The sequence below is a fragment of the Microcaecilia unicolor genome, chromosome 13, assembly GCF_901765095.1.
Source record: "Microcaecilia unicolor chromosome 13, aMicUni1.1, whole genome shotgun sequence".
Taxonomy (NCBI): domain Eukaryota; kingdom Metazoa; phylum Chordata; class Amphibia; order Gymnophiona; family Siphonopidae; genus Microcaecilia; species Microcaecilia unicolor.
This window is the reverse complement of record NC_044043.1, coordinates 75,703,436-76,280,151: the sequence shown is the minus strand read 5'-3', so window position 1 is coordinate 76,280,151 and position 576,716 is coordinate 75,703,436. Positions and strand designations below refer to the sequence as shown.

The following is a 576,716-nucleotide window of genomic DNA, read 5'->3' as shown; positions in this document are numbered from 1 at the left end:
TACATTTATGAGATCAGACAAGTCAATCTCCCTCCAGCTGGTGGCCCTGCAAATATTCTGCACGCAATGCCCATAGGAGTAATTGTATCCCATAAGCGATGATGCCTGGAAGAAACTCCTGAGCTTGGCTGGAAAAGACCTAGAATTAGCATCTTGGCAATATGACACAAGGGCAGACGTGTCTCTTGCATTATGCTGCACAGTAAATGCATGTGTATGATTGTCAGATGTGTAAGCTTCATTGTATAGAAGGAAGAACAGACAGAAAGACGAAAGGATAGACGTATTGATAGATTCAATATATATCCAGATCTGTATATTTAACTGGTGAAAAGAAAAAAAGTTAAATGTGAAAGACTGTACTCAGACTAAAATGTAAACGCATCAGTATCAGTCCGTGTTAAGGTTTTAAGCTTCATGTCTCTGTCTCCCTCTTTGATAAAAAGCAGCGGTAATAAACCTGTCTACCCTATCCCATTCAAACAATTCCTCTTTGTAAACCTCAAACAAGCCAGTGGAGGTTACAGAATTCTGCAATCTGGAAAAATCATAATGACAAGCCTAACCAACTCAGGGGTTGGAAGGAAGAAAGACAAAATCAGCAGGAAAAGTTTAAAAGAATATCAATAATACATTTTTTTTTTAATGTACCCTATCAACTGCTCTAGCATCGGAACAAGAAAGACATAGGTCGCTGCCAGATCTTTAAACCGGACTTTTAGTTCTGCAAAGTTTTTATGGCGTTACACCCACCACATGCAGCTGAATGCCAACCAGCTTCATCATAATTAATGTTATTACTAGCCAAGCAACCCTGAAGAACTTTTCCATATGTTTTATTGATTTATTGATTTTTTTTTTACAGTGAAAAAAAAAACCTAAGTGCCCATTAACTACTGATGAATTACACTCAGGCTCAAAGTAAGTGTGCCATCCATATGAAGAGCACACTGAACCTCCAGCATACATGATGGAGCGAGCGAGAGGTACACCTCATCAAAAAGTAAATAAAGAACTCCATCCTGCATGTAGAATTGGAAACAGCTGGAAAGCATCACTGAAAGACTGGATGTCTGGGGAAAGTGTGTTACCACCTCTGCTTTCTGCAACCCCCCCACCCCTGATGATAGTCATTAGGCCTTAGAGAGATTCTCATTTGTCTTTTTTTTAGCATTAATGGATAGTTTAAAAAATATTCAAAGAAGGTACAAAATCCCAGGTTTCTCTGCTAGTGCACAGGAAGTCAGAATAAACCATCCATGTTACCACATGGACACCATAACCTAGGGCCCTGTTTACTAAGCTGTGTTATAGGCGCATTAGCGTCTTTAATGCGCGTTAACCATGTATGCGCATTGACCGTGTATGTGCCTATAATATCCCTATAGGCGCCTACACAGTTAGCACACGTGCTAATTGTAGGTGCGTTAAAAATGCTTACGCGTCTTAGTAAACAGGTCCCCTATTTTGGTACTTTGATTACCAACAGAATTATTATTATTATTAACATTTGTATAGCACTACCAGACGCACGCAGTCCCTGCTCAAGGTAACAAACAGCAAAAGAGCCCTTTTACTGAAGTGTGTTAAGTTTGTTAACATGTGATTTAGGGCACCAGGTCAAAAGAAACCAGACAAAAAAGCTTCAAACAAAAAAAGTTCCCGACACAAAAGTCCCTGACAAAATAGACTCCCGACAAAAGGGCCTAATGAAATAGATTTATTTTTGAATGGTACAAATTTGAAGGGTACAAAGAAGTGGAGGAGCCATAAATTACTGAGAAAGTCCACGGCTTGTCACTTGAAAGTCCTGGCACCTGCCTACGGCTTGACATCACTATCCACACTTGGTATCTAGTGAGAACCATAAATCTGCTTGAAAACATAATCCAGCTTGTTTCAGGAGGTTTTGTGTAGAGTCTGTTTTGTCTTGGGTTGTTTTGTTGTGGGTTTTATTGTATAGGTTTTTGGGGGGAAGCTTTTTTTGTCGTGGTCTGTTTTGGTTTTAGTCTGTTTTGTTGGGGGGTTTTTGTCGGGTTTTTTTTGGTATGGTCTATTATGTAGTGGTGCCGTGATTTAGCATATGGTAACAACCAACATACAAATGCAGTAACTTATTTTTGCCTTTACCACACGCTAATCTGCAGTTTTTAGCATTTTTTGCTAAGGGGTACAACTAGGTGGATATAGGCGCTCTTAGTGACCCGCTACGGACAAGCTTACCATGAAAGGTCTTTTTCAAGACCACTTTTGTAATATAGCCAATCACTTTACGTTTGGTTCATCACACGGACCAAATCGTGGTCGTGTTTCAGGCATTTCAGATTCATATACGCTACATCATAGCGACTCCTGATGCAGGCCTGTAGGCCGAAACACAACAGTTGTGTCGAGTCTTTTCTTCAATAAAGAAGTTTTTATGATATTGTCTCCAGGATTTGTATTTCCGTGGTCAAACATCCCACTTTTTACCTATATCTGTGTTTTCCCATAGGACGTTCCAGTTCTCCGCTTGATTGCGGATTTTATTTTGTACAACTAGGTGGGGCATAGCTAGAAAGGAAGGAATTCTATACATGGCGTCCAAAGTTAGGCGCCATGGAGATCTGCTCAAAATTAGTATTCTGCAAAGGGCACTCTGTGCGCAGCAACCTTTAAAGAATACTACTTTAGTGCAGATGTTGCACCTAAATTTACTACTACTACTTATCATTTCTATAGCGCTACAAGGCATATGCAGCGCTGTACACCATACACAAAAAGACAGTCCCTGCTCAAAGAGGGGCAAGGGCAGGGCAAGTGAGTAGTGGTTAGGAGTCAAAAGCAGTGGTAAAGAGGTGGGCTTTAAGTTTGGACTTGAAAACGGCCAAAGACGGGGCTAGACGTATAGGCTCAGGTAGTCTATTCCAGGCGAGAGGTGCAACAAGATAAAAGGAATGGAGTCTGGAATTAGCAGTAGAGGAGAAGGGGACAGATAAGACAGATTTATCTACAGAACGGAGTACCCGAGAGGGGGCGTAGGGAGAGACAAGAGTGTAGAGGTACTGGGGAGCGTCAGAGTGAATGCACTTGTAGGTCAACAAGAGGAGCTTGAATTGAATGCGGAAATGGATAGGGAGCCAGTGAAGTGATTTAAGGAGAGGGCTATCCACATAAAACTTGAAATGCCTAACAAGTTATACCTGCTATTTTTGTGGGTCATTAAGACAGGTAGAATGATAAAACATTTTCCACACAAGACCTCTAGGATATATGTCTAACCTCATAGACCTGCCAGTTAGAAACTCAATCAGATCATCACGTTCTTATTTAAATCTCCGCTACCCTAATTGCAAAGGTCTCAAGTACAAATCAATTCATGGATCCAGCTTCTCATTTATAGGCACAAGACTCTGGAATGTACTCCCAAAAACCATGAGGACTACGTACGACCACCTCAACTTCCGGAAATTACTAAAGACCTACCTGTTCGGAAGAGCATATCTCACTGACCCAACTTAACTACCTAAATCCAGCAACACAAAGATATCCAAACTTGTATTGAATTTTATGATTGTTATGTAACCTCCCTCTCTATGATTCCCTGATGTGTCTGTTCATATCTATTTCATTGTAAATAACTTCACTCTATATTTGTTTCTTCACCGTAGGTGGCTATCGCCTCACGGCACTATGTAAGCCACATTGAGCCTGCAAATAGGTGGGAAAATGTGGGGTACAAATGTAACAAATAAATAAATAAATGCCAAGAGCTGTCCATGTCCCAGCATTGAAAATCTGGGGTCAGTTCAGCCCGTGGCTGTGAGCGTCTCAGATGTCGTGGGCTGAAAATCAGGTGAATTGTAAATAATACCGGTAGTGGTGCATTTCTGCCATGTCGTGTCAGATTGCCAATCTGGAAGCTTTTGCCTCAACCTGGACTTTTTAACAACTTGTTTGTGGTTTGCCTTTGCAGCTGTAGAGGAAGATTGGAAACCTCCTTCTTCCCTCCACTACTCAACAGCTGGCACCTATTCTTCGCGAATCTCGCCACGGTTCTACCAGGTCCATCAATAATTCTGCAAGCTGTATTGGTCTTAATTCAAAGCATGTGTCATTGCAGCCCAGCGGTGGACAGTGCATATGAGCAATGGCTAGGAATATATGGAAAACAGAGTTGGAAATGATGGAAAAAGATTTTTTAAAACAAAGGGGTCCTTTTACTAAGGTGCGCCGAAAAGCGCACACGCGCAGGTTCATTTTTCAGCGCACCTGCAAAAAAGGCCTCTTTTTTTCAGGCCGAAAATGGACACGCGGTAAATTGAAAATTTATTTATTTATTTATTGCATTTGTATCCCACATTATCCCACCTATTTGCAGGCTCAATGTGGCTTACATAGTTTTGTTAACATTGTCATTGCGGTTTCAATGTGGCTTACATATTTTGTTAGCAAAGTCATTGCAGGGTGACAGATACATTTAATATTGTGTTGAGGTTAGGTAAGGGTAGGAGGAAGAAGAAAGGGGTGATTAGGTAGTTATGGTGATTAGGTAGTTATAGTAGGTGAGTTATCTTGGCTGAGTGGGTTGTCAGGTGGATTTGTGTGGCCGTTAGTTCTCATTGTATGCCTTGTTGAGGAGATATGTCTTTAGAGATCTGCGAAAAATAGTTGTTTCATTGATTGTTCTCAGGTCTGTAGGCAGTGCATTCCACAATTCTGTGCCCAAGTATGAGAATGTAGTATCGTGCATCTGCTTGTACTTTAGTCCTCTGCAACTGGGGAAGTGCAGGTTGAGGAACTTGCGGGATGCTCTTGTGGCGTTTCTTGGAGGTAAGTCTACGAGGTTTAGCATGTAGATTGGGGCATCTGCGTGAATGATTTTGTGTATAATCGTGCAGATCTTGAACGTAATGCGCTCCCTAAATGGGAGCCAGTGGAGCTTCTCTCTTAAGGGTTTTGCATTTTCATATTTAGTTTTTCCAAATATGAGTCTGGTGGCAGTATTCTGGGCAGTTTGTTGTTTTTTGATAGTTTGTTCTTTGCATCCAGCGTATAGTGCGTTGCAGTAGTCCAAATGACTTATTACCATTGACTGTACCAGGGTGCGGAATACGTACCTCGGGAAGAAAGGTTTTACTCTTTTAAGCTTCCACATGGAGTAGAACATCTTTTTCGTTGTGTTCTTTACGTGGTCATCAAGGGTGAGGTTTCAATCAATGGTGACTCCAAGAATTTTCAAGTTTTTTGAGATAGGGAGAGAGCAGTATGATGTGGTTATGGTGGAGAAGTGTTTTGTGTTATGTTGTGAGGTGAGTACAAGACATTGTGTTTTTTTCTGCATTAAATGGCACGCATCCATTTTGGGCCTGAGACGTTATCGCCACCCATTGACTTAGTGGTAAGGTCTCACGCATTAACTGGGTGGTAATCATCAGTATGCGTACAGTGCCGATTACTGCTCGATTAGCGCTGCATGCCGCAAAATTTGTGGCACGTCTATTGGACGCACATACAGAATGAAATTACTCCCCGGGCCATGCAGTAGCCGGGCCATAGTTGCAAATTGGTGTGCATTGGGTACGCATTGGTGTTGGATTATTTGTAGTAAATAATTAGCAGATTTTAGTACACACAGCTTCAGCTTTAGAAATGTTAATTTCTTTCTTCATCTCTCTCTCATTCACCCCTGAATAATTCACTGCTGAGTCACTTTAAAGTTGAAGTAACAAAACATCTGTTTACTCACAGTTTGTAGTTAGATTATAATCAGACAGGCTTATATATACATATTACTATACATTTGTATTATCAGCTCCTTCCATGTGCTTAGATGGTAATGGATGCTCACACCACCATAGATCCTCTCAGGTTAGGAGAGATCATGAGCTCCATGTGCTCCATGTGCTGCATGTGCTGCATCTAACCCCTACAGGAAGTTGCATAGCTGTGTGACCTCTCTAAGTAATTCACATCAGAGGTCACAGAGTAATCACAGAGAAATAATAGGTGACAGGCAATGCATGTAAAATACAATTACATTCCAACAAACCCCTTCTCATGCATAACTGTCATGCAATTATTTATTCATACAAAGTCCAAGCTTTATACGCAGATTCACAAAATGTTCTCTGGGTAACGGTTTGGTCATGATGTCAGCTGTCATCTCACTGGTGTGACAATAGTGTAGACAGATGACCCCTTCTTTCGCCAACTCTCGCACGTTGTGGTATTTCGTTGCGATGTGCTTGGTGCGTGACTGAACCTTGTCATTCTGTGACAGTCGGATGCAGCTCTGATTATCTTCCATTATCTGGATTGGTCTCTTTTCAGCTATTCCAAAATCCAGCAAAAGTTTTTCAATCCACATCAGTTCTCTGCACGCTTCCGATACGGCCACGTATTCAGCTTCTGTAGAAGACAAACTCACAATACTTTGTTTATGACTGGCCCATGAAATTTGTACATTTCCATACATAAACACATATCCACTTGTGGATTTATAATCAGAATGATCCCCTGCCCAATCTGAATCACAGTAACATATTAGTTTTGGATTACTATTGGCTGAAATCTTTAATTTACAATCAATGGTACCCTTTAAATACCTTACCATCCTTTTAACTGCAGTCCAATCTGATTTGGTAGGTGAGCTGACCCTTCTGCTCAAAATTCCTACTGCATTTGCTATATCAGCCCTGTATGTGGTAGCTAGATATAAAAGCTTACCTATGGCTGATCTATATTGGATGTTATCTGGTAAAGGTTCTCTTACTGTTTCATCCTTCAGAAAATCAGTGATCATGGGAGTGCTTACAACTTGGGCATCTTGCATACCTAAACTTTCAATAAGCTCATTTATTTTCTGCTTCTGGCTTAGAAGATAAGAACCATCATTTTGTTTCTCAATTTCTATACCAAGATAGTATGACACATTTCCAAGTTCTTTTATCTCAACATTGAGGTTTAAATATTTTACAATGTCCTTGTACTCTTGCTCACTTTTGCTTGCAATGAGCAGATCATCAACAAAAGCTAAAATGTATGCATATTGTCCATTTGTGCACCTAGTGTACAAGCATTTATCTGCTTCACCTTGCTTAAATCCTAAATTTGTCAATATTTCATGCAATTTATCATTCCAACATTTTGCACTTTGCTTTAATCCATAAAGACCTTTGTTTAATTTACACACTAGCTGTCTTTGTTTTGTATTTATGAAACCTGTTGGTTGTTCCATGTACAAGTCTTCAGTTATATCTCCGTGAAGAAACGCTGTTTTCACATCAATGTGTTTGACTTGCATGCCTTTTGAGACTGCAATGCTCAGAAGTGTTCTTATTGTCGTGTGTTTCACTACAGGTGCAAACACTTCATCAAAATCTTCTCCATATTTTTGAAGATATCCCTTTGCCACTAGTCTGGCTTTATACCTTTCCACTTTTCCTTGTGCATTCCTTTTTAACTTGAATACCCATTTGCATCCTATAGCTTTCTTGCCAGGAGGTAATTTTGTAAGAATCCAAGTATTATTTTTATCCAATGCATCAATTTCTTCTTGTGCAGCTTTATGCCATTCAGCAGCTTCTTCTGCTGGCATTTTCTCAATCTCATCCCATGTTAAGGGCTCTTGAGCTTCTGCTGACTTTGTTAGGTAAGACAGTCTTGGGGGTGGAACACCTTTGTTTTCCCTGGATGAGCGTCTGACAACAGGTTGGTCTGACCTTTCTGCATCCTCTATATCTGAGAGTTCTTCTCCAATTGATTCCCCTTCTCCAACTGTACTGTCTTCTTCAATGATCCTTTCTGTGTCTGCTTCCTCTGCCTGTTCCTCATTAGATACAGGTGAGTTGCTTTCAGACATCTGCCTTGGTATGGCATTTATATACACTGGCATGTCTATTATGGTTCTAGTTTCATATTCTGGATGATAAGGCTCATCTGGGATAATCCAGCCTTTATCAACCCTTTTGTTTTCATCAAAATATGTAACATGTCTTATGCCAACAATGCCAGTTTTCAGATTCAAAATTCTATATCCTTTGTGTCCTGGAGCATAGCCAACTAAAATGCCCCTTTCTGTTGTGGAATCCAGCTTATGCCTTCTTTGCTTTGGTACATGAGCATATGCTGTACTTCCAAATGTTCTTATGTGTGACAGGTTTGGCTTCCTACCATGCCATGTCTCATGTGGTGTGCGCTCAGCGCCTTTAGTTGGCATTCTGTTTTGTAGGTACACTGCTGTGAGAATGGTTTCCCCCCATAGTCTTTTAGGGAGATTGCTATCTGACAGCATACATCTGGTCATTTCCACAAGTGACCTAAATTTTCTCTCTGCAACAGAATTTTGCTCTGGTGTATAAGCTACTGTTGTGATATGCTGAATGCCTTCTTGTTCTAGAAATGTGCGCATGCTTTGTGAAATGAACTCACCACCATTGTCGGTCTGAAGAACCTTTGGTTTTCTTTCAAATTTATTGCTCACCATGGCTACGTATTTCTTCAGCATGTCTGTGACTTGACTTTTCTCTTTCAGCAAATAGGCCACACAGTATCTAGAGAAATCATCCAAGAATATTAGCACAAATCTGTTATTTCCCAATGATGGGATATTAAACGGTCCACATAAGTCACTGTGTATTAAGTCCAGCACTTTATTACTCCTATTTCCTGTGTATGCAGGAAATGAGGGTCTCACACCTTTTTGAGTAACACAGTCTATGCATTTCTCCATTTTACCAGCATCTGCACTTATCTGAATGCCGGTGGCCAGTTGCTTACTGTAAAGATCCTGGATCACCTTAGAATCACGATGTCCCAGGCGGCGGTGCCAGATTTCCAGACTACATTTACCATCATTCTTCCTTACTTGCACCATATGTGAGGCTTCACCTGAAATGTTCAGCTTATAAACATCATTATGCATAAAAGCTTCAGCATACACTTCATCATTTTTAGAGATTGTGCACTTACTATTTTCAAAATGAATCGCAAATCCCTTCTTATCTAATGTAGATACACTAAGCATATTACAAACTGCTTGGGGAATATACAAGACATCACTTACAGGAATTTCTTTAACTTCATTAGACACTTTGCATTTTAAGAATCCAATCCCTTTTGCTTGGATCTTAGCAGTCCCTGCGTTTGCAGTTTTAAGAATACCTTCCTCTGGACACATTTCCTGAAAGAAATCCTTACAATTGGTTAAATGGCATGTGCTCCCCGAATCCAAAATCCAAGTACTTTCATTTGAATTATTATTTACCATAGTCAAAGATTTTTCTGCCATTAGAAAGCCCTTGTGTTTATCTTTGTCCTTCATACATTTCCTGGTTTGAAAATTCTTTAGTTCTATTGGCTTAGGTGAGCTAGAGGGAGTGTTTTGTGTTTCCTTACACCATTTAGATACATGTCCCTCCTTTCCACATGAGTAGCAAATCAGCTTGCCCTTGGGTGGAGTTTTCCCATAGCTCCGCCTTCCTCTGTTCTTTGCCAAGAAATTTGTTTCATTTCTCTCTGACTTGCTTTGAGAACACATCTCCTCAGAATCATTTATTATGCATTCCTGCCTTAGTTTTGATGTTGTCTGTTCAAAAGATTGCCCTTCAATGGCCTCATTTACAGACCTAAAAACATCAAACTTCTTTGATAGTGAGGTAAAAAGAAATGCTCTTTTCAATGCATCACACATGGGAATTCCAGAAAGTTCTAGCTTTTGAAATGAAGACATAAGATGCATAATGTGATCATTACATTACTTTTATCCCTTAATTTGGTTTCATTCAACTCTGCCAGCCAAATTGGTTGCTGCTTTGCATATGTAGTTGCATACATAGTTCTCAGTTTATATAAAATGTCCTTTGGTGTATCTTTTCCCTCCACTAATATGGCTTGTTTCTCTGAGAGAGCTTCCAAAAGCATGCACTTCACATAATAGTTTGCATTGTCCCATTCAGCCATATTTTCAGCTGTTCTGTCTTGATCTAAGCATATATATAATCCTTTTGCTCGAAGGAGACATATGAATCTTAGTTCCCACTGCTGATATTTAAACTCAGTTAATCTAGGCACCTTGAGAGAATAGAAAAATGGTGAATTTCCTCCCTCAGCCATTTTCTTAGCCTTCTGTCTGCTGTGTGGGGGGAGAGAGAGACAGACTGAATCTTTCCTTTAAAACTTAAGAGAAAAATGTGGCTTTTTTTTACTGCCTGGTAATATTTCTCTTCTTTTTCAATTCCTGGCCCTGGGCCCATAACCCTTTTGTTGGATTATTTGTAGTAAATAATTAGCAGATTTTAGTACACACAGCTTCAGCTTTAGAAATGTTAATTTCTTTCTTCATCTCTCTCTCATTCACCCCTGAATAATTCACTGCTGAGTCACTTTAAAGTTGAAGTAACAAAACATCTGTTTACTCACAGTTTGTAGTTAGATTATAATCAGACAGGCTTATATATACATATTACTATACATTTGTATTATCAGCTCCTTCCATGTGCTTAGATGGTAATGGATGCTCACACCACCATAGATCCTCTCAGGTTAGGAGAGATCATGAGCTCCATGTGCTCCATGTGCTGCATGTGCTGCATCTAACCCCTACAGGAAGTTGCATAGCTGTGTGACCTCTCTAAGTAATTCACATCAGAGGTCACAGAGTAATCACAGAGAAATAATAGGTGACAGGCAATGCATGTAAAATACAATTACATTCCAACAATTGGCACCTACGCGGCTTAGTAAAAGGGCCCCAAATATAGGACCCATTTATTAGTAAACCACGCTAATGATTCCCAGTGGAGAAAATGCACCGCAGCCCATCCATTTTGATTACACACAGTTACTAAGGGGTCCTTTTACTAAGGTGTGTTAATGGATTTAGCACATGCTAGCATATGCTAGACTGTCAGCATATCTTAGTAAAGTACTACTACTACTAATCACTTTTATAGCGCTACAAGGCTTACGCAGCACTGTACACCAGGGGCGTAGCTGCTATTGGACCACGGGGGCCAGGGCACCCGTAGATTTGGCCATGGACCCCCCTGCCAATGACCCTCTCAACCCCCCCTCCCGCCGCCAACCCGCCATCAACTTGCCATCGCCGTCTGCTACCTTTGCTGGCGGGGGACCCCAACCCCCGCCAGCCAAAGTCTTCTTGCTTCGTTTGGTTTCTGAGTCTGTCTGACGTCCTGCACATACACAATGTGCAGGACGTCAGACTCGCAGAAACCGAACGAAGCCAAAGGAAGCAAGAAGACTTCAGCTGGCAGGGGTTGGGGTCCCCCGCCAGCAAAGGCAGGCGATGTCGCGGTGATGGCGGGCGGGGGGTCGTCGGCAGGCGGGCCACAGTTGTTGGAGGTGGTTCTGGCGGTGGCGGGGGGTGGCGGCAATGGCGGGCGGCGTCGGCAATGGCAGCAGGGGGGTCATCAGCGGCACCGGGGGGGTTAAAATGTGCCCCCTCACCTCGGCTCTGGACCCCCCTAACGGCGAAGTCCAGATACGCCCCTGCTGTACACCATACACATAAAGACAGTCCCTGCTCAAAGAGCTTACAATCTAAACAAGACAGGTAACAGACACAACAACTAAGAGGCAGGGGAATTAAAGAGGAGGGGATAAAGGTACAGGCAAGTAAGCAGTGGTTAGGACTCAAAAGCAGCGTCAAAGAGGTGGGCTTTTAGCTTGGACTTAAAAACGGCCAAAGATGGGGCTAGACGTACATGCTCGGGAAGTCTATTCCAGGCGTGTGGTGCAGCGAGATGGAAGGAATGGAGTCTGGAATTAGCAGTAGAAGAGAAGGGGGCAGACAAAAGAGATTTGTCAACAGAATGGAGTGTTCGAGAAGGGGTGTAGGGAGAGACAAGAGTGGAGAGGTACTGGGGAGCAGCAGAGTGAATACACTTATAGGTCAGTAAGAGAAGTTTGAATTGAATGCGGAAACGGATAGGGAGCCAGTGAAGTGATTTGAGGAGAGGGCTAATGTGAGCATAGCGACTTTGGCGGAAAATGAGTCGTGCAGCAGAGTTTTGGACTGATTACACACTGATTACTTAGTACTCCTAAGTAACATGATTAGCACATGCAAAAAGTTTTAATATGCTTTAAAATGTATTATTATGACAAATATGTGAAAGGAACTGAAAATTACATGTGTGTTTAAAGGGGGGGGGGGGGGGGGGGGGGGAAAGAGGCCAGACCAAAAAAACTTTTCCCTGTGCACATCCCTCTGTAAACCAAATGTATATTCAATGCTACTTCCAGTATCCATGACGAAATGTAAGCCACATTGAGCCTGCAAAGAGGTGGGATAATGTGGGATACAAATGCCATAAAATAAATAAATAAATAAATAAATACTACAAGTCTAGAGCCTTCATGGGGTACAAGAAACACTAGTTCAATCTTGACTATATTGACCAATAATAGTGATAGAAGGAAATAGAACTCGGAAACGCAAATGCCAAAAAGGTGCCCCAAAGGTGAAAATCCTTAATAAGTAAGATGCTTAGAATACCTAAACTTTGTAGTTTCACATTCTGGCACAACAAGCATGCCTCATTTGGGCATTTGAATTTCCAAGAGTTCTATTTCCCACTATCATTAGTCATTATGGTTAAAAATGAACCAGTGTTTATTGTACCCCATGAAGGGAAAGGGAAAAGGGGCTTGATATACCACCTTTCTGAGGTTTGTGCAACTACATTCAAAGTGGTTTACATGTATTCAGGTACTTATTTTGTACCAGGGGCAATGGAGGGTTAAGTGACTTGCCCAGAGTCACAAGGAGCTGCAGTGGGAATTGAACTCAGTTCCCCAGGAGCAAAGTCCACTGCACTAACCACTAGGCTACTCCTCTGCTCCTCAGCATGAAGGTTATGGACTTGCAGTAGGAATGTGCACAGGGACAAGTTTTTGGTTGGTCTGGCTCCCCCCCCCCCCCCCCCCCCCCCCCACCACCACCACAAACACACAATTTTCAGTTCCTTTTACACATTTGTCATAATAACAAATTTTTAAAGCGTATTAAAAATTTTTATATGCGCTAATCATGTTATTCTTCCTAGAGCGGCATCTCCCCCTTCCTTCCTCCACCCCCTTCCCTGAGTTTACCTTATCTTTCCATTTTCCAAAAGGCGGGCAGTAGCAGCAATTACCATACACTGCCCTGTCGCCTGTGCTGACCTCTTCTCTTTCCTATGGCCCACGTCTCTGATGTTACTTCCTGTTTTCTCAGAAGGGGGCCGAGGTAGAGAAGGGGCCAGTGCCAGCGGCAGAACAGCACTTGGGAATTGCTGCTGTCACTGTTTTTTGTAAAATGGAAAAAAGAAGGTAAACTCGGGGAACGAGGTGGAGGAAGGAAGGGGGGAGGTGCCAGACCGTGGCCTGGGGAAGGAGTGGTTTCTCTTCCCTGCATTTTGCCTTTGGCCACTCCTGTCGGGGATTTGGGTACATGGGAAGATGAAGGTTGGGGGCCTTTGTCACAGCGAGCAGTAACCCAAGCTACAGGGCTCACGGGGGATGAGCCAGATTTGTAACTAATGGGTCAGGTGACCCAGTTTAAATTTGGCACGGAAATATGTGCCAGCTAGAAGCACCCTTGCTTGGCTGAGGCAGGGCTATGCTAATTTCACACCACTTTGCTGAGAGGGTGAGTGGTTGGGGGTGCAATTGTTGATTCTTTGACATTGTTGGTGTAGCTCAGAATTAAGTTGGTTGTCATTTGTTTAACATTTAAATCATTGCTGATAAAAAGCTGTGGCCTTTTGTTAACCCATATAGGTGTATAGTCTCTTCATTTGGTAAGGATGGGTCTAAACGAGATGAATGAGGAATTGGAGGAGGCTAAGAGGGAAGGAGGGATCCCCATCTCTGAAATTATAGACAGAGGTAAAGAGTTCCACAAAAAGCAGAGAGCAATAAAATAGAAAACGTTATGCCTGGTTGAATCCAACTGAGCTAGTAACCCTATCAGTCAAGCAAAAGAAGAGATCTTGCTACATGGGTAACTCCGTCCCTAATGTCAACTCGAGCACCGAAAGACTTGAGGTTGGACATGATATGAGGTCCAGATGGAGGTGATTTCATTCACTTTGTGTACGTTTACCCAGTTTTATGCTGCAGTTTCTTTAACTTCCTTATGCTGTCCATTGAGGTCATTTCTTCCCTACCTCCCAATATTTTTTAACAAACATTTTCAAAAGTCAAGCATTTCACGAAACATCTGGAACTCTGCAACGGGCTCTGGACCTTCTGGCCTTGCTTCAGTGCCTCCTGCACTAGTTGTAAACTGTTCACGTTCTGTAGCTGAAAAACAAACTAGGTCATATAAATGAGAACATCCTAAGAATTAATTGTGAAACAAAACTCTTAAAAGTCTATTCTGGGCAGGTGAGGAGTTACCTTAGATGACTGTTCCGCTGTCTGGGTTTACAAGATTTTAAGGATCGCAAATGGAAACATAAATACATATCGTTGTCCAAACAGCGAGATCCACAGCCCGCTGCCAATTAAAACAGCAGAGCATGAGGGGGTTCTTATGGAGTGTAGCTCTGACTTGTCTGAAAACTACAGGGGAGAAGCATGAAGTGGCTCTTTGTTCAGGCCATGTGTTTTAAAAGCCGAGAAGTTCTCCCCGGTATCAATCATTTCTGTCACACAGCACAAGTGCCGATCTGTTACCCTTAAAGGGCTCATCAAGAAGCATGATTTCATTTATCAGGGTGGCCTTTTCTTTTCTTTTTTTTTTTTTTAACCCTCCACATGCATTTTATTATCTTACACCAGGAATGGAAGACGGTATGAGGTCGCAATTCAAAAGTACTTATGTGGTCAGCCGCGGCACTGATCGCACAAGTGTTTCTCAAAGAAAATCTGAGGCAGTTAAAAGGATAATATTTTGTCCAAACCGTGGCAGGTTTTTGAGGCATTCTGTGGGCAGTGCCACTTATTTTTTATTTATGTTTTTATTAGGATTTATTTACCGCCTTTTTGAAAGAATTCACTCAAGGCGGTGTACAATAAGAATAAATCAAGTGGGTTCTAAAATAAGAGTTTACCCTGATCTCTCCAGAGAAAATCAGAAGAGGCCTAGGGTTTTCCTGGCCATGCCAGCTAGGACCCTGGTTCTTGGTGCGAGTTTTGTTTTGAAATTTCCTTGTATCTGTCGTATTCTATATCAATCTAAGCAATTTCAGTTTTTTGACCCTAAACAATTAGAGGAATTTTTGTTACATAAAGAGGAAGCCGATGTAATAGTTAATTAACAGGCGCTCACTGTAAGATAGACTTTGAGGAGATCTGCTGGGAAGTAGTAAATACTGTTTCTTTACTTTATTGTTTGATTATAAGCAATTTCCTCAATCTTGGATCGAATTGCCTGATAATTTTTGGACGAAAGTGATTATCATTTATTTCTGACACTGTTCTAATTAAGACAATTGATATAAGACTAAAGTTGTATAATTACTTACCATCTCTTATTGAGTTGTAATAATATAAATGAATAAAAAATAAAATAAAAAAAGAATAAATCAAACATAAGCAATAGACAATTACAGCAGTACAAATATTCAAATAACAATACAAAGTATGGCATAGTATGCTACTTATAACTTAGCACTATAACATATTGAGAGACCCTTTAACTAAGCTACATAAGCATCTACACACGCCCAACACATGCCAAAATGGAGTTACCGGCCAGCTACTGTGTGGCTTTTGCGGTAATTTCATTTTTGGCACGCGTCCGAGACACGCGTCTGAGAAATTATTTTCGGACGCACGCCAAGTGCCATTTGATGCGTGTAGGTTGTTACCACCCAGTTACCATATGAGACTTTACCACTAGGTCAATGGCTGGCGGTAAGGTCTCAGACCCAAAATGGACGCGCGCCAATTTTGATTTTGCCGCATGTCCATTTTTGGCAAAAATGTAAAAAAGGCATTTTTTGTGCAGGCATGCTGAAAAATGGATCTGTGCACACCCAAAACACACACCTACACTACTGCAGGCCATTTTTCAGCACACCTTAGTAAAAGGACCCCTAAGTTCATATTCAGTGGCAGTAGCGATCATTGCCAGTCACAGCGTTTTAAAAAAATGAGTATATTTAGCATTGGTATCCAGATAGCTGTGGTGCTCAATATGGTACAAAAAAGTGCTATTCTATAAGCTGTGCTTAAAGTTAGGCGCGGTTTTTGGAATAGCACTTACGACCGGGAATCGCACCTAGCTATAGGTATGGCCATTTGCATCACCTGAAATGTGGTGCAAACATGCATGCCTACATTAGGTGCGTATCCCTGTTATTCTATAGCAAGGCATGCTGGCATTAGGAACACCCCAATTGTGCCCATGACCCTCCCATTTCCGCACCCACATGTAAATGTCAACTAAATCTAATTAGTGCCAATAATTGCTTGTTAAATGCCAATTATTGACACTAATTAGCTTGTTATTCAATTAAATTCCATGCACAAATTGGGCACACCTCCAAATTTGCATGCACAATTTCTGGTGACTTTTATAGAACTAGGGGGTATCTGCCGGATTCCATAAATCGCACTTTAATTTCCATGCAGAAATCGAAGTGTATTCTATAACAATGTGCGTAACTTAATTGGCTATATAATTAGTGCTATGAATTGGATGTTAACAGGCAATTATCGGCAATAATTGTTAATGAAGATTTATGCACACAAGTTGGTAAGAGTATTCTGTATGTGCTGCGCGTAAATTCTAAGTCGCATAGTTGGAAAGGGGGCGGGACAGGGCATTTCTAAAATCTATGCGCATTGCTATAGAACACACCTGCTCTGAGCCTAATTTAGGCAATAGGGATTTATGGCTAGTAAAACATGGCGCAAAAGGCTGCGACTAGATTTTGGTCGCATGGGGAGGCGCTCGGCATATTCTATAAACCACATGGAAATGTAAGCCTATTGTATAAAATTTAGGTGTTCTTTAGAGAATAAGCCTAGGCAATTTTTTTGCTCCATGCAGAATTTTCAGGTACCATATACAGAATCTAGCCCTATACGTGTAATGTTTAATTTTGGAGATTCTTTTATCTGACCTAAGTTAAACTGCATAACTATTTAGAAAGTGGCTATTAAAGTGCAGCTATATAAATTTGCCCTCTCTCTGCCCGACACCATGATGGCAATTCTTGGCACCAAGATTCTGTTATAGAATGCTAGTATAAGTCAGCACTGGCACGCCTAAAGTTAGGTGTCAACAGCTATGCCAAGTTACATAAGTACATAAGTAATGCCACACTACTACTACTACTACTTAACTTTTGTAGAGCACTACTAGGGTTTCGCAGCGCTGTACAATTTAACAAAGAGAGACAGTCCCTGCTCAAAGAGCTTACAATCTAATAGACACACTGGGAAAAGACCAAGGGTCCATCCTTATCACCACCAAATCTGACCACTATTTTCATTTGAGGGTGTCACCATGTGAGTAACATCCGGCCGTGGGTACACCACATCCCACCCTGAGCCCCTTTACTGGCCGGACTCCCCAATCCAACCAAAGTTCTGGCGTTTTCACTCGCTGAAACGGAATGGACAGCAACTGTTCCTTTGGATTAACCAAACTGGACTTACCACTTCAAGACCGCCCTTAATCTTCTGTGGGTCGCTTGGCAGGGGGCTCATAGGCAATTCAAGACCTAGGCGTCCAAGGACAAATTCCCGCTCTAAATCTCCCTATTAATTATCTACCAGGCTCCTTCCCATTCTGTAACTCTGCAAATCAGGGCACTCTTTTACTACAATGATTTCATAACCCTCCCTGGGCTGGGCCTCCTCTCACCCAGGGCCCTCTTTCAATAATTCCCAATCTAACAAAGGGTTACACATACACAAAAACAGAAAGAGAGAGGGGGGGAAGAGAGAGAGAAAGCCCAAGGGATGTCAAAAAGTACAGAGACTATGATGGATTGTCAGATGCTAAAAACCAAGGGAGCTACAATAATTCATAAAGAAGGTGACCTTTGAGACCCACAAGGACAAGGGTGACTGCTACTATCATATAAAACAGCAGTTACTAACCCTGCCTTGACCTCCACACACTCAAGAAATAGGCAAGGTAGCAGCAGACCGGCACAGAACCAATATCGCTTAGCAAGACAGTACCTGACAAACAGTATTACCTTTCAGTTAATCTGTACACAAACCTGGTCAGGAGACACCAGGAAGTGAAACAAAAGATGAGGCAGCACCAGGGGCGTAGCCAGACACCCAAGTTTGGGTGGGCCTGGACCCAAGGTGGGTGGGCCGCACTCCACCTTGTCCTACAAGTGATTTGGTTTCTCCCTCTCTCGCCTGCATGCCATATGGTCTTTCAAACATCCCCTCTCCCCCGTATACCTTTTAAATAGCAGATTTTCACTGGCAGCAAAAAGTTGTTGGAAGTTTTTGGCTGGTGGGCTTGGGGTCCCTGCCAGCCAAATTATAAGTGTGCTGCTACTAGGTGGGCCTGAACCAGTGTTGCCAGGTGGGTGGTTTTACCGCCCAATTGGGTGGTTTTCCGCGACACGCCACAGGAAAGTTTTGCCCGCGGCGGGTTGCGTTTTTTTGGGCTTCTTTTTTGTCTTTTGGGCGGTTTTTTAGGCGGTTTTTTTTGGCCGCGGGGGGCGGGGTTAGTGACGTTCTGGGCGGGGCCGATGACGGGGGAGGCGGGGCCGATGACGGGGGAGGCAGAGTTGATGACGGCGGGGGCGGGGTTGATGACGGCAGGGGTGGGGTTGATGACACGGGGGTGGGGTGTCAGGGGCGGGGTTTGAGTTTGGGTGAGTTTGGGGCTGGATTTAGGCTGGTTTGGGTGGGAAAAAAATTTTCCACCTGGCAACCCTGGCCTGAACCTAAATTGGGTGGGCCTGGGCCCACCCCAGCCCACCCTTGGCTACGCCACTGGGCAGCACCAGTATATCCGCAGAAAGTCTTTATTCATCAAGAGCAAGACCAGATGCAGCCATGTTTCTGCAATGGATGCATCAGGGTTGTACAATCGGTGTGGCAAGCAATGTGAAATCAAAACATAAAGTCTTTTTAGCTATGATGGAATGCTTGGTGCAAGCATCTGCTGCCTCATTTTTGATTCCACTGCTTGTGGTCTTCTCCTGTCCAGGTTTGATTACAAACTACTGGGCTCCTTTTACTAAGCAGCGGTAAGCCCAATGAGGGCTTACTGCTCGCTATACAGGAAGTACCTCTGGGCTACCGCAGCAGCCAGGTGGTACTTCCCACCCCTAGCGCATTGTCATTTCCGGCAATAAACCACTGGGTTCACACGGGAGCCCTTACCGCCACCTCATTGGGTGGCGGTAAGGGCTCCCCCCACACCCCCGAAATGGCCACGCGGAAAGTGCTTTACTTGCCGCGTGGCCATTTCCTTCAGGAAGCCGAGACTTTCCTTTTACCTGCTACGGTAAAAGGAGGCCTCGGCGCTTGTAAAACACGTGCTGATGCCAACGCAGGCCCCCTTTTGCCACAGCTTGGTAAAAGGAGCCTTATTGATTGTTGTATTTAACCTCTTTGGGTGGATGTACCTTTCTGTAAGTACTAATGAATGTTTTCGTAGGGAAAACGGTCTCTCATCCCACCGTGTATACAGTATGAACTCATGTCATGTAACCTATCTACAAACAATCCAGATCACATGAAACATTTATTTATTTGTTGCATTTGTATCACACATTTTCCCACCTATTTGCAGGCTCAATGTGGCTTACATAGTACCGTGTTGGCGATCGCCAAATCTGGTATGAGAAATACAGTGTGGCATTACGTTAGAGTTCATGAGTGACAGAGTGGATTGGTAATCAAAGAGGAGGAGTTAAGTTTTGTCCAGTTCTGGTCTAAGTTTCTTTGTGTTGCAATGTTCAGGTGTTTAAGTTGGATCGTTATGGTATGCCTTTTTTAACAAGTTGGTTTTTAAGGATTTCCGGAAGTTTGTTAGGTTATGCATTGTTTTCACGAAAATTTACAGTGCCTAATATGGTTCTCAACAGCAGGAAAGGTACGAGAGCCATTTCTTATTTATTTAGTGTATTTTTACCCCACCTTTTCCCACAGGATGCGGGCTCAAAGTGGCTTACAATAGACTGGAAAGGAGATCGCCAGACCAGTGGTAATACAAATACAGTATTTAAACAAATAAATAGGCAGAGAGAAGAAAGAAAAAAGAACAGAAATTAAGGAGTCCAAAATTAGGTCTTGACTCGCTGAGACATAGCAAGGTAGGTAATCAGATCTCTACATCCGGCCGCTCGCGATCTTAGTCAGAAACAGCGGACCGGCAAGCTGATCCCGCTAGCAGCAACTAGAATGAAAATCAAATCAAAGCATATTCACTATGAGGACAAATTGCTTTTAGTCATTCACAGGCCAATAGTAAGCCTTCGCATTTTGTGTTTTTCTTTAAACTCCCACTGTGGTTGAAATAAACTCAGATATTCAGTGATGGTATCCAGATAGTGGCCGGTGCTGTCTGGATTCAGAACGACTGCTGCCGTACCCTGATACCAGCATTGCTCTGTCTGTTATCTAGATAACAAAGTGAAGGACCCTTTTACTAAGGTGTGGTAAAAAGGGCCCTGCGCTTGTGGCGGGGGGGGGGGGGCATTTTTTCTGCGCACTGCGGCTCTTTTTACCGCAGCAGGTAAAAAAAGGCTGAAAATAGCCATGGCCATGTGGTAAGATTGCTCTTACCGGGTGGCCATGTGAGGGGGAGCAGTGAGGTGGTGGTAAGGACACCCACGCTAATCTGGCACCAACCGGGTAGCGATTGGCGCTGCCTGATTACCATTATGTAAGTGCTGTGCTAGAAAATAGTGCCTTATTTTCTCTAACACGGGAAATAGCAAGTGCTAGGGCTGGAACTATCACCGGCACCTGTGTTGGGCTGGCAGTAGCTCCATATTTAGGGTTACCATATGTCCGGATTTACCCGGATATGTCCTCTTTTTGAGGACATGTCCGGGCGTCCGGACGGGTTTTGCCAGTCCGCCCGTTTGTACGGATTTCTGGACAAATGAGCGGGCGGGCGGCGGGCCTAACCTAGCCTCCCCTTCCCTTACTTACTATCTACTGCCCTGGTGGTCTAGTGATCTCTTTGGGGCAAGAAAGAGTCCCCTCTTTCCTGCCCAGAGTGCTGCCCTTACCCTGCATTCTGTTGCTGTGACGGTCTCGGGATTAAAAATGGCCCCCGAGAGTTGAAGCGGCCTCGCGAGACTTCAACTCTCGGTGGCCAATTTGAATCCTGAGACCGTCACAGCAACAGGATGCAGGGCAAGGACAGAGCTCCGGGCAGGAAAGAGGGGGCTCTTTCCTGCCCCGAAGAGGTCACTAGACCACCAGGGCAGTAGATAGTAAGTAAGGGGAGGGGAGGTGACCTGGGGGAGGGGAGGTGCCGGGGGGGGGGGGCAGGGGAGGGGAATATGTGACCCTGGGGGAGGGGAATATGACAGGTGGTGGGGCAAGGATGTAAAAGGGGTGGGGTGGGGTGGGGTGGGGCGGGACATCTGTCCTCTTTTTGAGAGGACAAAATATGGTAACCCTATCCATATTGACACGTGCTAAGCCCGCATTGAGTTTAACTGCCACTTTGTAAAAGGGCCCCTGGATGAAGTTAGGACAGCGAAAGAGCTGTTGAACTTTAGTAGAATAATAAGCTGGTTAGCAGACTGAATATTGCCACTAACTTGCTAACTAACAGCTCTGTAGTAGCTCCACCCAAAACCCTCATCAGAAACCTTACAGTGTTCTGCTTTCCCCACAAATCAACATACACCCCCTCGCAGAGCTCTCAGGGTAGGTTCAGAAACCAAGTTACCTGTTGCCGAGATGTCATGTACACTGGATGCCAAATTCTATAAAGAAAATGTCCTGTCTCCAGCTTCATGTCCTGCTTCTTCTACCATTTTCTGTGGAAGGATATTTTTTTCACAGGTCCCCAGCAGAGACGGACTTGCATTACGCATAGAACTAAATGACCATCTGTTTCTCTGCGTTCCATCAGGATAAAGCAGTAAGGTCATGTTTTATGCTTCTGACTTACCAAGCTGTTGACTGTGATGATCTTTGAAATTGCAAAGTGGTAACTGTCAGCAAGTTTTTTTGGGGTATTTTAATTGGCAACCCTGGGCCTGGAAGTGGTAATTGCCACCTCCAATTTGCATCCCAAGGCCTGGAGAAGAAACTGGTTCTTGAGGGAAGTTATGAAAAATCTAGACAGAGGCATTTGTTGATATCAGTTTCACATATTAGGAGGATCTTAAGATTATCTTAGACCTGGAATAACTAATTGAGACAAGAAATAGTATATGCAAGAGGCCTTGTGGTGCGATTGATAGGTTTCTTGCCTACTGCATCCACAATCTGAGTTCCAGCCCCCTCATTGGGATTTCGGTTAGGGAGCCAGCATCTGGCCAACTTAGCCATCCATCCACCTTCAGCCACTAAATGAGTATCCGGTCTTAGTCAAGGGTAAAGATGACAGGGAAGGCAATGGCAAACACCCTGCTACAGGTCAACCAAGAAACCCTCTCCAAAATGGCAGCTCCATAAGTCATTCACAACTTGTGTACAGGAAACTACCTTTACTTTTTTATATAGATGTGGATATATGTGTGTATGTGTGTGTTTTGAAATAAACATATTCAACATATTGATTAAAGTCTGTAAGGGAGTAAATATTCAGCTGACAGCGGTCAGCATTTTTTTGGCCACTGCCAGCGTGATCATAGTAACATAGTAACATAGTAGATGACGGCAGAAAAAAACCTGCACGGTCCATCCAGTCTGCCCAAGAAGATAAATTCATATGTGCTACTTTTTTTATTTGTACTGTCCTCTTCAGTGCACAGTCTGGCCAGCCCTATCCCCGCCTCCCAACCACCAACCCCGCCTCCCAACCACCAGCTCTGGCACAGACCGTATAAGTCTGCCCAGCACTATCCCTGCCACCCACCACCGGCTCTGGCACAGACCGTATAAGTCTGCCCAGCACTATCCCCGCCTCCCAACCACCAGCTCTGGCACAGACCGTATAAGTCTGCCCAGCACTATCCCTGCCACCCACCACCGGCTCTGGCACAGACCGTATAAGTCTGCCCAGCACTATCCCCGCCGCCCAACCACCAGCCCCGGCACAGACCGTATAAGTCTGCCCAGCACTAGTCCCCCCTCCCAACCACCAGCCCCAGCACAGACCGTATATGTCTGCCCAGCACTAGCTCCACCTCCCAACCACCAGCTCTGCTACCCATTCTAGGCTAAGCTCCTGAGGATCCCTTTCTTCTGTACAGGATTCCTTTATGTTTATCCCACGCATGTTTGAATTCCGTTACCGTTTTCATCTCCACCACCTCCCGCGGGAGGGCATTCCAAGCATCCACCACCCTCTCCGTGAAAAAATACTTCCTGACATTCTTCTTGAGTCTGCCCCCCTTCAATCTCATTTCATGCCCTCTCGTTCTACCACCTTCCCATCTCCCTGGCTATTTAATGCTGGGTCACGTCCAGACATTGGCATTGAATATCTGGGAATACATATGGCTCCTGGCTGCTTAAATGGCACTTAACCGGCTATCAGGCAATATTCAGCATCCTCACCATCAGTGGCGTAGGAAGGGGGGGCGGGAGGGGAGGTCCGCCCCGGGTGCACGCACTCGGGGGGTGCTGGCCCCGCTGGTTCCCTGCTCTCTCTGCCCCGGAACAGGTTACTTCCTGTTCCGGGGCAGAGAGAGCAGGGAACCAGCGGGGCCGACGCAGCTCCGAGTGACGTGCACTCGGGGCAGATCGGCCCTCCCGCAGGTAACAATGCGGTCCGGGGGGGGTTGCGCTCCGGGGGGGGGGGTGCGCTGCAGAGGGGGGGGGGTCGCGCCGTGCTGCACCCGGGGGGGGGTGCGCAGCGGCGACCCGCCCCGGGTGCCATTAGCCCTCGCTATGGCACTGCTCACCATTAATGTTCTTTCTGGATGACATATTGAACTGGTTGTGTGCAGTATCCCCTGATTTCTCCCAGTCTGGACTTCCCCTCTTTTCTCCTACATCTTCTCACAGACCTCGGATTTCTCCACCAGTCTCACCCTTTATCCTTGGCAGCAGCTCTTCTCTCTCCTAAGGCGACCACCCCTGAATTGATTGTGTTTGTTTAGATCTAGGGTAGCACGCAAAAGATCCCCTCTTAACTTTGTTATGGGCCTTATCCAGCATCCACAACCCCTACTGATACCGGACTGAAGCCTCCAGACTGTAAGCTTGACAGGAAGAGGGGAACAGCACGATTTCCCTCTAGAATCTCATTTCTTCAAAGGGAGCGGTCAGAATAATTCTTTATTTTGACTTTTTAAAACATTTTTAGGGCCCCTTTTACAGAGCGAGCGGAGTGGGAGGAGTGGCCTAGTGGTTAGGGTGGTGAACTTTGGTCCTGGGGAACTGAGGAACTGAGTTTGATTCCCACTTCAGGCACAGGCAGCTCCTTGTGACTCTGGGCAAGTCACTTAACACTCCATTGCCCCATGTAAACCGCATTGAGCCTGCCATGAGTGGGAAAGCGCAGGGTACAAATGTAACAAAAATAAAATAGATACTATTGGAGATTCTACTTGGAATGTTGCTACTATTGGAGATTCTACATGGAATGTTGCTATTCCACTAGCAACATTCCATATAGAAGGCTGCGCAGGCTTCTGTTTCTGTGAGTCTGACGTCCTGCATGTACGTGCAGGACGTCAGACTCACAGAAGCAGAAGCCTGCGCGGCCACATTGGTGATCTGCAAGGGCCGACTTCTACATGGAATTTTGCTAGTGGAATAGCAACATTCCATGTAGAATCTCAAATAGTAGCAACAGTGGAGGAGTGGCCTAGTGGTTAGGGTGGTGGACTTTGGTCCTGAGGAACTGAGTTCGATTTCCACTTCAGGCACAGGCAGCTCCTTGTGACTCTGGACAAGTCACTTAACCCTCCATTGCCCCATGTAAGCCGCATTGAGCCTGCCATGAGTGGGAAAGCGCGGGGTACAAATGTAACAAAAAAAATAAAAACAATAAGCCCAACGCGGGCTTACCGCTCGCTCTTCTGGGACTACCGCCGGCCCAATGTGGCCGCCGGCGGTAGTCCCGCCCCGAGTGTGCGCCATTTCCAAGGGAAAAAGAAAAACCCCAGAAACGGATTGCGCAGCAATAACCTGGCGGTAATAATCGGGCATCACCACGCACTGCCTGGATACTGCCAGGTTAGGGCGGAAGCCCTTATTGCCACCTCAATGGGTGGAGGTAAGGGCTCCCCGTCACATGTCCATGCAGTAAGAGTTCTCTTACCACATGGCTATGTGTGTCTGGGTTTTTTCTTTTTACCTGCTGCGCTAAAAAGGGCCCTGGCACATGGGAAAAATGGCTAGCGCAGGGCCCTTTTTTCCCCGCAGCTTGGTTAAAGGACTCCTTAAAGAGCTGAGTCTGGCTTTCTCTGGTATTTTCTCTCCCAATTTACTCTTAGGGAAGTTCTCTGCCTCCTCATTTACTAGGTTTCCCTTTTTTGTACGCTCTGCTACTATGACTTCACTTTTGAGTTTAATTTCTACCTAAACATATTTTCTTTATTTATTTGTAGCATTTGTATCCCACATTTTCCCACCAATTTGCAGGCTCAATGTGGCTTACATTTCCGTGTAACAGGTTTACAAATGGTATTGCGTTAGGGTATATACATACATGGTAACATATATGAAACATAGTATATATGGAACAGCTCATGATGTGAGAATATACAATTTGCAAACATATTTGATAAGGGAAAATACATTATGGTATTGTAAGACGATCCCTGAGTAATAGATTGGATTGTAACATACATTAGATCATCAACTATAGGGAGACCCTATTCGACATAAGGTTTAAAGTGGTATTGCTTGAGCATTAGTATCAGAGAGGTTAGGCAGTCAAGCGATAAAAGTTTGGTCTTGTATAGATTGTGTATAATGTTAATATTTAGTAGTTAAGATGGATGTATATGGTATGCCTTCTTGAAAAGATCCGTTTTCAGTAGCCTTCGGAAGATGGTTAGGTCTTGTGTTGTTTTTGTGGACTTCGGTAGTGCATTCCATGTCTGCGTGCAGATGTATGAGAAACTGGTCGCGTATATGGATTTATATTTCAGTCCTTTGCAATTAGGATAGTGGAGATTGAGTGCTCTCTGTACAGTTCCTCACTGTAGCCACCAAATCAAAGAAGCCAGTTGATACAGCCTCTAGAACAATATTCCAGCCAAAATATTACGAGAGAAACAAAATCTCAGCTCATAAAAACACAGGTGTTATAATATCCCAAGTCCAAATGAACTTTCCAAGCTCTGTTTGCTGATCCCTGGGCCATAAATGTTCCCCACAATCTGCATAAGTTCCCTCAGTCCAGCACCTGGCAGTAGCACAGCCACCCGGGGAGACTACAAGGAGTTCTCGTGATGCTGAAGCACTGCATAGAAGCCAGAGACCTTGTTTGTCTATGGGAATGTTCAGTCCTTGAGGGCTGCACACAGACCAGGTTTTCAAGATATCCTTAATGAATAGGTATGAGAGATTTGCATGTAGCTGAGGAAATGGGTATGCAAATCTCCCTCATGCATATTTATTAAAGATGTCCTGAAAACCTGGCTTGTTTGTGACCCTTGAGGACTGAATTTGCACAAGTCTGCTTTAAGTCATCAGTAATCCAACGGTGGCCATTGAAATCCGTGGACAAGCCACATGCTTGTTCGTGCAACCTGAAGCCAAAGGAATTGGTTAAGCAGGCTTTATGTTCCTTTTAGATGATGCTAATATTGATTTTCTGGGAATATAAAACACAGGCAGGTGTCTAGATTACAAGTATTACAGAAAGGGAAAGGGGATGGGAGTCTTCACCCAACGCGTAATTAAACTCTGGAATTCGTTGCCGGAGAACATGGTGAAGGCGGTTAGCTTGGCAGAGTTTAAAAAGGGGTTAGACGGTTTCCTAAAGGACAAGTCCATAAACCGCTACTAAATGGACTTGGGAAAAATCCACAATTCCAGGAATAACATGTATAGAATGTTTGTACGTTTGGGAAGCTTGCCAGGTGCCCTTGGCCTGGATTGGCCGCTGTCGTGGACAGGATGCTGGGCTCGATGGACCCTTGGTCTTTTCCCAGTGTGGCATTACTTATGTACTTATGATGTACCACCTTTCTGTGGTTATAATCAAAGTGGTTTACATATTATATACAGCTACTTATTTTGTGCCTGAGGCAACGGAGGGTTAAGTGACTTGCCCAGAGTCACAAGGAGCTACAGTGGGAATTGAACCCACTTCACCTGGTCCTCAGGCCACTGAATGTGACCGTTAAATACTGTACATATGGGGAGGGACATGGACATGGTTCCCTCAAAGCTGAGCAGGAGCCTTCCATCTACACAGTGGCGTACCAAGGGGGGGGGGCGGTGGGGGCGGTCCACCCTGGGTGCACGCTGCTGGGGGGGATGCAGCGCGCCGGTCAGTGTCGTTAGTTTCCATGCTCTCTCTGCCCCGGAACAGAGGAACTGAGTTCGATTCCCACTTCAGGCACAGGCAGCTCCCTGTGACTCTGGGCAAGTCACTTGACCCTCCACTGCCCCATGTAAGCCGCATTGAGCCTGCCATGAGTGGGAAAGCGCGGGGTACAAATGTAACAAAAAAAAAAAAAAACAAAGCAGATACGTATATGAAAAACAACATTTAATGAAAAAAAATCAAAATGAAATTAACAAACCTGACACAGGCCGTGTTTCACCCAACTGGACTGCATCAGGGGCTACAAAACAAACAATTATAAAATGACATGGAACAAGGCAATGTAGCCTGTTTATAGAATGTCCAGGTATCATTTTCTATTCAAACTGGCAGTGGACATTTGCAGTCTAAAACAGATTAGGGATGTACATTAATTTTGAAATGAAAACTTCAAAGAAGCAAAGCTATTTTAAAACAGTAAAACTGGGAGGCATTTTGTTTTGTTTGCTATTTTGGGGTTTGTTTTGTTTTGTTTGTTTGTTTGTTTGTTTGTTTCCTTGTATGTACAAGAAATGAGACAAAAAAAATATCTTAGGAAACAAAACTTGGAAGAAAATAAAACACCATGAAACTAAATAAAACATAACAAAAATGTGTCTCGTGTGCATAACCCTTAAAAAACTAGCCAGCGGGTGGGTGCTATATGGAAGCACTGGAAGAAACCAGAAGCTAAAAAAAGATTACCAGCAGCTGAATTCATTAAGTCTAGTAGATGTTTCTGAACACCTCAGATGTCAGTCTTACATGAGTGTTTCTGATTTTAAAAGTCCCATCCTTCTTCCTGCTGAGGAGCTCCGACCCCGAGAAACCGAAATCCCCTTCCCACCCCCATCATTGTTCAAGCTCAACATTGTAGATGAGCTGGACTGCCCAAATTGATTTCAGGTAGCTGTGATCAAAGGTTGCCTGCTGCTCTATGCCATGTCAGACACTTCAAGGTGCTGTGTCTGAAAGGGAAGCGTTCCATATGGAGAGAGGTGGGGAAATTTGGCTGCTCCGTTGGGGCTTGCCTCAATACAGCCAATTTCATTGCACACTGCTGTCTGTGCACAACAGCCCAAACTCGTGATTTGCAAACTGTGGGTCATGACCCCAAATGGGGTAGGAAAAGCCGCATTTGGGGGTCATGCAAAAAATAAAATACAGTGCTATAACTAGGCCTGTATAGGCTCCGCAGAATTAGGGGGATGATGGCAGCATCGCAGCTAATGATGTAAAAGGGCCAGAAGCAGCGGCACGGATTGAAAGACGGGGTCTAGGGTCCCAAGCTTATAGGGTTGCCACTAGATCCGGAGTCGCCTAACAGGGTTGATCCAGTCCTGGCCTTACCCCCATTGCATTCAGGGACTTGGGATTCTGATTCCCCCATTGGATTCCCTAAGTCCCTGCATGCTTTGGGGTAAGCCCAGGACTGTATCAACCCTGTCGGGCGAATCTGGAACTAGTTTGCAACCTTACATGCATATCTGTGGTTGTGAAAATGGAATGGCAGCCTGACAAAAGCTTAGTGCAAGCTATTTTATATCTACAGTTCACATGGTCCTTTAATAAAAGGGTCTGAAAGTTTGGGAAGCACTGCAAACACTGTTGTGCCTTTTTCACTATTTTGGCTTTTGGGTTGCATGGAAAAATTACAGGGAATGCTGCCCAGGTACATTTGGTAGGTTACTAAAAATAATCTGGAAGATAAGATAAATTTCTAGGGATAAGGGTGTTGGCGTGCCCCATTGCATGCAGTGAGTTTTAAGGGCCATCGATGGGAGAATTGATCAATACAAGTTTTTTTTCCAAAGCTGTGTCACAAATGATGGAAAATAGCCACCAAAAAAAAAAAAAGCTCAGTAGCACACTGATGGGAGAGGGGGAGGGAGGGAGAGTAAGGGGGCCACAGCCCCTGGGTGCCAGCCTGAAAGATGTGCTAAAGGCATGAGGCCTTTGGGATGTAGTGTATGTAGGGGCGGCGGGGGAGGGGGGGGACAGAAATACAAACATTAGCTTTCCTGACTTTGGAGACCCATGTACACCACTGCCTAGAAAATATCCTCCAGCCTGTTTGTGCACTGTTAACAAACTAGCCCTCTCCTCAAGTCACTTCATTGGTTCCCTATCCGTTTCCGCATTCAGTTCAAACTCCTCTTACTGACTTACAAATGCATTCACTCTGCAGCTCCTCAGTACCTCTCCACTCTCGTCTCTCCCTACACTCCTCCCCGGGAACTCCGCTCACTGGGCAAATCTCTCTTATCTGCACCCTTCTCCTCCACCGCTAACTCCAGACTCCATTCCTTCTATCTTGCTGCACCGTATGCCTGGAATAAACTTCCTGAGCCAGTACGCCAAGCCTCATCTTTGGCCATCTTCAAATCTAGGCTAAAAACCCACCTTTTCGATGCTGCTTTTAACTCCTAAACCTAAACCTTCAACTGTCCCCTATCCCTGATATGTCCTGTCTGTCCTAACCCTTATCCCTTACTTGTCCTGTCTGTCTGTCATAATTAGATTGTAAGCTCTATTGAGCAGGGACTGTCTCTCCATGTTCAAGTGTGAAGCGCTGCGTACGTCCGGTAGCGCTATAGAAATGATAAGTAGTAGTAGCAGTGTTAACACCAGACAATATAGGTACAGCACCTTTTTAAAGAATTTCCACATTGTTTTGGTAATAAATAGAAATAAAATCAAAACACAGAAAAGAAAATATTGTTTTGGAAACATTGGTTCCTCAGATCTATTTATCAAACTCAGGAGGCCATTTTAGAAAGGATGTGCAACATTTACACATGTAAATAACAGTATCTGTACCTGCTCCAAGGCATATGAGCCCATTAGGGATTTCATGCTGCTTATCCCAGGAATAAACAGTGGATTTTCCCCAAGTTCATCCTAATAATGCTTTATGGATTTTTTTCCAAGGACTTCGCCAAATCTTTTTAAAGCCCTGCTATGCTAACCACTTTTACCACATTCTTTCCCAACAAATTCCAGAGCTTAGCTATACATTGAGCGAAGAAATATTTTCTCTCATTTATGCTTGCCGTTACTTTATACCCGGAAATTCAATGCTAGAGCCCAGACAGGGCTCAACATTGAATTTTTGGTATAATACCAGGGGCAGTCAGCAAAACGATAAATGCCTCCAGCTGAATATCAGGCCCATAGTTTGTATTTATCCATTTTGTTGTCACTTTATCATAAATGAAAAAAGTTAGTGGGGTGTGTTTTCTTCTCTTATTGTGATAGCTAAGCGGGTCCTATGTATCCCAGAATTCTCCTGAGATATTACAGTGCTAGAAAAAAATGTTTGCTGCAGTTTGTGTAAATCAAAATAGGTTTGGTAAATCCATCTACTACCTCTACCTATTGCACATAGCTGTACAGAAACGTAGACGAGAAGCTTACCATACCAGGAAGATCAGTCAGAGCAGAGTTTATGGAGCAGCATAAGGGAAGGGAAGGAATTTTTGCATTTCACTCACGCCCTCTTTTCAGTTATATTTTCCTGTCTTTGGAGGGCTTACAATCCAATCCCCATGGCAATGTATTTTTCATGCTGGCTACTGCATGCAAAGAAATACAGATATTCAGCTGCAGTATCCAGATAATTGCTCTTGTTGAACATCTGGATAGAACAGTGAGATACCAGCACTATCGTGGTAGCGGAAAAGTTCAGCCACTATCCCGATATCACTTAAGACAACCTCTTTGATGAATATCTATCTCAGCTGCACTTACCTGGTGCTTTAAATATCAAGAGTCTAAGGGTCCCTTTTACCAAGCTGCAGTGAAAGGGAGCCGGCGCTGGCATCGGTGCATGTTTTACACATGCGCTGAGGCCCCCTTTTACTGCAGCTCGTAAAAGGGAAGACTTGCCTTCCTGCAGGAAATGGCCGTGCACCAAGTAAAAGACTTGCCCATTGAGGTGGAGGTAAGGGTTCCTGCATTAACCCAGCGGTAACCCAAATTTGTGAGCCCAAATTTGGGCAAGATACTGAGACGCACACACCACTTAATTGGTTAATGAGCCATTAACAAGCAATAATGGGATATTAACAATCAATTATCAATGTTAATTGGCACCAATTAGGAGTTGCGCGCCCAGCTACCTGTATGCTGTTCTATGATACTGGGTGTCCAAATCCCACAGCATGCACCCCAAAAGGGGCATGCCCATGGGAGGGGCATGGGCAATGGTGATCCTAGGTCGGCTGCCACCCTGGGCGGATCACTGCTGCGCACCCTCCCCAGGTGCAGCGGTGTCCTTCCCCCCAGGGTGCAGCATGACAACCCCCTCCCTGGCGCATCAAGCCCCCCCCCCAGCGCAATGACACCCCCCTCCACGGTGCATCAAGCCCCTCCCCCCGGGTGCATTCTTGGCTGCTGGAGGGTGCAGAGACCAGCCGCGCGCCTGTCGGCTCCGCTGGCTCCCTGCTCCCTCTGCCCCAGAACAGGAAGTAACCTGTTCCGGGGCAGAGGGAGCAGGGAACCAGCGGAGCTGACAGGCACGCAGCTGCTCTCTGCACCCTCCAGCAGCGTGCACCCAGAGCGGACCGCCCCCACCGCCCCGCCCTTGGTACACCACTGGGCACGGGTGGGTCAGAAGCATTCCAAAAAGCTGGGCACAGTGTTGTAGAATCTGGGGATACGGGCCCATCCTGCACACCAGAATTCACGCCTCTTTTCAGCAGGTGAATGTCATCACACCCAAAGTTGGGCACAGGAATCAGTGTTACGAGTTATTTTATAAGGGGTCTTTTTCCAACTGCAGTAAAAAGGGCCCTGCGGTAGCGGCAGCAGCCATTTTTGTTGCACGCCAGGGCCCTTTTTACCACAGCGGGTAAAAAGCCAGAGAAAATACATGGCCATGTAGTAAGCTTGCACTTATTGCATGGTCATGTGTGTGGGGGGGAACACTTACGGCAACCCACTGAGGTGACGGTAAGGGCTCCCACGCTACCCCGGCAGTAACCCCCTGAGGTATATATTTCTTTTTAATCCAGCAGCACCGGAAATGCCGCGCGCTGCAGGCAGAACTACCTCCAGTGGCCACAATGGGCCAGCGGCAGTTCTGAGTTGCTACGCGGCACCCCTTTAGTAAAAGGGCCCTTAAAGGGTGCTCAGCCAGGAGCGTCCGTTATAGAACAGCGCTGAGTGCCAATTTTTTTCCAGTGTTGATTTTTGAGCGCCCCTTCCTGAATCTGGGCCTGTGTGTCTAAGTGTCCTCTTTGGTCCTCCTCTAGAGAGTCTTTCGGCACTTCCTAATGGAGCTGTTATGAGAAAGGAGGTATGGCGGAAGAGAGCATTTAAGATAAGGGCTATGTTGGAGTGGAATAAGTTGCCTGATAAACTTAGGGGGGGGGGGGGTTGAGCTTGCGGTTTAGGGAAGCAGTGAAAGTGCAGCTGTTTCCTTCGTGTTATGCTAACTTGGGGGTTTTTTTTTAAGTTTTATGATTGTACATTTGTTTTTATAAGTTTTACATCTTTTAACCAAGATTGTACATTTTACGATGCCAAGGAGAAGGTATATAAAGGTTCACAAATAAATAAATGTATCCAGTGTGTTCCAGAACTCTAGAGTTAGCCATGAAGATTTATGCTAAATTTAACTGGACAGTGGACGAATGCCATCGCAGCACAATCTGCACCAGTACCACTTGCAAAGACCAACTGACCTCAGTCCAGCATTGCCTGTAGTTTATTTCCTATTTTCACCATCACTGCCTGAAAGTTCAGGGGTGGGAGGGAGGTATAGGGAGGGGTGCAGGGGCAGGGAAGTAGCATCAAATCAATTAATAGAACTTCTTCATAACTTCAATGCTAGTTTTGCCTTCAATTAACTTGAGGGTTTTTTTCTTTTTTTTTTTTTCGTTACTAAACCCTCCATATAGGCCTGGAGCGCACAAACCCTGGAAAGTTTCTCCCTTCTTGTTTTAATCTTTCACCAAGTCCTTCCTGACTTTTGCTTCCAGCCCGTATAATTGAAACTAATCTTCGCGGGTGAGGCCTGTCTCTTCCCCCTAATCCTTCTCTAAGGAAGCTCACATGGTCCCAATTACAGCCACACCAACTTCTTTTATTCGGCTCCTTGTCTCCTTCTGCCAGCTTTGGTGGGGGGGGGGGGGTTCTTTTTCTTTTTTTTCCCCGCAATTCCTCGTTATTAACTCCATGCTTGCGAGTTCCTGCCTGTCACAGAGGCCTAGAGATGTTATCGCTGCCTGCCATTGTATAAGGTTACCCATAGAACCATTCTACTGCTTACATTTTGCAAGAAGGCGATAGAGGTCATGATAGCTAACGCACTGCTAAGAGCTCATGGAAGTTGAGATCAGCAGTAACTGAGAGGCCAAGCAAGTGTTTATTTTGGACTTTGGCATACCTGCTTGGGATAGACAGAGACAATAACGGCTAAGAAGGGATTGCTGACATTTCAGTTGGGAGGCTTTTGACTTGGGATGCCTGTGGGAAACATTCAGCCTCCCAGCGAGTGCCGGCCATGGAGACACTCATGAGGAAATGCATTTAGCATTAGAGCCTTAATGAGGCTAAAGGAAGGGGGATCTGGTGCTGCTCCGTTACCAGCTCATCCTGTCTCTCTTGGCAACTCATTAACGTTCAATTTCTAGTGATTTATTGAAAATTGACATTTTCGTCCATCATCAGTTACAGATTTCTTGGTTAGAGTATTGCTTCTTTAGAAGCGTTTAATTTATTGGTGGTCACATTGTTCTCTGGTTTATGGCTAAAAGCAAGAATCAGTCACAGCCTCCTCCTTTGGAATATATTTAGCTCTGTCCTATAATCCTGCCATGGACTATTTGCAGAGCATAGACTGTAAAGGATAATCCTGGCCAACAATAACTCAACCTAATGTTTTTTTCTCCATTATTTTTTAATAGGATAGAAAAGGCTTATGAAAAAAAAACTCAGTCTGGATTCCCAATTCTAATTCTCATTTTGTGTGTGTGTGTGTGGTTTGGTCTGCACACACACTCTTAGCTTTTTCTACTGCTCCACTGAATGGCTGCCCAGATGGCATAGATTCTGTCCTGCAGGCAAAAGTGAAATCTCTTTCAGAAATAGACTTTTCAGTGCCAGCCCTAACCTAACATGCGTTACCTTCTGCAACAATAGCCTTCCTCTTCGCCCCCACCCTCATCTACTTCACTTGAAGTGTACAAGTTCCCCACCCTGATGCCCCACAGAACGGAAATGCCAACTTGGGTTGTCTGAGCCACAACATTCCGAGTCACAGAGCCAACCATCTTTCAGACATGTGAAAGATTCATAACACATATTAAAGACTCTTTACACTTTGTTTGTTTTTCCAAATTCAGCATGTCTAATACACTAGTGTGACAGGGCAGAGTAATAATGGGATTGATATGAGCTTAGCACAATGGTTCTTGTTGTGCATTATCATTTAGAAAATCCCTGATTTGATTCCCATATTAGGACTGGGTTGCTGCAAAGACTTCAAATTGGTCCCCTGAAGGAGTTACTCATCATAGTCATTGCATGGGTGAGATACCTAGATATCAAAGTTAGGACCAAGGGTTGTAAGGTGTTCCTGGCCCAGAATATCTACTGCAATGACCCAACTGAGTACATTTGGGGAGGGCAGGGAGAGGAAAGGAATATAAAGCAGTGGAAAAAAAGCTGCCAGGTAGTGTGATGAAGGCTGGTGGTGACAAATCAGATCCCAAACTGTTCCAACTGAGCTGGAGAGAAAAAAAAGAAGCAACAGAGAACTGACAGGGGAAAAACAAAAGAGGAGCAGTGATGGATATGAGTAACTAGGTTAAAGCAAACTAGCTCGGGCTGTACAATCTGTGGTTTAGATCTTTCATATTGACCAGGGATGCAGGCTTCGTGTGCCACAAACAAGTCAGGTTTTCAGAATGTTCCTGATGAATATTCATGAGATAGATCTCCAGAATACTGCCTCCATCGTATGCAAATATATCTCATGCATATTCATTATGAATATCCTGAAATATGGCCTATGTACAGCACTCCAGGCCTGGACTCCTGCATCCCTAAAATAGGCCATGGTGACCAACTGGTGATTATCTCAAAGGTGTGAACATGCAACCACGTGGCTTCAGACTGGTACAGAGTATGAAATATGGAGTATGGGGTATGAAGCGTCACAGCTAGCTTCATTAAGGCTGCCATCTGGATCCAGACTCGCAGGACGGGGGTCGATCCAGTCCTGGGTTTGCCCCAGTGCATGCTGGGACTTGTAGTCTTGTTTTTCTTAGGGAATGAATGGGGAAATCAGAACTACGAGTCCCTGCATGCAACGAGGTAAGCCCAGGACTGGATCAAACCTGTCCTGTAACTCTGGATGCAGTTGGCAGCCTTAAGTTTCATATTTTCATTTCATTGGTGGAGGGGTTTTGTTTACTTTTGTTTTCCAAGTTTGTGGCTATTAGATGTCTTTAGCATGCACTAAATGGTTTCAGCATATGTGAAGCCCTATTTGGCATAGGATTTCTTGGTAGGAACTTGTAATTCCCAGTCAGGCATTCACGATTCCTTAAATATTTTACAAAAAGTTCTGCATCCATGTGCAGTGTTTTGTAACATACATACAGGGCTAGATTCTATATAAAAATTGGCACTGAAAAAAACCCACACCTAGGCGTATTCTATAAACTATGCCTAAAATTAGGTGCGGTTTATAGAATACGCCTAGCGCCCATCCGTGTGACTAAATTTAGTCACGGGCATTTACACCAAGTCATAGCCACTGAGAGGGTCGTGTCGGGCAGCAGACAGGCGGGAGGCCCAGACCACCCTCAGTGCCCAGGGGCCCATACCATCCTCAGTCCACCCCTGACCGTGGAACATGTATAAATGCGGACAGGGAATTAAAAAAAATACATTGTTCCAATTGTGAAATAGGAAATACACATATATTTTTCTAGACTGTGCGTGTCCTTTTTATGAATCTTGCAGGAATTCCACATGTAACGAATGGCATTCTGTTATCTGCACAAATACTTGCATACAGTCTACACATCACCTAAGTGCTGCTATTTACAGAAAGACCTATGGGATGTGACTTCTGAAATGACTTTCTAAATTTGTAAAACAAAACTAATTGTGTTCATGATTTTTATGCTTTGTTTTGGAAAATGACATGAAGACACATTAGGTCCCTGACTAATGTTCAGCATGACTTATTTATTTAGATTTGCTCACACCTTTTTCAGTAGTAGCTCAAGATGAGTTACATTCAGGTACACTGGATATTTCTCTGTCCCAGGAGGGCTCTCAATCTAAGTTTGTACCTGAGGCAATGGAGGGTTAGGTGACTTGCCCAAGATCACAAGGAGCAGCCGTGGAATTTGAACTGGCCACCTCTGGCTTGCAAGACCGGTGCTCTAACCACTAGGCCACTCCTCCACTTAGTCAGAGATGACCACTGAATATGAGCACAAACCTCTGTGGCTCTATCTGGTTAGTGCCTAGGTGGTCTAAGGATGGAGTCTGGGTGGTCCTGAAAATGATCTTGGCATCACCGATATTCAGTGCCACAGTGCCTGGATAGCTGGCAAGACCACGTAAAAAGCTCTCAGAGTTCGACATTTAAATATTTTGCATATTGCACCCCACATCTCCAGCCCATCTTATACAGTGTGCAGCGTGCAAAAAAATTAAAAGACTCCCTCAAAAGCACTTATAAACAGGGGCGGACGCTCTAGGGGGCCCAAAGGCTCTGCCCAGCTGACCAGATACTTGACGCGCTGCTGGTGAACTAGTGGCCTCTGCAGGGGAGAATATGTTTTTTTTTCTGTCCGGCCCTCTGGGCTGCTGCTATCCCTCCCCCCCCCCCACCCAGCACCACCATATTTTAAAAATGGTGGCCGAGACCCTCTGCAGAAGTCTCGCGAGACTATCGAGACCTGCGAAACTACCGTGGGAAGTCTTGGCAGCCATTTTGAAAACATGGCGGCGCCAGCAGGCGGGGGAATAGCGGCAGTGCAGTGGGCAAGAAAGAACATTTCCCCCCCCCCCCACAGAGGCCACCAGACCACCAGGACCCCTCAGGTAGGGGGCGGCAGCTGCGGTGGCAGCAGGGGCAGCAGAATTGTTAGGTAATGGCGGGGCAGGGCCCAAACCACCCTCAGTCCACCCCTGTTTTTATACATCCTCCAGAACATGCACAAATAAGTTTGACCCTTTTCTATCCCTTCTCCAACTCACTCCATTATTTAAAAAAAAAAAAAGGAGTAGCCTAGTTAGAGCACTGGGCTGACAACCAGCAAAACCAGGTTCAGATCCCGCTGCTGCTTGTTGTGATCTTGAGCAAGTCACATAACCCACCACTGCCTCACATTGAAACTTACCCATCAATAAAACGCTGACTGCCAAGGGTAAAAGACCCTGGCATTCAATGCCAGGCCATAACCAGCTAAGTGTGTACCATGAGACTACTGCCGGGGGCACTGCCATTTTCAGGACCAGAGGTTATGGGTCAGGAGCAGAAAAGTATTAGTAGTCCATGAGCTCTGGTTCTGAAAATGGCAGTGTCCCTGACAGTAGTCTCATGGCCACACACTTGGCTAGGGATGTAAAGGTGGATGTAAGAGGGTAAACAGAAGAGATTAAGGGCAGGGCCAAAGAGGGGGGGGGGGGGCAAGATTTCCCAGGCCCAGCCTCCAATGGGGGCCCGGCATCAGCAAAGGTTCTGCTCCCTCAATCTATCTCTCTCCTGCTCCTCGATGTAGGGACCCAGATGATTGAATTAGCACGATAACCCAGGTCCAAGCACATGGGAACAAGAGAGTGACAGACCAAGGGAGGAGCAGACACAGGAAGGTAAGGGGGCAGGAGTAGCAGTGGATAAGTGGGGGATGGCAGTGGCTGTGGCCTGAGTGGGGGGGGGGGGGGTGGCGGACCTGTTAAGGGGTTCAGAGTGTGCTAAAGCCAGAAAGAGGCTAAGTGAGGATAGAGCTTGGATGGAGGCAGAGGGAGGGAAAAAAGCTAATACTCCCATTGTTCACTGGGGGGCGGGAGCTGACCAGGGTTTTATTGTAAGCTCTTTGAGCAGGGACTGTCTTTCTTCTATGTTTGTGCAGCACTGCGTACGCCTTGTAGCACTATAGAAATGCTAAATAGTAGTAGTAGTAGTAGGTTTTGGACTAGAGTATGGTTAAGTAATTGGAGCTTCACCTAGAGGACATTGGTTGTACAAAGACAGTCACCAAATTCTGGGAACCCTTCAAACATGTATTCATTGCCAAGTCAGAATACACAAGTTTCCCATCTGGAGCAATCATTAAGTAACTTCTTCATGGTGTCTTCTGCAGCATTTCCTTTTTTTTTTTAATGGACTTAACGGCTTACATTGTCAGCTTTTACTGGGCAAGATGTAATTTTCCAATAAACACCACCACACAGCACTCCTGAACAACTTCCAGAATCTGTAGGTTTTGGCTAAAGCTGAAGCAAAGGGAGTGCAACTGTAGCAACAAAAGTCTCCCTGCCTTCAAATGTTTTTTTTATCTAGGGCTGAAATCAGAGGCTGGGTTCTATTTGTTTCAGCTTCTGTTGGCTTCTTAAGTGCAAGAAGGGTGAAAGCTGGTTGGCTGTAACTTTCACAGCTTGCTTGTGTACACGGCACCATGACCTTTACGTCCTGCTGGGAACAGCTGCACTGCAATTGTAGTAAAGACTGCCTGAGCTTAGGCACTGGGAAGATTGCTAGGGCATTGGTATGATTGGTAACCAGTGAGTGAGTGTCTTGAAGGACTCCTAAGCTCCTTAGACTTACGAGACGTGGTCGCCCAATTGGTTTGCACCTTCAACTGCGACACCCTAGCCATGGCTGGTGAGGACTCCCAAGTTCCACCAGCTGCAGAGGTCTTCCTCCAGCAGCCAGAGCACTCTCCCATAGCTATGCCACTGCTTAGCATAAATCCAGGATAGTGTCAGATGAGCAGCAAGGTATAATTTTAAAAAGGAACACACAACTTTTGGGGGTGAAGAGCTAAGATGGTGGATCCCTGACTCTTTCGCTCTTAGCATTTCTTGTCTATGAAATAATATTTCTTTAGATGGGGAAGTGTAAAAGATAGCCTCAGGTCCTTCCCTGAGAGACACCGCTTCCCCCGTCACCACCACCACCAGCAGCAACTTCGGGACCTATGGCTATGCTTGTGTGTCAAGATACTCAGCCACAAGGCTCAGCTGGACAAATGGCCTTGGAAGCTAAAGCAGAGACAGGTGTTCCGTTGGTCTTCACAAGTATTCATGTCACTTGCAGCCCAGAGCAGAGAACAACCTTCATCCCCTGACATTGTGAAATCAAGGCATATGAACATGAAAGGCATTGGTGTCTTGCAGTCATGAGGAGAAGAGTTTCAAACAGATTCCTGATAAGAAGGGGTTGTTGCAATCCATGCTTGGGGGATCTGGCCTACAATCTGGAGGAATGGTGGAAGCTGGAACTTTGGAGGCAGCGGGTACTGGAGTTATCAGAGATTTCCCTGCTGAGGATACAGGTCAATCATATGCAGGTTCAAAAATAGATTTTATTCAACAAACCCAACGTGGTCCACACGTCATCCTCTAAAGGGCTGCCTCAGGGTTAAAAATACAATAAATCAGAATAGATCGGAAGTGCCTCTGCGGTTGTGTCTGTATAGGTCAGTCAATGCTGTTGCCTGCTTGTTTTCAATTAGCTCCATCTCAACCATAGCAATTTACATTGGAATCTATGTGACAGGTTATTCTGGAACTTGGACAAGTGATTGTTCCTCAAGTGAACAGTTTAGTCTTTAAAGGTAATGATCATAAAATTAAGCTGTAATCCTGTATTTAGTTCGAAACAGTCACTGGAAAATGATGTTTTCTTGGTTTCTCCCATGCAAATTTTGAATCCTTCCCTTAGGATAAAAGTAGAGGCCTTGGAGAATGAAGCAAGATTTTCAAATCTTCATTTGTTAAATTTTCCCTGACTCCCTCTGAGGTCGCCAAGAGATACTTTTATCTGCTACGTAAATGAGGCGTTAAAGAAACTGCCGGAGACAATACCCCATATGAATAAAATTTATTATTTGCCTTTAGCTAAGAAGAAACTTCCTAGTGCTTCTGTATTGGCTGTATCACCTGATGTACCATCTGGATTATTCAAAGTTTCTGATATATTGGAATCATCGCATACAGACTTTGCTCATTTTAACTCGGGACTTTCCTGAACGCTAACCCCCAAATTCTATATATTGTGCCTATATATTGGAACGTACCTATAACGATGCATGTAACTTAATTGTTTATCTAGCTAATCTTTTTATTTATTTATTTATTGCATTTGTATCCCACATCCCCCCACCTATGTGGCTTACATAGATTTGTTAACATTGTCATTTCAGGATATCAGATTAGATACAGTTAGTAATGTGTAGCGATTAGGAAGGGAAGAAATGAAGAAGGAAGAGAGTGATTAGGGTAGTTATAGAAGGTAAGCGTTCATAATTGAGTGGGTTGGTGGGGTGATTTAGTGAGGCTGTAGGTTCTCATTGTAGCCCTTGTTGAAGAAGAATGTACTCAGAGATTTTCAAAAGATAGTTGTTTCGTTGATTGCTTTCAAGTCTGTTGGTAATGCATTCCATAACTGCATGCTCACGTAAGGGAAGGTAGAGGCGTGCATCAGCTTGTATTTAAGTCCTTTGCAGCTGGGGTAGTGCAGGTTGAGAAATTTACGGGATGATCTTGTGGCATTTCTGGGAGGTAGGTCTACGAGGTCTAGCATATAGATTGGGGCGTTTGCGTGGATGATTTTGTGTACAATCGTGCCTTAATTGGACGTTCACAAGCAATTATCAGCACTAAATGGTTTTAATTAAGATTTACATGCACAACTTACCAAGCATATTCTGTAACATGGTGCTCCTAAATTCTAAGTTGCATAGTTAAAAAGGGGGCGTGGCCATGGGTGGGGTGTGGGCGTTTCTAAAATCTATGCCCATTATTATAGAATACACCTGCTCTGCGCCTAATTTAGGCATCAGGATTTACCCCAAGTAAAACGTGGCCTAAATGGACATGAATAAATTGGGTCATGTGGAGAGTCGCTCAGCGTATTATATATACCGCGTGGAAATGTAAGCCTATTCTATAAAATATAGGTGTACTTTAGAGAATATGCCTAGGCGTATTTTTTTAGTACGTGGATTTTTCTAGGTGCCATATACAGAATCTAGCCCTAAGCCCATTTTCTTAATGCAGCAGTAATAAAGGTATTTTTCCATTTATTTTTTCAGGATATGTGCTAATGTTTGTATTAGCAATCAAATGAAGAGTGGGAAGTGGACCAGTGACTCCAGGGAAACAGGGTTACGATAGCAAAGAGAATAACTTTATTCACAGACTCGACACAGTACTGTGTTTCGGCCACAGGCCTGCCTCAGGAGTCTTAATAAACACTTTAAGCGGTAAGCTGTAGATAATGTAGCGTCTCTCTCTCTCTGGTGTCCTTTATACACCAGAGGGTTTTTTTTTGTCCTTTATACACCAGAGAGAGACGCTACATTATCTACAGCATACCGCTTAAAGTCTTTATTAAGACTTCCCGGTACCATATTTATCATTAAACCTCAAGGATCGATTTAAGAGTCCTGAGGCAGGCCTGTGGCCGAAACACAGTACTGTGTTGAGTCTGTGAATAAAGTTATTCTCTTTGCTATCGTAACCCTGTTTCTCTGGAGTCATTGGTCCACTTCCCACTCTTCATTTGATTGTTTTGACTTTCGTGGGGGTTTGTGTTCATCCACTTCTGTGGATTGCCTGTACAATGTTTGTATTAGTACATTTTACCTGAAAAAAAAAGTTAATGTGGAAGCACTTTCTGCTTAGGAAGTATTAAGGATGGAATTTGATATGCTGCCTTTTACAATCAAAGCAGTTTGCATATTATATGCCGTTGCTTATTATGTACTTGAAGCAATGGAGGGTTAAGTGACTTGTCCAAGGTCACAGGGAGCTGTAGTGGGAATTGAACTTAGTTCCCCTTGGGCTCAGTCCACTGCACTGACCATTAGGCTAGTCCTCCACTCCTCTATCCCTCTCTTATTTAGTTAGTGTATACTAGTGTAAATGTACTAGCTGGATAATGTTTTCATATTTATTTATTTAACACATTTATACCCCATATTTTCCCACTTAGTTGCAGGCTCAATGTGGCTTACACAATACCGTAGAGGCAGGCTCCGGTTCGGTAAAATACAAATACACAATATAGTATTAGGCATGTAAGAAACATAAATAAAAGCAACAAAGAGATAAAGAGGGGGGTGGTGATAAAAGTCCAATACGGTCCATAGTTTTGCTGTGTCCCAGGAAGTAGAAAGTTAATTTGGGTCAGGGGGGTAAGGCCTTCTTAAACAAGTTGGTTTTCAGTGACTTCCTGCAGTTAAGATGGTTGTGGATAGATTTCACGGTTTTGGGCAAAGCGTTCCACAGTTGTGTACTTATGTAAGAAAAGCTGGATGCATAAATTGATTTGTATCCATTGCAGTCTGGATAATGCAAATTTAAGTAAGTTCGGGATAGACTGGTGCTGTTTCTGGGTGGTAGATTTATAAGGTCCAACATGTATCCAGGAACTTCGCCGTAAATAATCCTGTGGACCAGGGTGCAAACCTTGAAGGCAATACATTCCTTGGTGGGAAGCCAATGCAATTTTTCATGAAAGGGGTTTGGCACTTTCATATTTTGATTTTCCGAAGATCAGTCTGGCCTGCTGTATTCTGTGCGGTCTGAAGTTTCTTAATTAGTTGTTCTTTACAACCTGCATAAATTCCGTAGCAGTAATCTAAATGGCTTAATACCATTGGTTGTATTAAGTTGCGAAATACATCTCGTGGAAAAAAAAGGTTTTATACGTTTAAGTTTCCACAAGTTTCCACATTGAGTGGAACATTATCATATCCATTCCCTACCTATGATAACTCCCCCCTTGCGAAAAAAAAAATAGCATGCACTGACAGGCAAATTACTACAAAACAATTTAGCGCATTTTTTCCAAAGCTAAGGGGTCCTTTTACTAAGGTGCGCTGAAAAATGGCCTGCGTGTTTTGGGTGCACACAGAATTATTTTTCAGCACACCTACAAAAAATGCCTTTTTAAAATTTTTGACGAAAATGGGCATGCAGCAAAATGAAAATTGTCGTGCGTCCATTTTAGGTCTGACACCTTAACACCAGCCATTGACCTAGCAGTAAGGTCTCACGTTGTAACCAGGTGGCATTGGTCTCCGCACATCAAATGCCACTTGACGCGCATAGCTGCCGCACAATAGAAAATAAAAATCTTTTCAGATGCGCGTAGCAGACACCCGCCAGAATTGAAATTACCACAAGGGCCACACGATAACCGGGTGGTAACTCCAATTTGGTGTGTGTTGGGTGTGCATAGGCGCCAACGCGGCTTAGTAAAAAGGTCCCTAACAGGTGAATTTTCGAAAGAGAAGGGCGCCCATCTTCCAACACAAATCGGGAGATGGGCGTCCTTCACGAAAGGTCGCCCAAATCGGCATAATCGAAAGCCGATTTTGGGCACTCTCAACTGCTTTCCATCGCGGAGATGGCCAAAGTTCACGGGGGCATGTCGGCAGTGTAGCAAAGGCGGGGCTGGGGCGTGCTTAGGAGATGGGCGTCCTCGGCCGATAATGGAAAAAAGAAGGGCGTCCCTGACGAAAACTTGGGCAACTTTACTTGTTCCATTGTTTTTCACGACCAAGCATCAAAAAGGTGCCTGAACTGACCAGATGACCACCGGAGGGAATCGAGGATCACCTCCCCTTACTCCCCCAGTGGTCACCAACCCCCTCCCACCCTCAAAAAAATCTTTAAAAATACTTTTTTGCCAGCCTCAAGTGCCGTACTCAGGTCCATCGCAGCAGTATGCAGGTACTTGGAGCAGTTGTAGTGGATGCAGTGTACTTCAGGCAGGCAACCCAGGCCCATCCCCCCCTACCTGTTACACTTGTGGTGGTAAATGTGAGCCCTCCAAACCTCACCACAAACCCTCTGTACCCACATGTAGGTGCCCCCCTTCATCCCTAAGGGCTATGGTAGTGGTGTACAGTTGGGGGTTGGGGGTTTTGGGGGGGGTTGGGGGGCTCAGCATCCAAGGTAAGGGAGCTATGCACCTGGGAGCAATTTGTGAAGTCCACTGCAGTGCCCCCTAGGGTGCCCGGTTGGTGTCCTGGCATGTGAGGGGGATCAGTGCACTACGAATGCTGGCTCCTCCCATGACCAAATGGTTTGGATTTGGTCGGATTTGGTCATTTTTGAGATGGACATCCTCAGTTTCCATTATCGCCGAAAACCAGGGACGACCATCTGAAAAATGACCTAAGGATGACCATCTCTAAGGTCGACCTAAATTTCATGATTTGGGCGTCCCCGACCATAGTATCGAAACGAAAATTGGACGCCCATCTTGTTTTGATAATGCGGGTTGCCCCACCCCTTTACGGGGCCATCCTGCGAGGACGCTCTCATGAAAACTTGGGCGCCCCGTTCAATTATGCCCCTCTAAGTGTGCATTAGCACATAGTACTGTTTAGTAATAGGGCTCTTTAGTGACTTCTGCAACTTTGATTGTTTCTTTTGCCCTAAAGTTAGAAATTGGCTCCTTTGTTTCTGTTTTAGGCATAGGGAAGCGTTATTTCTGAACTGCAAGATTTACATGTTTCCTGACATTAGAAAAGAGACATAGACATCGGAGGGGGTTTTTACAGCTACGACCTGGGGTTCTCCCGTTGACAGCTGTTTTTTCTTAAATTTGCACGCAAGTATACTGTAAAATTTAGAACAGTAATCCTATATAATAATTTGCACCTCCAACATTCCATGTCTGGCTGCCTGGGTTTGTAACATCTCCTGACGTCAGCCAGCCTCCAGCGTTCCATTCCCCCTCACTGTCCCGCCCTGTCAAGACGTAATAACATTAGAGGGTGGAACAGTAAGAGGGAAGGGAACGCTGGAGGCGAGCTGACGTCAGGAGGGATGTTACGAACGGAACGGAAGCCAGCGCCAGCCAGCCAGAGAACGTTCAGGTACAAATTGAGGGGAGTTAGAACTCGCGGGACATCGAGAGGAGGGAGGGAGGAAGGGGAGGGGAGGGCAGGGCAGAGGAGAATTGATGGTCTTGGATGGGATGGGAGGACAGTAGAGGAGAGAATCGCGGGACACGGATGGGAGGGCAGGGAAGAGGAAAATCGCTGGACATGGAGAGGAGGGGAGGGCAGGGAAGAATCGCTGGACATGGAGGGGAGGGCAGGGGAGAGAGAAAGAAAAAGCTTACATGACAGCCTTCCTAGGGCCCGTTTCATTGTTGAGGAAACGGGCATGGTTCCACTAGTGTATATATATATTTTTTCAACCAGCTCAATTATTCTCCTTTTTGGTTGCTAATTGCCATATGGTTCCTGCACCTCCTATTCACCTAACGTGGGTAGGATAAGGTGTTTATAAGACTGTAGAGTTGATGGTGGTTAGCCGCTCTCCTTTTTTTCTCTATTTTCCCTGTCTTTTTGTGGAATTGTCCTTTGATTGTTGTATTAGCTTCTTCCCAAATATTATGGATCATAGAGCTTTGATGTTTAATTTTAGTTTGTCTTAGAATTATTTCTATGTATTAATTTCTCATGATTGCAGTTTTCCTTACAAGCATGTTAGCTTGGTGATTTGTTTCATTGTAATTTTCTAAAAATAAAATCAAAAGAAAAAAATAAACACACACACACACACACAACTTTAGGGAGAAGTTACAAGGTCTTCCATTGTTCCACCAAAGTTACACTGTATCCGGACAATAGGCTGGTTGTATTCAGAGGGAACTAAAGTGTATCTGCTGTCTGCCAGTAGGGAATGGTGAGGTGAGGGGAAGGGTAAAATAATTCTCAGTCCCCTGGTGCTGAAAAGCTTTTCACTCTGCTGATATTCCCTGGCATGATTTAAAGGGTTATTTGGCAGTATTCTCCGTTGACATCATATACTTTAACAGGCAAGGAGATACAGAATTACCCAGGAGGAGGGAGTTTCTGCTTTCCTGGAGCCATATTTTAACTCGAGGGGGAATTTCAGTGACATCCTAGCATCAACAATTCTGAACCAATATGTTTTTAACGCTAACAAGCAGCGAATACTAAATCCTAGTAGGGAAGTGGTTAGTGACATTCATACAGTGCTAGGACAAATACTTCAGAGGTATTTTTTGACAAATTTCCTGTATTATTAATTAAAAAAAAAAAAAACAAATATATCAATAACGTAATAACATAATTGTCTCCTTACTTGCAAAAACCAACTAAGCAAAACCTCCCTTAATGCTTGTCCTTCCCCAACTCCTTTCTGTCATAGAGAAGCGGGAAAGATATCTTACAAATTTTGCTGTTCGTAATGTGGTGCTAAGTTTCTTATTACATGCTAACAGCTCCAGACACCTTCCACTTCATGCTGTGCTTGCATACAAGAGCTGCCAAGATTTTTCTTTTTTCATATTTTAGGGGGTCTTTTACTAGCGTTTTTAGCTTGTGGTAAAAATTAGCTGGTGGCAGTGGCGTAGCTACGTGGGGCCACGGGGGCCTGTGCCCCTGTAGATTTGGCCCTGGATTCCCCGCCACCGACCCTCTTGACCCCCCTCCCGCCACCAACCCTCCCCTGCTGCTGCCATCGGCTACCTTTGCTGGTGGGGGACCCCAACCCCCCCGCCATCCGAGGTCCTCTTCTTCCGGCGCAAGGCTTCGTTCTGTTTCTGAGTCTGACGTCCTCCTCTTCCTTCGAAGCCACCTGCAAAATGGTGAAACTCCCTTATATGGTGTGGAGCCCCACCCAGCGCATTCCAGGATACACAGGGAACCCATTGCTAATGCTGGGGGGGTTATGGGGGGCTAGAGACCCACCGGATCTCCAGCCCTCCCTTAACTGTGTCGGGGGGATTGGGGGGGTCGGGGGGGCCGAAGATCCGCTGGACCTCCAGGCCCCTTGTCGCTAGGGGGGGGGGTTGTCGGTCACCCACTGAGTCACCAGGGACTTTTTAGAAATGCTGGGGGGGGGAGGGTTAGGGGGGCTGGAGACCCACCAGATCTCCAGCCCTCCCTGAACCTGTGTCTGGGGGGGTCAGGGTGACCGGAGATCCACTGGACCTCCAGCCCCTGTTTGCCTTGCTCGGGGCAGGGGTAGTTGGGGTCTGGTGGTCCCATGGACCTCCTACCCCTGTGTTTGGCAGGTCTGGGCTTTTAACAGCCTAGACCTGTCAAACAAGTGCAGGAGGATTGTTCCTGAGCACTTTTACCCCATGATCAGAGATAATTGCGTGTTTAAATTTGCATGTCATTATCTCTGATCATAGGTCCAATAATGCCCCGTGCTGTTTAGAGCACTGTTTGGAACAGCGCGGGGCTTTTGATTATCTGCTTGTTGGTCTCTCAGCTATATGGTAAGCAGTATTGTAGAAAAGCATTAGTATCATAGCAATGTCACTTTAATGTTCTAATTGTGTGCTTATTAGATATTTACACGTAGAAGAAAGATTTATAAAATTGACACCCCCTACCCCTACCCCCACCCACCCACACATACATCTGTGGAATGTGTTGCTATGTTATCTGAGGGATAAAAAGAATCATTTAACCTTTACAAAGCAATTGAAAATGGTTTTATTTCAGGAAACCTTTGTGGCTTAAAGGCGCAGGCATTATTCCCATTTTTATGTTTTTGTGTTATTATCATTTTAATGTCTCAGGGGGCGATTCTATAAGTGGGCAACTCCACTTAGGTGTCCTAATGCCACACGGTGAGAGCCTATTCCATATTGGCAGCTGGATGCTCAGATCTGCACCATGGAACGATACAAAGGTATTGTAATATTCTCAGTTTTGTTCTCCATTCCTTTCCTAATAAATTCCTAACAATCGATTTGCCATTGCTGCTCACTGAGCATCAGTGTTTCTCACCTGCCTGTTTAAATCATTCTGAATATCCACTCCTAAACTCTTAAATAAGAAAAGGGTAACAATAGGAATGGATTTGGAGCAGAGAAAAAGTCAGGAGCTTAGCCATAGGTGCCAACCATTTTCAAAATGGCCGGGGGTGCGAAGTTCAACACAAATTACTTCTCCCTGGATACAGCGAAGGAGTTTGCCTAATATTGAGGGCAATGGTGTAACTAAAGGTGGGCCTGGGTGGGCACAGGCTCACCCATTCTTGCCTCAGGTCCACCTAGTCAGCAGCCCATGGGGCCCCCAAAACTCTTCAGTGGTGGCACCTCACTACTCTCTCTCCCTCTTCTCCACTCGTGGCCTGGCATCTGCCCGTCTCTCTCTGGAACCCCCCTCCTCGTCTACCTCAGAGCTACTGCCGGTGGCAATTCCCATAGGCATCCTGTGCCGGCCCTGCAGGCTTCTCTCTATCATGTCCTGCAGTCAATGATGTCACTTCTTGTTTCTTTGGCAGGGACATGGTAGAAAGAAGCCTGCAGGGTCAGCGCAGGGTACCTATAGGAATTGTGATAGAACCGGTGGAGGGGGTTCAGAGAGAAACGGGCAGACATTGGGTCATTAAAAAAAATTAGGTATTGTATGTATGTACAGGGGTAGGGTGGGGTGGGAAAGGCACACCCAGGTTAACTCTGGGGCCACCCAAAATGGCAGGTCTGCCTACGCCCCTGATTAAGGGTGGTCAGATACCCAATGCACCCGCAGAGGTGGCACCTGTGACCTTAGCACTGATTTTGAGCTCTAGGCAAATAAACATCTAAATTGATATTAATTTTCAGCTGAAAACTTAGGCGCCCTTTTACAAAGCTGCAAGATGGCAAACACATGGGTAGCATGTGCCAAATTGGCACTATTGCCAGGGTAGCGCGTGTGCCCAGTGGTAATTTTTAGTTTGTCACACTAAATCCCGGGGGGGGGGGGGGGGTTCCCAGTGGTAATCGGCAGTTTAGATTGTAAGCTCTCTTGAGCAGGGACTGTCCTTCCCCATGTTTTAACTTGTACAGCACTGCGTAACCCTAGTAGCGCTATAGAAATGCTAAGTAGTAGTAGTAGCATAGCCACATTGGCGTGTGCTGCTTGGTTTCCACATGGGTAGCATGTGAGCCCTCAATGGATGGCGGTAAGGGCTCAGGCCGTAAATAGACGCATGTTAGTTTTAATTTTTGCACGTGCCTATTTCCCGGGCCATTAAAAAATGGCCTTTCCCCAGCCATGATACAAAGTGTCCCAGCATGCACCAAGAAGACATGCCCACACTTCCACAGGCCACTTTTTACTGTGGCATTGTAAAAGGACCCCTTAGGCTCCTAAATTTGGATGAAAATAGAGCATAAATTTAGAAGTCTAACTTGGGAATCTAAATTTAGAAACTCAGTTGTTGGGTTTTTTTTTTTTTTGTTTGCTTGTTTTTAATATAGGTGTCCACATTCTTTGCAGATCATGAAGCCTTTGATTGGATCAGCATAGGAATGATCCAAAGGGGATGATGAACTACTGAGATCAAAAAGGTCCCTTCTCCAGATGAGATGGTGGATCTGAAGCAAAGAAGTCCTCATGCTTTGGGAGGGTATTGTAGTGTAAAAGTCAAGCATCCACAAAGTCTGAAAGTCTATTGTGCACCATGGCTTCTTCTCATCATACTGGTCGAGAACATGAAAAATCGAAAGATCATAATACAGTCTTGACAACTGCAGTGCTTTGGTGCCCTCTGCTGTTGGCAGTCTAGAATGCACCTTAATGTTTTGTAGAATGAAATCCAGTAGCTTCCATGCAGATACATTGTAGACAGAGACTGCTAAGTACATTTTTTGATATCTTATTCTGTAATGAGGTACACCGAAATTCTAATGCATGCAGGCAAAAGGGGCGTGGTTATGGGTGGGAAAATGGGTGTTTTATGGGTGTTCTGAAATATACATGCCTAGTTATAGAATACGGCCCACACTGGGATTTATGCCACATTTTCATTGGTGTAAAGGGATGCGCGTAGATTTAGGTGCTGAAATATCAACTAGTGAATTCTATAATCAGCGCTTGAAGCTAGGCACAGATAAGGGAGATAGTTACGAACATATATTAACCCCCCCCCCTCCCCGTTTACTAAGCCGTGCTAGTGGCTGCCGTGCAGTAATGCCAACACAGCCTATTCAAGGTGAATGGGTTGTATTGGCATTAGCTCATGGCAGCCACCAGCATAGCTTAGTAAACAGGGGGGATAAGGGAACAACATGCTATTTGTCCATTAACACATTTTAAGTGGCATAATCATTCCTTATATTTCTGTAATACACGTGGAGGGGCATAATCGAACGGGAGCGCCCATCTATAAGGGTGGCCATCTCTAATGACAACCCCATTAAGTGGCGTACCCGACCATATTTCTGAAACAAGATGGCCGGCCATCTTTTGTTTCGATAATACGGTCGGGGACTCCCAAATCTCAACATTTGGGCCGTCCTTAGAGATCGCCGGCGTTAGAGATGGCCGCCATTGGTTTTCACTGATAATGGAAACTAATGGTGGCCATCTTAAACCCAGCCAAATCCAAGCCATTTGGTCATGGGAGGAGCCAGCATTTGTAGTGCACTGGTCCCCCTCACATGCCAGGACACCAACCGGGCACCCTAGGGGGCACTGCAGTCGACTTCAAAAATTGATCCCAGATGCATAGCTCCCTTACCTTGGGTACTGAGCCCCCCAAAACCCACTACCCACAACACTACCATAGCCCTTAAAGGGTAACAGGGGGCACCTAGTTGTGGGTACAGTGGGTTTCGGGTGAGTTTTGGAGGGCTTGCATTTACCACCGCAAGTGTAACAAGTAGGGGGGGATGGGCCTGGGTCCGCCTGCCTGAAGTGCACTGCAGTACCCACTAAAAACTGTTCCAGGGATCTGCATAGTGCTGTGATGGAGCTGGGTATGACATTTGAGGCTGGCATAGACGCTGGCAAAAAAATGATTTTTATTTTTTTTTTGGGTGGGAGGGGGTTGGTGACCACTGGGGGAGTAAGGGGAGGTGATTCCCTCCAGTGGTCATCTGGTCAGTTCAGGCACCTTTTCGAGGCTTGGTCGTGCACAGAAAGGGACCAAGTAAAGTCTGCCAAATGCTCGTCAGGGCGGGCTTCTTTTTTCCATTATCGGCCAAGGCCGGCTATCTCTTAACCATACCCCCGTCCCGCCTTCAGTACACTGCCAACAAGCTCCCTTGAACTTTGGCCGGCCCTACGACGGAAAGCAGTTGAAGCCGGCCAAAATCGGCTTTTGATTATACCGATTTGGCCGGCCTTAGGAGAAGGCTGGCCTTCTCCCGATTTGTGTCGGAAGATGGCCGCCCTTCTCCTTCAAAAATAAGCAGGATAGGGACCCATTTAAAAAGTGGCAGTAAGCCTAACACGAGCTTACCCCTTGTTAAAAAGGAAGTACTGCCGGGCTATCACAGCAGCCTGGTGGTACTTCCTACCCCCAGCACGCCATCATATCCAGCGCTACAAAACTATATTTATTTTTGTAGCGCCGGTGTATACCCAGCGGTAATCGGGCAGTGCCTCAAAGGGTGGCAGTAAGGGCTCCCCCCCCCACAAAAAAATGGCCATTCAGCAAGTGCTTCACTTGTCACACAGCCATTGCTTTAAAAAAAAAAAAAAAAAAAGACCTACCTTTTACCTGCTGCAGTAAAAGGGGGTCTTGGTGCGCATTGAAAACACGCACCAATGCCAGCGCAGGCCCCCTTTTGCTGCAGCTTGGTTAAAGGGGCCCATAGTAAATGAAATGGCTGGAGATAAAGGCCATCTAGTCTGCCCAGTAAGGTAGCCGGAGTTGTACATGTTGTGTCCTTGTTTGGGGCTTTACCTGCTACTCCCTGCAGGCCACACCCCTCTATGCCCTTGGTGGGTTACACCTGCTGTAGCTCACTAGTTTAAGATACCACAGCCTACCTAATAGAGATGCAAAGCATCCAAATGCATGCTAAACCGCTCATTACTATGCAAAGCGAACAATGCAGTTTGCAGTGAACTCTGTAAGCTCTGTTATCCCAGGAAAAATAACGCCGGCTCAAAGGTGGTGTTATTTCTCCAGCCCAGAACCATCGGGCCACTAACCCAGAGTGCAATGTCCCTGGGCACCTTCATAAAGGGGCCAGAGCTTTAGTAAAGCAGACCCCTCTCCCTCCATCCCCTGCCACTAAACAGAACTCACTATCCCCAAAGTAACCTCCATACGACTTCCCCCTCCCTAAAATGCTTCCCAATACCCCTTTCTCTGGACCTTCTGAACCAATCCCTGGTTATCCAGCGGATTGGAGGCAGCAATGGAATGGGGTCGCAGTGATCCCCAGTCACTCCTACCCAACGAGGTTCTAGGTTCAAAATGTGACCGAAACATCTAACACTAGTCTCATGGTACTACCGAAAGGGGTCACATCTGCCATTTTGAATCCAGTGTCACTGGCAGTGGGAGCAACTGAGGATTGTTCCTATCCTATTTCACTGAACCACCCTAGGAGGGGAGCTTATGGAGGTTGGGGAGTCTATGCCGGGTGCTTCAGAGGGGAGGGTTCAAGGGTGCCAGAGGGTCAGGTCCTTTGGAGGCATCAGAGTTACTAAGGGGTGATTTTATGGGGGTGGGGGGGAACCACTTTGCTTAAGCTCCTGCCCCTTTAAGAAGGCTCCCTGGGAGCATCCGTGCAGTGGCGTACCAAGGGGGGGGGCGGTGGGGGTGGTCCACCCCGGGTGCACGCCACTGGGGGGTGCCACGGCACGTGCCTGTGGTCTCCAACTTCACGAACTTTGAAGTTCGCAAACTCGGAGCCCACAGGCGCGCGCCGCGGCACCCCTCCCCCCAGCGGCATGCACCCGGGGGTGTCATTTTGCCGTGGAGGGGGGAAGGTGTCATTTCGCAGGCGGGGGGCACGCTGCCCCCTGGGGGGGCACATCGGCGATCCGCCCCGGGTGCCATCCACGCTAGGAATGCCACTGCATCCGTGACCCAATGTTTCTGGGGAACAGAATAATGCAGCTCATGGGTGCACATGGAAATTATTTTGCTCAAGTTTGGATTTTGTTTTGGGCTATATATATATTTTTTTTTAATTTAATTTCACATTTGCCATTTTATCACATCCAAAATGGTTTTAACACTTACCACATCAATTTACCACATGATCAATTTTGCACAAGCTTTAACTGTTTCAACACTCATCAATCAATCTAGCAAGTGTCAAAACACCAAGAACAAAACTTTTTTTGTCTGGGTTTTTGCTTAATGTTGTTTCAGATCAAAAATATCACAAAACAAAACACATTTCATTAGTGTCTTCCTGACATTTTCATGTGGAAGGACAATGAATACAAAAGAAATATAGGAAGTGCAGGCAGAATAAAGGGTACTCCCCTTTTATTCCAAAAGACATTTTGAAAGTTTTGAAATGCCAGGCAGTAGGGTTCATGCAGAGAGAGAACTGGACTTTAAATAGACAACTGCAATCCAATAAGCAGTCAAGAAACTATTAGAAGACTCAAGCGCCGCCGAGAAGGCGGGGAGCAAAATTCCCCAGGTCCGGCCTCCAAAGGGGGCCCAACATGGCAAGGCTTCCGGAGACAGGCAGAAGGTTCTGCTCCCTCGGTCTGTTCTTGTGTGCTGGGATCTGCATTATCACATTAACGCAATCACCTGGGTCCCAGCACATAGGACCAGGAGAGTGACAGACTGAGGGAGGAGCTGATGCAGGATGGTAAGGGGGGGACGGCAGTGACCCAAGTGGGGAGACGGCAGCGGTGATGGCCTGAGTGGGGGGGGGGAGTGGCCCTGCCCCAGGCCCAGCTCTGTCCTTTTGCAGCCCTGGTTCCATCAACTTACACTGTTTCCAAACACAGCAGTTGTATTAATACCTTTAACTACTCAAGGGAGCTTGTAGAAGTCTCTCGGCAAACAGCCAGTCTGCCTGCCTCACCTCTTTTATTCCAGTTTTGGCTCGCGAAGAGGCATAAATTACTTGCAATAAAGTTGCCCCTTTTTGGACGTCTTCACTACTTCCTAGCATCGAAAAGCTTGGTGGTTTGGCTCAGGTCCCGGTGGACTGTGGTTCTCATTAGACACCGAATTGGACCTTCTTATCCTTCTTGAGTCATAAGAATTTTATGAGGTTGTAGGCAATATATCTGTAAAAAACTGATGAAAAAGAAAGAAAGAAAACCTTGTTTCTAAGAGAGCTTTTTTTCATGAGACCCAGTAACATATTGGCATGCCTTGAATCCCTTTGCTTAGTCCCTCATTACTCATCTGCTATAAAAATCTGTTAGGTGCTATCGTGACATATGGTGCGTGAACACTTTCAGAAGAATTATTGTTTCAGTGGGTGGTATTTTTACAAAGGCTTATACAGAAGATGTAACTCAATGTTTTATTTTCATTTCATAATTAATGTGAACTGTTTTCATTGCAAAAGGCATTCTCTAGTGATCTGTTTCTGGCTGCAAATTACAGTCTGGTTTGTTTCAGAGATCTCTGCAACACGGATGGAAATGGCTGAGGGCAGAGCAGGTCATACCCTGGACTCCTCCCTTCCTGCCTCTCTGTCCCCTTCTTATCTTTCTTATTGCATATTGTAGCTCACTATATTATGCCCCTCCCTTCCTCCCCCCCCCCCACCTTGTGCCTCTCCTCCATTATTCTATGTACTCTGTATCAGTGGCGTAGGAAGGGGGGTGGTCCGCCCCGGGTGCACCCCGCTAGGGGGTGTCGACTCCGCGCTGGTGCACTGCCCTCTCTGCCTCGGAACAGGTTACTTCCTGTTCCGGGACAGAGAGAGCAGTGAACCAGCGCGGAGCCGACACACCCCAGCAACGTGCAGTCGGGACGGATCGGCCCTCCCACCCGTCCCTCGCCGCAGGAATGCTCTCCGGGGGGGGGGAGGTATGCGCTCCAGAGGGGTATGTGCTCCGGGGGGGGGGTGCGCTTCAGCGGGAGGAGGGTGCGCCTTGCTGTACCCGGGGGGGGGGGTGCGAAGCGGCGACCCGCCCCGGGTGTCAGCTCCCCTCGCTACGGCTCTGCTCTGTATTTTAACTTTGTGCACTGCTTAGATGGTTTTCCTGATCTGGGGTATAGTAAGTTCTAAGTAAACTGCAATGTGTGAAGTATCTAGGTCCAATGCCTCAGATAGCAGGGAAGTTTCTCATAAGTCAGCGTGTCTGTCAGGAAATTACAGCCGCAGTTCGAAGATAAAGCTCCATAAGAAGCCTTCTTGTCTCTCTCAATGTCTGTTCTAAAAAAAAAAAATCCACATTGAGAGAGACACGCTGACTTATGAGAAACTTTCCTGCTGTCTGAAGCATTGGACCTAGATACTTCACACATTGCAGTACAGAGACCTTAACCACTGGTTCATTGGGAATCACATTTGCAAAGAAGCTGGACATTTCCAGGAAATGCAAAAATGAATCAATATATTAGAGTAATAATGTATAATACGCTGGGCAAGTCACTTAACCCTCCATTGCCCCATGTAAGCCGCATTGAGCCTGCCATGAGTGGGAAAGCGCAGGGTACAAATGTAACAAAAATAAAATAGATACTATTGGAGATTCTACATGGAATGTTGCTATTCCACTAGCAACATTCCATGTAGAAGCCTGCGCAGCCACATTGCTGATCTGAAAGGGCCGACTTCTACATGGAATGTTGCTAGTGGAATAGCAACATTCCATGTAGAATCTCAAATAGTAGCAACAGTGGAAGCAACAGTGGAGGAGTGGCCTAGTGGTTAGGGTGGTGGACTCTGGTCCTGAGGAACTGAGTTTGATTCCCACTTCAGGCACAGGCAGCTCCTTGTGACTCTGGGCAAGTCACTTAACCCTCCATTGCCCCATGTAAGCCGCATTGAGCCTGCCATGAGTGGGAAAGCGCAGGGTACAAATGTAACAAAAATAAAATAGATACTATTGGGAGATTCTACATGGAATGTTGCTATTCCACTAGCAACATTCCATGTAGAAGGCTGCGCAGGCTTCTGTTTCTGCACGCAGGATGTCAGACTCACAGAAGCAGAAGCAGAAGCCTGCGTGGACACATTGGTGATCTTCAAGGGCCGACTTCTACTTGGAATGTTGCTAGTGGAATAGCAACAGTGGAGGAGTGGCCTAGTGGTTAGGGTGGTGGACTTTGATCCTGAGGAACTCAGTTCAATTCCCACTTCAGGCACAGGCAGCTCCTTGTGACTCTGGGCAAGTCACTTAACCCTCCATTGCCCCATGTAAGCCGCATTGAGCCTGCTATGAGTGGGAAAGCGCGGGGTACAAATGTAATAAAAAAATAAAAAATAATAGCCCCACAAAAATAACAGACTTGCTAGTCATTATAGTCCAAAACAAATTTCCTACATAAATGAGTTTTTATTTGCTTGCAAAACTGACTGTAATTTATTACAGAAAGCAATAGGGCTTGAACATATTTATCCAAACAAGAAAAGGATGTCTGATAGCCCTGGTTCTTCTTGAATTCTTTAAACATGGAAAAGTAAATAAAGCTGATGTTCTTGAAAATGTTTGTGAGAAAACAAAGGGGCCCTTTTACTAAGCTGCGTAGGCACCTACGTGCGCTCAACGCACGTCAATTTCGAGTTACCGTCTAGCTACTGCGTGGCCCTTGCGGTAATTTCATTTTTGATGCGCATCCGCTACGCGCGCTGGAATATATTTGTATTTTCTGACGTGCGGGCGATAATCGGGCGGTAATCAACATTTTACATGCTTAGACCATTACTGCCCGGTTACCACGTGAGACGTTACTGCTTGGTCAATGGCTGGCGATAAGATCTCAGACCAAAAATGGACGCATGGCAATTTTCATTTTGCTGCACGTCCATTTTCGGCAAATATTTTAAAAGGTTTTTTTTTACAGGTGCGCTGAAAAATGATTCTGCGCGCGCCCAAAACACACGTGCACACTACCGCAGGCCAGTTTTTAGCGCACCTTAGTAAAAGGACCCCAAAATGATCCAAAAGATAGGGTGGAGCTAAGTAATACAGTGTCTTATGAATAAGAGAAAAAATGTTAAACACCCAGGCATACAAAGGAAGCCAATGAAGTGTTCTATAGTACAAGGAAACACTATCATATTTTTCAGCGAATAAATCAAACGCAATGCTACATTTTGGATAGTATGACGTTTCTTCAGTAATTGTTTAGGGGCTCCCAAATAGATTATATTACAATCATCTAATAAACTCAGGATCAGAGATTGGACTATAAACCAAAAGTCATCTTGATCAAAGTATGTCCATACATGTCGTAAGTTATGCATCATGAAAGATGATTTTTGAGTAAGTTTATTAATCTGAAGATCTAAAGATAGCAAACTGTCTAACAAAATTCCGAATGCTCTTATAAAATGAAGGAACTGATACAATGATGATTTATCATCACAATAATTTTGTTTTCATCTGTAGAATGACTAGCCAACAGAAATTTTGTTTTTTTCAGAATTTAGTTTAATTTTATTTTTATTTATTTATTTGTTACATTTGTATCCCACATTTTCCCACCCTTTTGCAAGCTCAATGTGGCTTACATATAACCGTTAATGGTGTTAGCCGATTACTGTCTGAACAAATACATGTACATGTATGGTAGGTACAGTTGGGGGGGAACTTAGAGAGGGAAAGGGGAAAGAAGAGTCACGTAATGTCCGTTACGGTCTTTGGATGCATTGTGTCACAGGTGACCAGGTATTTTTATGTTGGATCGATGGGGTATGCTCTTATGAACAGGTCTGTTTTAGTGCTTTCCGAAAATTTAGGTGGTCGAGTGTAGTTTTTATTGCTTTTGGCAATGCGTTCCATAGTTGTGCGCTTAGGTAGGAAAAGCTGGCTGCATAGGTGGATTTGTATTTGAGTCCTTTGCTGCTTGGGTAGTGGAGGTTTAGGTATGATCGTTCAAATTTTGTGGTGTTTCTGGTTGGCAGGTCGATGAGGTCTGTCACGTATATCGGTGCCTCGCCGTAAATAATTTTATGAACAGTCGTACAGATTTTGAAAGTGATACGTTCTTTGATTGGTAGCCAGTGCAATTTTTCTCTGAGTGGCTTTATCGTTTTCATCCAAAATTCTAAGGTGTATCCACGTAGGCGTAGAGGTTTGCGCATGCATAATGATTCCATGTATGCAATGGTGCACCTTTTCCCATATAGGGTGCATTCTTTTGAAAGAGTGAGCACTATTATTGGCAAATGAAAACAAATTTTGGTGTTTGTTCTGCTCTTTTTATTGCAAATGACAGCCTATTCCTAATGGCCACATCTACAGTATTGGTTACATGATCCCAGTAACACCCCTTCAATTCCATCCACCTTCTTGGTCTTCACTCATAGCCCTCGAGGGCCACCAACAGGTCAGGTTTTCAAATACCTCTAATGAATATGCATGAGAGAGATTTGCATACAATGGAGGTAGATGACATGCACATCTCTCATATGTGTATTCATTAAGGATATGCTGGAAATCTGTTGGTGGCCCTTGAGGGATGGAAATAAGGACCGAAGATCTACCATTTAAAAAGTGATACAGAGCTGGGCTGAAGACATTTTTGCACAGCAGCAGATGGGCCAGGGCTGAAGCTTCAGGATGTTGCTGATGTGAGCAGGGTCTAATGTTAGCAGCGCAACTCTATCATTGGACTTTAGCCTACATGGCCCATTATGATTCGCCACAGTCTTCCCACTCCTCCAAAGACATTCCCAAATTCCAATAAATATTGTTCAACACATGGGGAGGGGGGGGGGGTAATTTCGACCTTTAGACCCAGGGGACAAAGACAGACACCTTAAAAGCCTGACTGAATCCTTCAAACAGAAAGGCTACAACCCCAAAATAATCTCCAAGAATATTGCCTCCTCCCTCAAAACACCCAGGGAGAATCTGCTACAGTACAAAAAGAAAAACATCCACAGACAGAATCCTGCTTGTAATGACATACAATCCAGAGCTGGAAAAACTGAGGAAAATCATAAGAGATCTACAACCTATACTCCAGGAGGATGAATTACTGAAAGACATATTCCCATCCCCACCAGTACTGGCCTTCCGACAGCCACCCAACTTAAAACACAAGCTAATCAGAAGTAAACTTCCATCACAGACTGAAAAGGAACAGAAGGGCACACTTCCCTGTAATTTATCCAGTTGCAAACTATGCCAAAATATTTCACAGGACCCCAAAGTCATCCACAAAGGAAAGATATTCAACATAAAGGGATCTTTCACTTGCTCATCTTCCAATGTGGTATATATCATTCAGTGTAAAAAATGTAATGAAGGATGCTATATTGGAGAAACAGGCCAGATGCTTAAGACAAGATTCAATTTACATAGACATCACATGAACAATACTGGTGCCAGCAGGGTTCCCACGCCTGTTGGTCAACATTTTACAGGACCAGGACATTGTACCAGTGACTTCACAGTGAGAATCCTGAAAGGTAACTTTAAAACCATACAAGAACGTAAGACCTTTGAAGTCAGAAAGATTGAATATTTTAACGCCCAACAGAAAGGACTTAACAAGGATCTGGGGTTCCTAGCCCATTATAAACCATAAAGCTGTATTTCTGTGTTGATCACCCTCCCCTCACCTACCCACACCCATCCTGTTAGACTATCAATGATATGCTTTGATGTCCCCATGCATACTTCCTACCCACCCCCATCCTCCCACCCTGTCAGACTGTCATAGTAATGCTTGAATGTTTTCACTTATATACACTGTCAGCTAGCACATTTGCTTATTTCCGATCTGAGGAAGAAGGGCAACCTTCGAAAGCTAATCAAGAAATGTATTAAGTTATGTCCAATAAAAAAGGTATCATCTTATTTTCTTTTCCATGTTTTATTTTGTTTGATTTCTATAGATTCTACATGGAATGTTGCTATTCCACTAGCAACATTCCATGTAGAAGTCGGCCCTTGCGGATCACCAATGTGGCCGCGCAGGCTTCTGCTTCTGTGAGTCTGACGTCCTGCACGTACGTGCAGGATGTCAGACTCACAGAAACAGAAGCCTGCGCAGCCTTCTACATGGAATGTTGCTAGTGGAATAGCAACATTCCATCTAGAATCTCCAATAGTAGCAACATTCCATGTAGAATCTCCAATGGTATCTATTTTACTGTCATAGTAATGCTTGAATGTTTTCACTTATATACACTGTCAGCTAGCACATTTGCTTATTTCCGATCTGAGGAAGAAGGGCAACGTTTGAAAGCTAATCAAGAAATGTATTAAGTTATGTCCAATAAAAAAGGTATCATCTTATTTTCTTTTCCATGTTTTATTTTGTTTGATTTCTATTGATAACCTTTAAGAGTGGACTAACACGGCTACCACAGTCCTTTAGATTGTAAGCTCCTTTGAGCAGGGACTGTCCTTTTTGTTAAACTGTACAGCGCTGCGTAACCCTAGTAGCGCTCTAGAAATGTTAAGTAGTAGTAGTAACACATGGGGGGGGGGTAATTTCATAAAGTATTTTTCAAGGGCATAGCCTGTTTTTCACATGAAAATGTGTTTTTTTATAAAATTACTGTTGCACAGCTATCTTCACTGGCTTTACTTGTTCCTCTGAAAAATACCACTATAAGACTTAACAATTAACCATTAATTTGCTATGAAAGATATAAGGAGGAAAAAGAGCTTCAGTGGTTCAGGTCACGTTTATGATATAACTTGGACTAATGACCCACCTACCTTTTCATTAGTTCTTTAAAAAAAAAAAAACCTCAGATTTTTAATTACTTCATTTTTTAATAATTTTTTTTAATATTTTTTTCTTTTTTCTGAAGTCCATTAATGTTCAAGTTTTCCTAGATACTTATCTGAATAAATGAAACTGCGCGACAGTGCATAAAATTATTTACGGCGAGGCACCGGGATAAATGACAGACCTCATCGACCTGCCAACCAGAAACAGCATAAAATCTGCACAATCATACCTAAACCTCCACTACCCAAGCATCAAAGGACTCAAATACAAATGCACTTATGCATCTAGTTTTTCCTACTTAAGCGCACAACTATGGAACTCACTACCAAAAGTAGTAAAAACTACGCTCGATCACCTAAATTTCCGGAAAGCTCTAAAAACAGACCTGTTAACAAAAGCATACCCCACCGACCCAACATAACAAACCTGGATACCTGCGATATAACGTAACCAAAGACCGTAATGGACATATCCTAACTCCTCCTCTCCCTCTCTAAGTTCCCCCAACTGTGTTTACCATACATGTACCTCATCCTATCGGAATATCACCTTGTATTTGTTCGTACCTTGTATTTGTTCATACCGGAATCGGCTAACGCCGTTTATGGTACCATGTAAGCCACATTGAGCCTGCAAAAAGGTGGGAAAATGTGGGATACAAATATAACAAATAAATAAATAAATAAATAAATAAACTGCTACACTCACTGCTACTGGTTCGTGAAGATTTGATTATGTAGAAAACTTTTTAAATTACGTTTCACTGGGATGCGGGTTTGGTTCCATCCTTCTCTATCTAATCATGACCTGCAATTGTTTACCGATGTTGCTGGGAGTCATGGTTTTGGCATTTTCTTTCAGGGTGCTTGGGGTGCCCAAGCATGGCCTGATTGGTGGCGAGAAATGAGTTTATCTGCAGCTTTTTTTCTGTGTGGCAGTGGCGTAGCCAAGGGTGGACCTGGGTGGGCCCAGGCTCACCCACTTTGGGCTCGGGCCCACCCAGTAGCAGCACACCTATGATGTGGTTGGCAGGGATTCCCAAACCCCACCAGCTGAAATATCCCAACAACTGTCCCTCCTGCATACCTTGTAATTAGCAGACCTTCGCCTACAGTGAGCAGCGGCTGATACATACTGCTCGCACCGGCCCCACAGCCTTCCCTCTGATGTATTCCCACCTATGCGAAAACAGGAAGTTTCATCAGAGGGAAGGCTGTGGGGCCAACATGAGCAGTGTGTATTAGTTGCTGCTCGCTGTCGATAAAAATCTGCTATTTAAAAGGTATGCGGGGGAGGGGGGGGATGTTTGAGAGACCACATGGCATACAGGCAAGAGAGGGAGAGACCAAATCACTTGTGGGACAAAGCAGAGTTCTTCTGCCCACCCATCTTGGTGCCCAGGCTCACCCAAATGTGGGTGTCTGGCTATGCCCCTGCTGTGTGGGTGGCTTTAATGCTTTGGGGTGATAATTTGTCTAATAATAGGCGAGCGATTCTGCATTCTGATAACATTGCTGGGCAGACTTGTACGGTCTATGCCCTGAAAAAGGCAGGTACAAATCAAAGTAAGGTATACACAAATGAGTTTATCTTGTTGGGCAGACTGGATGGACCATGCAGGTCTTTTTCTGCCGTCATCTACTATGTTACTATGTTAGATTTTAAAAGTGATACGTTCCTGTACAGGTAGCCAATGGAGGTTGTAGCGCAGAGGCTGTACATGTGCGAATCGTTGTTTACCCAAAATCAGTCGCGGCTGTGTTCTGGACTGTCTGGAATTTTTTTAATACAGAGACTTTGCAGCCCGCATGAATCCCCCTCTTTTTGGGGGACTCATTTGTTCAGAACTGGAGCAGCATCTTTTGCAGCCATCCAGAGTGTGTCCCCAGCTTTAATTTGATGTGTTGGGTGGTGGGACTCTAATAGGTATTTGGGTTACATTAGACATGTGGATGACTAACTTATGCTTGTTTTTTCTCAGATTTGCCATATTACATAAGTACCGCCATACTGGGAAAAGACCAAGGGTCCATCAAGCCCAGCATCCTGTCTCCGACAGTGGCCAATCCAGGCCTCAAGAACCTGGCAACCCCCCCCCCCCCCCCAAAAAAAAAAAAAAAAAAAAAATTTAAATTAATAATGTTCAATGGACTTTTCCTTCAGGAATCTGTCCAAACCCCCTTTAAACTCAGCAAGGCCAACTGCTGTCACTACATTCTCTGGCAACGAGTTCCAGAGTCTAACTACGCACTGAGTAAAGAAAAACTTTCTCCTATTTGTTTTAAATCTACCACATTCTAGCTTCATCTTATGTCCCCTGGTTCTATTATTGTTAGAAAGTGTAAACAAACGCTTCACATCTGCCTGCTCCATTCCACTCATTATCTTGTAGACTTCTATCATATCACCCCTCAGCCACCTCTTCTCCAAGCTGAAGAGCCCTAACCATCTTAGCCTCAGTGGCGTTCCTACCCTCGATGACACCCTGGGCGGATCGCCAATGCGCACCCACCCAGGTGTAGCGCCCCCCCTCGTGAAATGACACCTCCTCCCCCCAGCGAAATAACACCCCCCTGGGTACCCGCCGCTCGGGGGGTGCCGCGGCACACGCCTGTGGGCTCCGAGTTCGCTACGCTAACTTCGCTGGTTCGCTGCAGCTCCCTCTGCCCCGGAACAGAGGGAGGGAGCTGCAGCGAACCAGCGAAGTTAGCATAGCGAACTCAGAGCCCACAGGCATATGCCGCGGCACCCCCCAGCGGCGTGTACCCGGGGCGGACCGCCCCCACCGCCCCCCCTTGGTACACCACTGCTTAGCCTTTCCTCATAGGGAAGTCCTCCCATCCCATTTACCATTTTCGTCGCCCTTCTCTGCACCTTCCACAATTCCTTTATATCTTTTTTGAGGTGCAGCGACCAGAACTGAACACAATACTCGAGGTGCAATTAAATTATTATTATGTTCTGACCATGTTTCCTCTCTTCTTCGGGAACATCATTAGCTTCAGTTTGAATAAAGAATTATTCATAAACTTGTGACACTGACTTTTAAGGCTTTTAGGGCAGGATTACCACAATATTTGATGAACCTCACTGTTCTGTACGCCCCAGCTTGCCTTCTCCGATCCATTAACGGTTATCGCTTGATTCTCCCCAACCCCAAACAGTGCTTGAATCCAGGAGACAATTGGGTATTTTACTTTGCTTCTCCTTCTTACTGGAACTCACTTCCCCGTGATATCTGAGCTGAACTGTCTCTGAAAAAATTTAAGGCAGCCTTGAAGTTTTGGCTTTTCCACCAAGCCTTAACCCCATAATAGGTTTGCTGCAGATTCAGTGCTCCAGATTTTCCCCCTCCCTCTTTTCCCTTCTACCCTTTCCCTTTTCTCCTCCTCTCCCTGAGTTCCTAGTTTTGTCCCACCCCTGGTTATGATTGTATCCTCAATTTGAATGTTTATTCTTTCCTATCATTGTAGTTCCTTTCTTTCATTTATTTTAGATAGCGTACACCACCTAGACCTGCCACTTAGCATAGAGAAGTATAACAAGCGTTAATAAATTTAAAGGTAAATGGAGTGGAGGAGTGGAGGAGTGGCCTAGTGGTTAGAGCACCGGTCTTGTAATCTAGAGGTGGCCAGTTCAAATTCCACCACTCCTTGTGATCTTGGGCATGTCACTTAACCCTCCATTGCCTCAGGTACAAACTTAGATTGTGAGCCCTCCTGGGACAGAGCAATATCCAGTGGACCTGAATGTAACTCACCTTGAGCTACTACTGAAAAAGGTGTGAGCAAAATATAAATTATTAATAATAATAAATAAATATGGATCTGCAGACACTCATACACATTTTGGGTGGGCAAGCATGCTGAAGAATCATGATGGGAAAAGCATCTCGGTTTGGCAGCATCGGTTGTTACCATCCACCGGCCTGGACTGCATGGTATGTGCTGGGCTCAGCTGCTTCCCATCTTATTTCAGGCTCAGCATCCTTCTTGAAGTGGAGGTTGATACAAGGATCAGCTGAGTGTTGGGAAAGCACAGGGAATGTGTCTGGTGCCTTCAATAAAGAACCCCAAGCAACATTCCTTGCGCTGGCTCGTCCTTGTGGCAACCTCTACTTCACGTTGGTTTGACTGTCTTCTCCGTAGAGGTTCCTTCCCTGTTTGGTGCTTCAGCGTTCTTCTTACTATGATTTGATATTAGTTCATTTGAGTGAGAATGATTTGTGTTATGTAAAGGTATGTTGTTAATTAGATTCATGAAAAGGGCTTTTCTTTGTTTAGTGTGTTAGTTTCCTTGCACTCGCTTAGTAGAGTCAGAGATAATTCCTCGTTTAGTATGGAAAGAGGCTAGGGGAGTGCAAGCAATTCAATGATTGTATAAGTGGGGAAATGGGGACATTTTCTACGTTTATTGGTTCTTTGGGTGGTATGGTTCTTACTCCGATGGCATTCATTTATCTGATATACGTTTAGACATATTTTTTTAGTATGATTCAGGATTTGTTAGAGGCAATTTTTCAAGACAATCTTGGCCGCAACAGAACATTATAGGGGGGGGGGGGGGGGGGAGAAGAGCAGTGACAAGCTATAGGCTGTCACCACTTTGGCAATAATATTTCAAAAGAATTTATAAGATGACCTTCATTGATAACAAAGCAATAAATGAATAATTGACAGGGTGATTTGCTTGTGTGCGAAACTACCATAAGCAGAGGTGAGGCCTTGACAACACCTCATTTAAACAGAAATCGGTACAAAGTATTAGTGTATCGATGGAGTAAATATGAGTGACCAGGTCGTTACAGATAAGTCGTGCAAAGAGACAATAAGAAAAATGGAAGGTCATTCTTGAAAATAGTAATAAGTTATCACGTAGGTTTTCCATTAAATGTTATGTTAGCTGTTATGTTTAAAAAAGCAATGGCCAAGTTTATTCCACTTAACTAAGTCGTCATTTGACTGATTATGTCATGAGTCAGTATGGAAGTAAATGCAAGTGCCAATATTATGTGAGTGTCAATATTTTGTTGTGAAACTATCCTTCAAAATATAATGCATGGCTAAACACGTTCCGCCCGATATTTAAAATGGTTTGACCGCTGAAACGTCATTTAACCGGCTATCCAGAAATATTGAGTGAATATCGCCAGATAGACGCTTAAAGATAGCCAGTTATATTGTGTGATATAACCGGATATCCAACGATTTTCATTGCAGAACTGGCTAAGTTTGGTGACCATATTTGGCTGCCACAATAGGTAGAATAACTGGCTAGCTCCAACTTGACTGCCTAGCGCTGAAAATTGGCTTTGCCACTTAAGTTGGAACCAGACGAATTTAAACCAGATATTCAATGCCGGTCACCGGAAACAGCCTGGCATTGAACATCCAGGTTCAGCGCTGACCGTGGAGAACAGCCTGGCTATATCCCACAGTCTGAATATCAGGGCCATTGTAACCAAAACATCTCCTTTATACACAGAAACATGTATCACTAGAAGGAAAATTTCAGGCTTTAAACCATTTGGCTTCTATATTCTACAACCTTCTTCAGCAGTGTGTGAAAAATGATGCTCGAGAGGACCTCTCTACAGAAGGGAATAGAATTTTCTCCTCTTTGGGCTGCCCCAAATTTCCCCTTTCTGCAAATTGATTTAAAAGAAATCAAAGGCAAGGTCTAAGGGCAATTATTTGGCCATTGAGGTGGCCCAAGAATCCTGCATAATTGAAATCCTGATGGAAAAAAAAACTATTGAAAATTAAATAACTCTTTGGAAGTCAATGTTTGCATTTTGTTGGAACCATGCTGCTGCTGGAATTATTAAATAAAAAAGCAAAACAGAAGCAAACAGAACACCTTTGTAATAGGAGTTAATTAATCTTACTCCTGCGCCTGGATCAAAGGGAGGCACAGTTTCTTGTAAAAATGATTAAGCTGCTAATTAAGCTGTTTATAACTTGTTTCCCTGGTTGCTAATGATAATTAACATGCAAATTAGCTCTGGGAAGGGAGGCACAGGGGTCCCCAGTTCATTACCAAGTTAATTACTGTTTGCATACTTAAACATTATGGTTATAAACGGTGCCATTTAATGTAACAAGCGAGAAGATAATTACATGGGTGACATTTTGAAAACTTGATTCCCTCTGTATTATTCTCCGAAATTATTAATGCCCCATATTCAGTTGAAAAGTTAGCTCTTTTGAACTAGCACTAATCTGTCCGCTGGACAAAGGTTTGGTCCTCAGAATGGGTTCTCTCTCTTCAGATCCTTCTGACGGTGGGATCAGATCTATGGGAAGTCTATGATGTCTCTGGACATCCCATTTTACTGACTGATGTGTCTCATAGGGGTCCTACTAAGTACATAAATACATAAGTAATGCCACACTGGGAAACGACCAAGGGTCCATCGAGTCCAGCATCCTGTCCACGACAGCGGCCAATCCAGGTCAAGGGCACCTGGCAAGCTACCCAAATGTACAAACATTTTATACATGTTATTCCTGGAATTGTGGATTTTTCTCAAGTCCATTTAGTAGTGGTTTATGGACTTGTCCTTTAGGAAACCGTCTAACCCCTTTTTAAACTCTGCTAAGCTAACCGCCTTCACCACATTCTCCGGCAACGAATTCCAGAGTTTAATTATGCGTTGGGTGAAGAAAACTTTTCTCCGATTTGTTTTAAATTTACTACACTGTAGTTTCATCGCATGCCCTCTAGTCCTAGTATTTTTGGAAAGCGTGAACAGATGCTTCACATTCACCTGTTCCACTCCACTCATTATTTATATACCTCTATCATGTCTCCCCTCAGCCGTCTCTTCTCCAAGCTGAAAAGCCCTAGTCTCCTTAGTCTTTCTTCATAGGGAAGTCGTCCCATCCCCGCTATCATTTTAGTCGCCCTTCGCTGCACCTTTTTCAATTCTACTAAGAGATAGTGCATGGTCACTGCATGGTCACTGCAGCTTAAAATAGCTTACCACGGAATGTGCTCAGGTAATCCTGCGGTAAGTTTGAAATTGGCATGCACTAGTCACATGCGAAACAAAATATTTTCATTTTTGCACAGAGGGAGCATGTCTGGAGGTGGAGAGTCGGCATTTCTATGCTAATCAGTTAGCATGGCTACATTGCTGCCTGATAACTAATTAACACAAGATTACTGCATGAGCCCTTATCACCTACAAAACAGGTGTCGGTAAGTGCCAACACAGTCATTTGTTTTTTTAACAGCCACATTCTAATGGTGACATTAGCGCATGGCCATTTTACCGATGCAGTAAAAATTGCCTTAGCATGCAGGAAAAACCTGCGTAAGGGGATGTTAAGAGCACTTGATATCACAACTTAAAAGAACCTCATAGAAACCCAGAGATGGCAACCGCAGGAAGTAGGGATGTGCACAGGGCAGACATTTGTGGTTCGTTTTAATTCATTTGGCTTTTTATCCCTAATTTTTTTATATTTTTTTTTAGTTTGTTTCACACATTTGTTTTAATAGAAACTTTGTAACATGTGTTTAAAAATTTTAACATGAACTAATTGATTTAACAAATGTTAATTTCTAGCTTATCAAATGTTAAATCAATTTGAGTGGGAGTTAATTTTTAAGGCACGCTAAGGAGCCACATGTTAACTAAGAAATGCACAGTGGCGTTCCTAGGGGGGCTGACACCCGGGGCTGATCGCCGATGCGCCACGCCCCCCCCGGAACAGCGCGACGCCCTCCCCCACCGGTGAAAAAACCCCCGATCCCCTGGCGAAAGAACCCCCCCCCGGGTGCACGCCGCTGGGGGGGGGTGCCACGCGCCTGCCGGCTCTTCGTTTTCATGCTTCCTCTGGGAGCATGAAAACGAAGAGCCGACAGGCGCGCGGCACTCCCCCAGTGGCGTGCACCCGGGGCGGACCGCCCTCACCGTCCCCCCCCCCTTGGTACGCCACTGCAAATGCATATCCTGCCCAATTTCAGTCCCCATTTGGTCTCTCTGACTTACCTGGTGCATCTGTGCAGTGAGGCATCCGCTGTGTTTTTCCCATCTTCAATGGCAGGCTGTTCTCTATATCCACCTATGTAGTTCTCAGGGCAAACTGTACCATAATGGTCATTTGGGATCTGCTATCATCCTACGCAGCTCCTGATTATCAGTTCTGTCCCTAGGGAATCCTTCCAGTCACTTTTTATTGACAGTCTTACAGAGAAGAGAATTTCATCAGCATGCAGTAATAAATATGTAGGGATGTAATAAGGAGTGGGAGTTAAGAGCAGCCACACAGGACACAAAGCTCATGGGGGTAGGTGTGGAGCGGGTGGAGGTGAATCGATGTTTCACTCATTCCACAACTCCAGCTTCCATCCTTCACATACAAAAAGATCCATCATTTACAGCCAAGCCACAAGATACCACCGTATCTGCTCTGACCCAGGGGACAGAGACAGACACCTTAAAAGCCTGACTGAATCTTTCAAACAGAAGGGCTACAACCCCAAAATAATCTCCAAGAATATTGCCTTCTCCCTCAAAACACCCAGGGAGAATCTGCTACAGTACAAGAAGAAATAACCACAGACAGAATCCCCCTTGTAGTGACATACAATCCAGAGCTGGAAAAACTGAGGAAAATCATAAGAGATCTACAACCTATACTCCAGGAGGATGAATTACTGAAAGAGATATTCCCACCCCCACCAGTACTGGCCTTCCGACAGCCACCTAACTTAAAACACAAGCTAATCAGAAGTAAACTTCCATCACAGACTGAAAAGGAACAGAAGGGCACACTTCCCTGTAATTTATCCAGTTGCAAACTATGCCAAAATATTTCACAGGACCCCAAAGTCATCCACAAAGGAAAGATATTCAACATAAAGGGATCTTTCACTTGCTCATCTTCCAATGTGCTATATATCATTCAGTGTAAAAAATGTAATGAAGGATGCTATATTGGAGAAACAGGCCAGATGCTTAAGACAAGATTCAATTTACATAGACATCACATGAATAATACTGGTGCCAGCAGGGTTCCCATGCCTGTTGGTCAACATTTTACAGGACCAGGACACTGTACCAGTGACTTCACAGTGAGAATCCTGAAAGGTAACTTTAAAACCATACAAGAACGTAAGACCTTTGAAGTCAGAATGATTGAGAGGCCCGAGAGCTGGTCTCGAAGGGCCCATTTAAACGAGGGCTGGGCCCGTTCGAGTCAGCGATAGGCATGCTGGGAGAGAGAGGGGTCATGTAAGGGAGCAGCCTGCTCAGATTGGCTGGGCAAACAATGCACTCTGGTGCTGGGGCAGAGCAGGCTGCTGATTGGCTGGGAAGGTAGCAGGGGGCGGGGCTGGGCGAGGACATAAAGGGAGGAGGGAGACATCGGACTCCAGGGTGCTGGTGATCCGCGGAGGCTGTTTTTGGCGGTTTTTTGCGGCGGTTTTTTGTGCAGGGCCCCTGATTCTTCAGCATGGCGGAAGGGAGAGAATCTGGAGAGGAAACTGGAGGAGCGGAGGTGTCCTTCTGCGCTAGTGATTCGATCGGGAGGAGTCCGGTGGAAGTGAGTGCTGGGGGGGGGGGGGGGAGGGAGGGGAGCTTGCAGGCCCACGTAGATCGAAGGAGATTGCCAGAACAGCCATTGCTGTTGATGCAGCTGTGGCAGGGAAGAAGAGGCAGAAGAAAACTCGACATCTTAGTGCTAGCAGGTCGGGGGGTACTTTGGGGCAGGGGTTTGGGCCGGAGGAGGACGCACTGGGCGGCCCGGGGGGAAGAGAGAGGGGAGAAGAGGCTGGCACTGGTAGGAGGGGGGGCATTAGTGGGAGCAGGGGTCGGGAGGGGTTGGAGGACTTAGAGGATGGGGGGAGCCAGCAAGTACCTGAGCGGGGGAGCGGCCCAGATTGGTCATGGAGGGCAGTCCCGGGTGTCCCCAGCCTCAGCAACGGGTCTTGCGGCAGGCGGCTTTGGTGAAGGCCCCCCTCGAGGCGTAGGTGGGGATAGGATGGGGTGGGGCCAGTACCCTTGGGGTGCTTGGCCCACGTTTGGGATGCCTTTGTGGTCGGAACCAGCAGCAGGCCAGTGGGCAGTTCCTTGGGGCGGAGCTCCGGGCTGGATGGAAAGCTGGCCGAGCTCAGGGCGTCCTGGGGTGGGGGTTCGGGACCCCGGATGGGGCACACGGTGGGCTGTTCCTGCTGCTCCTCCCAATTTGTCTTTACAGATGCAAGGAGAGGTCCACGCGGTTGGAGTGCCAGCACCGAGGCGCCCAGGACAGGAGACGGACCAGTTTGGGACCACACGAGCGGAACAGCTGGAGACCGAGAGGGGAGGTCGAACGAGGCCAGCGGAGCGTACGGTGACCACGGACCAGGCGGCAGGCTCGGCGGGCAGTGGCCCAACAGCAGGAGATGGGCCAGCGCTCCCCACGGCGGGGCCATCTGGATGTGGTAACAGTGAGTGTGCACGGGGAGAGCGGGGGAGGCGAGGGCGGCGCAGGCGTAAGGGGAAGGGGAAAAGGGATAGGTCTTCGTCCTCGTCGTCGGACACATCTACGACTTCTTCGTCCTCTTCCTCCGCTTCTAGGCCTGAGGGACAAGAGGCGGGGAGAGTGGTAGCAGGGATGACAGGGATAGGAGAGAGAGGGCCGCCGGCGCTAGTGGCGTTGTCGGAACTATGGGAACAGGTCCCGCGGGCGTTGCGGCAAAAAATTCGGCGCCGGAAGTGTATAGATGTATTCCGGTTGTTGGAAGGTAGGAAGCCTAGGCGCGGAAAAAAGCGAGGTAAGAAAGCAGAGGCTGATAAGGAGCGTAAAGTAGCAAAAACAATAGTTAATTGGGTGCGAGCTTTTTTACGTTGGCTAGTGTATGGGGGCAGCGGGACCAGGGTCAGTATGGCGTCTTACTGGCGTATGCAGATTCAGTTTTAGATGCATTCCAGCGTTTCGGGGGTTGGGCTTGGTTAAATTACGATGAAGCCTTTAGAGATAAGATGGAAGAAAACCTACACATGACATGGGGGACACAGGACATAAACCTGTGGCTAACGCACATGGCCCCTCGGGGAGCGGTGACGGCGGGAGTGGGAAGAGGGGGTATTCAGCAGACCTTGAGTAGTCGGCCCTTTCGGGTTGCGGGGAGAGGAGAAGGGGGCACCGGCGGGACGGGGACGGCTTCAACAGCAGATGTATGCTGGCGGTTCAATAGAGCAGCATGTCTATTCCCCGATTGTAAATTCAGGCACGCTTGTTCCACGTGTGGGCAAGGGCACCCGTCCATTAAATGTACCAAGAAGGGAGCAGGGGGCACAACCCTTGCCAAGTAAGTGGGCAGGACGGGCCCCCACGCCGGTGCAAGTCGATGCGATGCTGCCATGGCTCCATCGATATCCAGTACGGTCAGCGGCTCAACTGCTGGAGGGTGGTTTTAGAGAGGGGTTTCAGATCCCTTATCGGGGGAGGGTAGAGTCCAATTGGGTGCAGAATTCTGCGTCCGTAACAAAATTGAGGGAGGTGGTACGGCAAAAGCTAGATGAGGAGTTGAGTTTAGGGAGAATTGCGGGGCCTTTTCAGAACCCCCCGTTTTCCCCATTCATGATTTCCCCGCTAGCAGTGATCCCTAAAAAAGCGCCCGGGAAGTTTCGCCTCATACATAACCTCTCGTATCCGGAGGGCAGGTCGGTGAACGCGGGTATCCCAAAAGATTGCTGTTCGGTACAATACACTTCATTTGATTGCGCGGTGCGGTTGGTGCGACAGTGCGGAGAGGGCACCCAGCTGGCGAAGGTTGATATTGAGGCGGCCTTTCGATTACTGCCAGTGCACCCGACAGCATTCCCTTTGCTCGGTTTCCATTTTGAGGGGGCCTTCTACTACGATCGCTGTATGCCAATGGGGTGTTCAGTGTCTTGTGCATATTTCGAGCGCTTTAGTTCCTTCGTACATTGGGTGACAGCTCAGAAGGCAGGGTTGGACACACTAGTCCATTATTTAGACGATTTCCTGTTTATAGGAGCAGCGGTCGGGGGGGGCGTGTGGCCAGTTGCTGGCTGCCTTTATGGCAGTGGCTGAGGAGTTTGGTATTCCTTTGGCCGCGGACAAGACAGAGGGCCCAACTTCAGTCCTCACATTTCTGGGGATTGAGATTGACACGGAACGAATGGTGACGCGGTTACTGCATGGGAAAGTCGAGCAGTTAGTGGAGCAGATCATAGGGGTGTTGCATGCAAAAAAGGCCACGCTTGAGGCCATTCAGTCGTTAGTGGGAAGCTTGAATTTTGCCTGTCGGGTGCTTCCGATGGGTCGCGCCTTTTTGAGGCGTCTGGGGGCGGCAACGGCGCACGTATCACTGCCGCATCACCACATCCGTTTATCCGCAGGGGTGCGCAGGGACTTGCGTATGTGGTTGGAATTCCTTGCCGAGTTCAATGGCACGCTGGTTTTGCAGAGTCCAGTTGTGGCGCACGTGGATTTGGAACTGTTTACAGATGCAGCAGGGGGTCATGGTTTCGGAGTGTACTGTGCGGGTTCGTGGTGCGCGGCCCCCTGGCCGGGTTGGTGGGTCGTGTCCGGGCTTACAAAAAATATCACATTTCTGGAGTTGTTTCCATTTGTAGTAGTCTGCGAGTTGTGGCCAGAGCAACTACGGAACAAAAGCGTTGTAGTCTGGTGCGACAATCTAGGGGTAGTGGAGGTGGTGAATAAGCAGTCAGCGCGTTGTTTAATGGTTAACTCATTAATGAGGGAATTAGTGCTGCGCTGTTTGCGACTAAATGTTCATTTGCGGGCGAGGCATGTGCCAGGAGTGGATAACCGGATAGCTGATGCGCTGTCCCGTTTTCAATTGCAGACGTTCAGAACATTAGCGCCGGGGGCGGATCAGGAAGGGCAGCGAATGCCGGAACAACTTTGGCGACTCGGAGACCCGAGGTCTGGCAGTTGTTGAAGTCTTCAGTTGCCCCAGCTACATGGACAGCATACGTATGTGGCTTTGACAAAGTGACGAGTTTCCTACACAGCCAGGGTTGGGAGGCTGGTCGGGCATCTGATGAATTGTTAGCAGCATATGTTGCAAGTGCTCGAGGGTCTGGGACTTCGCGTAGTGCGGTCCGGAGGCATTTAGCGGGTTTTTATTTTTTCAGTAAAGCATATGGGTGGGGGGTTCCTGAATCGCAGTTTCTGGTGGGGAGCGCATTGAAGGGATGGGGGAGGGTCGTGCCACCGGTGGGGGACACAAGGCGGCCAATTACACATGGGTTATTAGTGCTCGTGTTGCACGCGGTGTTCCAGGTGGCGCGGTCGGATTTCGAAGCACGGCTTTTCCGCGCGGCTTATGCGCTGGCATTCTATGGGGCGTTCCGAGTGGGGGAGTTAGTTGAAAGACGCCGGGCGGTGACGGAGTTTTCTGGTATATTACGGGAGAATGCATCCATTCAGGATGGGCAGTTGCGTATCAGATTGCTGCGGTCTAAAACGGATCAGAGAGGAGTGGGCAGTACAATCGTGTTGAGAGGGGTGCCGGGAGTTGACTATTGTCCGGTGACATTGGTGGCAGCGTACCTCGAGGTCCGGCCAGCGGGGCCGTCATCATTGTTGGTGCACGCGGACGGGCAGGTCTTGACGAGGTACCAATTTGCAGCTGTATTGCGCCAGAGTCTTATGGCGGTGGGAGAAGATCCTCGGCAGTTTGGTACCCATTCGTTCCGGATAGGAGCAGCGACCAGCGCACATCAAGCTGGGCTTGGAGCGGCTGATATTCGTCGCATAGGACGTTGGGCGTCGGGGGCATATCGGGGGTATATTAGGCCCACATAAAAGGGGGTCTTGGGGTGTGTAGGGGCGCGGGGCGACGGGGGGGTGAGGTCTTTGGTCTGCTGTCGGTTGTCACAGAGTGGGGACTCTTTGTGTTGGTTGCTTCCCCTTGTAGATGGAGGAGTCGCGGAAGCTGTTTGGATTGTGGGACATTCCTTTGTGCATTGGGCCGGTGCACGGGCAGCCAGGCGCCCGGGTGGACTGCATCTGGGATTGGCGATGCGGGGCCTCCGAATATCGTGGTGGGGCGATCGTGGAATGAGGTGGAGGCAGCTGGTGTCCTTGCTGTATCGGCTGCGAGGAAGACAGCGATCTCCGCGGATATTGCTGATTCATTTAGGAGGCAATGATGTGGATAGTTTGACTGGCAAGAGATTGATTGACATGGTGAAGGATGACTTGCGTCTGGTCATGATGTGGTATCCGGATACCAAACTGGTTTGGTCAGATATAATACCCAGGCCGGCTTGCCTGCCAGCCCGCAAATGGCGGCGCGGGCTAAGCAAGATAAATCGGCAGGTGGGTCTTTGGGTGACAGCCAGGGGGGGGTATCATATAAAGCACGATTGGGTGGATACATCGTGTGCAGGGCTATTTGCCAGGGATAGAGTCCATTTGTCTGATGTGGGGTTAGATTTGTTTTTGTTGGACATACAAGAGTGTTTAGAGTTCATTTGGGGGCAACGATGAGGTAGGCCGCAGCTTCTTTGGGGGGAGAGGAGAGTCTTGCAGGTGCAAGACCCTCCTCTTGTGGCAAAAATAAAGAACGAAAACCCGAGCTACAAAAGACATGGCTCATGGGGGGGCTGAGCCGGAGCATGAAAGGCGGGTCGGGTGACCCGGGAGACAAGTGTGGAGGTCCACACAGAGTCGGCCCCTGCTGCGAGGGCGGGGCTTAGACGAGAGTGCCGATTTGCTGACAGGGCGATCGGCGGATGGGGGGGGGGGGGTCCAGGCTTATGGCATGGCCGGACCCACGTAGCTCGGGTGAGGGGGGAGTGATAAGTTGTACAAGTTAAATAATTTGAATTGTTAATAAAGTAAGCTGCGGCCTAAGTTTTCCCAACAATGGTTTCAAGAAAGTTATTACGGTGAAAGGAAAAAGGGGGAAGATGGGGTGGGGGGAGGGGGGGGCTTGGTGGTGAATGGGTCCCAGCTCCAAGGTTTATGAATATTTTAACACCCAACAGAAAGGACTTAACAAGGATCTGGGGTTCCTAGCCCATTATAAGGCATAAAGCTGTATGTCTCTGTTGATCACCCTCCCCTTACCTATCCACACCCACCCTGTTAGAATATCAATGATATGCTTTGATGTCCCCATGCATACTTCCTACCCACCCCCCTCCTCCCACCCTGTCAGACTGTCATAGTAATGCTTGAATGTTTTCACTTATATACACTGTCAGCTAGCACATTTGCTTATTTCCGATCTGAGGAAGAAGGGCAACCTTCGAAAGCTAATCAAGAAATGTATTAAGTTATGTCCAATAAAAAAGGTATCATCTTATTTTCTTTTCCATGTTTTATTTTGTTTGATTTCTATTGATAACCTTAAGAGTGGACTAACACGGCTACCACACTCCTCTACTTAAAAATATTTTTAAAACAAATAGGAGGAAATATTTTTTTCCCTCAAAGAATAGTTAAACTCTGGAACTTGTTGCCGGAGAATATGGTAATGCAGTTAGCATGGTATGTTTAAAAAAGGTTTGGACAAGTTCCTGGAGGAAAAGTCCATTGTCTGTTATTGAGATGGGCATGGGGGAAGGCACTGCTTACCCTGAGATGGGTAGCATGGAATGGTGCTACTAATTGGGTTTCTGCCAGGTACTTGTGACCTAGATTGGCCACTGCTGGAAGCAGGATACTAGGCTAGATGGACCATTGGTCTGACCCAGTATGGCTATACTTATGTTCATATATGGGTCCACCCTACCACCAGGGAATTGTTTTGTGGGGGAGGCACGGGGAGTGCCGGGGGGGGGGGGGTGTCAGGAGACACTGGGGTGCTGGGGGCACTGGGAAGCATCAGGAGGGTCAAGAGGCAGTCCACTGGATCACCAGGGAGTTTTGTGCAAGCTGTCAAATGCACATCCAATGCACAAAGGGGGATTTGTGCATCTCATGTGCATGTGATCCCTTTTGTGCATTGCTCACTGTTTGTGACTTGGTAACTTTTACATTTGGTAACTTTTGTATTTTACAGCTGCCTTTGTGCATCAGGCCCCCAGTCCATTAACCAGTTAAGTAAGCAAAGTGAGGACAGCAAAAAGGCTGTAATTTTCATTATTTACAGTGCATTTATTTATTTATTGTTTACATAAGAACATAGGCGTTGCCATACTTGGACAGATTGAAAGTCCATCAAGCCCAGTATTCTGTTTCCAACAGTGACCAATCCAGGTCAAAGTATTTGGCAGGATCCCAAAAGAGTACAAATATGCTGCTTATCCTAGAAACAAGCAGTGGATTTTCCAAAGTCCATCTTAATAATTGCTTATGGACTTTTGCTTTAGGAAATTATCCCACCCTTTTCTAAACCCTGCTAAGCTAACTGGCTTTGTTTTACTTTGTATGATCTTGCATGTTTAATGAAAATCTAATAGAGAGGACCTTTTACTAAAGGGTGATAGGGCTACCGCACAGGTAGCATGTGCCAAAACTGCACCACCGCAGGGCATGCTCAGGCATCCTGCGGAATTGCTGTGATCAGTATGTGCTGATGCCCACAGTAGAAAATATAAATAATTTTCTAGCGGGGGTGGGGGGGTGGGGGTGGGGATTAAAGCTTGCTCTACACTAATTCAGTAGCGCAGGCACATTACTGTGCACTACCTGATTAGCTCAAGAGTAGCACAGGAGTCCTTACCGCCTCTTAAATAGGTGGCAGTAAGGACTCCTGGCAATAATAGCCATGTGCTCATGGGGAACTTAGCACATGCACTAAAATGTATAGCAAGTTTAGGGTGTGGAAATATACAATCTTTAGATACTGTCACGATACATTGATTTCTACTGATTGAAAAAATAAAGGTATTCAACCATAGCACCGTTGTGTGTTTAATAAGGAAAAAAAGGCCTCACAGAGCAGGGGCGTAGCCACGGGCGGGCCTGGGTGGGCCTGGGCCCACCCAATTTTGAGTCAGGCCCGCCCAGCAGCAAAGTTCCTGACGGTGATTCCAGTCGCAGGCTCCGCTCGCAGTCGCAGCGATTCCCACACACTGCCTGCTAGTGCCGGCTGCCGCTCAATCTCCTTGCGCTACTAAGCGCTAACCCGGAAGTCTCTCATCTGCAAGGAGATTGTTGAGCGGCAGCCGGCAGGCAGCGTGTGGGAATCGCTGCGACTGCGAGTGGAGCCTGTGACTGGAATCGCCATCAGGAACTTTGCTGCTGGGCGGGCCTGCAAGGAGGGTGAGATGCTGCAGCTGCACGGGGGGGGGGGGAGGGATGAAGGGGGAAAGATGTCGCATGGGAAGGGAAGATGGGGGACACAGCAGCTGCACAGGGGGAAGGGAAGATAGAAAGAAAGATGCTGCACAGGGGGGGAGGGAAGATGGAAAGATGAGGCTTGGTTGGTGGGTGAGGGAGATGCACGGGGAAAAAGGGAGAGATGCAGCAAAGGGGTGGAGGGGTGAGGAAGAGAGAAGTCTTGGCTGTGTATGAGGTGGAGGGGAGGGACACATGCTGCATACAGAGGGGATAGGTGGGGAGGGGGAGAAATGGTAGGTATAGGGGTGGAGAGGAGGAAGAAATGGTGGGTATAGTGGTGGAGGGAGGGCGGAGCAGAGAAAGTTTTATGCCCACCCACTTTGGGCTCAGGCCCACCCAAAACTGGCTGTCTGGCTACGCCACTGTCACAGAGCTCCTAGATTATAGCCCTCTATCGGAGCTAAAACGGATCAACGTAGACCCTCTGTTCATCATTGGCCAAAAACCTTCAAAAGTGTGTGGTGTTTTAGTGTCCTTCGCACAACTATATAGATATGAATTTTATAGATTTCTATCTCACTGTCATGCTCCAACAAGCTACTTAACACGGTGATACAGTGAATATATATGGTTCAAAAGAGCACTTATCTTTCAAACTGCTCGCACTAAGAACTTCAACGATTCCAACTCATTCCTTCACTCCCCTCGCCCCAAGCCAACGATGGCCAGTGTTTGGTCTCGCTGCATCAGGGTCTTGGTGGCGGGACGGCTTCTGTGGGCATAAAGAGAAGAACTTATAAACTTACATTCTCGGTGTCCGACGTGCTCAAAAGACGTCTCAAAAATAGCCTTACTGGAACCGGAGTTTCCATTTGTATTAATCATGCCTGGGCCTAGCATTGAATTCATCATAAGATGGCTGACGTTTTATAGAATAAGTGACGTCAGACGCTGAAAGCAATTGTCACCAGTCAATTAAAGGGAAAGAACAGATTTAAACATGCTGGAACGGATCTAAAAAATTTTCAATCAGTGGAAATCAATGTATCGTGACAGAACTTAGCATATGTCCATTTTTTTAAACAAATGCAGCCATTTTTCAGCCATGCTACAACGTGGCTGGAGTGCCCAGCAAACCCACACGCTAATCGCAGCACCAGCCGCTTTCCAGCGTGGCTTAGTAAAAGGACCCCAAAGTTTTGGGAACTAAAAAAAAAAATTACAATACATTAAATTTTTGTTGTTGTTGTGAAATAATGTCTTTGTTGGCATAAGAAACATATTAATAAAGAATTGTTTTTAAAAAAAAACAATGGGGCTGATATTCAGACCACAGGAGTTAGACCGGCTAACTCCTGAGGTTGGCGCTGAACCCAGATAATCAATGCCGGGCCATTTCCGGTGACTGGCATTGATTATCCATTTTAGTTTGGGCTGGTTTAAAGATACCCAGCTAAGTCCATATTCAGATTTAGCCGGTTATCTTTAAACCAGCCAAAGATTCCCACGTTTTCACGTGGCCAAATGTGGCTGCTAAACCGGTTTTAAAAATCAGTGGATAGCTGGTTATATCAGCTGATATAACCGTCTATCTGCTAACCACTAACTGGGGAAATTCATCGAGGGATAGCTGGTTATTCCCTGCTGAATATCGGTGGAGAGCTGATTAAGTGCTGTTTAATCAGTCAGCAGCCATTCTGGCCGGTTAAATAGCACTGAAAATATCTGGGGAAATGCATTTAAGTTTTCTGTACTGAAGTGTGATGCCCTAAGCTGCAGCTTGTCTAGCTTCTTTGCAAGCCTGACCCTGTTTTCAGTAGCCTAGTGGTTAGTACAGTGGACTTTGATCCTGGGGAACTGAGTGTTCCTTGTGACTCTGGGCAAGTCACTTAACCCTCCATTGCCCCTGGTACAAAATAAGTACCTGAATATATGTAAACCGCTTTCAATGTAGTTGCAAAAAAAAAAAAACCCAGAAAGGCGGTATATCAAGTGCCATTTCCCTTTCCCTATTTGAGATTCTACATGGAATTTTGCTTCTATTGGAGATTCTAGATGGAATGTTGCTAGTATTGAGGTTCTGTTGTTACTATTGGAGATTCTACATGGAACGTTACTATTCCACTAGCAACATTCCATGTAGAAGACTGCCCTTGCAGGTCAGCAACGTGGCTGCGCAGGCTTCTGTTTCTGTGAGTCTGACGTCCTGCACATATGTGCAGGATGTCAGACTCACAGAAACAGAAGCCTGCGCGGCTGCATTGCTGACTTGCAAGGGCAGGCTTCTACATGGAATGTCACTAGTGGAGGAGTAGCCTAATGGTTAGTGCAGTGGACTTTGATCCTGGGGAACTGAGTTCAATTCCCACTGCAGCTCCTTGTGACTCTGGGCAAGTCACTTAACCCTCCATTGCTCCTGGTACAAAATAAGTACCTGAATATATGTAAACCACTTTGAATGTAGTTGCAAAAACCTCAGAAAGGCGGTATATCAAGTCCCATTTCCTTTTCCCTATTTGAGATTCTACATGGAATATTGCTACTGTTGGAGATTCTACATGGAATGTCGCTATTCCACTAGCAACATTCCATGTAGAAGCCTGCCCTTGCAGATCAGCACCACGGCAGCGCAGGCTTCTGTTTCTGTGAGTCTGACGTCCTGCACTTAACCCTCCATTGCCCCTGGTACAAAATAAGTACCTGAATATATGTAAACTGCTGTGAATGTAGTTGCAAAAACCTCAGAAAGGCGGTATATCAAGTCCCATTTCCCTATCCCTTCTTATCTAGACTTCTTTCAGTAATATCCTTCAGCCCCTCATTGCTGTGCATTTAGTGAGGTCTTGGCATTCAGTGAAATGGAATACTTCAAGCTGAAACTGAATCCGGCCCTTTCGTGTGCTATAGCATCGGGCCAGGTTACATTAAAGACCCACTTGCATTCAGCGACACAATATCAGCATGCAATATTTAACATGTAACCAGGCAACACAGGGCTCTTCGAGCTGGTATCCTCACCACCCTCAGATAACAGCTTTTACAGTTTGCTGCCGCACTTTATCAGGTTCAGGATAAGAGATCCAACATAAGCCAGGGTCTTGAGAATGAAGTGTAGAGGGCATTCCAGAAAAGGAGAAAAAAAAAAAAAAAGCAAATAAAAAAAGTGTTGGATTCTGAAGTTCCATGTCAGGATGAACAATAGTGTATGTGCCCAATCTAATATAAAATTGATATTGCAAAGGACGTAGTGCACTTCAGCAAATCTGTCCCCGCATTAAAACAACAGTCAGCCACAGGCAACATGCTCTAGCACACTCTTCCTACCCAGCCCACAGCAATAATCCAGATATTTCCATAGCAATAACCCAGGTGGTCATGAAATCTCTTGCCACTCTGAAGTCAGAACAGGGAGGTTTGCTCAAGGTCGTAAGTAATTTGCTCAAGGTCATATAGCGAGTGATAGCAGGGAGCAGTGGCAATCTTACCAAGCTGTGGTAAAAAGGACCATGCAATAGTGACAGCTTTCATTTTTGCTGAACACTCAGGCCCTTTTCACCGCAGCAGGTAAAAAGGCTGCAAAAATGCATAGCCATTTACCACGTGGCCATGTTGGGAGTGCACTTACTGCCACCCATTGAAAGGAAAGGAGAAGTCTCTTAGAGGCCCTTCTAGAAAGGCACAGTAGGGTCCACGTGTGTGCGCCAGGCTAGTGCACCCCTCCCAGCGGTTATTTCAGATTTGGCATGCGCCAATATTTCCTACCGTGAATGGCTTTTCTGGCGTTAATCAGCAGTTGGCACGCGCCGTCTGGTCACCGCATGTGTAGCTCGTGAGCCCTTACCCCTAGGTCAATGGGTGGCGGAAAGTTCTCAGGCCAAAACTGGACGTGCGCTGGTTTCAATTTTAGCATACGTCCATTTTCCGTCCCCTTAAAAAAGTTTCTTTTTCCTAGACATGGTAAAAACTGGCCTGGCATGCGCCCAAAAGATGCGCTTGCACTACCGCAGGGGCGTAGCCAAACTTCGGTGGGAGGGGGGTCCAGAGCCCGAGGGAGCACATTTTAGCCCCCCCCCCCCCTGCCACCGCCACCAACAACTTTGACCCCCCCCCCCCCCGCTGATGACTCTCTCGACCCCCCTCCCGCTGCCAGCCCTCCCCCTCCGCCACCGTCGCCTACCTTTGCTGGCGGGGGACCCCAACCCCCACCAGCCGAGGTCCTCTTCTTCCGGTGCAAGTCTCACAGAAACAGAATGAAGCCTTGCGCCAGAAGAAGAGGACCTCGGCTGGTGGGGGTTGGGTTCCCCCCTCAGCAAAGGTAGCGGACGGTGATGGCAGCAGCGGGGGAGAGTTGGCAGCGGGAGGGGGGGTTGAGAGGGTCATCAGCAGGGGGTCCAGGGCCAAATCTATGGGGGCCCAGGCCCCCGTGGCCCTACATAGCTATGCCACTGGTAAAAGGACCCCTTAGTGGTCTGGAATAAAAAATAAGAGATCTTGAGCGAACACATGTGGCCACTAAAGAGGCCTAGACACTGTCTGAGTTGCACCACCTTAGGTACAACAAACACAATACCTTATCTAGTGAACAAACTGAGGCTGCTCTATTTTCCTCTGAACATTTGCCTACAACCGAAGCCCTACATTCTACAAATAATAATTTTGTAATAACTTTGACTAATGTATTTTAATCTTTTAATTGATTTGATTAAGAAGTATGTATGGAGTTGAATGTGATCTTCTGTTTGAGTTAGGCTTTCCTGTTGATTGTTGGTGCTCTGATAATGGTATTGTGTTATCATAATTTAAACCACTTTTGTACTATATAGGTTAAGTGATATCAAACATATAAATGGCAAGTGACCAACTCACCTGCAAATGCGCAGTAGAGACTTCCCTCTCTTTCCCGCCCTCGCGTCAAGACGTGATGACGTCAGAGGGCGGAACAGAGAGGGAAATGGAGTCGGACTGTTGGACGCTGCCGCTGCCACTGGAGCCTGGAAACGAACATCGCATGCACCAACCTCCACCCTCCCCCCCATCCCCGCCGCCGCTCCCGCCCCCCTCCATATTGGGCCCCCTGCACTGACCTGACAGCGCCTCTCACGTAAGTGCACTCCCAACTTGCGATCTGCTGCTGCCTGCAGCGCTTTCACACAGAGGTGAGAGGCGCTGTCAGGTCAGTGCAGGGGGCCCAGCACGGAGGAGGGAGGGAGCGGCAGCGAAGAGGGTAGCTGGACATGGGGGGAGGGCAGGGGGGGAGAGGGCATGGTTGTGGACATGGGGTGAGAGCAGGGCAGAGAGGAGGGTTGCTGAACATGGGGGGAGGCCAGGGTTGGTGGACGAGGAGGGGGGAGGCCAATGGAAAGAGGAGGGTTGCTGGATATGAGGGGAGGGCAGGGGAGAGAGCAGGGGAGAGAGGATGGTTGCTGGACGGGGGGAGGCCAGGGGATACAGGACGGCTGCTGGACATGGGGGGGAGGGCAGGGGAGAGAGCAGGGTTGCTGGACATGGATCAGGGGAGGGCAGGGGAGAGAGGAGGTTTGCTGCACATGGATGGATGGAGGTGAGAATTATTACATTTTGCAAAACACAAATCTCGCCCATTTTAACGGGCTTAACGGCTAGTATTAAGTATAATAAACATAAACATACACTCCCCTGCAATCAGAGAGAGCTATTAGAGTTACCAATATAGGTAGAAAAGACACTTGAGGTGATCAAAGATTTACCTATAGCAAAGGCCCCAGCCTGACGGATTCCCAGTTCTCATGCTTCTTATCTGATTTCTAGTCCCCAAAAAGACAAAATCTTACAGCAACACTTATACAGCATAATTTGGTTGGTATCACGTTCACTGAGACCTAAAGAGATTCATGCCTGTTTTTTTAGCAGATACTTTTCCTTTGAAGATAACACTTGTGCATTTTACAATCTAATCTACATAATTTCCCTCCCAGGATCTATACACACACTTCCCATCCTCTGCCTACCTACTTTTTACTTGGCTAAAAGTGTATTCTTTGCAGATCCTAACATGCTCTTTTAGGTGGAAAAGGGCTGGGTAATTTTCAGCCAGCTATTTCACCTGGGGAAATTTGGTATTTATCTGGGTCAATATTTTCTAAAAATTGCTCTTATTGTTTATAACTAACAGAGATATGCAAACCACTTGCAATCAAGATGATACTTTTCTTGAAATAATCCTGTAAATACAGAATTTGTAGTTGTTCTTTCACTAAAGAATTTAACAGAATTGAAACTTCAGAGGAGGGCCCAGATTAGGAGCGGAGGGAGGGTCACAACCAGAGAAGATGGCATCCATCCTTCAGCTAATCCTTGCTCTGTTTGTCATCCTCACCTCACTCCTCCTTTCTATCCCCCAGTTCTTTCCAAACTGCTCCCTGGTATTCTCTAAGGCAGAAACTCAACCCTAACTCCAGTCCCATCACACACAACTCAACCCCAGATTGCTTCTCTCGTTCTTGCATACACAGGGGTGATATGATACAGACGTTCACATATTTGAAAGGTATTAATCCGCAAAAGAACCTCTTCCGAAGATGGGAACTAGAAGACATGAAATGAGGTTGAAGGGGTGCAGAGTCAAGAAAATTGTCAGGAAATATTTAGTGGAGTTGAAAAAGGTAACGGAATTCAAAAATGAGTGGGATAAGCATAAAGGAATTCTGTTTAGAAGGAATGGATCCTCAGAAGCTTAGCAGAGATTGGGTGGCAGCACCGGTGGTGGGAGGCGGGGCTAGTGCTGGGCAGACTTCTACAGTCTGTGCCCTGAAAATGGCAGATACAAATCAAGGTCAGGTATGCACATAAAGTAGCACATATGAGTTTATCTTGTTGGGCAGACTGGATGGACCGTGCAGGTCTTTCTCTGCCGTCATCTACTATGTTACTACACGTTACTATGCTACAGGTATAAACAGAGTTGACTCCCTTCACCTTTCACCTAGCTGATCTCCTCTAACCTTCTCCCCAATCGATCCCCTTTCCTAATGTCCAAATTCATCCCTTGTCTCTTGCCCTCCAACTCTTCAGCTGATCCCTAGACATCCACACAGCTGACCTCCTTTTTATGGTCTCTCCCAATCACTGCCAATCCCCTCTTTCATGCTCAGCAATGTTTCCTCATGCTGCCCAGCACCTCTGGCCTGTGCAGCTCTGTTCTGAGGCACACCTGCTATAGTCTCCACAACACAACACTGGCAGTTCCTCACTGCCCCCAAAGCACAAAAGAGGAACTCTATAACTGGGTGCCTACATTTAAATTACACTTCACTTGTATATATATATTTATTTAGATTTTGCTCACACATTTTTCAGTAGTAGCTGAAGGTGAGTTACATTCAGGTACTCTGGATATTTCTCTATCCCAGGAGGGCTCACAATCTAAGTTTGTACCTGAGGCAATGGAGGGTTAAGTGACTTGCCCAAGATCACAGGGAGTAGCAGTGGGATTTAAACCAGCCACTTCTAGATTGCAAGCCTGGTTCTCTAACCACTAGGCCACTCCTCCACCCCATGTATGAATGTACAAAATATTAGTGCTTTCACGTTGGTGTACATTAACCCCCTAATTCTGTAAAAGTCACCAAAAATTGTGGTTGCAAATTTGGGTGCATGCCTAATTTGCATGCACAATTTAATTGAATAATTAGCGCCAATAATTTATTTATTTATTTATTTGTTACATTTGTATCCCATATTTTCCCACCTATTTGCAGGCTCAATGTGGCTTACATTGTACCGTAGAGGCGTTCGCCATCTCCGGTAGAGAAACAAATACAAGGTTAAGTTGTGGTCGGGTAAGGTAGGTGTGTTTCAAGCACAATGGGGGTGTAAGAGAGGGAAGGTTGTGTATAGTCCAGTACGATCATTGGTTTTGATGTGTTGCTGAGTGTAGGCATTTATGTTGGGTCGATAAGGTATGCTTTTTTGAACTGGTTGGTTTTTAATGATTTCCTGAAGTTTAGATGGTCATAAATTGTTTTCACAGCTTTTGGTAGAGCGTTCCATAATTGTGTGCTTATATAGGAGAAGCTGGATGCGTAGGTTGCTTTGTATTTGAGACCTTTGCAACTTGGGTAGTGGAGGTTCAGGAATGCTCATTATGATCCGGTTCTGTTTCTGGTTGGTAGATCTATGAGTTCTGTCATGTATCATGGGACTTCTCCATAATTATTGGCACTAATTACAGTTAATTGAACTTTACATGCATACATTTAGGCACGGGATCCATGCCTAAAATTTACATGCGATTTGAAAAAGGGGGCATGGAAATGGGAGGGTCATGGGCAGAGCAGGGACGTTCCTAAAATGAATGTGTGTTGTTATATCATAACGGGGATATGCGCCTAATTTAGGCATGAAGTAACTAGAGAGGGTGACAGTATACACAACTAGCAAACAAAGAAAAAAAGCACAACTGGGCCTTCAAGACTGGGACAACAGGAGCCCTTTATTGAGATCAGACCCAACACGGGACGTGTTTCAGCATCAACAATGTCTGCCTCAGGGGTCTATTGATAGACTACATACAATATAAATTGGTTTAAAATAAATAGAAAATTGAACATCACAATATAAAACATCAAAAAACAACATACATCACGAACTATATTAAAAATATACATAAAAGAACAGATATGCAACGTGATAATAAATAAATAATGAATTACAAAATAAGAAAGCTCAATTATCTTAAATGATACGTGAAAACGCATTTTGTTTTTCTAATATTTTACCGCCACGATGGTCTTATAGAATCGGTGCTCTGACACCTTTGAAGTATTCAATTCTAACTAGTTGTTCTGTGAATATAAGTTTATTGTTGAGAAATACTGCAGTAATAAGGAGATTGAATGTCCAGTTCCTTTTATAATCAACAATACCATGCATTGTTTGTAGAAACACACTTGCTTTCGATTTCTGACACGGAATAGCCCTCAGCTCACTGATGTATCGGTTTTACCTTGGCATTATCGCTATAATAAATGTAGCACTAAGACTTGCTAATGAAACATTATATCCGTCAGTCCCAGTTTTCTATTACACCATTAAACAGCATAAACTGAAAATGGATATTCAAAACGCTAATTATGGACTACCTGTACTAATAATATGGCACTATCACAGTGGGATTATATAAGAGTTGATCCCCCGCTTGCGTATCTTGATAACTAACCTAGGTAAGAATACCCTTCCTGTGAGTTTACTACAATTCTGTTTGTGGAAATTGAAATCCTATATGATAATTCTCACCTCCAACAGGATGTGCTTGGGACCGTGCCTGCCGGAAGTGGTCTGCTAGGCAGGCACGCACTGACCTCAGTGACATCAGTGACAGACAATTTGACAAAGCAAAACAATCTGAGTGCTGGCCATTAGGACACAGGGTAGATAGGAGAGTTTTAAAAGACTGAAGGAAATGAAAGTGTTAAACTGGAGAAGGGGGCGGGGGAGTTGTGAATGACTGAAAGACATGCAAATTTGGGACAGAAAAACAATCTCAATGCTGGCCATTAGCACACAGGGTACATATGAGAGTTTTAAAAGACTGAAGGAACCAAAAGTGTTCAGTGGGGGGCAAGTTCTGAATGAATGAAAGAAATGAAAATTTACGAGAGGAACACAATCTGAATGCCGGGCATTTGTACACAGGGTAGATAGGACACTTTTTTTAAAAAATGAAGGACGTGAAAGTATTACATCTTGGGGGAGGGGTGAGGAGGAAAGTGGTGGGGTATCCAGATACTGGGCATTAGGGCCACGGGGGTACATAGACTTTTGAAAGCCTTAAGGAACCCAAAGTGTGGGAAGGAGGAGGAAAAGGAGGGGAGGGAACGGGGTGAGGGACATTAGGAACAGGGGAGGGGGCCCTGTCACACACTCTCATTCTCACACACACACTGTCACACAGACAGTCTCACTCTGTCACACACCCGCACATTCACTCTGGCTCTCTCTCTCAAACATACACACTCCCAGGAAAACCTTGCTAGCGCCCGTTTCATTCGTTCCAGAAACGGGCCTTTTTTACTAGTGTTTAATAATTCACAGATAAACCTGCTGAACCCTTGTTATATGGTTATGTTAAAAACAAAATTTTTGTGCGGTTATGATTAGTACATAAGTACATAAGCATCGCCATGCTGGGACAGACCAAGGGTCCATCGAGCCCAGCACCCTGTCACTGACAGCGGCCAAAAGAACAAGCAATTTGTCCCACCCATCCTACTAGGGCACATTGATGAGCAATGCCCAATTATGTTTGTCTTCATTTTATCTGTGAACTTAATTTTTAATTTTCAATGTCTGTGGTTTTAAAATAACAATGATTATAACTACTACTATAATATATTTATAAGCAACACCCAATGATGTCTGTCCCTTCTTAATTTATTTTTAATATATGTGTGAAATTGATTTTTTAGTGTGGTTTATTTGATTGTCAATATGTTTTTGATGTATATAATTTAAGATAATTGATCTTTCTTATTTTGTAATTCATTATTTATTTATTATCACGTTGCATATCTGTTCTTTTATGTATATTTTTAATACAGTTCGTGATATATGTTGTTTTTTGATGTTTTATATTGTGATGTTCAATTTTCTATTTATTTTAAACCAATTTATATTGTATGTGCTCTATCAATAGACCCTGAGGCAGGCGTTGTCAGGGCTTTTTTTGAGGGGGTACTTGGGGGTACTGAGTACCGGCACCTTTTCCATTGTCTGCTACAATTGACCCATGGACTCCAAGTTTTAATGAAAGAGCTCAGGCTCTACACACCAATTCTGCCTTGTCATAGGTTCTGTGACTAGTTGCAGGGGGCCTGGCTATTGTGGGTTGGGTCCCTCAGTGATCACTCCACCCCTGAAGGGTGGCCTGGCATTTGAGTTACTGGCACCTTTTTAGTTCGAAAAATTACACTGGGCATTGTTGACACCGAAACACGGCCCGTGGCGGGTCTGATCTCAATAAAGGACTCCTGTTGTCTCAGTCTTGAAGGCCCAGTTGTGCCTAATTTAGGCTGATAGATTTTTAGAGCTGCACAAATACTAAATGATGCTTCACTGCTTAAGCTCTTAAAAAAAAAGAAGCAAGATCTTAAATTGGATCTGTTACATTACTGGAAGTCCCCCCCCCCCCCCCCCTTTCTCTGGAATACTTTGCCACTGACACTCTGTACAGAACCTTCATCTCTAAAATTTAAATCGGCGCTTAAAACCTATCTTTTTGAGCAGGCTTTTCAATAGTTACTGAAGTCATGGGCTTCGAGGTGGGTGACTAACCTGCTTATTTTTGAAGGAGATCGCTAGCCATCTTCTGACACAAATCGGGAGATGGCCGGCCATCTCCTGCAGCTGGCGAAATCAGTATAATCGAAGCTGATTTTGGCCGACTCCAACTGCTTTCCGTTGCAGAGCCGGCCAAAGTTAAAGGGGGCATTTCTGCAGGGTATGGAAGGCGGGACGGGGCTGTTGTTAAGACATTACCGGCTTCAGCCGATAATGGAAAAAAGAAGACCGGCTCGGACGAGCATTTCACCGGCTTCACTTGGTCCATTTATGTTTAGGACCAAGCCTCAAAAAAGTGCCCCAATTGACCAGATGACCACCGGAACGAATCGGGAATCACCTCCCCTTACTCCCCCAGTGGTCACCAACCCCCTCCCACCCACCCCCCACCCCAAAAAAAACCTTTTTTTGCCAGCCTCTATGCCAGCCTGAACTGTCATACCTAGCTCCCTGACAGCAGTATGCAGGTCCCTGGAGCTAAAATTGGGTGGCGGAGCAGGTGGGGGGAAGAGGGGTTGGTGGTTCGGAGGCGAAAATAGGGGAGGGCAGACTTATATGGTCTGTGCCAGAGCTGGTGATGGGAGGCGGGACAGGTGGTTGGGAGGCGGGAAAAACTGCTGGGCAGACTTATATGGTCTGTGCCCTGAGAAAGACAGGTACAAATCAAGGTAAGGTATAGGGCAGACTGGATGGACCATGCAGGTCTTTTTCTGCCGTCATCTACTATGTTACTATGTTACTATGTTTTTTGTGGATGCAGTGCACTTCAGGCAGGTGGACCCAGGCCCACCCCCACCCCACCTGTTACAATTGTGGTGGTAAATGGGAGCCCTCCAAACCCCTCCCCAAAACCCACTGTACCCACATGTAGGTGCCCCCCTTCACCCATAAGGGCTATGGTAATGGTGTAGAGTTGTGGGGAGTGGGTTTTGGGGGGCTCAGCACCCAAGGTAAGGGAGGTATGCACCTGGGAGCAATTTCTGAAGTCCACTGCAGTGCCCCCTAGGGTGCCCGGTTGGTGTCCTGGCATGTCAGGGGGACCAGTGCACTACAAATGCTGGCCCCTCCCATGACCAAATGCCTTGGATTTGGCCGGGTTTGAGATGGCCGGCATCGGTTTCCATTATCGGCGAAAACCGATGCCGGCTATCTCAAACCCGGCCATCTCTGACATTTGGCCGGCCCCAACCATATTATCAAAACAAAAGATGGCTGGTCATCTTTTTTGATAATACGGTTCGGGACTGCTCTTTGTGGCACCGGCCATATAGATGGCCGGTGCCGTTCGATTATGCTCCTCCACGTCTATATTATATTATTTTATTCTATTACTTTTATATTCTTTTTTATCTTTTCTTTTAATGTCAGTTTTATTTATATTGTAACCTGCTTAAGTTTATGCCAGTGGTGTAGCCATGGGTGGGCCTAGGCCCACCCACTTTGTACTCAGGCCCACCCAGCAGCGGCACAGCAGCAGTATGGCTGGGAGGGATCCCCAAGCCCCATCAGTTGAAGTCTCCCAGTATCTCTCCCTCCAGGAAATCAGGGGAGGATCACTTAATGCCACTTCCCTGACCCCCACCACGATACCTTTAAATGCTTTAGGTCTTTGCCGACAGTGAGAAGCAGCACATTCTCCCTGCTCATGTCAGCCCAAGCCTTCCCTCTATTGCAACTTCCTGTTCACAGGACAAGAGACTGGCATCAGAGGAGCAGTGACCGAGGGTAATAAATTGCTGCTCACTGCTGGTGAAGACCTAAAGGATGTAAAGGTACCGGGGGGGGGGGGGGGGGGGGGGAGGGTGAAGGAGTAGAGTTGTGACCCTCTGATCGCTTGAGTGGGAGGTAGAGATGCCAGGCAGGGGATGGCGGGAGGCAAGGTTGAAATGCCCACCCACTTTGGGTTTACACCCAGCCAAATTTGGGTCTTTGGCTACACCCTTGGTGTATGTTGCAAAAGGTGGTATATCAAATAATACTGGTGTAATGGGATTAATTCAACAGAAAGGGAAATGGGGCTTGATATATTGCCTTTCTGAGGTTTTTGCAACTACATTCAAAGTGGTTTACATATATTCAGGTACTTATTTTGTACCAGGGGCAATGGAGGGTTAAGTGACTTGCCCAGAGTCACAAGGAGCTTGAACTCAGTTCCCCAGGATCAAAGTCCACTGCACTAATCACTAGGCTACTCCTCCACTAGCAACATTTCATGTAGAAGCCTGCCCTTGCAGATCAGTAATGCGGCTGCGCAGGCTTCTGTTTCTGTGAGTCTGACGTCCTGCACATACATGCAGGACGTCAGACTCACAGAAACAGAAGTCTGCACAGGACGTCAGACTCACAGAAACAGAAGCCTGTGCAGGCACGTTGCTGATCTGCAAGGCAGGCTTCTACATGGAATGTAGCTAGTGGAATAGCAACATTCCATGTAGAATCTTCAAATAGTAGCAACATTCCAGAATCTCAAATAGTAGCAACAGCAACATTCCAAATAGAATTTAGAATCTCAAATAGGGAAAGGGAAATGGGACTGGATATACTGCCTTTCTGAAGTTTTTGCAACTACATTCAAAGTGGTTTACATATATACAGGTACTTATTTTGTACCAGGGGCAATGGAGGGTTAAGTGACTTGCCCAGAGTCACAAGGAGCTTGAACTCAGTTCCCCAGGATCAAAGTCCACTGCACTAATCACTAGGCTACTCCTCCACTAGCAACATTTCATGTAGAAGCCTGCCCTTGCAGATCAGTAATGCGGCTGCGCAGGCTTCTGTTTCTGTGAGTCTGACGTCCTGCACATACATGCAGGACGTCAGACTCACAGAAACAGAAGTCTGCACAGGACGTCAGACTCACAGAAACAGAAGCCTGTGCAGGCACGTTGCTGATCTGCAAGGGCAGGCTTCTACATGGAATGTAGCTAGTGGAATAGCAACATTCCATGTAGAATCTTCAAATAGTAGCAACATTCCAGAATCTCAAATAGTAGCAACAGCAACATTCCAAATAGAATTTAGAATCTCAAATAGGGAAAGGGAAATGGGACTGGATATACTGCCTTTCTGAAGTTTTTGCAACTACATTCAAAGTGGTTTACATATATACAGGTACTTATTTTGTACCAGGGGCAATGGAGGGTTAAGTGACTTGCCCAGAGTCACAAGGAGCTTGAACTCAGTTCCCCAGGATCAAAGTCCACTGCACTAATCACTAGGCTACTCCTCCACTAGCAACATTGCATGTAGAAGCCTGCCCTTGCAGATCAGTAATGCGGCTGCGCAGGCTTCTGTTTCTGTGAGTCTGACGTCCTGCACATACATGCAGGACGTCAGACTCACAGAAACAGAAGTCTGCACAGGACGTCAGACTCACAGAAACAGAAGCCTGTGCAGGCACGTTGCTGATCTGCAAGGGCAGGCTTCTACATGGAATGTAGCTAGTGGAATAGCAACATTCCATGTAGAATCTTCAAATAGTAGCAACATTCCAGAATCTCAAATAGTAGCAACAGCAACATTCCAAATAGAATTTAGAATCTCAAATAGGGAAAGGGAAATGGGACTGGATATACTGCCTTTCTGAAGTTTTTGCAACTACATTCAAAGTGGTTTACATATATACAGGTACTTATTTTGTACCAGGGGCAATGGAGGGTTAAGTGACTTGCCCAGAGTCACAAGGAGCTTGAACTCAGTTCCCCAGGATCAAAGTCCACTGCACTAATCACTAGGCTACTCCTCCACTAGCAACATTTCATGTAGAAGCCTGCCCTTGCAGATCAGTAATGCGGCTGCGCAGGCTTCTGTTTCTGTGAGTCTGACGTCCTGCACATACATGCAGGACGTCAGACTCACAGAAACAGAAGTCTGCACAGGACGTCAGACTCACAGAAACAGAAGCCTGTGCAGGCACGTTGCTGATCTGCAAGGGCAGGCTTCTACATGGAATGTAGCTAGTGGAATAGCAACATTCCATGTAGAATCTTCAAATAGTAGCAACATTCCAGAATCTCAAATAGTAGCAACAGCAACATTCCAAATAGAATTTAGAATCTCAAATAGGGAAAGGGAAATGGGACTGGATATACTGCCTTTCTGAAGTTTTTGCAACTACATTCAAAGTGGTTTACATATATACAGGTACTTATTTTGTACCAGGGGCAATGGAGGGTTAAGTGACTTGCCCAGAGTCACAAGGAGCTTGAACTCAGTTCCCCAGGATCAAAGTCCACTGCACTAATCACTAGGCTACTCCTCCACTAGCAACATTTCATGTAGAAGCCTGCCCTTGCAGATCAGTAATGCGGCTGCGCAGGCTTCTGTTTCTGTGAGTCTGACGTCCTGCACATACATGCAGGACGTCAGACTCACAGAAACAGAAGTCTGCACAGGACGTCAGACTCACAGAAACAGAAGCCTGTGCAGGCACGTTGCTGATCTGCAAGGGCAGGCTTCTACATGGAATGTAGCTAGTGGAATAGCAACATTCCATGTAGAATCTTCAAATAGTAGCAACATTCCAGAATCTCAAATAGTAGCAACAGCAACATTCCATATACAATTTAGAATCTCAAATAGGGAAAGGGAAATGGGACTGGATATACTGCCTTTCTGAAGTTTTTGCAACTACATTCAAAGTGGTTTACATATATACAGGTACTTATTTTGTACCTGGGGCAATGGAGGGTTAAGTGACTTGCCCAGAGTCACAGGAAGCTGCAGTGGGAACTGAACTCAGTTCCCCAGGATCAAAGTCCACTGCACTAACCACTAGGCTACTCCTCCACTCCATAATCAACAGGCAAGTTGCTCTGTTTGTACTTAAGGAGTAAGCAGGAAGGCTCGGCTACAAACCATTACAGTAATCTAAATTAGCTATCATCAGTGACTGAAGAAAGATGCAATAATTATCTGAGGATAAAAAGCAGTCTCAATCATTGTACTAAGTGCTACCTTAAAAAGGAAGCTTTCACAACAGAACTATTCTGTTCTCTCATGTCACGCTCAATTTTGGAACAAAAACAGAGAACAAATTTTCAGTCCCACATTTAGCTAAGGTAGTTGGACAGTTCCAGGATCTTAAGTTCATCTGGGTACTGCTTTTAACCCATGCATGCAGAATGAAAGCAGGCCATCACCTCCATGCACAAAATAGGGTGAAGCAGGGTGGTTTCTGCATGCATGTGTAATGGCAAACCAGAGCTATACTTCCACGCATTCAATTGGGAAACCCAGGTTTAGGCTCAGCCTATCTCTTATGGTCTCTCTAGGATGGACACTTATCTCCATGCCCCTCAGCTTGCTACATACTGCTGTGTCATTTTTCTGGACGCAGTGGCATCCAGCAGGCCAGGCCAGACTGAGCTGAGACCACTGCATGAACACCCCCCATCAGGCTTGCGCTGGAGTCAGAGAAAAATGACTCCGAGGCTTGATTAACTCAATCTCTGCCATTTTCTCCATTACAGTGCCCTCTGGCCTTTATTAATAACAGCACCTTTGGCCCAGTGTGCTGGCTATTGTAAATTATGTCTTCCAGGCTAATTAGGGTAATGAAGATGAAAGTAATAAAGCAAAGTAATGGGCAATTTCTTAATACATTGTCAAAGAAACCTGTATTAATCATGCAGGCTCTTTTTTTTTTCTGCCTTTATGAATGTCAAATAAAAAGTGAGAAGACATGGCAAAATTCAATAGAACCTTTTAAAGAGAAACCTCATTACAGCAAATAGTGAAAGAGTAAGAGAAGTTAGCAGGTATATTGAACAAATGATTTTATGTAATTGAACAAATGCACAGATAATTATGAACACCTAAGGCCATTTCAACTAATCAACAAATATCAGGGCTCCAGCGGCACGAGCCCAATTATAGAAGGCCTGGGTGTCACAGGTTCCAGCCTCGGTCTCATTACCTGGAATGCTTAGAATCAAAACAAACTTTTTCTGAAACTTCAGACCGGGATCTTTAAAGAAGTGAAGCGAGGGGATAGAAAGTCTAGCTGAAATGAAAGGCACCAGCCTATCGAATAGGACGACAGTAACACACCTCCATGGGCTTTGGTGTGAGAAATTGCACTGTCTTTGTTCAGGGTTCTTTGTGCACAGCGTCCTGATGTGTGCATATCCTGCGCTTAGCCCTTTTCCCATGGAAAGTCTGACAAAGTGAGAATGCCACAATGCCCAGCCATGGAACATTTCGCTTCTCCCATTGTTACTCTGGCCGGCTCATCTGTTTACCTCATTATCTTTTCAAGGGAGAGGGCAGAGCTGCAGGAGGCCCTCTGCCTCCAGGGGACAGACTGATGCAAAAAGCTTGGGTTCAGTGTTTACTGTCACCAGGGAAACTAGGCGACATGTGGTCGGTGCTGTCACCGATCCGCCTTCTAGCTGCTCGGAAGAGGCTCCTGAGTCCTGCAGGAATCGAGAGAGCACGTCCCCCCCAGACTGCCACTTCCACGGGGCAGGGAAAATGATCAATGAGTCCAAGTTGCCACTGGAGCACCAACTCAAAGAACCCAAGCAGCGAGAAAAGGGGCGAGAGGTTGGGACTGGTCAGCCGCAATTCAGACGTGAGTTCTCTACCGGTAGCAGCTGCGGATTAAGCTTAGTCGTCTCTTAAAGGGACGTCTTCAGGTGGCTCCAGATCCTCAAGACAAGCTGTGCCAGTCCTGGGTTTGTCCCTTGCAAACCTGTGTTTCTTGTCCTGCAGATAAGAAAACAGGAACAGGTCCATAAACGTGGTGTGGGGGGGAAACAAGAACCGGCTCTGCCGAACTCTGACAGCCTGGAGCCATCTGGTAATCCAAATCAGTCTTATTGGGCCCACATCCAGTTAGCATTCCAGGATACTCACAATCAAGATGCATGAAATATTTTTTCTATGTATTGGAGACTCATGTGCAAAGTTATCTCATGCATACACATGGTGGGTATCCTGAAAACCCGGCTGTGGGGTCCATAGTATATGTTTCCGTATCATTGATATAAGGGGAGGAAAGAAGGGGAAAAAACCCATCAGTTATTCTGTTAGGTGCATATATCCGTATATTTCATTTTGTGTGGTGTGATAATAAATCTGTCCCCTGAGGGACCAGACCAACTCGTGCATCATGAGTTACTGACAAGCGGCATGATTACTCTTAAAACATTTGCTATCCTCAAACTATGATGACACATTGTAAAAAGCTACTAGTGTGTCTGGATTTTGCAGCTCAGGCAGGGAGAGAGCTTTGGCAGCAAGGGTAGGAGGAAAGCAGGCAAAGAAGAAGAAGAGAAAAAGATGATGTTTAAAATGTTTCAATCCCCAAACTAACAGTTCTAGGCAAATAGGAGAAATTAGGATGTAGTAACTTTCAGGTTGAGATCATTGGTGACCATTGGTGAAATTGAACACTAGTAATATAATATATAATAGACGTGAAGCATCTGTTTACGCTTTCCAAAAATACTAGGTCTAGGGGGCATGCGATGAAGCTACAATGTAGTAAATTTAAAACAAATCGGAGAAAATTTTTCTTCACTCAAATTAAACTCTGGAATTCGTTGCCAGAGAATGTGGTAAAGGCAGTTAGCTTAGCGGAGTTTAAAAAAGGTTTGGGCGGCTTCCTAAAGGAAAAGTCCATGGACTTGGGGAAATTCTACTATTTCTGGGATAAGCAGTATAAAATGGTTTGTACTTTTTTGGGATCTTGCCAGGTATTTGTGATCTGGATTTGCCACTGTTGAAAACAGGATGCTGGGCTCAATGGACCTTTGGTCTTTCCCAGTATGGCAATACTTATGTACTTATATTTATGTTTGGGAATTTAAAAAAGTAAATCCCTGGAATAAATCTTTCTGTTCGCTATACATTGTGTAACCATAGATAGCTACAATTTTGGTTCATAACTTTTCACATGCAATTAAACCAGCTTATGTTTAATTGCATGTGAAAAATTATGAACCAAAATCACTGAAGGGCCAATGCAGAATGTTAGCGGCGTTTGCTCATAACTGAGCGCATGGCTTTTCTAACATAAATATAAGAAGAAAGTTTTGCCCACCAATGTAGTAAGCCAGTGCTCCCCAAACCTGGTCCTGGAGGCACCCCAGCCAGTCAGGTTTTCAGGATATTCACAATGAATATTCCATGCGAGAGAATATTCATTGTGAATATCCTGAAAACTTGACTGGCTGGCGTTCCTCCAGGACCAGGTTTGAGATCCACTGTAGTAAGCTAATGATATTCCATTTGAAGCATGCAGAACATATGCAATTAATTAGGGTAAGCTGACCAGATACATGTACACAAGATACTGCACCAAGGACAGCTAGTACTGTGCACATATCCGAGCAAAATGAAAGTGTCAGCATCCATCTGCGCATGTGCCGGAATGTTATTCTGTGGATAAATATCAGCCACACAAACATTTCTTGCGCAGAACAACATTCAGATACATGTATACATTTATGTTTATTTGGAATTTGAAATAACGCTTTTGCTGTGAACAATAAGACTAAAAAGTAAAGCCAAAATAGAAACAGAAAAGAACTCCATTTAAAATAGGAAAGGTCACACACATACGCACAATTCTCCCACCCTATCTCCAGCCCTCTCTCGAACCAGACCCCAGAATCTTCCCTCCCTGTCTCCAGCCCTCTCCTCAATTTGACCCTAGAACCCTCCTTCCTTGTCTCCAGCCATCTCCCCAGTCAGACCCCACAACCCTTGACTCTAGCCTGATCCTCAGCCAAATCCCAGAATCCTCCCTGTCTCCAGTCCTTTCCTCAGCCAGACCCCAGAACCCTCCTTCCTTGTCTCCAGCCCTCTCCCCAGTCAGACCCCACAACCCTGTCTAGCCTGATCCCCAGCCAAATCCCAGAATCCTCCCACACTGTCCCCAGCCCTCTCTCCAGCCAGACCCCAGAATCCTCCTTCCCTCTCTGCAGCCCTCTCCCTATCCAGACCCCAGAATCCTCCCTCCTGAGGCTTCCTTTCCTCCAGTCTCCTCACAAGTGTCTGCCATGTGGTGACTGGATATCCTTTCTTCTGCCCATGCAGTGATTGGCGGTGTACCTCCTGTACACCGCCTTGGGTTAATCTCAATAAATAAATATGTGGTGAATTAACCTGGATGCAACTGTTCTTAAGGGTAGATGGATAGAGAAGATTAAATCATAATTAATTTTGTAAACAAAGAAATGAAGATGAATAAATATGGGTATAATTAGGGCTAATAAGGAATAGGGAGGAAAGAAGAAGTGAAATTAATTGCATGAATGGATAATGTTCAAATAGAATTCTTTGTTTTCTGAAAGGCTAAATTGAAAAAAATGAGTTTCCAGTAGGTTTCTGAAGGACATTTAATTATTTTTGGTAGAGAATTCCAAATTTTAATACCTTGATATGAGAAACTGGCATTGTGGATTGTTTTATAGATTACATTCCTACAAATAGGGAAATGCAGAATGAGATATTCTCTGGATAATGATATGGTATTACGTGGAGGTAATTCAATGAGATTGTTCATATATGATGGAGAAGAACCATATAGAATTTGATGAATAAAAACACAGAACTTGAAAGATATTCTATCTTTTACTGGTAACCAGTGTAGGTTATATAGAAGAGGAGTTGCTTTGACGAAGCAAGGTGATGTATATATGAGGCGTGCAGTGGTATTTTGAGCAGTTTGTAATTTTTGGATAAGGCCGCCTTTAATTCCTGTATAAATGGAGTTGCAGTAGTCGAATTTTGTTAGTACTAGGGATTGAACCGAAAGTATGAAAGACTGATTTAGTGAAAAAATCTCTTTAGTTTCCAAAGTGAATTAAAGACATTTGAGACCACTTTAGAAACTTAGGCGTTACTTCCATGCCAAATTTTCCATGCAAAAAGTGTTCTAACAGATGCATGGCGCCAAAACAGGGAAGAAGCAGCAGATCCAGGTGAAAACATATGCGCCCATTTATATAATAGTGTCTGGGAGCCTGATATTCAGACTGCGGGAGTTAGCCTGGCTACCGGAGATTCAATGGCAGGCCATTTCTGGTGACCGCCATTGAATATCCAGTTTATTTTTGGCCTGTTTTTTTTTTGTTGTTACATTTGTACCCCGCACTTTCTCACTCATGGCAGGCTCTATGCGGCAAGCAATGGAGGGTTAAGTGACTTGCCCAGAGTCACAAGGAGCTGCCTGTGCCGGGAATTGAACTCAGTTCCTCAGTTCCCCAGGACCAAAGTCCACCACCCTAACCACTAGGCCACTCCTCCACTCAAATTTAACCGGCCAAGTTGATACTCAGCACTGGCCGGTTAAGTTTGAACCAGCCAAAGATATTCCTGGTACTGAAGCGACCAAATATGGCCACCAAACTCATGCTGAAAATCGACTGGTAGCAGGTTATATCGCGTGATATAGCCGGCCATTTGCCAGCCGCCAACTGCGAATTTTCAGTGGGTCATCGCCGGTCATGTCCCTCTGAAAATTTGTGGATAGCCAATTATGGGGCATTTAACCGGCCAGGATCTTATGAATATCTGGGGGGCTAAGTATTTCCATGTGGATATGCAAAGGGGACTTGGGTGGGCCAGGGTTGTTCCCTTAAAATGCACACAGTGTTATAGAATTCATTATAGAAATATGTCTGATACTTCGCGAACTTACCTCAACCTACATTACCCCAATTGCAAAGGACTGAAGTACAAAACTTATTATGGATCCAACTTCTCCTTCTTAGGCAGCCTACTCTGGAATGCCCTCCCCAGACCCATCCGATCAATCAGTGACTATCTACCCTTCCGGAAATCACTAAAAACCCATCTGTTCAAGCAAACCTACTCAAATGACCCAATCTAATCTATGAACCCATCTACCCAACACATATCCAGAAGACAACGACAATGACTCAGACTACATCTCCCACCATATTTCCCTATGCTTTTCCCGCATTCCATCCCCCTCTCGTCTCCTCTACCCCTCCTCCTCTACCCCTCTACCCCTTGCTCATACCTCTCATACTCCCTTCACCCTTCCCCATCTCTACCTACCTATCTCTTTTTATTACTCTGCTATAATTAACTAATATTTTCTCTATCGATACTCTGTAATCCATATTATTATGTAAGCCGCATTGAACCTGCTTTGAGTGGGAAAGCGCGGGGTACAAATGTAATAATAAATAAATAAATAAATTCAGGGGATCTGCACCCAACTTGCATGCCAGGATTTACTTCTGGTTTCAGTTGGTGTAACTGTGCATGCCCAAAGTTGAAAGGGAATCCCAATACTAATCTACAAAGGACACCAACATTGGGTCCATTATAGCATACTGTTTAGCGCCAATTTTCTTTGGTGCCAGATTATGCACGCCATTTCTAAAATTTCCCCCTCAGTGCCTCCTCTTTGGAAGGCGTTGACATCCAGGGCTGCCGAGAGGGGGGGCAGGGGGGACAAACTTCCCCGGGCCCAGGCCTCCAGGGGGGGCCTGGCGCCACAGTACCCTCCACCCACCCCCCTCCATCCACCACTGGGCCGGGCCCCCCTGAATTCAAATCATAGCACCTCACCTCGACCTCACTCCGTGTGAAAGAAGCGCAGCAGCGGCAGTCTGCAGATTGCCTCCCTTTGGGCCTTCCCTCCCTGTGTCCCGCCTTTGTCTGACATAACTTGCGCAAGGGCGGGACACAGGGAGGGAAGGCCCAAAGGGAGGCAATTTGCAGACTGCTGCTGCTCCGCTTTCACATGGAGTGAGGTCGAGGTAAGGCGCTATGATTTGAATTCAGGGGGGGCCCAGCCCGGTGGTGGACAGAGGGGGCGGGTGGAGGGGGAGCGGCAATGACATCAACATCGGGGGTGGCAGCGGCGTGGGCGGGGCCCCGGGGGTGGCTTTGCCCTGGGCCTGGCCCAGTCTCTCGGTGGCCCTGAGGGCATCCAAGCTAACCGCACAAGTGACAGCTAATGAGCGGTAAGCAGCATGCACTAAGTGCCATTTGCAGTCCATCCCACTTCTCTGTCCACAGCTCACCCAGTTCCTGCTCTCTAACGCAGCATGCAGTTAACATGTAAATTAGCGTGCCCGGTTATGCCACAGTTGTGCACCCTAATTCTCTAGCGTACCTAGGGCGGGGTGGTCCGCCCCAGGTGCCGACAGCAAGGAAGTGCACAGAGCAGGCACACAGCTGTCGGCTCTGCCGGTCCCCTGCCCCAGAACTGGACATTGACATCACAGGGGGCAGGGGACCGGCAGAGCTGACAGCCGCATGCCTGCTCTGCACATCCCCTTGATTGGAGGAGGGGTTGTGCTCCACACAGGGAAGGTGTTTACCATGCCCGGGGTGGTATGCGTGTTCTGCCTGGGAGAGGGGTGTGCGCTCCACCCCAGGTGCTATATAAGATAGGTACGCGATTGACTTAATTAATGCGTTAACTGCTTAGCAAAGGGCCCTAGATTGTAAACCCTCTGGGGACAGGCAAACACCTACTGTACATAGATACAGCTTGCCTTGAGCTACTACTAAAGAGGTATGAGCTAAATTTTAAAAAAATGCCTTTCTTTTTTTGGAAAAGTATTTTTATTGAGCCAACTGAGCAATACAAAAAAGATGAAACAGAAACCAAAATCTGACATAAATGACAAGCAAAAAAAAAGCCTTTTTGCATGAACCATATATACAAAGAAATGCAAAAACTTGCAATTTATTTATTTATTTATTTGTTGCATTTGTATCCCACATTTTCCCACCTCTTTGCAGGCTCAATGTGGCTTACAATACTACTACTACTACTAATCATTTCTATAGCGCTACTAGACGTATGCAGCGCTGTACACTTGAACATGAAGAGACAGTCCCTGCTCAACAGAACTTACAATCTAATTAGGACAGACAAACAGGACAAACAAGAGATAAGGGAATATTAAAGTGAGGATGATAAAATAAGGGTTCTGAACAAGTGAATAAGGGTTAGGAGTTAAAAGCAGCATCAAAAAGGTGGACTTTTAGGTTAGATTTGAAGACGGCCAGAGATGGAGCTTGACGTACCGGCTCAATACATCATGAATAGTGGAAACATATAAGAAAATATACATTTAGCATTACAGAAGGAACATGGGTTATATGATAATGGTAAAACATATTAGTAGTTTAACAAGCAAATATTATAAGGCAGTTCTGGATATTTGTATAGGAGCCAATTAATGTGGCTCCTCTTAAATATCACCCTGTTCAGTGTCTTTATATGAAAAATCCTAAGAAATCAACATATCTAGAAGTCACATCAGGCAAAGGTTATTGCAGGCTGTATTTTCCTTTTTTTCTCCCTTCAACCCCCCCCCCCCCCCCCCCACCCACACACACACACTCCCCCTTTCCCCGCAAATCTACCCCATTGGCTTACCCCTTTGTATGTAACTGTAGATATCTTTTCCATAATTCCCAATATTGGACTTTTCTGTGACTCCTCTCTTTTAAACATACAACCGATAAGATCTCTGAAGATAAAGGAGTGGATTCTATAAATGGCACTTAAACAACTGGTGCCAAAAAAAACCCTGCTTTAGCGCTATTCTATAAGCCGCGCCTAAAGTTCAGTGCAGTAGTTTATAGAATGACACTTAAGAGGAGACGTCACGCACAAATTTAGGCACCGCCATTTGCACCAATGAAATTTACACTAGTGAAAACTGGTGCAAATGCCCATGCCTCAATTTACACGTGAAGCACCGTTATCCTATAATTACGCGTATAACTGAAAACCACACCCCCGATCTGCCCCGAAATGCCCATGAGCCTCCCATTTCTGCGCACCCTTTTTCAGGCCACACGTAAATTTTAGCCACGGATCCCGCACCTAAATTTGCACACGTAAGTCCCAATTAAATCTAATTATTGCCAATAATTGCTTGCTAAAAAAGTCGATTATTGGCACTAATTGACGCGCATAAATTTGCATGCACAATTTTGGGTGACTTTTATAGAATCAGGGGGAAAGTGGACAAGAACCCCAGGAATAAGTGCTACAGAACGAGCAGAAAAGGAACCAGAAATTAATTGGCGAAGCTGATGAAAGGGGTCTCCGGCAATGGTACCGTTTTTAACTCGAGAGGGTTTTTTTAGTCTTTAATTTTTTGATCCATTGACTCTGAAGCTGTAGTTGAATTCTGATTTTAATTTTCAGGGAAGAATCTGGATCAAATGGAGGCAAACATAGCCCTGTTGATTCCCCCATCCTTCTGGAAGCAAAACAGAGATGGCACATGATCAGAAAGCAAAGAGTAGCACAATGCATGTCACCTTTTGATATATGGGCAGCTTATCCCTGTCCTGGTTCCCTGTGATAAGGTTATCTCCTTCAGGGCACTGTGATTTCCTGCTTGGCTCTGCCTGATGAATAGACCAGTGTATGACTGCTATTTCAAGGGAGAGCGAACAGACAGTGGCAATTTGACTCCCTAAATTAGGAGGCATACTTCACATCAAAATCTAACCATACAGGCAAGCATTCTGTTTGGCTTTTTGGGGGGGAGAGGAGGGGGAGTAAATAATTCCAGGAATTAAAATTTGGAATGCATGCTCATATGTTATGAAGTCAAAATAGTGATACACACTGGTCTTGAGTTTGGAAGTAAAGAGAACAGAGCTATAGAAACAGATTACCTGATTTTTTTTGGGGGGGGGGGGGATGGGAGGACAGCCCAAAAATTCTATTTAAGTATAAGAAACCTTGGCTGCAAACGTTTTCTTATAGTATGCCATGCCATACTTAATATTTTTACTGCTGTAATTGACTACTGCTCATGTTTGATCTATTCTTACTGTACACTGCCTTGAGTGAATTCCTTCAAAAAGGTGGTAAATAAATTCTAATAAATAAAAGATATACACATGTTTTGTATGTCTGTGTGGAAAGTAGCTTTTAAAGTCTGCTACTTTCCAATTCAATGTTTTAGACGCGCAACTAGATTGTGAAAATTAGGCAAAATAAGATGAATCTTTCAACTTAACTGTAGCAGAACTGAATATGGACCATGTGGTGATAGCCAAAATTGAGAATTCCCCATCTAACAGGACACTTATGTGAGAAGTCCAGAAAAGGCACCTATTTAAAGTCTGTCTTACAAAGACAATTTCACCCATGTGCCTTTATACAATACTCCCAGAATCAACTTCTGTACATAAACTCTGCGTGTTCTCGTGTTCTTGTTAAAACACATTCAGCTGCTTAACCCAAACTATAACACCACATTGTACATATATAAGTACATACTTGTACACAAGGATATCATGGGGTAATTTTATTAAAGACTTTTTCTGCATGTAAAAGAGTCTTTACATGTGGAAAAAAACCTCCACAAGGTTAACGGTCAATCGGAACATAGAATCAACATGATGGTTTATGATTTGGGGTCTCAAGACACAAAGGGGGAAATGCTATAAATAAATTCAAATTCAATAAATAAATTCAAATAAGGCACCAGAGAAGATCAGTGCTAAAGGTCAGATTCTATATATGGCGCCTAGTTTTCACGCGGAAATATGTGTGTAACTTAATTGGCGCAAGCCAATCAACGTTTTTAACAGCACGTAAGCAATAATGAGCACTAATTGTCCTAAATTAAGTCACTTAGCTATGCGGGTGCTGGCATTGAATATTGCCGGCAACCACATAACCTGGGGCTTCTCCCCAGTGCCGCCCCCCAGTGCCACCCCTGACCTACCCACTTTTTAGTTGGGTGGTCTGAGGGGATGTTCATTGGCACTGTTCGGTTGTGCCGCTGAATATTCCCATTTAGGCAGCAGGAAGCAATTTAAGCGGGCAGGAGCTTAAATCGCTTTGAATATCGGCCCCTAAGTGTATTGCACATACTAACAGCCAATGTTAATGACATGCAAATGAAACAGATGATAAAGGGCCTAATATTCAAAAGGAGGTAATAGTCACCTGCACTTAATCAGGCAGTGCCACTGAATACCCCCTCTGACCATCATAGCATCTGGGCAAAACGTTAACACAGTGGTGTTACTTGGTCAGCTGCCACCCAGGGCAGATCGCCATTGCGTAACCCCCCCAGGTGCAGCACAACCCCCCCCCCCCCCCCCCCCCCAGTGCATTGTTGTTACCTCCTGTGGTGCTGGGAGCAGCTGCACCAGGGGCGTAGCCAGAAACTCACCTTTGGGTGGGCCTGAACCTAACATGGGTGGGCAGAAGAATTCCGCCCTGTCCCACAAGTGATTCGGTCTCTACCTCTCTCGCCTGCAAGCCACATAGTCTCTCAAACATCCCCCTCCCCCGCACACCTTTTAAGTAGAAGATTTTCACCATCAGCCAGCAGAAACTAATACACACTGCTCCCTCTGCCCGGAACAGAAAGTAACATCAGAGGGAGCAGGGAACTGGCAGAGCCGACAGCCAGGGCTGCTCCCTGCACCCTTCCTACATCGTGCACCTGGGGCGGGCACCCCACCCTCGGTATGCTGCTGTGCTAACATCCACCACGCTACAGGTTATGCGTATTCATTCTAATGAAAACAAACTGGTGGAGGAAACGATCTCAGTAATCCATAACCAAAACAACTAATATCTCCATCTTCAAAGCGAGGACTTAGGTTGTTACTACTAATATGGATGAGATTCAATCATCGATCAGAAAAACCTCCACCAGATGAAGTGCATATCATTTCCTTATCAAATTGCATATAATATTTATATAATGCAACAAGTGGGGTACAAAAAGAGCACTTATCTTAGATACTGATCCTAACCCATTTCACCTATGGCTTCATCAGGGGATCTGAAAGTGCTTATATTGCACTTTCGGATCCTTAGCTGATCTTTTAAGAATCATCCCCACAGTGGACTACACATAAAATTTTACTACCTGGCAGGCATCAGACTGGCACATTTTTTTACAAGTGGGACATTGTTTGAAAAACTGAACAAAACTTCAAAATTTTAGTGTTTTGGAAAAACAAACAAAAGCCCAAAATGCTTGAGTTTTGCATGTTTTAGGACCTTTTGGTGTATTCTTCCACACAATGTCTCACTTGTAAAAAAAAAATATTTCCAAGTTAGTACTGTACTTCAATCTCCAGATAGGTTAGAAACGTTTAGGCCTAGTAGACATAGAATTTGAGAGTTGGGGACTATACTCAGGTACCATTCATTGGTAGACAAGCCCTTGAAGTGACAAGCTCTACAGGTAGACATTGTCCTTTGTTTTGTTTTGTTCTGACAGATGCCTGATTTCATGGTGTATTGGAAACAGTGACCAAAAAATGTGAAACGTTAAGCTTGTGAGATGTCAGCTCAGGACCACACTGCCCGTCTGTGCCAGGAAGCGGATCATCACCTTTCCCAAGGAAAGATGGCATTGGCAACAGCTTTCTACATGGCTGCCTTTAGCTGCAATGCACCGACAGCTGTAAAGAAGGTGAAATCACTGGGAAGGAAGCAGTGGGAAGAAGTGATAGCCACCTTAGAGAGCTGGTGCCTGGGAGACAGTGCCATCCCTAAACTTATGTTGAAAGGAATATCCGTTGTGTCTCTGAACACTGGCATAGCTGTTGTGTTCCTCTCTACTCTCTGCCCCAACAACTTTGCTGCCTCCATCTGTAGAATGGAAACCTTGTTGAGAAGTGGACGCTATGAAGAGGTGGTGAGTAGATGCAATACTTTGCTCAATACTCACTCCCAGCATTCAGTGCAACTGCTGTTAACTCGGGGTCTAGCTTGGGTACTGTCTCAGACTCGTTCAGGAAATGGTGTGGTGGACTACATGCAAGTGTTTGGGAAACAGAGAGAAGCAACCATCAAATTTGTCTGCAGCAAGCAAAAGGAATACCTCCCACAAATCACTCGTGCCATCTACAGCTACATCTCCAGTCATGATAAAGACTCAAGCACTAGGTGTCTGGATGCCCTTATCAATGACTGCCATAACTTTCTCATTGCCATTATGCCAGATGACCCTCGGGCTTACAAGATGCAGGCAGCATTCTTGTTAGAGAAATGCAAATTTGAGGAATGTGTGGTTTTCACTAGCAAGGCTATTGAGACCTTATCGACCAGGACAGATCTCAATGTGGAGAGTTTATCTTGTCTTCTACTGGATCAGGCTGCAGCTTTTTTCTCCTTGGGTGGCCGAACAAAGGATATGCTTCAAGATTTAAAAGAAGCTTTCAGTCTTAGTCCAAGTCATGCAAAGGAGCATTTTGACCAACTCTTCTCTCCTCAGAATACCGAAAGAGTTGAAGCAAATGTTAAAGCTACCATGGAGATGGAGTTTGCCGAGTTTAGGGAAGCTCTGCGCGCTCATCCTGAGCTCAGATCCAACCCTGGCACTGATCTGCTATCCCCTATAATCTGGACCCTTCAGTTCTTAATTCACATCTCTCCAAGTGCCAAGCGGGAGATGAGCATCCGACTGGCAGACTGCCAGCTGCTTGCTGGAGATTTTCGTAGCTGTCTGGAGATCTGCAACCATCTATTGGAATCAGAACCTAAGACCTACCAAAACACTCTCTTGGTACTTCGAGGGTTTAGCCACCTCCATGTCAATGAACATCAGCAAGCCCTTGAGGACTTTCAGAAAATCATAGAGCATGATTCTCCACATCCTAGCAGCTGTGTGAAGGCCCTTTGTGGGAGAGGGCTTATCCGTATGTTGGGTAGCAGCCCTTACCTCACTGCCTTGGACTACATCACAGCCTGCAGACTGAAGATGGAAGAGACATTCCTTACTATCAAATCATATGTACCCTGGAACCAAAGAGGATTACTCTACAAAGTTCTGCAGGAAGAAGGACAGAAGATGCTCCAGAAAAAACCTACAAATCTAAGCGCCAGTGTTTCACTCCAACGGAAAAAAGCTTTTGATCGGAAAGATTTGTCCTCCAAAGACAGGTAGAGTTTCTTAAACTTTTGTAATCAGATTGGCTAATGAGATTATTTTTTTGGCATGCCACCCATATTATAATTAAGGTTGCCAACAAGCTGTAGGTCACAGCTTCTCAAACTTATAGCCAATATGACCCCATTTTAACAAATAAAATGTCAGTTAACCTCAGGTGATGATTAAAAAAAAAAACCCCAAATAGCAAGTCTCTAATCTGCCTCCCCTCCACCCACTTCCTTCTTCTTCACCCACTCTCCCACCCCCCATTCATCCAAAGCAGGAAGGCAGCAGCGGCTGTGATGACGACAGTGGCAGCAGGTCAGCGCAGACTCACACAGTCCTCTATTTTGTGTGGTTTTCCAGCTTAACAAGACGCCTACCCAGGAGGGAGCAGAGCCTCTGAACGTTCACTGTCTGGTTCATAGGACCCATGCTGACTGCCACTACTGAGCATAGGACACAGCAGACGTCCAGAGAGAAGGGGAAGTGACCCTGTCTCTGTGACCCCATCCATTGATGATATGACCCCATTTGGGGTCCTGGCCCACAATTTGGTTGTAGGGAAGTACAGTTGTGATTATTCTAAAGAAAAACAAAACTAAAAGGTTGCAGATGCAGAGACCAATGAAGTAAGCTTGCATTACAGCTATGCGCTAAAGCTCAGCACGTGATTTTGTAACGCAAGCATAATACAAACATTTTGCTCCCCAGTGCTTTGAGGGCTCCTTTTACCAAGCTGCGGCAAAGAAGTTAACTGAAGCCTTATACGAGCACCATTCTGCTTTGAGATTATGGGGTATGTTTACTAAGGTGTCTTAGCATTTTTAACACGCCTTTAAAGTTAAGGCACGTTAAATGCTAACACGCCTATGCATTTTTATGGGCACGTTAGCTATTAACACACGTAAACCATTAACGCACATTAAAAACGTTGATTTCAATTCCCACTGCAGCTCCTTGTGATTCTGGGCAAGTCACTTAACCCTCCATTGCCCCTGGTACAAAATAAGTACCTGAATATATGTAAACCGCTTTGAATGTAGTTGCAAAAACCTCAGGAAGGCGGTATATCAAGTCCCATTTCCCTTTCCCTTTCCCCCTTAACACTGTCAGAGACATCTAGAAAGGGTATTTAGAGGTCAGTTTTCAAAGCGATTCACTCAGGTTTGTGCATAGATCATATTCTCAAATCTTCACACCTCAAAATTTTACTGCACAAAGGGGCCCTTTTACCAAGCACTAACGTATGCTTACTGCAGCTTAAAATAGCGTACTACAGGGTACGCTGACGTGTCCCGCAGTACTTGTGATGAGTGTATGCACTACCAGCATGCTAAAAAATAAAATGTATTGGGGTTTTTTTGCCAAGGGGCATGTCTGGAGGCGGAGAGTGGGCGTGTCTGCGCTAATTAGTTAGCACAGCCAGATTGCCGCATGATAACTGATTAGTGCGTAAACCCTTACCACCTGCAACATAGCTAGCGGTAAGGGCTCAAGCATTAATTTTGGTTAATGGCCATGTGCTGATGGCAACGTTAGTGCATGGGCATTAAACTGGAAAATGGAAAATCAGCCATTTTCCAGCCACGGCAAAAAGTGGCCTTAGCACACGGGAAGGACTCACATAAGAGCATGCTATGACCATTTTTGCCACAGCTTTGTAAAAGGGCCCCAAAAAGATACAAATGTCATACCTGTAGCACTTTACAAAGTACAAGTATGCATGCATTTTCCCCTTGATGCAAAGATCATAGGTAAAATATAAATATAGTCTTTGTCCCAGTGCATTGTCAATCTGAAAACTACCCCTTCTCTTACCTCCACCCCACCAGAGCCTGCATTAGAAGCTAAGAGGCCATTTTACTAAAGCATGGCAAGTTTTTATCAGTGCATTTTGACTGAAACCGAAACTCTCCCCCCCCCCCCCCCCCCCACCACAATCACTCTTCCCCCCCCCCCCCCCCCCTTGAGCTGCACGAACACCCACAGGCCCTCCCTGGGCCTACCTTAGGAAGCCGTGATGGTCTAGTGGTCTGTTTGGTGGCAGGAACAAAGCCTACTCATTCCTACCCGGTGCAGCTGCTCAACTGAAATGGCTGTGAGACTTCCCACAACAGCCTCGCGAAAATGGCTGCAAGAGGTCATTTTGAGACTGAAACTGGTATAAGCAGGAACAATCCAGTCACTTCTACTTATGCCGGTTCCAGTTTCAAAATGGCTGCCAGGACCTCCCATGGCAAACTTGTGAGGCTGTTGCAGGAAGTCGCGGCAGCCATTTTGACTGAGCAGTGGCACCAGGCAGGAACGAATGGGGTTCGTTCCTGCCTCCAAACAGACCACTAGACCACTAGAGCTTAAAGTGGGTTCGGGGATGGTCGGTTTAGCCGGGGAAGGGGCCAGTAGCCCAGAGGGACCCATCTTCTGATGGTGGGGGCGCATCTACTGCTGGGGATGAGTGGGAAGTGCACAACAGTTTTGTGTCAGCTTTGGTTCCAAGCAAAACCAAGTGGCGAATTTCAGCCTCAGATTCAATTTTAGTCAAAACCAAAACCATCGGCTTCAGTCAACCTCTACAATCTTTCCCCTTAAAGGGTACATTCAAGAACATTTTTAGGATTGTGAAAAATTGGAGGGAATACGTTATAGGTTTCCATATCTCATTATTTATATTTTTCTTCTTTTCTTTCTTTCTTTTTATGTTTCCTGTCCTCTTCCTGTACCCTTTTCCTTCCTCCTTCTCCCCATTCCTTATCTAGGTTTCCTAGTCTCAAAGTTTTCCATCAGCTGCCCCAATTCAAGCATTGCTACATTGTTTGAACTAAGTCCCCTGAGGCAAACCCTATGCCGGAAACATATCGGGCACATGATCCTTCTGTGAACATCTTTATGTTTTTAATTTTTAAGATGCTTGGTTAATTTGTATGTTTATACATTGTATTTGTGATTTTTATGTAATAAATTATTGTTTTATGGTCAGTTCATTTTATTGTTTATATTTTTATTTCTTTTTATATGCCTTTGTATTTGTAATTGTTGCCATTTTGTGTGTGGCAAGTCCTTTCCCTCTCTTTTTTACTATAAGAATTGAGAACCACTGTTATAGGGGATGATTTACTCTTTCAAACTCTAATCCTTCTAGTGCCAGGGTTGAGAGATGAAGATCAGTAACTGAGAAGCAGTAGAGAGAGTTCTATTCTCCCTTAATTGTGTGGAAAAACTGAAGTCTTCTTCATCTAGTATTATAATTCTGTCACCCTTCCCAAGTATGAAATTCACTAAGAAGTTTGCAAAGTAAAGTAACTGTTTCAGATATTAGAAATATAAGCAGCCGCTTTTCCTTGCTTATCTTGTGCAGTGAGCTTTCCGGGCTCCACCAGTTGGCATCTCTCCTGATGGAGCTGGACCCCACCGACGAAGTATCCCGCATTCTCTGCACAGACGTCCTGTATCAGATGCACCGTGTGGAGGAGGCTCACAAGATGCTCCTACTTGCCCTCAATGGGAATCCCCAACGGTCTCCAGTCCTAGCCAGGCTGGCTTTACTGCAGCTAAAGAAAGGTTTCATTTATGACGGCAATCAGGTAAATAAATTAAATGCCTAGAAATCAAAAGTAAATTTAAAAGAGAGAATCAAATGGTTTACAAAAATCATGCACTGTGATAGTTCAGACTGTATCCTATGTAGGGTTACCATATTTTGTCCTCTGAAAAAGAGGACACATGCCACACCCCCTGCCACACCCCTGCCACGCCCACACCACATCCCTTTCAGATCCTCGCCCTGCCATTTCTCGCTCTCACCCTGCCCCCTGTCACTATTCCTCACGAGTCACATATTCCACTCCCCTGCCTCCCCCCGTCATCTCCCCTCCCCCTTGTCACATATTCCCCTCCCCTCACTTTACTTACTGTCTACTGCCCTGGTGGTCTAGTGACCTTTTCGGGGCAGGAAAGAGCCCCCTCTTTCCTGCCCAGAGCGCTGCCTTGCCATGCATCCTTCTCGGTCTTGGCTCGGGATTCAAAATGGCCGACGAGAGTTGAAGTCTCGCGAGGCCGCTTCAACTCTCGGTGGCCATTTTGAATCCCGAGCTGAGACTGAGAACGATGCAGGGCAAGGACAGGCAGTGCTCTGGGCAGGAAAGAGGGGGCTCTTTCCTGCCCAAAGAGGTCACTAGACCACCAGGGCAGATAGTAAGTAAGGGGAGGGGAGACCCACAGCGCCGCTCGCCCGCCCGTCCGTTTGTCCAGAAATCTGGACAAACAGGTGGGCGGGCAAAACCCGCTGAACGCCCCGGACATGTCCTCAAAAAGAGGACATGTCCGGGGAAATCCGGACATATGGCAACCCTAATCCTATGACCATGTATCAGAATCCTTCAATACACAGCAAGGTATCATTCAGCACTGACTAGCTACACGGAAACTTAACAGCAATAAACAACTCCACATCACTGAAACTTTAGCAAGATAACTAACAAATTCCGGAAAAGGCTTATGAAATCCCCCTTTGTGGGGTGGTTTTAATGACATTTAAGAGGAGAGAAGAAATCTTGGTAAAGTGCTTTAAAACTCAAACTGGTTTATTCTTTCTGAATTTATAAAACTGTCAGTTTTAGCTTTCCTTAGTAGAAACTCCACAGAAATATAGCTGATTGCACATTGTTACATTGCAAGAGTGGGAGTGGGCCCCACAACTCTGCCTGCATGCAAATGGAACAGACAGACAGGCTGCTGGGAGTACTTCTACACATTTTAAAGGGATTAATTCAATGGAGGGTATAAAGCTTATGGAATAAATGATGCACACACACTGAATGGAGAGAGCTGATGGAAAACCTGCTCCCCATAAGTTTAGGGGAGGGAGAGATTGGTAGCATGGTTGGAAATTCACTATGAGGGGAAAAATAGTTTGTTTTGTACTAAGCCATTTCTGATGTTTCTTTCTGAGATGAGAGACAGCTCTCTAGAGAGGAACCCTGTTACTGGGGTTTTCAAAGCCCTGTTAAGGGCTAGTAATTTTGAACCCCAGCAGACAGAGTGCTCTTAGAGGCTCTCCTGAAGATAGGAAGAGCAGCAGCCCTTGGGAATATTGCTCAAGGCAAGAAGGCCTTTGGGAGCAGCTCAGGGCAGAATAAAATGGCCTGCGGGAGCACAGTCAGGGCCTAGGGCTAAGAGCAGAGATTGCCCTTTAGTGGGGAAGCCTGGTACTTGTGGTTTCAGAGTCCTATTAAGGGCTGGTAAGACTGAATTCCAGCAGGGAGAAACCCCAGAGGCTCCTCTTGAAGAGAAGACCAGTGAGAGACAAGGCCTCCAGGATGCAATTGGCAGTAGGGGCCCAGCAAGGGAGCTAGGTATGGCTAGCACTAGGAGCCTAGCAGAGGAGGATAGTCCTTAGGAAGGCAGCCAGTCCTCTGAGCCCAGAAAAAGCTTCCAGGAATTCGCAGCACGGACAGGCATAGCCAGCCTGGAAGTTCAGCATAGCAGCCACCAGTCCAAGAAGTCTCCAGCAGAGGGGTGAGATCTGAGGGGACTGGTTCTAGGGCGCTCTTCGTTAAGTATCAAAGGGACTACTCAATCGTCTAATTTAAATGGATTTGTATTCTATTTGTGGTTTCCATCAGCGTGCTCATTGTTTCCTGCGCTAGAGCTGTCTGTGCCATTCTGCGGCAGCAAATGCGGCGCTAGACCGGTGCTAATGGCCTCTAGTGCCCAGATTTGCTTCTGAGCATCGAGGCCTGAGCCCTTAAACTTACCAGAAACATCAACCCACACCAGGCCAGTGTTCCCAGGAGAAAATTAACACCACCTGATGAGGTGGATAATTTTCTTTGAATAAAACAACTTGTGACGTTTAAGGCTAATAGTGCTATTCATTTCGCATAATATGAGCTGCTTTGCATGCATTATAGCTTCTTACTATACAACATGCATTACATAGAAAACTACTGTGTTAAGGTGTGCTATTATTGGCAAATTGCAATCAATTGCCATAATGAAGCTTAGTAAATGTTCAAGTGTACAGCACTGCTGCGTACGTCTAGTAGCGCTATAGAAATGATAAGAAGTAGTAGTAGTAGTAAACAGAATCCTAAGATTTTCCTTGACTAAATAGTGTAGTTCCTAAATTTGCCAGCAGAGGGTACTGTTAAGTTTCAAGAATATTTCCTCGCCTAAGGAAATAGAGAACAAGCAGCTTTACGATACCCAGGCAAAATGTGAGTATTCTTTTATCTCTTGCAATATGCCTTGTTCTGTAGGCAGAAGATGCTAGGCAAGGCTGCAGTGTAAGACTGGGAGCCACACTGACAGGACACAAATCCAGTGTGATATCCACAAAATCAGCAATCTCCAACGTAATCTGCATGGCCATGGTCTCCCTGTCCCAGAAACTTTACAGTTTGTTTGAAGACAAGAAGGTTAAGGGGCCTATTTCCGGAACCACATCTGGAGGACAACCATATAAATCATATTTGCACGTAAAGTGCAATTTTATGCACATTTAATCAATAATACTGCAGGATAAACTTCAGCACAATTTCATACAAAATTACAACTTGAAGCTGAAGAGATACACATTCTACTAACTCCCATATACAGGAGATCATACCTTTTATTTCAGTAAAAATAATAATAAGGAGGCAAAAGACCTCAACTGCCTGATGTTCAGATTGCGGGAGACAGCCGGGCTGTCTCTCGCGGTCCCCACTAAACTTGGATGTTCAATGCCAGGCCATTTCCGGTCACTGGCTTTGAATATCTGGTTTAACTTTGGCCAATATGACTTTAACCGGGCAAGCTGATATTCAGTGCTGGCTAGTTAAAGTCAGACTGGCCAAAGTTATTCTACCTATTGTGGCAGCCAAAAATGGGCGCCAAACTCGGCCGGTCCGCTTTTAAAAACCAGGGGATAGCCGGTTATATCACATGATAAGTGGCTATCTTTAAGCCACTAACCGGTGACATTCAGTGGCAGATAACCGGCTGTCTGGCACTGAATATCACCGCATAGCCACGTAAGTGTCGTTTTAGCAGCCATTTTATTTTACATATTGGGCGACAAATGTCCAAACTGTGGCTGAAAGTAAATATTTATTTATTTATTTGTTGCATTTGTATCCCACATTTTCCCATCTATTTGAAGACTCAATGTGGCTTACAATAATACATCCTGACAATCGCCAATCAAGAGTAGATAAAACCATTGGTTACATAAAGAGCAGGTGTAACATAATGGATATAATCAATTCAATAAATCAAAAATAGACTGATTAAACAATTCGATAAATCAAAAAACAGATAGGTTCTCTAGTAAGTAATGATGTGTTGGCGTTCCTGTTATTGATTATTATATGTTGGAGTTCCTGTTATTAATTATTATGGTAAGTCTTGTTAAAAAGGTAGGTCTTTAGTGATTTTCGAAAGTTGGTAAGGTCGTGAATATTTTTTACGTTAAGTGGTAGTGTATTCCACAGTTGCGTGCCAATGTAAGAAAAGCAGGATGCATGTACTAGTTTGTATTTTAAACTTTTACAACTAGGGAAGTGGAGTCCCAAGAATGTACGTGTGCTGAGTTTTTAGCGTTCCTGGGAGGTAAATACTACTACTACTTATTTCTAAAGCGCTACTAGACGTACGCAGCACGAACACGAAGAGACAGTCCCTGCTCGACAGAGCTTACAATCTAATTAGGACAGACAGACAGACAGAACAAACAAGAGATAAGGGAATATTAAAGTGAGGATGATAAAATAAGGGAACTGAACAAAGTGAATAAGGGTTAGGAGTTAAAAGCAGCATCAAAAAGGTCTGGCATGTATGCTGAAGCATTTCCATGAATGATTTTATGGACCAATGTGCAAACTTTGAACATAGAACGTTCCTTAATTGGGAGCCAATGGAGCTTCTCTCTTAGGGGTTTTGCACTTTCGTATTTTGACTTTCCAAAAACGAGTCTAGCTGCTGTATATATCTTTGTGCCTGCGTTTACTGGACTCCGTTTTTCTCATCGGTCTCAAAAAACCTCCTTTTAGTTCAATATTGTACACTCCCTTCCACACTCAACGTTTGATGCAATACTCTACATCTTAATCATCCACTTTAATTTCTTATTGTGGAGAATGTAATGAGCACTTAGCTTTAAACATTGCTCCCAACGGGGCTCTCTGCTTCACTGCCTTACAAGCTTCTTCAGGGGACTAAGGGGCCCTTTTACTAAGCCGCGTAGACGCCTATGTGCGCCCAACGTGCACCAATTTGGAACTACCGCCTGACTACCACGTGGCCCAGGTGATAACTTTATTTTTTATATGCATTCACTATGCACACTGGAAAATATATTTTATTTTCTGGCGTGTGGCGCTAACCAGGCAGTAATTGGCAGTGTACGCGTGCTGATGATTATCGCCCGATTAACGCATGAGACCTTACCGCTAAGTCAATGGGTGGCAGTAAGGTCTCAGGCCCAAAATGGATGTGCACCAATTTTTAATTTGCCGCACATCCATTTTCGGTCCAAAATCTGAGGACTGTTTCTTCACAGGCCTAGAACAAAAGGTAAAGTCTCTTATCTTCAGAAGGGGAAAAGATTTACATGAGCCTGTGGCCATCAGAGCCAAAAACACAGTCTATGGCCTGTAGTTTCTCTCTTTCTCTCTTTGTATTTTCATGTCTGGCTCCAGCCAGACCTCAGAACAAGGCTCACAATTCTTCAAATAAAAGATTGACTTACCTCAGCCAGATCACAGCAGCTAGAAGTGCTCAGTAAAGACATATGCTGGGGCTTCAGTTCTTCCTTCCCTGGGCCTCCTTAACCTCAGCCTGGCCCTCTCTTTTAAACTCTCAAAGCTCAAAGCTCACTTCCTCCCAGGGCGGGATCAGTGCTCTTAAGGTGGCCCAGGTTAGTTAGAAAGGGACTTTTCTTAAGGGTGTTCTATAAACCCCGTCACAGACACTTAGAGGCATATTTTCAAAGCACTTAGCCTTCCAAAGTTCCATCGAAACCTATGGAACTTTGGAAGGCTAAGTGCTTTGAAAATATGCCTCTTAGAGTAGTTGGTATTGTAGAATCAAAGTGCATTGTTTTTTTTCAGACCAGGATTTCTTCTTGTTGTGCTCCTTCCAGTGTATTTTTATGGTACTTTCACTTTTTCACCCCAATGTTTCATCCTCCATGTTGTTGGTCCCCTATGATTTCTTCTTACAACCTGACTCCCTTATTTTACTACTAAATGTATGACTTCAACAATTGTCAACCTCACCACACATTTGATTCAGTTTTATCCATATTGAGATGTGGCTGTTATATAGATTAATTATTCTGAACCTTATTCTTAGTACCCTGGTAGTCACAAATCCTTGTAATAAATAAACAAGTTTGGTGGATCCTTTCACTGTCAATCATGTTGCCATAGCAGCAAGCAGAAAGCCCAGTCTAGAAGAACGGCTGTTGGAGCCCACTTACACCTGAACCGTAATCTAGAACTTAGCAACAGATGGAAGCAGTTTCTTGTAAATCATATTGCCATGACAACTGGAGATAACTTGTTAGTTTCAATGATTGTGTTGTTCAACAGCGCAGTACTGTAACAAGTATTCATTTACAAGAAATGGAACAAGTGGATTGGTTTTATGATCAAATACCAAAGTTGAGTAAGGGATTAAGGGGTCCTTTTACAAAGGGGTGCTGAAAAACGACTTGAGGTAGTGTAGACCTGGGTTTTGGGCACGCGCCGATCCGTTTTTTAGCGCACCTGTAAAAAGGCCTTTTCTTTTGCCGAAAATGGGCTTGCGACAAAATCAAAATTGCCACGCTTCCATTTTGAGTCTTGAGACCTTACCGCCAGCCATTGACCTAGCGGGAAAGAATCCGAGCGGTAATGACCTACACACATCAAATGCCACTTGGCGGGCGTCCATTACGCACGCCCGAAAATAGAAAAATATTTTTCAGAAGTGCATATTGGATGTGCACCAAAAATTAAAATTACCGCAAGAGCCACCCGGTAGCCGGGCGGTAACTCCAAACTCCATTTTGATGCGCGTTGGGTGAGTGTAGATGCTTACTCAACTTACTAAAAGGGCCCCTAAAGTTGCACCATCTATCCTAACAGAGCTGTGTCTAATTAAATTACAGGCCCAGCCATTATCAAGCAGCTAATTCCATGTGCAGTATTGGATAGCGTGCAGTGACAAATGGTATTATGTATTTATTTGAATTTAGTTCACATCTTTTTCAGTAGTAGCTCAAGGTGAATTATGGTACATTAAGTATTTCTCTGCCCCTGGAGATCTGCAATCTGAGGAGTCCTTTTACCAAAGCTTAGCATGCGCTAAATGCCAAGAAGCCCCTTTTAAACCTATGAGCTTCTTAGCATTTAGTGTACACTAATTCTGTTAGCACGGGCTAAGCTTTAGTAAAAGGTCCCCTAAGTTTGTACCTGATGCAATGGAGGTGTCAGTGACTTGACCAAGATCACAAGGAACAGGAGTGTGATTTGAACCTGGATTTTGCTGCTTGTCGACCTGGTGCTTTAAACATCAGGCTACTCCACTCCAAAGCTTAAAGCTAGCATCACTATGAGGTAATCATAGATATGAGATTCTGCAGTGTGTTACTGTGGAAATAATTATCTTTATTTGGTGATATTCAATAAGGAGTAAGCTACAAGGGAAGACCAAAGAACATCTACTTGAGAGGGTGGGTGCCTACTTATCTTTATAGAATACTAGTGTAACTGGTGACATACGCACCTATAATTTAGATGCGAGCACCTGCCAGCCATAGACCTGGTGTAAGTGCTCATGTCTAAATGCCAGAGATACACACCTACCTTATAGTAATTCTATAAATTATTTATTTATTTAAAAACTTATATTCCGCTCTATCCACTGTCTTCTCAGCGGAGTACAACAAACACAGGCACAATAAGAAAACCTAATACAAAACCACAAATCCTCTAGCACAAACTCAAACTAGACAGGACAAAAATACAGGTCATAAAGATGTAAAGCAAAAACAATTAAGTCCCCACCACAAAGACCCCCCTCAATAAACATCAGTCCACATTATGAGGCAGATTTTATATATGGCGCTTAAAAAATCAGCGCTGAAATCAGTACTGACTCGGCATATTCTATAATCGGCACCTATATTTAGGTGCCGATTATAGAATACATTTAGTTGGTATTTCAGCGCCTAAAGCTACGTGCATCCATTTACACAAGTGAAAATGTGGTGTGAATCCTGGCATGTAGATTTACGTGCCCTGGGCTATATTCTATAACTATAAGCGTAAATTTCAGAACACTCATGAAATGCCAATTTCCCTGCCTATAACCACGCCCCTTTTTGCCTGTGCACGTTAGAAGTTTGGCACACTTTGTTACAGAAATACACTTAGCGAGTTGTGCAGCTAAATTCCAGTCAATGCCAATTAGTGCTCATTATTGCTTGTTAAGTGCTGTTATCAGCTCTTATTAGCTTGCAGTGGCATACCAAGGGCGTGGCGGTGGGGGCGGTTTGCCCCGGGAACACTCCGCTGGAGGGGTGCAGAGAGCATCCGCATGCCTGTCGGCTCCGCTGGTTCCCTGCTCCCTCTGCCCCGGAACAGGTTACTTCCTGTTCCGAGGCAGAGGGAGCAGGGAGCCAGCGAAGCCGAGAGCCGCGCGGCTGCTCCCAGCAGCCAAGAATGCACCCGGGGGGGGGGGTTGACACACTGGGGGGGTGTCATTGCACCAGGAGGGGGGTCGTGCTGCACCCGGGGGGGGGGGTGCGCATCGGTGATCCGCCCCGGGTCGCAGCCAACCTAGGATCGTCACTGTTAGCTTGTTAAGATTGTTAAGTTGCGTTCATTGTTAAAGAATCTGCTTGGATTTCAGTGCGGATCTGTAGACGCACTATATAGAATCCCCAGGTGTATGCCTGTCGAAATGGAAATATTTTTACAATTTCCTGAAGCCACCCATCTCCTGCAATTCTGTAATACACGTAGGGAGCCAAAGTTGCAGTCTTGCAATATAAAAAATTGCCAAAATTCTGCCAACCTAACACCCTGATAGGTGGGTACATCTAAAATAGCAGAATTTATGGAACATAACAATCTCTTTGGCTGATATACACACAGTTTGGCAGCAAAAATAGAAAAAAATCCTATCACATAACCCTTTGAAAACCAGGTACAGGATTTTGAAACGTATTCAATATTCCACAGGCAGCCAAAGTGCTTGTAGCGACTACATTCCCTAAAACCCTCGCCATGGCATTCTGGGTGACTTGCAGTGCCCTGAGCAGATACTTCCTGACACCCAGAAATAAACCATTGCAATAATCTAAGTCAGAAACCACCACACTCTGTATTACAGTACTAAAATTATCTGGTCTCAGTAGACTTCTCAAATATCGCACTGTCTTCAGTTTACAAAATACATTTTTAATCACATTTAGTACATGATGTTTCATTGACAAAGTGTATCCATTATCACTCCCAAGTTGCACAGTTTGGTAATAGGAATAGATTCTCCCTCAAAAGCAAACTCCTTTGGAAAACTAGAATCCAACTTATTAGCTAAAAATAAAATTTGCATTTTGATGGAATTCAATTTCGAACATCCATTTCTGAATCACAGATATTATCCCTGTTAGGTTATCAAATTCTCTTACAGGATCGTCATTGAATGGGACTAAAAACTGAATGTCATCTGAATACATTCTGAATTGTAAACCCAGCTCATGCAGCACTGTACATAAAAGTAAAAGGAAGATATTAAACTATACAGCTGATAGACAGGGACCTTGAGGTACTCCTGTGATAATGTCAATGAAATCTGATTTCCTTGAAGCCTGCACAAGACAAAATTATCTGCCTTGTACAAATTAAGTAAACCAACTTAAGACAGTGCCGCCACCCACCCCAATAGATTCCATTCTCCGGATCAAGATATTATGATCTAGAGTATCAAAGGCCGCCATGATATCTAAAGCAACCAGCAAAAATCTCTGATCCACGTCAAAGCTCACTCTAATCAAATCAAATAAGGATAGTAACAAAGTCTCTATATCATGATTCAGATGGAAACCAAAATTATTCACATCCAAAATACTGTGTTGTTCCAAAAAGTCACTCAACTGATCATACACTACCTTCTCCATTATCTTTGTGTGAGTTCCACCCATACACTGCCCAGACTCCGCCCATGGATCTGCCTTACCTGTAAAATAAGCACCACGTATGATATGTCTGTATTTTACAGAATAGCATGTAAGCAGAATTTCGGCATTTATGCACATATGTATTCAGTACATATGTGTTAGTACTTTATTCCCCTGGATGTATTTGTTTTTTTTATTCCAGATAAATTTCTGTTTTCTCCATGCAGAGTAAAATCTTCTCCCCTATTTCTTCTCTTTAGCTCATTAAAAAGGTCATTCAGATTGGAGACACTTCCTGCCTCTTGCCGATCATGGACATCTTCCGAGAAGCAGATCGAAAGCTGATGCAAAGTCACTGTCACTCCAGAGCTATGGCCATCCTAAAGAGCAAGCAAGGGGACACCTATGTCAAGGAGGCTGTGGCTTACCTCTCACTCGCCATCATCGCATCAGGTATCTATCTATCTATAGAATTTGGAATTCCAGATTTCCATAATGGGGGGGGTAGCATAGAAACCAACTTTACAGAATGGTTAGGGATGCTAAACCCATCCCAGATTACCTCTGCTTGGACAAGTGAAGGCATTTGCTCAATATTGGGGATACTCAAGCAACCTCAGAGCTGGCGCCTATGGGGGGGGGGGGGGGTAGTACCTTTCCTCCTAAGGAGGCTTTTGAGGGTGAAGTCTAAAATGACTTCAACCAGCACAGAAGTGTGATGACAGCTTGCTGTTCTGAAATAAGACTGTGATTCCAAAATAACCATACTGCACTCTTTTATGGCACACTAAAATGGAAAATGAAGGTCTGGATGTCTTCCCTGAGATAATGTAGCTAGCTAGTTAGGTACTGTGCTTATATATCATCTGTTCCAAAAAATATTTCAGCCCAAAGTGTTTTACAAAAGAAAACAATCAGGAAATAACAAAGGATTTCAAGGTACTGATAAGCCTTTTAAGAAATTTGGAGGGGCATTTCAATAAAATGTCTAAGTCCAATTTTGGACGTTTTGCTAAAAATATCCAAAATCGATTGGTGAATAATAGCTATTTTTGAACCTGAAAATCTTTTTGGTTTGAAAATCGCCTTTTTCAAGACATTTTGTGCTCAGTGTGTTTTTCTTTTGGGATCATTTTGGAAACAGAAAAAGAAGTCCAAGGGAAAAACGCCCAAAAACCAGCCATTGGGATGTCTGGGGGTCCATCATTCTTAGTAGATTGTAGGTCAGTTCACATATTGCCAAGGGCCCTGTCCTTATCCCATCAACCACCAAGAGCAGAATAGATCCAGTAGCCCCCCCCCCCCCACCCTGGGACTAATGGCAAGTCATCATATATATATATATATATATATATATATATCTACAGTGGGGAAATAAGTATTTGATCCCTTGCTGATTTTGTAAGTTTGCCCACTGACAAAGACATGAGCAGCCCATAATTGAAGGGTAGGTTATTGGTAACAGTGAGAGATAGCACATCACAAATTAAATCCGGAAAATCACATTGTGGAAAGTATATGAATTTATTTGCATTCTGCAGAGGGAAATAAGTATTTGATCCCCCACCAACCAGTAAGAGATCTGGCCCCTACAGACCAGGTAGATGCTCCAAATCAACTCGTTACCTGCATGACAGACAGCTGTCGGCAATGGTCACCTGTATGAAAGACACCTGTCCACAGACTCAGTGAATCAGTCAGACTCTAACCTCTACAAAATGGCCAAGAGCAAGGAGCTGTCTAAGGATGTCAGGGACAAGATCATACACCTGCACAAGGCTGGAATGGGCTACAAAACCATCAGTAAGACGCTGGGCGAGAAGGAGACAACTGTTGGTGCCATAGTAAAACGAAGAAGTACAAAATGACTGTAATCGAGAAAAAAAAAAAAAAAAAAAAAAAAAAAAAAAAAAAAAAAAAAAAAAAAAAAAAAACAAAGATCTGGGGCTCCACGCAAAATCTCACCTCGTGGGGTATCCTTGATCATGAGGAAGGTTAGAAATCAGCCTACAACTACAAGGGGGGAACTTGTCAATGATCTCAAGGCAGCTGGGACCACTGTCACCACGAAAACCATTGGTAACACATTACGACATAACGGATTGCAATCCTGCAGTGCCCGCAAGGTCCCCCTGCTCCGGAAGGCACATGTGACGGCCCGTCTGAAGTTTGCCAGTGAACACCTGGATGATGCCGAGAGTGATTGGGAGAAGGTGCTGTGGTCAGATGAGACAAAAATTGAGCTCTTTGGCATGAACTCAACTCGCCGTGTTTGGAGGAAGAGAAATGCTGCCTATGACCCAAAGAACACCGTCCCCACTGTCAAGCATGGAGGTGGAAATGTTATGTTTTGGGGGTGTTTCTCTGCTAAGGGCACAGGACTACTTCACCGCATCAATGGGAGAATGGATGGGGCCATGTACCGTACAATTCTGAGTGACAACCTCCTTCCCTCCGCCAGGGCCTTAAAAATGGGTCGTGGCTGGGTCTTCCAGCACGACAATGACCCAAAACATACAGCCAAGGCAACAAAGGAGTGGCTCAGGAAGAAGCACATTAGGGTCATGGAGTGGCCTAGCCAGTCACCAGACCTTAATCCCATTGAAAACTTATGGAGGGAGCTGAAGCTGCGAGTTGCCAAGCGACAGCCCAGAACTCTTAATGATTTAGAGATGATCTGCAAAGAGGAGTGGACCAAAATTCCTCCTGACATGTGTGCAAACCTCATCATCAACTACAGAAGACGTCTGACCGCTGTGCTTGCCAACAAGGGTTTTGCCACCAAGTATTAGGTCTTGTTTGCCAGAGGGATTAAATACTTATTTCCCTCTGCAGAATGCAAATAAATTCATATACTTTCCACAATGTGATTTTCCGGATTTAATTTGTGATGTGCTATCTCTCACTGTTACCAATAACCTACCCTTCAATTATGGGCTGCTCATGTCTTTGTCAGTGGGCAAACTTACAAAATCAGCAAGGGATCAAATACTTATTTCCCCCACTGTATATATATATATATATATATATATATATATATATATATATATATATATATATGGGGTCACCATGCAACCCCAGATCACGTGGCTTGAGAATAAGCAGAAGTAACAGAATCTTCCTTAGTATCTGATATATCTATATCTATATTGAATCTAAGATAGAAACTGGACACCACAAGGCTCGAGCATTCAACCCCCACCGCCCCAACACCACTACTATTTAGAAACATGCAAACATCAAAACATCAGCATCTCCTAGAGATTAGATTTTTATATTTATACTTAAATTGTCACATTTATCTGTACGTAAAGCATTTGCTTTTTTCCATTTGTTCTTTGTCGTTGTATGTTATATTGGTTTACATTTTCTTGAAAACTCAATAAAAATGATTTTTTAAAAAAAAAGAAACATACCCAAAAAGCCAGTTTGTTTTTTTTTTTCCCAAAAGCAATATGTCTGTTCTGCTCTTAAGAACAGAACCGTCTAGTTTCATAATTAGGTGACAGCCATCCCCAAGAAATACCTATCTTTAATCTTCACCAACTTTTGATCCTTCAAGGATGGAGTTCTTGTTTTAAGAAGGCATCCTGGCAGAACCTGAGCTGCCACTTTAAGGAATGCCATCCTAATCAGGTTTTTGGGTAACCTGGTGCATTTCACCTGAAGGTAAGCCAGGAACTTGAAAATTATTCTCAGTTTGAGTGGCAACCAACAGTAATCTGCAATTCCTCCACACGCTGGACCAAATGCACGTATCTGACCATTCCATATCATCATGCTGATCAATCCATAGACTGGTGGGTTGTGTCCATCTACCAGCAGGTGGAGATAGAGAGCAATCCTTTGGAACTACTTGAAAATATTTTAACCAGACAAACCTAGATGAGACAAGAAACAAGAGCAAGCCTTGGAATGGCCAGACAAAGATGACCAACAGAAGTAGTCATGGTTATACCACCAAATATTTTATAAATACAAGACAAGATTTTGGAGGGGGTAATAGAGATTGATTTGCATGATATGTTAGACTGGAGGGATAAAGGTTGACGCAGGAACTTAAACAATTTCCATTGATGGGATCAGAGAGGGATTTTTTTTTTGGCTACTGTAAAGTTGGTTACCATAACTAAGGTTGGAGGTAGGGAAGAGGGAATTCATCTTCCCCTGGATTTCCACAGAGAGATAATGCCTAGACAATCAGAAGAACGTCAGACTTGAACGTGCAATTTACTTACAGCTAAAGCAAGTGTACAGCAGAACCTTTAAAACGAGGATAAACTTATGAACGGACCCCTATACTCCGCCCTAAAATGCAGAGAAAATAACTTTTTATCGGAACTATTATTTTAACTTCTTACACCTAGGCATTTACTCTGTTGACTGCCCTGTATTAATGACTTCTTTAGATGTGAAATGGTATTTTATGCATTCCCTCTACAAATATTTTGGGAAACTCGGGTTCTAGCCCTAGTAAAATATAAACAGACAGGTGCCAGCTGTATCCCAAGTGAGGAATTATCTCATATTTTTCAACAATAAAACAGCAAGGCATGAATTAAACTGATTTGGGAATGTCTTTGACATTGCAAATTTGAGTAGTATTCTCATGGTAATGAGGATTTCTGTAAGAGCAAATGTCATAACAGTGACTTTGGGCTTTATTGTGAAAACGGAGGAAGTATAAAGAAAAATGTTAATGACTTTGAGGTGTTTTAGTTTTGTAAGCATCGCATTTTGGCTTATCAGTACTCAACCTGCAGTAGCAGATGGTTGCTGGAAGAAAAACAAGGCGTGTGTTATATTTTTCAAAGGAAGGTCCTTGTTCCCAAGTGAGGAGACTGTGTTAATAAAACTCTTTAAGAACCAGTTTAGAAACAAATCATGCCGACAAAGTTCATTACCTAACACGATTGCTAAAAAGTGTGTCCTTGGCGTGGCGTCTTTGCAGACATCTGGCTTACCAGTGTCTCTGAACAGTATCAGTGATGGCATGACAGTTATACTGGCCTATGCCAAGTTCCGAGTACTTAAAATAGCTATGCCTGGGAAAATGTATTTAGTCAAATTATATTGCAAGTGTATTTGGTAAAGTCTATTAGGCCGATATTCAAAGTGAGTTAACTGGCCGGGAACGGCCACCACCCAGTTAACTCGCTTGTATGGTACTATCTGGTCACTTTCAGTGACACTTAACCAGTTAGTGGTGCCAGCGACACTGGCAGAGAAAAGTCTTCTTCCTTGTATGCTGACGTCCTGCACGTTGTACGTGCAGGACGTCAGACTCAGAGAACAGAACTGTTCTCTGACACAACGTGCAGGACGTCAGCATGCAAGGAAGAAGACTTTTCTCTGCCAGACAGTGCCGCTGCGTTCTACGGGAGAGGACGTCGGCTGGCGGGGAGTGGGGTCCCCTGCCAGCAAAATGGAAGGTAGGCGGTGGCGGGGGAGGGTTTGCGGCAGGAGGGGGGTCGGCAGAGACGGGGGGGCGACAATGGCGGCGGGAGAGGGGCGGCGGCAGGGGGGGCTAAAATGTGCCCCCTCCCCTCGAGCTGTGGACCCCCCTCCCATGCAAGTCTGGCTACGCCCCTGGCCCCTGGTACAAAATAAGTACCTGAATATATGTAAACTGCTTTGAATGTAGTTGCAAAAACCTCAGAAAGGTGGTATATCAAGTCCCATTTCCCCCTTCCCTTTATGTGCTAGCCCATGGCCGATGAAGTCTGAATATTGACAACCAGGTATGTGCTAGCCAGATTTTTAAAAAACAGACATTCATTGCTGAAGCCCACACAGGGCCCAGCATTGAATTTCCAGTTTTAGCGCTGGCGGCGGACAAGAAAACGCTGTCCACCTCTGGCTGAATATTGGCCGGTATGAAAATTGGTATTCTACTGTGATTTAACACACTACGGGCTATATCTGCAAATGCGCCAAGTGTGTTCCTCCCCATTGCTTTCACTTTTACAGTGTGCATATAATTTGAATGCCATTAGCTTTGAGCATTGGAGGGCTATGTTTCTGCACTGCTCCCCCAGTATGTGGTCGGCGCTGTTCACTTCAGCACTGGAGCTTTGAGCATCAGGGCTATAGATAGGAATTTTCTAAAGTCCCTATTTACATGTTTAGGGAATTTACACTTGTAAAAAGCCACACAGTCCTTCTAAAATAGCCTCCTTAGCAGGGGCGTATCTGCGTGGGGCCTCAGGGGCCTGGGCCCCCGCAGATTTCGCCCTGGACCCCCCTACCGCTGCCAACCCTCCCCCTCCGTTGCTCGCCTACCTTCGCTGGCGGGGGACCCCAACCCCCGCCAGCCGAGGTCCGCGTCCTCCTGCCGCTGCCGGCTGCCTTTGGTGCTTTCATTTGTCCATTGAAGCTGGCGCCGATGAAAGTTTCTTTTGAGTCTGACGTCGCTGCACGTTGTACGTGCAGGACGTCAGACTCAGAAACATTTTCTGTCTGAGTCTGACGTCCTGCACGTACAACGTGCAGCGACGTCAGAGTCAAAAGAAACTTTAGTTGGCGCCAGCTTCAATGGACAAATGAAAGCACCAAAGGCAGCCGGCAGCGGCAGGAGGACGCGGACCTCGGCTGGCGGGGGTTGGGGTCCCCCGCCAGCGAAGGTAAGCGAGCAACGGAGGGGGAGGGTTGGCAATGGTAGCGGCTGGGGGGAGGGGGATCGGCAATGGCGGCGGCGGCGGCGGCGGGGGGGGGGGCTATAATGTGCCCCCTCACTCTGGCCCTGGCCCCCCCTACCGCCGCAGTTCAGATACGCCCCTGCTCCTTAGTATACCCGCTGGGAGCATATCAGAACCTTCAGCATATTTTCCTATTTCCTTGTACACATAAGTGCCAATTTTTCAAAATGAATGGGCAGAGCTGGTGCAAGGACAGTGGGCACCTTTAGCAACTTTCAGCCTTATGCCCCCTTCAGTTAACTTTCAGGCCCCTAGCCTGCAGCCTTCCTCATGATTTTCTTAATTAAAATCAACAATCGCAATCATCACACAACAATCCTATAAAAATGCAGATTAAAATATTTATTATTGTCCTATGTGGCGTACGTACTAAAACATACATAATCAAAAAACATAAAACCAAAATACAGGAAACAAATACAAGGCATAAAACAACAATCTAACTCATTTTACCATGACAATTCGTATTTTACAATGAATCAACATCTGCAACTCAATCAGAAAATGCACCACAAGGCATTCCAAACACTGGCACCAGCAAATTGAAGCATTGCAGAACGATTAGTCTCAAGTCTAACAAATTTAGGGAGTCTTTTACTAAAGGTTAGCTCGAGTTATCTGCAGCAGGGCCCATAGGAATAAAATGACCCCCCTTAGCTGAAGAAATCTCCAATAGCAGTTTATCCAGGACCTATTGTTTTGCTTTGACTGCAGTGCCCCCAAGAAGCTGCCACCCTAGGCGACCGCCTATTCTTCCATAATGGTTTAACCACTTCTGTGATTGGGGGGGGGGGGACTCAACACAACACAGAGCCCCCTTCCCTGGACACAGTGAAAGAATCTGCTGAAAATATTGGAAGTGCTCAAGCATCCACTGCACCCTCGGAGCTGGCGTCTGCGCTTGCAGGGTATTTGAAAAACTTGTGCCTAGATTGGAAAATGAAGACTCAGAAGTTCACTGTCTAACTTCTGTATAAATATATCATTAGCGTGCTAAATATTCCTCATGGTTTGGCTCTTCCTAGACCCCAGCCCACCTTTATGCAAATGACTTTGTTGGACTTTGCTGTGTGTTATCTGAGCTGCACAGAGATTATAGGTTCTCATATCAGCACTACAGGGGCTGCAGCTGACTCCAGCCAAATGACTCCTCAGCCTGTGTCATCTTCAGATGTTTTCAAGTTTAAGCTTTCCCCACTGTCAGTATAACTGAAGCAAGCCTAAATCTTGTGTTCTAACTTAGTTGGCTATCTGCTTGGACTGAATCATATATACATTATTTTACAAAATTGCTCTAACGCTGCTTATCTGTTACCGTGGTGTTTTCCATTATAGATAAAATAGCTTGAACACCTCAATTTCAAAAAGGATCTTGCTAGTTCTGTACCTACATGCAGCTAGAATTTTTCTTTTTTTTTAACGAAGCAAGATTTTGTTCAAACTGCAGCTCTCAGACTTCTGGATTGTGCCTCTGTGGCTTCCATATTGCTACTGCTCCATTTGGGCACTGGTTAAACAGTGAAAGGGTGTTTTATTTACTAGTGGGAAAACCCCATCATGGACTGGGGGGAAACCTGGGTGGTAGGGTGATACCTGACATCCCCCAGCTGCACAGCCCTGTTCCTCCATTGTCAAGGTCATTTTCTGTAGCATCATAGTAGGTCACTCCACATAGTCAGAAGTATCTATCTTATCAATGGTGGACTGAACACATAAATGGTTTTTGGTTGGTTGGTTGGTTGGTTAATATGAGCCAGTCGAATAGATAATCTTGAATGTCTACATTTTTGTATACCAAAAATTAACCATTCAAAAAGAGAGTGGAATTAATGGCAACATTAAGGGAGGTAGTTCTTTAGATGGAGTAAAATGTGGCCTTTCATTGCATGTTAGTTTATTGCAGAAGTCACCTAATCTGTGGTATCTCAATGCTGCAAAGATGTAACATATAGATAGGTAAGAAAGTAGGAAGAGTTAGAAAGTAAGGTGATTGATTTAAAGAATCAACCTCACAAGTTACATTATTCATTCTGCCCAGGAACTTTGGTCTACTAACTGTCGGTGGATTTTTCTTTATATTAAACATTACAGGCACAGAGCCCTCATGGTCTAGGTCTTCATAATTGCACCCCTACCAACATAACCCATGGCCCAATGCTCCCAGGGAGCGAGCTATAAGGGCCAGAGCTGAATCTTGCTTCCTTTCCCCTCAAATAGACCCCCCCAAAGGGCCTCCCAAATACATCCCAATGGAGCCCCCTGAAACACCCCCCTATAGAGATTAGAGCTGTACCAAATAGCATATTTTACTATTCGGCCACATACGAATAATGAAAAATATTATTCTGCCGAATACAAATACCGAATACGAATAATGGGCATTGAGCTGTAACATAACAGATAATAAAAGAAGCAACATGAAATCAAAGATCGAGTGTTTATTTCAGTAGGATTTAGTACAGTAGAGCCATGGATTATTTGTATTTGAATTTAAATCACTACACAGTCAAATACGAATAATGTATTTGGGGCTAAATCAAACTGAATATGAATAATCAGTACTGCCCTAATAAAGATCCCCTTCCTTGTAGAGACATCCCCCTCTTAAAAGTCCTCCACACTCATGTGTGCTACCCCAGGCTTACCTCTTCCAACCCTTGGTGGTCTAAAGATTCCAGGATCCCCATTTGCTCTTCCTCTGTCAGCACTGAGTTCAAAACAGTGCTGGTGACCTCTAATGGTAGCCTTGTGGTACTTCTGCTAGGAGTCAGGTACCATTTTGAACATAGTACCACAGGTTTAGGAATGACTGGGGATCACTTCTGCTCTAGAACCTCATAGACTACTGGGAATAGGAAGAGATAGGCCTGGGGAGGCCTAGGAGAGGATGGGGTTCTTTAGAAGAGGGTTTTATAGGGATTGGGGGTATCTGCAGGAGGGAATGTTTGGTGGGGGGTCTCTTCAGGAGGGTCTATTTGGGGGAAAGCATAGTTCATCTCTGTTTGGGCCTGAGACCTTACCGCCACCATTGATTTAGTGGTAAGGTCTTACGTGTTAACCGGGCGATAATCATCAGCGCATATACACTAGTAATTACCTCCCAGTTAGTGCCACGCATTAGAAAATAGAAATTATTTTCTGCCACGCATTTTGGACTCGCGTCAAAATTAGAATTACCGCCCAGGGCATGCAGTAGCCAGGCGGTCTAATTTGACGCGCGTTGGTGAGATGTGTACCTGGGAACATTTGTTTGAGTCCACTGCAGTGCCCCCTAGGGTGCCTCATTGCTCTCCTGTGATGTCTGGGGGACCAATCTAGTAAAAATGCTGGCCCCTTGTACATCGCAATGGCTTGATTTTCTACATTTTTCATTTGGATGGGTTTTTTCAGAAATGGTCCAAAAAACGTAGAAAGCACAAAACCTTGATCTAAATGGTATTTTAGAAGAAAAAGATAGACGTTTTCGTTTTTTAAAAATCACCTTCTTCCCTATTCGGATTTTGGACGTTTTGTGCAAAACGCCCAAAGTCGAACTTAGATGTCATATCGAAAATGCCCCTCTAAGGGTCTCTATCATGAGTCCAAAAGTGACTGACTGAGAAAAAAAAACTGGACGAGTGGGAGGCAACAAAGAGTAGTGGTAAATGGAAATCACTCTACAGAAAGGGGAATTACCAATGGTATGTCCCAAAGCCTGGTTTGAGAACCCCTGTGGTGGGTAATTAAAAGGTGACCATTGTTATATTGCTGTTAAAGCACACACAATGTGAACAGTGTCTTTTGTGCTGACCATACAAGACTCCGGGTTTGATGGCTACTTTCTGTGTTTCAGGTGGGAATGCTGAAGACTCACTTCTTGCCAGAGCTCAATGTTATGGCCACCTTGGGCAAAAGAAAACAGCTCTGTTTGATTTTAATGCCATCCTGAAAGAAAACCCTGGAAATGTCAAGGCTCTGTGTGGAAGAAGCTTTCTGTATCTTCTCCTTAACCAGCAAAAGGTATCATTAGTATTACATGGACACCAAGGAAGCTAGGTAGACCCAGGGCAGGAATAATGCATAAGCAAAGTCAAGAAGATGCCTGCAGACCTACAAAGTTTCCTGCATGAGAATGTTAAATTCCTGACAGATGTGGGAAACGTGGGGCCTGAATGGCTTTCCAACCAGCGGTTTCAATTAAGGGAGGCCAGTACTGGCAGAACCTTTGTTACCTTAGTACAAAATCAATGTGAGCACTCAAGGGGCAGAAAAATACCTTCTGCACCTGAGTATACATTTTTTCAATAGCTTTCAGGCTTGCAGGTAGTATATGAGAAATTAATCAACGAAACAATATCTTTCGAAAATCCCTGAAAACATTCCTCTTCAACAAGGCCTACAATGGGAACCTATAACCTCACTAAGTCACCTCACCAACCATGAATGCCCACCTTTATAACTACCCTAATCACTCTCTCCCTTCTTCCCTCTTCCCTTTCTTGATCGCTACACATTACTAACTGTATTTGATATCCTGATATGACAATGTTATTAAATCTATGTAAGCCAAATTGAGCCTGCAAATAGGTGGGGGAATGTGGGATACAAATGCAATAAATAAATAAAAAATAAAATAATAAATATAAGCATCCTTAATATAATTGAAGGTCTGTTTATGGAACGAGCAAATTCAGGGGGAAAAACTCTTTCTGAATGTTAATCAGAATTGTTGAAGAATGGTGTTATTAATTAGCCATTAACCCAACATATTCACCTGAAGAGGCCCTGGTGGAAGATTATCGAGATCATTATGATGACCTGCTTGTCCGCTTCTAGAAATAGCTTGACCATCTTAATATTAAGCTACAGGATTTAATTTTGCCATGCACAGTACTTCAGTAAAGGTCGATTAAAATGGAAGCCATTTCTCGTTTTGGTTGCAAACTAATTTAAAAAGCTTTAATTAAATGCCATTTTAGCTTTGAAAAGCAGGATAAATTTAACTATAATAGCCCCTTTTCAGTCCAATTAAACTGTTGAAGAGTTTCCCCTCTACTCCTCCCTATTTATTTATCTGCATATGTATTTTATTTGTCTCATATATATCCCCCCCCCCCCTCTCCCAGAAGCCTGCAAGACAAATTATTAGTTATACTATGGCAGACTATTCACTCTCCCCTCCATAAGATGGCATGAACCGTCTACTCTCATGCAGACTGGGCATCGGAAGTTTGTAGCATAGCTTGACTGGATCCTCTGAAAGGCCTCTGCCCCTATATTCAAAAACACAGTGGGTACCAACAGCATAGGTTGTTGTTGTTGTTGTTTTGCTTTGTTTTTTTATTTTTTTAAACAATGTCCACTATTTATTCACTTAGGGGGCCTTTTACAAAGGTGCGCTGAAAAATGGCCTGTGCTGGTATAGATGAGTGTATTGGACATGCGCAGGTTTCATTTTTCAGCAAACCAGCAAAAAAGGCCTTTGGGGGGGGGGCCAAAAATGGACATGCGGCCAAAATGACAATTGGCGCACGTCCCATTTTGGACCTAAGACCTTACTGCCACCCATTGACTTAGCGGTAAAGTCTCACACGTTAACCAGGCGGTAATCATCAGCATGCGTACATTGCCAATTATGCCCGGTTAGCACCACGCACCGGGAAATAAAAATATTTTCCGGCGCGCATAGCAGATGCACGTCAAAAATAAAATTACCGCTCGAGCCACGCGGTAGCCAGGCAGTAGTTCAAAACTGATGCGTGTATGAGCCTATGTGGCTTAGTAAAAGGGCCCCCAACCTTTGGCTATGTAAGTTGTTATACTTCAAAGTTATCTATTTCAAGTTGAAGTGGAATTTGTGGAACTCTAGAGCAGGACTAAAATTTATTCAGGAAGTGGTAAAAACGAGGCTGCATTTCAGCATTCATAGGAACAGCTGCTTGGGTGTTGGTATGGCCAAAGAGAAGCAATTTGTATTGCGTTTTGCTCTCCCAACTACTTTGCAATGTTGGCGACTGAGGAGGGGGGACGGAATTCTATAAATGACACCCAAAGTTAGGCTCTGGAAGATCTGCGCTAAACTTGTATTCTTAAAAAGGTTCCTCTGTGTGAAGCAGTGGTGTAGCTACATGGGGCCACTTGGGGGCCTGGGCCCCCCAAATTTTCTCTGGGCCCTGGTTTTGCTGGTGGGGGTCCCCAAACCCCTGCCAGCTGAAGCCTTTGTCCAGCACCAGTCTCCGGCACCGCAGCATTGCCTTCCCTGCTCCTTTCAGTGAAACTGAGCATGCTCAATTTCACTGAAAGAAGCATGCAGGACGTGAGGGGAAGAGAGAGCAGGGCAGCAATGTGGTGGCGCCAGAGACCGGTGCTGGATGAAGGCTTCAGCTGGCAGGGGTTGTGGACCCCCCCCCCCCCACCAGCCAAGGTATTTGCGGCAGCAGTGGGTGGGCAGCAGCAAGGCAGCCAGGGGGGGCAAGGCAGCGGTGGTAGAGGTGGCAGCAGCAGACCAAAATGTGCCCCCCACCTCGGGCTTCTGCCCCCTCCCACCATGAGGTCTAGCAAAGCCCCTGGTGTGAAGTGCCGTTTATAGAATACTAGATTAGAGTGGATCTCGTACCTAACTTTACCTGCTGAAACCTGATATAAACGCTGGTGTGCAACTAATGGCAGTTTGCAACATAAATGATCCTATTCTATAATATCACACCTAATTTCTAGGAACGCCCCTGACCCGCCTCTACCATGGCTGCACCCCATTTTGAGTTGTGGGCTATATAATCTGGAGGGGCATAATTGAAGGGGGATGACCATCTCCAAGGGTGTCCATCTCTAAGGATGTTCCAGCGAAGAGGCGGGGAAACCCGTATTATCGAAACAAGATGGACGTCCATCTTTCATTTCGATAATACGGTCAGGGACGCTCAAATCTCAACATTTAGGTCGACCTTAGAAATGGTAGACCTAAATGTTGAGATGGTCGACCTAAACGACCAAATCCAAGCCCTTTGGTCATGGGAGGAGTCAGCATTTGTAGTGCACTGGTCCTCTTCACATGCCAGGATACCAACCGGGCACCCTAGGGGGCACTGCAGTGGACTTCACAAATGCTCCCAGGTACATAGCTCCCTTACCTTCGGGGCCCAACCCCCCCCCCCAAAAAAAAACCCATTCCCCACAACTGTACACCACTACCATAGCCCTTAGGGATGAAGGGGGGCACCTACATGTGGGTACAGTGGGTTTCGGGTGGGTTTTGGAGGGCTCACATTTACCACCACAAGTGTAACAGGTGGGGGGGGGGGGATGGGCCTGGGTCCGCCTGCCTGAAGTGCACTGCACCCACTAAAAACTGCTCCAGGGACTTGCATACTGCTGTGATGGAGTTGGGTATTACATTTGAGGCTGGAAAAAAATGTTTTTAAATTTTTTTTAGGGTGGGAGGGGGTTGGTGACCACTGGGGGAGTAAGAGGAGGTCATCCCCGATTCCCTCCGGTGGTCATCTGGTCAGTTCGGGCACCCCTTCGAGGCTTGGTCGTGAAAAAAAACGAATCAAGTAAAGTCGACCAAATGCTCGTGAGGAACGCCCTTCTTTCCTCCATTATCGGCCGAGGATGCCCATGTGTTAACCATGCCCCCGTCCCGCCTTCGGTACACTGCCGACACGCCCCCGTGAACTTTGGTCATCCCTGCAACGGAAAGCAGTTGAGGACACAAAAAAATCGGCTTTCAATTATGCCGATTTGGGCGACCTCGGGAGAAGGACGCCCATCTCCCGATTTGTGGCGGAAGATGGGCGTCCTTCCTTTTCAAAAATAAGCTAGTGTGCCTTTTATAGAGATGGGTGCAGGGCAGATCTTATTCATATAGATTTTGTTCACACCTTTTTCAGTAGTAGCTCAAGGTGAGTTACATTCAGGTACTCTGGATATTTCTCTGTCCCTTGAGTGCTCACAATTTAAATTGCGCCTGAGGTAATAGAGGGTTAAGTGACTTGCCCAAGATCACAAGAAGCAGCAGTGGGATTTGAACTGGGCACCTCTAGATGTCAAGACCGGTGCCCTAACCACTAGGCCACTCCTCCATGCTGTGTGTAAACTCAAATGAGTGCCAATTAACACCAATTACTGATAGTTAACAGCTCATCGACTAATTAATTTGTGCTCAAATCTGGCATCTGTGCCCAGAATCCAAGGGTACGCTCCCTGCTCTATCCACAAAGCTATGGTTCATCCCTTTCTAATACCCTACCATTAGCTAAAAGTTTCCCAGTCTCCTACCAGAGAATGTCTATTTTTTTGCAGTTCATCATTTAAAAGATTGGATCTTCATGGCCCCAGCTGAACCAACTTTAGTCAGACGAAGCCCAGGCAGAGATAATTCCATTAGAAGCCATGAGCAGCTGAGCTATTGCTATCAGATATGCTTATATGGTTCAAACAAAGTTATCAGGGAAAGACACTCTTTCCACTAACCTTTATCTTCTATTATTTTTTTTGTCAAAAGACTGTTTCTTCAAAGTTATCTTGATGCTGTAACATAATTGAAAATATGAGTTCGAGCCAGTAGAAAGGAAATCCTTACTTTGGGAACTTTTCAGTACTCTATTTAATCTGCAAATTGATCTGGTAACTTGTAAGCACACATAAAACAATCCGATTTTCAAACACACAATATCAACATTTAAGTGGATTTAGCTCTGACCTTTTTCAGTACTAGCTCAAGGTGAATTACATTCAGGTACACTGGAGGGGGAGGGCCCTTTTACAAAGCTGCGTAAGCGCCTACGTGCGCCCAACATGCACCAAAATGGGGTTACCACAGGGCTACCGCATGGCTCTTGCGGTAATTTCATTTTTGGCACATGTCCGATACATGTGGTTGAAAAATAATTTTTATTTTCTGCTGCGCGTATCGGATGCGCGCCAAATGGCCCAGTTACCGCCTGAGACTTTACCACTGTGCTGGCGGCAAGGTCTCAGACCCCAAATGGACGTGCGGCAATTTTCATTTTGTCGCACATCCATTTTCGGCAAAAATTTAAAAAAGGTCTTTTTTACAGGTGTGCTGAAAAATGATTCTGCGCGCGCCCAAAATCTGCACCTACACTACCACAGACCATTTTTCAGCACACCTTAGTCAAAGGACCCCTTACAATCTATTTTTTTACCCAAGGCAATGGAGGGTTAAGTGTTGCCTAAGATTACAAGGATCAGCAGTAGGATTTGAACTCTGCTTTGCTTGCTGTTAGCCTGATGCTCTATCCATTAAGCTACTCTACTCAGCTACGAATTTCAAAATGGTGGTTTAAAGTATTCTTGGTATGCTGTTTATTTTAGAACATTCGAGTTCTATGCATAGATTCATAGCACACCTTCCACAATGCCGCTTGTATTGCGTAGCCAAATTTGTGCTTAATAGAGGCACTTTACTTGCTATTCATCACTTACTAGTTTCACTAACGGTCTTTTTAAAGACCAACTTACGCTTACTTCGCCAGAAGCATTAACAAGGACAAACTTGATTGTCAAGTATATGCACCAAGACTCCCGAGGCAGACACGTATGTGCCGAAACCATGGTACCGGTGTCGAGTCAGCTTAATTTAACACCTCTAACCTAGTTTTGGTGTCCTGAGTCATAAGTACATAAGTGTTGCCATACTGGGAAAGACCAAAGGTCCATGGAGCCCAGCATCCTGTTTCCAACAGTGGCCAATCCAGGTCACAAATACCCGGCAAGATCCCAAAAATGTACAAAAATGTAGCTGCTAGTGCGGATTTAATCTGACGGCCATCCCATGCTAAAACCAGCCAGTGTAGTAAGGCGCTTACCCTGGGATTCTATATATTGCACCTAATAATACCTAACATTCCCCTATTTGCTTTCTTAGCCGCCACCGCACACTGAGCAGATGGTTTCAACATATCATCAACGACGACGCCTAGATCCCTTCCTGATCGGTGATTCCTAATGTGGAACCTTGCATTACGTAGCTATACTTTGGGTTCCTCTTTCCCCACATGCATAATGTTGCACTTGCTCACATAAAACGTCATCTGCCATTTAGACGCCCAGTCTCCCAGTCTTGTAAGGTCCTCTTTTAATTTTTCACAATCCTCCCGTGATTAACGACTTTGAATAACTTTGTGTTCATCAGCAAATGTAATTACCTCACTAGTTACTCCTATCTCTAGGTCATTTATAAATATGTTAAAAAGCAGCGGGTCCCAGCGCAGACCCCTGGAAAACCCCACTAACTACCATTCTCCATTGAGAATACTGCCCATTTAACCCTACTCTCTGTTTTCTATCTTTTAACCAGTTTTCAATCCACAAGAGAACACTACCTCCTATCCAGGGCTGGTGTTATTCAGGGGCCCAGGGCAGAAACTGGAGAGGGGTCCAAAAGCTGTTTGCCACCCTTTAACGCTGGCCCTGCTCCTATCCCATGACTCTCCAGTTTCCTCTGGAGTCTTTCATGAGGTACTTTCTCAAATGTCTTTTGAAAATCCAGATACACACTTTGACTGGCTTACCTTTATCTACATATTTGTTCACCCCGTCAAAGAAATGTAATAGATTGGTGAGGCAAGATTTCCCTTCACTAAATCCATGTTGACTATTGTCTCATTAATCCATGCTTTTGAATATGCTCTGTAATTTTGTTCTTTATAATACTCTCTACCATCTTGCCTCACCGATCTATAATTTCTTGGATCACCTCTCGAACCTTTTTTTAAAATCGGCGTTGTATTGGCCACCCTCCAATCTTCCAGTACCATGCTTGATTTTAAAGATAATTACATATTACTAACAATTCTATTGGTACTCTGGGATGAATACCATACAGTCCAGTCAATTTGCTACTCTTCAATTTGTCAAATTGCGCCATTATATCTTCCAGGTTTATAGAGATTTCATGCAGTTTCTCTGACTCGTCAGCTTTGAATACCATTTCTGGCACTGGTATCTTTCCCAAATCTTCCTCAGTGAAGACTGAAGCGACGAATTCATTTAATCTCTCTGCTATGGTTTTGTCTTCCATGAATGCCCCTTTATCCCTCGGTCATCTAGCGTTCCAACCGATTCTTTGCCAGCTTCTTGCTTTTAATATACCTTAAAAAATTTACTATGTGTTTTTACCTCCAACGCAATTTTTTTTCAAAGTCCCTCTTAGCCTTCCTTATCGGCGCTTTGCATTTGATTTGCCGTTCGTTATGATGTTTCTTGTTATTTTCAGTCAGATCCTTCTTCCATTTTCTGAAGGATATTCTCTTAGCTCTAATAGCTTCCTTCACCTCACTTTTTAACCATGCCGGCTGTCGTTTGATCTTCCTTCCTCCTCCCCAGCACCATTGACTCCTGCACCATATCATGCACTCCACTAAGGACTAAGTCTAGAATTTTTCCTCCTCTTGTCGGCTCCTGTACCAGCTGCGCCATAAAGCAGTCCTTGATTTCATCAAGGAATTTTACCTCCCTAGGTTACGTTTACCCAGTCAATATTGAGGTAATTGAAATCACCCATTATTATTGTGTTCCTAATTTGTTAGCCTCCCTAATTTCTGATAACATTTCTACATGATCCCCTCCTCACCACCCCTCCATACCCCCACCTTCCTGAAGACCCCCTGATACCTACCAGGAATTTTCCTGCTGTCTAGGGTGTAAGGACAGGAGCAATCAATCCCCTGTCAGTTCTGCACTTTCTGGTGCTGGGTTCAAAATGTGACTATAACCCCTAGTGGTAGACTCATGCTAATGTCACTAGGAGTTAATCTGCTGAATAAAGGCATTTGCTCCTTTTTTGGCAGATTGACTTTCAGCTGATGCATTTACCATATGGTAAGTATCTGCCCTGTGTAGTTAACCAACCTGCAGATGAAGGTTGTGTCTTCAAAAGCTTCTCAAAAAATATATTATTAAGTTAGTCCAATAATCAGGGGCGTAGCCAGACACCCAATTTTGGGTGGGCCTGGGCTCAAGATGGGTGGGAAGAACTCCTCCCTGTCCCACAAGTGATTTGGTTTCTCCCTCTCTCGTCTGCATGCCATATGGTCTCTCAAACATCTCCCCTCCCCCACATTCCTTTTAAGCCTTCCCTATGATGCAACTTCCTGTTTCCGTATAGGCAGGAATACATCAAAGAGAAGGCTGTGGGGCCAGTGCAAGCCTTATGTATCAGTTGCTGCTCGCTGCAGGTGAAGATCTGCTATTTACAAGGTATGCAGGAGGGGCAGTTGTTGGAAGTTTTTGGCTGGTGGGGCTTGGGAATCCCTGCCAGCTATATGATAGGTGTGCTGCTATTGGGTGGGCCTGAGCCCAAAGCGGGTGGGCCTGGGCCCACCCATGGCTACGCCACTGGCCCAATTTCTTTCTTTTCTTTTATTTCTATTTAACCCCAGTAAATGCAGGACAGATGCTGCCATACTCCCTTCATTTACCACACAGGCTTTGCACTTATTGTACTTTGGGCTCCTTTTACAAAGCGGAGCTACCGATTAGCATGTTCTGAATGGGAAGAAGCCCATGGGAACTGAATGGGCTTCTTTGCATTCAGCGCGCTGCTGATCGATACCACTGCTTTGTAAAATGAGCTCTTTCATTTTTGCACCTAAGTTGTGGTAAGTGTAAAACCTTCCTGTAAAATAGCCAAATTTTCCAAAAATGAACTGAAAATTATTTGCCTATGCATCTTGCTATAAAATGCAAATCTGCTCAAACAGTTATCTTCTAATTAAGAAAAGATTTTAGTATGTATACTTCCTCCATTATTTTATCTCTTCCCCTGTGTTAGTTCTTGATTGAAATCTTTTCCCTGTAATTAAATTGTTTATCTAATGAACTGATTTCATACTAGGCTGGTTTTTGGTATCTGTTTCCAGACTCTTTCAAAATTTGAGTTGCTTTTTCTCTGTTGTAAGCAATGTGTAACATCCATTCAAATTCAATTTATGTTTATTAAAAACTTTATCTACTGCTTAACTTCAGAGACCAAAAGCGCTTTACAATCATATACAATAAATCAAAATAAACACTAAAATAAATAAGCACAAAAACTGAAATAAAAGGATCTGCAGAGTATTAATAGGAAATACCTAAGCAAGCAATCACAGCAAGTGACCAGATTCCTCATTCAGGGGCCCTTTACTGAGCTGCGTGGGTGCCTACTTGCGCCCAGCATGCGCCAGATTGGAGTTACCGTCCAGTTACTGCATGGCCCTTGTGTAAATTTTAATTTTGCCGTGCGTCTGCTCTGCGCATCTGAAAAATATTTTGTTTATTTTCTGGCGCGCGGCAGCTACGCTCGTCAAGTGGCATTTGACACGCATAGACCATTACTGCCCGGTTACCGCATGAGACCTTACCGCTAGGTCAATGGCTTGCGGTAAGATCTCAAACCCAAATTTTCATTTTCTCGCACGTCCATTTTCGGTAAAAAGAAAAAGGGCATTTTTTTTGTAGGTGCGCTAAAAAATAATTCTGTGCATGCCCAAACACCCGTCTACACTATCACAAGCCATTGTTCAGCGCACCTTAGTAAAAGGACCCCTCAACTGACAAGAAATGACCATTCCTCAGAGATATTAATGCACCAAGCCGTCAGTACAAGGGTCCGCATTAAAAGCCTCTTGAAACTGAAAAGTCTTTAGTAAAACTTTAAGGAGCCCTTTTTTTTTTTTTTTTTACGAAAGTGCAGCATGCGTACCGTGGGCTTGCTGCGTGGCAATTTGGCTTACTCTGTGGCAATAGCTCAATCCCCACCGTGCATCATTCCCGGTGCTAGTAAATATTTTTGTATTTTCTAGCACTAGGGGTGTGCCCGGCGGTAATCGCTGCCCAGTTACCGCCAGGCTACTGCAGGAGCCTTTACCGCCTCCTAATTAGGAGGCGATAAGGGCTTCCACAAGAAATGGACGCACGGCAAGTGTTTAATTCACTGCGCAGCCATTTCCTTCCTTTTTCTATAAAAAGCCTTTTACCAGTAAAAGGGGGCCTCGGTGCACGGCAAACCCACATGCCAATGCTACCGCAGAGCCCCCTTTACCACCACATGGTCAAAATTTCTTCCAGGCAAATATAGTTTAGTAGGTGATTGGAGACCGCACCTACGGAAAGATATAAACAGGATGGAGTCGGTCCAGAGGGCAGCTACGAAATGAGTAAGCGGTCTTGAATGCAAAAATTATAGGGACAGGCTTATGAACCTCAACATGTATACACTGGAAGAGAGGAGGGAGAGAGGAGACATGATAGAGACGTTTAAATATCTCAAGGGCATTTATGTACAGGAAGAGAGCTTTTTTCAAATGAAGGAGAGCTCTGGAATGAGGGGGCATATGACAAAGATAAGAGGGAATAGGCTTAGGAGTAACCTAAGGAAGTATTATTTCACAGAAAGGGTGGCGGAGGCGTGAAATGGCCTCCTGGTGGAGGTGGTGGAGTCGAGGACTGTTCCAGAATTTAAAAAGGCATGGGATAAGCATGTGGGATCACTTAGGAACAGGTAGAATTGGAGGTTACAGAGGATGGGCAGACTGGATGGGTCATATGGCCTTTATCTGCCGTCATGTTTCTATGTTTCTAAGACTCGAAACAATGACATTCCACGGAAAAGGTGCAATATTTAAAAAATGCTCTTGTTCTAGTTGTATTTAACCCAGCAGGAACTATTAGCCTATGATCTTGTTTGGACCTCAAGACTATAGAGGGGATATAAGGAACGGTCAATGAGTGTAAGTAGCCCAGTTGTTCTGATGCAGTATGACAAATGCAATGCAGGTTTAGTACTAATACAACAGCAAAGGTTCGCAGTACAAACCCTAGAAAGTGCCTTGTGGCTTCCAGGATATTCTCGACTACCGTTAAACTGTCCTTTTTATTAACTTCTTCTTTATTACATAGGAAGCTGTGCAAGACATGGCGCTAGCCCTCAAACTCGATGCCTCATCTGCGATTCAGGATATTCTATGCCTGAAGCAAGAAGCTTTAATCTCATTGACTCAGTGGCTTCATGACCACTGCAGGACTGTGCTAAATGACCTTCTTACTGCCAGTAAAGACCCTGTGAAGGACGAGACATTCAAAGACCTTCTTGCAATTGGAAGATCACTCACCAAAATCAATGATAAGACACCTAGCTGGCACATCTTATACGTGGATACCTTAATTGCATCGGGTAAGCGATTTTAGACTAATGATGCAGTCTACAGCAATAATGAGAGTCCTTTTGTGCCCTGCACGATGGGAGAACTGAAGAGTTTATGAAGTTGATGGAATTGAAGTGTACAGCATTTCCACTCAAAGCAAAATTATATTAATACTTGAAAACAGCTGTTACAACCCTAAACAAAAGAGGCAATAACTTGCACAGAGTGGCAGGCAGACTATAGATGGGTTATGCTGGTCCTTATCTACCATCCTTTACTATAGTGCTGTGTAGCTATCAGGCTTATTTTCGAAAGTGATCGCCGGCGATCTTCCGACATAAATCGGGTGATCTCTCAAAAGCAGTGAAATCGGTATAATCGAAAGCGGCTTTTTTGACACCATCACCGCTTTCCTGTCACCGCGCCGGCGAAAATCAAAGGGGGCGTGTCGGAAGCGTAGCGAAGGCGGGACATGGGCGGGCATGGGCGTGGCTACCAGATGGCCGGCTTTTGCGGATAATGGAAAAAAAAGCGGCGTTAAGCAGTATTTCGCCGGGTTTACTTGGTCCTTTTATTTTCATGACCAAGCCTCAAAAAGGTGCCCCAACTGACCAGATGACCACCGGAGGAAATGGGGGATGACCTCCACGTACTCCCCCAGTGGTTACCAACCCCCTCCCACACTAAACAAATAAAAATAAAAACCTTTTTTTTACCAACCTGTATGCCAGCCTCAAATGTCATACCCAGCTCCCTGACATCAGTATGCAAATCCCTGGAGCAGTTTTTAATGGGTGCAGTGTACTTCAGACAGGCAGACCCAGGTCCATCCCCCCCCCCCCCCACCTGTTACACGTGTGGTGCTAAGTGTTGAGCCCTACAACCCCCCCCCCAAAACCCACTGTACCCACATGTAGGTGCCCCCCTTCACCCATAAGGGCTAAGGTAATGGTGTAGAGTTGTGGGGAGTGGGTTTGGGGGGATTTGGGGGGCTCAGCACCCAAGGTTAAGGGAGCTATGCACCTGGGAGCTATTTGTGTATTTTTTAAACATTTTTAGAAGTGCCCCCTAGGGTGCCCGGTTGCTGTCCTGGCATGTCAGGGGGACCAGTGCACTACAAATGCTGACTCCTCCCATGACCAAATGCCTTGGATTTTGCCGGGTTTCAGATGGCCGGCATTTTTTTCCATTATCGCTGAAAAACAAAACCGGCCATCTCAAACCTGGCGGACTCTGGCATTTGGCCGAACTAAACTGTATATTCGAAAAAAAAGATGTGTGGCCATCTTTTTCGATAACACAGTTCCGACCAGCTGTTGCGCCACCGCCAAAATAGATCGTCAGCGATCTATTTCGCCGGCGACGTTCGATTATGCCCCTCTATGTAAACCCCAATGAGCTGGTCAATCATTGATATTCAATGGCGCATAACCAGGTAAGTAAGCAAACACAGAGGGTCTTTTACTAAAGGTTAGCTCGAGTTATCTGCAGCAGGTTCCATTTTATTCCTATGGGCCCTGCTGCAGATAACTCAAGCTAATCTTTAGTAAAACACCCCCACAGTTAGGACAACAAAAGCACAGGCCTAACTTTACCCACTAAGTTAACCGGGCACTATTCTGAATATCGACCAGTGTCCAGTTAACTTCTGGGTTTCCACACTAACTCGAATATTCAGTGCCAGAGGCCAGACATGTCCCATTATTGAACATCCAGGGGTAATTCAGTCCATGGCCATGGATAGCTTACAAGCTTCTGATCACCGTAGGCTGTATATCAGACCTATGATTTCTATATTCATTTGTTTGCTTATTATTTATTGGGATTTATTAACAACCTTTATGAAGAGACTCATCCAAGGCTATGTACAGCAGGTTAGGGCATAAAACACATTTCTCTCCTATTGGCCAACCAGCATGGTCTAGTCTTGCTGACTATGGCCTCTTGTGTGGGTACTCACATTACATTAGAGGCTTGCTTCTTTCCAGTTCCCTGTCCCAAAGACTATCAGCAAAACCTGACATGGATTCTTTCAGGGCATACTATATACTTCAGACCAGGGCAAGGTATTCTACTCTTTACTGATTAGATCTTCATGGTAAACAACTAGCGGTATTCAGCTCAAAACTTTGAATTTGTTTAGTTTCCTGTGTCATTTATGGGACTTTCCATTTTGCGTGTTCATTAACAGTCCAGACATAAGAATGTACACCAGCTCTGTGCCCACTGTTCCCTCTAAGCTGAGCGGGAGTCCTCCATCTACAATCCTACCAGTGGGGGGTGCTGTTTCACTATCACATTTTCAATAGTGAGGGACAGACGAGCTCTGCAGGACTCCAGGGAACCTGCCTGTCCCTAAAGATTGAAAGCACAATATTGAAGCACTGCCCCCCACTGGCAACAGTGCACGTGGAGGACTCCCGCTTAACTTAGAGGGACCAGTGTCTGTGCCTGGTCTAAGTGATTGCACCTAAAATATAGGCAACTTTTTGACCTGTTATGCTAGTCAAACATATAAATGGCAAGTGACCGACTCACCTGCAAATGCGCAGTAGAGACTGCCCTCTCTGTCCCGCCCTCACGTCAAGACGTGATGACGTCAGAGGGCGGAACAGAGAGGGAAACGGAGTCGGACTTTCGGACGCTGACGCTGGAGCCTGGAAACGAACATCGTGCGCACCAACCTCCACCCTCCCCCCCATCCCCGCCGCTGCTCCAGCCCCCCTCCATATCGGGCCCCCTGCACTGTCTTGACAGCGCCTCTCACCTCTGTGGAAGCGCTGCAGGCAGCAGCAGAGTGATCTGCTGCTGCCTGCAGCACTTTCACACGGAGGTGAGAGGCGCTTTCAGGTCAGTGCAGGGGGCCAGGCACAGAGGGGGGAGGGAGCGGCGGTGAGGAGGGTATCTGGAAATCTCGCCCGTTTTAACGGGCTTAATGGCTAGTATTCTATAAAGAAAAGTAGGCACCTACTCTCCTTTATAGAATAGGTTCCAGATAGACGTGTTCTTGGCGCCTAATAACAGGCCCCCTTTAACAAATTACCCTCTGTGTTACCCTCAGTGGCGTGGCCTGAGCCCCTGTAGATTTGGCCCTGGCCCCCCTGCAGACGATCCCCTTGAACCCCCCTCCTGCCACCAACCCTCCCCCGCCGTCGCCGACCGCCCCGCCGCCGCATCAGATACCTCGTTTGCTGCAGCCGAAGAGAGTCTTCTTCAGTTCAGCGCCGGAGTAGCGCCTTCATTCAATGAAGTTCCTGCTGTGATCAGCTGGTTCTGCCGCCTCACGTCCTGCATCGTGCAGCAAACGAAGTATCTGAGGTGTCTGATGCGGCAGCGGGGCGGGCGGCAACGGCGGGGGAGGGTTGGTGGCGGGAGGGGAGTTCAAGGGGGGTCATCGGCAGGCAGGTCCAATGCGGCGGCGGCTGGGGGGCGGTGGCGGAGGGGGCGGCTAAACAGTGCCCCCCACCTCGGGCTCTGGCCCCCCCTCCCAGCGAGGTCTGGCTACACCCCTGGTTACCCTTTGCTTTGTTAACAGTAATAGAAATGCTACAATAGCTAATCCCTGTCATAGGACCTTTTCAGGTTCACCAAATCTATGTTCCACTAGGTAGTGTGAAAAGAAAAATATGCATAATAAATAAAATGTTATTTCCTATTTTGAATCAATGCCCAGGAAGGTATGAAGATGCTCATTCTCATCTTCTGGAGTCATTCAGCCACAACATCACTGATGAATCTGTGAAGGCCCGACACGGTATAATTCTTGTGAAGAGACAAAACACAACAATGGCAGCTCATGACTTAGGTCCATTAGCTGGAAAAGGCCCTAAGGAACTGGAATTTCTGATGAAACTCTTGGAAAACAAGCAGCGACAAAGCCTATCTCAGGTAGTGTAATGTCTTTCACTGCTGATGGTGGCATGGACGTTTTGAGTCAAAATTACCTACATTTCCTTGTTTAATCATTTATTTGAAGGACTTTATAAACTGGCTATCACCATGCAGTGCTAGGTGGTGAACACGCAAGGCAAGGAATAACAAAATGTACATACAATTAAAAAAAAAATCAAAACAAAACAATAACAGGAGTGGCCTAGTGGTTAGGGTGGTGGACTTTGGTCCTGAGGAACTGAGGTGGATTCCCACTTCAGGCACAGGCAGCTCCTTGTGACTCTGGGCAAGTCACTTAACCCTCCATTGCCCCCATGTAAGCCGCATTGAGCCTGCCATGAGTGGGAAAGTGTGGGGTACAAATGTAACAAAAATAAAATAGATACTATTGGAGATTCTACATGGAATGTTGCTACTATTGGAGATTCTACATGGAATGTTGCTATTCCACTAGCAACATTCCATGTAGAAGGCTGCGCAGGCTTCTGTTTCTGTGAGTCTGACGTCCTGCACGTACGTGCAGGATGTCAGACTCACAGAAGCAGAAGCCTGCGTGGCCACATTGGATCTGCAAGGGCTGACTTCTACATGGAATGTTAGTAGAATAGCAACATTCCATGTAGAATCTCAAATAGTAGCAACAGTGGAGGAGTGGCCTAGTGGTTAGGGTGGTGGACTTTGGTCCTGGGGAACTGAGGAACCGAGTTCGATTCCCACTTCAGGCACAGGCAGCTCCTTGTGACTCTAGGCAAGTCACTTAACCCTCCATTGCCCCATGTAAGCCACATTGAGCCTGCCATGAGTGGGAAAGCACAGGGTACAAATGTAACAAAAAGAAAATAGATACTTTTGGAGATTCTACATGGAATGTTGCTACTATTGGAGATTCTACATGGAATGTTGCTATTCCACTAGCAACATTCCATGTAGAAGGCTGCGCAGGCTTTTGTTTCTGTGAGTCTGACGTCCTGCACGTACTCACAGAAGCAGAAGCCTGTGCAGCCACATTGGTGATCTGCAAGGGCCGACTTCTACATGGAATGTTGGAATAGTAGCAACATTCCATGTAGAATCTCAAATAGTAGCAACAGTGGAGGAGTGGCCTAGTGGTTAGGGTGGTGGACTTTGGTCCTGGGGAACTGAGGAACCGAGTTCGATTCCCACTTCAGGCACAGGCAGCTCCTTGTGACTCTAGGCAAGTCACTTAACCCTCCATTGCCCCATTGAGCCTGCCATGAGTGGGAAAGTGCGGGGTACAAATGTAACAAAAAAAAACCTCTGTATCTGGCTCAATTCAGTCAATGGAATCCATTCCTCTCTGTTACTTAAATACCCAAGTTTTAAGGTGCTACTTAAAATGACACACATCTGTCAGCATTTTTGCTGGCGTCTTATTCCATAGGGTAAGAGATGCTGCCATGAACATACGGAATTACGACTAGCATCATGAGCTAGCTTTAATAAAGGTACTTCCAGGATCCCCTATTGAGACATTCTCAGTGGCCTAGCTGCTTCATGAGGTGTCAAAAACGGCTTTAAGTAAGGAGATGATGTTTCAGAGACTATCTTAACAGCGAGATACAACATCTTGAACTTTACCTACTGGAAAATTGAAATAAAGCGTAAATGCTACAACCAAGAGGTAACGTGTTACTCCTGCCACAGCCTGTTAAAACACATACTGCCGAGTTGCAATGCTTTTAGAGAAATTGCAGGAATACTAACAAGATGCACGTTACAGTAATCCCAACAAGGAAACAACATTACCTGAAACACAGTCCACAAACCAAACCAATCATATTTTGTAATGTTGAAAACTGGGGTTATCTTTGTCAGGAGGGGGCATTTACAGGTATCTGTGGGGGTGGATGACAAACTGCTATTTTTTTTCCAGCACCAGGCCCTTTAAGATGGTGCCTGGGAGCCAGTTTTGACCTGACATCACTTTTCCAGGAAGAATGCAACTTGAAATGTATACTGCTAGCTGTGTTATTCAATTTACATAGTAATGAGGTGGTTTGCATGCATTTGCTTTCTTTGCATTTCAATATGTATCCTCTGGTAACCTAAACTAACATTCATTATGATAACATAACACACATTATTTCCATTTAACACATGTTAAGGGGCAAATGTGTGTTATTGCCATAACATACCTTAATAACTACTCCCCTCAAGTTAGGTGCAAAGTTAGAAAATAGACCTCATTGAGAATAATGGGGCTTGCATTATTTAATGTGCATTATATTGTGTTGTGTTAATGCATCTTAATGTGCATTAAAGTAGTGGTTTTCAAACCTGTCCTGGGGGATCACCAGCCAGTCAGATTTTCAGGATATCCCTAATGAATAAGTCATCTCCATTACATTCAAGTCTCTCTCATGCATATTCATTATACAATAATAATTCTAGGGCAGGGCTGCCAAGAGACTGGGCCAGGCCCTGGTCAAGGCCATACCCGGGGCCCCTCCCCCACTGCCGCCCCCCCCCCCCTCCACCTGCCCCCCTCCGTCCGCCATTGGGCCGGGCCCCCTGCATTGAAATCACAGTGCCTCTCACCTCCGTGTGAAAGCGCTGCAGGCAGCAGATCGCTTCCCTTTGGGCCTCCTTCCCTCCCTGTGTCCCGCCCTCACGGAAGTTACGTCAGACGAAGGCGGAACACAGGGAGGGAAGAAGGCCCGAAGGGAGGCGATCTGCTGCCCTGCTGCCTGCAGCGCTTTCACTCGGAGTTGAGAGGTGCTGTGAATTCAATGCAAGGGGCCCGGCCCGGTGGCAGATGGTTGACAACGGAGGGCGGGTGGCACTGCGGCGCTGGGCCCCCCCTGGAGGCCGAGCCTGGGGAACTTTGTCCCCCCCCCCCCCCCGCCTCCCCTCTCAGCGGCCCTGTACTAGGGTAAAATATTATACAATAGCTGTATTCCTTGTAGCTACCACAGTTATAACAACCATTACAAAATATTAATCTTTATTATATCCAAAACATCCCTTGATACAAACAAATTCTTAAAAAGTTTTTAAACACTTTGTTGTTCTAATACATATAATTCTAACTCACAACAAACATCATCATTGCACACCAGATCACACCTTTAGTAAGGGATCAACCATGGGGTACTAGTCTCTACGTTTCTTTAGAGAATAGTTCAACCTTTTTCAAAGTTAACTCAACCAATATCCAACTAGTTCTTGCTTTTATCACAATCCACATCGAGCATTTCGAATGGAACTTCAATTGCTCACATCCTCTTCACTCCGATGAAATCGGAGCTATATCGTCATTTACTCACATTCTCTTCTCTCCAACAAAGATGGAGCTTTATCATAATACGCTTGAAAAATAATCCTTCAACTTCAATACTAGATGGCAACTTATAACCATTCTCCAAAATTATTCCTCTCTCTTCTTTTTGTGCTCATATACAAAACGCCTTGTGTAAATGACGCTAAACTTGATGTTGTATCACCGTGGAAGTGATACAACATGAAGTTTAGCTATGGGTGTAAGTAACCATGTGAATGGATACAGGTTTCCTATCCAGAGATCCACAGTTATACTGTAAAGTCTGTTGTAAGTCACTGTTCCTCACTCCATGAATGTAGAGATCGTTACTTATGACCTGCTTAAAGTTTTTGGTGCAGTGTAAACCTCAAATCCATCAGTAGGCTAAACATCGCTCCCAGCTGTCAAGGGGGAGTGACTCGCTTGTATAATGCTCCCAAACAGGATGTCACTTCTGCCACTGAAATGGTGGTGATGCCACGGCATGGTGGCATCCCAAGTCAGCGCCATTTTCATGTACAGCAAAAATGAATAATAGCACTGATCTTCATCTGCTTGTAATTGCTGCACCAGAAATGCAGTAACCACCAGAGATCACTTATTTTCCTGGAAAGGTATAAATAGGGTAAGAGAGGCTTGGATTATACATGGAAGGACCTGAGAAGTGTTGTTGTTGTTGTTATTTTTTTATTGGTGTTTAAGGCTCAACTTTTTTTATTTTTATTTATTTTGTTTTTCAATTTTTTTAAATATATTCCAGCTTTTTATTTCACTAAACAAAGTTAAATCAAACAACAAAGCCAAATGAAACAAATTGAAAAATAACACAAAACGAAAAATGCTTGTGCTACCCTTCCCTACTTGTTACAGTGCTAATGAAGTGTTATTGTAGGGCTTCTTCGGTACTTTTGTAAATTGGCAAATTGTTTTAGTCTGAAGTAATACGGTTTTGTCTATCTCATGTTCGATCACCAAGGTTTGTTAAAGAACATCCTTAGAAGCTTCCTTTGGAACGTGGTCCAGCTCTGCTGTGATGGCATTAAATATGTGTTCACTAGGGAATGTTAGCTTTGGGGTCCTGTCCAGGATAAATCCTGTTGAGCTGGCTATGCCCAGATATTCAGTGGAAACTTAACTGAATATTTTCTCTGGCCAGCAAATAAACACTGAGTGACTGATATTCAAAGGCGATTTAAGTGGGCAGGAGCCTCCTCTACATACTTAAATTGACTGTTGCCACCCAACTGCCATTATTCAATGACTTAAAGCAGGAAATGCTGCTGAATATCACCTCTGACTGACCCCCCCCCCCCCAAAAAAAAAAAAGTGGGCCAGTCAGGGGCTGTCCAGGGGTGACGCTGGTGAGAAGCCAGGTCTTATGTAGGCGCCAGCAATGTTCAGCTGAGGCCCGCATAAGCAAAGCGGGTCAATTTAGAACAGCTGAAAAGCTGTCCTAAATTCACTCACTTATTTTATGTGGGCCCTGGCTGAATATCAGGCCAGGACCTGCATTTTTTTAAAGTCTTTTCCCCTTCCTGCCCCCTCTCCCTCCCGATGTGCAGCAGCGATGGTACCTCCCTCCCCCCTCCCCCACGGGCAGCATCCCCTTCCCATCCCTATCTCTTCCTCCCAGTCAGGATAGCCCCCCCCCCCCCCCCCGGGGACCAGCCTGCCTGACCTCCCTGTAGTTCAGCGGTGCATCAGGGGCAGGAGCAAATCTCCCTTGCTCCTGCCCCTAGCAGCAGCTTGTTCAAAATGTCTGTCGTGACCTTTCATGGTACTTGCAGTACCGCAAGACTGCTGCGGGAGGTCACGGCAGCGATTTTGAAGAAGCTACCACTAGGGGCAGGAGTGAGGGAGTTCGCTCCTGCCCCCGACACTCCGCTGGACCACCAAGGAGATCAGGTAGGCCCCAGGGGGGTTCTATCCTGACTAGGAAGTAAGGGGTGGGGAAGGGAGGAGGAGGATGCCCGAGGGAGGCTGTTGTTGGAGGGGTGCCACCTTGGTCTATTATCTGTTTGTGGTGTTTTATAATTTTCCACATGACTATTTATGAATTTGTTTTAGTTCATCAGGCTACAGATGTTCTAGCGATAAAGTTGTTTTTAAGTTTCTTTAGTTAAGTTTATGTACTTTCTATGTAATATAATTTTGACATTTATTATTTATATATTTTATATCATTTTGATTTTCATGTTTTTTATGTTTAAAAGTTTACATATTTGCATACATTTTAGAAATCTAAATTTTATAGATATTTTTATATGTTGATTTGTTTGGTTCCTATCTGTGCTCCTAAATCTTGTGACTCCTGGGGCAGGCATTGATTCGCCAAAACACAGAACTGTGTTGAGTCTGGCTCTATTCATTTGCATACCTTATTGATTTTTATTGTGGTGGAAGTTGTTGCAGTAAAAATTGTTATAACAGAATAATTTTATCCTCTTTTTTGGAGCCTTATAGTCCACTCCTACTCCTTTTTTTGTTGTTGTTTTGGTGTGTTTAGTAACTATTGTCTTACCATTTTGTATCTAGTTATTCAGGGCAGTGCCGTAGCTACTATGGGGCCACGGGGGCCTGGGACCCCGTAGATTTGGCCCTGGACCCCCCTGCTGATGACCCTCTCAACCCCCCTCCCGCCGCCAACCCGCCTTCGCCTACCTTTGTTGGCGGGGGACCCAAACCCCCGCCAGCTGAAGTCGTCTTCCTTCGTTTTGTTTCTGAGTCTGACATACGTGCAGGACATCAGACTCAGAAACAAAACGAAGGAAGTAGACTTCAGCTGGCGGGGGTTGGGGTCCCCTGCCAGCAAAGGTAGGCGACGGCGGGCGGGGGGGGTCGAGAGGGTCATCGGCAGTGAGGGTCAAAGTTGGTGGTGGTAGTGCTGGCGGTGGCAGAGGGTGTCTGCAATGGCGGCAGGGGGGTCGGCGGCACCGGGGTGGGGGCTAAAATGTGCCTCCTCACCTCGAGCTCTGGACCCCCCTCCCGCCGAAGTCTGGCTACGCCCCTGATTCAGGGGCCCTTTTACTACGCCGCATATGCGTGTCCTATGCGCATCAATTTTGAACTACTGCCCGGCTACCATGTGGCCCAGGTGGTAATTTCATTTTTGACACGCGTCCTCTACGTGCGCCGGAAAATATTTTTTATTTTCCGGCGCACAGCACTAACCAGGCAGTAATCAGCATTGTATGCACGCTGATGATTACCGCCTGGTTAACACATGAAACCTTAGCACTAGGTCAACGGGTAGCGGTAAGGTCTCAGGCCCAAAATGGACGCGCACCAATTTTCATTTTGCTACATGTCCATGTTCTGCCCCCAAAAAGGCCTTTTTTGCAGGTGCGCTGAAAAATGGACCTGCACGCACCTACACCAGCGCAGGCCATTTTTGCGGCGCAACTTAGTGACAGGACCCCTCAGTTTTGCGTTGATGTATTGTTTTCCATGAAACTTTATTGTGAGATGTATTTTTGCAAGCCACTCAGGGTGATTCGTACGGCCTGATAACATGAGATATAAATGTAATTCTGTGCTATTTTATGCTCCAGTGGAACCAGTCCTCGCTTAAACTCCCTTGTTTATTGCCCCGGCCTTGCTTGAGACTTGAAATGCATGGTTGGTATTTATTTTCCCTTTTAGCATCCAAAAGTAGTGCCGTATTTATTAGAAATAAAGAACCAGGATAATGAGAAATGCATTAGAGCTGAAACTCTAATGGATCATTCCATTTTGATCTCCTTCTGCTTATTAACTTCCAGCCAGCTCAAAGTTTCAGAAGGATCACTGCTTTTTCTTAGCCAATTGCCAGTGTCCACTCAACATTACCAGAAATGGTTAATGCCTGCCTTCGGTTTTAGCAGTGTTTCAAGCCTTGATGCTTTCCTAATAGATATTCAATTTTGATGTTTTGCTTCTTCTACCTTGTCTCTTCCCTGTAATTATTTCTCAGCCTTCAGAGGCAAGCTTAAGGGGGAGGGATGGGGGGGGGGGGGGGGGGACAACTTTTGCAAGCTTGGAAAAATCTTCCGAGTCAGTCAACAGTAATGGCACATGGTGAACTGTGAAATGCTTTGTAAATTACAAAGCAAAAAAAATTATTTTTAAAACAACTTTGTGGCTAAATAGTAATGAGATGAAGAAATGCACTTCTAAGGTTAATTCCCTCCCCATCGAACAAATGGAGATCGAGGTTTGCTATAATTGTGCAATTGAGCTCTCAAACTCTATATAAAATGTTTGCAAAACATGTTTCTCTTGCTCAAACTGAAGAGGTACTCACTGGAAGGTAATTACTTAATATGTCTTCATTACAGGGATTTATTTTCCTCCATTTGTACATACAGTGAAAGATGAAAACAGGCTATTCAAATCATTTAGGAGCCTATCCAGCTTAATTTTGAAAGAGAAAGACGCCCATATTTTGACCCAAATCGGGAGATGGGCGTCTTTCTCCCGTGGGCGTCCAAATCGGTATAATCGAAAGCCGATTTTGGGCGTCTTCAACTGCAATCTGTCGCGGAAACGGCCAAAGTTGATGGGGGCTTTTCGGAGGCATGGTGAAGGCGGGACTAGGGCGTGTGTATCGGCCGAGGAGAGATGGGCGTCCTCGGCCGATAATCGAAAAAAGAAAGGCGTTTTTAGCGCGAATTTGGGTCACTTTTTTGGACCCTTTTTTTTTTTCACGAACAAGTCCCAAAAAAGTGCCCTAAATGACCAGATGACCACCGGAGGGAATCGGGGATGGCCACCCCTGACTCCCCCAGTGGTCACTAACCCCCTCCCACCAAAAAAAAAAACAACTTTAAAAACTTTTTTTCCAGCCTGTATGCCAGCCTCAGATGTCATACCCAGTTCCATCACAGCAATATGCAGGTCCCTGGAGCAGTTGTTAGTGGGTGCAGTGGACTTCAGCCAGGTGGACCCAGGCCCATTCCCCCACCCTCCACCTGTTACACTTGTGGTGATAAATGGGAGCCCTCCAAACCGCCCCCAAAACCCACTGTACCCACATCTAGGTGCCCCCCTTCAGCCATAAGTGCTATGGTAATGGTATAGAGTTGTGGGGAGTGGGTTTTGGGGGGGATTTGGGGGGCTCAGCATCTAAGGGAAGGGAGCTATGGACTTCAGAGGTAGTTAACTTTTTTTTTTAATTATTACAAGTGCCCCCTAGGGTGCTCGGTTGGTGTCCTGGCATGTGAGGGGGACCAGTGCACTAAGAATCCTGGCCCCTGCCACGAACCAATGCCTTGGATTTGGTCATTTTTGAGCTGGGCGCCTTTGGTTTCCATTATCGCTGAAAAACGATACCGCCCAGCTCAAATCCGCACAAATCCGATGCATTTGCCGGGCACAAACCGTATTATCGGAAAAAAGATGGATGCCCGTTTGTTTTGAAAATAGGTTTGTCCCGCCCCTTCATGTACCCATTCTCAGAGATAGACACCCATAGAGATGGGCGTTCGCATTCGATTATGCTCCTCTACGTACTAAAATGCAGTAAGATTTCAGTTACCCCGGATTAACAGCCAAAATTAATGCACAGTAACTATAAACCTTTAGTTTATATCTGGGAGCATGCTCTACATTTTTCAATTCATTTACCACCCCCCCCCCCAATTCTATAAATAGCGTTAAAATGTGCATGTGCAAATTTGGATGCGTACCCAAATTGCGTGCGCAACTTAATTAAATAATGAACCAATTAGTGCCAAATTAGGACATCTTTCAGTGATAATGGAATGGGAAGAAACGTCCAAGACAACGTGGAGGGGCATAATCGAACAAAAACGTCTATCTCCATGGGCGTTTATCTCCGAGAACGGGTCCATGAAGGGGCGGACTGAACCGTATTTTCGAAAAAAATAGACGTCCATGTTTTATTCGACAATTTGTGAGCTGGGCATTTTTGTCTTTCAGTGATAATGGAAAATGAAAGTGCCCAGCTCAAAAACGAATAAATCCAAGGCATTTGTTCGTGGGAGGGGCCAGGATTCGTAGTGCACTGGTCCCCCTCACATGCCAGGACACCAACCGGGCACCCTAGGGGGCACTTTTACAAAAAAAAAAAAAAAAGGTAAAAGAGCTCCCAGGTGCATAGCACCCTTCCCTTGTGTGTTGAGCCCCTCAAATCCCCCTCAAAACCCACTGCCCACAAGTCTACACCATTACTATAGCCCTAAGGGGTGAAGGGGGGCACCTACATGAGGGTACAGTAGGTTTGGGGGGGTTGGACGACTAATAAGCATTAAGCAGCACAATTGTAACAGGTAGGGGGGGATGGGCCTGGGTCCACCTGCCTGAAGTCCACTGCACCCCCTAACAACTGCTCCAGGGACCTGCATACTGCTGCCAGGGAGGTGGGTATGACATTTGATGGTGAAAATAAAAAGTTGTGAAACATCATTTTTTTGTGGTGGGAGGGGGTTAGTGACCACTGGGGGAGTCAGGGGAGGTCATCCCTGATTCCCTCCGATGGTCATCTGGTCATTTAGAGCACTTTTTTGGGACCTGTTCATGTGAAAAAAGGGTCCAACAAAAATGTCCTAAATTTTTGCTAAAAACGCCTTTATTTTTTCGATTATCGCCCTAACGCGTACATCTCTCCTCGGCCGATAACCACGCCCCAGTTCCACCTTCGCCACACCTCTGACACGCCCCCATCAACTTTGTCCGCATCCGCGACGGAGTGCAGTTGAAAACGTCCAAAATCGGCTTTCGATTATACCGATTTATTTGTTTTTGTGAGATAAATGTCTATCTCCCGATTTGGGTCGAAATCTAGGCGTTTTTCTCTTTCGATTGTAAGGTGGATAGGAGGACGTTTTTAACTAGGCCTATTTCAGTCACATCCAGGGTACGAAAAGGTGCCCTGATTGAGCAGATGACCACTGGGGGGATGAAAGCATGACCCCTCCTTCATATCCCAGACTCCCAGTAGTTACTGACCCCCCCTCCCACCCCCCTAAGAAGTGATAGTGATCGTGGATACCAGGCTCTATTACAGCTTGGAGTATATGGCCATTCCTAACTGAGCAGCAAGTGTAAAGAGTAGCCTAGTGGTCAGTGCAGTGGACTTTGAACAGTGGAACCCAGGTGAAACTCCCACTTTACTCCTATTTCTGTACAATTAGGTGAGCTCTCCTGGAACATAAAAATACTTATTATATCTGAATTTATAAGACACCTGCAAGCGTGATTGCTATTGTAGTGGTGTACTTTTAGGTACAGTAGGTTTCCATCTGTTCCTTGAGGGCTCACAATAACACATAAATGAATTAAGGTGGGATTTGTACCTGGGTCCCGTTGTTTAAAGTCCACTACCTGACCACTAGGCTTCCCCCTGCTCTGCCTGAGTGGCTATTTTTGTACAAATGATGCCAGACAGACTTTTTTTGTACCTGCTTTTTTGGCATTCATATTTTGGCAGTGGCGTTCCTAGGGGAGGGCGGTGGGTGCGGTCCGCCCTGGGTGCACGCAGCTGGGGGGGGGGGGGTGCCACGTGCCTGTCAGCTCCGCTCGTTCCGTGCTCCCTCTGCCCCGGAACAGGTTACTTCCTGTTCCGGGGCAGAGGGAGCATGGAACGAGCAGAGCTGACAGGCGTGCGGCACCCCCCCCCCCCCCCCCCCAGCAGGTAAAAATGCACCCGGGGGGTGTTGTTTCGCCGGGGGAAGGTGTTGTTTCACTGGGGGGGGGGGGAGGTGTCGTTTCGCCGGGGGGTGCTGCACCCGGGGAGGGGGGTGCATTGACGATCCGCCCCCGGTGTCAGCCGCCCTAGGAACGCCACTGTATTTTGGCCATTTCATTTTGGAAAATGGATGTTCATTTTGGACATTGTCAGCGCAAGAACATCCTTCTCACACATTTTCAAACAGAAAATCCCAACATTTTTCCTGTTTAAAAATGTCTGTGAGATGGACCGGGGGGAGGGGGAGTTTGATGTTATTAACAGGATGTCTCAATTCTGACTTGGATGTTCTTTTGAAAATGCCCCTCCGCGTGTTCTAAGTGCAAAATTGTGTGCAAGAATGTATTGAATTAGAGAGATTATGTCACATGCTGCCTAAGCACTATCCTGCAAATACCCACTTAACTGGCACAGTGTGTATTTGTAAAGGAGTCCTTCACGAGGTGGAGCATGAGCGGGTCACAGGCAGGGCTCCCACTTAAATTTACAGAGTACCGTAAGTTATTTATTTATTTATTTGTTACATTTGTGTCCCACATTTTCCCACCTATTTGCAGGCTCAATGTGGCTTACATAGTACCGTAGAGGCGATCGCCAGTACCGGTTTGAACAAATACATAGTGAGGTTGTGATAGAGTAATGTTCATGTGTGACAAACACATTGGGAATCGTAAGGAGGAAGAGTTGTGTCCAGTTCTAGCTTTGGTTTCGTTATGTCGCAGGGTTAAGGCATTTAAGTTGGATCGTTAGGGTATGCCTTTTTCAACAAGTTAGTTTTTAGTATTTTCCAGAAGTTTAGGTGGTCGTATGTTGTTTTCAAGGCGCTTGGTAATGCGTTCCATAGTTGTGTGCTTTTATAGGAGAAGCTGGATGCATAGGTTGATTTGTATTTGAGATCTTTGCAGCTTGAGTGATGGAGATTTAGGTATGTTCGTGTTGATCTTGATGTGTTTCTGGTTGGTAGGTCTATGAGGTCTGTCATGTATCCCGGGGCTTCTCCGTAGATGATTTTGTGAACCAGGGTGCAGATTTTGAATGCAATACGCTCTTTGATTGGGAGCCAGTGCCATTTTTCTCGTAGTGGTTTGGCACTTTCGAATCTCGTTTTTCCAAATATAAGCCTGGCTGCTGTGTTTTGAGCTGTTTGGAGTTTCTTTATGATTTGTTCTTTGCATCCCACATATATTCCATTGCAGTAGTCCAAATGGCTTAGTACCATGGATTGTACCAAGTTACGAAATATTTCCCTCAGGAAAAAAGGTTTCACTCGTTTGAGCTTCCACATTGAGTAGAACATTTTCTTTGTTGTAGCTTTTACTTGGCACTCTAGTGTGAGGTTTCAGTCGATTGTAACTCCGAGAATTTTCAAGCTGTCTGAGACAGGGAGGGTGTACTCTGGAGTGGTTATGTTGGTGGGTTTGTTCGTGTTGCATTGGGATGAGAGGATGAGACTGTGTGTTTTTTCAGTGTTAAGTTTTAGTTGAAATGCATTTGCCCATGAGGTCATGGTGTTCAGGCTGAGTTTGATTTCTTTGGTGATTTCTGAAAGATACTTTCTGTACTTAGGCCCTTGTACTTAACCAGCTCTGTGGCTCCCGCCTAAAAGTTAGGCATGTCAATACCCTGATACACTAGTATTCAATAAGGGAAAGTAGGCACCTTTGTTCCTTTACTGAATAGGTTCCTAGAGCATACCTTCCAGATGAAATTGTCCTCTAACTGTGCTGCATTATCTACCACATTAACTGTAAGGTACAGACCCTGTCCATTCTGCAACCATCATCCACTCATTTTGCAAGAACTGTTAATGCAGAAAGTACTCCACATATGGAGGGCAATTTTATGGTATTGGCGCCTAGAGGGCACCTGATTAGCTCATATTTTACCAAAGAAATTTGGCACCTACTTTCCTTTATAGAATAGTATCTTAACAGGGTGTGTACCGGGAGGGAGGAGTAGCCTAATGGTTAGTGCAGCGGGCTTTGATCCTGGCAACCTGGGTTCAATTCCCACAAGTCACCTAACCCTCCATTGCCCCAGGTACAAAAAACTTAGACTGTGAGCCCTCTAGGGACAGAGAAAGTACCTGCATATAATGTGTACAGTGCTGTGTACATCTAGTAGCACTATAGAAATGATTAGTAGTAGTAGTACACACATAGGCACTTAGACTAGTGTAAATTCTTGTACCAAATGTCTGGTCATACATGCATAATTGTGCACCTTGTCCATACTCCATACTCCCCTCAGACATGCGTGGAGGGGCATAATCGAACATGGGTGCCCATCTCTAATGACGGCCCCGTAAAACGGCGTACCCGACCGTATTATCGAAAGAAGAGGGCCGCCCTTAGAGATGGCTGACATTGGTTTTCGCTGATAATGGAAACTAATGGCGGCCATCTCAAACCCGGCCAAATTCAAGCGATTTGGTCATGGGAGGAGCCAGCATTTGTAGTGCACTGGTCCCCCTCACATGCCAGGACACCAATAGGGCACCCTAGGGGGCACTGCAGTGGACTTCACAAATTGCTCCCAGGTGCATAGCTCCCTTACCTTGTGTGCTGAGCCCCCCAAACCCACTCCCCACAACTGTACACCACTACCATAGCCCTTAAAGGGTAACAGGGGGCACCTATATGTGGGTACAGTGAGTTTCGGGTGGATTTTGGAGGGCTCCCATTTACCACCACAAGTGTAACAGGTTGGGGGAGACGGGCCTGGGTCCGTCTGCCTGAAGTGCACTGCAGTACCCACTAAAAACTGCTCCAGGGACCTGCATAGTGCTGTGATGGAGCTGGATATGACAGTTGAGGCTGGCAAAAAAAATGTATTTTTTTTTTGGGTGGGAGGGGTTGGTGACTACTGGGGGAGTAAGGGGAGATGATCCCCGATTCCCTCTGGTGGTCATCTGGTCAGTTTGAGCACCTTTTCAATGCTTGGTCGTGAACAAAAACGGACCAAGTAAAGTCGGCCAAATGCTCATCAGCGCCGCCCTTCTTTTTTCCATTATTGGACGAGGATGGCCATCTGTTAGCCACACCCCCGTCCCACCTTCGGTACACTGCTGACATGCCCCCTTGAACTTTGGCCGTCCCTGCGACGGAAAGCAGTTGACACCGGCCAAAATCAGCTTTTGATTATACCGATTTGGCTGGCCTTATGAGAAGGCCGGCCATCTCCCGATTTGTGATGGAAGATGGCCGCCCTTCTCCTTCGAAAATAGGCAGGATAGTTACTGAATAGATCTTAGGCAGTGTAGTGGATTATATATATACATATGTGTGCAAATTCACTTGTATATACTAAGCATTCTATACATTTACACACATAACTGGTGTGTCAGTGTTAGCGCCTACTGCTAAGATGTTACCATGCATTAATTACATTAGCAGGCAACACATCTTAGTAGATAGGCCCCATACATTTGATTTTTTTTTCCTATGGGAGAGGTGTATCCCTTAGAAGTAAATAACTTGACAATACTCTTGTTGACATCTAACCAGCTATAAAAAAAAAAAAAAAATCAGAAATGCATTGATTTGTAAGAAAAGAACCTCTATTGTATGACTCTCTTCTTTGTTTTCATAATCAAGGTTGCATCCCAAGAAGGAAATGACCTGAGCAAGAGGAGACAGCCTGAGAAGGCTCTGAATTACTATTCATTGGCGGTCTTGGCCAGCAACAATAATCCAAGATTCCTACGTCAGCGAGCTGTGTGCCTTTCGCACCTGCAGGAATACAGTCGTGCCCTGAAGGACCTGGACAAGGCCATTCAGAGACATGGTTCCAGTGACCTCAGGACTCAAGTAGAGGACTACTGCTCCAAGGGCTATTTGTTATTGGCTATGACTGAAGAGGAAGCAGCTGTCAGACAGTATATCAAAGCTCTTCGTCTTGAGCCATCAATGGCTTTGGCCAGCATCCGTAATAGGCCAGGGAAGATCAGTTTAGGACAAAACTTTTATCAGATTGCACAAGGCTATCTGGAGCATCACCGTTATGAGGATGCATGGAATGTCACTGACTATGGTCTTGTGATCGATGAGAACAGCAATGAGCTGAAGAAGCTGAAAGCAAAGATTAGAAGGGAGGCCTCGGGCTGCATTGTTCACTGATAGGTTTTCAGTTCTTCTCGTCCCCCTTTTCACTATTTGCTGTAGAAGCAACCATCATTTTTGTTTCCAGAAACGTGTTTCTACTCCAACATCATGGCAATGAAACTGATGGCCAATGAACCTTACAGGAGACCTGCTCTAGTTAAAATGATAGAAAAGATTGTCTTGCTGAATTAGATTGACCGCTGTCATATATGGATCTCACATTGGAATAAATAAATATCTTGCCCTACAGAAAGTGTGCACAAGATTCTATGAAAAACTGGTAGACATCATCCCAGTTCCGTAATGATGATGAAGTATATGACTTCTACTTTCTAGTATTCTTTGCACAATACTCTTACCTTCTGCAGAAGTTATATTACCATCACCTGTTGAACTTTTATACAGTTCTAGTTTTCAGACATGCACAACAAAAACAGATGGAGGTGACCAAGAAGTCCTTGATCCTAGGACTGGAAAATTGGCCGATGCTTATGTGTCTGGGGGGGTTTTTTCTTCTGAAAGAGCAGTATACTGACCTGGAATTATTATTATTATTAGCATTTGTATAGCGCTACCAGACGCATGCAGTGCTGAACACCTGACACAGAGAGACAGTCCAACCACTAAGAATTGATGGTCACTGCAACTCAAAAAAGATAAGGTGGAATTAGAAAAAGTACAGAGAAGGGTGATGAAAATGATAAAGGGGTTGGGACGACTTCCCTATGAAGAAAGGCTAAAGTGGCTAGGGCTCTTCAGCTTGGAGAAGAGATGGCTGAGGGGAGATATGATAGAGGTCTATAAAATAATGAGTGGAGTGGAACGGGTAGACGTGAATCGCTTGTTTACTCTTTCCAAAAATACTAGGACTAGGGGGCACACAATGAAGCTACTAAATAGTAAATTTAAAATGAATCAGAGAAAATATTTCTTCACTCAGTGTGTAATTAAACTCTGGAATTCGTTGCCAGAGAATGTGATGAAAGCAGTTAGCTTAGTCAATATTCATCACTTAACCAACAAAGGTCACCACATAAAAAAGTCAGCCCTATCTTTATGCAATACCCCAAAGCCGGTTAAATGCTGAATATTGCACTTAACCAAGTTATGCTGGCATTCTATAATCATTTTGATCAGTATCACAATACCGTTCATCACTGTCTGTCCCATCCAATATTCCAGCAGGTAAACTAACTAAAGAAATCTCCTCAGTTCGCCTCTCTGCTTTGACTTTTAATAACTTTTAATAAGGTCTTCCAAAAAATATATCACTGGCATTAAATTTCCAGGTTTCTGGATCCTCCCACCAAAATCCTATAATGAACCTCCATCTTCCTGCTCTGTGTCTTCCCCCAGATCTCAAAACCTCGCTTTCTTCCTCCCTCTTCTTCTTCCTCATCCTGATTTTCTTTTCATTCCCCCATCTTCCCTCCTTCACCTCATCTTCCCTTCCTCCTTCTTCTCCATCCCTGATCTTCCCTGCCCTCCCATCCCCAACCATAACCCTCTCTTCCCTCTTCCCCTCCTCTTTTCGTTCTCTCTTTCTCTTCTCTCCTCCATGTAAACTCCTGGTTGTCTCCTTCCCCACATTCCAACATCAATACTTGAAATCCCCCATCCACAAAGCTATTCAGACACAACAAATTTGTAAAACGACTTTATTTTTATTGTGGAAAACACATTTACAATACTTAATATGCAACATTTCTAATTAAGGCTCCATATTAATCACAATGCTGCGATTTAGTGTTATTTAGTAGTCATAATTAAAAAAAAAAATTAATCACAACTAATAACATTCATTAGGCTGAAGAGTCTTCTCCCAGCATCACCCCCTCTTTCCATTCCCTTCCCCCTCCCCCCCTCCCGGTCTCTCAAATCAGGTCTTCTTTTCCCAGCAGCAGCAGTGATACGCTCTCGTTGTCTGTGACCTACTTTGAAGCTTTACCTCTGACCCACCCTCCCCTTTTGACGCAACTTCCTGTTTCCTCAGGGGTGGGCAGATCAGAGGGAAAGCTTCAGAGCAGGCCACAGGCAGTGAGAGAGTATCATTGTGGCCGCGTCTCAACTCCCCAGGGCTTGCCTTGAGCGGGTGCAAGCAGGCCAGTAGGGCCATGCTGCTGGTGCTCAGACACTGTATACTTAACTTGAACTGCTCTTTGGCAAAGAGCTCTGGGGTGCGCTTGCTGGTCAGTATGCAGGCCTTCGTCAGAAGCTTCAGGTGCAGAAGATGCTCTATGCGAGCTTGAGCAGCACAGGTGGACTCAGTTCAGCCAGGGGTGCTGTTCTCAGCATGGCAGTGCTCTACTCCACCTTGTGTAATGGTCCATGGGACCCAGCAGGGCAGCCAGAGCCTACGGTGTCTCAACAGTGGACAGTGTGTGAGGAGAATAGAAGGAAGAAAGAGAGAGAGAGATTGGAGATTAAACCCAGAGGGGGACAGATTGGAAGGAGGGAAGAGAGAGAGAGAGAGAGAGAGAGAGATAAGGGACCTGGGTACGAGGGAGGGAGAGATGTTGGACAATGGGAGGGTGGAAGTGAAGAAAAGTGGAGAGATGCTGGACCTGGGGGCAGGAAAGAGGGAGATATTGGTTCTCTAATCATGCAATTAATCATGATTAGCATTTCTTTAATTGCAATTAAAGATTTTTTTTATTGAAATGCAGTCCTAATTCTAATGTGTGCAAATGTGCCACATTATTGTTGCAGAATTTTGAAAACTTTGCTGCAGAAAACGGAGCTGTGCTAACAGCTGCTTGTCATACAGTCACCTCAGTGGAATACACAGATGTAACAGAGATGTAGTGGAACACATAATATCATATCAAACAGTTGACTCATTGCTGGCTAATGCCACAGAGAAAATGATGCGCCGAAAATGCAAGGAGTCAGCCAACATCTTGTTCGAATAAGCCCAGGACCAGCATGGCAAGACTTCAAATATTTGCATGTCAAGGAAAGAAAATGCTGTTTATCGACATGTGCTGAACAGGTTAGCAGCTTTGTGGAAAGAGTTTGTGTATTGTTTTCCAAAGGACTGAACATCAAGCAAAGATGTGCTGGCAAAACAGCTCACTTAAGGAGAAAAAAAAAACATATTTTCTCGAGTTCAGGAGAGAGGAAAATTGAAGGGAGAATATCAGCTTCCAAGTCATTGAGATTAAGTAAATTTCTTAATCTCAATGACAGCTCCTTGTGACTCTAGGCAAGTCACTTAACCCTCCATTGCCCCATGTAAGCCGCATTGAGCTTGCCATGAGTGGGAAAGCGCAGGGTACAAATGTAACAAAAATAAAATAGATACTATTGGAGATTCTACATGGAATGTTGCTACTGTTGGAGATTCTACATGGAATGTTGCTATTCCACTAGCAACATTCCATGTACAAGCCTGTGCGGCCACATTGGTGATCTGCAAGGGCCGACTTCTACATGGAATGTTGCTAGTGGAATAGCAACATTCCATGTAGAATCTCAAATAGTAGCAACAGTGGAGGAGTGGCCTAGTGGTTAGGGTGGTGGACTTTGGTCCTGAGGAACTGAGTTTGATTCCCACTTCAGGCACAGGCAGCTCCTTGTGACTCTGGGCAAGTCACTTAACCCTCCATTGCCCTATTGAGCCTGCCATGAGTGGGAAAGCGTGGGGTACAAATGTAACAAAAAAAAGTAAATTTCTAATGCCCTGCTTCACCATGCAATAATATTCCATGGTTCTACAGAGGCAGCATTTCTGTTAATTCCATGCAGTGTGTTAAATTGTATTTATCTGCACAGGCTGCCTCCCTGGAGTTTCAGGATTCTAGGTTTTGTAATCACATTTCAGCTAAACATTCCATGCCAAATACCAGGAGGCTCACTGAGCCCATCTCTCAGTGACGCCTTAAATTCAGTTTTTCACTTATTTAAGATGCACAGCAGGTTCGAAAAAGCGGTATTAAAAAAAAAGGTTGAGATTATTTTTTGAGAGGAAACTAGGTTTCAGTGAGAATTTTTGAAGCAAAGAACCCCAGAAGCCTTGTTTTACTGTTTGCTATTTAACTTCTTCCTGGGCAGGGGCGGACTGACCATGCGGGCAACCGGGCAATGCCCAAGAGCCCAGTGCTTCCCTCGCTAGGGTTACCATATGGCTCCAGAAAAAGGAGGACACATTGATCCAGTCCGGGTTTTGCTTCCATTGAAAGAGAGGGAACTGAGTACAAACAAAGTCCAACCCCCAAAAAAACAGCACAAAGGGCCTTTAAAAACAAAAGGGACACAGTTCTTAAAACCTTTAATAATGAGATTTGATTGAAGAGTGACCCGACACGGGCCGTGTTTCGGTGCTACCGCACCTGCGTCAGGGGTCACACCAATGATGGGGAGGCTTTAACATACAAATTCAGAACATCTGATGATTTTCAAAGTTGTCTATAATATATTTCCTCCATATATCATACAATATAGAGCTCAAGTACACCTTCATTGTGAGTATCAAATAGACAATGAGCCATATGGTAACCCTATTCCCTCCTATGTGCCTGATGTGTAACATCTTCTCTCTCCCCTGGAATCGGGATGCTCCCTCCCATCCCCGAATCTCCTCCCCCTTTGCAGACAGAAGCACTGACAGCTAAATCGTCCATCTGCTGCTAATGCTGGAACTTCCCTCTGCTGTGGCCCTTCCCCTTCTGACGTCACTTCCTTCTTCCACAAGCGCAGACTGTGGCAGAGGGAAGTTGGAACTTCCAGTGGCAGTGACACATTTAGCTACAGTATTAAAGGAAAATGTCAGTGGCAGGGGGAGAGGAAGGCAGCAGGACTGGGGGGACCCAGTGGTTCTCATTGTCCAGGGACCCAGCCCACTCTCAGTCTACCCCTGGTCCTGGGTACATTTCATAGACAGGAGACTCATTCAGTTCCAGAGCTAATATTCTCCAAACTCTGATGAGGATTTTGCAATGGGGGAAGGGATTCTCCATTTCAAGACTAGGAGGCACTTAGACTAGAAACCAACCAAGACTACTTTTTCCAATTTCAGCCAATTTTTTTTTACATTTGTACCCCATGCTTTCCCACTCATGGCAGGCTCAATGCGGCTTACATGGGGCAATGGAGGTTTAAGTGACTTGCCCAGAATCACAAGGAGCTGCCTGTGCCTGAAGTGGGAATCAAACTCAGCTCCTCAGGACCAAAGTCCACCACCCTAACCACTAGGCCACTCCTCCACTGTTGCTACTATTTGAGATTCTACATGGAATGTTGCTACATTCCATGTAGAAGTCTACCCTTGCACATCACCAACGTGGCCGTGCAGGCTTCTACATGGAATGTTGCTAGTGGAATAGCAACATTCCATGTAGAATCTCCAATAGTAGCAACATTCCATGTAGACTCTCCAATAGTATCTATTTTATTTTTGTTACATTTGTACCCTGCGCTTTCCCACTCATGGCAGGCTCAGTGCGGCTTACATGGGGCAATGGAGGGTTAAGTGACTTGCCCAGAGTCACAAGGAGCTGCCTGTGCCTGAAGTGGGAATCGAACTCAGTTCCTCAGTTCCCCAGGACCAAAGTCCACCACCCTAACCAAATCCGAAACTGCCACAGAAACTGTTTGAAAGCTTTCAGCCAAAGCAGAAACTGCAGCTAAAACTCATCACCTGGTTTCGGGCAAAGCCAAAACCAAAAACTCAAGTTTATTGCCAGAGTTTGCAGTCTGCATCCCTCTGCTAAACCCACAGTATCCAAGTTAGAATATAATTTAAATAAACAGAGACCATATTTTTCCTGCCCAGCAAAATGGCCTCCACATACATGGACCTGGATCGCAGCTAATGAAAGCTGAAACTAAAAACCATGGTGATTTTACAATAACTAATTTTGCACTATACTCAGAGTGACAACTAACATCATAACACCACAGAGAGGCTAATTGGAGCACTTTATTTTCCATATACACTATTGTTAAATATTATAACTGCATTACTTGTGATCTCAGTACAAAAAAATAAGAATACAGAGTACCCCTTCCCCACCCTGGACTACCTTATAATTCCTGTAGGTCTTGTGGTGTAGTCAGGACAGAAGGGATGACCCCAGTTGCGATGGCCATTTTTGAGAACAGAGCTGGAATGGACAGGAGTAACTAGGGACCACTCCTGCCCCAACTATACCCTTAGACCACCATGGATTGTAAGATAGGTCCAGGGGTCCTGCGAGTTGGGGGAGGTACTCAAAGGGGGTCCAGGAGTACAGGCAACTCCTGTTTGTGGGGGAGGGAGAGAGACAAACCGGACAAAGCAGAAATGTTTGGCTTCCACTGAAAACACATAGTCATTTTCGGGCGAAACCAAAAACATGGCCAAAAATTAAAATAACTTTTCAGCCAAAACCAAAACTGGGCAGAAAAAGGATCTCAGTGCTGTTACCAAAACAGAAACCGAAATTCGGTTGGCCTCTAACTTAGAAATAGTTGTGGTGTTCTAAAATAATTCTTTACTAGGAAAAGTTTCTTAAAAATGAAAAAATGTACATGGTAATCAGTTAAACTTTAGCCCAGTGAAGGGGTACAGTTTCAAAGTAGAATGGTGTTCTGATACTCGCTTCCACACTCTTCTGAGGCCCCTCCTTCCCTGCCTTTGGACTTTGGATTCCCTCTGACTCCACAAAAATCTTGGCCCAGCCAAGGACCCTTCTGACACCTAAATTCTTGATTCTCTCCTCTTTACTCCTTTTGACTACTCCTTCTCTGGACTCAAAAATGCCAAGTTGCTCAGTTTCAAGCTAGTGGTCAGGATTGGCTTTCAACCTAATCCTGCCCATTGAAATCAGTGCTCCAAGTCCAATAAGACACCAGGATAGAGTGGTCAGAAATCTAGGACTATCCTAGACTCTCCAGTCTGAAACTGGGTAACTTGGCATCCTTGCTTGTCCTGTAGATTAAACAATTAGGCAGCTCTCATCTTTCTCACTCTCCTGGGCACCCCTGGATGGCATCTTTCACATATTTCTTACTACCCCTGTATAGATCTATTCTCTTCAGGATCTCAGGTCTTCTCGCCCCATAAGAGACACACCTAGAATGGGAAAATTACACCTTTGGAGCAGGGACACTCTCCATTTCATTCTCTCAACATGTAATTAAGCTCTGGAATTTGTTTCCAGAGAATTTGGTAAAAGCAATCAGCTTAGCAGGGTTTAAAAAAGGTTTAGATAATTTCCTAAAAGAAAAGTCAATAAGCTATTATTTATTTATTTATTTTATTTATTGCATTTGTATCCCACATTTTCTCACCTCTTTGCAGGCTCAATGTGGCTTACATTACATCATGAATAGTGGAAATACATAAGAAAATAGACATTTAGTATTACATAAGGATCTTGGGTAACATGATAGTGATAAAGCATGATAGTAATGTGTCAAGTAAATATCATAAGGCAATTCTGGATATGTGTAATGGACTTGAAAAAATCCACTGCTTATAAGCAGCATAAAATCTGTTGTACTGTTCTGGGATCTTGCCAGGTACTTGTGATCTGGATTAGCCACTGTTGGAAACTGGATATTGGGCATGATAGACCTTCAGTCTGTCCCAGTATGGCAACACTTATGTTCCTATGTTCCTAGATCCCTTTGAAACAGCCACTGCTCCCTCTTTCTTCCACCAGTTCAAACCCTCTTCAGAACTTCTTCTATCGTGCTGCCCTGGACCACACCACTGAGTTCACTTCTGGAGGGGCCTGCAATAGCAACATGGATCAGTCCCGTCTACTGTGACAATTTCAATATGTTCTCTGCTGGGAGAAGCACAGATCTTAGGCCAGGCACTGCCATATTCAGGTCACAGCAGCCACCCAGAAGCTAATCATGTGCCAGTTGATATTCACACTGGTGCGCAGTTAGCTTGGTGGACAAAATTAGAATAGTCTTTTTTCTGTCCTAACTTTATCTACTTAATTAACCAGTTAGCAGACTGAATATTGCCGCTAAATGGTTAAGCTGTCTAAGCTTCACTCACAGATCACCCTGGTACTAACCAGACAATGCCACAGCAGTCAAAGTCAATATTTAGTGGCACTGTCTACTCAAGTATAACGGAGAGGGAGCAAAGCACAAAAAAACCAGAAACAAAACAAAAAGCACCAAGGGCCTTCAAAAAAAGGGGAATAAAGTCTTTAATCATATACGTTGATGATACAATGCTTGAATGGACCCGACACGGTCCGTGTTTCTGGTCCATTCAAGCACTGTATCATCAACGTATATGGTTAAAGACTTTATCCCCCCCTTTTTTGAAGGCCCTTGGTGCTTTTTGTTTTGTTACTGTCTACTTAAGTGCCATTGAATATCTGTGGCCAGGGTGCTGGATGCCACTCAACTGGACAGTTAAATGGCTTTGAATATTGGCTCATAGTTTTTGGCTAACGTAATGTAGTTGCCATACTAGTCAACTCAAATGTGCAGAAATAAAGCACAAGAACAAAAAAAAATATGTAAGCTAGCTAAAATCGTTTTATAGGAATAAATACATTCCTGGTCTCAATTTTAAGACCTAAACACACTTCATTAGGTCAATGAGGAAATGCAGTGTCCAGAAATGTCTTGAGTTCATCCAATAAAATAGATAAGAAGGCTCCATAGAACTTTTGTACTACTACTACTACTACAAATCATTTGTACAGCGCTACCAGTCGTACGCAGCGCTTCACAATTGAACATGAAGAAAGACAGCCCCTGCCCAAAAGAGCTTACAATCTAAATCAGGACAGACAGAAAGGACACATAGGGAAAGGGTATTATTGAAGAGAGGAAGACAAGATAAGGTTATGAGCAAGTGACAAGTTAGGAATCAAAAGCAGCATCAAACAGGTAGGTACACTGTGAAAGCCAAAATCAGCTACTGCAGTTGCCCACTGGTCCTTTTCTTCCACTTTCCCAGATGTGTATCAGAATTTATTTTTCCCCAGAACTAGTCCACAGTTATCTGAGCCCTAGTCTTACAACTATAACAGGGAAGTAGGGTGGAATGGATGTGATTTTGAGTAGAACAGCCAGTCAAACCCTGGCTGAGGTTCTCCGTTGCTGTCATGATAATGTAGCATATTATTGAAACTCCTAAACTAATAATAACACTCTGCAGATCTGAACCCAAACTTTCTTATTTTGTGTTAGCTAGAGGAAAATTTACAGGTGGGCGAGAGCAGAGAAGTTTGGGGGAAGCAACGTTTACTGCCCACTGCTTGGTCACAATTTGGTGGTAATAAGGAAGAAAGCTGGTAATTAGCTGTCTAGAAGGTTACCCTGAGTCTGACCCATTAATTAATTGTGATTTTTAATTGATGGCCTCCTCAACTGCTTTAGACAAGCGTAAACATTTGCTAATGCAATCCAATTAACTTTGCTAATAAACTTTGCAGATAATCTGCAACGGGAACTCAGATGGAACATAGAGAAAGCTGGATGACTGAAGATCTTGCAGACCTTAAGGGATGTTGTTGGGGGGGGGGGGAGTCGATTCAGAAAGCCTCTTTTACAGTTGTGTGCTGATGGCTTAGTGTAGTTTCTTTTATTTTTAACTCTTTATTTCTAAATTTAAGTAATAATGAGAATAAGATAACACATGTGAACAGAAACGTGGATAAGAAAAGGAAAAATAGAAAATTCCTAATAGTAAATATATTCATAATCCTTCTTTGAGTTATGAGAGAGGAAGTTCAGTTAGGATAAGGAGATCAAAAAAAAGAAAGAAAGAAATAATCAATAAAGACCTAGCATGACTAACCCCCCCCCCCCCCCCCACACACACACACACACCGCTTACATTTCAAGTACAACCATTAAACAATTGGACTCTACCAGATACAATTTTCTTCATATCAAGAAAAACTCTCAGCTGTTCCGATGAAAAAAAATGCATACTTTATCCCCAACTAATTTCCTATACATTTACAAGGATAAGCTAGTGAAAAAAAAAAACTTTGACCTCAATGCCCATTCACATTCTGCTGACAAAGATGTTTCAAGTATTTCTGAAATATTCATCCCTTCACTTTGAATTCCAGGAACGTAAGACCTTTGAAGTCAAAATGATGAAATATTTTGGCACCCACCAGACAGGACTTAACAAAGATCAAGGCTTTCTATCCCGCCATAAACCATAAAATTCTACTGCTTTGCCAACTGCCAAATATCTCTCACTGTCTCTCATCAAAATAGCTCTCCTTGTTCTCACCTAACATACCCCTCCCTTTTCCTGTGAGACTGTCATTGGAATGCCTCTGGGTTTCACTTTATATTCCAATATTTGTCAACATTTGCTTATTTCCGATCTGAAGAAGGGTTACCTTCCAAAGCTAATCAAAAGATGTATTTAGTCCAATAAAAAAAGGTATCATCTTAATTTCTTTTCTCTGTTTTTATTTCTTTTTCTTACCTTTAAAGGTGGACTAACACGCTACCAGACCACTTTACTCTATTCTCTAAATTCTCTTCTGAAGATTTCTTCATAGGATTATAGTAAATGTGATTTAGTAGAGATATAGCTTCGGGGAAGAATTTCAACACCTCTATATTCTAAAGGCATTCATAGGTGAAATCCCCAGAGACTTAGGGAAATTCAGGAGACAAATATTGATTATAGCTTGCTATTTGCTCAATTCTACTACTACTACTACTTATCATTTCTATAGCGCTACTAGACGTACACAGCGCTGTACACTTGAACATGAAGAGACAGTCCCTGCTCGACAGAGCTTACAATCTAATTAGGACAGACAAACAAGAGATAAGGGAATATTAAGGTGAGGATGACAAAATAAGGATTGTTTTATCTTTAATAATTGCTGACATTAAATCTTGCAATGACTTAACCAGGAATGGAGGAGTAGCCTAGTGGTTAGAACACCAGTCTTCAGAGGTGGCTTGTTCAAATCCCACTGCTGCTCCTTGTGATCTTGGGCAAGTCACTTAATCCTCCATTGCCTCAGGTACAAACTTAGATTGTGAGCCCTCCTGGGACAGAGAAATATCCAGAGTACCTGAATGTAACTCACCTTGAGCTACTACTGAAAAAGGTGTAAGCAAAATCTAAATAAAACCTGTTCCTTGATAGTTTCCACTTTAGAAGCAAATTCCACCTTAGTTCCCTCCAAATACTTTGAAAAAAAGTGTTGCAATTTCTTGAACTGACATAGAAACAGTACCTATACTGGAAGTTCCCAAAAAGATTTTTTGTATAGAAACACTAGAGTCAAGCGTCTGGACAGCAGCCCAAATACTCTCCAGAGTCACCACCATGGATCTCCACTCACGAGCTGATGAGTCCCCAGCCAGGAGTCCACTGATGTTCTAAAATAGAATGCTATTTTTAAAAATCAACACAAAAGCATTACAATGTGTTACAGCGAATATCCATGACCCATCAAGGTATGTGTGAGAACTCTAGGGACATACTGCCACCAGAGCAAAAGCACATGCAGAAAGATCTGGTAAATTAGCTCTAGTGTTAGCTTAAGAGTCTCTGGGTCCCTTTTACTAAGCCGCTTAGGTGCCTACACGCGCCCAACATGCGCCAAAATGGACTTACCACCCGACTACTGCGTGGCTCTTGCAGTAATTTCATTTTTGGTGCACGTTCAATACGTGCAACTGAAAAATATTTTTTATTTTCGGACGCGTGTAAGGAATGCTCGCCAAATGGCATCTGATGCGCATAGGTCATTATTGCCCAAATTTGTTACCGCTAGGTCTATGGCTGGTGGTAAGGTCAGAGACCCAAAATAGACACGCAACAATTTTGATTTTGCAGCACATCCATTTGGGGGGGGGGGGGGGAAAGGCATTTTTTACAGGCGCACTGAAAAATGAATCAGCGCACGCCCAAAACCCACGCCTACACTACCGCAAGCCACATTTCAGCTGGCCTTTGAAAAAAGACCCCTCGTCCTTCCCTTCACCCCTTCCCGTGCACTCCGCTCCATGGATAAATCCTTCTTATCTGTTCCCTTCTCCACTACTGCCAACTCCAGGCTTCGCACCTTCTGTCTCGCTGCACCCTACACCTGGAATAAACTTCCTGAGCCCCTACGTCTTGCCCCATCCTTGGCCACCTTTAAATCTAGACTGAAAGCCCACCTCTTTAACATTGCTTTTGACTCGTAACCACTTGTAACCACTCGCCTCCACCTACCCTCCTCTCCTCCTTCCTGTACACATTAATTGATCTGATTTGCTTACTTTATTTTTGTCTATTAGACTGTAAGCTCTTTGAGCAGGGACTGTCTTTCTTCTATGTTTGTGCAGCGCTGCGTACGCCTTGTAGCGCTATAGAAATGCTAAATAGTAGTAGTAGTAGTAGTATAGCCCTTACATTACAGTACTTTATTCTAAGTGGTTACAAGATCAACCTTCCCTTCCCTCTAGTGAATGAGTTTACTTTTAATTATTCTTTGTTTTATTGTATACAGAGCTGTACACGTCTTGGGGTATTTTTGGACATGGAAAAAGCAGAATATGAAACCATTTACATTGATAAATGAATGAATTCATGGCTCTTTGTCTCCTCAATTCAGCCCTGTGCAGAAAAGGAAGCATTAAAGCACAGTTCACCTTCCTAATCTCTCTCCAGTACAGTGTGTTCATTGGACAGTCTTAGTTACCTGTGCATATCTATCTCCCTGTTGGTTTATGTGTGTGTGAGAGAGAGATAATATGGGGAAGGAGGGGGGTGGGGAGAAGAGTGAAAGAGAGAGAGGAGGAGGTGGAGGAGGATCTTTCATCTCAGCACCCTGTAAAGTCATCTTCCTGGGAAAAAGCTCCTTAAAAGCTCCCAGCAGCTAATGAGCGTTTCATGGGAAAATGTGAGCATCAGAGCTTCATCAGAGAGACCCCAGTAATCTCCTGCCTCTGGCAGCAGAAACGTCCTTCACAAGAGAGAGGTAAGGACAACTTTCGGAAAACTGCCTGTCCTGCATTCAAAGTGCAAAATGAAACTTTTTCTTTTTTTTCAGATCTCTGCCTTTCCACCACTCAAAAGGTCTCTAGCAAATGAATGAATCATTTTCTGGAGAGCTGAGAAGGGGGGGGGGGGGATTTTCTTCAGTGCTGTGAGGAATAGTGACCAAAGAACTTGGAATTATTCGTAGAGGAATAACAGGTCACTCCAAAGTGACCCAAGCAAGGCACAAGAGTTTGCACTAGGATCACAATAAAGGAAAAGTTGAAGTCAAAACAGGATTTCATCAATGTGAACGATTTGAGGAAGATTCTTAAATGTCACTTTTGCATTCTGGAGCTAATGGACAAAACACAGGTCTGTTCCCTGCTGCTTCCTATAGCGCAGATGAGGACAAGGAAGGTGGAAGCAGAGAAAGGTTAGAGACCCAAACCTTTTACAATTTAAAAATAATAATAAGCATTTTAGTAGCATGAAAACTATAAATGTCAGCGGCTTGTAAAGTATTAAGATTTCTGGCTGGGTAGTGATAGAAACTTACCTGGCTTAGCTACCCTACACTTTGTCCCTCACTTTTTACTTGATTGATTGATTGATTGATTGATTGCATTCGTATCCCACATTTTCCCACCTATTTGCAGGCTCAATGTGGTTTACAATACTTCATGAAGAGTGGAAATATATTAGAAAATAGACATTTACAGGAGAATATTAGGTAACTTGATAATTATATGATAGTTATAGTTATAGTGCTGTAAAGTCGATAGTCTAATTCAAGTCATAGCGAGGAAGAAACGGTAAATTTAAAATGCTGATGTTGTGCTGTCTCTCCCTTCGGACTTTTCAGATCCCTCTCGTGAAAACGAAATGTAATAAATATTTCATCTTATTCCCAGCCGGTTGTGCATCACATACTGTTTTGCTCTGGCTGGTGGTGTGAATCTAAGTGGGAACTCGCAAGACGATTCATTTCAGATTTCACTTTCAAGGGAACAGAGAACATCTCAGCACATAGGATAAACGCCATAAGGCCCAGCTGTGGTACCAGTCTAACTAATTTACTGCTCCACCCAATCCTATAGACCCCAAATGATCCCTAGCTTTTCTCTCGGGTCTTCTCTCTGTTTTACTCTACCTGAGTCTTTCTCTGTAACTTGAGCAGAGATTATTATACTGGCTTCTCATCGCTCTGAGGCCGGTTTGATGGAGCTTTGCCAATGGATGGTGAGTTCTGGAAGTCAAGCATTGTGTCGAGTTTTGATTGATCTCTCTGGACCTGTAAGATGACCTGTTTCAAGTAGTAAAATTCAACCAGGAGCACCAGTCTCCCGTGCCAATCTCCTCACATCTGAGTCCTTGGGTTTCCGGAAAAGGAACAATCCAGGAACCAGACGAGAATGCAATCTGATAACCATTAGAATGTCATTGTTTGGTTTTTTTGCTCTCAAATGACCTTCTTCATAGCTTAGAAGAGCGATTTTTTTTTCTCTCTTTCTCCAGATCATTCTGGTAAAAGGATGCGAGAAGGTTCATGGTTATCATCTGTCACTGACAGCCGATGCTAAATTTTCTTGCAGGTAAATGAGGATAAATTGCTCCGCAGGAATAGCTGAGCTCTAATAACAATGAGAGAGAGAGAGAGAGAGAAAAAAAAAAAGGCAGGCGCAGAATTTCAAAATGAATAGTCTCCTGCCAAGACTTTTTTTTTTGTCATAAAGTGCCGTACAGAATTTTTAATTATCTTCCCGAAGAAAAATGCAGTGTTAAATGCTGACAGCTTTGTAAGACCATATTGTCGTGACTTCCAAATTGCTTTGGTATAAGACACACGGAGAAAGGAATAACGTATTAGAGATTTCAGACAAAAGACAGTGCCTTAAATAAACTGCTAAGTTCTTAATGATTCTCTTCAATTAAGTGCTGATATGTCTCACTTTTTCATTTAAATGAGTGCATCTGAAAGAACCGTTCTGCTGGGGTGGGGGTGGGGGGGACACCTCAGATCTTTTGTTACACAAATTTTAAGTCTGCCTTATTAAAAGTCCCTTTTTGCAACATTAGACTTTGGTTGCCACTCTCCTTAGAGCAGATGTGTTAATTTAGAGACCTTTAAATACCTACCTGGCATAAATGCACAGGAGACCAGTCTCTTTCAGTTGAAAGGAAGCTCTGGAACAGGGGGGATGGAATGAAGGTGAAAGGGAATAGACTCAGAAGTAACCCAAGGAAATACGTCTTCATGGAAAGGGTGGAGAATTTGTGGAAAGGCCTCAGGTGGAGATGAAAACCTGTATCTGAATTCAAGAAAGCTTGGGACAAGTACATAGGATCTTTAAGGGAGTGATAGGGAGAGTAGATGGTGTGGATGAGCAGACTGGATAGGCCAGGGGTAGGCAACCCCGGTCCTCGAGAGCCGCAGGCAGGTCAGGTTTTCAGGATATCCACAATGAATATGCATGAACTTGATTTGCATACACTGCCTCCATGGTATGCAAATCTGTCTCCTGCATATTCATTGTGGATATCCTGAAAACCTGACCTGCCTGCGGCTCTCGAGGACCAGAGTTGCCAACCCCTGGGATATAGGCCATATGGTCTTTATCTGCTTTCATTTTTCTGTTTCTGTTAAATTCTCAGCCACCCTGTTTTGTTTTGGGGTTTCTTTTATTATTTATTTATTTTATTGCATTTGTATCCCACATTTTCCCACCTATTTGCGGGCTCAGTGTGGCTTACAATACATTGTAAATAATGGAAATACGATTTGTTACAATTCAGTTATGGATTACATGGTGAGAATTTAAGCGTAGGCAGAGTCAAGGTATCCTTAGGGAATAGGACAAGGAAAAGAGCAATGGAAAGAGACAAGGGAAATTAATAGGGTAATAGAACCTTAGCAAATGAACATTCGGTATAACATTTTTTGTGAGTGAAGGTTTAAGTGTGATAAAATTACCCTACTCCCCTTTTCTTGTGATTCCAACCCAACTGGAGTTTGCTTCAACTGGGTCTATGGTGCCAAGAACAATCAGAATTACCCAGAAATTTTTCCTCCTCTTTAAAGTCTCTTACTCCTCCTGTCCAGCCCGGTCATCACTGCAATGGTCCCCTGTCCAAAAGGTGCAGACCACTGTGCCTCCCCCCCCCCCCCCCCAAAAAAAAAGAAAAACTGGAACAAGCCAGCCAATAGGTACTACTGGTCAACAAAGACTGGATTTCCCTCCCTGGGGCTTGTAATCACTTCCTCTGTAACATGATGGTCTGGCATTACACAAGGGAGTCAAGGTGAAGGATCAAGTCTAGGTTTCTTAGGCTATCAAGAAGGTCCCAATGCTCATATTTTAAAGTATTTTTTGTTCCTTGAAGTCACACTTCAGCTCCCTGTTACACTGATTCATCTAAAATGTAATCACATAACAGGGAGCTGAAGTGTGACTTCAAGGAACAAAAAATACTTTAAAATATGATATATTTGTGATTACATTTTAGATGAATCAGAGTGATGTGGGTACTGGACTTGAGCATAAGCCAAAATACATTGCCCAATCCTCTTATTATCACCATGGTTGGGGTAGAGCTGCCAAGTTTCCCAGTTCCAGGAGAGAGATTTTATGGCCAATCCTGGTTTTGAACTGACATCCCTATTGCAATGTGGGATTTGTATTCCAAGGAGGTTTATTTGACAAGGAGATGGCAGCAGCATGTTTGACCCATTATCTGGCCTGAAGCCAGTAGGTGGAGCTTATCACCATATTGAATCACTAAAAACAATAGAAAACGCTTATTAGAAATAAGGAACGTCTATGCATGGCTTGGCATGGACCAATAGTTTGCTTTGATTTGAGTGTATCAAGAAGCGGCTATGGCTTCAGTCTTGTCACATGATACCATCTCCTGTCAATTAAACCTCCTTGTTCTATCCATTCAAATCAATACAGCAGGTCCCACTATGCATAAGGATAGGTTTGTTAGATATCCAGGACTGGCTTAAAGTCTACCTCTTGGAACCGGGTAACTTGGCTGCTCTGGTTGGAGAAATAATAATATTATTATTATTTATTGCATTTGTACCCCACATCTTCCCACCTATTTTCAGGCTCAATGTGGCTTACATAGTACTGTGAAGGCATTTGCCCAGTCGGTTGATAACAGATACAAGGTTGTATAGTGATCGTATGAATTATAAGTGGAGAGTCGCAAGGGATGAAGATTGCTTGTTGTCCAGTACGATTATAGTCAAGCAATGTTGCTGGGTGAAGAGGTTTACGTGTGGTCATTGGGGTAGGCCATTATGAAGAGGTTGGTTTTTAGTGATTTCCTGAAGTTCAGGTGGTCGTGCATTGTTTTCATAGCTTTCCTAGTATCCTTAGATCTGTCAGTGGCATTCAATGTCATTGACCACACTTCGGTCTTCCAACATCTTTCCTCAATTGGACTCATAGGCACTGTGCTTCAATGGTTTACTTCCTCTCTTCAGAATCGTACTTTTCAGGTTCATACATTGCACAGTCACATTCTTTTGCCCAGCCTTATGGGGTCCCTCAGGTTTCAATCATCTCTCTGATTCTTTTTAATATTTACCTTAACCCATTAGCTTCACTTATACAGGCCACCAACCTCAGTGTTTGCTTTTATGCTGATGGCATTTTGATTGCTCACTGTTCAAATACAAACTTTTCTCTTCTTAAAGACTGCTTGGACAAAGTATCAGATTGGCTTGCCACACGTTTTTTTGGTTCTTAACCCCAACAAAAGTACAGCCTGCTGGCTTATTGTGAATGCAGCAGGGGCGTAGCCAGAGTTCGGCGGGAGGGGGGTCCAGAGCCCGAGGTGAAGGGGCACATTTTAGCCCCCCCGCCACCACCACCAACAACAACATTGACCCCCCCCCTACTGACTACCCTCTCGACCCCCCTCCCGCTACCAACCCTTCCCCATCGCCGCCTACCTTTGCTGGCGGGGGACCCCAACCAGGACGTCAGACACACAGAAACAGAACGAAGCCTTGCGCTAGAAGAAGAGGACCTCGGGTTGGTGTCCCCCGCCAGCAAAGGTAGCCGATGGTGGTGGCGAGAAAGGGTTGTCGGTGGGAGGGGGGTCTAGAGAGTCATCAGCAGGGGGTCCAGGACTAAATCTACAGGGGCCCAGGCCCCCGTGGCCCCATGTAGCTATGCCACTGGAATGCAGCTATCCCTTCTATTGTCCCTATCTTATTTGGCACTCCAATTCAGCCAGTCGCTGAATTAAATAACTAGGAGTCATACTGCTCAGATGTCCTCAGTTTTGAAGTCAGGGTTCTTTACCCTTCGTAGTCTTAGATCAGTTAAGAGTATCCTTGAGTTTGACGCTCTGCATACAATATATCATGCATTTATTGGATCGTGGTTATTGCAATGTCATCTACTCCAGGCTTCCTAATTCGGAATTTAAACATTTACAAATGCTCCGGAATACTGCAGCACAGTTACTCTGCTCTGCCAATTATAAGAGCATCAGAATAGCCGTACTGGGTGAGAACAATGGTCCATCTAGCCCAGTGTCCTGCTTCCAACAGTGGCCAATCCAGGTCAAAAGTACCTGGCAAGAAACCCAATTAGTAGCAACATTCCATGTTACCAGTTACTCCTCTGCTTCAAAAATGTCACTGGCTTCCTATTCACTACAGCAGTGGTTCCCAAACCGGGTCCTGGAGGCACCCAAGCAGGCAAGTTAAACCATTTTTTTCTCATGCAAAGCAAAGCAAAATGATTTTTTAGCAAAATATGTTTCATATTTATAAGTTTGAAACAGTAAATTCCACCATTCTTGGTAGGAAACTTGATATAAGGTCTTCCAATACGAAAAAATTACTTTCAGAGCTAAGGTCAACATGGTATTGACAAGAATACATTCATTAAATTTTAGAATGCTTTTAAAACATTGGTCTTTAAGTATCACATATTTATAAGTTATTGAACCAGGAAGATGGAATACATCTACCATTAATAACCATATATCTTTCCAATAATTTTGAATATATACACAATCAAATTTAAGATGTTTAATATTACCTTGTTGAGATTGGCAGGATCAACATAAATTAGAATTAGAGGGATCAATTGTATGCAATTAAAGAGGTGTCCACCTGGATCTATGCATAAAGAAATACAGGGATTGTAATGTTGATGAAGATTTGGAACATTTAAATAAGGAACTCCATAACGGATCCCATAACTTATCTGAAATAGGCGAATATCTTCCTCCCAACATTTATGTAAACCTATACATTTAATAGGAGATTTATTTAGAATATATTTATATATGTGGGAAGCAGCATGACCTGAATGTTGGAGTTGCATTTTTATATCAATAAGCTCTGGGGGTTGAGACATTTGTTGAATTTGTAGATTACTTTTTTTCAACATAGAGCTAACCTGTAGCCATTGATAAAATTGAGAATCTAATAATGAAAATTCAGTTTTCATATCTGAGAAAGATTTCCAGGTTAGGTTTTTTAAGTCAATAAAATCTTTAAAGGCCCATATTCCTATACGTTGCCATTGAGACCATGAAACATGTTTTTGATCAATTTTAAATTTGGAGTTGTTCCATATAGGCACGAATGTTGTGGTGAACCAAGGAATGCCTAACGATTTATCAAATGATGACAATAATTTATGAGTAACATCGATGATAGGATTGGAGATAATATTTTTAGGAAGTCGCATGCCAATTAGATGAGAATGTATTAATGGGTCTATAATGGATTGTTCAAATATTAGCCATCTAGGCAAAGAAGCATCATTCAGAGGAGTAATCCATTCCATACCCTGATGTATAATAAAAGCTTTATGATATAGCAGGAGGTCGGAGAATCTAACTCCACCTTGTAATTTAGACAGTTTTAATTTGCCTAAGGAGATTCTGGGTACCTTAAGATTCCATAAAAAGTTAGAGAGCAATTTTTCCAACCTTCTATAGAAATAGAAATAGGGAAAAAGAAGAGGGATCATACTCAGACTATATATGATCTTGGGTACTATCACCATTTTGATAGTATCCAACCTTCCCCACCATGTTAAATTTAGTGGGGACCACGGTGTTAAAGAGGTCTCGATTTTTGCAAAAATTTTGTCAAGAGTTAATTTTGATAGTAGTTAAGAGATCTCTATCAAAGAAGACACCAAGATATTTAATAGAGGAGACCTACCCATTTAAGAGGAAAGCCTTGAATAGTGAAGGGAACATAAACATCATTCAAAGGCATCAGCTCTGTTTTGTCCCAATTAATTCTATAACCTGAAAGGTTTGAGAAGTGAAAGATTAAGTGAATGAGGGCTTTCATAGATGATTGTGGGTTAGTGAGGTATAACAATATATCATCTGCATATGCTGAAAGTTTGAACTCCTCTTTACCCAAGGAAACTCCAGTTATAGCTTTGGATGTACGAATAGCCACTAAAAGGGGTTCAAGAGCCAGACTGAATAATAATGGAGAGATAGGGCAACCTTGTCTGGTGCCTCTGTGCAATACAAATGAATTAGATAGTTCTCCGTTAGCTGCAATTCATGCAGAAGGTGATGCAGGGGCGTAGCCAGACACCCAATTTTGGGTGGGCCTGGGCCCAAGATGGGTGGGCAGAAGAACCCCACCGAGTCCTATAGGTGATTTGGTCTCTCCTTCTCTCGCCTGCATGCCATATGGTCTCAAACATCCCCCTCTCCCGCAAACCTTTTAAATAGCAGATTTTCACTGGCAGTGAGAAGCAACTAAGACACACTGGTCCTGTTGGCCCTATAGCCTTCCCACTGCTGCAACTTCCTGTTTCCACATAGGCAGGAAATACGTCAGAGGGGAGGCTATGGGTCCGGTGTGAGCAGTATGTATCAGTCACTGCTTGCTGCAGGTGAAGATCTGCTATTTACAAGGTATAGGGACAGTTGTTGGGAGTTTTCAGCTAGTGGGGCTTCGGAATCCCTGCCAACTACATCATAGATGTGCTGCTACTGGGTGGGCCTGAGTCCAAAGTGGGTGGGCCTAGGCCCACCCAGGCCCACCCTTGGCTACGCCACTGAGGTGATGAATATAATAAGTGCAGCATATGAAGAAAGAATTCAGGAAAACCAAACTGCCCAAGAACACTAAACAGGTATTTCCACTCTACCCGGTCAAAGGCTTTTTCAGCATCTAAAGAAACAGATAATATAGGGTAATCCTTTGACCGGGCAAAGTGAATGAGATGACATAATAGTCTAGTATTATCAGCACCATACCTAGATTTAATGAAACCAGCCTGATCTCTGTGTATGAGTGAATGAATAATGTTCTGTATTCTACAACACATACGTCTTGCATAAATTTTATAGTCTGTATTTAAAAGTGAAATGATATTTATGTTTGAATTATTTTATTGACAAGGACCATATAATATTTAAATACTGAGGCTGGCATTTAAAAGAAACACTGATGGTATATTTGAATATTGACCCATTAAGAGTATTTGGAAGTTTCATTTGTTTATTAAAATGTTATGATTCGCCTTTTTTAATGAGTAAATCAAAGCAATGTACATAAGAAAATAAAATAAAAATAAAAGAATGCCAGTAATTGACAGGAAAGATCACATGCATGAAATAGCAGTATACCTGATTGCCAAGCAGTGCCCTGCCTCCAGGGTGCCCTTCTTGGGTTAAGCATAAGTACAAGAACACAAGCAAGTATTTTTTTTTATGTTCAATCATTTTTATTAATTTTGAAATAACAAAAAGAAAGGAAATTAAGTACCAGAGACTTAATAATAGTTTAACAAGTTTGATTATGTACACTGACTTGTAGAAGAATTATAGACAGTTTTTACAACAACTCTAGGATCCCTGATCCTGTTTCATTACAGGTATTGTATATCTATAGGAATAAGCATATTACTAAATGTTAGAGGTGGAGATAAGAAATTATACATATATATGTAATTAGTACCCATTTATATTTGCATAGATTATAATAATTAATATTAACTGGATGAGTAATTGAGTATAGGAGACCAGGTTTTATTGAATGCTAAAAGGGAGCCGCATTTCTCTGCAGCAGCTTTTTCATATTTAGCGTAAAGACATACTGTATTCCACCACATATCATAAGATAACTTCGTAAAGTCCTTCCAATTTTGACATATCAGTTTTAAAGCAACTTGAATCAATATACGTAATAATTTGGCTATTTGAGGTTGTATTACTGTGTTTAAACCAAATTCTCCCGTGATTATGATTTTGTATGTTAGAGAGATCTTAAAATCTAGAATATTGGAAATAGTGTCCTCTATACGAGACCAATACTCATCCAGTATAGGACAATGGTAAATTAAGTGGTCTAAAGTACCTACATGGTTGTTACAAGACCAGCATCTATTTGAGACTTCTTTAGATATTTTGGAAAGTTTGTAAGGTGTCCACATAGCTCTATGCAAGATGTAGAATGATGATTGGGTAAGAGCAGATGATTTTGAGGATTTATATAGTAATGTCCAGATTTTTTCCCATTGTTCTGCAGTTATTTGAGAATTGAGTTCTTTGTTCCAAATGTTTTGTAAGGCTGAAGGAGAGTGAGAAGAGTGCTCTTGGAAGATTTTGTACCATTTAGATGCCGTTTTCTTCCCATTAGACAACTGATGACATAATGTTAGACAAAAATATGGTTTCTACATCAACTATTGGATAATCACAAGTGGCTACCTTTTTCTACACTACAGGCAAAGTATAATTTACATAATCACTGCTACTTTCAATGGCTACAACTAAAACACTGCATTTCTGCAAACTTCGATATTAACTCACAAGCAAGTATTTAAGATATTCTTAATATTCTTCAAGGATTGATCAGATCTAATGTTGAGGGGCAAGCTGTTCCATAGGAATGAGGCCATAAAATAAAAGACACTTCTCCGCATAATATCCCAATAAGCCTGGCGAGGATTGGGATGAACAAGTCTAAAACCATTCAAAGATCACAAGTTACACACAGGAACATAAGGAATAGTAATGGCAGCCAAATGCTCTGGCAGGCCAGTATGGATTGCCTTAAATGCTAATGTAAGAATTTTAAGCTGAATCCTGTAGTGCAGAGGTTCCCAAATCTGGTCCTGGAGGCACCCCAGCCAGTCAGGTTTTCAGGATATCCACAATAAATATTCATGAGAGGGGGACGTCACGTGACCTTATCCAGCATGGACGCGTAGGGCTTTCTCTCTCACCAGCTTCACTACTAAGTGATTCATAGCAGCCTGCGTTCCTGTTTTTTTTCTGGCTTTAACCTCTGCGATTTTCATGCCTTTGCACAATGGTGTCAAAAACCAACAGGAATGGAAGGCCCTTCAGGCGCCATTGCCTCACGATAAAGCGGAGTCTCTCGCTGATGATATTAAAGCGTTACATATTCTTATGCAGCAAAATCTCACTACTACCTCTGAAATCAAATCGGAAATTAGTTACTACTTCTACTCAACTCACTCAGTGTAATGCGCGAATTGAATTCCTCAAAGATGCACTTCATCTGGAGACAAATCACAAGTTAAATAAAATTGATCTCCTGCAGCAGGAAATAGAAGATCTTTCTAATTGTATAAGAAGAAACAATATTCGAATACTAGGGCTTCCTGAACAATCTGAGGGTAAAGATATGATTCAATTTTTTAAAACGCTCTTCATAAAAATCGCGGCGCTTCCAACTGACTCCATTATTGATATAAAACATGCTCACCGTATTGCGCTGTGGCCTATTCCTGGGAAAAATTACCCGCGCCCTATAAATGTTAAATTCTTGCGTCATGATCAGCTGATGTTAATTTTAAATACTATTCGATCTAAATCTCCTGTGCTTTATGGAGGGGCAAAACTCCTTCTGGTTCCCGACTTCTCCAAAACCACTGCTAAAAAGAGGAAAATGTTTTTGTCAATGCGGCCCACGTTGAAAGCCATAGGAGATCAGTCTGGTCTTCTGTATCCTGCAACCATGCGAGCAACTTTTCAAAATACTACTAAGTACTATAACGCTCATCATGTAACCCCTCCTCAGTCTTTGCCCACTCTCTCTTGCTCATTCAACCCTCTCTCAGCCTTTACCCATCAGGCCATAGACTGGACACGCTTGGTCTACAGGACATTCTGTAATCCAAGAGGCAATATACTTGCTGGAATATAAGACAATGAATGAATACAACTACTGTTAACATTTCCATCTATACTTTTCAACTTAAACATCGATGTCAGATATGGCCATGGATATTCCATATTGTCAAGTGACTCCGAATCGCTCATGATTAACCTGGGAGAGGAAAGATTCAAAGAGAGGTGTATAGAGATTATGTTGTTAGCAAAACTTTGTTCTACTTTTTGCTGCTTCATTTGGTTTACTGAGGAATCATATTTTACTTACAAGAGAGTAGAGTGTAAGCATGTATTGCACTGATGCCAATAAAGATAATAAAAAAAAAAAAAAAAACAATGAATAAACTCAAAACATTATCCTCCCCATGTTCATCATAAAAAAAGTATCATATACAAAAATAAAAGTAAAACCTTACGTTTGACAAGGCAAAATATTCCCCTATGATTAAACATATAATTAAAAAAAAAACCCTAACAAATGATAAACAACAAATATCTAACCATGTTTTCCTTTTTCTACTGGGAGCCACTGCCCTTCCCTACCCTTCTGTTCCTCCTTCTAGCCCAACAGCGCCCCTGCCCTGACCTCCCCCTCCCCCATAGTCTGGCATGATGGCATCTCCCCTCTCTTCCCAATCCAACAATCCTCCACCCAGAAGCCCACCACATTGCAAATAAAACCTTTTGTGTTTAACCTTGGCCAACCCCTTCGACCTCCCCCCCTCCTGCTGCCAACCCTCCCTCGCCACCGCCAGGTACCTTTGCTGGCGGGGTCCCCAACCCCTGCCAGCCGAAGTCCTCTTCTCTGGCGCGGCCGCGTTGCTGGATCTGCAAGGGCAGCCTTCTCTTTCTGTGAGTCTGATGTCCTGCACATATGTGCAGGACATCAGACTCACAGAAACAGAAGCCTACGTGGTCGCATTGCTGATCTGCAAGGGCAGGCTTCTCTTTCTGTGAGTCTGACGTCAGACTCACAGAAACAGAAGCCTGTCCTTGCAGATCAGCAACGCGGCCGTGCTGGAGAAGAGAACTTTGGCTGGCGGGGGTTGGGGACCCCGGCCAGCAAAGATACCCGATGGCAGGAGAGGGTTGGCGGCGGCAGGGGGAAGAGGGGGTTGAAAGGGTTGGCGCCGGGGTGAGGTCAAAGGTGGTGGTGGGGGGTTAAAAATGGCGGGGGGGCGGCAGCACTGGGGGGGGGTAAAATGTGCTCCCCTCACCTCGGGCTCTGGACCCTCCCTCCCACCGAAGCCTGGCTACGCCCCTGACTGTAAGTAATTAGACATATAACTGCTCATATTCTATAACCTGTCCTTATAAATGCTAGGTACACCCCTGATCCACCCATGCCCCTCCCAGATCCATGCCCCTCTTGTAGTTGCCCACAGTGGATTAAGTGGACACAATTTGCAGAATCCTAACTAAGGCCCCAGTGCTCAAAAGTAAACATGGGTCCTGGGGCCATTAGCACCATACTAGACCACATTTACCTGAAAAGAATGTTCCGAGCGCGGGAAACAAACGAGTGCACAGATAAGCAATGCAAGTAGCCTGCTAATGTAGTCAAGCTCATGTTAATGAGGCCATTTGGTATTCCTCCTCAATGCTCAGAAAAGAGCTTCCGAAACAAAACTGCCTTACCACTGCAAGAAATAATGCCAGGTTGGAGCAGGCGTTAGAGTGTTGGATTTCCCATGACTCTCATGCTTCTCTCGTGATTCGTTCTGCAAAATCTGCCAGTTTTGATTGCTTTTGAAAGCAGAAGGAAGCTTCTTCAAGCTCTTAAGCGCTGGTCAATGAGAAACAGCAGACTCAAGCGAAAGCACACGTTGGCGTCTGTTTCCTGCATCTAAATTTAAATCGTCCATGCTAAAAAAAATGCCCAAAGTGATAACACACATTTGGCATCTGCATCGAAGGCACCCGGGGCAGATCGCCGCTGCGCAGCCCCCCAGATGCAGCAGTGTCCCCCCCCTAGGGTGCAGCACGACCCCCCGGTGCTTCAAGCCCCCCTCAGTAAAATGACACCCCCCTCCCCAGCGTATCAAGCCCCCCCCCCAGGTGCATTCTTGGCTGCTGGAGGGTGCAGCCGCGCGCCTGTCGGCTCCGCTGGCTCCCTGCTCCCTATGCCCCGGAACAGGAAGTAACCTCCAGCAGCGTGCACCCGGGGCGGACCGCCCCCACTGCCCCGCCCTTGCTACGCCACTGCCAACACGTGAAACTGGCATTTTTCTATAACTTGTGTGCATAACTTAGGGGGCTTTATACTAAGCTACAGAGGAAAGTGGTCTTAGCTTTAGATGCCGTATATAGAATATGCTTAGTTGATATCCCAGCCCCTAAAACGTTGCACCTCCATTTAGATTTACACGCGCTGGGACATATTCTATAACTACACGTGTCAATTTCAGAACACCCATGAAACATCCATCTCTCCGCCCATAGCCATGCCCCCCCACTTCCCTAGCATCAACCCCACTAGCTTCTACCCTCCTACCTGTTCATCTGCAGCTGCAAAACAAGTCAATACAATATTTTCAAACCTTTGTATTTGTTCATCTTTTATTCTTGTTGTTTATTTCCTTTATTTTCCTTTCTTGATCCTTCTTCAATTTCTTTTCTGCTTTCTTATTCTTCTGTTTATATTTATTTCAGGACTTGATATACTGCCATCTCAAATAATTAGGGCAGTTTACATTAAAAAATAGAAAGGGGGAAATGAGCACCATTAAATAAAAGGTCAGAGGAAGAAAGCTACAGGAAAGAGGAAGACGGTTGATGATAGGAAAGGATGATACAGAGCAGGGCAGAGGCCAAATATAGCCACAGCTGAAGCCCACCGGTGGCAGTCAGGAAATACTGGAAGCCATTCCAAAACCTTAGATAAAGAAACAGGTTTTCAAGCCTGTCCTAATTCTCTGGTAGGTCAAATAACCATTGAATAGGAGTAATAAATAATTCAAACCACAGAATTGCTCAAGCACACCATCCACAGTGGTTAGAAAAAATGAGCGAATCAAAACCAACCAATCATTTGAGTTGGAGGAAAAGACCTCAGCAGTCGTAAGCCCACCTCATCTTGCCACGATTTGTGGCCTACTGTATGGTGGCTCAATGGCAACTCCTTTATCATTCATAGGTCAATAACACCTCCATCATTTTTTATAACTGTTATTTTCATTATCACTCAAGAAAAACATTATTCAAACATTGAGCTCTGACATACTAAGAAAAATGCCATATGAGGTGGACTCATGATTGGTTGGTATTGACCTCCATCTCACATGATTGGTTGGTATTGATTCACTTGTTTTTTTTCTAACTACTTTGGGTGGTGTGCTTGGTCAATACAAAGGTCAGCAGGCAGTGAATTCCATAATAATGGGGCAGTACAATAAAACGCATCTGTCTGGTTGAAGTCAGACAGGCACAAGAATCAGACAGAATGGTCCAGGGACTGGAGGGCATACAATCTAAATTATAGAGTGGAGGAGTCATCTAGTAGTTAGAGCACTGGGCTGACAATGAGTGAAAACCTGGTTCAAATCCCATTGCGTGTAATCTTGGACAAGTCATTTAACTCTCCATTGGAAATGGTGCCCAGCAGTTACATGAGTTGAAAGGGGAAGGGAAGGGAAATAGGACTTGATATACCGCCTTTCTGAGGTTTTTGCAACTACATTCAAAGCAGTTTACATATATTCAGGTACTTACTTTGTACCAGGGGCAATGGAGGGTTAAGTGACTTGCCCAGAGTCACAAGGAGCTGCAGTGGGAATTGAACTCAGTTCCCCAGGATCAAAGTCCACTGCACTAACCACTAGGCTACTCTTCCACTCATTTACAGACATGCTTCCTATTTCAGAGCAGAAGAGTGCAGTTGGACAGAGGAGAAGGTCACAGGGCCTGTCAGAACTGATCATCCACTGCTACTGAAGCCCCAGTGTCTATGCATCTGGCTATAGGGGGAAGGGGGTTGGGTGGGAGAGAAGAGATTTTGGGGTGCCTATACTGGCAGTTATAAGAGTCGTAGCACACACCTGCAAAGGGGACATACATATGGACGGGCCGTGAGGCTGTCATTATCTACCATCAATATGTATGTCATATAGAATACTATCAGATGAACTCATAGAGTGGTGATTTTGGACACACCCACTTATGCCTGCCATTGGCTTAGCAAAAATGGGCACGCCTTCCTTTTGGGTGTATCAGTGCAGGCTTGCACTGCATACTACAATGCAATGCTTCTCAACCCAATCCTTGAGGCACACCTAGTCCCATCAGGTTTTCAGGATATCCACCATGAATACGCATGAGATAGATTTGCACGCACTGCCTCCTTGGTATGTAAATCTATCTCATGCATATTCATGGTGGATGTCCTGAAAACCTGATGGGACAAGGTGCGCCTCAAGGACTGGGTTGAGAAGCACTGCTATAATGGAATTAGGGCACCCTGATTCCCATTATAGAATTGGCATCTCCGTGCTGCATTGGGGCATCCAAAAGGAGGTGCTGTTTTATCGAATTGGCTCCTTTGATTCTGAGCCCTCCATGAATAGGAGCCAGCTCTATGGGTGCTGAGAGGTCCTAATATCAAGTAAGCTCTTTTACTGTGTCCAGGGATGGTAATTTCTATTGTGTTTGGTGCCTTCGACCATTTTGGAATGATGGTGCCTATGCCTCCAGGTACAGGAATGTAACTCACTTGAGCTACTACTGAAAAGGTGTGAATTTAATCTAAATGTATCTGAAGGTAACTTACCTTGAGCTACAACTGAAAAAAGGTGTGAGCTAAATCCAAAATCTCTTACTCTCCCACCCAACCTCCTTCCCATTATAGCCAGACGCATAGACACTGGGGCTTCAGTGGCAGTGGATGATCAGTTCTGACAGTTCCTGTGACCTCCTCCGCCATCCAACTGCACTCTTCTGCTCTGAAATAGGAAGCATGTCTGGAAATGCAGGAGGGAAGAGCAGGTAGAGGCAACACTGGCCACATTCTGAGTCCCCTGAAGCCCACACTATGTGTGAGATGAGGAAACAGAGATCATTCATGCCTGCCACCCACCTGTAACTGCCTGTAACTGACCTCAGTGCACCAGCTAACACATTCCCAGCCCTGGAGAGTTTGGGGGAAGGGAGGTGCATAGCCCTCTCCCCATTCCACCACCAATGAGTTATTATAATTATTAAGATTATATATATATATATATATATATATATATATATATATAAAGATCAAATGTTTATTTGCTTCAAGTAAATGTTGACTAGCTTTAAACACTCCTCTCCTCCTGCACCTCTGTTTTGGAGGAGTTAATACTTCTAACAGTTTCAGCCACTTTTTTTTTGTTTTTGTTTTGTTTTTTCACTTCTGAACTCAATCCGCTTGGCACAGTTCTTAGTGTGGGACACAACGATCCCCATATGTGTCCTAATTGGGTAGCCAAGCTTGATAATTGGCAATAAACCAGTCACAAATCAGATAAATGAGGTATCTTGCTCCTCTCCCAGAACAGCATGTGTACAGGTTGGTCTGGGATGGTTGTTCACTTGTGAAATGTACTGATGAATTCCATTATTTGTGGATCTAGGTCACTGGTTCTCAAACCCGGGGGAGCATATTCAGTCAGGCTTTCAGGCTAGGAACTCACACATGTCATCACCTGCCAATCTATGTCAGTGGCTCTCAGATCTGTTCTAGGGAAGCACCAGGCAGTCAGGTTTTCAGGAAATCCACAGGTATATGTATAAGATATATTTGCATGCAGTGGATGCCCTGAATGTAGAGGTATCATATACATATTCATTCTGATTGGCTGGTGCTCCTCCAGAAGGACCACTGATCTAAGATGTTGGTGAGCTTAATCCATTATAGTGCAATCTCTCACATATAAGAAAACTGGACGTAGTGGTAAAGGAGAAAAACACTAGAGCAGCATTGATCATAGAGAAATCAGTGCCAAGCAATAATTCTGTACAATGTATGGAGAGAGAGAAGATCCTCGAGTATCAAGAAATGCAAACAGAGAAAAAGAAAATGGGTTCCCCTGGCCTAATTAAAAATCATTTCCAAGTGCAGCTTGATAAGTTTTCTATGCATATCGCATCCCATAAACTCCAGAAAGAAGCGGCACATTGCAAGTACTAAGGGGAGCATGAACAGTATATTTGAAACATTGAGAACATCCTCAGCATACCTTTGCTTGAGAGTGATGTTCATTACTGCAATGCTGGGCACAAAATTATTCTGTTTGGAGACACTGCCCCCAAGGGGAGCCTCCTATATTGCACTGGTAGCAGTAGAATTCTCACACTCCCTTATCTAGGTAGAGGATCTTATCTTAAGCTTCTCTCTTTCCTCTGTCCTATAGGACAGTCTCTTTAGAGCCACTCTCTTACTTCTATCCTGGAAGAGACTATCCAAACTCCTCCCAGTCCTTGTACACTCCCTGCCGGAAAGGCACCCAGGGCAAATGTGGAGTGGAGATGCACCACTCCCTGTTTTAGGGAATGACTTTGGCTTAATTAAGGCAAAAGGGCATTTTCTATAATTGGGAAACAAACATATTTAAGTTGTATGAGTCATCTGTAGTGCTGTCTGTATTGAATCTCTTTTTCTTGCCTTTCTATCTACTTTTGTTTTTATTCCTTTTACCGGTAATCAATAGAAATCAAACAAAATTAAAACATGGAAAAGAAAATAAGATGATACCTTTTTTATTGGACATAACTTAATACATTTCTTGATTAGCTTTCGAAGGTTGCCATTCTTCGTCAGATCAGAAATAAGCAAATGTGGTAGCTGACAGTGTATATAACCAGTCTCTCATAGACAGTCTAGCAGGGTGGGTAGGAGATGTGTATGGGGACTTCAAAGCATTCCATAGATAGTCTAGCAGGATGTTTGTGGGGAGGGGAGGGGAGGGTGATAAGCAGAGAAATACAACTTTATGGTTTATAATGGGCTAGAAAACCCAGATCCTTGTTAAGTCCTGTCTGTTGGGTGTCAAAATATTCAATCATTCTGACTTCAAAGGTTTTACGTTCCTGTATTGTTTTAAAGTTACCTTTCAGTATTCTCACTGTGAAAACACTGGTATAGTGTCCTGGATCTGTGAAGTGCTGTCCCACCGGGATGGGGGCCCTACTGGCTGTATTGTTCATGTGATGTCTATGTAAATTGAATCTTGTCTTAAGCATCTGGCCTGTTTCTCCAATGTGGAGGGGCATAATTGAACGAAAACGTCTATCTCCATGGGCGTTTATCTCCGAGAACGGGTCCGTGAAGGGATGGACCGAACCGTATTTTCAAAAAAAAATAGACGTCCATGTTTTATTCGACAATTTGTGAGCTGGGCATTTTTGTTTTTCAGTGATAATGGAAAATGAAAGCGCCCAGCTCAAAAACGAATAGATCCAAGGCATTTGTTCGTGGGAGGGGCCAGGATTCGTAGTGCACTGGTCCCCCTCACATGCCAGGACACCAACCGGGCACCCTAGGGGGCACTTTTACAAAAACAAAAAAAAAGGTAAAAGAGCTCCCAGGTGCATAGCACCCTTCCCTTGTGTGTTGAGCCCCCCAAATCCCCCTCAAAACCCACTGCCCACAAGTCTACACCATTACTATAGCCCTAAGGGGTGAAGGGGGGCACCTACATGTGGGTACAGTGGGTTTGGGGGGGTTGGACGACTAAGCATTAAGCAGCACAATTGTAACAGGTAGGGGGGGATGGGCCTGGGTCCACCTGCCTAAAGTCCACTGCACCCCCTAACAACTGCTCCAGGGACCTGCATACTGCTGCCAGGGAGGTGGGTATGACATTTGAGGGTGAAAATAAAAAGTTGTGAAACATCATTTTTTGTGGTGGGAGGGGGTTAGTGACCACTGGGAGAGTCAGGGGAGGTTATCCCCGATTCCCTCTGGTGGTAATCTGGTCATTTAGGGCACTTTTTGGGGCCTTATTCATCAAAAAACAGGGTCCAGGAAAAGTGCCCTAAATTCTAGCTACAAACGCATACTTTTTTTCCATTATCGGCGAAAGGCGCCCATCTCTCCTCGGCCGATAACCACGCCCCAGTTCCACCTTCGCCACGCCTCCGACACGCCCCCGTCAACTTTGTACGCTTCCGCGATAGAGTGCAGTTGAAAACGTCCAAAATCGGCTTTCCATTATACCGATTTATTCGTTTTTGTGAGATAAACGTCTATCTCCCGATTTGGGTCAAAATCTAGGTGTTTTTCTCTTTCAATTATAAGGTGGATAGCATCCTTCGTTACATTTTTTACACTGAATGATATATACCACATTGGAAGATGAGCATGTGAAAGATTCCTTTATGTTGAATATCTTTCCTTTGTGAATGACTGTGGGGTCCTGTGAAATGTTTTGGCATAGTTTGCAGCTAGATATATTACAAGGAAGTGTGCCTTTCTGTTCCTTTTCAGTCTGTGTTGGGAGTTTACTTCTGATAAGTTTCCTTTTACCCAAATGGTCTGATTTAGCTCAGGCTTGTAATGTTCTATCACTCTGTGTAATTTTATTTTCCTGCTCCTCTGATTTGCAGCTTCTCAAATGAGGATCTAATTCCAGATGTTCCAATTGAATGGAACTCTGGTCCTCAAGGGACAGCAGGTCTAATTTTAAGGAAAGTTAAAATATGCGGCTGAGCTTGCTTCTTGGACTAAATGTTTGCAAATGTATCACTGAACATTCTTCATGGACAGCCTAAAAGTCAGTACCTGTCCGAAGCCCTGGAGGACCCCTGGTCTAGATTCGGGAGTTATTAAGAGGCTTATTTGTTAACCTGTATTCATTATTGCATGTTAATAGATGTGTCCTCTGTTTACAAAGCCATGTGGCAATGCTGACAGCCCATTCAAAATGAATGGGCTGTGTTAGTAGTACCACACCCCAAAGTACAAAACAGGAAACATCCTCTACGATGACGAATCATAGCAGATAAAAGTAGAGGCTGAACAAAGACGATTCACCACTGGAGACTTGAAACCAACAGTCTTTATTGATATAACTGAAAAAATGTCCCAACACGGGCTGTGTTTCGGCACATAGAAGCACCTACATCGGGGGGTCAAACAATATACTCCGGTTAAAAGCACGGAGAACCAGCTCTTCTTGAATACGATGCTGTCACTTTTCAAATAGCGATAACACTATAAATTGGGTAGGTCAGGAAATATAACTGTTCACAGAGTCTCAGCAGAGATCTGTCTCTCTTTCTTCCTGGGCTGAAACTGAAGAAAGTAATACCGCACCACCAGCCACTAGCATGGCTTTGTAAATGAGTGGAGGAGTGGCCTAGTGGTTAGGGTGGTAGACTTTGGTCCTGGGGAACTGAGTTCGATTCCCACTTCAGGCACAGGCAGCTCCTTGTGACTCTGGACAAGTCACTTAACTCTCCATTGCTCCATGTAAGCCGCATTGAGCCTGCCATGAGTGGGAAAGCGCAGGGTACAAATGTAACAAAAATAAAATAGATACTATTGGAGATTCTACATGGAATGTTGCTACTATTGGAGATTCTACATGGAATGTTGCTATTCCACTAGCAACATTCCATGTAGAAGGCTGCGCAGGCTTCTGTTTCTGTGAGTCTGACGTCCTGCACGTACGTGCAGGACGTCAGACTCACAGAAGCAGAAGCCTGCGCGGCCACATTGGTGATCTGCAAGGGCCGACTTCTACATGGAATGTTGCTAGTGGAATAGCAACATTCCATGTAGAATCTCAAATAGTAGCAACAGTGGAGGAGTGGCCTAGTGGTTAGGGTGGTGGACTTTGGTCCTGGAGAACTGAGGAACTGAGTTTGATTCCCACTTCAGGCACAGGCAGCTCCTTGTGACTCTGGACAAGTCACTTAACTCTCCATTGCTCCATGTAAGCCGCATTGAGCCTGCCATGAGTGGGAAAGCGCGGGGTACAAATGTAACAAAAAAAAAAATAGGGCCCTGTGCGTTCAACAAAATCCAATCAGTGCAGCATGTTAGAGTGTGTGTTAACTGTCCTATTGAACACCTAACATGGAAACTCCAATTGGGATGCATCATGGGTGGGGGTCTTTTTCCTGGGTTAACTATTAACACGTTGGTAGTACGAGCAGCTCTCGTGGCATAGCTGACTGCTCTTTGCATTAGCGGCTATGCTGTTCAAGTGTGGTAGCCATCATTGCTCTTCATTTGTGGCATGGTTACCTTTCCCACAATGCCTGGAATGCCCACTACTGTTAACACAGAGGTTCTGCACCTAATCTGTATTGATCCATGGTGCCACCTCAACTTGAGTATTGCGTTCAGTTCTGGTTGCCGTATCTCAAAAAAAGATATAGTGGAATTAGAAAAAGTTCAAAGGTGAGTGACTAAAATGATAAAGGGGATGGAACTCCTCTCTTATGAGGAAAGGCTAAAGAGGTTAGGGTTCTTCAGCTTGGAAAAGGGATGGCTGAGGGGAGATATGATTAAGGTCTACAAAATCCTGAGTGGCGTAGAATGAGTAGAAATGAACTGATTTTTTACTCTTTCAAAAAGTATAAAAACTAGGAGACACTCAATGAAGTTGCATGGAAATACATTTAAAACAAATAGGAGGAAATATTTTTTCACTCAACAAATAGTTAAGCTCTGGAACTCTTTGCTGGAGGATGTAGTAACAGCAGTTAGCATATCTGGGTTTAAAAAAGGTTTAGACAAGTTCCTGGAGGAAAAGTCCATAGTCTGGTATTGAGACAGACATGGGGAAGCCACCGCTTGCCGCTTGCCCTGGGATTGGTAGCATGGAATGTTGCTACTATTCGGGTTTCTGCCATGTACTTGTGATCTGGATTAGCCACTGTTGGAAATAGGATACTGGGCTAGATGGACCATTGGTCTGACTCAGTACGGCTGTTCTTATGTTCTTGGATTCTATATAGCATGCCTAGCATTCTACACGGAAATCTAGGCACATTCCATAATTACGAACAACACTTAATTGGTGTAACAAGCCAATCAGTGTTGTTAACAGCACTTAACAAGCAATAATGGGCACTAATTAGCATTGATTAAAATTTATACGCACAACTCCCTAAGCGTATTCTGTAATGCACTGCACCTAAATTTTAATGCGCACAGGCAAAAAGGGGCATGGTTATGGGTGGGGAAATGGGCATTTTATAGGCATTCCAAAAGCGCAAGTTGTTATAGAATATGGCCCTCTGCGCCTAAATCTACATGTCGGGATTTATGCCACGTTTTCATTGGTGTAAATAGGTGTGCATAGTTTTAGGCACAAGGATATCAACTAAGCGTATTCTATATACCATGCCTAAATCTAGGTGCTGTTTATAGAATATGCTTAGGCAGAAATGTTTTCTGTGTGGACTTTTTAAGCACCATATATAGAATCTGCCTCAATGTGCCTTAACCTTAGCAGTTACCACATCTTAGTTCCAACCCTTAGGACTAGATTCTATAAATGGAGCCTAAAAATATTTAGTGCTATTCTATAAACCATGCTTACAGTTAGGCATGGTTTATAGACTATTGCTTAGTACCAGGAACTGCATTTCATTTAAGCGTGACCATTTGTCACAAAGTCAGGAGTAGTGAGCCCTTGGGCCACTGCCGGCGACCGGCAGCAGCAGGCGAACCACCCTAACAAGGATTGAGGCTGAAAACAGACAGGACTGATACAAGCAGGACTGGAACTGAAGCTGAAGACAGGCAGGACTGGAACAAGCAGGACCGGAAGCTGAAAACAGGCAGGAGTGGAACAAGCAGGATGGGAACTGAAGCCAAAAACAGGCAGGAGTAGGACCGGAACTGAAGCTGAAGACAGGCAGGACTGGAACAAGCTGGACTGAAACAAGCAGGACCGGAACTGAAGCTGAAAACAGGCAGGACTGGAACAAGCAGGACCGGAACTAAAGCTGGAGACAGGCAGGACTGGAACAAGCAAGACTGGTAGAAGCAGGACTGGAACAGAAGCTGAAGGCAAGCAGGGCTGGAACAAGCAGGACTGAAATTGAAGCTAAAGACAGGCAGGACTGGAACAAGCAGGACTGGAACTGAAGCTGAAGGCAGGCAGGATAGAATACAAACAGGGAAGGAACTGGAGCTAAAGACAAGCAGGACTGAAGCAGAAGCAAAATTACAGACTGGAGACAAAGCAGGAGCACGCTGGAAGTGTAACAAACACACACAGACAAGAACTCAACTGAAGACCTCTGTTGCAAAGGCAAAGCAGGAAGGGTCCAAGGCACTTTATAAATGAATTTACTGATGATGTCACAACTAAGAATGAGGCTTGGCAGCAGGAACACCAAAGTGAGGCTTGGCTGCAGGAACACCAGAGCAAAACTGGAATGTTGGAACACCTGAATAGGACTGGAATGATCTCTGGAACATGACGCGGAAACAGGGAAAAAGCAGTCCACAGCAGCCACAGGGCTTGGTCACTGGGAAGAGTGTTGAGTATAGACATGGGGCACGGCCACGGCCACAACCATGACACCATTTATACCAATGAAAACCTGGTGTAAATCCCTTGACATAAATTAGGTGCGGATCCCACTAATTCTATAACAACCTGCATATGTTTTAGGAATGCTCCTAACCCGCCCATGCTCCTCCCATGGCCATGCCCCTTTTTGGGATCCTGGCACTTGATTTTACACACACCTCTTTATAGAATATGCCCCCAAATTCTAATTATTTCCAATTAGTGCCAATAATTGCCAGCACTGACTGACTCATTAATCAATTAAGTTGTGCGCATACATTGGACACACGTCCAAATATCTGTACGCAGCTCAAAGCGCCATAAACAGAATCCAGGGGGTTAGTGCAAGTTAGTAAATAAGTCTCTGTATCCTTCCCTGTTTTGTTCGTGCTGCTGAACTGTTTCCTCTTTTGATCTCATCCCTCAGTGCCTTTTCTTTTTGTGGGCTTGTATTTATTTGTTACATTCTCACACTATTTGGGGGACCAACACGAAAGGTACAGTGCATCTCTTACACTTTGAAAATAAATAAATTCAATAAACAAAAAACAGTTCCCTGCTGGCACCTGACAGCTGTTTGCAATGTCTGTTCATTTTTTCCTTGCTGGAGTCCTCATGAGGGGACTGTCACTGGAAAAAGCACTTTAAATGGTTTTCATTTTTTTTCAAGGAACTAAATAAACAGATCTTAATGTCTTGTTTGTGTAAACTTCCAACTGAACTATCTAAAAGTGAACACACAGGCTGTTGCTTCTACTTTGATCTTTCTATATCAAACACATTCTGCTATTACACTGAAGAAGGAAGAAGGGTTAAAGCCTTGGACCATGGTTTGGGAGAAGCACTGAGCAGGGCCACCGAGAAACAAAGCCAGGCCCAGGGCAAACAAATCTTAAGAGACCGTCCCCTGCACCCCAACCCCAGCACACCCCTTTATTCCTCAACCCCTGGCATGCCCCCCACATCCTCCACCTCAGCAATCCTCAGTACGCCCCCGCATCCCCACTCCCCATGTCCCCACCCCCTGCATCCCCTCACATCATCAGTCAAAAATCAAAATTTTGATAATATTTAATATAAATAATTATATACTTAGAGACAGTCTACTGACATGCATATGTTGCATTTAAATTCAATAGATCACCTACTTACTAGGCCTGTGTGCAATATAATTGGTAGTCTTGTCTTGCTCTGGGAGATAAACTCGATGATGGCACTAGCTGCCCCTGCCAGTGGCGTAGCCAAGGGTGGGCCTGGGTGGGCCCAGGCCCACCCAGTAGCAGCACACCTATGATGTGGCTGGCAGGGATCCCCAAGCCCCACCAGCTCAAAACTCCCAACAACTGTCCCTCCTGCATACCTTGTAAATTGCAGATCTTCGCCTGCAGCGAGCAGCGACTGATACGTACTGTTCGCACTGGCCCCACAGCTTTCCCTCTGATGTATTCCTGCCTATGCAGAAACAGAAAGTGGCATCAGAGGGAAGGCTGTGGGGCCAACATGAGCAGTGTGTATTAGTTTCTGCTGGCTGCTGGTGAAAATCTGCTGCTTAAAAGGTAAGCGGGGGAGGGGGATGTTTGAGAGACTATTTGGCATGCAGGCGAGAGAGGTAGAGACCGAATCACTTGTGGGACAGGGCTGAATTCTTCTGCCCACCCATGTTAGGCTCAGGCCCACCCAAAATTGAGTTTCTGGCTACGCCCCTGGGCCCCCCGCCCTGTTGTTGCCCAAGAAGGAATGCTGTCTGCTGTGAGGAGAAGCTTTGGACTTGGAGTTCGCTTGGCTCCTAATTCTTTATGCACTGCACTCAGCCTGGCCCCCTCTGACACCTCCATTGCTGGACGGTTGTCTTGTCTGTCTTCTCTCCTCCTGTGCTCATATGTGCTGCCGGCTGGAATCCGGATAAGAGTTCATGCTTTAACTCTGCAGATCTTTCTTTTCCTGCCATGTCAGACACATCCCCTCTTGCGGCAGAAACAGGAAATATATGACGTTAGGAGGAAGCAGGACGAGGCAGGAAGAAGGACCTGCGGCAGCGGCAGTCAGAAGATTAATGAGTTAACGCGCTAACTCGGCAGGCACACACATAAGCAGGAGACCAGCGCAGCGGCAGCAGCCTGCCTTAGCCTTCTGCCTTCCTGCCACAGAAATCTTGCTGACTCCAGTGCCAACACCAGGCCCCCCTTGGAGGTGAGCCCAGGGAATCTTGAACCACCCTGCCCCCCCCCCCCCCCCCTTGGCAGCCCTGCCACTGAGACATGAGCTGAAATTTCTTCTCTGTCACTGACCCTCTGCACAACCCTGGGCTGGTGAATCATTTTCTCTCTCTCTCTGTGACTGTTAATGGGACCTGTTATTTCCTTGTGCTTTTGTGACTGGTTCTCTGTGTGGCCTTGGATGGATCACTTTACCTCCCTGTGCCTTGGTCACAGACTCTCTAAGTGACCCTGAGTGGAGTCATTTGCTCTCCCTTGGCCTCAGTCATGGACTTTCTGCGTGACTCTGGTGAAGTCACCTCCTCTCCCTGTACGAAAATGTCTCCTGATTTATGTGAGAAGCATTTGAAAAGTATGCACTGCAAGAAACAGCATGCACACAGATGGAGTATCAGTGTATCTCTTACATGTCGACGATGCATTTGTGCATATTTCAGAAATCAAACGGAGGGTGTGTGACAAGCAGTATTTGTTACAAGAAACTTTATCTCCTTTATGGCTGCTGATGAAAAATTTGGTGATGGGCTTAAAGTCAAATCTTTCAGACAGCACTTTTGCTGTTTGCCTCTGGTGTAAAACCTGAATTCAAAGACAGGCTGTTTCTGGCAACAGTCATTGAATATCCGGGGGGATTTTAACCGCTAAAATGTTAACCAGTTATGCCGACATTCAGCACTAACCGGGTAACTTTTTAACGGTCACAATTGGACAGCTATTTATGTGGTCCTTTTTGACCACTAAACGTATCCGGTTAGGTGCTAAATATCGGTGCCTAACTCAGGGGTGTAACCAGACTTCGGCGGGAGGGGGGTCCAGAACCCGAGGTGAGGGGGCACATTTTAGCCCCCCCCCCAGCACTGCCGACCCCCCCCCCGGCGCCGCCGACCCCCTGCCACTTTTTAACCCCCCCCAGCGCACTGCCCCTCCCCGTCCCTTTTGATCCTCCCTCCCACCGCTGCCAACCCTCCCCCGCCACCACCAGGTACCTTTGCTGGCAGGGGTCCCCAACCCCTGCCAGTCGAAGTCCCCTTCAGCGCCGGTCTCCGAGTCCGGTGCATTTGCTGATCTAGATTTTGTTTCTGTGAGTCCTGAGTTGACGTCCTGCGCATTCCTACACGCAGGACGTCAGGACTCACAGAAACAAAATCAAGATCAGCAACACGTCGTAGACCCCCGCCAGCAAAGGTACCTGACAGCGGCGGCGGGGGGGGGGGTCGAATGTGGCGGGGGAGGGTCAGCAGGGGGAGGTGAAAGCAGGGGGGCCAGGGCTAAATCTGCGGGGGCCCATGCCCCCATGTCCTCACCTACTAAAAATAGTACATTATTTGGAAGAGCTTCTGAACTTTGGAACAGTCTCAAAGGTTTTAAATAACCTTGCAAGAAATGTGTACCTACTTGTTATCTCATGACTGACTTTTTCCTTAGACGGTACCATATGGATGCGTTATCAAAGGATATGTGGAGCGTGGTAATTGCTCCGCGAAACCCTTCTCAGCTTCAAGTATATTGGTATCAAAATCTGTCAAGACACAGATTTATGCGCCCTGAGCAGTAGCGTTCCTTAGAAAGAAATTAGCTCTGCTACTTTCAAACATCCTAACAATGACACAGATTGTACAAAGCAATTATCTATTCCTAAGGCAATTAAAGCCATGAATAATTAAAAGCCATGATGAGCATCTTTGAGGCTAGGGTACTCTGTACAAGCCCAGGAGTACAGGAGCTGAGGTTATTAAAGCTAGAACCACAGAGTGTGAAGATTTTTAGAAAGCCAGCTACCTTCGATACAGGGCAATGCACACGGAGTCAGCCGGCTGAGATAGAATGACTATCTTAACCTCTAAAGCAGAGCAACACAGGACCTTCAGTGTGGCAGAAGGGGACACCAGGACCAAGGGGGAGGCGACAATGAGAGCATTGTGATTGCAGCCCAAACCTTTTTCATGCTTCTAGTGACAGCATAATGGAGGATTGTTCGAGGAGTTCTCAAACCACTTTCTCAGCAATTATCCAGAGCTAATCTGCACAAGTTTGTTCTTAATAACAAATGGCCTATCTGGCGAGGGGAATGAAGGGGGGGGGGGAATTTCTCTTCAAGGCCCAGGTATAGATTCCCCACCTTCACCAAAAAGAGTTTGATACGGGGTGATCCAAATAACTTTACCAATGACTTGTGCAAAACACGAGAAAGACAATCCCATAACAGGGCGGACATACTTACATGCCATTTGAGTGCATACATATACAGAATACTAGCTCTTTTGTGAGTGTGCACTTATCTGTGTAAGTAGCAGCAAAACACCTAAGCGCTATTCTGTTAGACATTCATAAGTAACATAGCATGTACATGCAAGAGGGAGATTCACATGGATGGAGAATGGGAGGGGAATGGGCAGGGCTGTGTATTTAGCCAAACTACTATAAGTTACGTGTACCTTTGCTGCATTTGGGTGCCTGCAGTATTATTCTAAATTCGTTGAACCTAACTAATACGAGCCAGTGGTACATTCACTATTATTATCCTCTTTAGACTACTGTAACCTGATTTATGTGGGTTGTTCAAAGGGGTCGCTGAAAAAGCTTCAAACATTGGAGCTCGTGCTCTTCTTAAGTTAGTTTGTTTTCTCTTTTAAGTACTACAAGGGCAGATTCCTAGTCATATACTTGCTCATTTTTGTTTTGTATCTTTTCATAGAGGCAGGAGATGTGATATCTAAGTACATAAGTACTGCCATGCTGTGACAGACCGAAGGTCCATCAAGCCCAGCATCCAGTTTCCAACAGTGGCCAATCCCAGGTCACAACTACCTGGCAAGATCCCAAAAAAGCACAATACATTTTGTGCTATTTATCCTAGAAATAAGCAGTGATGTTGATAATTATTTTACATTTCCATCAGCTAAGGGGAAAAAAAAAGATTAGCTTTCTTTGACAAATCTTTGGCTGTTCAAGGACACGATTATGGAAAGATGTTGCTAGATTATTCTCCATTTCACAGTCATATCTTTCATTTAGGAAGGACATAAAAACTTACTTTTTCAAAATGTTTGTAATTTAGGGAAATGGGGATATACTGCCTTTCTGAGGTTTTTGCAACCACATTCAAAGCGGTTTACATATATTCAGATACTTATTTTGTACAAGGGGGCAATGGAGGGTTAAGTGACTTGCCCAGAGTCACAAGGAGCTGCAGTGGGAATTGAACTCAGTTCCCCAGGATCAAAGTCCACTGCACTAACCACTAGGCTACTCCTCCACTCATTCCACCAATAAGAGCCAACCTCATCAGTGATGTCACAATGGCTTGATTGCCCGATACTTGGCTCACTTCTGATATTGTGATGTCATAAGGGACATGGGGGAAAGGGAAATGGGATTTGATATACCAGCTTTCTGAGGTTTTTTTGCAACCACATTCAAAGCGGTTTACATATATTCAGGTACTTATTTTGTAACAGGGGCAATGGAGGGTTAAGTGACTTGCCCAGAGTCACAAGGAGCTGCAGTGGGAATTGAACTCAGTTCCCCAGGATCAAAGTCCACTGCACTAACCGCTAGGCTACTTCTCCACTCTACTCCACTCCTCCACTTTAGCTGGCTTCTTCTTGTTTGTGTTCATTGAGGCATATTTTCAAAGCACTTAGACTCACAAAGTTAAATAGGGGCCCTTTTACTAAGCCGCATAAGCATCTACGCACACCCAGTGTGTGCCAAAATGGAGTTACCGCCCGGCTACCAGATGGCTCTTGTGGTAATTTCATTTGTGGCGCGCGTCCAATAAATAATTTTTATTTTTGGACACACGTATCGTATGCGTGCCAAGTACCATTTGACGTGCTTAGGTCATTACTGCCTGGTTACTGCATGAGAATTTAACGCTAGGTCATTGGCTGGCGGTAAGGTCACAGACCCAAAATGGATTCGCTGCAATTTTGATTTTGCCGCACGCCCATTTTGGGCAAAAATTTTAAAAAGGCCTTTTTTACAGGTGCGTTGAAAAATAGATCGGTGTGTGGCCAAAACCCGCGCTTACACTACCTAAAGCCATTTTTCAGCACACCTTAGTAAAATGATCCCATAAGCTATGGAACTTTAGAAGTCTAAGTGCTTTGAAAATGAGCCCCGTGTCCCAGAAGTATGTTCTGTTTTTCGGTTGTTGTTGTTTTTTGTTTTTTTTTTGATGATTGGAACCTGCTTAGAACTGAAAAGGAGTTAGCAGGATGTAAGCTGTGCATGCTCATTTTATTATTATTATTATTATTATTATTTATTTATTGCAATTGTATCCCACATTTTCCCACCTATTTGCAGGCTCAATGTGGCTTACAAAGACCTGTTATGGCATCACCATACCAGGATGAAGAATACAATTGGTGTTACAAAGAAGTCAAGGAAGACAAGAGGATTTGGTCAAGCAGTAGTAGAGAGATACATTCTAAATAAAGTTGGATAGGTGTTGTGTAATAGTTATGGGTTCTCGTGGTAGGCTTTGTCAAAGAGGTAAGTCTTCAGAGATTTGCGGAAGTTAATTAATTCGTTGATCGTTCTCAAGTGGGCTGGAAGTGCATTCCACAGCTGTGTGCCCATATAAGAAAAGCTGGTCGCGTGTGTTAGTTTGTATTTTAATCCTTTACAACTGGGGAAGTGTAGGTTGAGAAAGGTGCGGGAAGATTTTTTAGCGTTTCTGGTGCCAGGTCCACTAGGTCTAGCATGTAGGTCGGGGCATCTCCGTAAATGATCTTATGTACAGTCATGCAGATCTTGAACACGATACGTTCTTTAAGTGGGAGCCAGTGTAATTTCTTTCTCAGGGGTTTTGCACTTTCATATTTTGCTTTCCCAAATATGAGTCTGGTTGCGGTATTCTGGGCTGTTTGAAGTTTTTTGATGGTCTGTTCTTTACAGCCAACATAAAGTGCATTGCAATAGTCCAGGTGGCTTAATAACATTGACTACACCAGGTTCCGAAAAATGGCCCTTAAGAAAGGTTTTACTCTAACTGAGCTCAGTTTCACTAAAACAAGTGTGCATGGCGCAACTGAACAGGGCAGGCAATGCAGTGAGACCAGTGCGGGACAAACACTTCAGCTAGCAGGGGTTGGGGACACCAGCCAGCCAAACCAGGGGTCCCAGATCCAATTTGAGGGGGCCCAGGCCCCCATGGCCCCTTGTAGCTATGCCACTGGTCCTCAGGTTTTCAGGATATCCAAATGAATATGCATGAGATACAACAGATTAGCAGTGGATAGAGGTAATGCCTGCAAATTTATCTCATGCATGTTCATTGTGGGTATCCTGAAAACTTGATTGGCGTGGAGGGGCATAATCGAACGGCGCCGGCCATCTATATGGCCAGCGCCATAAAGCGGCGACCCGACCGTATTATCGAAAAAAGATAGACGGCTTTTCATTTCAATAATACGGTTGGAGCCGGCCAAATCTCAGCATTTGGGCCGGCTTTAGAGATGGCCGGCATTGGTTTCCGGCGATAATGGAAACTAATGCCGGCGATCTCAAACCCAGCCAAATCCAAGGTATTTGGTTGTGGGAGGAGGCAGCATTTGTACTGCACTGGTCCCCCTCACATGCCAGGACACCAACCGGGCACCCTAGGGGGCCCTGCAGTGGACTTCAAAAATTGCTTCCAGGTGCATAGTTCCCTTACCTTGGGTGCTGAACCCCCCCCCCCAAATCCCCCCAGAACCCACTCTCCACAACTCTACACCACTACCATAGACCTAAGGGGTGAAGGGAGCACCTACATGTGGGTACAGTGGGTTTTGGGGGGGGGTTGGAGGGCTCCCATTTACCACCACAAGTGTAACAGGTAAGGGGGGATGGGCCTGGGTCCATCTGCTTGAAGTGCACTGCACCCACAAAAAAACTGCTTCAGGGACCTGCATACTGCTGTCAGAGAGCTGGGTATGACATTTCAGGCTGGCATAGAGGCTGGCAAAAAAATGTTTTTTAATTTTTTGGGGGGGTGGAAGGGGGTTGGTGATGTCTGGGGGAGTAAGGGGATGTTATCCCCGATTCCCTCCAGTGGTCATCTGGTCAATTGGGGCACTTTTTTGAGGCTTGGTCCTAAAAATAAATGGACCAAGTGAAGCCGGCGAAATGCTCGTCAGAGCCAGCCTTCTTTTTTCCATTATCAGCCGAAGCCGGCCATCTTATAATCACGCCCTCGTCCCGCCTTCCATACCCTTCTGAAACGCTCCCTTTAACTTTGGCCGGCTCTGCGACGGAAAGCAGTTGGAGCCGGCCAAAATCGGCTTTCCATTATACCAATTTGGCAGGGTTCAGGAGATGGCCGGAAGATGGCCGGCCATCTCCTTTGAAAATAAGCAGGTAAGTGTATCCCATTTACTGGGTTGAGAACCCCTGCTCAGACTGTTTATCTAATCTATCCATTTCCGCACAAACCTAAATTACCCGTTTTCTCATCCACAGTGAGAGAAGCTTCTGCCAGAAAGAAATTTTTTAAAAAAGAAGATAATATTTAGGAAACTAGGTGAAGAAAAAATGTTGTACTTGATTGGCTGACAGCAGCAGAATGAGTTAAAAGTTTAACTTATTTGTGTGTGAAATTGAAGGTGGAGAGTAACAATGACATACCAACCCTGATTGGTCCAGGGTCAACCCTAGTTAACTGTTAACTCTGGTGGGTGGTATGTGTACTTTAACACACAACTGTGTTACATGTGATGTTATAGGAAAGCGTGTTATATAGAGAAAATATGTTGCTTAAGTGGGACATCTAACATCTGTTCAGTTTCAAGATTTATCGGTGCTTCTCCGCCTAGTCCTAGGGGTACACCCAGCCAATCTCGTTTTCAGGAAAACCACTATAAATATGCATGAGACAGATTTGTATACCAAGGAGGCAGTGAATGAAAATGTATTTCATGCATATTCATTATGGATATCCTGAAAACCAGAGAGGCTGAGTGTGCCCCAACACTGGCTTAAGAACCATTGATTTAAATAGATGATACTTAGTTAAGGGAACTATGTAGCACCAACCAGGGGTGTAGCCAGACACCAAATTTTGGGTGGGCCTGGGCCCAAGATGGGTGGGCAGAAGAACTCCGCCTTGTCCCACAAGTTATTTGGGAGGGGCCAAAAAAAACAACAAGGCAAACGATCTGTAAACTCCAAGATGAAAAGACAAAAAAGCAGATCAGTAGAAACATTTTATTAAATGACAACCAAATATTCAAATCAGCCCGACACTGGCCGTGTTTCACCCAACAGGGCTGCGTCAGGGGCTACACAATGTTCCTTTAAAGTCGAGGTTAATATATATATTGATGTAAAGAATGTACAGAAGTCTGAAATCATAAATCTTCAAAAATGTGGTAAAAAACCAGCATAACCGAATGATCATAAAAGGTAGTGATGTGAATACCGTCCTACACCCTCGCAACTCTCTTTTTTTGTCTTTCAGCATTTCCACAAGTTATTTGGTCTCACCCTCTCTCGCCTGCATGCCATAGGGTCTCTGAAACATCCCCCCCCCCCCCCGCATACCTTTTAAATAGCAGATTTTCACTGGCAGCAACTAATACACACTGCTCATGTTGGCCCCACAGCCTTCCCTCTGATGCAACTTCCTGTTTCCGTAGAGGCGGGAATACATCACAGGGAAGGCTGTGGGGCCGGTGCGAGCAGTAGGTATTAGTCGTTGCTCACTGCAGGCGAAGATCTGCTATTTACAAGGTAAGCAGGCGGGAGTTTTATGTTGGGAGTTCTCAGCTGGTGGGGCTTCGGGATCCCTGCCAGCCGCATCATAGGTGTGCTGCTACTGTGAGGGCCTGAGCCCAAAGTTGTTGGACCTGGACCCACCCTTGGCTATGCCACTGGCACCAGCTGTGTCAAAAGAATCTTAAAGAAAAAAGTTAACAGTCCATAATATCATTCCTTGTTAAAGAAATACAGACCAGACTTCTCACTGAAACTTTATCTTTCATATTTTCATCTTACTGAAGAGTGGTTGATGCCTGCACCTGAGTACTGACCTTTGTAATGACGTTCACAGCTTGTGCTGTTCTCAAGGTTGTAATACCCGAGGGGGGGGCTGCCTGCAGTATCTTTACCTCATGGTAGTACATAAGTACATATAAGTAATGCCACATTGGGAAAAGATCAAGGGTCCATGAGCCCAGCATCCTGTCCACGACAGCGGCCAATCCAGGCCAAGAGCACCTGGCAAGCTTCCCAAACGTACAAACATTCTATACAATCAAGCCATTGTGACATCACTAATGAGGTTGGCTCTTATTGGTGGAATGAGCCACTATGACATCACAATAGGTTAAATCACTGCTCTATGTAATAAAAGTGAGCCAAGTAGAGGACATAAGTACATAAGTAATGCCACACTGGGAAAAGACCAAGGGTCCATGAGCCCAGCATCCTGTCCACGACAGCGGCCAATCCAGGCCAAGGGCACCTGGCGAGCTTCCCAAACGTACAAACATTCTATACGTTATTCCTGCAATTGTGGATTTTTCCCAAGTCCATTATAAGTACAACACTGGATTAGTCAAAACGACCTAAGATTTCTACCTCAACAGAACTTGCAAAATATGCTGCGTTCTTTTTCAAGAGGCTCTGGTGCAAAAAAAAAAAAAAAGTGCATTTGATTATTCAGTCCAAAAATGCCTGAAAATATACACAGAAGAGGGAACTGCAGGGCTGCTGGTGATTTCCCTGTTGCTGTGTAGATTGAATTTCTCTCTTTATGCTCAGAAATACAGCAGCAGCGCTGGGTAATACGGTGCATCACCAAAAAAAAAAGTGTCTTCTGTTCACTGGCATTCCTGTTCTCTCTCTCTCCCCCTCCCGCTCCCCTTGGGACCATTTCTTTCTCTGAAGCTCTGAGAAGCTCAGAAGGGTTGAATACCGAGGGCTGTGCTGAGTTTGCAACAGTGACTCGGCAGCGGCAAATCTTACTTCAAAGGAACCAAGGAGTCCAGGCTGCCTCTCAGCTCCCAAACGATCGGGAAGGACCTGGAGACTGCCACATCTTCAGGGGGAGGGGAAAAAAAACCCACATTTCTGGATCTACGAGACATAGTAATGGACCGAGAGCTTTTGCAGAGGACCTTGGAATGGGGTGACTTCACTGGGGTGTCTTCCACAGCTCGGGTTGCAATTGGACTTTGGAGAAGAGGGAGCCCAGGCTTTTGAGAACTATCTCCAAGCAACAACCAGTAAAGAGGAAGATACTTCTGCCCTTAGCATTTAGCCCTGGATGTATTCCTGCTGTTTCTGAAGCTTGGGGCTTTTTCTCTTTTGCCAGGAAGGGCAAATACCATTTAAAATCCACCCCACCTAGGCACCGTCGGTTTCCCCCTTTGGATACTGGAAATGGAGGATGAGATTGGGAAATCTGTGGACAACCAGATGGAAAAATATATGTAATTGGTTTTCTATGCTCATGTGTGTTTCCTATTTGTTTTGGTCTTTATCCTGCTCTCTTTCTCCTCCTTTTTCCTCAGCCCCTTTTCCTTCCCCATATTATTTTTATTATTTTTTTATTTTTTCTCTAGCTGTTTCCCTTGTTATCAATTCTTAGCCGATGTTAAGTCATCTGCGTGGGTTAAGTTTCTTTATTTTTTTTTTTCCCCCAGAGTTACAATAATGGGGAAATCGGAAAGTCAGATGGATATAGTCGAAAAATCCACCAAATCTGGGAAGAAATCCTGGAGTTTTGCTGAGATTGGGCTGTCCGTCTTGCTCCTCTTGATGGCTTGTGCAGTCGTGACCTTGGTGATCCTTTACACAAACGAGAGAGGTAAGGAAACTTCCCTCCTGTGTCCAGATCGTAAAACTTCTGGCCTCCGCCACCCATTTCCCCACCCGCTCGAGATAACGTGGTAGCGGGCGATGCACTAACCACGTTCCTTCAGTGAGATTTTGCTATAGCGGACGATGCACTAAACCGTGTTCCTCCAGTAGGATTTTGCATTTCAAGAAACCCACTTTTTGCAGTACTTTTGTCTCCGTCTGTAGAATGTCAGATGTTTTGTTATTTCAGGTTTAATAGCAGGGGTGGAGCATTCCAACTTTGTTAGAGCTTAAGAAAATAAAATAATACAGTGCCGTGAAGAAGATGCTGTCCGGAAAATTGGGAAACAAGGCACCCTTTATATTCCACTAATGTTACAATTTTACCTTTCAAATATATATAATCCCAATAGATACCACTGGTAAATAGTCAAACAAATAAAAAACAAAAAAGCAGGGTTTTAACAAATCAAGAAAGACATGAGAAAGAGTCAATATTAAACAAATAAAGCAAAGTTAGCAATTAATAATTAGTGAGATAGGAGCGATTCTCAGAGTAATAACTCACCCAAAAGGAGTGCCACCCTAAGGTCAAAAGCACTTCCTAGAGGGTGGGTAAGTTTCTCAATCACCGAAAATCTCAAATTTCAAAACCATTTCACTCAGCAACATAAACAGTAACTGATGTTGTAATTTGTGCTGGGTTTGGCACCACAGTTGATTATGGGAGCACTGGTGGGCTGACGATCAGAAGCAAACACAGGCGCTAGAGGCTGTTAACGCCATACTAGCACCTGCGTTTGCTACCGCCCCATGATCAGAGTCCCTGAGCGCGTGAAACAATGCGCTTGCAGGCTCTGAACACAACTAGCATACAAATGCATGCAAAACAGGGCTCAGCTCAAGTAACATACAAATGCATGCTAAACATATTCATCACCAATGATCAGCGACCAGCACGCCAAAGATTGGCACGCTGGACGTGGCAAACCCTACGCCAGCTTGGAGATGACATTAAGGTTTGCAGACCATTGGGGAGGAATGGTGAGCCCTGTCCAGCATGCATTTGCATGCTAGCAGGCCCCCATTCCCCCCAATGCAACAGCAGCCCCCCTGCAGAAACCCCGACCCAACCCCCTCCAGCAACAGGGGGCTGGAGGTCCGATGGACCTCCAGTCCCCCTGATCCCCCCGACACAGGTTTGGGGGGGGCCTGGAGATCTGGTGGGTCACCAACCCCTCCTAACCCCAGCAGCATCCCCTCAGATGTCCCTGGAGGCCCAGTGGGCCACAGATCAATCTCCCCCACCTGGTGGTCTAGAGGCCCTTCCTCACCCCCTACCTTTGGTTGGAGGAGGATGGCCTCCCTCCACTTCCATTGGGGCCATCTCGAAAATAGTGGCGCCCAGCCCTACCCAGTGCATCCTGGGATGCATTGGGCGGGGCTTCATGCCATATAAGGGAGAAACTCTAGGAAGTGTCTTTGACCTTAGGGTGGCACTCCGCTTGAGTGAGTTATTACTCTGAGAATTTCTCCTATCTCACTAATTATTAATTGCTAACATTACTTTATTTGTTTAATATCACCTCTTTCTCAAGTCCTTCTTGATTTGTTAAAACCCTGGTTTGTTGTATTACAATTTTACCTTTAGCATATTTCTTACTACAAGCAGGTTCTGATTTACAGATTAGCCATTTTTTAAGTCTGAACTGCTTAGACTATGGTTGTTGGTTGCTGCCCCCAAGAAGCTCCACCCTTGGTATTTGCCTTGGTTGCCTAAGTGGTGAACCAGCCCCGCCTGCATCTCTCTATATTCCCCACCTGCTGCCACTGCAGCTTCACCATGGGAGTCCCTTGTGATGATAAGGCTCTGAACAACTGCCTTGTTTGCTGCCAGCACTGAAGGGGAGGTGGGGGGAGTTCATCTACATTTTGGACCAAGTTCACTAAGCTTTTTCTACAGACACAGAACAGGAGAAAAATCTTATAACAAAACTCTGGCACTGTACTAAACAGTGCTAGAAAAATACCGCCACAACAGCGCAGCAAAGGAACTCCCAAAGGAACCTCCGGGCCCCCTAGATCCTCTGTGCCTTTGGGCACTGCCCGGTTGCCCAAATAGTCAGCCCACCCCTGCCCCTAAATGTGCAGAAAGTGCAAAGCTTACCACACTTTTGTAAAAGGGCCACCTATCATTTTTCTTTTAATTCATCTTTTCATTATTATTATTATTAGCATTTTTATAGCGCTACCAGACGCAGGCAGCACTGAACACCTGACACAGAGAGACAGTCCCTGCTTAATAGAGCTTACAATCTAAATAATACATACTAACCAGGGGCGTAGCTACGTGGGGCCACGGGGGCATGGTCCCCCATAGATTTGAAGCTGGCCCCCCTCCTGCCACCAACCCTCCCCTGCCGCCGTTGGGTACCTTTGCTAGCGGCGGTCCTCAACCCCCGCCAGCCGAAGTCATCTTCTCCGGCGCGGCCGCATTGCTGGACTTCAGACTCACAGAAACAGAAGCCTGCCCTTGCAGATCAGCAACGCGGTTGCGCCAGAGAAGAGGACTTCGGCTGCCGGGGGTTGGGGACCCCTGCCAGCAAAGGTACCCGATGGTGGGGGAGGGTTGGCGGCAGCGGGAAGAGGGGGTCGAAAGGGTTGGCGCCAGGGGGGGTCAAAGGTGGTGGTGGTGGCGGCGGGGGGGATCAAAAATGGCGGCAGGAGTTAGAAATGGCGGGGAGGTCGGCAGCACTAGGGGGGGCTAAAATGTGCCCCCTCACCTCGGGCTCTGGACCCCCCTCCTGCCGGTCTGGCTACGCCCCTGATACTAACCACTTAGATATTATGAAAAATTCAGGTAGCTGCTTAATACATAGAAACAGAGAAACAAGATAACGGTGAAATGACCCATCCAGTCTGCCAATCCACTATCTCCTCCTCTCTCTAAGAGAATTCACAATGCTTGTCTCAAGCTTCCTTGTATTTTGTTTTTCACTGCCCCAAGCACAGATATTTATAACCAGCTGTAAAAAAAAAAATTGAAAATGGTTCTTTACTGACTCCATAGTTTTGCTGTAAACCAGTTAAATAAGTAGAAATACAGTAGAAAGTTATAGGTGACACATTTTTATTGGATTAACTTAATACATGTGATCTAAAGAAGGGTTGTAAAACTCTGCTATGTCAGGATGCATTGGAAACAATTTACTTTTTGGGTCAATGGGAAGGGATATGAAAGAAGATTTGCATATCTTTCCATATTAAATTATATCTAATTTTGTTTCACTTTATTTAAAAGAAATCATTTCCTGACATTGGTGTTAGTTTATCTGGGGGTTTTTTTGGGGGGGAGGGGATCTTAGTGGCTGGTGCTGGGAAGGGAAGAAGGGAGTAGATCAAATGAAAAGGAAAGTAATCAGGGGATAGAGAGAAAGGGAGGGAAAGGAGGGCAGGATCTCAAGAAGGAGGAATGGAGTGTAACGGAGAAATGCAGAAGCAGAGGAAGGAGGGGATCCAGGATCAGGGGAGGGTGGAAGGGATGATCCCCTCATACACTACAGCCCTTCCAATCCCCTCACCTATGCCCCAGAGTACTTTCAATCCACTCAGTTGCTCTCTCCATACCCTGCCCCAACCCTTCTGATCCTCTCACTGACTCCCCAAGTTCTCTTCTAACCCTCTTACCCTTTACCACCTCAGATCCACCTGATATACTCTCACTCATTCTTTAGTCCCCCCGCCACATCCCCTCATTATCCCTTGTAACCCCTCCAGTTTTCTCAGTCTCTTCCCTCGCTCACTCTCTTGCCTATTTTACCCACAGCCTTTCAGATCTGATCTCTCTCTTACCCTCCTACTTGCTCCTCCCTCTTACCTCATGCTCCAACCTGATTGTTAGGAGTGGAGGAGCAGTGGATTATGAACTGGAGAAGCAAGTTCAAATCCCATTTTCTCTTCTTTCTGATCTTGGGCAAGTCACTTAGGGCCCCTTTTACTAAGCCGTGTGGGCGCCTACATGCACCCAAATGGAGTTACCGCCCAGCTACCACGCGGCTCTTGCGGTAATTTCATTTTTGGCGCGTGTCCGCTATGTGCGTCTGAAAAATATTTTTTATTTTCTGTCTCATGTAGTGGCCACGCGCCAAGTGGCATCTGACGTGCATAGGTCATTACCGCCCAAATTCTTTACAGCTGGGTCTATGGCTGGCGATAAGGTCTCTGATCCAAAATGGACGCACAGCAATTTTGATTTTTGCCGTGCGTCCATTTTCGGCAAAAAATAAAAGCGCCTTTTTTACAGGCACGCTGAAAAATGATTCTGCGCGCACCCCCAAAACCCGCGCCTACACTATCGCAGGCCATTTTTCAGCGCGCCTTTGTCAAAGGACCCCTTAAAGCTCCATTGCCTTAAGTACAGACTTACAGGTCAATATTCAGCTGGCAGCAGCGAGCGTGTTTTTTAAAATTTAATCATGGACTATCATCAATTAAATTAGAGTCGGATATTCAATGCCAGGCCATGTTTGGGCACCGGCTTTAAATATCGGGATCTCTGGCGGGCATGGCTGATATTTGGAGCCTGAATCCACATACTTAACTGAGCAAAGACAGGACTACTTTTATGCAGTCACTCATCTTGCTCCCTTTAAAGGGCCTTCAGCCAGCAAGCACTAAGGTTACCAATTGGATCCACATTAACCTGACAGGGTTGATCCAGTCCTGGGTTTCCCCCGTGGCATGTAAGGACATGAAGTCTTTGCTTTTCTTAGAGAATACAACGGGGAAATTAGAATTAGAAGTCCTTGCTTGCAATGGGGGAAATCCAGGACTGGATCAGCCCTGTTAGGTGAATGTGGATCCAGTTCACAACCCTACCCAGCACTAGCCACCATTCAAGGCAGATAACTTGGGGGGGGGGGGGGGCCGACTCGAGTGCTGGCAGAAGTTCCAGAAATAAGACTGTAAATTTTAGTGCGGTAATTGAGCAGCGCTGCGAGCTACCTGGTTACCACTGGCTAAGTGCAGGAGCCCTTACCGCCACCTCAATGTGTGGTAGACAGTGCTCTTCCTCACATGTCATGCGGTAGGAGCAATCTTACTGCATGGCCATGGCTATTTTCAAGAAACAACAAAAAGAACGGAAGATAACCAAGATAGACCAGATACAAACTTAGACCAGATACAAACTTCTTTTCGTTGGTTTAGTTTTTACGGGAGACTTGGACATTCTTTTCGTTGGTTTGGTTTTTACGGGAGACTTGGACCTTCTTTTCGTTGGTTTGACATGGCTCTTTTCAGCCTTTTTTTATCCACTGTGGTAAAAAGAGTCGCAGCTCACAACAAAAACAGCCCCCGACGCTAACGCAGGGCCCTCTTTTTACCACAGCTTGAGAAAAGGACCCCTTAGTAATGAAAGGTCTCCTGCAGGCCAAACTAAGAGGCTTGGAAACCCAGAAAGAGTCCAAGGGCTGTATATTTGACACCCATGGTCTAAAGAGAAAATTAATAAACACAGAGCTGAGAAAAGTGGCACGGTTGACCTGCGGTCCCAAAGATGTGTTTTGCTACAATCAGAAAACGCTCAGTGCTTTCTGAGTCTCTGGGTCATAGAAACAGAGAAAAATGTAGGCAGATAAATACCATACGACTTATCTATTCTGCCCATCTATGCCGTTTACTCTTCTTATCACTCTGTTAGAGATCCTATTTACGTCTCCCAAGCTTTCTTGAATTCAGATTCTGCTTTTGATTCCAACACTTTCACCAGGAGGCTGTTCCACGAATTCACCACCCTTTCCGTGAAGAAGTATTTCCTCAAGTTACTTCTGAGTCTGTCCCTTTTCACCTTCATCCTATGCCCCCTCGTTCCAGAGCTTCCTTTCAATTGAAAGAGACTCGCCCTCCTGTGCATTTATGCCACGTAGGTATTTAAATGTCTCTATCATATCTCCCCTCTCCCGCCTTTCTTTCAAAGTATACAAATTGAGATATTTAAGTCTGTCCCCATACGCTTTATGACGAAGACCACTGACCATTTTAGTAGCCGCCCTCTGGACCGACTCCATCCTGTTTACATCTTTTGGAAGGTGCGGTCTCCAGAAATGTACACAATATTCTAAATGAGGTCTTATCAGAGTCTTATATAGGGGCATCGTCACCTCCTTTTTTTCTACTGGCCATTCCTCTCCCTATGTACCCAAGCAACCCAAGCCATTGCTTTTTCTACCTGTTTGGCCACCTTAAAATCATCACATATGATCACACCCCACTCCTCTTTCGTGCGCAAAAGTTCTTCACCTCCTAAACTGTACCGTTCCCTTGGGTTTTTGCAGCCCAAATGCATGACCCTGCATTTTTTAGCATTAAATCTTAGCTGCCAAATTCCAGACCATTCCTGTAGCTTCGCTAAGTGCTTCCTCGTGTTATCAACACCATCAGGGTGTCTACCCTATTGCAGATTTTGGTATCATCCACAAAGATACAACCTTTACCAGACATCCCTTCAGCAACATCACTTGCAAAAACGTTAAAAAGAACTGGTCCAAGAACTGAACCTTGTGGCATAGCACTGGTAACATCCTTTTCCTTAGAATTAGCTCCATTTACCACTACCTTCTGTCATCTTCCATTCAATGAGTTCCTAACCCAGTCAGTCACTTTAGGGCCCATACTGAGGGCACTCAGCTTATTTATTAGTTCTCTATGTGGGACCGTGTTAAAGGCTTTGCTAAAATCTAAATACATCACATGACTTGAAGCAGTTCAAAGAAAAGCGACCAGCATGGTATGAGGTTTGCATAGCAAGATGTATGAGGAAAGACTTGATGACCTGAACTTGTATACCCTGGAGGAAAGGAGAAACAGAGGTGATATGATACAGACATTCAGATATTTGAAAAGTATTAATCCCCAAACAAACCTTTTCCAGAGACAAGAATATGTTAGAACTAGAGGACATGAATTGAGGTTGAAAGGGAGCAGATTCAGGAATAACGTGAGGAAGTATTTTGTCACTGAGAGGATGGTAGATACCTGGAATGCCCTCCTGCGGGAGGTAGTGGAGATGAAAACAGTAATGGAATTCAAAAATGCATGGGATAAACACAAAGGAATCCTGTATAGAAGGAATGGATCCAAAGAAGTTTAGCTGAGATTAGGTGTCAACATGGGTAATTGGGAAGCAAAGCCAGTGCTGGGCAGACTTCTACAGTCTGTCCTCTGATCATGGCTGATTCGATTGGGATGGGTTGGAGTGGAGCTTTTCAGTTGCTTCGATGACAACTTCAAAAGTTTTAGAACAAGGACTGTCCCAGGCAGACTTCTATGGTCTAAGCCCTGAAAATAGAAAGGACAAATCAAGATCAGGTATACATATAAGTATCACATCATACCTCATGTAATGAGTTTATCTTGCTGGGCATACTGGATGGACTGTACAGGTCTTTATCTGCCGTCATCTATTATGTTACTATGTTAAAACAGTGACTGCCAGGAACAGGAGCAAGCGATGAGTCTTCTGGGTTCTGTCCCTTGCAGTATGTCGGGCTTCTTCAGTCTCTTTAAACAACTTATATTATATAGCAGTGTCTTGGTTTGCACCACAATGCTGGATAATTAACATAAGGCTGCCAACTGGCTCCACATTTGCAGGACAGGGTTGATTCAGCCTGGGTTTGCCCCAGTGAATGCTGGGACTTGTAGTCTTGCTGATCTTAGGGCATGCAATGGGGAAATCAGAACTACAAGTCCCTGTATGCAGTATGGTAAACCCAGACTGGATCAATCCTGTCTTTTTGTTTTTGTTTTGTTACATTTGTACCCCGCGCTTTCCCACTCATGGCAGGCTCAATGCGGCTTACATGGGGCAATGGAGGGTTAAGTGACTTGCCCAGAGTCACAAGGAGCTGCCTGTGCCTGAAGTGGGAATCAAACTCAGTTCCTCAGTTCCCCAGGACCAAAGTCCACCACCCTAACCACTAGGCCACTCCTCCACTCCACTCTTGCGAATCTGGATCCAGTTTGCAGCCTTAAATTAACACTAATAATGGCCATCCACCCTCTCTCTTTCAAGATTCAGTCTTTCAGTGTCCCTGGTAGTACACACGTGGTCATTCACCCTCAAGGTGGCTGCATGGATTGTTTTGGTGTTAGAGCAGTGGATTTGATATGCCACTTTTCTGTGGTACAACCAAAGTGGCTTACATTTATTATATGCAGGTACTTCTGTGTCCCTAGTGGGCTGAAAATCTTTTTTTGTACCTGGGGCAATGGAGGGTTAAATGACTTGCCCAGGATAATAAGGAGCTGCAGTGGGAACTGAATGTGGTTCCCCTGGTTTGCAGGCTACTGCACTAACCATTCGGCTACTCCTCCATTCCCGTGTTGCAGTAACCTATGGGGACTCCTGATTGCCTGGAAGGAGCATTTTTGATGATGTTCTAAAGTGGATATTTAGATGTTTTAGGTCCATAAATAATGCACAGATAGCAAGTAGTTTCAGAAGAAAGGAGTGTGAGAGAGAAAGGAGCTGTCATAGGAGGAGCAACTTCTTCTCAGACAGGGTAGTGGAGCCTCAGAGCAGCCTCTAAATGAAGATGGTGGAGGCAGGGCCAGTGTTAGACATACATTTTGAAGGGGTTCCAAAGCCTTGCAGTAGGCTGTGCTTTTTTCAGTTTTGAGTGGGCATGGGGGGTCCAGGGCAATTACCCTATTTGTACTACTATAACACTGGCCCTGAATGGAGGTCAAAAGAAAGATCATGAAATTCTAGAGAGGAGGGGATCCTCAGCCGTGGGCAACAGAGATCAAACAGGGTCTGTTGTATCAGAAAAGAATGTGGAGCCACTTTTAGCAGTAGGAAAAGGGGGCGACATTCCTAGGCCCAGCTCAACAGGGGGCCTATAAATAAAAGCAGTCCTAAACAACAACTACTACTTAACATTTCTAAAGCGCTACTAGGTTTACGCAGCGCTGTACAGTTTAACAACGAAGGACAGTCCCTGCTCAAAGGAGCTTGCAATCTAAAGGACGAAATGTCAAGTTGGGGCAGTCTAGATATCCTGGATGGAGGTATAATGGTTATGTGCCGAAGGCGACGTTGAAGAGGTGGGCTTTGAGTAAGGATTTGAAGATGGGCAGGGAGGGGGCTTGGCGTATGGGCTCAGGGAGTTTATTCCAGGCATAGGGTGAGGCGAGGCAGAAAGGGCGGAGCCTGGAGTTGGCAGTGGTGGAGAAGGGTACTGAGAGGAGGGATTTGGCCTGTGAGCGGAGGTGACGGTAGGAATGTAAACGCAGGGCCCACTCCAGTTCAATATCTTCCTTCTCACTCTTCTCCTCCTCTGCTGCAGCAGCATAGAGGCGCAGACTAAACCACTATCAGTCTATGCCACTGATGGCTCTTTGATCCTGCCCCTTTCTGACATCACTTCCTGCTTCTAAGGAGCAGGACTCTGTATCTTCATGACACTTTAATTTAATCCCATTAAGCAAGGTAAATTGCACTACTGGACCAGGGGAAGGTGCTACTGGACTGGAAGGGGATGTCCTGGGCCAGGGAAGGCCCATCCACAAAGGTTTGCTCATGGCTCCATGGGTGGTTAATGTAGCCCTCAAAGGAAGAGAGAATGGGCAGGCTCAATTGGCCATGTGGTCTTTGTCTGCCTTAACATTTTATCCTTTCTTCTGTAGTCTTACTAATTGGAGCAGCCCTTGAACAAATGATACTCAAATACATTAATGAGCTCAGAGAATCCGAAGCACTAGGAGCATTTTTGGAAGGGAACAAAACACTGTAGAATGTGAACGCTTGAGTGACTCTTTGCAGGCTGCAGAGTTAATTGCCAGGCTGCCGTCCTCTGCCATAGCCCGCTGCTCCCCAACAGGCAACACAAAAATTCAGTTTCAGGCAGGCTGAGATGTTGCTTTACTAGTTTACACAGAGAAAAAGAAAGTCTGGAGGGAGGAGGTTAGGAATAAAAGGAAGGGGAGATTTTGTGTTCATTTAAATGTCCCACTCAGTCTCAAAATTAAACTGAATAGCAATCAGAGAAAGTTATGCTAAGATGACCAATCCTAAGGTGACCAGCTGTTTTACAGCATCTGGGCAGACTGGTGGGTCCTTATCTGCCCAAATCTACTATTTTACTGTGTTCTAATTTTAGGAGAGCAGCTGTTTATATATAAGTAAAGTGCCTGAGTAGCTTCATGTCTGGGGATATATATATATAATTTTTTTTTTTCACATTTGTACCCCACACTTTCCCACTCATGGTAAGCTCAGTGTTGCTTAGGTACTTATTTGTACCTGGGGCAATGGAGGGTTAATTGACTTGCCCAGAGTCACAAGGAGCTGCCTGTGCCTGAAGTGGGAATTGAACTCAGTTCCTCAGTTTCCCAGTACCAAAGTCCACCACCCTAACCACTAGGCCACTCCTCCACTGTTGCTACTATTTGAGATTCTACATGGAATGTTGCTATTCCACTAGCAACATTCCATGTAGAAGTCGGCCCTTGCAGATCACCAATGTGGCCGCGCAGGCTTCTGCTTCTGTGAGTCTGACGTCAGACTCACAGAAACAGAAGCCTGCGCAGCCTTCTACATGGAATGTTGCTAGTGGAATAGCAACATTCCAAGTAGAATCTCCAATAGTATCTATTTTATTTTTGTTACATTTGTACCCTGCGCTTTCCCACTCATGGCAGGCTCAATGCGGCAATGGAGGGTTAAGTGACTTGCCCAGAGTCATAAGGAGCTGCCTTTGCCTGAAGTGGGAATCAAACTCAGTTCCCCAGGATCAGAGTCCACCACCCTAACCACTAGGCCACTCTAGCCACAGAGATGCCAAGTTACCCAGTTCCAGACTGCAGATTTTTGTCTACCCTATCTTGGTGCATTATGGCACTTGCAGCACTTAATTCAGTGGTTAAGATCAGGCACTACAAATCCCACACCGATTTGGGATGTAAACTCAAAACCAGGACTGGCCAAAAACCTCCAGACCGGAACTGGGTAACTCGGCATCTCTGGAAGCCAGACCTGGTTTTACCCACTGCAGGTAGAGAAAAGTTCTGTTTTTCTACAGAAGCCATCAAGAAATGAACGCTCCGTCTCCCAAAGCTAATAGGTTACTGAGTTCTAGGAAAGGGACTTTTTTTGGCCTGCGTATCCTGAAAACCTGACTGGCAAGGGGTTGCGTGGGTGAAATACTACTACTACTACTTAACATTTCTAACGCGCTACAAGGGTTACACAGCGTTGTACAATTTAACATAGAAGGACAGTCCTTGCTCGGGGAGCTTACAATCTAAAGGACAAATGTACAGTCAATCAAATAGGGGCAGTCAAATTGTGGCAGTCTAGATTTCCTGAATAGGTATAAAGGTTAGGTGCCAAAAGGTGGGCTTAGAGCAAGGATTTGAAGATGGGCAGGGAGGGGGCTTGGCGTAAGGGCTCAGGAAGTTTATTCCAAGCATAGGGTGAGGCGAGGCAGAAAGGGCGGAACCCGGAGTTGGCGATGGTGGAGAAGGGTACTGAGAGGAGGGATTCGATGTCCTTCTGGACTGCTCCCCCTCCCATCCCTACACTTTAACATTATAAGAATTCCTCTGGGTTCCTGGAAACTCGGTTGCTGTAACCTGTGAGAAGGTCTGAGAGCAGTGCTAGAATGAGAAAATGTTTTATTCATTATCAGAAAAGCTTAGACAACTTGTGAAAAAAAGCAAATGGAGTTGGGTGGTTTTCTGCTTTACACACTGGAGAGTTATTGCATTTCAAGCCTCTTTTATTGATATTGCATCTGCTTGCAAATATCCATTTGCAAAATTGACTTGGCAGAATAACTGTGGTGGATCAACATTTGTGAATAGCTTCTTCAGTTTGCTAGTAAATGTGAATCACGTCCCTTCATAGTGACGTTCTCCATTAAGCTCCACTTGCCTGGACATTTGATCCCGCAGGTTCGGTTTCAGTCGAATGATTTATTAACAAATATAGGTGTGGTTCCCATGTTAGTCTACTTTTAGAGATAATAAATGGAAATAAAACAAAAGAACATTAAATGATATCTTTTTTATTGGACTAGCGATATATTTTTTTGACTAGCTTTCTTGAGGTCAGAAATAAGTAAATGATGATACAATCACAACAACAATGACTTTATGGTCAGAATACTGAAAGGAAATTTTAAGACAATCCAGAAACCTAAGATCTTTGAAGTTAAAATGATGACATATTTTGACACTCAGCAGACAACACTTAAAGATCTGGGTTTCTTCTCCCATGATAACGCATAAAATTATACTGCTTTGTTACCCTCTCTGATCACCCACCCATCTCTCAGTTTCTCACTCCCCACTCCCTACCCTACCTTGGAATTCTTTTACGTTTCACTTATATATTACTACTACTACTACTACTATTTAGCATTTCTGTAGCGCTACAAGGCGTACGCAGCGCTGCACAAACATAGAAGAAAGACAGTCCCTGCTCAAAGAGCTTACAATCTAATAGGCAAAAAATAAATAAAGTAAGCAAATCAAATCAATTAATGTGAACGGGAAGGAAGAGAGGAGGGTAGGTGGAGGCGAGTGGTTACAAGTGGTTACGAGTCAAAAGCAATGTTAAAGAGGTGGGCTTTCAGTCTAGATTTAAAGGTGGCCAAGGATGGAGCAAGACGTAGGGGCTCAGGAAGTTTATTCCAGGCATAGGGTGCAGCGAGACAGAAGGCGCGAAGTCTGGAGTTGGCAGTAGTGGAGAAGGGAACAGATAAGAAGTATTCTGATATTTGTCATCTTTTGCTCATTTTTGACCCAAAGATGGCGATAGCCTTCAAAAGCTAGTAAAAAAAATGTTTTGTTGTCCCATAAAAAAACGTATCTTCTTTTTTTTTTGTTTTATTTCCACTTATTACCTTAACAAAAATAGAACTGCACTTTAAGGAAAACTATTTTTTTTTCTCGTGTTTTAACTTGACACACAGGTTCACGTTATACATTACCTGATTTATTTCTTTCAGGGCAATATTCAAGCTCCACGGTTGGTGTTTCTTTTAAACACAGGTTGCAGAGTTTGAAGTTATATGAGGATACTCAGCACTGGATATGTGGATATCAGCTTTTTTCTGTGTCCTAAGTTATCTAGACAGGGTGCAGGTGTTGAATACATTGCCAGCCTCTGGCTAAATCTCAATTCCACCTGAAGGGCACTGACCGGATAGCACCAGGCAGTCTATAATGATTTTCAGTGGAGGAACTGGTCACGTCCTGACCTTGACATCTCAATTCCTCCCTCACTATCATATGTAAAATGGGATGTCACATGTCTTAGTATCAGATCAAATACATGCTGTTCTGTATGGCAGATTGCAAAAAGTGTAGTTATTATAGGTTACCATGGTAACATAGCATCCTAATAGTATGGACGTTGTCCAACTTCCACTAACCTGCCAGGGATGAATCAGTTGGCTTTTCTTTTCGGGTGGGGGGGGAGGTTATAGTCTGCTGGTACTAACCCGGCTACCCTGTAGGCTGCATTGTCTCCACATTGAAACCCACATGTTATACAAGTTTTCATTCCTCATCTTCTCCTTGGGTGATGATGGCATAGTCTCGAAGATGGCTATGGATAGATGCCATCTCCATATGGTATGAGATGCAGATCCTGACAAAGAGCAGGATGTTCATGAGGCAGCACAGAGGGCTCCAAATGGCTTAGATGACTCACCATTTGTGCTTCTGGAAATAAATTATAGAATATTAACAGATGGGTTGTAGACCTCCAACTAGGCACTCCCTGACTACTGAGGCCCTTCAAGTCTACATGTCCTGTATCTGGCGAAAAGCATTCATACATGCAGTATCTTTGTGCTTCACTACTTTCTTGAATCTGATGGAGGCACGCTCAGTTTTTAAGTTATGCTGTTTGGTCTTTTTAATCTTCATGGTCAAGCACCGCAGTATATGGTAAATTTTATTTCCATACTTTTTTTTAAATAAACTTTTATTGGTGACATCAACAATTGCGCCATTCCAGTCTTATCACAATGAACATAACATTTTCACAACCATCATGTAACTTTTGTCTCACATCGTCACACCTTTTGTTATTTCTCCCCCCTTCCCTTAAGCTAATCCCTCTCCCTCCCCTCCTCCCCCTGCCCTTCCCCACCCCCCACCCACCCTCCCTTCCTCCCAGGTAGTGCTCTGATAGTATGTTTATGCCTATCCATTAAGTACTCTACTCCGTGCTAAGGGTGTTAGAGTATCCAGGAAAGGCTGCCAACACTGAAAGAACTTGTCTCCCCTCGGGGATGCTAAATCAGGTAAATCTTTTCGCTCCATAGCGCATAAGGAGAGCATGTAGGCCCGCCACAACTGGATCGAGGGTCCTTCCTCCTTTTATTTCCATACTTAATAAGAATTACATCGGCAACTCTAGACATTATTTGATACTCCAGTTCCCTTCACCTCAATGTACAATTTACAAGATGAAATTCTCCTTAACAGTTTCTTATCAAGCAGCAAAACGTTGGAACTTGTTTGCCAATGAATATACGTTAACCCCCGGATTCTATATAGCACGACTTAAGTTGCATGTGCAAATTCAGTTGTATTCTGGATTTGTGCATGCAACTTCATTAGTTAATAAGCCAATCAGAGCCAATAATTACCACTTAACAAGCAATTATTGACACTAATTGGTGTTAATTAGAACTGTCTAAGCACATTCTGTGACATGATGCACATAAATTCTAAGTCACGTAGTTGAAAATGGGACATGGCCATGGGTTTGGAATGGATGGGTCGTAGGCATTTCTAAATTCTATCCGTGTTGTTATAGAATACACCCAGTTCGCACCTAATTTAGGTGTCAGCATTCGCACCAAGTTTTACTTGGCTTAACTGCCCGTGACTATATATAGTCAATGGATGGCCACTCGGCTTATACTGTAAACCATGCAGAAATTTAGGGGTACTTCGTTTTGATGCCGATTTTTTAAAATTGATATATAGAATCTAGTCCTAGGAGTCTAATTATATGATTTTTCAAAAACTGTTAAGAACGCAGCTATGCCACAAGTTTGCATTATGCTGAACTGTGATAGCTACCGTATTTTTCGGACTATAAGACGCACCGGACCATAAGACGCACCTAGGTTTTAGAGGAGGGAAATAGGAAAAAAAAAATTCAGACTATAAGATGCACTTTTTCCCTCCTCTAAAACCTAGGTGCTCCGGTGCGTCTTGTCCGAATCCCTCCCTCCAAGTTCGGGATCGCCCTCCCTAGGGTTATCTCCCCTCCCCCTGGCCCTGTCACCACCTCTCCCCTTACTCACGCGATCTTCCCTGGTGGTCTAGTGACGTCGGGGCAGGAAAGAGCCCCCTCTTTCCTGCCCAGCGCGCTGCTCTGCATCCTCCTGTATGCTGCCTGTGATGACGGTCTCGGCGAGATTCAAAATGGCCGCTGAGAATTGAAGTCTCGGCGGCCATTTTGAATCTCGCCGAGACCGTCATCACAGGCAGCATACAGGAGGATGCAGAGCAGCGCGCTGGGCAGGAAAGAGGGGGCTCTTTCCTGCCCCGACGTCACTAGACCACCAGGGAAGATCGCGTGAGTAAGGGGAGAGGTGGTGACAGGGCCGGGGGGAGGGAAGGTAACCCTAGGGAGGGCGATCCCGAACTCGGAGGGAGGGCGGGTGGCCTGCTAAATCTCTACCTTCGGACTATAAGACGCACCCCCCATTTTCCTCCCAAATTTTGGGGGAAAAAGTGCGTCTTATAGTCCGAAAAATACGGTATATGGCTTCGATTATGTGAGTTTTAGGGTTTGATCTATTCTTTGTAAACTATAGAACGTATGTTATGAGTTTAATTGTTTGATCTTTTGAAAGCTGTTAGAAGTTTGCCTCATATATTATGTATGCTCTAGGGTTTGCCCTACTCTTTATAAGCCGCACTGAACTAAATTTTGGGTATGTGTGGCCTAATTGTAATGTAATGTAATTGTAATGTAATTACAATTACTAAGTGCTAATTGTAATGTAATGTAATTGTAATGTAATGTAGTTGATAACTGTTGGATTATTTGTAGTAAATAATTAGCAGATTTTAGTACACACAGCTTCAGCTTTAGAAATGTTAATTTCTTTCTTCATCTCTCTCTCATTCACCCCTGAATAATTCACTGCTGAGTCACTTTAAAGTTGAAGTAACAAAACATCTGTTTACTCACAGTTTGTAGTTAGATTATAATCAGACAGGCTTATATATACATATTACTATACATTTGTCTTATCAGCTCCTTCCATGTGCTTAGATGGTAATGGATGCTCACACCACCATAGATCCTCTCAGGTTAGGAGAGATCATGAGCTCCATGTGCTCCATGTGCTGCATGTGCTGTGTCTAACCCCCACAGGAAGTTGCATAGCTGTGTGACCTCTCTAAGTATTTCACATCAGAGGTCACAGAGTAATCACAGAGAAATAATAGGTGACAGGCAATGCATGTAAAATACAATTACATTCCAACAAACCCCTTCTCATGCATAACTGTCATGCAATTATTTATTCATACAAAGTCCAAGCTTTATACGCAGATTCACAAAATGTTCTCTGGGTAACGGTTTGGTCATGATGTCAGCTGTCATCTCACTGGTGTGACAATAGTGTAGACTGATGACCCCTTCTTTCGCCAACTCTCGCACGTTGTGGTATTTCGTTGCGATGTGCTTGGTGCGTGACTGAACCTTGTCATTCTGTGACAGTCGGATGCAGCTCTGATTATCTTCCATTATCTGGATTGGTCTCTGTTCAGCTATTCCGAAATCCAGCAAAAGTTTTTCAATCCACATCAGTTCTCTGCACGCTTCCGATACGGCCACATATTCAGCTTCTGTAGAAGACAAACTCACAATACTTTGTTTATGACTGGCCCATGAAATTTGTACATTTCCATACATAAACACATATCCACTTGTGGATTTATAATCAGAATGATCCCCTGCCCAATCTGAATCACAGTAACATATTAGTTTTGGATTACTATTGGCTGAAATCTTTAATTTACAATCAATGGTACCCTTTAAATACCTTACCATCCTTTTAACTGCAGTCCAATCTGATTTGGTAGGTGAGCTGACCCTTCTGCTCAAAATTCCTACTGCATTTGCTATATCAGCCCTGTATGTGGTAGCTAGATATAAAAGCTTACCTATGGCTGATCTATATTGGATGTTATCTGGTAAAGGTTCTCTTACTGTTTCATCCTTCAGAAAATCAGTGATCATGGGAGTGTTTACAACTTGGGCATCTTGCATACCTAAACTTTCAATAAGCTCATTTATTTTCTGCTTCTGGCTTAGAAGATAAGAACCATCATTTTGTTTCTCAATTTCTATACCAAGATAGTATGACACATTACCAAGTTCTTTTATCTCAACATTTAGGTTTAAACACTTTACAATGTCCTTGTACTCTTGCTCACTTTTGCTTGCAATGAGCAGATCATCAACAAAAGCTAAAATGTATGCATATTGTCCATTTGTGCACCTAGTGTACAAGCATTTATCTGCTTCACCTTGCTTAAATCCTAAATTTGTCAATATTTCATGCAATTTTTCATTCCAACATTTTGCACTTTGCTTTAATCCATAAAGACCTTTGTTTAATTTACACACTAGCTGTCTTTGTTTTGTATTTATGAAACCTGTTGGCTGTTCCATGTACAAGTCTTCAGTTATATCTCCGTGAAGAAATGCTGTTTTCACATCAATGTGTTTGACTTGCATGCCTTTTGAGACTGCAATGCTCAGAAGTGTTCTGATTGTCGTGTGTTTCACTACAGGTGCAAACACTTCATCAAAATCTTCTCCATATTTTTGAAGATATCCCTTTGCCACTAATCTGGCTTTATACCTTTCCACTTTTCCTTGTGCATTCCTTTTTAACTTGAATACCCATTTGCATCCTATAGCTTTCTTGCCAGGAGGTAATTTTGTAAGAATCCAAGTATTATTTTTATCCAATGCATCAATTTCTTCTTGTGCAGCTTTATGCCATTCAGCAGCTTCTTCTGCTGGCATTTTCTCAATCTCATCCCATGTTAAGGGCTCTTGAGCTTCTGCTGACTTTGTTAGGTAAGACAGTCTTGGGGGTGGAACACCTTTGTTTTCCCTGGATGAGCGTCTGACAACAGGTTGGTCTGACCTTTCCGCATCCTCTAAATCTGAGAGTTCTTCTCCAATTGATTCCCCTTCTCCAACTGTACTGTCTTCTTCAATGATTCTTTCTGTGTCTGCTTCCTCTGCCTGTTCCTCGTTAGATACAGGTGAGTTGCTTTCAGACATCTGCCTTGGTATGGCATTTATATACACTGGCATGTCTATTATGGTTCTAGTTTCATATTCTGGATGATAAGGCTCATCTGGGATAATCCAGCCTTTATCAACCCTTTTGTTTTCATCAAAATATGTAACATGTCTTATGCCAACAATGCCAGTTTTCAGATTCAAAATTCTATATCCTTTGTGTCCTGGAGCATAGCCAACTAAAATGCCCCTTTCTGTTGTGGAATCCAGCTTATGCCTTCTTTGCTTTGGTACATGAGCATATGCTGTACTTCCAAATGTTCTTATGTGTGACAGGTTTGGCTTCCTACCATGCCATGTCTCATGTGGTGTGCGCTCAGCGCCTTTAGTTGGCATTCTGTTTTGTAGGTACACTGCTGTGAGAATGGCTTCCCCCCATAGTCTTTTAGGGAGATTGCTATCTGACAGCATACATCTGGTCATTTCCACAAGTGACCTAAATTTTCTCTCTGCAACAGAATTTTGCTCTGGTGTATAAGCTACTGTTGTGATATGCTGAATGCCTTCTTGTTCTAGAAATGTGCGCATGCTTTGTGAAGTGAACTCACCACCATTGTCGGTCTGAAGAACCTTTGGTTTTCTTTCAAATTTATTGCTCACCATGGCTACGTATTTCTTCAGCATGTCTGTGACTTGACTTTTTTCTTTCAGCAAATAGGCCACACAGTATCTAGAGAAATCATCCAAGAATATTAGCACAAATCTGTTATTTCCCAATGATGGGATATTAAACGGTCCACATAAGTCACTGTGTATTAAGTCCAGCACTTTATTACTCCTATTTCCTGTGTATGCAGGAAATGAGGGTCTCACACCTTTTTGAGTAACACAGTCTATGCATTTCTCCATTTTACCAGCATCTGCACTTATCTGAATGCCGGTGGCCAGTTGCTTACTGTAAAGATCCTGGATCACCTTAGAATCACGATGTCCCAGGCGGCGATGCCAGATTTCCAGACTACATTTACCATCATTCTTCCTTACTTGCGCCATATGTGAGGCTTCACCTGAAATGCTCAGTTTATAAACATCATTATGCATAAAAGCTTCAGCATACACTTCATCATTTTTAGAGATTGTGCACTTACTGTTTTCAAAATGAATCGCAAATCCCTTCTTATCTAATGTAGATACACTAAGCATATTACAAACTGCTTGGGGAATATACAAGACATCACTTACAGGAATTTCTTTAACTTCATTAGACACTTTGCATTTTAAGAATCCAATACCTTTTGCTTGGATCTTAGCAGTCCCTGCGTTTGCAGTTTTAAGAATACCTTCCTCTGGACACATTTCCTGAAAGAAATCTTTACAATTGGTTAAATGGCATGTGCTCCCCGAATCCAAAATCCAAGTACTTTCATTTGAATTATTATTTACCATAGTCAAAGATTTTTCTGCCATTAGAAAACCCTTGTGTTTATCTTTGTCCTTCATACATTTCCTGGTTTGAAAATTCTTTAGTTCCATTGGCTTAGGTGAGCTAGAGGGAGTGTTTTGTGTTTCCTTACACCATTTAGATACATGTCCCTCCTTTCCACATGAGTAGCAAATCAGCTTGCCCTTGGGTGGAGTTTTCCCATAGCTCCGCCTTCCTCTGTTCTTTGCCAAGAAATTTGTTTCATTTCTCTCTGACTTGCTTTGAGAACACATCTCCTCAGAATCATTTATTATGCATTCCTGCCTTAGTTTTGATGTTGCCTGTTCAAAAGATTGCCCTTCAATGGCCTCATTTACAGACCTAAAAACATCAAACTTCTTTGATAGTGAGGTAAAAAGAAATGCTCTTTTCAATGCATCACACATGGGAATTCCAGAAAGTTCTAGCTTTTGAAATGAAGACATAAGATGCATAATGTGATCATTACATTTACTTTTATCCCTTAATTTGGTTTCATTCAACTCTGCTAGCCAAATTGGTTGCTGCTTTGCATATGTAGTTGCATACATAGTTCTCAGTTTATATAAAATGTCCTTTGGTGTATCTTTTCCCTCCACTAATATGGCTTGTTTCTCTGAGAGAGCTTCCAAAAGCATGCACTTCACATAATAGTTTGCATTGTCCCATTCAGCCATATTTTCAGCTGTTCTGTCTTGATCTAAGCATATATTTAATCTTTTTGCTCGAAGGAGACATATGAATCTTAGTTCCCACTGCTGATAATTAAACTCAGTTAATCTAGGCACCTTGAGAGAATAGAAAAATGGTGAATTTCTTCCCTCAGCCATTTTCTTAGCCTTCTGTCTGCTGTGTGGGGGGAGAGAGAGATAGACTGAATCTTTCCTTTAAAACTTAAGAGAAAAATGTGGCCTTTTTTTCTGCCTGGTAATATTTCTCTTCTTTTTCAATTCCTGAGCCCTGGGCCCATAACCCTTTTGTTGGATTATTTGTAGTAAATAATTAGCAGATTTTAGTACACACAGCTTCAGCTTTAGAAATGTTAATTTCTTTCTTCATCTCTCTCTCATTCACCCCTGAATAATTCACTGCTGAGTCACTTTAAAGTTGAAGTAACAAAACATCTGTTTACTCACAGTTTGTAGTTAGATTATAATCAGACAGGCTTATATATACATATTACTATACATTTGTCTTATCAGCTCCTTCCATGTGCTTAGATGGTAATGGATGCTCACACCACCATAGATCCTCTCAGGTTAGGAGAGATCATGAGCTCCATGTGCTCCATGTGCTGCATGTGCTGTGTCTAACCCCCACAGGAAGTTGCATAGCTGTGTGACCTCTCTAAGTATTTCACATCAGAGGTCACAGAGTAATCACAGAGAAATAATAGGTGACAGGCAATGCATGTAAAATACAATTACATTCCAACAATAACACCCTCATCCTCCCCGTCTCATCTGCCCGCAACCTCGGAGTCATCTTTGACTCCTCTCTCTCCTTCTCTGCGCATATCCAGCAGATAGCCAAGACCTGTCGCTTCTTCCTCTTTAACATCAGCAAAATTCGCCCTATCCTCTCTGAACACACCACCCGAACTCTCGTCCACGCTCTCATTACCTCTCGCCTGGACTACTGCAACTTACTCCTCACCGGCCTCCCACTTAGCCATCTATCCCCCCTTCAATCTGTTCAGAACTCTGCTGCACGTCTCATATTCCGCCAGAACCGATATACTCATATCACCCCTCTCCTCAGGTCACTTCACTGGCTTCCGATCAGATACCGCATTCAATTCAAGCTTCTCCTTCTTACCTACAAATGCACTCAGTCTGCTGCCCCTCACTATCTTTCTACCCTCATCTCCCCTTACGTTCCCGCCCGTAACCTCCGTTCACAGGATAAATCCCTCCTCTCAGTACCCTTCTCCACCACCGCCAACTCCAGGCTCCGCTCATTCTGCCTCGCCTCACCCTATGCTTGGAACAACCTTCCTGAACCCTTACGCCAAGCCCCCTCCCTGCCCGTCTTCAAGTCTTTGCTTAAAGCCCACCTCTTCAATGCTGCGTTCGGCACCTAACCCTTACCGTTCAGTGAATCCAGACTGCCCCAATTTGACTGCCCCTATCGGACCGACCGTTCACTTGTCTATTAGATTGTAAGCTCTTTGAGCAGGGACTGTCTCTCTTTGTTAAATTGTACAGCGCTGCGTAACCCTGGTAGCGCTCTAGAAATGTTAAGTAGTAGTAGTAGTAATTGTGGGATGTGTGTGTAACTTCTTGTATTCTGTGCACCTTGCCCATGCTCTGCCCAATCATACGCCCACCTTCAAACTACACGCATAGGGATCCTTTTACCAAGCTGTGATAAAAAGGGCTGTCACAGTCTCAGGCTCAAAACAAACAGTCACGGACTCTGGAACAACGTGAGCCCTTGACCTACTGTCGTCGACCGGCAGCAGGAGGCAAACCCCCCAACCAGGACTGGACTAACAAGCAAGGATGGAGCTGGATTCTGGAACGGACTTGGCTTGGCTGGAACTGGATGCTGGAACGGCTTGGCAGGCAGTACTGGAACAGACAGGACTGGAGCTGAAGCTGTAGGCAGATAATGCTGGAACAACAGGATTCAGGATGCTCAAGCAGGATTCAGGATTCTCAAACAGGCTTGGCTGGAACAGGATTCAGGATTCTCAAACAAACAGGATTCAGGATTCTCAAACTGGGCGGACACAAGCAGGGTCAGAACTAGAGAGCTGCACGGCTTCCATCCCCGCGGGAATCCCGCGGAACCCGCGGGATTCCCGCAGGGACGGAGGCAGTTCCTGCGGGGTTCCCGCGGGGATGGAAGCAGTTCTGCGGGGTTCCCGCGGGGACGGAGGCAGTTCCTGTGGGGTTCCCGCAGGGATGGAACCAGTTCTGTGGGCTTCCGTGGAAGTGTAAGCTGCACCTGCACCAGCCTCTCATCTACCGAATTCCAATTTATTTGAGTGCTGTCTCCTCCTCCTCTTCTTCCTTGCTTTAACAGCATAAATGTGGAAAGTCTTCCATTAAGGAGGTGGTAGAGTCACAAATGATGACGGAATTCAAAAAGGCGTGGGATGAACACAGAGGATCCCTAATTAGAAAATGGAAGTTATATAAAAGCTAACCTTAAATGGCTGCATGTGTGTGGATGTGTCAAGTGACGCTTAGATGGCGACTCTGGCTGTGATGAACTAGGGCTGGTACCAGGCAGACTTGTATGGTCTGTGTCTCATATATGGCAGTCTGGTTTAGGATGGGCTGAAAAGGGCTTAGACAGCAACTTCAGTGGCTGGAACATGAGGACAGTGCTGGACAGACTTTTATGGTCTGTGTCCCACAAATGAGAACATGAATAGGCTGGAGTGGGCTTCGATGGCAACTCCAGCAGTTGGAACATAAGGATGGGGCCAGATAGACTTCTGTGGTCTTTGTTCCAGAAACACGAAAGAAAGACCATAATCAAGTATATAATATCACACTCGTTGATTTAATGATGAATTGATCATGAGTGTGACTATTGGGCAGAGTGGATGGACCGTTCAGGTCTATTTGCTGTCACTTACTATGTTACTATTAATCCTCTTTGCTCCCAGGCTGGTGCATAGACTTCAGCTCTGACGCAGGCACGAGGATCAGATGTCAACTGACCTACTGGCGCGTGCATGTGGCGACCTCTCAGCACACACTGCCAGTGAATCAGAGACAAATCTTACATGTGCGCACCAGAGTGTTCCAAGTTCCAACTTCCATTCCTTCCTTGCCTACAGTGCTGTGGCTCAAATCCAGAAAGAGACTGAGGGAGCTGACTGGAACTTTCTTTTATGTACTATTAAATTCTTACGGGGATGGGTGGGGATGGGTTAAATTCTTACGGGGACGGGTGGGGACGGGTTGGGATGGTTTAAATTTTTGCGGGGATGGGTGGGGATGGGTAGGATTCCAGTGGGGATGGGTGGGGACGGGTAAGATTCCAGCAGGGACGGGCGGGGATGGGTTGGATTTCTGTCCCCGTGCAACTCTCTAGTCAGAACTAAAGCTGAAGGCTTGCAGGGCAGACACAAGCAGGATGGGAACTGAAGCTAAAGACAAACAGGGCATACACAAAGCTGACCCACATAGACAAACAACAGAACTAAGGCTGAAGCTGAAGGTAGAGGGGACTAGAGCAAGCAAGGCAGACTAGGCAGGACACAAAGCTGACCCACACAGACAAACAGAGAAGAACAGAAGCAGAAGTGCACACAGGCACCCTAAACAAGAAATCAAAACAGAAGTGCCCACGGGCGCACAGACTAAGAACAAAGCAACAAGAAATCAAGACAGAAGTGCCCATGGGCACACAGACTAGAACAAGGCAGAAGTGCTACACTGCACACGGACTAACCTGGAGACCTTTGTCATTGCAAAGGCCCTGAATGAAAGTCCACCACTTCCTTATAAACAGGACAGAGGCAGGAAACACACTGAACGCCAAAGTGAGGCTTGAAATACACAGGAAGTGGAAACCCTACAGGACAGAGGCAGGAAACACACTGAACACCAAAGTGAGGCTTGAAACACACAGGAAAGAACCAACAATGCAGACAGGCGCCAGCTCAGAAGCTGACCATCGAGACATAAGGTGAGTCAAAGAGGGATCACGACCACAGTCGTGACAAGGGCCCTGTACTAGTGGCGGGGGCTGTTTTTGCCACACGTTGAGGCCCTTTTTATTGCAGCGGGTAAAAAGGCAGAAAAAAGACATAGTCATGTGGCAAGATTGCTCTTACCGCGTGGCCAGGTGGGGGGTGCACTTACCACCACCCATAGAGGTGGCAGAAAGGGCTCTTGTGCTAACGTAATGGTAACTGAGTAGCGAGTAGCACTGCCCGATTACCACCGGGTTAGCGCTGCACTAATAAAATACAGGCTGATTTTCCCTAGCACGCTGGGGCTGGAACTACCATTGGCGCCTGCGTTGGGCCAGCAATAGCTCCATATTAGCGTGTGGTAAGCCCACGTTGGGCTTATCACAGCTTTGTAAAAAGACCCTTAGAGAATAGCACTTAGGTGCATTATTTATTTATTTATGAAGATTTACTACACCGTCATTTGGAATTCATCATGATGGTGTACAAATTAAAATTAATTAAATGGAACAATACAAACTCAAAACAGCGAAGGAGATGTAATGGCACAATAATACTATAGCCTAAAGACAAAAAACGGTAAGACGTATAAGGAAAGGAAAGAAAAAGGAAACCCCCAATAATTATATTAAAATCTAATACTAAAGATCAAACTCGATCTGTGAACGCTCGCCTAAAAAAAACCCCAGATTTTCGTTCAAACTTTAACCTTTGGAAGGGAAGATTCGGTACAAATGTCAACGGGTAGGAGGTTCCAAAGCATAGGAGTAGTGTAGGAGAATACTGAAACCTGAGAAGATGCAAAGGTCAATTTTCTAAGAGGCCTTTTAATAAGATGCGGTAAACACTATTGCATGATTTCCACAACTAAAAATGCCAACCGCGGGTTGCACTGAGGCATCCCGTGGTAGTTTGGGGATCAGCTACCTGTTCCTCCACCTAAGAGATCCCACATGCCTGTCCCATGCTTTCTTGAATTCAGATAGTCCTCGTCTCCACTACCTCCATCAGGAGGCCATTCCACGCATAGACCACCCTTTCAATAAAGACGTAAACGTTAGCACCTTCTTCATAGAATTACCCCCATAGCCCGGAAGGCTGTTGCAACGCATCTTTTTTGATGGTGCAATCACAGTTTATTAAGGGCTCTGTTTACTAAGGAAGGCGCGTTAGCGTTTTTAACGTGCCTACAATTAGCGCGTAAGTTAACCATGTAGGCGCCTATAGAGATATTGTAGGCGCGTACACAGTTAACACATGTACATGGTTAACGCGCATTAAAAATGTTAACGCGCCTATAACGCGGCTTAGTAAACAGGGCCCTAAGACTCCAGATCAATGCAACTGTTAGAAACTGTTATTTATGATATTGACTGTTTCCATCAGCACCACCATTTTCTAGAGGTGTTTCCCGAACATTGTTTGGCGTTTCAGGGCTAGAGCACACATTTACAAATCAACGTACGCATCCAGCTTTTCCTATTTAAGCGCACAACTATGGAATGCACTGCCAAATGTAGTAAAAACTACGCTCGACCACCTAGGCTTCCGAAAAATACTGAACACAAGCCTGTTTAGAAAGGCATATCCTACCGACCCAACATAAAAACCTAAACACCGGCAACATAACAAAACCAAAGACCGTAATGGACATATCCTAACTCTTCCTCTTCCTCTCTAAGTTCCCCCAATGTATGGACCATACACGAACCTCATTCTACCACAATATCACCTTGTATTTATGATCATACCGCAACTGGCAAACGCCGTTACAGTACTATGTAAGCCACATTGAGCCTACTACTACTACTACTATTTAGCATTTCTATAGCGCTACAAGGCATACGCAGCGCTGCACAAACATAGAAGTAAGACAGTCCCTGCTCAAAGAGCTTACAATCTAATAGACAAAAAATAAATAAAGTAAGCAAATCAAATCAATTAATGTGATTGGGAAGGAAGAGAGGAGGGTAGGTGGAGGCGAGTGGTTACGAGTCAAAAGCAATGTTAAAGAGGTGGGCTTTCAGTCTAGATTTAAAGGTGGCCAAGGATGGGGCAAGACGTAGGGGCTCAGGAAGTTTATTCCAGGTGTAGGGTGCAGCGAGACAGAAGGCGCGAAGTCTGGAGTTGGCAGTAGTGGAGAAGGGAACAGATAAGAAGTATTTATCCATGGAGCGGAGTGCACGGGAAGGGGTGTAGGGAAGGACGAGTGTGGAGAGATACTGGGGAGCAGCAGAGTGAATACATTTATAGGTTAGTAGAAGAAGTTTGAACAGGATGCGAAAACGGATAGGGAGCCAGTGAAGGGTCTTGAGGAGAGGGGTAGTATGAGTAAAGCGACCCTGGCGGAAGATGAGACGGGCAGCAGAGTTTTGAACCGACTGGAGAGGGGAGAGGTGACTAAGTGGGAGGCCAGCAAGAAGCAGATTGCAGTAGTCTAAACGAGAGGTGACAAGGGTGTGGATGAGGGTTTGGTAGAGTGCTCGGAAAGAAAGGGGCGGATTTTACGGATGTTGTAAAGAAAGAAACGACAGGTCTTGGCGGTCTGCTGGATATGAGCAGAGAAGGAGAGAGAAGAGTCAAAGATGACCCCAAGGTTTCGAGCTGAGGAGACAGGGAGAATGAGAGAGCCATCAACAGAAATAGAAAACGGGGGGAGCGGGGAGGTGGGTTTGGGGGGGAAAATGAGAAGCTCGGTTTTGGTCATATTTAATTTCAGGTGGCGTTGAGACATCCAGGCAGCAATGTCAGACAAGCACGCTGAAACTTTGGTTTGGATGCAAGGTAAGATATCAGGGGTAGAAAGGTAGATTTGGGAGTCATCAGCATAGAGGTGGTAGGAAAAGCCATGGGATGAGATTAATGAACCAAGGGAAGAAGTGTAGATAGAAAAGAGGAGGGGACCAAGAACAGAACCCTGAGGTACGCCGACAGGCAGAGGGATAGAGGTAGAAGAGGATCCACCAGAGTGAACACTAAAGGTGCGGAGGGAGAGGTAGGAAGAGAACCAGGAAAGGACAGAGCCCTGGAATCCAAGTGAGGACAGGGTATCGAGAAGTATGCTGTGATCGACAGTGTCAAAAGCAGCGGAAAGATCAAGAAGAATGAGGATGGAATATTGACCTCTGGATTTAGCCAGTAATAGGTCATTGGAGACTTTAGTAAGCGCCGTTTCGGTTGAGTGGAGAGGGCGAAAACCAGATTGTAGTGGGTCAAGAATAGCATGTGAGAAGAGAAAATCAAGGCAGCGGCGGTGAACAGCACGCTCAAGTAATTTGGAGAGAAAAGGAAGGAGGGAGATGGGTCTGTAATTAGAGGGACAAGTAGGGTCAAGTGAAGGCTTCTTAAGGAGAGGTGTGACCACAGCATGTTTAAAGGCAGCAGGGACAGTCGCAGTGGAAAGTGAGAGGTTGAGAATGTGATAGATAAAAGGAATAAGAGTAGGAGAGATGGCATTAAGAAGGTGGGTGGGAATGGGATCAGAGGAACAGGTGGTACATTTTGAGGAAGAAAGGAGAAGTGTAGTTTCCTCAATAGTAACTTCAGGAAAGGAGGAAAGGGAATGAGGGGAAGGAGAGAGAGGGGAACGGACTAGTGGAGGGAGAGCTGGTGAGGTAGAGAAAGCAAGGTTTATCTTTTGAACCTTGTTGTGAAAGAATTCAGCAAGGGTCTGAGGAGATAATGAGGGGGGAGTTGGAGGAGGGGGCACCTTGAGGAGAGACTTCAATGTGGTGAAGAGAAGTCGAGGATTAGAGCCAAGAGAGTTGGTCAGTTGGATATAATAATCCTGTTTGGCACGTAAAAGAGCAGATTGGAAGGAGGTCAGCATGAACTTAAAGTGTAAGAAATCAGCAAGGGCCCGAGATTTCCGCCAGAGACGTTCTGCGGAGCGGGTACAGGAACGTAGGTAGCGGATATTAGAAGTCAGCCAAGGTTGGGGTTTTGTACGCCTTACAGGGCGGGTCATCAAAGGTGCAAGAGTGTCTAAGGCAGAGGATAGAGTATTGTTGTAAGCCTGCAAATAGGTGGGAAAATGTGGGATACAAATGTAACAAATAAAAAATAATAAAATAATAAAAATTTATATTCTGCCCTAATTCTACTAAAGCTGTCTCTTCTCTTCTTTTCAAAGACGTGACATTGAAATGATCACATTAGGAGCAAAAGACTTCCAGAAATGCTGAGCTGAAATGCATTTTTCTTGCCAGATGCTTCCTGGCAGTCCTGAGTCGTTACATTTGTACAATCACATAAAATGCTGGCATTTCAGAATGCCTAACATTCTATCGATGTCCTTGTCACAAAAGTTAATTAAATTGGTAGAACCTGGAAAGGTTTATCCACTGATGGTAGTATGCACTCTACTTGATGTTAATGTAGATAGACCAGTGTTCTTCGTTGTAACACCCGGGAACCACTGATGGCCCCCCGTTTATCCCATGTGCATCTCCCTGACTCTCTTCCTTTAATGTACACTCTCCGCTCACCTTCTCTGGAGACTTACTGCTATCACTTGACTATTGCAACCTTCTCCTCGCTGGCCTCCCGCTTAGCCACCTATCCCCCCTTCAATCTGTCCAAAATTCCGCCGCACGTCTTATCTACCGCGTGAACCGATACTCTCATATCACCCCCCTCCTTAAGTCGCTTCACTGGCTCCCAATCCACTACCGTATACAGTTCAAGCTTCTTCTATTGACCTTCAAGTGCACTCAATCTGCTGCCCCCCATTACCTCTCTACCCTCCTCTCCCCGTATGTTCCCACCCGTAACCTCCGCTCTCAGGACAAATCACTCCTATCTGTACCCTTCTCCACCACCGCTAACTCCAGACTCCGCCCCTTCTGCCTCGCAGCACCTTATGCCTGGAACAGACTTCCTGAGCCCATACGCCATGCGCCCTCCCTGCCCATCTTCAAGTCCTTACTCAAGGCCCATCTCTTCTCCCTTGCTTTTGGCGCCTAACCACCTTCCCCATTCCTGTTACCTACACTGACTGCGTAGTCTATTACCGTTAGATTGTAAGCTCTCTTGAGCAGGGACTGTCCCTCCCCGTGTTTAAACTTGTACAGCGCTGCGTAACCCTGGCAGCGCTATAGAAATGCTAAGTAGTAGTAGTAGTAGTAATCACTATCTCTGTAACACCCTGCAGCTCTGTGAATTTGGGTGCCAAAGTCCTGTGCTATTCTTGAGAGTACAGACCAGAACCAGAATCAGACATTATACACCTGGGGCATAGTTGCATTCCCACCCCAATCCCCATGCCCAGCTTGGATGGTGAGAGGACACTGGCACACGTCTAACTTTTCACCTACTACCAGCCTACATTTGCATTTAAGCAGTGCATTTTTTTCTAGCAAAAAAGGTGCCAGTGCTCAAATGCTAAGCCACCCTTCAGGGATGGGGTAATCACTGAGGAACCCACCCCACAATAGCCAGGCCCCCCGCAACCAGTCACAGAATCTATGACAAGGCAGAATTGGTGTGTAGAGCCTGAGCTCTTTCATTAAAACTTGGGGTCCATGGGTCAATGTTAGCAGACAATGGAAAAGGTGCCGGTAATCAGTACCCCCAAGGACCCCCTCAAAAAAAAACCCTGCATTTAAGTCTTCTTTCTGCCCCAAAGGACTTTGAACCCTGGGCAACTGCCCCCTCCTTTACCACCCTCCCCCAGGTATGCTCAGGTAATTTTTCTCCAGGAGACTTGGCTAAAGGCTGCTGAATCTCTCAAACTTAAGAGAGACTGGGTTAAGGACTGTTATTTTTCAGCTGCTCTATCTAGCAAAGGTGGGGGTGGCAATCCTATTAGCTACAAGTTTGGATTATAAATTAATTTCTCATAAGTCAGACATAAATAGTACATGGGCTATGATTACCATTCAGTTGGATCAGCAAACTTTTACTTTTTTAAATGTATATGGTCCGAATTCAGATGATATAGCGTTTTTCCTTGAGTTATCCTGTCAACTTGCTTCCACCAAAGTGGACCGTATCATTACATGTGGGGATCTGATTTGGTACTTGGTACTGTAATTGATCATAAATTGACAGCTAGATATCGCAACCCTAGGGCTTTAGTAATTCGAAAACAATTGATGTTGGATTTTGCTTTATTGGATATTCGGAGGCTTATGAATCCCACTGATATAGATTTTACTGTTCCACGAATATTGACTTATTTGAACTGGCCAAAAATAAACTGGATATTCAATGCTGGTCACCGGAAACAGCCCAGCATTGAATATCCAGGCTTGGCACCAACTGCAGGAGTTAGCTGGTCTAACTCCCTAAATATTTAATATCTGTAGCGCACCATTTAAGCCTAAAAGAAAATCGGCCTCTTAATGATCTTGTGGGACTATAGGCATTAATGGATGCCTATAGATGGATGGTTTTGAAAACAACTTTCTAGACCATAAAACAATTAGATTTAACCTTTCCCACTTCCATGTTTGATCATTTGGATGCCCCACTATGGAAGAGAATCTGTATATGGCGCCTAAAAAATCGACAGTGAAATAAGTGCAGACTAAGCGTATTCTATAATCGGTACCTGTCACAGCACTAAAATAATTTTGCAGGTGTGCTAAATTAACGGTAATGAAAATTACATTTTATTGGAGTTTTCAGTCATTTTAGATATGAAGTAACTCAAAAAGAAGCAACAAATTATCTTTCCCTGTCCTTTTACATCAACAGCTTATCCCTACAAAATAGTAATATGGCTTTGGGGAAAGGGGAACCTGTTCTCCCCATCTCTAGGACAACAAAGGTCATCCAGAAATCCCACACAGGGCAGGAAAGCAGCTAATAGCTTTACTTTAATGAAGGGCCAGCACAAGTCATTGTGGTGCCCTGAGTCAGCTTGTATTGGTGTGCCCCCCCCCCCCCCCCACACACACACACATTGCCCCTCTTACCCCTCCATGGGTTTGGCAAGTTTCCCACTTTTGGTCCAGCATCTCTCCCCTTCTCTTCCCCCCTCCACAACACCCCCCTCCCAGTGGGTCCAGTATCTTTCCGACTCCTCTCTCCCTCCCTCACCCCTCCCCGTCCTATAAAATGTGTGCAAGTTAGAAGCAGCAGCAGCCTGAGAAGGCTGCCTTTAGCCAGACCTTAGGTCTTCCCTCCGTTATGTCCTACCTCCTCTGATGCAATTTCCTGTGGGACATCAAAAGCTGGTCTAATGGTTAAGCTGACCCTGCTTTAAGGAAGCAGCCCTTTTCCTACAGATTGCAACCTATGGAAGGGAAAAATATATGTATGTGTGTCAAAACCATTCAAGCATGATTTCATCAAAAAATGCTACCAATGGCTACATTTCAAGATCAGAAGAAGAAAGTTCAGCTGTTTTCTTGGGAACAACTTCATGCTTTTTCCTAGTGTGTTTTAGTCAGTTAACGTGTGTTAATGCACACTAACACATGTTAATTTGGTTTAATTGTATAAGGGTAAATATCAGGGGCGTAGCCAGACTTCGGCGGGAGGGGGGTCCAGAGCCCGAGGTGAGGGGGCACATTTTAGGCCCCCCCGGCACCGCTGACCCCCCCTGCCATTGCCGACTCCGCCGCCACCAAGAACTTTGCCCCCCCTGCCAACAACTCTCTCAATCCCCTCCTCCCGCCGCCAACCCGCCATCACCTACCTTTGCTGGCGTTGGACCCCAACCCCCGCCAGCCGAGGTCCTCTTCTTTCCGCAAAAGGCTTCCTTCTGTTTCTGACATCTGCACCTGGATTGGCCACTGTTGGAAACAGGATGCTGGGCTTGATGGACCTTTGGTTTTTCCCAGTATGGCAATCCTTATGTATTAGGTAGCTGGTAACTCAATTTTGGCACACGTTGGGCGTGCATAGATGCTTACGCGGCTTAGTAAAAGGATCACTCAGTGTTGATAACTAGTGGCAAGATATAGGGTCCCTAACAGTTGGGCTCCTGGAGCTGCAGCTTGTCACCCCCAATGATAGAGCAGGGTTGGAAGGGAGATGCGAAGAAAATGAGGTACAAATAAAAAAAAATTAAAAACTATTTCCTAGGAAGATGCTCAGATGAAACCAAACTATCGCAATCCTGCTTAGAAATAGAAATAATCCATGATGGATTTAAAACAGAAATCATAAATGTGACCCTAACCCTGTCATTGTATCACCAATGAAAGATTGCTATCATGTCTGTTCCCAGACTAAAAGTGAGCTAAGAAGCTTATTTTCTGTGTCTCTGCATTTCAGTAAATTCCAGCTAGTGCATGTGTCTGCAAAAGACTTGATAAGACCCGAAAGACATTTTGCTCATAAAAACAGCTGTGATATCTGTCTGAGCCATAGTTGGCAGCTCAGTACAATCAGATAATTCTCTAGGAGTAGGCCACATTAACTGGAATTCTCAGTGTCAAATGCTGGACCAGATGAATTCCTGATTCCTTATTGTGATATCTGCCAAGTAGGCCCTTTATACTTAAAGCTTGGTTCGACTGTCCTGGGTTGGAAGAGGGGGTTCAAAATTGGGGAAAGGTGATTCTAAAAATGAAGCACTCTGACTGCCAGGATTTTCTCCTATTAAGCAACTCTCCACCATGCTATCTCTACACATCCCCCCTCTGTTGTTGAGTTTGGTGGTAGAGTGAGAATCCTCCTTCAGTTGAGTGACACAGACCATGTTGACTCACTTACAAAACTGGACCAAAAAGCAATCAAGTTGTTTTTTGTTTCTTTTTTTTTTTTTTAATTATTATTTTATTTGGTTCACACCTTTTCAGCAGTAGCTCAAGGTACATTACATTCAGGTACACTAGCAGGCTCATTTTTGAAAAAGAAACACACCCATCTTTCGACACAAATCGGAAGATGGGCGTCCTTCTCACAGGGTTGCCCAAATCGGCATAATTGAAAGCCAATTTTGGGCGTCCTCAACTGCTTTCTGTTGCGGGGACGACCAAAGTTCATGGAGGCGTGTCAAAGGCATAGTGAAGGCGGGACTGGGATGTGCCTAACACATGGGTGTCCTCGACCCATAATGGAAAAAAAAGGGCGTGAACTTGGACAACTTTACCTGGTCCTGTTTTTCTTATGACCAAGGCACAAAAAGGTGCCCAAACTGACCAGATGACCACCGGAGGGAATCAGGGATGACCTCCCCTTACTCCCCCAGTGGTCACTAACCCCCTCCCACCCTCAAAAAATATCTTTAAAAATATTTTGTGCCAGCCTCTATGCCAGCCTCAAATGTCATACTCAGGTCCATCGCAGCAGTATGCAGGTCCCTAGAGCAGTTTTAGTGGGTGCGGTATACTTCAGGCAGGCGGACCTAGGCCCATCCCCCCCTACCTGTTACACTTGTGGTGGTAAATGTGTACCCACATCTAGGTGTCCCCTTCACCCGTAAGGGCTATGGTAGTGGTGTACAGTTGTGGGTAGTGGGGTTTGGGGGGGTGGGGGGCTCAGCACACAATGTAAGGGAGTTATGTACCTGGGAGCATTTTATGAAGTCCACTGCAGTGCCCCCTAGGGTGCCCGGTTGGTGTCCTGGCATGTCAGGGGGACCAGTGCACTACGAATGCTGGCTCCTTCCACGACCAAAGGGCTTGCATTTGGTCATTTCTGAGATGAGCGTCCTTTGTTTCCATTATCACTGAAAATCAGAAACGACCAAAAGGACTACCTGAATTTTCCGATTTGGGCATCTCCGACCATATTATTGAAATGAAAGATGGACGTCCATCTTGTTTGGATTATACGGGTTACCTGCCCCTTTGCTGGGACGTTTTGTGAGGACGTCCTCAGCAAAACTTGGGCGTCCTTTTCGATTATGCCCCTCCACGTATTTCCTTGTGCCCAGAGGACTGACAATCTAAGAGGCCCTTTTACCAAACTATGGTAAAATGTGACCTTAATGCATCCTTACTCAAGTCATTCCCACACACTAAGGCCATTTTTACCACAGGGGTAATTTTTCTTTTTAATGACCACGCACTAATTTTACCATTAACCATTAGCTCGTGGTCCCTTACCACCATCTATTTTGTAGGCAGTAAGGGCTTACGCCCTAACCACACGCTATTCAGTTAGCGTGCAGCGATGAAGCCGTGCTGGTTAGTGCAGAACATGCCTACTCTCCACCCCCGGACCTGACCCCAACACTAAAAAAGCATGTGCCAATCCCAAAACTTCCGCGGGATACCTGAGGACGTCCCACAATAAGCCCATTTTAGTTGTGGTAAACACGCATTAGTACTTACCACAGCTTAGTAAAAGGCCCCCAAAGTTTGTACCTGGGGCAATGAAGGGTTAAGTAACTTGCCCAAGGTCACAGGGACTGTCAGTGGGATTTGAACCCTGGTTTTCTGAGTTCTCAGTCCGCTGCCCTACTGGGCTATTTCTCCAGTAGAATCTACTCATCATCAATGTGCTGTCATTGACCTAATTGATTTCCAAGGAGTTGTGGGCCTGTTGGTTTCGACCCAGCTGCCCTAAGGCCTATTGTGTCCATAGGTTGCGCTTCTTTTATCTGCCTTTTGTTTTTGTTCACATGACCTTCTCTCTTTTCCATGATCTGAAAGACCTCTTACCTTCCAAGTACTGTGAGAGCTACTAATGAGAAGTTAGAGAAAACCAACCAAACAGTAAAAACAGTGAGCCTTGTTATAACTTATTTTTTAGTTCAATGGTAGCGTAATATATTTCTTTGCTGCCTTTTGAAATGGCACATGAAGAGGACTCTGTCTTCCAGCAGACTAAGAAAACAAAGAGGCTCTCTTATTCTGCTCATGCCAATCGCCTGATAATAATACAAGACGGCTATCAAGTAAATATGTCATGTTTAGGAAACAGCAAACCAAAAGAAAAAAGCAGATCAAAAAAGACAAAAAAATGGAACAGGAGGGTAACAGAAGTGGTTTTTTACAAGTTACCCGACGTGGCCACGTTTCACCCTCAGGCTGCGTCAGGGGTACAAAAAACTAGTAGGGGTAAAAAGCAAAGTGAACCCCTAAAAGTAGTCATATAACCACCTTACATAAGTGCTTCCCAAGCTTACTCAGCAGTCTTAGCAATGCTATGTTGACTGAGTAAGCTTGGGAAGCACTTATGTAAGGTGGTTATATGACTACTTTTAGGGGTTCACTTTGCTTTTTACCCCTACTAGTTTTTTGTACCCCTGACGCAACCTGAGGGCGAAACGTGGCCACGTCGGGTAACTTGTAATAAACCACTTCTTCTGTTACCCCCCCTGTTCCATTTTTTTTTTATCTGCTTTTTTTCTTTTGGTTTGCTATTTCTGTGGCAGATCTTTGCCTTTTTTTTTTTTGTTTCTGTCTGATATTTAGGAAATATACTATGCTTTAGGATATTATCTGTAGAATGTGAGATCCCTATGAATAATTGCAGATGAAGTTTGTTCCACCCTGTTCTTATTTCATTTGCAAACAATCACCTGAAAGCACCTACTTTACAAAGAAACATTAAAAAAAAAAATGAACAGCATCACTCAGGGCTCTGAACTTGAATGCCAGAGCTTACATATGCAAGGGGCTGATTTTGAATTCCACCATGCATGTAAGTGCTGCCTCTTGCATGTGTAAGTACCAGATTTTACAAAACTGGACATCCAAGGGGAGCCGGTTAAGAAGCCAAGCTACATAGGTTCCTCAGTTGTCTTTATAAAATAGATACTTTTTGACGACACATAAAGATCCTATAATGAAATTACCTCAATATGTTATTTATTTATTTATTTATTTATTTATTTATTTATTTGGATTTTGCTCACACCTTTCTCAGTAGTAGCTCAAGGTGAGTTATATTCAGGTACATTGGGTGTTTTTCTGCTGCTGAAAATTGACCTCCAGATATTTAGACAAGGTTCATCATTTTTTTCTATTGGTTGTCTCCAAAAGAGTGTTCCTTTGGAGAAAGCCCCGCCTCTTCATTACAAGATCTTATACTCATGCAACCTTCTTGACTCTTGCCGTGTGCCAACCCTTTAATAAAAGGACCTTATAAACAGGTTACTTACTGCAAAACACTTTAACACATTTTGCGGTGTGTTTTCATGTGTGTTAACTCCTTAATTCTATAAAAAGTGCTAAAAAATGCACACATACTCCTGCATGCCCAATTTGCGCATGCATTTTAATTGAATAATGAGCTAATTAGCACCAATAATTGGCTATTTAAACACACAATTATTGTCACTAATTAGATTCAATTAACATTTACATGCGTTAATTTAGGTGTGGGATCTGCACTTAAATTTTTCTCGTGAGTTGGAAAGGGGGTGTGGAAATGGAAGGGCCATGGGCAGATAGGGGCATATTGGTGGCGTGACTTTTAATTATGTGCATAACTATAGAATTAAGGGAGCTTAGGCGCAGGCATTTGTATCACGTTTTCGTTGGTGCAAATGGTCATACCTAAATATTTTTTTAAAAAGGCAATTTTTGCAGGTGCGCTGAAAAATGATTCTGCGTGCACCCCAAACACGCGTCTACACTACCACAGGCCATTTTTCAGCACATCTTAGTAAAAAGACCCCTTAATTTTTGCCGAAAATGGACGTGCAGCAAAATGAAAATTGCCGCATGTCCATTTTGGGTCTGAGACCTTACCGCCAGCCATTGACCTAGCGGTAAATTCTCATGCGGTAACCGGGCGGTAATGACCTACGCACATGAAATGCCACTTGGTGCGCACCCAATATGTGTGTCCAAAATAAAAATTATTTTTCAGATGCGTGTATCGGACGCGCGCAAGCAATGAAATTACTGCAAGAGCCAAGCGGTAGCCAGGTGGTAACTCCATTTTGGCGCACATTGGGTGCGCGTTGACACCTACGCGGCTTAGAAAAAAGGGCCCCTATAATTGGGCTCCTGGTTGTCATAGTTCATTCTTTTTCCCTATTGATGTCAATCCTCGTTGACTGTCTTTGTTATTTTCACCTATGTTGCGCTTGAATAAAAATCTTAAAGGGTCATTAGCAGTCAGAACTGTTCCAGCCTGATCATTTAGGTGGGTGGACTTGCAGGACAACAGAAATCTTGGGACATGAGTTCAAGCTGACTTCTTTTTTTTATTCTCTGCGTCACCTTGGCCAAATCCCATTTTTTCCAGGGCATCTGGGATCCAGTTCAAACATATATAGTTTTCATATCTTCTGGCAAATTAACAGATCATATTATCCTTCCCAAATACATTTCTAAACTTGGACTTCTTACTTTGCAGAACGCACCCAATAAATTTAAGAGAGGTTTATTATAAACTTGCCATGCAGTGCTGTGTCAAATAAAAAGACTCTCATTCTTTCACACACATATACCAGGAAGAGTCAAACAGAGGCCACAGAAATTTGGGGGAGAAGGATTGTACTGCAACATTATCTTGGATCAGGAACTTCCACCTCAGATAGAGTTTCTAACACAACGTAACTAGAAAACAGAAAATAAATGACAGCAATTTCTTGCACTGAATCCCTCAACATGTAGTTTCTAGCTTTCTGCAGGAAAAGGGGGGGGGGGGGGTTCCAATTACTCCAAGTTTGAATCTTGTAATCACTATTACCAAGACTTCAGCCCTGGCTACTGTCCATTTGTGTAACTTTTATAAACACTCATAATTCAATTGCCTTAAAATGTTCTAAAAGCTATCAGAAGTGAGTACAGCTTGTAGTCGCTCACCTCATGCTTGGGTCGGAGAGGGCTGGGCATTCTGGCTGCAGTTCTGTAGCAGTTTCATTGGGAAATTTAAATGTCACTGCAGACAGAAGTTTGCAGCAAGATGTGACTATTTAGGGAGGGAAACAGAGAGAGCAGAGGTAATGGAAAAAACACTTTTATTTATTAGGATTTATTTGCTGCCTTTTTGAAGGAATTCACTCAAAGCAGTGTACACAACAATACTAGAATTCAGAACGATGGGAAAAACTAAGCAAAACCTTGAGCCTGTTTATTTCTCCATAAGAATAATCCAAAAATAGCATTGTTCACAATTTTTGAGGTCACTTGGATGCCAATGACATAAATTCAAATTTCATAAGTACATAAGTAATGCCACACTGGGAAAAGACCAAGGGTCCATGGAGCCCAGCATCTTGTCCACGTCAGCGGCCAATCCAGGCCAAGGGCACCTGGCAAGCTTCCCAAACGTACAAACATTCTATACATGTTATTCCTGGAATTGTGGATTTTTCCCAAATCCATTTAGTAGCGGTTTATGGACTTGTCCTTTAGGAAACCGTCCAACCCCTTTTTAAACTCTGCCAAGCTAACCGCCTTCACCATGTTCTCCGGCAACGGATTCCAGAGTTTAATTACGCGTTGGGTGAAGAAACATTTTCTACGATTTGTTTTAAATTTACTACACTGTAGTTTCATCGCATGCCCCCTAGTCCTAGTATTTTTGGAAAGCGTGAACAGACGCTTCACATCCACCTGTTCCATTCCACTCATTATTTTATATACCTCTATCATGTCTCCCCTCAGCCGTCTCTTCTCCAAGCTGAATAGCCCTAACCTCCTTAATCTTTCTTCATAGGGAAGTCGTCCCATCTCCGCTATCATTTTAGTCGCCCTTCGCTGCACCTTTTCCAATTCTACTATATCTTTCTTGAGATGCGGCGACCAGAATTGAACACAATACTCAAGGTGCGGTCGCACCATGGAGCGATACAACGGCATTATAATCCTCACACCTGTTTTCCATAGCTTTCCTAATAATACCCAACACTCTATTCGCTTTCCGAGCCGCAGCAGCACACTGAGCAGAAGGTTTCAGTGTATTATCAACGATGACACCCAAATCCCTAACATGGAACCTTGCATGACGTAGCTATAATTCGGGTTCTTTTTTCCCACATGCATCACCTTGCACTTGTTCACATTAAACGTCATCTGCCATCTAGCCGCCCAGTCTCCCAGTCTCGTAAGGTCCTTCTGTAATTTTTCACAATCCTGTCGTGAGTTAATGACTTTGAATAACTTTGTTTCATCAGCAAATTTAATTACCTCGCTAGTTACTCCCATCTCTAAATCATTTATAAATATATTAAAAAGCAGCGGTCCTAGCACAGACCCCTGAGGAACCCCACTAACTACGCTTCTCCATTGTGAATACTGCCCATTTAACCCCACTCTCTGTTTCCTATCCTTCAACCAGTTTTTAATCCACAATAGGACTTTTCCTCCTATCCCATGACCCTCCAATTTCCTCTGTAGCCTTTCATGAGGTACCTTGTCAAACGCCTTTTGAAAATCCAGATACACGATATCAACTGGCTCCTCTTTGTCCACATGTTTGTTTACTCCTTCAAAGAATTGAAGTAATTTGGTCAGGCAAGATTTTCCCACATAAAAGCCGTGCTGACTCGGTCTCAGTATTTCATGTCCTTTATGTGCTCTGTAATTTTGTTTTTAATAATAGCCTCTACCATTTTCCCCAGCAGCAACGGGTCCCCAGAGCAATGTTAGAGTCCCTTTTACCAAACTGCAGTAAAAAGTGGCCTTAGCGCACCCTTACGTGGGTCGTTCTATAAGGCCAATTTTACTGCAGGAGTAAAATTGATGATTTTTCTATTTTCCCTACTAACAGCCACATGCTAATTTTCCCATACGCACATGGCCATTAGTGCATGAGCCCCCTACTGCCACCCATTATGCAAGTACCAAGGGCTTACGCACTAAGGGACCCTCTTATTAAGTCGCGTAAGCGTCTACACACGCCCGTGTGCCAAAATGGAGTTACTGCACAGCTACCATGTGGCTCTTGTGGTAATTTTATTTTTGGCATGCGTCCAATATGCACATCTGAAAAATAATTTTTATTTTCGGATGCGCATATCAGACGCGCACCGAGTGGCACTTGACACGCGTAGGTCATTACCACCTGGTTACTGCGTGAGTCTTTACCACTAGGTCAATGACTGGCAGTAAGGTCTCAGGACCAAAATGGACACACAGCCATTTTTATTTTGCTGCATGTCCATTTTCAGCAAAAATTTAAATAAAAAGCCTTTTTTACAGGCGCTGGAAAATGCATTGGCATGTACACTACCCGCGCCTACACTACCACAAGCCATTTTTCAGCATACCTCAGTAAAAGGACCCCATAGCATGCACTAATTAGTTAGCACACAGCAATGAAGCTGCGCTAACTGATTAGCGTAGAACACACCCACTTTCCACCCCAGCACTAAAAAATAAGGGGTCCTTTTACTAAGCTGCAGTAAAAAGTGGCCTTCGGTAGAGTGAGCGCATCTTTTGGGTACGTTCTGGGACATTTTTTTTACCACATCTAGAAAAAAGGGCATTTTTAAGGGGCCAAAAAATGGACTTGTGCTAAAATTGAAACCAGTGCACATCCATTTACTGCCACCCACTGACCTAGCAGTAAGCTCTCACGCACTACCCTTGCGGTAAGCATAGAGCACATGCCAACTGCTGTTTACCACCAGGTAAGTGGCCCACGGTAGAAAATAGAAAATTATTTTCTACCGCGGGATTTGGCGCATGCCAAATTCAGAATTGGTAGTGCCAATTCGACACGCGCTGTATGTGTGTAGGCCCTTAGACAACTTAGTAAAAGGGCCCCTAAATGTTATTTTTTTACCACATTTTCTGTTGGTTTCTAATCGAACATCAACCAGAAAAGATTTGTTTGACCCCTGATGCAGGCTTTGATGCTGAAACACGGCCATGTCGGGTCATTATCCGATCATCAATAAAGTTTTTTGGATCTCCTCTACATTTGTCCTCACTTTTTCGATTCCTTTGCCTTTGATTTGCGTGAGGATTTTCCTCTCTGCTTTTTTGTTGCACATCTAAAAATTACCATGAGACACCTCAGCACGTTCACAGTAAGCCATTTTTTTTTTTTGCAGCGGTAAGCATATTTAATGCCTACTGCAGCTTAGTAAAAGGTCCCTTAGGGGACCTTTTACAGAGAGGCGAAAATCCCATCATGGGCTTACTGCTCGCTCTTTCAGGACTACCGCCAGCCCAATGCAGCAAATAATGTAGGTTAGTGTCCTAATGCAGCATGCTAACTTCCTCCCAAAGAAGGAAAGGGAATGGGATTTGATATACTGCCTTTCTGTAGTTTTTGCAACTACATTCAAAGTGGTTTACATAAGAATAGCCATACTGGGTCAGACCAATGGTCCATCTAGCATCCTAGGGGAGCTGGGAAAGAGCACCCATAACCTGTTATCATTTGAGATAAGATGAAGAACAGAAAACTTAGGGCAAAAAGGGCCCTGCGCTAGTGGCGGGAGCCGGTTTTGCCACGCTCTGATGCCCTTTTTACCACAGCATGTAGAAACTCAAGAAAGATATAGTAGAATTGGAAAAGGTGCAGCGAAGGGCGACTAAAATGATAGCGGGGATGGGACAACTTCCCTATGAAGAAAGACTAAGGAGGCTAGGGCTTTTCAGCTTGGAGAAGAGATGGCTGAGGGGAGACATGATAGAGGTATATAAAATAGTGAGTGGAGTGGAACAGGTGGATGTGAAGCATCTGTTCACGCTTTCCAAAAATACTAGGACTAGGGGGCATGCGATGAAACTACAGTGTAGTAAATTTAAAACAAATCGGAGAAAATGTTTCTTCACCCAACGTGTAATTAAACTCTGGAATTCGTTGCCGGAGAATGTAGTGAAGGCGGTTAGCTTAGCAGAGTTTAAAAAGGGGTTGGACGGTTTCCTAAAGGACAAGTCCATAAACCGCTACTAAATGGACTTGGGGAAAAATCCACAATTCCAGGAATAACATGTATAGAATGTTTGTACGTTTGGGAAGCTCGCCAGGTGCCCTTGGCCTGGATTGGCCGCTGTCATGGACAGGATGCTGGGCTCGATGGACCCTTGGTCTTTTCCCAGTATGGCATTACTTATGTACTTATGTGGGGGGAAGCACTTACCACCACCCACTGAGGTGGCGGTAGGGGCTCGCACACTAACCCAGCGGTAATTAGGTAGTGCGAGGCACTGCTGGATTACTGCCAGGTAACCCCCTGCAGAAATATTTTTCAAATATTTCCACTAGCGCTGGAAATGCCACACACTGGGGCAGGGCCGCTGAGAGGAGGGGCAGGGGGGGGCAAAATTCCCTGCGCCCAGACCACCAAGGAGGGCCCGGCACCGGAGTCTCTCGCCCTCTCCTGCTCCCAGGCCGCTGGCACCGCAGTCCCATCTTCACCTGCCTACTCTCATCTCCCTTCTCTCTGTTGTCCGACCCCCTGCATTTAAAAAAAACACCTCTAAAGCAGCAGCACAGCACCTTCTGTGTGAAAGCGGCAGATCGCCTCGGGCAGGTCTTCCCTCACTGTGTCCCGCCTTCCTCTGATATAACTTCCTATTTCCGCGAGGGCGGGACACAGTGAGGGAAGGCCCGCCTGAGGCGATCTGCCGCTTTCGCACAGAAGGCGCTGCACCTGCCGCTTTAGAGATTTTTTTTTAATTTAAGTGAAGTGGGTCGGATGACAGGCAGAAGGGAACAGAGGGTAGGTGGGTGGAGACTGGGAACTGCGACGCCGGCGGCCTGGGAGCAGGAGAGGGTGGCGACAGCAGTAGTGATTGAGGAGTGGGGGGCAATCCTTGGGGAGGCGTGGGGGCGACGATCCTGCGGCGCAGCGATCCTGGGGGGGCCAGGCCTTGCCCTGGGCCCGGCTCAGTCTCTCGGCAGCCCTGCACTGGGGGTAAAACTGCCACCGGCTCCCGTGTTGGGTTGGCAGTAGTTCCGGATTGCCGAGCGGTGGCGCCACTTAGTAAAAGGGCCCCTTAAGTTGTAGATTGTAAAACGGACTTTGACTTGCTAGCTGAACTGCATAAAACATTTGGTGAAGGTCAACCAGGACACAGAATTCGTGTGTGTGGGTGGGGGGGGGGGGGGGGGTAGTGAAGCATGGAAAGGAAATGTGAAGTATTTTAAAAAAGGACCTTGCAAAGTTTGCCAAAAAGAAAGTAAAACACAATAGGAAATGCATTGCAAGGATGAGAAAGTTCTGAAAAAAGGAAGTCTTGCCCGTAATGAAAGGGAAGTGACAGAGAAAACCTTCCACAACTACAAAATGTCTAAAAAAAAATCATCAGAAAAGCTAAACTGAACAGACAAGTACATATTGCTAAAGATAGAAAATCACTCTTAGGTTAGCACGTAACTGACTGCAGTTGCCAATGCCACTCTGTTTAGATAGTTTGTATTATCTGTTCTGACAGGAACCATTGTTATTATTTCAATCTGTAACTATGGGGTCCTTTTACTAAGCTGCGGTAGGCTCTACGTGAGTGCAGCGTGCTCCCAAATGAGACTGTCACTACGCCAGCGTACCCCCCTGGTGGAAATTTCAGATTGAAACTGTGATAGTGAAACAGCACCCCCTACTGGCAGGAATGTAGATGGAGGACTCTGGCTGAGGTTAGAAGGAACATTGGTGCCCAGATACAGTTACAGAATGTTAATATAAAAGGGTATCGGTATGCCTAACATTTAGGAGCCCACAGTTATACCCGTTATAGACCAGAAGTTACATGCAAAGGGTCGTATACACCTGAGTGCCCTCTGCAGTTACAGGCAAAGGGTATTATACCCCTGAGCACCCTCCACAGTTACAGGCAAAGGGTCATATACCCCTGAGCACCCTCCGCAGTTACAGGCAAAGGGTCGTATACCCCTGAGCACCCTCCGCAGTTACAGGCAAAGGGTCGCATACCCCTGAGCACCCTCTGCAGTTACAGGCAAAGGGTCTTATAAACCTGAGCACCCTCTGCAGTTACAGGCGAAGGGGTTTATACCCCTGAGTGCCCTCTGCAGTTACAGTCAAAGGGGCATGCACCCCTGAGTTCATAGTTATGAAATTGCCTTTCATGTGTCCAGCAGCTAAGCATCCACATCTTCCCCAACATTCCCCCTAAAAAAACAACCCTCTACCAGGATACACTAATGTAGTGGGCATGGAAGCTCTGTCCTACCTAATCACCCATCTAAGAGCGACCCCTCAAAGATAGAATTCAGGTACTCATTGGGCTGCGTCTGCTTTTGGGAAGCCATGGAGGGGCATCAGCCTTCTCTATCACTTTTTGCCCACATTAAGTTCACTAAAGATTAAACTATGCCTTAGTCAGATTGGCTCTAATGATGCCTAAATATTATTCTTTTGACAGAAGCCCAGTATTCCACCAGTTCAAAGAACGTATGCACAACTTCAAGATGTGTAACAGCAGGCAAGTATGAATGTTATGTCTATTCTATTCTATTACGATTCTTCTATACCACTTTCGTATATTTCTCAAGGTGGTTTACAATAAGATTAGATATCTTATATAGATATAATATATAATTCATATCTTAATATGACTTAAGACCTAATTCTACAAAGTAAACAAATAGGATTTTCAAACTTTATGAAAGAGGCTACAGTTGGATAGCTATCTTATAGATAATGGTATTCTATTCCATACTTTAGGACTCGGAAACGCAAAAGAGCGTTCGCAAATAGATTTCGGTATCGTTTCCTTTGATGAAGGAATGTCAAGTGTCAAATTCTTTGTGCTTCTCAACTGTGCTATCATAACTTTATTCATACCATAGACACATTTATATACTTGATAGGCTATCTTAAATTGAATGTGGGATTCCACTTTTAGCCAATGCAATTTTTCTAATAAAGGGCTAACTTCACTAAATTTTCCTAAACCATATATCAAGCGAGCAACCATATTTTGCATTAATTGAAGATGGTACGTTTGTTGTTTATTAATGTTATGATACAATGAATTGCAATAATCAAGTAAAGGAATTAAAATTGCCTGCGCAATCATTCGAAACCTTAATAAACGTAAAGATGATATAATCCCATGAAGTTTATGTAAGTGGTAAAAGAAGTTCCTCACAAGGGCATTGATCTGGAATTCATAAGTAAGTCTAGAGTCTATGATACCCAATGCTTTCATTTAGAATCTATCTTTAAGGATACATCTGGAGAAAGGGGCCCCCGCTAGCGGCAGTGCGTGTTTTTGCAGTGGGCCGAGGCCCCTTTGAATGCAGAAGGTAAAAAGAAATGGCTATGTGGTAAGTTCGTACTTGTCATGTGGTTATATCGGGGGAGAGTACTTACTGCCACCCACTGAGGTGGCGGTAAGGGCTCTCGAGGTAACCCAGCGGTAACCGGGCAACGTACAGCACTGTCTGATTACCGCTGGATAACCCTGGTGGTAAAAATATGGAAATAAATTTCCATAGCACTGAAATGGCACACACTGGGGGCTACGGCAGCCCAGCGGTAGTTCTGGATTGGGGCTCTTCTGCATATCTCTCTTAAGTTCATCTCCTGGTTTTGCCTGGACAGCTGCCCGTATAATTCAGAACATGGACCCAACCGTCGAACCTTGCCAAGACTTCTACAAGTATGCCTGTGGTGGCTGGCTAAGCAGACATGTCATTCCCGAGGCCAACTCACGCTACAGCATTTTCGACATACTAAGAGATGAACTAGAAATCATCCTTAAAGGTGAGGGTGAAAGTTAAATGTCTTACAACATGTTACCTACATTGAACATTCTTTTTATAACCTTGATCGGAGCTCATTTGTATGCTCTTAAATAGCTAGAACCTGGAAGGGTGGGCTATTCTGCATTACCTATCTCTTTTATACTTCCTCTAAGGAACCCCTGCTTGCTGCTGTCAAAGATAGGATTCTGGGCTACATGAACCTTTGCTCTTACCCATTTATATTCCTAAGCATACAGATGGCTTTCTTCATTATATCCATTCTAATCTGTGCTTGAAATTTAGCCCCTAGAGATTGACGACAGCAGCATCATTGTAATTGGGAAATACTAAAAGTTATTCCATCCCTCTTCAAAATGCTTTACATGGTTAGAATTAGTACTACAGGTATTATTCCATCCTACATGAAGATTGAGTGAATAAGGAGCTTTCCTAGCATAATTCTCTGAATGATTCCTTCACTTTTCTAACCACCTTTCTGCCCCACACTTAGGTTTACTGGAGACATCAGACCATGAGGATCGTGATGCCGTCAAAAAAGCTAAGACGCTTTATAAATCCTGTATGAACGAGAGTAAGTGGAGCATCAGCGACTTATAAATAAACTGAAAGCTGTTGGCATGGGCCCTGAAGTGACTGACTGGGTTGGAAACTGGTTGAGTGGGAGGTGACAGACGGTAGTGGTAAATGGAGTTCCCTCTGAGGATAGGGCAGTTACCAATGGTGTTGCCATAGAGATCAGTCCTTGGTCCAGTCTTTTTAACCATTTTGTAAGCCATACTCTAGATGAACTATCAGGAAAAGTTTGCCTCTTTGCAGATGATACCAAAGTTTGCAACAGTGTACATAACTTGGAAGGTGTGGATAACATGAGGAGGGATCTAGTGAAGTCTGAAGCTTGAAGAATGGTCTAGTTACGGCAGTTAAGACTTCATGCTAAAAAAGCAGGGTCATGCATTAAGGCTGCAAAAACTTAAGGAAGCAGTACATCTGAAGTACTTCTATGAATGATAGAGGAGCAGGACTTGGGGGTGGTCATATCTGATGTTCGTAAGGTGACCAAACAGAAGAGGTTACAGCAAAAGCCAGAAGTATGATTGGTTGCATAGGGAAAGGTATAGCCAACCGCAGTGCATTTTTTCTAGTGAAAAAGGTGCTAGTACTCAAATGATGCCACCTTTCAGAGTTGGGGTGATCACTGATGGACCGACCCACCTGCAATCAGTCACAGAATCTATGGCAAGGCAGAATTGGTATGTAGAGCCTGAGCTCTTTCGTTAAAACTTGGGGACCATGCGTCAATTTTAGCAGACAATGGAAAAGATGTCAGTGCTCAGTACCCCCAAGTACCCTCTCAAAAAAAAAAAAAACCCTGGCCAACAGAACAAAAGGACTTGATAGTGCATCTGTATAAGTCTCCAGGGAGACCTCATTTAGGGACCCTTTTAGTAAGCTGTGGTAGGGTCTATGCACATGCAGCGCACACCAAAATGAGACTACCGCCAGGCTAATGCACACACACACCCAGCGGGGATTTTGGATTTGGAGCGTGCTCATTCCGGTGGCAGAAAAAAAAATTTTTATTTTCTACCACGTGCGGTGTTTCCGGCAGTAATCGGCAGTTGGCGTGAGCCAAACGGTTACCTCGCATGTAGCACGTGAGCCCTTACCGTTAGATCAATGGGTGGCAGTAAGGGCTCAGGCCATAAATAGGTGTGTGCTAGTTTTCATTTTAGCGTGTGCCCATTTCTTGGCCCTTTTTAAAAAATGCCCTTTTTACCAAAGGCAGTAAAAAAATGGCCCGGTGGGCTCCAAAAACACCACCCACACTACCGCAGGCCACTTTTTACCAAAGCTTATTAAAAGGACCCCCTCAGAGTACAATTCTGGAGACTCCACCTTCAACAAGATATAACAAAATGGAGTCAGTGGCTAGTAAAATAGTAAGTGGTCAGTTTTCATCATAAAGCATGTGGGGGCAGGCTTAAAGATATCGATCTGTATACTTTGGAAGTAAGGCAGAATAAAGGAGATATGATAGAAATATTTAAATATCTCTGTGGTGTAAATGCACAGAAGTCAAATCTCTTTCAGTTGAAGGGAATCTCTGGAGCAAGGGCCAACTTTCAAGGATGAGGCAGCAGTATCTGTCAGCTTCCTTGGTTTCCTGCTGTGATTTCACCAACCCCTTCCTACCCCTCCTGCCTTCTGTACTGAGGCACTATCTGTCTGTGACAGGAGGTGAACGCTTAGACTTTCAGCTTCTGGGGAGTAAAAATTTTTCAGGGAGCATGATGCTGGGCTTCCATCCAGGAGCTCCACCATAGTGCACCAAAATGTCTTCAGATTTATGTTGCAATTTAGACAATAATCTGAACTAGGAGGAGTCCACTAGCAGCAGAATCCAAAACAGGTCAACTCATGCCTTATAGATAATTAGAGCAATTAATGATTTTCTGCTTCTTTCCTAGGCTACATAGAGCTGATGGATTCGTTGCCCCTGTTAGAGCTTTTAGATGTGGTTGGAGGCTGGCCAGTGACATCTGCAGACTGGAATCTCACTAAAGGTAACGTGTATGTCCATACGATATTCCAATTTATAGGGTCCAATGAAATCTCTCTGCAGATATTTTTCATCACTAGAAGGCTGATGTCATCTGTTTATATCTCCTTTGAGGACACCTTAATAAACAGAAGTATCAGTCACAAATTCACACCTCATTTAAAAACATCCTTCAGAAAATATAGGGTGAGCCTGTATTACATTATTTTTAGTCTAAAACTTTACAACCACACTGATCACAACTCTGTTTAGTATTTGGTTGTTCCACACAAAGGTGGTATATCAAATCCATAACCCTCTATCCCTTTACCTAAACCACTCTGAGAAAAACTGCATTGGCTACCAATCAAAGAACGTATCACTTTCAAAATCTGCACGACTGTTCACAAAATTATTTATGGTGAGGCACCGGGATACATGACAGACCTCATAGTACATAAGTATTGCCATACTGGGAAAGACCAAAGGTCCATCGAGCCCAGCATCCTGTTTCCAACAGTGGCCGATCTAGGTCACAAATACCCAGCAAGGTCCCAAAAATGTACAAAACACTTTATAGACTTGCCAACCAGAAGTACCACAAAATCTGCACGATCATACCTAAATCTCCACTACCCAAGCAACAAAGGACTCAAATACAAATCCACCTATGCATCCAGTTTTTCATACTTAAGCGCACAACTGTGGAACGCACTGCCAAAAGCAGTAAAAACTACGCTCGACCATCTAAATTTCCGGAAAGCACTAAAGACAGAACTGTTCAAAACAGCGTACCCCACCGACCCAACATAAGGTACATGGACACTTGCGACACAATGTAACCAAAGACCGTAACGGACATTACCTGACTCTTCCTCCCCTCTCCCTTTCTAAGTTCCCCCCAACTGTACCTATCATACGTGTACCTCATTCTACCACAATATCGCTTTGAATTAATCCAAACCATGTATTTCTTCAGACCGGAATCGGCTAATGCCGTTAACCGTAATATGTAAGCCACATGCAACAAATAAATAAATAAATACATTTACTGTACTGCTTAAATGCTGTAGTTTATTGTGATTGGAGAGGAAGGTTTATAGCCAGCAGACTTAAACATACTCATAATAAGGTAAAGAAAGAATGCAAAGTGGATAGAGGGAAAAAAACGTCAATATAACTGGGACCTCCTCCAAGGGCATCAGGACGATATTCCTCTAGCTCAACAGAATGACTCTTTTGCTTTGGAACCAGAGGTTCAAGACTCAAGATCCATGCACGAAAAAAAACAAGCAAGCCCTGAAAACTCATTCACAAAGCTTGTGTTACCCTGACTCAGAAATGCTGGGTCCAATATGCAAAGTGATTTAAGCAGCCAGGAGAGGCTCCTGGTAGTTAAAATGGCTTGCCTCAAATTATCCGGAGATATTCTACAGTACTTAACTGGTTAGTGCCTCTGAATATCCCTGCTACCCGACCATTACCTAACTGGCAAGGTGCAGCGAAGGGCAACTAAAATGATAGCGGGGATGGGACGACTTCCCTATGAAGAAAGACTAAGGAGGCTAGGGCTTTTCAGCTTGGAGAAGAGACGGCTGAGGGGAGACATGATAGAGGTATATATAATAATGAGTGGAGTGGAACAGGTGGATGTGAAGCGTCTGTTCACGCTTTCAAAAAATACTAGGACTAGGGGGCATGCGATGAAACTACAGTGTAGTAAATTTAAAACAAATCGGAGAAAATGTTTCTTCACCCAACGTGTAATTAAACTCTGGAATTCGTTGCCGGAGAATGTGGTGCAGGCGGTTAGCTTGGCAGAGTTTAAAAGGGGGTTGGACGGTTTCCTAAAGGACAAGTCCATAAACCGCTGCTAAATGGACTTGGGAAAAATCCACAATTCCAGGAATAACATGTATAGAATGTTTGTACGTTTGGGAAGCTTGCCAGGTGCCCTTGGCCTGGATTGGCCGCTGTCGTGGACAGGATGCTGGGCTCGATGGACCCTTGGTCTTTTCCCAGTGTGGCATTACTTACAGTGGTGGAAATAAGTATTTGATCCCTTGCTGATTTTGTAAGTTTGCCCACTGACAAAGACATGAGCAGCCCATAATTGAAGGGTAGGTTATTGGTAACAGTGAGAGATAGCACATCACAAATTAAATCCGGAAAATCACATTGTGGAAAGTATATGAATTTATTTGCATTCTGCAGAGGGAAATAAGTATTTGATCCCCCACCAACCAGTAAGAGATCTGGCCCCTACAGACCAGGTAGATGCTCCAAATCAACTCGTTACCTGCATGACAGACAGCTGTCGGCAATGGTCACCTGTATGAAAGACACCTGTCCACAGACTCAGTGAATCAGTCAGACTCTAACCTCTACAAAATGGCCAAGAGCAAGGAGCTGTCTAAGGATGTCAGGGACAAGATCATACACCTGCACAAGGCTGGAATGGGCTACAAAACCATCAGTAAGACGCTGGGCGAGAAGGAGACAACTGTTGGTGCCATAGTAAGAAAATGGAAGAAGTACAAAATGACTGTCAATCGACAAAGATCTGGGGCTCCACGCAAAATCTCACCTCGTGGGGTATCCTTGATCATGAGGAAGGTTAGAAATCAGCCTACAACTACAAGGGGGGAACTTGTCAATGATCTCAAGGCAGCTGGGACCACTGTCACCACGAAAACCATTGGTAACACATTACGACATAACGGATTGCAATCCTGCAGTGCCCGCAAGGTCCCCCTGCTCCGGAAGGCACATGTGACAGCCCGTCTGAAGTTTGCCAGTGAACACCTGGATGATGCCGAGAGTGATTGGGAGAAGGTGCTGTGGTCAGATGAGACAAAAATTGAGCTCTTTGGCATGAACTCAACTCGCCGTGTTTGGAGGAAGAGAAATGCTGCCTATGACCCAAAGAACACCGTCCCCACTGTCAAGCATGGAGGTGGAAATGTTATGTTTTGGGGGTGTTTCTCTGCTAAGGGCACAGGACTACTTCACCGCATCAATGGGAGAATGGATGGGGCCATGTACCGTACAATTCTGAGTGACAACCTCCTTCCCTCCGCCAGGGCCTTAAAAATGGGTCGTGGCTGGGTCTTCCAGCACGACAATGACCCAAAACATACAGCCAAGGCAACAAAGGAGTGGCTCAGGAAGAAGCACATTAGGGTCATGGAGTGGCCTAGCCAGTCACCAGACCTTAATCCCATTGAAAACTTATGGAGGGAGCTGAAGCTGCAAGTTGCCAAGCGACAGCCCAGAACTCTTAATGATTTAGAGATGATCTGCAAAGAGGAGTGGACCAAAATTCCTCCTGACATGTGTGCAAACCTCATCATCAACTACAGAAGACGTCTGACTGCTGTGCTTGCCAACAAGGGTTTTGCCACCAAGTATTAGGTCTTGTTTGCCAGAGGGATTAAATACTTATTTCCCTCTGCAGAATGCAAATAAATTCATATACTTTCCACAATGTGATTTTCTGGATTTAATTTGTGATGTGCTATCTCTCACTGTTACCAATAACCTACCCTTCAATTATGGGCTGCTCATGTCTTTGTCAGTGGGCAAACTTACAAAATCAGCAAGGGATCAAATACTTATTTCCACCACTGTATGTACTTATGTAAGAACACAAATGTAGTCAGTTAGGGCCTTAATTTATAAAGGTTATGCTCCTAAAATTTATGCTTCTAGTTTATGAGCATAATTTACACTCCTAACTTTATGCTCCTAAATTACAAGCATAATCTATTTAATCCTGACAGAATTAGCACATTCATTTGCATACTTTGCTCTGTGTCAGGAACAGAAACAGAATAAGTAAATCAACTGTGATGTAGACTCCAATTAAGGGACCACAACGTCAATAGGATGGAATAGTAAGCATCACACTGAGGTGTCCTTTTACTGAAGTGTCTTAAATTTTTGAACCTACTGCGCCATAACAGCAAAAATTAATGCACAGGAAGTCCAAAGTCTGTGTGGTATTTGTTGAGGATGTGCCCAGCATGTTGACTACTGTAACTTTATTGAAATGCTCATTAGTATGTGTTAAACTTGGTTGCACTTAGTACTGATTCACAGGGAGGGGCATAATCGAATGGGGCACCCAAGTTTTCCTGAGAGTGTCCTCGCAGGACGTACCCGCGAAGGGGTGGGGAAACCCGAATTATCAAAACAAGATGGGCGGCCATCTTTTGTTTCGAAAGTACGGTCGGGGACGCCCAAATCTCAACATTTAGGTAAACCTTAGAGATGGTTGACATAAATGTTGAGATGGTCGACCTTAGAGATGGTCGTCCCCAGTTTTCGGCCATAATGGAAACCGAGGACGCCCATCTCAAAAACAACCAAATCCAACTCATTTGGTCGTGGGAGGAGCCAGCATTCGTAGTGCACTGGTCCCCCTCACATGCCAGGACACAACTGGGCACCCTAGGGGGCACTGCAGTGGACTAACTGATGCACTAACTGAACGGAAAAAGCCCTTCCCTTACCGATCCCTTAGCGATTCGAAAAGGAATGGGCATGCATGAAGAAAATCACACGCAAATGAGCTGCTCACTGTTAGCTCATTTGCACATGACTTCCTTCCTAAGAATGGGAAGCCAGTGCAGAGCAGCCAAGCGTTATGCGTGGCTGCTCTGCGCATGCCAAAGACGGTTTCATACATGCAGACAAGCTGCGTGTATAATAGCAATCTACAACCTTAAATAAATTGCCATCTATAACCAGGGAAAAATACAAGTCCAGGTGAAAACGTCCAAGTGCACATCAGGGACGTATGGGTGAAGGACGTCTGTCCCTGTGATGGTGTCCAAAATGTAGATGTTTCTGTAAGAAGGATGTCAATGCTTTTGCTATGCCTCTGACACCCCCTATATTTATTTGGATTTTGGATCACAAGTAGCAGCAGCAGGATTTGAAACCAACCACCTCTGGGGTGCAAGACCAGTGCTCTAACCACTAGGCCACTCCTCCACTCCACTCCCTTGAGATTTGACTGTCCCTGTTGGGGGGGGGGGCAGTTCAGGATGTCCAAAATGTTTGAAACAAGGACGTCCATGCCTTCACTATGCCTCCGCTGTCACACACATACCTCCCCCCCACCCCCCCACCCAGGGACCTGCATACTGCTGCGATGGACCTGAGTATGACATTTCAGGCTGGCAAAAAAAGTTTTAAAGTTGATTTTTCGGGGTGGGAGGTGGTTAGTGACCACTGGGGGAGTCAGGGGAGGTCATTCCCGATTCCCTTCGGTGGTCATCTGGTCAGTTCGAGCACCTTTTTGAGGCTTGGTTGCAAGAAAAAATGGACCAAGGAAAGTCGGCCAAGTGCTCGTCAGGGACGCCCTTCTTTTTTCCATTATCGCTCGAGGACGCCTATCTGTTAGGCACGCCCCAGTCCCGCCTTCGCTACGCCTCCAACTTACCCCCGGGAACTTTGGTGGGCTCCCAGTTAAGTTGGATGGGCCTTCCAAAAACTACTCTATTGTCTATATTGCTCATGTTTGATTTATTTTTACTGTACACTGCTGTGAGTGAATTTCTTCAAAAAGGTGGTAAAGATTAATAAGTAAATTCCCCCCCGCCCCCCCTCCACTTTGTCCATCTTTCTCCTCCTCTATCCCCGGACCCGTCATTCCCCGACCCCCCCCCCCCCTTCCTGTGTACCTCAGCTCCTTCACGGGTGCACAGCCACTGTCTGCCGGCTTCACAGAGAGGGAACAGGAAGTGACATCAGCAAGAGCAAAGGGAAGCCTGTGGGGCCAGCCTAGGCAGCGGATGTGCATCACTGCTTCTGCCAGCAAAGCTGATGAAGGGGAAGTTCAGAGAGAGGGGGAGTTGGGCCATAGGCGGGCAGGGGCAAATGCTAGATCCAGATATGGAAGAGTGGGGGAGAGAGGAGCGAGGTGGCCACTGCTGAACTGTATTGTGGGACCAGATAAGGTGGGCCTTTGTCCATTCAGGTCCACCTGTAGCTACGCCACTGGACCCACCTAATTCCTGCCCTCTAACACAACATGCAGTTAATGAACAAATTTGCATGCGCTGTCATGCCACTATGGTAACACTTAATTTACTTGTGCAATAGCAGTTTTTACATGCTAATTTGCACATTAACTGCTGAACTCACTTTAGTAAAAGGGTCCCTAAATTTTGCTTGCTAATAGTATAGTTGATGTTCCAGTTCAGCTTCTATTCTATCCGGCCAATATTTAAAACCATTTAACCAGCCAGAAATGGCTCCTAGCCAGTTAAATGGTTCTTAACTGGCCATCTGGTGATATTCAGCAGGAGATAGCCGGCTATCTCTCGCTGAACATCGCCATTTAGCACTTCGCGGAGAGCCAGTTATATCTCACGATATAACCAGCTATCTGTGGACATTCAGCACATCGCCGGCTAAGTTTGGCAGCCATATTAGGCTGCCAAAATAGCGGCCTGGCCGATTTCAACTTAACCAGCCAGCGCTGAATATCAGCTTGGTCGGTTAAGTTGAAACTGGACAAAAAAAAAAACCCGGATATTCAATTCAGTCACTGGAAATGGCCTGGAATTCAATATCCAGGCTGACCATCGACCGTGGGAGGCAGCCAGCTGCTTCCCGCAGTCCTGAACATCAGCCCCTATGTTTTATTTCAGCAGTTCTTTTTCTGGTGTCTTGCTTAACGTTTCACCAGTGTATCCAAGGTTCTTACCCTTTGTTTAATGTTAATATCTTTGTGATATACATCCCTGAAAAATACTGTGATTCGGTGTCTTACAGAACACAATTGGTCCTTGGAAGAAAAGCTCTCCCTCCTGAACTCCAGATTTAACAAGCGAGTGGTCATTGACATGTTTGTGTGGACTGATGACCGGGACTCCAGCAGACATATCATTTACGTAAGAAAACAAACACAGTCAGCAAATAATACAGGATATCCTGAAGATAACCCTCCACCCGATACTGAAAGCTATTTAACCAGCCAGACACGGCTGTTGACCAGTTAGGCATATCAGCACCTAATCGTGGATATTTAGCAGGAGATAACCAGTTATCTCCCTATAAATATCCGTGGTTAGCAGATAGCCGCCAAGGGCCAGATTACTACTACTACTACTACTTAACATTTCTAGAGCGCTACTAGGGTTACGCAGCGCTGTACAGTTTAACAAAAAAGGACAGTCCCTGCTCAAAAGAGCTTACAATCTAATGGGCGAAATGTCAAGTTGGAGCAGTCTAGATTTCCGGAATAGAGGTATGGTGGTTAGGTGCCGAAGGCGACATTGAAGAGGTGGGCTTTGAGCAAGGCTTTGAAGATGGGCAGGGAGGGGGCCTGGCGTATGGACTCAGGGAGTTTATTCCAGGCATGGGGTGAGGCGAGGCAGAAAGGGCAGAGCCTGGAGTTGGCGGTGGTGGAGAAGGGTACTGTAAGTAGGGATTCTATATATGGTGCCTAAAAAATCCACGCGGAACTCAGTTTCACCTAAGTGTATTCTGTAAGGTTTAGCGTTGTATATAGAATACGCTTAGTTGATATCATCGCGCCTAAATCTGCGCTTGCCCATTTACAGCAACGAAAACCTGGCATAAATCCCAACATGTAGATTTAGGAAGACTGGGCTGTATTCTACAACTACGTGCGTAAATTTTGGTACATGCCCATAAACACAGCCCTTTTGAACTGTGCGCATTTATTTTGAATTGCTCATTTCACCATTTAGGCGCAGTTCATTATAGAATACACTTACCGAGTGGTGCGTGAAACTTGCAATTATTGTCAATTAGAGGGGCATAATCGAATGGGGCGCCCAAGTTTTCCTGAGGGTGTCCTCGCAGGACATCCCCGCGAAGGAGCAGGGAAACCCGTATTATCGAAACAAGATGGGCGGCCATCTTTCGATAATACGGTCGAGGACACCCAAATCTCAACATTTAGGTCAATCTTTGGTCGTGGGAGAAGCCAGCATTCATAGTGCACTGGTCCCCCTGACATGCCAGGACACCAACCGGGCACCATAGGGGCACTGCAGTGGACTAACTGATGCACTAACTGAATGGAAAAAGCCCTTTCCTTACCGATCCCTTAGTGATTCGGAAAGGAACGGGCATGCATGAAGGAAATTGCATGCAAATGAGCTGCTCACTGTTAGCTCATTTGTACACGATTTCCTTCCTAAGGAGGGGAAGCCAGTGCAGAGCAGCCAAGCGTCCGATAGGACGGCCTGCCCGCCAGCCTGCCTGTTTGTCCAGAAATCTGGAGAAAGGGGCAGATTGCTAGCCTCCCCTCCCCTTACTTACTAGTGACTTCAACTCTCGGCGGCCATTTTGAATCGGCGCCGAGATTACCAACAGGAAGGATGCATGCAGGGCAGTGCTCCGAGCAGGAAAGAGGGGGCTCTTTCCTGCCCCGAAGAGGTCACTAGACCACCAGGGCAGTAGTAAGGTAAGGGGAGGGGGTGACGGGGAGGGGGGCAATGGGGTATGTGACAGGGGGCGGAGCGAGGGTGTGACAGGGGGCGGGGTGAGGTGTGAAAGGGGGTGGGGTGGTGTGTGGTGGGGCGGGGCATGTGTCCTCCTTTTGGGGGGACAAAAAATGGTAACCCTACTCCAGAGTGCATTGTTGTTTTAAGCAACTGGCAGAGACATCTTTGGTATAATAAGATACTTTTGAATGAGAAACATAACGTTTGAGTAGCTGAGAAAAAGTGGTGTAGAGCAAGGATTGTTACACAAGTGTCTTGTCAAAACTTCAGCTTTCTGTGGATGAGACCAAAACGAATCATTATTTCTGTAATCTGTGAACCACACTAAGGATTTGTTCCACATAGTAAAAGATTTAACATCTGTTAGAATGGCCCACTTAATGCAAATTTCGAGAGTACAACATTCAGACTATTTATTGACTAAACAAGTGGTGATTTGTGAGCGTATTGCTTCCCTTGACAATGCAACAACTGAAATGTCTACTCAGAATAACAGTGGTTAGAATACATTTACATTTTGTTATTGATAATGATCAAGCTCTTCGTATTTTGCAGAAAATGTCCTCTGTGTCATTATTTTGTGCCTTGTTCACTGAATCTGTTGAAGTACATAAGAGAGATTATTATATCTCCTCTACTCAATGTTAATTCTTCTTTGGAGGAAGGACGTGTCAAATTGCTTGAAGCAATCTATCGTGCATCCAGTGTTGAAAACGGGAGGGAAGCTGGATGAAACATTTAGCCCCTGACCAATTTAGGGGGGAGGGGGCAAAGGATAAGTAAGTCTTATTGTCAATATTTGAGGATACAGACCATATCTGGGAAAATGATCCCCCCCCCCCCCCCCCACCATCCGATGTTCACCCCAGACTATAGCTACAGCACAGGTCCCACTTTAGGCGATGAGACATAGGGCCCCTTTTACAAAGGCATGGTAGGCTCTACATGCTAGTGCATACCCCTGGCGGTAATTTCGGATTTGGTGCACGCCCGTACTGCTGGGACAAATTATTTTTTTATTTCCTACAGTATGCGGTGTTTTCCGACGACCGGTCACTGCTCATGTAGCACGTGAGCCCTTACCACTAGATCAATGGGTGGCATTAAGGGCTCAGGCCATAGATAGGTGTGCACTGTTTTACCACAGGCCCTTTTCCCAGCCCATTGAAAAAAAGCCCTTTTTCCCAGACGCGGTAAAAACTGGCCCAGCACGCCCAAAAAACAGGCACCCACACTACTGCAGGCCACTTTTAGCCATGGCTTAGTAAAAACACCCCTTAGTTACTAATAACTGGGGATCACAGTAGAATAGCACATCTTAATGGTACTTCTGATTGGTAACTTCCTTCCGAGTGCCTTTAGAGCATGGAGGGGTTCGACTTGATCTATTGAAGGGGTTCAGGGTACAAGGGTCTATGTCAAGAGCCTGTACCCAACAAAGCATCAACCAAGCAGAAGCCAGTATGAGTACCACAAAAAAATGTATTTTAGAATGTTTTAAGCTTATCGTTAATCAAAGAAACTTAGATGCTCCAAAAAAAGAAAAAAAAAAAATGAAAAATCACCAAAGTGGAAGATGCCACACACGATGTCAACTGGAGCAAAGTAAAAGTTTATTATCCATATGTGCAAAAATATGCTGATATATTGACCAACACAAGCCATGTTTCGGCAACCCTGCTTTCATCGGGGGTCCTGAACTATCAGCAATAAAACAAATTGCAGCGTTTTTTTGTTGTTTGGTTTTTTTTTTGCCGTTTCCTTTGAGATTGCGGAATGCTGGTGTTTTTAGCATTTCATGTGCTTCTAAAGCTTTTACACAACATTTTGATTACACAGTGCAAGTGTTTTGCTCCAGTTGTCATTGTGTGTGTGGCATCTTCCACTGTGTGCTTTTGCTGTGCTGTTTTGTGGAAGATTGTTTTCCTTTTTGGGGGATTTGACTTGCTGAAAAAAAATGGCCATTTCGCTGTGGCCGGGACTTATTGACTATAACTTACAGGAGGGTTTAACAATCCCTTGAAATAGCACCTTCCTTCCCGTTTTCTTATCTCAGATTCTTACTGTTATGTCTCAGACTAACACTGTTCATTTGTATCTGCCATTTCAAGTCCTGCACATCAGAACAGCAGCTCTGTACCGTGTGTATCATAATGCATTCTGTAATGATAATATAAGATTTAATGTCACCCATCAGTAGAACTCCAATTAGCAAAAACATGCTGTGAATTCTTAATTATTTTCCTTAGAAGTCATATCAAGTTTGCAAAGTCAAAACTCCCAGAGAACAATTTTGATAACTGTCCACAGCTTTTGGAGTCCTTGCAAGCTCTTGAAAGCAGGTGCAAAGCATGCTTCCACGGCTCCGGGCCCCCTGCATTCGGGGTTGGCGGTCGCGGATCGCCTCTCTTCTGGCCTTCCGTCCCTGTGTCCCGGCTTCGTCTGATGTAACTTCCGGTTTCCGTGAGGGCGGGACACGGGGAGGGAGGGCCCGGGGGGAGGCGATCTGTGGCTGCCGCTTCGGGTGCAGGGGGCCCGGGACCAAGCGGGCGGGCAGGTGAGACCAGGGACTGCAGTGCCTGACCCCGGCGCCAGGCTCCCCTTGGAGGCCCGAGGAATTTTGACCCCCTGCCCCCCTCTCTCCAGCCCTGTTCTCTTCCTCTCAGCCAGTCCTCAATAGTCAGGGTCGCTTTACTCATACTACCCCTCTCCTCAAGTCGCTTCACTGGCTCCCTATCCGTTTTTGCATCCTGTTCAAACTTCTTCTACTAACCTATAAATGTACTCACTCTGCTGCTCCCCAGTATCTCTCCACACTCGTCCTTCCCTACACCCCTTCCCGTGCACTCCGCTCCATGGATAAATCCATCTTATCTGTTCCCTTCTCCACTACTGCCAACTCCAGACTTCGCGCCTTCTGTCTCGCTGCACCCTACGCCTGGAATAAACTTCCTGAGCCCCTACGTCTTGCCCCATCCTTGGCCACCTTTAAATCTAGACTGTAAGCCCACCTCTTTAACATTGCTTTTGACTCGTAACCACTTGTAACCACCTGCCTCCACGTACCCTCCTCCTTCCTGTACACAATAATTGATTTGATTTGCTTACTTTATTTTTTGTCTATTAGATTGTAAGCTCTTTGAGCAGGGACTGTCTTTCTTCTATGTTTGTGCAGCGCTGCGTATGCCTTGTAGCGCTATAGAAATGCTAAATAGTAGTAGTAGTAGTAGTAAGATATGAAACAATTTGGGAAAAAATAATCTGTGTACTTTCATGCCCCCAAAATAACCCCATCCCTTTTTAAAGCAGGTTAAAGTTCTTATACTGAGAAACAGTGTGTGTACTTTCACATACAGGGGATGGGGAATTTTCGAAATGAATCTTTATACAAATGAACACACATTTTGCTGTGCAAAAACCTTTAATTATTCCTTTCCCAGTCCACTCTGGGTGAAGATGATAGAGTACACATTTTTTCTGGATGTCATGTTACGGTATAATTATTTGATTAGGAAGAGGCATAGAAAATGTATATTTTTTTGAATTGTGCTTTCATATTCCATTATATTTTATGAATTGCTTTGGGTTCGTCCATTTCTAAGGTAGGCATATTATCACATTACATTGTTTTATCTAATAATAGAATCTAATTGAAAGAAAAATATGTCCATTATTTAGAAGATGGTTGAATATTACAGAGCACTATGAAAGATATAATTTTGGCTATAAGGAGGGGCATAATCGAACGGCGCCGGCCAAAAAAGCTGGCAGGCCATCTTTGGGGCCAGCGCCGTAAGTGGGCGGAGCCAACCATATTTTCAAAAAAGATGGCCGGCCATCTTTTTCTTCGCTAATACGGTTGGGCCCGGCCAAATGTCAGAGTTTGACGGGTTTGAGATGGCCGGCATCGGTTTTTGGCCATAATGGAAAATAATGCTGGCGATCTCAAACCCGGCCAAATCCAAGGCATTTGGTCGTGGGAGGAGCCAGCATTTGTAGTGCACTGGTCCCCCTCACATGCCAGGACACCAACCAGACACCCTAGGGGGCACTTCTAAAAAATTTTTTTTAGATAAAAATAGCTCCCAGGTGCATAGCTCCCTTCCCTTGGTTGTTTAGCCCCCCAAAACCCACTCCCCACAACTCTACACCATTACCATAGCCCTAAGGGGTGAATGGGGGCACCTATATGTGGGTACAGTGGATTTGGGGTGGGTTTTGGAGGGCTCCCATTTACCACCACAAGTGTAACAGGTGGGGGGGATGGGCCTGGGTCCACCTGTCTGAAGTGCACTGCACCCACTAAAAACTGCTCCAGGGACTTGCATACTGCTATCGGGGAGCTGGGTATGACATTTGAGGCTGGCATAGAGGCTGGTAAAAAAGGGGGTTTTTTGGGTGGGAGGGGGTTGGTGACCACTGGGGGAGTAAGGGGAGGTGATCCCCGATTCCCCCCAGTGGTCATTTGGTCAGTTGGGGCTCCTTTTTGCAAAAAAAGGGACCAAGTGAAGCCGGCGAAATGCTGATCAAGCCTGGCTTTTTTTTTCCATTATCAGGTGAGCACGCCCCCGTCTCGCCTTCACTACCCTACCGACACCCCCCCCCCCTTGATGTTTCGCCGGCTCCGTGACGGAAAGCAGTTGAACCCGGCCAAAATCGGCTTTTGATTATACCGATGTGGCCGGGTTCAGGAGATCGCCTGCCATCTCCCGATTTGTGTCGGAAGATGGCCGGCGATCACTTTCGAAAATGAGCTGGAAGGTGTCTTTCCTAGATACTTACAAGACAGTTTTCAATCACAGATAGCCAAAATGGTTTGCACGAGCTTGCATTATTTATTTATTTATTTATTGGGGTTTGTTAGCTGTCTTTGGGGTCCTTTTACTAAGATGCGCTGAAAAATGGCTTGCGGTAGTGTAGGTGCGGGTTTTGGGCATGCGCTGATCCATTCTTTAGCACGCCTGTGAAAAAGGCCTTTTTTTTGCCAAAAATGACGTGCGTCAAAATCAAAATTGCCGCACGCCCATTTTGGATCTGAGACCTTACTGGCAGCCATTGACCTAGTGGTAAAGAATCCGGGCGGTAATGACCTATGTGCATCAAATGCCACTTGGCAACGCATCCGTTATGCACGGCCGAAAATAAAAAAGATTTTTCAGATGCACATATCAGACGCGTGCCAAAAATGAAATTACCGCAAGAGCCACTTGGTACTCGGGCGGTAACTCCATTTTGGTGCGCATTGGGCATGCATAAATGCACAAAAGGTGGTGTGGAGGGGCATAATCGAACAGCACCGGCCATCTATATGGCTGGCCATCTATATGGCCCGCCCGGTAAAGCGGCGTCCCAACCGTATTATTGAAATAAGATAGCCGGTTATCTTCCATTTCGATAATACGGTCGGAGCCGGCCAAATCTCAGCATTTGGGTCGGCTTTAGAGATGGCCAGCATTGGTTTCCAGCGATAATGGAAACTAATGCCGGCGATCTCAAAGCCGGCTAAATCCAAGGCATTTGGTCATGCACTTGTAGTGCACTGGTCCCCCTGACATGCCAGGACACCAACCGGGCACCCTAGGGGACACTGCAGTGGACTTCAAAAATTTCTCCCAGGTGCATAGCTCCCTTACCTTACCTGAGCCCCCCAAATCCCCCCAAAACCCACTCTCCACAAATCTACACCACTACCATAGCCCTAAGGGGTGAAGGGGGGCACCTACATGTGGGTACAGTGGGTTTTGGGGGGGGGGGGTTGGAGGGCTCCCATTTACCACCACAAGTGTTAACAGGTGGGGGGGGGGGATGGGCCTAGGTCCACCTGCCTGAAGTGCACTGCACCCACAAAAAACTGCTCCAGGGACCTGCTGTCAGGGAGCTGGGTATGACATTTGAGGCTGGCATAGAGGCTGGCAAAAAAGTGTTTTTTAATTTTTTTTTTTTTTTTGGGTGGGAGTAAGGGGAGGTGATCCCTGATTCCCTCCGGCGGTCATCTGGTCAATTGGGGCACTTTTTTGAGGCTTGGTCCTCAAAATAAATGGACCAAGTGAAGCCGGCGAAATGCTCGTCAGAGCCGGCCTTCTTTTTTCCATTATCGGCCGAAGCCGGCCATCTCGTAACCACGCCCCGTCCCGCCTTCCGTACCCTTCCGAAACGCCCCATTTAACTTTGGCCGGCCCTGCAACGGAAAGCAGTTGGAGCCTGCCAAAATCGGCTTTCGATTATACCAATTTGGCCGTGTTTAGGAGATGGCCGGCCATCTCCCGATTTGTGTCGGAAGATGGCCGGCCATCTCCTTTGAAAATAAGCAGGATAGTGATAGAGGTGCAATTAGAATCTGGGTCTCTAGGTTTCATACTTTGATACAGTAGTATTTTTTCTTAAAAAGAGAGAGAGAGAGAGAGAGAGAGAGAAAAGAACAAGCGAAGACAGCACTGGGTTGGGATCAGTGGTGACCCTCCATTTTCTACTTTGACTATAGTGGGGAAAAGCAAGCAATTTACCACAGTTCAACAAGGTTCCAAGTTGATATCCTGGCAAAATAATAATAATAATAATAATGTTGGTTCTATGATTTAAAACAACTATGGCCCAAAGTCCCTGAAAAAAACCAGTTTATTTATATACTAAAGTTTGCTACAATTTAATTTGCCAAACAGAGGGTAAACATGCTGAGGTAAATGCTATTTTTTTTTCCCTTTCCTCACTACCATTTGCAATATTAACAAGAACCATTTGTTCGATCTCCCTGTACCATCCCCATGGGCCCCTTATAATTACCAGCCAGGAAAATCACAATGCAGGCAGCCTGTTCCAGGAGTCAAGTCCTAATCGGCAGTGTTCTGCTAGATAAGTGGATGCATGCAAGCGGCTTTTTGTTCTGTTATTTGAATATGGCTTTGCTTCCTGCAAAGACAAGAAGTCATTTTTTTTTCCGGTTACTTTCTTTCTTTTTTGACAGTCTCCATCTGTATTTAAAACAGTGAGAATCTGTGTGAGAGCACACGATTTTCCTCATTCTGTGCCTGAGGAAAACGCCATGCAGAGCTGCCCATAATGACTGGAAGGATAGCACAGTGTGCCCTTCAAACAATAGAAATGCTTTAATGTCATTTCTAAGTTATTTTAACCCTTCTTTCTGTCATTTTTTTTTTTTAAATAGGGTGGAGAAAGCAAAAATTGCTTGAATAATATTCTTTCCCCCATATTTTCTTGCTAGTTCTGAACTAATCTTGGCGGTGACTGTAGAAAAAAATTCCCTATTTTAATTGCCTTCACATATTTTGCACTTCTTAATAGCTATCTAAGCTTAATTTTATTTATTTATTTATTTATTTGTTTAACAGACTGCTCAGTCCAAGCTACCACTTTTTTTAGGTGGGGAACAAATTAAAAAAAAAAAAAAGACACATAAAACATACAGAAAACAAAGTAAATAATTAAAAACTTTCCAAAATTCATGCACCCCACTAAAAAATCTGCGCCAAAACAAAATAGTCATGGGTGTATTCTATAAAGTATGCCTAATTTTAAGCGTACTTTATAGAATAAGTCTAAATTTTTACATGGTTTATAGAATACGCCAAGCGCCCATCCACGTGACTAAATTTTGTCACAGGCAGTTATGCCAAATAAAACTTGGTGTAAACGCCAACGCCTAAATTAGGCACGGACCAGGTGTATTCTATAACAAAGCACAGAGGGACCCTTTTACAGCAGTAGTTCCGGGTTGAGCGCATGCCATTTCTGGCGCTTCCCGGAAATTTTTTGGTCTAGCGCAGCGCTAACTCAGCGGTAATTGGGCATCACCACTTGCTGCCTGGTTACCGCCAGGTCACCACAGGAGCCCTTACCGCCACCTCAGTGGTGGAAAGTGCTTTAGATATGATAGAGGTCTATAAGATAATGAGTGGAATGGAACGGGTCGATGTGGAACGTCTGTTTACGCTTTCCAAAAATACTAGGACAAGGGGGCATGCGATGAAGCTGCAGTGCTGTAAATTTAAAACGAATCGGAGGAAACTTTTCTTCACTCAGTGCGTAGTTATACTCTGGAATTCACTGCCGGAAAAGGTGGTTAAGGCGGTTAACTTAGCGGACTTCAAAAAAGGATTGGACAGCTTCCTGGAGGAAAAAAGCCATAGAATGTTATTGAATGGACGAGGGAATACAGTATTTCTAGGATGGGCTGGACAAATTGCTTGTTCTTTTGGCCGCTGTCGGTGACAGGGTGCTGGGCTCGAAGGACCCTTGGTCTGTCCCAGCATGGCGATGCTTATGTACTTATGTACTCCCCACCTTATGGACACGTGGTAAGAGTTATCTTACCACATGGCCATTTTTCTTTGGGGGGGGGGCTTTTTACCCACTGCGGTAAAAAAAGCCCTGGCATGCAGGTACAACAGCGACCGCAGGGTCCTTTTTTCCTGTAGCTTAGTAAAAGGACCTCATAGATTTTAGAAACACCCACAATCTGCTCATTCTGTGCCCATGGCCATGCACCCTTTTCAACTAACACGCATCACGTTCCAGAATACGCTTAAACAGTTATCTAATTAATACCAATTAGTGTCAATAATTGCTTGTTAAGTGGCAATTATCAGCACTGATTGGTTTGTTAACTAATTAAGTTGCATATGCAAATCCAGAATTTGACTGGATTTGCGCACCCATCTCAGGTCACACTATGTACAGCGCTGCGTACATGTAGTAGCACTATAGAAATGATAAGTAGTAGTAGTATATAAAATCCAGGGGTAAGAGCATGGTATTTATTTTTTGTAGTTTTTGGAGGAAGTGTGTCAAGCAGTGGCGTAGCTATGTGGGGCCACAGGGGCCTGGGTCCCCGTAGATTTGGCTCTGGACCCCCTGCCTACGACCCTCTTGACCCCCCTCCCGCCGCCAACCCGCCGTCGCCTACCTTTGCTGGCAGGGGACCCCAACCCCCACCAGTCGAGGTCCTCTTCTTCCGGCGCAAGGCTTCGTTCTGTTTCTGAGTCTGGTGTCCTGCACGTTGTATGTGTAGAACATCAGAATCAGAAACAGAATGAAGGAAGAAGAGGACCTTGGCTGGCGGGGGTTGGGGTCCCCCGCCAGCAAAGGTAGGCGACGGTGGCATCGGGGGGAGGGTTGGCGGCGGGAGGGGGGTCGAGAGGGTCATTGGCAGGGGGGTCAAAGTTGGTGGTGGCGACGGCGGCGGGGGGGGTCGGCAAAGGCGGAGTGTGGTTGGCGGTACCAGGGGGGAACTAAAACGTGCCTCCTCACCTCGGTCTCTGTACCCCCCTCCCGCCGAAGTCTGGTTACGCCCTTGGTGTCAAGGGCAGAGAATGGGCCTGGGTGCACTAACCAACTAGCGTGCTGACATTACCCCACCATGGTTTGTGCATCCATAATGCAGGAACCCTTAGCATCTCCTAAATAGGATGTTGTAAGTGCTCCCGTAAATAGGGAGTGGTAAGTGCCCTCATATTAACCTTTTGAAATGCACAGCCATGTATTCAAGAAATAGAAAACGGGCTTAGGCACAGGAAAGGTCCGCGTTAGGGTGCTCTAAGCCCATTTCTTAGCACAGCTTAGTAAAAGGGCCCCTAAATAAATAGAAATGAGAACCAGCTTTTCTGTAGCGTCAGCTTACGGAGGGAGGAGTGACCTAATGGTCAGTGCAGTAGACCATGATCCTGGTGACCTGGGTTCAATTCCCACCGCAGCTCCTTGTGACCTTGAGCAAGTCACTTAACCCTCTGTTTCCCCAGTTGTAAAAACATAGATTGTGAGCCCTCTAGGGACAGAGAAAGTACCTGCATATAATGTGTACTAGCCTTTGAGCCCGTAAAAACGGGCTATTATAGGAAGGGGGGGTTGAAAGGCCCGCCCCCTGCCGCCGAGTTTGCCGCTGCCCCTCCCCCTCCGAATTGGCCCCCCCCCCCCGAGCCGTCACCACCCACCTTCCACCCAGCCGGGCCCTCGCTCCGCTACTGAAACAGCGAGGGTCCGGGAATGCAGCACTGAGCTCTGCTGAGCTGCCGACGTCGGCCTTCCTTCTTCTTCTCTGCCTGTCCCGCCCTCGTGTGACGTAACGTCGTCGAGGGCGGGACAGAGGCAGAGAAGAAGAAGGAAGGCCGAGTCGACGTCGGCAGCTCAGCAGAGCTCAGTGCTGCGTTCCCGGACGCTCGCTGTTTCAATAGTGGAGCGAGGGCCCGACCGGGTAGAAGGTGGGTGGCGGCGGTGACTCGGGTGGGGGGAGCGTTAGACGGCGGTGTCCCTCCATCAGAAATAAGCAGTACAGACCCTCTCTTTTCCGTTCCCCGTCATCACGTATTGACGCGGGGGCGGGGCAGAGAAGGTCTCTACTGCGCATTTGCGAGTGAGTACGACACTCGCCTTTTATATATATTGATGATAGCACTGTACATATCTAGTAGCACTATAGAATTGATTAGTAGTAGTTATGAACCTTGCTCACGTTGGTTTCACATCTTAATGCCCATTTTTCCCGATCACAGCCTTGCTGGGTTTTACCACAAAGTCTTTTTCTCCTTTATATTTGTCTTGATTAGACAGTAAGGTCTATGCAGGACTTTTCATACATAGTAACATAATAAATATCAGCAGATAAAGACCTGCATGGTCCATCCAGTCTGCCCACCAAGGTGACCAGAGTTAAATCTGCAGAAGTTCCACTTTATGATTAAACACTGGCATACTTTATCTCTGTCTCTCCCTGCCATTTTTGGGGCACAGACTTTAGAAGTCTGCCCGGCACTGGTCCTCCTTCCCGACCCCTGAAGCTGCTGTCAAAGCTCACTCCAGTTATGAGGTCTTTTAAGTTTTGCTTTAATTGGATTCTATCCTTTTTCTACAAGGTGTTCATCCCATGCATTCTTGAATTCCATCACCATTTCTGTCCTCACAACCAGTGCCATAGCGAGGGCGGCTGACACCCGGGGCGGGTTGCTGCTGCGCACCCCCCCCCCCCGGGTGCAGCATGGTGCACCCCCGCTCGGTGTGCGTACCCTCCCCCCCCCCCCCCCCCCCCGGAGCGCTTTCTTAAATCTGACGTAGGAAATGGGACGGGTGGGAGGGCCGCTCCGCCCCGAGTGCACGTCGCTGGAAGCTGCGTTGGCTCCGCTGGTTCCCTGCTCTCTCTCTGCCCCGGAACAGGAAGTAACCTTTTCCAGGGCAGAGAGAGCAGGGAACCAGCGGAGCCGACAACCCCCCAGCGGCGTGCACCGGGGTGGACTGCCCCACCGCCTCCCCCCTTCCTACGCCACTGCTCACAACATCTCGCGGGAGGACATTCCAGGCGTCCGCCTCCCTTTCCGTGAAAAATTATTTCCTGACATTTCTCCCAAGTCTCCCAACTTCAACTCATGACCTCTAGTTCTACCACTTCCCTGTCTCAAAAAAGATCAGTGCTGTGAACCTCTAGAACCACAATAACAATGTCAAGCAGCAGTGAAAATTTTCTTCTCCAGCCTGTGCCTGTCCTTAGCAATGTCACATTGTTCCCAACCTCATTGCTCCTCAGGTCCTCAAAACAGGCCAGCTTTTTTCATGTTACCCAATATTTTCAAATTAATCTGGTTATTATTATTATTATTAATGACATTTGTACCCCACGCTTTCCCACACATAGCAAGTTCAATGCGGCTTACATAGTAAATAGAATTACAAAGTCTTGAAGGAGAATGTTACAAGTTGTAGTAAACATAGTAGTAGTGGGGTTTTGAGGATATGTAAATTGAGCACGGAGAGGTAAACAAAGATAGGATGAGCAAAGGGAGAAGAGATTCTGGTTCTTAACGTGGATGCAGATTATAAGCCATTCATTGTACATCTACTTGGGGCTGTAGCAAGCTATGTGCAAGGAAGGACATCCATTGGCTTCCCTTGCACTGATATGACCAAAGTGGGTGGGGCAGGAGTACACTGCATCAATTGGGGGGGGGGGGTCACACAGGGTGCAATTGGCACTTGTGATGCTCCTGCATCTGCTAAAATAAAACGGATGTTTCTGAGGAAAGAGAAGTCCTAAGGGATTGCATATCAGAAACACTACAGTTGCTACTCCCTCTATTGATACTGCTTAAATATTAATTAACAATATATAGATACATCTTAACACTTTGGTACACTAGTTAGAAATGGGTGAATCCCATTTTATAGGAACTTATGACTATTTTGAAGCTTCCTATCCTTTCTTCTCATCAAATACATGTTCCTTGTTTTTTATTGCAGATAGACCAATCCAGCTTGGGCATGCCTTCCAGAGAATATTACTTTAATGGTGGCAATTATCAAAGGGTATGTACTTGAAAAGCCGTACTTACTAAGCTGTGTTACCTGTCAATGTGGCAAACAAAGCAAAACAGGGCCTCCAGAACTCGGATGCTCCTGTTTACAGATAATGTGAAAGTAGTTAGAGGCCAATGCTCAACACTCCAGCGCTATGCAAAACGACACCGGAAAATACCGTCCGCTGCAAAGTTTCTCATCAATGCTCAATGCTAATGGCATGCAAATTTTAATACGCACTGTTAGCGATGAGCATTGGGACTTAAGGAGGGGGGACGTGCTCAGCACATGCGAAATTTGCACGGCCAGGGGGAGAGTGTATTTGAGAGGTTCCACCTGTAACACAGAGATGACATGGAGGGGCATAATCGAATGGCGCCAACCGTATTATCGAAAAAGATGGCGTAGATCTCTGCGAGAAGATTTAGGTGCACTAAGCCGTATTCTATAACTAGGCACATAAATTTTGGAATGCACGCGACACACCCATTTTCCCATCCATCACCACACCCCTTTTTGCTTGAGTTCTGCTCACATCATTACAGAATACGCTTAGCAGCAACTTGTGCCCCTAAATTCTAATCAGTGCCAATGAGTGCTCATTCTCATTAGCTTGTTAAATTACGTGCATTGCTATAGAATTTTGACGCTGATCTTTAGGGTCACTATATCAGAGCCGCCGAGAGACTGGGCCGGGCCTGGGGCAAGGCCGTCCCTGGGGCCCCGCCCCTGCCCCCCCTGAGGTCGCCCCAGAGGTCCCCCCTCCACCCCCCCAAGGTCGCTGCCGCCACTCCCCCTCCACCCCCCCCCCCCCCGAGGTCGCCGCCGCTGCCACTCCCCCCTCCACCCATCCCCCTCCGTCTGCCACCGGGCCGGGCCCCCTGCATTGAAATCACAGTACCTCTCACCTCCGTGTGAAAGCGCTGCAGGCAGCAGATCGCCTCCCTTCGGCCCTCCTTCCCCCCTTCTGTCCCGCCCTCACGGAAGTTACGTCAGATGAGGGCGGGACACAGAGAGGGAAGGAGGCCTGAAGGGAGATGATCTGTTGCCTGCAGCGCTTTCACACGGAGGCGAGAGGCGCTGTGATTTCAATGCAGGGGGCCCGGCCCGGTGGCAGACGGTAGACAACGGAGGGCAGGTGGGACTGCGGCACCGGGCCCCCCCTTGGAGGCCTAGGCCTGGTGAATTTTGTCCCTCCTGCCCTGCCCCCCCCCCCCTCTCAGCAGCTATGTACTATATAGAATCCGGGGGTTAATGTCTAAAACTTCTCTAAAAGGCATTCAAAAATGCTTGGGTTTAGATGGCTCAGTTGTTAAAGTAAAAGGACTTAGACACAAATGTGTTAAACAAACAACAGCTTATTTGGATGAAAGGGTTCAACAGAACCATTAAATTCTACACAGCCAATACAAACCTCAGCTGGGGGTATTAATACTCAGTAGTGAGGTATTTTTCAATACTGATACATTCTTCAGCCTATATGACATAAGGGTGGGGCACTGTTAAACAAAGTTCATAGGTGTAAAGTGTGCAAATGCTTTTTACCCAAGACTTTCAATCAGTTTTCAAACAGGGAAAATTTTCCCTCGGAAAAACTGAATTGGGAAAAAAGTACAGACTCAAATCTGTGCCTGCTATTTATATATTTAAACGGTTTTTATTAGCATTTCCGCATGTTATATCAGTACATACCTTCAGATAACCAACTTCACTAACAACCATGCTACAACAGTCCAAGTATCTGAATGGCCTTCGGCCGTTATTTTTAACATTTTCTGCCCCCCCCCCCCCCTCCCAGTCCCCTGTATTCCCACCCCTCAAAATCCTAATTTTAAATGAGTCTCGTTATCCTTTGCATATGGTATAACTGTACATACTTTCATGTTTCGAACTTCATAACATACCATGTTACAACCATCTAAATAGTAAAATAACTGTCAACTGACAACCTTTGAAACTTTCGTCTTCCCACCTTCCCTTGACTCCCTCTCTTCCCCTTCGACCCATCCTACCTCTGCTTATCACCTAATGCTGTTTATTTGAACCCTTTAACATTGTGAACATCCACATTGGTTGCAAGACTTCCCGTTCCTCCCCCCCCCCCCCCTCCTGACATTCAACTCAGATACCGAACAGTGACTTCTGAAATGTCAGCTCTCGCCTCATTATCTGTGCCTGCTATTTATAAGCGGAGGGAGACTTTTTCTATACAACCAACATGCATATTTTGGAAATCCAAATGAATGCATGTAAGTGCATTATCTGCTCCTAGGAATGCCTCCCTTACAGTGGCGTACCAAGGGGGGGGGGCAGTGGGGGCGGTCCACCCCGGGTGCACGCCGCTGGGGGGGTGCCGCGGCACGCGCCTGTCAGCTGAGTTCGCTGACTTCGCTAACTTCGCTGCAGCTCCCTCTGCCCTGGAACAGGTTACTTCCTGTTCCAGCCGGGGCAGAGGGAGCTGCAGCGAAGTTAGCGAACTCAGCGAACTCAGCTGACAGGCACGCGCCGTGGCACCCCCCCCCCCAGCGGCGTGCACCCGGGGGGTGTCATTTCGCCGGGGGGGGGGCGCATCAGCGATCTGCCCCGGGTGTCATGCCGGCTAGGATCGCCACTGCTCCCTGATACTCATGACCACTTGCATGCATTTATCTGGTTTCATAAAGCATTAATATTAACTTTAAGGCCAGACTATTACTTAAAGCTAATGCCTTAATCTTCAAAATACTGTTTGGCATGGTTCCTGACTACATGCTAGACCTAACTGAACTATCACCAAGAAACACAAGTCCAGGAACCGGGGGCTACCTATTACTCCACTTACCCAACTGCAGAAACATTACCTACAAATCCATATACACGGACGGATTCAGCTACCTGGGCTCGCTCCAAATGGTGGAATTCAATTCCAAAGGTCACAAGAAGCATAAATAACTACCCCCAACCCACTGCTGGGCCTGGGCTGGTGTCCACGGGTTGGGGGTCCTGACTCCCCTGGGGAGGCCTTTTGGTGGGGCGGGTCCATTGGGTCTCGGTTGCCATTCAGGATGACTACATACAGTCAAGCTCAGTCAGTTAAGTTAAGCTAAACCTTTATTTATTTTTATGTGTTTGACAGTGGGATGCACTAGTTACAAAAGAACTAAAAACCTATCTTTTTATGAAAGTTTATGGCTACCTCAAATGCCACATATGATCCGTAATATATGAAATCGAATACTAACACTGTAATCCCAATAGTAAAATGTAAGCCATAGCGCAAGTAATTGAATGCAAACACTTGTAGTCCCTCTTGTTAATTGTAAGCCACATTAAACCAAAACTTGTTTTTGGATAATTGTGGGATATAAGAATGAATACATAATAATGATATCCAGACAGTTAAACCAGCAGCAAAGACTTTTTCCTAAATTCCAATGGTTTATTGCAACGTAAGTATGAACAATTTACTAATTGCATGCAGAAACTAAAACCAGAAGTATTTATGCTCCCGGGCAAGAGTCCTTGACTGGTTATTCATAGTTGTAGACAAGCTGACAGTATTGCAAAAAGATGGATATGGAGTGTCTGAAGAATGAAATGATTTATTGTAAAGATGGAACTATGTTGTTCATAAAACAGAGGAAGTTGAGAAGTTAGGCAAAAAGAAAGTGAGATTGTTGGGCTTAAAAAGGATAATGGTGAAAAGAGCGTCCGCTTTGCAGCGAAAGAGAAGGACAGAGAAGTACTGCATGCTCTGAATTAAAATGGAGATTCTGCCTTACAGGGAGGTGGGAATAAGAAGAAAAACCCACAGGAAGGGATCAATGTGGCCAGTGCCTGAGACTAGGCAGAGTGCATGTCACTAAGAGCAGTGGCGGCCCTTCCATTAGACCACCTGATGCCTAAGATACAGCAGAAGACCATCAACCTTTATTAATAATAGGAAGTACCAAGCCATGTAGGTCGTTGCTGCCATTACCTATCTCTCTGGAAATTCTGACATAAAGCAAACTATTATTTTTAATATAAGACCAGCTTTAGAACCATTCAAATAGTAACGTTAGTAACATAGTAGATGACGGCAGAGCAAGACCTGTACAGTCCATTCTGTCTGCCCAACAAGATAAACTCATATGTGCTCCTTTATGTGTATACCTGACCTTGATTTGTATCTGCCATTTCAGGGTACAGACTGTAGAAGTCTGCCCAGCACTAGCCCTGCCTCCCAACCAATCGACTGTTTTCTTATATCGTGTAATGACATTTTCATTTCCATACTCTGTAAGCCACATTGAGCCTGCAAAAAGGTGGGAAAATGTGGGGTACAAATACAATAAATAAAAAATAACCACTAGCTCCACCTCCCACCACCGGCTCTGCCACCCAATCTCTGCTCTGCCACCCAATTTCCGCTAAGCTTCTGAGGATCCATTCTTTCTGAACAGGATTCCTTTATTTTTATCCCACGCATTTTTGAATTCTGTTACCGTTTTCATCTCCACCACCTCCCACGGGAGGGCATTCCAACTATCCACCACTCTCTCCGTCAAAAAATACTTCCCTTTCTTTTGAAGATTCTTTGTAGTGGTATAATCAGTGCATTTTGTCCGAGCAAAAAAGGTGCCGGTACTCAAATGCGAGGCCACCCTTCAGGGGTGGAGTGATCATCAGGCCTCCTGCAACCAGTCACAGAATCTATGACAAGGCAGAATTGGTGTGTAGAGCCTGAACTCTTTCATTAAAACTTGGGGGTCAATGGGTCAATTTTAGCAGACAATGGAAAACGTGCCGGTACTCAGTACCCCCAAGTATCCCCTCAAAAAAATGCCCTGGGTATAATGGACTACTGCAATAAACAATATGTGCCCACTCCAATCAGAATGCAGGATTCCGTTACCAAGATTCCATGCCATTCCCATCAAGTTGTGGTGTATAGAATTAGTTTCACAGGTTCAGTTATATCCAGAGGTACCACCCTTCCTAACTTCATAACTCATTCCCCTCCAATTTTACTCAGGGAATGAGGGAACTGAGCAACTTTCTTTATTGAAAGAACAAAGGTCTACATGGTCAACATTACGACTACTCTTCTTGCAGGTGCGGGAGGCTTACCTACAGTTCATGATTACAATAGTCAAGATGATCCGAGAAGACAAGAATTTGACCAAGGATGACTACTTTGTTCAAGAGGAAATGGCACGCGTAATGGAGTTGGAAACAGAAATTGCAAAAGTGAGTAGTTTCAAGTTATGTCTTTGGTGGAGGGAGTTTCAATTCCTTTCAATAGAGTTTTCTTCTTTTTGATAACTTATGTTTTAGTGCACATTCTGATTGAAAATCCATCCTTACTCAGTCTTTATCCCCACTACCAAGCCCCTACAGACCTTTCTCCTCAGTTTACCCACAATAACTGGAGTATAAAGAAGGACAGAACTAGTCTCCAGCCACTCCTGCCCTGCCACTGTAAAGTTTAAAAATGGGCACCAGCTGACCTGAAGTATGGAAAATAATGCTATCCTTAGGTCAAAGCACACCATTCTGGCATATAGAAAATTGTACTTTTATTGGGTTGGTTAGCATCATTTTAAATACCTCAGAGGTAGGGCAAGAATATCTGTAGATCACTTCTCCTCCTCTTTATATGTTGATTCGTATGTGAAGTGGCCTAATGGTTAGTACAGTGGGCTTTGATCCTGGTAACCTGGGTTCAATTCCCACTGCAGCTCCTTGTGACCTTGGGCAAGTCACTTAACCCTCCATTGCCCCAGGTACAAAAACTTAGATTCTGAGCCCTCTAGGGACAGCAAAAGTGCCTTCATATAATGTGTACATCTATCAGGGTTATCAATAGCTAAATGGTGCTTTTTGAGAAGTCATCTGTTTTATCAGTTCTTGGCTATTAGCACTATAGAAATGATTATTAGTAGTAGATTTTCTTAGGTAACTTGGGAAGAGGTTCTGAAGAAACTCCGGGGGGGGGGAGGGGATTTTAATTTAATGTAATCTGATTGCTTATTATTCCCTTAACCAACCGAGGGTTCAAGGAAAAGTACAATGCCAAGTTGGCCAAGTGCTCATCAGGGACGCCCTTCTTTTTTCCATTATCGCTCGACACCTATCTGTTAGGCACGCCCCAGTCCCGCCTTCGCTATGCCTCCGACACGCCCCTGGGAACTTTGGTCGTCCCCGCGACGGGAAGCAGTTGGGGACGCCCAAAATTGGCTTTCAATTATGCCGATTTGGGCAACCCTGAAAGAAGGACGCCCATCTCCCGATTTGTGTTGAAAGATGGGCGCCCTTCTCTTTCGAAAATAAGCCTGTAAGTCAACCCAAATAGATATGTAAAGAGAAATAACGGAAATCGCATACCACAAGATTCTCTATAGGTTGCACCAGAAACGCCATGCGCTGGGGGGGGGGGGTGGAACTGCCACCGGTGCCCACGTTGGGCCGGCAGTATTTCTGGATTGCTTTGTGGCAACCTTTTAGTAAAAGGACCCCATAGAGAAATGTAGATATATAGATAAACCAATTCATTTCTGAAAACATCTACCTTGATCTTGAGATTTTTCTTTCTAAATTTAATAAATTCAACAGCTGTACAGATTGATAAAAAATAAGTCTTACTTTAAATTAATGTCTGTAGGCTACTGTTCCTCAAGAAGAAAGACAGGATGTCACTCTGCTCTACAATAAAATGACCTTGCCGGAGCTACAGGAGAAGTTTCCAGTAAATGTAAGTCCAGAATCTTCCGTGGCTTTTTATTTGCTCCCTGTGTACTGCTATTACCATTTAACTTTCTTCATATGATGAATTTGAAACCAGTTTTTTAAATGATGTGAGGGAAATCATTTTGGGGATTCCATTAGTGGGAGAGATGGCTCCTGTTGTAAATTACATTTTCTTCACATGGTCAATGCATGAACATTAGAGAGCACCGAATGAAAAAGAAAAAAAAAAGACAGGATTGGCCAAGCTGTGTGATCCTGCACACGAGATACCTTGTGAAGTTAGAGTAGAATGCAGTCCAAGCCACTGCTGCTGTCAGTGGGGAAAGATTTTGTATTTTTTACTACACTAAATTTTTAAAATGTAAAGTGCCCAGAGGATGGATAGATAGATCAAATACCAAGTCTTCTTTTTGATGGGATGTTTGATGGGATGTTCATGGGTGCTGGAGACGTTCAATTCTTCCTCAAGGCCCTGCTGTTAGTCAAAAATGTTACTCTCATACTGGATGACCTTGGAATAACCCACGGTGTGCCAGTCGAGTTGCCAGTTGTTAACTGTGGAATAAGTGGGGGTTTCAGTCATTACAACTTTGCAGTGCCAGTGGCATACCTAGCTTGGTTACCACCTGGGGTAGAGCACATCCTGGTGACAGGACCGCTTAGAAGGGCCAGAAAGGGCCAGGTAGGTTAGGCCTCCTGGGGAGCTCGTTAGAGGGCTGGTGGTTGGTCGGTCGGCCATCTTGGTGCACACTCATCCTCCCCTACACCCCTTCCCGTGCACTCCATTCCATGGATAAATCCTTCTTATCTGTTCCCTTCTCCACTACTGCCAACTCCAGACTTCGCTCCTTCTGTCTCGCTGCACCCTACGCCTGGAGTAGACTTCCTGAGCCCCTACGTCTTGCCCCATCCTTGACCATCTTTAAATCTAGATTGAAAGCCCACCTCTTTAACATTGCTTTTGACTTGTAACCAATCGCCCCACCTACCCTCCTCTCCTCTTTCCTCTACACATTAATTGATTTGCTTGCTTGCTTTATTTTTGTCTATTAGATTGTAAGCAGGGACTGTCTTTCTTCTATGTTTGTGCAGCGCTGCGTACGCTTTGTAGCGCTATAGAAATGCTAAATAGTAGTAGTAGTAGTTCTCCCTACCTCCAAGCAATAAGAGGGTGTATTGTGCATTTTGCAGATCTGCTGTCTACATGCATGTGGCTGTCAGCTCTGACAGTCCCCTCCACCTCTGATATCAAGTTCCTGTCCTGGGGCAGGGGACCAGCAGAGTCAACGGCTGTGTGCATGTAGACTGCAGCTCTGCAATTGCTCAATGCAGCCCTTTACTGCCTGTATCCAGGGTGGATCGCACCAACTGCCCAGTCCTTGTTACGCCACTGTGCAGTGGAATTAAGTTTTCGAATGGGAGCCCTTTTGGAATACACTGACCCCCATATAGAATAGAATTCTAAATAGTGATTTATGACATTGTATCTTCATTGACAGAACGATAATCAGAAGCAAACGCGGGCATTAGAGGCTATTAGCACCATATTAGCGCCCACGTTTGCTACCGTCCCATGATCAGAGCCCCCGAGCTCATGAAACAACACGCTTGCGGGCTCTGACCGCAAGTAGCATGCAAATGCATGCTAAACACACTGCCCGCAGCAAACCCTATGCCAGCTCGGAACTGGTGTTAGGGTTTACAGAACATTGGGGAGGAATGGTGAGCCCTGTCCAGCATGCATTTGCATGCAAGCAGGTCCCCCATCCCCCCAATAGTAACCCCCTACAGAAGCCCCCGAGCCCCCCCCCCACAATAACCTCAACCCCAACCCCAAGCCAGCGACCCCCCGACACAAGTTCATGGGGGGCTGGAGATCCAGTGGATCTCCAGCCCCCTAACCCCCCCTTGCACCCCAATAAGAAAAGCCCTGGTGGCCCAGCGGGCTGCAAACACAAGCCCCCCAACCTGGTGGTTTAGCGGCTCCCCCCTTCCCCGTCCCCCGTACTTGAGTGGCGGAGGAGGGAGTAGTACATTCCCTCCTCTTCCAGCACTGCCTTGAAAATGGCGGTGCCCAACCCTGCCCAGTGCATCCTGATCATAGGGGTGGTAAAGCCCCATGCTGTTCCACTGCTATTTTTAGAGAGCTGTTTGGGAACAACAGCTTTTGATCATCTGCACCTGGATATTTCAATCATAGGAGCCGGTTCTGTGGGTGCTGTGGGTGCTTGACCACCCCCAATATTGAGAAAATTCCTTGTATGTGTCCAGGGAGGGGTTATTTCCATTGTGCTTATCACCCCCAATAATTTTGAAAAGCTGGCGCCTATGATTTCAATCCCTTTGAATGACCATCACTCTAAGGAGGGGAGGTTGTGAGGGTTCAGTTTGGGAAGAGAGAGCTTCAGGTTCAGGAGAAGGAGGTTTAGAATTGTTAGTTATAAATTAGAACGTCTGTTTGTTCAGGTGATACTTTGTCATGGAGCTTGCATTTAAATAGCTTTCTCTTCTTGATTATTTGTAGATTTGTGTTCATCGACCAATAAAAAGGTTTAAATAAATAATAATGGTTCTACATTCTCTGTAATTAAATTACAGCTTTCTCAACTTACCATCATTAAAGCCTGAGGCAGAGCAGTTCATGTTGCCCCTCTAGATATCTTGTGGTTCTGATGTATCAAATATTTTTCTCCTAGACACAAAACAGAAAAACATTTTTTAACATCTGGTTCGTGACCTTAGAGAACACAAAGGATCTTTCATAGCCTGGGCCTAGGGTTGGTCCATTAAAATTTATTGTAAAAGAAAGAGTTATGTCAAGTGGGGGTAGAGGTTATCTAGGAGATGGTCCTTTTTTGTCAAACTGTACATGTTTTATTCTTTATTTTCATCCGAAAAGAATTTCACAAGAAGATTAAGGCATCAAAGAAATGCTTAATCAAGCCTCTGATCAGTATAATGTGTGCCTGACATTGGCCATTTCGAAAACCTTCTAAGGAAAAAGATCATTAAGTATATTCAGAGTTTTGGGCAAAAATATAGAACAATGGTGTTTAGGACCCTCTTTACTAAGGTATGCTAGGAATTTATGGGTGTCTGTACTGTTAGCGCATGCTAAAAACGCTAGTGTTCCTACAGCGTGGCTCAGGGGCGTAGCCAGACCTCGGCGGGAGGGGGTGCCAGAGCCCGAGGTTGGGGGGCACTGTTTAGCCGCCTCCCCCTGCTGCCACTTTTGACCCCCCCCCCCCCCCGCCGCCGCAACTGCAACCCCCCCGCCACCGCAACCGCCCACCTGCCCCCTGCCCTGCCACCGTGCATGTAGCCCCTTGCAGGACGTGAGGCGTCAGAAACAGAAGATCACACAACAAAGGCACCGGAGTCGACCGGTGCTGAAGAAGACTCTTTGGCTGGTGGGGTTTGGGGACCCCCGCCAGCAAACAAGGTACCTGATGTGGCAATGGGGCGGGGGCAGGCGGCGGGGGGGTCAAATGTAGAGGGGGCCAGGGCATACTCTGTGGGGGACCATGCCCCCGTGGCCCCACATAGCTATGCCCCTGGCGTGGCTTAGTAAACAGGACCCAAAGGTATAGTAGGATCTACACGTGTGCAGCTTGTGCCAAAACGAGACTACCGCCAGGCTAGCGCACCCCCATGGCGGTAATTTCAGATTTGGCATGCGCCCATAGTGCTGGAACAAATTACTTTTTTTATTTCCTACCACACGCAGTGTTTCTGGCATTAATTGGCAGCTGGGGCGCACTGACTGGTCACCGCATGTTTAGCGCATGAGCTCTTACCACTAGGTCAACGGGTGATGGTAAGGACTCAGGCTGAAAATGGACACGTGCTGGTTTCAATTTTAGCACACGTCCATTTTCTGGCCCCTTAAAAAAAGGCCCTTTTTCCTAGACATAGGAAAAATGACCCAGCGAGCGCCCAAAAGGCACGCTCGCACTACCACAGGCCACTTTTTACCGCAACCTAGTAAAAGGACCCCTTAATTAGCTAATACATTTATTTGTCGCTTCTCTTTTTAAAATATGCATAAATGCATAAAACTTGCACAAAATACAGCAGAAATCATAAAGAAAACCACATAAACAAAATACAAAATATGTCATAAAACAAAAATCATACAACAAACCATGCTAGACAAATGAACAGCCATAACAAAAAACCCCTACCAGAAACTTGATTAATACCCAAATCAACTCAACCAAGGTCTATAATCCAAGATAGCCACACCCAATCCCCACCTGATAGTAAGCAGCAGAAGCTGCTTCAAGTTTTTTTTGTCTACCTAAAATGATGTGATTGTCAGTCTGCAAAATAACATAAATGTTTAACTGACACTCTGTGCCTTAGGATTTCAACTGGACCCTCTTCATCCAAGGAGTTATGTCTTCAGTAAACATCCAGGTTCAGAAGGAGGAAGAAGTGGTAGTTTATGGGATACCGTACCTACAGCAACTAAAAGCTATCCTCTCCAACTATTCAGCCAGGTAAAGAAACCAGGAACTAAAAGTTCTGCTAAGGAAAAATCTATGGACTTCTGGCCTGAGATGAGCACATTAAATAAATATGGAAATTAATCTCAGCCCCGCTGAGCACCCCAGTCATTCTAATGAAACAAGCAGCTCAAGGGGCATTTGCACAACCTTACCTTTGTCATCACATTGGAGTGTCTTGTTCATCATTTGTGTTTAGAGATATTCAACTCAAAAACAATGGTTACTTTGGTTGGTTGGTTGACTTGAAATTTATGAAGGGGATCCAAAGGTCAACTAAATACAAAAATGTAAATAAATAAAATGACATTTGTGGTTTGAACTAAAGACATTGCAAGAACCTTTCTGCCACCTCTCAAAAAAAACTTACACTAAATAATGTAATCCTGTGACTAATTTTCCATGTCTCACATCTTGATCAGATTAAAATTTTATAGCCTTGGAATCCAAGATATACTGAACAAAAATTGGCTTAGCAAATTAGCTGAGTCCTCCATTCATTTTGTGGTTTACTATGCAACAGTACAGTCAAGACCAGACGTCAACTTGTGTGGTCTAAACGAAACATGTCCGCCAGTGGAACTCTGCCTTTTCTGAGTCCTAGAAGTGTTTCTTATGTCTTCTTGTCATAGACAGCTATTTAAATTTGTACTTATAATCTAAACTTCTTTCCCCTTTCAAAAATATGAAAACATAAGTCCGTCTTCATGGCTATCTTCCTTGCAGTTTGTTGAGGTACTCAATAAAGTGGATTTAGGAAGCTAATACTATTGATTGGTCCATGGCCTATGCTATAACCACTGGTAGAATAAAAGAAGGAGAGAATGGATGGTACAGTCACCCAGGATCCGAACTTAGAGGAGGCTAATATGGGGTCAAATAATGGATAAAGGTCTGTTATTGAAGGATATGAATATGAGCAGGATTCGATGAGCACAGAAGAAAGCAAGCCTCCGCAATGGAAAATCCAAGAGAAGAGCACAGCAAAGGTGACAAAGTAGATGATGCCCAACAAAGTTCTACTGGACTCGGAAAAAGTTCACAGAACTCTTGCTGTGAACTTTTTCTGAGTCCAATAGAAGTTTGTTGGGCATCATCTACTTTGTCACCTTCGCTGTGCTCTTCTCTGTGAGCAGGATTCTCCATGACCGAATTGCTACCCTGAGCCCAGGGCAACTTTAATCTGTCTCTGGGTACAACTTATGCTCTGCAATAAAGAGCCCAGTATTCAAGACAAAGCTCCTGCCTAATTAAGTCATGCTGAGCAAGTCAGGAGGGGATAGTCAGTGGTCCTTGCTGTACTCATGTAATTTCTGGGTACCACCAATGACCCGGATTTTCAGTGCTGGTGCCCAGATAGGACCCAACACTGAATATCCAGTTCTAGATTAGCTGGCAGTGGATAGTGTTTTAAAAAATGTTCACCATCACTGACTCATGCCATGGGTTTTACGTCTCAGCACAATACTGGAACTCACTCCTTCTTGAGTTAAGACTGACCACCAACTATTTGAAGTTTCATAAGCTATTAAAAACACATTTATTTTCTAAGTAGTTTAATCAATGTTTGAGGGATCTAACCTTAGTATGAAATCCGTGTAAGATGATGTTATCACCTAGGGTTGGCCTAGCTGCTTTTTTATTCATTGTAATCCTCACCGATCCAGAATTGGTTTGTAGCAGAATATAAATTGTATTGTATTGTATGAATAATGACCCCAATGCTTTGACATGGATGCGGTTCAACCAGGTTCCTTTTCCCTGATCTGCCAGCAAACGCTGGGCACCAACCCAGTTACTAGAAATTAATGTTCTATAGTGATGTGTTTCCTTCAACTATGTCTACTTCAGAAAATAATAAGGTTGGCTCAAGGTGCTTCAGGGAAAAATGGAGGAAGAGAGGTATGGGGTATGAGGGGAGGAAGAGAGACAAATCCAGTGGTTGTGGTTCTGGGTGATTACCCCTTATAAGACTCTTTTGAGCTTTTCCCACCCTTGAAGTGTTTGCAAATGTGATTTCTTTGACTCTCTGTGGCCTATATTCACCTTATCAGATTCTGAACTCTGCTTTGCGCATGCACACAGCACTCTACAGAACTATCTGGTCTGGCGCCTGGTGGTTGACAGGATCAGCAGTCTGAGCAGACGCTTCAAAGATGCCCGAGCCAACTACAGAAAGGTAATCCTGCAAGAAGTCACCCATCCTGCTTTGTCATCCGTGATCCCCATCATGCCAGCGTTAGCACGTCCTGATAAACAAGCTTGAATAGATACCACTTCGGAGTGCTAAATGTACATTTTGTCCCATTATTTTCAAAGATTTATGTTTCATTGACAAATCTCCCAAGACATTCTTGGATCTACAAAGGTAAACTGAGAAGGCAATCAGTCTTTGTAGAATCTCCATTTTTCAACATCCAGTGCATTCACAGTAACCAACCACATAGCAAGGTATTGGCCAGTGATGTATTTATTATGCAAATATATATAAAGAGAGAGAGAGAGAATGCCCATTTTTAGATAGAGCATAAAACAGTGGCGTAGCCATGGGTGGGCCTGGGTGGGCCAGGGCCCACCCTATTTGGACTATGGCCCACCCAAAATTGTGCACTCTTGCTATGGCTTGCAGAGGTCCTCAAACCCCGTCAGCTGAAGATTTCCTCCTTCTCAGGCAGCCCAGTGCTCTTTCAAACGGCAGCTGGCAGCACTTGCCTCGAGCTGAAACCAAAACCAGCCCCTCTTCACATGCTTAGTTTTCATGCATGCACAGCCTGCTGGCCGTGGCATCAGCTCAAGGAAAGTGCTGCTGGCTTGTTTGGAAGAATGCTGACTGTCTGAACAGGAGGGGATCTACAAACCCCGCCAGCTGAAGATTTCCTCCTGCTCAGGTATTTAATATTGTGGGCTTGCAGGTGGAGGGAGGGATGAAGAGAAGAGCAGAGGGGGGCTAGGAACGGGGGGAGGGCATGAATTCCATGCCCACCCACCTTGGATTGAGGCCCACCAAAAATTGGCTGTCTGGCTACACCCCTGACATAAAAAGATAAAAATGGTAATTGAAACGTCCAGGTCAGGACATGTCAATTTCTGCTAGAATTTTAGAAAAGGATCTGTCGACAGAGCCTTTCTAAAATACACAGAGGAATGGATGTTTATGCACCAGCTACATGCAACCATTTTACAAGTACCAATATGTAAAATATCAAAGCTAACCTCAGTGCAACAGTGAATCATGATACAAAGACTCCCACCTCTTTATAAGGTCATAAAACTCTAGCAAATATCACAAAGATCGCTGAATCAGCAATTCCATATGCACACAGTTAAAAGCATTAATTATAGGTAAAAAAAAAACCTCCACTTAAATAGTTACTTAAAGGTGCAATCAAAATTGAAAATTATAATCAAAATATCAAAAAATCTAATGCATAAATGTTTCTTCAACACAAGTGTGTCATGCAGGTAACCTGTTGCATTGAGGTTATCCTGGATATCTGTCGAGTGAATCAGATCTGTGTTGTGTTTTTACATAAAATATCAAAGCAACAAACACATGTATGTGCTGGCATATAAAAGCATATGTTGGTATTTCAGAACATACACATGTATGTCTGCCGTTTTCCAAACCGATGTGCCTTTTTCCCCAAGCTGTCACAGAACCCGATATTATTTGCCAGTATTGCTTTCAGAGAAGACAAAAAACATTGGGCGGGGAATAAGAGAGTGACTTCCCCTAATCCCTCCAAAAAGCACTGCACAAAATGAGCAGCTTCACATAATCTAGATGTCCCAGGAGCAGCTGTAAATCCCAATTTGTGATCTCGGTAGACTTAAATATGCGTTCCCCTACTGAAATGGGAAATGCACATGTATGCTTTAGCCCCGCCTTAGTTCCACCCAATACACACCCAGACCACGCCCCCTTATCGCATGCATCTATTCACAATTTGGATGTGTATATTCCAGTTTTGTAAAATTGGGATTAAATGTGTATGTGATATACATATTTAAATACTGGGTTGTCCACATCCAAATCGTGAATAGGGCTTCTAAAAGAACCTCCATAGCTTAGTATTAGCAAGTGTAATGGAATAATAATTAGGTATTTGACTTAGATTTTACATTTGTTTACTTGCCTTTATAAATCCAAGCTCAAGACTACATGCATATTTCCCTTTCCCAAGAGGTAGGTAGATTTTGAATAGTTTATTTCATAATCTAGGACTCTTGTTTCCTTCCATGATTTTGGTCTTCCAGTATCATGTATATATTTTTTTATTATGTTAACTGCTCATATAGCATCCTTTGAGGGACATAAAGTATGACCTGTGACCTGTGGAGGGGCATAATTGAACGAAAACGTCTATCTCCATGGGCGTTTATCTCCGAGAACGGGTCCGTGAAGGGGCGGACCGAACCGTATTTTAGAAAAAAATAGACGTCCATGTTTTATTCGACAATTTGTGAGCTGGGCGTTTTTGTTTTTCAGTGATAATGGAAAATGAAAGCGCCCAGCTCAAAAACGAATAAATCCAAGGCATTTGTTCGTGGGAGGGGCCAGGATTCGTAGTGCACTGCTCCCCCTCACATGCCAGGACACCAACCGGGCACCCTAGGGGGCACTTTTACAAAAACAAAAAAAAAAGATAAAAGAGCTCCCAGGGGCATAGCACCCTTCCCTTGTGTGTTGAGCCCCCCCAAATCCCCCTCAAAACCCACTGCCCACAAGTCTACACCATTACTATAGCCCTAAGGGGTGAAGGGGGGCACCTACATGTGGGTACAGTGGGTTTGGGGGGGTTGGATGACTAAGCATTAAGCAGCACAATTGTAACAGGTAGGGGGGATGGGCCTGGGTCCACCTGCCTGAAGTCCACTGCACCCCCTAACAACTGCTCCAGGGACCTGCATACTGCTGCCAGGGAGGTGGGTATGACATTTGAGGGTGAAAATAAAAAGTTGTGAAACATCATTTTTTGTGGTGGGAGGGGGTTAGTGACCATTGGGGGAGTCAGGGGAGGTCATCCCCAATTCCCTCTGGTGGTAATCTGGTCATTTAGGGCACTTTTTGGGGCCTTATTCGTGAAAAAACAGGGTCCAGGAAAAGTGCCCTAAATTCTAGCTACAAACGCATACTTTTTATCCATTATCGGCGAAAGGCGCCCATCTCTTCTCGGCCGATAACCATGCCCCAGTTCCACCTTCGCCACACCTCTGACACGTCCCCGTCAACTTTGTACGCTTCCGCGATGGAGTGCAGTTGAAAACGTCCAAAATCGGCTTTCCATTATACCGATTTATTCGTTTTTGTGAGATAAACGTCTATCTCCCAATTTGGGTCAAAATCTAGGCGTTTTTCTCTTTCAATTATAAGGTGGATAATGTCCTAAATATAGTAGTTTAGTGTAATTCCCCCCCCCCCCCCCCCCAATATTCAACCCATGGCAGTCAGCAGTTTTAAAGCCACTGGCCTCCATGGCCTGAATCTAACCCAAATAGTTAATGCTGGGTATGTCTGGGTGCAGGTATGGAATAATTGGGTCAGGAAGCTATGCAAGTGCCGATCAATATTCAGTGTCGGCACCCATATAGCTAACTGGGCAGACCTACTTGCCCCGTTAGCTATACAGCCACTGGCACTGAATGCCCACATCACTGCCGGCTCTTTTGCGACTCTGACCATGGACCTCCTCAGCACTAACCAGAGAATGTTGCAGTGGTCAGAGGGGATATCCGTTGACACCATTCAGTTAATTGCTGTTGAATATCCATGGACAGTCCATTGGTTGGAGTTTAAGTGGGCAGGAACCTCCAAGGAGGTTTAGTTGACAGGAGGTGGCATCACATGACAAGGCTGAAGCCGTAGCCACCTTCTTGATACACGCAAACCAAAGCAAACTATTGGTCCATGCCAAGCCACTCATAGGCAGTCCTTTTTTCTAATAAGCATTTGCTATTGTTTTGGGTGACTCAATACGGCAGCAAGCTCCGCCTACTGGCTTCAGCCCTGAAAATGGGCTAGGCACGCTCCTGCCTTCTCCTATCAATTTAACCTCCATGGGAATCTCTCTTGCCTGCTTAAACCCCTTTGAAAACCTACCCCTTTGAGTATAAATTTATGCACTCAGCCCTAGTAAATTTTCAAAGAGGCCAATTTAGGAGCACAACTCTCAAAAGTTAGGAGCATAAATCCTTTAAATATCAGCCTCGTAATTTTTTTTCATTTTTGTAATAAGAATAAGATGTTATAAAAATGAAAGAAGTTGGCACAACCTGATGGACATAAAGTAGAAAGTCAAAAATTCCTATGAATAGAATGTTTTATCCTTTATATATCTGAGATTTGACCTCGATAAGGTAATGAGATTCTCCTTCTCCCTCCACCGGCTTTCTTTTTATTCCAAAATGTTCCCATCTTTCAACCAATAATAAATGGGATATGCTTCACTGTAATGACAGTGATTGGGTGGGCCAGGGGCATGCGCTGAGAACGTATTAATCACAGTCAGAGCTGATACAGTTGTTATGGTAGTTTAGCGCAATGTATTCTCATAGCACAGGCTTCGGTACAGGCTTGGAAAACACTTTGGAGCAATTACAGTAATCAAGTCCTATTTGGAGGTCGTCTGAGGACTGTGTGTCTGGATTTATCTGACCAGAAGCCTCTTAATGTTGCCATAAATTTGATTTTACAAAACATTAATTGTGAGATGACTTTCCAACTCTGTACACATGAGTCACTTAAGGCTCTCTATGAAGACTCTGTATGGACATTCATCAAAATGCATGTTTACTTTTCCTAACGCCAATAATACCCGCAGGACATCACAAAGCAAAAGCTGGGTTCTAGAGGAAAACTCCAAACAGTACAAGGAAACGTATCATAAGACTTCATCATACCAGTAAAGTCTGACCCTATAATGCACCCAGTATAGATTTAATCAGATTTTATCAGAGTATCCATTGCTAAAAAAAAGAACCAGTATTAAGAGTAACTGCATAAAGCCATGTGATGATGTAAAGGATGTTAAATGATCATATCTGTCATAGCTACTCCCACCCTCGGTCACTCCATTCAGTTCAATGGTATCAATAGAAATCAAACAAAATAAAACATGGAAAAGAAAATAAGATGATACCTTTTTTATTGGACATAACTTAATACATTTCTTGATTAGCTTTCGAAGGTTGCCCTTCTTCCTCAGATCGGAAATAAGCAAATGTGCTAGCTGACAGTGTATATAAGTGAAAACATTCAAGCATTACTATGACAGTAAAATAGATACCATTGGAGATTCTACATGGAATGTTGCTACTATTGGAGATTCTACATGGAATGTTGCTATTCCACTAGCAACATTCCATGTAGAAGGCTGCGCAGGCTTCTGTTTCTGTGAGTCTGATGTCCTGCACGTACGTGCAGGACGTCAGACTCACAGAAGCAGAAGCCTGCGCGGCCACATTGGTGATCCGCAAGGGCCGACTTCTACATGGAATGTTGCTAGTGGAATAACAACATTCCATGTAGAATCAATAGAAATCAAACAAAATAAAACATGGAAAAAAAATAAGATGATACCTTTTTTATTGGACATAACTTAATACATTTCTTGATTAGCTTTCGAAGGTTGCCCTTCTTCCTCAGATCGGAAATAAGCAAATGTGCTAGCTGACAGTGTATACTGTATAAGTGAAAACATTCAAGCATTACTATGACAGTAAAATAGATACTATTGGAGATTCTACATGGAATATTGCTACTATTGGAGATTCTACATGGAATGTTGCTATTCCACTAGCAACATTCCATGTAGAAGGCTGCGCAGGCTTCTGTTTCTGTGAGTCTGATGTCCTGCACGTATGTGCAGGACGTCAGACTCACAGAAGCAGAAGCCTGCGCGGCCACATTGGTGATCCACAAGGGCCGACTTCTACATGGAATGTTGCTAGTGGAATAGCAACATTCCATGTAGAATCTATAGAAATCAAACAAAATAAAACATGGAAAAGAAAATAAGATGATACCTTTTTTATTGGACATAACTTAATACATTTCTTGATTAGCTTTCGAAGGTTGCCCTTCTTCCTCAGATCGGAAATAAGCAAATGTGCTAGCTGACAGTGTATATAAGTGAAAACATTCAAGCATTACTATGACAGTAAAATAGATACCATTGGAGATTCTACATGGAATGTTGCTACTATTGGAGATTCTACATGGAATGTTGCTATTCCACTAGCAACATTCCATGTAGAAGGCTGCGCAGACTTCTGTTTCTGTGAGTCTGACGTCCTGCACTGTCAGCTAGCACATTTGCTTATTTCCGATCTGAGGAAGAAGGGCAACCTTCGAAAGCTAATCAAGAAATGTATTAAGTACGTGCAGGAGTCAGACTCACAGAAGCAGAAGCCTGCGCGGCCACATTGGTGATCCGCAAGGGCCGACTTCTACATGTAATGTTGCTAGTGGAATAGCAACATTCCATGTAGAATCTATAGAAATCAAACAAAATAAAACATGGAAAAGAAAATAAGATGATACCTTTTTTATTGGACATAACTTAATACATTTCTTGATTAGCTTTTGAAGGTTGCCCTTCTTCCTCAGATCGGAAATAAGCAAATGTGCTAGCTGACAGTGTATATAAGTGAAAACATTCAAGCATTACTATGACAGTCTGACAGGGTGGGAGGATGGGGGTGGGTCGGAGGTATGCATGGGGACATCAAAGCATATCATTGATATTCTAACAGGGTGGGTGTGGATAGGTGAGAGGAGGGTGATCAATAGAGACATACAGCTTTATGGTTTATAATGGGCTAGGAACAGTTCAATGGTATGAAACTCTCACCTTCACCCATTAACCCTCTGTTGCCCTGGGTACAAAAAGAAACAAACTGTGAGCCCTCCAGGGACAGAAAAAGTGCCTGCTCATAACAAAAATGTAAAAAGTGCTTTGGTTGTACCACAGAAAAGTAGTATATTTATTTATTTATTACATTTGTAGCCCGCGCTTTCCCACACATATCAGGTTCAATGCGGCTCACATAATAAACAAATTACAAGTCTAGCCAGGAGAAAATTACAAACTATAGTAACCATAGAATAAAGGACTTAATAATATGTAATATGACCATGTCAAGGTGCTACAAGGATAGGATAAGTAAAAGGGAAAGGGAGGGGTATGGTGTAAGGAAGAAGATGGTGAAGGAAAAGACAAGGGGGTAAGCATGAAGGATATTGGGAGACATGGTTTAAGATATAAACAACATGAAAACAGGGTCATGAGGGCGTGCTTATAAGGTTAATTCGGGACGTTTGGGTAAGCTTGTTTAAAGAGGTGAGTTTTCTTTTTTTTTTATTATTATTATTATTATTTTTATTAACACAGTGCAACAGTGTTTATACAAATTCCACAACTTCCAATTATGGTTATACAACATCACAAAGAAGTGTTAGCTATCAAAAGGATTTATCCATAAATCGCCAACATGGCTTACGCTGCATATTGCATTTTCCATTTTAGTCCCCCCTTTTACACTCATACATCATGCGCACCACTCTAACCCACTCCTTAACGCATCAACCGCATCCCATGCACACCCCACTTACCCTTCCCCCCTTCCCTCATTACCCTGTAAAGGTAACACTTTTAAGCATGCTGTCCACAGAGCACGATATTGTCTGTTAGCAAGTTTTGCGGAATCAGAATAAATTTGGCACTCATTTTCACCAACCATTCTCATTTTATCGTACCACACTTCTCCCGGAGGGCTCTCCGATTGGATCCAATATTGTAAAATGGTCTTTTTAATCAGTAAAAGAGAGGTGTATATGAATCTTCTGCACGGCTTAGTAAGTCCTTGGGCAATCAAAAGATCTTGGTCTCCCAATAATAAGGTGGCATAGTCCCACTCTATCTGCCTATTTGTGACTTCAGTAATCAACTGAAATGCTCGGTTCCACAGGGAAAGGGAAGGACACTCCAAAAAGGAGTGAAGAAAAGTCCCCCGCCCTTTCTGGCATTTGGTGCATTGTCCCTCTTCCCACAGTCCTATTGGTTCAATGGGATGGGGAATAATGGGTTAACTATACAGAACAATATGGCCCATATAGTGTTAATTCCAAAACCCGGTAAGGACTCAACCCAGGTGGGTTCTTATCGTCCCATCTCATTGTTAAACCAGGATATTAAAGAGGTGAGTTTTCAACATTTTTCTAAACGGTAGATAGTCATTCAGTATTCTTACTGTACACCGCCTTGAGTGAATTCCTTCAAAAAGGCGGTAAATAAATCCTAATAAATAAATAAAATAAATATCAAATCCATAACCCTTTACCTTTTATTTCATTCATTTCAGTGACATGGAGCTCTCACTCTCAGTCCCTCCATTCTGTTCAGTGGCATGGAACTCTCTTAGTCACTCCATTCAGTTCAATGGAGATATGATACAGACATTTTAATGCTTGAAATATATTAATGAGCAAACAAAACTTTTACAAAGGTGGAAAAGCTATAGAACTGGAGGGCAGGAAATGAAGTTACAAGGGGATACATTTAAAGCAATATCGTGAAATATTTTTTCATGGAACAGCTGATAGATCCCTGGAATATGCTCGTGGTGGAGGTTGTGGGGGTCTAAAACCATGATAAAATTGAAAAAAATGTCACAGGCCAGTGGTTCCCAAACCTGGTCCTGGAGGCACCCCAGAAAGTCAGGTTTTTAGGATCTCCACAACGAATATTCATGAGAGAGATTTGCATGCAGTGGAGGCAGTGCATGTAAATCTCTCTCGTGAGTTTTCATGGTGGAGATCCTGAAAACCTGGCTGACTGGAGTGCCTGCAGGACCAGGTTTGGGAACCTCTGTCATAGGATAAAACACAGATGATCTCTATATCAGGTGTTCAGTGCTGTGTGCGTCTGGTAGCGCTATACAAATGCTAATAATAATAATATAACAAGAAGATGGAATAAAATTAAGCATTTCATATCATTTTCAGTATTTATATGCCGCTTAGAGTTAAGCGGTTTATAATTTCACTTTACACGTACCAGTCCTGCCCAGGACTGCAGTTATAACCCTAAATAAAGAAGGAAGATAAACTACACAGAGTAGCAGTTACATCCCTGGCCACTTTACTGTGCAGACTAGATGGACCACACTGGCCTTCATGTGCCGTCATTTACTAAGTTACTATGATATCAGAGTAAAACCATACAGCTTTTTTTTTTTGTTTTAATTTAGTCTGACCATCCACACCAGCTGCTCAGAAATCACCAACGAAATCAAGCTCAGCTTGAACATCATGGACTCATGGGCAAATGCATTCCAACTAAAACTCAACAAAGAAAAAAACACGTGGTCTCATCCTCTCATCCCAACACAGCATGGACAATCCCACAAATATCAACACCCCAGATTACACCCTCCCTATCTCAGACAGCCTGAAAATCCTCGGCGTTACCTTGGACTGTAATTTAACCCTAGAGAGCCAAGCGGCATCCACAACAAAGAAAATGTTCCACTCAATGTGGAAACTTAAATGCGTGAAACAATTCTTCCCAAGGGAAACATTTTGCAACCTGATACAATCAATGGTACCAAGCCATGTAGACTACTGCAACGGAATTTATGCGGGATGCAAAGAACAAACCTTAAAGACACTTCAGACCGCTCAAAACACGGCAGCTAGGCTTATATTTGGAAAAACGCAATGTGAAAGCGCAAAACCCCTTTGCAAAAAACTACACTGGCTCCCAATCAAAGAATGCATTGCTTTCAAAATCTGCACCATGGTTCACAAAATTATCTACCGTGAAGCCCCAGGAAACATGACAGACTTAATCGACCTACCAACTAGAAACGCATCCGAATCAACATGAACATATCTAAACCTGCACTACCCAAGCTGCAAAGGACTTAAATACAAATCAACTTATGCATCCAGTTTTTCCTACCTAGGCACACAACTATGAAATGCATTACCAAAAGCCTTGAAAACGACGTATGACCACCTAAACTTCCAGAAAACACTAAAAACTAGCCTGTTTAAAAAGGGAAATAGTACTTGATATACTGCCTTTCTGAGGTTTTTGCAACTACATTCAAAGCAGTTTACGTACTTATTTTGTACCAGGGGCAATGGAGGGTTAAGTGTCTTGCCCAGAGTCACAAGGAGCTGCAGTGGGAATCGAACTCAGTTCCCCAGGATCAAAGTCCACTGCACTAACCACTAGGCTACTCCTCCACTCATTCCACCAATAAGAGCCAACTTCATCAGTGATGTCACAATGGCTTGATTGCCCGATACTTGGCTCACTTCTGATATTGTGATGTCATAAGGGAAAGGGGGAAAGGGAAATGGGAATTGATATACTGCCTTTCTTACAATCAAAGAGGTTTACATATATTCAGGTACTTATTTTGTACCAGGGGTAATGGAGGGTTAAGTGTCTTGCCCAGAGTCACAAGGAGCTGCAGTGGGAATCAAACTCAGTTCCCCAGGATCAAAGTCCACTGCACTAACCACTAGGCTACTCCTCCACTAGCAACAGTCCATCTAGAAGCCTGCCCTTGCAGGTCAGCAGTGCGACCGCGCAGGCTTCTGTTTCTGTGAGTCTAACGTCCTGCACATAAGTTCAGGACGTCAGACTCACAGAAACAGAAGCCTGCACGGCCGCATTGCTGATCTGCAAGGGCAGGCTTCTACATGGAATGTTGCTAGTGGAATAGCAACATTCCATGTAGAATCTTCAAATAGTAGCAACATTCCAGAATCTCAAATAGTAGCAACAGCAACATTCCATGTAGAATTTAGAATCTCAAATAGGGAAAGGGAAATGGGACTTGATATACCACCTTTCTAAGGTTTTTGCAACTACATTCAAAGCAGTTTACATATATTCAGGTACTTATTTTGTACCAGGGGCAATGGAGGGTTAAGTGACTTGCCCAGAGTCACAAGGAGCTGCAGTGGGAATTGAACTCAGTTTCCCAAGATCACTGCACTAACTACTAGGCTACTTCCTCCATCCCATACTCTACTGATCCAACTTAAATACCAGAACAAAACTAAAGAATGTCATGGACATAACAAAACTCTTCCGTTGTTCGATTCCCTAATGTGGCTGTGCCACATGAACCTTATCTTACCATAACATCGCTTTGTATTTATTCACACCGGAGTCTGCAAATGCTCTCTGGTGCCATGTAAGCCACATTGAGCCTACAAACAGGTGGGAAAATGTGGGATACAAATAAAATAAAATTGCTTTCTTTCCCTCAGTGATGCTCTGTGCTTTTCTTTTGCATTCTCCACCACATCTTCTGGGAAGCTTTTTATTCATCCACAGCCCTTGCTGTAAGGTGATGAAAGAAGTGTAGCTCGCAAAAGCTATATTATATCAAGGTATTACCTGCAATGTCCTACGTCTCAGTAAGGGAATCTGAAAAACAGATGAGGAGCTAATATGATATCCACTGCAGTTTTAAATTAGTTCAGGGCAGTGGTTCTCAACCCAGTCCTCAGAACACAATTAGGCACTGGCAGTCAGGTTTTCAGTAGACCCACAATCAATATGCATGAGATCCAGCAAATTTGCACACGATAGAGGTAATGCATGAAAATTTATCTCATGCATATTCATTGTGGATATCCTAAAAACCTGACTGGCTGGGTCTGTCCCAAGGACTGGGTTAAGAACCCCTGGTTTAGGGTAGTCACTTCATCCAGGTGAGCTTAAATAGGCTGACCCAGAACAAGCAGAAGTTACCTCTCTATGAATGTGTTGCAGAAAAACCAGGGCTGAAGCACGATCTATCTATAGATTGACCAGGGTGAGGTGACAACCTTACATTAGTTGGGTGGGAAGGAATAAAGGGAACTGTCCTGATTCAAACTAAACTGGGCCTCATTTCCCTTCAGGCATTGTATGGGACTACCCTGGAGGAAGCCCAATGGAGGGAGTGCGTGAGCTACGTCAACAACAACATGGAGAATGCTGTTGGAGCTCTGTATGTGAAAGAGACATTTGCTGGAGAGAGCAAAAGAATGGTAAGTAGATTACTTTTCATGCTGTTCTACGACTGACAGCTCACCCTGGTCATCATAAACAGGCTGATACAGTCCTGGTTTTGTTCTACTGCATGCATGGATTTTTCTTACCAAAAGTAGAATTACATATCCATGCTTGCAGCAGGGCAAAATGTGAACCAGATCAGCCCCTCGGTTGATCTGTATAAGGTAGCTGCCCTATATATAAAGGGGGAGATACACAGAACTCCAGCACTGAAGGAACAGCACCGAGTCGGAATTACCAACCAATGCTCAACACTAACAGCGTGCAAATTATATACACGCTGTTAGTGTGGAGCATTGGTCGGTAAAGGGGTCCAAATGTTCCTGGTGCATGCCCACGAGAGCTTTGTGGTAGGTTCAGCTCTTGTGCATTTTATCCCGCAGGGCGTGCACACCTCCAGCTCAGTTCCACCCTGGGGTTTCGCTCCACCTTCCACCAGGGGTCCCAGGGAGACACACAAAATCTAAATCTTTCTCTGCCACACACACAGCTCCCACTGGCAGGATCACTCGAGCTAGATGCAGGTCGGGACCAGATTTCCTCCAGTAGGCTGAGGGCACTTTCTCTGGGCACACTTTACATAAGAATATAAGAGTAGCCATACTGAGTCAGACCAATGGTCCATCTAGCCCAGTATCCTGTTTTCCAAACAGTAGCTAAGCCAGGTCACAAGTACCTGACAGAAACCCAAATCGTGGCAACACTCCATACTACAAATCCCAGGGCAATCAGTTGCTTCCCATGCCTGCCTCAATAGCAGACTATAGACTTTTCCTCCAGGAATTTGTACAAACCTTTTTTAAACTCAGATAATGCTAACTGCTGTTACCACATCCTCCGGCAAAGAGTTTGAGAGCTTAACTATTCGTTGAGTGAAAAAATATTTCCTCCTATTTGTTTTAAAAGTATTTCCATATAACTTCCTCCAGTGTCCCCTAGTCTTTGTACTTTTAGAACAAGTAAAAAATGGATTTACTTCTACTTGTTCTACACCACTTTCTTTCTCTTGCAAACAAAGCCCAGTCAGCAGTCCCAGTTGCAAAAAACTTCAACTTGGTTTGCTAACAGTAACTTGAAAACAGTTCATAAACTTGATAACTTGGTCTGTACAGTTCAGGGTCTTTTTTAGGTGGTCAGCACAGCGCAAAACAAGTTCTCCAGTGATGTCAGGGCATATAAATCACAGTTCAGTTCTATTTACATCTCCTCTATTTGCGGCCAGAACAAGGTACTTATCACCTCCTCTGTTTGCTGCTAGATATCAGCACCTGGTAATCTCCGTACTGGTTCCCTTCGGTCACTCATGCAATGCGAGTCCTGCCAGAAGTGAGACATGCCCACTCCCACTTCTCCCACCTGAGGTGGTTATCCCCAGTGTTCTGAAGTCGGGAACACTACTGTGTAGCATGATATAAGTTTAATTGTGAGAGTTATTAAGTTTGCTGCATTAGCACATGCTCTGAGTAATTCCCTCTGTTAACACATATTCTATTATTAACTAGAGAAATATTATATTATAAATTTATTCGTTTCAACTGCAGACACCTTCTGCCTTGTACAGAGGCTTCCAAGCACCACACTTGCAAACTTTTCTTGGCCTGGTACCCAGGACTTCCCCCTCGGTGCTATGGGTCTCGGTGGAGGTGGGCTACCAAAGACCAGAATTTTCTCCACATAATCCCTTTTATTAATTCCTTTGTCCTGCCCCCTAGAGTTAGGCTTTACTCTGATTTCCTTACCAGTCTTTCAAAACCAGTTCTTAGTGACCACCCTGAAAATCTTTCCTCCCACCCTTCAGGCATGGGCGTTTTCAGAGGAGGGTCACACTGATGATTGGATCCTTCCCAACCCCCAATCTAAAAAAACTCCCCCAACCCAAAAGACCCTGGTGGTCCAGCAGGCCCCTTCTAATGATCACTGGCCTTGGTGGTCTACTGAAATCCTACCCCGACCTCTTCACATATCTTGTTGGAGGCAGGAGGAATGGCTACTCCCTCCTGCCTCTGGGCCTGCCCTTGTCAAAATGGTGGCATCCAGACCCTCCCTGGTACATCCTGAGATGTACTGGGAGGGGCCTATATACCATATATGGAGTTTTTTCTCCTTATAGGGTACTTATTTCCTCCCAGTACATCCCAGGATGCACCGGACAGGGGCTGGGTCCCACCATTTTGAAGAGGGCGGGCCCAGAGGCAGGAGGGAGTAGGTGTTCCTCCTGCCTCCAACTAAAGGTAGGTAGAGGGGTCTGGGGGGTGGGATTTCACTAGACCACCAGGGCCACTGTTCACTAGGGGTAGGGATCAGTGGGCCTGCTGGAGTACCAGGGAATTTTGGGGGGGTGGGGTGTCCAGGAGGTTGGGTTGGTGGGCCCTCTACACCACCATGCTATTTTTATGGGGGTCCACTGGACCACCAGTGACTTTTTTATGGGTTGGGAAGAAGCTCTAGCTAGGGTTTTCGGGGTAAGAGGCTGTGGCATGAGTTTCCTGTCAGTGCCTGGGGTTTTCTGTGTGCCGTTTCTCTGTGCATTGCACAGAATCACTAATGAGCTCATTTGAGTACAAGTAAGCTCATCAGAATAAGAGTTTCGGTCACTGCTTCCATGCATGGTAAAGTAGTGGCTGAAGTCTCCGAGCATTACCTGCAAAATAACATTTCATTTAGACTGGCTAAAACCAGTCTAAATGAAACATCGCAAGCCCGGTTTGCTTTGAGCATCGAACCCAAAGTTCTTCTATTGAATGATGACTGTGCAAATGCTTATAATTTACAAAGCAGTTTGAGGAAAGCTGATAAATCTAGTAAAGATAATCTGCATACTGTATCACATATATGATGAATATAGCATATAATTATGTCCCATATCTACTGTCTCTTTCTACACAGCATATTGAGGGATATTTCTATAACTGGGTACCTGGTAGGATCCAATTGTATAAAGTAGGGGTGTCCGGCCTCAGGCCTTGCCCAGTTTTCAGGATTTCCTCAATGAATATGCCTGGATTGGCCGCTGTCGTCGGAGACAGAGTGCTGGGCTTGATGGACCTTTGGTCTTTTCCCAGCCTGGCAGTGCTTATGTGCTTAGATCAATTTCCATACAATGGAGTGTGATAGACCGTTGCTATGTTGAGTACACAGGTTAGCTAACTGCACTGCCCTCTGCTGGGTACTAGCTGCAAAGCAGTTTACAGTTGCCTTTTTTTTTAAGGAGGTTATTCCCCTCCCTCGCCTGCCTGAAAGACTCTTTTAATCTGTCAACAACGTTTGAACAACTAATTTAGATGGAGGAAAAGACCTCAGCAGCCACCAGCCCATCTTCTTAAACTGCTGTAAAACAGTATATATGAGGATAGCTTAAATGCAGCTCATTTTTCAATCATTGGTCTAAAAAAAAACCTCCATCTTTTTTTTGGTATAGTAATAATGCGCTTAACTTTCTTGAGCTCACATAAAACATTTAAATCCACATTTATATTATGTGCGGTCTATACAAAACTTATCTTGTCAAAACATTGTCATGTAGGACCATAACCGTGGATCCTTCAATCCCAAGTCCCTATGGTGGCCTTGCCGTTTCGCACAATGGCTTCATCAGGGGACAGATACAAAACAACTATAACATGTTTACCAGCATATTCATTCATAACGTGGCTTTATATTATACTTTCCAGTTCTTTCTTTTCAAAGTTTGTGCTGATTGTTGAACTGGTTTTGCTCAGATCCACAACTGCTTCTTCATCATGGCAATTATCATGTCCACTATCCTTACGAAACACATGCATCTGGAGATAAACAATGGGAAGCCACGGGGATAGTGGACACGTGCACACAAACACCATCTCACGCCAAGCATGCACCATGGAGAAAGATGGAATGGGGAGCAGATGAGACTGCCGCTAACCACAAGCCATAATGAAGATCTGGGCAAAATAATCAAATATAGTAGTAAAAAATGCCTTTTTAATGTTATGTCATAAGTACATGAGTATTGCCATACTGGGAAAGAGCAAAGGTCCATCGAGCCCAGCATCCTGTTTCCAACAGTGGCCAATCCAGGTCACAGATACCTGGCAAGATCCCAAAAATGTACAAAACATTTTATACTGCTTATCCCAGCTATAGTAGAATTTCCCCAAGTCCATTTAATAACGGTCTATGGACTTTTCCTTTAGGAAGCCGTCCAAACCTTTTTTAAACTCCGCTAAGCTAACCGCTTTTACCACATTCTCTGGCAACGAATTCCAGAGTTTAATTACAAGTTGAGTGAAGAAAACTTTTCTCTGATTTGTTTTAAATTTACTACATTGTAGCTTCATCGCATGCCCCCTAGTCCTGGTACCTTTGGAAAGCGTGAACCTGTCCTGGGGACCCTACAGCCAGTTTGATTTTCATAATGAATATGTATAATATAAATTGCATGCATTGACTCCATTGCATGCAAATCTGGGTTGAGAACCCCTACCATAGAATATTATTGGGACTTCCCAAACCTGTCCTGGGGACTCCACAGTCAATTTGGTTTTCAGGATCTCCACAATGAATATGCATGAGATAGATCTGCATGTACTGTCTCCATTGTATATAGAGTTATCTCATCCATATTCAACTAGCCGTAGAGTCCTCAGGGCAGGTTTGGGAAGCCCCGGTGTCATGCACAATCTTACACTTCCCGACTGTTGCTGATATGAGAATCGTGATCCAGTTATTAGTATTATTGGACATTGATTATTGCAACTTCAGTGGAAGTCTTGCATGGCTGGGCTGGAAGTCTCGGCAGCCATTTTTAAAAAGCGATGCAGCAGCAAGAGGGTCAGCAGCAGCAGGCAGGAAAGACCGGGGATCTTTCCTGCCCCGAAGAATCCACTAGACCACCAGGGTAGTTTCAGGCATTTCCCTCACTCCCGTGGAGCTCTCTAAATAGGAGACGGCAATAGCAGGGAGCGGTAGAGAGATGCTAAGGCCGCTGAAGGGCCCCTGGGAGTGTGAAGCCCTTTGCGACCGCCTCTGTTGCCCCTTCCTAAGACTGGTCCTGCATTACCTAGTTAGAAATCTGAATATGGTCATTAACCGGGTAACTCCTGGATCTACTCAGCCCCCCCCCCCCCCCCCCCCCCCCACCAGACCACCCTAGCACTGCCTGGATAATGTCAAGGTGGTCTGACCAGATTTCTACATGCACTGAAATCCAGGTATGATTTAGTCAGCAGGATTTATCCAGGTAGGAGCTGTTCCTACCTAGAAAAGTCCTACTGAATATCTACTCCTATGTTACTGTAATTCATACAAATACATTTAGGAATTCCTGTCATCAAGATGCCCTAGCAGGTTAGCTAATACTCATTAGTAATTTACATACAGTATGTATATTGAGATCTGGTAAGATACCCAATTCTCCATCAGGCTTCAGTGCATCTCAGCATTATCTGAAGCATCATGGCACCATGCTATTTACACAGCCTGTGCAGTTTGAGCATATCGAAAAAGCGACTGCCAAAGCCAGAAGGATGCTTGGGTGCATAAAGAGAGGCATGACCAGCAGTAAAAAGGAAGTGATAGTGCCGTTGTATAAGTCTCTGGTGAGGCCTCATTTGGAGTACTGCCTGCAGTTCTGGAGACCGCACCTACGGAAAGATATAATCAGGATGGAGTCGGTCCAGAGGGCGGCTACGAAATTAGTAAGCGGTCTTGAATGCAAAAATTATAGGGACAGGCTTCTGAACCTCAACATGTATATGCTGGAAGAGAGGAGGGAGAGAGGAGACATGATAGAAACGTTTAAATATCTCAAGGGCATTTATGTACAGGAAGAGAGTCTTTTTCAAATGAAGCAGAGCTCTGGAATGAGGGGGCATATGACAAAGTTAAGAAGGAATAAGCTTAGGAGTAACCTAAGGAGTATTATTTCACAGAAAGGGTGGTGGAGGAATGGAATGACCTCCCGGTGGAGATGGTGTAGTCGAGGACTGTTCCAGAATTTTAAAAGGCATGGGATAAGCATGTGGGATCGCTTAGGAACAGGATGAATTAGGGGTTACAGAGGATGGGCAGACTGGATGGGTCATACGGCCTTTATCTGCCGTCATGTTTCTATGTTTCTATATCAAGCCTGTATCAGTAAGCCATCATGAACGAATGTTGACTTGGCAGCTTATAAATGTTCTGAAACAATACATATATGCATACCATGGTTCATGGACTGCTATTTAGATCACACACTTCCCACTTTATTTTCTTTAATGTAGGTCAGGGATCTCATCGATAAAATTCGTGAAGTGTTTATCGAGATGTTGGATGAGTTACGATGGATGGATGACGCTTCCAAACAGCAGGCTCGAGAAAAGGTCAGACTTAAATAATTCAAAAACAAATCAAGGCTGGAGGCCATTTGTATCACTCCTCTGACTGGATTTGATGGCTTGAAAATGGGAATTTGGAAACATCTTCTATTTCGAGCTGTTAAGACAAATTGGGCCTGATTTGCTAGTGTTTTTCTCATTCTCTGTCTATGGGAATGAGCTTTTAGTGGCTCCAGCCCTTTGAGCGGACACCAAATATGCCAGTACCATGTGCACTGCGCAGTTCCATGCTTAGGATTTTTTTGTGAGCACAGAATTTTATAATGAGATCTATGAATCTCCATTCTTACATTGTAGGCACTGGCCATTAAGGAGCAAATAGGATACCCTGACTATATCCTAGAAGAGAACAATGAGAAAATGGACCAAGAACTGATAAACGTACGTAGACCCTGAAAACTGTTCCATTCTGGTTCAGAAGAAAGTAAAATTTAATTTAAGCAAACTGGTGAAACCGATGGTCTGAATAGGTTGCGTATGTGGACATAGTGCACTGGCTTACTCGTAACTTCAGACTGGGTTCCCATGTGTAAAGCCTTGATTAAATAGTGATGCTACCAGTGATGTGCTACTGGTGGTGTCCTAGATGAGGTTGTCGGAGGAACCTTTTTTAAAAATTATTTAGGAAAACAAAGGCAACATATGTTAGTATCTAGCTTATTTTCGAAACAGATCGCCGGCCATCTTCCAACACAAATCGAGAGATGGCCGGCGATCTCCTGAAACTGGCCAAATCGGTATAATCGAAAGCCAATTTTGGCCGGCTTCAACTGCTTTCCATCGCGGAGCCGGCGAAACTTCAAGGGGGGGTGTCAGTAGCGTGGTGAAGGCGGGATGGGGGTATGTTCACGAGATGACCAGCTTCGCCGATAATGGAAAAAAGAAAGCCGGCCTTGACGAGCATTTTGCCGGTTTTACTTGGTCCCTTTTTTTTCATGACCAAGCTTCAAAAAGGAGCCCCAACTGACCAAATGACCACCGGAGGAAATCGGGGATGACCTCCCCTTATTCCCCAGTGATCACCAACTCTCTCCCACCCAAAAAAAAAACTTTTTTGCCAGCCTGAAATGTCATGCCCATCTCCCTAACAGCAGTATACAAGTCCCTGAAGCAGTTTTTAGTGGGTGCAGTGCACTTCAGGCAGGTGGACCCAGGCCCTGTTACACTTGGGTGGTAAATGGGAGCCCTCCAAACCCCCCCAAAACCCACTGTACCCACATGTAGGTGCCCCCCTTCACCTATGTGTAGAGTTGTGGGGAGTGGGTTTTGGGGGGGATTTGGGGTGCTCAGTACCCATGGTAAGGGAGCTATTGACGTGGGAGCTATTTTTTTTTTTAATTTTTAGAAGTGCCCCCTAGGGTGCCCGGTTGGTGTCCTGGCATGTGAGGGGGGCCAGTGCACTACAAATGCTGACTCCTCCCATGACCAAATGCCTTGGATTTGGCCGGATTTAGATCGCCGGCATTAGTTTCCATTATCGGCAAAAACCGATGCCGGCCATCTCAAACCCGGCCATCTCTGACATTTGGCCAGGCCCAACCGTATTAGCGAAGAAAAAGATGGCCGGCCATCTTTTTTCAAAAATACAGTTGGCTCCGCCCACTTACAGAGCTGACCCCGGAGATGGTCGCCCATAGAGATGGCCGGCCTCATTCGATTATTTCCCTCTAATTCTCAGCTGAAGCAGCAGAGCCGACCAGAGTGCCCTGGTAAGAGATTGACAGGTCATCACTGAATACAACATTGTTATTTTTATTTTTATTTTGGAAGATGGTATTGTTTTTGCAAATTATGCTTCTGCAGGTAAATAGTGCTACAGGTTGAACTATGGGGCCCTTTTACTAAGGCACGTAAGAGCCTACGTGCGTCTAGCATATGCCAAATCGGCATTTCTGCCTGGCTACCATGTGCCACGGGCAGTAATTCTGAATTTCGCATGAGCCAAAAACACGCGGAAGAAAATATTTTCTATTTTCTGCCGCGGGATGCCTACTCAGCAGTAAATGGCAGTTGGCGCGCTCTGCATGCTTACCGCCCGGGTAGCGCACGAGACCTTACCGCTAAGTCAGTGGGTGGTGGTAAGGTCTCAGGCCAAAAATGGGCATTCGCTGGTTTTCATTTTGCCGCACGTCCATTTTCAGGCCCATTACAAAAATCCCTTTTTTCCAGACGCGGCACAATAAGGGTCCAGCGTGCGCCAAAAACACGCACCCACACTGCCGCAGCACAGTTTTTGGTGTGCCTTTGTAAAAGGGTACCTATGTGCTTTACAGTGCCGAAATCTTATAAAGGCTTTTATTTTTTAAAGGAAAGACCATCAAACAACCCTCAGTGGATAAGTTCAACTAATACGAATATTTTCCCATGTAAAACAGCAAAAAGGTGTAGGTCTTCCTGAACTGTAGGAACATAGGGGCTGGTTGATATCCAAAATCTGTCCAGCCCAGCTCCTTGTTTCTACTAGGGGTGAAGATGGGTGCTCTGAAAATGTGCAGTATATAAAAGAGCAAGAAAGAAGCACAAATGAGCCTTCAATAGTGGAACAATGGAGAGTCCTTTAATTCAATAGACCCGACGTGGGCCATGTTTCGGTGCAAACTGCACCTGCCTCAGGAAAACCATGGTAATAAATGTAAATATTATAGGAGAAATTAAGACTGAAAGCCAGATCTACTGAACTTAAGATTTACCTAATACTATGTTAAAATGAATAAATAAATAAATAAATAAATTATGACGGACCGGGTGAATTTTCCACAAATCTATTTGGAGATCTTGCTAGGTCTCTGCTGGTGTCTATATAAGGTTTTCAGTGGCCCTCCTCAATTTAAGCCTGTGAAGGCTCCCCTTATGATCTGCAAGCATAGAAGGGGGAAGCGATCAATTAGGGGCCCTTTTACTAAGCCGCGTAGGCACCTAAGCGCATCCAGCGCACACCAATTCGGAACTAACACCCAGCTACCGCGTGGCCCGGGAGGTAATTTCATTTTTTCTGTGCGTCCAGTACGCGTGCCAGAAAATATATTTTATTTTCCGGCACGCAGCGCTAACCAGGAGGTAATCGGCATTGTATGCAAGCTTATGATTACCGCCCAGTTAATGCATGACACCTTACCGCTAAGTCAGTGAGTGGCGGTAAAGTCTCAGGCCCAAAATGGACGCACACAAATTTTTATTTTGCCATACATACATTTTCAGCCAAAAAAAGACCTTCTTTGCAGGCGCACTGAAAAATGGACCTGCGTGCGTCTAATACACACGCCTACAACAACGCAGGTCATTTTTCAGGGCACCTTAGTAAAAGGACCCCTAAGACTGCAGTTAATTAACATGTTTACACCATTGTCTTCTTTAGTTAACCTTCAGTGAGTACCAGTACTTTGAAAACACGCTGAAAAACCTAAAGGCCGGAGCTCAGAAAAGCCTGAGAAAACTTCGAGAACGAGTCGATCACGATGTGTGAGTTTTACCAGTCTTACTTTTCTTCCACACAAATAGGTTTTACCCTTTCTGGGGCCAGAGCTACCACCAAGTCAAATCATTTCCGATTCACAAGTCTGGGATGTGTGACTGTGCCGTTTTCAGTTGTGAAATTTTAAATTCTGCTCATCGACCAGCAGTACACAGACAGAGCTGACAATTTCCTTTACAGCATTCATACTGATTAGATGCCTCAGAAGTTATTTTACTTGAATGCTTCATCTTTAGCTATTATTCCTGATTCTCCTTTCTATTTTATTTTTCTGCCACAACTCGGTAAAATCTGGAGATGGGCAAAACATTCTGCATGAGGGTAAATCTCCAGGATATGGGCCTGAATATGCTCTCTGTAATTTGAGAAAAAGATACAGCCCAAATGTCTCAGATATTTGACAATTTAAGAAGTTTGACAGTTTTGCAGATCTTAATCCAAAGTGGGTTGGGTCAGTTGGGGGGATGTGCCAATTGTGGGGGGATAGATTTTGGGTGTGGGTACTTAATAGGGGTTTATTTTGGGGGCTGGTGATTTTTGTGGGGTGGTGGTTAGCTGTAGGGGCAATTTGCAGAGTGGTGGGGTAATTGCAGGTATAGTTCCTGAGGTGGACAGTTTACGGGTGGTAGAGCAATTACAGGGTAATTATTTTGAGTAGGATAATTTGCAGGAGGTAGTTTTAGGGGTAGGGCAGTTTTGGGGGTGGTGTCGCAGTGGCAGGGGATAATTTATGGGTGTGTAGGCTGTATGCAGGCTGAAGTAGCATTAAAGGGGGTAGTTATGGAATGTGGAAGGGAGCAATTTGGATTGTAAGCTCTTTGAGCAGGGACTGTCTTTCTTCTATGTTTGTGCAGCGCTGCGTACGTCTTGTAGCGCTATAAAAATGCTAAATAGTAGTAGTAGTAGGGCCAGGGCAGTTGTCGGGGTGCTGGAGTAATGGCAGAGGATAGATTTTAGGATAGTTTGCAGGGTGGTGTGGCAGATGTGAAGGGGTAGTTTTTGGTCAGTGTGGGAAGTTTGGGGGCAGATGCCACATTTCACGGTATCTATATTTCTATGCTATAGAAGCTGTAACTCCTTTTCCCATAGAAATGCATTGGGTCACATTTTGGGGTGGCTCATTTCTCTGGAACCTCTGGTCCAATTTAGCCTATTTCTAAACTGTATGTGTCTTTTTACTGTTAGCTCCCCCCACCCCCACCCCCCACAAGCCAAGTTTCATCCTGTTCCATTAATGATATGCTGTTCTAGAAGTTGAAACTCCTTCTTCCATGAAAGTGCACAGGGTCATTTTTTGGGAGGGAGCTTATTTCTCTGGTATCCCAAGTCCAATTTAGCCCAGTTTTCAACTTCTTGTGTCTTTTTACTGATTTTTCTCTCATGCCAAGTTTCATCCCATTCTGTTAAATTTTCAGAGAGTTATTTTAAATCCAGACAGACTGACAAGACATTTGTGAAACAATTCTGTTAAAGTATGCCATATGTCATTCCAAAATGATTTAATACATACACACTCAAAAATAAGATGATTCTAAAATGGAACTCCCTGTTCTTCCAGAGAGAGAGAGAGAGAGAGAGAGAGAGAGAGAGAGAGACCCTCTTGCATGCAGTTCAGGAAGTGGATGGGCAGACCCAACACTCCATCAATCATCTTTGTTTGTCTGTACATGTATTTAAGAAAAAAAAAAAAGGTTTTCTGCTGGAGACAGGGCTGCCGAGAGGGGGGGACAGGGGGGACAAAATTCCCCGGGCCCGGGCCTCCGGAGGGGGCCCGGCGCCACCGCAAGTCAGGCCCGCTCGCCGTCGCTGCCGAACTAACTAACCTTAAACGCCTCCTTCCTTTCCTTTCACCACCTTCGCGGCAAGCAGCAGCAGGGCAGGCCACTCCTTCCTTTCGTGTCCCGCCCTCACCTGACGTAACGTCCGCGAGGGTGGAGCACGGAAGGAAGGAGAGGTCTGCCCTGCTGCTGCTTGCCGCGAAGCTGGTGAAAGGAAAGGAAGGAGGCATTTAAGGTTAGTTCAGGGCCCGGTAGCGGGTGGAGGGGGGGCCCGGCGGCAACGATGACCTCGGGTGGGGTGGGGGTGGGGGGCCCGGGGGCGGCCTTGTCCCGGGCCCGGCTCTGGCTCTCGGCGGCCCTGGCTGGAGATCAGCTCTGACATTTCTGAGCAAATAACATATTCATGTTACAGATTTACTGACGGCTTCTTAATATGTGCAACAGTTCTTCTGTTGGAACAGAAAAGCTACTGCCTGACAGCGCTCAAAAATGTGGAAAATAAATTGCCAGCTAGCTGCTGTCGGATTAGCAGGTGTCATCTAAAATCTGAGGACCAACAGTAGGATATCGAGATAACATAGAAACCCAAAAGCCAAGAGACGCCAATAAAAGAAGTCTGAGTACATCATGTGGCTCGTTAGAGATAATAATGATGTCCAAACAACCCTCAATAAAGTTATTATGGATGCATTAATGAGGTGGGCCTGGACTGCAGCAGAGCTCAGAGGCTTTCAGATTTAGGAGGACATGCTGAGCCGCTGCTCTGTTCAGGGCTGCTGGCTGGGGTTTGCAGTCTGAAGAATTAGAGGTGAAGCGCTCTTAAAGGTCAGCAGGCAAGATAATGAGAATAAGTTCAATGAAACCAGACGAAATATTACTTTGCGGTTCATCAAATATTATAGAAACAGAGAATAATGAAGGCAGATAAAGATCATACGGTCTATACAGTCCGCCCATACGTGTCATCTACTATTCCTTCCTCTCCTCTACAGATCCTACCTACCTGTTCAAATTTTCTTGAATTCAGATACTGTTTTCGCCAGGAGGCCTTTCCATGTATTCACCACCCTTTCTATGAAGAAGTATACCCTTAGGTTATGCCTGAGTCTATCTCCTTTCACTTTCATCCTATGCCCCCTGGTTCCAGGACTTCCTTTCCATTGAAAGAGACTTGTGCATTGATGCTACGGAGGTATTTAAACATCTCTATCATGTCTCCCCTCTCTGCCTTTCTTCCAAAGTATACATATTGAAGACACCTTTTACTAAGCGGCGGTACACAGGAAGTACAGCCGGGCTACCGCAGCAGCCCGGCAGTACTTCCCACCCCTTACACGCCATAATTTCCAGCGCCACAAAATTGTATTTATTTTTGTAGCGTCGGAGTGTACCCAGTGGTAATCAGGCAGTGCCAGGCACTGCCCGGTTACTGCCAGGTTAACACGGGAGCCCTTACCACCACCTTAATGCAACTGAAAAGGGGGTGTGGCCATGGGCAGAGCATGGGTGGGTCAGGGCCATTCACAGAATCCAGGGGTTCTATGCCTAACTTACACACAGAGATTTACAACAGATTTCAGTTGGTATAACTCCTCATGCCTCAAAGTTAGGAACGGATCCCAGTGTTATGCGCTATTCTATAAAAGGCACCCAACTCTGAGCACAGTTTATAGAATAGCACCCAATGCACATTTTTTTTTCAGTGCCCAAATTTGGGTGCTATTTACTGAATTTATGACAAAGACTACTGACCATTTTAGTAGCTGCCCTCTGGACTGACTCCATCCTGTTTATATCTTTACAAGCCGTAAAGCCCATTAAAATGGGCGACATTTTTGTTGTGAAAAATATAATGAAATAGACAAAGCAAGAAATGAGAGTGGATGTCTACAGTACCCTTTTATATACTACGACCCTCCTCTCTCCCCTGCGCCCCCTCTCCAGCCACCCATGTCCAGTGACTCTTTTCTCTCCCCTGCCCCCCCTCCAGCCACCCATGTCCAGCGACCCTCCTCTCTCCCCTGCCCCCCTCCAGCCACCCATGTCCAGCGACCCTCCCCTCTCCCCTGCCCCCCCTCCAGCCACCCATATCCAGCAACCCTCCTCTCCCCCTGCCCCCTCCAGCCACCCATGTCCAGCGACTCTCCCCTGCCCCCACCTCCAGCCACCCAGGTTGTCCAACAAATTCTTCGGGGCAGGCAGGAAAGATCCCCAGTCTTGCCTGCCCGCTGCCAGTGCTGACCCTCCCCCGCTGCCAGATTGCTCTTCAAAATGGCCATCGAGACTTCCAGCAGCGGTCTTGCAAGACTTCTGCTGAAGTCTCGGTGGCCATTTTGAAGAGCGATCCGGCAGCAGGGGAGGGTCAGCGGCGGCAGCGGGCAGGCAAGTCGGGATCTTTCCTGCCTGCCCAGAAGAATTTGCTGAACAACCTGGGTGGCTGGAGGGGGCAGGGGAGAGAGGAGAGTCACTGGACATGGGTGGCTGGAGGGGGGGCAGGGGGAGAGGAGAGTCGCTGAACATGGGTGGCTGGAGGGGGGCAGGGGAGAGAGGAGGGTCACTGTACAGCGCTGCGTACATTTAGTATAGCGCTTTAGAAATGATAAGTAGTAGTAGGTGTTGTGGTTATGATCAGCTGATGTCGGGAGAGACCTGTGACGTGCCGCGTCGGTAACTGTTCAGTTATATAGTAGGATGAAGGTGCGGATTCCAGAATTGTACGCAATATTCTAAATGAAGTCTCATCACAGTGGCATCATCACCTCCTTTTTCCTGCTGGCTACTCCTCTCCCTATGCACCCAAGCATCCTTCTAGCTTTCGCTGTCGCCTTTTCTATCTGTTTGGCTACCTGTAAGATCATCACATACGATCACATACAAGTCCCACTCTTCTTTCATGCACAAAAGTTCTTTTCCCACTAAACTGTAACTTTCCCCCAGTTTGTGCAGATCAAATGCATGACCCTGCATTTTTAGCATAGTATCTGAGCTGCCAAATTCTGGGCTCTTTTTGAAGATTTGCTAGGTCTTTCCTCATGTTATCCACACCGTGACACCACACCTATTGCAGATTTTAGTATCATCCACAAAAATGCAAATCTTACCAGACAACCCTTCAGCAATATCACTTACAAAAATATTCAAAAGAATCATCCCAAGAACTGAACCTTGCGGCACACCACTGGTAACATCCCTTTCCTCAGAATGAGCTCCATTTACCACTGCTTTCTGTCACCTTCCACTCAATCAGTTCCTAACCCAGTCTGTCACTTTGGAGCCCATACTGAGGGCATTCAGTTTATATATTAGTCATCTGTGTAGAACCATATCAAAGGCTTTGATAAACTCTAAATACACCACATCTAGTGTTCTCCCTTGATTGAACTCTCTGGTCACCTAGACAAAGAAATTAATCAGATTTGTCTGACAAGACCAGCTTCTAGTGAAACCATGCTGCCTCGGGTCCTGCAATCTATTGGATTCCAGAATTGACAGGCAGCTGCCTATGTCACTAACCAGGACAATTGCCCTAATCAGCAGCTTAGAAAGCAGCGCCAGGTAGAAAGTCCAAAACGTATGCTGGTATGAAAATTAATTACCTTCTTGTACTGTAGATATTGGGTTGCCATCTGGCTCCAGATTTTCAGTCTAGGTTCATTTAGGAGTCTGCCTGGAGTCTTTTATTGGATAAACAGTTTAGAAATGTAACTTATAAATGCATAAAAACAAACTCACTGCCTGTTTGGACATAGCTCTTGAATCCATAATGATTCCCCTAAGGAAAAAAAAAACCCAAAGACTAAAGTCGATGCAGGCAGTGGAGCAAAACCAAGACTGGATTAGCCTGTCCTGAAAATCAGGAGTCAGCTGGCAACTTTGGACATAGTCCTTCCAGGATCAGAATTGAGACAGATAGGAGACTCCACATTTTCCATGCTGTCAATCCTTCACTTTTAAGAAGATTATTCGAAAAGTAATCATGGTAGGGGAACTAAGTCAAGGTTAAACCTCAAATAGATCCAAGTTAGCAGGGACAAAAGTACAAATTAAGTTAGAAATTAGCTGGTGGTGGGAGGCGGGGCTGGTGGTTGGGAGGCGGGGATAGTGCTGGGCAGACTTATACGGTCTGTGCCAGAGCCGGTGGTGGGAGGCGGGACTGGTGGTTTTGGAGGCGGGGAAAGTGCTGGGCAGACTTATACGGTCTGTGCCAGAGCCGGTGGTGGGAGGCGGGGCGGGTGGTTGGGGGGGGCGGGGATAGTGCTGGGCAGACTTATAAGGTCTGTGCCCTGAAAAAGACAGGTAGAAATCAAGGTAAAGTATACACAAAAAATGGCACATGTGAGTTTATCTTGTTGGGCAGACTGGATGGACCGTGCAGGTCTTTTTCTGCCGTCATCTACTATGTTACTAGGTAAATTAAAATTTTGAGTGTAATTGTAGGTTCTGAACTGAAAATGGAATAGCATGTGAATAACATGAAGACATTTTCAATCTCAAAATGTTAAGCAGACTGAAACCTCTGTTAGAAGTTAAACATTGTCACTACGTTTTTCAATCAGTTGTGTTAGCATAGATAGTCTATTGTAATGCTATTCTTGTAGGTTTGCCTGATAAACTTTTAAATAAACTCCAAGTAATACAAAACACAGCAGCAATATGGATCTTGGAGGGAAAGGTATGACCATGTGACTCCATATTTAGCTTAACTTCATTGACTGCCAATAAAAGCCAAGGTTGAATTAAGATTCCTACATTAGGAGCCCTTTTACTAAGCCGCATAAGCATCTACGCGCGTCCAACGTCTGCCAAAATGGAGTTATCGCCTGGTAATTTCATTTTTTGGCGCAGATCTGATTCGTGCAGCTGAAAAGAATTTTTATTTTCAGATGCACATATTGGACACACACCAACTGGCATTTGACACGCGTAGGTCATTACCGCCCGGTTACTTTACCATTAGGTCCATGGCTGGCAGTAAGGTCACAGACCCAAAATGGATATGCAGCAATTTTCATTTTGCCACACGTCCATTTTTGGCAAAAATTTTAAAAAGACCTTTTTTACAGGCGCGCTGAAAAAGGGATCGGTGCGTGCTCCAAACCCATGCCTACACTACCGCAAGCCATTTTTCAGCACACCTTATTAAAAGGACTCAGTGTTCAAAACAGTAAATGGTTTGGATCAGGATTACTTTAACTATATGATAACTATTTTATCAGCTCCCTAAAATATTATGTTCATTTTTCCAAAATAAAATTAGTTAAACCATCAAAGAAAATTTGTTGTCTAGCTGTATCAAGTGCTAGAACATTAGTGGTGAGAAGTCTAGAGCAATGGAACTTATTACCAAGACATTAGAATGACCAGTAACCATGTGAAGTTTGGGCAATTACCAGTGGCGATCCTAGGTCGGCTGCCACCTGGGGCGGATCGCCGCTGCGCACCCCCCCCCCCCCCCGGGTACAGCGGTGTCCGTCCCCCCAGGGTGCAGCACAACACACACACACCCCCGGTGCAATGACACCCCCCTCCCTGGCACATCAACCCACCCCCACGGCGCAATGACACCCCCCTCCCCGGCGCATCAAGCCCCCCCCCCCCGGGTGCATTCTTGGCTGCTGGAAGGTGCAGAGAGCAACCGCACGCCTGTCGGCTCCGCTGGCTCCCTCTGCCCCGGAACAGGAAGTAACCTGTTCTGGGGCAGAGGAAGCAGGGAACCAGCAGAGCCAACAGGCGCACGGCTGCCCTATGCAGCCTCCAGCAGCGTGCACCCGGGGCGGACCGCCCCCACCGCCCCGCCCTTGCTACGCCGCTGGCATTTACTAAAATCATGGCTTGTTCAAAAATATTTCTGGTAGTTTATTCTGAGTGAAGTATTGCCTCTTACCTGTCCTTTTGGTAGTAATATAAACCCCTGTTGAAATTTTTTTCATTATGATCTGATTTTGATATGTACTTGTCTCATTTAATCTGTATATGATGTTGACTGAGGATGACTTTGTAAAATTTATATAAGTCGAACAGTTTTTCAATGATTTGTGCTATTGTAATCCACCTAAAACTGATAAGTGCCTATCTTAAGTTAAATTAAATCCAGAACTAGGCTTGTCCAGGTAACCTGAACTTGCCTAGTTAGTAAGCCTCTAAGTGCTGATCCGTGACCTCAGTTCTTCAGATCATTTTTCCACTGGCAGGCAAAACAATATATGGACGACTACCAATATGTACTTATTCTTTGTTTTCTCTAGATGGATTATTGGTGCGGCAGTGGTCAATGCTTTCTATTCTCCTAATCGAAACCAAATAGGTAGGTTGAAGGCAAGAAATGATTTCTTCCCATTTTCCTTTGTGATTTGATGGGATGCCATATTGGCATTTCTCTTCCACATGCTACATCCTCTACTCTGGCCACAAAAATGAATGCTACTGAAGAGCTTAGCATGAGATCGAGTTGTTTACATCTACACATTAGGATAAATTCTATAAACGGCACTTAAAAAATCGGCACCAAAAAATCCCCCATTTAAGTGGTATTCTATAAGTCACACCTTGCATGTGTAAGCAGAAAGTCACACATAAATTTAGGTATGGTCATTTGCACCGATGAAAATGTGGTGCAAATGCTCATGCTTAAATTTATGCACGGAGCGCTGTTATTCTGTAATTAAGCATGTGACTCAAAGCCATACCCAGGTTCTGCCCCAGAATGCCATGACCCTCCTATTTCCGCCCCCCCCCCCCTTTTTTTCAAATGCACATAAAGTTTAGGTGCAAATCCCATGCCTAACCTTACACTCAGGGGCGTAGCCAGATGGTCAATTTTGGGTGGGCCTGAGCCCAAGGTAGGTGGGCACGGAATTCGGCCCTCCTTTGGTTTGCTCCTCTCTCCACCTCTCCCTGCTCACAAACCCCAAATATTAAATGTTTAAGCTGGTGGGGATCCCTAAACCCTGTCAGCTGAAGATTTCCTCCTCCTCCTCGAGCAGCCAGCACTCTTCCAAACAGCAGCCGGCAGCACTTGCCTCAAACTGATGCTGTTGCCGGCAGGCCAAACATTCTCAGTGCTTTTGCATGTGCAAAAACTAAGCATGTGTAGAAGGACTGGTCTCAGCGTCAGCTCAAGACACCAGCTGCTGGCTGACATTTGGAAGAGCGCTGGCTGCCCAAGGAAAGACAATCTTCAGCTGGCAAGATTTGGAGATCCCCACCAGCCACAGCAAGAGTGTCACAATTTTGGGTTGGCCTGAGTCCAAAATGGGTGGGCCCTGGCCCACCTAAGCCCACCTGTGGCTACTCCACTGTTTACACTCATTAGTCGCAATTAAAATCTAATTAGTGCCAATAATTAATTGCTTGTTAAAAAGCCAATATTGGCACTGATTGGCTTGTTATTCAATTAAATTGCATGTGTAAATTGGGAATTCACCTAAATTTGCATGTGCAATTTTTGGCAACTTTTACAGAATCAGGGGGATCTTCTTAGCTGCTTCATGCTACTTCTGGTCACAAAATGGTGTTGCAAATTATAGCAGTAAAGGCCCACCATACTGTCACCCACATAATACATCCACCCATAAATCCAGTGCAGCTGTGGTCTATATTAATCAACTTCTGTTTTTGATGTGTTACTTCTTAGTTTCAGAATTGATTTCTGGTATTAATTTCAGATGAGGAATGCCTTACCGTTTATGGCTTGTTTCATGATATTTGCTTGACCAGCTTTCCCCTCTTTCTCCCACCAGATGTTAGAAGTTGTCTGTGTTGTATCAGGTGGAATGAAATCTCCACTGCAGATGAGAGGCCATCAATATCACTTCATAAATCTAACATAATCCACATGTACAGCTTCAGTGGTATTAGAAGTATAAAATGTAACAGTGGAGCCAAGTTACTGGAGAGTTGGCAGGTTAAATGTCCACCTTAGAATACAGTTGGGGGAAAATTCACTCCAAAAATAATTCTAACCCCATACTTTAAAAAGCTCTGGGGGGAGATGGGATTTTCCTGGATTCAGTTGTGTTTTGTTTAATTTGGCCATTGGCCAACTGACTTTTTCTGTATGTTGGCCTGCTTTTGTAGCTCTCAAAGCAGTACAATTTGCCCTTGTCTTTCTGCTTTTTTTCTTCTTCTGATTTTCAAACTTTCAGCAGTGGATATTGCCTCTTTCTTTTTATTGGTTTCAAAAAAAATTGACTGATCAGAGGTTTAAAAATTTTAACACCTTGAGCAAATGAGACAAGTTGATCTAAACCGAAATGATGATCAGAGCTCAGTCCAGAGATGAGCAGAATCATAGCTGCATATAAAAAAAGTCATCTTTATTGAAAATTAGTTGCTGGGGTTTGTTTTGTTGTTGTTGTTTTATTTTGTGCATGTCTGCAAAAAAAAAAAAATAGTTTAATAATAAACTATATAGAAAAACTGCACACAGATAAAAACAGAAGAGCAAATAAAAACTATACATCCTTTTTTCAAGTCTGCCCATCCATTCCAACTAGTGGGCTCTACAATCCCTTCCTCCCCCTTAGAATTCATCTGTACTTGCCCCATGCTTTCATGAATTCAGATATTGAACTCATCTCCAACACCTATGCTGAGAGGCCATTCCACATATCCTGTACAGAATAGGCTCAAAATAAGCACCATGCTGGCTGTTGTTTGCGCTTCTTTCCACCTTTGTAAGTATATGGAACACATCTGGTGGTATCTTGGCACCCAGATGTCATTATAGAATTACCACTTAGTGCACGGCCTTGAGGCACCCACATTATGGCACCCGGTTGTAGAATTATTGTCGCCTTAGATTGAAATAACCACTGTACCTGAACGGAAATCACCTTGAGCTACTACTGAAAAAGGGCACGAGCGGTCCAAAGTGTTCTCCCTTCCCTTTCATTAATAACAACTATGTTTAAGTGTGTTGGGCTTTCTCTGTTTTTCAGTATTTCCTGCTGGAATTCTTCAGCCACCTTTCTTCAGCAAGGACCAGCTCCAGGCATTGAACTTCGGAGGGATTGGGATGGTGATTGGCCACGAAATCACACATGGCTTCGATGACAATGGTGAGGAGAGACTCAGGTGTTACTTCCTTAAATTATCTTCCCATGGCTGCTCTGGTGATTACTGTGCTCTAAAGAGACAGCAAAAAAAAAAAAAATAAAAATAATGAAAGGATAACAGCCAAAAGCCACAAAACAAGAGATTTAACCAGTTTCCGAGAAATCTTTTGTCCTTGCTGGAGATTTTAGCTTTCTCTGTAAGAATCACCGCAGTGCTTGATGAGGTTAATTGCTTGGCTACAAAGCCTCTTTAAATTGCCTGCCAGTCCCCAGATTTGGTATAGGTCACCCAAAGTTGCATGTGCAAATTTGGGCATGGATCGCAGATCTGCACAGAAACTAATTAGCTAATGAGGCACAACAATCAAGAATTAGTGTTAATTGGCAATCACTAGGATTTATGCACAGATCTGCCCTGCATCCTATTCTATAATCAGGGCCGGCCCGACCATTACGCCCCCTGAGGCGGAGGCCTCAGGCGGCACTCTTCAGGAAAGGCATCTCAGGAAGTGGCATCTCCCCCTTCGCAGCGTTTTACCTCATCACAGTGACATTCCAAACCCAGCAGCGATTCCCATAAGCTGCCCTGCCACCGCTGGCACCCACCTCTTTCCTTTACTGCGGCCACCTCTCTGAAGTAACTTCCTGTTTCGTCCGAGGCTCAGGCAGCCACAGTAAAGGGAAGAGGCAGGTGCCGATGGTGGCAGGGTATGGGAATCACTGCTGGGTTTGGAACATCACTGTGACGAGGTAAAACGCCCGTGGAGGGGGGGGGGGGTGGCATCTCGGCCCAGGGGCAGCATGTTAGCTCCAACTCAGGCAGCATCTTGCCTTGGGTCAGCCCTGTCTATAATAACACATGTCACCAAAGGGAGCATGGCCATGGGAGGGGCATGGGTGAGTCAGGGGGTATTCCTAGAATCTAGGCTTGGTGTTATAGAATGCCTGCAGATCTGCACTAGCTTTAACATCAGGTCTTAGTAGACGTAAGTGGTCGCACCCAAAGTTAGGCATAAGATGTGCACCAAGCAGTGACGTAGCTATGGGTGGGCCAATCTTGACTCAGGCCCACCCAGCTGCAGCGCCACACTGCTCTCTTCCCCCCTCTCCTCCGTGGTGTCCCGGCATCTGCACTGCGGTCTCTGAACCCCTTCCCTCCCTGGTGTCAGTGCAGGTGTCCTTGGCGCCTGCAGTAATTCATTCTCGCTGCTTGCACCAGCCCTGCAGGCTTCCATCTGCCATATTCCGCCAGACAGGAAACTGGCAATGATGTAAGCGAGGGCGGGACATGAAAAATACAAGCCTGCAGGGCCGGCGCAAGCAGCGAGAATGAATCGCTGCAGGCAGCGAGGACGCCTGTACCGACATCGGGGAGGGATGGAGTTCAGAAACAGGAGCACAGATGCCGGGACGCCACAGAGGAGAGGGAGAAGATGTGGGGTAGGTGAAAAAAATATGCTTATGTTCTTAAAAAATATTGCCGGGGACAGATTGTGTGTGGTTGGGGTGGGAGGGGGCACGTGCGCGTGGAAGGGCCCATCCAATTTACCTCTGAGCCCATCCAAAATACTGAGTCTGGCTACGCCTCTGGCACCAAGCTAGTTTTTTGTAATGGTTGCTCTGCGCAGAGTGCCCTTTGCCAAATATTAGCTTTGTGTAGATCTTTTGGTGCCTAGCTTTTGGTGCCCTTTACTGAATTCCCCCATAAACGTAAAATTGTGTGCTGAAATAGAGTCAGGGGTGCTGGTACCGGAAGTGTATATTCAGGTACAAGGTGTCTGCTGAGAGTTACCCAACTACGACCAATATGCAACAGCAGCACCCAAACAGCTACCCAGTTAACTTAGAGCAGTCTTTTTGCTGTCCATAGTTAACCAGTGGAGTGGAGGAGTGGCCTAGCAGAGTGGAGGAGTGGCCTAGTGGTTAGAGCACTGGTCTTGCAATCCAGAGGTGGCCAGTTCAAAGCCCACTGCTGCTCCTTGTGATCTTGGGCAAGTCACTTAACCCTCCATTGCCTCAGGTACAAACTTAGATTGTGAGCCCTCCTGGGACAGAGAAATATCCAGTGTACCTGAATGTAACTCACCTTGAGCTACTACTGAAAAAGGTGAGAGCAAAATCCAAATAAATAAACCAGATCATTATCATAGAACTGCACCAACTCCACCCCAGCACTAACCAGATACTGCCACAGCGGCCTCCACAGATTTTCAGAAGTATTATCCAGTTATGTGACCCTGAAAATCAGGGTATGAATTGGTCATCTCTACTTAATCCAGGGGCGTAGCCAGACAGCAGATTTTGGGTGGGCCTTGTCAAGAAGTGGATGGGCACCAAGTGTTCTCCTCCCCCCTCCCCCCCCCCCCACCCCCAATGCGATGAGGCCAGTATCAGCAGCTTAGGAAGCTTAGAGGCAGATGCAGCAACCAAACGTAAAAAAATCAAAATCGTTAAAGTCCCTAACGATTTTTTAAAAACGAAGAATGCACCAAAAAAAAAAGTCACACATGCTCAGATCGGTATTAAAACGTACAATGTATCAAAGAATCACAATACACATCGGTAATCGGCCCCTAAATCATGCGCAGAGCAGCCAAGCGTTTTGCTGGCTGCTCTGCGCATGCTGCAAACGTAAAAACAAACAAAAAAAAGCCACAACACATACACGTGGCTACCCGGTCAGCAAAATCCAGGAGGGGGCAAGGGCGCTCGTCCGAGGCGTCCTGTATGGACGGCCTTGCCCCCCCCCCCCCCCCCCCCCCCCCCCCCCGCTGCTCCCCACTTTCCGCCGCTTTCCCACCCACCACGAAAAAGCAAAATGCTAGCAGCCCCGGTCCCCCTCCCTTCCTGTTCTTGTGTTCTGCAGAGCTAACTCCGCCTCCCGTCATTCTTCCGTCCCGTGCCCCACCCCCGCTGCCCCCCCTGAGGTCGACTACACCGCTCCCCCCCTCCACCGAGACCCCCCTCCCTATTAACGACCCGAGCAGCGCCTCTCACCTCTTTCTGAAGCGCTGCACGGGCAGGAAGATCTGTTGTGTTGCTTGTAGAGTCTCCATGACGTCTCTTCTTCCCTGGCCCAGGCCCCGCCTCCTTCTGACGTAAGTAACCTACGTCAGAAGGAGGCGGGGCCTGGGCCAGGGAAGAAGAGACGTCATGGAGACTCTACAAGCAACACAACAGATCTTCCTGCCCGTGCAGCGCTTCAGAAAGAGGTGAGAGGCGCTGCTCGGGTCGTTAATAGGGAGGGGGGTCTCGGTGGAGGGGGGGAGCGGTGTAGTCGACCTCAGGGGGGGCAGCGGGGGCGGGGCACGGGACGGAAGAATGACGGGAGGCGGAGTTAGCTCTGCAGAACACAGGAACAGGAAGGGAGGGGGACCGGGGCTGCTAGAATTTTGCTTTTACAGGGGGGGGGGGGCAGCGGAAAGTGGGGAGTAGCGGGGGGGGGGCAAGGCCGTCCATACAGGACGCCTCGGACGAGCACCCTTGCCCCCTCCCGACCCTTTTTTTATTTTTTTATTTGATGTGTTTTCTGACGTCCTTTGGACTAATCACAGCGCTTTTAGCTCTGCTAATGCGCTGGGATTGGCTCAAAGTTTGTTTATTTTTTCACTTAATGATTTTTCCTGGCACAGAGCTGTCCTAACGAGAGGTCCAGACCTCTCGTTAGATTTCCTGCCTTTTTCCTGCGTAAAGGCAATCGGAAAAGGTTAGTGCATGTCGTTTCAATGGGGTTTTCACACTAATTGCTCATCTCCATTCCGTTTTCGTTAGCTGCTGGCTTCCTCGGTAAAAGCCCTTTGATGCATGCAACGGATCAAATTTTCCTCGTTGGAGGGTCATTAAAGGCTCATTTAGCTTTAGTGCATCTGCCTCTTAGACTGCTGAAGTGGAGAGCACTGTTTTCAGCACCATCAGGGGGAGGTCTTCAGCTGGCGGAGCTTGGGATCCCCACTAGCTAGCACTAAATATGTGCTGCTGTTGGGTGGGCCTGAGCCCTAAGTGGACGGGCCCCGGCCCACCCAGGCCCACCTATGGCTACGCCACTGACTTAATCTACTTAACCTCGTTAAGTAGCCCTGAATATTGGCCCCTTTGTAACTTGTTCCTCCTCCCTTAATATACTGTATCAGATTAAAAAGAAAATAACTTGATTTATTTTTAATTAATAGGTAGAAACTTTGATAAAGATGGTAATATGTTTGATTGGTGGAGTAATTTCTCAGCCACGTACTTCAAGGACCAGTCCCGATGTATGATTTATCAGTATGGGAACTATACCTGGGATCTGGCAGGAGGAGAGAATGTGAGTATGTTTAAATGGAATGAGTCACCAAGGTAGAGGGACATTTAGCACCGAAATGTATCCAAGAAAACAGAGAAAGCTGGAAGGAAGACAGAGCACAATAGTAACTTAGCAAGTGATGGCAGATAAAGACCTGAGTAGTCCATCCAATCTGCCCAGCTGTCACACTCATTATCAATTCATGATTAAATCAACAATGAATGTGATGTAAAATACTTGATCATGGTCTTTCTTTGGTGTTTCTGGGGCATAGACCATGCAAGTTTGCCCAGCCCTGCCCTTCCGTTCTAACTATTGGAGTTGCCGTCGAAGCCCACTCCAGCCTATCTGTCTTGCCATTTGTGGGATATAGACCGAAAAAGTTTGCCCAGCACTGTCCTCAGGTTCTAGCCACTGAAGTTGCTGTTGAAGCCCTTTCCAGCCCATCCTAAATTGGATTGCCATATATGGGACACGGACCGTACAAGTCTGCCCGGCACTGGCCCTAGTTCATCACAGCTGGAGTCGCCATCTATCACTCGACACATCCACATACATGCAGCCTGACGTTTCTTTCTTTACAACATCCGTAAAATCCGCCCCTTTCTTTCCGAGCACTCTACCAAAACCCTCATCCACACCCTTGTCACCTCTCACTTAGACTACTGCAATCTGCTTCTTGCTTGCCTCCCACTTAGTCACCTCTCCCCTCTTCAGTCGGTTCAAAACTCTGCTGCCCGTCTCGTCTTCCGCCAGGGTCGCTTTACTCATATTACCCCTCTCCTCAAGACCCTTCACTGGCTCCCTATCCGTTTTCACATCCTGTTCAAACTTCTTCTACTATCCTATAAATGTACTCACTCTGCTGCTCCCCAGTATCTCTCCACACTCGTCCTTCCCTACACCCCTTCCCGTGCACTCCGCTCCATGGATAAATCCTTCTTATCTGTTCCCTTCTCCACTACTGCCAACTCCAGACTTCGCGCCTTCTGTCTCGCTGCACCCTATGCCTGGAATAAACTTCCTGAGCCCCTACGTCTTGCCCCATCCTTGGCCACCTTTAAATCTAGACTGAAAGCCCACCTCTTTAACATTGCTTTTGACTCGTAACCACTTGTAACCACTCGCCTCCACCTACCCTCCTCTCCTCCTTCCTGTACACATTAATTGATTTGATTTGCTTACTTTATTTTTTGTCTATTAGATTATAAGCTCTTTGAGCAGGGACTGTCTTTCTTCTATGTATAGTGCTGCGTACGCCTTGTAGCGCTATAGAAATGCTAAATAGTAGTAGTAGTAGTAGCCATTTAAGTTTAGGGGTTTTTGTACCATTCATTTTCTAATTAGAGATCTTCTGTGTTTATCCCATTCCATTTTGAATTCTGCCCCAATTTTTGTCTCTACCACCTCCCTAGTGGTGGCTAAAGAAGTCTGTTTAAAGTGACCAGAATCTGTGCTCACTGCAAATCAGTCTAATGAAAAAGCAACCAGAAGACTTTTATTCAAAGTTACTGTGCTCAGTCTTTGGCTAAAGCATCGTTTTTTTACCTTCAGCTTTCTCAGTTCACTTGGGTTCTTCCTGATACCTTAAGGGTATGATCTACCCTGAGTTTAATACTGTCATATTAGGGGTATATACACAGTTACATCAAGAGTGGCGAATTTAAGCTATGATGATCTTACCTGCCTATCTCTTGTCTTCTAGGTCAGTGGCATTAGCACTTTAGGAGAAAATATTGCTGATAATGGAGGAGTCAGACAGGCTTATAAGGTAAACTTGAGTTTCCTTTTTACTGAGGCACGTTCACTGAATCTCAGCACTTGGAAGCATGAGAAACGGAAAGCAGGAGCCAGGGCAGTGGAACACGTTCTTATTTGGGGGAGGGCAAGCTTAGTCCCCGATCCCATCCTCCCCCCCCCCCCCCCCCCACAGTGTCCAGCATTTATTTCCTTCCTTCCCCCCTGTGGCCTCCAGCATCTGTCCCTTCCACCCCATCCCTTACCCCTAAGGTGTCCTGAATCTTACTTCCCTTTCCCCTGAGGCAGCAACACTACAATGCAAATTACAGAAGACTGATCGTGGCTGGCTGGTGTGGGACACATTGAGCATCCACACATGCTCAAGGCCTGCCAGCTCCTGTCCTCTCTGAACTTCCTGTTTCAGAAACGGTGGAAGCCAGTAGGCCTTGAGTATGTGTGGATGCTCATGATCCCACACTGGTCAGTTGTGATTCATCTTTGGTAATGCGGATTGTAGCCTTGCTCTTCAGGGGAAGAGAGATGAGAAATTAAACACTTCACAGTAGAGGGAAGAAAGGAAAATGGTGGTGGTACCATGGCACCTGTGGCACCCCCTGTTCGGACTCCTATGACAGGAGGTGCTGGTGTGCACTGTAAAAGAATGATCACACAGTGCCTCAGGGTACATCACTCTTAAGGCAGCCTTTTCCTTCAGCAATATGGGATCTAATATGTCTGTTTACTACATATTCTATTGATAGATATAAATAATACAGATTCATAGCGGTCATGGATGAGGAAAACCCTTCTGAGATGAGGTCTAACCGTATTTCAGAACCCATGAACTTTTTATTACATCTAAACACAGATGGCTAATGTTGTACCCTACAGCGAGGGTGATCAACTGTCTCCAGCTCATTAGAGACTGTCCTGATTTTATCCCAGTGTATCAGTAGACTTGTAATCTTATTTGCTTTACAGAACTTTAAACTGTAAGTCTACATCTGTATCCAGATGGTGCAGAGGCAGTTAATGGTGCCCTATGTAGTCATAAGAACTGGCATTAACTTCAAATAAGAGGGATAACAATCATGTCAGCATTTGTATCGCCTCAGTTAATTTATCTCTTCTAAGTACATCAGTTGTGCAAATGCATCAAACTCCCCACTACAATAACCCAGATGAATCCCCCACCCTCCTGATGCTGGGTGCTGACCTCGCCCTCTCCTGACCTCCGGTTGTATTTCATGAATGCCATGCCTGCACACTGTGCCTTTTTTCAGGATCAATTCTCTTCCTTTCCCTATGACTGATGGGTCGGGGAGAGGAGTGGAGTGGGTGTTAGTGTTTTCCCCGAGCTACTGCTTCCTGGCCACAACATGTCATGGCTGTTAGCTAATGCAAGACTAGTACTGTGCATGAATCTCCTTCCTATTTAGTGTTGGAGCTTTACAGGCTGGGGATGTGCAAAAGAGTGGAGGAGTGGCCTAGTGGTTAGGGCACCGGTCTTGCAATCCAGAGGTGGCCGGTTCAAATCCCACTGCTACTCCTTGTGATCTTGGGCAAGTGTTTTAACCCTCCATTGCCTCAGGTACAAACTTAGATTGTCAGCCCTCCTGGGACAGAGAAATATCCAGAGTACCTGAATGTAACTCACCTTGAGCTACTACTGAAAAAAGGTGTGAGCAAAATCTAAATCCAAATAAATAAAACTTTCAGTTTTTTTGGTCTTCCTGAGCCGTTACGTCTAGCTCCATCCCTGGCCGCCTTCAAATCCGGGCTAAAGGCCTACCTGTTTGAAGCTGCTTTTGACTCCTAACTTCTCACTTGCTCGTAACCTTTATCTTGTCTTCCTCTCTTCAATAATCCCTGTACCTATGTGTCCTTCTGTCTGTCCTACCCTTATCCTTATTGGTCCTGTCTGTCCTGATTTAGATTGTAAGCTCTATTGAGCAGGGACTGTCTTTTCTTCATGTTCAATTGTGAAGCGCTGCGTACAACTGGTAGCGCTATAGAAATGATTTATAGTAGTAGTAGTAGTTTATATCACTTTGCTTCACATAGTTGTTTTAATTTTTTAAAAAAGTAAGACTTTCTAACACACACAAATTAAATGCACACTCATAAATTGGATTTTAAGGAAATGCATAAAGGGGTATGTTTACTAAGGCACGTTAGCATTTTTAACACGCCTTTAAAGATAAGGCACATTAAACTTTAATGCACCAATACATTCCTATAGGTGTGTTAGTGTTTGACGCGCATTAGCGTTTAATGCGCGTTGCAAATGCAAACGCACCTATAGCACGCCTTTGTAAACACAGGCAAACATTTTTTAAAGCATGCTGATGAATTAAATTTATTCTATATTGGCCTGATTACAAAAATTCTGCACCAGCTCCATTTGATTCAGAATGCTGCAGCAAGACTAATAGAAGGTTGTAAGTGACCTGACCACATCACACCCTTGCTGCAAAAACTTCACTAGCTACCAGTACAATACAGGGCTAAATGAAAAACTCAATGTCTAATCTTCAAGGTCCTTAGAGAAAATGGCCCAGAGTACTTGAAGATACAAGAAAGAAAAGCACCAAGAGCCTTCAAATCCGGAACAGCTCCTTTATTCAGTTGTGTGAATTGAAGAACAGGATCTCCCTCTACACACCTCCAAGGTCACTAAGGTCCTCCCAATGAGTATCCCTAACCACACCCTCTCCAAAGGACATAAACAATGTGATACCCCACAGCGAGCCTTCTCTGGAGTAGCCCTCACACTCTGGAATGCACCAGTGGCGTAGCTACGTGGGGCCAGGGGGGCCTGGGTCCCCATAGATTTGGCCCTGGACCCCCCCTGCCACTGACCCTCTCGATCCCCCCTCCCGCCGCCAACCTGCCGTCGCCTGCCTTTGCTGGCGGGGGACCCCAACCCCCGCCAGCCGAGGTCCTCGTCTTCTCGCAAAAGGCTTCCTTCTGTTTCTGGCGTCCTGCACGTACAACGGGCGGGGGGGGGGGTCGGCAATGGTGGGCAGGGTTGGTCGGCAGTGCCGGGGGGGGGGGCTAAAATGTGCCCCCTCACCTCGGGCTTTGTACCCCCCTCCCGCCAAAGTCTGGCTACACCCCTGGAATGCACCCCCTAAAAGGCTTCACTTAACACAACACTATCTCTACTTCAGGAAGCAGGTGAAAGCTTGGCTCTTCAACCAGGTCTTTAATGGAAGAAGTAACTAACTTGCTAGTCACACACACAAGGAATGACACCGGCTGCACATACTATAGCAGGACATGCTTATCCACTCCTACCATAGCTAATATTGAAGCATCTTTCTGACCTCATGTACAACTTTCTTTAAATTAATTCCCTTATTTTCTTACTCTGCCTTGTCTATCTATATGTTTCATCTTTGTTTACACCCTATGTTGTGTATTACATTGTAAGGTAGGATACTATGCCATACCTTGTATTGTTACTTGAATACTTTACTGCTGTAATTGTCTATGGCTTATATTTGATTGATTCTTGCTGTGCACCACCTTGAGTGAATTCCTTGAAAAAGACGGTAAATAAATTCTAGTAATAATAATAAAACGCATGCTAACAAATGCATACCCCTCTTACAGGCCTATATGAAATGGGTGGATCGAAATGGCAAAGAACCAAAGCTCCCTGGGCTGAATCTGACACATGATCAGCTGTTCTTTCTCAATTTTGCACAGGTAGAGTAAATTCTCCTCTGAGTAACGAAATGAAATAGATTTGCTAGGTAACACGTAATACAGCAAAAGAGAGAAAAGCATGGAGAGCATGGCTTATGAAATTCTTTCCACCCCTTTGTCTGTGTGAACACATTTCTCTGTATGTGTCAGGGGCGTAGCTATGTGGGGCCACGGGGGCCTGGGCCCCCCTACCGACGACCTTCTCGACCCCCCCCTACCACCACCAACCCTCCCCCACTGACGCCGTTGCCGTGGGCTGCCTTTGCTGGCGGGGGACCCCAATCCCCACCAGCCGAGGTCCTCTTCTTCCTGCGAAAGCTTCGTTCTGTTTCTGACATCCTGCACATACAATGTGCAGGACGTCAGAAACAGAACGAAGCCTTCGTGGGAAGAAGAGGACCTCAGCTGGCGGGGATTGGGGTCCCCCGCCAGCAAAGGTAGGCAATGGCGACGGGGGAGGGTTGGCAGCGGGAGGAGGGTCGAGAGGGTCATCGGCAGCGGTCGTCAAAGTTGGTGGTGGTGGTGGTGGCGGCGGGGGGTCGGCAGCGCCAGGGGGGGCTAAACTGTGCCCCCTCACCTCGGGCTCTGGATCCCCCTCCCGCCGAGGTCTGGCTACGCCCCTGGTATGTGTAGGTCTATGAACAAGAGGAGAGGAGAGGGAAAGAGCCATTTGAAAGGCACAATTCCCTAAGGGCTCCTTTTACAAAGCTGCGCTACCAATTAGGGCGCGCTGAATGTGAAGAAGGCCATGGGAATAAAATGGACTTCTTCAGGATCAGTGCACCACTAGTCGGTATCGCAACTTTGTAAAATAAGAGTTAGGGCTTCTTTTGTCTGAATGCAGCAGCAGCTGCTAGAACTGCATTGGGACATTTTGGGGAATTTATTTCCTGGAACTCTTGATCCAAGCTGGCCTATTTTCAGGTTCAGTATGTCTTTTCACTGCTTTTTCCTCCATATCAAATTTGGTTCCTTTCTGTTACTTTTTTGTAGAATTATTGTTGCTCTAGCAAGACAGACAAATAGACATTTTTCAATCCTTTACATATAACTTCTTTCAAAACTTCTAATATGTTAGAAAGAAATCGACAAGGTAAAATGCTCATCAACCACTGAACTCAGAGTCAAACTATAAGTGAAGAAAGAGAGAAACCTTGACAGTGCAGGGCCACCGAGAGACTGGGTCAGGCCCAGGACAAGGCCGCCCCCGGGGCCCCCCCACCCGAGGTCGCTGGGCCTCCCCTCCACCGGGCCCCCCTCCACTCGCCACCGGGCCCTCTTTCCACCCCGGGCCCTCTGCATTGACCTTAAGCGCTCACCTTCGAAAGCGCAGCAACAAGCAGCGGCAGACCACTCCTTACTTCCATGTCCCGCCCTCACGGAAGTTACGTCAGGCGAGGGTGGGACATGGAAGGAGTGGTCTGCCGCTGCTTGCTTGTGGTTTCGAAGGTGAGGCGCTTAAGTTCAATGCCAGGGAGCGATGGAGGGCGGGCGGGCCGGACTGCGGGAGCGGCTCCAGGCCCCCCCGGAGGCCCGGGCCCGGGGAATTTTGTCCCCTCCCCCCTCTCAGCGGCCCTGACTCAGTGTATCCACAGTGAAAGTACTGCAATGCTTCAGCCTTGTTAGCAGCATTACAACCGCGCAGAGAACATCCCTAGGAAGTTAAGGCAATGTAGGATCACTGACCCCTACCAAACTGCAGCTCAAAGGGCAGCTTCTAAGGCCTGGATCCCAACAAACTCAGGGGTCCTTTTACAAAGGCGCACTGAAAAAATGGCTTGCAGTAGTGCAGGTGCGGGTTTTGGAAGCTCGCCAATCCATTTTTTAGCGCACCTGTAAAAAGGGCCTCTTTTTTTTTACCAAAAAGGGATGTGCGGCAAAATGAAAATTACCGCATGTCCATTTGGATCTGAGACCTTACCGCCAGCCATTGACCTAGCGGTAAAGAATCTGGGTGGAATGACCTGCGCATGTCTGTTGCGCACAATCTATCTATCTCTATCTACTTATCATTTCTATAGCGCCACAAGGCATACGCAGCGCTGTGCACCATACATAGAAGACAGTCCCTGCTCAAAGAGCTTACAATCTAGATAAGACGGGTAAACAGACAGAACAATTAAGGGTGAGGGAATAAAGAGGTGAGGATAAAGAACAGGGTAAGTGAGTTAGGAGTCAAAAGCAGTGGTAAAGAGGTAGGTTTTGAGTTTGGACTTGAAAACGGCTAAAGACGGGGCTAGACATATAGGCTCAGGAAGACTATTCCAGGCGTGAGGTGCAGCAAGATAAAAGGAAAGGAGTCTGGAATTAGCAGTAGAGGAGAAGGGGACAGATAAGCGAGATTTATCTACAGAACGGAGTACCCGAGGGGGGGCGTAGGGAGAGACAAGAGTGGAGAGGTACTGGGGAGCGGCAGAGTGAATGCACTTATAGGTCATTGTTTAAATTGAATACGGAAACGGGTAGGGAGCCAGTGAAGTGACTTAAGGAGAGGGCTAATGTGGGCATAGCAACTTTGGTGGAAAATGAGGCACGCAGCAGAGTTTTGCATCAGAAAATATTTTTCTGACACGCGTAGTGGACACGCGCCAAAATTGAAATTACCACAAGGGCCATGCGGTAACCGGGCGGTAACTCCAATTTGGTGTACATAGGCGCCTACGTGGCTTAGTAAAAGGGCCCCTCAGAGAACCATCAGGACATCGTGTTACTTGCAGGGAGGGTAGGCAATTTTCAAACAGTCTATTTAAATGACTTTTGGAACTTACCCTTATTATCTATATACGAATGAAGCAAAATTTAGGAGTCCTTTTACTAAGGCGTGCTAGCGATTTTAGCACACGCTAAAAATTTACACGTGCTAACTGCTAGAGACACCCATAGGAATATATGGGTGTCTCTAGCATTTAGTGCACACTAAAAATGCTAGCGCGCCTTTGTAAAAGACCCCCTTAATACTTAATACTTAAGGGGTCTTTTTACTAAGCTACGGTAAAAAGTGGCCTTAGTTTGCCCTTATCACATAAATAGGTGCCCTACCTTTACGGAGTGGAGGAGTAGCCTAGTGGTTAGTGCAGTAGACTTTGATCCTGGGGAACTGAGTTCAATTCCCACTGCAGCTCCTTGTGACTCTGGGCAAGTCACTTAACCCTCCATTGCCCCTGGTACAAAATAAGTACCTGAATATATGTAAACCGCTTTGAATGTAGTTGCAAAAAAACCTCAGAAAGGCGATATATCAAATCCCATCCCATTTCCCTTTCCCCCTGTCTCTCATCACAATATCAGAAGTGAGCCAAGTATCGGGCAATCAAGCCATTGTGACATCACTGATGAGGTTGGCTCTTATTGGTGGAATGAGTGGAGGCGTAGACTAGTGGTTAGTGCAGTGGACTTTGATCCTGGGGAACTGAGTTCAATTCCCACTGCAGCTCCTTGTGACTCTGGGCAAGTCACTTAACCCTCCATTGCCCCTGGTAGGAAATAAGTACCTGAATATATGTAAACCACTTTGAATGTAGTTGCAAAAACCTCAGAAAGGCAGTATATCAAGTCCCATTTCCCTTCCCTTATGCACTTCTAAGGTCCTTTTTACCACAGCAGTAAAATGGCTGATTTTCCATGTTTTTTTTCAAGGTATACTTCCTACCCATCCCCACCCTGTTAGACTGTCAATGAAATGCTTGGATGTTTTACTTATATATACTGTCATCTACCACATTTGCTTATTTCCGATCTGAGGAAGAAGGGCAACCTTCGAAAGCTAATCAAGAATTGTATTAAGTTATGTCCAATAAAAAAGGTATCATCTTATTTTCTTTTCCATGTTTTATTTTGTTTGATTTATATAGATTCTACATGGAATGTTGCTATTCCACTAGCAACATTCCATGTAGAAGTCGACCCTTGCGGATCACCAATGTGGCCGCGCAGGCTTCTGCTTCTGTGAGTCTGACGTCCTGCACGTACGTGCAGGACGTCAGACTCACAGAAACAGAAGCCTGCGCAGCCTTCTACATGGAATGTTGCTAGTGGAATAGCAACATTCCATGTAGAATCTCCAATAGTAGCAACATTCCATGTAGAATCTCCAATAGTATCTATTTTATTTTTGTTACATTTGTAACCTGCGCTTTCCCACTCATGGCAGGCTCAATGCGGCTTACATGGGGCAATGGAGGGTTAAGTGACTTGCCCAGAGTCACAAGGAGCTGCCTGTGCCTGAAGTGGGAATGGAACTCAGTTCCTCAGGACCAAAGTCCACACCCTAACCACTAGGCCACTCCTCCACTGTTGCTACTATTTGAGATTCTACATGGAATGTTGCTATTCCACTAGCAACATTCCATGTAGAAGTCGGCCCTTGCAGATCACCAATGTGGCCGCGCAGGCTTCTGCTTCTGCTTCTGTGAGTCTGACGTCCTGCACGTACGTGCAGGACGTCAGACTCACAGAAACAGAAGCCTGCGCAGCCTTCTACATGGAATGTTGCTAGTGGAATAGCAACATTCCATGTAGAATCTCCAATAGTAGCAACATTCCATGTAGAATCTCCAATAGTATCTATTTTATTTTTGTTACATTTGTAACCTGCGCTTTCCCACTCATGGCAGGCTCAATGCGGCTTACATGGGGCAATGGAGGGTTAAGTGACTTGCCCAGAGTCACAAGGAGCTGCCTGTGCCTGAAGTGGGAATGGAACTCAGTTCCTCAGGACCAAAGTCCACACCCTAACCACTAGGCCACTCCTCCACTGTTGCTACTATTTGAGATTCTACATGGAATGTTGCTATTCCACTAGCAACATTCCATGTAGAAGTCGGCCCTTGCAGATCACCAATGTGGCCGCGCAGGCTTCTGCTTCTGCTTCTGTGAGTCTGACGTCCTGCACGTACGTGCAGGACGTCAGACTCACAGAAACAGAAGCCTGCGCAGCCTTCTACATGGAATGTTGCTAGTGGAATAGCAACATTCCATGTAGAATCTCCAATAGTAGCAACATTCCATGTAGAATCTCCAATGGTATCTATTTTACTGTCATAGTAATGCTTGAATGTTTTCACTTATATACACTGTCAGCTAGCACATTTGCTTATTTCCGATCTGAGGAAGAAGGGCAACCTTCGAAAGCTAATCAAGAAATGTATTAAGTTATGTCCAATAAAAAAGGTATCATCTTATTTTCTTTTCCATGTTTTATTTTGTTTGACTTCTATTGATTACCTTTTCAAGGTAATAAATAGATATAAAACAAAACAGAGAAAAGAAAATAAGATGACACCTTTTTTAATGTTCAGTTTTCTTTCCTTTTCCGTAAGTTTGCTCATTTGATTTCTCATATGGCTGAATGCGGTATTTTCCATCCTGAGTTAAGTGGCCTGGTAGCCGTGTTAGTCCACTTTTTAAAGCATCCCCTTATTTTCTTTTCTAAGTTTTCTTTTATTTCTATTTATTACTTTTAAAGGTGGACTAACATGGCTGCCACACCATTTTTTTTTTCAATTAATGGACATGTGCTAATGTTGCTATTAACGCGTGGCCGTTAACAAAATTTAACACATAAGCACTAACCCAACACCTATTTTGAAGGTAGGAAGGACTCACATGCTAATCCTGCGCTAATCAGTTAGGGGGGAAATTCTATATATGATGCTTTAAAAATTGGCGCCATAAAACTCTATAAACTATGCCTAAAGTTAGACATAGATTATAGAATACGCTCACACGCCATTCTTGCTACAAAATTTAGACACACCCACTTAGGCCACCTAAAACCAGACCTAAATACCTGCGCCTAAGTTAGGCGCACATCGGGTGTATTCTATAATACTGCGCATAGTTTTTTGAAATGCCCACAACCCGCCCATTCCACACCCCCTTTGACTGTGCACATTAGAATATACATGCACTGTGTTATAGAATGTGCCTAGAAAGATGTGCGCGTAAATTCTAAGTAAAGCTAATTACTGCTGCTAATTGCTTAAGTACCAATTATAAGCACTGATTGGCTTGTTAATCAATTAAGTTAAGCATGAAATTTGGCCATACGGCCAAATTAATGCACACAGCTTAAGGCGCTATATATAGAATTTGGCAGTTAGTGTATGGTAATGTAGCTGCGCTAACTGATCCATGCAGAAACCCCCACTCTCTACTCCCCCAACGCGCCCCTCTCTGCAGAAAAAAATAACCATCCATATCCGTAGCTTCTCTCCTCCTCTGTCTCAGATTTATATGCAGTGTAGATATAATATAAACCACTTTGCTTATACTCGTGCGCAGTGGCATAGCTACATGGGGCCAGGGGGGCCTGGGGCCCCATACATTTGGCCCTGAACTCCCCTGCCGATGACCCGCCCAACCCCCCCCTCCCACCGCCAACCCGCCTTCGCCTGCCTTTGCTAGCAGGGGACCCCAACCCCCGCCAGTCGAGGTCCTCTTCTTCTCGCAAAAGGCTTCCTTCTGTTTCTGACGTCCTGCATTGTGCAGGACATCAGAAACAGAAGGAAGCCTTTTGCGAGAAGAAGAGGACCTCGGCTGGTGGGGGTTGGGGTCCCCTGCCAGCAAAGGTAGACGACGGCGGGTTGGCGACGGGAGGGGGGCAAAGTCGGCAATGGCAGAGGGCGGCGGCAGGGGAGGGGTCAAAGTCAGGCGGGGGGGCAAAGTTGGCAATGGCGGGGGGCAGCGGCGCCGGGGGGGGGCTAAAATGTGCCCCCCTCACCTCGGGCTCTGGACCCCCTCCCACCGAAGTCTGGCTACGCCCCTGCTCGTGCATCAGAAAGGATCATTTTAGTGAAAAATACATTTCAGGTAAATGTATTAAAGTCTACCATGCATCTCCTAGCTTTTGATAAGACATTACCTGACAGTAGGATGAGGTTTAGAACCCTTATTTGTTCCCTTGATATAATATCTATTTAATACTAAAAATGATAACTTAGGGACCCTTTTACTAAGCCGTGCTAACGATTCCCGTCATGGTAAATGTGAGGAAACCCATTCAATTCCTATGGGCTTAGTAAAAGAAGCCCTTAAACTAAGTTTTGTATCAAAGACTCAATGGAATTTGTCCAAGGATCTCACAAAATTTCCTTTGCACTCCTTTTTCAATAATAGTTATCATTTTTCTATTTAAATTTCCAAGAGGGCTGAGTATTTTGTTCAGGGTCTACTTAACAGCCCTGACATGGCTCCTCTGTTTCCAGTTTAAAGGTGAAGAATGTTCATCCTTTGGCATGACAAGTTACATTTCGTTCTAATCCATTTTTGTAGGTATGGTGTGGATCGTACAGGCCAGAATACGCCAGTCAGATTATAAAGACGGATGTTCACAGTCCTTTGAAATACAGGCAAGTGCTGGGAAGTCGATTATCAATTATTGTGGTTGATCCACCCACTTAGCTGACCGTTATAGAGTAATTTTATAACAGGGTCCTTTGTGAATTCAGAAGGAATGTGCCTATTTTATAAAGACAATAGTTTTACAGAGGGCGAGGTGGTGGGGGTGGTCCACCCCGGGTGCAAGCTGCAGAAGGGGTGCAGGGAGCAGCCACCTGGCTGTCGGCTCCACCGGTTCCCTGCGCCCTCTGCTGTTACTTCCTGTTCCAGGGCAGAGGGAGCAGGGAACCAGCTGAGCCGACAGCTACACGACTGCCCCCAGCACACCATAAGAAGAATGCACCCGAGGGGGGCTTGGAGGTGATGCGCCGGGGGGGGGGTGCACAGTGGCGATCCACACCGGGTGGCAGCTAACCAAGGAACACCACTGAGTGGGGCAACTATGTGTTTTCATGAAATACTTCCACAGATCCTGCAGAAATCACACCTAGGTTTATACAATTAATGCCTATGCACAGTAGGATGAATACCCACAATTACATGTCCATAGAGAACAATTTTCAGATCAGTTTCTCTGGATAAAAAGCATTTTGTCTGTATAAATTGGCTGTCTGAATATTGTTAACTTTCTAGCTAAGTAACCACCCAACTGTAGTGCAGGCATTTCCAGACTAGTGTTTGGTCGGGGGGGGGGGGAGGAGAAATAGAGGGGCATAATTGAACAGAAACGCCTATCTCCATGGGCGTTTATCTCCGAGAACGGGTCCGTGAAGGGGCGGACCGAATCGTATTTTCAAAAAAACATGGACGTTTATCTTTTTTTGAGCTGGGCGTTTTTGTTTTTCAGCGACAATGGAAACCGAAAACGCCCAGCTCAAAAACGAATAACTCCAAGACATTTATTCGTGGGAGGGGCCAGGATTCGTACTGCACCGGTCCACCTCACATGCCAGGACACCAACCGGGCACCCTAGGGGGCACTTTTACAAAAAAAAAAAAAAAAGGTAAAACAGCTCCCAGGTGCATAGCACCCTTCCCTTGGGTGTTGAGCCCCCCAAATCCCCCTCAAAACCCACTGCCCACAAGTCTACACCATTACTATAGCCCTAAGGGGTGAAGGGGGGCACCTACACGTGGGTACAGTGGGTTTGGGGGGTGGTTTGGAGGGCTCCCATTTACCAGCACAAGTGTAACAGGTTGGGGGGGGGGGGATGAGCCTGGGTCCACCTGCCTGAAGTCCACTGCTCCAGTGACCTGCATACTGCTGCCAGGGAGGTGGGTATGACATTTGAGGGTGAAAATAAAAAGTTGTGAAATGGCATATTTTGTGGTGGGAGGGGGTTCGTGACCACTGGGGGAGTCAGGGGAGGTCATCCCCGATTCCCTCCAGTGGTCATCTGGTCATTTAGGGCACTTTTTGGGGCCTTATTCGTGGAAAAACAGGGTCCAGGAAAAGTGCCCTAAATTCTCGCTAAAAACGCATATTTTTTTTCCATTATCGGCGAAAGGCGCCCATCTCTGATCGGCAGATAACCACGCCCCAGTTCCGCCTTCACCACGCCTTCGACACGCCCCCATCAATGTTGTCCGCATCCGCGACGGAGTGCAGTTGAAAACGTCCAAATTCGGCTTTTGATTATACCGCTTTATTCGTTTTTGGGAGATAAACGTCTATCTCCCGATTTGGGTCACAATATAGGCGTTTTTCTCTTTCGATTATAAGCAGGATAGTGTACTTACTTTTAGATTTTCACAATTATGCACCATGTTTTGATTAGGAAAAGTACCTGTAGAGAAAGCAGATGCAAGTCTCCCTAGGTAGTTTTCCATTCAGCAGTTTTCAAAGTAAAAGTTCACGTACTACTACTAATCATTTCTATAGCGCTACTAGATGTACACAGCACAGTACACATTATATGCAGGTACTTTCTCTGTCCCTAGAGGGCTCATAATCTAAGCTTCCTGTACCTGGGGCAATGGAGGGTTAAATGACTTGCCCAAGGTCACAAGGAGCGTAGGAATTGAACCCAGGTTGCCAGGATCAAAGCCCCCTGTCCTACTCCTCCACTTTCACTAAAATGTACCTGTAGACTTTGCAGCAATGACAGCAGTTTGAAAATTACCCCCATAGTCTAAAATCCCAACCCTTGAACCGGATTTTGTTTTTGATGGGCAGCCCAAAAATGTTTGTTTCATTTCATTTCCCATGTCACGTGCAGCATTGTTCATTTTGTTGTGTCTTGCTTAGACTTCATTTTCATTTCAGAAGCAATGTTGTTAAGTGTGCAGTCTTTGCAAAGCATGAAAACTCTTTCACAATGGTTCATCCACAGAAATGCTATTGGGAAAGAGTGTACACTCTGCAAATAGTACACTTTGAGGGGCATAATCGAACGGGGGCGCCCATCTCCAGGGACGGCCCCGGGAAGAGGCGGAGCCAACCACATAATCGACCAAGATGGGTGCCCATCTTTCGTGTCAATAATGCGGTCCGGTAGCGCCCAAATCCCAACATTTAGGCCGCCCTTAGAGATGGGCGCCCTCTGTTTTCGCCAATAATGGAAACTGAGGGCGGCCATCTCAAAAATGGCCAAATCCAAGGCATTTGGATGTGGGAGGAGCCAGCATTTGTAATACACTGGTCTCCCTCACATGCCAGAACACCAACCAGGCACCCTAGGGGGCACTGCAGTGCACTTCAGATATTGCTCCCAGGTACATAGCTTCCTTACCTTGTGTGCTGAGCCCCCCAAAACCCACTCCCCACAACTGTACACCACTACCACAGCCCTTAGGGATGAAGGGGGGCACCTACATGTGAGTACAGTGGGTTTTGGGGGTTTTGGAGGGCTCACATGTACCACCACAAGTGTAACAGGTAGGGGGGATGGGCCTGGGTCTGCCTGCCTGCCTGAAGTGCACTGCACCCACTAAAAACTGCTCCAGGGACATGTATACTGCTGTGATGGAGCTGGGTATGACATTTGAGGCTGGCATAGAGTCTGGCAAAAAATATTTTTTAATTTTTTGGGGGGCCGGAGGGGGTTGGGGACCACTGGGGGAGTAAGAGGAGGTCATCCCCAATTCCCTCCGGTGGTCATCTGTTCAGTTGGGACACCTTTTCGAGGCTTGGTCGTGAAAAAAATTGGACCAAGTAAAGTCGGCCACATGCTTGTCAGGGACTCCCTTCTTTTTTCCATTATCGGCTGAGGCTGGCCATCTGTTAACCACGACCCGCCTTCGGTACGCTGCTGACACACCCCCAGGAACTTTGGCCGGCTCTGCGAAGGGAAGCAGTTGAAGGCAGCCAAAATCGACTTTCGATTATGCCGATTTGGGTGCCTCTGAGAGAAGGGCGGCCATCTCCCGATTTGTGTTGAAAGATGGCTGCCATTCTCTTTCGAAAATAAGCTGGACTGTTAACAACATGATGGGATATGGCATTGATATTTTCTGTACTATTGCAAATGACAGTCAATCTCTAGTCAAAATAATCCAAAACCAAGACCATCAGATGTGACAGTGGCTTGGCGGAGGTAGGCTTTGTGTTCCAGTGTTAATTTACTCATCCAAATAAAGCATTCCTGCCCCCTCTTTTGTTCCTTGCATACAGGGTGATGGGATCCCTGCAAAACTTTGAAGCTTTCTCTGAAGCCTTCCACTGTGAAACGGGAACGGCCATGGACCCTGTGGAGAAATGCCGGGTCTGGTAGCCAAAGAAAGTTGAACAATGCACTTCAATGCCACAGCCTAAAGCTGTCAAACTCGATTGGCTTATTAATACTGAACAGTTATGGCCGATTGCTGAATCTGTGGCTTTTTTCAGTTCAGTCATAGCCAAGATTGAATGGTGCTGCTAGTCAGATATATTAGCAGATTGAGATTTAAGGTTTAAAAGCCCTGTTAGAAAACACGCAAAGGATTTTGAATGTGAGCTTGGCAACCAGCTGATGAAAGAGTGCTTTATGGGGAAATGACTGTTTTCAGTGACTTATCTTGACTGTTATAAAAATTCTACCGTCAGGGTTTAAAAGACTAGTTATATAAAAAAAAAATAGATTTATTTTTCAGCAAGAGTATAGCAGTTTAGCATCACGATATCCATGTGGCTTTGTTTAATAAATCTTGTCGACCGCCTTTTTAAAGATTCTCTTAGATTTATTTGAAACAGGTTGATTTTATTTAACCGTGAACTGTTTTGAAGTCCTCGCTAGGTGCAGTGGGTCTCTGTGCTGTTGCAAGTATTTTGCACAATTTCTTTCTCTCCTCGTTCTTCTAGAATTGAAATTGCTTTTTCTGTAGGGCATTGCAGTTTACCTTAGTATAAAGACTTTGGCGCCCACGGGAGCTGCATGGAGACAAGGGAATGAATACTTTAAAAGGGCAAAGGCCAGCACATTTTTACAAAATGTCATAAAACTAAGAGGCAGTGCTGAGGATAGCAAACCAAGAGTGTGTACTTGAGGGGCAAGATTTTAGGTTCTGAATCTGTACCATTTTTGACGCACTGGGCTGCTTTACCAATGTGTTTTTACTATACACTTTTTGCTTTGTAGGAAAAGCAAGGTATCCTATTGCTTTATATATCAGAATAACCTGGGGTTGGCTGTATAAAACAAATTTAATTATTTTGATGTACATTTTTTTTTCCAATGAATGTCAGTTTTGATGGTAATTCATGTTCTAACTTGTCTGTCAGCAATCCTTCAGGCTGGAATTAAAAACATATTTTTCACTGGCGTATATCTGTGTTTGTTTTAAGGGTCTTTTTTTACAAGCTGATCTCAAGTTGAGACAATCTAGGAGATTTGGAATGATCAACAGCTGAAATCATGATGTAAAGACCTACTAGAATATGGGCTATTTGCATAACACAATCCATGTCAAGTACAAGTGCCTACCACCAATAGAAACTTTAATCCACCATAGCTGGTTTACATGGCTGAAAGCGATCGGATTCCAAGTGAACCAGCCCAAACAGGAGATAAGAGCGTCAAGATTTGGTTTGGTTCTCCTTGAGACTGGTTACTTCACAGAGACTGGTTACTTCACAGATGCAATGCTTTATTATTGTGTCTTTTTAAAGGCTTATATACTTCCTGCATTGCTGTTGCATTTTAAAGCATTCCAACCCCTGAGGAAGGCTTGTTTGCCGAAACACGGACCGTGTAGGGTCCCAATAAACTTATTTTGATGCTCTTATCTCCTGTTTGGGCTGCAGGGCTGCCGAGAGACTAGGCTGGGCCCAGGGCAAGGCCGCCCCACCGCCGCCCCCCCCCCCCCCCCCGCTGCTGCCGCCCCCGCCACTCCCCCCACCACTGCAGTCTGCGGTCTCACCTGCCTGTCTATACAGCTCCAAGCCCCCTGCATTCAAAGCGGCAATCGCAGATCGCTTCTCTCTTGGCCTTCCCTCCCTGTGTCCCGCCCTCGTCTGATGTAACTTCTGGTTTCTGCAAGGGCGGGAGGGAAGGCCCGAAGGGAGACGATCTGTGACTGCCGCTTCGAATGCAGGGAGCCCGGAACCAAGGAGGCAGGCAGGTGAGACCGGGGACTGCAGCACTGGCAGCCTGACCCCGGCGCCGGGCCCCCTTTGGAGGCCCAGGAAATTTTGCCCCTCCTGCCCCCCCCCCCCCTCGGCGGCCCTATTGGGCTGGTCACTTGGAATCCGTTCACTTCCACCCTTGTGTGTTGTGCTTTCTTGCTTTGTGGATGGTGTGGATCCCCCTTACTTGCCCTTACATGGCTGAAAAGCATTGCTTAATCTCAACCAAGGCAACGCTCAAATCACACTGCAGTACTGCAGAAATGCTTCACCATATTAGAATAGTGACTGTCAATTCCTGAGTCCTAGTCAAAGACTGAATACCTGCAGTTGCAAAAAATAAAAATAGAAGTGAGCTTAGACTGCAAACTGCAAGAGCATCTTCTAAACAATTATGACCAGCAAGATAGGCTCAAGGCAGAGTTACAGTGTAGACCACAAGTCAGGCCAAAGGAATTAACAATAAGGATAACACCAAACCTTTTATTCATAGTCGTCCAAAGTAAAGTGACTCAATTAGAATTTTGTCAAGTAGTTTCTTTGCAACACTGAATTTTCAGCTGGAAGGTGTTGCTAGATGGCTTTATTGGTGCGCTTTCTATCTTATTTACCAAAAATGATGTCTTCTTGTTAAAGCTCAGGGAGCAGATACTGGAATAACTGTTCACATACAGATGTGTAGACCCCATGTATCATGATTATTTCTACAAGCCAAGGATACCAGATGCATATGGAATATATAAAAGCAGATGTGTGTATGTGTGGGGCAGTGGCGTAGCTACGTGGGGCCTGAGGGGGCCGGGGCCCCCGCAGATTCACCCCAGGACCCCCCTCCCGGCAAACCCGCCCCCGCCGCCGCCTACCTTTACTTTTGCTGGCGGGGGATCCCACTCCCCGCCAGCCGACGTCTTCTCAGTCCTTCCTGCACTTCAATTTGTTTGCTGACGTCCTGCACGTAATTATACGTGCAGGACGTCAGACTCAGAGAACAGTTCTGTTCTCTGAGTCCGACGTCCTGCACAGGACGTCAGCAAACAAATTGAAGAGCGGGAAGCGACTAAGAAGAAGACGTCGGCTGGCGGGGAGTGGGATCCCCCGCCAGCAAAAGTAAAGGTAGGCTGCAGCGGCGGCGGGTTCGCGGCGGGAGGGGGGGCGGCAATGTCGGTGGGGGGGGGGGGCGGCGCCGGGGGGAGAGCTAAAATGTGCCCCCTCCCCCCGGGCTCGGACCCCTCTCCCACGGAAGGCTGGCTACGCCCCTGGTGTGGGGGGGGGGGGGCGGGGGGCAGGAGAAGAGTGCATGAAAAAAAAGTGCTCCAATTTGAAAACAGCCAGAGGAACTAATTCACACAACTTGACATTGATCAAACTCACCAAAAATTGCAAGTTGAATAGTGCACACTTAACACTGTGACACATGGAGGGGCATAATCGAACGTGGCTGGCCATCTACATGGGCGGCCATCTCTAAGGCCGGCCCCGTAAAGCGGCATACCTGACCGTATTCTCGAAACAAGATGGCTGACCATCTTTTGTTTCGATAATACTGTCGGGGCTGGCCAAATCTCAACATTTGGGCCAGCGTTAGAGATGGCCGGCGTTAGAGATGGCCGCCATTTGTTTCCCACCGACAGCCATCTCAAACCCGGACAAATCCAAGCCATTTGGTCGTGGGAGGAGCCAGCATTTGTACTGCACTGGTCCACATCACATGCCAGGGCACCCTAGGGGGCACTGCAGCAGACTTCATAAAATGATCCCAGGTACATAGCTCCCTTACCTTGGGTGCTGAGCCCCCCAAAACCCACTCCCCACAACTGTACAACACTACCATAGCCCTTATGGGTGAAGGGGGCACCTACATGTGGGTACAGTGGGTTTTGGGGTTTTTTGGAGTGCTCCCATTTACCACCACAAGTGTAACAGGTAGGGGGGGATAGGCCTGGGTCTGCCTGCCTGAAGTGCACTGAACCCACTAAAAACTGCTACAGGGACCTGCATAGTGCTGTCATGGAGCTGGGTATGACATTTGAGGCTGGCAAAAAAAAATGTTTTTTATTTTTTTTTGGGTGGGAGGGGGTTGGTGACCACTGGGGGAGTAAAGGGAGGTCATCTCCCATTCCCTCCGGTGGTCACTTGGGGCACCTTTTTGAGGCTTGGTCGTTAAAAAAAAAAGGACCAAGTCAGCCAAATGCTCGTCATGGCCGGCTTTTTTTTTTCCATTATCGGCCGAAGCCGGCCATCTCTTAACCACGCCCCCATCCCGCCTTCGGTGCACTGCCGCCACGCCCCCTTAAACCTTCAACGGCTCCGCGATGGAAAGCAGTTGAAGCCGGCCAAAATCAGCTTTCGATTATACCGATTTGGCCGGCTTTAGGAGAAGGCCGGCCTTCTCCCGATTTGTGTCGGAAGACGGCCGGCCTTCTCGTTCAAAAATAAGCAGGATAGGTTCATGTGAACAGCTGAGTGAAAAGGCCAGTAAAGCATAGCAGTGGCCACAGGTGCCAATGTTTTGAAATGATGAAGGGTGCTACACCCAGCACACTTTACCTCCACATTTTTCAGCCGCCTGTGGGCTCCTTCACCAATTCAAATACTGCATTAGGGATTCTTAATCCATGCACAGGATCACTCCTTTTTTTTTTTTTTAAATAACATCACATTCAGAGTATAATATCAAAATTTGAATGCTGATGGAAAATCAGGAGACTTCCATTTTCAAGAACTGAAACTACGCTGGATGTGATTTTATTTTAAAAAAAAAAAAAAAAAGAATGATCCAGTGCATGGATTAAGAATCCCTAATGCACTTTTTGCAATGGGAGCCTCATTGGACGACAGCTAGTGGTTTCACTCCTTCACCAATGCCATTTCCAGTGCCAGCAGGAGTTAGAACATTAACATCTACATTTCATAAACCAAAAATCACCATCAATGAGGTTTTTTTTCTTTCTTCGGGATCCTGCATTTCTAAACAGTGCACTAAGGGGCCATTTTACAAAGGCGCGTAGGAGCCTATGCACGTTCAACGCACACCCATTTGGAACTACTGCCCGTCTACTACGTGCCCTGAACGGTAATTCCATCTTTTACTCGCATCCGATAGGCCTGGCTGAAAATATTTTTTATTTTCTACCTCGAGGCAGTAACTGAGCTGTAATCAGCAGTGTATACATGCTGATGATTACTGTCCGGTTAACATGTGAGACCTTACCGCTAAATCAATGGGTGGCGGTAAGGTCCTAACGCAGGCCACTTTTCAGTGTGCCTTAGTAAAAGGGCCCTTAAATGGATGATGTACCATCACCTGTCTGCCTTTATTGTGTTGCCATCTAGTGGTACAACTAATGTCTAACATCATACCTCCCCCTTTTCTCCCCCTGCAAAAGAAAAAAAATGTGGAAACGTGACACAGATCTTATTTCAGCTGTGCAAGATTTAAAAAAATGTAATCATTCACCGAGATATCCCCTGCCCCTTTTGGCATATCAAAACAAGCTGTAATGAGTAGTCTAGGTTGCTCCGAGTCCTGCAAACTGAGATCAACTAGACTTTGGTTTAGTCCTAGAAAGTAATAAGATCCCAGCACTACACGCAAGACGGAGAAGCAATAGCTGTTTTTAAAAATAAAGGGGTCTTTTTACCAAACCTCAGTACAATTTGTAGTTATCGCAGCACTTTACCCCACGGTAGCTGCGTATTTAACATGGCACATATTGTGGGCATCCCCAGTATTTTCTATTGCAGATCATACATGAACATTTAAATTGAACCATGGTGCCTTCTCCCAGTTATGCCCAGGATTCCATGATGGCAATGCTGTTTATTATTTCCTTGGTGATTTCTGTGGGGTTCTGTTTGAAGGGAATATAGATGGTGATGTCATCTGCATAGAGATTGAGGCCTTGTTTGGACAGAGATTTAGCCAGTGGTGTCATTAGGTTGAATAATATAGGTGAAAGCGGTGATCCTTGTGGTACTCCACATTCCGCTTTCCAAGGTGGAGATATATCTGATTTGACTTGGTATGTTCTGGATGTCAGAAATCCCTTGATCCAGGAGAGTACTTTTCCTGTAATTCCTATCTTGTTGAAGATTCTCAGTAGTATGTGGTGGTCAACCACATCGAAAGCGCTTGATAGGTCAAATTGGAGTAGGAGGATGTTTTTACCCCTTGCTATTTCCTGCTTGAATCTGGTCAGGAGTGTGGTTAGTATTGTTTCTATACTGTGGTGAGGTCTGAAGCCAGATTGAGACTCATGCAGTATGTTGAAATCAGTGAGGTATTCTGTTAGCTTGTTTGGCGACTATGCCTTCTGTCAATTTGGTTGTTAGGAGTATGGATGATATCAGTCTATAATTCGAGGTGTCTGCTTTTTTTTGTGTGTGTCTTTTGGGATGGGAATTAATAGGATAGTTCCTCTGTCCTGTGGGAATGAGCTCAGCATTTTCACAGTTCTGTGTGAAGGAGAATGGCGATACTCCTGTGAAACAGTGACCTTGTTTTAAAGTATTTTCACAGTTCACGTGGACCACTGGCAGTTGGAAAGCAGTTGAAAGTTTGGTGTTGGAAGCAGATTTAAAGAACTGGTATAGCTTCAAGGATCACTAAAATATTGGGACATTAAGCTCTTCAGAGAGTTGTGCTTTTCACTATATTGCTGGGTGAATATGCAGGAGCCGCCAGCACAAGATAAGTATATGGTGAACAGTTCTGAAAAAGTTAGGTGATGGCATGTATGTATGCTGTATCTAAATATTGTAATAATATCTTGCATATATGCTGATATGAGCTGATTCTGTAAGCAGTAAACACATTATGTAAGAGGGGTTTGTTGTAATAAATCGGATATGAAGAAAAAGTAGTTGTCTGGAGCACACTTTAGTACTACATTATTACCATGCCATATGTCCACCCATTGTAATCCCACCCCCCTTCCTCCCCTAACTAAATTAACAAAGCCAAACAATAAGTTCAGATAAGGTGACTCACAAAGAAAAGCCCATCACTATGCCAACACTACATATTCAGACTGGTATGTCCCGCCATTTCATATAAGGAGCCCAGATTTTAGAAAATTGTACAATATGTCCACGCTTTTTAGCAGTAAGCTTAGCCATAAGACAGCAACAGTCCGCCTTGTTTAAAACTTGTTCAACTGACGGCACTGTAGCTTGCTTCCAATATTTCGCGATCACTATCCGGGCTGCTGTGTAGACATGGGATAGAAGATAGTGAAGACCTTTCTTAATGCCCGGTTGTTGTACATTCAGGAGGCAAGCATCAGGCAGCCCCGGAAGACCTTTCAACAATTGGGAGTGAAGATCTGTCCAAAAACCCTGAATGATAGGGCATGCCACCAGATATGCCAAAAAGTACCAGTTTCCCCACATTGGCGCCAGCATGCTGCCAACCCCGACTTGAATATGCGAGACAGCCTGTATGGGGTAAAATACCATTGGTAACATCTTATAGCCATTTTTCACCAGGGAGGTTGCCACAGAGGATAGGAAACAGAGAGTGGGGTTAAATGGGCAGTATTCACAATGGAGAAGGGTAGTTAGTGGGGTTCCTCAGGGGTCCGTGCTAGGACCGCTGCTTTTTAATATATTTATAAATGATTTAGAGATGGGAGTAACTGGCGAGGTAATTAAATTTGCTGATGAAACAAAATTATTCAAAGTTGTTAATTCGCAACAGAATTGTGAAAAATTACAGAAGGACCTTACGAGACTGGGCGGCTAAATGGCAGATGACGTTTAATGTGAGCAAGTGCAAGGTGATGCATGTGGGAAAAAAGAACCCGAATTATAGCTACGTCATGCAAGGTTCCACGTTAGGAGTTACGGACCAAGAAAGGGATCTGGGTGCCGTCGTCAATAATACACTGAAACCTTCTGCTCAGTGTGCTGCTGCGGCTCGGAAAGCGAATAGAATATTGGGTATTATTAGGAAAGGTATGGAAAACAGGTGTGAGGATGTTATAATGCCGTTATATCGCTCCATGGTGCGACCGCACCTTGAGTATTGTGTTCAGTTCTGGTCGCAACATAAACCACTACTAAATGGACTTGGGAAAATCCACAATTCCGGGAATAACATGTATAGAATGTTTGTACGTTTGGGAAGGTTGCCAGGTGCCCTCGGCCTGGATTGGCCGCTGTCGTGGACAGGATGCTGGGCTCGATGGACCCTTTGGTCTTTTCCCAGTGTGGCATTACTTATGTACTTATGTCCTCTACTTGGCTCACTTTTATTACATAGAGCAGTGATTTAACCTATTGTGATGTCATAGTGGCTCATTCCACCAATAAGAGCCAACCTCATTAGTGATGTCACAATGGCTTGATTGTATAGAATGTTTGTACGTTTGGGAAGCTTGCCAGGTGCCCTTGGCCTGGATTGGCCGCTGTTGTGGACAGGATGCTGTGCTCGATGGACCCTTGGTCTTTTCCCAGTGTGGCATTACTTATGTACTTATTTAAATGTTTTTGTCCATTTTGTGGGGTCATGATTAGAAGATAGCATCGATTCCCATTAGTTCTGACAGGCAAGCAAAGGCTGGGATCTGTGGAGTAGAGCAATGTATATCCTAGAGATTCCCCACCCCGCCAGTGCCAGAACGCATTGCACTTTCCAGTTTAGTTTCTGCCAGCATTAAATCGGACTTTAGTTTTATGGTGAATAAAATCTTTGATTTGCATATACTGAACATTAACAATCCATATTCCTCTTTCAATGCTTCAAACGTAATACATTCTCCCTCTTCCCAGATCTGACCCAATTCCCAAAGAGATGATGCCGCCCACCTTTGGTATGTAGAGTCAGTTTTACCTGGGGGAAAACCCAAGGCGTACATGATAGGGGTTGTTAAGTGATACCTCCGATCGGGCAACATCTTTGAACTACATTTCATCCATGCCCCCAACACAACACCCATCTGCCCTCCTATCTTGGGTAGGAGCCCCTGCAAAGTTGGCAAGGGGAGCCAGGGAACTGCCCAGAGGGGGGTGTCTCCCAACATATTGTGACCCCTCCCCCACTCCTGGGTTCAAATAGAATATAGTCTGAGCCGAGTGTTTCACCCAGGGCAGAAGAAGGGCACAAAAAAAAACTTTGAAATAACAATAGATTAGTAAAAGTTTACTTTATTCTAATATGCACTTAAATAAACACCATAGATTCCACCCCTCAGTAACCTTAACATTTCATTTCTTTATTTCCTATAGGTTTCTCTATTTTCTATGAGGCTCAACTTCAGAGTAACTTCACATCAGATAAGTATCAGTTCAATTTCCTACACTAAAAATTAAACATGCATGCAAATGATCATGTACTAATATGAGTTCCTTATATAGAATTGATTCTTTGTTTCTTTTCTTCTTTTTCAGGTTTTGGTTTTTCTTCTCCGGAGACTTCAAGGTAAGTATACTATTTCTCTTTATTCTATTAAAGTTCAAAAGGATACTTTTATTCACGTCCCCTCAGCTGGCTTTGTATCTTCTCTCTTCTATAAATCATTGGGTACCATAAATCTTGCTGCAGAGTTGAACCCTGGCCAGGGTACAGGAATCAGGAACTGAAGACACCTACTACTCTAAACTATAACAAATCAATAACCCTAAAATCTAACTGATCCCCACAATACAGGTGCCTACTGCACACATTTCCTATCTAGCTTTAAAAGAAAACATATAATTATTAATCCCTACTCTATTCACCTCCCCCCATTAAGATTTTAATAACATCGGTGTGTGATAAGTAATTCTTTAAAAATACAGGGTTGAAAGTTAAAAGAAAAACCCTCTTTCTTTATAATCAATATAATCAATTAGGAATTTAAACTTTCAGGTTAGCTTTTCACTTTTTAACTCCTTCTTCACCATTTATGCTCTATGGAGTTCTAAAGTGCTATTCAGCTACCACCAGCTCAGGACCCTTTTTTTCAGAGAGCCCAGAACACAATAATCTAGGAACAAGTGTTAGGAATTTAATTCACTTGTAATCCCAATTCACAGTCAGCCATCCATATTTTTCCTAGAGCCCTTTGAAACGCGGCGGGCATTCAAATTAAATGAACTACTTTTAACCTCTCACAACACACTCAGATAACACATTTGTAAACACTTGTACTTAATTTTAACCCAAAGTTTCCCCTCAGCTGAGCACAGCTCTTAAACACAGCTCTGCCCTGCTCAGCACTCACCTCTCAACTGACAAACCGTCAAACTTAGAACCCTTACCCTAGCTCCTGCCTCAGCACGAGCTCTGCATTCTAACCTTCCCATCACATAAACAAAACATTTCCAAATTAAAATGAACACCTTTTAAACATATACAAACACCCAGCACTTTAAAACAATATAAATTATGTACCTTTTTCTTCCCTGAAGCTTGCAAACGTCCCTTTTCTGTCCGTGCACGAGCCCCTCGCCGCTCCATTCACGCGACAACAGCTGGCTCGTGTCATCAGCTGTTTTTTTACTTCCCACGCGCTCCCCAGCGCGTGCCGCACTCTCTCTGCCACAAACCGCCACATAAATAAAATAAAACGTTGGGAGAGTGCACCGGAGCACTCTCCCCATCCTCTCCGGTCTCACCCTCGGCTTTATTTATCTTCAGAACCGGCTCTCCCGCTAAATAGAGCCGGTTCCCCTTTAAAATAAATGATTTCCTGGGCCCTGCGTCGGCTGTGTACGTCTGACGTCATTGCGTGACGTCAGACGCCGACGCAGGCCCAATCAACGCTCAGACTTCCCCTTCTTCGCCTTCGCTCCGCCCCGCTCCTGCTCCGCTGCAACTTGCAGCGTCTATGCCGGTCAGGCCACCGCTTCCTCGTGCCCCACCGCCCGAACTCCGCATATTTCCCAAAAAACCCGGCGCTACAAGGAGCGCAACCAAAAACATCACCCGATGCCCCTGCTGCCGCCTGATCCCGTCAGTGACGCCAGGCCACTAAACAAATTGTCACTCCAGACGCCGCCGCCGCTTCCAAAACCTCCGATCAGCTAAACAGCTGATCGCCGCTCCCTCGGCGCACTTCTCCTCTCTCCACCTCAAGGCCGCCACCCACCGACCGCCGATCAACTCAACAGCTGATCGCCACTCCAGTCGGCCCCGCCTGAACCCCAGCAGAAGCCCAAACCCGAACTCCAGCGCGATCTGCCCAGCGCTCCCGCAACCAGCGATCCCAAGTAAGTTTTGTTAACCCTTTGGGTTACATTCACCCTAGCCAAGTTAAAAAAATGTATGTAATAACATTTTTTTTATATATATCTTACACCTCTTCCCCACCCTATATATTAAAACATTTTATTATCTGCATCTATATATACCAACATAACTTTCAAACCAATCACATAACCTTTCACCCGGTTCTCACAAGCACTACATAAGGAAATGCTCCTTCAAAAAGTTGGGTATTTTCCCCTTAGTTATTCTTTCAGAACATCTTATTTCTGGAACATTCCTCTCTATAATACTCCCATCTACATCTGATTCAACCTCTTGCGGGCGACTATTACCCGTGGTAATAATAAACCAGGATGTGATAGGAGTATTAGACAATCGTTCATTCTCTGTGAATTTCCTAGGCTCCATCTCTTTCATGATCGTTTCTTTTTCTGTTACACTTTCATCAACCACATCCCAATTAATTCGTTTTAATTGGTTCCTGTGTAAAATTTTCTCTACCCCCTCTTTGGTACGAAGCCTACTGTATATACATTATTCCCTGAACCCAGTCTTGTTATTACTTGATAGGGTTTCTCCTCCCATAGATTCTCTAGTTTATGGCGCCCAGAGAACCCTTGTTTCCTTATTAGGACCCACACACCAGGCTCCAGGACTTGTTCGCAGGCGTGTAAGTCGTAAGCTTTCTTGACCTTCATACCACTCTTCTCAGATGTTTTCCTCGCCACGTCTTTCATCTCATTCAGCTTTCTCTCATGGGTCTGCAACCATTCATCAACTGAGACCTCAGCTGGAGCTACGTCTGTTCTCACATCCCATTCCTTGTATGGTAACAGTGACTCCCTTCCCAGGAACAGGTGCGCTGGAGTGTACCCCGTTGATCCATGTACCGTACTGTTATATATTTGGCACATCTCTGGCAGGTACTCGGACCACCTCTTTTTCTTTCCTTCCCCCATTGTTCGTAGCAAATGATGCATAGTGCGGTTAAATCTCTCGCAGCGGCTGTTCCCCTGCGGATGGTATGGGGTAGTTCTGGATTTCTCCATTTGGTACTTCACACATAGTTCCTTTATTATTTCAGACTCAAAATTTCGTCCCTGATCAGTATGAATTCTGACAGGGCAACCGTAAACAGCGACCCAGCTTTCGATCAGCGTTCGGGCTGTAGTACGCGCTGTCTGATTTCTAGTGGCAACAGCTGTGGTGAATCTTGTGAACATATCTGTTATTATTAATACATTCTCGTATCCTCTCGCATCTTTCTCTAGTACCGTGTAGTCTAGTGCTACTACTTCTTGAGGCTGAGTCACATTAAAAGGGTGCATTGTAGCTTTTCTGATCGGCACTGACTCTTTAGCATAAGCACATACTTTGCAGTGATTGATCCATTCCTGAATGTCCTTCCACAGGTGAGGCCAAAAATATTTTCTTCTAATTTGTTTACTAGTGATTTCAGCTGCGAAATGTCCTTTCCTATTATGGTATAATTCCAAAATCGATTTTCTCTTTGATATTGGTACTATTATTTGGTTTATTTCACTACCGTCCCTATAGTCCTCCACCTGACGACATAAAATCCCATTCTTTATCTGCAATTTTTGATGAAGCTTCCACAAACTTTTCGTGTCTGGCAACCAGCTCTCGTAATCACCAATCTGAGTTGTCTCTAGTGCCATCACTATTGGCCCAATAGTGGGATCTTCTCTCTGCCACTCAGCCAAATCAGCATCCGAACCTAAATCATTCTGGAAAAGACATGTGGATTGAGTTTGAACCCACACTTTCGCTTTGCACTTCTTTGTTACTTTCTTTAAACAGGTTGATACCTCCACTTGATTCAGGATTAAAAAATCTTTTCCATCATCCGTCCCACCTTCTTCCTCCATTCTCCCTTCTGGTAATCTAGAGAGAGCATCTGCAACTCTATTTAATCTTCCCCTTACATTGTGGCATTTCCCAGCTAAAATCTTCTCCGAAAGGGGTGGAATTACATGCTTTTGGTTCCCCACTATTTTTATGAACCCCAGTCTTTTTGTGGTGTCATGTTCCTCAAACTTTTTCTGCTGCTGAATTTCATGCCAAATCCGTGCCACACCAGTATGACTGGATTCAGGAGTTAGCTGTGACAGATCTCTGAAGAGCCCCTCTAACGATTGTAGTACATTCATCCCTAATATTCCCATTATTTCCTGATCCCCCCCTTTATTTGCTTGCAGATTGTCTCGTACAATGAAGATGCAGCAAGAGGGTACAGTCTGTCCTAGGCACTTTACATCTGTTTCTATACAGCCTAGCACGGGCAAGTCAGTTCCATTAGCCGCTGTTAGTGTAATCCAGCTGGCATCCTGTAATTGCTCCATATCATTAAAATGCTTGTAGTATTGACTTGCCACAATAGTTGTTACATCGGACCCAGTGTCCACAATACATTTAATTGGAATTCTCCCAAATGACACGGTTAGTACAGGACTCTTTCCAATTGCCTTTTCTCTGAATGCTTCAACGCTCTCTTTGGCATCTCCCTTCTGGATTGTCTGCACATTCACTATAGACTGATGCCCCTCCCCCTCTACTATCCCTGTCTTGTTTAAGGCCTTTCCCTTCCTTTCCACTTGTGTACCACTTGTACTGGGTACTTCATTATCCCTATTTACATTCTCCATTCTTGATGTTTCAGCCATCATTCTCTTTTCGCTTTGGCAGAATCTGGCGATGTGTCCAGGTTCCTGGCATCTGTAACAGACTAAGAGACCTCTGTCATCCCGTAAAGGTGCTTTTCGATCACTCCCTCTGTATAGTGTGGTTCTTTCCCTTCTCAAATCATCAGGATGACTTATTTTCTCTCTTCTCTGCCAGTCTAGTATCGCATCCTGTTTCTTTCCCATCTGATCCAGCAGTTTAGTGATTCCTGAGAGTGCAGATGCCAGCATCTCTGTGTCAGCAGACACAGTGCGTTCCAGTGGATCCCGACTGCGTTGCAGAATCCGCACACTTGATGCTCCCATCTCCGGCAGTCGCTCTTCCTCCGACCAACGAATAGCGGCCTGCATCAGGTCGGCAAACCTCATGTCGGGATTTTCTTCCCATCTTCGGGTCATTTCTCTTCTCAGCATGACATCCTTCAGACCCAGCAAAAATTGTTCCTTTAGTACACTCTCCGGGCGACTTATTCGGGAATTATCACGAGCTCGGATCATCTCCAATCTCTCTTGCAGCTGATAAGCATAGGCTCGAATGGTTTCTCTATCCCCTTGTCTCCTGTCATAAAACTCCTTAACCCGTATTCCCAACGGGACTTTGTCTCCATAAACTTGTGTTAACAATTCAAAAACATCTTCAACTGTTTGCTCCCTCTCTCGGGCCATGTACTTCACAGTATCTTTGGCTTGCCCCTTGATATGATCTTTTAGGACCTCCAGTTGATCTTCTGGTGCCACCCTTAGAATTTTCAGAGCTGACCTGACGGTTTCAATCCACTCCTCCACTGTGGTATCACCTGTACGGGCAGGGAACCCGTAGAAATCCGGGATGTTCTTCTCTTTTTGTATCACCACTGTGGTAGTGGATTGCTGACTTGGTTCACCACGATCTCGTCCCCCCATAGAATTTCTCAGTTCGTCTATCTGCCTCTGCAGGTCTTCCATGTCTTCCTCTGTCACCTGATGTGTGGGCCCCAACAAGCAAACAAAATTCCCCCCACACAGCAATTGGGCTAACAGACAAAATTACTTGTACTTACTTCAACGGAGAGGAACGATTGTCTTTACAAAGGAAGAGAGTTAAAAAAAAACAACAACTATACATGTACATTTATAAATCTGCCCCCCCCCAAATTCACTTTATGGATACAGTGAAGGCACTATCCTGCCAACTACGCCATTTTTGTGACCCCTCCCCCACTCCTGGGTTCAAATAGAATATAGTCTGAGCCGAGTGTTTCACCCAGGGCAGAAGAAGGGCACAAAAAAAACTTTGAAATAACAATAGATTAGTAAAAGTTTACTTTATTCTAATATGCACTTAAATAAACACCATAGATTCCACCCCTCAGTAACCTTAACATTTCATTTCTTTATTTCCTATAGGTTTCTCTATTTTCTATGAGGCTCAACTTCAGAGTAACTTCACATCAGATAAGTATCAGTTCAATTTCCTACACTAAAAATTAAACATGCATGCAAATGATCATGTACTAATATGAGTTCCTTATATAGAATTGATTCTTTGTTTCTTTTCTTCTTTTTCAGGTTTTGGTTTTTCTTCTCCGGAGACTTCAAGGTAAGTATACTATTTCTCTTTATTCTATTAAAGTTCAAAAGGATACTTTTATTCACGTCCCCTCAGCTGGCTTTGTATCTTCTCTCTTCTATAAATCGTTGGGTACCATAAATCTTGCTGCAGAGTTGAACCCTGGCCAGGGTACAGGAATCAGGAACTGAAGACACCTACTACTCTAAACTATAACAAATCAATAACCCTAAAATCTAACTGATCCCCACAATACAGGTGCCTACTGCACACATTTCCTATCTAGCTTTAAAAGAAAACATATAATTATTAATCCCTACTCTATTCACCTCCCCCCATTAAGATTTTAATAACATCGGTGTGTGATAAGTAATTCTTTAAAAATACAGGGTTGAAAGTTAAAAGAAAAACCCTCTTTCTTTATAATCAATATAATCAATTAGGAATTTAAACTTTCAGGTTAGCTTTTCACTTTTTAACTCCTTCTTCACCATTTATGCTCTATGGAGTTCTAAAGTGCTATTCAGCTACCACCAGCTCAGGACCCTTTTTTTCAGAGAGCCCAGAACACAATAATCTAGGAACAAGTGTTAGGAATTTAATTCACTTGTAATCCCAATTCACAGTCAGCCATCCATATTTTTCCTAGAGCCCTTTGAAACGCGGCGGGCATTCAAATTAAATGAACTACTTTTAACCTCTCACAACACACTCAGATAACACATTTGTAAACACTTGTACTTAATTTTAACCCAAAGTTTCCCCTCAGCTGAGCACAGCTCTTAAACACAGCTCTGCCCTGCTCAGCACTCACCTCTCAACTGACAAACCGTCAAACTTAGAACCCTTACCCTAGCTCCTGCCTCAGCACGAGCTCTGCATTCTAACCTTCCCATCACATAAACAAAACATTTCCAAATTAAAATGAACACCTTTTAAACATATACAAACACCCAGCACTTTAAAACAATATAAATTATGTACCTTTTTCTTCCCTGAAGCTTGCAAACGTCCCTTTTCTGTCCGTGCACGAGCCCCTCGCCGCTCCATTCACGCGACAACAGCTGGCTCATGTCATCAGCTGTTTTTTTACTTCCCACGCGCTCCCCAGCGCGTGCCGCACTCTCTCCGCCACAAACCGCCACATAAATAAAATAAAACGTTGGGAGAGTGCACCGGAGCACTCTCCCCATCCTCTCCGGTCTCACCCTCGGCTTTATTTATCTTCAGAACCGGCTCTCCCGCTAAATAGAGCCGGTTCCCCTTTAAAATAAATGATTTCCTGGGCCCTGCGTCGGCTGTGTACGTCTGACGTCATTGCGTGACGTCAGACGCCGACGCAGGCCCAATCAACGCTCAGACTTCCCCTTCTTCGCCTTCGCTCCGCCCCGCTCCTGCTCCGCTGCAACTTGCAGCGTCTATGCCGGTCAGGCCACCGCTTCCTCGTGCCCCCACCGCCCGAACTCCGCATATTTCCCAAAAAACCCGGCGCTACAAGGAGCGCAACCAAAAACATCACCCGATGCCCCTGCTGCCGCCTGATCCCGTCAGTGACGCCAGGCCACTAAACAAATTGTCACTCCAGACGCCGCCGCCGCTTCCAAAACCTCCGATCAGCTAAACAGCTGATCGCCGCTCCCTCGGCGCACTTCTCCTCTCTCCACCTCAAGGCCGCCACCCACCGACCGCCGATCAACTCAACAGCTGATCGCCACTCCAGTCGGCCCCGCCTGAACCCCAGCAGAAGCCCAAACCCGAACTCCAGCGCGATCTGCCCAGCGCTCCCGCAACCAGCGATCCCAAGTAAGTTTTGTTAACCCTTTGGGTTACATTCACCCTAGCCAAGTTAAAAAAATGTATGTAATAACATTTTTTTTTATATATATCTTACACCTCTTCCCCACCCTATATATTAAAACATTTTATTATCTGCATCTATATATACCAACATAACTTTCAAACCAATCACATAACCTTTCACCCGGTTCTCACAAGCACTACATAAGGAAATGCTCCTTCAAAAAGTTGGGTATTTTCCCCTTAGTTATTCTTTCAGAACATCTTATTTCTGGAACATTCCTCTCTATAATACTCCCATCTACATCTGATTCAACCTCTTGCGGGCGACTATTACCCGTGGTAATAATAAACCAGGATGTGATAGGAGTATTAGACAATCGTTCATTCTCTGTGAATTTCCTAGGCTCCATCTCTTTCATGATCGTTTCTTTTTCTGTTACACTTTCATCAACCACATCCCAATTAATTCGTTTTAATTGGTTCCTGTGTAAAATTTTCTCTACCCCCTCTTTGGTACGAAGCCTACAGTATATACATTATTCCCTGAACCCAGTCTTGTTATTACTTGATAGGGTTTCTCCTCCCATAGATTCTCTAGTTTATGGCGCCCAGAGAACCCTTGTTTCCTTATTAGGACCCACACACCAGGCTCCAGGACTTGTTCGCAGGCGTGTAAGTCGTAAGCTTTCTTGACCTTCATACCACTCTTCTCAGATGTTTTCCTCGCCACGTCTTTCATCTCATTCAGCTTTCTCTCATGGGTCTGCAACCATTCATCAACTGAGACCTCAGCTGGAGCTACGTCTGTTCTCACATCCCATTCCTTGTATGGTAACAGTGACTCCCTTCCCAGGAACAGGTGCGCTGGAGTGTACCCCGTTGATCCATGTACCGTACTGTTATATATTTGGCACATCTCTGGCAGGTACTCGGACCACCTCTTTTTCTTTCCTTCCCCCATTGTTCGTAGCAAATGATGCATAGTGCGGTTAAATCTCTCGCAGCGGCTGTTCCCCTGCGGATGGTATGGGGTAGTTCTGGATTTCTCCATTTGGTACTTCACACATAGTTCCTTTATTATTTCAGACTCAAAATTTCGTCCCTGATCAGTATGAATTCTGACAGGGCAACCGTAAACAGCGACCCAGCTTTCGATCAGCGTTCGGGCTGTAGTACGCGCTGTCTGATTTCTAGTGGCAACAGCTGTGGTGAATCTTGTGAACATATCTGTTATTATTAATACATTCTCGTATCCTCTCGCATCTTTCTCTAGTACCGTGTAGTCTAGTGCTACTACTTCTTGAGGCTGAGTCACATTAAAAGGGTGCATTGTAGCTTTTCTGATCGGCACTGACTCTTTAGCATAAGCACATACTTTGCAGTGATTGATCCATTCCTGAATGTCCTTCCACAGGTGAGGCCAAAAATATTTTCTTCTAATTTGTTTACTAGTGATTTCAGCTGCGAAATGTCCTTTCCTATTATGGTATAATTCCAAAATCGATTTTCTCTTTGATATTGGTACTATTATTTGGTTTATTTCACTACCGTCCCTATAGTCCTCCACCTGACGACATAAAATCCCATTCTTTATCTGCAATTTTTGATGAAGCTTCCACAAACTTTTCGTGTCTGGCAACCAGCTCTCGTAATCACCAATCTGAGTTGTCTCTAGTGCCATCACTATTGGCCCAATAGTGGGATCTTCTCTCTGCCACTCAGCCAAATCAGCATCCGAACCTAAATCATTCTGGAAAAGACATGTGGATTGAGTTTGAACCCACACTTTCGCTTTGCACTTCTTTGTTACTTTCTTTAAACAGGTTGATACCTCCACTTGATTCAGGATTAAAAAATCTTTTCCATCATCCGTCCCACCTTCTTCCTCCATTCTCCCTTCTGGTAATCTAGAGAGAGCATCTGCAACTCTATTTAATCTTCCCCTTACATTGTGGCATTTCCCAGCTAAAATCTTCTCCGAAAGGGGTGGAATTACATGCTTTTGGTTCCCCACTATTTTTATGAACCCCAGTCTTTTTGTGGTGTCATGTTCCTCAAACTTTTTCTGCTGCTGAATTTCATGCCAAATCCGTGCCACACCAGTATGACTGGATTCAGGAGTTAGCTGTGACAGATCTCTGAAGAGCCCCTCTAACGATTGTAGTACATTCATCCCTAATATTCCCATTATTTCCTGATCCCCCCCTTTATTTGCTTGCAGATTGTCTCGTACAATGAAGATGCAGCAAGAGGGTACAGTCTGTCCTAGGCACTTTACATCTGTTTCTATACAGCCTAGCACGGGCAAGTCAGTTCCATTAGCCGCTGTTAGTGTAATCCAGCTGGCATCCTGTAATTGCTCCATATCATTAAAATGCTTGTAGTATTGACTTGCCACAATAGTTGTTACATCGGACCCAGTGTCCACAATACATTTAATTGGAATTCTCCCAAATGACACGGTTAGTACAGGACTCTTTCCAATTGCCTTTTCTCTGAATGCTTCAACGCTCTCTTTGGCATCTCCCTTCTGGATTGTCTGCACATTCACTATAGACTGATGCCCCTCCCCCTCTACTATCCCTGTCTTGTTTAAGGCCTTTCCCTTCCTTTCCACTTGTGTACCACTTGTACTGGGTACTTCATTATCCCTTCTTACATTCTCCATTCTTGATGTTTCAGCCATCATTCTCTTTTCGCTTTGGCAGAATCTGGCGATGTGTCCAGGTTCCTGGCATCTGTAACAGACTAAGAGACCTCTGTCATCCCGTAAAGGTGCTTTTCGATCACTCCCTCTGTATAGTGTGGTTCTTTCCCTTCTCAAATCATCAGGATGACTTATTTTCTCTCTTCTCTGCCAGTCTAGTATCGCATCCTGTTTCTTTCCCATCTGATCCAGCAGTTTAGTGATTCCTGAGAGTGCAGATGCCAGCATCTCTGTGTCAGCAGACACAGTGCGTTCCAGTGGATCCCGACTGCGTTGCAGAATCCGCACACTTGATGCTCCCATCTCCGGCAGTCGCTCTTCCTCCGACCAACGAATAGCGGCCTGCATCAGGTCGGCAAACCTCATGTCGGGATTTTCTTCCCATCTTCGGGTCATTTCTCTTCTCAGCATGACATCCTTCAGACCCAGCAAAAATTGTTCCTTTAGTACACTCTCCGGGCGACTTATTCGGGAATTATCACGAGCTCGGATCATCTCCAATCTCTCTTGCAGCTGATAAGCATAGGCTCGAATGGTTTCTCTATCCCCTTGTCTCCTGTCATAAAACTCCTTAACCCGTATTCCCAACGGGACTTTGTCTCCATAAACTTGTGTTAACAATTCAAAAACATCTTCAACTGTTTGCTCCCTCTCTCGGGCCATGTACTTCACAGTATCTTTGGCTTGCCCCTTGATATGATCTTTTAGGACCTCCAGTTGATCTTCTGGTGCCACCCTTAGAATTTTCAGAGCTGACCTGACGGTTTCAATCCACTCCTCCACTGTGGTATCACCTGTACGGGCAGGGAACCCGTAGAAATCCGGGATGTTCTTCTCTTTTTGTATCACCACTGTGGTAGTGGATTGCTGACTTGGTTCACCACGATCTCGTCCCCCCATAGAATTTCTCAGTTCGTCTATCTGCCTCTGCAGGTCTTCCATGTCTTCCTCTGTCACCTGATGTGTGGGCCCCAACAAGCAAACAAAATTCCCCCCACACAGCAATTGGGCTAACAGACAAAATTACTTGTACTTACTTCAACGGAGAGGAACGATTGTCTTTACAAAGGAAGAGAGTTAAAAAAAAACAACAACTATACATGTACATTTATAAATCTGCCCCCCCCCAAATTCACTTTATGGATACAGTGAAGGCACTATCCTGCCAACTACGCCATTTTTGTGACCCCTCCCCCACTCCTGGGTTCAAATAGAATATAGTCTGAGCCGAGTGTTTCACCCAGGGCAGAAGAAGGGCACAAAAAAAACTTTGAAATAACAATAGATTAGTAAAAGTTTACTTTATTCTAATATGCACTTAAATAAACACCATAGATTCCACCCCTCAGTAACCTTAACATTTCATTTCTTTATTTCCTATAGGTTTCTCTATTTTCTATGAGGCTCAACTTCAGAGTAACTTCACATCAGATAAGTATCAGTTCAATTTCCTACACTAAAAATTAAACATGCATGCAAATGATCATGTACTAATATGAGTTCCTTATATAGAATTGATTCTTTGTTTCTTTTCTTCTTTTTCAGGTTTTGGTTTTTCTTCTCCGGAGACTTCAAGGTAAGTATACTATTTCTCTTTATTCTATTAAAGTTCAAAAGGATACTTTTATTCACGTCCCCTCAGCTGGCTTTGTATCTTCTCTCTTCTATAAATCGTTGGGTACCATAAATCTTGCTGCAGAGTTGAACCCTGGCCAGGGTACAGGAATCAGGAACTGAAGACACCTACTACTCTAAACTATAACAAATCAATAACCCTAAAATCTAACTGATCCCCACAATACAGGTGCCTACTGCACACATTTCCTATCTAGCTTTAAAAGAAAACATATAATTATTAATCCCTACTCTATTCACCTCCCCCCATTAAGATTTTAATAACATCGGTGTGTGATAAGTAATTCTTTAAAAATACAGGGTTGAAAGTTAAAAGAAAAACCCTCTTTCTTTATAATCAATATAATCAATTAGGAATTTAAACTTTCAGGTTAGCTTTTCACTTTTTAACTCCTTCTTCACCATTTATGCTCTATGGAGTTCTAAAGTGCTATTCAGCTACCACCAGCTCAGGACCCTTTTTTTCAGAGAGCCCAGAACACAATAATCTAGGAACAAGTGTTAGGAATTTAATTCACTTGTAATCCCAATTCACAGTCAGCCATCCATATTTTTCCTAGAGCCCTTTGAAACGCGGCGGGCATTCAAATTAAATGAACTACTTTTAACCTCTCACAACACACTCAGATAACACATTTGTAAACACTTGTACTTAATTTTAACCCAAAGTTTCCCCTCAGCTGAGCACAGCTCTTAAACACAGCTCTGCCCTGCTCAGCACTCACCTCTCAACTGACAAACCGTCAAACTTAGAACCCTTACCCTAGCTCCTGCCTCAGCACGAGCTCTGCATTCTAACCTTCCCATCACATAAACAAAACATTTCCAAATTAAAATGAACACCTTTTAAACATATACAAACACCCAGCACTTTAAAACAATATAAATTATGTACCTTTTTCTTCCCTGAAGCTTGCAAACGTCCCTTTTCTGTCCGTGCACGAGCCCCTCGCCGCTCCATTCACGCGACAACAGCTGGCTCATGTCATCAGCTGTTTTTTTACTTCCCACGCGCTCCCCAGCGCGTGCCGCACTCTCTCCGCCACAAACCGCCACATAAATAAAATAAAACGTTGGGAGAGTGCACCGGAGCACTCTCCCCATCCTCTCCGGTCTCACCCTCGGCTTTATTTATCTTCAGAACCGGCTCTCCCGCTAAATAGAGCCGGTTCCCCTTTAAAATAAATGATTTCCTGGGCCCTGCGTCGGCTGTGTACGTCTGACGTCATTGCGTGACGTCAGACGCCGACGCAGGCCCAATCAACGCTCAGACTTCCCCTTCTTCGCCTTCGCTCCGCCCCGCTCCTGCTCCGCTGCAACTTGCAGCGTCTATGCCGGTCAGGCCACCGCTTCCTCGTGCCCCACCGCCCGAACTCCGCATATTTCCCAAAAAACCCGGCGCTACAAGGAGCGCAACCAAAAACATCACCCGATGCCCCTGCTGCCGCCTGATCCCGTCAGTGACGCCAGGCCACTAAACAAATTGTCACTCCAGACGCCGCCGCCGCTTCCAAAACCTCCGATCAGCTAAACAGCTGATCACCGCTCCCTCGGCGCACTTCTCCTCTCTCCACCTCTAGGCCGCCACCCACCGACCGCTGATCAACTCAACAGCTGATCGCCACTCCAGTCGGCCCCGCCTGAACCCCAGCAGAAGCCCAAACCCGAACTCCAGCGCGATCTGCCCAGCGCTCCCGCAACCAGCGATCCCAAGTAAGTTTTGTTAACCCTTTGGGTTACAATATGTTGATTAATGTATGTCCAAGGTTTAAAGAACCCCTTCTGCCATATAGCCAGTGCTTGAAACAGTGCAGCCCTATAATACTATATAAAGTTTGGAACCCCCATGCCACCACCCTTTCTAGTCTGATAAAAGAATGTTCCTATTTACTGTTGGAGGTCTCGCGCCAAATAAATGCAAAAACCTTTGAGTTGGAACCATTTCTTCTAAACAGGATTCCTTTGTTTATCCCACGCACGTTTGAATTCCATTACCGTTTTCATCTTCACCACATCCCACGGGAGGGTATTCCACACATCTACCACCCTCTCCGTGAAAAGAACATTAAAAAAAAAACCCTAAGTGCATCTACCTCATCATTTAGTGTGGGAGAGGGAAAATATGATAAGAGACATTTAAATACCTGTGTGACAAAAGTGCACAGGAAGGTGAGTCTCTTTCAATTGAAAGGAAGCTCTGGAACGAGGGGGCATTAAGATGAAGGTGAAAGGGGATAGACTCAGAAGTAACCTGAGGAAATAATTCTTCACAGAAAGGGTGGCGAATTCATGGAACGACCTCGTGGTGGAAGCGGTACAGATGAAAACAGTATCTGAATTCAAGACAGCTTGGGCCACGTACATAGAAACTCTAAGGGAGTGATAAGGAGAGTATATGCCATGCACGGGCAGCCTGGATAGGCCATATGGGTTTTATCTGCCTACATTTTTTTACGTTTCTAGAATTACCATCTATGTATCTTTGCTGTAGAATATACTTTGTTGTAGGTTAGACAGTAAGTTTGTTAGATCCAGTAGTTGTGTGAAATTATCACTAATTGGTCCAATAACTGCAAGTCTATGGGAACATCAACCCACTGTGACGTGACCTGGTATTTCTACACAAGGTTCTTCTGCACCAAGGGTCCAATCCAACATGCTCATGCCTCAAAAGCATGGACGCCTGCCCTGAAACCCACCAGTTCTGGTGCTCAGATTGGTTTTCATGTCACTGGGCATGTTCAGCGCAGGTTCTTTCCCATGATGGTAGACAGCCAATAGGAAGATGGTCAATAGAAGTAAGTGGTCAGTGCTTCCCTCTCCCTTCCCGCAGTCTTGTCTGTACATAAAATGCAACTATATAAAATGGACAAAGTTCTTCATTTTCCCATTTCTTGCACAGGTGCACTAAAGACAAAGTCTGCTTCTGGAACATGTTCTGAAGAGTGCACGCCCGAGTCATCGTCCTTGAACAGGGAGATGTTTACTGTCTGTTGTATATTCACAATCACCTTTCTACCTGTGACACAGAGACAAAGCAGGGAGAGAAGGATAAACTGTGAACAAATGACAAGACAACTGTGCTCACATTGCAAGCTAATGTACACGCAGAGAACAACTGTAAAGGCCACTTCTGCACATGAAGCAAGGTTTCATCTGTGATAATAGGTGCTTATGAATTTATACATCTATATACACACATACAGACTATAAATACATAACTTTACCCAAACTGAGTGCAGATATTCCTGGGGGAAGGGTTTACAAATACATACACGTGCAGATAAAATAATCCAAATACTTTGTGTGCACCAAAAGGCAAATGTAAATAAGTGCACAAAGAACCTGGTTTAATTTTCAAAACAGAACTGTGTGAATGTACCTTTATTTTGAAAATGTGTTGGTATCCACCAAGGAGGTCTGGTAAACAGGAGACAGCATGACGTCACGAGGCTGAAGCCTGTCCACTTCTCCCCAATGCAGCCACCGCCATCTTAGTACACTCAAAACAATGTAATTGATAGGGCAACAAGCTCCGCCTACTGGCTTCAGGCCAGATAATCGGCCAAGCACGCTCTTGCTGTCTCCTGTTAATCAAATCTCCTTGGTATCCATTGAGGAAAATATATTCATGTGCTATCTGCATGCGTGTTCAATTATAAAATTACCCACTTATCCCTGAATTCTGTATATGGTGGTCAGAATTGCGCATGCAATTTAAACAAGCCAATTAGTGCAGATAATTGTGTGCTAATAATCAATTATTGGCACTAACTGACCTTAATTCAAATTTACATGTGCATTTTTAGGTGCTGGGATCTGCGTATAAATTTTACTTGTGGCTCCAAAAAGGGGGGCACAGTTATGAGAGGGTAATTGGTGGATCGGGGCATTCATGCAACTTATGCACGCTGTTATAGAATAAGGGGGATCTACGCCTAATTTAGGCACAAGGATTAACACCAGGGTTTAATTGGCGTAAGTCCTCGCGCCTAAAGTTAGGCACGGGACCTGGAGCTAAGCGCTATTCTATAAACAGTGCCTAACTTTGAGTACCATTTACAGAATAGATCTTAATGCGGGTTTATTTCGGCACTGATTTTTCACCACCATTTATAGAATTTGGTCCTTAGTGTTCATTAATTTAGTCTTAACAATAACAGCAATTATTTGAATTTCTATCCACTGATGTAGGAAAGACTTCAGATGTCACTTAAAAGAGGCCATCCCTGTGCTTCACCATGGACCTCAAAAGACAGTCCACACACATTGCTGTAGTAACCTCAATACTTCAGAAATCCTCCAGGTCTAGGTTTTTCTAGAAGGCAGTTGATGGTTGGGAATCCAGCCTAGATCTAACATTTTTCAGGCCAAGGACCAGGTGGGCTGCTTTGAGATCAAAAGATAGCAATAAAAATGATTCTGTACCAATATAGCAAATGATACATACCTGTAGCAGGTGTTCTCCAAGAACAGCAGGCTGATTGTTCTCACGACTTGGTAGACGTCCATGGCAGCCCCCTCCAACCGGAAGAAAAGTCTCACAGGAGGTCCCGCAGGCGGGGCACGCAGACCGCGCATGTGCGGCTGTCTTCTCGCCCGTGCACTCCCGCTCAGTTAAATGACAAAGGAATAAAAAAGTCACAACTCCAAAGGGGAGGAGGGAGGGATGGTGAGAACAATCAGCCTGCTGTCCTCAGAGAACACCTGCTACAGGTATGTATCATTTGCTTTCTCAGAGGACAAGCAGGCTGCTTGTTCTCACGACTGGGGTATCCCTAGCTCCCAGGCTCACTCAAAACAACAAAGAGGGTCAATTGGGCCTCGCAACGGCGAGGACATAACAAAAATTGACCTACAAAGAACAACTAACTGGGAGTGCAGCCTGAACAGAATAAAACCGGGCCCAGGAGGGTGGAGTTGGATTCAAACCCCAAATAGATTCTGCAGCACCGACTGCCCAAACCGACTGTTGCGTCGGGTATCCTGCTGGAGGCAGTAATGAGATGTGAATGTGTGGACTGATGACCACGTCCCAGCCTTGCAAATCTCTTCAATAGTGGCTGACTTCAAGTGGGCCACTGACGCTGCCATGGCTCAAACACTGTGAGCCACTGACGCTGCCATGGCTCAAACACTGTGAGCCGTGACATGGCCCTCAAGATTCAGCCCAGCCTGGGCGTAAGAGAAGGAAATACAATCTGCTAGCCAATTGGAGATGGTGCGTTTCCCGACAGCGTCCCCCTTCCTATTGGGGTCGAAAGAAAAACAATTGGGCGGACTGTCTGTGGGGCTGTGTCGCTCCAGGTAGAAGGCCAATGCTCTTTTGCAGTCCAATGTGTGCAACTGACGTTCAGCAGGGCGGGTATGAGGACGGGGAAAGAATGTTGGCAAGACAATTGACTGCTTCAGATGGAACTCCGACACCACCTTTGGCAGGAACGTAGGGTGTGTGCAGAGGACTACTCTGTTATGATGAAATTTGGTATAGGGAGCATGAGCTACCAAGGCTTGAAGCTCACTGACTCTACGAGCTGAAGTAACTGCCACCAAGAAAATGACCTTCCAGGTCAAGTACTTCAGATGGCAGGAATTCAGTGGCTCAAAAGGAGGTTTCATCAGCTGGGTGAGGTCGACGTTGAGATCCCATGACACTGTAGGAGGCTTGACAGGGGGCTTTGACAAAAGCAAACCTCTCATGAATCGAACGACTAAAGACTGTCCAGAGATGGGCTTACCCTCTACACGATAATGGTAAGCACTAATTGCACTAAGGTGGTTCCTTACTGAGTTGGTTTTTAGACCAGACTCCGATAAGTGTAGAAGGTATTCAAGCAGGGTCTGTGCAGGACAAGAGCGAGGTTCTAGGGCCTTGTTGTCACACCAGACGACAAACCTCCTCCACTTAAACAAGTAACTCCTCTTAGTGGAATCCTTCCTGGAAGCAAGCAAGATGCGGGAGACACCCTCGGACAGACCCAAGGCAGCAAAATCTACGCCCTGAACATCCAGGCCGTGAGAGCCAGAGACTGAAGGTTGGGGTGCAGAAGCGCTCCCTCGTTCTGCGAGATGAGGGTTGGGAAACACTCCAATCTCCACGGTTCTTCGGAGGACAACTCCAGAAGAAGAGAGAACCAGATCTGATGGGGCCAAAAGGGCACGATCAGAATCATGGTGCCACGGTCTTGCTTGAGTTTCAGTAAGGTCTTCCCCACCAAAGGTATGGGAGGAAATGCATACAGAAGGCCCTCCCCCCAATGCATGAGAAAGGCATCTGACGCTAGCCTGCCGTGAGCCTGTAGTCTGGAAAAGAACTGAGGCAGCTTGTGGTTGGTCTGCGAGGCGAAAAGGTCCACCGAGGGGGTGCCCTACTCTCGGAAGATTTTGCGTATCACCCTGGAATGGAGCAACCATTTGTGCGGTTGCATGAGTCTGCTCAGCCTGTCGGCCAGACTGTTGTTTATGCCTGGCAGGTACATGGCTTGGAGAAGCATGCTGTGTTGGCATGCCCAGCGCCACATCCCAACGGCTTCCTGACACAGGGGGCGAGATCCGGTGCCCCCCTGCTTGTTGATGTAGTACATTGCAACCTGATTGTCCGGATTTGGATAATTTGGAAGGACAGACGATCTCTGAAAGCCTTCAGCGCGTTCCAGACCACTCGGAGCTCCAGGAGATTGATCTGAAGACCTGCTTCCTGGAGGGACCACACCCCTTGGGTTTGGAGCCCATCGACATGGGCCCCCCACTCCAGGAGAGATGCATCCGTCGTCAGCACTTTTTGCGGCTGAGGAATTTGAAACGGGCGTTCCAAGGTCAAATTGGTCCAAATCGTCCACCAGCACAGCGAATTGCGACAACTGGTGGGCAGGCGGATGGCATCTTCTAGATTCCCGGTGGCTTGGCACCACTGGGAAGCTAGGGTCCATTGAGCTGATTTCATGTGAAGACGAGCCATGGGAGTCACATGGACTGTAGAGGCCATGTGGCCCAGGAGTCTCAACATCTGCCGAGCTGTGATCTGCTGGGACGTTCTGGCCCGGAAGGCGAGAGACAAAATGTTCTGTGCCCTCGCCTCGGGGAGACAGGCATGATCCGTCTGTGAATTCAGCAGAGCTCCTATGAATTCGAGAGATTGGGCTGGCTGGAGATGGGACTTTGGGTAATTTAATACAAACCCCAGTAGCTCCAGAAATTGAATAGTGCTCTGCATGGACCGAAGAGCTCCTGCCTCTGAGGCGCTCTTCACCAGCCAATCGTCGAGATACGGGAACACATGCACCCCCAGCTTGCGGAGGTACGCCGCAACCACTACCAGGCACTTCGTGAATACCCGTGGTGAAGAGGCGAGCCCAAAGGGCAGCACACAATACTGGAAGTGCCGTGTTCCCAGACGGAATCGTAGATACTGTCTGTGCGCTGGCAGTATCGGGATGTGGGTATAAGCATCCTTTAAATCCAGGGAGCATAGCCAGTCGTCTTTCTGAATCAGGGGAAGAAGGGTGCCCAAGGAAAGCATCCTGAACTTTTCTCGAACCGGATATTTGTTCAGGCCTCTCAGGTCTAGGATGGGGCGCATCCCCCCTGTTTTCTTTTCCACAAGGAAGTACCTGGAATAGAATCCCTGCCCCTCCTGCCCGGGTGGCACGGGCTCGACCGCATTGGCACTGAGAAGGACGGAGAGTTCCTCTGCAAATACCTGCCTGTGGTGGGAGCTGAAGGATTGAGCTCCCGGTGGGCAATTTGGTGGAGTGGAGATCAAATTCAGGGTGTACCCGCACCGCACTATCTGGAGAACCCACTGGTCGGAGGTTATGGGAAGCCACCTTTGGTGAAAAACTTTCAACCTCCCCCCGACTGGCAGGCCGTCTGGCATGGGCACGTTTATGGCGGCTATGCTCCCGTGGATCCAGTCAAAAGCCCGACCCCTGCTTTTGCTATGGAGCTGCAGGGGTCTGCTTGGTCGCACGCTGTTGACGGGAATGAGCGCGCTGGGGCTGGCCCTGTGCATGAGAAGGCCTTCGGGCCGGCTGGTTGTACCTATGCTTACTGTAGGCATAGGGTGCAGACCGCTGGGCCCGGGAAAAACGTCCACCTGCGGAGGTGGATGCTGAAGGCGCCCGGTGGGAGAGATTGTCGAGAGCGGTTTCCCGCTGGTGGAGCTGCTCTACCAACTGCTCGACTTTTTTCGCCGAAAATATTATCCCCCCGGCAAGGGACATCCGCCAGCCGTTGCTGGGTCCGGTTGTCCAGGTCAGAGGCATGAGAGCCTGCGCATCACTATACCCTGGGCAGCGGCTCTGGATGCAACATCACAAGTATCATAAATACCCCTGGACAGGAATTTGTGACACGCCTTCAGCTGCCTGACCACCTCCTGAAAAGGCCTGGCCTGCTCAGGTGGGAGTTTGTCGACCAGGTCCGCCAGTTGCCGCACATTGTTCCGCATGTGAATGCTCGTGTAGAGCTGGTATGATTGGATCTTGGTCACGAGCATGGAAGAATGATAGGCCTTCCTCCCAAACGAGTCTAGTGTGCGAGACTCCCGCCCCGGGGGCGCCGAGGCGGTATCCCTCGAACTCTTGGCCCTCTTGAGAGCGGAGTCCATGATCGCTGAGTCATGCGGCAACTGAGGCTGCATCAACTCCAGGTCTGTGTGGACTCTATACTGGGATTCCGCTTTCTTGGGGATGGTGGGATTAGATAGGGGCTTCAACCAATTCCGAAGCAGTGTCTCCTTCAGGACATTGTGCAACGATACTGTGGAAGACTCTCTAGGTGGTGGTGGATAATCGAGGACCTCGAGCATCTCAGCCCTCAGCTCATCCACAGTGACCACTGGGAAGGGAATGCTCACACAGACATGTCCCGGACAAAAGAGGCAAAGGAGAGGCTCTCTGGAGGCAAGAGCTTCCTCTCCGGTGAAGGTGTGGGGTCAGAGGGAAGACCAGCAGACTCCTCAGAAGAGAAATATCTGGGATCCTCCTCCTCCCCCCACGAGGCCTCCTCCTCAGTGTCGGACATGAGCTCTCTGACCTCAGTCCGCAACCGGGCCCATCTCGACACTGAGGAACCACGTCCTCGAGGATGGTGCCGAGAGGTGGACTCCCGCGCCAGCAGGGACGAAGCTCCCTCCATCGACGTCGTGAGTGGCGGTCAAGACCGGCGCCGCATGCAGTACCGGTGTCAAGGGCCGCATCACAGGGCCAGAGCCAGCCGGCGCTTCCATCTACGATGCCGAGGGCGCAAGCACCCCCGGCGCCGGGAGAGACTGGCACAGCAGCCCCTCCAGGATACCTGGGAGGATGGCCTGGAGGCACTCGTCCAGGGCCGCTGTCGGGGGAGGCTGGGGGGCCGGTGTAGGTGTTGGTGCCCGAATCTGCCTGGGTACCGGACTGCCCGACGACCTGCGCATTGACACCTCTTCGATGGAGGGGGAGCGCTCCTCCCGGTGTCGACGCTTCTCAGGGGCCGAGTCTCTCGACGCCCCGGAGCTCCCGGTACCGTGCGCTGGGGGCGACCAATGACGGTGCTTCTTAGCAAGCTTCTTCCGATGTCCATCATCGGCGCTCCGCGGCACGGACAAGGGGGACATGGAGTCCCCACGCCTCCTCGGGGTCGGGTCCAACAGGGTTCGGTCCCGATGGCCCTGTACGGCGGGACCAGCCGAGGTGGGTGGAGGCCCACTCGGCTGTTCCCCACTCCCATCGCTGGAAGGTCGTCGGGACAAAGGAACCTGTACTCCTGGGGTCTATGCCAGTGATGGCGAACCTTTTAGAGACCGAGTGCCCAAACAGCAACCCAAAACCGAATTATTTATCGCAAAGTGCCGGTACTCATTATGGGCGGGGTCACCACATATGACTCCACCCCCATGATAGCCACACCCCTTACACCAGCCATGGCGCATATAAACAGACATCATTGAAAATATTATACTAGTGTAGGAGAAAAAAATAACATGACTTTCTTCCATTATAAATCATTTCTGTAAGCTGTTACAGCTCCAGTATGCCCAGTGCAAAATAAGACAGCAGATATAAATTCTCCAATGCGACATATTCCAAACACTAAAATGAAAATAAAATGATTTTTCCTACCTTTGTTGTCTGGTGATTTTGTTTTTCTATCCATATTGGTTCTAGTCGCTGATTCTGCTGCTCTCTATCTGTTCTCTTAACTCCGTTTCCAGGGCTTCCTTTCCATTGATTTCTTTACTTTCCTCCTTTCTTCTTCATTTCTTGCCCTCCATCCATGTCCAGCAACCATCCTCTCCCCTCCAGCCACAAATGTCCAGCAGCCCTCCTCTCCCCCCTACCCTACCTCCCAGCACCCAGCAGCACCAGGCCTCCCTCCCACCCGGCAGCACCCAGCACCAGGCCTCCCTCCCACCCAGCACCCACCATCAGGCTTCCCTCCCACCCAGCACCCACCATCAGGTCTCCCTCCCACACAGCACGCAGCAGCAGGCCTCCCTCCCTCCCACCCAGCACCCACCATCAGCCTCCCTCCCACCCAGCACCCAACACCAGGCCTCCCTCCCACCCAGCACGCAGCAGCAGGCCTCCCTCCCTCCCACCCAGCACCCACCATCAGGTCTCCCTCCCACACAGCACGCAGCAGCAGGCCTCCCTCCCTCCCACCCAGCACCCACCATCAGCCTCCCTCCCACCCAGCACCCACCATCAGGCCTCCCTCCCACCAAGCAGCACACAGACAGCACCAGGCCGGCCTCCCGCCCTCCCTCCAACCCAACGAGCATCAGGCCGGCCGCCCGTCCTCCCTCCCTTCCTCCCAGCACCAGGAACCCCCCTCCTCCTAAAATTTTAAAAGCGTACCTCCTCAGTCGGGGTTAAGGCGGCGTGCGTCGGAGCGGCAGCGAAGCGCCTGTGCTTCGCTCGACGCGCCTTCGCCCTTCCCTGTCTCTCAAGCACTGAGAGAAAGGGAAGGCCGAAGGCGCATCGAGCGCACGCCGACTGAGGAGGTACGCTTTTAAAATTTTAGGGGGAGGGGGGTTCCTGGTGCTGGGAGGGAAGGAGGGAGGACGGACGGGCGGGCTGTTGCTCGTTGCGTTGGAGGGAGGGCGGGAGGAAGGCCGAACTGGGAGGGAGAGTGGGTGGACCAGCGACGGCGCGCGTGCCAAGGGAGAGGGCTCTGCGTGCCCTCTCTGGCACGCGTGCCATAGGTTCGCCATCACTGGTCTATGCCATGCTCGGCGCCACCAGTACCGATGCCGAAGTTCCTGCAGTCGGCACCGATGCCGCCGACGTCGAAGGACAGTCGCAAGTTCCAAAAAGATGGTCCCGAAGAACTTGCCTCGCAACCTGTGTAGGTTTTTCAAGCCGAGACACAAGGTACATGCTTTGGAATTATGCTCCGGCCCAAGGCACTGGAGGCACCAAGCGTGGGTATCGGATTGCGAGATTTGCCAGCCACACCGACCACACTTTTTAAAGCCGCTCGCGACCTTCGATGACATCGACGGAAAAATCACGTCGGCGAGGTTAAAATCGTCGATGGTGGCGGTAAAAAGGGGCCACAAAAAAAAGGGGAAACTCAGACACGCAGCCACAAGGTTGCGATGGTGGCGAACAGAAAGTTCGAGAAATACTCGAAGGGGAAGGAGACTTTTTTTTTTAACGCGAGGGAAAGGGAACGCGAAAGCACTACAACGAAAGAAAATAGCGGACAAGGCCGCGAAAACGGTTTTCCGGGGCTGACAGAGGAGAGGGACGAAGCTCCGTCTCTCTCCAAGAGCGGAAAAACGGAAACTGAGCGGGAGCGGTTGCGCACAGGCGGGGAGACGGCCGCGCATGCGCGGTGAGAGTGCCCCGCGTGCGGGACCTCCCGCGAGACTTTTCTTCCTTTTGGGGGGGGCTGCCGTGGACGTCTACCCAGTTGTGAGAACAAGCAGCCTGCTTGTCCTCGGAGAAATTAGCATACCATTGAGATGTATAAGAACAATCAGTTAGCTAGTTCATAGGAAATGTAATTTAAATTTAAATGTAATTTTAATATTTACAAATTACCTTGTCCTCCAAAGGGGATTCTCAACAATTTGCATCAAACAAGCAAAAAGCAAAATGCAATAAATAAGTAGGAAAAGCATGTGGAGCATGGCTTATGGAATTCTTTCCAACTTCTCTGCTGGTCTGTTGCCTGTGTTGCTTGTGAGTATAAGAGTGTGCGCTGTGTGTGCCTGTGCTGCTGCTTATGAGTAAGAGTACATGTTTGTGGTTTTTCTTTGGGGGTGGGTATCTGCTTGATTCTATGTGCATGTGTGTGTGTTTGTGTATCTGGGTACCTACTTCTGTGTGTTTGTGAGGAGGGGGGTATCTAATAGAGTTTTGAACCTCTACGTGTAAATTTCTTTACAATACTCAACTGGGTTGGAAAATTTTTAAATCAAAGTGTGATAATTTACCTAGCCATTAGATAATACTTAATTTCTCTGGAATTCATGATCCAATCCGACCCATTTTCTGATTTTCCACAGTTCTTCCCCATGCCACATATGGCCCTGTTCTGTCAATTTTTCGAGCCCCTATGTTCAATGATTAATTTATTTTCAATATTCCATTGTATTAGACACAATAAAAATGTCCTGAAATTCCCACTCTCTCTTGGGAATGAATTCCTTTCATACCTTCTCAAACAAACCCCAATGAACACTGAAATAAGGACAGTTAAATCATCTGTATATAAATATCACAACATTTGGCAAATATGTCACCACAGGATTTTCTTGGATAGTGGCCAAGGTTAAAGGGTCTTTTACTAAGCCACGGTAACGATTTTAGCTCACATTAGAAATCAGCTGGCTTAGTAAAAGACCCCCTTAGATAGAAATGGTTGCGACATGATTTGTATGGAAATTGCAAATTGTTTGTTTCTGAATGCAGCAATTTTCCTTTCCGCAAAGAAAGTAAAACCAGAGAAAAATAATGGCAAACTCATCCCTTCTCATCTCCTGCTGCAGCCCCACAGACTTCACCCAAGTCCCCGTGTGACAATTCTGGTAGAGAAGGATGTGATTAGGTTACACTGAGTCCTGGATTCTTACTTAAGCCAGTGTGACACAAATCAGAAATAGTCTTTAAAGAACATCTAAAAACTCACAAATAATGTCATGCAAAGTTTAGACCTGACATTTCTATCACTGAAATTCTGCACTTGAAACATGAATCTGTGAGAAATTAACATTTTATTTGCAACTAATAGAAAAGGCCCGTTTCAGGCACAAATGAAACGGGCGCTAGCAAGGTTTTCCTCGGAGTGTGTATGTTTGAGAGTGTGTGTGTGTGAGAGAGAGAGTGAATTTGCGAGTGTGTGTGTGTGACAGAGTGAGTGAGACTGTGTGCGAGTGTGTGTCTGTGAGAGAGAATGTGTGTGCCTGGGGTCCCTCCCTCCCACCCAGTTCCAGTGTCCCCCTTCCTCCATGTTCCAGGGTCATCCCCCCCTTCCTCTGTGTTCCAGGGTCGTCATCCCCCCTTCCTCCGTGTTCCAGGGTCGTCATCGTCCACCCCCCCCCCCCCACTCTCTCCCTCTAAGTTCCAGGGTCTTCCCCTCTTTTTTTTTTTTTTTAGTCTTTGTACAGGTGGTGCATTCCCCCCTCCTCCCCTCCTCCGAAGTCCAGACCCCCCATCCCTCCCCCGTTCCAGACCCCCCTCCGAATTCCAGACCCTCCTCCCAGTTCCAGACCCTCTCCCTCCCTCCGAGTTCCAGACCCCTCCCTCCCGCTGTCCGAGTTCCAGACCCCACCTCCCTCCCTCCGATTTGCAGATCCCACCTCCCTGCCTTCCTCCCTCCGATTTCCAGACCCCCCCTCGGAGTTCCTGACCCCTGGACCCCCCTGACGCGACCCTCTCGAGCCCCCCTTCCCGCCGCCAAACCTCCCCCGCCGCCGTCGCGTACCTGTGCTGGCGGGGGCCCCAACCCCCGCCAGCCGAAGTCCTGTTCTCGGCCACGCAGCGTGGAGTCATGGAGGAATGATAAAGTTGGAATCAGTTTGTGTTCGTGCGTCTGACGTTTGACACACAAACAGATTCCAACTTGATGACGTTCAGTGACGTCAGCTGGGGCTTCGGAGCCCAAAGTTACGGACAAAGGCAGCCAGGTTCATAGTGAGTATTATTATATAAGATAAGATTCTTGTTTCTATAAATGACCGCAACCTTATTTATGAACCACTTTCAAAACTATAAAGAATAAGTTGTGTTCTTATGGTTTTGTATATGTAGGTTTTTTTACTTTTAGGAGGAAAAGGCTTCAGATGCTCGGCTAATTATTTACTTATGCACATTGCATTTTTTCAATTTGCCGGGCGGACTTCCTCATCAGCCTTAAAAATCTCCAGTAAATAATTAGCCGAGCATCTGAAGCCTTTTCCTCCTAAAAGTAAAAAAAACCTACATATACAAAACCATAAGAACACAATATGATATTCTTAAAATCTGTTCTCATCAGCCTGGCACACGATGCTGAACACCAGGTCCTCGGACTCCATAACCCTGATTAATGTATTAAAACACTCACTGGTATTAGGTGGCAATAATGATTCTTCTTCATTTTCACTGATTTTCTTCTTTAAGTAATGTTCTCTGTTGTCTGTTTCTGCTCGTGGTGGACTTTCATTTAAACCTTTCGCAAGGGGAATATGAGATTCCTGTGCATACTTTTCGGAGTTGGGATTGGACCTCTGACCATCCATGTTGTCTGGATTAGGAGCAATGCCTTCAACTCTTCCATCAATTTCAGAATTCTGGTAAATTTAAAAAAAAAAAAGCATTAACAAGTTAAACGGAGGTCACTCAAGAGCAATCAAAAGTCCAGGTTTGTTGATAGAGGAAAAGAGTTCATAAAAGTCACGAAGGCTTATGTCAGCAGGAAATAGAAAGGAATTTACTGCATGTTTTCAAGAACACTTCCTTAGGAGATGACACGGGTGAAACGTGAGACCCCTATTTTGACATGTATCAGGTCTGAGTTATAACATTCTCCGTAAATGACTACAATGGATGATGTTCAGTCTCCCAAAGATGCAACACTACAACACAACACCGAACAGCTCAGATAGTCAAGAGTCAAACCAACATCAATCAAGCCCAGAATCTGCCGGTCCGGGTTATAAATTTTCAGAAGATCCCAAAAAGAACATCATGGGGTCCTTTTACTAAGGTGTGCTGAAAAATGGCCTGCGGTAGTGTAGACACGTGTTTTGGGCACGCACAGAATCATTTTTCAGCGCACCTGCAAAAAATGACATTTAAAAAATTTTTGCTGAAAATGGACGTGCGGCAAAATGAAAATTGCCGCGTATCCATTTTGGGTCTGAGACCTTACCACCAGCTGTTGACCTAGCTGTAAAGTCTCACGTGGTAACGGGTGGTAATGATCTACATGCATCAAATGCCACTTGGTGCACGCCCACTACGTGCATCTGAAAATAAAAATTATTTTTCGGATACACGTATCGAACACGCGCCAAAATGAAATTACCACAAGAGCCACGCAGTAGCCAGGTGGTAACTCCATTTTGGGGTGTGTTAGGTGCTTACGTGGCTTAGTAAAAGGGCCCACTAATTTCTCATAGTTCATTTCAAAACTATAACATACCCCCCATACTATCCATCCAAAACCATAATACCATATTTCAGAATTACAAATCAACACATACCTTAACAACATAGTATTGGCTCACGGGCGGGAACGAACTCACGCCAAGCCCTCACGCTGCATGGTGGGCCTGCCAAAACCGCCCACACGTGTGCATGGCGATTGCTGGAAGTTCAGCTCAATATGAAACCACAAGAATAAACTCCTCCTACACACTTAACCAATCTACTTCTTCGTTCAGCCCCTAGGGTACAACTTTGTTCCACAACAAAATCAAACACTGTTCCTTTCTAGAAAGTTGCAAAGGAACATTTCCTCCCCGGGTCGCACTCAATTGGCATAAAACAACAAATTTTAATTGATCAACTGAATGTCCCGCTTCTATCCAGTGGGAACCCAAAGGGGCTTCCAATCGCTGCAACCTCAGGTTACTCAAATGTTGGGCAATGCCGACTTTGATTTTACGGGTGGTGTGTCCTATACACCACAGATTACAAGGGCAACAGATTCCATACACACACTGAGCAGAATTACAATCAGTGCGTGTATGCAGTCTGTAAAGTTTAGGGGTCAGGATGACCATTTTTATTTTAAAGTTTAGGGGCCCTGTTTACTAAGGTGTGTTAGTGTTTTTAACGCGCGTGCTAATTGTAGGCGCGTTAAAAACACTAACACACCTTAGTAAACAGGGCCCCTAAACTTTAAAATCAAAATGGCCATCCTAACCCCCTCCCTCTTTCTAATCTCTTAAATATTTATAAATGCCCTAAGGCAATGGAGACACTTTTCTCTCTCTACATCTCTTCACCCTTGAAAACATGAAAACTGAGTGTCCCTGCATTGCAGAGCATCCTGCAGCTGCCAAGTTACCCAGTTTCACAAGGGAGACTCTTTGGTCAGTCCTGATTTTTAAAATCACATCCCCAAGCCACTGTGGTATTCCTTGTTCCTAATTCTGCCCAGTGAAATCAGTGCTCAGAAGGTTCTCAGAAATCTAGGACTGGCCTACAATTTCCCTCTTGGAACTGGATAACTTGGCATTTCTGGGTTCCCTTTCCTCCTTCCCCTCTGTCCTTTTAAAAATGAAAAAGGTGCCCCTATGTGGTGAGGACCTTCTACTTTCCCTTTCTCCCTCTTCAAGCAGGGCCATAGTGGAATTACAGCTTCCTCCAATAAAGGACAGTAATGGTAGGAGATTTCCCCTCTGTCCAATACAGAACAAGTCTTCTGGTCCCACAGAGGAGTCCTATAAGCTTGTGACTCCAGTGTTTCCATGTTGCTCTGTTAAAGCTCTGCTGCACCTTTAACATGGCAAGATTCAGTAATCAAAAGGAATACAACTCGATACTCACTTCTTTTGAACAGCAGCCTGTGAAAAAAAGAACAAATGTATCATTAAATGTATTTCCGTTTTATTTCCTACAATCTAGACACCATGCAAAGGAATCCATAAGTACATAAGTATTGCCACACTGGGACAGACCAAAGGTCCATCCAGCCCAGCATCCTGTTTCCAACAGTGGCCAATTTGGGTTACAAATACCTGGCAAGATCCCGAAAAAGTTCAATACGTTTATGCTGCTTATCCCACAAATAAGCAGTGGCTTTTCCCCAAGTCAATTTAATAATGGTCTATGGACTTTTTCTTTAGGAAGCCGTCCAGACCCTTTTTAAACTCTGCTAAGCTAACCGCCTTTACCACATTCTCTGGCAACAAATTCCAAAGTTTAATTACATGTTGAGTGAAGAAAAATTTTCTCCAATTTGTATTGAATTTACTACTTTGTAGCTTCATCGCATGCCCCCTAAAATCCACTCTGTGCTGAATTTAGAAGTGTCAGAGCTGGATTCTAAAAATCTGTTTCTATAAATATCTTTTTTCCCCACAACTTTAGTTACCTTGAGGACCATTTTCAAAGGCATTTAGCCAGGAAACATGGCCTGACTGTAAAGCGCCCTGCTCAAATTTAGCTAAAAGCACACATGGATTTCAGAGTGTACAACACTTTTAGCCAACTACCCACTCTGTTCCTCTGTAAACAAATTATTAAGGACAAATACATGCCTGCTATTTGTGCAAGTGTGGAAAGAAGACATTACACACAGATGTAGAAACTGAATGCACACACACTGCTTTCTTTCCTGATCTAAACATGCCAAAAATAATTTAAAAAAAGCGTTCCTGTGGGCATGTTTAGATCAGGGAAGGAAAGCAGTCCTTTTTCCTATTTTAAGTCAATTTTATGAAAATAAGTAGGCGATTATTTGTTTCACAGTGACACAATCCAGCACAAATCCATACCCCTCATAAAATTTCCAAAAGTTGGTCGGTTGAAAATTGCAATCAATTTAACAAGGGCCACTCGTTTCGCCACTAGCTGCATCAGATGAGTGACCATTATGGAACAGTTCTGAGTGCCCACTTTGTTGCTCAAATTTGAGCACCAGGACTCCTGAAACTAGGTATAATTCCTGGAACCCAATGAGGCGCACATCCCCAATATTCTCTAACACTATGAGCGAATTTTAGGAATGCCCCTGACCCACCAATGCACCTCCCCTTTTGGGTTACATGCTAAGGGATTTGGGAGTATATTATTTTAGAACAGCACTCAGCAAGATGTGTGTAAAAATCCAAATTAGTGTCAATTAGCACCCAATTATTGCCACTAATTGGCTCATTAGAAAATTTAATTGGGTGCAAATCTTGGATCAGTGCCATATAGAGAATCCGGGGATAAACGTACAGTTTGGTAAGCACCCTAATATTAAATGCATTTTTAGAACTAGAGGCTCTCCGCTTACCTGAATAGTAATGTGGGAAACCAAAGGGCCTCTTTTTTCTCCATACATAATATAGAACACCAAAGACAGCAATCAGAACAAAGGGGGATGTTATACCCAATACCACTGGGACAATTTTCGTCTTCACTATGCAAACAGAATCTGACTTGTGTGTTCCAGATTTTACCTCAATCATATTTCGATCTGTGCACCTAAGGAGGAAGGAAAAAGAGCACATAGCAAAACAAACAAATTAATTCTGTACTCACAAAACTAAAGCCGTTTGTGTGATTTACAACTACGCCGTGGAGCTGCTGTGTTAGTCTACAATCAAGGTGTATAGGTAGCCTTTTAATTGGGTTAACTTAACACACCTGCAATGACTTTAAGAACTGTGCTTCCTTCTATATTCACCTGATGTAACACAGGTAAGGTTTCCTAATGTAGATCCTATTGAAACTGTGAATGAGCTGATTCACACATCTGTATTTTGGTGATATTTATGATAAACAGCACTTTATCTCAATTCACCGTTTTCTTATCATCATGGCTGAGACGCTTACCCAGTACGTAACCCTGCCAATAGCCAGAACTGGTCCCTAAATAAACGGCATGATACACTGTACTAATTATACCCTGATCACATACCGTTGATGGATCTGCTCTCATTTTGGGAGGAAACAGTTCATGCAGAAGTAGGATGTAAGACAGACCACCACATGTAGAAAATGTACCTATCAGCATAGTGCTACTGTAGCACTAGACCACTTGAGTGACAGTAATTTTCTTGTTTTTTTCCAACAGATTTCTCTCTGCCAGAGTCCCAGTCCTAGTAACAGTAGCAGCACATTTCACATACTTAGTCCACGGTTCACACTTCTGTGACATGTTTCCTGTTGAAAATGTTCCCTCAGGACAGCTTTCACACACAGTGTCTGTTGTTTCTGTGCCTGCAATACAAAAACATAAAACATTGCCCCAGATGTCTCAAGCTGAGTTTATTTCAACAATACTAAGGGTGACTATCATTAGTCAATTTTCCTGGGAATTTAATATAACTTTTTCTTAATTGACATGAATACAACAATTGAATGCTATCTTACTTTAGGGAAAACGTCACGTGACATGACAGGTTGGTCAGCTGCATTAGTAAAACAATTTCTAAGAAAGCAACTCTAGATAGAAAGTTTTACACTGCAAAAATACTTCAAATATGTAAGATAAGGCCAGAGAACTGGACAAGACTGAACTGGGTAGGGCGTCTTGACTGGTCAGAGACACACTCCAGTTCCTCATCAAGAAAAAAGTGCTGCTTTAAAAACAAAAAACCATCCCCTCATTCTATGTAGTGCACAACATGTTAAGCATCGATTCTGCATTACACAATGACACCAAAACGGGGTGAAACAGCAGGTACACATGTAAGTGCACTTAGGCATTATTGAATAACTTGGTAGCTAAGTGTTCTAGTGCATGACTGCAAGGGGACACTGACATGGGAGCAGCATGGGTGTGTCCCCAAGCAACAGGTTATGATGGCGTCTCTAGGATCTCCAACCCATGAAAAGGGCCATATGCTAGTCTTGGTGTTCTGCAAAGGGGTCAATATCTTTGAACACAAGGCTGGTGGTATCATGGACTGATTATTTTCTGATCAAATTTTCTATTAAAGACTACGTAAAACAGATGGGTCCAACCAAAGTTTGGAAGGAAATTCAAATCTGACTGCTGATAACTTCCTAGAGTCCTTGTCAGAACAGGTTGATATCTGGAACGCATGCTTAGCAATGGCATTATAAAAAACGGCCCCTCTAAAGAAGGTCCTATGCTCTATGCACAAAATGTTCCTCATGGTTCTCCCCAGAACTATGGGTCCTAAGCATCAAGGATGCTAACTTGAAAGAAAATGACAGAAATCTCATTTAGATGAAGACAGGCTCAACTGTAAGAAACGCATGGAAATCTACCATCAGGCTTTAGCAGACAAAAAATAATGCTTCTCTCAACGTATTGAACAAGTTGCAACTACTTAAAATAGTAAACAGCTCACTGCAAACCCCATAACAGAACCAGCCTTCCTAGTCACAACTAACCAGCAATGATTTTGCCACATACTTTGCAAACAAAATTAAAGGTCTCCATCAGGACCTACAGACAATCCCATTAAAGCACCCACCAGCTAATGAGGAGAACAGTCCCTCTCCCCTACCTGCTTGGACTCATTAAACTAGGTCACAGAGGAAGCTCTTGATAAAATCCTGAAAGGTCTACGGCCCACAACGTGCCCTCTTGACCCCTGCCCAGCAAAGGCAGTACAATGACAAGCATAGGCCTCACCCAAGGGGCCACTAAAATTGTTAACTGCCAACAAAAAAGAGCTATGATGTGCCCCCTACTGAAAAAGAGCTCCATTGATCAGGACAAGCACATATACCTTTCTTGGCAAAAAACAAACAGTCTGCATTCAACTCAATGACTGATTAATTGAAAATAGTTGGCTAGACCCATGTCAATTTGGCTTCAGACCTGGGTATGGGACAGAGACAGTTCTTGTGTCCCTTGTTAATGATCTGCACAGAAACTGTTATGGGATATACCTTGATACTAGTGTTGCTGGATTTCTCAGCAGCCTTCAACACTGTGGATCCTAATATTATGCTTACAAGACTGGCAGAAACAGGTATCAGTGGCACAGTATTTACATGGTTCAAATCCTGTCAGACAGCCAACAATCAAATCTGTTCAACAACAGCACATCATTACCTTAGGCACTGAACTGTGGGATGCTTCAGTCAATGGACACAACATTCTGTATCAATGCTGATGATGTGCAATTACTCATACCCACTGAAGCAGATCTAGCCACAGCCTTGAGCAAACTGACTGACTGCCTGTGTAACCGCAACTCAGGAATGGGCAAACAACATCAAACTCCGCCCGAACCCAAGCAAAACAGATTCTCTGGATACCTAACACAAGTGGACAAATACCTGACTTCAAAATACCTTTTGGGAAGTATACACTCCCCCTAAAATCACAGGTCAGAAATCACTGCCAGATTCATCATTCACTCTGATCCCGCAAATTCAAACAACCTATTAAAATTTGTATCACCTGCGAAAACTACAAAATCTCTCTCCATAGATTGATAATACGAGTCTTCCCATGGTGGTCCATGCCAGGATAACATCACGACTAGACTACTGTAAAGTGAATGATACATACCTGTAGCAGGTGTTCTCCGAGGACAGCAGGCTGATTGTTCTCACGACTGGGTGACGTCCGCGGCAGCCCCCACCAACCGGAAAGAAGCTTCGCGGGACGGTCGGCACGCAGGGCACGCCCACCGCGCATGCGCGGCCGTCTTCCCGCCCGTGCGCGACCGCTCCCGCCAGTTGAATGACTAGCAAAAAGATGAAACACACAACTCCAAAGGGGAGGAGGGAGGGTAGGTGAGAACAATCAGCCTGCTGTCCTCGGAGAACACCTGCTACAGGTATGTATCATTCACTTTCTCCGAGGACAAGCAGGCTGCTTGTTCTCACGACTGGGGTATCCCTAGCTCTCAGGCTCACTCAAAACAATAACCCAGGTCAATTGAACCTCGCAACGGCGAGGGTACAACAGAAATTGACCTACGAAGAACAACTAACTGAGAGTGCAGCCTGACCAGAATAAATTCGGGTCCTGGAGGGTGGAGTTGGATTTACACCCCAAACAGATTCTGCAGCACCGACTGCCCGAACCGACTGTCGCGTCGGGTATCCTGCTGGAGGCAGTAATGAGATGTGAATGTGTGGACAGATGACCACGTCGCAGCCTTGCAGATCTCTTCAATAGTGGCTGACTTCAAGTGAGCCACTGACGCTGCCATGGCTCTGACACTATGAGCCGTGACATGACCCTCAAGAGTCAGCCCAGCCTGGGCGTAAGTGAAGGAAATGCAATCTGCTAGCCAATTGGAGATGGTGCGTTTCCCGACAGCGACCCCTAGCCTGTTAGGGTCGAAAGAAATAAACAATTGGGCGGACTGTCTGTTGGGCTGTGTCCGCTCCAAGTAGAAGGCCAATGCTCTCTTGCAGTCCAATGTGTGCAACTGACGTTCAGCAGGGCGGGTATGCGGCCTGGGGAAGAATGTTGGCAAGACAATTGACTGGTTAAGATGGAACTCCGACACCACCTTCGGCAGGAACTTTGGGTGGGTGCGGAGCACTACTCTGTTGTGATGAAATTTGGTATATGGAGCATGAGCTACCAGGGCTTGAAGCTCACTGACCCTACGAGCTGAAGTAACTGCCACCAAGAAAATGACCTTCCAGGTCAAGTACTTCAGATGGCAGGAATTCAGTGGCTCAAAAGGAGGTTTCATCAGCTGGGTGAGGACGACGTTGAGATCCCATGACACAGTAGGAGGCTTGATAGGGGGCTTTGACAAAAGCAAGCCTCTCATGAATCGAACGACTAAAGGCTCTCCAGAGATGGCTTTACCTTCCACACGATAATGGTAAGCACTAATCGCACTAAGGTGATTCCTTACTGAGTTGGTCTTGAGGCCAGACTCTGATAAGTGCAGAAGGTATTCAAGCAGGTTCCGTGCAGGGCAAGAACGAGGTTCTAGGGCCTTGCTCTCACACCACACGACAAACCTCCTCCACTTGAAAAAGTAACTCTTTTTAGTGGAATCCTTCCTAGAGGCAAGCAAGACCCGGGAGACACCCTCAGACAGACCCAACGCAGTGAAGTCTACGCCCTCAACATCCAGGCCGTGAGAGCCAGGGACTGAAGGTTGGGGTGCAGCAACGCTCCGTCGTTCTGCGAGATGAGAGTCGGAAAACACTCCAATCTCCACGGTTCCTCGGAGGACAACTCCAGAAGAAGAGGGAACCAGATCTGACGGGGCCAAAAGGGCGCAATCAGAATCATGGTGCCGCAGTCTTGCTTGAGCTTCAGTAAGGTCTTCCCCACCAAAGGTATGGGAGGATAAGCATACAGGAGGCCGGTCCCCCAATGGAGGAGAAAAGCATCCGACGCTAGCCTGCCGTGTGCCTGAAGTCTGGAACAGAACAGAGGCAGCTTGTGGTTGGTCTGAGAGGCGAAAAGGTCCACCGAGGGGGTGCCCCACGCTCGGAAGATCTTGCGTACCACTCTGGCATGGAGCGACCACTCGTGCGGTTGCATGACTCTGCTCAGTCTGTTGGCCAGACTGTTGTTTACGCCTGCCAGGTACGTGGCTTGGAGGAGCATGCCGAACCGACACGCCCAACGCCACATCCCGACGGCCTCCTGACACAGGGGGCGAGATCCGGTGCCCCCCTGCTTGTTGACGTAATACATTGCAACCTGATTGTCTGTCCGAATTTGGATAATTTGGCAGGACAGCCGATCTCTGAAAGCCTTCAGTGCGTTCCAGATCGCTCGGAGCTCCAGGAGGTTGATCTGCAGATCCTTTTCCTGGAGGGACCACAGACCCTGGGTGTGAAGCCCATCGACATGAGCTCCCCACCCCAGGCGAGATGCATCCGTCGTCAGCACTTTCGTGGGCTGCGGAATTTGGAATGGACGTCCCAGGGTCAAATTGGTCCGGATGGTCCACCAGAGCAGTGAAGTGCGGCAACTGGTGGAGAGGCGGATGACATCTTCTAGATTCCCGGTGGCTTGGAACCACTGGGAAGCTAGGGTCCATTGAGCAGATCTCATGTGAAGACGAGCCATGGGAGTCACATGAACTGTGGAGGCCATATGACCCAGAAGTCTCAACATCTGCCGAGCTGTGATCTGCTGAGACGCTCTGGTCTGCGAAGCCAGGGCCAGGAGATTGGTGGCCCTCGCTCCGGGAAGGTAGGCCTGAGCCGTCTGGGTATTCAGCAGCGCTCCTATGAATTCCAGAGACTGGGTTGGCTGGAGATGGGACTTTGGGTAATTTATCACAAACCCCAGCAGCTCCAGAAGTTGAATAGTGCACTGCATGGACCGGAGGGCTCCTGCCTCCGAGGTGTTCTTGACCAGCCAATCGTCGAGATACGGGAACACGTGCACTCCCAGCTTGCGTAGGTAGGCCGCTACCACCACGAGGCACTTGGTAAACACTCGTGGGGCAGAGGCGAGCCCAAAGGGCAGCACACAATACTGAAAGTGCCGTGCGCCCAGTCGGAATCTGAGATACTGTCTGTGAGCTGGCAGTATCGGTATGTGAGTATATGCGTCCTTTAAATCCAGGGAACATAGCCAATCGTTTTTCTGAATCATTGGCAGAAGGGTGCCCAAGGAAAGCATCCTGAACTTTTCTTTGACCAGGAATTTGTTCAGGCCTCTCAGGTCTAGGATGGGACGCATCCCCCCTGTTTTCTTTTCCACAAGGAAGTACCTGGAATAGAATCCCTGCCCTTCCTGCCCGGGTGGTACGGGCTCGACCGCATTGGCGCTGAGAAGGGCGGAGAGTTCCTCTGCAAGTACCTGCTTGTGATGGGAGCTGAAAGACTGAGCTCCCGGAGGACAATTTGGAGGCAGGGAGGCCAAATTCAGGGCGTATCCGCACCGCACTATTTGGAGAACCCACTGGTCGGAGGTTATGAGAGGCCACCTTTGGTGAAAAAATTTTAACCTCCCTCCGACCGGCAGATCGTCCGGTACGGACACTTGTAGGGCGGCTATGTTCCCGTGGATCCAGTCAAAAGCCCGTCCCCGGCTTTTGCTGTGGAGGCGCAGAGGGCTGCTTAGGCGCACGCTGTTGACGAGAACGAGCGCGCTGGGGCTGTCCCTGTGCCTGATGAGGCCTTCGGGCCGGCTGGTTGTACCTACGCTTCGCAAAAGAATAGGGTGCAGCCTGCCGGGCCCGGGAAAAACGTCCACCTGTGGAGGTGGATGCTGAAGGCGCCCGGTGGGAGAGCTTGTCGAGAGCGGTTTCCCGCTGATGCAGTTGGTCCACCATCTGCTCGACCTTCTCACCAAAAATGTTATCCCCCCGGCAAGGGACGTCGGCCAGTCTCTGCTGGGTGCGGTTGTCCAGGTCAGAGGCACGCAGCCATGAGAGCCTGCGCATCACTATACCTTGGGCCGCAGCACGAGATGCCACGTCACAGGTGTCGTAGATACCCCTGGACAGGAACTTTCTGCACGCCTTCAGCTGCCTGACCACCTCCTGATAAGGCCTGGACTGCTCCGGCGGGAGCTTCTCGACCAGGTCCGCCAGTTGTTGCACATAGGTCCGCATGTGGATGCTCATATAGAGCAGGTATGATTGGATGCGGGTCACGAGCATGGAGGATTGGTAGGCCTTCCTCCCAAACGAGTCCAGAGTGCGAGACTCCCGCCCCGGGGGCGCCGAGGCGGTACCCCTCGAACTCCGTGCCCTCTTGAGAGCAGAATCCACGACCGCTGAGTCATGGGGCAATTGTGGCCGCATTAGCTCTGGGTCAGAGTGGATCCTGTACTGGGACTCTGCTTTCTTGGGAATGGTGGGGTTAGTTAATGGTCGCACCCAGTTCCGAAGCAGCGTCTCCTTAAGGACATTGTGCAGCGGCACCGTGGAGGACTCTCTAGGTGGTGATGGATAGTCGAGGACCTCGAGCATCTCGGCCCTCGGCTCTTCCACAGAGACCACGGGGAAGGGAATGCTAATAGACATATCCCGCACAAAGGAGGCAAAGGAGAGACTCTCGGGAGGTGAGAGTTTCCTCTCCGGTGAAGGCATGGGGTCCGAGGGAAGGCCCGTAGACTCCTCTGAGGAGAAATATCTAGGGTCCTCCTCTTCCCCCCACGAGTCCTCATCCTCGGTGTCGGACATAAGCTCATGTAGCTGAGTCCTGAACCGGGCCCGGCTCGACGTCGAGGCACCAGGGTCTCGGTGTCGTCGAGCGGTGGACTCCCGCGCCGGCGGGGACGGAGCTCCCTCCATCGACGTCGACGGGGACTCCACCTGCGTGGCGGTCGAGACCGGCACCGCAAGCGGCGGCGGTGTCGACGGCCCCGGCGCCGGGCTAGAGCTCGCCGGCGCCACAGTCATCGGCGCCGAGGGCGCAAGCACCCCCGGCGCCGGCACAGCCTGGCGCATCAGCCCTTCCAGGATCCCCGGAAGGATGGCTCTGAGGCACTCGTCCAGGCCCGCTGCCGGGAAAGGCGGTGGGGCCGGTAGGGGTGTCGGCGCCAGAAGCTGCTGGGGGCCAGGAGACGGCACCGAGGTGCCGGAACCCCGAAGCGTCGGTACCTCCACAACCGACGGAGACCTCTCCTCTCGACGATGACGCTTCGGCGTCGCCTCCTCTCCGATATCCGGATGCACCGAGGGCGACCGGTGACGACGCTTCTTGTCTTTCTTACGATGCCCGTCACCGGCGCCGGAGGGCATGGAGGAGGAGGAGGTCGATCCCCCTCGGTCTCGAGGTACCGGGTCAGACAGGGTTCGGTCCCGTGGCCCACGAGCTGAGGGAGTGACCGGGGCCGACTGCCCACGCGGCCTCTCACCCCCACTCTCACCGGAGGACCGGCGGGCCGACGGGACCTGTTCTCCTGGGGTCGCTGCCATCGGTGCCGATGTCTCGGGCATCGATACCGGTACCGAAGGACCGGGCGTCGATACCGATGCCTTCGAGGTCGACGTCGAGGGGCCGGCGCAAGTTCCAAAAAGACGGTCCCGCAGAACTTGCCTCGCAACCTGAGTCCGTTTCCGGAGACCGAGACACAGAGAACACGACTTGATATTGTGCTCCGGCCCGAGGCACCAAGCGTGGGTGTCGGTCTGCGAGATCGGCCGGCCGCAGCGACCACACTTTTTAAATCCACTCGGGACCTTCGTGGACATCGACGGAAAAATCGCGTCGGCGAAGTCAAAGTCGTCAATGGTGGCTGAAATCACACCACGAAAAGGAAAATGACCGTGCGGCCACTAGGCCGCAATGTTGCGTCCCCGCTGGAAGCGAGGGAAAAAGGGAGCGCGTGCTCCACACGCGCAGGGTTTCTTTTTTTTTTTAAAAAGAAACCGGACGGTAACTATACCGAAATAATACAAAGAAAAAACACGATCGGCGTAAACGCGATCGAAAATCCGGCGGCTGAATCAGAGAGAGCGGCGAGGCACGACTCTCTCCAGACGCGGAAAAAAAGGAACTGGCGGGAGCGGTCGCGCACGGGCGGGAAGACGGCCGCGCATGCGCGGTGGGCGTGCCCTGCGTGCCGACCGTCCCGCGAAGCTTCTTTCCGGTTGGTGGGGGCTGCCGCGGACGTCACCCAGTCGTGAGAACAAGCAGCCTGCTTGTCCTCGGAGAATGCCCTGTACACTGCTCAAACCAAAAAGAGTTTGCTGCAGCATGACAGAGAAGGCTGCAAGCAGCAAAACCACATCACTCCCTTCCTGCAAAAGCTACAATGGCTACCAATACCTTACAGGGCAAATTTAAAACTCTATGCTTGATTTTCAAGGTCCTCAGACAAACTGGGCCAGAGTACTTAAAGAATAAGTTAGCCCTTTACACACCTTTGAGACCTCTAAGGTCCTCTCAAGGATCATCACTATCTATCCCCTCATTAAAAGAAATTGTATGATGTGATACCTGCCAGCGAGCCTTCTCAGGAGTAGCCCTATGTCTAACTCGAGACTACCTCTACTTCAGGAAGCAGGTGAAAGCCTGGCTCTTCTCCCAAGCCTTTAATACATAGTCTGACTGACTATACACCACTCTACACCTGGACTAGCTAGCTACACACAATGCAACTCTAGATCAATTCCTTATATCTTGTTTAACTATACAAAGAACTTGCCTTGAGTTTAGCCACCCATGAATTTATCCCAACTGACTCTGTATCACCCATCTTGTCCCCATCTATATATTTGCACTTGGCCCCTTGGCTACATGGTAAGCTGTATTGTAGAAAAGCATTAGCATAATATCTATGCTATTTGAATGTTCTAATGTATGCTAATTAGATGTTTCATTAGTATTATGCTGACATCATATTATATCTCTGTTATTTGAATTTCAGTACTGTTACATGTATGTTACACTAGCATTTTTAGCACACTCTAATGCTAGAGACACCCATAGGAATATATGGGTGTCTAGCGTTTATCATGCGCTAAAAACGCCAGCACATCTTTGTAAACAGGGCTCTTAATTTAAAACCATGAATTACACTGTGGTAGTCCCATTACTAGGTTTTAATTTGCTGTTCTCAAGTTTACCTCATTTATTGTATTTATGCTTATATTTCTGGGGAAGGGGTGTAGCGTGATATGAGTTTAATCATCAGAATTAAATGTGTAGCATGATGTTGTGTTGGATCAGATACATATATATACACCAATATATTTGTGCAGCTTTTAAAAATATATTTGACACTGCAGCAGAACTGGCTCCTCTCCCCCTCCCTTTGGGAACATTTAAAAGACAAAAGAGAGATATATAGCTTCCTCTGCCCTCCCACCTAACAAAAGCTTGACTAAGGTGGATACCTGAAGACTCATCAGGACATCTCCGAAAACCAAAGACCCAAGAGACAGAAAGTCTGGAGACCCCATTGAAGACAAAGACTTCAGAGGAAAAGCATAAACAAAACATTTGCCTGTCATCAGAGGTATACCTGCCCCCTCCCATCAGCCATCAGACAAATGGACGCCAGGGCATGTGCAGAAAGGAAAGACTTATAATGTGATCATGTGAACAGACTACATTAACCATAATGCCTTGCAAAATATCCAGGACATGCACACACCATGCTTCTCTGCTAACATTATAAAAGGCCTGGAAACAGCCCAGCTCTCTCTCTTGGGACCTCTTCCTCTTGGGACCTGCTGCTCTGGGCTGGGAAGACATCCCTGACCATGCAGCTCATCACAGCATGCTTGTAACAAGGACTGTAAGTTAACCTATAACCTTAAGATTTGGACCTGTTACTTTGTTCTATTTTATGCACAAATTCTCTGTTCTAAGATCCTTTTAAAAACTCTCTCTCATTTGTAACCTTATTTATATGATTACATTAATCATATTGTAGCTTAATAAACCTTTTTGAAGCTAAAAATATAGTCTCTTTGTGTCCTGGGTGCATAACTTTAAATCTGGAAACACAGGACACTGCATTTCAACAGAGATAATATTTAATTCATTGCAATTGTAATTATTGTTGCTTTAATCAGCAACTGGTGGAGAAATTTTAGCGAGTGCTCTTAAAATAATCCCCTGCTCTTTGTTCTTAAATATCATATTAGGACTGTGACAATTTTGTAACATTTTTAATGGATATTAAGAACATTTAAATTATTTCCGGTAACAGGGGGAGCCTATTCCGAAAGGATGGGCTCCACCTTAACCAGGGTGGGACCAGGCTGCTGGCATCGGCAATTAAAAAGGAGATAGAGCAGCTTTAAAACTAGAAACGGGGGGGGGGGGGGGGGGGGGGGGGGGGGGAGGGAAGGCAGACAGTTGCTCAAAAGCGCATGGTTCAGGATAAGGTATCTTTTAAAGATATCTCCAAAACAGGGAAGATAGGGTATCCTGATAGTGAGGTTGCAAAAGAGACCGTAGTAGATCAGGTGTCCTTAAATAAAAATCAGACAAAAGATTGCAAATTAATATTATTATTATTGTTACATTTATAACCCACATTTTCCCACCTTTTGCAGGCTCAATGTAGCTTATATATAACTGTTAACGGCGTTAGCTGATTACGATAAGAACAAATACATGGTATGAATAAATACAAAGTGACATTGTGGTAGAAGGAGATACATGTATGGTAGGTACAGCTGGGGGGAACTTAGAGAGGGAAAGGGGGAAGGAGTCAGGTAATGTCCATTACGGTTTTTGGTTACATTGTGCCGCAACTGACCAGGTATTGTTATGTTGGGTTGGTGGGGTATGCTCTTCTGAACAGGTCTGTCTTTAGTGCTTTTTGAAAATTTAGGTGGTCGAACGTAATTTTTACTGCTTTTTGACAATGCATTCCATAGTTGTGCGCTTAGGTAGGAAAGGCTGGCTGCATAAGTGGATTTGTATTTGAGTCCTTTGCTGCTTGGGTAGTGGAGGTTTAGGTATGACCTCCCATCCTTCTCTTTCCATCTCTCCTTAATTTTATCCCTCCTTACCCTTTCTCCCAAATTACACTATCCTATCCTGTCTACCCTCTTTTATCCTAGTCATATATTATCTAGCTCAACTTATCATACACTACTAAGCCCGACTTTACGTTGTTTTACTACTCTTTTATTAAAATTCTATTAACTTTGTATTTCAATTTACTATGTAAGCCGCACTGAGCATGCATTGTGTGGGAAAGCGCGGGATACAAATGTAATAATAATAATAATTTTGTGGTGTTTCTGGTTGGCAGGTCGATGAGGTCTGTCATGTATCCCGGTGCCTCGCCGTAAATAATTTTATGAACAGTCGTGCAGATTTTGAAGGTGATACGTTCTTTGATTGGTAGCCAGTGCAGATTTTCTCTGAGTGATTTGGCGCTGTCAAAACGTGTTTTTCCAAATGTAAGCCTGGTTGCTGTGTTTTGGGCAATCTGAAGTTTCTTTATGATTTGATCCTTGCATCCCGCATAGATTCCATTACAGTAATCTGCGTGGCTTAGTACCATGGACTGTACCATAATACTGTGAAGTACTAAGCATGATGTAAATAGGAACAACAAACATAGTTTGAAATATCTATATGCGAATGCCAGGAGCCTAAGAAATAAGATGGGAGAGTTAGAATATATTGCACTAAATGAAAAATTAGATATAATAGGCATCTCTGAGACCTGGTGGAAGGAAGATAACCAGTGGGACACTGTCATACCGAGGTACAAATTATATCGTAGTGATAGGGTGGATCGAATTGGTGGAGGGGTAGCATTGTATATTAATGAAAGCCTTGAATCAAATAGACTGAAAATTCTGCAGGAAACAAAATACTTCTTGGAATCACTGTGGATTGAAATTCCATGTGTAAAGGGGAAAAGGATAGTGATAGGAGTTTACTACCGTCCACCTGGCCAGGATGAACAGACGGATGCAGAAATGTTAAAGGAAATTAGAGAAGCAAACAAACTGGGCAACACAATAATAATGGGTGATTTCAATTACCCCGATATTGACTGGGTAAATGTAACATTGGGACAAGCTAGGGAGGTAAAATTCCTTGACGAAATCAAGGACAGCTTTATGGAGCAGCTGGTGCAGGAGCCGACGAGAGAAGGAAAAATTCTACACCTAGTCCTTAGTGAAGCGCATGATCTGGTGCAGGAGGTAATGGTGCTGGGCCGCTTGATAACAGTGATCATAATATGATTGGATTTGATATTAGCTTTGAAGTAAGTATAAGTGGCGGGGCATAATCGAACGCGAACGCCCATCTCCATGGGCGTCTATCTCTGAGAACGGGTCTGTGAAGGGGCGGGCCGAATCGTATTTTCGAAAAAGATGGACGTCCATCTTTAGTTTCGATAATACAGTTTGTGCCAGGCAAATGCATTGGATTTGGGCGTTTTGAGCTGGGTGGTTTCGTTTTTCAGCGATAATGGAAACCAAAGCGGCCCAGCTCAAAAACGAACAAATCCAAGGCTTTGGGTCGTGGGAGGGGCCAGGATTCGTAGTGCACTGGTCCCTCTCACATGCCAGGACACCAACCGGGCACCCTAGGGGGCACTTTAAAAAAATTAAAAAAAAACATTAAATTTCCTCCCAGGTGCATAGCTCCCTTACCTTGGGTGCTGAGCCCCCCCAAATCCCACTCCCCACAACTCTACACCGTTACCATAGCACTTATGGGTGAAGGGGGGCACCTACATGTGGGTACAGTGGGTTTGGGAGGGGGGTTAGAGGGCTCCCATTTACCACCACAAGTGTAACAGGTGGGGGGGGGGCCTGGGTCCACCTGCCTGAAGTCCACTGCACCCACTAAAAACTGCTCCAGGGACCTGCATACTGCTGTGATGGAGCTGGGGATGACATTTGAGGCTAGCATACAGGCTGGAAAAAAACGTTTTTAAAGGTATTTATTTTTGGTGGGAGGGGGTTAGTGACCACTGGGGGAGTCAGGGGAGGTCATCTGGTCATTTAGGGCACTTTTTTGGGACCTGTTCGTGACAAAAAAGGGTCCAAAAGAAGTGCCCTAAATTCTCGCTAAAAACGCCTTTCTTTTTTCCATTATCGGCCGAGCGCACCCATCTCTCCTCGGCCAATAACCACGTCCCAGTCCCGCCTTCACCACGCCTCCGACACGTCAACTTTATTCGTTCCTGCGACGGAGTGCAGTTGAAGACGCCCAAAATCGGCTTTCGATTATACCGATTTGTGCGCCCGCGAGAGAAAGACATCCATCTCCCGATTTGGGTCGAAATATGGGCTTCTTTCACTTTCAATTATAAGATGGATAGGAAATCAAATACATTAGCGTTTATCTTTCAAAAAGGAGACTATGATAAAATGAGAAGAACTGTGAAAAAAAAAACATAGAGGAGCGACTGCGAGGGTCAAGAATTTACATCAGGCGTGGATGTTGTTCAAAAACACCATCCTGGAAGCCCAGGCCAAACATATTCCACGTATTAAAAAAGGAGACAAAACGACAGCTGGCGTGGTTAAAAAGTGAGGTGAAGGAAGCTATTAGAGCTAAAAGAAAATCCTTCAGAAAATGGAAGGAGGAACCAACTGAAAATAATAAGAAACAGCATAAGGAATGTCAAGTCAAATGCAAAGCGCTGATAAGGAAGGCTAAGAGGCACTTGCTACACAGCCATTTCATGAGGGAGCCCTTACCGCCACCGAGCTAACCTAGCGGTAACTGGGCAGTGCACAGCACTACCTGATTAGTGCCAGGTACACCCCAGCACTACAAAAATGTATCTATTTTTGTAGTGCTGGATATGACGGCGTGCTGGGGGTGGGAAGTACTGCCAGGCTGCTGCGGTAGCCAGGCGGTACTTCCTGTTTAGCAAGCAGTAAACCCACGTTGGGCTTACCGCCGTTTTGCAAAAGGGGCCCTAGGTCTCATTGCATAAAAAGCGACCTCTGCTAAAATAGCACACGTTATTGGTATAATAAGACATCTTCACGGTAGTCCATGTTGATAACTTCCCCCCTTAGATGCGTGCATTTACACCTGCTATTGAATGGTGTAAGCAGATGCACCTAAATATTGGCGTGTAACTGCTGACTAACGCTAGTATCTCTAATGGATTTGGTCGGCAAATTTACTGCTATATAGAATACTAGCTTAGCGCACAGATTTTTGGCGCCCGTCTTTTAATGCCATTTATAGAATTGATTCCTTTCACTTTAGGAACCAAGATAGCATCTGGACCCACCAATCACAAAAACTGAATCCACTGAAAATGGACCAAATGCAAGTCAGTATGAATTTTAAAAAAAAAACGCAAGTGAAGTTAGCAGGTACATTCACAAAACCAGAAGCAAACTTCACTCCAGAATGTTCATACCACCTTTAGCATGAGCTGTGCACTCTGCATCTTCCCCGGGTATTTGAGAATCCTTGGCCAGTTCTTTGAACTGGGCCACTGCAGGGAAATTAGGCACCTTAGGTCAATCTGAGGCCCTGTGCCTCCCCCCCCCCCCCTTTCAGTTTACTTTCATGCTCTTCCCTAAAGATTTTGATACTTAAATAATAATCATAATCACTCCATTTATGCATTGTTACAGGAATGTTTTGAACACTATAGTTTAAATATCAGGGCCCTGTTCACTAAGGTGCACTAGCATTTCTAGCGCGTGCTAAAAATCAGCGTGCGCTAACCATGTAGACACCCAAAGGAATATTATGGGCATTTACACAGTTAGCGTGTCTCTAGCATGGCTTAGTAAACAGGGGGTTAGTTTTTGTTTGGAAAACATTCATGGAAGGTAATTTTATAACAGGTCACCTAGGTGTGAAGGCCAAGTTTTGGGGTGATTTTATAAACACAATAGAGGTGCCTGTGTCTTTTTTGCAGGTTTTATGAGGCTCTTTTCTAATGGTGAGTAAAATGAACCCCTGGACATTTACACTTGCTCTAAAGCTGAGGTAAATGTATGTGTGTGAAATACTCAGGTACATTGCGACTCCTCCCAACCTCCTCCCCCTGCACACCCCTACACTCAAGTTACATCAAAAGAGGTACAAACACACTGCGTTTACTTTATGTACATGTAATTTATTGATTTATTTATTAGACTTTATTTACCGCCTTTTTGAAGGAACTCACTCAAGGTGGTATACAGTAAGAATAGATCAAACATGAGCAGTAGGCAATTACAGCAGTAAAAATAGTCGAACAACAAAGTATGGCATGGTATACTACTTGCAACGACAACACAATATGTACTAGAACATTATAATTGGTAGTGAAGGGTAAGGCAAAGTTGTAACATATAGATGAGTAAGAAAGTAGGAAGAATTAGAAAGTAAGGTGATTGATTTGAAGAAAGTTGCACATGAGGTCAGAGAGATGGTTAAATATTATCTCAGCTAGGGTTTGAGTGGATAAACATGTCCCACTGCAGTATGTGCAGCCCGAGTCACTCCTTGTGTGTGTGAGTGAGACTAACAAGTTAGTTACTTCTTCCATTAAAGGCTTGGTTGAAGAGCCAAGCTTTCACCTGCTTCCTGAAGTAGAGGTAGTAAAGGTAGTAATGAGACATAAAAGGAAGTTTGGGAACTGTATATTTTTTCCCTTACCCCGAGAGTGCGTAGTTTTAAACACTTTATAGTACCTTAGGAGTAATGGATTCCGGTTCAGAGAGGTTTTTTTTTTTTTTTTTTTTTTGGGGGGGGGGGGGTGGGAATAAATCAGTGTAATAATGTGTATAAGCAATTCACTGAACAATGTATTGTCTATTTGTTCATTTATTGATTTCTTAATACTATATAATAAGATTTGACAATAATAGGTTGGGGGAGGGGGTAAATGTTTTAAAAATTTAATGACAAACCATACTCGTGTCTTTGCTCTATAAGCTTTGATGTTTGACACTTTGTATACAAAGACTGTTAAATGTATTTCCTATAATTGGTCATCAATAAAAACGTTGAACCATACTTTATGTAAATGTAACCTCTGGGTAATTTTATAAAAGCCCTTTTCCACTGGTGAAAGTTTGTAAAATTAACCCCAATACAGGCCATTTCCAAAAGCCTTTTACCTAGGTGTGATCTGCTAGTTCTTTGAATCTGTGCAACTCTCAGGAAACTATTGGCTTGCTTGCATTTGGCTGTTCTTTGCTACCTCACAAAAGCTGTCACCCTAGGCAATCACATGTCTGTCTAATGATTAAACTTGCCCTGTGTTAAAAATTCAGCAGTTGATGTAATAATAATCTATGTACTGAAGCTCTGCGCATGTTTACTAATGCATGTGTAAGAAAGATTTGTGCTGAAACCAAATTATATGCAAATAATTTGCACATAAAATGTGCATAAACACAGGAAAGCACAGAGCTGCCATTGAAATATGCATACAAACATGCTTTAGCAGCATGTGCAATTATTATATGCCAGGGTGTTGCTGGAATGCAATTCGGTGCATATTACTGGCTTGGTATCATTTACTGTCAAACATTTTACCCATCATTTCACAGTATGGTACCTCTCCTTAACCCTGGTAATACAATCATCTCAATTAAACTTTTTGTACAGATTGTGATGTGAAATAACACTCTGTCCTTACCAGGGTTTTTCACGTAACAACCAGGCTTACACACTCTCTGCTTCTGGCACAGTCCACAGTCATCTCCTTTTACTTTTGTGCAGTAAAATACATTTTGACAACTACACACAGTGTCTCTGGTATAAGTACAGCTCTGCTTTTCACTCAGTCCCATGTCTAGAAGAATTAGACAGATGTTACATAAAAAAGGTCAGTTTCACCAGCTCTGATATTAGTGTAGATCCCCTATGGGTGAGGTTTACAGCAGATAGTTAAGGGTTGTGATCACGGTGAAAAGGCCCCGCACTCAACACTCACCAATTGGGGAAATACAGAGAAAAGTAGGGAAATCCTGTATTCTGTATTTTGTATAGGGTGCAACTCAGTATTTTTATAAATGTATTTCCCTTAATGTTAATTCAAATTTTCAAAGTGATGACAATGTTGCATCTTAATAGAGAAATTAAAATAATTTATTATGCAAGACGTTTTTTTAAGATTCAATAAACAAGTGTAATAGATTCAATAAACAGCTGTATGAATGTACATTAATGACATGTGACAATTCTTTTCTTTATACCCTTAGAAATTATAAATGTCAGCAAACAATCAATACATTTTACATATCAGTTTTCCTCAACTAAACCAATCAGATAAATATCAGTTTTTAAACTTAACTAGTGTATACTGCAATAGAATGTACTGTTTAATATATGTCCTTGATTAAGAGTTGATTCTTTATTTTAGTGATGCCCAAAAGGATACTTTAATTGCAGTTTTCCTCTTCTTCTTCCTTCTTTCTTCTTTTCTCTCTTTTAAACGTTGGGTACCATTTAATTCTCAGTTGTGATGATCCCTGGCCAGGGAGCAGGAACCAGGAACTGAAGAATACCTACTACACTAAGCTAATAAAAAAATCAACAACAAAAACCCTAAACCCTAATTAAAGTACCTAACATCTGCCACATTCACCTAAATATTTTCCCTAGCTAGCTATCCCAATTAAATAAACAAATAATTATTTTTCCCTATTCTATACCCTCCCACAAAATGTTGGAATTTTTAATCCCCTAATGTACAAAGATTCTTTAATTCTGTGTTTGGTGTCACACCTTCCACAACCACCAGTATTCTTCAAGAATCTCCTTGTTACACAGAAGGAAAAGAAACCTTCAGACGGTTTCACAGACCCATTCAATAATGAAACTCAGATTTAAAGTTTTACATCTGAGCTGCCATAGACAATCTCTTCAAAGAATGTACTTTTAAAGTTCAGAGTAGCTCTTTACAGAACTGGCCTCAAAGCCGCACTGCTTTGCTTACATTTAAAAACATTCTATCAGGGACAGCTTATTTTCCAGCACTTCCAAACTTTACTCCCTTAGGAAAACAGATGATGCTGAAATGATTTACCATCCCAAAACTAGTCAAACAGACATCAAACATCTCCTACCAGCCCTTAAATACGCGTCGGGCTTTCAAAATTAAATGTCAGACATCCAAACCACTCTTTCTAAGCACAACCAAAGTATTTTAAACTTACAATTCAATTTATATTTCAATTTCCAGTGACAACCAGTTGCTGCTCACTGTCACACATCTGCTTAGCACTACAATCACCACCCAACTGCCAGCCTGAGCTGTTTTTTTTTTCCCTCCTGAGAGTTCCACCAGCACAAGCCCAACATTCCAAATTCCCCCCCAGGGCACAATTACAGCATTTTAAAACAAAATAAACATTTTTCAAACATATACAAACAGGCAACATGTCTAATTGATGTAAACTTTGGTACCTTTCACCCCTGAAGCCTGAAAACCCTCTTTATTTCCTCTGGCACGCGACTCCAGCCGCTCCGTCACGAGCCAGCTTCAGCTCCAGCCACCTCCCCTGCACCCGACGCTCCTCAGCGCATGCAGCGCTTACACCAACGCGGGCCATTTTAAAAAATAATAAAACGTCGGGAGAGTGCACCGGTAAGCCCCTTTTAAAAGGGACACAAATCATTTTATTTTTTAATACCCCATTTACATTAGTGTTGCCAAGTGGCTTCATGTTGTACCCCACTATTATAAAAAGCAGCACTTAGAAGGCTGTTGACTAATTATAGCTTGACGAATCTGTTTTCTAAAAATTAGAACTAGTTGTGTCCAGGGCTGGGGATACTGCAGAACTACAAACAAAAAAGGCAACACTGGGCCTTCAAGACTGAGACAACAGGAGTCCTTATTGACAGATGACCCGACACGGGCCCTGTTTCGGCATAAAACAACACCTACCTCAGGGGTCAAGGTTTGGTTCTGCAGTATGCAAAATGTATAAATCCAGTGCTTCAAAAAATGAAATGTGAAGATTAAGGTCTTTTAGAATCCTTCTCGTTTGTATAAATAGCTATTTCTAAAGGAGCTTAATCTTCACATCGCGGCTGTAATTTCCTACAGACACGCTCACTTGTAAAGAACCATTTCATTTACGCCGAAACACAGCCCGTGTCGGGTCACCTGTCAATAAAGGACTCCAGTTGTCTCAGTCTTGAAGGCCCAGTGTTGCTTTTTTTGTTTGTATACTATGTATGCTGTATTACCCTCTCTATTTGTTTGATACTGCAGAAATAACCATTTATGGTCCTGAAAGAAGTCGCGTTGCAGACACTGTGTAATTCTGACATCTAACAGCTAGTTAAGAGTGCACTCAGTGCTGGGTTTCAGAGAGAACCATGATCCATGGCTAGAAGTGAGAGTATTGGCACTACAGTGGTTGGACTAATTTCACCAAAACACACGTGGCAGGAGATAGGAGCAGGTTCTGCTTGAGCTGAAAACCAAAGAGTCAGGTACAAAATGCTGAACCAGTTCCCTGACCTCCATTCCTTTCTATCCCCATGGAAAGACTTAACCTTCCATCTGGCACTAGGCTAGGAACTGTAAACTGAGGATATTCCAAACCGGGGTCATCTGTGACAGCAATTACTTGCCATATATGCACAGTAATTCTCTGAAGGTTTCCAAAATGCTGAATACCTCAAAGGTGACAGCATTTTAGCAGGACATCCTTTTTAAATTTAGAATACAGTCAAAAAAAATTGCTGTTCTCACCTCGGTCACAAGATTTGCATTGGTCACACTCCTTGTTGGCATTTGAGTGATCCATGTATGTCCCTTTTGTGCAATTAATGCAGGTTCTGACAGAAAGCACTGTGCAATGATCAAGCACCTTGGTACCTAAAACACACAGGAGAAAAATTGGGATTATTTTTTTCAAGAATTGTCTGCAGTCATAAACAGCTGAATGGGGTGGGCCACAGAGGCCATGACCCCACTGATTTTTGTCCAACACAGCAGCAGCAACTAGAGAGTGTGGTGATGGGGTTGGGGCTGGAGATTGGTTTGTTTGCCCCTCCCAACCAAAAAGATATTAGGTTGTCCCAGTCTGCAGTTACTCTATCTCTTTTGAGTTTTACTTTCAAGACAAATATATGATAGGAAAATCCACCCTGTAGAAAAACAAACAAAACTACAAGTTACTGTTGTAAAACTATTAAGGTAGTCATTCTCCTTTGAGTTGCCAGATTGTTGGAGACTTTGCTATGAAACCTTGTGGTTATGTGATTCCATGCATGGATAGAGAGTGTCAAAGTATGATTAAAATCTTTATACAGTCCACTTAAGGGTCAATTTTCAAAAGAGTTTAACTGGCCTAATCTCAAAGCCCTGTATTAGCCTAAACAGCCAGCACTAAATAAATAAATAGCCTCCAAGATCCCCTACATAACATGTCAAATAGTTCCTGCCCTATCAATGCCTCTGTTTCTGCTAAGACAGTTAGTTTGATTCTATAAATCACATTGCAATCCAAATAAAAAGCTACAATGACTAGGGGTAGGAATTTTGGCTCACTCCTTTTTTCAATAGTAGCTCAAGAAAAGTTGTATTCAGATACAATGGCAATTTTCCCATCCCCAGAGTTCTTAAAATCTAAATTTGCACCTGAGCCAATGGAAGATTAAGTTACTTGTCCACAAGCAGCAGCAGTGGGATTTGAATCTGGGTTTTCCCCATTGTCACCCCACTGCTCTAACCATTAGGCTATTCCTCCATGAGCCAGCCTGATAGAAAGATCCGTCTGCCAACTGATTCTATCATCTCAGCATCTCAGGATGCATAGGCCTGTGTTACATTTGGAGCAAAGCACTGGCAACTTTTTAATGCTGCTTAGTAAAAGGGTCCCAAATAATTTCTAATTTTAGAATGAATGATGTGAATCTTAGAAAGAGACATTTTTCACCTACCTGGTGGACACAGGGGGCAGCAAGTTGTTTCTGACAGGTATTCATTATCTCTGCACATTTGAGCCTCAGTGTGGAAAATCAAGAAGAACTTTATCAAAAGAAGAAAGAAAAATCAATGCTATTTTTGTTGGAATAATGTATTGTATTTTACATGCATTGCCTGTCACCAATTTTTTCTCTGTGATTACTCTGTGACCTCTGATGTAAATTGCTTAGAGAGGTCACACCCATGCAACTTCCTGTGGGGGTTAGGCACAGCACATGGAGCTCATGTTCTCTCCTAACCTGAGAGAATCTATGGTGGTGTGAGCATCCATTACCATCTAAGCACATGGAAAGAGCTGATAATCCAAATGTATAGTATTATGTATATATAAGCCTGTCTGAATATAATCTAACAACAAACTGTGAGTAAACAGATGTTTTGTTACTTCAACTTTAAAGTGACTCAGCAGTGAATTATTCAGGGGTGTATGAGAGAGATGAAGAAAGAAATTAACATTTCTAAAGCTGAAGCTGTGTGTATAAAATCTGCTAATTATTTACTACAAATAATCCAACAAAAGGGTTATGGGCCCAGGGCCAGGAATTGAAAAAGAAGAGAAATATTACCAGGCAGTAAAAAAGCCACATTTTTCTCTTAAGTTTTAAAAGAAAGATTCAGTCTGTCTCTCTCTCCCCCCACACACCAAACAGCAGGCAAGGCTAAGAAAATGGCTGAGGGAGGAAATTCACCATTTTTCTACTCTCTCAAGGTGCCTAAATTAACTGAATTTAATTATCAGCAGTGGGAACTAAGATTCATATGTCTCCTTCAAGCAAAGAAACTAAATATATGCTTAGACCAAAACAGAACAGCTGAAAATATGGCTGAATGGGACAATGCAAACTATTATGTGAAGTGCATGTTTTTGGAAGCTCTCTCAGAGAAACAAGCCATATTAGTGGAGGGAAAAGATACACCAAAGGACATTTTATATAAACTGAGAACTATGTATGCAACTACATATGCAAAACAGCAACCAATTTGGTTAGCAGAGTTGAATGAAACCAAATTAAGGGATAAAAGTAAATGTAATGATCACATTATGCATCTTATGTCTTCATTTCAAAAGCTAGAACTTTCTGGAATTCCCATGTGTGATGCATTGAAAAGAGCATTTCTTTTTACCTCACTATCAAAGAAGTTTGATGTTTTTAGGTCTGTAAATGAAGCCATTGAAGGGCAATCTTTTGAACAGGCAGCATCAAAACTAAGGCAGGAATGCATAATTAATGATTCTGAGGAGATGTGTTCTCAAAGCAAGTCAGAGAGAAATGAAACAAATTTCTTGGCAAAGAACAGAGGAAGGCGGAGCTATGGGAAAACTCCACCCAAGGGCAAGCTGATTTGCTATTCATGTGGAAAGGAGGGACATGTATCTAAATGGTGTAAGGAAACACAAAACACTCCCTCTAGCTCACCTAAGCCAATGGAACTAAAGAATTTTCCAAGCAGAAAATGTATGAAAGACAATGATAAACATAAGGGCTTTCTAATGGCAGAAAAATCTTTGACTATGGTAAATAATAATTCAAATGAAAGTACTTGGATTTTGGATTCGGGGAGCACATGCCATTTAACCAATTCTAAGGATTTCTTTCAGGAAATGTGTCCAGAAGAAGGTATTCTTCAAACTGCAAACGCAGGGACTACTCAGATCCAAGCAAAAGGCATTGGATTCTTAAAATGCAAAGTGTCTAATGAAGTTAAAGAAATTCCTGTAAGTGATGTCTTGTATATTCCCCAAGCAGTTTGCAATATGCTTAGTGTATCTACATTAGATAAGAAGGGATCTGCGATTCATTTTGAAAACAGTAAGTGCACAATCTCTAAAAATGATGAAGTGTATGCTGAAGCTTTTATGCATAATGATGTTTATAAACTGAGCATTTCAGGTGAAGCCTCATATCTGGCGCAAGTAAGGAAGAATGATGGTAAATGTAGTCTGGAAATCTGGCACCGCCGCCTGGGACATCGTGATTTTAAGGTGATCCAGGATCTTTACAGTAAGCAACTAGCCACAGGCATTCAGATAAGTGCAGATGCTGGTAAAATGGAGAAATGCATAGACTGTGTTACTCAAAAAGGTGCATACACAGGAAATAGGAGTAATAAAGTACTGGACTTAATACACAGTGACTTATGTGGACCATTTAATATCCCATCATTGGGAAATAACAGATTTGTGCTAATATTCTTGGATGATTTCTCTAGATATTGTGTGGCCTATTTGCTGAAAGAAAAAAGTCAAGTCACAGACATGCTGAAGAAATACGTAGCCATGGTGAGCAATAAATTTGAAAGAAAACCAAAGGTTCTTCAGACCGACAATGGTGGTGAGTTCACTTCACAAAGCATGCGCACATTTCTAGAACAAGAAGGCATTCAGCATATCACAACAGTAGCTTATACACCAGAGCAAAATTCTGTTGCAGAGAGAAAATTTAGGTCACTTGTGGAAATGACCAGATGTATGCTGTCAGATAGCAATCTCCCTAAAAGACTATGGGGGGAAGCCATTCTCACAGCAGTGTACCTACAAAACAGAATGCCAACTAAAGGCGCTGAGCGCACACCACATGAGACATGGCATGGTAGGAAGCCAAACCTGTCACACATAAGAACATTTGGAAGTACAGCATATGCTCATGTACCAAAGCAAAGAAGGCATAAGCTGGATTCCACAACAGAAAGGGGCATTTTAGTTGGCTATGCTCCAGGACACAAAGGATATAGAATTTTGAATCTGAAAACTGGCATTGTTGGCATAAGACATATTACATATTTTGATGAAAACAAAAGGGTTGATAAAGGCTGGATTATCCCAGATGAGCCTTATCATCCAGAATATGAAACTAGAACCATAATAGACATGCCAGTGCATATAAATGCCATACCAAGGCAGATGTCTGAAAGCAACTCATCTGTATCTAACGAGGAACAGGCAGAGGAAGCAGACACAGAAAGGATCATCGCAGGAGACAGTACAGTTGGAGAAGGGGAATCAATTGGAGAAGGACTCTCAGATTTAGAGGATGCGTAAAGGTCAGACCAACCTGTTGTCAGACGCTCATCCAGGGAAAACAAAGGTGTTCCACCCCCAAGACTGTCTTACCTAACAAAGTCAGCAGAAGCTCAAGAGCCCTTAACATGGGATGAGATTGAGAAAATGCCAGCAGAAGAAGCTGCTGAATGGCGTAAAGCTGCACAAGAAGAAATTGATGCATTGGATAAAAATAATACTTGGATTCTTACAAAATTACCTCCTGGCAAGAAAGCTATAGGATGCAAATGGGTATTCAAGTTAAAAAGGAATGCACAAGGAAAAGTGGAAAGGTATAAAGCCAGATTAGTCGCAAAGGGATATCTTCAAAAATATGGAGAAGATTTTGATGAAGTGTTTGCACCTGTAGTGAAACACACGACAATAAGAACACTTCTGAGCATTGCAGTCTCAAAAGGCATGCAAGTCAACCACATTGATGTGAAAACAGCATTTCTTCATGGAGATATAACTGAAAACTTGTACATGGAACAGCCAACAGGTTTCATAAATACAAAACAAAGACAGCTAGTGTGTAAATTAAACAAAGGTCTTTATGGATTAAAGCAAAGTGCAAAATGTTGGAATGACAAATTGCATGAAATATTGACAAATTTAGGATTTAAGCAAGGTGAAGCAGATAAATGCTTGTACACTAGGTGCAGAAATGGACAATATGCATACATTTTAGCTTTTGTTGATGATCTGCTCATTGCAAGCGAAAGTGAGCAAGAGTACAAGGACATTGTAAAATATTTAAACCAGAATGTTGAGATAAAAGAACTTGGTAATGTGTCATACTATCTTGGTATAGAAATTGAGAAACAAAATGATGGTTCTTATCTTCTAAGCCAGAAGCAGAAAATAAATGAGCTTATTGAAAGTTTAGGTATGCAAGATGCCCAAGTTGTAAGCACTCCCATGATCACTGATTTTCTGAAGGATGAAACAGTAAGAGAACCTTTACCAGATAACATCCAATATAGATCAGCCATAGGTAAGCTTTTATATCTAACTACCACATACAGGGCTGATATAGCAAATGCAGTAGGAATTTTGAGCAGAAGGGTCAGCTCACCTACCAAATCAGATTGGACTGCAGTTAAAAGGATGGTAAGGTATTTAAAAGGTACCATTGATTGTAAATTAAAGATTTCAGCCAATAGTAATCCAAAACTAATATGTTACTGTGATTCAGATTGGGCAGGGGATCATTCTGATTATAAATCCACAAGTGGATATGTGTTTATGTATGGAAATGTACAAATTTCTTGGGCCAGTCATAAACAAAGTATTGTGAGTCTGTCTTCTACAGAAGCTGAATATGTGGCTGTATCAGAAGCATGCAGAGAACTGATGTGGATTGAAAAACTTTTGCTGGATTTTGGAATAGCTGAACAGAGACCAATCCAGATAATGGAAGATAATCAGAGCTGCATCAGACTGTCACAGAATGACAAGGTTCAGTCACGCACCAAGCACATCGCAACGAAATATCACAACGTGCGAGAGCTGGCGAAAGAAGGGGTCATCAGTCTACACTATTGTCATACCAGTGAGATGACAGCTGACATCATGACCAAACCGTTACCCAGAGAACGTTTTGAGAATCTGCGTATAAAGCTTGGACTTTGTGTGAATTAATAATTGCATGACAGTTATGCATGAGAAGGGGTTTGTTGGAATAATGTATTGTATTTTACATGCATTGCCTGTCACCAATTTTTTCTCTGTGATTACTCTGTGACCTCTGATGTAAATTGCTTAGAGAGGTCACACCCATGCAACTTCCTGTGGGGGTTAGGCACAGCACATGGAGCTCATGTTCTCTCCTAACCTGAGAGAATCTATGGTGGTGTGAGCATCCATTACCATCTAAGCACATGGAAAGAGCTGATAATCCAAATGTATAGTATTATGTATATATAAGCCTGTCTGAATATAATCTAACAACAAACTGTGAGTAAACAGATGTTTTGTTACTTCAACTTTAAAGTGACTCAGCAGTGAATTATTCAGGGGTGTATGAGAGAGATGAAGAAAGAAATTAACATTTCTAAAGCTGAAGCTGTGTGTATAAAATCTGCTAATTATTTACTACAAATAATCCAACAATTTTCTCTATCCAAAAAACAGAATGTCTGTAAACAACATGGGCCCTGTTTACTAAGCAGGGCTAAGAGCGCACTACATCATCTTAATTTGAAGCTTTAAATATTTCTCTCATATTTACTAAACCAATTTGTCAGCTCTGATTTCAAACAACCTGATTTTTGTTTCAGATTAAATAAATACGTACACCCTTCTTGGTCTCTACAGAGGTCAAAGATTACATAGACACAGTGAATTAATGATCCTCCTATCAAACACGGTGTCCACCTATCAAAGAAGGGGCAAAGAGTGCAATTCTATAAAAGGTGCCCAAAATCTGGGCACTAAAATAGTATTCTATAAAGAAATCTGGGCACCCAGATGCTATTATAGAATACAGCCTAATTTTGCATTTGTGTAAGAGTCAGGTGTAAAGGTTGGCGCCTACATGTCGGCTTCTAGGTGCACAACTGACAGTATTCTATAAATCTGGCACCTAAGTATGTATCTCGCCCATGCCCCACCCACATGCATGCCCCCTTTGCAGTTGCATGCTAAAGCCCTTAAGTGCCAACTTATAAATGGCATCTAACTACTGTTTATCCCTCACTTGGGTACCTAACTTCTGTTTGAGCGTCTAAATTTAGGGTGCCTAACTCATGGTGCACTAAATAGATTTAGAAGGAAAGTGACTCTCAACAGACTGGCTATACTACTGGCTTTAAAACTAGGATCATCAGGGATGGGTGAACAAAGCTCCCAGTTAAGAAAAACATTAAATACCTCCATACACATGGTTTAAAAAAAAAGGCACCATCTAGAAAGCTGTGTTTACTAAATGCCCATAGTATAGGAAATAAAGGTTCTGAATCAAGACACTGATGGTAAAATTATGCCTTACCTGATAATTTTCTTTCCTTTAGTCGCAGCAGATGAATCCAGAAACTGGTGGGTTGTGTCCAACAGGTTGAGATAGAGAATACTATACTGAAGACAGTGATCCTGGATGGTCAGCCCCTCGGTCAGTCAATATATGTTGCATTACACAGCAGAACTATAAGCAAACACATTGAAAGCCTTCCTCACAAATGCAGAAATCGCAAACCAGACAGGGGCAAATCAAAATTCCCATGCATTGTCTTGTATGAAAAAAAAATCTTTCTTCTTTTTTTTTTTAAACTGTACCTCACAAAACCACAGACAAGAGAGACCTTCATCAACAATTAGAAGAAAAACCACTGCTGAATGGGTGGGATCCTTGATTCATCTGCTGTGACTAAAGTAAAGAAAATTATCAGGTAAGGCATAATTTTACCTTCCTTAGGCTCAGCAGCAGATGAATCCAGAAACTGGTGGGATCTACAAAAGCACTCCCTAAAGAGTATGGGAAGCCGTCGCTCCCCTAAACAGCACCGCTACACCAAAGCTGGCATCAGCCCATGCAGCCACATCCAATCTGTAATGTTTTGAAAATATATGCAAGGAATCCCAAGTAGCCGCCCCTCAAATTTCTTCGGGAGAGAAAAACACACACCTCCATCCACGAGGCTACCTGCACTTGCGTGGAATGGGCCCGCAACGCTGGAGGGGAAGTCTGACCCTCCAAACTATAGGCCAAAGAAATCGCTTCTTTGAGCCAATGTTCGACTGTTGCTTTTGACGCGTTGCTCAACAGGGGCCCTGACAGGAGCATGAAGAGTGATCCAAACACTGAAAATCATTAGACATCTGCAAATAACGGAGGAGCACTCTCCAAACATCCAAAAACTGAAGTCTTGCAAAATCCTTCGGATAATCTTCTCTAGAAAACAACGGAAGAAAAAGAGGCTGATTGAAATTAAAGGCCAAAAGTACCTTTGGCAAAAAAGAAGGAACCATATGTGACGTAACCCCAGATTCCAAAAACTGGAGAAAGGGATCCCGATATGACAATGCCTGATTCTCGGACAGCCGGAATGACAAGGCCATAGCCACCAAAAATACCACCTTTAAAGTAAGATAAGGATTGTGCAATGGCTTGAACAGCGCCCGTTATAGAGCTTTGAGAAACTAATTCAGATTCCAGGTCAGACACGGATAGCGAATCGGAGGACGCAGGTGAACAGCACCCGCAAAAAATGAACCACATATGCTGCCAAAGAAGAGCCTGACCAGCACCCTCGGTAACATGCAAGCGCCACTACCTGAACACACAGAGAATTATGTGCCAAACCCTTCTGCAGACCCTCCTGCAGGAAGGCCAGCAGCTGGGACACGGTCGCCCGCAAGGGGGACCAGGTGTGTTCTGTGCACCATGCCTCAAAGGTGCGCCATACTCTAGCATACACCGTAGTAGTAGACCATTTCCTGGCGCAAAGAATAGCTATCACTGCATTCAAATAGCCCCTCTTTCTTCATCTCAAGAGCCAGGCCGTAAGACCAAAGCGGGAGGGATCCTCCATCAGTACCGGACCCTGATGCAACAGATTGGGAGAGAAAGGAAGCAGAAGAGGAGCATACCAAGGACGCTGCGGCCAAACCGGGGCTACCAGAATGGCCATTCCCCGATGCCTTCCGATCCTGTGCAAGACCCATCCTATTAGGTGCCAAGGAGGAAAAATGTACAGAAGTGCCAACTCCGGCCAGGGCCGCAGGAGAGCACCTAACCCTATGAAGTCAACCTTGCTCTGTTCCGTTACTATATTTATGGAAATAAATAAATAAATAATAGATATCTGGCCATTTAGATAGACATTCAAATCAATAGTAGCTGAATAGCAGCTGAAAATCCATCGACAGGTACGTTTTACATTCACTAGTCACTCTTAAATAACTTGTTTTGAATATCAACACAGTTTTTTTGTTTGTTTCAAGGTTCAGGCTCTTCACATAAGGTCATCCACTTCTGAGGATCATTAACCACCTGTTACACGTTCCTTTCCCAACCAAATCCTGAACCCTCAATTTTTGTGATGCATCTGATCCCTGAACCCTCAATTTCTCTGATACACTTGATCCTCACCCCCCACCCCCACCCCAATCCCAGTCTGGATCTGTTATTGATGCTTTCCTTCCTACTGTCCCTCTCCAGTGCTCCACTGTTACCAGAAATCAGTGCATCACTGCACTCATTTTCTACTGATAACAGCAGAGCTGGATCTACAGGACCCCCGAGCTCTGCCAGGTCCAGGTGGAGGTTTGTGAAATTAGAGGTCCCTGGGATGAAAGGGGGCAGCTGAAAGCCTACTGTACCTACAGAATTGGGAAAACCAGGCCTGCTGTACGGTACTCAATTACATGAGGGTTGACACAACAAATGTTTAAAAATCTGCTATTATTAAAAGCGAATTTTAAATTCTCTTTTGTCCACAGGATGGCAGTAAGTGACTGAAATAACAAGGAGGTTGCTCTCCATATTGATAAATGTAACTACCTCTCATAATAATAAGTTTGCGCCTGTAAGTTCATGATGTTTCGGAACTGCATCAGGGACAGTCTTCATATGACGTCTCTCTCAAGTTTATCTTGCTCTGATAAAATTTTCCAGGCCTTAGCCAGATACTGAGCGTGTCAGTGAGAATCCTGCACAGTAACGATGATTCCACTGGATAACTCCATCTACAGCTGATTTGCTCTTGTCTCAGGAAAGCTGTTAGCCACTTATACTTTCTCTGCTTTTGTAAAGTAATGGGAGAAAGGTCCAGATAAATTATGATCATGGTGCCCTTCCATTTAATCTGGCCCTTGGCTTGAGCCGCCGCTAGCAATGTCTCCTTCACCACAAAGTTGTGAAGGCAGGCAATAATATCATGGGCCTGATGTTCTCTGCATGGACCAAGGGTCCTATGCATCTGATCAATTTTGATAACTGTAGTAGCTCCATCCTACCCATCTGGGCCCAGGATGGCCCTGGCTAAGTCTTGAACAATCATTGTACAAGTTGGTGAAAGTAGATTCCTCTGGAACCCCGCGCACTCTAAATGTTGAGATCACCGGGTTTGAGATGGCCGGCTTTGGTTTTCGGCCATAATGGAAACCGATGCCGGCCATCTCAAACCTGGCCAAATCCAAGGCATTTGGTTGTGGCAGGGGCCAGCATTTGTATGCACTGGTCCCCCTCACATGCCAGGACACCAACCGGGCACCCTAGGGGGCACTGCAGTGGACTTCAAAAATTGCTCCCAGGTTCATAGCTCCCTTACCTTGGGTGCTGAGCCCCCCAAAACCTACTCCCCACAACTGTACACCACTACCATAGCCCTTAGGGATGAAGGGGGGCACCTACATGTGGGTACAGTGGGTTTGGGGGGGGGGGGTTGGAGGGCTCCCATTTACCACCACAAGCGTAACAGGTAGGGGGGATGGCCCTGGGTCTACCTGCCTGAAGTACACTGCACCCACTAAAAACTGCTCCAGGGACCTGCATACTGCTGTCAGGGAACTGGGTATGACATTTGATGCTGGCATAGAGGCTGGCAAAAATATGTTTTTTAATTTTTTTGGGGGGTGGGAGGGGGTTGCTGACCACTGAGGGATTAAGGGGAAGTGATCCCCGATTCCCTCCGGTGGTCATCTGGTCAGTTGGGTCACCTTTTTAAGGCTTGGTCGTGAACAAAAAGGGACCAAGTGAAGCCGGCGAAATGCTCGTCAGGGCCGGCTTTCTTTTTTCCATTATCGGGCGAAGCCGGCCATCTCTTAACCATGCCCCCATCCCGCCTTCCCTACCCTGCCGAGACACCCCCTTGAACTTTGGCCAGCCCCACGACAGAAAGCAGTTGAAGCCGGCCAAAATCGGCTTTCGATTATACCGATTTGGCTGGGTTTATGAGATGGCTGGCCATCTCCCAATTTGTGTCAGAAGATGGCCGGCCTTCTTTCAAAAATAAGCAGGATAGGCAGCCACCAGACAACTCAAACATGTCTAAATGCTTGTATGAATAAATAGGCCTTATGTTTCTTCCTGAATTTGGTTTCCATGTCAATCTTTCTTCCAGCCATCTGTTGCAAAGTAGCCAGGAAACATGGTTGTCTCTCTCCAGCCCACCACCATTGCCCTTATGTCCACTGAGACATGTGTCAAAGTATGGCTATCATCCAACACCTATGTATGCAGCACATCACACTTGTACCCCAATGCTGGTACACCGCATTATACCTACAGACTGTCCCTGCCTCTTCTAGCTGCCACCAGTGTGATATCAGGGAGAGGCTGATGTGTGTAGCATTGTGACAGGTCCAAATATTACTGGTGAAATGTAAACTACCCTCTGCCTTGACCAGATACGTCTGCAGACAAAGCACAGCACTGATTATAAAGGCTGGGGATCACCCGCCTACTAAATAGTATCCTGGAGAGTATTTGTTGAGGCTAAGAACCCATGTTCTCAATCACCTACAGGAGGGGTTGGTCACCAGGGCAATCATTTTCATGATGTAAAGGGCATCACCTTCAATGTTGCCATATGCTTGTCTTGAGCCAAACCCCACATCATCATCTCTATGATGACTTGCTTAGATGGGTGTTGGGGCTGCTCATCTGCCACCTCATTGGGGGAACAGGCTAGGGGCTCAGCTCTTTTCTGTGGAAAGCATAAGAAATGATCTACAAAACTTAGAAGTATGGCCAGTTAAGTTTAATGTGAAAAAATGTAGAGTGATGCATTTGGGGTGCAGAAATCCAAAGAAACTGTATGCAGTAGAAGGAGAGAGACTGGTGTGCAAAGATAAGGAAAAGGACTTCAAGGAGATACTGTCTGAAGCTCTCAAGTTGATAAAACAAAATGCAGTGGTCATGGCCAGAAAGGTGCTATACTGCATTGAAAAGGGAGTAACCTGCAAAGAGAAGGAGGTGTTAAAGTCCCTGTATAATAAGTTACTGAGACTGCACTCGGAGTACTATGTTCAGTTTGGGAGATCATATCTTGCCAAGGACATATGCAGTTCAGAGGAGAGTAACCAAAACGGCATGGGGTCTCTACAAGAAAACATGTAAAAAAAGGAATTTTTGCTGTTACGACCTGCTGTTTTAACACTGGGGCTTCCTTTAATTTAAACTATCCGTGTAAATGCATTATAAAATATATGGATGTAAAATATGTTTTCTTAGTACCGGATCATTTAAAACAATTTATCGCACAAAAAAACATTATGAAAGCTGCATGAAGCCAATTAGTATTAATCCTAAGGAAAAGTAATGAAGATATACAGTGGTAATACCCGTTAAGCCTTACTTTATTATTTTCTTTAATCTCTTCTCCTGAGTTATTGGCATACTCCCCCCATTATGGTGGTCTAAGATAAGATCTTTTTTTTTTTCTTTTAACTTCTTGTAAGAATTTTCCTCTGTAAACTAAATTAATCTGTTTTTCTTGCTCAAGTATAAATGCTTGTAAAATGTTTAAAAGGATAAATAAAGAATTAAAAAAAAAAAAGAAAACATGTAAAAGACCTGAAGATTTGAAGGTTCATATCCTGGAGGAGAAGAGGGACAGGAGAGATGCGATACAGACATTTACTACTACTACTACTACTACTTAACATTTCTAGAGCGCTACTAGGGTTACGCAGCGCTGTACAGATTAACAAAAGAACAGTCCCTGCTCCAAGGAGCTTACAATCTAATGGGCGAAACGTCAAGTAGGGGTAGTCCAGATTTCCTGAATACAGGTATGATGGTTAGGAGCCGAAGGCGACACTGAAGAGGTGGGCTTTGAACAAGGCTTTGAAGATGGGTAGGGAAGGGGCCTGGCGTATGGGCTCAGGGAGTTTATTCCAGGCATGGGGTGAGGCGAGGCCGAAAGGGAGGAGCCTGGAGTTGGCAGTGGTGGAGAAGGGTACTGACAGGAGAGATTTGTCTTGAGAACGGAGGTTACGGGTAGGGATGTAAGGGGAGATGAGGGTAGAGAGGTAGGGAGGGGCTGTAGATCGAGTGCATTTGTAAGTTAAAAGGAGAAGTTTAAACTGTATGCGGTACCTGATCGGAGGCCAGTGAAGTGACTTGAGGAGAGGGGTGATATGAGTGTACCAGTTCAGGCAGAAGATAAGACGTGCAGCAGAGTTTTGAACGGACTGAAGGGGGGATAGGATAGATGGCAAAGTGGGAGGCCAGTGAGGAGTAGGTTGCGGTAGTCAAGGCGAGAGGTAATGAGAGAATGGATGAGAGTTCGGGTGGTGTGCTCAGACAGGAAGGGGCGAATTTTGCTGATGTTATAGAGGAAGAAGCGACAGGTCTTGGCTATCTGCTGGATATGCGGAGAGAAGGAGAGGGAGGAGTCAAAGATGACCCCGAGGTTGCGGGCAGATGAGACGGGGACGATGAGGGTGTTATCAACAGAGATAGAGAGTGGAGGGAGAGGAGAGGTGGTTTTGGGAGAGAAGACAAGAAGCTCGGTCTTGGCCATGTTCAGTTTCAAGTGGCGGTTGGACATCCAGGTCGCAATGTCAGCTAAGACACTTGAAAGATATGTGAACATACGTTTTCCAAAGAAGGGGAGGCTCTAGAACTAGGAAGACATGAAAAGAATCTGCAAGGAGGGAAACTGAAATGCAATATCAGGAAATCATTTTTCACAGAGAGGTTGGAGGATGCCTGGAATGCTTTTTTGTGGAAGGTAGTGGGATGAAAATGGTGATCAAATGAGGAGAGAGAGCGAGATGGCAGTGACATTGGAGAGCAGGGTGAGTGGGGCACATGAAGGGATGGTGATACAAGATAGAAGGGTTGGGACTCAGGAGAAATGGTAGCCTAAGTGCCACCTTACTGTCATGCTGCCCCACCATCTCTTCCATGTGCCTTGCTCACCTGTACCCTCCCATATCACTCCTCCCCCTCCCCCTCCCCTCCCCCTCCCCCCCCCCCTCTCTCTCTCTCTCTCTCTCTCTCTCTCTCTCTGGTGAGCATTCTATCTGTTCCTTTCTCACCTCTTAGCACATGTTGGAGGGGAGGGGGTACCTAGAGGAGAGTCACTTGCAGCCTAAAATCATCCATCCTAGAGTACTGATAGAACTGAAAAATGAGCTTGCGGAGCTACTGCTAGTGATATGCAACTTATCCTTAAAATCGAGCGTGGTACCGGAAGATTGGAGGGTGGCCAATGTAACACCAATTTTTAAAAAAGGTTCCAGGGGAGATCCGGGAAATTATAGACCGGTGAGTCTGACGTCGGTGCCGGGGAAAATGGTAGAGGCTATTATTAAAAACAAAATTACAGAGCACATCCGAGGACATGGATTACTGAGACCGAGTCAGCACGGCTTTTGTGTGGGGAAATCTTGCCTGACCAATTTACTTCAATATCAATGAAATGCTTTGATGTCCCCAGGCATACCCCCACCCTCCCACCCTGTCAGACTGTCAAAGTAATGCTTTGATGTTTCTCTTATATATACTATCAGCTACCACATTTGCTTATTTCCGATCTGACGAAGAAGGGCAACCTTCGAAAGCTAATCAAGAAATGTATTAAGTTATGTCCAATAAAAAAGATACCATCTTATTTTCTTTTCCATGTTTTATTTTGTTTCATTTCTATTGATAACCTTTAAGAGTGGACTAACACGGCCAACACACCTCTCTACTTCAATTCTTTGAAGGAGTAAACAAACATGTGGACAAAGGGGAGCCGGTTGATATTGTGTATCTGGATTTTCAAAAGGCGTTTGACAAGGTACCTCATGAAAGGCTACAGAGGAAATTGGAGGGTCATGGGATAGGAGGAAATGTCCTATTGTGGATTAAAAACTGGTTGAAGGATAGGAAACAGAGAGTGGGGTTAAATGGGCAGCATTCACAATGGAGAAGGGTAGTTAGTGGGGTTCCTCAGGGGTCTGTGCTAGGACCGCTGCTTTTTAATATATTTATAAATGATTTAGAGATGGGAGTAACTAGCGAGGTAATTAAATTTGCTGATGACACAAAGTTATTCAAAGTCGTTAAATCACGACAGGATTGTGAAAAATTACAAGAGGACCTTACGAGACTGGGAGACTGGGCGGCTAAATGGCAGATGATGTTTAATGTGAACAAGTGCAAGGTGATGCATGTGGGAAAAAAGAACCCGAATTATAGCTACGTCATGCAAGGTTCCACGTTAGGAGTTACGGACCAAGAAAGGGATCTGGGTGTCGTCGTCGATAATACACTGAAACCTTCCGCTCAGTGTGCTGCTGCGGCTAGGAAAGCGAATAGAATGTGTGGTATTATTAGGAAAGGTATGGAAAACAGGTGTGAGGATGTTATAATGCCGTTATATCGCTCCATAGTGCGACCGCACCTTGAGTATTGTGTTCAATTCTGGTCGCCGCATCTCAAGAAAGATATAGCAGAATTGGAAAAGGTGCAGTGAAGGGCGACTAAAATGATAGCGGGGGATGGAATGACTTCCCTATGAAGAAAGACTAAGGAGGCTAGGGCTTTTCAGCTTGGAGAAGAGACGGCTGAGGGGAGACATGATAGAGGTATATAAAATAATGAGTGGTGTGGAACAGGTGGATGTGAAGCGTCTGTTCACGCTTTCCAAAAATACTAGGACTAGGGGGCATGCGATGAAACTACAGTGTAGTAAATTTAAAACAAATCGGAGAAACTTTTTCTTCACCCAACGTGTAATTAAACTCTGGAATTCGTTGCCGGAGAAAGTGGTGAAGGCGGTTAGCTTAGCAGAGTTTAAAAAGGGGTTGGACTGTTTCCTAAAGGACAAGTCCATAAACCACTACTAAACGGACTTGGAAAAATCCACAATTCCAGGAATAACATGTATAGAATGTTTGTACGTTTGGGAAGCTTGCCAGGTGCCCTTGGCCTGGATTGGCCGCTGTCGTGGACGGGGTGCTGGGCTCGATGGACCCTTGGTCTTTTCCCAGTGTGGCATTACTTATGTACTTATGCTCTGTGCAGGTACCAGGATCAAGTCCCTTAACAGACTTTAGAAAGCTGGTTCCACCTCTGTGTGTGGCAAGGGGTATATATAAATTATTTTATCCAAGTACAGCTTTCTAAAACTGCTGTTCCCTCTGGGAGTGGAGGGACCTGAACATAAGTACATAAGTATTGCCATACTGGGACGGACCAAAGGTTCATCAAGACCAGCATCCTGTTTCCAACAGTGGCCAATCCAGGTTGCAAGTACCTGGCAAAATCCCAAAACAGTACAACACATTTTATGCTGCTTATCCTAGAAATAAGCAGTGGATTTTCCCCAAATCCATCTTAATAATGGCTTATGGACTTTTCTTTTAGGAAGTTATCCAAACCTTTTTTTAAACCTCGCTAAATGGCAATGAATTCCAGAGCTTAATTACATGTTGAGTGAAAAAATATTTTCTCCTATTTGTTTTAAATTTACTACTTTGTAGTTTCATTGTGTGCCCCCTAGTCCTAGTATTTTTGGAAAGAGTAAACAAGCTATTCACATGTAGCCCTGCTCCTAGTCCAGTATGTCCTGACTAGTATGTGTGAATAACCTTCTCCACTTTCTATGTAAAATCTGTCTCCACATGCATAGACAACAGAATCACTGTTCAGCAGTCCTAACCGACACATAATTTATCCTAATAGCAGCTGAATATTGATCTCCATGAATCAGCTATTTTTCATGACCCAACCTCGCTCTGTTCCTTTACTATATTTATGGAAACAAATAAATAAAAAATAAATATCTGGCCATTTAGATTGACATTCAACCCAATACTAGCTGAATAGAAGCTGAAAATCCACAGGCAGGTAAGTTTTACAGTCACTCTTAAGTTCAGGCTCCTCACATGAGGTCACCCACTTCTGAGGATCGTTATCCACCTGTTACACGTTGCTTTCCCAACCAAACCCTCCTGAGCCCTCAATCTTTGTGACGCATCTGATCCCTGAACCCTCAATTTCTCTGATACACCTGATCTTCCCCCTCCCCTCCCCTCCCCTCCCCAACTCCACTGTTAACAGAAATTATTGGGCACATGGATGAGGTCAAATCAGGATGTGCACTTACGGCCCTTCGGCTTCTGTGATGCTGGAGGGAGAATGTGAGTCCCTGCACTCATTTTCTACTGATAACAGCAGAGGTGGATCTATAGGACCCACCCCCCAGCTCTGCCAGGTCCAGGTGGAGGTTTGTGAAATTAGAAGTCCCTGGGATGAAAGGGGGCAGGTCAAAGCCTACTGTACCTACAGAATTGGGAAAACCAGACCTGCTGTACGGTCCTCAATGACATGAGTGTTGACTCACGACAAATGTTTAAAAATCTGCTATTATTAAAAGCGAATTTTAAATTCTTTTTTGTCCGCAGGGTGGCAGTAAGTGACTGAAATAATAAAAAGTAGGTTGCTCGCCATATTGATAAATGTAACTACCTCTCATAATAATAAATTTGCACCTGTAAGAACAGGTTCTACAAAGGAATCTGTTTACAGAGACATATCCAAAATCTTCATGATCTGAAAAACAACAACTTACCAAGATTGAGAATATCTTTTTGTACAACGGCATTGCGAGTACAAGGAAGCATGGTCAGCACTGCTGTGGAAATTGGACTCCTGCCAGCCCAGTCATTTCAGAAGTGAAAAAAGTAACACATCCAGAGATCTTTCTCCTATGAAATACTTCTCTTCTTATGCTAGAAACCTGGCAGCCACCCTACTTGGCATTTCAGGGGGCAAAAGTCTCCTGTAACCTGCAGAATCCACAATCCAACTGCGCCTCTGGGAGAGCAGTGAGCCTGGTGCAAGGTACAAACCGTTTCTCTCAAACCACGTCGGTCCTGCCTGGTACCAGAAAACGAAGAGACGTCCAAGATACAGGAAAGCAGAGGAGCCAACTTTTCAAAATTATTGGGGGGTGCTAAGCCTAATGGAAACAATCCTTCCCTGGACACATACAAGCAATTTTCTCAATATTGGGGGTGCTCAAGCATCCACAGCACCTACAGAGTCGGCTCCTATTCAGGAAAGTAGAAGCCTGGGAGCGGGGAAAGGGGAATCCTTCACAGATCTGCGCAAATGGATCGTTTGTAATCCTTATTTTCAGATTAGGTCTTCATGCATTTGTTCAGGAGAGAGAGCTGTGGACTTTACTCCTGAGGGCGAGGCGGATGAAGCTGGTACACGCATTTCGCAAGTGCACCTGAAACTGAAAGCACAAACCACATATTCAGGGTAAAAATCGGATCTCCCGGATCCTCTCAGTATTACCTTTAAAGTGGAATACTGGTCTATTGTGCTTTGGGCAACTGGAAGGGAGGAAGAGAGAGAACTGCTGCATGGAGGAGCAAGGAAGAGAGAGAGAGCTGGATAATGTCATTTATTATCCAGGAAGCAGGAAAAGAGTTACTGGACAATTGAGGTAAAGGGGGGGGAGGGCAGGGAAGAAGAAAGGCTGTAATTGGTAGAGGTGAAGAGAGATATTCTGGAGATCAAGGAAGCAGGATAAGAAGAAAAAACATGCTGGACATCACAGGCACCCGGTATAAGAGGCTTGGGAAGGCTTTAAGCAGACCACACAACCAGTGTTGCCAAATGGAAAAAATTGTTCACGCCCAAAACCAGTCCCAAACCGCACAAAGTCAATTTGCAAACGAATGACACCATTAATAAATATTGAGTCGATTTGCATATGAATGGCATCATTAATATTATTTTTTATTTTAGATCATTTATACCCCGCTTTTTGCCACGTAAAGCAGCCCCAGAGCGGCTTACAATGAACTAATGAAAAGAATTACAATGACAGTTGGAGGCAGAAGGGTGGGAAGGGAAGATAAATACAAAATTTAAAGAAATAAATAAGCAGCAGGTAGGGAAAAGAAATCAAAAAGAAGTAATGAGAAATGAGTCCAGAATCAGATCTTGACTCGCCGAGACACAGAAAATCAGATCTTGCGACCAGGAGGAAACAACCGGGAAGGCAACATGATGAAGTCCCATCATGGCTAGGAGCCGTTCTCCAACTTCTCCAGTCAGACAAAACAATGAAGGCGGAGGTAGTACAGTGCAGGAGGCAGTCTCAAGCTACGACTGGCCGAGAAGCTTTGTTGCAGGAATTGATGCATGAATTACCCCTATTGTTAGCAGAATCTGTGGTACTTCAGGAATCAAACAGCACACACCAGAATGAGGAAGAAATCTTCTTTATTTGCCAGCAAACATAGTAGGACATCAGCATTAAGTCTCTTCTTCTCTTTCTCAGCTCTCTGGATGTTATGGCTTCTGTCTCAGCTCCTTCTCTTCTGCTGTCTGTCTTCCCCCAGCTCTCTTTCTTCTGTCTGTTCCTTCTGACGTAAGCTGCTTCTGCTCCCTCTTAAATACAGTGCTATCCCCCTCTCTAGCCCCCCTTGCTTTCCAGATGGTAAAGAATAGATTGGTTACCTTGCCTCAGCCAATCATTACTTTAAAAATATCAGTTACATAGGTTTGATATTTCTCAAACTGACCTATGACCTGGGGCCCCTCAAGCTAGACAATTTGGCACCAGAACTCTTGCATTTTCATTATGATTAATTTCTCATATTCCTAGTCAACTCCATACTAACTGCTAACTGAACTCTGGCATTCATTAAGGGGTCAAGGGCCAGTCTTACTTAATGGCATACAGCTATAGTTGGTTATTACTTTCAGGACCATTCCTACATTTACCTATAATTAATCAAGACTTTTCTTGACCCTTTTCACCTATCAGCTCCATACATTAAACCAGCCAGGACTGCAGAAAACTCAAACCATATGCTGACCTTTTCACTGCAGCCCTACTCAGAACGTAAGGCAAAGAGTTGAACAAACATTAGATTTAAAAAGGTATTCTACATATTAACTACCCAGAATACACATATTCTAAAATAAGCAGAATCAGCATTCCTTATAACAAAATCTACATATCAAGAACTTCTAAAATTATTTAAACAGCTTTAAACTACTTTTAAACTACAGCATGTCTGGCTCATGCTTTGTTCATTCATAATAGTATACAGATGTGCCAGCATTTAGCAATCCATCACTCACAAAGGGTGAAAGAAGTTGCTCTCTCTGACCTTTCTACCCTTTAGCTTGGCAAACGGAAAATTTCTAAATAATCTAAACCAGATGACATTCCTCCATCACTTGCAGAACTGAAAAAGTTGAATTCAAGCACCAAGCTTTTAAACACCAATTAATATGGCTTCTTATATATGTATAATTATGCCCACTGCCTCATTCCCCCCTTTGAGACTAAAATCAGCTTATGCAGAGATAAGTCTCACAACTCAAACTCTGGAGATTATAGTGATCCTAACTAAGAATAGGCTTGTGAATCACCATTACCCTACTTGTTAAGGTTCGACGGCATACTGCCGAAGCACATGAGGCCAGGAAACAAAACAACAACCCTGCTAAAACTAAGACTATTAGGGAAATGAACAAGGGACGTATCCATGAGGTCAATGACCACCACCAGGAGGTAAGGTCTAATCCTCCTCGGTAATCCTCCACATTAAGGCTGGCCAACTGTAGGACTTTATCCATAGCATGCCTAACTACATGTGTCCTATTTATGACAATAGTACAGCACTCTGAAGAATTTAGCACTGTGCAGAGGCCACCCTGGGCTGCAAAGAGATAGTCAAGACCCATACGGTTATACCGAGAAACTATACTTAATTCATTAATTTGATCCTGCAATGCATTGACTACCACGTTCAGCTCATGAACTAAAACATGGAGTAGGGACTGAAGTCTCCGGGTAGCCATGCCTAGTTCAGTAATACCCGCTACCGGGCCCCCAATTGGAATCCAGGCCGTGGCAGAAAGGGCTACAAGTCTCTTTTTAGTCAGAGGATAAGTAGAGTTAATATACTGGAGGGCTAATTCAATCGCCTCATCCTCTGTGGCAACGGAGGAAGGTAAGGACAAGGCCTCTCGCTTAGAGCGGTGCGGGGATGGTGGCTTGAGGAGAGGAATAACTTTAGGAAAATAATTCAAGGTTACCAATACACAAAATTCATATGTGGGGGGAAGAATCATGTGGAGGACATTATCACAAAGCCAGTAATGACCAAGGAGAGGGCGAGGAAAGTTCCCAATAAATGTTGGCACAGGATGGACATTAGGATGCCCATAATGCGAGCCCCTATCCCAGGGGGAACTAAGAAGAAATGGAGACTTTGTACACCATAGGTGCCAATCCCCAATTGTGACAGACTGCTCATATGTTGCAACCCTTTCATACCCCGGGGACTTATGAAAGTAGAAAATAGGCCGGGACACTATAGTCTTCTCAGTAGTAAGGTTAGGAGCCAGATAATCACCCTGGTCATAATCTGCAGGTATGGTAGTAGGGCACATAGGAGTACCTGGAGAGACTACCCACACAGATTCCCCTTTTTCTGGGAGAACATTAGTATAGTTACAGGGAACGGGAAGAACAGTTGAGATGCTTCTTGTTAAACAAAACACTCCAGAAGCTGGATAGGGAGACGTAAAGACTGGCCTTAGAGAAGATTCAGAGGGGGAGGTAGCATTATAAAAGGACCACCAAGTATAATCCTGACTCCAAGGGCCTGAACTCGAAAAGTAGGGAGGTATAAGAGCTGGGAGCTGCACAGGGACAGGTACAGCTGGGACATCTGTAGTATAAGGAGAAAATCGGGAACACACAATACAAGGGGAAGTAATCTTTGCCTGGCTAATTAGTTCCTGGACAGAGTGTAACCAAAGGTTGGAGCGAGTTGGGGTATTAGGAAAAAGGAGGCAAGGAGTAGAAAACAACAAAAGCATCCAAACTACTAACATTTTCTTTCTTCCTAATCTAAAACAAATACAGCAAACTAATTAAGCAATAATATTTCAACAGTCTGTGCTAATCACAGATTACTCTAATATAATGTTCTCAGTCTTTGAGTTCTTATACCAGTTGGGATAGACCCTCAACTGACAAGGATCAAGCTTCTCAAATTCCAAGAAAGCCAGAATCAAGGCAAGAAAGAGTCTCAGTGTGAAGCCGAAGTTCAGCAGCTCCTGCAGTATGCAGTTGACCCTTCTTTTCAGCTAGTAGATTCTTTGGTTCGGGTCAAGCGCAACTTCAATGGCTCCGCTGGATCACTTTCTGCTCTCCACTGTTTAGGCTCCGTCTGATCCGTGCTGGGCTCAGTCTGGTCAGCAGACTTAATTCGAGACCAATGGACCCATGGAGTTATCCCTGCGACCTTCACAGCTGTAGGGGTAGAAAGCAAAACAGTAAAAGGTCCTTTCCATCGGGGCCCCAAAGGCTGGAGCCTCCAGTCTTTCACCCAAACTCTATCCCCTGGCAGGAAGGAATGTACCTGAGCCTGGAAGGGGACAGGGTTTATTTCTCTCACATAAGACTGAAGCTCAGAAATTATCCTGCCCAAGAGGGCTACCTGCTCCTGTACCTGGGCAGACCCTAAAATCCCTATGTCTCCCTTAATTCCCTGCAAAATGGCTGGGGGCTTCCCATACACAATTTCAAAGGGAGAGAGGGCTGTTCCTTTAGTTGGGGTGCATCGGAGGCGGAAGAGGGCTAATGGCAGTGCCTGTGGCCATTTCAGTTGGGTTTCCTGACAAATCTTTGCTAGGCTATTTTTCAAGGTTCTGTTTGCCCGCTCAACCTGCCCTGAACTCTGGGGACGGTAGGCACAATGCAATTTCCAGGTAATGCGCAATGCGCGGGACAGGGCCTGAAGTGTAGCTTCAACAAAGGCGGGACCATTATCTGAACCTATGGCAAGGGGCAGTCCATACCTGGAGATGACATCCCTAAGGAGGGCTCGAGCTACTTCTGTGGCTTTCTCAGTGACTGTAGGATATGCTTCCACCCACCCAGAGAAGGTACAGACCATGACCAAGAGGTATCGGAGCCTACCGCTCCTGGGCATTTCTGTGAAGTCTATAACTAGAGACTCAAAGGGTGTTAGTCCTCTAGACTGAACTCCTGGTGGAATACGGGGTCCCTGACGAGCATTATTCTGGGCACAGAGAGTACATCGGGCAGAGGCAGTGGCAACCAGACTATCCAATCCTTCCAGCACCACTACTCGACTGAGTAGGCGGCCTAGTGCTGTTTTCCCTAAGTGTGACAGATCATGAGCTTGAGACACTACAGGCCAAGCTAGGTGGCGTGGCACCAGAACTCTGGTATCAGGGAGATGTAACCAGCCATCAGGTCTCCTTACTGCACCTTCCTCTTGAGCCCATTTCTCTTCCATTTGGGTGTACATAGGCGTCCATTCTTGCAGTCGAATTTGGAACAGGGGAGTCACAGTACTTGCTGAGGGTCCTCGAGCAGCTTCCTTGGCCACCCGATCAGCATGGCGATTCCCTCGGGCCACTGGAGTATCTATCCTTTGATGTCCCCTGCAGTGAATGACAGCTACCTTCTTAGGGGCCCAAACAGCCTCTAGCAGCTGAAGTATTTCAGGTCCATACTTAACAGGTTGGCCTGCGGCATTTATGAGTCCCTTTTCCTTATACAAAGCTCCATGAGCATGTAGAGTTGTGAAGGCATACTTAGAATCAGTATAAATATTGGTTACCAGCCCTGCTGCTAGCTCCAGAGCTCGTATGAGGGCCACAAGTTCTGCTTTCTGGGCTGAAGTTCCTTGGGGCAGGGCTCTTGCTTCTATCACCTTGTCCTCTGTCACCACAGCATAGCCTGCCAATCGCTTGGAGTTCTCCACGTAACTGCTTCCATCTGTGAAATAAATTACATCTGGGTCCCTCCACGGAACATCTTTAAGATCTGGTCGACTGGAGTACACTTCATCCATGGTTTGGATACAGTCATGATCCGGTGGTCCCTCAGATGCTGGCAAAAGAGTGGGAGGATTGAATGTAGCCACTGTTTCCAGGTGTATCCGTGGATTCTCACACAAGCTAGCTTGGTACTTAACCATGCGGTTATTTGTAAACCAATGATTGCCCTTATACTCCATGAGGGTGAGAACTGCGTGGGGGACTTTAACAACCAGTTCTTGCCCCAAGGTCAGCTTATCAGCTTCCTGGACCAGTAAGGCTGTTGCTGCAATGGCCCTCATGCAGGCTGGCCATCCTTTAGCCACTCCATCCAGCTGTTTAGACAGGTATGCAACAGGCCTCTGCCAGGATCCCATCATCTGGGTCAGCACACCCAGAGCAACCCCCTGTCGCTCATGGACATACAGTGAGAAAGGTTTCTCCACATCAGGAAGGCCTAACGCAGGGGCTTGGAGTAGGGCTTTCTTTATAGCAATGAAGGATTGTTGAGCAGTAGGTCCCCATTCAAATGGTTCCTTTTCACCCCCCTTTGTGGCCTGGTAAAGGGGTTTCGCCATCAATGCAAAATTTGGAATCCAAATTCTGCAGAATCCGGCTGCTCCCAGAAATTCCCTAACTTCCCTTCTGGACTTGGGTTGGGGAATTGCAGCAACTGCTTGCTTCCTACTGACATCCAGTCTCCGACTTCCCTGGGAAATGCAAAAGCCCAGATACTTCACTTCTGACTGACAAAGTTGGGCCTTTGAGCGTGAGACCTTATAGCCTGCATCCAAGAGTAGCTCCAGCAATTCTCTGGTAGCCTCAAAACACTCTTCCTGAGTCACTGCTGCAATCAGGAGGTCATCTACATACTGGAGTAAAACTCGCCTGGAAGGCTCAGATTTAAAAGTCTTAAGGTCTTGTCCTAGGGCTGTCCCAAAAATGGTGGGGGAGTTCTTGAACCCCTGTGGCAGGCGGGTCCATGTATACTGAAGCTTCCTTCCTGTTACTGGGTTTTCCCATTGAAAGGCAAAGAGCAGTTGACTGGCGGGGGCCACCCGAATACAAAAGAAGGCATCTTTTAGGTCTAGTGTCGTGAAATGGGTAGCTCCAGAAGGTATCAATCCCAGCAGGACATATGGATTAGGCACTACAGGGTGTAATGAGATAGTGGATTTGTTGACCACTCGTAAGTCTTGGACTGGCCGGTAGTCCTCAGTCCCTGGCTTCTGAACTGGCAACAGTGGCGTATTCCATGGAGACTGACAAGGTCGAATAATTCCATGGGATAACAAACGATTCAGGTGTGCTTGGATCCCTTCCAGAGCCTTTCGGGGAATTGGGTATTGGCGAAGATGGATTGGCCGGGCACTTGGAAGTAAATCTACATGGACAGGAGGAATATTTCGGGCCAACCCTGGGGGATTATCTTCTGCCCATACCCCACTGACCTGAAAGCTGTCTGCCAGGGGTAGGTCAACTTGGCCATGCGACTGATGCAGCCGCCATTCTTCTTCAAGGGGGCAGCAGAAACTCAATATACCCTTAGGGCTGGATGTCGGGGGCCGAAAGGAGACTGAAGTCTGGCCATCAGAGTCAAAGGAAATTTGGGCCCTAAGCTTGGACAGCAGGTCTCGACCTAACAAAGGGATTGGACAGTCTGGCATATACAGGAATTCATGAGTGACTGTGTGTGAGCCTAATTGGCATCTACGGGTTGTCAGGAAGGGCCTCCGGTTCTGCACCCCCGTGGCTCCCACCACTCGGACAGTTTTTCCAGACACAGGCGCTAATCGCTCCGTCACAACAGAATGTTCAGCTCCTGTATCAATCATGAATGGAATTGAGCGGCTCCCTATAGTTAACTTGACCATAGGTTCCTGGGAGCCCAGTTTGTAGGAACCCGGTCTGTCCTATTCGTCCCATTCTGCCATCTCGGCTATCCCGATGATGTCAGATTCAGGAGGCTCATATCTTCCCTCTCGAACTCGGCCTCGGCTTCCTCGATCTCCTGGTCCCCTTCTCAGTCCCTGGCGCCTCTGGGGGCATTCATCTTTCCAGTGCCCTCTTTCCTTGCAATAGGCACACTGGTCCCTCTCCAATCTTGGTCTGGGATTCTCCCCCCTTGGCCGGGATTGATTGAAGGAATCTCGGGGCCTGTTTGGTGGTCCGGGGTCCCACTTGGGCTTCCCATTAGCTAGAGGTCGACCTCGGTTAAGGGTGGAATTAGTAATGGCTGCCGCTAAAAGGTCGGCCTTCTTCTGCATCTTCCGGTCTGCCTCTCGGCGCACCTCCTGATCCCTATTAATGAAAACCTTGGTTGCGATCTCAATTAGCTGGGTGGTATTCATCCCTGCGAATCCCTCCTGACGCTGCAACTTCTTCCGGATATCTGGCATACTCTGGGCCACCAATGCACTATTCACCATTCTCTGGTTTTCTAGTGCTTCAGGGTCAAATGGGGTGTATGTTCTGTAGGCTTCAATTAGTCGCTCTAAAAAGGCCCCAGGGGATTCAGTTGCCCCTTGGAGAATTTCAGAGACCTTTGCCAGATTAATGGGCCTCTTTATGCCTTTCCTCATACCTTCCAGCAAGTCCCGGCAATAGCCAGACAACAGTTCATAGTGCTGCTCATTATTTGAATCCCAAGCTGGAACTGCACGAGGGAACCGAGCTCTAACCCATTCCTCTAGGTTCTGTGTCCCCTCGGGAGCACGCACTCGCGTGATGGCCTCAGCATTTTGCAAAATCTTCCGCCTCTCCTCAGTTGTGAAGAGGGTCAGGAGAAGTTGTTGACAATCAGTCCAGGTTGGGTTATGGGTGGCCATAATGCTAGCCACTAGGTCCACCACTGCCTGAGGCTTTTCAGTATAAGAGGGGTAATGCGTCTTCCAATTCAGGAGATCGGTGGTTGTGAAGGGTACATACTGGTAGGCCTGTGCCTGTATAACCTGACCCTCATTATTAGGATCCGGTCGAGTGGTAGTTACCTGACGCAGGGGCAGAACTCTCGAGGAGGTGGGAATGGAACCTGAGGTAGAGCTAGGAGCTACCCTCCTATCATGCTCAAAGGTGATTGCAGCAGGTCTAACCCATTCAGTGGAGGTATGTTGAAACCCTGAGGGATGGGGAGGGGTACTCATAGACTGAGAGGTAGTCACAGGTGATTCAGTCCATTGAAAAGGATGCCGGGCCCCTGATGAGTGGGGAGGGGTACTAGAGGGAAAGGCTGGGCTGTCGGGAGTTGAGGAGTCAGGGAGTGGAGCCCAAAGCGGGTCTTGGGAGGTTAGCAGGGGAGAATGTGGCAAAGAAGGGTAGAGACTGGATGAAAGGTCCACCCTAGGATGTGACGGGGTTTGCACAGAGGGGGAGGAACTATCCGGAGAAGCCTGTGCTGGAGAAGCTTGGGCTGGGCGGCGTGGATCTCTGGGGGTGGCACGGAACCCCAACAATGGGCCATAAGGTGGTGGCTCAAGATCTGAGGGGTCATCAGAGAGTATGGGTTTTTCAGACAGGGTAGGGGCGGAAGCCACAGATTGGGTGGTAGGCTTCCTGGGGCTCTTTCCCTCTTCCAATTTAGATTTTCTAATCTTTCTTTGAACACGGCCCAACATGAACTTTACTGGGGATCCCATATAAGTTTTCAACCAAGAGGGAGGGTCAGTCACAAGGCTGTCCCAGGAATCTATATAGGGGAGTTGTTCAGAATATTCTGGTTCTCCTACAATTATGCTGTAGACCTTCCGGATTACTTCAATATCTAAGCTGCCACTAGGGGGCCACCCCACTCCCATAGATGGCCACTCAACTTCACACAAGGTTCTTAGAGTACTTGAGCTTAAAGTCTGTCCATAATCATTAATTAAAAATCCTTTCTTGAAATTCTTAAGCATACAATCTAGGGGAGTATCAATTTGTCTAGACGATTTCCCTCCCATAATGCTTACAGTTACAACACACAAAAGGGAGGGAGTTTTTGAGAGTGCAGTAAGGGGTCCCCACTCTTTTAACATTCAAGCATCACACATTCCATACAGAAAATCCCACCCAACAATTTCAAATTTCTCAGATACAGATAAGCTCAAGCGGTTTCGCTTCTAATCTCCACTAGACTAAAAGCTACTAAGGCCTTTGCTGAGAGTTGATCAGACTCCCCTTCCCTCAATTTATGAGGGGCTGGTTTACAGTTTCCTAGCTAGGATTACAATACAGAATACAGAATACATACCCGGCGAATGTTCCTCAGTCAGTTGGGTGCCGGTTCAGGATCCCACTTCTGACACCAAGAATTGTTGCAGGAATTGATGCATGAATTACCCCTATTGTTAGCAGAATCTGTGGTACTTCAGGAATCAAACAGCACACACCAGAATGAGGAAGAAATCTTCTTTATTTGCCAGCAAACATAGTAGGACATCAGCATTAAGTCTCTTCTTCTCTTTCTCAGCTCTCTGGATGTTATGGCTTCTGTCTCAGCTCCTTCTCTTCTGCTGTCTGTCTTCCCCCAGCTCTCTTTCTTCTGTCTGTTCCTTCTGACGTAAGCTGCTTCTGCTCCCTCTTAAATACAGTGCTATCCCCCTCTCTAGCCCCCCTTGCTTTCCAGATGGTAAAGAATAGATTGGTTACCTTGCCTCAGCCAATCATTACTTTAAAAATATCAGTTACATAGGTTTGATATTTCTCAAACTGACCTATGACCTGGGGCCCCTCAAGCTAGACAATTTGGCACCAGAACTCTTGCATTTTCATTATGATTAATTTCTCATATTCCTAGTCAACTCCATACTAACTGCTAACTGAACTCTGGCATTCATTAAAGGGTCAAGGGCCAGTCTTACTTAATGGCATACAGCTATAGTTGGTTATTACTTTCAGGACCATTCCTACATTTACCTATAATTAATCAAGACTTTTCTTGACCCTTTTCACCTATCAGCTCCATACATTAAACCAGCCAGGACTGCAGAAAACTCAAACCATATGCTGACCTTTTCACTGCAGCCCTACTCAGAACGTAAGGCAAAGAGTTGAACAAACATTAGATTAAAAAAGGTATTCTACATATTAACTACCCAGAATACACATATTCTAAAATAAGCAGAATCAGTATTCCTTATAACAAAATCTACATATCAAGAACTTCTAAAATTATTTAAACAGCTTTAAACTACTTTTAAACTACAGCATGTCTGGCTCATGCTTTGTTCATTCCAGGGGCGTATCTGGACTCCGGCGGTAGGGGGGGCCAGAGCCAGAGGGAGGGGGCACATTTTAGCCCCCCCCCCCCCGCCGCCGCCGCCCCCCCCCGCCGCCGAGCCCCCACCGCCACCAATGACTCTCTCCACCCCCCTCCCGCCGCCAACCCTCCCCCGCTGCCGTTCTTACTTTTGCTGGCGGGGGACCCCAACCCCCGCCAGCCGAGGTATGCTTCCACCTGCCGCTGCCGTAAAAACATCTTCTTCAGCCGGCGGGGGACCCCAAACCCCCGCCAGCCGCCCCGCGGTGTTTAAAATTCATCTTCGGCCTCCGTGGCCGTGCTGCTGTGATAGGCGCTGTTGAAATCCACTTCGGAGTCTGACGTCGCAGCACGTACAACATACAACGACGTCAGACTCCGAAGTGGATTTCAACAGCGCCTATCACAGCAGCACGGCCACGGAGGCCGAAGATGAATTTTAAACACCGCGGGGCGGCTGGCGGGGGTTTGGGGTCCCCCGCCGGCTGAAGAAGATGTTTTTACGGCAGCGGCAGGTGGAAGCACACCTCGGCTGGCGGGGGTTGGGGTCCCCCGCCAGCAAAAGTAAGAACGGCAGCGGGGAAGAGTTGATGGCGGTAGGGGGGTCCAGGGCAAAATCTGCGGGGGCCCAGGCCCCTGAGGCCCCACGCAGATACGCCCCTGGTTCATTCATAATAGTATACAGATGTGCCAGCATTTAGCAATCCATCACTCACAAAGGGTGAAAGAAGTTGCTCTCTCTGACCTTTCTACCCTTTAGCTTGGCAAACGGAAAATTTCTAAATAATCTAAACCAGATGACATTCCTCCATCACTTGCAGAACTGAAAAAGTTGAATTCAAGCACCAAGCTTTTAAACACCAATTAATATGGCTTCTTATATATGTATAATTATGCCCACTGCCTCAGCTTGTCAGCAGGGAAGAGCTCTTCACCTATTAGTCCATTGTAGAGGAGGCGGTACAGGTCGAGGGGTGAAATGAAGAGGACTCAACCAATTCGGTATACCAGAGGCAATCGGAAGCCAGGTGACCCCCAACAGCAGGGCGTCGATAATACCGAGACACAACGCCGGGAGAAATTGCCCCAACCGCAAAAGTGTACGGGACAGGCCTCAGATAGCCAGCAGTTGGGCTGCAGGAACGTCGGTGAAGAGTAGGGCAGACTAGGCTAAGCAACGGTTCAGCCCACCTTCTATACCACCACTCCGTGCTCCACTCCCGCTGACAGGATCACGACTCCGCAGCCGCCAGGGCACCTCCCGCGTCATAATCACCCGGCCATCCTGTGACGGGACCGCTGATGAACCCCGCACTGTGCCCCACAGATGAGACATCCCGCTGCACTGCAGGCCTGGACGCCGACCCTCCCGGCATCAGCCACCCTCAGTGTCGCTAACGGTGACAGAAAAGCAAGCAGGAACACACCCAAAGACGATCAGGGCTCCGAGGCGACCCAGACGAGGTATTAGCTGAAAAGATCTGGACAGACCACAGCCAGGCAACGGTCCGTTGCGGCGATGGCATCTGGAGCCAATGGCTCCTGCGTCCGCTATACGGCGGCCATCTTTTCTTTTATTAATATTAATATTAATGAGTCCATTTGCATACAAATTACATCATTAAGCCCGCCTCCACTGGCCGCGGCCACGGAAAAACTGAGCCAACCTGCAGCCAACGGCCGTGGGAAAAAACCGCGGTGGCCGAAAAAACCACTGGCAGGGCAAGAAAAAAATCACCCAAAATCCCGCAACCCGCACGCAGCGTGAAAAAGCCACAGCGGGTCACAGAAAGGAGCCCAATTGGGCGGGAAACCCGCAGCCCTGGCAACACTGCCCACAACAAGCCTCCTCATGGTACGATGCAGCGCTGCACAAAACAACAGGAAAGACAGAGCAAGAATCCATTAGTGCTACAGCCTGTGGGACCTGTCATCTTCCACCGATGCAAAGTATTGCTGTATGCAGACTGTAGATTTCATGAGGTTTCCAGTTTAGGGTGTTTGCCTTCATATCTCTATTACTGATCTGTGGTCCCTTGTTTCATATTGTTGAGGGTCTGGCTGGGTTTCACGCATTTACTTATTAGGATTTATTTACCGCCTTTTTGAAGGAATTTTGGAGTGGAGGAGTGGCCTAGTGGTTAGGGTGGTGGACTCTGGTCCTGAGGAACTGAGTTTGATTCCCACTTCAGGCACAGCTCCTTGTGACTCTGGGCAAGTCATTTAACCCTCCATTGCCCCAGGTACAAATAAATACCTGTAACCCGCATTGAGCCTGCCATGAGTGGGAAAGCGTGGGGTACAAGTGTAACTAAAAAAAAAAAAAATTTTCACTCAAGGCTGTGTACAGTAACAATAGATCAAACATGAGCAATAGGCAATTACAGCAGTAAAAATATTCAACATTACAAAGTATGGCATGGTATACTACTTGCAATGTCAACATAATATGAACATTATAATTTATAGTGAAGGGTAGGGCAAAGATGTAACAAGGTGTGATTCGCTATTGCCGGCTTTCAACGCATCAGCAAGTCTATGTGGATAGTACTTACAAACCTATTCTGATAGCATCAGCGATCATCTCACTCTTTTTGTGAGACCCCTTTTTGGAGGAATACCAGTATAAGCCAGTTTGAAGACCCCTGAGGAAGGCCTTTTTCGGCCGAAACACGGACCGTGTTGGGTCGTAATAAACTTTTTTTGGTTCCCTATTTGTGGCTTCAGTCTGGTCCTTCTGGATAGCTTCCGCTCATTTTTGTTGTAGTTTTGTCTTTTTGCGGGAGATTTTGGACTCTCTTCGTTGTTGTTTTCGTGATATTCATGTGACCAGAGTGATATTCTTCTAGCATGTATCTTGTTGCAGTCCTGTTTTCTTATTGGGTGGTGTCTTGGTGTATTACAGCCACCCACTGCAATGACTTGCCCAAGATCACAAGGAGCAGCAGTGGGATTTGAATTGACCACCTCTGGATGTCAAGGCTTGTGCTCTAACCACTAGGCCACTCCTCCATTCTGATGCTGCCTTTTCATGTACAAGGTTGGTGCTCTTTGAATCCTCAGAGTTAGTGCTATTATGGTACAGTAAGGTTCTGAGTGTGTGTTTGCACAAGTTTGTGCATAGTGTTTTGCAGTGGAGGGACTGTGTGTTGGCCTTACTGAGGTTGATCTATACACAGAAGAACAAAAACCCTCATAGAGTTGCATTTTCAATTTTGCATTTTCAGTTTTCAAATCACACAGGCTTTACTGAGGTGACATCAACACTTTAATTTAATTTTAGTTTGTCATAACATCAGACATGGTTTTAGAATATTCTGCAGGACCCGATGTTGAATTGTGCCATAGATGTGTATGTGGTTAGCACCGGTAAATGCTTCAAATAATTGAGTTTAAAATATATGTCATTTATGATATATATATCCATTACTTGTCAATAACCAGCAGCCCTTCCTTAGGAATCAGTCTCTTCTCCACCATGACAAAGTGTATACACTGAATGTACTGCGAGAAAACCCGCACTAGCTAGCCTTCAATCTCACTAACTAGGGTGATACTTTACACTGTTTGGGATGGACCACCCTTAGCATCTCTGCACTCTTGTCCAGCATCTTCCTTCCCTCTCCTTTTACTTTGCTGTTGTCAGACAATTATCGATATAGGGCCTGCCCCTGACCCCACCCCCTTTGTCTCCCCAAATTGTTGGGCCAATGACCGCCTTTGCTGGTCATCAAGGGGGCAGGAAAGGACGGACACTTTCCTGGAAATCATTGGGGGGGAAGAAGGCAGGAGAGAGAAGCTGGAAAGTACCCATTGTGGTACTACCCTTTCTTTGCTGGAAAAATTTATTTTGAAAAAAAAATAATAATTTTTGGTTAAGGCAATGGTGGCTAATGGAAGAATGGATGACAAAATATGACTCCCACATGAGAAGTAGTGACAAAAGTAGTCTTTTATTGAAGCACCAAGAAGAGACCCAACACGGGGCCTTGTTTTGGCAGACAAAACCGCCTGCCTCAGGGGTTACAAAACCACTTCCAGTTCTTCAAACACTACATATGCGGTTCTTTTGTGGAAAGGCAAAAGAGTGCTTGTACTATGTAAAGCAAATACAACAGGAGCACTGTCAGCAAATGGACAGTGATTTCAAAAATGCCAGCATAATAACGGTATCGAGTCTCTTCTTGGTGCTTCAATAAAAGACTACTTTTGTCACTACTCCTCATGTAGAAGTCATTGGGTCATCCCCTACTTTCCTGTCTTGGAAATCTGTAGGGGTTGTTTCCTGTTTTTGATTTCTATAATGGCTAATGTAAGAATTAAATGAATTGATATTCTGCAGTGGGAAGATCTATTTCTCAGTGTGCCTTCAATGATTAACAATGCTTCGGTGTGTGGGATGTTGGTGTAGAGAAAGTCGATGGCTAAAGTAACAAGTACAATGTCTGTGAGATCACCATCAAAAGCATCAAGGAGGTTAATCATATGAGCTAAATCTCTCATGAAAGATTCAATGGGATGTATGGCCTTAGAAAGAAATCAACAAATATTGAAAGTGGTTCGCGTACAGAATCATTAGCAGAAATTATCAGTCTCCCGGGTGGATTTGATATGAATTTGTAAACCTTAGGTAATGGTATCATTAGTTACTATAAGAAAGCCTCTTTCTTTTGTTGTGATGTATCTGGCCCACTGCAAAAATTTCATGCTTAAGTTCTATGGTTGGATCTTTGTGTAGAGAACATAGTATTCTTTGTCATAAATCTGTCTCTCAACCTCTTTATATACGTGGGTTGACCGTATTGAGTCTTTCCCCTTTATGCCACCATTATTTGTAGTTGAGTGAGAACATTGAGTTAGGAGTTAAAAGCAGCCTCAAAAAGTTGGGGTTTTAGCCTAGCTTTGAAGACGGCCAGAGCTGGAGTTTGACATACTGACTCAGGAAGTCTATTCCAGGGGTATGGTAGAGCAAGATAAAAGGAACAGAGTCTAGAGTTGGCAGTGGAGGAGAAGGGTACAGATAAGAGAGAGTTACCCAATCAACTGAATTCCCAGGGAGGACTGTAGGGAGAGATAAGAGTGGAGAGGTACTGAGGAGCTGCAGAGTGAATGCACTTGTAAGTGAATAAGTTTGGACTATATGAGAAAACGGATAGGGAGCCAATGAACTGACCTGAGAAGAGGGCTACACAGTATTACACTCACAGTAGAAGCCACACACTGAAACATCCATGCAAGGCTCTACTGCGAGCCTATGAGCATCGGCCCCTGAGTGATAATAGAACGTTCTCCTCTGTAGATGTTCTGTGCAGTCTGAGTCTCGCTAAAGGGCTATCAGGCCAATCACTTCTGTCATGGCTGTATCTGTATGCATGATTTTGTTTGGATGTTAGCACTTGCATTAAAGTTGAAATTATTCTCTACAGGTCAACTGGGAGTTATAAAAAGGTTCATTTCCCAAGGGGATTCCCCTAGCTTTGACGCTGCCCCACTTTCAGTTGTCAAAAGATAACCAGAATAGTGAGTTTCCCTAATGCTTTGTAATTGAAAAATGCAGAGAAGGCATGATGTAGAGTTAATGGAGTTTATATACCTGCATGATTCTGATAAATGGCTTTCATAGGACCAAAGAAAAGCCTAAAGATATCCTGTTCTCCTTTTCCACGTTGCATCTACAGACCTCTTTTTATTTTATTTCTCAGACACAAAAGCATGGTATACAGGACCTAGGGGCCCTTTTACTAAGCAGCAGTAAGCCCACCATGGGCGTGCCACACAGCAATCCGGAACTACTGCCGGCCCAATGCGGGTGCCAGGGTTACCGTCAGGTTAGCGCAGGAGCCTTTACCACCACCCTCAATGGGTGATGGTAAATGCTCCCCCCCCCCCAAAAAAAATGGCCACATGGCAAGTGTGAACTTACCACATGGCCATTTCATTCTTGAACATTTTTGCCCACTGTGGTAAAAGGGGTCCAACATGTGGCAAAAATGGCAATGCCGCCAGCGCAGGGCCCCTTTCACCGCAGCTTAGTAAAAGGGCCCCTATATTCAGTAAATGGTGTCAAAATTTAGGCACCAAAAAAATGACCGCTGAGCACTATTCTATAAATAGCGCTCCGAGTTGGGCAGCGTTTATAGAATAGCAAGTACAATTACCCTCCACCTGGCGAAGCAAGAAGGTACTTTTCAATCCAGATACACTAACCGCTGTTACCACATCCTCCGGTAATGAGCTTAACTATTCTTTGAGTGAAAAAATATTTCCTCCTATTTGTTTTTTAAGTATTTCCATTTAATTTCATTGAGTGTCCCCTGGTCTTTGTACTTTTTGAAAGAGTGAAAAATCCATTCACTTCTACCTAATTTACACCACTCAGCAGTGGCGTACCGTGGCGGTGGGGGCAGTCCGCCCAGGGTGCACGCTGCTGGAGGGGTGCAGAGAGCAGCCGCGCGGCTGTCGGCTCCGCTGGCTCCCTGCTCCCTCTGCCCCAGAACAGGGCAGAGGGAGCAGGGAGCCAGCGGAGCCGACAGCCGCGCGGCTGCTCCCAGCAGCTAAGAATGCACCCGGGGGGGGGGGGGGTTGATGCACCGGGGAGGGGTCATTGTGCCAGGGGGGTGTCATGCTGCACCCTGGGGGGATGGATGCTGCTGCACCCGAGGGGGTGCGCAGCGGCGATCCGCCCCGGGTGGCAGCTGACCTAGGATCCCCCTCAGCCATCTCTTTTCCAAGCTGAAGAGCCCTAACCTCTTTAGCCTTTCCTTAAATGGGAGGTTATCAACAGAAATCAAACAAAATAATGATACCTTTTTTATTGGACATAACTTAATACATTTCTTGATTAGCTTTCGAAGGTTGCCCTTCTTCGTCAGATCGGAAATAGGCAAATGTGGTAGCTGATAGTATATATAGGAGAAACATCAAAGCATTACTTTGACAGTCTGACAGGGTGGGAGGGTGGGGGTGTGCATGGGGACATCAAAGCATTTCATTGATATTCTAACAGGATGGGAGTTGGTAGGTGAGAGGAGGATAATAAACAGAGAAAGAGAGAAAAAACACAGATCCTTATTAAGGATAATAAACAGAGAAATACAACTTTATGGTTTATAATGGGTTAGAAAACCAAGGTCTTTATTCAGTCCTGTCTGTTGGGTGTTAAAATATTCAATCATTCTTATTTCAAAGGTTTTACGTTCCTGTATTGTTTTAAAATTACCTTTCAGTATCCTTACTGTGAAATCACTGGTGCAGTGTTCTGGTCTTGAAAAGTGTTGGCCCACAGGGGTGGGGGCTTGACTGGCACCGGCTATTTTCATGTGGTGTCTGTGCAGGTTGAATCTTTTCCATGTTTTATTTTGTTTGATTTCTATTGATAACCTTTAAGAGTGGACTAACACGGCTACTACACCTCTCTACTTAAATGGGAGGAGTTCCATCCCCTCTATCATTTTGGTTGCTCTTCTTTTAACCTTTTATAATCCCACTATATCTTTTTTGAGATACAGAAACCAGAATGGAATGCAATACTCAAGGCGAGTTCGCACAATGGAGCAATACACAGGCATTATAATACTCTTGGTCTTATTTACCATCCCTTTCCTAATATGTTATAATACTTTGTATTGTTTGAATATGTTTGATTTATTCTTACTGTACACCATCTTGAGTGAATCTTTCAAAAAGACAATAAATAAATCCAAATAAATAAATAAATAATTCCTAGCATCCTGTTTTCTTTTTTGGTTGCCACCATACACTGGGCAGAAGATTTCAGCGTTTTGTCTACAATGACATCTAGATGTTTTTCTTGGGTGATGACTCCTAAGGTGGACCCTAGCATCAGGTAACTATGGCAAATTTGTAAAGAACCTGTTGCAATTAGATCTGGATTTAAGTAGAATATAACATTTGAATGCTATAACCATGTGTCTCCCATATGTCTGAGCAATATCGCATGAACAAAATGCTCACAAATCATGTTAAAAATCATGGCTGTTTTTAAAATTCAAAACTATACATTCAGTCCTAACATGCAAACACTCCAAAGGAAAAATAAATCTCATCCCAAAATTTCCCATGGAAAAGGGCAAGCATCATCACATCTGATAGTTTCCATGCCAAGAAATAATAAGCAGGCACCCTACCCCCACCCCAGAAAGTCAGCTACACAGTAGTCCTGCAGAAACTGGAATTTTGTATAAAGAGCTGGAAACAAACTGCAAACAAGCCAAACGTAAAGTAACAGAAAACAAATCATTCAAAAGGTAAAAGAAAGGAATCAATGTTGATCAAAATGAGGCAGTTTGAGGCCGTTTTCTAATACATAGGAAAAAAATACCACGTGGCTAGGAGCACTCATGGAGCTCAGCTGATAATGCACCACAATCAAAGAAAAAAAAATAAGTTTCCAAGCAGAACTAATGAAACATATAAATTTGTAAAAACAAAAACCCCTTTGGAATCGTCTAGAATCCCTTGACAAGCATGGAAAAGTACAGTAAGCACAAAAAGTTAATAGGGGATATACACATGGGCACAGTCATGTGATCTCATAAGACTTCTTACCTTTGGAAAGTAGTCTAAAAATCTCCATTTGTCTTCTGAGATGAAACATGAGAATATTCAGGTTCTACTAAATATATATATATATATATATATATATATATATATATATATATACACACACACACACACACACACACAATTCTGTTCTAGGTTCAATGCTAAATATTGGTTGCACTGTAATCATTACCTTCAACAAGCAACCATTGCAATTAAAATACAAATCTTTATTAAATATACAATATCAAAATATTCCAATTAACATCTAGTATCATCCATACACTCTCTCATTCATATATCCCCTACTTAAAAATCACTTTACATAATACATAACTTAACTTCTATTAGACCACTTGAACTGTATGTAGTTGCTCATACTATTCCAGCACTTAAACTGTAGTCATTTGTTGAATATTTATAGCAAGTCAGGGTAGCTCATCAGTCACTTTGAGGCAGATGCACTAAAGCTTAATGAGCCTTTAATGACCCTCCAACGAGGAAAATTTGATCAGTTGCATGCATCAAAGGGCTTTTACCGAGGAAGCTAGCAGCTAATGAAAACGGAATGGAGATGAGCAATTAGTGTAAAAACCCCATTGAAACGAGATGCACTAACCTTTTCCGATTGCCTTTACACAGGAAAAAGGCAGGAAATCTAATGAGAGGTCTGGACCTCTCGTTAGGACAGCTCTGTGCCAGGAAAAATCGTAAAGTGAAACTTTGAGCCAATCCCAGCGCATTAGCAGAGCTAAAAGCGCTGTGATTGGTCCAAAGGACGTCAGAAAACACATCAAATAAAAAAAATAAAAAAAGGATCAGGAGGGGGCAAGGGCGCTCATCAGGAGCGTCCTGTATGGACGGCCTTGCCCCCCCCCCCCACTGCTCCCCACTTTCCGCCACTCCCCCCCCCCCCCCCCACGAAAAAGCAAAATTCTAGCAGCCCCGGTCCCCCTCCCTTCCTGTTCTTGTGTTTTGCAAAGCTAACTCCGCCTCCCGTCATTCTTACGCCCCGTGCCCCGCCCCCGCTGCCCCCCCTGAGGTCGACTACGCCGCTCCCCCCTCCACCGAGACCCCCCTCCCTATTACCGACCCGAGCAGCGCCTCTCACCTCTTTCTGAAGCGCTGCATGGGCAGGAAGATCTGTTGTGTTGATCGTAGAGTCTCCATGACGTCTCTTCTTCCCTGGCCTAGGCCCCGCCTCCTTCTGACATAAGTAACCTACGTCAGAAGGAGGCGGGCCTAGGCCAGGGAAGAAGAGACATCATGGAGACTCTGTGACCAACACAACAGATCTTCCTGCCCGTGCAGCGCTTCAGAAAGAGGTGAGAGGCGCTGCTCGGGTCGGTAATAGGGAGGGGGGTCTCGGTGGAGGGGGGAGCGGCGTAGTCGACCTCAGGGGGGGCAGCGGGGGCGGGGCACGGGGCGTAAGAATGACGGGAGGCGGAGTTAGCTTTGCAAAACACAAGAACAGGAAGGGAGGGGAACCGGGGCAGCTAGAATTTTGCTTTTTCGTGGTGGGTGGGAAAGCAGTGGAAAGTGGGGAGCAGCGGGGGGGGGGGGGGGGGTGGGCAAGGCCGTCCATACAGGACGCCTTGGACGAGCGCCCTTGCCCCCTCCTGATCCTTTGTTTTTGGATTTTGCTGACCGGGTAGCCACGTGTATGTGTTGTGGCTTTTTTGTTTGTTTGTTTTTACGTTTGCAGCATGCGCAGAGCAGCCAGCAAAACGCTTGGCTGCTCTGCGCATGATTTAGGGGCCGATTACCGATGTGTATTGTCATTCTTTGATACATTGTACGTTTCAATACCGATCTGAGCATGTGTGACTTTTTTTTTTGGTGCATTCTTCATTTTTTTTAAATCGTTAGGGACTAACGATTTTGATTTTTTTACGTTTGGTTGCTGCATCTGCCTCATAATGTCTTTAACCTGCAGCTGGAATCGGAAACTCCCAAGACCTTTCTTGTATATTCAATGTCTCAGGCCTCTGCATTTCCAACATGCTGTGACTTGCATTTTACCATGTCCACAGTCTCAAAGGCAACTGCTTTCTCTCATCAAGTGCTCTCCAGCTGGGACACAATTAGTTGTTATTGTGTCCTGCACTTCAAAAGTTTGCTCTTCCTGTATTATGCAAAGTGATTTTTAAGTAGGGGATATATGAATGAGAGAGTGTATGGATGATACTAGATGTTAATTGGAATATTTTGATATTGTATATTTAATAAAGATTTGTATTTTAATTGCAACGGTTGCTTGTTGAAAGTAGTATATATATATATATATATATATATATATATATATATATATATATATATATATATATATATATATATATATATATATATATATATATATATATATACACACAAAATCCATCTCATGTAGTCATTGTGGGCAGTGGTGTGCTGGTAAAATGTTTAACAACAGGCTCTCTCCCAGGTCCACCTCTGCGCCCCCCCCCCCCCCAAATTGCAGAGCTGGATATAGCCAGGGAGAGAGCCTGGGGGGGGGCAATGCATTACTCCAGAAAAAAGAAAATGAAATGATCCCAGGTTCCAATCTAATTCATGTTTAAAGTGGGATAAAATGCCATAAATAAGTAAATAAATATAAACTTTTAATGTTGAGCACCTGATTCTCAAAGTGGGCATATTCCAAACACTATAATGAAAATAAAATGATTTTTTTCTACCTTTGTTGTCTGGTGACTTTGTTTTTCTGATCATGCTGGCCCAGTATCTGATTCTGCTGCTATCTGTCCTCTTAACTCCGTTTTCAGGGCTTCCCTTCCATTTATTTCTTTACTTTCCACCTTTCTTCTTCATTTCTTGCCCTACATCCGTAAGTAAAAGCTGGGTCCTCCACAGACTTGACTGTCCAGTGGATCCAGCTTCTGCCTATTTTCTTCATCCATGTGCAGTTTTTCGCCTCTCTTCCTTTTCCCTCATCTCATCTCCTTCCTCACTCTTCCCTGCCCTCCATCCATGTCCAGCATTTCTTCTCTCTCCCTTCCCTCTCCTCCATCCATGACCAGTAACCCTCTTCTCCCCTGCCCTCCCCTCCATCCACCCATGTCCAGCAACTCTCCTGACCACCCTGCCCTCCCCTCCATCCACCCATGCCCAGCAAGCATCCTGTCCACCCTGCCGTTCCCTCCATCCACCCATGTCCAGCATTTCTTCTCTCTCTCTTCCCTCTCCTCCATCCATGTCCAGCAACCCTCCTCTCCCCTCCATCCACCCATGTCCAGCAACTCTCCTCTCACCTGCCCTCCCTCCATCCATATCAGCAATTTTCTTCTCTTCCCTGCCCCCTCCATCCACCCACACCCAGCGATTCTCTTCTCTCCCCTGCCCCCTCTCCAGCCACCCATACCCAGCGATTCTCTTCTCTCCCCTGCCCCCTCCAGTCACCCATACCCAGAGATTCTCCTCGCTCCCCTGATTACCTCCGTCGAAGCGGCCGCGTTATTGAAAGCCCTGCCCATCTCTAGCCTTCTCTTCGTTCCCTCAGAGTCCCACCCTCATGGAAAGAGGAAATGATGTCAGAAGGCAGGACTCTGAGGGAATGAACTCACAAAGGGAAGGCTAGAGACGGGCAGGGCTTTCAATGATGCGGCCGGGCAGAGGTAATAAAAAAGATTTAAGCCCCCCAGGGCGGCGCAGGCAAACAAGGGTAGTGGTGGGACTTGAGGTAAGCGGGGTAAGCATGGCTTGTGGCACCCTCCTGCCATGCTTAACTCGTTTACCGGAGCCGGCTCGCCCTGCAGAACTGGCTCACAAGATGTTAAAAAATTTAACAGCCGGCTCCAGCACACCACTGATTGTGGGGCATCCAAAAACCTGACTGGCTAGATGTGTCCCAAGGATTGGGTTGAAAGCCACTGTTCCGAACACTACTAATGGCAATACTGCAAGGCTACCACTAGGGGTTGCAGGCACCATTATAAACCCAGCGCCAGAAGGGGTAGGCCAGGGTTACCATATTTGCGGACACAAAAAATAAAAATGGTTGCTACCTTTGCTAAAGAAATATTTAATTGTAGAAAATGTGTAAATGGCTTTTAGTTAATTAACACACATAAAACAGTGACTGACTTACAGTACAGCAGTAGATAATGATCTGCTTTTCAAAAACTTCCGGATTTGAGTTTGACTGAGTTTGATCAGAAGAGCAGATATCCCTCAACAACTTTGTCTGGCTTCTGAGATATATGTGAAAGTCTTTGCATGCCACATGTTTAAAGTTTTGCTGCAGGAACAAAATTCCTTTGGTGACAGATTCAAGCAGCAGGGAACAGCACCCCCATGTGTCTAGACTAACAAATAGGCCAGAAATGGTTTCTCTCATTATGCAGATAGTATGTTGATCATAGGCTAGAGAATAACACGGGAGCGGGTAATCGCGGTAATTCGCAGTAAAACCGCAGGAATGGGCAAAATTTTCAAAGTTTTACTGCGGATGCAAGAAGAGGTTATTTCCCCGCCCCGCAATAGCGATAATAACCGCTGCACCCGCGGTACAACAGATGCCTACCTTTCTCCCGTTCTCCCTCCATTCCTTACAAGTCACGTGTTGCTCGCTCTCCATTCCCCTCCCCCCGCCGCCACCAGGTCCTGTATCGCACTCTCCCTACCCCCCCCCTGCAAAATCCAGTGTCACTCCTCCACCTCTTCGCTGTGCTCCCGCTGCAGCCTTTCCAACTTCCGGGCTGCCGGCAGCGTTAACAATGTAAGCACGCTGCCATCGCACAGCCCGGAAGCCTTCTCTCTATTGCAACTTCCTGTTTCCGCATAGGTAGGTCGCTCACTGCAGAGAGGCTTCCTGGCACGCGAAGGCAGCATGCTTACATTGCTAATGCTGCCAGCAGCCCAGAAGATGGAAAAACTGCAGGGAAGCATGACGGAGAGGTGAAGGAGTGACACCGGAGCTTGCAGAGGGGGGAGGGAGAGTGCAGAACAGGACCCGGTGGCAGCAGCAGTGGCGGGGGAGAGGTGGAAGAGAGAGCAACACCGGACCTTGTGGGAAGGGAGGGAAAGTGACACGGACCCTGTGGGGGGGAGGCAGGAAGATTGGGGGAGCAACACCGAACTTGGGAGGGGGAGGGAGGGAGGGAGGGAGGGAAAGCGATACAAGACATTGTGGGGAGGGGGGAGGGAAAGTGTCACCAGACTTTGTGGGGGGGCGGGTGGTATGGAGGGACAGCAACACTAGACTTTGTAGAGGGTGAGAGGGAGTGAAAGCGACACCATACCTTGGACGGAAGGAAGAAGGGAGGGAGGGAGGGAGGGAGAGTGGCACAACCTTGCAAGGGGGGAAGAGGAAGGAAGGGCATGGGGTATAGGGCCTTCGGAGCAAGGGAATGAAAGAGAGAAAAGGATGGAGGTGGGGACTGATAGGGTGATGAGATCCAGTGGAGGGTAGATGAGGGCTAATAGGATGGGAATGGGGGCTAAGGAAGTGGGGAAAGATAGGGGTTTAGGAGACTGGATATTAAGTGAGAGACAGAGGGCGCAACGATAAAAGCTAGTAGGTAGATGAGAAGTGAAACAGAGACTAAGGTGAGAGAAAGGGGGATAAACACAAATAAGGGATGGGGGAACAGACATGAAATGAAAAGTCACTGCCAGACAGATGTAGAGAAGGAAAGGAAGAAGCTAAGACGAGAGAGAAGAAATGGAAACGCCAATGTGGAAAAGAATTTAGAGAAGACTGACTCGTGGAAAAGAGACTGGGACCAGCCCAATTAGAAAAAATAAAGTGCTCAGACAACAAAGGTAGAAAATAAATATTTTTTATTTAATACTTTTTAAGGACTGAGATGTGCTTACAGAACTGGCTTTCTTGAGGGAGATCTGTATTTCAGCTATTCTGTGGTTCCCTGTTTTGTATAGTGAGAAAAGAATTAAATGTGCTTGGAGTTGTGGAACGATTAGAAAAATTAATGCTCATTATTGCTTGCTATGTGAATGAATATTCCATCATTGTTTCATTATTCCTTGCCAGAGCAGTCCAGTATTATTACATTTTAAGGGTATTTGTTTTAATTCGTTTATACAGTCCTTACATGCACATGATTTTGCTCTTCAAACCCAAAGATAAATCTTAAGGGTGGTTAAACAGTGAGGCTTCTGTGGATAGGGACAGCGTTCGTGGGGGTGGGGACGGGGACAAACTTTGTTCCCGCGTCATTCTCTATATAGGCGCATAAAATGACCATATCACATCAGAAAAAGAGGATGTTTTCCTAAAAACCAAAAATCCTGTAGGACATATTATTATTATTAGCATCTGTATAGCACTACCAGGCGCACGCAGCGTTGAACACCTGATACAAAGAGACAGTCCCTACTCAAAAAGAGCTTACAATCTAAATAATACAGACAGACAAGACAGACATATCTGAAGAAGTCCACAAGGAGGACATGGGGAAACCCTAAGAAGGGGCAAGATTATGTGGGGATTGTTCTCCGAACCTTCTAGATACTAGGAATTAGGAAGGTAGGCCTGGGGGGGGGGGGGTTAAAATACTTGGAGGGAGCCTTTGCTGTGTGGTGATGTCATTTGAGGGGGTGGGAAGACAGCTCCTTATTGTGAGCACCAGCCGGGATAGAATAATAACACTGCTTGTGAGGTTGATCACTAGTTGCAAATATTGTTGTACGTGGGTCTCTTGTATAAAGATTGTGATTACAGCTTCAGGATCTAGAGCCCTGCAGCACATAATCTCTGTGAGAATAATAACTCTTTTGTTGACAAGAAATCCCAGCTCAACTATAGAGGGAATTTAACTTCATGGTGTTTTTGCATGTGACTCACATACTTAGTCATGTGATTTCTCAGAAATTGGCTCTGAATTAGAGGAAGCACTGCAGCTGGAATCAGTAAATCAGTAATAAGCCAACTGCTTTCCTTTAGCTCTTTACCTACAAAGAACCAGGAAAACAGGAGAGCAGATGAACTGGCAGTGGCGTAGGGAGGGGAGGGGCGGTCCACCCCGGGTGCACGTGCTGGGGGGGGGGTGTCGGCTCGCTGGTTCCCTGCTCTTTCTGCCCCGGAACCAGCATGGGCAGATGGGAAAAATTTTCCCCACCCCAAATCGGACCTAAACCAGCCCAAAACCCACCCAAAGTCAAACCCCGCCCCCAATGTCACCGACCCCGCCCCTGATGGCACTTCTGATGTCGTTAGCCCCGCCCCTGATGTCACCTCTGATGTCATTAACCCCGCCCCTGATGTCAACCCTACCCCGGAAAAGCTTCTATTGGACCAAATTGGACCAATAGAAGCCCCCGAAAAAAGTGCAAACCCCGCACAGCTGCAACGAAAAAGAAGCCCAATTTCCCGCAGCCCGCAGCCTTCGAAAATTTCCAGCATCCTGGCTTAAAAACCAGCCTAATTGGTTGGGAAACCCACCCATCTGGCAACACTGCCCGGAACAGGAACCACCTGTTCCGGGGCAGAGAAAGCAGGGAAGCAGCAAAGCCGATGCAGCTCCCAGTGACGTGCACTGGGGGCGGATCGGCCCTCCCGCCTGCCCCCCGCTGAAAGGTAGGGTGCGTTTCAGGGAGGGGAGTGCTCAGGAGGGGGGGCGCCGTGCCCTGCACCCGGGGGGGGGGGTGCGCAGCGGCGACCCGCCCAGGGTGTCAGGCACTCTCGCTATGGCACTGTGAACTGGAATTTTCTTTTTTGAGGGGGATAGACGGGGAAGGAGGGAGAGAGAGAGAGTAAGAAGAGAAACTGAGGAGGTGAACTGTAAATTCCTCAGATGAACAAGGTTCAATAAAGAATAGTTGCCAACATACCCAGTCCCAGGAGAGACACTTTTTAGCCAGTCCAAGTTTTGCACTTTAGAACCTAAAGCAGTGTGGGAGTTGTAGTCTCTCATTGTACCCGTTGAAATCGGTGCTGACGGTCTCTTAGGCCCCGATGCGCAAAACTCCAGCCCTTTATTTTGAATAACACCGTAAAAATACCACCAGAACAGCGTAGAAGAACAACGCCCGAATGCTCAATATAGGTACTGTCCACTTATATAGTAAATCAGCTCCCAGTCTCTCCTCCTTCTGCAATATAGTTCAAACATTCATTTAAACAATTGTGACCCCTCCCCCACTCCTGGGTTCAAATAGAATATAGTCTGAACCGAGTGTTTCACCCAGGGCAGAAGAAGGGCACAAAAAAAACTATTATTAAGAATAAAATTGCAGAGCATATACAAAAACATGGACTGATGAGACAAAGTCAGCACGGATTTAGTGAAGGGAAGTCTTGCCTCACCAATCTAATGCATTTTTTTGAGGGGGTAAGCAAACATGTGGACAATGGGGAGCCGGTTGATATTGTATATCTGGATTTTCAGAAGGCGTTTGACAAAGTGCCGCACGAAAGACTCCTGAAGAAATTGCAGAGTCATGGAATCGGAGGTAGGGTATTATTATGGATTAAGAACTGGCTGAAAGATAGGAAGCAGAGAGTAGGATTGCGTGGCCAGTATTCTCAGTGGAGGAGGGTAGTTAGTGGGGTCCCGCAGGGGTCTGTGCTGGGTCCGTTGCTTTTTAATGTATTTATAAATGACCTAGAGATGGGAATAACTAGTGAGGTAATTAAATTCGCCGATGACACAAAATTATTCAGGGTCGTCAAGTCGCAGGAGGAATGTGAACGATTACAGGAGGACCTTGCGAGACTGGGAGAATGGGCGTGCAAGTGGCAGATGAAGTTCAATGTTGACAAGTGCAAAGTGATGCATGTGGGTAAGAGGAACCCGAATTATAGCTACGTCTTGCAAGGTTCCGCGTTAGGAGTTACGGATCAAGAAAGGGATCTGGGTGTCGTCGTCGATGATACGCTGAAACCTTCTGCTCAGTGTGCTGCTGCGGCTAGGAAAGCGAATAGAATGTTGGGTGTTATTAGGAAGGGTATGGAGTCCAGGTGTGCGGATGTTATAATGCCGTTGTATCGCTCCATGGTGCGACCGCACCTGGAGTATTGTGTTCAGTACTGGTCTCCGTATCTCAAAAAAGATATAGTAGAATTGGAAAAGGTACAGCGAAGGGCGACGAAAATGATAGTGGGGATGGGACGACTTTCCTATGAAGAGAGGCTGAGAAGGCTAGGGCTTTTCAGCTTGGAGAAGAGACGGCTGAGGGGAGATATGATAGAAGTGTATAAAATAATGAGTGGAATGGATCGGGTGGATGTGAAGCGACTGTTCACGCTATCCAAAAATACTAGGACTAGAGGGCATGAGTTGAAGCTACAGTGTGGTAAATTTAAAACGAATCGGAGAAACTTTTTCTTCACCCAACGTGTAATTAGACTCTGGAATTCGTTGCCGGAGAACGTGGTACGGGCGGTTAGCTTGACGGAGTTTAAAAAGGGGTTAGATAGATTCCTAAAGGACAAGTCCATAGACCGCTATTAAATGGACTTGGAAAAATTCCGCATTTTTAGGTATAACTTGTCTGGAATGTTTTTACGTTTGGGGAGCGTGCCAGGTGCCCTTGACCTGGATTGGCCACTGTCGGTGACAGGATGCTGGGCTAGATGGACCTTTGGTCTTTCCCAGTATGGCACTACTTATGTACTTATGGCCCACGGACTTTTGCTCCTCCTTAAGATACCTTGGTTCACCAATTCCTGCACATGTTTTTTGAATTCCTCGAAGATATGTGGTGATACACGGCGGTAGGGTTGCTTGATGGGTGGAACAGTCCCTGTATTTATTTCATGGGTTATGATTGAGGAGAAACCAATATCCTGCTCCGTTTTGGAGAACACATCCTGATATTGGTTCAATAATTGCCTTAATTTATCAGCTTGCTCCTTTTTCAGTGAATCCCAATCAATCTTGATCTTAGTTAGATGTTCTGACAAAATTTGATCCCTTATTACTTCTTGGCAGGAACCAACTCTTCTCACTTCGCAGCTTTGACCCTTTCTCTCAATCAGCAAATCTGTAGCAGTCAACACAGGGTCGGCTTTGAAAATTTCGGCCACTCTTATTCTCGGTGCCAACTTAGCCTCAGTCTCCCCATAATTCAGCACCCTGACAGGAACATTTCCCTTTTTGGGTCGCACTAGAGCGTTAGCCACCATTAGATTACCCGGTAGATTTAACATAGCTGTAGCTCGAACTACCATGGTACATGCGGTCATTCCCCTTACATTGTGGCATTTCCCAGCTAAAATCTTCTCCGAAAGGGGTGGAATTACATGCTTTTGGTTCCCCACTATTTTTATGAACCCCAGTCTTTTTGTGGTGTCATGTTCATCAAACTTTTTCTGCTGCTGAATTTCATGCCAAATCCGTGCCACACCAGTATGACTGGATTCAGGAGTTAGCTGTGACAGATCTCTGAAGAGTCCCTCTAGCGCTTGTAGTACATTCATACCTAATATTCCCATTATTTCCTGATCCCCCCCTTTATTTGCTTGCAGATTGTCTCGTACAATGAAGATGCAGCAAGAGGGTACAGTCTGTCCTAGGCACTTTACATCCGTTTCTATACAGCCTAGCACGGGCAAGTCAGTTCCATTAGCCGCTGTTAGTGTAATCCAGCTGGCATCCTGTAATTGCTCCGTATCATTAAAATGCTTGTAATATTGACTTGCCACAATAGTTGTTACATCGGACCCAGTGTCCACGATACATTTAATTGGAATTTTCCCAAATGACACGGTTAATACAGGACTCTTTCCTATCGCCTTTTCTCTGAAGGCTTCAACGCTCTCTCTGGCATCTCCCTTCTGTATTGTCTGCACACTCACTATGGACTGATGCTCCTCCCCCTCTACTGTCCCTGTCTTGATCAAAGCCTTTCCCTTCTTTTCCACTTGTGTACCACTTGTACTGGGTTGTACTCCATTATCCCTTCTTACATTCTCCATTCTTGATGTTTCAGCCATCATTCTTTTTTCACTTTGGCAGAATCTGGCGATGTGTCCGGGTTCCTGGCATTTGTAACAGACTAAGAGACCTCTGTCATCACGTAAAGGTGCTTTCCGATCACTCCCTCTGTATAGTGTGGTTCTTTCCCTTCTCAAATCGTCAGGACGACTTATTTTCTCTCTTCTCTGCCAGTCTAATATCGCATCCTGTTTCTTTCCCATCTGATCCAGCAGTTTAGTGATTCCTGAGAGTGCAGATGCCAGCATCTCTGTGTCAGCAGACACAGTGCGTTCAAGTGGATCCCGACTGCGTTGCAGAATCCGCACACTTGATGCTCCCATCTCCGGCAGTCGCTCTTCCTCCGACCAACGAATAGCGGCCTGCATCAGGTCGGCAAACCTCATGTCGGGATTTTCTTCCCATCTTCGGGTCATTTCTCTTCTCAGCATGACATCCTTCAGACCCAGCAAAAATTGTTCCTTTAGTACACTCTCCGGGCGACTTATTCAGGAATTATCACGAGCTCGAATCATCTCCAATCTCTCCTGCAGCTGATAAGCATATGCTCGAATGGTTTCTCTATCCCCTTGCCTTCTGTCATAAAACTCCTTTACCCGTATCCCCAACGGGACTTTGTATCCATAAACCTGTGTTAACAATTCGAAAACATCTTCCACTGTTTGCTCTCTCTCTCGGGCCATGTACTTCACAGTATCTTTGGCTTGCCCCTTGATATGATCTTTTAGGACCTCCAGTTGATCTACTGGTGCCACCCTTAGAATTTTCAGAGCTGACCTGACTGTCTCAATCCACTCCTCCATGGTGGTATCACCTGTACGGGCAGGGAACCCGTAAAAATCAGGTATGTTCTTCTCTTTTCATATCACCACTGTGGTAGTAGATTGCTGACTTGGTTCATCACGATCTCGTCCCTCCATAGAATTTCACAGCTCGTCTATCTGCCTCTGCAGGTCTTCCATGTCTTCCTCTGTCACCTGATGTGTGGGCCCCAACAAGCAAACAAAATTCCCCCACACAGCAATTGGGCTAGCAGATAGAATTACTTGTACTTACTTCAACAGAGAGGAACGATTGCCTTTACAAAGGAAGAGAGTTTCAAAAGCAACTATACATGTACATTTATAAATCTGCCCCCCCCCCAAATTCACTTTATTGATACAGTGAAGGCACTATCCTGCCGACTACGCCATTTTTGTGACCCCTTCCCCACTCCTGGGTTCAAATAGAATATAGTCTGAACCGAGTGTTTCACCCAGGGCAGAAGAAGGGCACAAAAAAAACTTTGAAATAACAATAGATTAGTAAAAGTTTACTTTATTCTAATATGAACTTAAATGAACACAATAGATTTCACCCCTCAGTAACCTTAACATTACATTTCTTTATTTCCTATAGGTTCCTTTATTCTCTATAAGGCTCAACTTCGGAATGACTGCACATCAGATAAGTATCAGTTCAATTTCCTAAACTAAAAGTTAAACATGCATGCAAATGATTATATACTAATATGAGTCCCTTATATAGAATTGATTCTTTGTTTCTTTTCTTCTTTTTCAGGTTTTGGTTTTTCCTCCGGAGACTTCAAGGTAAGTATACTATTTTTCTCTTTATTCCATTAAAGTTCAAAAGGATACTTTTATTTACGTCCCCTCAGCTGGCTTTGTATCTTCTCTCTTCTGCCAATCGTTGGGTACCATAAGCTTGCTGCAGAGTTGAACCCTGGCCAGGGTGCAGGAATCAGGAACGTAGACACCTACTACTCTAATCTATAACAAAGCAATAACCCTAAAATCTAACTGATCCCCACAATACAAGTGCCTACTGCACACATTTCCTATCTAGCTTTAAAAGAAAACATATAATTATTAATCCCTACTCTATTTACCTCCCCCCATCAGAATTTAAACAACATCAGCGTGTGCTAAGTAGTTCTTTAAAATTCCAGGGTTGAAATTTAAAAAAACCCTTTTTGTTTATAATCAATGAGAAACTTAAACTTGCAGGTTAGCTTTTCACTTTTTTAACTCTTGCTAAACCATTTAGGTTCCATAGAGTTCTAAAATGCTATCAAGCTACCACTAGCTCAGGACCCCTTTTTCAGAGAGCCCAGAACACATTAATCTGAGAACAAGATTGAGGAATTTAATTCACTTACAATCCCAACTCACAGTCAGCCATCAATATTTTTTCCTAAAGCCCTTTTTAAACGCGGCGGGCTTTCAAATTAAATGAACTACTTTTACCCTCTCACATCACACTCATATAACACATTTTTAAACACTTTTACTTAATTTTAACTCAAAATTCCCTCTCAACTGAGCACAGCTCTTAAACACAGCTCTGCCCTGCTCAGCACTCACCTCCCAACTGACAAACCGTCACACTTAGAATCCTTACCCTAGCTCCTGCCCCAGCACGAGCTCAACACTCCAAACCCCACAGTACATAAACACAGCATTTTAAAATTAAAATAATCATTTTTTAAACATGTATACATAAACATTTTGTTCAAATAATGTAAATTTTGTACCTTTTTCTTCTCTGAATCCTAGAAAAGCTCCTTTTTCATCCCAGCACGAGCCCCTCGCCGCTCCACTCTCGAGACAACAGCTGACTCGTGTCATCAGCTGTTCTTACTCCTCACGCGCTCCCCCCAGCGCGTGCCGCACTCTCTCCGCCGCAAACCGCCACATAAATAAAATAAAACATTGGGAGAGTGCACCGGAGCACTCTCCCCATCATCTCCGGTCTCACCCCCACCTTCGTTTAACTTCAGAACCGGCTCCCTCGCTAAATAGAGCCGGTTCCCTTTAAAATTAATAATATCCTGAGCCCTGCATCGGATGTGTACGTCTGATGTCATTGCGTGACGTCAGACGCCGACGCAGGACCAATCAACCTTCGAACCTCCCCCCTTCGCCTTCGCTCCGCCTTTGCTCCGCCCAATCCCGCCGAAAACCCCAAGCCCAAAAACAACTCGAGGTCGAGGTCTGGCGCGATCGTTCTCCTCCCTCCACTCCAATGCGCCTCTGCCCGCCAAAACCGCAAATCAGCTGAACAGCTGATCGCCGCTCCCTCGGCGCACTTCTCTTCTCTCCCGGTCCCGATCTCGGCGCACCCTAAAAAAAACTCGTGCTGCTGCCAGATCTCCTTCCCGCTCCAAGTCCGACGCCCCACAATCCCCCGGTAAGTTTTAACTTTAACCTCTTATGGGTTACATTCACCCTAGCCAAGTAAAAAAATGTATGAAATAACATTTTTTTTTTTTTTTTTAATATCTTACACCTCCTTCCCACCCTATATATTAAAACATTTCATCTACAACTATATATACCAACATATCTTTCAAACCAATCACATAACCTTTCACTCGGTTCTCACAAGCACTACATAATGAATTGCTCCTTCAAAAAGTTGGGTATTTTCCCCTTAGTTATTCTTTCAGAACATCTTATTTCTGGAACATTCCTCTCTATAATACTCCCATCCACATCTGATCCAACTTCTTGCGGTCGACTATAACCCGTAGTAATAATAAACCAGGATGTGATAGGAGTATTAGACAATCGTTCATTCTCCGTGAACTTCCTAGGTTCCATCTCTTTCATGGTCTTTTCTTTTTCTGTTACACTTTCATCAAACACATCCCAATTAATTCGTTTTAATTGGTTCCTATGTAAAATCTTCTCTACCCCCTCTTTGCTACGAAGCTTATATACATTATTCCCTGAACCCATTCTTGTTATTACTTGATAGGGTTTCTCCTCCCATAGATTCTCTAGTTTATGGCGTCCAGAGAACCCTTGTTTCCTTATTAGGACCCACACACCAGGCTCCAGGACTTGTTCGCAGGCGTGTAAGTCATAAGCTTTCTTGACCTTCATACCACTCTTCTCAGATGCTTTCCTCGCCACGTCTCTCATCTCACTCAGCTTTCTCTCATGGGTCTGCAGCCATTCATCAACTGAGACATCAGATGGATTTACTTCTGCTATCACATCCCATTCCTTATATGGTAACAGTGACTCCCTACCCAGGAACAGGTGCGCTGGGGTGTACCCCGTTGATCCATGTACCGTGCTGTTATATATTTGACACATCTCCGGAAGGTACTCAGACCACCTCTTTTTCTTTCCTTCCCCCATTGTTCGCAGCAAATGATGCATAGTGCGATTAAATCTCTCGCAGCGGCTGTTCCCCTGCGGATGGTATGGGGTAGTTCTGGATTTCTCCATGTGGTACTTCACACACAGTTCCTTGATTATTTCTGACTCAAAATTTTGTCCCTGATCAGTATGAATTCGGACAGGGCAACCATAAACAGTGACCCAGCTTTCGATCAGCGTTCGGGCTGTAGTACGCGCTGTCTGATTTCTAGTGGCAACAGCTGCGGTAAATCTTGTGAACATATCTGTTATTATTAATACATTCTCGTATCCTTTTGTATCCTTCTCTAGCACCGTGTAGTCTAGTGCTACTACTTCTTGAGGCTGAGTCACATTAAAAGGGTGCATTGTAGCTTTTCTGATCGGCACTGACTCTTTAGCATAAGCACAAACTTTACAGTGATTGATCCATTCCTGAATGTCCTTCCACAGGTGAGGCCAAAAATATTTTCTTCTAATTTGTTTGCTAGTGATTTCAGCTGCGAAATGTCCTTTTCTATTGTGGTATAATTCCAAAATCGACTTTCTCTTTGATATTGGTACTATTATTTGATTTATTTCACTCCCGTCCCTGTAGTCCTCCACTTGACGACATAAAATCCCATTCTTTATCTGCAATTTTTGATGAAACTTCCACAAACTTTTCGTGTCTGGCAACCAGCTCTCGTAATCACCAAGCTGAGCTGTCTCCAGTGCCGTCAATATTGGCCCAATAGTGGGATCTTCTCTCTGCCACTCAGCCAAATCAGCATCCGAACCTAAATCATTCTGAATAGGACATGTGTGTTGAGTTTGAACCCACACTTTTGCTTTGCACTTCTTTGTTACTTTCTTTAAACATGTTGATACCTCCACTTGATTCAGGGTTAAAAAATCTTTCCCATCCTCCGCCTCAACTTCTTCCTCCATTTTCCCTTCTGGTAATCTAGATAGGGCATCTGCGACTCTATTTAATCTTCCAGCTTTGTACACGATGTCAAAATCCAACTCAGCCAACTGCGCAAGCCAACGTTGCTCAGTGGCTGGTATATTGGCAGTTTCTAAATACTTTAGCGGATTATGATCCGTCCTGACAGTAAATTTCCTGTATAGCAAGTATTCGCGGAATTTGTCTGCTGCCGCCCATTTTAGCGCCAGCAACTCCAGCTTGAACGCACTGTACTTATTATCATTACTCTCAGCCTTCCTTAGTCCACGACTGGCGTAAGCTATAACCTTCTCCGCTCCATCTTGAATTTGACTTAGCACTGCCCCCAATCCTTTACTACTTGCATCTGTTGTTAATATAAAAGGGAGCTCAAAACGAGGAAAGGTCAAAATGGGCGCTGACATCAATTTCTGTTTAAGAGTTTCAAAACTCTTCTGACACTCCTGGGTCCAAATAAATGGAATTTCCTTCTGATTCTTTTTGGGTTTTCCCATCAATCTATGCAGTGGAGCAGCCTCCGCGGCAAAATTAGGAATGAACCGTCTATAAAAACTTGCAAATCCGATAAAACTTCGCACTCCTTTTGCATTTGTGGGTATCTCCCAGCGTTGGAGAGCCTCAGTCTTGTCTGGATCCGCAGATACACCCTGTGCTGAAACTATGTATCTAAGGAAACAAACTTTTGGACACAGCAACTTGCATTTGGATGGTTTTAATTTCAATCCAGTATCTTTCAACCGTTGGAACACTTGCTCTAATCTTTCCAAATGTTGATCAAAACTCTTCGCATAAATTAATATATCATCCAGGTAGAGCAGCAGCGTGTTGAAAACATAGTCCCCTAGCACACACTCCATCAAGCGCTGAAAGCTTGCGGGAGCGTTGCACAGACCGAAAGGCATCCTTGACCATTCGAAGAGGCCGAATGGGGTTGTGACAGCTGTTTTCTCCATGTGGGCGGGGGCCATCCCCAACTGGAAATACCCGGAAGTTAGGTCCAATGATGAGAACCATTTGGCGCCCCCCAGAGCATCCAATGCTTCATCAATCCGGGGAAGCGGGTAAGCATCTTTTATGGTAACAGCATTTAGATGGCGATAGTCGCAGCAAAATCGTAAAGAGACGTCTTTTTTTCTCAACACCACGGCTGGTGGGGGATTTCAATTACCCGCATATAGACTGGGTTAATGTAACATCTGTACACGCAAGGGACATAAGATTTCTTGATGAAATCAAGGACAGCTTCATGGAACAGCTAGTTCAGGAGCCGACAAGAGAAGGAAAAATACTAGACTTAGTCCTTAGTGGTGCTCATGATCTAGTGCAGGGGGTAACGATACGAGGGCCGCTTGATAACAGTGATCATAATATGATCGGTTTTGATATTGGCATTGAAGGAAGTGAAACTAGGAAATCAAGTACGCTAGCGTTTAACTATAGAAAAGGTGATTACGACAAAATGAGAAAAATGGTGAAAAAAAGACTGAAAGGAGCAGCTCGCAGAGTAAAAAACTTGCATCAGGCGTGGATGCTGTTTAAAAACACCATCCTGGAGGTTCAGGACAAATATATTCCACGTATTAGAAAAAAGGTAAAAAAGACTAAACGTCAGCCGGCGTGGCTAAACAGTAAGATAAAGGAAATCATTAGAGCCAAAAAACAATCCTTCAGAAAGTGGAGAAGAGAACCAACTGAAAGTAACAGGATAGATCATAAGGAATGCCAAGCCAAATGCAAAGCGGAGATAAGGAGGGCAAAAAAGGACTTTGAGAAGAAATTAGCGTTGGAAGCAAAAATACATAGTAAAAATTTTTTAGATACATTAAAAGCAGGAAACCGGCCAAAGAGTCGGTTGGGCCGCTGGACGAAAATGGTGTTAAAGGGGCGATCAAGGAGGACAAAGCCGTAGCGGAGAAATTAAATGAATTCTTTGCTTCGGTCTTCACCGAGGAGGATTTGGGGGGGACACCGGTGCCGGAAAGAATATTTGAAGCGGGGGAGTCGGAGAAACTAAACAAATTCTCTGTAACCTTGGAGGATGTAATGGGTCAGTTCAGCAAGCTGAAGAGTAGTAAATCACCGGGACCTGATGGTATTCATCCCAGAGTATTAATAGAACTAAAAAATGAACTTGCGGAGCTACTGTTAGAAATATGCAATCTGTCCCTAAAATCGAGTGTAGTACCGGAAGACTGGAGGGTAGCCAATGTTACTCCGATTTTTAAGAAGGGTTCCAGAGGAGATCCGGGAAATTATAGACCGGTGAGTCTGACGTCGGTGCCGGGCAAGATGGTGGAGGCTATTATTAAGAATAAAATTGCAGAGCATATACAAAAACATGGACTGATGAGACAAAGTCAGCACGGATTTAGTGAAGGGAAGTCTTGCCTCACCAATCTAATGCATTTTTTTGAGGGGGTAAGCAAACATGTGGACAATGGGGAGCCGGTTGATATTGTATATCTGGATTTCAGAAGGCGTTTGACAAAGTGCCGCACGAAAGACTCCTGAAGAAATTGCAGAGTCATGGAATCGGAGGTAGGGTATTATTATGGATTAAGAACTGGCTGAAAGATAGGAAGCAGAGAGTAGGATTGCGTGGCCAGTATTCTCAGTGGAGGAGGGTAGTTAGTGGGGTCCCGCAGGGGTCTGTGCTGGGTCCGTTGCTTTTTAATGTATTTATAAATGACCTAGAGATGGGAATAACTAGTGAGGTAATTAAATTCGCCGATGACACAAAATTATTCAGGGTCGTCAAGTCGCAGGAGGAATGTGAACGATTACAGGAGGACCTTGCGAGACTGGGAGAATGGGCGTGCAAGTGGCAGATGAAGTTCAATGTTGACAAGTGCAAAGTGATGCATGTGGGTAAGAGGAACCCGAATTATAGCTACGTCTTGCAAGGTTCCGTGTTAGGAGTTACGGATCAAGAAAGGGATCTGGGTGTCGTCGTCGATGATACGCTGAAACCTTCTGCTCAGTGTGCTGCTGCGGCTAGGAAAGCGAATAGAATGTTGGGTGTTATTAGGAAGGGTATGGAGTCCAGGTGTGCGGATGTTATAATGCCGTTGTATCGCTCCATGGTGCGACCGCACCTGGAGTATTGTGTTCAGTACTGGTCTCCGTATCTCAAAAAAGATATAGTAGAATTGGAAAAGGTACAGCGAAGGGCGACGAAAATGATAGTGGGGATGGGACGACTTTCCTATGAAGAGAGGCTGAGAAGGCTAGGGCTTTTCAGCTTGGAGAAGAGACGGCTGAGGGGAGATATGATAGAAGTGTATAAAATAATGAGTGGAATGGATCGGGTGGATGTGAAGCGACTGTTCACGCTATCCAAAAATACTAGGACTAGAGGGCATGAGTTGAAGCTACAGTGTGGTAAATTTAAAACGAATCGGAGAAACTTTTTCTTCACCCAACGTGTAATTAGACTCTGGAATTCGTTGCCGGAGAACGTGGTACGGGCGGTTAGCTTGACGGAGTTTAAAAAGGGGTTAGATAGATTCCTAAAGGACAAGTCCATAGACCGCTATTAAATGGACTTGGAAAAATTCCGCATTTTTAGGTATAACTTGTCTGGAATGTTTTTACGTTTGGGGAGCGTGCCAGGTGCCCTTGACCTGGATTGGCCACTGTCGGTGACAGGATGCTGGGCTAGATGGACCTTTGGTCTTTCCCAGTATGGCACTACTTATGTACTTATGGCCCACGGACTTTTGCTCCTCCTTAAGATACCTTGGTTCACCAATTCCTGCACATGTTTTTTGAATTCCTCGAAGATATGTGGTGATACACGGCGGTAGGGTTGCTTGATGGGTGGAACAGTCCCTGTATTTATTTCATGGGTTATGATTGAGGAGAAACCAATATCCTGCTCCGTTTTGGAGAACACATCCTGATATTGGTTCAATAATTGCCTTAATTTATCAGCTTGCTCCTTTTTCAGTGAATCCCAATCAATCTTGATCTTAGTTAGATGTTCTGACAAAATTTGATCCCTTATTACTTCTTGGCAGGAACCAACTCTTCTCACTTCGCAGCTTTGACCCTTTCTCTCAATCAGCAAATCTGTAGCAGTCAACACAGGGTCGGCTTTGAAAATTTCGGCCACTCTTATTCTCGGTGCCAACTTAGCCTCAGTCTCCCCATAATTCAGCACCCTGACAGGAACATTTCCCTTTTTGGGTCGCACTAGAGCGTTAGCCACCATTAGATTACCCGGTAGATTTAACATAGCTGTAGCTCGAACTACCATGGTACATGCGGTCATTCCCCTTACATTGTGGCATTTCCCAGCTAAAATCTTCTCCGAAAGGGGTGGAATTACATGCTTTTGGTTCCCCACTATTTTTATGAACCCCAGTCTTTTTGTGGTGTCATGTTCATCAAACTTTTTCTGCTGCTGAATTTCATACCAAATCCGTGCCACACCAGTATGACTGGATTCAGGAGTTAGCTGTGACAGATCTCTGAAGAGTCCCTCTAGCGCTTGTAGTACATTCATACCTAATATTCCCATTATTTCCTGATCCCCCCCTTTATTTGCTTGCAGATTGTCTCGTACAATGAAGATGCAGCAAGAGGGTACAGTCTGTCCTAGGCACTTTACATCCGTTTCTATACAGCCTAGCACGGGCAAGTCAGTTCCATTAGCCGCTGTTAGTGTAATCCAGCTGGCATCCTGTAATTGCTCCGTATCATTAAAATGCTTGTAATATTGACTTGCCACAATAGTTGTTACATCGGACCCAGTGTCCACGATACATTTAATTGGAATTTTCCCAAATGACACGGTTAATACAGGACTCTTTCCTATCGCCTTTTCTCTGAAGGCTTCAACGCTCTCTCTGGCATCTCCCTTCTGTATTGTCTGCACACTCACTATGGACTGATGCTCCTCCCCCTCTACTGTCCCTGTCTTGATCAAAGCCTTTCCCTTCTTTTCCACTTGTGTACCACTTGTACTGGGTTGTACTCCATTATCCCTTCTTACATTCTCCATTCTTGATGTTTCAGCCATCATTCTTTTTTCACTTTGGCAGAATCTGGCAATGTGTCCGGGTTCCTGGCATTTGTAACAGACTAAGAGACCTCTGTCATCACGTAAAGGTGCTTTCCGATCACTCCCTCTGTATAGTGTGGTTCTTTCCCTTCTCAAATCGTCAGGACGACTTATTTTCTCTCTTCTCTGCCAGTCTAATATCGCATCCTGTTTCTTTCCCATCTGATCCAGCAGTTTAGTGATTCCTGAGAGTGCAGATGCCAGCATCTCTGTGTCAGCAGACACAGTGCGTTCAAGTGGATCCCGACTGCGTTGCAGAATCCGCACACTTGATGCTCCCATCTCCGGCAGTCGCTCTTCCTCTGACCAACGAATAGCGGCCTGCATCAGGTCGGCAAACCTCATGTCGGGATTTTCTTCCCATCTTCGGGTCATTTCTCTTCTCAGCATGACATCCTTCAGACCCAGCAAAAATTATTCCTTTAGTACACTCTCCGGGTGACTTATTCGGGAATTATCACGAGCTCGAATCATCTCCAATCTCTCCTGCAGCTGATAAGCATATGCTCGAATGGTTTCTCTATCCCCTTGCCTTCTACTACTACTACTATTTAGCATTTCGTCATAAAACTCCTTTACCCGTATCCCCAACGGGACTTTGTCTCCATAAACCTGTGTTAACAATTCGAAAACATCTTCCACTGTTTGCTCTCTCTCTCGGGCCATGTACTTCACAGTATCTTTGGCTTGCCCCTTGATATGATCTTTTAGGACCTCCAGTTGATCTTCTGGTGCCACCCTTAGAATTTTCAGAGCTGACCTGACTGTCTCAATCCACTCCTCCACGGTGGTATCACCTGTACGGGCAGGGAACCCGTAAAAATCAGGTATGTTCTTCTCTTTTCGTATCACCACTGTGGTAGTAGATTGCTGACTTGGTTCATCACGATCTCGTCCCTCCATAGAATTTCACAGCTCGTCTATCTGCCTCTGCAGGTCTTCCATGTCTTCCTCTGTCACCTGATGTGTGGGCCCCAACAAGCAAACAAAATTCCCCCACACAGCAATTGGGCTAGCAGATAGAATTACTTGTACTTACTTCAACAGAGAGGAACGATTGCCTTTACAAAGGAAGAGAGTTTCAAAAGCAACTGTACATGTACATTTATAAATCTGCCCCCCCCAAATTCACTTTATTGATACAGTGAAGGCACTATCCTGCCGACTACGCCATTTTTGTGACCCCTCCCCCACTCCTGGGTTCAAATAGAATATAGTCTGAACCGAGTGTTTCACCCAGGGCAGAAGAAGGGCACCTAAAAAACTTTGAAATAACAATAGATTAGTAAAAGTTTACTTTATTCTAATATGAACTTAAATGAACACAATAGATTTCACCCCTCAGTAACCTTAACATTACATTTCTTTATTTCCTATAGGTTCCTTTATTCTCTATAAGGCTCAACTTCGGAATGACTGCACATCAGATAAGTATCAGTTCAATTTCCTAAACTAAAAGTTAAACATGCATGCAAATGATTATATACTAATATGAGTCCCTTATATAGAATTGATTCTTTGTTTCTTTTCTTCTTTTTCAGGTTTTGGTTTTTCCTCCGGAGACTTCAAGGTAAGTATACTATTTTTCTCTTTATTCCATTAAAGTTCAAAAGGATACTTTTATTTACGTCCCCTCAGCTGGCTTTGTATCTTCTCTCTTCTGCCAATCGTTGGGTACCATAAGCTTGCTGCAGAGTTGAACCCTGGCCAGGGTGCAGGAATCAGGAACGTAGACACCTACTACTCTAATCTATAACAAAGCAATAACCCTAAAATCTAACTGATCCCCACAATACAAGTGCCTACTGCACACATTTCCTATCTAGCTTTAAAAGAAAACATATAATTATTAATCCCTACTCTATTTACCTCCCCCCATCAGAATTTAAACAACATCAGCGTGTGCTAAGTAGTTCTTTAAAATTCCAGGGTTGAAATTTAAAAAAACCCTTTTTGTTTATAATCAATGAGAAACTTAAACTTGCAGGTTAGCTTTTCACTTTTTTAACTCTTGCTAAACCATTTAGGTTCCATAGAGTTCTAAAATGCTATCAAGCTACCACTAGCTCAGGATCCCTTTTTCAGAGAGCCCAGAACACATTAATCTGAGAACAAGATTGAGGAATTTAATTCACTTACAATCCCAACTCACAGTCAGCCATCAATATTTTTTCCTAAAGCCCTTTTTAAACGCGGCGGGCTTTCAAATTAAATGAACTACTTTTACCCTCTCACATCACACTCATATAACACATTTTTAAACACTTTTACTTAATTTTAACTCAAAATTCCCTCTCAACTGAGCACAGCTCTTAAACACAGCTCTGCCCTGCTCAGCACTCACCTCCCAACTGACAAACCGTCACACTTAGAATCCTTACCCTAGCTCCTGCCCCAGCACGAGCTCAACACTCCAAACCCCACAGTACATAAACACAGCATTTTAAAATTAAAATAATCATTTTTTAAACATGTATACATAAACATTTTGTTCAAATAATGTAAATTTTGTACCTTTTTCTTCTCTGAATCCTAGAAAAGCTCCTTTTTCATCCCAGCACGAGCCCCTCGCCGCTCCACTCTCGAGACAGCTGACTCGTGTCATCAGCTGTTCTTACTCCTCACGCGCTCCCCCCAGCGCGTGCCGCACTCTCTCCGCCGTAAACCGCCACATAAATAAAATAAAACATTGGGAGAGTGCACCGGAGCACTCTCCCCATCATCTCCGGTCTCACCCCCCACCTTCGTTTAACTTCAGAACCGGCTCCCTCGCTAAATAGAGCCGGTTCCCTTTAAAATTAATAATATCCTGAGCCCTGCATCGGATGTGTACGTCTGACGTCATTGCGTGACGTCAGACGCCGACGCAGGACCAATCAACCTTCGAACCTCCCCCCCTTCGCCTTCGCTCCGCCTTTGCTCCGCCCAATCCCGCCGAAAACCCCAAGCCCAAAAACAACTCGAGGTCGAGGTCTGGCGCGATCGTTCTCCTCCCTCCACTCCAATGCGCCTCTGCCCGCCAAAACCGCAAATCAGCTGAACAGCTGATCGCCGCTCCCTCGGCGCACTTCTCTTCTCTCCCGGTCCCGATCTCGGCGCACCCCAAAAAAAACTCGTGCTGCTGCCAGATCTCCTTCCCGCTCCAAGTCCGACGCCCCACAATCCCCCGGTAAGTTTTAACTTTAACCTCTTATGGGTTACACAATATATATATATATATATATATATTGGTGACCACAGCTGTGCACATTACCAAATTTACTGAATGGTAATGGATTCTGCACACCTTTCTTCATTGGTTCACACTAATAGTGCTTTTACTTTTTATCGCTATTCTTCATATTTTAGTTTTAACTATCAAATACTCATCTTAAACGGTATATCGGACCCAGGGGTTGATGTTACTGCCCGATATGCATGTTTCGCCCTTATCAGGGCTGTTTCAAGGACTGCCCCCTTTGCCGTTTAGCTCCAGCTCTGCTTTCTAACATTCATAGTGTCATGGATGTGTCAGGAAACAGCCAGTGGTGTAGCTATGTGGGGCCAGGGGGGCCTGGGCCCCATAGATTTGGCCCTGGACCCCCTGCCGACGACCCTCTCGACCCCCCCCCCCCGTCGCTGCAGTCGCCTACCTTTGCTGGCGGGGGACCCCAACCCCCGCCAGCCGAGGTCTTCTGTCTTTTCCCATGTAAGGCTTCGTTCTTCTGAGTCTGACATCCTGCAGGGGGGGAGCAAAGTTGTTGGTGGTGGTGGTGGTGATGCGGGGGGGGGGGGGGGTGTTGGCAATGGCGGCAGCGGGAGGGGCTAAAATGTGCCCCCTCACCTCGGGCTCTGGACCCCCCTCCCGCCGAAGTCTGGCTACGCCCCTGGAAACAGCTAAGTTTTCTGCACTCTTAAGCATTAATAGAGAGGCATGAGTTAAAGAAAAAATATCATAGATGCTTGTGAGATGTGACTGGGGGAACATGTGGTCAGGAATAACTGTCTTAAGTGAATATACTACTTTCATAGTGACAGGGCTAGGTCTGGGAACAACTAAGTTTTCTGGTCACTCGTAAGCATTTATAAGAAGTGGCTTGTACTGAGTAATTCCAGCCTCTTGCTTTTGCTATATGAGGACTGTGGTCATATTTCAGGTTCGTGATCTCTCCTTTAAATGTTGAAAGGAAAGATACATCTCGGAGGCCTCACAGCTTTGGGTTTGACTGGTTTTTGGAAAAGCAGAGTATCATGCCAGTGATTCCCAGTGGTAGGACTTTTAAAACATGCTTCCCACTTACAGACAGAAACCCCCTAGCTCTTCTCAGGACAATGAGAGCAAAAGGGATTAGTAAGTATTTACATTTTGACATAGAAGGTTAAGGAAAACAATAATGAGGAAGTCAAGAAATTGACTTGTGCATTTTATCCCATTGTCACTGCATTTCTTCCTGTTCCTTTTAGAAATGGGCCATTTTTAAATTTGCTTTTACTTTCTCCATTACCTTCCTCAAACATGCAATACCGGACTTTTCTGGAAAACACTGAGCACCAGAGGATGAGGAAGCAATAAGCAAATTCCCCCACCTCTTAGGTATTATAAGGGAGGTACATCCTGCTATCGAAATACAATAGAAAAATGAGGACCAGGAAACTGCCTGGGAGCGTAATGGCCATCACTATCCTTCAGCACTATTTCCTCTAAGCTAGGCGGAAGTCCTCCAGCTACAGTCCTGCCAGTGGGGGGCGCTGTTTCACTATCACATTTTCAATAGTGAGGGGCAGGCAAGTTCTGCAGGACTCCAGGGAACCTGGTTTATGGTTTATTTGTGCTTGATATACTGCCATGAGATCAAGGGAGGCAGCAAGAACAATGAGGTGCTTATCCAAGTAGGAGTAAATCTCCCTAAGAAGTGCAGTAAAAAGGGTGAAAACCTGATTGTCTAGGATGCAAGGGTAGTGACCTTTCCAGAGACGAGGAGAATCGGGTGAAAATGATTTTTTTTCAAGAACCTTGAATAGAAAACATAAATTTGAAATAGGACAGTAGTCGGATGGAATAAGTGGCCTGCCACTTGATGTAACCTCCTGTTTCCTCAAAGGTGGATTGCAGTTTTCATTTCCAAAAGGCGGCAGTAGCAGCAGCAGCAGCGATTCCCATAGGCTGCCCTGCCGTCAGCACCGGCTTCTTCTCCCTACTGCGGCACACCACTTGATGTAACTTCCTGTTTCCTCAGAGGTGGGTCGCAGTAGAGCGAAGAGGCTGGTGCTGGCAGCAGGGCAGCCTATGAGAATTGCTACAGCGGCTGCCTTTTGGAAAAGAAAAAAAAATAAGGTAAACGCAGGGAAGAGGGCAGGGGGGAGATGCCAGACCGAGCGTGGGAGCGGGGGCAGTATCTCATCCCTGCCTTAGGCCGCTGGATATTCAATGCCAGGCCATGTCTGGGCTTTAGCACTGAATATCGAGTTTATGCGGTGCTGGCTAACACATAGCTGGTGAAGTTCATATTCATAGGATTACCATATTTGGTCCCCCCAAAAAGCGGACACACACCCCCGTCACATATCACCCCCCCCCCCCCCCCCCCCCCCAGGGTGTCCTATCCTCCCCTTCCTTTACTCTACTGCCCTGGTGGTCTAGCGACCTCTTTGGGTCAGGAAAGAGCCCCCTCTTCTTTCCTGCCCAGAGCGCTGCCCTGCATTCTGTTCCCCTTGCAATGCTGAGTGCTGACAGTCCCGGCGCCGATTCAAAAATGGCTGCAGGCCACCCGCCCACCCACCCATTAGGCCCGCCCTCAAAAAGAGGACATGTCCGGGTAAAACCAGACATATGGTAACCCTAGATATTCAGAGCTTAACCAGCCATGGGTTCCAGCATAAAGATAGGACTGTGATTTATGCGGCTACCTTGGCCAGATAAGTGCTGAATATTGGAACTTATCCAGCCAAGTGCTGACTCCGCCCCCCAAATAGCTGGTTTTCATTTAGGTGCTAGCTCTAATTTTCAGAGGTGATAACTGGTTAAGTGCCGCTGAAAATTAGCAGATAGTTCAAACAAGCGATTTAACCAGTCAGTGGCCATTTCTGGCCTGTTAAATCGTTTTGAATAGCCACCAGTATATTGTGAGTGGTGTTTAATTAGTTTGTTTTACTATACTGAATAACTTTTAGCACCAAAGCACATCCTATGCTTAGATTTTCCAGGGGATTTTTGTTAAGAGCAATAGTTCTGGCATCGAAAAGTACTGAAATACACATTAGAAGAGGAAAAAACATGTTTTGACAATGATTCTGCATCTTGGTCAAGAATTTAGAGTTCTGGCAGGGCAGTCATTAAGTTTACTGCTCTCTATACATGGCAGTCCTCCAGGTGCACTTTGCAATGTGGGTGGTGGTGGTGGTTTCCAAGAAGATTAGATAAAAGAGAGGGTGGGATGACGTAAAAAAGTTGAAGCCACTTAGCTAGTTCTCTGTTTCTTCTTCCTCACACAGCCATCATCCCAATACATTCAAAACAAACCTATGAGCTGCTGCATCCACATTGTCGTTCTTTATTGTTGGTAGCATTTTTATTTAATCTCACTTACATTTTCAATCATGCCAGCTTGTGCACCATATAGATGTACACAGAGGAAATATAATAACAGCATAAGTTTTCATAGGTAGAGTGGTGTGGTAGCCGAGTTAGTCCACTTTTAAAGGTTATCAATAGAAATCAAACAAAATAAAACATGGAAAAGAAAATAAGATGATACCTTTTTTATTGGACATAATACATTTCTTAATTAGCTTTCGAAGGTTGAGGTAGAGTAGTAATTTGTTTTATAAATCATAGTCAGTGTGTCATTTGGAGGGGTTGGTTATAGGGACACCCTAGCACATGTTATATTTGTGAAGAGATTTGTTTTCTCCTGATAAAGAGCTACTAAAACAGACATCAAGATATGAGATTCAGGTGCTCAACATTCAGAATTTCTATTTATTTACCACATTAAACATGAATTAGGTTGAAACCAGGGAGCATTTAAATCTTTTTTTTTTTTTTCCTGTGCTTAGATCAAAATAAAAAGATGGCATGTAGGAACTTATTTCCTTTGTTTTGTGACTTGTAATGGTACATTATAAAAATGCACTTGATATTTTATATTACTATTATTTAAAAGACAGATATTGAATAATAAGGGCAGAGCTACCCTTCATGCAGAAGTCCAGAGTCAGTCTAAATGTGCCAACATTGCCAATTCAGCACACTATTTGCTGCCAAGTTCATAAAAAGTTAATTATGTTCGATGGAAAATAAATCTATTGGCTCAGACTGCTTGCTTTGTGAATATTCCATCATTGTTTCATTATTACTACCAAGTATTACATATTAAGGACATTAGCTTTAAACTTTGTTTTAATTAATTTATCCAGTTCTTACATGCACATAGTTTTGCTTTTTAAACCCAAAGGTGAATCCTAAGGGTGGTGGAACAATTAGGTATAAACTGTGTAGTTTCTGACTTGTTTTGGATCCTGCTGATCTGTACATCTAATGTCTGGAAGTTTGGAAGATGGAAATGAAAAAACAAAAATTAAGTTTTGATTGTACGCTGTAGAAGTTGTTTACTTTTGCAATGTGTTTATGGATGCCTGTTCTGGGGTATGCATGTGATAATATTTGAATAACTGTCTATACTTATGGCTATGATTTCTGAACATGCAGCATCAGTAAAGGACAGACTGTTATTTATTTAATTTATTTTATTACATTTGTATCCCACATTCCCCCACCTATTTGCAGGCTCAATGTGGCTTACATAGATTTGTTGACATTGTCACATCAGGATATCAGATACAGTTAGTAATGTGTAGCGATCAAGGAAGGGAAAAGGGAAGTAGGAAGGGAGTGATTAGGATAGTTGTATAATGTGAGCTTTCATAATTGAGTGGGTTGGTGCCCAGTTGTGAATATATGCTAATCTCAACTTTGTTAAATGTTTCAGACATATCCACCTATTTGCTCCCATGATATAACTGAATTCTATTATTCTGTCTCACTGTATTTTCAAATGTAAGCCACATTGAACCCGACTTTGCTTGGGATAATGTGTGATATAAATGTAAAAAAATAAATAAATCCATTATCCTCCACCTTTTAAGGCACTGCCTATCCAGCTGGATGGTGATAGCACAAGGAAAGTAAGTTTGGTCAAGTGAAGACTAACTCAAAATAACCTGTTCCTTAGTTGGGCCCTAGTATCACTATATTGAAAATGTGACCATACCATGCCTCTGTGGTTATGTTCCATTAATAAATTAAATGATTAACTGGATTTCGGATTATATAAACTTTGGATGCATCATGAGGACATAAACATACACTTATTTATTCAATATCACAATTCCTCATGTACAGCCGCAAAACAACCTTTTAGGATGGATAATGTTCACAATGAGCTCTGTACAGTATAAGTAATCACAAGTGCAAAATATAATATAAGCAATGCACTGCAATAGGGGCTTATAACCCATTTAGTTATCCTATATAATAATTCTCACCTCCAACGTTCTAAAGTAGCTGCCTGTGTCCATGGCTCCTGGAGTTGCTGAGCTAGGCTCCATAGCTAGGCTGACGTCTCTCACAGCTGATTCCCAGGCAGGGGAAGGAGTAGGGAAACATGCGGAGCAAGTTGCTCCGCGTGTTTCCCTACTCCTCCCCCTGCCTGGGAATCAGCTGTGAGTCCGCCGCTCAAACACCCCCTCCGCGCATCACCCAAGCCCCCCTCCCAGCACATCAAACACCCCCCCCCCCCCCTCCCCCCCCCCCCCACGAAGCACATCAACCCCCTCACCACCCGCAGCTGCCACTGGTAATGTTGTCTGGCCGCTGCTGCTTCTCCTGTTGAGCAGCAGTGGCCGCTACTGTCTCATCTGTGGCCATGACCACCCTCAGACTTACCTCATTTCTGGGTGCCAGCGTGTGTGCTGGCTTCTCTCTGTGTTTGTGTTAGTCTGGTCTCTGTCCTGGTGTGCTGGCTGCTTCCAGCATGAACCTGATTGCTTCACTAGACCTCACCTGTGTGGGCTATGCCTCTCTGGGGAGCCAGCATCTAAGATGGCTGCCACCGGCTCTATGCCAGCTTCCAAGATGGCTCCTGCTTGCCTTTCCTGTGTGCTCACTTCCTATGTCTTCCAAGCCTCCCTGTGGTATCAGGGTTCCCTGTCCCTAGTGGTGACATCATCAGTGAGGGCCTTCATAAGGAAGTGCTGTGGTTGCAGTCAGTGCCTTTGCATTGGTGTGTTATGCTCTTAGGCCAGGTCAGGTTAGTAGGTGTCTGCTGCACTACTGCTTAGCCTTTCTCTGGGTTCCAGCCCAGCTCCGCTCTGTGTCTGTTGTCTTCCTGTGGGGGGGTTCTTCCCTGCCACTGTGTGTCTCTGGACTGTGGGTCCTTCCTGGCTTATCCTGTGTTTGGGGTGAAGCCTCTGTTCCGGCTTATCCTGTGTTTGGGGTGAAGCCTCTGTTCTGGCTTACTCTGTGTTTGGGGTGAAGCCTCTGTCCGTGTTTGTTCCCTGTCTGCATGTGAAGCCTCAGCCTTTGTGAGTTCCCACTGGGTGTGTGGAGCGGCTGTGGCTTCAGACCCTTGGCTTGATATTCCTGGTTTACTCTGTTTGCTCCGCTGCCTGCCCAAGACCCTTGGCCTGTTCTTCCTGGGTTACTCTGTTCGCTGTTGCTTATCCTGAACCCTGCTTGTAGATCCTGTGTGCATATCCTGAACCCTGCATGTACATCCTGAGTGTATATCCTGAACCCTGGTTCTGGCTAGCTAGTGTTATCCGGTTTCCCGCTCTGCCTAGCTACATATTTCCTGAGTGCCTATCCTGTACCTTGCTTGTATATCCTGTGTGCATATCTTGAACCCTGCTTGTATATCCTGATTCCTGTATTCTGTCTAGCTAGTGTGTATTTCCTGGGTGATTATTCCTATATCCTGTCTCCACCTAGCTTGAGGGTTTACCCTGTGGGTATTCCCTGATCCCCGTTCTGCCTAGTTTGCATGTTGCCCTAGTCCTAGCTCCTGCTAAGCTTCTGAACGTCTTTAGTCTGTCTTCTGGCTCTTGTTAGTGGCTGTGCAGCAGCTCCCTGTCTAAGTATAGTTCCTAGTCTAGTTTCCCTCGTGTTTCCTAGACCCAGGGTCCTCTGGGTCTCCAGTTCCGGCCTTCCTGCAAGTCCTGCCGGCCGCCTGCACGCTGGAGCTCAACTCTAGCGGAAAGGTGGCTACGTGCAGGTGAAGCGGTTCCTGTCCTGCCGGTTCCAGTTGCCTACTTCCGATCCCGAGTTCCAGTCCGGTCCTTCCGGATGTCCAGTTCCAAGATGGTCTTGCCTGCCTCTGCCGCTCCTCTGCAGGGGCCCCATGATTCCCAGTGCTGCCTCAAGGACCTGACAGCAGACAAAGGCCCTCGAGAACGTGACAGCTACAAAAAGAAAAAAAGCCATAAATGTTTTTAAACCTGAAACGCAGCACCATAGACAGCCATCAGGCATTGGCTATTGGCTCTGCAGCCGCTCCTCCTCTCGCCTCCACGTCACTGCCCCTGGAGTCAGGGCCGGTCTTAGGGCGAGGCGACCGAGGCAGCCGCATAGGGCCCCGCGCTCAAGAGGGCCCCGCGCGGCGCGCCTGGGGTCGCCCCGCCCGCCGCTCCCCCCCCCCCCCGACGATCGATTGCTCGCTCTTCTGTAAAAAAAATTGAGAAGCGCCGAGTAGCAGGCAGCGCCTCGTGTCTGCCCTGCTAGTACAAATCTCCTGCACATCGTCGGGCCGGCCTTCCCGGATTAATTCCCGCCCTCCTCAGGTAATAGGCTCTTCCCACATTAAGTCCCGCCCTCCTCTGAGGTAATAGGCTATTACCTCAGAGGAGGGCGGGACTTAATGCGGGAAGAGCCTATTACCTCAGAGGAGGGCGGGGACTTAATGCGGGAAGGCCGGCCCAACGACGTGCAGGAGATTTTTACTAGCAGGGCAGATGCGAGGCGCTGCCTGCTACTCGGCGCTTCTCAAATTTTTTTTTTAAGTTAGTGGGTGCAGCAGGAGAACAGAGTTCTTAGGTGGGTCGGGTCGGGGGGGGGGACTCAGATGGGAGAAGGGTGTGGGATGGGGGTTCTCAGTTGGGGGGAGGGGGTAAGAGGGACTCAGATGGGAGAAGGGTGTGGGATGGGGGTTCTCAGTTGGGGGGAGGGGGTAAGGGGGACTCAGATGGGAGAAGGGTGTGGGATGGGGGTTCTCAGATGGGAGAAGGGGGCTGGAACTGGGGTTTGAGAAGGGGCCATATGGGAAATGGGGGCCATGCATAGGGCTGGTGGGAAAATGGGGCATGCATGGGTCAGGTGGGAGAATGGTTCTGGGGCTGAAAAGGGGGGCTCTAATACAAGGCATGTGGATGAAGGGGGCTGGAACTGGGGGCTGAAAAGGAGGGTAGGTGGGATAAGGGGGCTAGTACTGGGACTGGAGGCGGAAAAGGGGCAGGGGCTGAAACTGTGGGTACTGGGAGCTGAAAAGGAGATAGGGAGAAGTGGCTGGGGCTGAAGCTTGGGACTGGTGAGAGAAAAGGGCTGGGGACTGGGGTTGAAACTGGGGGCTGAAAAGGGGACAGGGAGGAGTGGTTGGGGGCTGAAGCTCGGGACTGGTGGGAGAAAAGGGCTGGGGCTGAAACGGGGGACTGGTGGGATAGTGGGGCTGGAACTGGGGGCTGAAAAAAGGGGCAGAGAGAGGGGCAGATCCTAGATGGAAGGGGGAGCGAGAGGGAGGGCAGACCCGGATGGATGGGAGAAGGAGGGCAAATGGTGGATTGAAGGGGCAGAGAGAAGGGGAAGACAGTGGATGGAAGGGATAGAAAGGGCAGACAGTGAATGGAAGGGGCAGAGATAGAGGGCAGATGTGCACGGAAGGGGCAGGGAGAGAGGGCAGACATTGGATGGAGGGGACAGCAGAGAGGGCAGACACTGGATGGCAGAGAGAGAGTGAAGACAGATACTGGATGGAAGGAAGACAGTGAAAAGAAGATGAGGAAAGCAGAAACCAGAGACGACAAACTGTAAATAAAATATATATTTTTATTTTTTTGCTTTAGGATATTAGTATTGTAGCTGTGTTAATAAATGTTTATAATAGAACATGTAAATAAGGTAATCTTTTTATTGGACTAATTTTAATACATTTTGACAAACTTTCGGAGAACAAAGCCCCCTTCCTCAGGTCAGGATAGGATACTGTAACAGCTCTATACTATATTGACCTGAGGACGGAGGTTTTGGCCTCTGAAAGCTAAATGTATTAGTCCAATAAAATGGTATTATTTTATTTTCTATATTTGTTTTATTTCTATTTGTTAATTTATAAAGTGGTGATTGGTATTTGTTAGTTTTTTTTCAAATTTACATCTGTTGTCTTTATATTTTGCACAGTACTAGAGGACATTTTCTGTTTCTGTGATGTTGTATTGTATGCAGAGTCTGGCATCTTGGGGGTTCAGTTTAATTTTTGTCTAAATAGAAAGTTTAAATATTACTACTTATTCTATAGTGGATTAGGGTATATCTGTGTTTGTGAAAAAGACATGGTTTTCAGTTGGCATTGACTGTGCAGGATCGACAAGCCCTGGAGCTGGGGGCCTTGGAGCTCGGAGGGAGGGGTGGCCGGCTCTGGAGCTAGGGTGGGGGTGGAGCTAGGGTGCGGGGGGCAGAGCTAGGGTGGGGTGGAGTTAGGTGGGGGTGGGGCCCCGTCAAATTGGTCTGCATAGGGCCCCGCACTTGCTAAGACCGGCCCTGCCTGGAGTAAGACCCCGGAGGAGCGCAGCGACGTCAGAGGTGAGAGGAGGAGCGGCTGCAGAGCTGACAGCCAATGCCTGATGGCTGTCTACGGTGCCGTGTTTCAGGTTTAAAAACCTTGCTTTTTTCCTTTTTGTAGCAGTTGCTGCTGCTCAACAGGAGAAGCAGCAGCGGCCGGACAGCCTATATCCTGCGGGTGACGAGGGGGTTTGATGCGCCGGGGGGGAGGAGGGTCGCTGGACATGGGTGACTGCAGTGGGGAGGGGGTCCTGAGACCAGAGAGGTGGGGAGGGGGCCCCTCTGAGGGGAGGGGGCACGCACACTCACTGTCTCTCACATACACTCTCTGACACACTCTTTATCACACTCTATCACACACACACAAACACAAACACACACACACACACACTCTGTCTCTCTCTCTCTCTCTCTCTGACACACACACTCCATCTCTCACACACACTCTCTCAAACATACACACTCTGAGGAAAACCTTGCTAGCGCCCGTTTCATTTGTGTCAGAAACGGGCCTTTTTTACTAGTGTTTAAATAAAAGAGATCTGCATGAAACAAAATATTTTTATTTTGACTTATAATACCACTTACTCAAACAAACAAAGGCAAACTTCTACAAAACAGATAAAGATATGATTCCATGAGCCCCACTGAAAGAGTTTAATTTTACTTCGTTTAATTTCAATATATTCCATCAACTTTATAACACTAGGCTTCCCTAGGCAGATTACAACAGTTAAGAATAACCCATCAGGAAACAGGATAATCTCACCAAAATTTGTCCATCTGTATTGTATAGTAGAAAAATGAGCACAAAATACAGAGTTTATAAGTGCTATTTCTACCAGCTACAATAATGTTTTAAGTCTGTTTTAGTGATATTCAATTTTTATTTCATGATATTTATATCTAGATAAGGGAAGCTTTCAAATAAAGTAAAAGCTGCCAAATAAGTAACAAATATATATATAAATATATTATTTTATCTTCCACCTTTTAAGGCACTGCCTATCCAACTGGAACAGCTTTAGACTTTTTACAGACGGACCATGCATAGACAGTCCCTTATTTCTAATAATCTTTTTTGCTATTGTTTTCAATAGTGTTTGCTATTGTTTGGGGTGTACTAAAACCGCAGCAAGCTCCGCCTACTGGCTTCAGCTCATATAATGGACTAGATAGGTTCACTTTCAGGCTTATTTTCAAAAGATAAGGGCGCCCATCTTTCGACACAAATCCGGAAATGGGCATCCTTCTCCCAGGGTTGCCCAAATCGGCATAACTGAAAGCCGATTTTGGGTGTCCTCAACTGCTTTCTGTCGCGGGGACGACCAAAGTTCACATGGGCTTGTCGGAAGCATAGCGAAGGCAGGACTGGAGTGTGCTTAACACATGGGCATCCTCGGCCAATAATGGAAAAAAGAAGGGCGTCCCTGACAAGCACTTGGGCGACTTTACTTGGTCCATTTTTTCTTACGACCAAACCTCAAAAAGGTGCCTGAACTGACCAGATGACCACCAGAGGGAATCGGGGATGACCTCCCCTTACTCCCCCAGTGGTCAATAACTTCCTCCCACCCTTAAAAAACTTTACAAATATTTTTTGCCAGCCTCAAATGTCATAGCCAGCTCCCTGACAGCAGTATGCAGGTCTCTGGAGCAGTTTTAGTGGGTACTACAGTGCACCAGGCAGGTGGACCCAGGCCCATCCCCCCTACCTGTTACACTTGTGGTCGTAAATGTGAGCCCTCCAAAACCCACCAGAAACCCACTGTACCCACATCTAGGTGCCCCCCTTCATCCCTAAGGGTTATGGTAGTGGTGTACAGTTGTGGGGAGTGGGTTTTGGGGGGCTCAGTACACAAGGTAAGGGAGCTATGCACCTGGGAGCTTTCTCTGAAGTCCACTGCAGTGCCTCCTAGGGTGCTCAGTTGGTGTCCTGGCATATCAGGAGGACCAGTGCACTACGAATGCTGGCTCCTCCCATGACCAAATGGCTTGGATTTGGTCATTTCTGAGATGGGCGTCCTCAGTTTCCATTATCACCGAAAATCAGGGACTACCATCTCTAAGGACGACCATCTCTACGGTCAACCTAAATGTTGAGATTTGGGTGTCACCGACCGTATTATCGAAATGAAAGATGGCCATCCATCTTGTTTCGATAATACGGGTTTCCCCGGAAAACTTGGGTGCCCTGTTTGATTATGCCCCTCCACGTCTCCTGTTTTCATCCAACCTCCTTCGTGGTTTCATTCTACCAGGAAGGCAAGGCAGATATAGGAATTTACCAGTCAGCAAAAAAACTCCCTGGCGATCTCTCAAGCTCTGCAAAGCCAATACTTCCATTTGTCCTAAGTTTGTGACAGAAGGACCGCGGCAATGCCATCATACCACCAAATTTTACAGTTGTCTGATGTAACGTTTTACAATTGCAAGGCAAAGGAAGTGACATCATTCACCAAATATCTGGCACACTGAAATGAATATTTGTGATACAGCTTGTGTCTTACTTGTAAAAAAAATCAAAACAAAACAAGCACCTGTATGTCTTGTTTTATTTATTTATTTATTGCATTTGTACCCCACATTATCCCACCTTTTTGCAGGCTCAATGTGGCTTACAGGATGTGAATTTGGTATGATCGTTACATAGAGTTGGGTACAGTTGGTAGTGAATTGTAGTAAAAGAGGAATTAATTAGAAGGTAATGGGTAAGGTCATGTCGAAGTGTTTTAGAGCGTTTGGGTGATGTACGGAGTAATATGATTCATCAGGATTGTTTTGTGGGCTATGTTTGCAGACTTTGCAAAACAGTAACTCAATCTTTTCTTTTTTCGAGTTAACGCAGATTCATTGTTTGACCAAGCTTGTTAACAGTTTGGTAATACAATACAGAGTATATAGATCGTTGCCAAAAATGCTGAAAAGAGACTCTACACTGTCCTCTAATAGCAGTCAGATGAGATGGACAGTTTGTTCTTTTTCTTTGCCAGCATCTCTTTGCCTCCTCTCAGCACTAACTTTCAGAGTTAGGAAACTTAGGTGCCCATTTACAAAGGCGTGTAGGTGCCAATGCACATCCAACGCGTGTCAAATTGGCACTATTGCTCGGTTACCGCATGCCCAGGGTGGTAATTCCATTTTTGATGTGCACTCAAAACACACAGTAGAAAATATTTTCTATTTTCTACCGCCTAGTGTTTAGCCGGCGGTAATTGGCAGTCTTATCACCCAGTTAGCACATGAGACCTTACCGCTAAGTCAGTGGGTGGCGGTAAGGTCTCAGACCGAAAATGGACATGCGCTGGTTTCAATTTTGCCACAGGTCCATTTTCTAGCACAAAAAAAATGCCTTTTTTCCAGGCGTGCTGAGGAAATGGACCTGCGTGCATCAAAAATACACGCCTACACCAGCGCAGGCCACTTTTAAGCATACCTTAGTAAAAGGGCCCCCTCAGTGCAGCTGAATACAGAAGTGGGTTCTTTGGAGACCAGGTCAATAAGACTCTGAACAGCCCAGCTCGGTGCAGACAGCAGTGGAAGATGAGTTCCAGCCTATGAGCAGCTCCCTGTGGCTCATGTTAGAAGAAAGAAAATGGGTGTGGCATTGGGGTGACTAGACCTGCACTCTTGTGTGCCTTTCACTTAGACCAGAACCCAGTCCTCGGGGCACACCTAGTCCCATCAGGCTTTCAGGTATCCACAATGAATATTCATGAGTTAGATTTGCATGCAATTGAGTACATGGAAATCTATCTCATGTAGGGTTACATACATCCTCTTTTTCCTTAGGGCAAATATGGTAACCCTAATCTCATGCATAATCATTGCGAATATCCTGAAAACCTGTTGGGACTAGGTGTGCTCCAAGGACTGGATGGTCTTTTTCTGCAGTCATACTGTTGCTACTTGACTTTAGAAGATAACTTTGAGTTGCAAATAAGCTGAATTAGACTGAACCAGTGACTTAGAGATGGAACACACTCTGCAACCCTGAGCCATCCAGTCCCCTGCCCAATACATCCAGTAACCAGCTCCATTCCACCCCCATTTTCTTTTACCATAAATACACATGGGAGAGGCCTCTAATTTATGCTATCAGAATCGCTAGGTTCTGCTCTGTATGTTGCAGTACAGAGCTGCAAAGAGGGGAGCAGGGGGCAAGATTCCTCAGACCCGGCCTCCCAGGGGGGCCTGCTGCCAGGGTCTGTCTCTCTCTTGTTCCTGTGTGTTGGGACCTGGGTGATTGCAATAACACGATAACCCAGGTCCCAGCATATAAGAGACCGAGGGAGGAGAAGACACAGGAAGGTAAGGGGGCAGGGGCGGCCTGAGTAGGGGGAGGGGGATGGTACCTCTGCCCTAGGCGCAGCTCTGTCTCTTGGTGGCCCTGTGGAAGCATAAAAATAAATAAAGGCTTTAAGCTGTAGATTTCAGTTAGAAATAACAGCAATTTGAAAGTTGGTTAGTTCTCTGGAGGCACATAAGAGGCTCAGCCACCTACGTGTTTTTTTCCCAAAGTTTGATAGCGTAACTGTTGTAGAGCTAAACTTCTATGTAGAATGTTTCAAGCTGAAAAATAGTTAGAGTTCCTTGGCCCAATGAGCTTACAAGAGACATCCAAGTATAAAGTGATGCTGGGGGTCACACAGAGAGAGATGGAAATGGAACTCGAATATGTGGACCTATGTTTCACAGGTCTGAGATCTGCCATTCAGTGTAGGTTACCTCTCTTCTTTTCTGAAGTTAAGTTTTGCTCTGAATGGATATGCTCTCTACTTTGATTTCGTCCTCTTGCGATATAGAATCCTGGGCCTGATATTCAGTCAATGGCGATCAGCGTTTGCTGACCACCACTGGTGTCATCCCTAAAAATTCAATGTTGGGCCTTGTCTGGTTCCAGCACTGAATTTCCAGGTTTATGGAACCAGCAAAACCATAGCTGGTTAAATACAATATTCAGTACTTAACCGGCCATGTCAAAACCACATAAAAATAAGACTGACTTTATGTGGCTACTGTGGCCAGTTAGTGCTGACTCCACCCCCAGAATGCTCCCAAAATAGCTGGTTTTCAGATGGGAACTAGACATTTTCAGTGGCACTAAATATAACTGGTTAGTCCTGAAGAAGCAATATAACCGGTAAGGAGCCGTTTCTGGCCAGTTAAAATCTCTTTGAATATTGACTCCCCCTTCCCTCTGTGTTTGTCCCATTCTTTTTTTTAATTCCGTCACTGTTTTTGTCCCCACCATCTCCACCAGGAGACCATTTCAGGCATTCAACACCCTTTCCAGGAAAATAAGCAAAGCCAAACCAACTGCTTTCCCTTTAGTGCTTCACCTGCAAAGAGCAAACAGGAAAACAGGAATGCAGATTAACTGGATTTTTTTTTTCTATGGACTAGACAGGGAAGGAGGGAGGGAGGGAGGGAAGGAAGGACAGAGTAAGAAGAGAAACTGAGGAAGTGTACAGTAGATACCTCAGATGAACTGCCAATACACCCAGTTCCAGGAGGGAGACTTTTTAGCTAGTCCACATTTTGCACTTAGAGCCTAAAGCAGTCTCTCATTCTAACCACTGAAATGGAGCTCATTTTCAAAAGAGAAAAACATCCAAAAAGTGGCATAAATCTGTATTTGGACGTTTTTCTCACAAAAACATCCAAATTGGTATTTTCAAAACCAATTTTTAGACATTTTTCTATGAAGTCCGTCAGAAGTGCGTTCAAATCTCAAGGGGGTGTGTCAGGGGCATGTTAAGGGTGGGATCTGGGCGTTCCTAGAACTTAGGGTGTTTTTCAGTCACAATGGAACAAAACAAAAGTGTCCAGGACTAAAACTAAGCCATTTTGAGCTAGACCTGTTTTTATAACAAATGAGGGTGCCCTAAATGACCACTGGAGGGAATCAGGGGTGACCCCCCCAATATCCCTCCAGTGGTCTCTGACCCCCCTCTCCAAATGTGAATACAAATATGATTTAGCAGCCTCTATGATGGCCTCAGATGTTAGAACCAGGTCTATTAGAGCAGCATGCAGGATCATGGAGTACTGTAGTGGGAGCAATTTCTGAAGTCCACTGCAGTGCCCCCTAGGGTGCCTGGTTGGTGTCCTGGCATGTCAGGGGGACCAGTGCACTACGAATGCTGGCTCCTTCCATGACCAAAGGGTTTGGATTTGGTCGTTTCTGAGATGGGCGTCCTCAGTTTCCATTATCGCTGAAAATCAGAAACGACCAAGTCTAAGGACGACCATCTCTAAGGCCGACCTAAATTTCCAGATTTGGGCGTCCCCAACCGGATTATCGAAACAAAAGATGGACATCCATCTTGTTTCAATAATACGGGTTTCCCCACTCCTTCACGGGGACATCCTGCGAGGACATCCTCAGAAAACTTGGGCGTCCCCTTTGATTATGCCCCTCCACATCTCTTATTTCATGTTACTTCTTTTATTATTTGTTAAAGCTCAATGGCCATTATCTCTATTCGGTGTTTGTATTTGGCCAAATAATATTTTTCATTGTTCGTATTCAGCCGAATAGTAAAATATGCTATTGGGTCCAGCTCTACTATCAATGCTGAAAATGCCACAGGACCAACCACTCTCCGAACAATGGTAATTCATCACCTTGTTTTCTGTTTTTATTGTTTTGTTTCTAGTCACGGTCATTAGACAGAAAATAAGTGAAAGAACAATGTTTTCACAGATCAGATATTACAGGTGTAGGTTTTTATTTGTGAAATGACTGATTGCATTCCTGCTATAATCTTCTTTATTATTAATTTAAAGACACCATAAAAAGGTTATTGAAATAAAGCACCAGGCCGATGCCCAAAAAGAAATATGTGCTCTCATCTGAGGTCTTGGACTTTGTTGCATATCTGCAGTTATCCCTGACATCTGTATAATTGTTTCCAATGGCACATGATCTCCTAGAGAGTCTTGTCCTTCTCTCCAACTGGAAAGGGTAAGGGAACTAGGTAGGTTTCAGTGACTGGCTGACATTCCCATTGTAAAAGACAGATACTGAGGGGTACAAAGCTCTGAACAAAACAGGATTTTACTACTGCCACCAAATGTTCCATGGACAAGTAGGACAACAACAAATCAGTCACACACATGACTGATGTCATCCTTACAGATCCAGACTGGACACCTCTCCTGGAGCCCAGAAGTCAACAAACACATGCTGGGATGCTGGACACATGCATGTGCTCCTGTGTGTTTGTAGCTTCTCCTCTCAGTGGTCTTCATCTGCACAGCAAGTCATAAACGGATTTGCTCTTTATCTCTGTTCTCTAAAAATAAAGATGCCACGATTCAAACTATTTGAGCTAGCAGGGGGGGGGGGGGGGGGGGGGGGAAAGCTCTGTTCTGTGACCTAAAGAGCCAAAAGAGGCATCGGTGGGTACACTGCCTAGAAGATCTGGGAATTGGGGGTCTTATACTCCAGTGGTTCTGCTCCTACCTCTCCTGCAGAGTTTTTCAGATGCATTGGAATAGAGGTCTATCCTTTCCTAGAACTATTTTCTACAAAAGTTCCCTCAAGGATCCATTTTAATTCCTACATTATTTAATTTCTCACAGCTCTTTTTAGCATCATTCAAGGCTTAGGAGTATGTAGTTTTTCCTATGCGGAAAATATCCTTCATACTGTAGAACCCTCTGCTCCAGATACTGGACCACTCAATGCCTCTGGGTACAGTAGAAAATGCTGAGCTTAGGAAATTCTATCAAGCATAAAGTCACTGCTATGTAGTGGGAAATTTAAAGCCTCTACCAACCTCATGAGACTTCAACACTAACTTTTAAGGTAAATAGGAAGCCATCTTTTTAGAACTCACTCCATTGTAGCTGTTCATTACCACCAAAAAATGCATCAACGGAATTAGTCCCATAATGGTTATTCTTCATCACCAATGAAAATCAAACAAAAGAATCTTGTTCACTCGATAATATATATATATATTTTTTTTTCTTTACTTATTTATTAGGATTTATTTACCGTCGTTTAGAAAGAATTCACTCAGGGCGGTCTACAGTAAGAGTAAATGTAACGCTGATTTTTTTTAAAAGGTTCCAGGGAAGATCTGGGAAATTATAGACCGGTGAGTCTTATGTCAGTGCTGGGCAAAATGGTAGAGACTATTATAAAGAACAAAATTACAGAGTATATTCAAAAGCATGGATTAATGAGACAAAGCCAAAATGGATTTAGTGAAGGGAAATCTTGCCTCACCAATCTATTACATTTCTTTGAAGGGGTGAACAAACATGTGGATAAAGGTGGGCCGGTTGATATTGTTTATCTGGATTTTCAGAAGGAGTTTGACAAAGTACCTCATGAAAGACTCCAGAGAAAATTGGAGAGTCATGGGATACGAGGTAGTGTCCTATTGTGGATTAAAAACTGGTTAAAAGATAGAAAACAGAGAGTAGGGTTAAATGGTCAGTATTCTCAAAGGAGAAGGGTAGTTAGTGGAGTTCCCTAGGGGTCCATGCAGGGATTGCTGCTTTTTAACATATTTATAAATGACCTAGAGATGGGGCTAACTAGTGAGGTAATTAAATTTGCTGATGACACAAAATTATTCAAAGTTGTTAAATCGCGGGAGGATTGTGAAAAATTACAAGAGGACCTTACAAGACTGGAAGGCTGGGCATCTAAATGGCAGATGACGTTTAATGTGAGCAAGTGCAAAGTGATGCATGTGGGAAAGAGGAACCCGAATTATAGCTACATCATGCAAGGTTCCACATTAGGAGTCACCGACCAAGAAAGGGATCTAGGTGTTGTCGTTGAGGATACGTTGAAACCTTCTGCTCAGTGTGCTGTGGCGGCTAAGAAAGCAAATAGAATGTTAGGCATTATTAGGAAAGGAATGGAAAACAAAAATGAGTATGTTATAATGCTTTGTATCGCTCCATGGTGCGACCGCACCTCGAATATTCTGTTCAATTCTGGTCACCGCATCTCAAAAAAGATATAGAGGGGCAAAATCGAACGGCGCCGGCCAAATAGGTGGCCAGCCATCTTCGGGGCCAGCTCCACAAGAAATACGGTTGGGGCCGGCTAAATTTATCGCCGGGTTTAGGAGATGGCCGGCTTCATTTTTCAGTCATAATGGAAACAGGGCCCGGCCATCTCAAACCCGGCGAAATGCAAACCCTTTGGTCGTGGGAGGAGCCAGCATCTGTAGTGCACTGGCCCCCCTCACATGCCAGGCCACCAACCGGGCACCCTACCATGCAAACCCCTTTGAATGTAGTTGCAAAAACCAGAAAAAAGCAGGGTTTCAAGTCCCAGTCCCTTTCCCCTTTAATCAGAAGCCAATGCAATGAACAAAGCAGCGGAGAAGCACATTGTTAAATCATGAAACATTACAGTAATAATAAAACTTTTATTTATAATCCACTGTAGAACAGTCTAAGCAGTAAACAATTCACATACAAAATATAAAAGGATAGAACAATTTCTTTGTTCAGCAAACTATACAAAAATTACTATGATATTATTTTATTACCATGTAAATTTAAAATTTTTAATTACAAACAAGTCCTGCTGCCGTGTTTTTTTTTTTTGTTTTTTTTTTATATATATTTTTATTCACACAATAACAAGTTGTAAATACAAAATACAAGCATCACTGCTCAATGTACAGTCCAAAGTCACCATTCCATATTTATATTCAACAGTTATGTCTATCCAAAGGTCTTTGGTACAACCTGCATTGCATTTTATTACTTAATCCCCCCAACCATACTACCTTACACTCCATCAAATATTCCATTCCACTTCTCAACTTTCACACCATCCCTCCCCCCTTCCCCATTCATCCCTACATACTCCTTCCCCCAGTGCCCCCTCCAATTTCAGGTGAGTAATTGTAAACATTCCTCCCACAGCATGGTGCTGCCGTGTTTTGAGCAGTTTGTAATTTCATTACAATTTTGTCTTTGCAGCCTGCACAGACTGTGTTGCAATAGTCAAAATGGGACACTGCTAGTGTTTGAACTAAGTTCCTGAAGATTTCTTCAAAGAAAACAGGTCTAATTCCTTTCAATCACCATAAAGCTTTAAAGACTTTCACTACCACTGCTAATGCCTGAGGCTCAAAAGAAAGGAGTAGATTGATTATTATACCTAGGATTTTCATATTCTGTTCTAATGGATAATTACATTTGTCAATGGTGAATTCTTTAGTGAGGTAGGAGTGAAACGGGTCTGTTAAGGCTAGAAATCCCCTGTTTAATTTCAGTTTGATTCCATTAGGTCCAATCTTGATTTGATGCTGTTCAGAATATCATTATTAAATGGTAACATCAACAATGTAAATAAATGTGTTAAAGCCAATATACATTGAAACAATATCCCCCAGATTCTATATAGCATACCTATAGTTCTGCGCTGAAATCCAAGTGGACTCTATAACAAGGCTCATAACTTAACAAGCCAATCAACGTTAACAGCACTTAACAAGCAATAATGAGCACTAATTGGCAATAAATAGAATTTACAACCACAAATCCCTAAGCGTATTCTGTAACGTACTGCACCTAAATTTTAATGCATGCAGGCAAACAGGGACATGGTTATGGGTGGGGAAATGGGCACTTCATGAGCGTTCCAAAATTTATGTGCACTGTTATAGAATATGGCCCAGTGCTTGTAAATCTATGTACCGGGATTTACGCCAAATTTTCACTGGTGTAAATGGTTGTGCGTAGTTTTAGCGCTGTGATTTCCGCTTAGGCACTTGCCACACGGCCATTTTGGGGGGGAGCCCTTACTGTAAACCATTGAGGTGGTGGTAAGGGTTCCTCTGATAACCCAGTAGTAACCGGATTACCGCAGGGTACACACCAGCACTACGAAAATTAAAATATTTTTGGAGCACTGGATATGATATCACACTGGGGGGGTGGGAATTACCCTGGGCTGCTGCAGCGAGCAGTAAGCCAGCATTGGGCTTACCACCACTTTGTAAAAGAGCCCCTTAGCTGTCTCATAACAGTACCTCAGTGGCCATTTTTGGGGAATGCATGATTTCCATGTTCTCTCCTAAATTCTGAACAAGGACACGTAAAAGCCAAAATTTTATTACATTTTATGATAATGTGACTAACTTAAAAAAAAAAGCTACTACAGGATTTCAATATCAGTTCCAACTGTTGGGAAATAAACATTTTTAAACTTTTGATAATTCAGCTATACTGGATACACATTGTAGGGGGAGGGATGGGGATCTTACAACATTAACATCTACGTTTCATAAACCAAAAATCACCGTCAATGAGGTTTTTTTCTTTCTTCAGGATCCTGCATTTCTAAACAGTGCACTAAGGGGTCGTTTCACAAAGGTGCGAAGGCGCCTTTGCACGTTCAACGCACATCAATTTGGAACTACTGCCCATCTACCACGTGCCCTGAGCGGTAATTTATTTATTTATTGCATTTGTACCCCACATTTTCCCACCTATTGGAGGGGCATAATCAAATGGGGGCGGCCATCTCTAAGGCCGGCTCCAGAAAGAGACGGGGCAACCCGTATTATCGAAACAAGATGGGCGCCCATCTTTCATTTCGATAATACGGTTGGGGCCAGCCAAATCTCAACATTTAGGTCAAGATGTACAAATCGTCGGCCTTAGAGATGGCCGGCCTTGGTTTTTGCCAATAATGGAAACCGAGGCCGGCCATCTCAAAAACGGCCAAATCCAAGGCATTTGGTCATGGGAGGAGCCAGCATTCGTAGTGCACTGGTCCCCCTCACATGCCAGGACACCAACCGGGCACACTAGGGGGCACTGCAGTAGACTTCAGAAATTGCTCTCAGCTGCATAGCTCCCTTACCTTGGGTGCTGAGCCCCCCCCCCCCCCCAAAACCCACTACAGTGGGTTTGGGGTGGGTTTTGGTGGGCTCCCATTTACCACCACAAGTGTAACAGGTGGGGGGGATGGGCTTGGGTTCACCTGGCTGAAGTGCACTGCACCCATTAAAAACTGCTCCAGGGACCTACCTGCATACTGCTGTCATGGAGCTGGGTATGACATTTGAGGCTGGCATAGAGGCTAGCAAAAAATGTGTTTTACATGGTTTTTTTTTGGGTGGGAGAGGGTTGGTGACCACTGGGGGCGTAAGGGGAGGTCATTCCCGATTCCCTCCGGTGGTCATCTGGTCAGTTCAGGCACCTTTTCGAGGCTTGGTTATGAAACAAAAGGGACCAAGTAAAGTCGGCCAAATGCTCGTCAGGGGCAGCCTTCTTTTTCCATTATCGGCCGAGGGCTTAAACAAGCAATGTACAGGCAAAGAAGTCAGAATGCTTGGTACATATTTGTTCTACCTGCTTATATACTGTTTTTCTTTGCTATATGACTACTGACATCACGTGCATGCTGTACCATACCATAAATTTTTGATCTTGAGCAGAACATGCTGCGTCTATTCCCTCTTTCCTTTTCTCACAGACAGTCAGGCGCCTTGCCCGTTTTGCTTCATACTTCAGCACATTCTTTCTCTCTCAAGACATGGGGGAGGTTGCATTAATCACTGTCAGCACTTCCTGCTGCTGTGAACTTTTCAACTCTTTCCACTTTATATTTCTTACAATCCTCCCTTGAGACCTGGCTGTCAGGTCTCACACTCTCTTATGTGCGTGCAAGTATTCTTTTTGGGTCTGGTACTGGCTTCCTTTTGTCTGCGAGATTAGAAAATAGGACATTCATATACACACCTCTTCTAATCCACCCCCTCATTATTTGTGGTATGCTATGCCTGCAAGCTCTGTCTTTCCATCATCTTTATCATACGTCTTTCAATATTTTCTTCTGACATATTAAAGTTCTGTTCATTCTTGATTTCAGTTACCATTGCCATTAAAAGCACCCTGGCACATCTTTTGAAAACATGCTAATACACATGGTACACAGCATTAAACAGATTCAATTGTACTAGGGTACAAAATTTATATTTCTTTTGAATACAGACAGTGAGCTTCATCAAAGGGAAGTACACTGTCATTTTTACTTTTCATATAAGAACAATTATAAGAATAATGCCTAATTGCATTAACTGATGTGGCATTAAAAATTATACAAATTAAAAGCATATTCCAAGGTGTTAACATTCATTGAATTAGTTGTTACATACCATTGAGTTAAAGTCTTATTGCAGCATGTTTTATTGCCACACTTTTCTTTGGTGGCTGTGACATTTACAATCACTGTACTTCTTCCTATAGACCAATTACCTGTTACAACATTGTGCGTGTAATTGCACTTTATCGGGGGGATGTTTCCAGTCGTTGTACTATTAATCAGACACCAAAATGATGTCGTCCGTAAGCAAGGCTTGCTTATAAATAGTCTCATTTGTCCAATGAAGGTTTCCATCATCCCTTACACAGGTATTATTGGGATAACAGACATGGTGCCCACCCAACTTTATCATTGTAGTCCCATATATCATGGCTGGGAAGGACAAGGATGATATCAGTCGGTGGGCACATATGATACAATCAGTCAAATTCAATATCTTGGTCGCTGTAACAAGTCTATTACCTTGCATGCCAATGAGCCAGGTGATTAAGGTATTGACTGAGTGGCATGCAACCATGCATTGGAACAAAGAAACTATGAAACAACAATTTGAGCAAAGATTTTGGACTTTGAAAATTGATATCTTGATTCAACAGGTTGTACAGAATTGCATGGTATGTAATATTAACATACCTAAACGAGGTCCTAAAATATCGCCTGGGACACTTCCAATACCAGAAGGCCCAGCTAAGGAATGGTACATTGATTTCACTGATATGATTGTTCCAGTGCAGGGAAAAAGATATTTGTTAGTTTGGGTGGATGCTTTCTCAAGGCGGATAGAAGCATTTCCATGTAAAAGGGAGACAGCACATGAGGTGGTACAATGCCTGATAACTCACATTATGCCAAGACATGGGTGTCCGTCTAGAATAATTTCTGATAACAGGACACATTTCAATAACAGTATTTTGAAAGAAATGGAAACGATTATGGGTTTAACACACAGGAAAGTATCAGTGTATCGCCCCACCTCCAATGGTTTGGTGGAGCGCTACAATGGCATTTTAAAAACAAAGTTGAGAGTCTTACTAAAATCTCTCAATAAAGAAATGGTGGGAAAATTATATACATGGCTTGATGTATTGCCATTAGCATTAATGACAATACGGGCCCAACCCAATGGGCGTACAAAATTGTCCCCATTCCAGATACAGACGGGGCGTCAATTTTTTCCCATGCAAACTGTAGATGTGAAAAACACTACGCAGTATTGGCAAAAATTACAACCAATGCTAAATTTGACCAGTGATATGATTCGTACCAATGTGTCACATCAGGTAGGGAATAATGATGTTTGTGCTTTTAAAGTAGGTGATCTAGTACTACGAAAGAACTTTACACATAAAACGTGGAAGGATCCTGTGTATGTAGGGCCTTTTGCTATCACGGCCCTTACTCAGACCGCTGCCCGTCTGGAAGGTCATACTTCTTGGATACATTTATCAGATATTCGACGAACTAATAATATTGAAGTGGACAAAGAATAAACAAACACCATGTCCCTAAACATGATGGTATTGGGATGTTGTTGTTTGTTAATTTTCTCAGCGGAATGGACAATGAACACATATGAGAATCCTTCTTCCTCATTAAACCATTCACTTCCCAATTGCATACATCCCTTCTTCAACCATTATTCACTTTCCTGTTCCTCTGGCTGCCACATTTCAATCTTATCTACATTCGTAAGTGGCCCTTCCTGTGTCTGTCTAGTATTATACAAAATCTTTTCACTTTGCTTAACAACCTCCGTTGCTGCTGCATCAGCCATTGCATTACCTAGTGCCTCAAAGGTTGGCCTTTCAGTGTGGGCCGGGGTCCACACAACTGCCGTTTTTCTACCTTCACGTTCCCTTCTCGCCAAAATTTCAAACAGCAAATTCCAATATGTGTAATGTTGTAGATTTTTACCTGCACTAGTTATCATCCCCCTACGTTGCCATTTTAATATATGATACTGTAGTGAACTTGCAACGTAACCACTATCAGTATATATGGTGACATTTTGAGTCATATCAGTTTGTTGTAAGGCCGTAATAACGGCCAATAGTTCAGCATGCTGTGCAGTATGGTCAGGAGGGGTTTTATATTGTACTTGTGTTATCTTTGTTAGATTCTCATCCACCTGCACGCAGGCAAAGCCTGCAACAGTCCTTTCACAAGCTCCATCTGTAAACCATATCAACCCATCAGACAAGGGTTCAAAAGTAAGACAGTGAAATGTAGGGATTTCTATAGTATAGATCTCAACCTCCTGATTGACAGGAAAAAGCAGATCTATCTTATTTCTCTGTTCTTTAGTTAATGGTATTATTCTTATATCTTGTCCTAAAAGTACTGCTTGATATTTTCCAAATCTAGTGGCTGTCAATGCCGTCTGGCTAGGGCTCAACAGCGTTTTAATCGTGTGGTTGGTATGTATTATAATAGGAACAAAAGGCATTTGTGCCCTCCATTTGCCTACCGCAGCCACAATAGCAGTCAATAACTTTGGTATTTCTTTCATTCCCTTTTCCACATGATTAAAAGAGCCTGATAAAAAAGCTACTGGTGTATTTACTTCATTATTTTGATTAATCATGGCTGCCCAACTGTTTCCCATGTCTTTTACCCATAGATGCACAGGTGATTGGATATCTATTACTGCTAAGGGTCCTGGGGATAACAAATCCCTCACAATCTTAGCCAGTACTATCTTATCCTGCTCTTCCAACACAATCAGAGTATTCTTTGGTGTGGCTGCGGGCAGTTTCAAATGTTTATAAAGTCTCATTACTTTTTGTGTATAATTTGGTATCCATTGTCTGCAGTAATTTAACATTCCCAAAACAGCACGTAACTGGGTAACTGTTTGCGGTACCGGGGTCTCATTTAAAATAGATATAACTTCCGGTATAATGACCTTATGTTCTGCTGAAACATTTTGTCCTAAAAAGGTGACAGTAGACTGAGCTACAACACATTTCTCCTTATTACATTTATATCCTAACTCTCCTAATAACAAAAATAATTTTCTAGTCCATTCTAGGCATTCTGCTTCAGTCTCAGCAGACAGTAGAATATCATCTACATAGACAAACAATGACACCGTGTCAGGCAATCGACTCATAAAATCCTTTAAATCCATCATTAATTGTTTCGAGAATACCGATGGACTATCAGTAAAGCCTTGCGGCATCCTAGTCCACCGGTATGCCTCATTCTGTACTATAAATGACGTCAAATCCCTAGACTCTGGATGAAGAGGTATTGAAAAGAATGCATTAGACAAATCAATGACAGTATTGTACGCATATATATTCTGGGTGTGCAAAAGGGTAGCGGGGTTCGCACAAATTGGAAATTGATTTTTTGTAACCTCATTTAGCTCTCTTAAATCATGTACTATCCTTACATTGTTTTCCCCTTTCGGGACCGGAAACAATGGGGTATTGTACGGGGATACTGAAGGTTCAATAATACCACATTTCAATAATTTACCAATGTGTTCCAGGGTTTTGGATACTAATTTAGGTCGAATGGGGTAAGGGTCTTGCTTCGGCCCCTGTGCCCCATCTATTAATTCTATCTTATGGGGTTTTGCATTTACGGCTAGTCCATATGGTGACTCACTTGTACTCCAAATATGTTGCGGTAATTCTTCCATAACCCTTACTTTATTTTCATTATTCAACTGTTGGACCATGGTGAGCAAACTTGGTATTTCTTTATCTCCAAAATCTAAACACAGTCCTAATCGAGACAACAAGTCTCTACCACACAAATTTACTGGGCAATCAGGTGCCACTAAGAAGGGTACCACAACCTCCCTTGAACCGTGCGGTTGGCATTCCAGGCGCACCAGAGTCGGCTCCGTTAGCCTTTTTCTTTGTTTTACCCCCGTAAATCCCACTGTTGTTCTATACTGATTTGAAAGCTTAACTCCCTGTGGTTTTGCACATAACACAGAGGTACTCGCCCCTGTATCTATCACAAATCTCACAGGAGTTCCATATTTTCCAATTGTCAATGTAATAAAGGGCTCCCTTGTGTCTAACCTGAAAATCATTCCCTCTTCCTGACACGGGTCCGCTTCCAGTCAATAGCATTGGTCTGGAGTATTCTGCCAAGTTGGAAAGGCATTCACAGTGCCCTGTCCCTGTGATTGCGTCGCCGGCTGCTGTATTGCAGTCTGCGGGGCACTCGCAGGTATCCCTACTACTTGGGGCATCAACCCTTGCTGCGTCTGCATTTGTACTTGGGGCATTCCTGTATTCTGATAACATTCTGAGGCATAGTGGCCGTATTGCTGACATCCCCAACATTGTACATGTGCCCTTCTATTAGGTGATGGTCCTGATCCTTGCATCCCTCGACCTCTACCCCTTCCTCTAACCATGCCTCGTCCCCTTGGTTGGTACGGCCGGCTATATCCCGGTTGTACATAGTAAATGACCTGTGGAGGTGGAGCAGAGAGCGTCACAATTGTTTCTTGTTTTTTGTTTCTATCCTGTTCCTTGTTTTCCAAGTCCTTTAACTGCATAGTCATTAACTTAGAAGTTAATTTAGCATGTTCTTTCTGAGGGGTCTCTATCATTTTACGATGCACATTACTAAAATGCATCAACGTCTCCCGTATTTCTGGCCACGGCTTTGAGGACAGGGCAATGACAGCATCTAAATTCTTACGCATATTATCAGGCAGTGTGGACATGAATAGGTGTAAAAATACTGCTACATTATGGTCCACATCCGCATCTTGCCCTGTTTGAGCCTTATACAAATTTATACATTTTGTTAAATGCGCCGAAAAATCAGTTTTAGGGTCCCATTTATTTGCGGTTATGGCTGAAAAATCAATCGGGGTTGGATACATCACATGCAGAGCTGCAGAAAGAGCAGCCTTGATATCTCCTACATATACATCTCCATCTGCTGTGTGTGACATCAAACGCTGATACCCGCATTGTACCGCAAGCTGAGGTATACTGATGCCGCACACAGAGCTTTAAAATCCCCAATAGTTAATTGAGTTCCTGCTGTTGCCTGTTCTATTCCATCTAACCACATACGGGCTCCCTTCACTATACTGGGAATTTTTGCAACTAAAGTTGTAACATCTACGGGGGTGTATGGCTTGTAATGGCGTACTCGATTGCCAGCTGCGTCTAAGCGCGTCATAACTGGCATGTGTAAAGCACTACTATCTAAAGCGCCGCAAATCTCCTGTTTACATTCCTCTTCCACCTCTTCTTCAGCCTGTTTTATTTTGTAAAACCAATTGTCCCAGTACTCCAGCCCTGCTTTAATAAAGTCCAGGCTTCCCGCCTTGGGGCAATATTTATTTATTACTTTTGTCAAATTCTGTACGTCCTCATGTGAGGTAGGTCCTCCCTTATCACAGGGGAAAAGGAGGTTTTTAACTTCCAACAGGTTCTTAGTAACTCCCCACCATTCTTCCCCATATTTAGTTTTATCCAATCTCACAAGTTCTGCAGCTACATGGGTTTCCTTAAAAATTGCCTTTGACGGTCTGGGTGTCAATTTGGGCGGTGTTTCCCTGATTTTAGACGTGGGTGTCTGAGGGAAGGTTCAGGGGGTGGCTCGGTACATAGCCGAAGCCGTCCCTCAATTTCAAATTGGGTGGCCAAATCATATTGTTCAGAAGTAATTATATCCTTCACATCAGGATATACATTCGGGGCATTGGTCCTAATCTTTTTCTCTTTTTGTTGGACTCGTTTTTGTTCCCTTTTTTGTTCATTCCTGCCCCATTCCCACTCCTTATCATCCCCTCCCTTTTCACTTTCTGAATCACTGGGGGAGTCATCAAGAGCTGAATACCCAGCGCATGGCACAGGGTGCTTTGGCTTTGATTCCTTCCTCCAACGTGTCCCTGCTAGATTCATACGACGGGGGATTATTTCTTTTATACATTTCTGCCTCTTGTTGTATCCTATCTACATCAGCATGAAAAAGATCTGCTGCTACAGAAAATAAATTCCAAATTGTAAGATGCTTCTCTAAACTTTTCTGCTTCTTTTTATTTTCTTGTATGTATCTCAGGAGAGATAATAATTTTGGACGATCAAACGATCCATACTGAGACCAGCTCAAAAAAGAATCTTTTGCATCATATTTGACCCATTTCTCATGTGTTTTTTCAATCTGTTTTTTGTCTAACGGGAATAATTCTATGACGTGCTGCAAAGGGGTGCATTTTTTTGAACTATCTAAATCTAAATACAAAGTGTATACAGGGGGATTTTCTTTCTTATCTGCCCCTTTCCCTTCCATTTTATTCTGACTATTACAATTTCTCCGATATAACCACAACCTACAAAAATATACTAGGGTGCTTAAGCAAAAAATATATACAAAAAAGAGAACTACAAAGGGAAACAAATATACAAAAAGAAAAGTCAGTGTGCACTATTACTCACGCGTCTTGTTATTTCTTTTTAAGCAAGCCCAGGAGTCGTCACCTGTATGTCCACGTCAGTAGGTTGATCACTCCCACGTCAGTGGTGCACAGAAGTCAGGCTTAAACAACGCTTGCTCTCAAAATCCTGTAAAACTTTCATTAACAACAAACACTTAATTTGTCATTCGTCTCACCCTTTCATTCCATGTGCAGCATAAGTCCTGCCGCGGTCGCCACTTTGAAGAAAAGGCTAGACGAATTTTACATTTAATATAAAATGTTTTTATTCACCTCTTAGTTTACAATTTACTGTATAGCATCAATGGACCATACAGGAAGCATATCTGGACCAACAAGCAATGTACAGGCAAAGAAATCAGAATGCTTAAACAAGCAATGTACAGGCAAAGAAGTCAGAATGCTTGGTACATATTTGTTCTACCTGCTTATATACTGCTTTTCTTTGCTATATGACTACTGACATCACGTGCATGCTGTACCATACCATAAATTTTTGATCTTGAGCAGAACATGCTGCGTCTATTCCATCTTTCCTTTTCTCACAGACAGTCAGGCGCCTTGCCCATTTTGCTTCATACTTCAGCACATTCTTTCTCTCTCAAGACATGGGGGAGGTTGCATTAATCACTGTCAGCACTTCCTGCTGCTGTGAACTTTTCAACTCTTTCCACTTTATATTTCTTACATCACCTAATAGTCAATCTATTGTAAGCACCTACAACTACAAATACAAAAAAAAAAAAAAAAGAAGAAGAAGAATTCCACAATAAGGGAGCTCATAAAAAAACTAAATATTTGAGAAGAAAGGAGATAAAACCTGAAGTTACTCACATACAACACTTCTGAAAGGTGCAGCACACCTTCTCACCAAACAGTGTAGCTCTTTCATACTCCCTGCTATTGGCTGCTTATATTCACTTCTCACAGTTCAAAGGACAGAAATAAATAAATCACAATAAAAAATAAAAATGCAAAACTGTGCCAATCTTCTAAAAAGATAGCATAACACATATCAGAACTAAAATCAGACCTTTAAAAATCCCGGGGAAGCCTCATAAAAACACTATAAAAAATTCTAAAAATGAAAAATCTGTAAAAATCCAAACACCATTTGATGAACCAGTCTAAACACAGCTGGAATCACTAAAAATCAAATGAAATCACTGCTGGAATGCAATAGAAATATTTTTAAAATGCTAAAAATGGATGCGTTCTAGTGTCCCTCTTCCTCTCTCCTCACCCCCCCCAACCAGATCCAGTGTCACTGTCACTATCCCTCTCTACTCACTGCCCCCCCCCCCAAATGAAACAATCAAACTATGCCCATGGTTTTATAACTAAATGGGTCATTCCATGCCAAGTGGTCTAAAATTAATAAAAAGTTCCCACCATCATGTTCTCCAATTTTGTTCAAATTTTATCTATTGCGTGAGTCAGGTGTTAAACGAAGTTTCCCAAAATTTGAGGTCTCTAACAGTAATAGTTCCAGATCTAGAACCCCTTTTCTGAAAGGTTGTCAGTCCATGAGTGCGCAACACTGACCAAAATGCCATTTTTGGGGTCTAATAAAATCCAAACACATTTATATGAATGGCTAAAAAATTCAAATCCTGTACAGTTTTTGATGCTAATTCCGATGAAATACATTTTAACATTATGGATGCAAAATCCAGTCAAACAAGTTGACTCAAAGTGTGCATCAAAATTGGTCGCGACTCATCGGAACATATTAGGACCAATATTCAGACCGCAACAACTTCCATGCAAACAAAGATACGGACTTGAAATTTTGAGCAAGCATTATGCTTGTGCTGGACATAATACTGCCAGATTTGCAACTAACCAGCATCTATAACCGCCCTGCAGGATCTCTTCAAAGTTGGCACTGTCAGCGCAAATGGTAAAATGTACCAAAGTTCAAAGCCAATTATTTCAAGAGTCTGCCTGAATCAGTTTGTGAACAGTATCATCTGAAAGAGAAAATTGTGCTCTACAACACTGATATGTTTTTGTTTTACAATGCCACCATTAAGTAGCCATTTACTCAGGTCAAAGTATGTTATATTTTGTGTGCGCGATGTATTGCGTTGGTCCATGATGGCTGAGCCATTACTGGTTATCACATTGAAACCAGCATCCCCATCGCCATAGGGGCCACGCCCGATAGCCATGCAGTAACAGCCACGGGTGGATAACTTTACTGCAGGATCCCAAGCCTGATTGTGGTTTTCTTTACTGCAGGTTCCCAAGCCTGCCTTGTTCAATTACTTCATCATTCTGAAAGCATCATTGATCTGCAAGAGAACGGTTTCAGGAAAACTATATTGCCGGCCAGATGATGTCACTGATGGAGCTGGAATAACAGCAATGATAAGTTGTTCTGGGATCCAGCAAGTATCGCATCTTACCGGCCAATAAAATAAAGTAGTGGGACCATGAGGATGCATAAAGCTTATGAAAGCATCTTTCTGTTCAACTGACGTTTCACAAACATTTCCAATCCACCATTTATTTTTATAAATGCAAGCAACATACTGCCCAGGCTGAAGATTTGTGACTTTATCTATTTGTTCACCTGAGATGGCACGACCAAACTGATAGCGCACAATAAACAAATAAAATACGAATGAATAAATAATTATATCAATACTTTTAAGCGACTATTAAAACTCAATTTCCTAGAAATGAAGAAAAATTAGCGCATCAAGCGTACTAAATATAACATACTTTGACCTGAGTAAATGGCTACTTAATGGTGGCATTGTAAAACAAAAACATATCAGTGTTGTAGAGCACAATTTTCTCTTTCAGATGATACTGTTCACAAACTGATTCAGGCAGACTCTTGAAATAATTGGCTTTGAACTTTGGTACATTTTACCATTTGCGCTGACAGTGCCAACTTTGAAGAGATCCTGCAGGGCGGTTATAGATGCTGGTTAGTTGCAAATCTGGCAGTATTATGTCCAGCACAAGCATAATGCTTGTTCAAAATTTCAAGTCCGTATCTTTGTTTGCATGGAAGTTGTTGCGGTCTGAATATTGGTCCAAATATGTTCCGATGAGTTGCGACCAATTTTGATGCACACTTTGAGTCAACTTGTTTGACTGGATTTTGTATCCATAATGTTAAAATGTATTTCATCGGAATTAGCATCAAAAACTGTACAGGATTTGAATTTTTTAGCCAGTCATATAAATGTGTTTGGATTTTATTAGACCCTAAAAATGGCATTTTGGTCAATGTTGCGCACTCAAGGACTGACAACCTTTCAGAAAAGGGGGTTCTAGATCTGCAGCTATTACAGTTAGAGACCTCAGATTTTGGGAAACTTCGTTTAACACCTGCCTCGCGCAACAGATAAAATTTGAACAAAATTGGAGACATGATGGTGGGAAGGTTTAGACCACTTGGCATGGACCCAAATACAAAATGAGAAATAACTCAATGCTACTTTCTCTCATTATTTTGGCTGAGTTTGGGCAAGCATAAAAAACTGGTAATCCTGATTTTTCTTTTTTTTTACACATTCTCACAAAGTTTATTTAAATACATCTGCATTGACTTGGGAACCTAAACATGCCAGACTTGTTGAGCTCTTGTTAAAAATGGCTCTCCCAGTTGGCAGCACACAGAATAGAGAGGCTCTTCAGATCCATACCAACAGCATGTACAACGAACAGTGAATCCAACATAGTTATTTATATGTATACTAGTAAAAAAGGCCCGTTTCTGTATGAAAGGAAACGGGCGCTAGCAAGGTTTTCCTCCTCCCCCCCTCGCTCTCTCCCTCTGTCCCCTCCAAGTCCCACGGCCCCCTTTCCTCCCCTGCGATTTCCATGGCTTCCTCCCTCCCTCTGTCACTCTCCTTCACTCTGTCCTCCCTCCGAGTTCCAGTCCCCCCTCCCTCCCCCCATCCCCCAACATGCACATTGCCCCCCCCTCCAAAATCGCCAACCCCTCATCTCCCCCTCTCTTACCGAGGTCCCGGCAGCAGCATTGAAGAGCGAGCAGGCTCAGCGAGTCTGCTGCTTTCCCTTCTCTTTGCTCTGAGCTCCTCTGACTCTGATCCCATCCTCATTTCCTGTTTCCACAAGGGCGGGACCAGAGAGAGCTCAGAGCGAAGAGAAGGGAAGGCAGCAGACTCGCAGAGCCTGCTCGCTCTTCAATGCTTCCGCTGGGGTCCCAGTAAGAGGAGGATGATGGGGTAGGTAGCCTCCTGCACACAGGGACACCGCTTCCGACAGTTTTTTTTTTCACTTGTGTTTCAGCTGTTCCTGTGGTCCCCTCCTGAAGGGCGGGACCAGGGCCGTGCCAACAAGGTTAGCGAGGTAAGCATGGCAGGGGGGCGCCGCCACACCATGCTCACCTCGTTCGCCCTCCCCCCAACATCCCTTTTCTTTTTTTTTCCTTTTTAAATGTACTTCCATAGCGGTTCCGGCAGCGCAGCGTCAGTGAAGGAGGCGGCGCTCCCGACGTCGCTAGCCTTCCCTTCGCTGTGTTCCGTCTTCTTCTGACATCATTTCTGACGTCAGAAGGCGGAACACAGCGAAGGGAAGGCTAGCGACGTCGGGAGCGCCGCCTCCTTCACTGACGCTGCGCTGCCGGAACCGCCACGGAGGTAAATTTAAAAAGAAAAAAAAAGAAAAGAGATGTTGGGGGAGAGAAGAGGGCGGGCAGTTGAACAATGGGAGCGGGAGGGCAGGGGAGAGACGAGAGCATGGATGCGAGGGGGGGTCATGGAAGGGAGAGAGGGGAATTGCTGGAAAAGGATGAATGGAGGGGGCAGGGGACAGAGGAGCATGGATGGGCATGGATTGGGAGGGCAGGGCTCAGGGAGAGAGGGGAATTGCTGGAAAAGGATGAATGGAGGGGGCAGGGGACAGAGGAGCATGGATGGGAGGGCAGGGCTCAGGGAGAGAGGAGAAATTGCTGGACATAGAGGGGAGGGAAGAAAGATGAAGGAGATGAAATGAGGGAAAAGGAAGAGAGGAGAAAAACTGCACATGGATGAAGAAAATAGGCAGAAGCTGAGGACCAGAAATGAAGAAGAAAGGAGGAAAGGAAAGAAATAAATGGAAAGGAAGCCCTGGAAACGGAGTTAAGAGGACAGATAGCAGCAGAATCAGATACTGGGCTAGCATGATCAGAAAAAGAAAGTCACCAGACAACAAAGGTAGAAAAAAATCATTTTATTTTCATTTTAGTGTTTGGAATATGTCCACTTTGAGAATTTACATCTGCTATCTTATTTTGCAATGTATAGCAATTTGTTTCTAAGAATATTGCTGACAATTCCTGTCAGTGTGGCAAGTGGTGAGCGATCATTTTCACGGGGGGGGGGGGGGGGGGGCTGCGCCGCCGCCAACTGATAGTCTGCAGGGGGGCACCAGAGACCCTAGGTACGGCCCTGGGCGGGACCACAGGAACAGCTGAAACAGAAGCAGAAGAAAAGGCTGTTGGTAGCGGCGTCCCTGTGTGCAGGAGTTAAGAACTTTTAAACAGGTGGCTGTTACTGAAACGAATAAATGTATAATATAATATTTCTCTAGTTAATAATAGAATATGTATTAACAGAGGGAATTACTCAGAGCATGTGGTCGCAAAGAATTACAAAATGAAATGTTCTTATATTCCAATTGTAATTCCAATTCTAATTTGATTCTCTAGTCTTATACATACTTATTCTATTCCAATTAAAGGTAAATTGTTAAGAATAATAATCATGTAAGAATAGAGGGGAATTTTATATACTAAATTCGAATTGATTACATTAACCTGCCCTGTACGTTTTGGAACATGTGCTCAAAGCATGGCACTAAGTTTAAAAAGCGAACATGTGCTATCAGTGTAACTTTAAAAGGTAACATGTGCTCAGAGCATTTGGAGCTTGCACATGTGAGAACATGTGCTTTTCCCAATATAAAGGCCAGATAGTTAACTTTAAAAGAAAATGTTTATTTCTAGTACAGGCAAGGTAATAAGTTTACAATAGAAAGGTAGTTTTAGAAAGGATCTTTTACCAATGGAAGTATGCTACAAAATAACAGGTTTGATTGTAAATTAAGCTGGATAACTCACATTGATGGAGGCTGCTATGGAGAGTCATGCATGAGAATCTTGCTAGAACAAAAGGTTTCTTTGTAGATTTGCTGTCTGATGGAGCTTGAAGCAGTTTCTTTTAAGGTGGATGTGATGTCCAGCTTGAGAAGTCAGGATTCTAGCTTGCTTTTAGATTTAATCAATTCAGGACAGCGGCGACTAGGACAGGAGCATCAGGAACTCAGGAACAGCCAGGAAGAACTCTCTTTCTAAAGAAAGAATCCCTGCTTTTTAAAGTGTCTGAACTGGGCATTAGACTCATGTCAGGTGGTTGCCCTTGGTCCAATTGGAAAGCTCCTGGATAGCTGAATCCTGGGCATCTGGCTTTGAGATGGAGCATGGCAACAGGTCACATGCTCAATGACATCACAAGACTTCCTGCCTGGACATCTGTTAGTCCATTGTCTGAGAGTGATTGAGCTTAGATGGGCTTAGTCTTTGTCTGAAAATAGGTGGAGGTGTAGTCTTTTGTTACTGCAGTCTCTGAGATAGCTGTCTTTGAAAGGAACATCTGCTGGTCCATTGTCTGAGGGTGATTGAGCTTCTTTTGTCTGATGGGCTTTTCTGAGTCTGAGTAATAGGTGGAGTTTCACTGTCTTTTGTTCTGTGATTGATTCTTTGGATAGGTGTTGATGGTCTTAGGTAACCACCCAGCTAGTAGTTTTCCAGAGGAAAGGGGGGGGGGGGGTAGTGTCTTTGAAGCTGTATATTTTATATGATTTAGATCTGATGCAGCAAACTTAATAACTCTCACAATTAAACTTATATCATGCTACATATTTCCCTCTCTTGATTCTTAGAGACAATATTTACACAATATTGGAACGGAGAATCACAAATAACTATAACAATAGAAGTAAAAAGTTACAATCTCAACACTAACATCAAGCAGAATTCAAATAAAACAATAGCAAAATATTGGACTATTTACATGAGTGTATTGGGAGAAGTGAGTTTTTGAATAGTGGATATTGAACCTTGGAACGCATCACCTAATAGGAATTGTGACTATTATTATAAACAAATGATTCATTATTATTACCTTTGTTTGCTCATGACTTACATTTAGGCTGCTAGGTTAAGTTTTCTGTGGTGTTCTGGCATCTGTCCCATTAGGCTTCTATTCAGTCAGGTGGCAGAGTCTGGCTTTTGCTCTGGTTTATAATAGGCTTGCAAGTACACTTTATATGACTTCAGCCACGCAAGTGTCATCTTGCCCCACCCCCAGAGACCAGCTCTTTTTTTTGTCACCTGTTCAGGGGCATAGGCTGCTCCCAAGTTTGTGCCACAGGATATCTTACCCAGGATGCTAGCCAAATCAATAGCATGAGAGTGAGCATATGACCAATTTATACCACCGCAATGGGGTGGAACAATCTATTCAGTCACTATTCTCAGCGTTTGACATTCCAAGGAAAATATTCCATGAGTGTTTCCTGACACTGTGAAGGTTTCCCTATATTCTCTATCTCAGATGCTAACTGAGGTATTCACAGAAGTGATAAAGGACAGATAGTTCTAATACATAAGCAAGAGTGTAAATGTGGAGCTATTATACTGTTTCATTAGAAATAAGAAAGACATATGTATGCAATTATCATAATAATACACAAAAGGAAAATAATTATTCCTATCAATCATTGACCAAATAAACAAAAACAGAGTCATGGTATAGTACCATGAAATACTTTTCAGAGAGAGACTTTTTTTTTTTTTCAGAGAGAAACTCTTTACCTGTAATGAGTGTGGTAAAGGTTACAATTTTTATCTGCTTTAGCAGTGTTTAATGTAGCAAATTAATAGACAATAACCATGTGTTTAATGTTGTAAAGAATTTAGAAAAGATATGCTAATTGTGCTTTGCACACAGCCAATATTTCATTCCAGGGAGAGACATTGTTTGCGTACTGGCTGTAATCAGAAGCATTCACTATATTGATTGTATCAGGAGGGTCAGATAAAGAGAAACCTTTTTTTAAAAAAAATTTTAAATACACACATATAATTACATGACATTAAATAACAATTCATAGAACTTAATAAAAATGGTAAGACAAGCCTTAGCTGGGCTATACTCATACCATAGCTTGAATCATGGTGAACAGTTTTTATTTTGTATTTTTTATTATTATAGCTTGCCTACCAGTGAGAACATGTTTTGGAAAAGGACATGGCATAATTTGAACTAATGGAAGGGCTGCTAGTGGGAGGGTCTAGGAATGTCTGTGGTGTTATAGCTCTTTGGGTATACCATAAGATAAAACAAACAGATAAAAATGGAGACCACATGACAAACAAAGAGCTCTAGTAGGCCTTATGTATCCGATCGGTCCATTCCGGATTCAGGATTGGGATTAACCTGCAAATAAACACAAAAGCAGCATATGCGGCATCCAATTTGGATTACCAAAGCAGTTTCATTTGTTGAGATGTACTTCTTATGTGCAATAATAAGCAAAAATTATACATGGTATCACTATCTCATAAGTAGAAAAGGCACAGATTTGTTTATTTTAAAATGTATCTGAGATAGCCATGTATGTATCAATTCCTAGCCCCATAAAAAATCCTAAATTTAAAGCTTGAACTCTGAAAGAAAAAGAAAAAGACACTTTCACATTAATATAGCAAGTCACATGGCTGGTTCTGGTGGGGGATCCCTCTCTTGCTCCAAAGTTCCTTCCTATAATCTTAGACCATAGTATTCAAGCAGTGTGCAGACAGGCTTTAGTTCATTCTATAATAATAAGCATATCTTGTTAATTCAATCAAGGTTCAACAGTTCTTCAGTTTCAGTTCAAGTGGGAGTTACTTATTACAAAGAGACATTTTAAATCTTAAACAATATTATAAGGGTACTTCAGTGCAAACCTTTTTCCTATATTCCTGTCCAACCTATACCAAAATCAACCACCTGGATCCCACTGCCATCTGCAGAGTGGATCCTGCTGTGGAGAAGTCCAGTCCAGGCTGGACGCGTTTCCTCATGTTTCATCAAACATTGCAGGAAGGGCTGAGAGAAAGTCAGTATCTGTTACAGTAGGACTTGCAGTTATAGGTTCCTGCTTATCTGGTGGTAGATTTCTCTTTTTATAAGATTTCTGGGTAGCTATCTGTAAGGCTCTTGCTGTAAGGACACTGGTGGGTTTGTTTTCCCAATATGACATATTCTCACCTTGAGATTTCAAAATGTCACATGCTTGCTTGCGGTTTTCAGTAGCTACATACTGAGGAGCTGATCTCTCTATTAAAGGTTTACCTTTATGAGAGCCTAGGCCAGAATGCAGCCCAGGTGGTGCATCTATGTGTTGAGGAGCTGAATATTTAGTTGAGAGCCTGCTTTCATGAGTATTGAAATTAGACTGCAGGACAGGTTGCACATATGTGTGCTGAGGAGCTGAATACTTAATTGGAGGCTCACCTTTATGAGTGCCTAAATCAGAATACAGAGCAGGCTGTGTTCCTATGCACTGGGGTTTTGGATGCTGTGAGGGGGCCTGGGGGGCCTGCTCTTGGTATGGAGCTAAATCAGGATATAAAACTGGTCCAGCTGCTGCCACTGGGTGTGAGGCATAAGGCTGATACTTTTGGACATTCATTGCCTTCACACACAAATCTTTAGCAGAGGCCGGCTCACCTGGGGCCCACGAGCATAAAGCTTTTGCAATAGCAGGATGCATGCCCTGACAAATTTCCCTGAGATCCTCAGTATCTATATGCACATCTAAAAGATCTTTTGGTATCTGTCCTCTTGAATCTCTCCCCTCTGCTAGTCCAGTCATCACCAGTAATAGGATGGCTTTTCTAACATAATCTTCAGTACTCTCATTCTTACCCTGTTGGATAACAGCACTTTGGGCCTTAAACATTCTCGTGCCAAAAGAGACACAAGCAGCTGTTGCCAAATTAAGTAAGGAAAAGCTTATCTGTTTAGCTAAGCTAATAGCTTTTTCCATTTGCTCTGCATATTCAGGTTTAATACAGAGGCGAATAATCTTAATCAATTCCTCTGCATCAAGCTTCTCTTCCTGCTCTAATTTCCATAGCACAACACAAGCATGGGGAAAATTATTGGGGTCTATCTTGCCTACCTGCTTAGCTATCACTTCCATATCTGTCTGTGATAAGGGTTGGGAGCTAATAGTTTGAGTGAAACCTCCTGCTAGAGGTTGAGACTGTGATACTTTTATCACAGCTGACACAGGCTTAGCTGTGGCTGTCTTTGGGTCCAGGGGGGTATATGGATTTGGGTCTGGACAGGTATATGGAAGGCCTGTAATAGCTGATACCTGCAAGCGAGAATCCTGTAGCTTTTGTTTTAAGGTTTGTATCTCCCTGTGACAATGTGCATGCTCTTCACCTAGAGTGGGAGTCTGCAGTGATAACTCTCTGACTAAATGCTTCAACCCGGGAACCTGGCTGGCTTGTATTTCTAAGGCTGAAATTTGGGTCTGCATCTGATTTTCTTGGGCTACCTGCTGTTGGACTTGCTGTTTAAGAGAATCTACTTGATAACTTAAGCAACTAGTCATTGTGATTAAGAACTCCTTTTCATTCTCTATCTGCATACATTCTTTCTCTTTGGCTAGTAATTTCTCTTTCAATTCTGCACGCTCTAGTAAAACTTTCTTACATGTGGCCCACAGTAACCAAAGAGAAGCAGCATTTCTCTTATGCTCTGACTTAACTGAGTATAAGGAACAGTACTTTTCAAATTTAGTTTCAATATCAGAGGTGCAGTTAATATCATCAGCCACACTCTGAGTCCAAGGATTAATTCCAGAGGATACTACGCATTTCTTAAACAAAGTGGGATTGTCTACCCCTAGGATAGTGTGTGTGTTTGTGACCCCCTCAGAATAAGCTGAAAAATCATTTTTCCTTTTAAGCCACCACATGGTTAAGCAGTAGAATTGAAGAATATCTTTAATTTTTCACCAGTTGGTAGGGGCGAAGCCGGGATAGGCTTTTTGTGTGCTAGAAATGCTCACTCTTATGAAGCAGTGAGGCTTAGAATGATAGCAGGAATGGCATAGATTTCATGGGAGTTCAGTAAGAAGTACTTGCATTAGACCTCACCTTGGAACTATGCCTGAACACGGAGTGATTACCAACCTTATAAAGGATGGGAGTTTAGAATTAGATATACAATAGAGAAGATGGTTATAAGATAAAAAGTTTGCTAAGCACCAGTTCCAACACTTTCAAGTGTGTTTTCACCAAGGCACATTCTAGCAGGAAATTGAAAATAAAGGCACAGGGATAGTGAATTAGATTGAGTTATCAAGGAAAGAAAGACATGTGGTGAGTGTTTTCACTTTTACCAACTGGAAATTAATTAATGAAACTAGATACTCAATTGTCTTATCAGGCGGAAAAAATACAATTTCAGTAACAATATAATTTTTAGAAGAACACTGTTATCTTGTGCATACTTTTCCTTGGCCACATTTCTCCACCAATAAAAATGAAACGAATAAATTTATAATATAATATTTCTCTAGTTAATAATAGAATATGTATTAACAGAGGGAATTACTCAGAGCATGTGGTCGCAAAGAATTACAAAATGAAATGTTCTTATATTCCAATTGTAATTCCAATTCTAATTTGATTCTCTAGTCTTATACATACATATTCTATTCCAATTAAAGGTAAATTGTTAAGAATAATAATCATGTAAGAATAGAGGGGAATTTTATATACTAAATTCGAATTGATTACATTAACCTGCCCTGTACGTTTTGGAACATGTGCTCAAAGCATGGCACTAAGTTTAAAAAGCGAACATGTGCTATCAGTGTAACTTTAAAAGGTAACATGTGCTCAGAGCATTTGGAGCTTGCACATGTGAGAACATGTGCTTTTCCCAATATAAAGGCCAGATAGTTAACTTTAAAAGAAAATGTTTATTTCTAGTACAGGCAAGGTAATAAGTTTACAATAGAGAGGTAGTTTTAGAAAGGATCTTTTACCAATGGAAGTATGCTACAAAATAACAGGTTTGATTGTAAATTAAGCTGGATAACTCACATTGATGGAGGCTGCTATGGAGAGTCATGCATGAGAATCTTGCTAGAACAAAAGGTTTCTTTGTAGATTTGCTGTCTGATGGAGCTTGAAGCAGTTTCTTTTAAGGTGGATGTGATGTCCAGCTTGAGAAGTCAGGATTCTAGCTTGCTTTTAGATTTAATCAATTCAGGACAGCGGCGACTAGGACAGGAGCATCAGGAACTCAGGAACAGCCAGGAAGAACTCTCTTTCTAAAGAAAGAATCCCTGCTTTTTAAAGTGTCTGAACTGGGCATTAGACTCATGTCAGGTGGTTGCCCTTGGTCCAATTGGAAAGCTCCTGGATAGCTGAATCCTGGGCATCTGGCTTTGAGATGGAGCATGGCAACAGGTCGCATGCTCAATGACATCACAAGACTTCCTGCCTGGACATCTGTTAGGGGCAGATGCACTAAAGCTAAATGAGCCTTTAATGACCCTCCAACGAGGAAAATTTGATCCGTTGCATGCATCAAAGGGCTTTTACCGAGGAAGCCAGCAGCTAACGAAAACGGAATGGAGATGAGCAATTAGTGTGAAAACCCCATTGAAACGACATGCACTAACCTTTTCCGATTGCCTTTACGCAGGAAAAAGGCATGAAATCTAACGAGAGGTCTGGACCTCTCGTTAGGACAGCTCTGTGCCAGGAAAAATCATTGTGAAAAAATAAACAAACTTTGAGCCAATCCCAGCGCATTAGCAGAGCTAAAAGCGCTGTGATTGGTCCAAAGGACGTCAGAAAACACATTAAAAAAATAAAATAAAAAAAGGATCGGGAGGGGGCAAGGGCGCTCATCAGGAGCGTCCTGTATGGACGGCCTTGCCCCCCCCCCCCCCCGCTGCTCCCCACTTTCCGCCGCTCCCCCCCCCCCCCGAAAAAGCAAAATGCTAGCTGGCTGCCCCGGTCCCCCTCCCTTCCTGTTCCTGTGTTCTGCAGAGCTAACTCCGCCTCCCGTCATTCTTTCGCCCCGTGCCCCGCCCCCGCTGCCCCCCCTGAGGTCGACTACGCCGCTCCCCCCTCCACCGAGACCCCCCTCCCTATTAACGACCCGAGCAGCGCCTCTCACCTCTTTCAGAAGCGCTGCACGGGCAGGAAGATCGATTGTGTTGGTTGTAGAGCCTCCATGACGTCTCTTCTAACCTGGCCCAGGCCCCGCCTCCTTCTGACGTAGGGGCCTGGGCCAGGTTAGAAGAGACGTCATGGAGACTCTACAACCAACACAATCGATCTTCCTGCCCGTGCAGCGCTTCTGAAAGAGGTGAGAGGCGCTGCTCGGGTCGTTAATAGGGAGGGGGGTCTCGGTGGAGGGGGGGAGCGGCGTAGTCGACCTCAGGGGGGGCAGCGGGGGCGGGGCACGGGGCGAAAGAATGACGGGAGGCGGAGTTAGCTCTGCAGAACACAGGAACAGGAAGGGAGGGGGACCGGGGCAGCCAGCTAGCATTTGCTTTTTCGGGGGGGGGGGGGGGGGGGGGGGGGCGGGGGGGCGGGGGGGGGGGGGGGGCAAGGCCGTCCATACAGGACGCTCCTGATGAGCGCCCTTGCCCCCTCCCGATCCTTTTTTTATTTTTTTTATTTGATGTGTTTTCTGACCGGGTAGCCACGTGTATGTGTTGTGGCTTTTTTTTTTGGTTTGTTCTTACGTTTGCAGCATGCGCAGAGCAGCCAGCAAAACGCTTGGCTGCTCTGCGCATGATTTAGGGGCCGATTACCGATGTGTATTGTGATTCTTTGATACATTGTACGTTTGAATACCGATCTGAGCATGTGTGACTTTTTTTTTTTGGTGCATTCTTCGTTTTTTAAAAATCGTTAGGGACTTTAACGATTTTGATTTTTTTACGTTTGGTTGCTGCATCTGCCTCTTAGTCCATTGTCTGAGAGTGATTGAGCTTAGATGGGCTTAGTCTTTGTCTGAAAATAGGTGGAGGTGTAGTCTTTTGTTACTGCAGTCTCTGAGATAGCTGTCTTTGAAAGGAACATCTGCTGGTCCACTGTCTGAGGGTGATTGAGCTTCTTTTGTCTGATGGGCTTTTCTGAGTCTGAGTAATAGGTGGAGTTTCACTGTCTTTTGTTCTGTGATTGATTCTTTGGATAGGTGTTGATGGTCTTAGGTAACCACCCAGCTAGTAGTTTTCCAGAGGAAAGGGGGGGGGGGGTAGTGTCTTTGAAGCTGTATATTTTATATGATTTAGATCTGATGCAGCAAACTTAACTCTCACAATTAAACTTATATCATGCTACATTACGAAGGGGAGGGCGAGAGAAGGGTGGAGTGGGAGTGGGGTCCTGAAACATCAGAAGGGGGTTGGGGGGGGGGTGTTTGCGGCGCCATTACCGTCGTCGGAGCTCCAGCAGCACTACCAGTAGTTTTCACCTCTAACATTCTGTTTTGCCTGTGTCCGTAGTTGGTCTGCTGGGATCAGGTCATAATGCGGCCAGTGACATCAGTGTGTTCTAATGTGCCTAGCAGACCAACTCCGAGGGAGCCACGGTCCCAGGCAGGTTAGAACGTTGGAGGTGAGATTCTGTTTTGCCTGTGTCTGTAGTTGGTCTGCTGGGATCACGTCATAATGCAGCCAGTGACATCAGTGTGTTCTAATGTGCCTAGCAGACCAACTCCGAGGGAGCCACGGTCCCAGGCAGGTTAGAACGTTGGAGGTGAGAATTATTATATAGGATATACTTGCAAAGACTTCTTGGAGTAGTATCAGAAAAACTGGTCTGACCTTCACCCTTCCCTCTGAAGACCAGTGACAGCGAGCGTGTAACAAAAGCTAGCCGGGTAGATACTTAAAATGCCAATCAACACATCTCCAAAGAACAAAAGTCTGCATATTGACAGCAATCAAAAAGATTGGATGAATCTTACAGACAATGACTCACGAGACTGAAAAGTCCATCTACCTACCTAGTCTAACAAAAGAAAGCGAATCTATTCCAGGCAATGACTCTTTTAATCCTGTCAAATACCTGTGTATCTACCAGCAGACAGCCAGACAGGAACTCTTATGATGTCATTAAACATGTGACCAGTTACCATGTCCCATCTCAAAATTAGATGGAACTAGTTTTCAGCTATCCCTGAATTTTCATTGGATCAAATACAGCCCCACCTTCAGCCTGGAACATTCTCTGCTCTCTCTCTCTCTCTGCTCTTCTCTGATCTGCACCTCTATGGACCTTCACTGAATCCCTGGGCCTTGGTGGACTTCACACACATAGTAACATAGTAACATAGCAGATGACGGCAGAAAAAGACCTGCACGGTCCATCTAGTCTGCCCACGATAAACTCATTTGTGTATACCTTACCTTGATTTGTACCTGTCTTTTTCAGGGCACAGACCGTATAAGTCTGTCCAGCAGTATTTCCCGCCTCCCAACCACCAGTCCCGCCTCCCATCACCGGCTCTGGCACAGACCCCATATAAGTCTGCCCTCCCCTATCCTAGCCTCTCAACCACCAACCCCTCTTCCCCCCGCTACCCAATTTCAGCTAAGCTTCTGTGGATCCATTCCTTCTGCACAGGATTCCTTTATGCCTATCCCACGCATGTTTGAATTCCGTTACCGTTTTCATGTCCACCACCTCCCGCGGGAGGGCATTCCAAGCGTTCACCACCCTCTCCGTGAAGAAATACTTCCTGACATCTTTCCTGAGTCTGCCCCCCTTCAATCTCATTTCATGTCCTCTCGTTCTACCGCCTTCCCATCTCCGGAAAAGATTAGTTTGCGGATTAATACCTTTCAAATATTTGAACGTCTGTATCATATCACCCCTGTTCCTCCTTTCCTCCAGAGTATACATGTTCAGGTCAGCAAGTCTGTCTTCATACGTCTTGGAACGCAACTCCCATACCATCCTCGTAGCTTTTCTTTGTACCGCTTCCATTTTTTTAACATCCTTCGCAAGGTACGGCCTCCAAAACTGAACACAATACTCCAGGTGGGGCCTCACCAACGACTTATACAGGTGCATCAACACCTCCTTTCTTCTGCTGGTCACACCTCTCTCTATACAGCCTAGCAACCTTCTCGCTGTGGCCACCGCCTTGTCGCATTTTTTCATCGCCTCCAAAACAGTGGCGTAGGAAGGGTGGCGGGGGGGCGGTCCGCCCCGGGTGCACGCCGCTGGGGGGTGTCGGCTCCGCGCTGGTGCACTGCCCTGTCTGCCCCAGGTTACTTCCTGTTCCGGGACAGAGAGAGCAGTGAACCAGCGTGGAGCCGACACACCCCAGTAACGTGCAGTCGGGGCGGATCGGCCCTCCCGCCCGTCCCTTGCCGCAGGTATGCGCTCCGGGGGGGGGGAGGTATGTGCTCCGGGGGGAGTGCGCTCCAGCGGGAGGAGGGTGCGCCGTGCTGCACCCGGGGGGGGGGGTGCGCAGCGGCGACCCGCCCCGGGTGTCAGCTCCCCTCGCTACGGCTCTGATCCAAAATAAGACTTTCTCCAGGCTCCAGCAACATCTCTGCAACAAAAAGACTTCTTTTCTAGCAAGGACTTCCTTCACCACTCCAACCAGCAGCCTCCCTCATCAAAGTGAGTTACTATCAGGCTCCTTTTCAAAAGAGAAAAACGTCCAAAAAGTTACACAAGTCTGCATTTGGATATTTTTCTCTCAAAAACGTCCAAATCAGTATTTTCCCAACCTCTATTTAGATGTTTTTCTCGGAAAAATGAGCTTGCGCAGCTAGTGATATGCAATTTATCCTTAAAATCGAGCATGGTACCGGAAGATTGGAGGGTGGCCAAGGTAACGCCGATTTTTAAAAAAGTTCCAGGGCAGATCCGGGAAATTATAGACCGGTGAGTCTGACGTCGGTGCCAGGGAAAATGATAGAGGCTATTATCAAAAACAAAATTACAGAGCACATCCAAGGGCATGGATTACTGAGACCAAGTCAGCACGGCTTTTGTGTGGGGAAATCTTGCCTCACCAATTTACTTCAATTCTTTGAAGGAGTAAACAAACAATTGGACAAAGGGGAGCCGGTTGATATTGTGTATCTGGATTTTCAAAAGGCGTTTCAAAAGGCGTTTCAAAAGGCGTTTCAAAAGGTACCTCATAAAAGGCTATAGAGGAAATTGGAGGGTCATGGGATAGGAGGAAATGTCCTATTGTGGATTAAAAACTGGTTGAAGGATAGGAAACAGAGAGGGGGGTTAAATGGGCATTATTCACAATAGAGAAGGGTAGTTAGTGGGGTTCCTCAGGGGTCTGTGCTAGGACCGCTGCTTTTTAATATATTTATAAATGATTTAGAGATGGGAGTAACTAGCGAGGTAATTAAATTTGCTGATGACACAAAGTTATTCAAAGTCGTTAACTCGCGACAGGATTGTGAAAAATTACAAGAGGACCTTACGAGACTGGGAGACTGGGCGGCTAAATGGCAGATGACGTTTAATGTGAGCAAGTGCAAGGTGATGCATGTGGGAAAAAAGAACCCGAATTATAGCTACATCATGCAAGGTTCCATGTTAGGAGTTACGGACCTAGAAAGGGATCTGGGTGTCGTCGTCGATAATACACTGAAACCTTCTGCTCAGTGTGCTGCTGTGGCTAGGAAAGCTAATAGAATGTTGGGTATTATTAGGAAAGGTATGGAAAACAGGTGTGAGGATGTTATAATGCCGTTGTATCGCTCCATGGTGAGACCACACCTTGAGTATTGTGTTCAATTCTGGTCGCCGCATCTCAAGAAAGATATAGTAGAATTGGAAAAGGTGCAGCGAAGGGCGACTAAAATGATAGCGGGGATGGGACGACTTCCCTATGAAGAAAGACTAAGGAGGCTAGGGCTTTTCAGCTTGGAGAAGAGACGGCTGAGGGGAGACATGATAGAGGTATATAAAATAATGAGTGGAGTGGAACAGGTGGATGTGAAGCGTCTGTTCACGCTTTTCAAAAATACTAGGACTAGGGGACATGCGATGAAACTACAGTGTAGTAAATTTAAAACAAATTGGAGAAAATGTTTCTTCACCCAACGCATAATTAAACTCTGGAATTCATTGCCGGAGAACGTAGTGAAGGCGGTTAGCTTAGCAGAGTTTAAAAAGGGGTTAGACGGTTTCCTAAAGGACAAGTCAATAAACCACTACTAAATGGACTTGGGAAAAATCCACAATTCCAGGAATAACATATATAGAATGTTTGTACGTTTGGGAAGCTTGCCAGGTGCCCTTGGCCTGGATTGGCCGCCTTCGTGGACAGGATGCTGGGCTCGATGGACCCTTGGTCTTTTCCCAGTGTGGCATTACTTATGTACTTAAGTCCATCCAAATCTCAAGGGGGCATGCCAGGGGTGTGTTCAAGGTGGGAATTGGGCGTTCCTACGACTTCGAAGTTTTTCAGCCACAATGGAACAAAACAAAAATGTCCAGAACAAAAACTTTAGATGTTTTGAGCTAGACCTGTTTTTATAACAAATAGCTGCTGTGGGAATTGAACCCACTTCCCCAGGATCAAGGGCTGCTGCACTAACCACTAGGCTACTCCTCTACTCCACAACAAGAGGTGCCTCGAATGACCAGATGACCACTGGAGGGAATGGGGGATCACCTCCCCTTACTCCCCCAGTAGTCAGTATCACCCTCCCATCCCAAAAAAATGTGATTAAAAATATTACTTGCCAGCCTCAAATGTTATAAGCAGGTCCATCAGAATAGCATGCAGGTCCCTGGAGTAGTCTAGTAGTGGTGCAGTGCACTACAGACAAGTAGACCCAGGCTTCTACCTCCCCCTACTTGTGGAAGAAACTGTGAGCCCTCCAAAACCCACCAGAAACCCACTGTATCCACATATTCTCCAGTCTTTCACCACTCCCCTTTTCTATCCAGCAGCTCTCCTCTTTCTACTACTACTACTACTAAACATTTCTAGAGCGCTACTAGGGTTATGCAACGCTGTACAGTTTAACAAAAAAGGACAGTCCCTGCTCAAAGGAGCTTACAATCTAAAGGACGAAATGTCAAGTTGGGGCAGTCTAGATTTCATGAATAGAGGTATAGTGGTTAGGTGCCAAAGGCGACATTGAAGAGGTGGGCTTTAAGCAAGGATTTGAAGATGGGCAGGGAGGGGGCCTGGCGTGTGGGCTCAGGGAGTTTCTCTCCCTGTCCTTCCAGTGTCTCCCCTCTTTCTTTCCGCATCCTTCCATCCAGCGTCTCCTCTTTCTCCCTACCCTTCCATCCAGCGTCTTCCCTCTTTCTCTCCCCATCCTTCCACCCATCTACCCTATCTCCTGATCCTTCTATCTAATGTCTCTCTCTCCCAATCCTTCCATCTAATGTCTCTCTCTCCCGCCCCCTTCTATCTAGTGTCTCTCTCCCGCCCCCTTCTATCTAGTGTCTATCTCTCTACCCGTTTCTGTTCAGTGTCCCTTCTCTCTCCACATCCTTCCAGTCTCTCCCCTTTCTCTCTGCATCCTTTCATTCATCTCCCCCCTCTTTCTCTTCCTATCCTTCCATCCAGTGTCTCTCTCCCCATCCTTCAATCCGTCTTCCCTCTTTTTCTCCCCATCCTTCCATTCAGTGTCTCTCTCGCTACCTTTCTTCATTCATCATTTCCCCCTTTCTCCCCCATCCTTCAATGTCTCGTCTTTCTCTCCCTACCCTTCCTTCCAGTGTCTTCCCTCTTTCTGATCTCAGTCAGAATCCCCCCTTTCTTCCCATGCTTATCACCAGCAGCTTCTCTCTTTCTCCAGCCCTTCTCCATCTCCCCTCCTTCTCTCCCCACTCTCTTACCTCCTGCTCCATCTCCCCTCCTTCTCTCCCCACTCTATTTTACCTCCTGCCTCCCGCTCCTCCTTCCACCAGATCTTCGTTTCTTGGCCACTGCTGCTTCTCCTGTTGAGCTGCGCACAAAAAAAAAAAAAAGAGCTAACAAAACAAATTGAAAAAAAGCAAGCGCAGCACCACAAGCAGCCTTCAGGCATGGGCTGTCAGCTCTGCAGCCGCTCCTCTCTCCTCGCTCTCTGTCCTTGTTCATTTGCCTGTTTCTTCCACAGGAACACTAAAGGCAAAGTCTGCTTCTGGAACATGTTCTGAAAAGTGCACTCCTGAATCTTTGTCCTTAGACAGGGACAAGCTTACTGTCTGTTGTATGTTCACAATCACCTTTGTACCTGTGACAAGAGACAAAGCAGGGAGAGAAGGATAAACTGTGAACAAATGACAAGACAACTGTGCTCACATTGCAAGCTAATGTACACGCAGAGAACAACTGTAAAGGCCACTTCTGCACATGAAGCAAGGTTTCATCTGTGATAATAGGTGCTTATGAACTTATACACCTGATACAAAGACTAAATGCATAACTTTACCCAAACTGAGTGCAGATATTCCTGGGGGGAGGGTTTACAAATACACACACATGCAGATAAAATAATCCAAATAATTTGTGTGCGCCAAAAGGCAACTGTAAATTTAAATGCACAAAGAACCTGGTTTAATTTTCAAAACAGAACTGTGTGAATGTACCTTTATTTTGAAAATGTGTTGGTATCCACCAAGGAGGTTTGGTAAACAGGAGACAGCATGATGTCACAAGGCTGAAGCCTGTCCACCCAAGAATGTTTTAATTCTCCCCAATGCAGCCACCGCCATCTTAGTACACTCAAAACAATGTAAATGATAGGGCAACAACTCTGCCTACTGGCTTCAGGCCAGATCGGAGGCGTAGCCAGACTCAATATTTTGGATGGGCCCAGAGGTAACTTGGATAGGTCCTTCCACACCCCCCCCCCCAAATATTCCCACACATATTTTTTAAAATACAGATTTTTTTTCACCTACCCTGCGTCTCCCCCTCCTCTTTTCCGCGGTGTCCCGGCATCTGTGTTTCTGTCTCTCAACCCCGTCCATCCCCAGTGTACCATACAGGTATCCTCAACACCTGCAGCGATTCATTCTCGCTGCTTGCACCAGTCCTGCAGGCTTCTTATCTACTGCGTGCCCATGTCCCACCCTCACTGACATCATTGCCTATTTCCTGTCTGATGTGACGCGGTAGATGGAAGCCTGTGGGTCTGGTGCAAGCAGCGAGAATGAATTGCTGCAGGCGCAGAAGATGCCTGTATGGTACACCGGGGAAGGATGAGGTTCAAAGACAGAAGTGCAGATGCCGAGATGCTGCGGAGGAAAGAGGGGAGAGATTAGTGTGGTACTGCAGCTGGGTGGGTCTGAGCCACAAATGGGTGGGCCTGTGCCCACCCGTAGCTACGCCACTGGGCCAGACAATGGGCCAATAATGCTCTTGCTGTCTCCTGTTAATCAAACCTCCTTGGTATCCATAGAGGAAAATATATGCATTTGCTATTTGTGTGTGTGTTCAATTATAAAATTACCCACTTATCCCTGAATTCTATATATGGTGGTCAGAATTGCACGTGCAATGTAAACAAGCCAATTAGTGCAGATAATTGTGTGCTAATAATTACTGGCACTAATTGACCTTAATTAAAATTTACACATGCATTTTTAGGTGCCGGGATCTGCGTATAAATGTTACATATGGCTCCAAAATGTGGGGCACAGCTATGAGAGGGTCATTGGTGGATCAGGGCCTAATTTAGGCACAAGGATTTACACCAGGGTTTAGTTAGGCACGGGTCCCGGTGCTAAGCGCTATTCTAAAAACAGTGCCTAACTTTGAATGCCATTTATAGAATAGCTCTTAGTGCATTTTTTTTCAGCGCTGATTTTTCACCACCATTTATACAATTTGGTACTTTGTGTTCATAAATTTAGTCTTAACAATAACAGCAATTATTTGAATTTCTATCCACTGCTGTAGGAAAGACTTCAGATGTCACTTAAAAGAGGTCATCCCTGTGCTCATAGGCGCCCGGTATAAGAGGCTTGGGGAGGCTAAGCCTCCCCAGCCACAAGTTACAAACAGCAGCAGGATTGCTCTTGGATCCGCAGTTTCTCATTCTCCGACCATCGCCGTCTTTGTTCTTTTCTGTTCTTGCTGCTTGCACCCGGTCGCGGTTTCTCCTCTTTCCCTCCCCGCGCAAACGCGCCACTCTCACACTCACTTCAGCTTTCAGGGATGCGCTGCATGAACGAGTCCTGCTGAGTGCTCCAGAGTCCCGCCTTAATTGCTAGCGGTACTGTAGTGAATAGCGATCATCGTCATCTGCTTCGCCTCAGCCAGTCAGAGCCAGCCTTCCCTACCAGGGCTCCCGACCCGTCATGATGCAACTTCCTGCAAAGGCGGGAACACACGGGCGGGGCCATTACTGAGTAGGGAAGGCTCAAGGCTGGCTAAGAATGGCTGTCTGAGGTGTTCCCACTTCCTTCCCAAACCAGAAAAGGAAATTGTGGCCCGATTTCAGGAGAGGTAGGTGCTGACTCTGAAGGAGCTCATTGATGTGAATACTAATCCACCCAGTGTGGCTGTTGAGCTTGAATACTAGTGTTCCCAGACCTAAATTGTGGCATGCTGCACATTGGATTTCATGAGAGGTGCTGACTCTGAGGCAGGTTTTATAAAATAAAAAAATAAATATTTTGTTTCATGCACATCACTTTTCTTTAAACATAACTAAATGGGCTATGAGCCCCTAATGCTTTTGGTTTTCCTATATTTTGTTTGTGATGACTTATACTGTGCCAAAATTGAAATTTGAAAATTATCTTGATCTGGTCGTTAATAAAAGGAGCTCATTGTGACCACTATCCACCCTAAAAGGATGTTTTGTGGCCGTACATGAGAATTGTGATATGATCCCTTGTTTCATATTGTTGACGGTCTGTGATGTTGTCCGTTTGGGTGGTAGATTGGTGTATTAGGGTCTGCACAGTGTAATATTTATGGTACAATAAGGTTCTGAGTGTGTTTTTGCACAAAGTTGTGCATAGTGTTTTCCAGTTGAGCGATTGTGGTTAGTATATGCTTTGAGCAACCACTTTATTCTTTGACATATGATACATACCTAATATCCAAATTTAATAAAAGGTATTAATTGTGACTATTTTATTTTTACCTTTTTTTCTGTGTGTTAGACAATTATGAATGTAAGCTCCGCCCCTGACCCCGCCCCCTTTAGCCTCCCCAAACAGTTGGGCCACCGACCGCCTATGCCTGTGCTTCACCGTGGACTTCAAAAGACAGTCCACACAAGTTGCTGCAGTAACCTCAATACTAAAGAAATCCTCCAGGCCCAGTTTCTTCTAGAGGGCAGTTGATAGAGTTGGGAACTCAGCTCACATCTAACATTTTTCAGGCAAAGGACCCAGGTGGGCTTTGAGATCAAAAGATAGCAATAAAAATGATTCTGTACCAATATACTAACATACTGTTGAGATATATAAGTACAATCAGTTCGCTAGTTTCATAGGAAATGTAATTTAAATTTAAATGTCATTTTCATATTTACAGATTACCTTGTCCTCCAAAAGGGGATTCTCAACAATTTGCATCAAACAAACAAACAAAAAAAATACCGTAAATAAGTAGGAAAAGCATCTGGAGCATGGTTTATGGAATTCTTTCTAACTCCTCTGCTGGTCTGTTGCCTGTGTTGCTTGTGAGTATAAGAGTGTGCGGTGTGTTTGCCTGTGCTGCTGCTTATGAGTAAGAGTACATGTTTGTGTTTTTTCTTTGGGGGGTGGGTACCTGTTTGATTCTATGTGTATGCGTGTGTGTTTGTGTGTGTATCTGGGTACCTACTTCACTGTGTGTGTTTGGGAGGAGGGGAGTATCTAACAGAGTTTGGAACCTCTACGTGTACATTTCTTTAAATACTCAACTGGGTTGGAAAAAATTTAAATCAAAGTGTGATAATTTACCTAGCCATTAGATAATACCTAATTTCTCTGTAATTCATGATCCAATCCGACCCATTTTCTAATTTTCCACAGTTCTTCCCCATGCCACATATGGCCCTGTTCTGTCAATTTTTTGAGCCCCTATGTTCAATGATTAACTTATTTTCAATATTGTATTAGACACAATAAAAATGCCCTGAAATTCCCACTCTCTCTTGAGAATGAATTCCTTTCACACCTTCTCAAACAAACCCCAATGAACATTGAAATAAGGACAGTTAAATCATCTGTATATAAATATCACAACATTTGGCAAATAAGTCGCCACAAGATTTTCTTGGATAATGGCCAAGGTTAAAGGGTCTTTTACTAAGTCAGCTGATTTCTAATGTGAGCTAAAATCGTTTCTGTGGCTTAGTAAAAGACCCCCTTAGATAGAAATGGTTGTGACATGATTTGTATGGAAACTGCAAATATCCCTGTTTGTTTCTGAATGCAGCAATTTTCCTTTCTGCAAAGAAAGTAAAACCAGAGAAAAATAATGGGCAAACTCATCCCTTCTCATCTCCTGCTGCAGCACCACAGACTTCACCCAAGTCCCCGTGTGACAAATCTGGTAGAGAAGGATGTGATTAGGTTACACTGAGTCCTGGATTCTTACTGACTACCTAAATCCTTAAGCCAAAGTGTGACACAAATCAGAAATAGTCTTTAAAAAAACATCTAAAAACTCACAGTTAATGTCATGCAAAGTTTAGACCTGACATTTCTATCACTGAAATTCTACACTTGAAACATGAATCTGTGAGAAATTAACATTTTTTTTGCAACGTGATATTCTTGTTTCTATAAATGACTGCAATCTTATTTATGAACAGTGGCGTAGCAAGGGCAGGGCGGTGAGGGCGATCTGCCCCGGCCGCACGGTACTTGAGAGGTGCAGAGAGCAGCCGCACGCCTGTCGGCTCCACTGGTTCCATGCTCCGTCTGCCCCGGAACAGGTTACTTCCCGTTCCGGGGCAGAAGGAGCCAGCGGAGCCGACAGCCGCACAGCTACTCCCAGCAGCTAGGAATGCACCGGGGGGGGGGGGGGGGGGGTTGATGCACTGGGGAGGGGTGTCATTGCACCAGGGGGGGGAGGGGTCGTGCTGCACCCTGGGGGGATGGACACCGCTGCACCCGGGGGGGGGGGGGGTGCAGCGGCGATACACCCCAGGTGGCAGCCGACCTAGGAACGCCACTGTTTATGAACCACTTTCAAAACTACAAAGAATAAGTTGCGTTCTTATGGTTTTGTATATGCAGGTTTTTTACTTTTAGGAGGAAAAGGCTTCAGATGCTAATTATTTACTTCTGCACATTGCATTTTTTCAATGTGCCGGGCGGACTTCCTCATCAGCCTTAAAAATCTCCAGTAAATAATTAGCCAAGCATCTGAAGCCTTTTCTTCCTAAAAGTAAAAAAACCTACATATACAAAACCATAAGAACACAATATGATATTCTTAAAATCTGTTCTCATCAGCCTGGCACACGATGCTGAACACCAGGTCCTCGGACTCCATAACCCTGATTAATGTATTAAAACACTCACTGGTATCAGGCTGCAATAATGACTCTTCTTCATTTTCATTGATTTTCTTCTTTAAGTAATGTTCTCTGTTGTCTGTTTCTGCTCGTGGTGGACTTTCATTTAAACCTTTCGCAGGGGGAATACGAGATTCCTGTGCATATTTTTCGGAGCTGGGATTGGACCTCTGACCATCCATGTTGTCTGGATTAAGAGCAATGACTTCAACTTTTCCATGAATTTCAGAATTCTGGTAAATTAAAAAAAAAAAAAAGCATTAACAAGTTAAACGGAGGTCACTCAAGAGCAATCAAAAGTCCAGGTTTGTTGATAGAGGAAAAGAGTTCATAAAAGTCATGAAGGCTTATGTCGGCAGGAAATAGAAAGGAATTTACTGCATGTTTTCAAGAACACTTCCTTAGGAGATGACACGGGTGAAACGTGAGACCCCTATTTTTACATGTATCAGGTCTGAGTTATAACATTCTCCATAAATGACTACAATGGATGATGTTCAGTCTCCCAAAGATGCAACACTACAACACAACACCGAACAGCTCAGATAGTCAAGAGTCAAACCAACATCAATCAAGCCCAGAATCTGCCGGTCTGGGTTACAAATTTTCAGAAGATCCCAAAAAGAACATCATGGGGTCCTTTTACTAAGGTGTGCTGAAAAATGGCCTGCGGTAGTGTAGACACATCCTAAACCCCTCCCTCTTTCTAATCTCTTAAATATTTATAAATGCCCTAGGGACACGGAGACACCTTTCTCTCTCTACATCTCTTCACCCTTGAAAACATGAAAACTGAGTGTCCCTGCATCGCAGAGCGTCCTGCAGCTGCCAAGTTACCCAGTTTCACAAGGGAGACTCTTTGGTCAGTCCTGATTTTTAAAATCACATCCCCAAGCCACTGTGGTATTCCTTGTTCCTAATTCTGCCCAGTGAAATCAGTGCTCAGAAGGTTCTCAGAAATCTAGGACTGGCCTACAATTTCCCCCTTGGAACTGGATAACTTGGCATCTCTGGGTTCCCTTTCCTCCTTCCCCTCTGTCCTTTTAAAAATGAAAAAGGTGCCCCTATGTGGTGATGACCTTCTACTTTCCCTTTCTCCCTCTTCAAGCAGGACCATAGTGGAATTACAGCTTCCTCCAATAAAGGAAAGTAATGGTAGGAGATTTCCCCCCTGTCCAATACAGAACAAGTCTTCTGGTCCCACAGAGGAGTCCTATAAGCTTGTGACTCCAGTGTTTCCATGTTGCTCTGTTAAAGCTCTGCTGCACCTTTAACATGGCAAGATTCAGTAACCAAAAGGAATACAACTCGATACTCACTTCTTTTAAACAGCAGCCTGTGAAAAAAAGAACAAATGTATCATTAAATGTATTTCCGTTTTATTTCCTACAATCTAGACACCATGCAAAGGAATCCATAATACATAAGTATTGCCACACTGGGACAGACCAAAGTCCATCAGGTCCAGCATCCTGTTTCCAACAGTGGCCAATTCGGGTTACAAATACCTGGCAAGATACCGAAAAAGTTCAATACATTTTATGCTGCTTATCCCAGAAATAAGCAGTGGCTTTTCCCCAAGTCAATTTAATAATGGTCTATGGACTTTTTCTTTAGGAAGCCATCCAGACCCTTTTTAAACTCTGCTAAGCTAACCGCCTTTACCACATTCTCTGGCATCAAATTACTACTACTACTACTACTTGACATTTCTAAAGCGCTACTAGGGTTACGCAGCGCTGTACAATTTAACATGGAAGGACAGTCCCTGCTTAAGGAGCTTACAATCTAAAAGACAGGTGTACAATCTAAAAACAAGTATAGAGTCCGATAGGGAATACTATAATTCACAAAAGGTTAGGTGCCGAAAGCAGCATTGAAGAGGTGAGTTTTAAGCAGAGATTTGAAAATGGTTAGGGAGGGGGCTTGGCGTAGGGGTTGAGGAAGACTGTTCCAGGCAATGGGTGAGGCAAGGCAGAATGAGTGGAGCCTGGAGTTGGTAGTGGTGGAGAAGGGAACTGAAAGGAGGGATTTGTCCTGTGAGCGGAGGTTACGGGCGGGAACATAGGGGGAGATGAGGGAGGAGAGGTAGTGAGGAGCCGCAGACCGGGTGCATTTGTAGGTAAGGAGGAGAATCTTGAATTGTATGCGGTATCTGATCGGAAGCCAGTGAAGTGACTTGAGGAGAGGGGTGATGTGAGTATATCGGTTCTGGCGGAATATAAGACGTGCGGCAGCGTTCTGAACGGATTGAAGGGGGGATAGATGGCTAAGTGGGAGGCCGGTGAGGAGTAAGTTGCAGTAGTCAAGGTGAGAGGTAATGAGAGCGTGGACGAGAGTTCGTGTGGTGTGCTCAGATAGGAAAGGGCGAATTTTGCTGATGTTGAAGAGGAAGAAGCGATAGGTCTTGGCAGTCTGTTAGATATGCGCAGAGAAGGAGAGGGAGGAGTCGAAGATGACTCCGAGGTTGCGGGCAGATGGGACGGGGAGGATGAGGGTGTTATCAACTGAGATGGAGAGTGGAGGAAGAGGAGAGGTGGGTTTAGGTGGAAAGACGAGGAGCTCGGTTTTGGACATGTTCAGCTTCAGGTGGCAGTTGGACATCCAGGCAGCAATGTCGGATAAGCAGGCCGATACCTTGGCCTGGGTCTCCGCGGTGATGTCTGGTGTGGAGAGATATAGCTGGGTGTCATCAGCATAAAGATGATACTGAAAACCATGAGATGAGATCAGTGAGCCTAGGGAGGAGGTGTAGATTGAGAAGAGAAGGGGTCCAAGGACAGATCCCTGGGGAACTCCAACAGATAGTTTAATTACACGTTGAGTGAAGAAATTTTTTCTCCAATTTGTATTGAATTTACTACTTTGTAGCTTCATCGCATGCCCCCTAAAATCCACTCTGTGCTGAATTTAGAAGTGTCAGAGCTGGATTCTAAAAATCTGTTTCTAAAAATATCTTTTTTCCCCCACAACTTTAGTTACCTTGAGGACCATTTTCAAAGGCATTTAGCCAGGAAACATGGCCTGACTGTAAAGCGCCCTGCTCAAATTTAGCTAAAAGCACACATGGATTTCAGAGTGTACAACACTTTTAGCCAACTACCCACTCTGTTCCTCTGTAAACAAATTATTAAGGACAAATACTTGCCTGCTATTTGTGCAAGTGTGGAAAGAAGACATTACACACAGATGTAGAAACTGAATGCACACACACTGCTTTCTTTCCTGATCTAAACATGCCCAAAATAAAAAAAAAAAAAGTGTTCCTGTGGGCATGTTTAGATCAGGGAAGGAAGCAGTCCTTTTTCCTATTTTAAGTCAATTTTATGAAAATAAGTAGGCGATTATTTGTTTCACAGTGACACAATCCAGCACAAATCCATACCCTTCATAAAATTTCCAAATGTTGGTCGGTTGAAAATTGCAATCAACTTAACAAGGGCCACTCGTTTCGCCACTAGCTGCATCAGATGAGTGACCATTATGGAACAGTTCTGAGTGCCCACTTTGTTGCTCAAATCTGAGCACCAGGACTCCTGAATACGTATAATTCCTGGAACCCAATGAGGCGCACATCCCCAATATTCTCTAACACTATGAGCGAATTTTAGGAATGCCCCTGACCCACCAATGCACCTCCCATGACCACGCCCCTTTTGGGTTACACGCTAAGGGATTTGGGTGCATATTGTTGTAGAATAGCGCCCAGCAAGATGTGTGCGAAATCCAAATTAGTGTCAATTACCACCCAATTATTGCCACTAATTGGCTCATTAGAAAATTCAATTGGGTGCAAATCTTGGGTCAGTGCCATATAGAGAATCCGGGGATAAATGTACAGTTTGGTAAGCACCCTAATATTAAATGCATTTTTAGAACTAGAGGCTCTCTGCTTACCTGGGAAACCAGTGCACCTCTTTTTTATCCATACATAACTCAGAACACCAGAGGCAGCAATCAGAACAAGGGGGAATATTATACCCAATACCAATGGGACAATTTTCATCCTCTCTTCGCAAACAGAATCTGAATTGTGTGTTCCAGATTTTACCTCAATCATATTTCGATCTGTGCACCTGAGGAGGAACAAAAACAGAGCACATAGCAAAACAAACAACTTAATTCTGTACTCACAAAACTAAAGCCGTTTGTGTGATTTACAACTACGCCGTGGAGCTGCAGTGTAAGTCTACAATCAAGGTGTATAGGTAACCTTTTAATTGGGTTAACGTAACACACCTGCAATGACTTTAAGAACTCTGCTTCCTTCTATATTCACCTGATGTAACACAGGTAAGGTTTCCTAATGTAGATCCTATTGAAGCTGTGAATGAGCTGATTCACACATCTGTATTTTGGTGATATTTATGATAAACAGCACTTTATCTCAATTCACCGTTTTCTTATCATCATGGCTGAGATGCTTACCCAGTACGTAACCCTGCCAATAGCCAGAACTGGTCCCTAAATAAACGGCATGATACACTGTACTAATTATACCCTGATCACATACCGTTGATGGATCTGCTCACATTTTGGGAGGAAACAGTTCATGCAGAAGTAGGATGTAAGACAGAACACCACATGTAGAAAATGTACCTATCAGCATAGTGCTACTGTAGCACTAGACCACTTGAGTGACAGTAATTTTCTTGTTTTTTTTCCAACAGATTTCTCTCTGCCAGAGTCGCAGTCCTAGTAACAGTAGCAGCACATTTCACATACTTGGTCCAGGGTTCACACTTCTGTGACATGTTTTCTGTTGAAAACGTTCCCTCAGGACAGCTTTCACACACAGTGTCTGTTGTTTCTGTGCCTGCAATACAAAAACATAAAACACTGCCCCAGATGTCTCAAGCTGAGTTTATATCAGCAATACTAAGGATGACTATCATTAGTCAATTTTCCTGGGAATTTAATATAACTTTTTCTTAATTGACATGAATACAACAATTAAATGCCATCTTACTTTAGGGAAAACGTCACGTGACATAGGTTGGTCAGCTGCATTAGTAAAACAAGTTATAAGAAAGCAACTTTACTGAGAGAAAGTTTTACACTGCAAAAATACTTCCAATGTGTAGGATAAGGCCAGAGAACTGGACAAGACTGAACTGGGTAGGGCGTCTTGACTGGTCAGACACACACTCCAGTTCCTCATCAAGAAAAAAGTGCTGCTTTAAAAAAAAACAAAAAACCATCCCCTCATTCTATGTAGTGCACAACACGTTAAGCATCGATTCTGTATTACAATGACACCAAAATGGGGTGAAACAGCAGGTACACATGTAAGTGCACTTAGGCGTTATTGAATAACTTGGCAGCTCAGTGTTCAAGTGCATGACTACAAGGGGGCACTGACATGGGAGCAGCATGGGTGTGTCCCCAAGCAACAGGTTACGATGTCAGCTCTAGGATCTCCAACCCATGAACAAGGCCATGTGCTAGACTTGGTGTTCTGCAAAGGGGTCGATATCTTTGAACACAAGGCTGGTGGAATCGTGGACTAATTATTTTCTAATCAAATTTTCTATTAAAGACTACATAAGACAGATGGGTCCAACCAAAGTTTGGAAGGAAATTCAAATCTGACTGCTGATAACTTCCTAGAGGCCTTGTACAAGGCATTGTCAGAACAGGTTGATATCTGGAACGCATGCTTAGCAATGGCATTATAAAAATCGGCCCCTCTAAAGAAGGTCCTATGCTCTATGCACAAAATGTTCCTCATGGTTCTCCCCAGAACTATGGGTCCTAAGCATCAAGGATGCTAACTTGAAAGAAAATGGCGAAAATTTCACTTAGATGAAGACAGGCTCAACTGTAAGAAACGCATGGCAATCTACCACAGGCCTTAGCAGACGAAAAATAATGCTTCTCTCAACAGATTGACCAAGTTGCAGCTACTTAAAATAGTAAACAGCCCACTGCAAACCCCATAACAGAACTAGCCTTCCTAGTCACAACTAACCAGCAATGATTTTGCCACATACTTTGCAAACAAAATTAAAGGTCTCCATCAGGACCTACAGACAATCCTATTAAAGCTCCCACCAGCTAATGAGAACAATCCCTCTCCCCTACCTGGTTGGACTCATTAAACTAGGTCACAGAGGAAGCTCTTGATAAAATCCTGAAAGGTCTATGGCCCACTACCTGCCCTCTTGACCCCTGCCCAGCAAAGGCAGTACAATGACAAGCATAGGCCTCACCCAAGGGGCCACTAAAATTGTTAACTGCCAACTAAAAAGAGCTATGATGTGCCCCCTACTGAAAAAGAGCTCCAGGACAAGCACATATACCTTTCTTGGCAAAAAACAAACAGTCTGCATTCAACTCAATGACTGATTAATTGAAAATAGTTGGCTAGACCCATGTCAATTTGGCTTCAGACCTGGGTATGGGACAGAGACAGTTCTTGAGTCCCTTCTTGATGATCTGCACAGAAACTTTTATGGGATCTACCCGTACTCTCGTCCACGCTCTCATTACCTCTCGCCTTGACTACTGCAACCTACTCCTCACTGGCCTCCCACTTAGCCATCTATCCCCCCTTCAATCCGTTCAGAACTCTGCTGCACATCTCATATTCCGCCAGAACCGATATACTCATATCACCCCCTTCCTCAGGTCACTTCACTGGCTTCCAATCAGATACCGCATACAGTTCAAGCTTCTCCTTCTTACCTACAAATGCACTCAGTCTGCAGCCCCTCATTACCTCTCTACCCTCACTTCCCCTTACGTTCCCGCCCATAACCTCCGCTCACAGGACAAATCCCTCCTCTCAGTACCCTTCTCCACCACCGCCAACTCCAGGCTCCGCTCATTCTGCCTCACCTCACCCTATGCTTGGAATAAACTTCCTGAGCCCTTACGCCAAGCCCCCTCCCTACCCATCTTCAAATCTTTGCTCAAAGCCCACCTCTTCGATGTTGCTTTCGGCACCTAACCCTTTATACCTTTCAGGAAATCTAGACTGCCCCTATTTGACTGACTGTACATTTGTCCTTTAGATTGTAAGCTCCTTTGAGCAGGGACTGTCCTTCTATGTTAAATTGTACAGCGCTGCGTAACCCTAGTAGCGCTTTAGAAATGTCAAGTAGTAGTAGTAGTAGTATATACCTCGATTCTAGTGTTGCTGGATTTCTCAGCAGCCTTCGACACTGTGGATCATAATATCATGCTTACAAGACTGGCAGAAACAGGTATCAGTGGCACAGTATTTACATGGTTCAAATCCTGTCAGACAGACAACAATCAAATCTGTTCAACAACAGCACTGAACTATGGGATGCTTCAGTCAATGGACACAAAATTCAGTATCAATGCTGATGATGTGCAATTACTCATACCCACTGAAGCAGATCTAGCCACAGCCTTGAGCAAACTGACTGACTGCCTGTGTAACCGCAACTCAGGAATGGGCAAACAACATCAAACTCCGCCCGAACCCAAGCAAAACAGATTCTCTGGATACCTAACACAAGTGGACAAATACCTGACTTCAAAATACCTTTTCAGAAGTATAAACTTCCCCTAAAACCACAGGTCAGAAATCACTACTAGATTCATCATTCACTCTGATCCCACAAATTCAAACAACCTTTAAAAATTGTCTGTATCACCTGCGGCAGCTACAAAATCTCTTTCCATGCATTGGTAAGACGAGTCTTACCATGGTGGTCCATGCCAGGATAGCATCATGACTAGACTACTGTAATGCCCTGTACACTGGTCAAACCAAAAAGAGTTTGCATCAGCTCCAAGTAATTCAGAATGCTGCAGCACGACTGAGAGAAGGCTGCAAGCAGCATAACCACACCACACCCTTCCTGCAAAAACTACAATGGTTACCAGTACCTTGCAGAGCAAATTTAAAAGTCTATGTTTGTTTTTCAAGGTCCTCAGAGTACTTAAAGAATAAGTTAGCCCTTTACACACCTTGGAGATCTCTGAGGTCCTCTCAAGGAGCATCACTATCTATACCCTCATCAAAAGAAATTGTACAATGTGAATCCTACCAGTGAGCCTTCTCAGGAATAGCTCCCACGCTCTGGAATTTACTCCCAGAGAGGCTATGTCTAACTACCTCTACTTCAGAAAGCAGGTGAAAGCCTGGCTCTTCTCCCAAGCCTTTAATACACAGTGTGACTGATATACCAATCTACACCTGGACTAGCTAGCTACACACACTAACTCTAGATCAATTCTTTATATCTTGTTTAACTATACAAAGAACTTGCCTTGAGTTTAGCCACCCATCAATTTATCCCAACTGACTCTGTATCACCCATCTTGTCCCCATCTATATATTTGCACTTGGCCCCTTGGCTACATGGTAAGCTGTATTGTAGAAAAGCATTAGCATAATATCTATGCTATTTGAATGTTCTAATGTATGCTAATTAGATGTTTCATTAGTATTATGCTGACATCATATTATATCTCTGTTATTTGAATTTCAGTACTATTACATGTGTACATTTTTGATACTGTTTCATAGTATGATCTGATAGTTCTTTGAGTCTGTGTGACTATCAGAACTATTGGCTTCCTTGAGTGTGGCTTCTCTTTGCTGCCTCGCAGAAGCTGTCTGCCTAGGCAATTGCTTAGTTTGTCTAACGTTTGAAAATTCTGCACTTGATGTAATAAACCACATGTTAGAGCCATGCACTGAAACTCAGGTGCTAATGCACGCGTAAAGACAATTTTCTTCTCAATGCTGTAACCAAACTGCATGCAAATTATTTGAGCGTAAAAACATGCGCCATCATGGGAGAGCATGCAGTCACCACTGAAACACACACACACTGGCATGTGTTAGCACCACAATCAATATTTTGAGCACAAAAAAATTTGTATCAAAACCTGGATCTGCATGGCCATACACTATATGTGAGTGCGTGTCTGGAATGACAATTTCACGCATGCATGCTAGTGGTTTAGTACAGGGGTTCTCAACCCAGTCCTCGGGACAGAACTAGCTGGTCAGTTTTTCAGGATACTCACCATGAGAAACATTTGCATACCATGGAGATAAGGCAGGTAAATCTATCTCATGCATTTTCGTTGTGGGTATCCAACAACCTGACCGGCTAAGTGTGTCCCAAGGAGATCCTCTGGTTTAGTCTCATTTAAATTTCTGCAGTCAAAAACTGTATCCATTATTTCACAGCCATGGCGTCTCCCCCTTAACCTTGAATTTGGCGATCTGATCATCTCAGTATAATGTTTTGTGCAGATTGTGATATGAAATAACACACTGTACATACCAGGCTGTTTCATGTAAAACCCAGGATCACACACAGCTTGCCTCTGGCACAGGTCACAATCTTCTCCTTTCGGCTCTGTGCAGTAAAAGCCACTCTGACAACTACACACAGTGTTTCTGAAGTATGTGCAGCTCTGCTTTTCACTCATTCCCATCCCTGCAAGGATCAGACAGATGTTACATATGAAAAAGCATCAATTTCACAAACTTTCTGATGTTAGGGTTGCTAACTAGTTCCACATTCAAAGGACACACTGACCAAGCTCTGGTTTTACCCTACTGCATACAATGGCATATTTAACACACCAGCTGCCCTTAGAATGGACAATTGGCCACCCTTTCTGAATGTGTGCCCAGCTGGCCTGGGGTAGGGGGCTGAAGTTTCCCTCGGGTGCTGCACTGGCTGGTCATCCTAGAATAGTGAGGTTGCCAATGGAGCTGCTTTCAGTGACGGAGGGACACTGAGGGCAGAATGGTCCTCTCTAGGCCGTTGCCTACTCTAGCTATTGAGAAATTCAGCCTGACTGCTTGCTAGGATGCACAGTTCATTTTTTCTTTAAAAACAAAAAAAAGCTGCTTTAAAAGAAATTATGCATATAGCAGTACCTAAAAAGGGTTGGATTAGCCCAGCTTCTAAAATTACAACGAACTGGGGACAGCTTGATGACAGTTCAATATGCTGCCATACAGAGGATGTGGATTTCAACCCCAGTTCTGTTTTCTCCTTAGCGCCACCCCCAGGGCTGGGGATGTGGCCAATCAGCACTGATGTTCCTGAGGAAAGGGAGGTTCCAGCTAGCTAAGAGTATACTCAGTGCTGGGTTTCAGAGGGAACCATGATCCATGACTGGCACTGTGATGGCTGGACCAGGTAGGAGGATTTTCGAAAAAGAAAGCAAACCTTATTGACTTTGTTAAACAGTGGTTCACATGGTCAAATGTTTTGGTTTATGATGCTGTGATACATTTCATCCCCTGAGGAAGCCATTTTTATAGCGAACTGGGGCCCAAGTTGGGAATTACTGAAGAGTGTCTGAGTCAACAGTTGTAAAAAATGAAAATGATCCTTGCAACCTTGGGCAAATCACGTAGGGGCCCTTTTTCTAAGCCACACTAAAAAGTAGATTACCCACATGCGGAGACTACTTTTAGAGCAGCGGTAAAATGGTGGCAATTTTGGGTTTCTCCCCATTAATGGCTGCACACTAATTTCCCAATTAGCCATTAGCATGGGAGCCCTTACCGCCACCTATTTACTAAGCAGTAAGGGCTCCCGCGTTGATCGGCAGCACACAGTGATTTGCCGATTAGCGCAGGGCACGTCTACTCTCTGCCCCCAAACATGCCCCTGCACTAAAAAATATTTTACATTTTTTAGCATGGGATTGGTGCATGACGATCCCGGAACTATCACGGGATGCCTGAGTGTGGCCTACGGTAGTGCCTTTTAGCATATGTGCTTACCGCAGCTTAAAAAAGGGCCCCTTAATCTTTATCACCGCAGGTACACACTAAGAGGCCCTTTAACTAAGCTGCGTTAGATGCTAATGCGTGCCTAACACAGCCAAAGTGGTCTAAAGCGGGACACGCTAAAGCGTTCCATAGTTTAGCCATATACGCGCACTAAGCAAACGGTAATTATTTTTTTGAGGGGGCACATCAGGGGGAGAGAGTGGGCATTCCTGCACTAACAAGATACATCTACACTTCTGTATACTAACTGGTTATCACACAATTAACGCAGGAGCCCTTACTGCCTCCTAAACATGTGGCGGTAGTGCTCAGAGGTAATTTCTTTAAATGGTCACACGCTAATGGTAATATTGGCGCACAGCCATGACCTTAGTGAACAGGAATGACCCTCATCAATGTGCGTTAAAGCCATTTGTTACCATATGTAATGGAAGTGAATTTTAAAGATTGTTTTTCAGCTCTGTTTTGACCAACCAGTGCACTCGGGGTCTGTATTGTTGATTAGAAGTAATTCTGTTTAAGAACGATTGTTTAACTTTGATTGTGTGAAAATAAGTTGGAATGCAGGAGATAAGACACAGCTCTAATTAATTTGGTATATGAAGGGGAGTATGGCGCTTGCTTTCCGGCTCCAGCCTGGCCACCTGGAGTTGGAGAGCATGTGACCACGTTCCCACAGTATGGCTTGTTTACCTAAACAGAGAAGCATTCTGTAATTTTCGCTTAGCTCTGAACAGTGAAATCGGGAGCTCATCTGTGAGTAACATACATACTGCGCAGAGGATCTGTTCCTGGTCTAAAAAGCTCCTTGCTTTCGCTGTAACGCCCCCCCCCCCAGCTGATGATAAGAGCCTGGATGATGTAAGGACCAGTGATGATTGTATGTATAGTGTATTAATGCTTCCTTTTGTGATATAATGATTGTTTAGCTAATCATTGTATATACCTTAATCATTGTAGAATCTAGCACTTCTAATAAAGGTTTCATTTACCTAATACGAATCAAAAAGAATCCACAGTAATTATTGAGTAGTCTGAGTCAGAGAGACAAGCTGTAAATTCATAGCAGTGCACCATATCTTAGTAAAAGGGTCGCTTAGAGGGTAAGACCTCCAGGGACAGGAAAATAATATCTACTATACCTGAATGTAATTTGCCTTTAGCTACCACTGAAAAGGCATGAATTAAAGAGATAATTCAATTCTCTGATCTGGCTAGATGTGAGAGCTGAATATGGCAAAATGCTGATGAATCTTAGAAATATTTGAATACTAGAAGGGTGATCACTATTTTGAAAAAAAATGATGCATTCTGTAGCATCCAAGGCAAGCTTTTGTCAACTTCTGGTTGATTGTGATACTTTATTTTCACCATTTGCTGGTCAATATTCATAAACCTGGTAAAAGTAGGTAAAAGCAAATTCATAAAGATGACCCCCTATTTTCATACTGAGAAAAATATCCAGGTAATGTTTGAAAATACCTGTAAATGGCATGCCATGTGTCATGTAAAGAATGCAAATCCTTTCACTACTAAGGTGTTGATATCCCAGTGACATGCATACACTAGGCTGGGGTGATGGTGTTTCTCAGAAAGTTTACATGGTTGTGATAGCTCCTGTCCTAAGGACACTGTTACCGTGTGTGCACACATAATGCTGTAATGCCAAAAACTCCCTAATTTAAATGTAAGATATATGCATATAGGCAGTGGCGTACCTAGGGTAGTTGACACCCGGGGCCGGTCATTTTTTAACACCCCCCCCACCCCCCAAATCCAGTACTAGGCATGCCGAGAATACAAAACACTCAGGACCTATAGAGCAATTCTACCATACCATAAGCAGTCATTTCTACGAGTCACACAAGGAAAAGGAAAGCATCTTAAACACTACAGTGAGCACTAGAACATCAATTCACCTATTGTAAAACGAAACCAGACAGAATAGTACAGATTGTAGATCCTGCACAGTCAATGCCAACTAAAAGCCATGTCTTTTTCACAAACACAGATACACCCTAATCCACTATAGAATAAGTAATCATAACTTTCTATTTAGACAAAAATTAAACTGAACCCCCACTGCCAGACTCTGCATACAATGCAACACCACAGAAACAGAAACTGTCCCCTAGTACTGTGCAAAATATAAAGACAGCAGATGTAAATTTGAAAAAACTAACAAGTACCAATCACCACTTTACAAATTAACAAATAGAAATAAAACAAATATAGAAAATAAAATAATACCATTTTATTGGACTAATACATTTAGCTTTCAGAGGCCCAAAACATCCTTCCTCAGGTCAATACAGTATAGTGCTATTACAATATCCTATCCGGACCTGAGGAAGGGGGTTTTGTTCTCCGAAAGTTAGCCAAAATGTATTAAAATTAGTCTAATAAAAGATTACATTGTTTACATGTTCTATTATAAACATTACACACAGCTACAATACTACTTTATCCTAAAGCAAAAAAAATAAAAATATATATTTTATTTACAGTTTGTTGTCTCTGGTTTCTGCTTTCCTCATCTTCTTTTCACTGTCTTCCTTCCATCCAGCATCTGTCTTTGTTCTCTCTCTGCCATCCAGTGTCTGCCCTCTCTGCTGTTCCCTCTATCCAATGTCTGCCCTCTCTCCCTGCCCCTTCAATCCACCATTTGCCCTCCCTCTCCCATCCATCCAGGTCTGCCCTCCCTCTCGCTCCCCCTTCCATCTAGGATCTGTCCCCTCTCTCTCTCTGCCCCTTTTTTTCAGCCCCCAGTTCCAGCCCCCTTCTCCCCTCTGAACACCCCCACCCCAGTCCCCTTCTCCCCTCCCCTTCTACTGTCTGAGACCCCCACCCAGTCCCCTTCTCCCCTCCCCCTCCCCTGTCTGAGACCCCCACCCCAGTCCCCTTCTCCCCTCCCCTTTTCCCCTCTGAACACCCCCACCCCAGTCCCCTTCTCCCCTCCCCTTCTCCCGTCTGAGATCCCACTCCAGTCCCCTTCTCCCCTCCCCTGTTCTGAGACCCCCACCCCAGTCCCCTTCTCCCCTCCCGTCTGAGATCCCCACCCCAGTCCCCTTCTCCCCTCTGAGATCCCCACCCCAGTCCCCTTCTTCCCTCCCCTTTTCCCCTCTAAGACCCCCACCCCAGTCCCCTTCTCCCCTCCCCTTTTCCCCTCTGAGACCCCCACCCCAGTCCCCTTCTCCCCTCCCCTTTTCCCCTCTGAGACCACCACCCCAGTCCCCTTCTCTCCTCTGAACACCCCCACCCCAGTCCCCTTCTCCCCTCCCCTGTCTGAGACCCCCACCCCAGTCCCCTTCTCCCCTCTGAACACCCCCACCCGAGTCCCTTTCGCCCCTCTCCTTCCCCACCTCAGTCCTGTTAAAACCGGCGAAGCAGCGTCGTAGGCAGCGCCTCGTGCCCGGCTTGTAAAAAAAAAAATCAAATCTCCTTCCTTCTCCTCGTCTTGACGTCGACTCGGGCCTTCCAATCAAATTGATTGGAAGGCCCGAGTCGACGTCAAGTCGAGGAGGAGAAGGAGGAAGGAGATTTGATTTTTTTTTTTTTACAAGAAGGGCACGAGGCGCTGCGTGCGACGCTGCTTCGCCGGTTTTTTAAATGTGCGGCGCCGCAGGAACGGCCACGGGAGGCGGTGGGAGCGGAGCACCCCCCCCCCCCCACTGGCACCCGGGGCAGACCGCCCCCACCTTGGTACGCCACTGCATATAGGACTAATGAATAGGGGAACCAGCCCTTTGCATGACAGCTCCATGTTCAGGATACAAAGCTAACTGGCATGCTACCAACTGCACATGGATAACCGTTCACATATCGTGCAAACTGACAGTGATGTAGAAAAGTGCAGGATGCATACTGTATGGAGTTAATGTAATGCACCTAATTACTGATAGGAAAACACAGCCAGGCGGAGGAAAATGGACTAGAGCCTGCTGCCTGACCTGTATCCCAAACTCTATGTTCAGTATTTCACACTACAGGACCCAGGCGAGTCATTTATCTCTCCACTGCCTCAAGACCATGGGCCAGGATCATTTGTGATTGCAATTACCTGTCACGTACTAAACTTATGAACAAAAATCAACTGCACAGTAATAATTCACAGAGAGGCCCATTAAAAGTTGCCAGAACCACATTTTAGTTGCAAAAATTAATACATAGTAACTGCAAAGCTTCTGCAGTAACTTGGGGGGGGGGGGGGGGGGGTGTCCAGCATCTTCCCAAAACGTTACTGCAGAAAAAAAAGCATTTATTGTGGGTTAGATGCCGTGCAGATAGTGTGGATGTACTTAACATTGCCTACTAACATCTCACTGAGGGGACCTTTCAATAAGCAGCGACAGGGCTAACACGCGGGTAGAGCGCACCAAATTGAAATTAGCGTTGGGATGGTGCGGGCGCCCAGCAGTAATTTCAAAGTTGGCACATGCAGTTTCCCCTGGTACAAAATAAGTTTCTATTTTCTACCATGGTAGTATTCTTAGTGATAATCAGCAGCGCGGCCACACTGGCACGTGCTGCCTGATTACTGCACGAGTAGCATGTGAGCCCTTACCATTAGGTCAATGGGTGGCAGTAAGAGCTCAGCCAGTAAATAGCCGTGTGCTACTTTTAATTTTAGCACATGGCCATTTACTGCCCCATAAAAAATGCCCTTTTCCCAGCTGCGGTGAAAAATGACCCAACACTCGCTAATTTCACGCGTCCAAACTACCTCAGGCCACTTTTTACCGCAGCTTAGTAAAAAGGCCATTAAGTGATCTGATCTGCATTACTTGCCATGGTAGCAGTGTGCATTAAATTACTGTACGCTTACCGCAAAGCACAGTCCAGACCTATTCCCTGTCCCTTTTCCACACTATGCTTTTATAAGAAATACCTTTATTATGCCACTCAACAATATAACAATAATGAATACGACAAAAAATGTATATTATGCAAAATGACCTTAAAATGTAATAAGAGTAAGGTGACTGAAGATTTTTTTATGTTATAATCCCATTTTATCTCCAAAAAATAACTGCAAAAATCCTCCCCTCTTCCCCACTCTTATATCCAACTCAAGATCCATTCCCTATACCCCCAAAAATAATGTCCTGAGCTTACACCTCCAAATCATTTAACAAAGCTGATCAAATGCACATTGTTAATGTACTCAAATAAGGATCTCAGAGTTTTAGGAAACACTTTCCAGAGCGCAAACTTGAAGTATCAAGAGTCTCTCCATATGTATCAATTCATGCATCTGAATGCATCACTGTAATAAGGTCGGAGGCTGGTCCTTGATCCATTGCAACGGGACACAACATTTAGCCACCAAGCACGCTTTGTGCAGAAACAAGGAGCAGACACATTCCCCTTCCACAATGGAAAGTACAAGAAAAGGGGGTCTGCTCCTTCCACAATCACGCAAACAGAAAACAATACAAAGTGGAGGAAAAAAAACAAATCCAAGTGACCAGCCAAACACAGCAGTGAGAGCTCCAAACAAGTTTATTAGGACCCAATACGGTCCGTGTTTCGGCAAAAAGCCTTCCTCAGTGGTCAATAGTTCCTTTGCAGAATGTATAATCAACTGTGCGTGCTAGGAAAGCACAAATATAATGTCACTGAAATCCGTGGAAATGGACACTGCCAGTGCAAAAAGTAAAAACTTCCACAATGTCATCCATGATGTTAACAAGCTTCCGTGGGGGGTTGTCACAAAATTTCAGTCAAACATTTGGCCCAAATACGACCACAGCGTATTCCAAAAGTTCAAAATCATAGGGCACTCCCATATACAGTGTTTGTATGTGGCTTCCACAGTTTTACATTTAGGACATTGTCCATCTGTAGGATGTTCCATTTTTCTTGCCCAGTATGGGTGGATATAAAGTGGAAGTAGAAATTTCTAATGAAGCTCTTGGGGTTGCTCACTTTCTGCTAATACAGATCCACTCTTTAAGCTGTTTTGGAGCTCCTCCACTGAATAGCTGGCAAATTCTTGAGTCTACGTTTCCACTACCCAATGAAATACAGAAAAGTCCTATACACTCTGCACTTTAAACTAGAATGTGGTAAGTGGAAAGGCATTGCTGATAACAGTTGGTGTGTGCTAATTCATACATCCAGTGCTTAGCGCATTCTAATAAAATGCCACCTAGATGTTTTCAAACCACTAAGAGATGCAGTTATCAACGATGGCTACCATTATGACATGTTATTTTACCACTAACAATGAACAGGTCCCATTTTATGCAAGAAGGCAATGTTGATAACTTCCCTCCTTAATTAAAGAAGAAAGAAATGTCCTTAGAAATCAAAATCACTACTATATGTAATAAATCAAGCCATTGTGACATCACTGATGATCTTGGCTCTTAGGCATTGGTGGAATGAGGCATTATGACATCACAATATCAGCTCTGGTTACCAAAGACTGAAACTCTTTTCACTGTGCCAATGAACAAAACTCAGGCACTATTCTGAATAGCCCCATAAAAATACTGCCGAAACAGTGCAGAAGAACAACACCCTAATACTTGTACTTGCCGCAAGCGCAGAAGAGTTCAGCAACAAGCTCAGCTCTTGTGCGCAAGCGCCTGGTAAAACCCAAACGTGAAGCACACATTGGCGTCTGTTTTCTGCAGCCTAAATATAAGCATTTAAAATTTTGTTTTCTGGACATTTATATTTAGATTCAAGTAACAGGTGCCAATGTGTGCTTTGGGCTTTTTTGAAAGCATGGCCACTTTAAATTTAGACACAGGACGAGAACGCTAATGTGTGCGCTTTTCAGCTCTGTTGTTTCTCACAACCAGTGCTCAAAGGCTTGCATGGGCTTCCTTCTGCTTCCAAAAGCAATCAAAACCGGTACATTTTGCAGAAAGACGCATGAGAATCATAGGACATCCTTTCTTCCAACACCCTAACGACTGCTCAGACCTGGCGTTATTTTTTACAGCGGTAAGTCACCTTTGTTTCGGGCGCTCTTTTGTGATCATTGGGGAGGAATACAAAATGACCTCATTTAAATAAGCTTGACTACATTTGCATGCTATCTGCACTAAGGCCTGGTGTGCTCGTTTAATGCGCTAGACCTCTCTGATCATTGTGCACAGCTGGTAAGAGTCTTTTTTGATCATCGGCCCTGGGAAAGTTATCAATGTGGGCTGCTGTTAAGACATGATATTTTAATGTTTTATTTTAGCAGAGGTCCTGTTTTATGCAGTGAGACCTAGTTACTAACTACTGGGGTTAACAGTACATTAATACATCTTAACTGTATCCCAGGTTGATAAATGTTCCCCCCTCAACATCTCAAAGGCAACAGAAACTCAGCGTCAAATACCCTTAGGGAGAACAATTTTCAAAACTATTGTGTGGGTAATATGGCTTAGCTGAGAACTGCCTTTCTCGGGTCAGGAAAAAACATACACAATTTTTCACAGCACACAAACGTTTATCAGATTAATGACAATGCTCCTTGGAGGTCCGATTAGTTAGGGGAAGAAATATTATTGCCCTCAAGTCATCCTGGGATTTAACTCAGTGGCCTGCTACACCTCAGTGTTGTCAACATACCAACTGAGTTTTGGGGACAAAGAGGAGCAAAATATACATATACTCATTTTCACAGATGTCCGAGCTCGTTTGCCCCTTCGGCTGCCCACACAGAAAAGCAGTGCAAAATTTGTAGAAAATTTGAAAGTTCGTATGAATGACAAAAGTTAAGAGAAGCTACTGTATTTGGTGTATAGGCTAAAGGCACCCACATACCTTGCAATTACATGAGCTACTTGAAAACAACCCCCAATATCGCTTCTCACCTCTGTCACAAAATTTGCATTTGAAACAATCTGGGAGGCCGTTTGGATGATCCATATATGTTCCTTCCACACAGGGAACACAGGTTGTACTTGATGTTTCCGTGCAATGTCTGTAAACTCTGTTGGCTAAAATATGCAGGAGAAACACTGGGTTCATGTTAAGAAGCATCAAATATTTTTACCACTTATCTGAAATTACAGTTTCATAAAATACTGCACTGTCGATGCCTATTTCCAAAACAAAAGCCCTGGGGGAAATTAGCAAGTTGCGTTAGGGCACTAACTTGTGTTATTTGCCCTTTAATGCATGTTAAAGGGCTCTAACGCTGGGTCCGATGCCCTAATGTAATGCTAAACAAGTCACCTCACAGTACATAGTAATGCTTAAACTTCTTTATTTCTTAATACAAAAATTATATCAAATATTTATTCACCAAAACAACATATTCTACATTCGTACACTTTCACCCTCCAATCAACCACTTACACACATTAAGGCTACTAACTAATACAAAAACTCTACTGACTACACTCCAAACCCATTAGTCAAGGTATTAAATATATCAAAAACACTGCTAAATCCGCAGTACACCACTTCAATTAGTTTATGTGTCCTCTTGATATAAAGTCTTCATAGTTCCCAATAGGTACTCCTTCACACGTCACTGCAATCTTGTAATGACGTGACAAATATATAATCCCAGTGGTCAACCTTCAGTTGTTCGTATCTTAAAAGTTTTGATAGACCAACGGCGTCTCAGTCGAGTAGCATACTCAGTACCACAAGTTCTCAGCTTAATGTGCGATCAATCCATCCAGTTACTGGAACACCCCAGACTCAACACAGTCTGATGACGCTGTATAGCGAAAAGCAGACTGTGTTGAGTCTGGGGTGTTCCAGTAACTGGATGGATTGATCGCACATTAAGCTGAGAACTTGTGGTACTGAGTATGCTACTCGACTGAGACGCCGTTGGTCTATCAAAACTTTTAAGATACGAACAACTGAAGGTTGACCACTGGGATTATATATTTGTCACGTCATTACAAGATTGCAGTGACGTGTGAAGGAGTACCTATTGGGAACTATAAAGACTTTATACCAAGTGGACACATAAACTAATTGAAGTGGTGTACTGCGGATTTAGCAGTGTTTTTGATATATTTAATACCTTGGACTAATGGGTTTGGATGGTAGTCAGTAGAGTTTTTGTATTAGTTAGTAGCCTTAATGTGTGTAAGTGGTTGAATGGAGGGTGAAAGTGTACGAATGTAGAATATGTTGATTTGGTGAATAAATATTTGATATATTTTTTGTATTAAGAAATAAAGAAGTTTAAGCATAACTGGGTTAGCTCTGCATTGGAGTATATTAGGTGCAGTTATTCTGAAAAGTTGTTAGCCCATTAGAGGTTGTTGTTAGTACAGTACATAGTAATGAGATGAAAAACATGAAAATGCATTTAAAGCAGCTCATTACTATTATATTGCATAGTACATCTTGCAGTGTGTAGCAGGGGACTGATCCTCAAAGATTCATGGTAGAGGGAAACTGGCGCGCGAATCTACTGCAGAAAAATTGCCATGGCATGCTCAAAATAATGAGCTTGTTAATTCATGCCACATTAGAATCACGGCAAATCTGCTGCTCAGCGCTAAATGTGCCAACTTTCCTGTCCGTACAGAAATCCGCAGAAATGGAGAACTCTCTGATCCCACGAGGATACACAAACTAACAGAAGTAGTGGGTGATGGACCACGGGTTCAGGAAGCAAAAGAGACAATCTTGAGTGGCAAAAGTTTCTTGATAAAAGACTTGACACAACGCTGTGTTTCGGCCACAAGGCCTGCCTCAGCAGTCTTACTTTTTAGTTAGATTTACTTCAGAATTTCACATATGAAGCACTTCCAGATAAATCAGATATAAAAGTGGTCTTGACAAAGACCTTTATGGATAAAAAATGCATGTCTTCTAGTATGGTTCTGGTATATTTTTGGCCGGTTTAAATATAACCGGCTACGTCTGAATATCAACATAGCCGGTTATCTTTAAACCAGCCAAAAAACCCTGGATATTCAATACCGGTCACCGGAAACGGCCCGGCATTGAATATCTGGGTTCAGCGCTGACTGCAGGAGCCAGCCCGGGTTATCTCCCGCGGGCTGAAAATAATGGGCCCTTGTTTCTGAAACCCCAAAGACACAGGGAGGTAGAAATGACTTGCCCAAGTTCACACGCAAAGGGGGCAATTTGATAAAGGCACCAAAGATTAGGCACCCATAATATGTGTGTTAAAATAGTATTGTACAATAGCATCTGGGCACCCAGATTCCATTAAAGAACAGAACCTAAGCTGGCATTGGGGCAACCAACTTTAGGCGCCCATGCTTACACGATGTAAAAGGCAGGGGTAAATGTTAGTGCCTAAATGTTGGTACCTAGAAACGCAACTTATAGCATTCTATAAGTTTGGCACCTAACTGTATGACCCGCCCCTGACCCGCCCACATATCCCACCCACATGCATGCCCCCTTTGCTATCCTATATAATAATTCTCACCTCCAACGTTCTAATCTTGCTGCCTCAGACCATGGCTCCTTTGGAGTTGGTCTGCTAGGCTTCGTAAATCGCTGACATCACTGGACCCATTATGACACGCAACCAATGGATGCACAGGAAAACGTCAGGAGCAGGAGCCCCCCCCCCTTGCGCATCACCCAAGGCCCCCCCCCCCTCGGCACATCAAACCCCCTCCCTCCCTCCCTCCCTTACAGTTCCAGGCCCCCTCGCTTCTACTCACGCGGCGCCAGCTCCAATTTCCGGCACCGCAGGCAGCAATAAAGCATTGGCTGTCGGCTCTGCAGCCGCTCCTCTCGCCTCTCATGTCACTGCCCCTGGAGGATGACCCCGGAGGTGCGCAGCGATGTGAGAGGCGAAAGGAGCAGCTACAGAGCCGACAGCCAATGCCTGATGGCTGCCTGCGGTGCCGGAAACTGGAGCCGGCGCCATGTGAGTAGAAGCGAGGGGCCTGGAACTGTGAGGGAGGGAGGGGGGTTTGATATGCCGGGGGGGGAGGGGGGAGCGGTGGCGACCTGAGGGAAAACCTTGCTAGCACTCGTTTCATTGTGCTCAGAAACGGGCCTTTTTTACTAGTTATGCATAAAGCACTTAAGAGCTGTTCTATAAGTTAGTTGCCTAATTGCTGTTTACCCCTCTTTTGGGTACCTATCTAGCACCTAACTTGTGATGCACTATGCAGAATTGAGTAGGGTTGGGGAGAGACCATGGTAGAGGTAAGTAGTTTTAATACTCCAACCACTAAGCCATGCCATCTCCCCATGCTATCACTTGGTCTAAGCTAAATTATGTACAAATGGGTTTTGGAGCTGTGAATCTCAGAGCAACCATTTAAGGGTCATGCAAGCACACAGAGAGGCCAGGCGGCCACATTCTGGTCAAGTTCTTTTGCATAAAATAATCTGTATCATGGAAGAAGCCTCTTGAAAGCAGTGCATGTGGAATCTAATGTTGAATATATTCATTTTCACATACCTAGCGGGCACATTGGACAGCACAGGGTGCCAATTTTATACTCTCCTTGAAGGCACGTCTCCTCTCCCGTCAAAAAAGTTATGTGAATTAGCAGCATCTTTAAAAGAGAGAAGAAATACAGAATAACATTTTACCTCTTCAGGAAAGCAAAATAATTACAATTTCCCTTCCTCGTGTGGGCTAAATTGACGGGAACTCCCCAGGTTTGACCTACAGTCTCCAGACCTTTTTCCGTTCCTGGTGCTTCTGGGAGGAGGGCTTGTATCTATATTTACTTGTTACCTCATTCAGCTTCAAAACAAATATCCCGCAGGAAATTTGTAGTCTTAACCCAGTATAGAAGTTCAGGAACTGGTCTAAACCTTGGTACCAGAGCTGCGGGAGGACCTTCACACTCCCATCAATATTTGAAAGATCCTGGACATGCAAGTCCTGTGATTAACCAGATGAGTTTGGCCTTGGTGCCTTTCTCTTTTAAGCCTGTAGTTCTGGTTTATTCAGAAATTTTGACTGCCTTTTGCGAGTACACAGCCAAGTGGTTTACAATCTGATTACAAGAGATGAAGGAACAGAAACATTGGTGAACTCTTTCAAGCACATTCACCTGAAAGGTATTCTATGGATTTCACTCAATATGTAACTGGATATGAGGAATTATGAGAATTATTGATTTTGCTGGAATTAGATACAAATATATATGAAAAATATATATTGCAAAGACTTCTTGGAGCAGTATCAGAAAAACAGGTCTGACCTTCACCCTCCCCTTGAAGACCAGTGATAGATTGTAACAATAGAACTAGCTGGGTTGATACTAAAAGTCAATCATCACATCTCCAGAGTCTGCATATGGACAGCAATCACAGAGACTGGAGTTAACAAAAGACATACATTTACTTGAAACTCCCAGACCATGACCCACCTAATCTGACAAAAGAAAGTCCATCTTGTCACCAGGTCCCCCTTCCAGTGATAGGCCTGGGCTGCTCCTGCTTAGCTTTCCTGGCTTCACCATTGGCTAGAAGGCTCCAACCACCGTCCGGTCCTTGCTCTGTACTCGCTGGCTCTGGCACCCTTTCTGAATGGCAGTCACCCTTCAGTATTTTACGGCAAGCTCCAACAAAATGCACAGCAACTGCAAGGCTTCTTATAATTTATCGGTTTAATCCTTGGTCACATAGGGCACACCCTTATAGGTTCCCCTTTTCTAACATAGTCCAGCTCTCTTCTTTAGGAAGTCTTAATAAGTGTCCAGCTACTTCTGACGCTGCTTAACTACTCAGCAGTTTTTTTTTGTTACATTTGTACCCTGCGCTTTCCCACTCATGGCAGGCTCAATGTGACTTACATGGGGCAATGGAGGGTTAAGTGACTTGCCCAGAGTCACAAGGAGCTGCCTGTGCTGGGAATTGAACTCAGTTCCTCAGGACCAAAGTCCACCACCCTAACCACTAGGCCACTCCTCCACCAGATTTGCACCCTCCGTGCATTCCCTCCCACAGTCTCAAATCATTCAACAAGACAGTTTTAATTTCACTTCTCCCCACCTCCCCTTCTTCCATAATGCTCCTTTTCCTCATAGGTAATACATCAGGCTACCATCCTCCACAGGCTTCTTCTCCACTGCATCAACCTTCTTTCCCCAGTCATAAACAATTTTGGTATTGTAGCAGACAGGAAACCTTTTACTTTACCCCCTTGGGTCCGTGCTAGAGCTGAAATCTCCATACACTCCTCCTCTAGCCCCTCCACTGCCTCCATCTTATCATACTCCATAGCCTCCTCCCCACAGGGTTTCCACAGCTGCTCCTCATCACCCTGATCAGAGACCATTTCCCAATCATCCTCCCCACCCTCTAGCTCCTGCAAGTTTTGCCTAGGATGTGATGTATCCTGGGAATGGTAGTTCCTTCCCCTACTCAATATTCTGACTGGTTTCTTAGCCACTAGGGGGCAAATCTCATATATACTAGGAACCTGAGAGTGAACCTTTTTCTTCCTTAAAAATACCTCCTCCTCGAGCCCCTGACTCAGCACTCTAGCAGTCGGATCTTTCCCAGACCCCTTACAATCTACACTCAGACAAGGACTCTTAATCCTGTCAAGTATAGGTGTATAATACAGCAGATAGCCAGCCAGGAACTCTTATGATGTAATTTAAACATGTGACCAGCTACCCTGCTCCATTTTCAAAAACCAGAAGAGAACCTATCCCTGAGCTTTCACTGGATCAAATGCACCCCACCTAACTTCAGTCTATGATCCAACAAGAAATTATAAAACACTAGAACATTCTCAGTCGACCATCTTATCTCTCACTTCTCTCCTCCATAGACCCTGCCTGCTGGACGATCTACACCTCTCTGGGACAAGCCATGTTCCATTCTCAACAGATCTGCCAAAGACTTCTTTTCCAGCAACGACCTCTTCCACCACTCCAACCAGCAGCAGAAAGAATTCATCTGAACCTCAACTAAAGACAATCTAACTACCAAGAAAAGAGCTCCTCCACCACTCCAACCAGCAGCAGAAAGAATTCATCTGAACCTCAACCAAAGACAATCCAACTACCAAGAAAAGAGCTCCTCCACCACTCCAACCAGCAGCAGAAAGAATTCATCTGAACCTCAACTAAAGACAATTCAACTACCAAGAAAAGAGCTCCTCCACCACTCCAACCAGCAGCAGAAAGAATTCATCTGAACCTCAACCAAAGACAATCCAACTACCAAGAAAAGAGCTCCTCCACCACTCCAACCAGCAGCAGAAAGAATTCATCTGAACCTCAACCAAAGACCATCCAACTACCAAGAAAAGAGCTCCTCCACCACTCCAACCAGCAGCAGAAAGAATTCATCTGAACCTCAACCAAAGACCATCCAACTACCAAGAAAAGAGCTCCTCCACCACTCCAACCAGCAGCAGAAAGAATTCATCTGAACCTCAACCAAAGACCATCCAACTACCAAGAAAAGAGCTCCTTCATCACTCCAGTCAGCAGCAGAAAGAATTCACTTGAGCCTCAATCAAAGTGAGTTATTATTAATCCAGCCTAATTAATAATTCAGACTTTCGAACAATATTTATCTTGTGGCACATTTCCCTTGTGTAAAATCCCTAAAAACTGCCTTCTAACATTGTATTACCTGTACTGTAAATAAACATTATCGGTAAAAATCTGGTCTGTATATTCTGAACATATGTCCTTAAATATTATATAGTGCAGGTTAATGCATTTCCCAAAATCAACTATTTTTTTTGTTACATTTGTACCCTATGCTTTCCCACTCATGGCAGGCTCAATGTGGCTTACATGGGGCAATGGAGGGTTAAGTGACTTGCCCACAGTCACAAGGAGCTGCCTGTGTCTGAAGTGGGAACTGAAGTCCACCACCCTAACCACTAGGCCACTCCTCCACTCCACTATATCCCCTTAATCCCCTCTTTACATATATGCTCCCTGAATTTTCCAAACATAGAAGGAATCTCGGGGCTCACACTCATCAATTCCATAAACTCATTAGGAAGTATGACAAATTCCATATCTTTCCATATTTAGATCCATGAACAGTTTTCCTCATAATGAGAGAGGAGACATCAAAAACAGGAGATGGGTTAGCCACAACAAAAGGCATATCTATATAAATAAAATCCCCCCTCAAACGTTCTGAAGCTTACTCCGTGGCAGTGAAGTACTGAATTCCTGTACTCTGTGTAGGCTAGGCTATGTGGACCACTCACTCTCACCCTCACTCATAGACCCGCCCTCAGCCACGCCCCATCTGCACGTAAAAAGCAACCTCAACGTTCTAAACTTTGTGGCTTCAGAGTTCGTAAGTTCGAAGCTCTGTAACCACTTTTACAAACCATCTAACTCTGCCCCGCCCTCACGTCAAAACGTTATGACGTCGGGGGCGGGACATAATGAACACAACTACACTAACCTACTGAAGAGCCCATTGCTTCATCTGTCTTTAAACGAGGCACGCGTCGCCCCCCCCCCCAAAAAAAAAAAAATCCACCCCCCTCTCACACATGCCCGTGCACATCACCCCCCCTCCAAAAACGCCAAACCACTCCCATGCCTCCACCCGCCCAACGCCCCTCCGCTCCCCGACATACGCTCCGCCCATCCCCAGTACTAGCACGTCGGCCCCCCTCCAAAATCGCCAACCTCCCTCTACTACCCTCTCCTCCTCTTACTGGAGTCCCAGCCGCAGAACTGAAGGGCAACGTACTTCGGACATTCTGGTGCCTTCTGTTGTGTTCGCTATGAGCTCTGTGCCCTGATTGGCTGCTCCCGCCCTCAAGGGCGGGACCAGCCAATCAGGGCACAGCTCATAGCGAACACAACGGATTAAGGCACCAGAATCTCTGAACTACCTTGCCTTTCACTTCTACGGCTGGGACTCCGGTAACAGGAGGGGAGGGTATTAGAGGGGGGTTGCCGATTTTGCAGGGGGGGGGAGCGCAGGACCTTGCTAGCACCCGTTTCATTTGTCCCTGAAACGGGCCTTCATTACTAGTCAATAAAGAAAACTGAGCTACCTACAAAATATGAGGGGGTAATTTTATGAAGTCGTGGCCACATTCATGCACAAGAACAAAATAATCCCAATGCTTATCTTATAATATCTTTCTTCAGTTCAGTCTTTATTCAACATTGACCGACTGACCGACATGGGCCATGTTTATTATTTTATTTATTTTATTTGTTACATTTGTATCCCACATTTTCCCACCTATTTGCAGGCTCAATGTGGCTTACATAGTACCGTTACAGCATATGCCAGTTCCGGTATGAACAAATACAAGGTGATATTAAGGTAGAATGAGGTTCGTGCATGGTAAATACATTAGGGGAACTTAGTGAGGAAGAGTTAGGTTGTGTCCATTGTGGTCTTTGGTTACGTTGTGTCGCAGGTGACCAGGTTTTTTTATGTTGGGTCGGTGGGGTATGCCTTTCTGAACAGGTTTGTTTTCAGTGCTTTCCGGAAATTTAGATGGTCGAGCGTAGTTTTTACTACTTTTGGCAGTGTGTTCCATAGCTGTGCGCTTAAGTAGGAAAAGCTGGATGCATAAATAGATTTGTATTTGAGTCCTTTGCTGCTTGGGTAGTGGAGGTTTAGGTATGATCGCGCTGATTTTGTAGTGTTTCTGGTTGGCAGGTCGATGAGGTCTGTCATGTATCCTGGGGCTTCGCCGTAAACAATTTTATGAACTGTCATGCAGATTTTGAAAGCAATACGTTATTTGATTGGAAGCCAGTGCAGTTTTTCTCTGAGGGGTTTGGCGCTGTCAAAACGCGTTTTTCCAAATATGAGTCTAGCTGCTGTGTTTTGGGCGGTCTGCAGTTTATTTGTTCTTTGCATCCCGCGTAGATTCCATTGCAATAGTCTGCGTGGCTTAATACCATTGATTGTACCAGGTTGCAAAATATTTCCCTTGGGAAGAATGGTTTCACGCGTTTGAGTTTCCACATTGAGAAAAACATTTTCTTATGGTGGATTTCGCTTGGGTCTCTAGTGAGAGGTTCCGGTCAATTGTTACTCCCAGAATTTTCAGGCTATCTGAGATAGGGAGGGTGTAACCTGGGGTGTTAATGTTAGTGGGTTTGTATGTATTGTATTGGGATGAAATGATGAGGCAATGTGTATTTTCTGTGTTGAGTTTTAGTTGGAATGCATTTGCCCATGAGTTCATGATGTTTCGGAACTGCATCAGGGACAGTCTTCATATGACGTCTCTCTCAAGTTTATCTTGCTCTGATAAAATTTTCCAGGCCTTAGCCACATACTGAACATGTCAGTGAGAATCCTGCACAGTAACAATAATTCCACTGGATAACTCCATCTACAGCGGATTTGCTCTTGTCTCAGGAAAGCTGTTAGCCACTTATGCTTTTGTAAAGTAACGGGAGAAAGGTCCAGATAAATTATGATCATGGTGCCCTTTCATTTAATCTGGCCCTTGGCTTGAGCCGCCGCTAGCAATCTCTCCTTCACCACAAAGTTGTAGCGGCAGGCAATAATATCATGGGCCTGATGTTCTCTGCATGGTCCTAGGTCTTATGCATCTGATCAATTTTGATAACTGTAGTAGCTCCATCCTGTCCATCTGAGCCCAGGATGGCCCTAGCTAAGTCTTGAACAACCATTGCACAAGTTGGTGAAAGCAGATTCCTCTGGAACCCTACGCATTCTAATGTTGTTGCATCGGGATTTGTTTTTCAAGTCTTTGGCCTTGTCCCAAAAAGCCTGAATATCTTTACTCGATCCATCACAGGCAAATTTCACTGAGTCTAGCAGGACCTTGCACGTGGCTATCAGCTGCCTTCTGCCTCTCATGAAGGGTGCTAATCTCTTGCTTGATGTCATCAACAGCAGTTTTTATGTCTTGTCTTAAGGGACGGGAGAATGCTTTCTTAAGATCCAGCATCCACTTGCTAATTCGGCATGAGGTGTAAGAGTTGAGCGTTCAGAATCTGTACTACAATCGGCCTCTGACTGCTCAGAGAGCACCTGCGCCATCTTGACACTCCTGACTCCCTCGATTGACAAATCAGCACCACTTCCGCCACAATCAAAACATCTGCTTGCACTGTCACCATCAATTACAGCTAGATGATCCAGTAGAGACTCTCCAGAACTGACTGTGATGTCTGATGTCAGTTAATGGGTAAGATAGCTTCAATTCAGAAACTAATGGGATGGAACCCTTCACCTATGCAGCCATACAGGACGCCAATATTACATCCTCCTCAGCAGGAGCCATTTCTGACTGGTTAAATCACTTTGAATGTTGACCCGATCCATATTAAGTACAATCACAAACAACAAAAACAATAAATGAATGTCATCACTGTGTCAACCCATAGTAATCTGCTCCCAAACAGTAAAAATATCTCCAAACAATATCACACATACAAATGAAAGTCACAGTAACTACTCTTCCTAGATCTACCATTATTACGCCCTCTAGCACCATAGTCAGCCACCAGACAACTCAAACATGTCTAAATGCTTGTATGAATAAATAGGCCTTATGTTTCTGCCTGAATTTGGTCTCCATGTCAATCTTTCTTCCAGCCATCTGTTGCAAAGTAGCCAGGAAGCATGGTTGTCTCTCTCCAGCCCACCACCATTGCCCTTATGTCCACTGAGACATGTGCCAAAGTATGGCTATCATCCAACACCTATGTATGCTGCAGATCACACCTGTACCCCGATGCTGGTACACCCCATTATACCTACAGACTGTCCCTGCCTCATCTACCTGCCACCAGTGTGATATCAGGGAGAGGCTGATGTGTGTAGCATTGTGACGGGTCCAAATATTACTGGTGAAATGTACACTACCCTCTGCCTTGATCCGATATTGCAAGGAAAGCACAGCACCGATTATAAAGGCTGGGGATCACTCGCCTACTAAATAGTATCCTGGAGAGTACTTGACAGTTGAGGCTAAGAACCCATGTTCTCAATCACCTACAGAAGGGGTTAGTCACCAGGGCGATCATTTTCATGATGTAAAGTGTCATCACCTTCAATTTTGCCATACGCTTGTCTTGAGTCAAACCCCACATCATCATCTCTATGATGACTTACTTAGATGGGTGTTGGGGCTGCTCACCTGCCACCTCATTGGAAGAACAGGCTAGGGGCTCAGCTCTTTTCTGTGGAAAGCATAAGAAATGATCTACAAAACTTAGAAGTATGGCCAGTTAAGTTTAATGTGAAAAAATGTAGAGTGATGCATATGGGGTGCAGAAATCCAAAGAAACTGTATGCAGTACATAAGTAATGCCATACTGGGAAAAGACCAAGGGTCCATCGAGCCCAGCATCCTGTCCACGACAGCGGCCAATCCAGGCCAAGGGCACCTGGCAAGCTTCCCAAATGTACAAACATTCTATACATGTTATTCCTGGAATTTTGGGTTTTTCCAAGTCCGTTTAGTAGCGGTTTATGGACTTGTCCTTTAGGAAACCGTCCAACCCCTTTTTAAACTCTGCTAAGCTAACCGCCTTCACCACATTCTCTGGCAATGAATTCCAGAGTTTAATTACACGTTGGGTGAAGAAAAATTTTCTCCGATTTGTTTTAAATATACTACACTGTAGTTTAATCGCATGCCCCCCCCTAGTCCTAGTATTTTTGGAAAGCGTGAACAGACGCTTCACATCCACCTGTTCCACTCCACTCATTATTTTATATACCTCTATCATGTCTCCCCTCAGCCGTCTCTTCTCCAAACTGAATAGCCCTAGCCTCCTTAGTCTTTCTTCATAGGGAAGTCGTCCCATCCCAGTAGAAGGAGAGAGACTGGTGTGCAAGGACAAGGAAAAGGACCTCAAGGAGATACTGTCTGAAGCTCTCAAGTTGATAAAACAAAATGCAGTGGTCATGGCCAGAAAGGTGCTATACTGCATTGAAAAGGGTGTAACCTGCAAAGAGAAGGAGGTGTTAAAGTCCCTGTATAATATGTTACTGAGACTGCACTCGGAGTACTATGTTCAGTTTTGGAGACCATATCTTGCCAAGAACATATGCAGTTCAGAGGAGAGTAACCAAAACGGCATGGGGTCTCTACATGAAAACATGTAAAAGACCTGAAGCTTTGAAAGTTCATATCCTGGAGGAGAAGAGGGACAGGAGAGATGTGATACAGACATTTAGACACTTGAACGATATGTGAGCATACGTTTTCCAAAGAAGGGGAGGCTCTAGAACTAGGAAGACGTGAAAAGAATCTGCGAGGGAAACTGAAATGCAATATCAGGAAATCATTTTTCACAGAGAGGTTGGAGGATGCCTGGAATGCTTTTTGTGGAAGGTAGTGGGATGAAAATGGTGATCAAATGAGGAGAGAGAGAGAGATGGCAGTGACATTGGAGAGCAGGGTGAGTGAGGCACATGAAGGGATGGTGAGACAAGATAGAAGGGTTGGGACTCAGGAGAAAGGGTAGCCTAAGTGCCACCTTACTGTCATGCTGCCCCACCATCTCTTCCATGTGCCTTGCTCACCTGTACCCTCCCATATCACTCCCCTCCCTGTCTCCTGTGCTCTCTCTCTCTCTCTCTCTCTCTCTCTTCCTCTCTCTCTCTCTCTCTCTCTCTCTCGCATTCTGTCTGTTCCTTTCTCACCTCTTAGCAAATGTTGGAGGGGAGGGGGTGCCTAGAGGAGAGTCACTTGCAGCCTAAAATCATCCATCCACTGCTCTGTGCAGGTACCAGGATCAAGTCCCTTAACAGACTTTAGAAAGCTGGTTCCACCTCTATGTGTGTGTGTGGCAAGGGGTATATATACATAATTTTCTCCAAGTGCAGCTTTCTAAAACTGTTGTTCCCTCTGGGAGTGGAGGGACCTGAACATATGAACATAAGTGTTGCCATACTGGGACAGACCAAAGGTTCATCAAGACCAGCATCCTGTTTCCAACAGTGGCCAATCCAGGTTGCAAGTACCTGGCAAAATCCCAAAACAGTACAACACATTTTATGCTGCTTATCCTAGAAATAAGCAGTGGATTTTCCCCAAATCCATCTTAATAATGGCTTATGGACTTTTCTTTTAGGAAGTTATCCAAACCTTTTTTAAACCTTGCTAACTGGCAATAAATTCCAGAGTTTAATTACATGTTGAGTGAAAAACTATGGAATGCATTACTAAAAGCTGTAAAAACTACGCCCGACCACCTAAATTTTCGAAAAGCACTAAAGACAGACCTGTTCAGAAGAGCATACCCCACCGACCCAATATAATAATACCTGGACACCTGCAACAAAATGTAACCAAAGACTGTAACGGACATTACTGGACATGAAAAGAATCTGCGAGGGAAACTGAAATGCAATATCAGGAAATCATTTTTCACAGAGAGGTTGGAGGATGCCTGGAATGCTTTTTGTGGAAGGTAGTGGGATGAAAATGGTGATCAAATGAGGAGAGAGAGAGAGATGGCAGTGACATTGGAGAGCAGGGTGAGTGAGGCACATGAAGGGATGGTGAGACAAGATAGAAGGGTTGGGACTCAGGAGAAAGGGTAGCCTAAGTGCCACCTTACTGTCATGCTGCCCCACCATCTCTTCCATGTGCCTTGCTCACCTGTACCCTCCCATATCACTCCCATCACTCCCCTCCCTGTCTCCTTCCTTCCTTCCTTCCTTCCTTCTCTCTCTCTCTCTCTCTCGCATTCTGTCTGTTCCTTTCTCACCTCTTAGCAAATGTTGGAGGGGAGGGGGTGCCTAGAGGAGAGTCACTTGCAGCCTAAAATCATCCATCCACTGCTCTGTGCAGGTACCAGGATCAAGTCCCTTAACAGACTTTAGAAAGCTGGTTCCACCTCTATGTGTGTGTGTGGCAAGGGGTATATATACATAATTTTCTCCAAGTGCAGCTTTCTAAAACTGTTGTTCCCTCTGGGAGTGGAGGGACCTGAACATATGAACATAAGTGTTGCCATACTGGGACAGACCAAAGGTTCATCAAGACCAGCATCCTGTTTCCAACAGTGGCCAATCCAGGTTGCAAGTACCTGGCAAAATCCCAAAACAGTACAACACATTTTATGCTGCTTATCCTAGAAATAAGCAGTGGATTTTCCCCAAATCCATCTTAATAATGGCTTATGGACTTTTCTTTTAGGAAGTTATCCAAACCTTTTTTAAACCTTGCTAACTGGCAATGAATTCCAGAGTTTAATTACATGTTGAGTGAAAAACTATGGAATGCATTACTAAAAGCTGTAAAAACTACGCCCGACCACCTAAATTTTCGAAAAGCACTAAAGACAGACCTGTTCAGAAGAGCATACCCCACCGACCCAATATAATAATACCTGGACACCTGCAACAAAATGTAACCAAAGACTGTAACGGACATTACTGGACTCTTCTTCCCCCCTTTCCCTCCCTAAGTTCCCTCCAATTGTACCTACCATACATGTACCCAGGGGTGTGCTGGTAAATTTTTAACAACAGGCTCTTTCTCCGGACGTAGCCAGCTCTGCAGTTGGAAGGGCCAGGGGTGGCCGGGGTGGGGGAGCAACACTTGCCTCTCTCTCCTCCTTCCCTTCGTGCAGGCACGCTAGGCATACCTTTGCTGGCAGCCAATAAATGGACTGCCACCACTCCCAACATCTTGCTCTGAGCAGCATGCTGGAACTTCTCTCACATGCCCGAGAAGTCCCAGCCTGCTGCCCAGAGCCGGGGAGCAGCAGTAGTCTATTTACTTGGCTGGCAGGGCTCAGCATCCCCACCAGCAAAGTAAAAGATAATTCAGCAGGGGGCCCAAGCCCACATTTTGGGAGCCAGTTGTTAAAGTAGCCATGGAGGGCCCTACTTTAACAACCGGCTCCCAAAATTCTTAAAAACTTAACAACCGGCTCTTGCGAGCCTGTGAGAGCCTGCTCCAGCACACCACTGCATGTACCTCACTTTGTATTCATTCATACTATGTATTTGTTCAGATCGGAATCGGCTAACACCGTTAACAGTTATATGTAAGCCATATTGAGGCTGCAAAAAGGTGGGAAAATGTGGGATACAAATGTAACAAATAATAATAATAATAATACACCTGATCCTCCCCCTCCCCTCCCCATCTCCACTGTTACCAGAAATTAGTGGGCACAAGGATGAGGTCAAATCAGGATGTGCACTTACGGCCCTTCGGCTTCTGTGATGCCGGAGGGAGAATGTGAGTCCCTGCACTCATTTTCTACTGATAACAGCAGAGGTGGATCTATAGGACCCACCCCCCAGCTCTGCCAGGTCCAGGTGGAGGTTTGTGAAATTGAAAGAGGGCAGGCCAAAGCCTACTGTACCTACAGAATTGGGAAAACCAGGCCTGCTGTACGGTACTCAATTACATGAGGGTTGACTCACGACAAATGTTTAAAAATCTGCTATTATTAAAAGCGAATTTTAAATTCTCTTTTGTCCACAGGATGGCAGTAAGTGACTGAAATAAAAAGGAATTTGCTCGCCATAGTGATAAATGTAACTACCTCTCATAACAATAATTTGCACCTGTAAGAACAGGTTCTACAAAGGAATCTGTTTACAGAGACATATCCAAAACCTTCATGTTCTGAAAAACAAAAACTTACCAAGATTGAGAATATCTTTTTGTAGAACGGCATCGCGTGTACAAGGAAACATGGTCAGCACTGCTGTGGACACTGGACTCGTCCTGCCAGCACAGTCATTTCAGAAGTGAAAAAAGGCACACATCCAGAGATCTTTCTCCTATGAAATACTTCTCTTCTTATGCTAGAAACCTGGCAGCCACCTTACTTGAGATTTCAGGGGGCAAAAGTTTCCTGTAACCTGCAGTATCCACAATCCAACTGCGCCTCTGGGAGCGCAAGTGAGCCTGGTGCAAGGTACAAACAGTTTCTCTCAAACCATGTCGATCCTGCCTGGTACAACAAAACGAAGAGACATCCAAGATACAGGAAAGTAAAAGCCTGGGGAGGAGGGAGAGGGGTATCCTTCACAGATCTGCGCAAATGGATCGTTTGTAATCCTTGTTTTCAGATTATGTCTTCATGCATTTGTTCAGGAAATAGAGTTCTGGATTTTACTCCGACGCGGATGAAGCAGGTAGACGCATTTCGAAAGTGCAACTGAAACTGAAAGCACAAATCCACACATTCGTCACAACAAGCTGCAGTGGGATCAAAGTCTACTGATTGCACTAACCACTAGGCTACTCCTAGTAGCAGCATAAGAAGAAAAAAACATGCTGGACATCACAGGCACCTGGTATAAGGCTTGGGAAGGCTTTAAGCAGACCCCACAACAAGCCTTCTCATGGTAGGATGCAGAGCTGCACAACACAACAGGAAAGATAGAGCAAGAATCCATTAGTGTTACAGCCTGTGGGACCTGTCATCTTCTTCGGATTTCTGCACCGATGCAAAGTATTGCTGTATGCAGTGTTGATTTCATGAGGTTTCCAGTTCAGTGTGTTTGCCTTCATATCTCTATTACTGTAGTCCCTTGTTTCATATTGTTGAGGGTCTGTCTGGGTTTCACGCATTTATTTGGATTTATTTACCGCCTTTTTGAAGGAATTCGCTCAAGGCTGTGTACAGTAACAATAGATCAAACATAAGCAATAGGCAATTACAACAGTAAAAATATTCAACTAACATTACAAAGTATGGCATGGTATTCTACTTTCAATGTCAACATAATGTGTAATAGACCCTGTAGCACTATAGAAATGATAAATAGTAGTAATAGAACATTATAATTGATAGTGAAGGGTAGGGCAAAGTTGTAACTGTGTGATATTCATGTGACTAGAGTGATTTTCTTCTAGCATGTATCTTGTTGCAGTCCTGTTTGTTTATTGGGTGGTGTCTTACAGCCCACCCACTGCAATGTTTTATTTATTTGTTTGTATTTTATTCACACCTTTTTCAGTAGCAGCTCAAGGTGAATTACATTCAGGTACACTGGGTATTTTTCTGTCCCTGGAGGGCTCACAATCTAAGTTTGTACCTGAGGCAATAGAGGGTTAAGTGACTTGCCCAAGATCACAAGGAGCAACAGTGGGATTTGAATTGGCCACCTCTGGATTGCAAAACCAGTGCTCTAACCACTAGGCCACTCCTCCACTACCAATATTCCATCTAGAATAGTAGCAACATTCCAGAATCTCAAAAAGTGGCAACATTCCATGTAGAATCCTCAATAGTAGTAACATTCCATATATTTGTTTATTTAGATTTTGCTCACACCTTTTTCAGTAGTAGCTCAAGGTGAGTTACATTCAGGTACACTGGATATTTTTCTGTCCCAGGAGGGCTCACAATCTAAGTTTTTAACTGAGGCAATGGCGGGTTAAGTGACTTGTCCAAGATCACAAGGAGCAACAGTGGGATTTGAACTGGCCACCTCTGGATGTCCAGGCTTGTGCTCTAACCACTAGGCCACTCCTCCATTCTGATGCTGCCTTTTCATGTACAAGGTTGTTGCTCTTTGAATCCTCAGAGTTAGTGCTATTATGGTACAGTAAGGTTCTGAGTGTGTGTTTACACAAGTTTGTGCATAGTGTTTTGCAGTGGAGGGACTGTGTGTTGGCCTTACTGAGGTCGATCTATACACAGAAGAACAAAAACCCTCGTAGAGTTGCATTTTCAATTTTGCATTTTCAGTTTTCAAATCACACAGGCCTTACTGAGGTGACATCAACACTTTAATTTAATTTTAGTTTGTCATAACATCAGACATGGTTTTAGAATATTTTGCAGGACCTGATGTTTAATTGTGCCATAGATGTGTATGTGGTTTAGTGCTGGTTAAGTGCTTCAAATAATTGAGTTTAAAATATATGTCATTTATAATATGTAAATCCATTTTTACATTCACATGACGGCATTACTTGTCAATAACAGGCAGCCCTTCCTTAGGACTCAGTCTCTTCTCCACCATGACAAATTGTATACACTGAATGCACTGCGAGAAAACCCGCACTAGCTAGCCTTCAATCTCACTAACTAGGGTGTTTGGGATGGACCACCCTTAGCATCTCTGCACTCTGGTCCAGCATCTTCCTTCCCTCTCCTTTTACTTTGCTGTTGTCAGACAGTTATCAATATAGGGCCTGCCCCTGACCCCACCCCTTTGTCTCCCCAAATTGTTGGGCCAATGACCACCTTTGCTGGTCATCAAGGGGGCAGGAAAGGATGGAGACATATGCTAGAGATCATAGGGGAAAGAAGAAAAGTGAGACTTTCCTGGAAATCATTGCGGGGGGGGGGGGGGGGGGGGAAGAAGGCAGGAGAGAGAAGCTGGAAAGTACCCATTGTGGTACTACATTTCTTTGTTGGAAAAATTTCTTTTGGAAAAAAAATAATTTTTGGTTAAGGCAATGGTGGCTAATGGAAGAATGGATGACCAAATGACTCCCACATGAGAAGTAGTGACAAAAGTAGTCTTTTATTGATTCACCAAGAAGAGACCCAACACGGGGCCATATTTTGGCAGACGAAACCGCCTGCCTCAGGGGTTACAAAACCACTTCCTGTTCTTCAAACACTACATACGCGGTTTTTATGTGGAAAGGCAAAAGAGTGCTTGTACTATGTAAAGCAAATACAACAGGAGCACTGTCAGCAAATGGACAGTGATCTCAAAAAACGCCAGCATAATAACGGTATCGAGTCTCTTCTTGGTGCTTCAATAAAAGACTACTTTTGTCACTACTCCTCATGTAGAAGTCATTGGGTCATCCCCTAATTTCCTGTCTTGGAAATTTGTAGGGGTTGTTTCCTGTTTTTGCTTTTTACATTGGCGAATGTAAGAATTAAATGATTTGATATTCTGCGAAGATCGATTTCTCAGTGTGCCTTCAATGATTAACAATGCTTCGGTGTGTGGGATGTTGGTGTAGAGAAAGTCGATGTATAAAGTAACAAGTACAATGTCTGAGAGATCACCGTCAAAAGCGTCAAGGAGGTTAATCATGTGAGCTAAATCTCTCATGAAAGATTCAATGGGATGTATGGCCTCAGAAAGAAATCAACAAATATTGAAAGTGGTTTGAGTACAGAATCATTAGCAGAAATTATCGGTCTCCCGGGTGGATTTGATATGAATTTGTGAACCTTAGGTAATGGTATCATTAGTTACTATAAGAAAGCCTCTTTCTTTTGATGTGATGTATCTGGCCCACTGCAAAAATTTCATGCTTTATGGTTGGATCTTTGTGTAGAGAACATAGTATTCTTTGTCATAAATCTGTCTCTCAACCTCTTTATATACATGGGTTGACCGTATTGAGTCTTTCCCCTTTATGCCACCATTATTTGTAGTTGAGTGAGAACATTGAGTTAGGAGTTAAAAGCAGCCTCAAAAAGTTGGGGTTTTAGCCTAGCTTTGAAGACGGCCAGAGCTGGAGTTTGACATACTGATTCAGGAAGTCTATTCCAGGGGTATGGTAGAGCAAGATAAAAGGAACAGAGTTGGCAGTGGAGGAGAAGGGTACAGATAAGAGAGAGTTACCCAATCAACTGAATTCCCAGGGAGGACTGTAGGGAGAGATGAGTGGAGAGGTACTGAGGAGCTGCAGAGTGAATGCACTTGTAAGTCAATAAGTTTGGACTATATGCAGAAACGGATAGGGAGACAATGAACTGGCCTGAGAAGAGGACTCACAGTAGAAGCCACACACTGAAACATCTACGCAAGGCTCTACTGCGAGCTTATGAGCATCGGCCCCTGAGTGATAATAGAACGTTCTCCTCTGTAGATGTTCTGTGCAGTCTGAGTCTCGCTAAAGGGCTATCAGGCCAATCACTTCTGTCATGACTGTATGCATGATTTTCTTTGGCTGTTAGAACTTGCATTAAAGTTGAAATTATTCTCTACAGGTCAACTGGGAGTTATAAAAAGGTTCATTTCCCAAGGTGATTCCCTAGCTGCTGCCCCACTTCCAGTTGTCAAAAGATAACTAGAATAGTGAGTTTCCCTACACTGACTACATAAGTTGTAAGTTACCTACACTGACTACATAGTTTGTAACCTTTAGATTGTAAGCTCTCTTGAGCAGGGACTATCCTTCCCCATGTTAAACGTACAGCGCTGCGTAACCCTGGCAGCGCTATAGAAATGCTAAGTAGTAGTAGTAGTAAATAAGAAGCAGGCAGGATAAATCATGTAATATGAAGATATTTTTTATTATCCCACTGTGGAACCCCACCCCCACCCCAGAAAGTCAGCTACACAGTAGTCCTGCAGAAACTGGAATCTAATATAATAAAACGCACCCTCAACGTTCTGAGGACAACGTTCTGAAGCCATCTGACGTCACTCCCAAGCTGAAGGATTCGTGGTGTGAAGCCTTCAAGCCAGCCAGCCGTCTCTGCCCCGCCCTCGCGTCAAACGTCATGACGTCGAGGGCGGAAAAAAAAACTAACAAATCCGGTAGCGAAGCGTCAGGGAAGGAGGCGGCGCTCCCGATGTCTAGCCTGCCCTTCGCTGTGTTCCGCCTTCTTCTGACGTCAAGGATGACGTCAAAAGAAGGCGGAACACAGTGAAGGGAAGGCTAGACGTCGGGAGCGCCGCCTCCTTCCTTGACACTTCGCTACCGGAACCGCCACGGAGGTAAATTTAAAAAGAAGAAAAAAACCAAAAAGGGATGTTGGGGGGAGAGAAGAGGGTGGCCAGTAAAGTAGAACAATGGGAGCGGGAGGGCAGGGGAGAAACGACAGCATGGATGCGAAGGGGGGGCATGGATGCGAAGGGGGGGGGAGAAGAGGGCAGGCCAGGCTGGGACATGGGAGAGAGAGGAGCATGGATGCGAGGGGGGGTCATGGAAGGGAGAGAGGGGACTTGCGGGAAAAGGATGAATGGAGGCGGCAGGGGACAGAGGAGCATGGATGGGCATGGATTGGGAGGGCAGGACTCAGGGAGAGAGGGGAATTGCTGGATACGGATGAATGGAGGGGACAGATGGGCATGGATGGATATGGATTGCAGGGCAGGCCTCAGGGAGAGAGGGGAATTGCTGGATAGGGATGAATGGAGGGGCCAGGTGACAGAGGAGCATGGATGGGCATGGATTGGAAGGGCAGGACTCAGGGAGAGGGGAATTGCTGGATAGGGATGAATGGAGGGGACAGATGGGCATGGATGGATATGGATTGCAGGGCAGGGCTCAGGGAGAGAGGGGAATTGCTGGATAGGGATGACTGGAGGGGACAGGTGACAGAGGAGCATGGATGGGCATGGATTGGGAGGGCAGGGCTCACACTCTCTCTCTCATATACAATGTCTTTCTGAATCTCACTCTCACACACTCTGTGTCACACTGTATCACATTCACTCTCTATGTGCCACACAGTCACTCACACACTCGCTTGGTCTCATACACTCACTCTCACAGAGAATCTGTGTCTCACACACACTCTCTCTCTCTCGCCCACACACACACACACTCTCTCTCACACTGTGTCTCACATACACACTTGCACACACTCTCATTCTCACACAAACACACTCACACCCAGACTCACTCTCTCTCTCACACACTCACACTTTCACTCTGACTCTCAAACAGTCACTCTCACATACACTCTCCCAAACATACACACTCCGAGGAAAACCTTGCTAGCGCCCGTTTCATTTGTGTCAGAAACGGGCCTTTTTTACTAGTTTTGTATAAAGAGCTGGAAACAAACTGCAAACAAGCCAAACGTTAAGCAACAGAAAACAAATCATTCAAAAGGTAAAAGAAAGGAATCAATGTTGATCAAAATGAGGCAGTTTGAGGCCGTTTTCTAATACATAGGGAAAAAATACCACGTGGCTAAGAGCACTCAGTAGTCACATGGAGCTCAGCTGATAATGCACCACAATCAAAGAAAAAAAATAAGTTTCCAAGCAGAACTAATGAAACATATAAATTTGTAAAAAAAAAAAAAAAACCCTTTGGAATCGTCTAGAATCCCTTGACAAGCATGGAAAAGTACAGTAAGCACAAAAAATTAATAGGGGATATACACATGGGCACAGTCATGTGATCTCATAAGACTTCTTACCTTTGGAAAGTAGCCTAAAAATCTCCATTTGTCTTCTGAGAGGAAACATGAGAATATTTAGGTTCTATTAAATATATATATATATATATACATATATATATATATATATATATATATACATATACACATATATATATATATACACACACACAATTCTACGTACGTCAGGCTCAGTCTCTGGCTGTAAGTCTAGGCTTAAAGCCCACCTCTTTGCTACTGCTTTCGACTCCTAACCATGACTCTCTTACTCAATACCCTCACTTATCACCCCTACCACTGCAATTTCCCCACCCCTAGCTGTCTGTTCATCTGTCCAATTTAGATTGTAAGCTCTGTTGAGCAGGGACTGTCTTTTCATGTTCATTTGTACAGCGCTGCGTAAATCTAGAAGCGCTATAGAAATGTTTAATAGTAGTAGTAGTAGGTTCAATGCTAAATATTGGTTGCACTGCAATCATTACCTTCAACAAGCAACCGTTGCAATTAAAATACAAATCTTTATTAAATATACAATATCAAAATATTCCAATTAACATCTAGTATCATCCATACACTCTCTCATTCATAAATCCCCTACTTAAAAATCACTTTACATAATACATAACTTAACTTCTATTAGACCACTTGAACTGTAGTCATTTGTTGAATATTTATAGCAAGTCAGGGTAGCTCATCAGTCACATAATGTCTTTAATTGGGTCCAAGGCCTAGCTCACATGGTCAGCCATATGCTTGATTTAATTTTTATGAATAAGGTTTTGTTAGGTGGTCTGTTGAATTTCTCATGCTGACCACTACCCTTGGCAGGTCATCACAGATTGCATTTTGATCTATATTTGCCTTTGAGATTGTCCTGCTATCATTGTCCTCTTACTAAATATTTGAAAGGTATTAATCCGCAAACGAACCTTTTCCGGAGAGGGGAAGGCGGTAGAACTAGAGGACATGAAATGAAATTGAAGGGGGGCAGACTCAAGAAAAATGTCAGGAAGTAATTTTTTCACGGAGAGAGTGGTGGATGCTTGGAATGCCCTCCCGTGGGAGGTGGTGGAGAGGAAAACGGTAACGGAATTCAAACATGCGTGGGATAAACATAAAGGAATCCTGCTCAGAAGGAAGGGATCCCCAGAAACTTAGCCGGTGGTGGGAGGCAGGGCTGGTGGTTGGGAGGTGGGGATAGTGCTGGGCAGACTTATACGGTCTGTGCCAGAGCCGGTGGTGGGAGGTGGGGCGGATGGTTGGGGGGGCGGGGATAGTGCTGGGCAGACTTATACGGTCTGTGCCAGAGCCGGTGGATGGGAGGCGGGGCTGGTGGTTGGGAGGCGGGGATTGTGCTGGGCAGACTTATACGGTCTGTGGCAGAGCCGGTGGTGGGGGGTGGTGGGGGGTGGGGCGGGTGGTTGGGGGGGGCGGGGATAGTGCTGGGCAGACTTATACGGTTTGTGCCCTGAAAAAGACAGGTACAAATCAAGGTAAGGTATACACAAAAAATGGCACATGTGAGTTTATCTTGTTAGGCAGACTGGATGGACCGTGCAGGCAGGGGTGTGCTGGCAAATTTTTAACAATGGGCTCTCTCTCCGGGCACAGCCGACCTTGAAATTTGTGTGTGTGTGGGGGGAGGGGGGGAATACATGCCTCTCTCTCCCCTCCCTTGTGCGGGCACGCTAGGCATACCTTTGCCGAGCCCTACCAGCCAATAAATGGACTGCCACCATTCTCTGCTGCTTGTTTCTGGCTCTGAGCAGCATGATGGAACCTTCTTGCGCTTGCATGAAAAGTCCCAGCCTGATGCTCAGAGTCAGTAACAAGGAGCAGGGGGGGCAGCAGCAGTCTATTTACTTAGCTGGTGGGGCCAGCATCACTGCCAGCAAAGTAAAAGAGAATTCATCAGGGGGCCCAAGCCCACATTTTGGGAGTCAGTTGTTAAAGTAGCCATGGGGAGGCCTACTTTAACAACCGGCTCCCAAAATTCTTAAAAACTTAACAAACGGCTCTCGCGAGCCCTTGAGAGCCCGCTCCAGCACACCACTGCGTGCAGGTCTTTTTCTGCCATCATCTACTATGTAAACCTGCAGCTGGAATCCGAAAGTCTCAAGACCTTTCTTGTATATTCAATGTCTCAGGCCTCCGCATTTCCAGCAAGCTGTGACTTGCATTTTACCATGTCCACAGTCTCAAAGGCAACTGCTTTCTCTCATCAAGTGCTCTCCAGCTGGGACACAACTAGTTGTTATTGTGTCCTGCACTTCAAAAGTTTGCTCTTCCTCTATTATGCAAAGTGATTTTTAAGTAGGGGATATATGAATGAGAGAGTGTATGGATGATACTAGATGTTAATTGGAATATTTTGATATTGTATATTTAATAAAGATTTGTATTTTAATTGCAACGGTTGCTTGTTGAAAGTAGTGTGTGTGTATATATATATATATATATATATATATATATATATATATATATATATATATATACTAGCTGTTGAGCCCGTGTAAACGGGCTAGTTTTGGAATGGGGGGGTTCCGAGGCCGCCCCCTGAGGTCGCCACTGCTCGGCCTCCCCGGCCCGAGCACTGTCTGTTATTGAACTTACATCACACCACGCAGATGCAGCAGGCACATCAGCAAAGCTGCCATCGGGAGGGGCTTCCTTCTCTGCCTGTGTCCCGCCCTCGTGTGATGTAACGCGGCGAGGGCGGGACACAGGCAGAGAAGGAAGCCCGTCCCGACGGCAGCTTTGCTGATGTGCCTGCTGCGTCTGCGTGGTGCGATGTAAGTTCAATAAGAAAGACAGTGCTAGGGCCGGGTGGAGGGGCGGCGGTGGCGGCAACTCCGGGTGGGGGGAGCGGTAGCAGTGACCTCGGGGGGGAGGGGGAGGGCAGAGCGGTTGCGAGTACGGCTGCGGCATGCGCAGTAGAGACTTCCCGCTCTGTCCCGCCCCCCCCTCATCACGTATTGATACAGGGGCGGGGCAGAGAGGGAAGTCTCTACTGCGCATTTGCGAGTGAGTACGACACTCGCCTATTATATGTTTGATATATATATATATATATATATATATACACACACACACACACACACACATACATACACATACACACACTTAAAACACACACTTAAAATCCATCTCATGTAGTCATTGTGGGCAGTGGTGTGCTGGTAAAATGTTTAACAACAGGCTCTCTCCCCGGTCCACCTCTGCGCCCCCCCCCCCCCCCCCCCCAAAATTGCAGAGCTGGCTATAGCCGGGGAGAGAGCCTGGGGGGGGGGGGCAATGCATTACTCCAGGAAAAATAAAATGAAATGATCCCAGGTTCCAATCTAATTCATGTTTAATGTGGGATAAAATGCCATAAATAAGTAAATAAATATAAACTTTTAATGTTGAGCACCTGATTCTCAAAGTGGGCATATTCCAAACACTATAATGAAAATAAAATGATTTTTTCTACCTTTGTTGTCTGGTGACTTTGTTTTTCTGATCATGCTGGCCCAGTATCCGATTCTGCTGCTATCTGTCCTCTTAACTCCATTTTCAGGGCTTCCTTTCCATTTATTTCTTTACTTTCCGCCTTTCTTCTTCATTTCTTGCCCTACATCCGTAAGTAAAAGCTGGGTCCTCCACAGACTTGACTGTCCAGTGGATCCAGCTTCTGCCTATTTTCTTCATCCATGTGCAGTTTTTCTCCTCTCTTCCTTTTCCCTCATCTCATCTCCTTCCTCACTCGTCCCTCCCCTCCATCCATGTCCAGCATTTCTTCTCTCTCCCTTCCCTCTCCTCCATCCATGTCCAGTAACCCTCCTCTCCCCTGCCCTCCCCTCCATCCACCCATGCCCAGCAACCCTTCTGTCCACCCTGCCCTTCCCTCCATCCACCTATGTCCAGCATTTCTTCTCTCCCTTCCCTCTCCTCCATCCATGTCCAGCAACCCTCCTCTCCCCTCCATCCACCCATGTCCAGCAACTCTCCTCTCCCCTGCCCTCCCTCCATCCATATCAGCAATTTTCTTCTCTCCCTTGCCCCCTCCATCCACCCATACCCAGCGATTCTCTTCTCTCCCTTGCCCCCCCTCCAGCCACCCATACCAAGCGATTCTCTTCTCTCCTCTGCCCCCCTCCAGCCACCCATACCCAGCGATTCTCTTCTCTCCCCTACCCCCCTCCAGCCATCCATACTCAGCGATTCTCTTCTCTCCCCTGCCCCCCCTCCAGTAACCCATACCCAGCGATTCTCCTCGCTCCCCTGATTACCTCCATCGAAGCGGCCGCGTTATTGAAAGCCCTGCCCGTCTCTAGCCTTCTCTTCGAGTTCGTTCCCTCAGAGTCCCACCCTCACGGAAAGAGGAAATGGTGTCAGAAGGCAGGACTCTGAAGGAACGAACTCATGAAGGGAAGGCTAGAGACGGGCAGGGCTTTCAATGACGCGGTCGGACGGAGGCAATAAAAAAGATTTAAGCCCCCCCCAGGGCGGTGCAGGCAAACGAGGGCAGTGGTGGGAGGTGAGGTAAACGGGGTAAGCATGGCTTGTGGCACCCTCCTGCCATGCTTTACTCGTTTACCAGAGCTGGCTCGCCCTGCAGAACTGGCTCACAAGATGTTAAAAAATTGAACAGCCGGCTCCAGTACACCACTGATTGTGGGGCATCCAAAAACCTGACTGGCTAGATGTGTCCCAAGGATTGGGAGTTCTGCTTGACAGATCTTTGTCATTAGAGCAGCATGTGAACTCAACTGTCAAGCAAATGTTCTACTCTCTCTGGAAGCTTAAGCGTATCAAGCCATACTTCCCCTCAAGATGTTTTCAGCAGCCTTGTCCTGTCCCTGGTGATTAGCCGTCTTGATTACTGCAATAGCATCTACGGGGGATGCACAAGTATGCTCCTAAAAAAATTGCAAACAGCTCAGAATACAGGAGCTCGTCTTATCTTCGGCAAATCTAGATTTGACAGTTCGAGACCGTTACATGAGCAGCTACACTGGCTTCCTGTGAAGGAACGCATCGCCTTCAAAACCTGCACATTGGTGCACAAAATCATCTATGCTGATGCCCCTTCCTACATGGACACTCTCATTAACCTGCCACCCAGGAACTCCCGAAGGTCAGCCCGCTCGTACCTCAACCTCCACTACCCTGCTCCTCATGGCCTCAAATATAAGACCATCTATGGTTCATCTTTCCCTTACCTCAGCACTCAATTGTGGAACGGGTTGCCTCGAGAGGTCAAATTCACTTCAGATCACCCGACCTTTAAGAAGTGGCTCAAGACCTTCCTTTTTGGCAGTGCATACACTAAGACCCATACAGGTGCCATACCCTTTTAGTCTACGGCTCCCTCTGTGAAAACTTATCTCCTCCCCTCTCTTTCTCTCCCCTGTGACCTTGTCCACTGTACGTTGTACTATTGTTTGCTTATTAATTATTGTACGCCACATTGAGCCTGCCTATGAGCGGGAATATTGTGGGATATAAATGTCATAAATAAATAAATAAATTGGGTTGAAAGCCACTGTTCCGAACACTACTAATGGCAATACTGCAAGACTACCACTAGGGGTTGCAGGCACCATTATAAACCCAGCGCCAGAAGGGGTAGGCCAGGGTTACCATATTTGCGGACACAAAAAATAAAAATGGCTGCTACCTTTGCTAAAGAAATATTTAATTGTAGAAAATGTGTAAATGGCTTTTAGTTAATTAACACACATAAAACAGTGACTGACTTACAGTACAGCAGGAGATAATGATCTGCTTTTCAAAAACTTCCGGATTTCAGTTTGACTGAGTTTGATCAGAAGAGCAGATATCCCTCAACAACTTTGTCTGGCTTCTGAGATATACCATGTTTCCCCGAAAATAAGACAGTGTCTTATATTAATTTTTGCTCCCAAAGATGCACTAGGTCTTATTTTCAGGGGATGTCTTATTTTTGGCGAAACACGGTACAAGCCATACCCAAATGCACCACACTAGAGAACCAAACGATTACACATACAAAAAAAAAAATCCCAACGATGGCCCCTGATAGAGGAAGAACGAGGAAAAGAATGCGTTGCTTTGTGTTATAGACGTCCGGCTCTCACAAGGACACAAAAAAACAAACAACCTCCCCTAATAAACCACAACACAGTACCATATCGCCATCGCTACCTCCACACTAATGGGAACTGGGCTGGGTGGCTAGTTGCCAAATAGTGAGCTTCTGGTGGGAGAGTGTGGGCACCCATTGGGGCCAAACAAAAACTTTGCTAGGTTTTACTTTCGGGGGAGGCCTTATATTTAGCAATTCAGCAAAACCTCTACTAGGTCTTATTTTTAGGGGATGTCTTATTTTCAGGGAAACAGGGTATGTGAAAGTCTTTGCATGCCACATGCTTAAAGTTTTGCTGCAGGAACAAAATTCCTTTGGTGACAGATTCAAGCAGCAGGGAACAGCACTCCCATGTGTCTAGACTAACAAATAGGCCAGAAATGGTTTCTCTCATTATGCGGATAGTATGTTGATCATAGGCTACAGAATAACACGGGAGCGGGTAAGCGCAGTAATTCGCAGTAAAACCGCAGGAATGGGCAAAATTTTCAAAGTTTTACTGCGGGTGCAAGAAGAGGTTATTTCCCCACCCCGCAGAAGCGATAATAACCGCTGCACCCGTGGTACAACAGATACCTACCTTTCTCCCGTTCTCCCTCCATTCCTTACAAGTCCGGTGTTGCTCGGTCTCCATTCCCCTCCCCCCGCCGCCGCCAGGTCCTGTATCGCACTCTCCCTCCCCCCCCCTGCAAAATCCAGTGTCACTCCTCCACCTCTTCGCTGTGCTCCCGCTGCAGCCTTTCCAACTTCCGTGCTGCCGGCAGCGTTAACAATGTAAGCACGCTGCCATCGTACAGCCCAGAAGCCTTCTCTCTATTGCAACTTCCTGTTTCCGCATAGGTAGGTTGCTCACTGCAGAGAGAAGGCTTCCTGGCACGCGAAGGCAGCATGCTTACATTGCTAATGCTGCCAGCAGCCCAGAAGATGGAAAAGCTGCAGGGAAGCATGACGGAGAGGTGAAGAAGTACACCGGAGCTTGCAGAGGGGGGAGGGAGAGTGCAGAACAGGACCCGGTGGCAGCAGCAGTGGCGGGGGAGAGGTGGGAGAGAGAGCAACACCAGACCTTGTGGGAACGGAGGGAAAGTGACACGGACCCTGTGGGGGGGAGGCAGGAAGATTGGGGGAGCAACACCGAACTTGGAAGGGGGAGGGAGGGAAAGCGATACAAGACCTTGTGGGGAGGGGGGGGGAAAGTGTCACCAGACTTTGTGGGGGGGGGGTGGTATGGAGGGACAGCAACACTAGACTTTGTAGAGGGGGAGAGGGAGTGAAAGCGACACCATACCTTGGACGGAAGGAAGAAGGGAGGGAGGGAGGGAGAGTGGTACAACCTTGCAAGGGGGGAAGAGGAAGGAAGGGCATGGGGTATAGGGCCTTGGGAGCAAGGGAATGAAAGAGAGAAAAGGATGGAGGTGGGGACTGATAGGGTGATGAGATCCAGTGGAGGGTAGATGAGGGCTAATAGGATGGGAATGGGGGCTAAGGAAGTGGGTGAAAGATGGGGAAAGATAGGGGTTTAGGAGACTGGATATTAAGTGAGAGACAGAGGGCGCAACGATAAAAGCTAGTAGGTAGATGAGAAGTGAAACAGAGACTAAGGTGAGAGAAAGGGGGATAAACACAAATAAGGGATGGGGGAACGGACATGAAATGAAAAGTCACTGCCAGACAGATGTAGAGAAGGAAAGGAAGAAGCTAAGACGAGAGAGAAGAAATGGAAACGCCAATGTGGAAAAGAATTTAGAGAAGACTGACTCGTGGAAAAGAGACTGGGACCAGCCCAATTAGAAAAAATAAAGTGCTCGGACAACAAAGGTAGAAAAGAAATATTTTTATTTAATACTTTTTAAGGACTGAGATGTGCCTGCTTTGTGAAATGTACGTCTTTTCTATTTTTGTATTTTGCAGAATGCAGGAGAAAATACATTTCTGTTTTTTCTTTTATTAGTGTTTACACAGCTTACAGAACTGGCTATCTTGAGGGAGATCTCTATTTCAGTTATTCTGTGGTTCCCTGTTTTGTATAGTGAGAAAAGAATTAAATGTGCTTGGAGTTGTGGAACGATTAGAAAAATTAATGCTCATTATTGCTTGCTATGTGAATGAATATTCCATCATTGTTTCATTATTCCTTGCCAGACCAGTCCAGTATTATTACATTTTAAGGGCGTTTGTTTTAATTCGTTTATACAGTCCTTACATACACATGATTTTGCTCTTTAAACCCAGGTAAATCTTAAGGGTGGTTAAACAGTGAGGCTTCTGTGGATAGGTTCGTCGGGGTGGGGACGGGGACAAACTTTGTTCCCGCGTCATTCTCTATATAGGCGCATAAAATGACCATATCACATCAGAAAAAGAGGATGTTTTCCTAAAAATCAAAAATCCTGTAGGACATATTATTATTATTAGCATCTGTATAGCACTACCAGGCGCACGCAGCGTTAAACACCTGATACAAAGAGACAGTCCCTACTCAAAAAGAGCTTACAATCTAAATAATACCGACAGACAAGACAGATATATCTGAAGAAGTCCAAAAGGAGGACATGGGGAAACCCTAAGAAGGGGCAAGATTATGTGGGGATTGTTCTCCGAACCTTCTAGATACTAGGAATTAGGAAGGTAGGCCTGGGGGGGGGGGTTTAAAATACTTGGAGGGAGCCTTTGCTGTGTGGTGATGTCATTTGAGGGGGTGGGGAGACAGCTCCTTATTGTGAGCACCAGCTGGGATAGAATAATAACACTGCTTGTGAGGTTGATCACTAGTTGCAAATATTATTGTACGTGGGTCTCTTGTGTAAAGACTGTGATTACAGCTTCAGGATCAAGAGCCCTGCAGCACAGCGTCTCTGTTAGAATAATAACCCTTATGTTGACAAGAAATCCCAGCTGAACTACTACTACTACTAATCATTTCTATAGCGCTACTAGACGTACGCAGCACTGTACACCTGAACATGAAGAGACAGTCCCTGCTCGACAGAGCTTACAATCTAATTAGGACAGACAAACAAGAGATAAGGGAATATTAAAGTGAGGATGATAAAATAAGGGTTCTGAACAAGTGAGTAAGGGTTAGGAGTTAAAAGCAGCATCAAAAAAGTGGGCTTTTAGCTTAGATTTGAAGATGGCCAGAGATGGAGCTTGACGTACCGGCTCAGGAAGTCAATTCCAGGCATATGGTGCAGCAAGATAAAAGGAACGGAACGGAGCCTGAAGTTATATAGGGACTTTTATTTCACAGTGTTTTTGCTTGTGACTCACATGCTAGTGGTCACATGATTTCTCAGAAATTGGCTCTGAGTTAGAGGAAGCACAGCAGCTGGAATCAGTAATAAGCCAACTGCTTTCCTTTAGTTCTTATCTAGAAAGAACCAGGAAAACAGGAGAGCAGATGAACTGGAATTTTCTTTTGGGGGGGGGATAGACGGGGAAGGAGGGAGAGAGAGAGAGTAAGAAGAGAAACTGAGGAGGTGAACTGTAAATTCCTCAGATGAACAAGGTTCAATAAAGAATAGTTGCCAACATACCCGGTCCCAGTAGAGACACTTTTTAGCCAGTCCAAGTTTTGCACTTTAGAACCTAAAGCAGTGTGGGAGTTGTAGTCTCTCATTGTACCCGTTGAAATCGGTGCTGACGGTCTCTTAGGCCCCGATGCTCAAAACTCCAGCCCTTTCTTTTGAATAACACCGTGAAAATACCACCAGAACAGCGTAGAAGAACAACGCCCGAATGCTCAATATAGGTACTGTCCACTTATATAGTAAATCAGCTCCCAGTCTCTCCTCCTTCTGCAATATAGTTCAAACATTCATTTAAACAATATATATATATATATTGGTGACCACAGCTGTGCACATTACCAAATTTACTGAATGGTAATGGATTCTGCACACCTTTCTTCATTGGTTCACACTAATAGTGCTTTTACTTTTTATCACTATTCTTCATATTTTAGTTTTAACTATCAAATACTCATCTTAAACGGTATATCGGACCCAGGGGTTGATGTTACTGCCCGACATGCATGTTTCGCCCTTATCAGGGCTGTTTCAAGGACTGCCCCCTTTGCCGTTTAGCGCCAGCTCTGCTTTCAAATTAAAGGGTCTTTCCCTTTAATTTGAAAGCAGAGCTGGCGCTAAACAAAAAAGGGTTACATTTAAGTACACTGGATATTTCTCTGTCCCAAGAGGGCTCACAATCTAAGTTTGTACCTCAGGCAATGGAGGATTAAGTGACACCCAAGATCACAAGGAGTGGCAGTGGGATTTGAACTGACCACCTCTGGATTACAGAACCCGTGCTCTAACCACTAGGCCACTCCTCCACTCTGTTTGCTGTAGTAGCCCGGCAGTACTTCTTGTTTAGCGAGCGGTAAGCCTGTGTTGGGCTTATCGCTGCTTTGTAAAAGGGGATCTTAGTTCTGTGCATCAGTCACAGCGGATAGCAAATGCCAATAAAAAATAAAACAGTTTAAAGGGGTCTTTTACTAAAGCGCGCTCACGATTTTAGCATGCGCTAAAATTGTGGGTGTGCTAAATGTTAATGACGCCAATGCATTTCTATGGGCATCTCTAAGCGTGCCCACAATTTTAGCGCGCCTTAGTAAAAGACGCCCTACGTGAATAGATAACATAAACAGCCAGTGGCGTAACTACGTGGGGCCAGGAGGAGCGGAGAGAGGGCCCGGCCCGGTAGCGGGTGAAGGGGGGGCCCGGCAACCTCGGGGGGGGGGGGGGGGCTGGGGGCGGCCTTGTCCCGGGCCTGGCCCAGTCTCTTGGCGGCCCTGCCCCTTTTACTGCAGCTGGTAAAAGAGTAGTTTTTCTTTTCTGCAGGAAATGGCCATGTGGCAAGTAAAGCACTTGCCACGTGACCATTTCAGGGGAGAGCCCTTACCACCACTCATGCAGGTGGCGATAAGGGCTCCCGCGCTAACCAGGTGGCGACCAGGTACACCCCAGTGCTACAAAAACAAATATATTTTGTAGCGCCAGATATGAAAGCATACTGGGAGTGGGAAGTACTGCTGTGTTTTTTTTTTCTTTTATTTATTTTTTATTTATCATATTTAAATTATTATTCAAGCATTACAGGTTGAAAAAAGAAAAAGATGATTTTAAGTCAAAGAAAAACTAATAAACAGGGAAATACAGTAATGAATTATTACACAAAATATTGATCTATTACTCATCTCTAGTCCAACATATGAGGGCTTTACAGAATACTAGAGGAAATCAGTAATCTAAGATAACATAATAGCTTCTAAACTTAAAGTAAAAGGCGGCTGAGAAGGGCAACCAGAAATAATTACTTTCATGGAGTTGAAGTTGCTAATGTCCTTGGAATTGGTCTAGGTGACTCTGCCAGTTTAGCCTCCAAGAAAGAGTTTAATTGTTTTGA

At 44.9% G+C, this 576,716-nt stretch overlaps 3 protein-coding genes across 8 annotated transcripts; 2 read left to right on the top strand and 1 right to left on the bottom strand.

Annotated features, from left to right (window-relative positions):
- The first annotated feature begins 96,197 nt into the window (after positions 1–96,197).
- Positions 96,198–162,689, top strand: TTC34 (tetratricopeptide repeat domain 34). Its single transcript, XM_030222151.1, has 8 exons — positions 96,198–96,436; positions 107,082–108,748; positions 112,096–112,321; positions 122,148–122,340; positions 132,418–132,584; positions 143,469–143,742; positions 147,387–147,601; positions 162,168–162,689. Exons 2-8 carry the CDS (start codon positions 107,145–107,147, stop codon positions 162,687–162,689), a joined length of 3,201 nt encoding a protein of 1,066 aa, XP_030078011.1. The 5' UTR covers positions 96,198–96,436; positions 107,082–107,144.
- A 12,846-nt stretch (positions 162,690–175,535) lies between these two features.
- On the top strand, positions 175,536–348,256 carry MMEL1 (membrane metalloendopeptidase like 1). Of its 4 annotated transcripts, none has more exons than XM_030186088.1 (23): positions 175,536–175,588; positions 211,096–211,259; positions 255,820–255,879; positions 257,004–257,165; positions 257,658–257,738; positions 259,636–259,731; positions 266,493–266,611; positions 280,433–280,498; positions 285,566–285,700; positions 287,115–287,204; positions 291,566–291,702; positions 293,794–293,887; positions 305,639–305,767; positions 312,035–312,133; positions 312,446–312,529; positions 315,504–315,607; positions 323,644–323,702; positions 326,338–326,457; positions 330,624–330,757; positions 332,442–332,507; positions 336,095–336,190; positions 343,463–343,539; positions 347,142–348,256. In XM_030186088.1, exons 2-23 carry the CDS (start codon positions 211,106–211,108, stop codon positions 347,239–347,241), a joined length of 2,262 nt encoding a protein of 753 aa, XP_030041948.1. In that variant the 5' UTR covers positions 175,536–175,588; positions 211,096–211,105; the 3' UTR covers positions 347,242–348,256. The 4 variants fall into 4 exon arrangements, with proteins under 4 accessions (XP_030041948.1, XP_030041947.1, XP_030041946.1 ...); XM_030186087.1 differs by lacking the exon at positions 175,536–175,588 and adding an exon at positions 176,754–176,829; XM_030186086.1 differs by lacking the exon at positions 175,536–175,588 and adding an exon at positions 210,378–210,882.
- A 22,812-nt stretch (positions 348,257–371,068) lies between these two features.
- Positions 371,069–559,646, bottom strand: TNFRSF14 (TNF receptor superfamily member 14). 3 transcript variants are annotated; one of them, XM_030186189.1, is made up of 9 exons: positions 425,561–426,336; positions 408,961–409,048; positions 407,768–407,893; positions 404,696–404,851; positions 387,912–388,002; positions 387,074–387,264; positions 385,621–385,637; positions 383,189–383,414; positions 371,069–371,672 (listed from the first exon to the last, which is right to left on the bottom strand). In XM_030186189.1, exons 1-9 carry the CDS (start codon positions 425,591–425,593, stop codon positions 371,533–371,535), a joined length of 1,068 nt encoding a protein of 355 aa, XP_030042049.1. In that variant the 5' UTR covers positions 425,594–426,336; the 3' UTR covers positions 371,069–371,532. The 3 variants fall into 3 exon arrangements, with proteins under 3 accessions (XP_030042049.1, XP_030042050.1, XP_030042047.1); XM_030186187.1 differs by lacking the exons at positions 387,912–388,002; positions 404,696–404,851; positions 407,768–407,893; positions 408,961–409,048; positions 425,561–426,336 and adding exons at positions 529,274–529,364; positions 533,824–533,979; positions 543,116–543,241; positions 546,670–546,766; positions 558,782–559,646 and having other exon boundaries at positions 371,073–371,672; XM_030186190.1 differs by lacking the exon at positions 408,961–409,048 and having other exon boundaries at positions 425,561–426,337.
- Positions 559,647–576,716: the final 17,070 nt, after the last annotated feature.

Coding starts and splice junctions, on each gene's coding strand:
- TTC34 (XM_030222151.1), top strand. CDS start 107,145: ATGTCAGCTCAGGACCACACTGCCCGTCTGTGCCAGGAAGCGGATCAT. Junction 108,749..112,095: donor GATTTGTCCTCCAAAGACAG/GTAGAGTTTCTT, acceptor TATCTTGTGCAG/TGAGCTTTCCGGGCTCCACC. Junction 143,743..147,386: donor GGATACCTTAATTGCATCGG/GTAAGCGATTTT, acceptor ATCAATGCCCAG/GAAGGTATGAAGATGCTCAT.
- TNFRSF14 (XM_030186187.1), bottom strand. CDS start 558,814: ATGCCGTTCTACAAAAAGATATTCTCAATCTTG. Junction 546,767..558,781: donor AAAAGATATTCTCAATCTTG/GTAAGTTTTTGT, acceptor TCTCTTTTAAAG/ATGCTGCTAATTCACATAAC. Junction 543,242..546,669: donor CTGTCCAATGTGCCCGCTAG/GTATGTGAAAAT, acceptor TGCATATTTTAG/CCAACAGAGTTTACAGACAT.
- MMEL1 (XM_030186086.1), top strand. CDS start 210,833: ATGGAGGATGAGATTGGGAAATCTGTGGACAACCAGATGGAAAAATAT. Junction 323,703..326,337: donor TCCTAATCGAAACCAAATAG/GTAGGTTGAAGG, acceptor TCTGTTTTTCAG/TATTTCCTGCTGGAATTCTT. Junction 332,508..336,094: donor GAGTCAGACAGGCTTATAAG/GTAAACTTGAGT, acceptor CCCCTCTTACAG/GCCTATATGAAATGGGTGGA.